Source organism: Balaenoptera physalus (genome assembly GCF_965194825.1).
Source record: "Balaenoptera physalus genome assembly, chromosome: 3".
Taxonomy (NCBI): domain Eukaryota; kingdom Metazoa; phylum Chordata; class Mammalia; order Artiodactyla; family Balaenopteridae; genus Balaenoptera; species Balaenoptera physalus.
The window spans coordinates 156,176,131-156,706,388 of NC_138890.1; the positions used below are offsets into that span (position 1 = coordinate 156,176,131).

General features: G+C 34.1%; 2 long non-coding RNA genes and 2 pseudogenes across 4 annotated transcripts; 3 read left to right on the forward strand and 1 right to left on the reverse strand.

Annotated features, from left to right (window-relative positions):
- Window positions 1-87,418: 87,418 nt before the first annotated feature.
- On the forward strand, window positions 87,419-118,433 carry LOC309656907. The gene is made up of 2 exons (XR_014261601.1): window positions 87,419-112,263; window positions 112,582-118,433. It is a non-coding gene; the product is annotated as an uncharacterized lncRNA (long non-coding RNA).
- A 25,473-nt stretch (window positions 118,434-143,906) lies between these two features.
- On the forward strand, window positions 143,907-178,773 carry LOC309656861 (GTP-binding nuclear protein Ran pseudogene; annotated as a pseudogene). The gene has a single exon. The product of its transcript is annotated as a GTP-binding nuclear protein Ran pseudogene (transcript).
- Window positions 178,774-212,904: 34,131 nt separating this feature from the next.
- On the reverse strand, window positions 212,905-464,721 carry LOC309656910. The gene is made up of 2 exons (XR_014261604.1): window positions 443,137-464,721; window positions 212,905-213,206 (listed from the first exon to the last, which is right to left on the reverse strand). It is a non-coding gene; the product is annotated as an uncharacterized lncRNA (long non-coding RNA).
- LOC309657018 (protein lin-28 homolog A pseudogene) lies at window positions 307,310-353,803 on the forward strand (annotated as a pseudogene). Its single transcript has 2 exons — window positions 307,310-307,429; window positions 341,012-353,803. The product of its transcript is annotated as a protein lin-28 homolog A pseudogene (transcript).
- Window positions 464,722-530,258: the final 65,537 nt, after the last annotated feature.

The following is a 530,258-nucleotide window of genomic DNA, read 5'->3' on the forward strand; positions in this document are numbered from 1 at the left end:
AGAAATTAGAAAAAATTGCAGCATAACTTGTGTTAATGTTCACATTCTTTCAATAAAGATACCACATCTTGACAGTATTTACGATTAGCATCACGACCTAAGAATGGCATCATGGAATCATTGTAATTCTTAATGACTAACCTGGATTTAGCACTGATCAAAATATTTGAAAGGGGATAAAGTAGTAAATAATCAACTATGCATTCCTCAAACCTTTTGTGGTAATAATAATTCTCTACAATTCAACCCAGTATGCGATGCTATGGCTCACTGTCTTTGTAGGATGTGGGCAGTTTAAGGAGCTTCTAACTAGCCTTTTCTAGTTATGACTCCTGTCTGTAATATTGCCCCAAATATTAGTGCAACAATATGGGAACTCTGCCATACACTAAGTATGTCTATTCTGACTACATCTTCTGGGATAGGGGAAAAAACTATGAGATATATCTGTAGTTGTATTGGCCCCACTGTTAGAAGGACTTGGGTTAATACTTAATCTACAACTACTCTGACTGGTGGACAACTATGACATGTTAAGTCTCTGAAGATCAACAAAAACTGAGAGCAATTATATCGTATCTTCTATTTATATCTGAGAATGGTATTAGCAAATGGCTGAAAATCTCTCTGGTGAAGGCTTCATAAAATAGTCTCAGGATTTATAGGTGACCCCAATGGTGAGTTCTTCCTCAAAGGCACCCTGCCTCCTCCACATTGGAAGAAACCTAAGTGTAGTTTCTAAAAGTTTGGGTGCAGTATTAGTCTTCTTAGCCTGCCATAACAAATTACCGCAAACTGGATGACATAAAAAAACAGAAATTTCTCTCTTACACTTTTGGAGGCTAGAAGTCCAAATTCAAGATAGCAACAGAGTTAGTTCCTTCTTGATGCTCTGCAGGAGAATCTATCCCATGCCTGTGCCCTATCTTCTCATGGTTGCTGGCAATCCTTGACGTTCCTTGACTTAGAGCTGCATCACTCCAATCTTTACCTCAGTCACCATGTGGCCTTTATTTCCTATGTCTCTTCTGTGTCTCTGTGTGTCTCCAAATCTGTTTTTCCTTATAAGGACAACAGTCATTGGATTTAGAGCCCACACTAATATAATATGAGTTCATCTTAACGTAAAGATATTTCCAAATAAAATCACATTCACAACTGCCAGGCATTAGGATTGCAATATCTTTATAGGGATACAAGTCAACCTACAACCGGTATATAGGTACTACAAGAGATCATATCGTAACTCTGAACTTAGTACAGCAGAATGACAAATGTGGAGTGGATCAAGAAGGGCAAATGAAACATATTGAGTACATATGCCAATGAAATAGAAATATCAAGGAGAGTTTCTGAGAACAAAACCCTGAGCATCGAAAAATGGTCTGGTCAAGGAAATTAATTCACTGCCAAATCAACTCATACTTGCAATCTTTTTGCATTATGATATGGTGTATGCTTTGAGCTAAAATCTGCTATGTAAATATTGAACCTGTAATTTTCCAAATTGGAATTTTTATAGTAATATCCTAATTTTTTTGCTGTAACATTGCATAGCAGGTATTTTGATGTAATGGTATAATTTGCACTTTATCCATAGGTTACTGAAATTAACCAAGGCAAATGGACAAACTCTGAAAGTTTGGACTTGAACCAGAATACCAAATCTTAGTAAAGCTCCGGGTTGTTATTTTTTCAGGAAGTCAATGATATTATTTGATATTTATTTGTCAGTGTGTCAGTAGTCCTTATAGCCGCAGTCATTGCTTACGAATGACATCTTTCTGATTGGTCAGGACCCATGCCCTACTAGTTACTAAAATTTTTGACTGGGTATATGTGATCGTGGTAGTTTCCTTTTCAAATTACATATCTGGGAAAATGGTGGATGTGTATGTTAGCTAGCATCGTGATAAACTATAGAAAAAAACGAATAGTTGTGTATTGATAATTTCCTTCTGTTATCAGTAAAATCATATGAGAGAAGAGCTGAAAGTAGAGCTAGTCCATCCATAAACAGAGACATCATATCCACCCACTGGATTCACTCAACTTTGTAAAGCAGAATAAGCAAATCGTTTTTGTCCCTGAAATTTAAATAGCTGTAAGACTTTGTCCTTTTGTTGTAAATCTGCTTTCAGATATGGGAATGAATATGTTTCTTTCCATCCAAACCATGTTTTATTCTCAGATGGTGTGATAGATGAAATAAGAGTAGCTCCCAGCTGACAACCAGCAAGGAATCTAGAATCTTAGTCCTACTACCTGTAGGGACTAGATTCCTCTAACAACCTCAATGAGCTTAGAAGCAGATTTATCCCTAGGTCTCTGGGTAAGAGCCCAACAAGCCAACACCTTGATTTCTACTCTGTGAAACTTGAGATAGAGCATTTAGCTAAGATAACCTGTACTTCTGACCTACAGAACTGTGAGGTAATAAATGTGTATTGTTTTAAGCCACTGATTTTGTGGTGATTTGTTACAACAGAGATAGAAAACTAATACAGATGACTAGGTAGCTATTGTTATATGAGGTGAAGAGGGCAAAATGAGGGAGGCACGAGAAACCAGCCAGAAAAAGACCAGAAATTGAAACTGAAACACTATATCTATAATGATCTTTTTCAAGACAGCCTAACCAGACCTGTCTAGAAGTTCTAACCAAGGAACTTAACCAAGTTCTAGGGCACAGGTTTGATAATTACACTAGATAGTGATTGGTGTTTTCTCCATTCTGCACCCCAATCCTGTCTCTAAATATGAGTTTGATACTAGTCATCTTGTTTCCATTCCAGTATGCATATTGGACATTGGGCATTGTGGCAAGATTACATAAATTTTTCAAAAAGTGAATATAGTTTATTTTGTTTTAAAGTAATTTTCATTTTAAATATGCAATATTCCTATGTACATTAAGTTTAAAATTAATTCCTTTATAAAACATCAATTAAGCATCTACTGTATTTCAAGAATTTTGTTAGGGAAGAGAGATATTCAGGTTAATATGACTTGCTACACCAAGGAACATACAGTTTAGTATAATAGTAGACCTTCTAGATATTTTATGCCTAAGATGAGTTCAGACTCTCTCATCAATAGAATAATGGCAACTTACATAGGAGAAAGTATGGTACAGAGATAAGAAAGAGCATGGTCATACAACCTGGTTTTAAATGGTGATTCTGAACTAGTTAGATGTACAATCCTAAGTTATTTCATTTCTCTGTTCCTCAGTTTCTCATCCTTAAAATGGAAATACAGGATCTTTGGATTGAGTAATGAAAGTATTATCTATAACAAAGGTAAAGAGCTTAGCAAACTGTTGGTTGCATAATGATGAGTTCATAAAGAATATTATTATCAGAATTACTTAGAAGTAGTAATAATAGATATTTTGTTCTTTTAGATTGGGGATCACTTGGCCATGGGAAACTACATTCAGACCTTTGGATCATATTGCAGATTACCCAGATGTGCTGGATTTGATAGGAATTAATTAATTGAAAGGACTTTTCTGCTGTCTACTTTGGAGTATGGTAGCAGGAGTACTGTACATGTGAAAATACAAGTTAGACACATACTTAGATAGGAAGATAGGTAGCACCATCTTGATTGAGTTCATTTTTATTGGAGACAGCAGATAAAAGACTTCACCTGTTATACATGGAGCATTAACCAGCCATTGTACTGCCTTGCTAGACTTTAATATTAGAGAAAAACAAAGCTTTAACTGTTTAAAGCATTGTAATTCTAGGAAGCCCATCAATCTCAGCTAAAATGTAATAGATGAGTTATTTAGGGATTTTGTCAAATTGTCTATATTAGAACCCCTTGTGTGAAACAAGGCCAAGTAAAAAGATAAGTAGAACAGGAAACTTGTGTTTTATTTTAAGATCTTCAGTAAAAAGTTGATGCTTAAAATTTTGAATATATGCTATGCTTAATTAGGTTTTAATATTCAAAATCTAGTTTTAATATTCAAAAATAAAAATAAAAAACAGGGTATAAAAAAAAGAAGCAGGGATAGTTAGGATTCAACGCATGACAGAGATCACTGAAACCTGAACAGCAGAAGTGGAAGGACGATTACACTAGTTAACCAGAAGCATTCTTTCCTTCAGTTTAATAAATAAGACATGTTATTTAGATGCTGAACAATCAACAAAAGGCCCTTAATGGGCAATTTTATATTTTGGCTAACTGAGCGCCAGGAATTCCTTCCTACTCGGGACAACACCCCTATTATGCACTTATTGCTATAAAGCAGGCCCCACCCCTCTGTGTGGAAAACTATGGGGGGAAGCATACATTTCCTTTACTTTTCTTCCTAACAACTATGATGTGGTAGGACCAGTTTTAGCTTTCAGGTCTGTTTCTTTGAGCTTTGAAAGAATGATGCAAGGAAGATGCTATGCTAGGTAGAGGAGGTGTGGGTCTAGAGACAATGAAACAAGTAGTGTCTTTTTCCTCAGACTGACCATGTATCAGGATCATGACTGTGTTGGTGGCTGCATTCTTCTATTCCATTCTCTGAAATTCCTGTGTCTTTCCATTGCATACACTTTCTGCCTAATTTAGTCAGAGATAGCTTCTGGTTTTGTATCATAAACGCTACTTGGTACTCTACCTCTCTAATTAAATTTTACCACTCCTTTCTTCTTCCATATCTTTCAGCATCACGGCCCTATTTCCTGATTCTTGAATATGACACACTTCTTTTAGCCAGAGACCTGGGAAATGCTTCTGTTCTGCCTGAGTATATCTTCCCACAGAGCACTGCATAATTGCTTCTCAAAGAAGCAATTTAGGTCTCTTCTCAAAGAAAGAACTTCCTGGCCAGTTGTTCGCATTACTTAGAGTAATGTGAAAATTAAATGAAATTTAATTTTAATTTAATTTAATTACTTAGGGTAAATGAAAATTATTTTATTATATATTTATGTAAGTGTTCATATTTGCAATTATTATTATTTTTTTAAAGTTTTTGCTTATCCTTCCCAGTAAAATATAAACTCTCTGAAAGCTTGGACCTAGCATGGCTTGATCATGGCTCTGTCTCACAAATAAACGAGAGTAACTCCTAATGTAGTGATTTTTACATGAAAAAAAAAATCAAAGAAATAAGTAAAGTTGTTGGATAAAAAGTTATACCAAAAGGATTTGTATAATTGCTGAAGATGAATAGCATATTTAACTCTGGGTTTTCTACATATTTGCTTTTATTTTAACATTGATTTCTTTTGTTATACACTTTCTCTTTTTTGCCATATTTATGTGATAGTTGTTTGTCATTTTATACCCTGACTTAATGGATAGTTTGTTTCTATATAGATTTGTTTGAGACAGTATTGGAAGAGTTACTGGGATGAGAATGGACTACATCAAGAGAGCCTGAGAGTGGTAGCCAGGGGTGAGTTGGATCAATCAGTCCAAAAATAAAGTTATAGTAAAAACCCCAAACCATGAATCTATTCTGAGAGGAGGTGAAAACATTAGAATGCCCTAAGCTTGGAAAGAAAAGTTTATTAAAGCTTGAATGGAAGCTATCAGTGGGAAATTGTGTTCCTCTCTAACATTCTGTTAGATTGTTTGTTCCCATGTCCCTAAGCTATACTTGACTACTTGTGGTCAACCAGGGGAGGTGTTGAGCAATTTGTCAGGGCAGTGCTACCCCCAACTTCAGGTGCCATTCCTTCAATCCAAACTATTACTATTTTGGACATGGTGCCCAATGTCAGTTCAGAAAGTTTACCTGGAAAGATCATATGTGAGTCAGAAAAGTACATCTGGGAATCAATTTCAAGGACATTCTATACAGTAGACTGAAAAGTCACATGTTATTTTATTTCGCATCCTAAATTGTGTTTAACCACTATGACAAAAATATTACATGAGGTTTTTCAACAAAAATAAATGAGAACATGAAAATAAAATTCATAAGCCCTTCAAAATATCAAAATTATGCCCTCTTGAAATTTAAAGTTCAAAAATATTAAAATACAAATATATTAAAAGTTGAAATCTTTTTGCATTTTCACTATTAAAAGTTCAATATGTAAAATCCTAAATCTGAAATAAAGCACAAATAACAAACATCAAAATGACATTCCACAGGCAGGGAAATGATCTTGAGTTTGTGGGCAAAAATAGATCACAAGGCTGCCCTTCCACAGTTCTTTCCTTAGTCTTGAATACAGGATGGAATACAGAATAGTAGATCAGTGCTGCCCTTTTTAAACCGGGCATACATGATTTAAGACTGGAAACTCTTCATATTTTATAATACATGGGAATTCAGTGGTCTTACAGTTTAAAAGCATCAAATGCTGTTTTGCCAAACTATGCATGCTTGAAAGTCCAATAAAGATTGTGTTTCCCCTTGCCTCTGAACCTGCTACTCCTGCAGTCTGTGGCCCTGAGACTTCCTGCAGCCCCTGCTACCTTCTCTCTGATGTTTGCCTCAACTTGGAATGCTCATGCAGACCTCTATGGCTATGAATTCTCAGGTTTTACACTGTTCTTCTGGCATCTCCCTACCCTAAGCTGCCTCTATAGGAACCACTACTTGCCTGGAGGTCTCACTATATGTTTGGTTTTACGAAGCACCCAATAAAAAAGTTTCCTTTTCCTCACTAGGGTTCTGAATGAATTGAGGAATAAAATAAGAGAGTGTCTGTTGATGAACTAAAATCACTATTATCAATGCTAAGGATAAGTTGTGATTTTTTGCCCAGAATTAAGAAGACTACCCTTGCATACTTCAGTCCAGCACGGAGCTGATGCAGGTAGACATCCCTCCCCTAGAGCCTGAAGCAATTAAGGCCTAAGAAGACCAAAGTTTAGACAGAGTTAACGTGCAGGGTGACTCAATACCAAATTTTCAAATCATTTGTGACTTCTTCTCCCCTTGTGTGTACAGAATAAGGGAGCAGAGAGGACCTGGAGTGTGCCTGGGGGAGCAGTTTTGGCAGGAAACTGGGAAATGGGGAAAATATTTTTCTTTCTAAGAACATATGCTGTTCTACTTAAGCGTTAACTGTTCAAGGAACAATCTCTATTATGACCAGGTAGCTTTGCTACAAGCTCCAAATCACAATATATGATAAGATTTTTAAAAATCTAAAGTGGCGTTCAGCTGGCGTTAAATGAAAAATTATATAGAGACATATACATATATGATTTATTGATCACACTGACTATAGCTATGACAGGTGTTTCAATAAGCATACATAAATCTTAAAAACTGGTAGATATGTAAAATAGAAATAATCGTGTTGAGTAGTACAGCATATACTTAAAAGTTAATATATATGTGTGTATATATACATATATATATGTACATACAAAACCGAAAAAGTCACGTGACTCGCTTAATTGTGATATTCACTTTATTGCGGTGGTCTGGCACCCTACCTTCAATATCTCCGAGGTATTCCCATATACATGGGCATACAATATTGCAGTGTGTACCCAGGACTAAGATACATCTTTATTGTTTTTCTCTCCTTCTTATGACATATTCCATACACCTTAAAAAGGAGTTTCACACACACACAAAAAAGCCCTTATCTTAATTTGAACAATATCTGATCATTTCTAATTTGCAATGTTCTACTTCTTTGTTCTTAATTACGAGGTTAAATTCATAAGCCTATAATAGCTTACATGCATCAGTGGAAATCTCTGGTCAATATGAATAGAGATATTAAAGTATCTCTATCTTAAAATTAATATGTAAATTTAAGTGGATATTCCTTTTTTGATACTTCTTCAGCTTTTCCACTTTTAATTTAAAAACATCTAAATATGTATATCATTCAAGCAGCAGCAGTTCCATTTTAAATTTTACTTCCTCTATTCACCAATTGTTAGATATTTTTCTTACTGTTGACAATAAATATCTATCATTTAAAATATAATTTAAGTTTAAAATTGTCATTTACCACAACATATATGTATATACATATACATATATGTAGCAAAAATTGCATGAAAAACCTCTTATTCATATTGTATTTCATATAAGGTGCAGCAAAAATGCAAGCTTTAATTTCTAGAAAAAAAAATTAAAATCTTGAGTTGGTGTTTGTGACCAAACACAGTATTATTACTATTTAAGAACAAAAACTGTCATATGCCTTACATAAAAGGAATTTTCAAATTAGGGCAAATTTTATTTCCTTGTTTTAAAAGAATTTCTTCATTTTTCCTGATGCTAAATTATTTTATTTTATAAATAGCTAGAAATGTAGGGTTAAAAACAAAGTAAGAAATAAAATAGCATATGATTCTAATTCTCAATAGGTATGCCTCAATAAAACTGGAAGTTATTTATAGACAACAAATAAATAACTGTAAAACAAACTCTATTGAAATTATTTAAATAGAAATCATAAAATTCTGCACTGAGAGATGTAAAAGTGATAGCAAAGTTAAGGTGAAAAATAAATAAGCAAAAAATGGATTTAGCTATTATCATGAATATAATTTGTAACAGTCTGACAAGTGCAATCCTGATAAATGTATAGAGAAGGATTGAAAATATTAGCCATAGATTTCTCTACAGCAATTGCAGTAGTGCATACATATGTTTTTTGTTTGTTTAGATATCTTAATTTAAGAAGACAGGCATGTTTCTATGAATTTAAAAGCTAATCTTTTACAAATGCACTGACAGTTCAAGTTAATTTATAATATTTTTTTAAAAAGATTATGTTATCACAGTGATATATAAGCTACAAAATAAGTTCCCTGAAACTGACTCTGTACTGAGGGAATGATAAAGCTGATTTAAGTTTTCAGTTTCTACTTTTAAGAGAATGTGTTTTCCGAGGAAATATATATGTGTGTGTATATATATATATATATATATATATATATATATATATATATATACACACACATATGTATATATACATACATATATACATATACATATATATATAACCTTCAGTCTCTCATTTTCTCTCTGAGCCTCATCTTCCTCATTTGTCAAAAAAGGATAATGGTCTGATTAATATATTTTAAAGTAATAATTGCCAAATTATTCCAAAAGCAAAACCAATAATTGTGGCTTGAATAAACAAAACAAAACAAACAATAAACAAGAAAAAAACTACTCTGAATATAGTAATAATTTTCACCTACAGATTGTAAACTGTTTACACTTTATTCAATGTTTTAGCTCCAGGGTCTACTTAAAGTCTCCCTCGTATAAAGTCAGACATACCTTTTCAATGATGTAGCAGTGTTTAAGGAATGAAAGAACACAGGGTCAAGGGAAGTGAGGCAAGCCACACATATGCTACTTAAAATTCTGAAAAGAGCAGAAATCTCTCAAGGGGAAAATGATCAAAGAGCTGGTCATAAGAGCACTTGGCTTTTGAGAGAAACTGCAGAGTGCATGATTCTGGAGAAGATTTGAGTAAGTATTTTTCTTGTTAAGAATAGCAAGTCCTGATAGGCAGCATTTGAATGGTGGGGTTCCATTCTTCAGTTACCCAAAAGCAACTAAAGCAGAACAATGAGGAAATGTTTGTTTTCCGTGAACAAATCACTTCATATTCATATTTTCTTTCACACTCAGAAAATTTAGTCCATTGTACTTTTGGTCAGTTGTACTGCATATACTATCAAGTTGTAAAAAATTAATAATAATAAATAGAAACCTCAATTAAATACAATTGGGAAACCAGAAAGGAGAGCTCTCATGCCCTGTCTCAACAGAGTCCAATGAGAAGAAGAAAGACTCCTCTTCTTTCCTGACAAAGAAACACTCAACCCATGAAAAGCCATGGACTCTCTGTTTACTATAGTCCTCCCAAATCTCTTTTCCTCTCTGTATAAAAGGGTTTTCCTTCCCTTAATCTCTTTTCCTCTCTGTATAAAAGGGTTTTCCTTCCCTTAACCTGGGGACTTGCACCTAGCTTACCATGGTTGCAGACCCTGAATTGCAGTTCTCTGCTGATCCTGAATAAGCCCATCTTTGCTTTAGAAATATCTGGCTGCCTATTTATTTCAGCTCAACAAAGCCTTAGATTGCATGTCAATTATAGAGCCGTGCATTATTTTGGTAGAGTTAGTTACAAAGAAAAGATTAGTGTAACAAATGTATTTTGTTTGACCAAGTTGTTGTTTATTTTAATTATTTTAAGATTATCATAAGACTCAATATAGGTAAACATGTTTTCTTTTTTTATTATAAAATATTTCAAATATACAGGAAATAAAAACATTAAAATTACTTTTAAAACTCCATTTCCCTACAACACAACCACTGCTGAAAGAATATGAGGGAAGAATACCAGAATGGAAATATTTAGTCAAGGAAAGCCTAAAATCTACTATAAATTCTGCCCAAATCTCCAATTGACTCCCAGATGTATTTTAAGAGGGCAGATTTAAACTAAAATAATTTAATTCATACTTCAATACCATACACTGCAAGGGAAACAATTTAATTTCAGAAATGTTAACTATTTATACAAAATTATTATTCCTTGGAAAAACACAGAATATTGAGTGCCTACAATAAATCACTCACAACATGTTTGATATAATAAAAATTACTAAACATAAAAAGAAAGGAAAACACAACCCATTGTCAAGAGAAAATACAATCAAGTAGATCTAGACTTAAGAATCGGTGGAAAGGATATTAAAATTATCATTATGAATATGGTCATTAAAGTAAATTATGCTGGTAACAAATAAATACACAGGAAATATTTGCAGAAAACTATAATTATAAAATAACCAAACTGGAAAAAATAATATCTGAAATTGAAAAAGAAATACAGTTTAAACTTAAGTACAGAATGGAAGTTAAAGAAAAGCTAGTTAACTATAGATAAGCCAAGAGAAATTATCCATTTGAAGAAGTGAGTTAAAAAAAAAAAAGATTGTGAAAAACAGAGTTGAATAGGAAATATCAGATGGTACAAAATGTTTGAAATTAAAGTTGCAGAAGGAAAGGAAAAAAATAAAGAAATAATGCTTGATATTTTCCTCAATTTGGTAAAACTCAAATTTATGTGTTTATAAAGCTCAGAGAGCCCTGAATAAACACACACACCGTTGTCATAGTCAAAATTGCTTAAGAGTTATAAAGATAAAACCTTGAAAGTATATGGAAGGAGGAATACATTGCATAAAGAATGAGAACAATTTAAAAAACACTGACTTCTCATCAGAAATGATGAACTCGGACTTCCTGGTGGTACAGTGGTTAAGAATCCTCTTGCCAATGCACCGACACGGGTTCAACCTCTGGTCTGGGAAGATCCCAGATGCTGCGGAGCAAGCCCGTGCACCACAACTACTGAGCCCATGAGCCACAACTACTGAAGCCTGCACGTTCTAGGGCCCGTGTGCCACAACTACTGAGCACATGTGCTTCAACTACTGAAGCCCGTGTGTTCTAGGGCCCGCGTGCTGCAACTACTGAGCCCACGTGCTTCAACTACTGAAGCCCATGTGCCTAGAGCCTGTGCTCCACAACAAGAGAAGACACTGCAGTGAGAAGCCCGTGTACCTCAATGAAGAGTAGCCCCCACTCACAGCAACGAAAACCCAACACAGCAAAAAAAAAAAAAACAAAAACAGAAATGATGAACTCTAGATTACAGTATATTAAAGTGCTAAAGAAGGGTTAAATATCAATGATGAGTTCTGTATTAGTGACGATATCCTTCATGAATAAAAGATAACATTTTCATAAAATTTTTAACTTACAGTTGTTTAAAAAATACAATGACATAGGGAGTTTATACACATGTATACATGAGCAAAATGGATATAAGGTGATAAATGTACATTTTGTGTGAAATATTACAACATCGACTTCAATAAAACTGTAAAGAAGTAAAAACATACTTTTTAATGCCTGAAGTTACCATTTAGCTTTATATGGTTGTAACTTTTAGCACTAATATTAAGATTACTTTGGAATTAAAAAGTAAATTAATAGAACGGATCAGAGAAGAGAAATATAAAACAAATATTACAACTGTATACCTAAACCCAACCATATCAATGGTTATTTTTATGTTAATTGACAAAAATTGTAAGTACAAGTTAAAGATTCTTAGATTGGATAAAATAATAAGATTAAACTATTATGCAGTCTACAAACAACTATGTTTACATATAAAGACACAGATAGTTTGACGGTGAATGGATGGAAAAAAGATAAGTAATGCAAACTGTAAACCTAAGAAGGAGAGAGTAGGTATATTACTATAAATGAGACTGGAAAAGTGTGTTACCATAGATATAAAAAATAAAAATGACATAATGAGAAAGAATCAATACATCAGGAAGAAATAATAAGAATTAATGTGTGTATACCTAAAAACAGAGCATGAAAAAGAAGCAAATACTAAAAGAATTAAATGGAGAAATAGGCAGTTCCATAACAATAGTTGAGGATTTAACACACCACTAATAGCAATTGATGGAACAGTTGGAACTGAAGAAAAAAATCAATGAACACAGAGATCTGAACAACACTAATCATGATCCTGAACTAACAAAAAACTGCAGACTACAAGTTCTATTATCAACTACCTACCTACCTATCTACCTACCTACCTACCTACTATCTATCTATTTATTTACTGGCTGGCTACATATCTGTTACAATACATACATCTGGTAAGAGTAGGCATCATGAATTGTTTTAGATTTATGGCTAAATGAACAAGTTTACAAATTCATTGGAATAAAATTATTCATAGAATTATCTTCTATAAACAACTTTGTCTGTTGTCATGTTCTGCTTAAATTTTTCATATCATTACTTGTGTGTTTTACTTTGTGTCCATTAACATTATCATAAATTACTTTGTTTCATTATTCTTTTACATAAGCTACTTTTGATTTTTACTTTGTGCTATTTCTTTGTCTTTTCATGCCTTTTTACTACTGTTATTCATTGTACATTAACCTTATAATTTATCTGCCATCATTTCTAATATAAGTATTTAAAAATATTAATTTTCTTCTGCAAAAATTATATCCCAACATTTTAATACCTAGTGTGCTAACATTGTTTAAAAACAACTGTATTCAAGACGATATTGTGAATTTAACCACATTTTTAGTTAGAAGGCTTTTAAAATTTCTCATATTTCCTCTTTTATTATATATTTATAATTATTTATTAATAGTTTGTGTCTTGAACTTGTATGAATGGAACTGACTTTTTAAAAAGTTTGTTTGTGACCTAATACATGGAAAAACTTTAAATTCTTCCATGTTGTAGGAAATAATAAAGTAAGATTCCAGAAATCTTTGCCCCAGTTTCCCCAAAGCTAACATATTGCAAAACTATAATACAAAATCAAAATTACCTATAAAAAGTCAAACCTTTAGAAAAATAATGTTTAATAAAAGAGACTACTTACAATACCTTTGAAATATCAAAATAGAGGAGACCTTCAAGATGGCAGAGGAGTAAGATGTGGAGATCACCTTCCTCCCCACAACTACATCAAAAATACATCTACATGTGGAACAGCTCCTACAGAACACCTACTGATTGCTGGCAGAAGACCTCAGACTTCCCAAAAGGCAAGAAACACCCCACGTACCTGGTTAGGGCAAAAGAAAAAAGAAAAAACAGAGACAAAAGAATAGGGATGGGACCTGCCCCTCTGGGAGGGAGCTGTGAAGGAGGAAAAGTTTCCACACGCTAGGAAGCCCCTTCACTGGTGGAGACAGGGGGTAGTGGGGGGGAAGCATTGGAGCCTCGGAGGAAAGTGCAGCAACAGGGGTGCAGAGGGCAAAGCGGAGAGATTCCCGCACAGAGGATCGGTGCCGACCAGCACTCACCAGCCTGAGAAGCTTGTCTGCTCACCCGCAAGGGCGGGTGGGGGCTGGGAGCTGAGGCTCCGGCTTCGGAGGTCATATCCCAGGGAGAGGACTGGGGTTGGCTGCTTGAACACAGCCTGAAGGGGACTATTGCTCCACAGCTAGCCTGGAGGGAGTCCAGGAAAATGTATGGAACTGCCTAAGAGGTGAGAGACCATTGTTTTGGGGTGCGCGAGGAGAGGGGATTCAGAGCACCACCTAAACCAGCTTCAGAGGCAGGCGCGAGCCGCGGCTATCAGCGTGGACAACAGAGACGGTCATGAGAAGCTAAGGCTGCTGCTGCAGCCACCAAGAAGCCTGTGTGCAAAGCACAGGTCACTATCCACACCTCCCCTCCTGGGAGCCTGTGCAGCCTGCCACTGCCAGGGTCACGTGATCCAGGGACAACTTCCCCAGGAGAGCACATGGTGTGCCTCAGGCTGGTGCAACATCACGCTGGCCTCCACCACTGCAGGCTCGCCCCTCATTTCTTACCCCTCCCTCCCCTGGCCTGAGTGAGCCAGAGCCCCAGAATACAGATGCCAGGGCCAAATCCAAAGCTGAATCCCAGGAGCTGTGCAAATAGAGAAAGGGAAATCTCTCCCAGGAGCCTCAGGAGCAGCGAATTAAATCTACACAATCAACTTGATGTGCCCTGCATCTCTGGAATAGCTGAATAGACAACGAATCATCCCAAAATTGAGGCGGTGGACTTTTGGAGCATCTGTAGACTTGGGGTTTGCTTTCTGCATCTAATTTGTTTTCTGCTTTTATGTTTATCTTAGTTTAGTATTTAGAGTTTATTATCATTGGTAGATTTGTTTACTGATTTGGTTGCTCTCTTCCTTTTTTTTAATATATATATATATTTTTGTTTGTTTATTTTTCCTTTTTCTCTTTGTGTGTGTATGTGTATGCTTCTTTGTGTGATTTTGTCTGTATAGCTTTGCTTTTACCATTTGTCCTATGGTTCTGTCTGTTCCTTTTTATGTTGTTGTTGTTTTTCTTTAGTATAGTTTTTAGCACTTGTTGTCATTGGTGGATTTGTGTTTTTTGTTTGGTTGTGCTCTTCTTTTTTCTTTACTTTTTAATTTTTTTGTTTTTAATAATTAAAAAAATTTTTTTATTTTAATAACTTAGTTTATTTTTTTCTTTCTTTCTTTCTTTCTTTTTTTCTCCCTTTTCTTCTGAGCCGTGTGGCTGGCAGGGTCTTGGTGACCCGGCCGGTTGTCAGGCCTGTGCCTCAGAGGTAAGAGAGCTGAGTTCAGGACATTGGTCCACCAGAGACCTCCTGGTCCCATGTAATATCAAAAGGCAAAAGCTCTCCCAGAGATCTCCATCTCAACGCTAAGACCAAGCTCCACTCAATGACCAGCAAGCTACAGTGCTGGACACCCCATGCAAAACAACTAGCAAGACAGGAACACAACCCCACCCATTAACAGAGAGGCTGCCTAAAATCATAATAAGGTCACAGACAGCCCAAAACACACCACCGGATGCAGTCCTACCCACCAGAAAGACAAGATCCAGCCTCATCCAGCAGAAGACAGGCACCAGTCCCCTCCACCAGGAAGCCTGCACGACCCACTGAACCAACTTTAGCCCCTGGGGGCAGACACCAGAAACAACGTGAACTACAAACCTGCAGCCTGTGAAAAGGTGACTCCAAACACAGTAAGTTAAGCAAAATGAGAAGACAGAGATATACACAGAAGATGAAGGAACAAGGTAAAAACCCAACACACCAAACAAATGAAGAGGAAATAAGCAGTCTACCTGAAAAAGAATTCAGAATAATGATAGTAAAGATGATCCAAAATTTTGGAAATAGAATGGATAAAATACAAGAAACGTTTAACAAGAACCTAGAACTAAAAAGCAAAGAAACAATGATGAACAACACAATAAATGAAATTAAAAATTCTCTAGAAGGAATCAATAGCAGAATAACTGAGGCAGAAGAACGGATAAGAGACCTGGAAGATAAAATACTGGAAATAACTAGCACAGAGCAGAATAAAGAAAAAAGAATGAAAAGAATTGACGACAGTCTCAGAGACCTCTGGGACAACATTAAACGAATGAACATTTGAATTATAGGGGTCCCAGAAGAAGAAGAGAAAAAGAAAGGGACTGAGAAAATATTTGGAAAGATTATAGTTGAAAACTTCCCTAACATGGGAAAGGAAATAGTCAATCAAGTCCAGGAAGCGCAGAGAGTCCGATACAGGATAAATCCAAGGAGAAACATGCCAAGATGCATATTAATCAAACTATCCAAAAATTAAATACAAAGAAAAAATATTAAAAGCAGCAAGGGAAAAGCAACAAATAACATACAAGGGAATGTCCATAAGGTTAACAGCTGATATTTCAGCAGAAACTCTGCAAGCCAGAAGGGAGTGGCAGGACATATTTAAAGTGATGAAAGGGAAAAAACTACAAGCAAGATTACTCTACCCAGCAAGGATCTCATTTGGATTTGACAGAGAAATTAAAACATTTACAGACAAGCAAAAGCTAAGAGAATTCAGCACCACCAAACCAGTTTTACAACAAATACTAAAGGAACTTCTCTAGGCAGAAAACACATGAAAGGATGCTCAACATCACTAATTATTAGAAAAATGCAAATCAAAACTACAGTGAGGTATCACCTCACACCCATCAGAATGGCTACCATCAAAAAATCTACTGACAGTAATGCTGGAGAGGGTGTGGAGAAAAGGGAACTCTCTTGCACTGTTGGTGGGAATGTAAATGGATACAGTCACTATGGAGAACAGTATGGAGGTTCCTTAAAAAACTAAAATTAAGACTACCATGTGACCCAGCAATCCCACTACTGGGCATATACCCTGAGAAAGCCATAATTCAAGAAGAGTCATGTACCACAATGTTCATTGCAGCACTATTTACAATAGCCCAGACATGGAAGCAACCTAAGTGTCCATTGACAGATGAATGGATAAAGAAGATGTGGCACATACATACAATGGAATATTACTCAGCCATAAAAGGAAACGAAATTGAGTTATTTGTAGTGAGGTGGATGGACCTAGAGTCTGTCATACAGAGTGAAGTAAGACAGAAAGAGAAAAACAAATACCATATGCTAACACATATATATGGAATCTAAAAAAAAAAAAAAAAGGTTGTGAATAACCTAGGGGCAGGACAGGAATAAAGATGCAGATGTAGAGAATGGACTTGAGGACACGGGGAGTGGGAAGGTTAAGCTGGGATGAAGTGAGAGAGTGGCATGGACATATATACACTACCAAATTAAAATAGATAGCTAGTGGGAAGCAGTGACATAGCACAGGAAGATAAGCTCGGTGCTTTGTGACCACCTAGAGGGGTGGGATTGGGAGGGTGGGAGGGAGACGCAAGAGGGAGGAGATATAGGGATATATGTATATGTATAGCTGATTCACTTTGTTATAAAACAGAAACTAACACACCATTGTAAAGCAATTATACTCCAATAAAGATGTTAAAAAAATAATATAATAAAACTAAATAAAGGATGCGCAACACTTTCTGAGAGAAAACAATAAAGCATTATTAAAATAAGTTGAAGAGAATCTACATAAATAGGTATGTATATTGGAAGACATTATTTTAAAGATTTCAATCCTTTACAAAGTGATCACTGGAGAACTTTTGAAAAGTAAACGTTAATAATATGATTAGTATGTAGAAATTCAACTTGAGAATTAAAATATCTATATCAAATTAAAGATTGAATCAAGTCAAAATGATTTACCCTTAGTAAAGGTTGGGATGGTGAGAGTTTTGGCATTGCTATTTTAGTTGATTAGCATGATGTTATTTCTGAGTGTTTGTGTCCCCCCCAGATTAATATGTTAAAATCCTAATGCCCTAGATGATATTACTAGGTGGAACCTTTGGGAGGTTTTTAAACCTTGAAGGCAAATGCTGAGACAACACGTCGACAGAGAGAGTTCTGAGAGACCAGATGTGTAAATGAGGTGTTCATGCATTTTCCAGTTCAGCTGTTAACAAAAGACAACTAAGGGATTGTCATGGGCCGATGCCACATGGAGCAGAAGAACCACTCAGCCAACCATCTCCTGAATTCTTGACCCGCACTAATTCCATCCATTCCATGAATGGAGTTAGTGCCTTATAAAAGAGGTACCAGAGAGATCCCTAGTCCATTCCACCATGTAAAGATACAAAGAGAAGCCTGCAGCCCAGAAGAGAGTCCTTATCCTACCATGCTGGCACCCTGATCTCAGACTACTGGCCTCCAGAACATGAGCAATAAACTTCTGCTATTTATAAGCTCCTCAGTCTGTGGTATTTTGTGATTGCAGCTTGAATGTACTAAGACATATGGTATATAAACCAGGAAATTCACAAGCATTAATTTCCTCTCCAAACATTAGCATTAAAAATGAATATTTTCAATGCTCTTCTTCATCTACCTTATAGATCTGCATAATTGATCCCATTCCTTTAAGCTGATGTGGCTAACTGTTAATGCTGGCAGTCTTTTCTTTCTAAATGTGGATACATTGAAATGCACAACTTTGTTTTGTGATTTTTTTTTTTAAACCATTTTATTGAAGTAGGATTGACATTCAAAAAGCTGTACACTCTAATGTATGTCACTTGATGAATGTGGAGATAAGTTTGTATCCATAAAATCGTCACCACAATCTACTCCATAAACAAATCCATCACCTCCAAATGTTTGCTCCTAACTTCTTTACTTATTATTATGATTATCATTTTTATTATTATTTGTTCTAAGAACAATCAACATAAAGTCTACCCTCTTAGCAAATTTTTTAGTATCCAGTACAGTACTGTTAACTGCAGGCACTATGGTGTATAGTAGATCTCTAGGACTTACTCATCTTGTATAACTGAAACTTTGTACATTTTTACTAATACCTCCCCTTTTCTCCCTGCCCCCAAGCTCTGGCAATCACCATTCTACTGTCTGTTTCTATGAGTTTGACTATTTTATATTCCTCATGTAAGTGATATAATGTAGAATTTGTCTTTCATATCTGACATTTCACTTAGCACAATGTCCTCTAGTTTTATCCATATTGTTGCAAATGGCGGGATTTCCTTCTTTTTTAAAGCTGAATAATATTCCATTGTATGTATGTACCACATTTTCTTTAACCATTCATCCCTCAGTGGAAATTTAGGTTAATTCCATGGCTATTGTGAATAGTACTGCAATGTTTTCTGATTTTCTCTATGTGCATTTTATTTCACAATGAAAAATTTATAATACTCTGTCAAATGCCATCCTTGTAAAAGAGACTTTTAGTAAAGTTCTTAATCTCAGATTCATACTTCTTGAGGTAACTTTTTAAAAGAATGTCATGATTTGAATAGTACTTGCAAATATAAGTAAATTATTCTATTACCTATTCTACAGGGTATTATTGAAGAAATCACTTATATATTAGAAGACTGCTTATTACATAATAGTGGTAACTATTAGTTATTATTTATATATTAGATAATACAATTTTTCATATTATAAAATTACACTAAATTTAACATATACTGAAGAACATGCTTATAAAATAAATATTCACTTTTTTTAAACTTCATTGCTAAGATTTATTAACTCTGTTCAGCCTGGACAGTCATTCAGCTCAAACTTTAAAAACTCACAAAATATCTAGTAGCAGTCTGTTTTTTTATTTTTTTAATTATAGTTGATCCACATTATTGTGTTAGTTTCAGGTGTACAGCAGAGTAATTCAGTTATACATGTACGCATATACATGTATATTCTTTTTTAGATTCTTTTCCATTACAGGTTATTACAGGATAGTGAATATAGTTCCCTGTGCTATACAGCAAATCCTTCTTGTTTATCTATTTTATACATAGTAGTGTGTATCTGTTAAACCCATACTCCTAATTCATCCTTCTCCTCCCTTCCCCTTTGGTAACCAAAGTTAGTTTGTTTTCTATGTCTGTGAGTCTGTTTCTGTTTTGTAATAAGTTCATTTGTATTATTTTTTAGATTCCATATATAAGTGATATCATATAATATTTGTCTTTGTCTGACTTACTTCATTTAGTATGATAACCCCTAGATATATGTACATACCACATCTTTTTCCCTTCATCTGTTGATGGACATTTAGGTTGCTTCCATGTCTTGGTTATTGTAAATAGTGCTGCAATGAACATTGGAGTCCATGTATGTTTTCAAATTACAGTTTTCGTCGTTTCCAGATATATGCCCAGGAGTGGGATTGCTGGATCATGTGGTAACTTTATTTTTAGCTTTTTAAGGGAACTCCATACTGTTTCCAACTGGCTGCACCAACTTACATTTCCACCAGCAGTGTAGGAGGGTTCCGTTTTGCTCTTTTATTTATTATTTACCATGTCACTCATACAACATATCACTATTTTTCTGAATTTCTGAAAACCATATACTTTTTAAATTTAAAATATAATGTTAAACATGTTGCATTTTATTCCAAAGCTATTTTATGAACCCAAATCTAGAAATTTATTTGGATTTTGATTTACAACGTTGGTGAATTGTTTTTGGAATTACTTCAAGATTGCTTCAAGAGTAGTTTAATTTTGAGTTTCATTGAGAGAAGGTTCTGAACTTAAAATATACATGGGAATGTATCACAGAGTAAAAATTCTGTGACTGTGAAAATTTCTTCCACTCTAATGCTTGATTATTATATACAGTTTAAGAGATTTTTATTCTTTCAATTTTTACTATACCATCCTCATAAGAAAAAAATATTGATATTTCTAGTGTGATAATAAATGAGAGCTGGGTAGTTGTTAGATTTATTTTAAGGTACATAAGAAGGCTTAATATTACAGAAAATTTAGAACAACTCAACCAAAAAAAATGACATGGATTTTTACATAGAATTTTATTTCAATAAAAATTTCTCTATTGCTTTCTATTTTTAAAAAGCAAATAATTTCCCTGTGAGGAAAATAACTTCAAAATATACAATCAAATAATTTGTGGCCAATAACTATAAATACCCATGTGCTTTCCACTTTTATGTGTGCAAGTTTTATTTTTATTTTTTAAACATATCCAAATTTTACAAGTTTAAGTAGCTAGACATTTCCTAATTTTTATATATTATTTCAAGAAACATGTATCAAAGAATGATGGTTCATTCTGGTTGACAGTTTGACCACTATCAAATACGATGCCTTTAAAAATTCATGGTATAAGAAATAATTAAATTACCTCAGCTGCTGTGTGTGTGTGTGTGTGTGTGTGTGTGAGTGTGTGTGTGCTTTTGCTCTATCAGGTATAAAATCTTATTCTCTTCTGAGTTCAGTGTAACTTAATGTTTCCTCTTTGAATGAGTCTCTTGACTATAATTTATATAGCTTCTTACCAATGACAGGCATTAAGCTTACCTCCTAAGGTGGAAGAGTGCATGGGAATTGTGATAGATTGGCAAAGCCCTAGATTTATCTACTTTATTCACAAAACCAGAGAACCATGCCTAATAACCATAAGGTATTCTCTTTTATTTCTTCAAACATGGATACCAAGATTACAGCTGATGGTTCTAAAATGGTATGGTACAGCAACAAATTCTCTTTGATATGTGTCTTCTAGAAATTCAATATCTATGATTTTAATATTCTAGGAAGAATTTAGACTTTTCAAGCATCTAAGAGTTAAATTAAGGTGAGATACTACTTTTTTCAACTTATAAAAAGGAATATATAAACTTAAAAGTTTCAACTGATAGCAGGGATTTGATTGTAAAGACAGGAGAGACAATGTCAAATTTTCTCAAAGAGTTAGCAGCTCTATTTTTTGTCACATATTCATCATAAAAGGATTTGGGAAATCTACCCCATTATCTTTTATTTTATTTAACTTCTGATGTATTACTAAGTCTGGAGGCTCAGAGTTTAGGAAGTATATATATTTTACCACAGATTTAGGAACTGGCAGGAAAGTTATAAAATCTAATCCAAATGCTCTTTTGAAATAATGTTTCTTGAAAATAATTAGGGAAAATAACCTTCATAAATGAGTGATAATGAAACATTTTAAATAATATTTGCTTTCTTTGAAAAAAATTTTTTCATTATTTTAATAAGAGAAATTCTTTTTAAGGGGCAGCACATTCATGAGAAAAGTAAGAAAGAAATAAACTGAGTAATTTTATCAGGTCTATTTTCTGTGAGAAGATTAATATATGTAGCTTTTTGTTGAAGAAACTCAATTGCCTAAAGATTTATGAGACACAGAGCAATATAAGAGGGTCTCTAAAGACCCACAAATAATAATACATATATAAATCTAGATTCTGACATCAGTGTATGTTTCAAAAATTTTTTCAAGTAAAAAGTTAGAAAATTTAATAACACTAACTCTATCTTTAAACATTTTGAAATCCACAATAAGACTTTATTCTTATGGATTATTTTATCACAATAATATGAAAATAAATCTGGACAGTATTCACTGTGGGAAATATATAAAACATTTTAAAATCTCATTTCTATCTTTCTCATAAATCTCCCTTTAAATCACTGCAATGACTATTCTGAATTCATTTGTTTTAAAAAGGAAGTTCAAAAGGTTTTAATTTTTAGTAAACCAGTCATTTCTTTGAAGATCTCAAGTGCAACTAATGAGTTTAATGACCTTCCTGAGCAATCTAAATGATAAAAACGTTATCGAACACTTGGGTCAAATGAACATTCTACCTCTTTGTTTAAATGCTCAGAGATTGGTGACAATATTTTGCAATAAAATATTGTTTAGGGTATCCTTATTTTGTATTTCCATAAAATTGTACATTAATTGCAGATGTCAGCTATTACAAAACTTCAAAACTCAGCTTTGAAAAAGTAATAAATAGGATAATACAACTGTTTCTACATCTAGTTTATTCTTCCTGCTAACAACTGTGTACCTTTCCACTGCTCCTGCTGCTAATATATCAATAACAGTTACAATAGTAGTTCAACCATGTCTAGCTTCCCGTGTCACTTAGAATGTGAAGAAATATTTTCACAGAATTCCATTTGGTATGCACAACGTGTATGTCAAAAGGTTGTAAGTTTCAATTCTTTTTAATGTGTAAGAAACAAAGTGAAAAATTTTATGACATTCTCAACATTATTCATTTAACAAATTGTTTAGGTGGAACTTCCACTTAGAACTTCGTACATCAAACGTAGTTCCTGTGCCTGTTACAACAAAGTACTTTCCTAGAGCTCCAGGAATTAAATCATTGTTTTCACTCATGGAAGAAAGTAGCATACTGGAAATGTGACCAGCTCTATAGAGTAAAAGTATGACAGGCTGCTTGTTTCCACTGTCAGAGACTATCTCCATTTTTCTCATCTGTCATGGTGTTCAATAAGAGATGAGATCAAAGTCACTTATGAAGTGCAGACACTGAACATTTTAGAGGTACATGAGGTCAATGAAAGCATTTAGAACATGTCATTAATTTAATACTATACCACTATGTTACCAAAGTAATAGTTAATGCATTTTGAATCATCATATAAAAGCTCCCTATCATATCTGATGGAGCCTATTTAGACATTTTATTTTAATGTCTGAATATGTAGCTCCCTTTATATTATATTGCCCCATTTTTTAGGTAATATTAAAATAACTTGAAAAGCAGTGACGTGAAATCATTTTATCTTTTTGGAGAAGAAATTAATGGTTCCTAGGATATAAAAAAACCCTCTTCATTGTGGCATATAAACCTCAAAAAACAAATAATCAGAGTCTATAAGTATTTATGACTCATCCAAGGAGAAAGATAGAAAATACCTTACCAGATTCATTAACTTTTCAGGTCACTACATACAATTCAGAAAATTGCTGCCACGGTGTGCTAAATCAGTCATGTAGAGTGATACAAAATGTTAGAGATCAAACCATTTAAAAATTTTTCTGTCAATTTTCATTTCAGTGTTTATCTCATGGTAGAAAACATCTGTTCCCTAATATGCTAATATAGTATTTGTGTGCTTTATTCTTATTTAAATTCAAATATTTCATTGATTATAAATGCATATACTTCCATACTAAACTTATCTGAAATGGAAATGTTTTGCAATCAATAAGAATGCATTATGTCATAGCTTCATATTCAGCTTTTTCTCTTTCTTAGTGGTACATGAAATAATGTTATATCTAACAGATTAGTATATATAAGATGTAATGATATGTATAAGATATAATTCTGTGCATTAGGAACTAACATAGTGTTGTAGGTCAATTATACTTCAAAAACAAACACACAAACAAAGACACAAATAAGCTCATAGAAAAAGAGATCAGATTTGTGGTTACCAGAAGTGGGGGTTGGATAGAGGGGAAATTGGATGAAAGTGGTCAAAAGGTACAAATTTCCAGTTATAAGTTAAATAAGTACTAGGGATATAATATACAATAATATGATTAATATAATTAACATTCCCGTATATTATATACGAAAGTTTTTAAGAGAGTAGATCCTAAGAGTTTTCATCAGAAGGAAAAATTTTTCTTGTTTTGTGTTTATATGAGGTGGTATTTGTTCAGTAAACTTATTGTGGTAATCATTTCATGAGGTATGTAAGTCAAATCATTATGTTATACACTTTAAACTTATACAGTGCTGTAGGTCAATTATGTCTCAATAAACTGGAAGAAAAAAGATATGATGCTTTAAAATATATATATATATATAAGGCATGTGCTTGGAAAACAAATAACCTCCATATAAATGCTGCTTTTAGGAAATACTGGTCTAGTGAAGGATGTTGGCAAGCTAGAAAACAAATGTGCTTTGATATCTAAGCCTGTAGAACAAAGCAATAGAAGAGTTTTAGAGGGTAGGAGTTTGTGGGGTCTAGTAATATGTAAACACATACAGAGAAACACTGCATATTTATTAACTCTTAAAAACTCCAAGTATATACCAGATATTATCCCATTAATTTAAAAAGTAATTATATGAAGTTATTTAATCGTATATATATGTATAACATTAATAATATAATTATTTAATGAAGATCCTCTTGATGAGACAAATACATTCATTTTTTGGAGATTTTGAAGTGATTTAAATCCTGGCACACAATATTTTGATACACTTGAACTCTACCTAAGATTCTGGCGGGCACTCGTTTAGTCTCTTTATGAGCTATTTATAATATTCAACAATCTGTCCCCCATTTTTGTGCCATTGCCACATAGATTTATTTATTGAATTATTAAAGCACACTTGAAGTTATGTTAGTACAATAACTCCTTTGTTATTAATTTTTATCATAATTAGTTGCTTTTTACTATCTTTAAATTTACATTTATCAATCTTGCTGCACTTTTAAATTGCATGAATAGAGTTTCAAAAACCCTAACCTTCAAGCTATACACAAACTATTGCATCATACCATTTTAAGTCTGACTCAGTACTGATGTCTTTAAATTTCTTGATCGGGTAAACAAGGTTGAGATTCCCTGCATTAATCCATCTTTGGCATGCTTTATATTCAATATGTTCTTGCTTAAACTAAACTCATTTCTTTACCATTTTGTTTTATTTTCATTGTTTGAAAGATATAGGATACTTGAACATGAATAAAAATTGTGAAGATTCTAATTTAACATGAGCAAAAATATTAAATATTAGAATTTAATAAAATATTTTGTCCATCATATTTTTACTGTTCTGTAGAATAATAGTTATAAAAAGCCAAAATGGACAGATATACTGCAGTCTCAATCATGTTCTCTCCATATAATTGAAATAGCAATCATCTCCAAATTGCCAAATTCAATAGACCAGTGCTTGGAAAGTTTTTCTGGAAGGACCAGATATAAAATATATTAAGTTCATGTGCCATATAGTTTCTGCCACATCTATTCAACTGTGCTGTTGTATTTCAAAATCAGCCACAGACCATACAGAAATGAATAGATGTGTATGTGTTCCAATAAAATTTTATTTACAAAAACAGATGTCAGTCCCATGGACCATAGTTTGCCTACCTCTGAAAAAGACAATTATCACTTATTTTATTTAGATCTGAAGTGAGCCTCTTGCAGGCAGCAAATATACTGGTCTTGTTTTTGTATCCATTCAATCAGTCTGTGTCTTTTGGTTGGAGCATTTACTTCATTCACATTAAAGGTAATTATCCATATGTATGTTCTTATTCCATTTTGTTAATTGTTTTGGATTTGTTTTTGTAGGTCTTTTTTCACTCTTTCTTCTTTTGTTCTTTTCTCTCGTGATTTGATGACTATCTTTAGTGTTACGTTTGGATTCCATTTTCTTTTTTGTGTGTATATCTATTATAGATTTTTGTTTTGTGGTTACCATGAGGTTTTTGCATAGGAATCTGTATTTATACATGCTTGTTTTAAGTTGCTGATATATTAATTTCAAATGCATTTTAGATACTCTGCATTTGTCCTCTCCTTCCCTCACAATTACTGTTTTTGATATTATATTTTACATCTAATTGTTTTGTGTATCTCTTAACTGCTTATTGTGGATACAAATGATTTTACTACTTTTGTCTTTAACCTCCCTACAAGCTTTGTGTGTGAATGACTTCCTACTTTTATTGTATGTTTGCCTTTATCAGTGAACTTTTCCATTTTGTAATTTTCTTATTTCTAGTTGTGGCCTTTTCTTTTCTGCCTAGAGAAGAAAGGTGTTCTGCAACTTTTTATCTCTATGTGAATGGAAAAGTGTTATACCTTTAGAGGTCACAGCCTTGAGAATAGGCTATCTTGTATATTTCGGGCTATGAACAACAATCTTTTACAAAAGGAGCAGAGCCAGCATGACTAAGCACAAGCAACAGAGCACAAAAGAGCTAAAGGAATAGATTCAATGTGGAGTCAAGTTTGTTTTTTTTATTACACCAACACCACTATATGGTAGACTCCTTGAGAAATCATTTCTTCATAAGGATACTACTGAGGAAAATTGGTTGGCTTTGAGGGTTCTAAGAATTACAACTTAAAGATAGTGGTAACTAACTCTAGTAATACAGGTAATATAACAGATGGGAACAAATTTGGAAAATCATGAAACTACAAAGGGAAAAACAAATAATAATTTTACTAAAGTTAAATGACCTAAAAGGAAGTAGTGTGTTGAGTTAATTTATATAGAACTTTGGCTATAAATAAAGTGATCCAGTCTTAAGTCAATAGTTACTGACCTATTTTAATATTTCAGGCAGAGAAGCCACTTAAACACAGCAGTATTTTAGTTTAAGGAATCTAGTTTCTTTGGGTAAGATTTATTCAGATATGAAAGTTTGTAAATAAGAAGGCTCTTTGGAAGAGACTCATTATTAAATTTCAGACCATAAAAACAAGGACTTATAATAGGAGTGGAGGTTGGGCTGGAAATGAATAAAAATAAATATGCTACATATTAAAGAAAAAGAACCCTTTCTTAACTTTAATATTCATTATGAATTCAGAATTTTAAAGACGATAGGATAGAATGCAAGAAAGGAAAAATTAGGGAAAAAGGGAACTTTCAACAGAGAAAAAAACTTATTAAAGTCTTAAAGGATTCTGTGTCCAATAATAGATTATGGTTCTCATACTTCTAATGTACTCTACCATCTTTTGAACCTAATAATGCTAAAACTCAGCAATATCTATGTAGAATTAGCTGATATCCTTACATTTTCTTTCATCCCCATAAAATATAATCTGATGTATAATAATTAGTGGAACAATCTGTAATCCTATTTGATTATAGTTTATAAGTTTTGTAAGGTAAACCCAACCTCATGTATCACCTCATCAATATGCATTTTATAAAATGAACACACACTCTTCGTTGATGGTATTGTGCTTATATTATTGTTATTGCCAAGAATGTTCTCCTACACTTCATCTGAAAAAACTTCTACTGATCTTTATAGGTCCAATTCAAATATTGCTTCTTCTTTGAAGGCATCTCTGCTATTCATTTTTCTTTTTGTCACTAGTAAATTATTTATTTTATTTTACTTTTTTAACGTCTTTATTGGAGTATAATTGCATTACAATGTTGTGTTAGTTTATGCTGTATAACAAAGTGAATCAGCTATATGTATACATATATCCCCATATCCCCTCTCTCTTGCATCTCCCTCCTACACTCCCTATCCCACTCCCCTAGGTGGTCACAAAGCACCGAGCTGATCTCCCTGTGTGATGCAACTGCTGCCCACTAGCTATGTATATTACATTTGGTAGTGTATATATGCCCATGCAACTCTCTCAGTTCGTCCCAGCTTACACTGCCCCCTCCTCAAATCCTCAAGTCCATTATCTACGTCTGCATCTTTATTCCTGTCCTGCCCTTACGTTTATCAAAACAATTTTTTTATATTTCATATATATGTGTTAGCATGTGGTATTTGTTTTTCTCTTTCTGACTTACTTCACTCTGTATGACAGACTCTAGGTCCATCCGTCTCACTACAAATAACTCAATTTCGTTTCCTTTTATGGCTGAGTAATATTACATTGTATATATGTGCCACATCTTTTTATCCAATCATGTGTCAATGGACACTTAGGTAGCTTCCATGTCCTGGCTATCGTAAATAGTGCTACAGTGAACATTGTGGTACATGACTCTTTTTGAATTATGGTTTTCTCAGGGTATATGTGCAATAGGGGGATTGCTGGGTCATATGGTAGTTCTACTTTTAGTTTTTCAAGGAACCTCCATACTGTTCTCCATAGTGACTGTATCAATTTACATTCCCACCAACAGTGCAAGAGGGTTCCCTTTTCTCCACACCCTCTCCAGCATTTATTGTTTGTAGATTTTTTGGTGATAGCCATTCTTACCGGTGTGAGGTGATACCTCATTATAGTTTAGATTTGCATTTCTCTAATGATTAGTGATGTTGAGCATCCTTTCATGTGTTTGTTGGCAATTTGTATGTCTTCTTTGGAGAAGTGTCTATTTAAATCTTCTGGCCATTTTTGGGTTGGGTTGCTTTTTTTTTTTGAATATTGAGCTGCATGAGCTGCTTGTATATTTTGGAGATTAATCGTTTGTCATTTACTTCATTTGCAGATATTTTCTCCCATTCTGAGGCTTGTCTTTTTGACTTGTTTATGGTTTCCTTTGCTGTGCAAAACCTTTTAAGTTTCATTCGGTCCCATTTGTTTATTTTTCTTTTTCTTTCCAATTCTCTAGGACGTGGGTCATAAAGGATCTTGCTGTGATTTATGTCAAAGAGTGTTCTTCCTATGTTTTTCTCTAAGAGTTTTATAGTGTCTGGCCTTACATTTAGGTCTTTAATCCATTTTGAGTTTACTTTTGTGTATGGTGTTAGGGAGTGTTCTAATTTCATTCTTTTCCATGTAGCTGTCCAGTTTTCCCACCACCACTTACTGAAGAGACTGTCTTTTCTCCATTGTATATTCTTGCCTTCTTTATCAAAAATAAGGTGACCATATGTGCATGGGTTTATCTCTGGGTTTCTGGCCTGTTCCATTGACCAATATTTCTGTTTTTGTGCCAACACCATACTGTCTTGATTACTGTAGCTTGTAGTATAGTTTGAAGTCAGGGAGCCTGATTCCTCCAGCTCCGTTTTTCTTTCTCAAGATTGCTTTGGTTACTTGGGGTCTTTTGTGTTTCCATACAAATTGTGAAATTTTTTGTTCTAGTGCTGTGAAAAATACCATTGGTACTTTCATAGGGATTGCATTGAATCTGTAGATTGCTTTGGATAGTATAGTCATTTTCACAATGTTGATTCTTCCAATCCAAGAACATGGTATATCTCTCCATCCGTTTGTATCATCTTTAATTTCTTTCATCAGTGTCTTATAGTTTTCTGCATATAGGTCTTTTATCTCCTTAGGTAGGTTTATTCCTAGGTATTTTATTCTTTTTGTTATAATTGTAAATGGGAGTGGTTCCTTAATTTCTCTTTCATATTTTTCATCATTAGTGAATAGGAATGCAAGAGATTTCTGTGCATTAATTTTGTATCTTGCTACTTTACCCAATTCATTGGTTAGCTCAAGTAGTTTTCTGGTAGCATCTTTAGGATTCTCTATGTATAGTATCATGTCATCTGCAAACCATGACAGCTTTCCTTCTTCTTTTCTGATTTGGATTCCTTTTATTTCTTTTTCTTCTCTGATTGCTGGGGCTAAAACTTCCAAAACTATGTTGAATAATAGTGGGGAGAGTGGACAATCTTGTCTTGTTCCTGCTCTTAGAGGAAATGATTTCAGTTTTTCACCATTAAGAATGATGTTGGCTGTGGGTTTGTCATATATTGCCTTTATTATGTTGAGGTAAGTTCCCTCTGTGCCTTCTTTCTGGCGAGTTTTTATCATAAATGGGTGTTGAAATTTTTCGAAAGCTTTTTCTGCATCTATTGAGATTATCATACTGTTTTTATCCTTCAGTTTGTTAATATGGTGTATCACATTGATTGTTTTGCATATACTGAAGAATCTTTGCATTCCTGGATAAACCCCACTTGATCATGTTGTATGATCCTTTTCACGTGCTGTTGAATTCTGTTTGCTAGAGTTTTGATGAGAATTTTTGCATTTATATTCATCAGTGATATTGGTCTGTAGTTCTCTTTTTTGTGACATCTTTGTCTGGTTTTGGTATCAGGGTGATGGTGGCCTTCTGGAATGAGTTTGGGAGTGTTCCTCCTTCTACTACATTTTGGAAGAGTTTGAGAAGGATATGTGTTAGCTCTTCTCTAAATGTTTGTTAGAATTCATCTGTGAAGCCATCTGGTCCTAGGCTTTTGTTTGTTGGAAGAATTTTAATCACAGTTTCAATTTAATTGCTTGTGATTATTCTGTTTATTTTTTCTATTTCTTCCTGATTCAATCTTGGCAGGTTTGTGCTTTTCTAAGGATTTGTCCATTTCTTCCAGGTTGTCCATTTTATTAGCATATAGTTGCTTATAGTAATCCCTCATGATTCTTTGTATTTCTGCAATGTCAGTTGTTACTTCTCCTGTTTCATTTCTAATTCTGTTGATTTGCGTCTTCTCCCTTTTTTTCCTGATGATTCTATCTAGTGTTTTATCAATTTTGTTTATCTTCTTAAAGAACCAGCTTTTAGTTTTATGGATCATTGCTATCATTTCCCTCATTTCTTTTTCATTTATTTCTGATCTGATCGTTATGATTTCTTTCCTTCTACTAACTTTGGGGTTTTCTTGTTCTTCTTTCTCTAATTGCTTTAGGTGTAAGGTTAGGTTGTTTATTTGACATGTTTCTTGTTTCTTGAGGTAGGATTGTATTGCTCTAAACTTCCCTCTTAGCACTGCTTTTGCTGCATCCCATAGGTTTTGGGTCATAATGTTTTCATTGTCATTTCTTTCTAGGTATTTTTAAATTTCCTCTTTGTTTTCTTCAATGATCTTTTGGTAATTTACTACTGTATTGTTTAGCCTCCATGTGTTTGTATTTTTTACAGATTTTTTCCTGTAATTGTTATGTAGTCTCATAGCAATGTGGTTGGAAAAGAAGCTTGATACGATTTCAGTTTTCTTAAATTTACCAAGGCTTGATTTGTGACCAGAGATATGATCTATCCTGGGGAATGTTCCATGAGCACTTGAGAAGAAAGTGTATTCTGTTGTTTTTGGATGGAATGTCCTAAAAATGTCAATTAAGTCTGTCATGTTTATCGTGTCATTTAAATCTTGTGTTTCCTTAAGTATTTTCTTTTTGGATGATCTGTCCATTGGTGAAAGTGGGGTGTTAAAGTCCCCTACTATTATTGTGTTACTGCCGAGATTTCCCCTTTAATGGCTGTTGCATTTGCCTTATGTATTGAGGTCCTCCTATGTTGGGTGCATAAATATTTACAATTGTTATATCTTCTTTTGGATTGATCCCTTTATCATTATGTAGTATCCTTTGTCTCTTGTAATAGTCTTCATTTTAAAGTCTATTTTGTGTGATATGAGGTTTGCTGCTCCATGTTTCTTTTGATTTCCATTTGCATGGAATATCTTTTTCCATCTGCTCACTTGCAGTCTGTATGTGTCCCTAGGTCTGAAGTGGGTCTCTTGTAGACAGCACATATACCGGTCTTGTTTTTGTATCCATTCAGCCAGTCTATGTCTTTTGGTGGGAGTATTTAATCCATTTACATTTAAGGTAATTATCAATATGTATGTTCCTATTACCATTTTCTTAATTGTTTTGGATTTGTTATTGTAGGTCTTTTCCTTCTCTTGTGTTTCTTGCCTAGAGAAGTTCCTTTAGCATTTGTTGTAAAACTGGATTGGTGGTGCTGAATTCTCTTAGCTTTTGCTTGTCTGTAAATGTTTTAATTTCTCTGTCAAATCCGAATGAGATCCTTGCTGGGTAGAGTAATCTTGCTTGTAGTTTTTTCCCTTTCATCACTTTAAATATGTCCTGCCACTCCCTTCTGGCTTGCAGAGTTTCTGCTGAAATATCAGCTGTTAACCTTATGGACATTCCCTTGTATGTTATTTGTTGCTTTTCCCTTGCTGCTTTTAATATTTTTTCTTTGTATTTAATTTTTGGATAGTTTGGTTAATATGCATCTTGGCATGTTTCTCCTTGGATTTATCCTGTATCGGACTCTCTGCGCTTCCTGGACTTGATTGACTATTTCCTTTCCCATGTTAGGGAAGTTTTCAACTATAATCTTTCCAAATATTTTCTCAGTCCCTTTCTTTTTCTCTTCTTCTTCTGGGACCCCTATAATTCAAATGTTCATTCGTTTAATGTTGTCCCAGAGGTCTCTGAGACTGTCGTCAATTCTTTTCATTCTTTTTTCTTTATTCTGCTCTGTGCTAGTTATTTCCAGTATTTTATCTTCCAGGTCTCTTATCCGTTCTTCTGCCTCAGTTATTCTGCTATTGATTCCTTCTAGAGAATTTTTAATTTCATTTATTGTGTTGTTCATCATTGTTTCTTTGCTCTTTAGTTCTTCTAGGTCCAACAAGGACCTAAATGTTTCTTTTATTTCTTCCATTCTATTTCCAGGATTTTGCGTATCTTTACTATTATTACTCTGAAATCTTTTTCAGATAAAAAAGTTTCCTGTAACTTTCCTGTTTCCTGTCCATTTGTTTGGTCTGGTGAGTTTTCACCTTGCTCCTTCATCTGCTGCATATTTCTCTGTCTTCCCATTCTCCATAACTTACTGTCTTTGGGGTCTTCTTTTTGCAGCCTGCATGTTTGTATTTCCCGTTGTTTTTGGTGTGTGCTCCCAGCGGCTAAGGTTGGTTAAGTGCGTTGTGTAGGCTTCCTGGTGGTAGGGACTCCTGCCTGTGTTCTTGTGTGTGGGGCTGGATCTTGTCTTTCTGGTGGGCAGGTCTGTGTCTAGTGGTGTGTTTTGGGGTGTCTGTGAAGTTAGTATGATTTTAGTCAGCCTCTGTGCTCTGGGTGGGATTGTGTTCCTGTCTTGCTAGTTGTTTGGCGTGGGCCATCCAGCACTGGAGCTTGCTGTCTGTTTGGTTGAGCTGGGTCTTATCATTGAGATGGAGATCTCTGGAAGAGCTCTAGCTGATTGATATTACATGGGGCCGGGAGGTCTCTGGTGGTCCAATGTCCTGAACTCGGCTCTCCCACATCAGACACTCAGGCCTGACGCCAGGCCAGAGCACCAAGACCCTGTCACTCACACGGCTCAGAAGAAAAGGGAGAAAAAAAAAAAGAAAGAAAGAAAGAAAGAAAAGAAAAAATATATATATAGAATAAATAAATAAGATAAAATAATTAAAATTAAATTTTTTAAAATAAATTATTGAAATAAAAAAAAGTAATTAAAAAAAGAACAGAGAGCAACCAAACCAATAAACAAATGCACCAATGATAACAAGTGCTAAAAACTATACTAAGAGATACATAAAAATCAGAAACAGTTCAGTCACAGACAGCAAACCCCAAGTCTACATTTGGTCCCAAAGTCCAGTGCCTCAATTTTGGGTTGGTTTGTTGTCCCTTCAGGTATTCCACAGATGCAGTTTACCTCAAATTGACTGTGGGGATTTAATCTGCTGCTCCTGATTCTGTGCTGGGAAATTTCACTTTCTCTTCTTTGTTCGCACAGCTCCTGGAGTTCAGCTTTGATTTTGGCCCTACCTCTGCCCTCAGGCTTCTGTTCCCACCCAGATAGGATGGGGTTAAACCAGCAGCTGAGTAGGGGTCACTGGCTCACTCTTGCTGGGGGTAGGGAGGGGTACGGTAGTTATAATTGGAATGTGAGGCAAGCCTGGGGTGGCTGGCAGCAGAGGCCGGCATGACGTTGCAACAGCCTGATGCATGCTGTGTGTTCTCGTGAGGAAGTTGTCCCTGCATCATGGAACCTTGGCAGTGGCGGACTGCACAGGCTTCTGGGGCGAGGGGGGGGGTGCATGTGATAATGACCTGTGCTTGCACATAGGATTTTTGGTGGCTTCAGCAGCAGCGTTAGCATTTCATGCCCGTCTCTGGTGTCCAAGCTGATATCCACGGCTTGCTCCTGTCTCTGGAGCTCATTTCGGTGGTGCTCTGCCTTCTGTGGGCAGACAGGGAAGGAATCCCCTCTCCTCGCACACCCCAAAACAATGGTCTCTTGCCTCTTAGGCAGGTGCAGAGTGTTTCCCGGACTCCCTCCAGGCTACCTGTGGTGTACTAGCCCCCTCAGGCTGTGTTCATGCAGCCAACCCCAGTCTTCTCCCTGGGATCTGACCTCTGAAGCCCAAGCCTCAGCTCCCAGCCCCCACCTGCCCCTGGGGATGAGCAGACAAGCCCAGCAGACCCAGGCTGGTGAGTGCTGGTAGCACCGATCCTCTGTGTGGGAATCTCTCCACTTTGCCCTCTGCACCCCTGGTTCTGTGCTCTCCTCCATGGTTCCAAAGCTTTCCCCCCACCACCCCCCATCTCCACCAGTGAAGCGGCTTCCCAGTGTATGGAAAATTTTCCTCCTTCACAGCTCCTTCCCAGAGGGGCAGGTCCCATCCCTATTCTTTTGTCTCTTTTTTCTTTTGCCCTACCCAGGTACGTGGGGAGTTTTTTGCCTTTTGGGAAGTCTGAGGTCTTCTGCCAGCGTTCAGTAGGTGTTCTGTAGGAGTTGTTCCACATGTAGATGTATTTTTGGTGTATTTGTGAGGAAGAAGGTGATTTCCACATCTTACTCCTCTGCCATCTTGAAGGTCCCCCTCATCCCTGCTATTCTTTCACTCAGTTCTCTTGACATAGCTCTATTATATTGCATACTGTGTTACAGAATAGATCGATTCTACAAATGAAAATTGATTCTATATTTAATCTCCTTCAAAGCAGGAAGTTGGTTTTCTTCATTTACAGGTTCTACCTCACAGTGTTATTGTGAGAATTAGGTATAAAACATCCAGAAAAGTACATAAACCAGTATTGGACAGATTCTGTTGTTGTAATAAACAACCTGCATATCTCAGCAGCCACATGTTTATTGTGAGTTAGCAAGGGCAGTCTGCTTCAACTTTTTGTCACTGATGGATACTCCCTCTTGACATATGCTTTCAATATTGCAGAGGCAAGGAAAACCACAGTCTAGCTCTTGAAACTTATGCTGGTAAGTGAGGAAAGCCACTTCTGATGACATTAATATCCAGCAGTTTATGAGCTAGGTTTGATTGTGGAGGTTACATATTGAGATTTCGTATTATTTATTTTTTATGTTGTCAGTATCCATAACTAAGTGTTAAAGTGCACTGTACAGAGTTTGGATAGCGAATTTTGGAGGAAACATTAAATAAATAAAAGAGTCACAAGATAAAATGAAGCTTTGAGTAAAGTACATAGATTATCATTTTATCTTGTGACTATTCTCAATTGATCTGTCTCTTTACATAAGGGTAAACCATGTGCAGCTACTCTGTGCATTTTCTAAAATGTGCTTCTCTGTAGTGCAAAATGAATGCATTTATCTTTATTTTATAATGGATTTAAAACTAAATAGCAGCTTATGTTACAAGTGAGTTAACATAAGTAGTATATTTTGGTTCATGAGTGAGTTCATGAATATTGGTAATAACATAGTAATTACTTTGATAATTCCAAGTAAAGAATCTAGCACTATATTCTGGTGGAGAAAATGGTCTACTTGTAAAATATGCAAATAGCTGAAGTTTATTGATAATATATGCCCAATGAGTTGCAAAACTTGAAAAATATATTTTCTATGGTACTTTCATTATAGGCACAGTACTAAAACAAATTTAGGAGTAATTCCTAAAATTGACATCAGTTATTAACATCTGAATGACTGAGGTAACAGTGACAGCACATGACTTGGCAGATCATAAGGAGTGGGATGAGCGAAAATTTTAGTTAAAATATGTACATTTTAATGAGAACTATGAGTGTAGCAGTATTTTATATTCAAGCTTAATATTGGGTTTTAATTAAAACTGGGCTTTAATTGTACAGAACATCATATGGTATTCCTTGTAAGTAAATAAAATAACAAACCAGTAGGGAAATATGCAATAGTTTTTATATAAGCAATCCTTGGAACATTACATTTGGAGGACACCTAACCCTAGTTACTTCATTCCTCTGAAGTAGCTATATGCTATTAGTACACTAACATTCAGTGGACTTTTGAGGGAATAGGCTTTCAAATATTATACACACTTATCTGAAATGTTGTTCAGATTCAAGCATCATGAAAATGTTTTTTAAATATCAGATATGGAATCCTGCAGTATATGGCTTCTCAACTCCAGTCTCTAGATTTCAGCTCTCTTGATTTTGACATTTAAATAACTTTATCTCAGCAGCCAATTCTATAGCTATACTTTTTTCATCAATGTTTAATTCTCTTAATTTTTACAAATGACTTAGTAAATAGGAAATATAGTAAACAGGAAAATAGGAAAAATATGAAAAGTATTGAATTACTCAGGGTTCTCCAAAGAAACACTATATATATATATATATATATATATATATATATATATACTCACAATAGGGAGGCTGGCAAATTCCAAGATCTGCAGTCAGCAAGCTGAAGATCCAGGAGAGCTGATGGTATAACTTCCAGTCAAAGGTCAGCAAGCTTGAAACCCAGGCAAAACCAGTGTTTCAGTTGGAATTCAAAGGCAGGAAAAAACCAGTTTCAGATAAAAGCAGTCAGACAGGAGTTCCCTCTTACTTGCAAAAGGATCAGCCTTCTTGTTTTGATCAGGCCTGCAGCTGATGAATGAGTCCCATCCACCTTAGGTAGGGAGGGTAACCTGCTTTACTCAGTCTGATTCAAATGCTAATCTCATCTAAAACACCCTCACAGACACATTCAGAATAATGTGTCACCAAATACCTGAGCATTCTGTGGCCCTGTCAAATTGACAAATAACATTAACCATCACAGTTACACATAATAAATTTAAAATATGCATATTAGAATATATGTGTGTTTGACTTTTGATTACAGAATAATAAATAAAACTTTTAAAATATGAAAACCACAAAAAAGAAGAAAGAACAAATTGCATATAAATCAACTGAGATATAGAATATAAGTAAAAGATTCAGACTGTGGCTAACTTAAGTGAACAAAAGAATTTCTTGAAAGAATATTTGGATTTAGTGGGAATTTAAAGCATAATTGAGCAAGCAGTCCTAATGAAAGGTCAGGGACTAGGGTGAGTTCAGTGTATGCACCAAGAAGCAGCAGGTTACAGATGTATCTTCTGGTCTATACTCTGTTGTGACCATGCTATAGGGAAGAATAGACCCCCCACTCAAAATTTGTTTCAGATATCAAGACAGATGACACTACACACAAACCAAGAAGGTATGAAAAGTTTTATTACTCACATATTGAGGCTCCTGATAAGGGCAGATCTAAGCTGGTCTTAAAATAGCTTACGAGTGCAAGGATGGGAGACTGGTTTGAGGTTTCTATAGTGTTTAGTGGGTAATGCTGTGCTAAGGATTCCTATGCTATGGAAGGGGCATGTGTGGTTTGAAACTACCACTTGTGTCAAAGCAAGGAGCATCCAGGTTTTATTATCAGGTTGCCCAGATGTGAGACAAAGGGGAAGTGGGAGAGATGAGGCTTAAAAACTGTCAGCAAACATCAAAAACAGGGTTTGACTCATTATACACTGTGTCTGATCAAATTGTATATGCCACGATGTTCTCCAAAGAGGTTAAGTTTACTGGGATTGTCACTGATACGTTTTCAAGGCTATACTAGCTAGCACCCAGAGGATATGATCTGTACTCATTGATTCATTTAACAAATATTTGGGTGACTACCACATGTAAGACGATGTTCTAGTCTAGGCACTTCAAGTCACTGAACCAGATCCAGAGTCCTAATGAATGAAAGGGAACTCCAAGGAGGTTGGTGGCTGACAGCATTTGCAAAGCACTAGAGCCCCTGTTCTGACTCCTTACAAGGGTACCCTTCTTTTGTAAGCATTGGTCTCTTAATGTGTCCTGTGATTTTTTTCTGCTTATAAATCCTTTTATTATGGTTAACTCAGTGTTGGTAAATTTTAGTTCTGTCAGAGATTGCTGACAACATTGAAAACAAAACAGAAATTCAGAGAATGTTATTTCATGGTAGACATGGTAAATATAGCTATAAATCTTATCAAAACTAGAATCTAATAATTAAAGAAAAGTTAATCTGATAGTGAAACTTTTTATTTTTTTCCATAGTACTATTTTATTTATGAGCTTGAACTAATTGGTATTGCTACATAGAGCTCAATATTTAAAGACATTCAGTGTATTTTTTTCTATCCTTTTGCTAGGCAAGGTATATCATCTTCATAAGCCTTTTTTCTATATAAGCTTTATGAAATAGACATTTCTTTTACCATGTTACTCTTTTGTGTGTGTGTGTATGTGTGTGTGCCTGTCACAACTGCTTCCAAATTAACCAACCATGCTATGACTTAATATAATATGTTTCGGATATGACCCAGTAAATGAAAACAACAAAAACTCAGAATTAAAAGACAAAGGTATGACTATGACTCTGACTTACTAGTTGTTTTTACTGAGATAAATCAGTTAATAAAACAAAACTAGAAGGTAAGATCTCTTTTGCATGACACCGCTTTCCTTTCTTAGAGGCTACTGTCTTCATGTATAGAGTGAGGGATTTAGCTTAGCAGACATTTAAGACAGCAGCCAGATGTATACCTTAAAATTCTATAAACCTCTGACAACACGTTGGAGGGATCTAAGATTTATTTAAGATAAGAAATCATTGATTTCTCCTTTTTCATTTGTTTTTTGTTACTTGGAACAGGAAATTACTAACCAGCATTAGAATTTAGAAGTAATATATAACACAAATTTGTATAATAATTTATTGTTCTTGGATGAACACTATTGGTTTAAAATTTATTGGATTTTTCAGTTGTATTTAGGAACTGAAATATTGGGTAGCTCTCAGTATTAACAGAAATAATCTTCTATAGTAAAATATGCTTTAAAGATTAAGCTATACAGTACCTCAGCATATTTTCATAACAGAAATATACTTAATTCTCAGTCCTTGATAGTGCAAAAAAATTATGCCATTTTTATAAACTATATTAGTTTTCATTTGTAAAATGTAAAGAGTCTATTGAAATTATAATCCAGTAAATGTAACTTCTTTTTTTTAATCAATGGCTTATCGCTTGTCAATGAATTATTGTCATCACTGAATATTACATTAAAGTTTTTGATTATTAAATTATAAGTATGCCATATTATTATGTATATCCATTTTATCAGGGCTAATCCTACAATTTCGCATACATTTCTGAAGGAATATGGCCTTAGTAAGTAAATTTATGTTAAATATGTATCATGACATTGAAATGAACCTAAGTAACACTCATGTTGGGATGGGAATCCCATTTTAGCCACTCACTTATGTAGAAACACAAGGAAATTATAATACAGGAAATGTATATATCCTGGAATCTTAAAAACATCAAAATTAAGACAGTATCATAAAAAACACATGTTTATTAAAATAACTTAGTGTATTTCTTCTAAAAGTACATTAAAAGGTTTCCAATTCATAAATAATCATAGGAAATATTTTTGAAATTTTCTTCTTCTCAATGTTTTTAAACCTTCCGGTCCCTTTGACCATAAATCTCAATTCCTCCTCACATACAAAATCACTATAAATTTTGTTTCTCTCCCCCTTCTCATATGGCTTATCTTTATGTTTCATAAATAAAACTGAGATTTTTCCAGGGCAATCTGTTTATTTCATTGCAGAAGACCCACTCGGATAAGTAATTTTGGGTTTGGGAACATGTGGGACAGAAAAAACATTTTTGAGAATATCATTTTTTTTTCTAACAAATAGAAGAAACAAAGGGACAGTGTATAATAAAACATTTTTTATTGGGTCTCCTTAGACACTCACACATACATGTAGATGGTTGTAGTTTTTAATATAATATTATTGATTATGGTACCAGATATAACCCAGTTTAAATAATATGAGTGTCTATGGAGAGATATGATTAAGTTACTAATCAAAACATGAATTTTCATGACCTATTAAAATATGTCCATTATATAAAAATAATTTATTAAAAAATAATTTATTAAAAATAAGTGCAGACCCATTCGAGGAAAAATAAAACTAATTAGCTATCTACCTTTCTATATATGACTTGCATATATTTATAAGAGAGATTGTACCAAGTTTTTACAAGTTTAGAAATTGAGCTTATATAGTTTTTAATGTCCCACTTACTGCAATTGAATGTATTACTTTTACATTTAAATTTAAATATTTGGCAAAGAGAAAAGCATGGAAACAATTTATTAGATGAGTATGTGTGTTGGAAAGAAAAAGAATTATGAGAATAGACAGAGTTCTGTATTGATCCCCTGGCCCAACCCAGAGGACTAGACTTTGGGATAAATTGGTGGACCTGTCTCCCCAGTATTAGGAAACAAGAACAACAGCTCAGGTCCAGGTAATCTATTATAACCCAAACTTGAGGAGAAAGTCATTCTTCACCTATTTGCAAGGTGTAGAACATGAGGATTTCAGCAATGCCTTGATATTTTATAAAATCTCAATAACAGCAAGCCTGGAAATTTTGAAGTTAGTACTCTAAACTGTCCTCAGAATAATCAATGTTGGCAATTGTGCAAGTGATTCAAGTTGTTTGAGAGAGGCAGAAAACTAACATGGAGGATGTCACAAAATAGCAAAAAAGACTTCATTAAGAGCAGACATGGGACCTTCTAAGGATACACCAAACAATTGTGTGTGTGTGTGTGTGTGTGTGTGTGTGTTGGTGTGTTTCAGTGGAAATGAAGATTTTGCAATACAAAGTGAGGACAAGTGTCAGTGAAATTAAGAACTATGAACTTAATACAAACTAATTTTAAGTGTTCAGCTAGTGGGCCTATGGAAACCTTGTTCACCAACATAAAATTAATCTGATTGGCTTTGTACTTGAAAAATAAGTGTTGCTTTTATTAAAAAATTATCATGTCCATTAGAAAAAACGAATGAAGCGATTTAAAATCATTACAAAATTTTGTCTGCAAATTTCAGAAAATTCAATTTTGAAATATAGGAAATATCAGTGGAAAAGCCCATAGTTGACAGAAATTTTTATTAGGATCAACCTTGTTAAATTTTATTTGACATTGAGTCTCTACTATTTGCCTTGCACTGTTAGGTGCTCAGAATCTAGTGGAACGCCAGACAGGATAGATTGTTCTGCAAGTTGGGAAATGAGGCCCTTGGCTGAGACTCTAATGGCAGAACTAGTCTAGTGTAAAAAATCAGGAAAGACTACCTACAGGACTGAATATAATAAAAATTTAAATAAAATGTTATAATATTAAATATGTATATATGTATTTAAACATACATAATATGTACTATATATTATCAGTTGTAATTTCATCAGGCATCTCTTCTAGCTGCTGGGGAAAAAAACATATGAAAAGTTGTCCTGAGTGTAAAGTTCTTATAGAGGGAAAAAAATAAAAAGAATACACAGACACCATGCACAGGGTTAAGTGATATGAAAAAAAGTTATTCTTTTAATGAGCAACATATGTAAAATTAAAGAAGCAATGTGAAACATAAGAAAGTACCCACTATTTGTGGTCAGATAAATTTCAGATAAAATGTTATGCATTTTATTTATTTCCTTTGTGAATTTAGAGCAAATTACCACGTTGAAATTGTTTTTTGTTGTTGTTGTTTAAAATAAAATATTATCTATTTAGCTTATTTGATTTAACAATTAGATATTATTTTAAGGAAAATTCAAATTACCTAATAATTGCTTAATGTATGTCAGCAACTATTATTATTTTATCACTTTTAAGAATCAAATAATTTCCCAATGCAACCTTAATCCAAGATTGGTATAATTACTTCCTGTGCCTAACCATAAAAAAAAAAGAGATAGTTGCAGACACATTATCACTTTATTCCATTGTATTTCCTCATATTTTTAATAAAACTGTAAGACATATTATTTCATAGTTCTATTATTTAAGTACCTATTACCTATTTGATTCATAAATATGCATTTACACTACAGGGTGTAACCACTTAAGTCATTCTGGTCTTCATGGTGCATATGTCTTAAGAAGTTACCAAAAATATATAAGGCCATTTGAACATCCCAGGTGAAATCATGCATAGTTCGTGATATGTCATTAAACATTACCAAAGTGCTATAAAGGTATAGGATGCCAAATGAATTTAAATTATATTCTTGATTTTATATAGAACACAATAAATTGACAGGATAAAGATTTTAAATAGATTCATCAAGTCAGTAGTATTCATACATCACAAAATTTTTTTTATGAACTGAATTAAGAGATGTCTCTTAAACTTAAACTAGTAAATTATACTGAATTTGTTTTTGTGTGTGAAAACATGGTCAAAATCCTTAACTAATAACTACCAGGAAACTTTTAAAATGTTATTTGCTTTCAAAAGCACATGTGTAAATAGATCATTCCCTTTCAAGGCCTGAATGCTACATTTACAGTTGTCTATTGCTGCTTCAGAAACTGTTTTATTATAACTTAGTGGCTTTAAACAGATATTTTACTCATAGTTTTGTGGGCCATCATTTCCACTCAGCCAGGCATCTTATCTCTTGTACATGTTGTCAACAGGACAGTGCTACTGGGGCTCAAGGATTTACTTTCAAGTTTACTAATCTATGTGGCTGGTAACTGTATGCTGGATTGACCATCCCAGTAGGCCTAGGGCAAGGTTCCTCTAAATGTAGATGTGTGCTCACAACATGGTAGCTGGGTTCTAAGAGAGAACTGAGTCTGCCAGCTAGCAGAGAGTAACTTTTGTCATACTCTATTACTCAAAACTGTCCTAGGCCTGTCTTAAATTCAAGGGGAAGTGACATGCTCTCACCTCTAGAGGAAGAGTGTCAAAATATGACTGCCTATTTGTAATCCTCCACCAGTACTAAATACTCTTTATATGAAAGTCTATGGTGATTTGCAGGTTTTTGAAATAAATGTGCTTGAAAACTACAGATTCTAAAAATAAAGTAGTTAGAGGAAAAGTGGAATAGATTTATTTTACTGACAATAGAATGATATACTAAACTTGAGTCTGAGTTGTAATAAATGTTAGAATTAAAATACTCAAGATATTTATCTATCTTATTAATGTGACATTTCTGTGTGTTTTGAGATTCAAGCTCAGGAATAATTACCCCCAGATACACAGTATTGGAATTCCTTTGAGAGGTCTAGACTTTGCCTCAGATAATAACATTACAGATAGTAGTAATATTGTAAGTCAGAATATAGGCAGAGGATATGTCTAAGTTTGGATTCCTCCAAAAGTAAAACTTGAGACAAAGATATGTGGGAAATTTGTTTGTTTGGAAGGTGAAATAAATAATATTTTGAGAGTAGGAATAGAGAGAGAAGAGACAGAAAAATAATGGTTAATAAAGGTGTTGTTATGAATACAGCTACCATTGTGTGTGACTGAAGTTTAAACTTGTTGAGAATATGCTGGAAGTTACTTTAGAATGTCCATCTCAGAGTTACTCCCTGCCTCAAGGTATTTATACAACTACTATCATCAGTCATTGGTTGAAGGCTGCTCCCTGGGGAAAGTATTTTCCTGGCACTTCCAGTCTAACTTTGGTTGGCAAAGTAGGCTACTGAAACCAGAGCAACTTCAGCCGAAGAGGCCAGATGTTTGCGGTCATAAATTAGTACAGCATGCACTGAAGTACTACAAATGAGGAAATAAAATTGGGGGATTGTCAGCATCTGCTATAAAGAAATGTACAAAGAGAGAAAGGTGTACTTATGTTGAAAAGATACATCATTCATGATGGCGGAATAGGAGGACATAGAATTCGTTGTTCCTCACAAGTACGTGAAGAATACATCTACAAATGGAACAGTTCTCTCAGAGCACCTGCTGGACATTAGCGGAAGACTTCAGACTCCTAAAAGCACAAGAAAAATCCCCTCACAACCAGGTAGGGTGAAAGAAAGAAAAAAAGAGGAGGAATCAAAAAAGGGACCAGCAGCCCTGGCGGGAAGCTGAAAGTGAGGGGAGGTCCTTGCACTCAGAAAAACTCCCTCTTGGTGAGGAAATCAGCTGGGATAGGAAGAGACCTTCGGGGGATCAAAGGAGAACACAGCAGATCAAAGGAGAATGCAGGGGATGGCCTGTGGAAGGCAGGAAAAAAGTAAGAACTGCTTGCATGGTCTGCACCACAGCTCTGAACATCTCAGCCTGAGTTGTGAGTCTCCTGTTGTGGAAGGGGTCTTGGTGCTGGAAAGTGGGGTTTGGAACATGGACCCAGGGAGGGGACAGCTCTTGGCTGTGAAAAGACAGCCCAAAGGGACAGGAGTAAGGAGCTCCACAAGTGGGAAAGTTTACAGAAAAAGCCTAGGATACCATAGAAGCAAGCTGTCATTGTTGATGGCACACAAGGGGCAAGGCCACCAATACAACCCTTTTTCCCACTTGCCAGCTTCTTTGGCCTTCACAGTCACTGGGAGGGACTCCCAGTAGAGAGAGTGTGCCCCAGACTGTAGCAACTGCCTGTCAGTCCCCGCCGCTGCAGGCTATTCACCACACCCCAGTTGTGGCTGCCACACCCTTCCCTGGCCTGAGGGAATAAGTGTGCCTCAATCAGCCACTGCTTTTGCTCCCTCTTACCTGGGCCAGAAGCAGACACCTGAGGGCAGTGCACACGCAGAGGTGGGGCCAAAACCAAAGCTGAGCCCCAGCGGCAGTGAGACTAAGGAAGAGGAATGGAAATCTTTCCTGCAGCTGCACAAGCCATGGATTACATCTCCATGATTGGCTTGGTAAATCTTGCATCTGTGGAATACCTGAATAGATGAGTGTTCCTACAACTGTTACTGGTGTAGCCTTAGCAGTAGTGGACTTTGGGGGCAAGTACATACAGGAGTTGGGCCAAGTCAGACTCTTAGCTGGCCCCAAAGTGCCCACAGCAGGTTCAGAGAGCTACCTCGAGGTATTGGAGGGCCTCCTGGGGAGGCAGGATTGGCTGTGGCTCACTTTGGGAACAAGGACACTGACAGAGTAGGACCCAGGAAAATATTCTTATTACTATTATTCTTTTTATGTTTGTTTTGTTTTGTTCAGCGGATAGTGTTGTCATTTTTATTATTTTTTATTTTTATTTTTGTTTTTAATATATATTTTTTTATTTTTTTATTTTTTTTATATATATATATTTTTTATATATTTCTATTTTGACTTTACATTTTCTTGTCTGGTTTTTTTTCTTTTTTTTCTTTGTATTTTATTTTATTATTTTTTTCTTTTTTTGATTGTTTCTATGTGTTTATTTCATGCTTTCTTTGCTTTTTTTTTGCTTTCTGTTTTTGTTTTATTTCTCATTTTTTGCTTTTGTTAGTTTAGTCCTTATTGATTGTTCTCATTTTTTAATTCTTTTCTTTGTCCGCTCTCTTTTTTTTTTTCTTTTTTTCCTCTTTTTTGTCTGTCTGCTTGTTTGTTTCTGTTAGTTTGGTTTTGTTGCTATCATTTGTCTTGGATTCGGTGGATCTGTTTTCTTCTTTTTGTGCGTGCATATGTTGTTTTGTTGTTGTTGCTGTTTGTTAATGTTTTTGCTATTTGTCTTGGGTTTTGTTTGTCTCTTTGTTTTCTTTTCCTTTTCTTTTTCTTTTCTTTCTTTTTTCTCTGGCCACACAGTGCAGCTTGCGGGCTCTTGGTTCCCCTGCCAGAGGTCAGGCCTGGGCCTCCAGGGTGGGAGCATTGAGTCCAGGATGCTGGACCACCAGAGAATTCCTGGGCCCAGGGAATATTAATCAGCATATGCTCTCCCGGTGGTATCCATCTCGACACCAAGAGGAGGCTCCACCAACCTCCCTTCAAGCTCCAGTGCTGGACACTTCATGCCAAACAACCAGGAAGACAGGAACACAGCCCCACCATCAGCAGACAAGTTGCTAAAGTCATACTAAGCTCACAGACACCCCAAAGCACACCACCTGATGCAACACTGCCCATAAGAGGGAAAAGACTCAGCTCCACCCACCAGAGCACAGGCAACAGTCCCTCCCACCAGGAAGCCTACACAAGCCCCTGGACCAACCTCATCCACCAGGCTTCTGTTCCTCATACAACAGAATCAAGAGGACCTACAACCTTGCAGCCGGTGGAAAGAAAACCACAAACATACTAAGTTAGACAAAATGAGACAACAGAGAAATATGTTGCAGATGAAGGAGCAAGGTAAAAACCCTCAGAACCAAAATAAATGAAGAGGAAATAGGCAATCTACCCGAAAAATAATTCAGAGTATTGATAGTAAAGATGACCCAAGATTTCAGAAATAGAATGCAGGCACAGATCAAGAAGATACAAGAAATGTTTAACAAGGACGTAGAAGAACTAAAGAACAAACAATCAGTGATGAAAAACACAATAACTAAAATGAAAAGTACACTAGAAGGAATCAATAGCAAAATAACTGAGGTGGAAGAATGGATAAGTGAGCTGGAAGATACAATGGTGGAAATAAGTGCCATGGAGCAGAATAAAGAAAAAAGAATGAAAAGAAATGAAGAGAGTCTCAGAGACTTCTGGGACAACATTAAATGCCCCAACATGTGAATTACAGGGGTCAGAGAAGAAGAAGAGAAAGGGAAAGGGCCTGAGAAAATATTTGAAGAGATTGTAGTTGAAAACTTCCCTAACATGGGAAAGGAAATAATCAAATCCAGTTAGCACAGAGAGTCCCATAGAGGATAAACCCAAGGAGAAACATGCTGAGACACATATTAATCAAACTAACAAAAATTAAATACAAAGAAAAGCAGCAAATAACATGCAAGGGAATCCGTATACGGTTATCAGCTGATTTATCAGCGGACACTCTGCAGGCCAGAAGCGAGTGGCAGGACATATTTAAAGTGATGAAAGGGAAAAACCTACAACCAAAATTATTCTACCCAGCAAGGATCTCATTCATTTTCGACAGAGAAATCAAAAGCTTTACAAACAAACAAAAGCTGAGTGAATTCAGCACCACCAAGCCAGCTTTACAACAAATGCTAAAAGAACTTCTGTAGGCGGGAAACACAAGAGAAGAAAAAGACCTACAAAACCATATGCAAAACAATTAATAAAATAGTAATATAGAAACATACATATTGATAATTACCTTAAATGTAAATGGATTAAATACTCTAAACAAAAGAAACAAACTGGCTGAGTGGATACAAAACAAGACCAGTATATATGCTGTCTACAAGAGAGTCACTTCAGACCTGGGGACACATACACACTGAAAGTGAGGGGATGGAAAAAGATATTCCATGCAAATGGAAATCAGAAGAAAGCTGGAGTAGCAATACTCACATCAGACAAAATAGACTGTTAATAAAGTCTATTACAAGAGACAAGGAAGGACACTACATAATGATCAAGGGATCAACCCAAGAAGAAGGTAGAACAATTGTAAATATTTATGCATCCAACATAGGAGCACCTCAACACATAAGGCAAATGCTAACAACCATAAAAGGGAAACTCGACAATAATGCAGTAATAGTGGGGGACTTTAACACCCCACTTACACCAGTGGATAGATCATCCAGACAGAAAATTAGTAAGTAAACAGAAGCTTTAAAAGACACATTAGATGAGATAGACTTAATTGATATTTATAGGACATTCCATCCAAAAGTAGCAGAATACACGTTCTTCTCAAGTGCACACAGAACCTTCTCCAGGATAGATCACCTCCTGGGTCACAAATGAAGCCTCAGTAAATTTATGAAAATTGTAATTGTATTAAGCATCTTCTCTGACCACAATGCTTTGAGGTTAGAAATCAATTACAGGAAAAAAAACCATAAAAAACAAAAACACATGGAGGCTAAACAATATGCTACTAAATAACCAAGAGATCACTGAAGAAACCAATGAGGAAATCAGCAAATACCTGGGAACAAATGACAACAAAAACACAATGACCCAAAACCTATGGGATGCAGCAAAAGCAGTTCTAAGAGGGAAGTTTATAGCAATACAATCCTACCTCACGAAACAAGAAAAAAGTCAAATAAACAACCTAACCTTACACCTAAAGCAGCTAGAGAAGAAAAAAGAAGAAGAAGAACAACAAAAATGTTAATAGAGGAAAGAAATCATAAGGTCAAAGAAGAAATAAATGAAATAGAAATAAAGAAAACAATAGCAAAGATCAATAAAACTGAAAGCTGGTTCTTTGAGAAGATAAACAAAATTGATAAACTTTTAGCCAGACTCATTAAGAGAAAAGGGCAGAGGATTCAAATGAATAAAATTAGAAGTGAAAAAGAACTTACAATGGACACCACAGAAATACAAAGTATCATAAAAGACTACTATAAGCACTATATGCTAATAAAATTGGCAGCCTGGAAGAAATGGACAAATTCTTAGCAAAGTACAACCTTCCAAGACTGAACCAGGAAAAAATAGAAAACATGAACAGACCAATCACAAGCACTGAAATTGAAACTGTGGTTTAAAAACTCCCAAAAAACAAAAGTCCAGGACCAGATGGATTCACAGGTGAATTCTACCAAATATTTAAAGAAGAGCTAACACCTATCCTTCTCAAAATCTTCCAAAAAATTGCAGAGGAAGGAAAGCATCCAAACTCATTCTACGAGGCCACCATCACCCTGATACCAAAACCAGACAAAGATACTACAAAAAAAAAGAAAATTACAGACCAATATTGCTGATGAACATAGATGCAAAAATCCTCAACAAAATACTAGCAAACAGAATCCAACAGCACATTAAAAGGATCATACACCATGATCATGGGGGATTTATCCCAGGGATGCAAGGATTCTTCAATATATGCAATTCAATCAATGTGATACACCATATTAACAAATTGAAGAATAAAAACCATATGATCCTCTCAATAGATACAGAAAAAGCTTTTGACAAAATTCAACACCCATTTATGATAAAAACTCTCCAGAAAGTGGGCATAGAGGGAACCTACCTCAACATAATAAAGCCCATGTATGACAAGCCAACAGAAAACATTATTCTCAATGGTGAAAAACTGAAAGCATTTCCTCTAAGATCAGGAACAAGACAAGGGTATCCCCTCTCACCACTATTATTAAACATAGTTTGGAACTCCTAGCCACAGCAGTCAGAGAAGAAAAAGAAATAAAAGGAATCCAAATTGGAAGAGAAGCAAAAATGTCACTGCTTGCAGATGACATGAATTTATACCTAGAAAATCCTAAAGATGCCACCAGAAAACTACTAGAGCTCATCAATGAATTTGGTAAAATTGCAGGATACAAAATTAATAGAGAGAAATCTCTTGCATTCCTATACACTAACAACGAAAGATCAGAAAGGGAAATCAAGGAAGCAATCCCATTTACCATTACATCAAAAAGAGTGAAATACCTAGGAATAAGCCTACGTAAGGAGGCAAAAGACCTGTATGCAGAAAACTATAAGATAGTGATGAAGGAAATCAAGGATGACACAAACAGATGGGGAGATATACCATGTTCTTGGATTAGAAGAAGCAACATTGTGACAATGACTCTACTACCCAAAGCAATCTACAGATTCAATGCAATCCCTATAAAATTGCCCTAGGCATTTTTCACAGAACTAGATCAAAAAATTTTAGAATTTGTATGGAAACACAAAAGACCCCAAATAGCCAAAGCAATCTTGAGAAAGAAAAATGGAGCCAGAAAAATCAGGCTCCCTGACTTCAGACTATACTACAAAGCTATAGTAATCAAGATGGTATGGTACTGACACAAAAACAGAAATATAAATCAATGGACTGGGATAGAAAACCCAGTAGTAATCCCACACATCTATGGTCACCTAATCTATGACAAAGCAGGCAAGAATATACAGTGGAGAAAAGACAGCCTCTTCAATACGTGGTGCTGGGAAAACTGCACAGCTACATGTAAAAGAATGAAATTAGAACACTCCCTAACACCATACACAAAAATAAACTCAAAATGGGTTAAAGACCTAAATGTAAGGCCAGACACTATAAAACTATTAGAGGAAAACATAGGCAGAACACTCCTTGACATAAATTGCAGCAAGATCTTATTTGACCCACCTCCCAGAATAATGAAAGTAAAAACAAAATAAACAATTGGGACCTAATTAAACTTAAAAGCTTTTGCACAGCAAAGGAAACCATAAACAAGATGAAAAGACAACCCTTGGAATGGGGGAAAATATTTCCAAACAAAGCAACTGACAAAGGATTAATCTCCAAAATATGAAAACAGCTCATGGAGCTCAATATCAAAAAAAACAAACAACCCAATCAAAAAATGGGTGGAAGACCTACATTGACATTTCTCCAAAGAAGACATATAGATGGCCAAGAGGCATATGAAAAGATGCTCAACATCACTAATTATTAGAGAAATGCAAATCAAAACTGCAATGAGGTATCACCTCACACCAGTCAGAGTGGCCATCATTAAAAAGTCTACAAATAATAAATGCTGGAGAGGGCGTGGAGAAAAGGGAACCCTCCTACACTGTTGGTGGGAATGTAATTGATACAGCCACTATGGAGAACAGTATGGAGGTTCCTTAAAAAACTAAAACTAGAACTACCATATGACCCAGCAATCCCACTACTGGGCATATACCCAGAGAAAAACATAATTCAAAAAGACACATGCACTCCAATGTTCATTGCAGCACTATTTATAATAGCCAGGACATGGAAGGAACCTAAATGTCCGTCAACAGAGGAATGGGTAAAGAAGATGTGGTACATATATACAGTGGAATTTTACTCAGCCATAAAAAGGAACAAAATTGGGTCATTTGTAGAGATGTGGATGGACCTAGAGACTGTCATACAGAGTGAAGTAAGTCAGAAAGACAAAAACAAATATAGTATATTAACACATATATGTGGAATCTAGAAAAATGGTATAGATGATCTTATTTGCAAAGCAGAAATAGAAACACAGATGTAGAGATCAAACATATGGTTACCAAGGGGGAAAGGGGGTGTGGAATGAATTGGGAGATTGGGATTGACATATATACACTATTGACACTACGTGTAAAATAGATAACAATGAGAACCTACTGTATAGCACAGGGAACTCAACTCAATGCTCTTTGGTGACCTAAATGAAAAGGAAATCCAAAAAGAGGGGGATATATGTCTATGTATGTATAGCTGCTTCATTTTGCTATACAGTAGAAGCTAACACAACACTGTGTTAGTAACACAATACTCCAATAAAAATTAATTTAAAAAAAGATACATCATTAACTTAGAAGTATTTTATGCTATAGATATATACAACTGTGAGAATAAAGAATTAATGTGTTTAAGTTTATTATATAATAGATGAGAAATATTAAATATCCACATATTTTAAGCAAACAATATCTTTAGTACTAGACATATACTTATAACTTAACTTACATCTTATGATAAAGTTTCTGCATTTTGTATGTTTTGGATAGACAAAAAATTGAAAATAATTAAAAATTTTACTAAAATGTGCAGTGATTTTCAAGATACTTAAAAGACATTTTGTCAAAATATATTAATGGTAAAAAATAAAAGCTACTTGATCAACAACTTGGGTATATTTAATATAATTAGCTAGCATGTTGAATACACATATATAATAAAATGTGTATAATAATGAAATATTTAATTTCATTTCCTGGTGCATTACTAATAATGATGGAACATTTTATGGGTTCACATCACACTACATTTATATTATTTGGATTTGCCTTCAGAGTTTTCAACCCAAAACACAGAAGATTTTACATTCAGTTTGAAGTATATTTATTATTTTACTATCCTACTTGGTTTTAAATTCATTTGAAATAAATATATAGATCAGCATGCTGTTCCAAATCATTTTAAAAAATAATATTTATGTTTGATCTGATATTGGTTGATTTAACCAATTTATTGTAAAGGTTAGAATAAAAGTACCAAAAGTTTTATGGAAACTCTCATTTAATTCTTTCAGATTTTCCCATTGTTAACTAAAAGGGTATTGTTGCATGAAGTCCTTTCAGCCTTCATTAAAATTCTGTAGAAGCATTCCGTATTAGGACTAAAATCAGTAGTCGTGTTTTGTATACTTCATAATCATTGCACTGGGTTTATTTTTCAATATCCCTAGGGTGTTCAGCTTTTGAAAACTCACTTGCAGTTGAGATGATTCTTTTCTAAAATATTTCTTTATTCCCAATAGCACAACATAATAGGTACTATTTCTACTTTTACGATGCATCAACTAATTTGCAGTCACAGCAGATCTTAAGTTTTCCTCATTCAAAATGTCTTAAACTGCCAGGCCTTATATTCATTTAATTAATGTTTGCTGAGTGAATTAATTTCATGTATTTTTTTGCTAACTCCTCTCTTAGTAAGAAGGTCTCTGTACCAAAGCATCAAGTTATGATCTTGGTGTTTTTTGTTTGTTTGTTTGTTGACATCTAATGATAGGTCAGGGGAAACTATTTCTGAAGATATCTTGTTAACCTTTTAAAGTCTAATATATGTGATGCAACTGTTTCTGTGCCAAACTAATTGTTTTACTAAGACATTAAATTTAAAATACCAGGAAGGGTTATTCTGAAATCAATATACTTAAATCATCAATTTTCAACTTTGTAGGAAATGTAAAGTTTGTAATGAGTTTGAGATAAGAACATTTGAGTTTGCAATCTGGATTTCTCATTTAAATATGAAATTGGGCAATTTATTTAAAATAATTGTTCCTCAGTTTCCTAATAAATTAACCTGTTATAATAAACACACGTGTGTGTATATATGTTTATAATCAGTCACACTAAAGGATATGGGTATTAACCTAGGAGGCATATCACTTCAGCAGTTAGCAAAAATGAGTAGTTAATTCAGAATCATGATAAGTGGAAAATCATACATTTAGACATAGGATATAATAGTCTGATTTAAATCAACAACAGATCTAAAGGTATCCTTGCTGCTTGGATCTAAAAACAGACATAGCAAAGATGAAGTTAAATCTGACCTCAAATGAGTCCATGTTGCTATGCTCTCAAAGGATGCATGTAGAGATTAAATATAAATATCATCTCTTTCTTATTCCATTTATTTGGTACCTCTGCTGTATTGCTTCAGATGTTTTTAAGAGTGATCAGTAACTATTTTATTTTTTATAACCATTTTTTATGGAAGTATAATTAACTTACAATGTTGCGTTAGTTTCAAGTGTACAGTAAAGCTATTCAGGGGTGTGTGTGTGTGTGTGCGTGCGTGTATTCTTTTTCAGATTCTTTTCCATTATAGTTTATTACAAAATATTGAATATAGTTCCTTGTGCTATACAGTAGGTCCTCATTGTTTATCTATTTTATATATATTAGTGTGTATATGTTAATCCCAAACTCCTAATTTATCTCTCCCCTCACTCCCTGCTTTGATAACCATAAGTTTGTTTTCTATGTCTGAGAGTCTATTTCTGTTTTGTAAATAAGTTCATTTGCAATTTTTTTAAGATCGCACATATAAGTGATATCATATGATATTTGTCTTTCTCTGTCTGACTCCACTTAGTATGATAATCTCTAGGTCCCTCCATGTTGCTGTGGCATTATTTAATTCTTTTTATGGTTGAGTATTATGTCTTTGTGTGTGTGTATATACATATATATATATGTGTGTGTATATATATATATACATACATACCACATCTTCTTTACCAATTCATCTTTTGATGGACATTTAGGTTGCTTACATGTCTTGGCTATTGTAAATAGTGCTGCTATGACCATTGGGGCTCATGTATCTTTTCAAATTAAAATTTTCTCTGGATATATGCCCAGGAATGGGATTGCAGGATCATATGATAACTCAATTTTTCTAGTTTTGTAAGAAACCTCTATACTGTTCTTCATAGGGGCTGCACCAATTTACATTCCACCAACAGTATTGGAGGCTCCCTTTTTCTCCACACCCTCTCCAGCATTTATTATTTGTAGACTTTTTAATGATGGCCATTCTAATTGGTGTGAGAGATACCTCATTATAGTTTTGATTTGCATTTCTCTAATAATTAACGATATTGAGCATTTTTTCATGTACTTTTTGGCCATTTGTATGTCTTCTTTGGAGAAATGTCTATTTAGATCTTCTGCCCATTTTCTGATTGGGGTTTTTGTTGTTTTTTTTTTTTACATTAAGCTGTATGAGCCATTTGTATTGATATATTTTGGAAATTAATCCCTTGTCAGTAGCATCGTTTGCAAATATTTTCCCCCAGTCTGTGTCTTTTTGTTTTGTTGATGGTTCACTTTGCTATGCAAAAGTTTTTAAGTTTAATTAGGTTCCATTTGTTTATTTTCATTTTTATTTCCATTACTGTGGGAGAGGGATCCAAAAACATATTGCTGTGATTTATGTCAAAAGAGTGTTCTGCCTATGTTTCCTCTACGAGTTTTGTACTATCCAGTCTTACATTTAGGTCTTTGATTAATTTTGAGTTTAATTTTGTATATGGTGTTGGAAAATGTTCTAATTTTATCGTTTTACGTGTAACTCTCCACTTTTCCCAGCACCATTTATTGAAGAGACTGTCTTTTCTCCACTGTGTATACTTTGTCGTAGAGTAATTGACCATAAGTGCATGAGTTTATTGCTGGGCTTTCTATTGTATTCCATTGATCTATATGTCTGTTTTTGTGCCAGTACCATACTTTTTTTAATGACTGTAGCTTTGTAGTATGGTCTGAAGACAGGGAGCATGATTCCTCCAGCTCCATTCTTCTTTCTCAAGATTGTTTTGGCTATTTGGGATCTTTTGTGTTTCCATGCAAAAAAAAAAAAAAAAAATTCTTCTAGTTCTGTTCACTATTGTTCTAATTCACTAACAATGAGTTACCTGAAAAATAAATTAATAAAACAATCCCATTAAAAATAGATAGCATTAAAAGAAAGAGAAAAAGAAAACAGGTATAAATTTAATCAATAAGGTGAAAAATCTGTATATTGAAAACTATAAGTACTAATGAAGAAATTGAAGAAGATACAAATAAATGGAATGATACTCTGTGTTCATGGACTGGGAGAGTGACTATTGTTATAATGTCCATGCTACCCAAAGTTATCTACAGACTAAATGAAATCCCTATCAAAATCCCAATGGCATTTTTCACAGAAATATAAAAAGCAATGCTAAATTCATATGGAACCACAGGAGACCCTGAAGAGCCAAAGCAATCTTGAGAAAGAATAATATTATAGGTATCACACTTCCTGATTTCAAACTGTATTACCTAGGTGTAGTAGTCAACCAGCATGGTACTAGCATTAAAACAGTCACATAGACTGATGGGACACAGTAAAGAGCCCAGAAATGAACCCATGCATGTATGGTCAACTAATCCTTGACAAGGCACCAAAAATACACAATGGGGAAAGGATAGTCTCTTCAGTAAATGGTGTTAGTAAAATTGGATAGCCAAAAACAAAAGAATGAAATTGGATCCTTATTTTACACCAAGCACAAAATGGATTAAAAACTTAAATGTGAGACCTGAAACCATAAAATTTCTAGGAAAAAAACCTAAGGGACAAACTCCTTGTCGTTGGTTTTGGCAATGATTTTTTGATAAAACATCAAAAGCATAGGTAACAAAAGCAAAAATAAAAAGTAAAAATGTAGGACTATATCAAATTTAAAAGTTTTTACACAGCAAAGGAAATAATCAACAGAGAGAAAAGGCAACCTACAGAATGGGTGAAAATATTTGCAGATCATCTATCTGATAAAAGGTTAATATCCAAAATACATAAAGGACGACTCCAACTCAAGAGCAAAAAAACAAATACTACAGATAAAAAATGGTTAAAATTTTGAGTAGACATTTCTCCAAAGAAGACATACAGTGGCCTACAAGATATGAAAATGTGCTCAACATCACTAATCATCAGAACAATGCAAGTCAAAACCACAATGAGACATTACTTTATACCTGTTAGGATGGCTGCTATCAAAAAGACAAGAGATAACAAGTGTTGATAAGGGTGTGGAGAAAAGAGAATCCTTGTAGATTTTTGATGAGAATGTATCAATAAATTGGGTCTGCTACCATGGAAAAAAGTATGGAGGTTATTTATGTAAAATAGGGGAAATATATATAATCAGGCACTGATTTCATAAACAGTGAAACCTCTTAATAATATCATAAACTCATCAAAAGCAATATGTTTTAAAGTATTTAATGCCATATATTACATGAAGATTAGATTATAAAGAAGCCAGAAATTATCTTATTAGAAGGTATAAAAATTATAAAGCAAGATATTGCAGCTTGTTTATTTTCAGGTGATTTTAATTTATTCTTTTTGCTTATCTATATATTCAACAATAAATATTGATTTTTTAATAAACAAAGATGATTATTCATTTTTAAGCAATGATTTTTGATCACTTCAAAATTATCAATATCAAAATAACTAAAATATTACATGGTATTTAACATTCCAAAAAATTTTTTAAATCCTTTTAGCATTTGCCATGGTAGAATTTCTTCCCTCCCAAATTCTTATGTTGAAGCCCTAATCCCCAGTGCAATGTTATTTGGAAATGGGGTGTTCAGAAAGTAGTTAAGCTTAGGTGGGATTGTAAGGGTAGGAACACCATGATGGAAATAATGTCCTTATAAGTGGTGGAAGAGACCACAGCTCACTCCATCATGTAAGGACACAGAAGACAGCCACGTGCCTATAATCCAGAAAGAGGCCTCTCACCAGGAACCAAATTTGCCTGCACCTTGAACTTGGACTTCCCAGCCTCAAAAATTGAGAAATAAGTGTTTGTTGTTTAAACTACCTAGTCGATGATTTTTTGCTACAGCATCCCTAACTGACTAAGACAGATTTCATTTGGAAATTGATAATACTTCTTTGAAAGTAAAAATACGCTTAGAAACGGTCCTTATGCCAACAATGCCCTTTCAAATGTTCTGCAAGGTTTTTCTTTTTTTCTTTTTGTAGAACTGATTTTCAGAGCGTTCAAGTTATAGGACACACTCTCTTTCCTTTACCAAGAAAGAAATCAATACTGATGGAGTACATAGGCCAGAATGGATTGGAGTAATTTTCCTGTATGAATTTAGATCCTGAAAAGACATTATATAAAATAACTGATGCAAAAGACTGTAAAACCATTCACAACCTTCACCTGTTCTAATACCTAGAGCAGTTATTTTGCAAAATTATTCTGAGGTATGGGTTCCTTCCTATATATGAAAAAAAAAAAAAACACATTATACTTCTTTTGAATGTAAACCTAGTTGAGTAAAAATAAATGTGCATAGAAATATGGATATCCTTTTTTGTTCGGGGTGAGTAAGTAGCAATATATTTTAATGATGCCTAAGCAAGATAAGGTCATTTGAAGGCTGTGATTTTATGACAATTATTTGTCTATGAAAGTGTACTAGATTAAAGATAAATGCACTATATAAATGGCTCTTGAAAAAGCTAATGGTACATTGTGTCTTCTGCAATCATTCATATGATATTCAAATAACTTAATACAAAATGGCTTAAATTGTCTTTTTGAAAATATTATAGTTATTCATAAAGTTCTCTAGACTCCTTTCTGACACCTGCTCAAGGCATGTTGGAATTAGGTTAGGGAATACAGTTGGACACTTTTGTATTTGAAATGTGTCATAAGAAAATTCTATAGAGACTTTGAGAATAATTTAGGACATCAAAAAGCTACATAAAATCTATTAAAATAAATTCTATATTTAAAAATAAAACTGAAATTCACACTCTTTATTTCATTATCTAATAGAATAGATCCGTCTTTTTATCTATTATGGGAGACATAAAATAACCATTTGCTTTGTAATGTGAAAAAAACAAACTGATACTATGTATAGTTAATAAGATTCCCTACTAGGAAAATTCAGGAGAATCAAATAAAAATATATACATACACACACACACACATATATGTGTGTATATATATAATATATATATATATATATATATATATATATATATATATATATGGCATTTAAAGCAAAGGAGTTCATTCAAGTAGACAGAGAGTCAATTAAAAAGTATGCCTTTCCTACATATATCCTAGAGATCACCAATTTAAAAATATAATATGGCAAAACATTCACATTAATAAAAACAACTACATTAAAACTATCAAGTACTTTAAAATAATGCCATAAGAATGTCCAAGACATTAAGCTGCATACACCAAAATGTGAAAAAACATATGAGAAAATTTGAGTGTGAGAGAGCTTATGTCTCTTGGTTCAGAAGACAATATTGTATAAATATCAATACTCAACCTTTATCTTTAAATTCAATGTAGCCTAATGAAAATAGCAACAAGATTATTCGGAGAATTTGGCAAGCCCATTTTAAAATTCTTATGAAAAAGTAAATGTGCAAAAGAATAACCCACACAAAATTTGTTAATGGATTTTATTCTTCTCCTTAAGAAGAAAGAATGGATCTTTTAATTTATGGTACAAAATATGTATTTCATCATCCTGTGCATGAATCATTTATTTGGAAAGAGTAATGTCTGGGAAAATATTAAAAGTATTCTGATTATTGTTCACACTATTTTATATTTTTATTAACTATGCATTATACATAAATGATACTGAAAGTGGTAATAAATTATATAAATATATATAAAATATGTAATTATTGTGTATATAACTGATTGCATAAGACACATTAAGTATACATTAAGCCTATATATACACATAGAGAACATATACATGCATACACACACACATATATATAATTATATTTTGGACATACTTGTTAAAATAAAATATTTACATGAAAATTAAGCTTACGTGTATGTCTGAACCTAAATATATTGATATGATATTCAATATATCAGCCTTCATATTTTAAAAAGTGTTGAATTGTACTTTCATTTTATTTACTTGAAATTGGCTTCAGAACACTTTATGTTGAATCTCACAAATATACAAATACTTTGTAGATTTTATTTCATACAATTTAAACTAATATTCACTTATGAACATGGCCTCTATATTTTAATTGTCTAGCTTATAAAATATGGTGTCAATCTAGATTCTTTAACAACCTAATAGAAGCTGATTTATGTTTTGTTTCTAAATATCTTGTGGAAAGTTATTAATAGGAATGAGACTTTTTGTTTCTTATGTAAAGTCTTAATTCTTGACTTTATTTCCATCCATTTAAATTCTCAACATAAGCCAAATTACCTTGAAATACTTGTGGATCTCAAATGTCCTTTCAAGATCAGAGAACAGCAGTCTTTCTCCTTTTAAGTATAAAAATAGATTAATAGATTAGCACCTATTTTACAGAGTAATCACCCGTATAATGTTAATGTTACTATTCCTAGTGAATATGAACTAGAAATTAGTATTGAACAAATTCTACAAAGAGTTAAAAGAAAGCCACAAGGTGATTCCACCATGAGGTCCTGTCTCTGGCTCCTAATCACCTCTTTCATTTGGGGGTATCTCACTATTGACTACTGCCACTATCAAGTTGTTTTGGATACACTCAGAGTTTTAATACTGTGTAAAAAAAAAGCTACCAACTACTCTGCAGAAAGAGGCACAAAGTTATAATGTTAAACGTGTGATAATACACCAGGGGAATACTTGACCTCAAAACTTTTTGACTTTCAATAAAGAAAGTTTTGAAAGGAAGTAGCAGAGCCTAGCACAGTCCATTATGAATAGAACGTTTATGTCTAATAAATAGTATCATTTAAATCAAAGTAAGCCAAACTTCAGGAAAAAGTTAACATGGTAATAAAATTTATTTTCTGATCAATTGTTATAACTTTCAATTGTTAATTGTCCTTAAACTACCTTTCCTTTCCTAAGAATTATGTAATATCCAATTAACTCACGAAATGGGCTTCTTTTCTGGGCTCCTTTGAAATCAGTAAAATTAAGCAGTTAGACCGGGTGTTCTTTACTGCTACCTAGTTATTATGTAAAATAGAGGATACCTAATTAAATTTGAAATTCAGATAAACAGTAAATAATTTCTTAGTATAATTTTTAGTAAAAATAAAAGTATGTCACTGGTATTATAACCAACCACCAATATTTGGAATATATTTATACTAAAAAAAAAAAATCTCTTGTTTATCAGAAATTTAAATTTAATTGGATGTTCTCTCTTTATTTTCTAAATCTGGCCACCCTACTACTACTGCAGCTACTACTTCTACTACTACTACTGGCTAACATTTATTGCTGGCTTAACATGTGTCATATACTGTTATATGCATTGTCTCATGACCCTCACAGAAATCACACAAGGTGGATGCTATTATTATGCCTATTTTACCAAAAAGAAAACTAAAGCAAAGAGAGGTTAAATAACTTGATAAAGGCCACACATCAAGTGGTGTGGCTGGTTTCAAAACCATTCATTTTAAATTCAGAGTCCACATTATTATAATCTAAGGTTTATGTTTTATAAGACTTTTTTCTACCTCATTTAAAGTATAGAATTCCATACCATATAAGATGCTTCATTCGAATGTGATTAAATTCAGTATTATGAGATATATTCTGTGGGCCAAAGGATTTAAGCTGGCTGCCAATATGGAGAAGAGAATTTGATAGTGGAATGAAAGAGGATTCAGTTGCCTGGGTGATTTATAGCACAAAAAGAGAATTTTCTCATTTCTATCAAGAGAGGAAAGTCTGTTTTTCAAAACATTTGATCACATAGTTTTTCTTGACTTGTGCAAATTTCTAACTCACAAGACAAGTGTATATCACCACAGTTAAAACAGTCTTTGCAAACAGGAGCATTGCCTGTTTATTTCAAGGTAGGAAAGTACTAGTATGACACACATTTCAAAATAATTTTGTTGTATATTTATACTGTAATTTGTCTGATTTTCCAATCTCTTCCAATTGTGGAACGTGATGATATTAATCTGCAAGATAAACCCTACTGTGTGTCTGAACCAGTTCTGATGAATGTGAGCTCTAAATCCGGTTGCCTTTACCAGAAATCACTATAGGTAGAGTGATACATTGGCTCAAACCATAACTCTAAGTAGGTAATTAATGTAAACATGTTGAATGAAAGGGCATACATATAAAAGTATATAAAGTTCTCTTGAATATTTTATGGAACATTATTTGGGTGCCACATAATGCTACCACCAGAGTTCCTTATTCTGACTTCATTTTGTTTTCTGGCTCCTTTTCTCCTACCTGAATTTACTGTAGTGACAGCTGTTCCTTGTTCATCTTGTTTTGGCTTCTGCATCTGGATTCACTCCTGGTACGTGGTCACACATCCCTGGTTGTCAAGAGGGTTAATTCCTGCTTTCTGGCATAAGCCCTTGCATTCATCCAGATCCTCCAATAGGTTCCCAGTAGTGTTTCCTTCTCCATCCTTTCAAATCAGCTTACATCTACTCAAACAACCTACTCCAGTCAATTACCCAGTTATATCCATGGAATATACCCCTGGTTGGCCCCATGGATTATAGCATATGCAAATCCTCTTCTAGTCAAAATCCATATTTAAAGTTCTGCTTTCACACCAGGACTGGATCTTTGTCTGTGTGGCTGAGACCTTAATATTCTCTCTAGTTTCTGGTAGGTCTGTGGAAGATTGTTAATATAGAACAATGCCTCAGATCAACAGAGTGGAACATCTGAACTATTTCTACCATTCCCAATGCAAGGATTGAAATTACTTATATATATATACATTGACACAAATCAATTCTGTAATACCTTTGTACTTTGGACATTTGACCCCTGCCTCTCTCTCTCTTAACTATCCCTCATCCCCACGTACCTTAAAAGAAGACTGCAGTTAGATCATTCCACCTTTAGCAAAAATTGATCTCCCAGCTAATCTATTTTTTGTTGCATTTAAGCTTTAAATCACTTTATGAGAGTTTTCCTTCAGCGACACTTCCATTTTACGTTTTTTCTTTATATCTCCTTAATTTGTTTTATCCTTTTGAATTTTTGTATATTTTTTAAGCTCTGGGGAAAATATTTAAATTCATTAAAAACAAACATTTTAGTCAAATGTACTTGTTTATGTATTTTTTTTTATCTCTAATCATAATGAAACCATTGTTCTTAAGTAATATGACATATTTTCTCATTTCCAGTTTCTTTTTTTTGGGGGGGGCAGGGAGTTAATTTTTTTGTTGCTTTTTGCATTTTGCTTTTAACTTCACTGGTGATGTCTGTACTAGATTTAGAACAATTTGACAACTTTGCTTCCTCAGTTGCTCTCTTGTTGTATCGACTTCAATATAGCCCATCATTTTGACCAACTTATTTATTAATTGTCTGTGTTTATATTGACAGTTGCCATTTTAGGCCTTGATTGTTTTAAACTGTTTCCATTTTCACCCAAATAAACATATTTTTACCACCTCCAATCAAGCACATTGACAGGTTTATCATATAAAATCCCCAGAAAGAGCCATCTTCTAAAATATTGAGAATGACCTCTTCTTTGTATGGAGGTCCTGAATCACATAAACCAGATATTGCTGAAATCTGAGTGATATGTAATTTCATTCTACTCCCTTTGCTGTGAAGTATAGAACCACTGGTGTCATGAAATCGAAGAAGGATAAAAATGAAGGTCTTTACTGATAGAAGCATGTGCAGTTTATATTAGATTAAGAGAGATGGAAACAGATCTGTAGCTTTTGAAGTACGTGAAAAACTACAGTAGCACCAAAGATACTGGCAGGTCAGGGGTGTAAATGGAAATAACTACTTTAGGGACAGACTGCTCAAGATCCATATTGAGAACCTACGTGTCGCATATTTCCAGAAAATCAATTTATTTTCAGTAACTTGGGAGTGCTATGCTTTATGAAATATAGGTATAGTTCAACTGTCAGCACAAAGCAGGACTTCAAATGGAGTTCACCCCTGTTGTTTTGCTCCTTTAGGAGAAAAACACACCAAAGATTTTACTTTGCTATGCACTTTTCAGTTTTCAACCTAAATTCATCCCACAAGATGTCTTAGTAGATGTGTTCATTGCTTACAAATTAAAATAATTTGAACCTATGCATGAACTTGTTCATATGATAGCTATGAGTCATAAGTGAACTTGTCAAGCTGAATAAAATATTTAGACAAACTATGATAAAAATAATTTTTTACTTGTCACTGACTAATAAGTTGAAGTAAGACTCTGCCTACTGAACACACCTACCTGCAGATACCTTTGGGTTGTAGTAAATAAAGAGTAAGTTCCTACTTATATATTAATATCCCCTCAAAATAAATTATAGTCAATGTACAGATATTCTGAAATATCTCCTTCAGTACTTTATAGTGCATAGTGGTAATGGGAAACATTTGCCAAGCCCTATTAGTTGTCATTCTGAAAAAAAAATCCAGTTCCCAGAATTATATATAGTATTTATCTTATTAATGGTTAAACAAAAAGTATGTTATTAAATCAATCTACTATTTACTACGTAATCACTTTTCTGTTTGGGAAAATATTTCTTAAAATACCTTGAATATATATAGAATGTAACTTATCATGTCTATTTCAAGTAGAATCTCTTTCTATTAATAATAGAACCAGGATTTATATTTCACCTACTGGCATCTGAAGTGTTTTCTTCCTCTCTTCCAATAACACTAATCAAAAAAATATTTTATTGACATCTCGAGATCTGATAGTTTTGGTTTTCTTCCAGGGCCAAGACATGACATTTATTTAGCTAAACTTTTGAATCTCTGAGGAAATGAAAATATGAGTTAGTATATAGGAATGGTGCTGTAGAAGTACACGAGCCTTCTGTGGCTCAGAGTTCAAATTTTACTGATGTACTTTTTTTGTATATCTGTTCTGCCACAGGAATTCTGTTTTTCTGTAATAAATAAAAAGCAAGTATTACCTGGAGGTGGAGTTAGGGATTATCTTTGCAGAGTTAGTAAACACCTATAGTCATGTATTCAAAAGCCTTTAACCTTGTCTTAAACCTGATTTTGGCCAGAAATTCAGCATTGTGTTTCATATCTACAATTTCCATAAAATGTAAATGCTTCTGTTTAGGCCTTATTCTGAATATAGAACTTGACAATTTAATAGAGAAAAAAGAGAAAGTGAGAGGGCATTGGTATCCTGAGGTTTGATGAAGAGAAGGGAGAGCAACAAAACCGAAAAACAAAACTTTGAGTAGAAGAGACAAATTTTGAAAGGATCATGCTTTCTGTCAGGCTTTACCAATGGTTGTCTGGGAAGTTGTTTAGCGAGTATTTAATCCAGCATTGAGTATAGGACCTAAGTGTGAATTACACATGTTTAGAGGCCATATTAAAAAATATATATGAATACAATGAGCATATAATTTTTTAAAAGACAGAAAACTTAGCAAACCTTAAATATCTTTCTTTGCTGGCACCAATATCTAAAGAGTAATTTCAAAGTCAGCTGATGAAGGGCACATGTTGTAGTGGCTGATACTTCTTTCCCTAGCATCCTAGCGATGGTATAGGAAGTTCTTCTTAGAGTGCCTGGTAGACAGCAACACCTCAATTCATTTTAGCTATGTATAATGTGAGCATTAATAATACAAAATGAGAGAGCCATTTTATTATTTGGGAAATTACATCCTGTTTTCTGAAAATATGCTATTTATAAGTGTAAGAGTTGTCTCAATCTCAATAGTAGAGTGGATTTCCTAAAACATGACACTTGAGTCAAAGAGGAGATGTGCCAACAGCAATGGACAATGTTATTGATATGTCATGTATTGCCATATATTTTCTTTGTTCATCTTATAGGTGAAAGAATAATATTTTAGTATGTTTCATTTTACATTTTTTGACCATTAGTGAATTACATTGTATTTTAATATACTTTTGACCCTCTGTATGTCCTTTTCTATAAATTGACTATTGAATATAGCTAAGGAGATACTCTATAGCCCAGATATCATCTTTAGTAGCCACCTGCAGAACCCCCATTGCCAATAATGGACCACAGTTGGTGGAAGAACTAATACTCTAGTTGATGAAGAAGAGCAGATCATTGATTAAAGGAAATGGCTTGTTGGGGGATAAGATCAGATATTATAGGTGGAAACTTCTGATCAAGAATATCTGTGGTAGGATAACCAGAAACTGTGTTCTTCACATATTTTGGATAATATTGCTTGTTTTGGCTTATATAATATTTGAGTGGCATCCCTGCTACCTGTAAGCCAAATGCCCTGCCAATCATGCTTATTCTGAAAATAAGAGCATTGTTAATATTTTATACAACTTTTTTTATTGAGGTATAATTTACACCTACTGAAATGCACAGATTTAAGAGAATATTTCCATCATCCCCAAAAGATCTTTTATGCCCTCTTCTCTTCAATTTCTACTCCCAGAGGAAACCACTCCATTCTATCATCATGGATTTTGCCCATTTTAAAATTTCATATACATTAAATATATAACTATTATAATAATATATTTATATCTATATTCTTTCACCCAAGATAATGTTTTTGAATGTGTCAGTAGTTTAGTTTTATAATTATTCTATTGAATAAATATTCAACAACTTATTTTTTCCAATTGATGGATCCTTGGGATATTACAGATTTTATTAACATTAATAAAGCTGATAGAAACATTCTTGTACAAGTTTCTAGACTTTTCCTTTCTATTGGTACACACACATATCTATATCTATATCTATATTTATATCTATATCTATCTATGCCAGTACCACACTGCCTAACTTTGGGTCTTTTAGGTACTTTGTATTTTCATATACATTTTAGAAGCAGCTTGGCAATGCATATAAAATGATTTTTTAAAAATTCTGGGGTATTGTTGGCAGATGCTTTGACTGTAGAACTGAATCAATCTCAAGAATATTGATATCTTTAAAAACTGAGGTTTTCTGTCTGTGTTTTAGGTATTCTTTAATTTCCTTCAGTAATATTTTTTAGATTTTATAGAGTAGAATGTATTATTTCTAAATACTTGAGAGGGAAAAGTTTCGTTGGACTTAAAATCTACTACTAATAATCACAAAGATATTCAACGTTTTATTTATCAATAAAAGAATACGAAGAACTTTTAGTTTATGGAAGTAGTTTTAAATTCCATGTACTTTTGAATAATTGAAAAACAAATAAAACCATTTAATTACTAATTTTGTGAAAATTTTTTTTACCAATGTTGGCAATATAGAATTTGAAATTATCATTACAACATCTTGGTGATGAAATTGATGTAGCTGTTATGAATTATTCATCAGAAGTAATTAAAACTTGAATTGGGAAAAAGGTAAATAAAATTGCTCATTTGTAAAACAAAAGTATTCTTAGTTCAAAGATGGGCAAAAGATTTTATTATTTTATTTTAATTTTAATTTTTTAAAACACTTTGGCAGTTTTTTTATTTTTTATTTATTTCTTTTTAAAAAAATTTTATTTATTTATTTATTTATTTTTGGCTGTGTTGGGTCTTCGTTTCTGTGCAAGGGCTTTCTCTAGTTGCGGCAAGCAGGGGCCACTCTTCATCGCGGTGCGCGGGCCTCTCACTATCCTGGCCTCTCTTGTTGGGATCACAGGCTCCAGACGCGCAGGCTCAGTAGTTGTGGCTCACGGGCTTTGTTGCTCCGCGGCATGTGGGATCTTCCCAGACCAGGGCTCGAACCCGTGTCCCCTACATTGGCAGGCAGATTCTCAACCACTGCGCCACCAGCAAAGCCCCAAAAGATTTTCGATTAGGTATTCTCACTACCATGATATCTAAAAAAGTGAGGGAAAAAGATTTAATATATGCAGAAAGATTTTTTCTTTTTTACTAAAAAGAATAAAAAAAAGGAACAATATAAGTTTATATTTTCAAAAAATGGCGAAGAGTGGCCAAGGAAGGAAACATGAACATTTTGCACAGCATGGCTGCTAATTTTTCTCCCATTCTCCATAAGCCACGTTGTTGACTTGGCAAAATACTAAGAATTTTTTGATAATGCTGAGTTTAGAACAAAGGTAAATGTATGGATACTCTTTATTGCCCCTCCTCTATATGAAGAGTAGAGGAAATAACTGTTGCAGATAAACAGTGTAAAGAGAGAATGAAAATGATCACTGCTGACTCTCTTGCATGACAAATTTTCAGGCATCTACAATACATTCCTGAAACCTTGACACCATTCCTGCAATGGCGATGGGTAGCATTTCTCACAGTCATGTCTAATAACTTTACATGATATTTAACAAAATCAAGCAGGTAAGTATTGTTATTGTAATTCAGACTAAACAAAAAATTAGTTAATTCTCCCTCCCACCCCATTTCCGCATATTTTAACTTAGAGGGAATCTATACAGTGTCACCCAAGCAAGTAAGATCATCAAGAAAATGTCACTAAAGCTGTATCAGATGAAATAGGACATGTGGACAAAGTGTCCTACATTAACGTGAAGTAAAATGAAAGGAAATGGCCTGATAATCAATCTGAAATTTAAAAAGTAAAATGAACACAACATGCAAATGTTGTCGAAGAGACCACTCTGGGACAGACTGAAATGTCCTATAAATGTTTCATGTATGAGAACAACTGAAGTAGATCATGGGTTCAAGTTTTATAAAGAAAACTTTAATAATGGGATGCCATAATAATAAAATTAGCTAAAACCAGATATTCAAAAGACAAGGCGTGGAAGTGAATACCCAAACAGTGCTTTTAGGCCTTAATAAATATATTAAAAATAGCAACAAATAGACAACTGAAACTTGACTTATAAGGAAAACTTGAGAAAACTGCAGTGAATTTAGAAGGAAAAAAAAAGGGATTAAAGAAATAAGAGAGGAAATAATAGCCATGGTGGATAGAAAAATAATAACTTAAGTCTTTGAAGCAGAAAATCTAAAAATTACATCCAAAAAATCCAAAAGAGACAGAATTTGAAGATAATAAAAAATAATTCTGAAATTGAAGATCTGAAACTATATATCAAGAAGGGTCATCATATTTCATTAAAAAGTTGAAACAAGTTTATTGATGCTCAAATATAAGCTGATTCAGATATTGAATTCAGAGTCAAGTAAATAATTCTTGATTTCCTAGGTGTATCAGTTAAGAATGCAAATAATAGATAATTTGATAACTACTGGCTTAAATAAACACTTATTATAAACATTTGTTTATGATAAATGCAACCTTTTAGGAAAGGCATCAGAGTCACATACAGCCTTCTTCTTCCTTCCTGTCCTGGCATGTGGCTCTCATCTCACGGATGTAAGGTATATACCACCAATGTAGATGATACATTTTATTTTCAGGCATGAAGGGTAGGGTAGGAAGAATTAAGGGTAAATAGGGAAGAAAACAAACTCTTTGTTTCCTATCAAGGCTTTGTCTTTGTTTCAAGGAGGGACAGTAGTGGTTTTGTAATGTATTACCTTAGTAAACTGTAACCCTAATTTTATTTTGCTACGTTTCCAATTTAGGATTAGCTACAAGAAAAATCTGCGTGAGATTTAGGAAGGCAAAAATGAGGCAGTAGCTATCACACTCAAAGGTCATCATTAGAGGAAATGAGGGAGAAACACACTGGTAAGGTGGATTTCTGTTTGTCCATACATTTTCTCCTTCAACATATTTCAATTTCCATCACTTCTGATTAATTGCATCCTTACAGATCAATTGTAACCCCCAAGGCTACCACCAGGAACTTTGTTTTAAATTTACAGACCACCAAACTTCCAGAGGCATCAACATCAGACCCCTGCCATACCATTAAAACAGCAGGATGTGCCCAGCTTTCTGCAAGCTTCAATTTGTTTCCCTTCACTGGAGCCGCTTACGGACATTTTTCTGATTATTTTTGAACATTTAATTCTCTAGTTTTTCCCACAGTGTGTATGATCTAGTTTCTAGGGAAAAATTCCTTGTTGCTTAATACTCATAATCTGTTTCCCTGATTGAGATCTAACAAATATAGAGGCAGTGCATTGGCAGAACTACCTCATTTTCAAAAATTCAAATTATTTAAACTAAAAAAGAAAAGCAGTTCACTCATTCCTCCCAACCCCTTACCTCTTGTCTCTGGCAACTGACAGTCTATTCTCTGTATGTATCTGTAAGCTTGAGCTTGTTTGTTTTTGTTGTTTTTAAGGGGTTTTTGTTTGTTTGTTTGTTTAGATTCCACATATAAGAGGGATTGTATGATATTTGTCTTTGTCTGACTTACTTCACTTAGCATAATGCCTTGGAATTCCACCCATGTTGTCGCAAATGGCAAGATTTCATTCTTTGTTATGGCTGAAAAATATTCATATATATATACACATTGCAATTTCTTTATACCTTCATCCACTGATGGACACTTAAGTTGTTTCCATATGTTGGCAACTGTAAACAATACTGCAATGAACATTGGAGGGCATATATCTTTTTGAGTTCTGGTTTTCATTTATTTTGGGATAAATATTGAGAAGTAAAATTGCTGAAACATATGGTAGTTCTACTTTAAATTTTTTGAGGGACCTCCATAATGTTTTCCATAGTAGCTACACCAATTTGCATTCTCACCAGCAGTGAACAAAGGGGTCCCTTTGCTCCACATCCTTGCCAAGGCTTATTATTTCTTGTCTTTTTGACAATAACCATTCTAACACATGTGAGGTGATATCTCATCATGGTTTTGATATGCATTTCCTTGATTATTAATTATGTTGAGCATTTTCATGTACCTGTTGGACATTTGTATGTCTTCTTTGGAAAAAAAATGTCTATTCAGATCTTCTGCCCATTTTTAATTGATTTATTTGCTATTAAGATATGTGAGTTCTTTTTATATTTTGGGTATTATCATCTTATCAGATATATGATTTGCAAATGTCTTCTCCCATTCAGTAGATTGCCTTTTCATTTCATTGATTTTTTCCTTTGCTATGGAGAAGTATTTTAGTTTGATGCAGTCCCACTTGTTTATATTTGCTTTTGTTGGTTAGAATCGTGCCATATGAATACTACTAAGTATAAGGGAGTAAGCAATGTGAGTAGTTTTAGCCGGGCATATTGCTACCTCTAACATAATTAGACTAATTTTATTAGGGAAAAACCAGGACTGCCCATTGGGTTAGCAAATGAAAGCATGTATATAACACTTTATCTCTTTGGCTAACTAACATATATTCACACAGTCCTCTTAACAGAGAGGCACTTAGACACTCACCAAGGGAGAAACTCCAAATCATATTAAGTGACTGCTTTGAGCTTGTGAACCAAATTCTTTAGACTATGCTTCTCAATTTCCATTGATCCTGATGTTGTTCCTCATGACCTTACAAATAAAATCATTAAAAATATGTTGCCTGCTTCCAACAAACTGGCATACAGTAAAGGAGAAAGAATTAATAACTGTGATGATAAAGAGAGATAAAGTTAAAAACTAATAGAGAATATGAAACCAACAGCAATCACTGGTCCATGACATGTATCAAATTCTTCTGGTTAGGAATTAGGAAAAATACATACTCCTGTTAGTGGAGGATATTACTTGGTTAGTCAGTCATACTACCACTAATTCATTTCTTTAGGAGAATCTCCATGGTCCATTTTATTTCAAAATTTCATGGATCTACCTCTGGGAAAATCATGCATAGTCATTACACACATTGTAAATCAACCTCAAGGAGATTGCCCTTTCCTGGGACAGTACAGCGTTTGTGCTCGAGTATTGATGACCCATACTCTTTCCCTCTTATTGTTCAGCCATCCATATCATGTGATTTTTGTCTTCTTGGTTGTAAGATGTTTGCCCCATATCCAGTGATTAGAACTAAATTTCAAGTAGGAAAAGGTAAAAGGCTAAAGAGTCGAGGGAGGCATATCTTTCTAAGTTTTACCTTTTCATTTATGAAGAGTTGTGTTACACAAAGACTGTCATCACAACTGTGTTGGTTAGAATTCTGTCCCATGGTGAACATTGTCCACATGGAAATGTAGACAGCTGAATATTTGGTGAATATTTGTAGCTGGGCACATTGCTCTCCTAAACGAAAACGGGACCATATTAATAAGAAGAGGAACGTGATTGATATCAGACACACATCTACCAGAGTCAGCTATTCTTGCCAAAATATTGAATGGAGCACATGCCCGAACCAGTTCTTTCAGCCTGGGGCGGGGTGGGGGGGCGAAGGGAGGGGACTAAAGTAAATTTTAAAAGCATACCCCCATTAACCAGAATCCACAATGACAATTGGTATCTGATAATGTGTTGCACTCATGGTGATAAATCCAGATATATACCATCCAGTGGAGCCAAAAGCAAGCTGCTTAAGGCTAAGGAGGGAGCAGAGTTGTCCTGACCAGAAGAGAATTCAAATTTATAGTGTTCATGAATATAGGTCCTGAATTTGGCAATTTTTTTGGACAAGATCCCTACACTGAACCATAAAGAGAGGAACTGGTGAAAAACATACATTGCATTCTAGCAGTTTGTAAGTTGACCACAAAACTACTTCCTAGAAAAATATGCAGAGGAAAAGATGCAATCATGGACAATAAGGATTCATACAGAATTAGGAGATTTCAAAAAAAAGTCCACCATAAAATTTAAACAGGCAAGGAAGATTTTATTCAAGATAATCACAATAAGGAAGAGGCCAGAACTCAGTCTGATCTCTGGAAAGGTTTTTTTTTTTTTTTTTTTTTTTTTTTTACCCTGTATTGTATTTTATTTTTTTTTATTTTATTTATTTATTTTTTTTATAGTGAGATTTTTTACTTCCAGGCAGTTTTGTAGCATGCTGTGTCTTTTCAAATTCAGCATCAATCTTACAGTGAGTGTTTTATCTGCTACTTATTTAGATATTTTAAATCTGCTATCATTCTTCTGTATCTTCTGTTTTGTTTTTTTTTCAAACACACACACACACTGTATTTTATTTTTACAAGAGATAAATAGACTGACACCAAGCATTGTACATGGATGACCACAACAAAAGCAACAATGATTGCAATTACCAAACATGAAACACACTCACACTGTCATCATATTGACATTCAGTCCGGTAATCCTCCACTGTAACAGCTCCTTTACTTTGCAGTGAAAATTGATTTGTATATTCTTTGCCTCTGAGTCCTTGTGGGATTTTTTTTTTTTTTTAATTCAAACAGAAAGTCACAAAAATTATACTCATCCTCATCAGTTCACTCAGTCCCATGTAATTAATTTTTTTTATCTTGATCTTTTGTTAGCACTTTTATGAGTTCATCAGTTTTTCATTAGAGTTCTGAAAATGCTTATTCATTCATTTCAGCAGTACAGTCAGTTACCAGAAACCTGTACTTGTCAGAGTCTTTTCCATGAATTTCCTGAAGATGAAACCCTTTTATAGGAACATATTTACAAAAGCATCAGAGTACACCCAGAACTGTCTGTAATTGACAAAAGACTTAAAAATGACCACAGTTAAAGATTTGATGAAAGTTCATAATAATGCAGTTGACAAGAAAATTAGTTATTTCTGAGATATACATTTTAAAGTAATAACTAGGATTATGACTTATAACATTATACCAGAATATATAAGATTTTTCGAAATTTCATGTAATGTCTGAAACATTTATATTAACATATTTCCATACAAATAACCCAATGAAAGTTTAGTATTAGTTGTTTTGTTTGTTTCGTTTTTTATACTGCAGGTTCTTATTAGTCATCAATTTTTTTTTTTTAAATTTTATTTATTTATTTATTTATGGCTGTGTTGGGTCTTCGTTTCTGTGTGAGGGCTTTCTCTAGTTGTGGCAAGCGGGGGCCACTCTTCATCGCGGTGCGCGGGTCTCTCACTATCGCGGCCTCTCTTGCTGCGGAGCACAGGCTCCAGACGCGCAGGCTCAGTAATTGTGGCTCACGGGCCTGGTTGCTCCGTGGCATGTGGGATCTTCCCAGACCAGGGCTCGAACCCGTGTCCCCTGCATTAGCAGGCAGATTCTCAACCACTGCGCCACCAGGGAAGCCCTAGTCATCAATTTTATACACATCAGTGTATACATGTCAATCCCAATCGCCCAATTCAGCACACCACCATCCCCACCCCTCTGTGGTTTTCCCCCCTTGGTGTCCATACGTTTGTTCTCTACATCTGTGTCTTAGCTTCTGCCCTGCATACCGGTTCATCTGTACTGGTTTTCTAGGTTCCACATACATGCGTTAATATACGATATTTGTTTTTCTCTTTCTGACTTACTTCACTCTGTATGACAGTCTCTGGATCCATCCACGTCTCAACAAATGACTCAATTTCGTTCCTTTTTATGGCTGAGTAATATTCCATTGTATATATGTACCACAACTTCTTTATCCATTCGTCTGTTGATGGGCATTTAGGTTGCTTCCATGACCTGGCTATTGTAAATAGTGCTGCAATGAACATTCGGGTGCATGTGTCTTTTTGAATTATGGTTTTCTCTGGGTATACGCCCAGTAGTGGGATTGCTGGGTCATATGGTAATTCTATTTTTAGTTTTTTAAGGAACCTCCATATTGTTCTCCATAGTGGCTGTATCAATTTACATTCCCACCAACAGTGCAAGAGGGTTCCCTTTTCTCCACACCCTCTCCAGCATTTGTTGTTTGTAGATTTTCTGATGATGCCCATTCTAACAGGAGTGAGGTGATACCTCATTGTAGTTTTGATTTGCATTTGTCTAATAATTAGTGATGTTGAGCAGCTTTTCATGTGCTTCGTGGCCGTCTGTATGTCTTCTTTGGAGAAATGTCTATTTAGGTCTTCTGGCCATTTTTTGATTGGGGTGTTTGTTTCTTTAATATTGAGCTGAATGAGCTGTTTATATATTTTGGAAATTAATCCTTTGTCCGTTGATTCGTTTGCAAATATTTTCTCCCATTCTGAGGGTTGTCTTTTCGTCTTGTTTATGGTTTCCTTTGCTGTGCAAAAGATTTGAAGTTTCATTAGTCCCATTTGTTTATTTTTGTTTTTATTTCCATTACTCTAGGAGGTGGATCAAAAAAGATCTTGCTGTGATTTATGTCAAAGAGTGTTCTTCCTATGTTTTCCTCTAAGAGTTTTATAGTGTCCAGTCTTACATTTAGGTCTCTAATCCATTTTGAGTTTATTTTTGTGTATGGTGTTAGGGAGTATTCTAATTTCATTCTTTTACATGTAGCTATCCATTCTTTTACATGTTACAGCACCACTTATTGAAGAGACTGTCTTTTCTCCATTGTATATCTTTGTCTCCTTTGTCATAGATTAGTTGACCATAGGTGCGTGGGTTAATCTCTGGGCTTTCTATCTTGTTCCATTGATCTATGTTTCTGTTTTTGTGCCAGTACCATATCGTCTTGATTACTGTAGCTTTGTAGTATAGTCTGAAGTCAGGGAGTCTGATTCCTCCAGCTCCGTTTTTTTCCCTTAAGACTGCTTTGGCTATTTGGGGTCTTTTGTGTCTCCATACAAATTTTAAGATGATTTGTTCTAGCTCTGTAAAAAATGCCAGTGGTAATTTGATAGGGATTGCATTGAATCTGTAGATTGCTTTGGGTAGTATAGTCATTTTCACAATGTTGATTCTTCCAATCCAAGAACATGGTATATCTCTCCATCTGTTGGTATCATCTTTAATTTCTTTCATCAGTGTCTTATAGTTTTCTGCATACAGGTCTTTTGTCTCCCTAGGTAGGTTTATTCCTAGGTATTTTATTCTTTTTGTTGCAATGGTAAATGGGAGTGTTTCCATAATTTCTCTTTCAGATTTTTCATCATTAGTGTATAGGAATGCAAGAGATTTCTGTGCATTAATTTTGTATCCTGCAACTTTACCATATTTATTAATTAGCTCTAGCAGTTTTCTGGTGGCAGTTTTAGGATTCTCTATGTATAGTATCATGTCATCTGCAAACAGTGACAGTTTTACTTCTTCTTTTCCAATTTGTATTCCTTTTATTTCTTTTTCTTCTCTGATTGCCGTGGCTAGGACTTCCAGAACTATGTTGAATAATAGTGGTGAGAGTGGACATCCTTGTCTCGTTCCTAATCTTAGAGGAAATGCTTTCAGTTTTTCACCGTTGAGAATGATGTTTGCTGTGGGTTTGTCATATATGGCCTTTATTATGTTGAGGTAGGTTCCCTCTATGCCCACTTTCTGGAGAGTTTTTATCATAAATGGTGTTGAATTTTGTCAAAAGCTTTTTCTGCATCTATTCAGATGATCATATGGTTTTTATTCTTCAATTTGTTAATATGGTGTATCACATTGTTTGATTTGTGTATATTGAAGAGTCCTTGCATCCCTGGGATAAATCCCACTTGATCGTGGTGTATGATCCTTTTAATGTGTTGTTGGATTCTGTTTGCTAGTGTTTTGTTGAGGATTTTTGCATCTATATTCATGAGTGATATTGGTCTGTAATTTTCTTTTTTCGTTGTGTCTTTGTGTGGTTTTGGTATCAGGGTGATGGTGGCCTCATAGAGTGAGTTTGGGAGTGTTCCTTCCTCTGCAATTTTTTGGAAGAGTTTGAGAAGGATAGGTGTTAGCTCTTCTCTAAATGTTTGATAGAATTCACCTGTGAAGCCATCTGGTCCTGGACTTATGTTTGTTGGAAGATTTTGGTTTTTTTTTTGTTATGCAAGGAGTATCTTTAATGCTTTTAAGATTTTTTTTTTGGAAGATTTTTAATCACAGTTTCAATTTCATTACTTGTGATTGGTCTGTTCATATTTTCTGTTTCTTCCTGGTTCAGTCTTGGAATGTTATAACTTTCTAAGAATTTGTCCATTTCTTCCAGGTTGTCCATTTTATTGGCATAAAGTTGCTTGTAGTAGTCTCTTCGGATGTTTTGTATTTCTGCAGTGTCTGTTGTAACTTCTCCTTTTTCATTTCTGATTTTATTGATTTGAGTCCTCTCCCTCTTTTTCTTGATGAGTCTGGCTAATGGCTTATCAATTTTGTTTATCTTCTCAACCAGCTTTTAGTTTTATTGATCTTTGCTATTGTTTTCTTTGTTTCTATTTTATTTATTTTTGCTCTGATCTTTATGATTTCTTTCCTTCTGCTAACTTTGGGTTTTGTTTTTTCTTCTTTCTCTAGTTCCTTTAGGTGTAAGGTTAGATTGTTTACTTGAGATGTTTCTTGTTTCTCTAGGTAGGCTTGTATAGCTATAAACTTCCTTCTTAGAACTGCTTTTGCTGCATCGCATAGGTTTTGGGTCATCGTGTTTTCATTGTCATTTGTCTCTAGGTATTTTTTGATTTCCTCTTTGATTTCTTCAGTGATCTCTTGGTTATTTAGTAACGTATTGTTTAGCCTTCATGTGTTTGTGATTTTTACGTTTTTTTCCCTGTAATTCGTTTCTAATCTCATTGTGTTGTGGTCAGAAAAGATTCTTGATATGATTTCAATTTTCTTAAATTTCCTGAGGCTTGATTTGTGACCCAAGATGTGATCTATCCTGGAGAATGTTCCGTGCGCACTTGAGAAGAACGTGTAATCTGCTGTTTTTGGATGGAATGTCCTATAAATATCAATTAAATCTATCTGGTCTATTGTGTCATTTAAAGCTTCTGTTTCCTTATTTATTTTCATTTTGGATGATCTGTCCATTGGTGTAAGTGAGGTGTTAAAGTCCCCCACTATTATTGTGTTACTGTCAATTTCCTCTTTTATAGCTGTTAGCAGTTGCCTTATGTACTGAGGTGCTCCTATATTGGGTGCATATATATTTATAATTGTTATATCTTCTTCTTGGATTGATCCCTTGATCATTATGTAGTATCCTTCCTTGTCTCTTGTAACATTCTTTATTTTAAAGTCTATTTTATCTGATATGAGTATTGCTACTCCAGCTTTCTTTTGATTTCCATTTGCATGGAATATCTTTTTCCATCCCCTCACTTTCAGTCTGTATGTGTCCCTAGGTCTAAAGTGGGTCTCTTGTAGACAGCATATATATGGGTCTTGTTTTTGTATCCATTCAGGAAGCCTGTGTCTTTTGGCTGGAGCATTTAATCCATTCACGTTTAAGGTAATTATCGATATGTATGTTCCTATGACCATTTTCTTAATCGTTTTGGGTTTGTTTTTGTAGGTCCCTTTCTTCTCTTGTGTTTCCCACTTAGAGAAATTCCTTCAGCATTTGTTGTAGAGCTGGTTTGGTGGTGCTGAATTCTCTTAGCTTTTGCTTATCTGTAAAGCTTTTGATTTCTCCATCGAATCTAAATGAGATCCTTGCTGGGTAGAGTAATCTTGGTTGTAGGTTCTTCCCTTTCATCACTTTAACTATATCATGCCACTCCCTTCTGGCTTGTAGAGTTTCTGCTGAGAAATCAGCTGTTAACCTTATGGGAGTTCCCTTGTATGTTATTTGTCGTTTCTCCCTTGCTGCCCTCAATAATTTTTCTTTGTCTTTAATTTTTGCCACTTTGATTACTATGTGTCTCGGCATGCTTCTCCTTGGGTTTATCCTGTGTGGGACTCTCTGTGCTTCCTGGACTTGGGTGGCTATTTCCTTTCCCATGTTAGGGAAGTTTTTGACTATAATCTCTTCAAATATTTTCTCTGGTCCTTTCTCTCTCTCTTCTCCTTCTGGGACCCCTATAATGCGAATGTTGTTGCATTTAATGTTGTCCCAGAGGTCTCTTAGGCTGTCTTCATTTCTTTTCATTCTTTTTTCTTTAGTCTGTTCCGCAGCAGTGAATTCCACCATTCTGTCTTCCAGGTCACTTATCCGTTCTTCTGCCTCAGTTATTATACTATTGATTCCTTCTAGTGTAGTTTTCGTTTCAGTTATTGTATTGGTCATCTCTTTCTGTTTGTTCTTTAATTCTTCTAGGTGTTTGTTAATCATTTCTTGCCGCTTCTCAATCTTTGCCTCCATTCTTATTCCGAGGTCCTGGATCATCTTCACTATCATTATTCTGATTTCTTTTTCTGGAAGGTTACCTATCTCCACTTCATTTAGTTGTTTTTCTGGGGTTTTTTCTTTTTCCTTCATCTGGTATATAGCCCTCTGCCTTTTCATCTTGGCTCTCTTCCTGTAAATGTGTTTTTTGTTCCACAGGCTGCAGGATTGTAGTTTTTCTTGCTTCTGCTGTCTGCCCTCTGGTGGTTGAGGCTATCTAAGAGGCTTGATGGGATGCTCTGGAGGTGGTCAGAGCTCCGTAAAACTTTAATCCACTTGACTGTTGATGGGTGGGGCTGGGTTCCCTCCCTGTTGGTTGTTTTGCCTGAGGCAACCCAACACTGGAGCCTACCCGGGCTCTTTGGTGGGGCTAATGGCAGACTCTGGGAGGGCTCACACCAAGGAGTACTTCCCAGAACCTCCACTGCCAGTGTCCTTGTCCCCACGGTGAAACAGAGCCAGCCCCCGCCTCTGCAGGAGACCCCCCAACACCAGCAGGTATGTCTGGTTCAATCTCCCCCAGGGTCACTGCTCCTTCCCCTGGGTCCTGATGTGCACACTGTTTTGTGTGTGCCCTTCAAGAGTGGGGTCTCTGTTTCCCCCAGTCCTGTCGAAGTCCTGCAATCAATTCCCACTAGGCTTCAAAGTCTGATTCTCTATGAATTCCTCCTCCTGTTGCCGGACCCCCAGGTTGGGAAGCCTAATGTGGGGCTCAGAACCTTCACTCCAGTGGGTGGACTTCTGTGGTATAAGTGCTCTCCAGTCTATGAGTCACCCACCCAGCAGTTATGGGATTTGATTTTACTCTGCACCCCTCCTACCGTCTCACTGTGGCTTCTCCTCTGTCCTTGGACATGGGGTATCCTCCTTGGTGAAGTCCAGTGTCTTCCTGTCGATGATTGTCCAGCAGCCAGTTTTGATTCTGGTGCTCTCGCAAGAGGGAGTGAGAGCACATCCTTCTACTCCGCCATCTTGGTTAATCTCCTTCTTGTCTGTGGAAAGGTTTTAAGAGCTGAGGTGGGAGGATCGTAGTCCACCTGCGTTTGCTAATTGACCTATTCAAAGAAAAAGTAACCTTTCTGGTATCTTCATGACAGGAGGTAATTTTACAACTTGAAGCAAGGTGCAGCACTGAAGGCTCCTATCCTCCTATAGATCCTGGGAGATAGAGGCACTAACTTTCTTGATGATTGCATTTCAAAGAATGGTTCCCAGGTCCTTGAGAAAACAAACCTGGGTTGTGAAACCAGCTACAGTTTTTTGTTTTTTGTTTTTTTTCTTTATTTTATTTTATTTTTTATTGAATGGAAGATTCTTTAAATTCTATAGTGCTTTACAGTTTTCAAAATTTTCACACACATGATTTTATATAATCCCATAATAACCTTTTTTCCCCTTACTCCTATATTGCTCCTCCCTCTTCCCTCTCCCCACTTGAAACAGGTTTTGAAAAAATATTTATATCTCAGAGGGGCAAAGAAAGAATTTACAATTATAAATTTTCTAAAGTAAATGCTCTTAAGAAAAGGGAGATAAGGAACCTAGAGTCAGGAGGAAGCCTGTCTAAAATTTAGTCTAGCAGAGGGGAACATGAAGACCATTTTAATCAGAGGTACACAGAAAGCAGAGCACCATTACAAGCACTAAATGGACTCCAGAAATAGAAGAATTCATATTCAAGCAACTGGAGAACTCTATAGAGCAATTAGAAAAGAATTGAAAATAAGCACATTTGAAATGCACATGGAAATTTGGGAGAGGAAACTATGAATGGGACAAATAACACAGGTATAAATGAAGAAAAATAACAGACATACTGAAAATGAAAACATACCTACCACTCCATAGTCAAAAGATTAGATTGGGCATTACTGAGAAAAACAGTTTAAATCAAAAGATAGCTCTAAGGAAATACCCCAGAATTTCATAGAGATTAATAAAGAGATGCAATATGTGGAAAAAATACTTCAGAAACATTGGTAATTAATAATAAAGTGCCAGCTTATAGGAAACAGCAGTAGATAAAGGTGAGAAGACTTTTGAGAAAAAAATTTGCAGTTATCATCCAAAAAAGAGGAAAGAAATGAATCTATAGATTGAAAACCCCATTGATGAAACATGCATCAGGAAAAAAAACACACCCAAAGATGCTGCACACAGCAAAATACCATACCTAAAGAAAATCTTCTTAAGCTTTTACAGGAAAGCTAAATAACCTGCAATGAGATGACAGTTACAATTAGATCAGTAGCATTCTCTTGTAGAAGCAATACACAGCAGAGAACAATGAAATAAGACAATCTAAGTATAAGAGAAAGATTCAGCTAAAATAGCATTTAATAATCTGGCATATGCTTAGCATTGCTTTTACAAACTCTATTATCTATTTGTTTTTTCCAACTTTATTGACATGTAATTGACACATAACATTGTGTAAGTTTTAAAGTGTTTGGCATGATGGCTTGATACATTTATGTATCACAAAACCATTGCCACAGTAAGCTTAGATAACACTTCCATCACTTTACATAATTACCATTTTGTGGTTATATGTGGAAAAGACATTTAAATTCTACTCTATTTATGACTTTAAATTATACAATAAAATATTGTTAACTATAGTCATTATGCTGTACATTAGAGCCCCAGAATGTATTTATCTTATAACTGGAAGTTTGTACCCTCTGACCAATATCTTTCCCATTTTCCCCACCCACCCCCAACCCCTGGAAGCCACCTTTGTACTCTCTGTATAATTCAGCTTTTTTAGATTCTCCATATAAGTGAGATCATACACTACTTGTCTTTCTGTATCTGACTTATTTCACTTAGCATAAGTGCCCTCAAGGTCTGTGTTGCTTCAAAGGCAAGGTTTCCTTCTTTCTCACGGATGAATAGTATTCCATTGTATATATACCACTCTTTCTTTATCCATTCACCTGTAGATGGACACTAAGTTTGTTTCCATTTCTTGGCTATTGTAAACAATCCTGCAATGAACATGGTAGTGAAAATACCTCTTTGAAATCCTAATTTACATTTCTTTCTGATATATACCCAGAAGTGGGATTGCTGGATCATAAGGTAGTTCTACTTTTAATTTTTTGGAGAGCTTCTGTAATATTTTCTATAATGACTGTACCAATTTCCATTCCCATCAATAATGTACCAGGGTTCCCTTTCCTCCACACCCTCATCAATACTCATTATCTCTTGTCTTTTGGGTAATGGCCATCCTAACGGTATTAGGTGATGCTTCATTGTAGTTTTCACTCACAATTCCTGATGATTAGTGATGTCAAACACCTTTTAGTATACCTGCTGGCCATTTGTATGTCTTTTTTGAGAAATGTCTATTCAAGTTCTTTGCCCATTTATTAATGATTTTTTTTTTTTTGCTGTGCAGAAGCTTTTTAGTTTGATGTAGTCCCATTTGTTTATTTTTGCTTTTGTTGCCTGTGCTTTGATGTCATATCAAAAAAATCATTGCCAAACTGATGTCAAGGAGGTTATATCCAATGTTTTCTTCTAAGAGTCTTACATTTAAGTCTTAAATCCATTTTGAGTTAATTTTTTTGTAGGTGTAAGATAAGGGTCCATTTTCATCTTTTTGCATATGGATATTCAATTTTTCCAGCATCATTTGTTGAAGAGACTTTACTTTCCCATTGCATAATCTTGGCATCATTGTCAAAGATTATTTGACCATACATGCATAGGCTCATTTCTGGGCTCTCTGTTTTGTTCCATTGGTCTATGTATCTGTATTAATGCCAGTACCATGCTGTTTTGACTACTTTGTAACATAGCTTTGTAATGTAGTTTGAAATCAGGAAGTGTGATGACTCCAGTATTGTTCTTCTTTCTCAAAATTGCTTTATCTATTAGATGTCATTTTTTATTTTATACAAATTTTAGAATAATTTCTTCTATTTCTGTGAAAAACGCTGTTGGAATTTTGATAGAGATTGCATTGAATCTATAGATGGCATTTAATGATCCTCTTCTTCCAGGGACATTGGGAAGTCCATCCCTTAACTCCAAGTGATGGGTATTGAATCACCTAAGGCAATAGTATCAAAACCACCCTCCCTTTTTCAAGTGGTTGTAGTATTAGCAAGATATAACGTATTCTGGGACACATGTCATAAAGAGAGGCTTTCTGTGGATATTCAAGAAATATGTTATTAATATAGTCTCAATTCCTGTTTCAGTTCTGGGTGTTATTGTGTACGAACATGATCCTTGAAGCTGATACAGTTGTTTTTTTATAGAGAATGAAGGCACAATACTAAACTCAGCTTCATGGAACTGTGGGTGGCATGGCTGAAAGAAGGAACAATACTAGGTTCTTGTTGATATCACTGACTTACTGAATTAAGCAGTCCTGGAAGTGCATTTTTCATGTGCTTCTTATAATTCGAGATAATAAATGTTCTAGATGTTAAAGCCCTCTCCAGTGGGTTTTCTGTTATATACTACCTAAAGAGCCCAGGTAATACAAAGGCGTGGAATCAGAATTTAAGTTCTCATAGATCACACCCCAGGAAGATTACTAAAGTTCTGACTTCAATAAGAAAAAAGATGAAAAAGAAGAGTGGAAGCATTTATCAAAGGCAACCTAAAGCACATGAAATAAAAATATCTGTAATAATGCACACATCATGACAACATAACTATTTGGGCGACTGGATTTGAGTAATTTTAAATTTTGGTCTCTGACAATCCTTTGTTTTCATTTTATTGAATAAATATATGGCATTTTAAAAGATCAAGACCTCATAATTTTTAGAAAGTAATAGAAAGCATCAATTGACTTATTGTTAAGCTGCACTATAAAAATGTTGGGAAATATGTTAAATTATAATGGCAACTTGTAGGTGGTATACATTCCTGCATATATCTTGACCTCAATATTTACCCAGCCCCAAATCACGTTTTGATCAGTCTTATACTTTGATAACTTTTTAAAAACTTGTCTGCCTTTTCCAAACCTTTCATTATGTTGCTATTTCATGATTTTTATTTTTTTAAATGAGGAAACATTCACAGACTGCAAACATTTATTCAGCAAAATTATCCCAGCATCCCTCAATAACATTTTGAAAACAACCCTGTATTTTTCAAAATATGCTTGTAATAGGTGCTGCCAATACTCCCTTAAAAGTAATAGTTTTCTTCCCAATTTTATCATTGTTTCTTTGGTAGCCTTCTGTTTAGTTACATTTTTAAACATATCTTTCAAAATGCCATTCCTAACAAGCTTATATAAATTTAGCTTGTATTTAATTAACCTTTCTTCAGTAAGAATTTTTATTTAAAATTCTTTGTTTCTGTATGTTCTGCATTCTCTTCATATGAAATGGAAAAGCTTTCTAGAATTTTTTTTTTTTTGAATATAGAGAGATGAATTTTAGCCGTGTAGAAGTTGAAAATTTGGATGATGTCAGTTGTAGTCAAGGTCACACCAAAAATATATTTTAATACAGGAGCTGGGCCTCCCTGGTGAGAACTACACAAGTTTTATATAGAAAAGAAGGATATAAGAACAACTCTTCTCTGGGCCCATCACCAATTTAAAACAACATGTCCCTGTCCATAGCTGAGCCCACATAGACTATGCAAATGCAGACAGGGGGATAAGACACCATAATCAGATACAGTAGGTGGAAACAAATACGCTTGAAAAGTGTGAATTTATTTAAAACAACAGACAGCTCAAGAAGTTACACTTTTTAGAAAAGCACATATTTTAAAAAACTACTTTGAGACAAACGAATTACCATATGCTGTGAGGTTTGAATTCATCCTAAAATGAAAATGTGTTAAAAACTGTCAATTACTTTTTTTTTTCTTTACTGGTGATGCTTTTGAGCATTTCCTTTTGGATTCTATCAATTAAGTGTTGGCTTTTTTTGTGAACTAGAATAACTTACAGTAGTCAAATAACATAGGCAGTATGGGATAGAGAAATTAAACATCACACACAAATATACACACACACACAATGTTCTAGGTTCTAGTTCTGACAATTAATGCTTTTAAAAACACAACCCATATTAATTTATTTTTAGTAAGGCTGTAATATGAGATGATGTCTTAGATTCTCCTTGCTGCTGTAACAAATTACCATACACTTAATAGCTTAAAACAACACAAATTAATTGTCTGCAGGTCAGAAGTCCAAATGGATCTTGCTGGGCTAAAATCAAGCTGTCAGGAGGGCTGTGTTTAATCTGGATGCCCACAGGGAAAATTTCTTTCTCTTGCCTTTTCCAGAGATTGTTGCCTCCCTGGCTTGTGACTCTGAACTCTGCTTTCCTCTTAAAATCATCACACCTCTTCTTGACTCTGATCCTCTTACAGTGACCCTTGTAATTAGACTGGGTCTTCCCAGACAAGTCAGAATAATCTCCTCATCTCATGGTTTTTAATTAAAGCATATCTGCAATGTCTCTTCTGCTATGTAAGGTAACGTTTTCACAGGTTCTAGTGATAACAACCTGGGCATTATTCTGTCTACCACAGATAATGTTTGTGACACAACATCAAATGCTCAGAGTACCCTCCTTTTCAATCCTAGAATATCTTCTTTTCTCAGCTAAAATATTTCATCATTTCATGAATTCTAGACTTCACATTTATAGAAAAACATACAAAATTATTCAAATACTTTTTACAAAAATTATGATGTTGCAGCTAAGTAAATAAAATACATTTGAGAATGTTTGGAAATTTTGAGGCTGTACACAGAATTTACACATTAAAAGAAAGAGTTCTATAGAAAGTCTGTGAGAGCCTTAAAACTATTGCTAATGAAATAAACTCTTCCTTTGCTTTAAAAAGTTATTTACTTAGGAAAGAGTTAGAGAATAATAATGGTGAGAAATTCAGTTTTTCATACACACACATATTGATTTTATGTTTTATTTTTGTCTTTATGGAAATGTATGTTCTTCATATAAAACTTTAAAATTATAGGGAAAATTGCAACATCCACCTAAAGACAGTCACTCATAGTATTGCTTCTGAATTCTTTCATGTCCATGTAGCTTCGTGTTCCTTTTACATGCATTTTTTTCATTAACATTAGTCCAATCATAGTTTATATATTTAATTTTTACCCTGATTTTTTTGACACATTTTTATAGGGAATACTTATAATATTATGCACTTAAAAGTTAGTTAAATCGTGTTTAATTATCTTGCATTTATTAATCATTTAGATTGTTTTTATTTTGATTAATATATATGTAATGAACATAATAATGCACTTTTTGTCATAAGAACAGTTTTATGAATGTAGAATTTTAAAGCATTTCTAAAAGCTGCTTTTCTACCAGAGGTAATTAAATTTTACTTATAGAGGAACATAAGCCTGTATTTTAATCCACCTGAACATATTACAGATAAATTTCAGAGAATTAAATAACGTAAGAAAAGCCATGTTAATAAAGCTGTTAACATTATATAAAGGCATATGTTTTAGATATTTTTACAATCTGATTTTGTTTCTAAAATATGTCAAATGTATTTGAAATTTTGATCAAATATCAAAAGAAATATGAAGCACATAAGATATATCCAAAAAGAAAATAGAAATTAAATTTAGTGATGTCTTTTTTTAAAAATATTGAGCAATAAGGCTTATTAATTTGGTAACATACTCTAAATTAGTATTTTTTGATTAAAATAAGAAATTTAAAAAACATTTCTCATTATTCTATTGGTACCTTTTTGTCTCTGCTATATATTTAAATGAGTAATAGAGTATCAGATAAATGTTAATTACTCATATTTCACAGATTATTGTCCTGAAACACCCTTAAAAATATAAGTATTATGAAAAGGAGAATGAGAAATAGCAAGACATATTGTCATTGGGGGGAAAAACACTTAAAGGAAAACTCTTTGTTGTTTTAAGGAAAAGCCATCAATATTTGATTTCCAAGCAAGAATAATTTCTATTGTGGGAAAAAAAGGAAGGTATTTTATTTAACCACAGTTTTATTAATAAGCCAGACTTTACATAACTCTGTTCTACCATTTACTAGAATAAAGGTCTGATATGCTCTTTAAGTCCAAACCATAATTTCACTCAACAACACAATGAACATGGAAAGCAGTAAGGGGAACAAAACCGTGCAGGAACGACATTTCAGCCTTTACACATTATTAATACTGACATCAATACCAAGATTTTTACTCTCAGACAAGGACGGGCATATTGAGTTATAGAGCATGTGGCAAAAGCTAGATTTTAGCGTGTCATTTATTTGAATGTCTCTAGATTTCTGGCATATGTTTAATTAATGATACCCTTTTAAAAAATAACTTATTAAATTTAATTTTGGATTGATAGTTCCTGCTGAAAGGCTTACATAAAGATAGCACAGAAGTAAAGACACACACACACACAAATCACCAAAGCATTAGCATGAGCACTGTCACTCATACCAGGAAGTATCACATCAAAATAAAGATAAGGTGCAAAACTCACGTGGTTCTCTTAGAAACACAGCTGCCCATCCAGAGAACCATCCATAAACTTATAGTGATTCAACATGATCCTTCTTCAAAAACCAGATTTATTTGAATCAGGATTGGAAGCTTTCCTGGAAGACAGTTTAAAAGGTTGCCTAGACAAATTGCTATAAAAGAAATAGGATTACATGGAGTCTCTTGGATATTTAAATTGAAAATAAAAATTAGAGACCTCTATCAATATTACGAACATCTTAATATTTCCCATCTCACCATGAAAGTCCTTCTTTTCTGTGTCCTAGTTGTACAAATTTTACTGGCCTCATTTATACAGATAAATGGTAGAATACCCATGACAGCATAAATTATAAAGATATGCTTAATGAATAAGTCAGAAGCTGGTTGTTGAAAAGATGAATACTTTACTTGTCTCAAAGTCTCATGTACCAACTGCCTAACCCAGTGAATATCGATGAATTACCTGGCTCATACTACCGATGTGATAGTTGTTTAAATAAACTAGACCTTATGCTTGCCTCTATATAAAACTGACTAAATCTAATAAACCAAAAGTAATTAAAAAAAAAAAAAAAAAAAGAAAAGATGAATACTTTATACAAAACTTTAGTCAATCATTGGAAAAAAGATTGAAGTTGTGAATAAGAAAACATTAGAAAAAAATAAAGTCTTTTTAAACAACCTAATATATCATGAAACATTAGACAGGTCCTCATCAATATCAGCATTGAATCAAAGGTCATAGCGATTGAAATTAATAACAGGAGTATAAAATGGACAGATAAGCAACAAGGTACATAGACTATATTCCCTTTTTATTACAGAATAATTTTAGGGTGCAAAAACCAGTGTTGCTGTATCCTAAAGATCTGTTGAGAAGTTATGGATAATGTTTTCATTCACAAGTATTATTTTTTACTCACCCTGTCCATCAGAATACGTATATTTTGGAACATGGTGATCATTACATTAAAATACTTAATTTTGTACAGTACTTTAAATTATGTTAATAAAGCTGCCTGGATTTCTTAAAGTTGTAATTATATTTTTTCTCAGAATGCTGGATACTTGATAACATTTCTGAACTTCTCCTTAGTAAAAATGTTTGCATGACAGTAAGAAAGACCAACTGGCCTTATGCATATTGAAAACCTGAGTTTTTATATTTTTTCCACAGTGTGATAGATAAATGCCCTGAAATTGAGTATCCTATGTGCTGCTAGATTTGATGTTGCTCGCTAGGTACTCAAAGGGCAGAGCAATTTTTTTTTTTTTTTTACACTTTTTTTTTTTTTAAACATCTTTATTGAAGTATAATTGCCTTACAATGGTGTGTTAGCTTCTGCTTTATAACAAAGTGAATCAGTTATACATATACAATATGTTCCCATATCTCTTCCCTCTTGCATCTCCCTCCCTCCCACCCTCCCCATCCCACCCCTCTAGGTGGTCACAAAGCACCGAGCTGATCTCCCTGTGCTATGCGGCTGCTTCCCACTAGCTATCTATTTTACATTTGGTAGTGTATATATGTCCATGACACTCTCTCACCCTGTCACATCTCACCCCACCCCCTCCCCATATCCTCAAGTCCATTCTCTAGTAGGTCTGTGTCTTTATTCCCGTCTTGCCACTAGGTTCTTCATGGCCTTTTTTTTTTTTTTTCCTTAGATTCCGTATATATGTGTTAGCATACGGTATTTGTCTTTCTCTTTCTGACTTACTTCACTCTGTACGACAGACTCTAGGTCCATCCACCTCACTACAAATAATTCAATTTCGTTTCTTTTTATGGCTGAGTAATATTCCATTGTATATATGTGCCACATCTTCTTTATCCATTCATCTGTCGATGGACATTTAGATTGCTTCCATGTCCTGGCTATTGTAAATAGAGCTGCAATGAACATTTTGGTACATGACTCTTTTTGACCTATGGTTTTCTCAGGGTATATGCCCAGTAGTGGGATTGCTGGGTCGTATGGTAGTTCTATTTGTAGTTTTTTAAGGAACCTCCATACTGTTCTCCATAGTGGCTGTATCAATTTACATTCCCACCAACAGTGCAAGAGTGTTCCCTTTCCTCCACACCCTCTCCAGCATTTATTGTTTCTAGATTTTTTGATGATGGCCATTCTGACCAGTGTGAGATGATATCTCATTGTAGTTTTGATTTGCATTTCTCTAATGATTAATGATGTTGAGCATTCTTTCATGTGTCTGTTGGCAATCTGTATATCTTCTTTGGAGAAATGTCTATTTAGGTCTTCGGGCAGAGCAATTTGATGTACATTTATCTAAAAAATAATATAAAATGATTTAATGACTATACTGTGTATATTCTTGTAATTTTATGCATGATTCTTTAATTAAAAGCAGCTGTGTAGAACAGACAATACTGAAAAGCATGGATAGGCCAATATGATAAAATATGGGTCATCAATTAAGTTATATTTATAACTGACTTGATTGAATCATTAAATAAATTAAATGTTAATTTTGAAGAAAATACCATTAGCCACAAATTTAAAAGATGGCACATAATTTTTCAATTCAGGAGAAGTATAATGAGCTAATTTCTAAGCTCGATCTAAGTATATAATTTGGGCATTTGGGGATGCATAATAAAGATTTCAAGTGATCTGAACGATGCAGAGTAGATTAGTGTTATAGTAAAAACATACCACAAATCATAGCAATTAAAGCCACCCTGAGAGGTTCTCTTGTGTGTTCCCTTAATCCAGTTCAAGTCCTAAAACTCGATTATTATAGAAAAATTCATTATATTTTGACCTCCAGAGAAAGGAGTTTCACAAAATATAGTTCTTATGAGTACACCTTTACATTCGTGGAACTCACTCCTGTCACTTGCATTTGAGCGTTTTTAACATCTAGCTCTATGATGCAGTTATACATGCTATGAAAATCTTTGTTTCACATTTCCCATGGGTATATTCTTAAAAGTTAGATGTAAATGGATTACATAGAACCTCCACTCTGATATTGTTGTATCAGTGAAATATAATAGAAAATGTGTTATCTAAAATCTTATACCTTAAGCCAGCTCTTGCCTAGATTTCTCTAAGATGTTGGAGAGGATGCTGCTGGTTGACAAGTCAATAACCATTGCAGTTCATCCTTATTAACAAGAAGATAATATAAATTGGTGAAATTTACATGCAAGCAAACAGGGAATAATTTGTAATTGTTCCAAGCCAATTATGACATTTTTATTCCTTTGTGCCAATGACTGGTCTAGCTATGAATTTTTTTTTTTTTTCTCTTACTCCCTTCCTGTCTAATCTAGGAGGCTCTCTAGCCAGGATATAAACCCTGGATCTACGATAACTATCTCAGAATTGTAGAGTGAAAGCCTTAGAAATAAGGTTAATTTCCCAAGGGTAGCAAAGAAGGGGAGAAAAAGGCCTGAATCCAAGAACAGCAACCACAGACCCTTTGACTACTGACTACTTATTAGGGAATAACAAAATCCAAAACTCTTGACTGTTCTTTAAGCATACAGTAAATATTCTTAGCGTTTAAGCTAATCTTATTCACATTTTCTGTTATTGCAGCCAAAAATATTCCTTTCTCATACAACTTTTGTTTATTTGCCTTCATCTTTCGTTTCTCTTGTAACACAATGAGCTTAATTTTGAGTTGCATAAACCTAAAAAAGGATGACCTTGTTTTTACTTTCCTCAGTCATTCTTAATTAATGTACATGTTTTATGAAAAGTAGAAGATAGTGACTTAGAAAGAAAATAAAATAGTACTCATGTTAATATTTTATGTTAATATCTTTCATCAAATTTCCTAATATACACATACACACATAAATGACAGAAATAAGTGTATTTCAGTGGTGACTATATGTCTATGTATGACTACATGCATACAACTATATATATATATAGTTGTATGCTAAGATGTAGTTTTGTTACTAATTTTTAAAATAATTTTATTTTTTAGAGCAGTTTTAGGTTCACAGCAAATAGAGCACAAGGTACAAGATTTCCCATATAATCGCTGCCCTCACACATGCATAGCCCCCTCAAATAACGACATCCCATACCACAGTGGTAAATTTATTACAATTGATGGGCATATATTGATGATTATACTACATGATTGTCACTCATACACTGACTCATTCTAATGTACAATCTATGGGTTTTGAAAAATGTATAATGAGGTGTATACGTCATTATAGTATCAATCAGACTAGTTTGCCCTAAACATATGTACAAAAATGTTCATACCAAAATAAAGATGAAATACAACTAGTACACTCATTTATACAGCTGGTAACATGAATATAGCTCATATACATAGTGCAAACCTATTAAGGTGGTTTTTTAAAAGTTATTTCCATAAAATGTATTTTATAGCTTTATTGATGTAAAATTGATATACAAAAATGCACATATTTAATGTATACAATTTGATAAGTTTCGATATATGCATGCACCCATGATAATAAACATAACTACACATCCAAAAATTTCCTTTTGAACTTGTAATATGTTATATTAAAATTGTTGAAAAAATTTTAACCAGAATAAGACATATGTTTGGTTGTTTTAAATTTCTGGTATCATAGTATATTTCTATTTTTAGTACTTTATTTTCAGCTCTGAATAATTTTCAAAAAAATATTGATTTTTGTCTGAATAAGCAATTACTGAAAATTGATTCTTCAACTAATAGGAAATTTTCACAAGATTATACCTTATTACAAGCTGGCAACATTTTTCTTAAAGTCTCTATTTTTTAATCAAAATCAAAGAAAAATAAATATTTATTCATGATGTATTTACTTTATTTCAAATCAAATTGCAATATAACTATTCCAACGAAGCCAGCATTCTTATATTTGATTAAAAAATGAAATTATCTAAAATAATCCATGTCATGACAATAATTATCCAAGTTATAAAAATTAAGTAACAACTATAAATGGTAACAATAGCAACTAAGTGTAGTCATGGATACCGTTGTGTCCAGCAAATCTAAGGAAAAAAGAAAAAGATATTTTCTATTTCCCCATGTCAGTCACATATCATCTAGGAAAGGACTCTGGTTCGGTTCATGCTCCATGCTCACTTCAGAACAATTTTTGTGGTCAGAAGAAGTACAGTGGTCAGGTCTGAGTCCTGGGGTTTTGTGAGGCCAAGAAGACAGTATTTTTACTGGCTGGAGAAAATTTCTCAAAAACGGATTGGTGAGTTTGGGCTGCTGATCACACAAAAAAATAGATGCACACTGAATGTGCATCTAGGGTAAAGAGGTTCTTAAAATATTATTATTTATATTCTGCTTCATATTATTATTTCCCAGAAAATATCCTTAATGTTCTGAATGCCTTTAAGTGAGATTTTAATATAACTAAGCAACATTAAAAAGCTAAAATCAATAGATGAACAGTGACAGTAATCATCCAAAATAACATTGAAAGAATATATTTCTAGCAGTTGTATATTCTTGTAAATTGTTCTAAGCCACAATTTCTTCTCTGCCTATTTTTATATGTGCACGCCATTTTGCTGTAAGAAACCAGAATACTTAAAAAAAAGACTTTATTTCATTTTTGTATTATGACAAAAATCCAAGAAAGCTCACACATTGCCCTCTCATGAAATTTGCTTCTCAGACAATATTTTAAGATTTGCACCTTTTTTTTTTTTTTCACATGCTTACAGCAATCATTTAGTTTGAATATCTGTATCGAATAACAGGAGATACTATAAAGCAGATTGTATTTTTTCACACTTTTGGCTACATATATGTATGAATATCTTACTTCTTCCTAAAATAAATCCAATCCTTTGCCAGTATAGTTAAAATTCTGTAGTGTATTACTGCTTTATGGAAATGAAGTTCATTTCAAGATTAACTGCTGCATTTAAAACACTCAAAAAAGTCATGAAAAATTTAATGCAGCCTTAAATTTTGAACATATTTTTATAAATGTACATGGTTAAGAGCACATTTCACTTAAAAGCTTACAACACATCTCTCGTTATTTTAAAGACATCAGAATGTACTTAGATTAGTGTGTTTTATTGTTTTAAACATAAACCTATTAAATTAGGGAGGATAAGCTAACTTAGTTCATTTGCTGTTTTAAAGGTCTTCTAAAAGTTACCACTATCACTAATTATTGTTGAAGCACCGTTATAAACCTCCCTGCCACCTCTTATATGTCTCCCTTAGGGAGACACTGTAAGAAATGATCCATAAAAGCAGATTTAAAAGTGGTCTCAACAATAGTGTATAAACCACTATAGTAATATTTGCACAGTAAAGGCATTGAAATAAACCAGATGGTCTCTTTCCCATCTTGAAGGTTAAATTGAGTGCATATTTACTTTCTCTTTAATTATAAACTTTATTGTTCAGGGCAACTTTCAAACAAAAGACATTGTGCATAATTCAAATATAATTTTTCAGGTCAATGCATAAATTGAAAAAACATAGCATAGTATTTAGGTAACTAATATGGCTAGGCATTGCATCTTTCTCAAAGTTATAGCTCATTTTTTAATTTAGTTGATACGGAAGTTGTGTATACCTTCCTTCCTTAGCTATATTGAGAGCTCCTTTTGCACAGAGAATCTTTTTATCATTTGCTTCTGAGCATTACATAACCTCTTGGAGCCTCATTTGTAAAACACATAGGAGTATACTTAAAACACAGTGTTTCCTTGAGAATCAAATACGGTGATACCCATTAACCAAGCATAGTAGATCATACCAACTTTTAAAAGTAGGTTAATTAAAAGTAGGAAATTTAAAACTGAACATATCAACCCACAAATTAGACTTTAATTATCAGCACTCCTTACTTACCCTTGACTAAAGAATAAAGGATTTGTTAGCTATTGAATGCCAAATATTGGAAGTCTTTATTAAGCCTAATAGTGTTCTATAGTGTACTTCTTTTATCAATATCAATATGATAAATGAAATAACTGATAATTATTAATCCATCCCATGATGTATCCACAATGTAATGTGTCTGTTTTCTTGATTTTATAGATCAGGAAGCAGGTATTGAGAAGGCTTATAATTTGCCTCAAATCACTAATCCTTCTACCCTCTATCATATTTAAAGGATAATGTCAATTATTAGATATCAAAACATTTTAATAAATGTTAAACAAATTTGACAATACAATTAGACAATATATATGTAAGATGTCTGAAACAGTGCAGGAAGCAAAAAAGGCAACCCAGTCCGTTTACAGAAGGTGACACTTAAGTTCACTCCCATCTGTAATGTTTAAGGTTCCTGTAGGGGTAGAAGTCATACTGGAAAAGGGGGAACTGCTGGGAAAAAGGATAAACTTTGTGAATCCTACTCAAAGCCTTGCTCTAGAAATTATGACAGGTGTGCTTGTGTGTGTGTGTATCTTGGGGATGAGGTGTATTCTCATGCACTATGTTTATTAAAAGGAATCCCAACTCAACTAGTCAAGGCTGTTTGTATTAAAACTCTTTCAATTAATTATCTTTTCCCCTAATGAGGTTAAGATGGTGGAAATCAAGAGAATGCTAGGTGAGGCCTCTGTTCAACAGAAATTAAAACTAAAAAAAACCCAAAAATCAGTGAGTGAAAAAGTGGTTAATTTATGTAAAGCAGGATATTTAGGAGGCTTTTCAGAGATATATGTACTGTCTATACTGTTGAGGTTGTTCCAAAGGTTGCCTATAGACTCATAGTCAGGAGAAGTCTCTGCAGCCTGCTAACATTGTCATCAAGGAAAATTGTTTTGATTCTATTCCATTTCAATTAAAAAGTATTTTAACCCAATCTTCTGGTTTCATGCTTATTTCTGAGAACTAAAATTTTAAAGCCAGTAGCAATTATATTTTCTGTTTGTTATGTAAAGGAAAAATGGGTCCCAGAAAAGCTTGACTAGGATCAGTTGGAAAATCTTCCAACTTCATGGATTTAGAACCTTAGCACTTACTGCCCAGGATACAATATCTGAGATAGGCCCCCACTTTCTCATATGTGATTTTAAAATCTATCCCCAAGTATCAATTCTAATAGACAACACATTCAGTTATTTAATGTTGATAGTTATCCATGCTGTATCTTTTAATACATTTGGCAGACTCTTTCACAAAAAATTTACAATATAAATATGGTTTTAGGTGATGCACCTATCTCAGTGTCAAAAATGTCTTATCTGTTCCGTAAAGTTCAGGAAGAAATGCACATACGGTTGTTGACTTTGGAGTCAGGTAAGTCTGAATGAAGTTCTAAAATCTGTAATTAACTCTGGGTAAGTTCTTCACCATTTCTTAGCCTCAGTTGCATTGTTGTAAATACCATATTGTGGACTTAATTTAGGGAGCTATTTGTATTTCCTCTGACCAGATTACACCAATATGTATTTAGTTTTGGTTACCATAATTTTTTCTAAGGCTAGAAGGTATGTACAAAGGATAGTGAGAATGGAGGGGAATCTAGAGGTTTTGCCACATAATAGAGAATTGAAGTGCTTAGGACAAAGAAGAAATGTAGTGGTTTATGATGAATGGGTTCAAACAGTGGAAGCATTTTCTAGTATTTTCTGTAAAAAAAATCAAGTGGAGTTTTATTATGATGTAATGAAAAAGATAAAATTGACTTCTCTATGTAATTTATTAGACAATAAAATCTAATATTAAACTATTTAATACAACTTGAATTTAATAAAACAACTTAATAAAACTCCTATGCAGAAACGGTATTATAGCCACCACTTGTTGAAAAAAAAGATGAGTGATTGAGACTTCCCACATGATGAGACAGAAAAATGTGTCACTTTAAATAGAAAGCTTGTAAACTCAGAGGAAAAGATTTTCAACTTTCAATTTTATAACTCTAAGGTGCTTTAAAAAATGCTACAAGAACTACTTGTTTTCCAGAGCAAATTTCCAACCCTTGAAGTTTAAAGCAGGCTATTCTAGGAATAAACACATGCCAATCATGAAAAAATATGAGACAAGTATTAATATTCATAACTCTAAATATGAAGATATAAAAAGATCAATATAAATATTTTCAGATGAAAAATGGGCATTGTTGTTATGGTCTAAATAAGATGATTGTTCAATGCAGGCTATTAATTAAGTAAATTAAATCCCATGAACTTTATTTTTAAAACTAAACTAAAAAAAACACAAAAACAAAGAAATAGAAAATTATTCAAAGAAGAGTGTTATGGCCTGAACTGTGGCCTCCTTTTGTTGAAGCTCTAACTCCCAATGTCCTTTTTTTTTTGGAAATATGGTCTTTAGGAGGTAATTAAGAGTATATGAACTCATAAAGCTGGGGCCCTAATCTGACAGGACTGTGGACTTACAAGAATAGGGAGAGAGAGACACAGTGAGAAGGCGGCCATGTGCAAGCCTCACCAAAACCAAATCCTGCTATGAGAATCAACTGTTGTTTAAGCCACCCAGTCTATGGTCTTTTGATATGGCAGCCCAAGCAGACTAATACAAAGAGCAAAGTGAATTCAATTCAGCAAATATTTATAAACTTATTGCATGCAAGACATTCTGTGAAGTACTAAGACACTTGACACATTATTTTTCATTGAATAAGTAAAAACATACAATTGTACCTTATCTTACCAAAGAAAACATCAGTCAAAAAGAATAGAAACCTATATAAACATATATGTATACAAGCCACAAAACATACATAAATATGCAAATGTGTGTGTGTTTGTGTAGAAAGAGAGAGAGAAAAAGAGAGCAAGAGACTGGGACTGGTGGGGCAGAAGTGAAAACACATTTTTAGAGAATTAGATTATTATCCTATTAGTAGCTTTGGATAGCAATAACACATTCATGTTTTAGTAAACAATAAATTAAGAAAGTTTAGCTAGTTCTCCTAATTTTTATAATGATGCCTCATAAAATTCAAGCCTTTTAAAACTGGAGTCCATGTGCAAAATATCACTGTTCTTTGGCAAGAAAGCATTGAAAGTCCTAAGTGTGCTGTAAATAGGAATGAACTCCCAAATCATATTGAAATGAAACACTGCTATAGTGAAGACACTTTGTCTCAAACAGAATCACAGCAAGTTTCTTTTGTTCCACTTAAACCAACTGCCTAAGTTCGAAAATATAGGCTCTTCCTTCTTAACCAGAAAGACAACAGAGGATTGAGGCAATTTCCTGGGTGATTATCACAATTCAATGCCTCACTTTTCTACAGAGCTCTCTGTCAATTATTCTTATTTAATGGAAGTAGAAATTTTGGAAATGAATATATTTGAGTGACAGTAATTTTTCTAAAAATGCTGAAGAAAAGCGAACCTTAAAGAAAAAAAAGCATATCAACTTCATGAGACCAGAACAGAGCTATTGCCTTTTCTGAGGTAATAGCAATGCAGTCATTCAAACAGGGCTGTAGCTCCAAAATAATTTTATCCTCCAAATTGCTGATCACTACATTCATTCTATAATGATACTTAGAGATAAGTATGTTATATGAGAATTTATGCAAGGTAAGATGTTTATTTGTACACATATTTGTTTTTTCAGTAAATTTATAAAATATGTTCACATGATAGATCATGATGATACATTGATGGAAAGACAGAAGTGTCACTCTCTTTGATTACAGAAGTGAGGGAAAAACAATAATCAAACTATATATATGTGTGCGTGTTAAATACAATCATAAAATGATAAATGATAAACGGCATTATAAACTGATAATGCTATGATAAATCTTATCATAAATAGGTATGAAAAATGATATTGTAAAAATCACGTGAAATGATATGGAAGAAAATGAATAGGGAAACTTATCTAAAGATGTGATTTTCAAGGTAAAATCTGAATGAAAAATGGGGCCAACTGTGTGAAAATATGGAGAAATATTCCAGAAATCACAGCAGAAAAACAAAATCATAAGGCACAGAAGAGTTGGAGGGGGATTGATAAACTTCTTCTGTGGATAGCCAGTTAGTAAGCAGTTTAGGCTTTGAGGGTCATGTATGATCTTTGTCACATATTATCCTGTTTTCATTTAAAACCCTTTTCAAATCTACAAACCATTCTCAACTCATGGACTGTATTAAAACAGCCCACAGGTTAGATTTAGCCCACAGGTTATGGTTTGCCAACCCCTGAATTAGAAGAAGAAATAGTAGACAAATAAGGATGGGGTTTAGTTGGTTAAATAGCAGAGCCAAGATTCAAGACAGTCTGATTCAAAAGTGTGCTCTCAATCATTATCCTACCCTACTTTACAACAGTAAGTATAGTTACAATTCATATAAATAGCAGAAAGATATAAATTTTAAATCATTCCTTAAAAAACCCTGAGAAGGTTTCTCTGGGTAGATGATAGCTATACAGAAAGTTAGAAGGTGATGCCCTGTTGTTTTAATCTCTTCTGTTTTAATCTATTTTGGTCTTAAACAAAAGACATCTGTCTTTTTCTTCTGGTTAAGTCAGTGAAATGCATGTATATCAAATACTTTTTCTATGTCCAGCACTTTGCTAGGCTCCATGACACAATGATAGCAGTAAAGTTGAAGGCACAGTTTAATGTTCCTGAGTGAGGCATTATGGACTGGGTGAAAGAGAAGACCTTTTGAAGTCAGATTGTAATAAATTGAATTTCACACTGGCAATTTCTTTAGTTGTGTGACTTCAAGCTTATAATTACCTTATATCTCTGGACCTGATTTGCTTTTTCTATATAAGAAGTTTAAATAAAAAAGTAATTCACAAGTTCCAAGTTTAAAAAAATAGCAATTATGAAACAGCAATCATAGTCTCTTGTGTATACTTCCCTCCTTCTCTCTTTCTGATTTTGAAAAAAAAATCAATTTTCTTCAGCTGTAAAAGTCAATAATATATACGTATAATAAATTTACTAAAGTACGTATATTTTGGACTTTAATGTTTAGGTATAGAAATATAACTAAGGACAAATTAAAAGTAAGCAAAGTAGAGAAATACCCATGATTCAGGAGGAGGAATGAAAGAATAAAATGCTCCAACAGAAGAATACTGTCCCCAAAATGTGAACAGATACATTATAAAATGAGGGGGGAAAAACCAAAGAACCCAGAGGAGAAAACATGAGCATTAAACTTAAGCTAAAGTTCCCCCAGGCTGGACACCTTGACTGTTTTTCCAAAAAATAGCACCCCTGAGTCTTCTATGGCTTAATATTATTGGGGAAAGGGGGAAAAAAAAAGTAAATGTATGAATTAGTTTTCTATAGCCACCATAAAAAATTACCACAAAATCAGTGGCTTAAAACAGTACCCATTTGTGACCTCACAGTTTTCATAGGTCATAAGTCTAGGCACGCAACGGCTTAGGTGGTTTCTCAGCTCTTGTGTCTCACAAGACCAAAATAAAAGTGTTGGCAGGGCCACTTTTCTTAGAGTGGGCTCTGGGGAATATTCTGCTTCCAAGCTCATTTAAGTTGTTGGTAGAATGCAATTCCATTCATTTGTAGGACTGGGGCTCCCATTTCCTTGCTGATTGTCACCTGGAGACCATCCTTACCTCCCAGAGGACTCTATCAGGACCTTGCATGTGGGCCCCTCCATCTCAGAGCCAATGACCATACCTCCAGGCCTTCTCGTTTTGCAGCCTCTCTTCTGCTTCCTCTTGGTACTGCATCTCCTAGGCTGTCTGTTCTGCCTATTTTTTCTATTTGTAAAGATTCAAGGGATTACACTGGATCCCCTGGGACAATCCAGAATAATGTCCCCATTCTAAGGTTCCTAATTTTAATCACATCTGGAAAGTCACTTTTTAAGGCTGCATATTCACAGGTTCTGGGGATTAGGGCATGGGAAATTTTGGGAAAGCCATTATTCCGATACCACTATATATGTATATGTATATGTATATGTATGTGTATGTGTATGTGTATATGAATGTGTATACACATATACATATTTGTGTGCATTACATACATGTATATAAAACTCCAGATAGATGGATAAATGTAGATAGAGATAGAGATAGTTTGAATGGTTTTAAATAGGTTTGGATGTAGAATTGGTGGCAATTTTTAGAAAAGTACATAATATTCTCAGTTGACTTTAGTTATTCCATGCATTAAAATTCAGATTGTTGAAGAGTAAAAGAAAATAATTGAAGAGGCAAATTTCCATATGGTTTGTAACCAGACATGAAAGTAGCAAGTATTCCTTCCACGAGTTACTGATCACATTAATTACACTTCAAGTACTCAGTAGTTCAGAAATGGGCAGAAGACCTAAATAGACATTTCTCCAAAGAAGATATACATATTGCCAACAAACACATGAAAGGATGCTCGACATCACTAATCATTAGAGAAATGCAAATCAAAACTACATGAGGTATCACGTCACACTGGTCAGAATGGCCATTATCAAAAAGTCTACAAATAATAAATACTGGAGAGGGTGTGGAGAAAAGGGAACCCTCTTGCACTATTGGTGGGAATATAAATTGATACAGCCACTATGGAGAACAGTATGGAGGTTCCCTAAAAAACTAAAAATAGAACTACCATATGACCCAGCAATCCCACTACTGGGCATACACCCTGAGAAAACCATAATTCAAAAAGAGTCATGTACCACAATGTTCATTGCAGCTCTATTTACAATAGCCAGGACATGAAAGCAACCTAAGTGTCCATCGACAGAGGAATGGATAAAGAAAATGTGGCACATATATACAGTGGTATATTACTCAGCCATAAAAAGAAAGGAAATTGAGTTATTTGTAGTGAGGTGGATGGACCTAGAGTCTGTCATACAGAGTGAAATAAGTCAGAAAGATAAAAACAAACACCGTATGCTAACACATATATATGGCATCTAAAAAAAAAAAAAAAGTTTCTGAAGAACCTAGGGGCAGGACAAGAATAAAGACACAGACATAGAGAATGGACTTTAGGACACGGGGAAGGGGAAGGGTAAGCTGAGACAAAGTGAGAGAGTAGCATGGACATATATACACTACCAAATGTAAAACAGATAGCTAGTGGGAAACAGCCGCATAGCACAGGGAGATCAGCTCGGTGCTTTGTGTCCACTTAGAGGGGTGGGATAGGGAGGGTGGGAGGGAGATGCAGGAGAGAGGAGATATGGGGATGTATGTATATGTATAGCTGATTCACTTTGTTATACAGCAGAAACTAACACACCATTGTAAAGTAATTATACTCCAATAAAGATGTTAAAACAAAATGAAAGAGAAACAATTATCGAAAGCTATCAACATGAACTTCAGAGATTAGGCTGTATAAACTTTACCTCAAAACTGAAATTTGTATGGTATTTTAATTAATTTTAACTGAAGTGATAATCAGGGAGGGCAGATTGTGGGTATTGTGTAATAGGGTGGCACAGTGGAATATACGTCTGAATATAGGATTTATAAGTGCACTATTCTTAAAATACTTTTTATTCCAAAGTCCTGCCTAAACATGTTTATAGGAAACCTATATAGAGGTGTTATAGTGGAAATAGCTTGCTGCCTCCGTAAGTATGGTTACTAATGAGTGTGCTTCTCACATTTGGTGGTTTCAATTAGATACTACTGTCAGAACCATCTCTGTTGATATGACTTTCATGATAAGATGCATGTTCACTAAAAGACTGACACGTAAACCAAACTGATAGTATATAGGTCTACAGAAGGTGAAATTAATATCTCACTTTTTGATATTAGTATCTGTGTTTTCAATCCAGGACTGCCTTAACTGATATCAGCATATACTAGAAACACAAATAATGAAAATCCCTTCAACCTAATAAAGTCTCCTTCTCTATTAAAACATATGCATATCCTTTCTTTCAGGGACAGAAATTTATAAACAGTCCAATTATTTTTCTGACTTTCCTACTCTCCATGAAGGGAGTTAAGTACCTCCTTTTAGAGTTTTTCTTCAAAACTTACTATAAATGTAATTTATTAGCTTAAAAAATCACACACGATAAAACCACGCCTTCCAGTGACTATAGATATTCATGGACAAAAGCATGTCTAGAGCTAATATTAACTCATTTGAATTTGAATGATCTTTTAAATGACTAATAGGAAAGAGACTAATGAGTTTTTACCTGGAGAAAGTAATTTGTAGTTTGGAATTAGATATTTCAATGAAGAAGAGCTTGGGTAGGGGAGGTAAGGAACACAAATAGAGGCCATGTTGCTTATTATTGTGTTTCACTTTCTTTGTCTCTTCTCCTTTCTTCCAGCTCTTCTGCTGCTTCTGACACTTAATGACAAGGGCACAATTCTTTGGAAACTGTACTGAGGAAGAAAATTAGTAGACATGGTATTTGATTTTCTTTCTTTTTAAATTATAGATTTGAAGGAGAAAGGCAGAGACACATATTAATGAAATCGTCCCTTTACAAAATTGTGTCAATATCAATGATTGCACTCATGTATACATAATCCAATTTAAACTTTTCATGCAAACAATAATAGATATTTCAGTGTATTGAGATTTCATTATGCTCAGATTTTCAATGATGAGTTGTGTTCAAAAACTCATTTTGGCTTGAAAAATTCACTTACATTTGAAATATAGATATAATACCTATGATATACAGATTTGTTCTCTATGTAAATATAGGAAAAGCTGGAAGAAAATAGTCCTACCAAAAAGATAATGTATCAAATAAACTATAACAATTGAGAAAATTTACACCAGAAGTAGAGAAACAGAATGAAAATATTTAACTTGACTAGCAAAATATATAGTTATAAGGAGTTATTAAATTGGATTTTTTTGTATATATATATGTATGTGTGTGTGCGTGTGTGTTCATTTGTCTGGAGTAATATAGGACTTGGTCCTTGAAGATGATGATCTTCCTATTTACCATGCCTTTATAAGACAGTGATTGTTGTACTTGAATATTTACAGTTGAACCAGGCATATGAGTATCCAAAAATGCCCACAGAATCAACTAAATCTCAAACATATTTTTCCCTACCCCATATGTAGCAGCAGCTCTACCAACAATATGGTACTATTTTGCCTACACAAGTTACTCAAAGTGGCCAAGAAGTGGCCATAGTTTAAAGAGTAGTGAGGTTCCTCCTGTGTGTCCAATCTAGGAACCAAGATCCCCAGTCCTGCAAAGCCTAAATTTGCAGAAAGAGGAAGCACATATTCACCAAGTGGACAGCTGATAGTAATTGTGAATAGAGTCACTCCTGTTTCCACTCCTTGCTTTCTGTACCTTGGTAGTTTACCTTTTCAGGATATGGCCCTTCTACTGCTCAATCAGGCTGCAGCTTCTGGATGGTGAACTATGTAACAGATCCTATAGTCATTCTCCCACTTCTGCATATAGTTTGCTTTAAAGAAGATTCCTTGTCCTGAGAAAATAACATGAGGGATTCAGTGTTAGTGGATCAATATTATTTGAGCCCTCAGAGATAGGCTGAAAGGTTGCATGAAAGGCAGACCCATATCCAGAAAATGTATCACTCCATATCAGGATAAAACATTGCCTTCTATGAAAATGGAATGGTTGCAGTATAAACAACTTGCCACTAAGTGCATAGTTGGTTTCTTCCTTGGGACTACAGTGGGAGCTTACTGTCTCTGCTGCAGGCAGGTCTAAGATTTCATTGCAGTACATGTTAGATCAGCTGTGTTGAGTGAAAAACTCATGCTCTTGGGCTCTTGCCTTACTCTCATTTCTGCCACAACAGCAAAAGTATTTGAGTCTTTAAGGACAGGGGTTGACTGACAGCTACTGGCTAAATTGTCCTCTCCATTTGTTCATTAGTGTGTTTCCTGCAGTGGAAGTCCACTGTGGGAATTAACATGTAATATCTTCACCATTTGTGCCCATTCCCATAAGTCCATCCACATTTCTCTACCAGATAACTCCTTGTGCTAGATCTTCTTATTCCTCAGGTCCCTTAAAAAATAAGCTAAGCCATTCATTACTGTTGATGAGTCCAGGTATTTCATTAACCCAAGAACATTTCTTTCTCCACACAAATTAAATAACTAGTACATTGCTTGAAAGTCTGACTCTTGGGAGGATTTACCTTTATCCGTGTCTTTTAGCATTATCACTCTGAATGAAGGCATAGTGCACCCGACAGTCATTTCAACTCAAACCAACATACATGGTGACACATCTGTAACCCAAGCTCCATTTTTCCCCTCTTTCACCAGCTTTCATATAGAATACCTCAATACTGCAATTTGTGTGAGGTGAGGGAATGGCAGAAGTGTAGAAGAGGTGGGTAAAGTGGAGTTCCGGATCATGTGTTCATGCAGCTAGCTTGTGCTCTCTACTACTTCTCAGACCCAGTCATAGATATATCACTTTTAACTTAGGTTGGATGGCTGCTGGTCTCAACTAACTTTATGATCATTGGTCAAAACTATCTAACTTATGGGGGAAGTTCAGGATTCACATTCACTTTGTGTCTCATGATCAATTACTCTAGTTCTACCAAGAACTAGTATTATGCCAGGAAGTATATTTTCAAATGGACTGTAACTTTCAACTACACATGGCATGGTAAGTATCCATCCCTATGACGATAAATTACTTTATCTTCCACCCCCGGACACCTCTACTATCTGGGTGGTCTACTGAATCATATGACCCAATCCAGCAAGACTGCTTGTCTCGCACACTGTACTCATTTCAGGATTCATTATTGTTCTAGCACCAATTAAGAACCAGGAGCCTCCCTCCTTACTCAGTAAATGGGTTACAGCTGTATCCCCACCACCCCTTGGAGAAAATGCTACTTCTAAAATGTGAAGAGGTCTACCAAGGGTTGTTTTTTCTTAGTGGTAGAGTAGGAGAGTTACAAATACTTGTCCTTTTCTTTGGAGAAGATGTCCTGGCCTGTCCCAAACCCCTGCATACCTAAAATCTTCATCAAAGTAACAATTTCTTTACAATTTTTATGTTTATGTCTCAGTAAGGAATCCAGAATGCTTGCTGCTTATTGGTAGCCAGATACAATTTAATCAATATCACAAATATAATGAATCAGTATGACATCTCCAAATGTTTTTTTAGACTATATAGCATCAGAGTGTAGAATTAAAGATATCTTTGACAGGACTATGAATGTATACTGATAGTCATATCATGTGAATTAAAACTGCATATCTTCTTCAGTGGTGGGCATTGAGAGAAATAAAACACATTTGCCAGACCAATATCTATATAACCCTTACCAAGGCTGTACTACTCTATACTAAAAGTACCACAATTAGTAAAAGTGCTAAAATTGTGACTCAAACTTAGTTACATTTTTGCTAGTCTATTATCATCTGTCATGATTTACCTAGTTTTTCCAAAGGTTTTATGTTGGAATAAAATATGGGAATAATGGAGAATATCATCTCTATATTACTGAAGTTTTTGAGAGAGGCAGTAATCTGGCCTACTGTTTTTGATTGACTATCTTGACTGGGCATGATAGGAAGTTTTCAAGATTTCCATTTTTTGTTTATTTGCTTGTTTGTTTGTTTTTTACTAGAATAATTCTTATTCTATAGGTCAAAGATCCCACTTCTAAATATGTTAAATTGAATTGTATATTTGGGAATGGGGAAGTGATCACCAGTTTGGGCAATAAAATCAATGAATTTACTATAAAATTGAACCGGTCGGTGCTCAATTTTTACGTCTAATCACTATATACTATTCTACTTTAACCAACACTTTTGGCCCTTGAGTATCAATGTTAACATGGACCCTGAATCTAATACTTCTGGAAATATGGGTTATTTCCCTTTCACTGGGACATGGTTACTTATGTAAATGACTATAGATCCCTTTGGGGAAGAGCAGAATAACTACCACTGAGTCCACATACTACATGGTTGCATAGCCCTTCTTCATGAGGACCATCCCTTGCTTCAGTCAAAGGGTGCTGAGTCTGCATACTAGTTCAGTTCTTGAAACCAATGGGTGAATCATAGCTTTCCATTGGATTGATTGCCTTTAGCCTTCTGCTCGTACATTGTAGATATCTTTTATTTATATATGTTAAGCAATTCCTTTGTTGGCTGTCCATCTATTTTGTCTCTTGGAAGTCTATTTTCTATTAGCCACTTCCATAAGTACCTGAGGAGAAGGTCACTCTTTGACAACCTTTTTAACACACTGTTGATTATGGTTATTACACCAACCTTATAACTGATGGTTAAGTGCTGCCATTGGCCACTGATATTTCAGCTTCCCATCATCCCTTTTGCTATTGAGGATTCCAGTTCGACAACATCTTTATTTTCTGTAAGCCCTTGTCTATAGAGATCAGCCATTACTAATCTTCTCAATGTTATTAGTTTCCCTGCTGCATTATTTGAGACTTCTGCATAGTCTTCAAGCAAGGGAAGAAGGGGCATTCTCACTTAACAAGAAAGAATGGGCTACTCCTGCAGATACACAGGTTTCAGGGGATGCTGGGTCTTCATTCCTCTCAGTCATCTGCCTTGACATGCCCCAAAGTCTGCTTCTTCTCTGACAGGGCCCAGACTTTGGCACAGTAGAATTGCAAACCTGATAATTTAACCTTTACTGATGATCTCCTACTCAAAATTAGGTCCGAAGTCTAGTGCTCAGCATGAATAACCCTCTGACACAGTAGATGAAGATTTTTGTTGAATAGGAAGTGTTCTAGATACTATATTTTTCTTTGCATACATGATGGATTCCGTTGAGCCTAACAGTTTTTCCTTCCAAAATACTCTTGGTCCTCAGCAACAGTCACTTGATTCTAGAGTTCTAATAGCAACTATTCTCCATCTATCTCAACTCCAGCAATATTGTATGAGTCAGTGCATTCCTTTCTATGTCTATCTTATCTTAACTCGATATTGGTGCAAATCCTAACTTTTGTACAGCTACAGCATGCCATAGAATATCAATAGTTAACTTACTTTAGTGAAGGTGTCTTCAGTTCCATTTTGTTCTTTAGCTGATGAATGAGCTAAATCCATTAACCTATCTTTAGAATTTCCTTCCTAATGTCAAATTTGACTTATATTTTATACTCATTTCTCAGAACTAAATGATCAGCTAATCCTGACAACTTTATCTTCAAAATATATCCAAAATCTGCCTTAGGTAATCTTTCCTAGAAACAGAACCTGTGATTAAAAAATCTGGTGTACATGATTTTTTGAGGGAGTGCTCTTCTGTAGAAACCTATAAGAAGCTGAGGTAAGCAGAATAAGAAAGTGGAAAGAGCCAAGCTATGATTGGATGCCAGGTAAATCTAGACTTGGCTTGATCCATCAGGGAACCTGAATTGCAAATTGTGCTACGGAATTCTGGTGTCTTGAGACAAAAAATCCAGGCTTTTGTACCCATGTATCTGTTGGCCTATGACTGACTCTAAGAGTTGTGCCAGGTATCTTATTAGATGGCTTTTGTCAGCCAAGTACATTCTCTGTATAAGCTTATAAATTTAAGCTAGCATCTTCAGCCTGCAAATAGTTACACTTGTATGCAAAGGGAATGTGAATAGTACAATATGAATGTCTACTACAGTCATCAGAATGAAGCAAGCCGATAGGTATGTAGCCTATACAATATTTCACTAAACTGTCTGCATTTCCTTTTTTAATTCTTTTATGGGACCTTAATACACCTCTTAACTGTTTTACACTTTTCTTAAAGATGCAACTTTTTTTTACCACATCTCCCTCACTTTCCTTGCCTTTTCTATTTTTTTTTTTTCCCTCTCCCCTGCTTTCCTCTCAATAATATAAAATGACAGAGTCAGAGCCCTGGGGAAGCCTACAAGCAAGATTTATACATTTCTTGTACTTTAGGCATGAAACAATAGCTGTCTTTGGACTCAGACAAAAGTGATTGCATTACAGCTAGTACTTGTGACATCCTCTAGCTTTCCACCCAGTTTCTTTGCCCTTTTCTGTGGTTCTATAACATTAAATATCATATATATCCTAAAAATTCCCCACTTTATGATCCTACTTCACATTGTTCTTGTAATTCCTGGTTCTTGTATTTAACTCCTTCCTGGATGAAAACCTATACTTGGACATGAAAAGAAATTTCAAAACTTACTTTTCACCTCTCTTCCCCACACACTTAGTACTCATATTCTATTTCCTATGTCAATAAACTTCAATACCCTCTCTCCATGTTCTCAGGTCAAGAACCTTGATGTCATCTTGACCTTCTTTTTCTGCCGTATCCCAATAGCCAATAAATTAACAAATATTGTTGGTTCTACTTTCAAACAATATCCAGAATCAGAATATTTCTCCTTACTTCCACAGACATTCACGTCATGATCATCCATCTTCATAATCTCTTAACCTATCCTCCTGCTTCCATACACATCTCCCTCCCCCTTTTCTATTCTGGGCACAGCAGACAGAGTGATTTTTTAATATTGTCACTATTGTGAGTTATATTGTGTCACTCCTTCTCACTAGCCCATAATGACTTCCTTTCTCCTTAAGAATGTAACAAAAGCCCATTTTAGTTGACAGGTTTCTGTGGTAGAAATTCAATGTGATTAACAGAAAAGAAAACTAGCTTCATGATTTCTCTGCCACTTACAATCCATTTCTGCAGGGCGTAAGTTTTCTCATCTCAAAATATGGAACACGTAATAGTCTTATAAAGCAACCAGATGGTATTTAAAAAACATGTGACCCAAGTTCAACATTTAAATCACCTTTTTTAAAATACTACCAGTAATTTAAAAGTTACATTGAGACCTTCAAAACAATTTTTATAGAAAAGGTAACAATAAAAACAACAAAATAATTTGGTTTTTTTATCATATATTTTGCCTATTAGCTTGATTCACTTTATCAAACTGAAGTCACTATTTGACCACTGCTATGGATTTTCAAGTTTACACCACATAAATACCTTCTCACACAAATACCATATAATTAATAGCCTGTAACTCTTCTCTCCCAGAATTTATTATTTATTATTAATAATTAACTAGTTTTGCAGTTTCAAAATATTTCCAAAGAAACTGAATCTTAGAAAATTGCTCAAAAGCAAAGTTCATAGTTAATATAAGTTGAAATATTAATTTAGAAATTTTGTCTGAATCTGGAGCATTCAACCTTAATTACAATGTTATGCTTCATTTCGGGAATTAACATTGTGTTGATGACGATTAACTTGTTGCTATTTCTTTTATTTCATGCAGGAAGATCACCAGCATTTGACAGAATTTTTCCCATCTTTGACTGGATATTTACTAAATTGGCATGCTTAGAGAAAACTAGCAATTCCTGATGGAGGTGACAAATTCTTCTGAAGGGAACTTCTGGATCCCACTCTAGTAAGTGTTTCCAGCTGCAAGTAATATTAAACTCAAGTTCAATTTTTATTTAAATATATATATTGAATTAAAATATTCAATTAAAATATGCAATCTAAGAAATAGCAACATGCTCAAAGGTAAGGCAGGAGCCAAGCATTATGCATCCTGAGGTCAGAGGCAATTTCTTTTTTATTATCCCTGCTAGTAACTCTGCCCAGCCTTCTTCTTCTTTTTTTTTTTTTTTTTTTTGGCTATTTAAATCGTCCTCATTTTATTTATTTATTTATTTATTTATTTATTTATTTATTTATTTATTTATTTTTAACATCTTTATTGGAGTTGCCCAGCCTTCTTTTGAATTTTCATTTTGTCTTCATAGTAACATCCCTCATAGTCACAAAAAATATATTAGCAGTGTGTCAGCAATCTGAAGTCACACACTTTATCCTTTCCATCAGTGAGAGATTGGGGAAATCACTTCCCTATTAAGGGAATGAAGTATTTTCTTTCAGTTTGAACAGACCAGTAGTACCTGGATCAATAGTAGTCATCAAGAGAATGCTACATGAGACTTGAAGTGTGCATTCCTGAAACAAGTATTTGGAGGGGGTGAATGGATGGAGGTAGATGTTATTCATTCTTTCACCTATGTAAAATGAATTTATTTAGAGCTTACTGCAAGGTAAGGAATGTTGTACATGCTACCTATACAGCAGTGATCCAACTTAACAAAATCCATGCCTTCAAAGAGCTTATATTTTAATAAAAGAGGCAGACAAATATAAAATGCATATTTAATATATGATAGGGAATGTGAAATTTATTTTTATGTGATATGTACAATACACCATGCACTATGTTTCAAGCCCATGTAGAAGAGTAAAACAGGGTAAGGTGTGCAAGAGGTGACTTTTGAACATAGGTCTGAATTAATTATTTTTTTACACTAATGACAATGCACCTTAATTCATACAGAAATATTGCATCAAAATATTTTTTTTAAATTGGAACAGGAGAAATGCAAATTGTGGAAAAGAGTGTCTTGCTAGATATTAGTGCCTATTTTACAGTTATGAAACATAAGTAACTGCAACCTTGGCTCAGCATTAAATAAATAAGAGCAGTGAGAGATAATACAGAAATTCATTCATATAATAAAAAATTCCATTTTGGTAGTATAGGTGAGTAAGAGGAGAGATGGTTCAGTGAATAGTGCTTGGGGAATTACTTTCTATGAAAAAATAGAGAAATTTCACATTCATATACTATTCAATTAATTTTATATATATTTCAATTTCATATTCATATAATATTTCATGTTATAAATAAATATAAATTTTCTTTTGATTAAATATTTAAATGCAAAAACTGTTATTTTAATTTTATTCCTTTTAAAATTTATTTTTATTTTATTTTATTTTTTAATTGAGGTAGAATTGACATGCAACATTATATTATTTACAGGTGTACGACATAATGATTCAATATTTGTGTATATTGCAAATTGATCACATTAAATTTAGTTAACATTTGTCAACATTTTTTAAATTTGGAAAAAATAATATATTCAAATTTCCTGTTTTATTTTTGGATCATGATGATTTGTTAAAAACAATATGGTTTTCTAAAATTGATTTTATTACTGGTGGACTTTCATTAACTTGGAGAAAATTGACTTTTACTATGCATGTCTACAGTTATTCAAATATGTATGCCATTTATAAAATATTTTTGCAGGTGCTTGAAATAGAATGTTATATTTTTTTCTGTAAAGGATTTATGCTTTCTATTCGATTTACTTTCCAATATATCTTTATCTGTCGTTTGAATGCTATCTCATTTTCTATTGTATTTTTAGTTGGCTTTTGCTGTTATTGGGAGAAAATACTGAATTTATTTGTTAGATTGTATATAACTATATCTATCTACCTATGACTTATTATAATACTCTACATTTTTTCCCAATCTTTTACTCCATGCCTTTGTTTTGTTTTTTTTTTACAATAGTTAAGATAATGACTAAAGTGACTAAAGTTCCCCTCAGGTTGACTAAACTTTAGATAAGTTTCTTCTTGACTATACTTTCCTGACCTCACTTTTCTTAGAGCCTTAGAAAATCTGCAAACTTTTTCTCTGTCCCTTAGAGAAGTAAATATTTTTAAAATCCTCTTGACAATTTTATAGCTCAGGAAGGTCTTTCTCAAGGATCTGAGAACTATCCTTTTGCAGTGCAATCAACAAAGATAGAATTTCTATCTCCCAATCTCTATGAGCCTAAGATCAGCAAATACAGATGGCTTAATCACCTTGAGCAACCCCCACCCTTCCAACCCAATGTGTCCTCTAGTACTTTTTTATTAGCTTACCCCAGCATTCAATAATTTTTGTCATGGTCTTGAGTGAGATTTTCCTTGCCTGTTTAACTCTGCTCAAGGTAGATTTTCTTTGGCAATATGCAGTATTAAATGGAGCAAAAGTGCTTATATTAATGGGGAAAATTTCTAGGAGGAGGGGATTGTCTGTTTTTAAATTTTGGTTAAACTCACTTATAGAAAACATTTGTGGTATATTTGTTTTTATGATACGCGTAAGTGGGAAGTTTTGATTATCATTTTTATTTTATTAATGGATGTTCTTCAATTAATATTCAAACTGCAACTGATTACTTGGACATCTAGGCAAACATTGTGTGAACACCTTGATTAGAATGGATAGTAGAAAGTGGACAATAAATGATTTTTGTACATAAATATTAAGGTTTCTGAATGCATATCTAGGAACCCTATAGTTGTATTATTTTGTTATAAAATTTAGATATTAAAGTGTTCAATATTATACAGAAGAGGAACATGTGAAACAATATTTTCATTAATGTACAATATTTTTGTAACTTCATTACCTTGAATAATCCTGTAAGTTTGATTGAAAAATATAATATTAATAGGAAATCATGTAAGAAGTGATCTTGTTCAAGACGTTTATTCTTGCATTGCTCAGACTATTTTTGTGGCTTCTGGAATATATATTCAACAAATTTTTGAAAGTTTTAGAGTATGACTTATCTGATTGATCCTAAATGAAAATATATAAGTTTGAAATAGAGTTGAAAAAACAGCCTTGTGAAAGTTTGTGTTGGATATTTCTTTCTTTTTTTTTTTTTTTTTTTTAATATTTTATTTATTTATTTATGGCTGTGTTGGCTCTTCGTTTCTGTGCGAGGGCTTTCTCCAGTTGCGGCAAGTGGGGGCCACTCTTCATCGCGGTGCGCGGGCGTCTCACTATCGCGGCCTCTCTTGTTGCGGAGCACAGGCTCCAGACGCGCAGGCTCAGCAATTGTGGCTCACGGGCCCAGTGGCTCCGCGGCATGTGGGATCCTCCCAGACCAGGGTGCGAACCCGTGTCCTCTGCATTGGCAGGCAGATTCTCAACCACTGCGCCACCAGGGAAGCCCTGGATATTTCTTTCTTTACTGATCTTCCTGACAGTACTGATTACAGTAAAAGTGTAGATTTTACTATGAAATTCATTTGAGTTTATATGAAAAAGAATAGGTGTGAGTGTGTTAACAGACAAAAACCCTTTATGATACAAAAGTTCTGCCTCATAACATGCCAAATTCAAAGAGGGAGATCTTTGATGTGAGCAATTACAGATTTATTTATGAACTTACTATAAAATATATTCCTTCAATTCTCTTTCAAAAGTCTGATCTGGGGGTGGATTTCAGTGGGGGGCAGTCAAGAGACTCATGTCTCTTCCAGTGGTACATTAAATATTCTATTTGTGGTCTGAGAATAGCCTATACTAGAGAAGAAAGAAGAAAAAAAAAAGCATTTTTAGTTTCTCCATTATCCTGTTCAGCTCACTACTAAAGGAAATTGTATATCACCAAGAAGTATGAAAAGAAGTATTCATTTAAAGTGAGTAAATACTATTATCTGTGTCTGGATAGGTGCCCTAATACAAAACAATTGATGTAGTAACTTATACAGCTCTTATAATGTCTCATGCATGGTTTATATATACTGTTCTTTCAACATCACTATACCATTAGTACCATTATTTCCCTAATTAACAGATTAATAAACAAAGATGTACACACCTTGTCTTTTGTTTATGTGATATGTAGATGACACACTTCTGGAAATCATTCAAAAATTAACATTGCATTCTGCACATGATTCAGTAATTCCAAATTCTTACACCTGGAGTAAAAACACAGTACTTATCAAATGTCTACTGTGAATCTGGTTTATGTAATATATTAGAAAAACTGAGGTAATACTATTTACTTTCAAGGAATTTAAATTAATGAGTATATTTTTAGGAGAAAAAAATTATATAAATCATTATTTAAAAGACATTTACTGTAGAAAGAGATTGAGGCATCCCCAGAAGTCTTTAGTGAAATGATCCACAGATTGGAAATATTTTAAACTCATTGCTGCAGATCTCCTTGTTCTTCATGCTCATTATCACCTAAAAGAAATAAACAGACAGATGTCAGAGAAGAAAACAGAAAACTGCAAGTTCTTCATTGTATTCTCTCATGGGGAAATTCTTTTAGTCAATCACACAACAGGAGAACATGAAATGCATTGTAGGTGATTTTTTTGTCTGTCTTTCATGCTCACTTTATCTGTGTTTGAGATTTGGGGATTTTTGGAAAGCCAGTCATATATTTCAGAGAAATAAATATAAATTGAGTGACATGTGAGTTGAGAGAAGTGGTAGTTGTTAAGGGACTTAATGTGTGTGGCAGATGTCTCAGGGCATCATATGAGTCTGAATTTGATTCCATGAAATCTACAAGAACTGATATGATTTCAAATATAACATGAACCAGTTCTAGAAATTATTTTCAAAAACAGTTAAACTTTGTGAATTACTTACAAATGGAATAATCTAAAGAAACTGAAAACTACTCTGCAGTAATGAGTAAATGCATGTGATTGGACATTAATATTTGATCAAGTACCTGAAAGAAAATATTTTCTATTAAACCTCAAAAAGTACTAGCTCTGCCCTTTGGAGATATAAACGTTCCATATATATATATGCCTGAACTTACAGTCTTCTGTCTCAGTTGAATTAAAAGAAAAAAAAAGAAAAGCCAAAGAAAGAAAAAGAAACAACTGGAAATGACTTTCTCTGATGTTTCTCATTCTGACTTAAAGTCTCCACAGTTGCATTACTTCAACTTTACTCTGCTTTCTGGTTGTTTTTATTTATCTTTTAGAAACTTATTAAAGCATAATTTTCTGTATTAGTTTCTAACACTAAATAGGACTCACCATTCAATGCTATCATTTTTTTCTTCACTCCATTCCTAAACAAACAGAAGAGTGATTTATAAGTACTGAATATGTGAAATAAAAAATGAATGAATGGATATGTAAATAAAAAGAAAATCATTAGAAAGTTCAATATAAGCATTGCAATCTAAATTAAATCACTCTAGGACTAACATTAAAAAATGTGCATGTTAATTAAGACAAAATTTTAAAGTATAGATGAGTGGAAATTAACATATTAAGATGAAAGTAAAGGACATGTCCACCATGCAGTTTTAATAATTCAGTAATCAAAGAAGTACTTTATTATTACTTTCACACTTGGTGTATTAAACAAGAATTACAGAAAGTTGATATGTAACCATGTGCAGAAAGCTGCTGTCTTCCTGATTACATTTTATCTCCAAATGCTTGTCATTATCATTTTATTTTCTGAAGCTAACCGAAATAATATATTTAATATTTTTTACATTTATACAATACAACTTGAAGAATACTTTTTTAGTACCTATATTTCAGGTTTTAAATTTTTTCATTGTTTAATTTTTAAGATTATTTCTGTCCAGTAAGAAAATGCCAAATTTCATTGTAAGTTCCTGATTCAAGATCAACTTCCTTCTTGAACACGAGAGCAAGTGTGAGAAGAAGAGGGCAGAGTAGACGGACCTCACTTCACCTCCTCTCATGAAAACAGCAAAATCACAGGTACTGCTGAACAACCATCAACAAGAAGACTGGAATCTAGCAAAAAGATATTCTACTTCCAAAGACAAAGAAGCCACAACGAGACAGTAGGAGGGGCTCATTTGCGATACAATCAAATCCCGTACCCACGGGGTGTGTGACCCACAAACTGGAAGATAATTATATTGCAGAAGTTCTTCCACAGGAGTGAAAGCTCCAAGCCCCACATCAGGCCCCCCAGTCTGTGGGTCTGGTATCAGGATGAGGAGCCCCCAGAGCATTTGGCTTTGAAAGCCAGTGGGCTTGATCATAGGAACTCCACAGGACTGGGGGAAACAGAAACTCCACTCTTGGAGGGTGCACACAATGTCCTGTGTGCACTGGGATGCAGGGAAAAAGCAGTGACTTCATAGGAACCTGTGCCAGACCTACTTTCTGGTCTTGAAGGGTCTCCTGTGGAGGCAGGGGGTGGCTGTGGCTCACTGAAGAGACAAGGACACTGGTGGTAGAGGTACTGGGGAGTACTTAGTGGAGTGAGCTGTCCTGGAGGCTGCCATTTTGACACTAAGACCTGCCCCATCCAACAGCCTGTAGGCTCCAGTGCTGGGATGCTTGAGGTCAAACCAACAGGGCAGGAACACAGCCCGACCCAAGAGCAGACAGGCTGCTTAAAGTCTTCCTGAGCCCACAGCTGCCTGTAAACACATGCCTTGACACGGTCCTGCCCATCAGAGGGACAAGACCCAGTTCCACCCACCAGTGAGCAGGCACCAGTCCCTGACACCAGGAAGCCTGAATGAGCCTCTTAGACAAGCCTCATCCACCAGGGGACAGAAATCAGAAGTGAGAGGTACTACAATTCTGCAGCCTGCAGGACTGCAAACACAGAAAGGTAGACAAAGTTATACAGCAGAGGAATATGTTCCAGATGAAAGAAAATGAAAAAACACCAGAAGAACAGCTAAGTGAAGTGGAGGTAGGCAATCGATCTGAAAAATAATTCAAAGTAATGATAGTAAAGATATCCAAGATCTCAGAAAAATAATGGAGGCACAGACCAAGAAGGTACAAGAAATGTTTAACAAAGAACTAGAAGATATAAAGAACAAACAAACAGAGTTGAACAATACAATAACTGAAATGAAAAACACACTAGAAGGAATCAATAGAATAACAAATAAGGCAGAAGAATGGATAAGTGAGCTGGAAAGAATGGTGGAAATCACTGCCACAGAACAGAATAAAGAAAAAAGAATGAAAAGAAATGAGGATAATTTAGGAGACCTTGGGGACAACACTAAATGCACCAACATTTGCACTATAGGGGCCCCAGAAGGAAAAAGAGAGAGAGGAAGGGCCTGAGACATTTGAGGAGATAATAGTGGAAAACTTCCCTAACATGGAAAAGGAAAGAGCCACCCAAGTCCAGGAAGCTCAGAGAGTACCAGACAGGATAACTCCAAGGAGGAGCACACTGAGACACTATTAATCAAACTGACAAAAATTAAAGACAAAGAGAAAATATTAAAATCAACAAGGGAAAAGCAACAAATAGCATACAAGGAAATCCTCATAAGATTATCAGCTGATTTTTCAGCAGAAACTCTGCAGTCCAGAAAGGATTGACATGACATATTTAAAGTGATGAAAGGGAAAAACCTACAACCAAGAATACTCTACCCAGTAAGGCTCTCATCAGATTCAAAGGAAAAATCAAAAGCTTTACAGACAAGCAAAAGCAAAAATAATTCAGCACCACAAAACCAACTTTACAACTAATGCTAAAGGAACTTCTCTAGGTGGAAAAGAAAAACCCGCAACTAGAAATAAGAAAATTTTGAATGGGAAAGCTCACTGGTAAAGGCAAAAATACAGTAAAGGTAGGAAATCAACCACACACAAATATGATATCAAAACCAGCAATCATGAGAAGAGGAGAATACAAATGCAGGATATTGCAAATGCATTTGAAATTGAGAGACCAACAACTTAAAACAATCTTGTATACATATAGACTGCTATAGCAAACCTCACAGTAACTGTGAACCAAAAATCTACAATAAATACACACATAAAAAAGAAAAAGCAATCCAAACACAACGCTAATGATAGTCATCAAATCACAAGATAAGAGAACAAAAAAGGGAAGAAAAAAGACATACAAAAGCAAATCCAAAGCAATTAACAAAATGGCAATAAGAATATACATATCAGTAATTACCCTAAATGTAAATGGGTTAACTGCTCCAACCAAAAAACATAGACTGGCTGAATGGATACAAAAACAAGACCCATATATATGCTGTCAACAACAGACCGACTTCAGATCTAGGAACACTTAACAGACTGAAAGTGAAGGGATGGAAAAAGATATTCCATGCAAATGGAGATCAAAAGAAAAGCTGAAGTAGCAGCACTCAAAATAGACTTTAAAATAAAGACTGTTATAAGAGACAAAGAAGGACACTTCATAATGATCAAGGGATCAATCCAAGAAGAAGATATAACAATTGCAAATATATATGCACCCAACACAGGAGCACTTCAGTATGTAAGACAAATGCTAACAGCCATAAAAGTAGACATCAACAGTATCACATCAACAATAACATGTTATTGGGGGACTTTAACACCCCACTTACATCAATGGACAGATCATCCAGGCAGAAAATCAATAAACACAGCTCTTAAATGACACATTATACCAGATGGACTTAATTGATATTTATAGAGCATTCCATCTGAAATCAGAAGAATACACATTCTTTTCAAGTGCACATGGAACATTCTCCAGGATAGATTACATGCTGGGCCATAAAGCAAGCCTCAATAAATTTAGAAAGTTGAAATCATAAAGCATCTTTTCTGACCACAAACCTATAAGATTAGAAATCAGCTACAAGAAAAAAAAAACTATAAAAAACAGAAACACATGGAGGCTAAATAATACTAAACACCCAATGCATCACTGAAGAAATCAGAGAGGAAATAAAATATACCTAGAGATAAAACAAAAATATGTCCCAAAACCTATGTTATGCAGCAGAAGCAGTTCTAAGAGGGAAGTTTATAGCAATATAATCTTACCTCAAGAAACAAGAAAAACCCCTAACACCTAAAGCAACTAAAGAAAGAACAAACAATACCCAAAATTAACAGAAGGAAAGAAATCATAAAAGATCAGAACAGAAAGAAATAAATGAAATAGAGACAAAGAAAACAATAGAAAAGATCAATGAAACTAAAAGCTGGTTATTCAAAAAGATAAACAAAACCAGACTCATCAAAAAAAAAAAAAAATGGGGAGAGGGCTCAAATCAAAATTAGAAATGAAAAAGGAGAAGTTACAATGGACACCACAGAAATACAAAGGATCATAACAGACTAATACAAGCAGCTATATGCCAATAAAATGGACAACCTAGAAGGAATAGACAAATTCTTAGAAAGGTGCAATCTCCCAAAATTGAACCAGGAAGATATAGAAGATATGAACAGACCAATCACAAGCACTGAAATTGAAACTGTGATTTTAAAACTCCCAACAAAGACCAGGACCAAATGGCTTCACAGGTGAATTCTATCAAACATTTAGAGAAGAGTTAACACCTATCCTTCTGAAACTCTTCAAAAAAAAATTGAATAGCAAGGAACACTCCCAAACTCATTCTACGAGGCCACCATCACCCTGATACCAAAACTAGACAAAGATATAACAACAACAACAAAAAAAGAAAGTTAAAGGCCAATATCACTCATGAGCATAGATGCAAAAATCCTCAACAAAATACTAGCAAACTGAACCCAACAACACATTAAAAGCATCATACACCATGATCAGGTGGGATCTATCCCAGGGATACACAGTTTCTTCAATATACTCAAATCAATCAAAGTGATATACACCAGATTAACAAACTGAAGAATAAAAACCATATGATCATCTCAATAGATGCAGAAAAAGCTTTTGACAAAATTCAACACCCATTTAGGAAAAAATCTCTCCAGAAAGTGAGCATAGAGGGAACCTACCTCAATATAATAAAGGCCATTTATGAAAAACCCACAGCTAACGTCATACTCCATGGGGAAAAGCTGAAAGCATTTCCTCTAAGATCAGGAAAGAGACAAGGATATCCACTCTTGCCACTTTTATTCAACATAGTTTTGGAAGTCCTAGCTACAGCAATCAGAGAAGAAAAAGAAATAAAAGAAATGCAAATTGGAAAAGAAGAAGTAAAACTGACACTGCAAATGACATGGTACTATAAATAGAAAATCCTAAAGATGCTACCAGAAAACTACCAGAGCTCATTAATGAATTTGGTTAAGTTGCAGGATACAAAATTAATACACAGAAATCTCTTGCATTCCTATGCACTAACAATGAAAAATCTGAAAGAGAAATTAAGGAAACAATCCCATTTACCATTACAACAAAAAGAATAAAATACATAAGAATAAACTTACCTAAGTAGGCAGAAGACCTGTACTCCAAAAACTATAAGAAGCTGATGAAAGAAATTGAAGATGACACAAGCAGATGTAAAGATATATCATGTTCTTGGATCATGAGAATCAATATTGTCAAAATGACTATACTACCCAAGGCAATCTATAGATTCAATGCAATCCCTATCAAATTACCAATGGCATTTTTTGCAGATCTAGAACAGAAAATCTTAAAATTGTATGGAAACACAAAAGACCCTGAATAGCCAAAGCAATCTTGAGAAAGAAAAACGGAGCTGGAGGAATCAGGCTCTGTGACTTCAGAGTAGACTATAAAGCTACAGTCATCAAAACAGTATGGTACTGGCATAAAGACTGACTTATAGATCAATGGAACAGGATAGAAATCCCAGAAATAAACCCAGGTACCTATGGTCAATTAATCTACAACAAAGGAGGCAAGAATATACAATGGAGGAAAACCAGTCTCTTCAATAAGTGGTGCTGGGAAAACTGGACAGCCACATGTAAAAAAATGAATTAGAACATTCTTTAACACCACACACAAAAATAAGCTCAAAATGGATTAAAGAGCTAAATGGAAGACCAGATACTATAAAACTCTTAGAGGAAAACATGGGCAGAACACTCTGACATAAATTGCAGCAATATCTTTTTGGATCTACTTCCTAGAGTAATGGAAATAAAAACAAAAATAAACAAAGAAGACCTAATTAAACTTTTACACATCAAAGGAAACCATAGAAAAAACGAAAAGACAACCCACAGAATGGGAGAAAATATTTGCAAACCACGCAACTGACAAGGGATTAATCTCCAAAATATAAAAACAGATCATGCAACTCAATATAAAAAATGAAAAATAAGGAAAAAAAACAATCAAAAATGAGCAGATCTAAATAGACATTTCTCCAAAGAAGACATACAGATGACCAAAAAGCACATGAAAAGATGCTCAACCTTGCTAATTATTAGAGAAATGCAAATCAAAACTACAATGAGGTATCACCTCACACCAGTCAGGATGGCCAACATCAAAAGGTCTACAAACAATAAATGCTGGAGAGGTGTGGAGCAAAGGGAACCCTCCTATTCTGCTAGTGGGCATGTAAATTGGTACAGCCACTACTGAGAGCAGTACAGAGGTTCCTTACAAAAATAAAAATTGAGTTACCATGTGATCCTGCAATCCCACTCCTGGGCATATATCTGAAGAAAACCATACTTTGAAAAGATACATGCACCCCAATGTTCACTACAGCACTATTTACAATAGCCAAGTCATGGAAGCAACCTAATTGTCCATCAATAGATGAATGGATAAGAAGATATGGTGCATATAGACAAAGAAATATTACTCAGCCATTAAAAAAGAATGAAATAATGCCATTTGCAGCAACATGGATGGACCTAGAGATTATCATACTAAGTGAAGTAAGACAGAAAAAGACAAATATTCTATGTTACCACATATGTGGAATCAAAAAAATGATACAAGTGAACTTATTTACAAAACAGAAACAGACTCACAGACTTCAAAAACAAACTTATGGTTACCAAAGGGGAAAGGTGAGGGGGAGAGATAAATTAGGAGGTTTAGATTAACATATACACCCTACTATATAGAAAATAGATAACTGATAAAGACCTACTTGTATAGCACAGGGATCTCTAATCAATACTCTGTAATAACCTATATAGGAAAAGAGTCTGAAATAGAAGAGACATATGTATATGTATAACTAAATCACTTTGCCATACACCTGAAACTAACACAACATTGTAAGTCAAGTATGCTCTAATATAAAATGTTAAAAAAGTTTTTTAAATTAAAAAAAAACAAACATGAGAGCATGACAACCCTGAAGTCTCCCATGGCATGGCTAGCTAAGTTTGAATGTCTCAATTTGATTGTTTTCTGGTTTTCCCTCTTGCTTTATTACTTCATTTGTGTTCCTCCCAATTTTGTGTATTTTCCTTTATGGTAAGAAATAGCTTTCATTCCAAAAGATTCTAGTGACTACCTCTTCTGGTGGAGCTTCCAAAAAAGCCTTTAGTATTCCCTACTGTTTCAGAGAAAATATTAAATCATTTGGCAGGTATTTTAAGCCTTGTTACCTTGTAGGCAGTAAATACTTGATTGTTTTGCTACTTCAAACAGTGCAGACCTCTGACAAGAATAAAAGGAGGCAGATAAAAAGAGAGTACACTAAAAAAAGAAAGCACAAAAAATAGGATGGAGGGAATGATTGTAGTAAAAAATAAAAATAGATTATGAAATTCTTGAAATAAAAGAGGTGTGATAAACAGAATTTTAATAAGACAAATTTAAAAGCTAGCCATTCCTTATACTTTGAGAAAGGGAAAAAGTAAAATCTTTCTTTTGGAACCTTCCAAACGTACACCTTTACTAACAAATTGAATTTTATCACCATAACTAGTGAGACACATTTTGACATTTAGGGATATATGAGAATTCAGAGAATTATTTAACTTTTAGTTAACCTGAATACCTTAATTCACCTAGTGAATAAAAAAGTAAAATTAAAGTTTTGTATTTTAATATAACATCGATAACATGTCTGTTTTAATACTATTTAATGTATTATTTAATAGGAGTTATCTATTTATACCATAGGTATAACAAATCATTCTACTAAGAATTTTTTTTTAGTATATTCAATCCTCTTATCAGGTACTTGGGACTCTTATTACCATCTCTTTGTCTCAATGAGGTTCAGTAATTTGTACAATTTAACATAATTGGAAAGTGACAAAACTGATTTGGAGACAGTTCTACTTATCAAAAATCCTATGTTTCTCTTTTGCTTTAATTCACTGATTCTGCTAGGTGAGGAATTTTGTTTATGTACACTGTATGTTTCCTAGCAATTTAAAAATATGTTTATATTTTATTGTATTACTCGTGGAACCTGGGTCAGTACCTTTAAATCAGATCCATAGTAATACTCCTCTTTGGTTGTGTTGAACCCATCTTTCTGTTTATATGTCCATTGTTTTTCTTTATTGGATAAGGTATATCTTGAAACCAATTTTTTGCCTTTTTTTAGTTGAAGTATAGTTACTGTACAATATTATGTAAGTTGCATGTGTACAACATAGTGATTCACAATTTTTAAAGGTTATACGCATTTCATAGTTATTATAAAATGTTGACTATATTACCTGTATTGTACAATACATCCTTGTAGCTTATGTCTTTTATACATAATAATTTGTACCTCTTCATCCCCCACCCATATCTTCCTCTCCCTCTTCCCTCTCCCCACTGGTAACCAGTAGTTTGTTCCCTATATCTGTGAGTCTGTTCCTGTTTGGTTATATACATTTATACATATATAAGTGATAACATACACAACTTGTCTTTCTTTGTCTGACTTATTTCACTGAGCATAATACCCTCCAGGTCCATCCATGCTGTTGCAAATGGTAAGATTTCATTCTTTTTTATGGCTCAGTAATATTACATTGTATATATAAATATCACATATTCTTTATCCATTCATCTGTTGATGGACACTTAGGTTGCTTCCATATCTTGGCTACAGTAAATAATGCTGCTATGAACATTGGGAGGCAATCTTTTCAAATTAGTGTTTTTGTTTTCTTCAGATGTATACCTATGAGGGGATTTGCTGGATCATATGGTAGTTTTATGTTTAGTTTTTTGAGGAAACTCCATACTGTTTTCCATAGTGGCTGCACCAATTTACATTCCCATCAACAGTGTGCAAGGGTTCCCTTTTCTCTACATATTCGCCAATATTTGTTATTTGTAGACATTTTAATGATAGCTATTCTGCCAAGTGTGTGGTATCTCATTGTGGTTTTAATTTGCATTTTTCTGATGATTAAAAATGTTGAGCATATTTTCATGTACCTTTTAGCCATCTGTATATCTTCTTTGGAAAAATGTCTATTCAGGTCTTCTGCCCATTTTTTAATCGTATTGTTTGTTTTCTGTTGTTGAGTTGTATGAGCTGTTTATATATTTTGTATATTAACCCCTTACAGGTCAAATGGGTCATATCATTTGCAAATATTTTCTCCCATTCAGTAGGTTGTCTTTTCATTTTGTTTATGGTTTCTTTTGCTGTGCAAAAGCTTTTAAGTTTAATTAGGTCCCATTTGTTTGGTTTTGCAAGAATTTTAATAATTAATGATTTAATCATATTAAACAATTCAGAAGGAAAACAAAATATAAATGTCCTCTGATATTGTTTCTGATTTCATTAGTAACTCCACATTGTTAGATAGATGATGGTATCATGAGGGGAAAAAACATGTTCTTAATATATTATATATTATCTATTTATAATGAAATTTTGTTAAATTATTTTAATTAACAAACAATGAAAATAGCATACCCTAGTGGTTAAAAACAAAGACTCAGGATAGGTTCTTTTACTTTTGACTTTACCTCTATGAGAATTGTTAAATTAGATATTTGTATCTTAGAGTCTCAGATTCCTTACTAGAAAATTACTTTTTCAGAGAAAATATCATATTGCTGATTAGCTGTTAAATGTTATATGAAGTGTAATATCAGAAATGTCCAAAGATTGACATATGACATGGGAGAATGATAGAACTACAAACACATCTATTTTTTTCTTTGGACAGTCATGCATTCCTAAATACTGGCTTGAAGATAGGAATCATTTACATTTCTAAAGCTATTTTCCCACTGTTAAAAATCAATTGGAAGAATAACATTTCCAACCAGGGTGAGAGAAATCTGTAATTCATAACTATAATATTCTAGAGGAGAAGGAAACCTGAAATTATTTCTTTTACATGACTGTGAAGGATGTGATATGATGGAAGAAATTTTTTTTGTGAAAATATTATTTATCAATATAATCTTATTTACTTTATAAGTTCTATAAATTCATCTCTAGGTTGTCTATCTGAAGAACAAATTTATAGAGCACACCTAACAAAAAACAAAAGTAAATAAAACCCTAATCATCTATTGTAAATTATGAAAAGGCCAGTAGGAATTTGCAGGCTCAAAGCCAGCATGGTACAGAATCTTAATGGAGTTAACAGGAGCTCAACAGATTTAGATCTTCAAAGGCCACTTGATTAAAAGCTGACAGAAGGAAATTCAAAGAGTTTACCTTTTTCAAAAATGTAATTTTCTATTTTCTATTAAAACATTATTTTTATGTGAACTGTATATTTTGATAGACAGTAGCTACTTTTTTGATGGGAGAAAATTCATTTTAAAATAACTAAAATAAAGTATCTGTTTAGTACTTATATACTTAAACTAAATAGTTGCCTTAGGAATCATCAAATATAAATCCTTGTGTTTTTTCATGTCACTCTCCTAACTGATGTGAAAAATTGCAAAATTCCATTACTCCTAAAAGTAGTAATATAACTATCATGTATTTCTTACACCTTTCATATAGTTAACATATATATATACATATATATATGTGTATATATATATATATATATATATATATATATATATTTTATTTCCCTAAGTACATTGTGAAATTTCCAAGAACACAAAAACTACTTCATATGTTTTAATCCATGACAGACTTCCTCATCAACTTCATTGTTAGGGATGGACAGGTTTTACTGGGTAGAAGTGGACCCCAAAATCTCAGTGCTAACCAGTATAAAGGTTGATTTATCAGAGTATGGTAACTCAGGGCTCTGAACTTCTTATATTTTTTTATAACATCATCTTCATCATGTGCCTTTACAATTCCTTGACAAGGAGAGAGTCATATAGAGGTGTGTGCACAGAATACATTAAAAGTCAGGCATGGCAGTGTCTTACATCAGTTCTGCCCACATTCCATTGGCCCAAGTCCAATCATAGAGCCCTAACCTAAAGAGCAAGGGACAAAAAAAAACCCCAAAGTATCAAATATTCATAGATTTACATGATGAAAATATATTTCTCTCTCATATCACAGTAGATTGCATGTGGAGCAGGAAAGCTTCTTCTCCAAGCAGTGATTCAGGGACATTGCCGTCTTCCATTCTGTGGCTTAGGCCATGAACATCATCAGAGTTCTTTACTTTTTACATATTGATGGGGAAGAAGAACAAAATTATGCACAAATAAGTTTTATGGGCCAGGCTGGACTAGTTGCAGTCACTTCTGCTCTCAATTCACTGGCTGGAAGAGGTTCACTTGAACTGATGTAAATGTACATGAGATGGGGAATATATTTGGACTCTGTATCTATGAACAAACCTGGATAGTGATGAGTACTGGCAGTTGTTGTCACACCCTTTTTTAGGAAGGAAATCAAGGAAGAGAGAGCTTAACTAACAACTTATTCAAGATCACACAGCTAGAAAATGACAGAAAGAGAAGTTTAATCCATGAAATTTATCCCCATCATCTGTGCTCCTACCCACTATACTATTTTTCAAGCGTGCAATTTAACGCAAATGTTCGGTGCATATTTCTTAAACAAATGACTGCAGAATAGAAAAAATTTACCCAAAATCATCTGTTCTATACCTTTATTAAATGATTGAATGTGGAACAGATAGTTTTACCCAGATATTTGACATAAAACCCTTTGTTTTTTGTTGCCATTTGCTGGCATTTTAATATCACTAGTAAGGCATTGCCCCGGCACACTGCAATACTTTATTACTTGGAAAACATTTTGTAGATATTCAATTTTATATCAATAGGGTTCCCCCATCCCCCCTTCTTATAATTAGCTGTTCAGCCTTGTATCTGTGGATTAAGTTTCCTTATCTTTACCTTCTTGTATTCCAGCAGATAACCTTCAGAATACAGACAGACAATTTTAGAGTTAACACTCACTTCTCTAATCAATTGAGGCAGTCCTCACAGAGGACAGAATCACAGAAAATGCTTAAATGATTACTAAGAAAAAAAGAAGGTGGTGGATTATTGAACACTTCTACATTAATTGTAGAGAAAGCCAATCTAGGAATGGGTTCGTCCAGTGGAAAAAATCTAAACTGAAGAAAGGGAGACTAACTTGCACATGGGATTGGAAATAATTTTTAAAACATCTTATTTCCCTGCCTTAACTGCATGGAAATTGCTATACTGTTAATGGTCTGTGAATCTTTAATCACAGATAAATGTTAGTATCTGTCCTCAGGGCAAAATGCAAACACATTACACCACAAGAGAAGCAAAGAAATGAATTTATGCTTTAATGAGCTGTGCAGTCTTATTATTCACCTAATATAATATGACACTTTGACTTTGTTCTGGAAACAAACTGGGAATATGAGGTCCAATTTGTATTCGGGGAGATTGTTTACTATGAAAATTTATCCAATGATTAGTTATTTTTTTCTTTTTTATCTGAAGACTTCCTTTTATTGTTTTTCCTTTATATTTTTAATTAGTTTAAAGTAATTATTTAAAAATTCTCTCTAATCTGGAGGGAAATAATTCATGGAAAAATCTCATATTAGGTTTCTCATTTCACTGTGACACTGTGTGTTTTGTTATCTATATATGAACAAGCAAAATCGGACTTAACAGTTGCCCCCAAATGCTAATGACCCATCCATCTAATGAAGTACTTTTCATTATGTAGCATCACCAAATTTAATTGAGCATTTAATTCAAAGTTTGTCACTCTGCTGGTTGCCTGGTGATTTATATGCAATCCTCAAACCAAAGCTAGAAGGTAGTGTCAGTTTAAATGAGTGATCAAAACTCAAACCTTTTAAAATAAGAAATCAAACATGTCTAGTAGATAAGTTAATGTAATTGTTATTGCTGTTGCTTATGTTCCAAGTGTGCTGCATGTGGGAGAAGACGGAAATGACAAATGCAATAAACTTTTGGCTTACCAAATGAAATTTACAAACATTTATAGCCATCATAATATGGAAAAGTAGATATTATTTAAAGGCCCGCAAATATTAAACAGCTAATCAAAATTTTATTTCTATTAGAAGGTAAAACTTATATGCCAAAGTTATACCAACAGTTGTATAATACAGATGATTATTTGCTTTTTTCAACTGCAAGGAAAAGAGAACATTTTTTATCTTTCTGAAACTTATTTGAAAACTGTCAAGGGGACTTGCAGCTTCAAATATAAGTAAAGCAATGGGATTTTTGTAGTTAGCACTGAGAAAGAGAAATCAGTTCTGAGAAAATAAAAATTAACACTACCTATAAAAGTGAATAGGATAAAAAAGATTTGAGGCATTACATGTTTTGTATATTGTGTAGGTGTTATAATTCCAGTTTAAAACTGAGGAGAATGAAACTCAATGAGTGTAAGTAACTACTCATTCAAAATGTATTTATTGAGTTCTAGTCTGTGCTAGAGAATGCGATGAAGTGAGAATCATAGCAGTGATAAAGCTGACCCATTCTAACCTCATGAAGCAAGATAAAATAAACAATCCCCAAAACGTCTCCTAACTTTAAATTGTTTTAAGTTCAAGAAATAGAAGTAGAAGATGCTATGAGAAATAGTTTCTAAGAGTTTGAATTTGTGTAGGTGCCAAGGAAAACATCTATGAAGAATTGCAATTTAAGAGGTCACTTAAAATATGTATATTTATTTAATTACATATGTACATGTAAATATGAGAAAGAAAGAGAAAAGACAAAGAGAAGGGACGAGAGAAAGAGAAAGGCAGAGAAAGAAGGAGACAGAGAAAGAGAGAGTTTATGATGATACTACTTCTCCATCTGTTTCTGATCCAGTGAAAATTGGGCAGCATGGCCTATTGAGAATAAGAGCACAATTCATACTTTACTGCTGTTGAAGGCAGAATGGAGAAAATGGCTTGGACCAGGAAAATACACTCATTGTCTCTTCATCCTAGAATTAACTTGATTTAAGTACCTAGTAGAAGTTGAGGAAAATGATTCATAGGGAAAAATTTCACAGTATATTAGTGAAAGCACCGTATCAACATTCATGCATATGATGAGTGAATTCATCTATAAACTATATTTTACTTTTGGAATGTATGGAAAGGGATCTTAAAAACTAACATAATCATAAATATTCTTCATTTTGTACCTACTCTACTTTATGAATTAGTATTTTCATTCTACTTCAACCATCCACATTCACTGTTTCTACTTTATAATCATCCCAAGCTAAAATCTCTATTCTAGCGACTCCTCTTTTCCTTACACTGTTCAAAAAGCAGGTACTTTCCCTTCCCTTATCTGAATGTTCACCCCTGGCTGGAAAAAAATGACCATTTTAATTTCTTATACCCATCACCTTTCCTTTTTCTCTAGTTTTTCACTCATAAATTTGATAAATTCTTGTCACTATCATTAACTCCAGCATACATATTTAGGGGCATGATTATCAGTGTTATTAACCTCATCACATATACTTAACAAAACACTAATTCTTTCCCTCAAACTTACATGAAATTTGCATGCTCATTATGCTCATTTATGCATCTAATCTGGCTATAAAACATGTATATCAACAGCCTAAAAATTTTCTTGGAGCAATGTAGCTTCTCATGGCAAGTGAATAGATAAATTTATCTCAGTTTAAACTCATAATTTCATTGATTTATAGAAGAAGTAAACATTATAAATCACACAATATATGCTAATCAGGCTTAGAAAAAGACATGATATAAAAATGTTAGTTATAAAAGAGGCCAAGGAATTTTGTGATCATCAGACTTTAACATGTACAAGTAAAGTTGGGCATATAGGAATATTTGTAGCCTTAAAAACATATTTTTTTAACTTATTCTATGCTCTATATACATATTTTATTCATATTAAGCTTATTTTGCATTTTCTCTCCTCTTTTAAAAATAATTGAAAATCACTCAGTTATTCATTCATCCAACAAATATTTATTAAACAATTACTTGTTTCAAGTGCTCTTCAATGTGTTGTGGAAAACAATGAAACAAAACAGACAAAAACTTACATTCTAATAGAAAGATATATATAAATAAAAGGTAAGATATATTGAATGTTAGTGACAAAAGATGAGAAAATTAAGCCGTAAGAGTATATGGTTGTGGCAGGTGGTATTTTTTAATTATAGCTACAACTATATCACTCATCTGACATGCTGTTTTACAATGTGATGTTATACCACCTTGCCTTCAAAAGATGGTGTCTAGGCCACATTCTCATGAATCTTCGTGAATCTGAGACTACTTTAAACAAAATAATACATTAGAAATGAGATTATGTGGTTTTGCAGTCAGAGCCACAATAAGGATTTCACTTTGTCCATCAGGACACTAGCTTTTTGAGTTCTGTGCCTCCTTATAAGAAGTCTGATTATCCTGCTATCCCTATTCTCAGAGCAAGTCCAGAGCATGTGGGGAAATGACCTGCAGGTCCTCTGACTGAAAATCCCATCTGAGGTCCCAACTGAAAGGAGAGTGTGTGTTTAAAGACACTTGCAGATGATTTCATTCCACAACCTTCAAGCTGTGGATAAACCAATCTACTCTTGCCCTGTCGAGATTCCCGACCCACAGAATATGTGAGCATAACAAGTGGTGGTTTTCAGACAAAGATGTCACAAAGAAAGAAAACTATGGGCCAATATCACTGATGAACATAGATGCAAAAATCCTGAACAAAACACCATCAAACAGAATCCAACAGCACATTAAAAAGATCATAGGGGCTTCCCTGGTGGCGCAGTGGTTGAGAGTCTGCCTGCCAATGCAGGGGACACGAGTTCGAGCCCTGGTCTGGGAGGATCCCACATGCCGTGGAGCAACTGGGCCCGTGAGCCACAACTGCTGAGCCTGAGCGTCTGGAGCCTCTGCTCCGCAACAGGAGAGGCCACGATAGTGAGAGGCCCGCGCACCGCGATGAGGAGTGGCCCCCGGTCGCCGCAACTGGAGAGGGCCCTCATGCAGAAACGAAGACCCAACACAGCCAAAAATAAACATAATAAATAAATAATAAATAAAAATTAAAAAAAAAAAAAAGGATCATACACTATGATCAAGTGGGGTTTATCCAAGGGATGCAAGGGTTCTTCAATATATGCAAATCAAGCAATGTGATAAACCATATTAACAAATTAAAGGAGAAAAATCATATGGTCATCTCAATAGATGCAGAAAAAGCTTTTGACAAAATTCAACACCCATTTATGATAAAAACCCTCCAGAAAGTAGGCACAGAAGGAACTTACCTCAACATAATAAAGGCCATATATGACAAACCCACAGCCAACATCGTTCTCAATGGTAAAAAACTGAAACCATTTCCTCTAAGATCAGGAACAAGACAAGATTGTCCACTCTCACCACTGTTATTCAAAATAGGTTTGGAAGTTTTATCCACAGCAATTAGAGACGAAAAAGAAATAAAAGGAATCCAAATCAGAAAAGAAGAAGTAAAACTGTCACTGTTTGCAGATGACATGATACTATACATAGAGAATCCTAAAGACTTTACCAGAAAACTACTAGACCTAATCAATGAATTTGGTAAAGTAGCAGGATACAAAATTAATGCACAGAAATCTCTTGCATTCCTACACACTAATGATGAAAAATCTGAAAAATAAATTAAGGAAACACTCCCATTTACCATTACAACAAAAGGAACAAAATACCTAGGAATAAACCTACCTAAGGAGACAAAAGACCTGTGTGCAGAAAGCTATAAGACACTGATGAAAGAAATTAAAGATGATACAAACAGGTGGAGAGATATACCATGTTCTTGGATTGGAAGAATCAAAATTGTGCAAATGACTATACTACCCAAAGCAATCCACAGATTCAGTGAAATCCCTATGAAACTACCAATGGCATTTTCCACAGAACTAAAACAAAAAATTTCACAATTTGTATGGAAACACAAAAGACCCTGAATAGCCAAAGCAATCTTGAGAAAGAAAAACGGAGCTGGAGGAATCAAGCTCCTGGACTTCAGACTATACTACAAAGCTACAGTAATCAAGACAGCATGGTACTGGCACAAAAACAGAAATATAGGTCAATGGAACAGGATAGAAATCCCAGAGATAAACCCACGCACATATCGTCACCTTATTTTTGATAAAAGAGGCAAGAATATACAATGGAGAAAAGACAGTCTCTTCAATAAGTGGTGCTGGGAAAACTGGACAGCTACATATAAAAGAATGAAATTAGAGCACTCCCTAACACCATACACAAAAATAAACTCAAAATGGATTAAAGACCTACATGTAAGGCCAGACACTATAAAACTCTTAGAGGAAAACATAGGCAGAACACTCTATGACATAAATCACAGCAAGATCCTTTTTGACCCACCTCCTAGAGAAATGGAAATAAAAACAAAAATAAACAAATAGGACCTAATGAAACTTAAAAGCTTTTGCACAGCAAAGGAAACCATATACAAGATGAAAAGACAACCCCAGAATGGGAGAAAATATTTTCAAATAAAGCAACTGACAAAGGATTAATCTCCAAAATTTACAAGTAGCTCATGCAGCTCAATATCAAAAAAACAAACAACGCAATCCAAAAATGGGCAGAAGACCTAAATAGACATTTCTCCAAAGAAGATATACATATTGCCAACAAACACATGAAAGGATGCTGAACAACACTAATCATTAGAGAAATACGAATCAAAACTACAATGAGGTATCACCTCACACCAGTCAGAACGTCCATCATCAAAATATCTACAAACAATAAATGTTGGAGAGGGTGTGGAGAAAAGGGAACCCTCTTGCACTGTTGGTGGGAATGTAAATTGATACAGCCACTATGGAGAACAGTATGGAGGTTCCTTAAAAAACTAAAAATAGAACTACCATATGACTCAGCAATCCCACCACTGGGCATATATCCAGAGAAAACCATAATTCAAAAAGAGTCACGTACCACAATGTTCATTGCAGCACTATTTACAATAGCCAGGACATGGAAGCAACCTAAGTGTCCATCGACAGATGAATGGATAAAGAAGATGTGGCACATATATACAATGGAATATTACTCAGCCATAAAAAGAAATGAAACTGAGTTATTTGTAGTGAGGTGGATGGACCTCGAGTCTGTCATACAGAGTGAAGTAAGCAGAAAGAGAAAAACAAATACCGTATGCTAACACATATCTATGGAATCTAAAAAGAAAAAAAAAAGGAAAAATGGTTCTGAAGAACCTAGTGGCAGGACAGGAATAAAGACACAGATGAAGAGAATGGACTTGATGACACGGGGCGGGGGAAGTGTAAGCTGGGATGAAGTGAGAGAGTAGCACTGACATATATACACTACCAAATGTAAAATAGCTAGTGGGAAGCAGCCGCATATCACAGGGAGATCAGCTCGGTGCTTTGTAACCACCTAGAGGGGTGGGATAAGGAGGTTGGGAGCGAGATGTAAGAGGGAGGAGATGTGGAGATATATGTATATGTATAGCTGATTCACTTTGTTATAAAGCAGAAATTAACACACCATTGTAAAGTAATTATACTCCAATAAAGTTGTTAAAAAAAAAAAGTGGTGGTTTTATGCCATTTTTTTTTTTTTGCAATTGTGTGTTGCAATAACTATAAAATGGGGTCTTACAGTTTAGACAGTATGACCAGAGAAAAATAGCATTTATGTTGTTTTTACTTAGATGAAAACTTAGATAACCAAGTGGAGTTATCAGTAAAGGAGAGGGGACATAAGACTGATGTTTGGATGAAGGTCCAGGGCCAAGAGAAACCTTCAGTGGCCCTCCTTTGGGAAATATTGCATAGAAGTTCAGTGTTCTAAAAGTTCTCTAACTTTCCTTAGTACCATTACATAAGTTCAAAATAAAATGTTTTCTAGCTTCCAGAGTCTTTTTCAATTATATCCATGGAATACTGGGTTAGATATTTTAAAATTGTTAGTACATGTTTTGCACATATTTATAATGTGCATGATTTTTAACTATATTTTTTTCTTATTTTAGTTTCAATGTAAATTATTAGAGCTGACTACTTCAGGTTCTCCTCATTTACTTAAAACTCTTTGCCTGTCTCTTCTATTTGTTGAGCAAATAAATAAGCAGATATATTTACCTAAACTATCAGGTTTGATTTCCTGAATTTGCTTGATTCTAAGATGTATGATAAAAATGCATAATTAATTTACATAAAAGCACATGCTTTAAAATTATATTTACATATTAGTTCCAAGAATAACCCTGAATTCATAAAAGATAAAATATTGAAAAATGCTCGAGGACACCAATAATTTATAATAGTACAATGTTTGGTTTGTCTTTTTATATGTAAATTTTAGAAGCGTTCTTTTAAAAAATGTACCTTAAAATCATTCAGGTAAAAGCAATTTTTCCATATGAACAACAACAAAGAGATAATTAGGAAATGGTCATTTACCTTGTGAGACTTTATGATTTATATTATTCTAACCTATATCAATATAGTACTCTACATCTTTAAATAAAATGAGTATTAGTGTTAATGAATAGAGAAAAAAGAGTGAAATTATTTATTTTAATCTCCTCACCTGCACTTTCCATGTTCTCTGGGTTATAGTAATCCATGCTTAATATTTATCTTGAGCTTTTAAAATTTTTCTTTATTTTTATTTTTTATTGAGGTATAATTGACATGCAACATTATATTATATAACATGTTAGTTTCAGGTATACAACGTAATGATTCAATTTCATGAGATATTTTTGATGTCTGTCATAGTATAACTTGGAAGGACCTCTTCTATACATTAGCATAATTGTATATATTAGAATTTTCTATTTAGGACAAAACATTATCATCTAAAGGAAGAAAAAATTAAGGTGAATTTTTAATAATATTTACTATAAATTTCTTTTCCACAATATGGAAAACTTATGCATTATTTGAATTCCATTTCATAAAATGCTCTGTAAAATAATTGGCCTACATCATTTAATTATCATTGTGTAAAAAGAAATCCAGCGTCCTGTAGCTTAAAATCAACTACTATTTATTATAAGTTGAATTTCCCATGGCTTGCATGGCTTGGCTAATCTAGTTTGGGCCCAGTTTATGTTGAGTTTGCTCAGGTATCAGTGGTTGGCTGGATCTGAAATTTGGTCAGGGCTCTATTCTCAGCTGGGCTTTCCTGGGACATCTCAGCTGATACTTCTCTGCTTTAGTTGTCATTTATCCCCTTTTAAGGACCATCAGACTTATCACGTTGACATCAGAAGCTCAAGAGCTAGTGAGTCTCATCTTGCAAATGCTTTTCAAGACACTGCTGATATCAGGTCATATTGACCTAAGCAAGTCACAAACTAAGCCCAGGCACAGAGAATTAAACTTACCCACAGTGGGAAAGCATTGAGAACTTACACAGAAAAATGCACAGATAGAAGTGGTGAGGAAATTGGGCCGTTAATGAAATCTAAGCACAGTCTGTAAACAGTGTCAAATTAGTCTTACAAGTTCTTTTTGTCCTTTCTCATCTCCATCTGCTTTTGATTTTCAATCTCATATGTATACTTTTTCTTTCTATACATATTACCAAAAATATATTTAATTATTCAAGTATAAATGATTCACAAAAATTCACATTATATTTCCCACAGAATTAATTCCATTTTAATAGTTAAAAGTGTTTATATAAATGTATGAAAGTGAATGTTCAGAAATCAGCTAATGAGTTATGAAGGGTTTGGGAATTACTATAGTCTTATTAGCCATTCTTGATTCCCCTTTGTTGTAAACAAATTATTATTTGTAAACAGCCATGAATAATATCTTGAAGTCAAGTTTTTTTGGTCCTATTTATTAAGCAAATAATGATGAAAATAATAGACATTATTTTAATTGTTATAACTGTTTTTGTAACAGTGACAAAATGTAAACAAAACATAAATATTTTGATACTATATACCTTTTAATAATTTATAAGTCAAAGGAAACATATTAGTTAAAAAAAGTTAATCTAGAAATTTATCTATGTGGCACAACAAATTGAATCATAAACAAATCTCTAAGACTGCCCATCTTTGATATAATATACTGCATATCAAGTGACTAAAAATTTGAATAATTATTACTCTCTAATTAGCATAATATTATTAATATATCTAGATGTCAGATTTACAGGGTTGAATAATGTATTTTTCCATTTTTAGTGGATTATATATCATTTTTATAAAGTTTTTTTCCCAACAAAAACAAAATATGATAGATTTATGCTACTTCATACTATTTACTAGATGTCTCTGAGGCATAGTTTAGAGATGCACTGTGTGCAATAGATGTATAAATGATTTGTTTACATTACTCTATATAAATTATTTGTTTGCTTAATGTCTTGGAAATGATTTGATGTATTATAGTTGCTGATCCTGTTCTCATTGGAGTAGTACAATAAACAAGATCTGTGTCTAATTTGGTCTTCTTTTAGCTTATCTGAACCAAATAAAGGTGTTTTTATCTCCATTATATTTTATATTAATGACACTTTTATCAATTTCATATTAATGTATCACATTTATGTTTCCATTTCCCCTTATTAAATATTATTTCAAAAATTATGAAATATTTCAAACAAGAAAAAGTAGAGCATAATATAAAATATATCTATGCATACTCTACCAAAACGTAATATAAGTTAATAGCATTTTGCCACATTTGCATCTGACATATTATTTGAAAAATATAAAGCATTAGAAATGATATGATGCTTTCTTTGACCTCTCAATCATCCTTCATTGAGGCAATATCCTGATCTCAATGCTTGTACCATGGATTAATATTATATCTTTACTACATATTAATATAATTATGTACAATATATAATATTTTGCTGCTTTAATATACAAGTATAAAATCATCTATACATGTCATTTTTGTAACTTATTGGTTTTACTCATAATTTTGTGTTCCAGGTTAACCTATGTTTATAAATTTTTTAAAAGTTCATTTTATGAATAACCCATTTATTTCTTTTCCCAGTTCACATGAGCCATAATATTTTTTACAGGACATATCTAGAATGAATTTGTTGAGTCTTATGACTTGAGATTATTCATATTTAACAGCTGTACTAGTTACCAATCACTGCGTTAAACATTTCTCCAAAACATGGCTACTTAAAGGAATAAACATTTATTTTTTTTCACAGTTTCTGTGGGTGAGGAATCCAGGCATGCCTCAGCTGCCTTAGATATCGCACAAAGCCATAGTCCTCTCAAGGTACAACTGAGGGTGGATTTGCTTTCACACGCACCCATGTAGTTGTTGGCAGGATCCAATACATCACATGTTGAACTAAGAGCCCAGATTCCTCACTGGCTATTGATGGAAATCCAGCCTCAATCCTCTCCACAGATCATTTCACAATAAGTCAGCTGACTTCATCAAACAGAGCAAGGGAGAGATCCTAACCTCTGTAATCTAATCTCAGAAGTGACATCCTGTCAGCTTTTGCCACAGTCCACATGTTAGAAGCAAGCGACTAAGTCAGCACATACTCAGGTAAAAGAGATTACACAACGGAAAGAATACCAAGGGTTGAGCTCATTGGTAACTATTTCAGAAGCTACTTACCGCATGGGCTATTAGCAAAGTACTTTCAAAGTGATTGATCCAAATTTTTTTAAATTATATTATTATTATTTAAATTATATGCTGAGATATAATCAACATATAACATTCTGTAAGTTTAGGTGTGCAACATGTTGATTTGATACATTTATATATTTCAATTACCAACACAACATAAGCTAACACTTCTTTCATGACACATAATTATCATTTATTTTTTGCAGTGGGAATGATTAAGGTCTAGTCTCTCACATTTGAAGATTATAATATAGTATTCTCAACTATAATCACTATGCTCTGCATTAGATATCTGCAACTTATTTATATATTAATTACAAGTTTGTACCCTTATACATTTTTCCAACTCCCAGCTCCTGGTAACCACCATTCTATTCTCTGTTTTTATAGGTTCAGGTTTTTTAGATTCCACTTAAAAATGACATCATACAGTATTTGTCTTCCTCTGTCTGACTTATCTTATTTAATGCCCTCAATGTCTATCCATGCTGTAGCAAATGGCACTATTTCCCTCTTTCTCATGTCTCTCTCTCTCTCTCCCCTCCCACCCTCCCTCCCTCTCTCTCTCTCTCTCTCTCTCTAGATAGATAGATAGATCATATCTTCATTATCCATTCATCCATTGACGGACACTTAGGATGCGCCCATACCTCGATTATTGTGAAAAATACTGCAGTGAACATGGGAGTGTAGATATCTCTTATAGATCCTGATTTTATTTCATCAGATATAGAACCAGAAGTGGGATTGCTGGATCCTATAGTAGTTCTATTTTTCATTTTTTTGAGTAACTTTTCACACTTTTTTATAATGGCGGAACCAATTTATATTCCCACCAACGGTGCACAAGCATTCCGTTTTCTCCACATCCTTGCCAACACTTCTTATTTATTCTTTCTTTGATGATAACCATTCTAACAGGTGTGAATGATATCTCATTGTAGTTTTAATTTGAATTTCCCTGATAATTAGTAATATTAAGCATCTTTTCCTGTACCTGTTGATCATTTGGATGTTTTCTTTGGAAAAATGTCTATTCAATTCCTCTGTCCATTTTTTAATCAGATTTTTTTTCTTTTTTCTTGCTATTTAGTTGTATGAGTTCTATTTATTGTATCAATTCCTTATCCAATAAATAGTTTGCAAATATTTTCTCCCATTCTATTGGTGACCTTTTCATTTTGATGTGCAGAGGCTTTGTCTTTTGCTGTGCAGAGGCTTTTTAAGTTTGATATAGTCTATCTTATTTACTTTTGCTTCTATTGTTTGTGCTTTTGGTGTTATATTCAAAAAAATTATTGCCCAGATCAAAGTCAAGGAGCTTCTTCTCTATGTTTTTTTAGGAGTATAGTACCAGGTCTGTCTTATGTTTAACTCTCTCATCCATGTTGAGTTAATTTTTGTGAGTGGTGTAAGATAGGGGTCAAATATTATTATTATTATTATTATTATTATTATTATTATTATTATTATTATTATTATTATTATTATTTGCATCTGATTATCCAGGCTTCATCACATGATTTGTTAAAGAATCTATCTTTTACCCATTGAGTAAATTGGCTCTCATCAAACATTAGTTGATTATATATGCAGCAGTTTATTTCTGGACTCTAAATTTTGTTCCACTGATCTGTATTATTGCTATTATGTCAATACCATACTATTTTGATTACTATAGGTTTACAATATGGTTTGAAACCAGGATGTGTTATGTCTCCTGTTTTGTTCTTTTTTCTAATGATTGCTTTGTCTATTCAGGGTCTTTTGTAGTTCTATACATATTTTAGAATTTATTTCGATTTCCATGAAGAATTCCTTTGGAATTTTGAAAGGGATTGCATTGAATCTATAGGTGACCTTTATTAGCATGGATATTTTAACAATACTAATTCTGGTCCACAGAGATATCTTTCCATTTGTTTCAATCTACTTCAGTTTCTTTCATCAGAATCTTGTAGTTTTCATTGTACAGATCTTTCACATCCTTGGATAAATTTATCTCTAAGTATTTTATTGTTTTTGATGCTATCATGAATGGATAGTTTTCTTCATTTCTTTTTCAGATGTTTTGTTGTTATTGTGTAGAAATGCAACTGTATATTGACTTTTTTCCCTGCATCTTTACTGAATTCATTGATTAGTTTCAACATTTTTTGGTTCAGTCTTTAGAACTTCCTATATGTAAGATCTTTTTTTTTTATTTCTGAGATATACAATTTAAAGTAATAACTAGAATTATGACATAATATTATACCAGAACATATAAGATTTTTAGAAATTTCATGTAATGTCTGAAACATTTATATTAACATATTTCCATACAAATAACCGAATGAAAGTTTAGTATTAGTTGTTTTGTTTGTTTGTTTGTTTTATACTGCAGGTTCTTATTAGTCATCAATTTTATACACATCAATGTATACATTTCAATCCCAATCGCCCAATTCAGCACACCACCATCCCCACCCCACCGCAGTTTTCCCCCCTTGGTGTCCATATGTCTGTTCTCTACATCTGTGTCTCAACTTTTGCCCTGCAAACCGGCTCATCTGTACCATTTTTCTAGGTTCTACATACATGCGTTAATATACGTATTTGTTTTTCTCTTTCTGACTTACTTCACTCTGTATGACAGTCTCTAGATCCATCCACGTCTCAGCAAATGACTCAATTTCGTTCCTTTTTATGGCTGAGTAATATTCCATTGTATATATGTACCACAACTTCTTTATCCATTCATCTGTCGATGGGCATTTAGGTTGCTTCCATGACCTGGCTATTGTAAATAGTGCTGCAATGAACATTGGGGTGCATGTGTCTTTTTGAATTATGGTTTTCTCTGGGTATACGCCCAGTAGTGGGATTGCTGGATCATATGGTAAATCTATTTTTAGTTTTTTAAGGAACCTCCATACTGTTCTCCATAGTGGCTGTATCAATTTACATTCCCACCAACAGTGCAAGAGGGTTCCCTTTTCTCCACACCCTCTCCAGCATTTGTTGTTTGTAGATTTTCTGATGATGCCCATTCTAACTGGTGTGAGGTGATACCTCATTGTAGTTTTGATTTGCATTTCTCTAATAATTAGTGATGTTGAGCATCTTTTCATGTGCTTCTTGGCCATCTAATGTCTTCTTTGGAGAAATGTCTATTTAGGTCTTCTGCCCATTTTTGGATTGGGTGGTTTGTTTCTTTAATATTGAGCTGAATGAGCTGTCTATATATTTTGGAGATTGATCCTTTGTCTGTTAATTCATTTACGAATATTTTCTCCCATTCTGAGGGTTGTCTTTTCGTCTTGTTTATGGTTTCCTTTGCTGTGCAAAAGCTTTGAAGTTTCATTAGGTCCCATTTGTTTATTTTTGTTTTTATTTCCATTACTCTAGGAGGTGGATCAAAAAAGATCTTGCTGTGATTGATGTCAAAGAGCATTCTTCCTATGTTTTCCTCTAAGAGTTTTGTAGTGTCCGGTCTTACATTTAGGTCTCGAATCCATTCTGAGTTTTGGCTTTTGAGCTTTGGCTCATTTTGAGTTTTGAGCTTTGGCTATTCGGGGTCTTTTGTGTCTCCATACAAACTTTAAGATGATTTGTTCTAGTTCCATAAAAAATGCCATTGGTAATTTGATAGGGATTGCATTGAATCTGTAGATTGCTTTGGGTAGTATAGTCATTTTCACAATGTTGATTCTTCCAATCCAAGAACATGGTATATCTCTCCATCTGTTGGTATCATCTTTAATTTCTTTCATCAGTGTCTTATAGTTTTCTGCATACAGGTCTTTTGTCTCCCTAGTAGGTAGGTTTATTCCTAGATATTTTATTCTTTTTGTTGCAATGGTAAATGGGAGTGTTTCCATAATTTCTCTTTCAGGTTTTTCATCATTAGTGTATAGGAATGCAAGAGATTTCTGTGCATTAATTTTGTATCCTGCAACTTTACCAAATTCATTGATTAGCTCTAGTAGTTTTCTGGTGACATTTTTAGGATTCTCTATGTATAGTATCATGTCATCTGCAAACAGTGACAGTTTTACTTCTTCTTTTCCAATTTGTATTCCTTTTATTTCTTTTTCTTCTCTGATTGCCGTGGCTAGGACTTCCAGAACTATGTTGAATAATAGTGGTGAGAGTGGACATCCTTGTCTCGTTCCTGATCTTAGAGGAAATGCTACCAGTTTTTCACCATTGAAAATGATGTTTGCTGTGGGTTTGTCATATATGGCCTTTATTATGTTGAGGTAAGTTCCCTCTATGCCCACTTTCTGGAGAGTTTTTATCATAAATGGGTGTTGAATTTTGTCAAAAGCTCTTTCTGCATCTATTGATTTGATCATATGGTTTTTATTCTTCAATTTGTTAATATGGTGTATCACATTGATTGATTTGCATATATTGAAGAATCCTTGCATCCCTGGGATAAATCCCACTTGATCGTGGTGTATGATCCTTTTAATGTGTTGTTGGATTCTGTTTGCCAGTATTTTGTTGAGGATTTTTGCATCTATATTCATCAGTGATATTGGTCTGTAATTTTCTTTTTTTGTAGTGTCTTTGTCTGGTTTTGGTATCAGGGTGATGGTGGCCTCATAGAATGAGTTTGGGAGTGTTCCTTCCTCTGCAATTTTTTGGAAGAGTTTGGGAAGGATGGGTGTTAGCTCTTCTCTAAATGTTTGATAGAATTCACCTGTGAAGCCATCTGGTCCTGGACTTTTGTTTGTTTGAAGATTTTTAATCACAGTTTCAATTTCATTACTTGTGATTGGTCTGTTCATATTTTCTGTTTCTTCCTGGTTCAGTCTTCGAAGGTTATACCTTTCTAAGAATTTGTCCATTTCTTCCAGGTTGTCCATTTTATTGGCATAGAGTTGCTTGTAGTAGTCTCTTCGGATGTTTTGTATTTCTGCGGTGTCTGTTGTAACTTCTCCTTTTTCATTTCTAATTTTATTGATTTGAGTCCTCTCCCTCTTTTTCTTGATGAGTCTGGCTAATGACTTACCAATTTTGTTTTTCTTCTCAAAGAACCAACTTTTAGTTTTATTGATCTTTGCTATTATTTTCTTTGTTTCTATTTCATTTATTTCTGCTCTGATCGTTATGATTTCTTTCCTTCTACTAACTTTGGGTTTTGTTTGTTCTTCTTTCTCTAGTTCCTTTAGGTGTAAGGTTAGATCATTTACTTGAGATTTTTCTTGTTTCTATAAGATCTTATCATCAGTGAATAACAACAATTTTACTTCTTCTTTCTTCAGTTTGGATACCTTTTATTTCTTTTCCTTGCCTAATTGCTCTAGTTAGGACTTCCATTACTATGAATGAGTGGTGAGACTAGACACCCTTGTCTTCTTCCTGATCTTAGAGGAAAAGCTTTCAGTCTTTCATTGTAGGATATGATGACAGTTGTGGGTTTGTTGCACAGGGCCTTTATTATGTTGAAGTTTGTTCCTTATATACCAAATTTGTTGAGGATTTTTATCATGAGAAAATGTTCTATTGTGTCAAATGCCTTTTCTGCATCTATTGAGAAGATCATATGATTGTTTTCTTTCATTCTGTTAATACAGTATGTTACATTTATTGCTTTGTGTATATTGAACCAAGTTTTCATCCCAGGAATAAGTCTCACTTGGTCATGGTATATGATCCTTTTAATGTACTGATGAATTAGGTTTACTAATATTTTGTTGAGAATTTTTGCATCTATATTCATCAGGGATATGATAGGCTATGAAACAAATCTTATCAAATGCAGGAAAATTGAAATAATACCAAGTATCAGTTCCAGCCACAATAGTAAGAAACTAAAAATCAGCAAGAGGAAAGCTTGAAAATTTTAAATCATGTTTAAACTAAACAACATACTCCTGATAAACATATGGGTCAAAGAAGAAATCTTAAAAGAAATAAAAAATACCTCAAAACAAGTGAAAATGGAAATACAGCATACCCAAACCTATGGGATGCTGCAAAAGCAGTTCTGAGAGGGAAGTTTGTAGTGATAAATCCATTTATTAAGAAATTAGAAAAGTGTCAAATAAACAAGATAACTTTATACCTCCTCAAGGAACTAGAAAAAGAAGAACAAACTAAGCCCAAAGGTGGGTAAAAGAAGGAAATAACAAAGATCAGAGCAGAAATAAGTGAAATTGGGACCAAAAAAAATCACTGAAACTAAGAGCTGGTTTCTTGTAAAGATAAAACTGGCAAAACTTTAAGTAGAATAACTAAGAAAAAAAAAAAAAGAAAACTGTAATAAATAAAATGAGAAATGAAAGAGAAAACATTACAACTGATAGTACAGAAATACATAGGATCGTAAGCGACTACTGTGAACAATTCTACACCAAAAAAATTTGGAAAAGTTAGAAGGAATAGATGAATTTTTAGAAATATACAATCACCCAAGACTGAATCAGGAAGCGACAGAAAATCTGAACAGACCAATAACAAATAAGGAGATTGAATCACTAATCAAAAACTTCCCAACACAGAAGAGCCCAGGATCAAACATTTAAAGAAGAATTAATGCCAGTCCGTCTCAAGCTGTTCCAAAAAATTAACAAGGAGGAAATACATCCAAACACATTTTATGAGGCCAGCATTATCTCAACATCAAAGCCAGATAAGGACACTACTGGAAAAGAAAACTGTAGACCAATATATGTGATTGCTCCATATTTTAACCTCATTAATACCATATTAAAAAATCACCTTTCTTCCATTTCTTGTCAACTCAGCATAGATAGATTTATAATTTTTAATGAATTATTAAGTATATAAATGTTTATTTTACATATGTTGATTATCAGTGTAATTTATTATTTTATATATTTATTCACGTTTTTCAATCCCTTTTTCTGTGGCTTGTCAGTTTTACTTTTTAGAACTTGGTATATTTGTATTTTTTATCTGCTCAGTTTTTCTATATTATCTGAATACTAATGATGTTTTTTGTTTTTTTTTAAACTTTTATCAAGATTTAATTGATAGCTAAAGAAATGCGCCTATTTAATATGTACAATTTAATGAGTTTGCACGTTTGCAAACACCCATGATGCCATACCACAATCAAGTTAATAAACATACTAATCACCTCCAAAAGTTTTCTTGCGTCCTTTTTTTTCTTTTTCTGTTTAGTAGGAATACTTAACATAAGGTCTGCCCTCTTAACAACTACTGAAGTACACAATGCTATATTGTTAACTAGAGACATTATGTTATACAGCAAACACATAGAATTTATTCATCTACCATAACTGAAGCTATATATCCATTGAATAACAACTCCTCATTTCCCTTACCACCCAAGCCCTTGTTACCACTACTGTATTTTATCCTTTTATGAGTTTGACTAGCAAGTGGAATCATGCAGTATTTGTCCTTCTATGATAATATCTCATTGTGGTTTTGATTTGAATTTCCTTGATGATTAGTGATGTTGAACATCTTTTTATATTTTCATATACCTGTTGCCCATTTGCATGTCTCTGGAGAAATGTCTCTTCCAAAGTCCTTTGCTCAATTGTTTGTTATGTTATAGTAAAGTTAATTAAGCTTGAAATAAAAATGCAGATTTACTAGGCTATGTTAAAACATTTCTTAGGTTCAAATTTAAAATTTACTGTCTAAACTAATACATTTGTTGGATTAAAATGCATATCGTTTCCTGATTGATGTCTTTAAGACTAAACATATTTTGTTTGGTGAATGTACTAAATAATAAAATCAATTTTCTCAATGAATGTCTGAAAAAAACATACAAAGCTAAGAATTAATATTTAAATAAAGCATTCATCTACCACCCCCCACAGTTAGTTATTTATAGAGCAAAAGCTGTTTAATCTTCAATTTGCAAATAAGATATTCATTTTAAAAAGAATGCATATCCCTTTTAAGTAAATTGCTCTTTAAAAAAAAAAATCATCTAGGCTCACTCTAACATGGTGCAATTAACACTTCCTGTCCTGAATCTCAATCACTTGCTAACACTATTTGCAATCTCTGGATCAGTACTTCCTGAGCCAGTTGTTTTGCCTCTGTGTACATGCTCACAGTGTAATACCATTAATAACATTCTGATCACTTTCACTTCTTTCCATCTCAAACATGCTGGAATTCATAGTATGAACATATTCTATGCTATTTTACATGGGAATCAGAGAGTAAAATACATCCATCCAAGAAATCAGTAGAAATCTTCTATAATTGTAACTGTCACACTTTAAAGCTGCACAAATTTATTTCAGGATGGAAAAACACTAAGTACACTTTGTATGACAAATATCAGGAATTTTGAAGAGGAGAAGGCATTAAATATTATAGGCATTTTAACAAATAAAATGTATTTGATTATTCTCTTTAAAAAAGCCAACAATTTATAAAGGATAACTGAAAACTTTATTGTAAAATATTTCATTTACTTTTTAAATTGTGAATATTTCATATATCAAATGTTAAACATAAAACTTAAATATTTTTTCTTTTAAAATATTCATAGAAATAATATCTGCTCTTAGTATATCTATCAGTATAGTTCCTAATCCCAAATTCAGTTAAGTATACCACCATAAGGAATCTACCTATGTGTCTATCCATGTGTATCTATCCTTAATCTATATATCTGTATGACTTAGACATTTTGAAGTGATACAATTATTAAATACCAATATTCAAATAAAAGCAATTTTATAATGCGAATGTGTTTTTTCCTTAAAAAACTAAAAATAGACCTACCATATGACCCAGCAATCCCACTACTGGGCGTACACCCTGAGAAAACCATAATTCAAAAAGAGTCATATACCACAATGTTCATTGCAGCTCTATTTACAATAGCCAGGACATGGAAGCAACCTAAGTGTCGATCGACAAATGAATGGATAAAGAAGATGTGGCACATATATACAATGGAATATTCCTCAGCCATAAAAAGAAACGAAATTGAATTATTTGTAGTGAGGTGGATGGACCTAGAGTCTGTCGTACAGGGTGAAGTAAGTCAGAAAGAGAAAGACAAATACCGTATGCTAACATATATATGAAATCTAAAAAAAAATAAAAAGGTTCTGAAGAACCTACGGGCAGGACAGGAATAAAGACGCATATGTAGAGAATGGACTTGAGGACACGGGGAGTTGGAAGGGTAAGCTGGGATGAAGTGAGAGAGTGGCATGGACATATATACACTACCAAATGTAAAATAGGTAGCTAGTGGGAAGCATCCACATAGCACAGGGAGATCAGCTCGGTGGTTTGTGACCACCTTAAGGGGTGGGATAGGGAGGGTGGGAGGGAGATGCAAGAGAGAGGGGATATGGGGATATATGTATACCTATAGCTGATTCACTTTGTTATACAGCAGAAACTAACACACCATTGTAAAGCAATTATACTCCAATAAAGATGTTAAAAAAAAAATAATAAATAAATAAATAAATAATATGGGTTAAAGAAAAAGATTAAAAAATGTGTTCTGTCGTTTCAGACTGAACAATAACTATTCTTGCCGTGCCCATTCTTTTTAATATAATAATAATAAATAGTGTAAAGCATAAAGATACCTATTAGGCATCACATGCTTATAATGTGTATGAACTATTTCCAAAAAGCCTTTAAGAATGTTCATGTTGTTAAAATTGTCCTCATTTTGTAGATGAAATAACATTTGGTGATATCATGTATGCCTTGGTCCTATTTCGATTTATTATAAACTAGATCAGGACTGATTTGGACCGTAACAAATAGTGATTGTTTCGGACAGTAATAAATAGTGATTGAGATATTATCAATATCTCTGTATCAATGGTCCTATAGAATACAGTATACCTAGAGTATTACAGACAGATAAGATTACTTAATTGTATCCATTTATTTTAAATTTTTATTTGAATGGTTTTTCTGTATTAGAGGAAATTGAACAATAAAAAATGCATCCTTGTCATTAATCTATAATTTGCAAGAAGGGTTTGGACACTTCATAAGTACAGTGCCATTCAAAGAGAATTATATTTGAGAAATTAAATTCAAAGTTTAACAAAGATTGGTATCTGCCACCATTACAGGGTTAAATATTTTTTCTTTGCAAAAAAAGAACTCCTTGGAATCCTTCACTCGATTTAAATTATTTAATCAAATAAGACAATGTACAGTGTTAGTCAAATGGGAAAATTCTAGGAAGATTTTCCCAGTGAGGATGTACCCATGGTCATATTGATAGAGTTAATGAGATTTGGATACTTGGGTATAAAAACCTCTTATTAAGGGGGAAAAATGTGTTACACCTCTGAAGGATTTTGGTATACATTTGACAAAACCAGTGGCTATAATAGATAAAAAGCCTAATTCTCCATTTTATATTATTGTTTATTCTGAGTAGTTTGTAGTTTGTAAAATATGAGCACATGCGTATGTGCATGCACGCGCACATGTGCATGCACGTGCGCTCGCACCACACACACACACACACACACACACCCCTACCCAGGGAACACTTTCATATTTAGAGTGATATTACTGAGATCCAATTTGTAATAACAAGCATTATGTAACTCACGTAGAAAATTAAGTAAATTACTCAAGGTCATAGATATCTAGGTTTAGAACCTAGGTTTCTTTTCTTTGTTTACATACTATTTGTTGTTTGTGTTAGATAAATGCTGTTTACTTGGAGTTCACATTTTCGTTTAGATATTTTTCTCCTTTTTGGATATTAAAATATTCACTACATTCAAATATATAAAATTAATATAACAATGAAAATATAACCTGACAAATAAACATTTGTCTGCTTTTAATGTATGATACCAGTGCCTGCCTATGACTGAAAAGATGAAATAATGTAACATATAGCCACAGATATGAAAGGTAATAAAATCATGTAAAATAATATGATGTGCAACTTTGGACAAATGCATTTTAAAAACTAAGCAAATGGAGCCCTCAGTCAGACGGGTGCAAAGACGCTTCTGGAAGTAGCATCGCCATGGCTGCCCAAGTAGAACCCCAAGTTCAGTTCAAACTTGTATTGGTTGGTGATGGTGGTACTGGTAAAACTACATTTGTGAAACGTCGTCTGACTGGTGAATTTTAGAAGTATGTAGCTACCTTGGGTGTTGAGGTCCATCCCCTTGTGTTGCATACCAACAGATGACCTATTAAGTTCAATGTATGGGATACGGCTGGTCGGGAAATTTGGTGGATTGAGAGATGGCTATTATATCCAAGCTCAGTGTGCCATTATAGTGTTTGATGTAACATTGAGAGTTACTTACAAGAACGTGCCTAACTGGCATAGAGACCTGGCATAGAGATCACATCCCCATCGTGTTGTGTGGCAACAAAGTGGATATTAAGGACACAAAGGTTAAGGCAAAGTCAAGTGTCTTCCACCAAAAGAAGAATCTTCAGTACTATGACATTTCTGCCAAAAGTAACTATAACTTTGAAAAGCTTCCTCTGGCTTGCTAGAAAACTGATTGGAGACCCTAACTTGGAGTTTGTCGCCATGCCTGCTTTTGCCCCGCCAGAGGTGGTCATGGACCCAGCGTTGGCAGCACAGTACAAGCACGATCTAGAGGTTGCTCAGACAACTGCCCTCCCGGATGAGGATGATGACCTGTGAGAAAGTGAAGCTGGAGCCCAGCGTCAGAGTCTAGTTTTATAGGCAACTGTCCTGTGATGTCAGTGGTACAGCGTGTTTGCCTCTTTATTATATAGCTAAGCAGAACATGTGCTTAATCTTTGGGATGCTGAAGGAGATGAATGGGCTTCGGAGTGAATGTGGCAGTTAAAAAAAAAAAAATCTTCATTTTTTTGGACCTGCATATTTAGGTATTTTGGAACACAGTTATTTCCTCCTTGAGTTTCAAATATAAGACTGCTACAGTCACATCACAATATTCAGTGGTGGAATCTTGTTTGTTACTGTCATTCCCATTTCTTTCCATTTAGAATCAGAATAAAGTTGTATTTCAAATATCTAAAAAAAAAAAAACTAAGCAAATGGATGTTTTTATAGTGAAGCATAAATTAACAAAATTGACAAGGAACAGTTTCTATTTTATTTAAAATGTTCCATAACATAGAAAATATAAAAAATCTTATCCAGTCATCTTACCAGGTTACCATAACAGCACAAAGAACATTACAGATAAATTTTATTTTGAAGAAATGACAAAATATAAATAAAATATTAGAAAATCAAGCCATTCAGTAGTACTTAAAATGAATCAGGACAAACAGGGTTTATTCCACGAAAGTAGGGTAATCTATCATTAGAAAAATCTATCAGCATTATTTATTATTTTTTCTGTGTCTTAGAGAAATTTTGACTTGTTCAATAAAAAATTGGAGAGTTATAAAAGTAAGTGAGATATAATCCCAGTTTAGGTTAAAAGTGAAAGATCTAAATATGCATTGATATAGAAAAAATTAACTAGGTTTTATTTATAAAAGATTAAAGCATTTGGAAATGTAAGTGAAAATCAGAAGTATCAATGTAAACTCAGGACCAAAAAGAAGAAAATGTTACATGTGTTGTCAAAATGTGAAGGATGGAAGTTTTATATCTGGCCTCTCAAACTATTTTCTATGAGTTCCCAGATTTTTTAAAATTTAAATATGATCTCACAGATTTTTATCTCCAACATTATTTCTAAATTAAAAAAAATTACAAACTATTTCAGAGCAGCTGCTTCCATGCTATTGCAAGAACTTTCCTTCTGCGATAACAACTTTCCATTAACCATTTTTATTCCTACATCATTAATAATGAGGGGAGAGTTATGAGTGTAAGTTAAAAAACGGCTGTGTGGATTCATGTCTGATTTACTGAAGGGAGAGAGCCAAAATAGTGGCTAATTGTAACCCTCAACAAAAAGTAGTAAGCTTGGTTATTTCGTAGGCAAGAGTCCCTTCATCTCTATTTTTGGAAACTTGAAAATGGGTCTCTGCCCTGAGTTTACTCTGGAGAGCTATAATCCCACCACTAAAAAGTCCTAGGCTCAAGGTAGGTTTTACTTGCCACAATGCTTAGAGCGTCACTTCCCTCTGCATTGATTCTGTGCCTCCCACAAGCCAAAGTTTCATCCCTATTATTTTTGTGCAATTTTAATATCCCCCAAGGCAACTTCCAGAAAACCTGTGCTGTTTGCCTGATCTGCCCCAGTAATTTACCAAGATGCCAATTACTGTTTTTGTTAGTACTCTGTTTACGTAGCTTCATATGTTTTAGCCAGTGCCATTTTCTCCATAAGCCCTGTTAGTGGTGATTTTACAGAATGCAAGATCTTTCAGGAACGTGTGCATTATATTCAAACAGATATGCCTGCACTGAAGATAGTGCCAGAACACTTTGTTCCAGAAAGCAAAAATGCTTTCAAAAATAGAAGTATCTAAATGTTAAAGGAGTTAATGTTAATAGGAAGCCTGTTGACTAGGCAGTGGTAATGAACAGCAAGATAGAATAAAAATTCAAATTATTGGTTTTATATATTATTATTATATAATAATAACCATTATTGGTTTACATATATATCTGATTATTCCATAATATTAAGCATTTGTCTGTATAAAAACTGTGGTTTACTAATTTTTTCCCACTGAAAAATAGAGAAGGGTAAATAAAGGGAACTGTGAATAAGCCAAGCTATTCTGGTAAAAGTAGGACATACACTAGAAACAGAAAGACTTATCAGCTCCAGTTTTTACAGAGTGGTCAGGTAGAAAGCATTCCCCAAATCTGATGAAGGATAGTAGCTTGATCTACTGCTTAGAGAAAACCAGACTGCATACCCAATCTCTGAATTCCTAGGATATATAAACTCTGGACCACCCTGTAAAATATAGTATGTGATGCCACTTGATGTTTCTAAATATTTAAGGAACATGGGCGATAAAGAAAATTAAACTTGGTAGACATGGTTACACACAGAAAAAGCTTCAAGTTACAAGGAAATGCACAAGTTTAGAGGGTTATGTGACTTAGAAAATTAATATGATGTTTAAAAGTGGCCTAGAACAATGTTTAAATAAAGATTATTGAGACACCTTAGAAGGTACAATCAGGCCTCATAGTTGAATTAGAAGTCAATTGTTGACAAACCACAACCCATAACCTAGGCAAAGATAGTATGCTATTTTATTTCTAGTTCTGAGATTATGATTCTATCCTTGAAAAGTACGGGAAAAAGTATAAAGGAAATGAGAAAATGAATAAATTACATAATGCAATTCCTTTAAATAGTATAGGAGAAGAAATAAACTTTTAGAGTTATTTAATGATTTCTGTATTGGTATAGTATTTGAAGCACTTAGAAGTAGTCAACAAAATGATTTGTTGAAATAGTAAAATTAGTATAAGGAAATGTGAAATTACTTTTCAAGATAACTATTATTATAACAGTAAAAAAAGATATATCGTGTGTGTTTTTTAAGATCTTTAGAATAAATGTAATTACAATTAATAAGTTAAACGCTAAACAAACTAAAAACATTAGTAACTATCTTTCTGCAACAAAATCCTCTTGGATAGGAAAATCGTTTAATAGTACTTACACAATTTTCAGTTGCATTTATCTGTTTGTATTACTGCTTTTTCTTTCTTCCTAGTGTTACCTTTTTCCTGTTTACTATTGGGTATTTCTGACCTACAGTAGACACGTCGATATATATTTTTCAAGTAAAAGAAAGAAAGGAATTAAAGGAGAGGAACCAAGGAATTATTGAACTTTATCCCATACTTTCTTAGCATTGGATAAAATGTCCATAGACTTAAATTAAAAAAAAAAAAAACTCAGTAAAACAAATTGAAAAATAGACAAAGATATTGATGAGCCAGAATTTAAAATGTAGGGGTAGATATATGCATGTATGGGCATATGATTCATGAGGAGTTTGCCATTTCAAGTAATTAAACAGCCTTGAAATAGTTGTTTATCCATATTGAAAGATGAAGCTTGGTCCTGACCTCAAACCACCATAAATGTGTTTCAAATGGATTAAGAAGCTGCAATTGAAAAATGAAAAAAAAACCTTCAAAAATACAATTGAGCATATGGAAGAGTATATTTACAGTGGCTTGTTTTTACCACTAATTTTTAATCAATGAAAAGATCCAGATGTGAAGACAAAAACTGACAGATTTTACTATATGGATTTGTTTGTGTATGTCTGTTTATATTTGAAGACACCATAGAGGATGTACAAATATAAGATTGAGAGAAAATATCCCTTATAATAAGAGATTTCTGTTCCTAAATAGAGTTTCTACAAACTAATAAAAAAGTATGAGAATAGGGTATAGACAAATAATGACAAGATAAAGACAGATGACCAGAAATATTGTTTATGTCACTAACAAACATATTAAAATTAATATATTGTTATAATTTTTATGTATCAGTTTACAAAAGGTAAATTATTAAGAACATTTAGTAATAAATCAGAGTGTAAAGAAAACATTATTCTCATGTACTGCAAGTAGATGTAAAAATTCATAGTCTTTTTAGAAAATTTACTTCTATTTATAAAAATTAAACATACATTACTGTTCTTCCTGAGTACCACTAAACAGAGTGACTTATACCATAGGCCAGATTTAAACCTAGTTGTGAATTTAATAACAAAGATATTTTGGAATAGAAGTTAATTTTTTCCCTCATACTGAATCTGATGATGATCTTTACGACTCTTAAAATTCACCAAGTACTATGTAGTTTCACAGACTCATGTCTTTATCTTTGAGAAGAAAAGCTAAGATTTTGAAAAATATAATTATGCTAATACACATTTGAAGCAAGGATGAACAAGCAATAACTGATGAAAAAGTATAAAATACTATATATTTTTTATTCAGAAAGAAAAATAAGTGCAATTTAGTGACCCACTGGCTTGGAAAGGCTGAGTTATTAGTGATGCAAAGGATTAGAAGCAAACTAAGTGCTTAGGCAACAGATTTAGAAACATTCAAGGAGGCAGTGGAACTAAAATCCCATGAATAAAGAAACCATAAAACAAACAACAAATACTGCTTTTAGAGAAATGATAGGCTCTTACTTGGTGTCAATAGTGCTATGCAAATTGTAAGCTAGCAGTAAATTTTCTTGATTAATTCAAATAGCAGAATAAAGCATGCCCTCTAATGGAGGAATAAAGCCCTCAGTGCTCAAGCATAAAGCACTCAGGGGCAAAGTGTTTTTCACTGGACAGGCTCACCCCAGAGTATGAGATGGAAATGATATCCATGCCAAATGAAAAGAAAAATCCTGTTTCAGAGTTAATGATCTTTCAACCTATGCACATTTGAGTCTCTCCTGAATTGCTAATTTTTTGTGCTGGATCATTAGATAGTGCTTATATCAGTTCCCTTGACAATTTATTTCTACTATTTTTCTAATTTCATCAGAGGTCCTAAGACAACTCTAGCTGAAATTCTGATTGACCAAACTCTTCCTCTACTGAATCATATATAGCAAATAGTCTGATCCCTTTTTCATTATTTATTTAGATGTTTTTATTGGGCATGTGTTTCAGGGTAGTCTATTCTTTCACATTAATTAAAAGCTGAAAGTAAATGGATGGCCTGCTACTCCTACTATCTGTGTGAGAATGGCTATGAAAAACGTGAGGCTTATATTTTAGCACAGAGAGAAGTAAAAGCAACAGTATTCTTAAAAGCCATACTTAGAGTTGTTTTCTTTTTTTCTATGAATGTACAGGTAACTCATTTCAACTTAATTAGTTAAAACAAAGACAACTTGTTGCTACCGTGACTATCTCTTTATAAGCATGAATTGTATCTCAAAAATAAATCATATACCAAGCTCAATGATAAAACCATAATTGAGACAGAAAACAAGTTTTCAAATTTATTTTATAAATATCTCAAAATCAGAGCCCTTCTGCATCCCAAATAGTAACTCATGAGCTTAAATGTACAGAAACACACAAAAAACTTCAGACATAGGAACACAGAGTTTAAACCTTATATGTTTTAACATGTGCATTTTAAAGAAAAAATTTTAGGAAGATTTCATTGTAGTTCACATTATATCATGTGCTTTCATCTCTTATGTTCATCATCTACCAACTTCTTGATCTTCACCCATTTATTATGATTAATAGGCAAAACATTTTATGGTCATCTATATTTTATTGGAGATAAACTGTTAATCATCCATTCTATAAAAGTTTAGTAAACAGTTACTGTATGCAAGTCTTTATGGTAGGCATCAAAATTATTAAACATGTAGAGAACAGACACAAATGCAGAAAACTTGCATTATTATTTCCTTTGAACTTTGTGCCATTTTTATAACTAAAAGTCTTTCTATGTGCTATATGGATAGAGATTCCAGGAAGATGATGGATGTGAGAGGGAAGAGGGCTTGGCAGATATTCAACTAAGTCAGTATTTTCAGAGAGAAAGGTATGGGTAAAAACGCCTTGATTGTAAGTGCTGACTGGTTCAGAGTCATATAAAGATCAAGAACTAGCACATTTAGAAATGTGGCATAAGCCAGAGTTTAGTATGATTCCTGTCCCTTGATGGCTTGTAAATTCAAAAAGATCATTCTGGCTGAATAGATTACAGTCGAGTGGTAGCAACAGCCTGAGGAATCTGGCCAAACAACACTGAACATAAGCTACAGAGTGCTTTTGGCATTTGTTATTATTTAGCCAATATTGTCATTATAGGGGAAATTTATAGGAAGCATTGATAGAATCTAGGCAACATGTCCCTGAGGTAGCAATAACGTGGTTTTGGGGTACAGAAGGCTAAATGTGAATTCTTTCAAGAGGAAAACAGTCCAGAGTAACGTGATAGATGCAAGTGGTTTCTTGGGTAACAGGATAAAATAGGATCTGTAAAATATGCCCAAAACAAGTTAGGTTGCTTGAATTCATTCTGTGATTTACAAACTACTGCTTTTGCTAAATTTCAAAACTCTTGAGTCAGAAAAGGGCAATGGTATTTAATTTATATGCCACATATGCTAATATTTTAGAATGTCATGTTTTGTAATTTCATACAGTCTTCCTGCTTTACAAAATCTTAAACAATATACTGCTTACTGCTTCCCTTCTGTAACTCCTAATCAAGTTAATTTCATTAGCCCAATTTATTATCTTCAAAATGAATGTAGCACTTTTAGATCCACAATTACTCTAAAGGGGATCTGAATCCTGTTACCCCTTTTTTTTTTCATTTCTTCTCTTGCTCTAGGACAGAAGGAACTTAAAAATCTGATCTTATTGACTCACAACTCAGTTTACTTGAAAGGATACAATCCTTAATACAGCTACTAGGATTTGAAAGAAAAGAAATAAGTAACACCACTTCTCTATTCAAGTGCTGAAACAATTGAGAAATAAGACAAAAAGTAAGTGGAATGGAGGATTAAATAAGGCCTTGAATCCTGATGAAGCTCACATTGAGGGAAGTGGCATACATAATTTTATTGATTCTAAGACCCACATCATTTCACATTTTACCTTATCCAAAATTGATGTACATGCGTATACATTGTTGTTTTACAATTACTGTAGCTAGTTGACATTTACTGTATATTTGTTAGCTTATGCTTATTTTTTTCTTCCAAATTCATTTATTAGATTTAGTCATTCATGAAGACCTAGGGGGAAATAAGTGAAGAACAGAAAAAGAAGCTACTTATGTACTTATCCCCACAATACTCGCCTTCATTCTCTGTATGTGCTGTCTTTCATTCAGTAACTAAAATGCATGATGCATTCCATACATTATTAGAGTAACTGTCAATCATTCAACAACACACTCTGACATTGGCTTTGTCCCAAACACTCCACACTTGACATTATCAATTTTGGCTAAAGACAATGACTTCTGTGACACATTATTTAATTGATGCTCTTTAGTCAGCTTGTTAACATTTCAGGTTCCATTGGAACTACTGACCGTTTGCTTCTTCTCGAAATAGTCTCTGATTTAAATTTGGGTGGCAAAGAACTTAACAGAGTTTTCTAATCCCAGCTATGATGGAGTAATTTTGTTAGACCAAAAGTCCTACCCAGAACATATAGGAAAGCCAAATAAAATAAGAAGGAGGAGAAGGAGAAGAAGAAAAGGAAGGGGAAGTTTACTGAATAATAAGTCTATTGGAAAGCTGCTGTGGCAATCAAGATTTGATGAAACAAGATCCTAGATAGAAAGAAACCAAAGAAGAATGAGCCAATATTCACTTGCTCCAGTTTTCTTCTTAGGGGTTAACTATTCTTTATATGGAGGGAGAATTTGAAAATCTGGGCAGCAATGCCCAGAGGCAGAGAAGTTGGAAGGGATTTCATCAATCTTCACTGGGATGGGAAGACACAGTTTTAGTATTTGGGGCCACTAAGGTAACCAGAATATGATGAGGTCAACATCCCAGAGTAAAGAGAGGTACAGAGATATGAGCAGGATAGGCCTATGTATGAAAAATAATAAATGCTTTCAATGATGCTTTTATCATCAAGAGTAAGTTAACCGTATAATCTGATAGGCAACAAGATTAAAAGAAGATTACATCATACTGACTAGAGGGAGTGTAATAATCTTTGTATGATTGTCTGGATTCTCTGGTACAATCATAATTATATAAGAATAACAGATATTAATATTGCTTTTATAATTTGCTTTCTTCTCCTTGGCAACTAATTAACTCAAATTTTTATTCCCTTAGCACTGTGAAAATGTCAAAAACCCCAGTCTTCCTTTCAGATTCTTTTGTCTCTACTTTTAACATCTTGCCCTTGAGGGATTTGCAAAATTATTTTTATAAGGGCAAGAGACTGACCTTGGAAAAATGCAGTAGAAATTAAATATAAATTATTTTATTATTTTATGAAGTTTATTGTACTTATATCAAAATCTATTGTTCCATAGCTAAAGGATTCTGTTCTGCCATTATTTGTTGAGTTCATCTTTAAAGGCCTTGTACAAGATATTTCTGGATATAAAGTATGTTAGACATTATTCCTATCATAGAACAACTAGACAAGTAAACAGGTATATTTATTACTAGCTTGAAAATTTAAATACTGCAAGAAAGATCCTAAATAATTTTGTGAGTTCAGAGGAAGAAGTGCTTTCCATTTGTTGGTGAAAGTGATGATGGTGGTGGGACTAATAATATGATTTTTTCATCTGAAAAGGTCAAATTACAGAGGATTTTATTTGTTTTATTTGCTGGAGACTGAAATGAATTTTTCCATTTGGAAAAAAAAGGTAATAACAAGTATTTTAGGCTGCAAGGAAAGAAATGAGAATGGATCAAATAGTGTGGAAGCATAATGTGCAGGAAATCAACACATGATACATTTGGCCTTAGTATACGGATCAAGGCAAAAAAAAAAAAAAAAAAAAACAGGTTGTGTCAGGTCTTTGGTGACCTTGATGGTCTGGTTAAAGTTGTGGAAAATTTGCTGAGTTGTGAGTTGTTAAAATGTGTCTTTAACTTCACTGTGCCTTTGAATATTTTTTTTTTTAGGAAAATTTTGATAGCGCTTTCTTGAGGAAAGATTTAAGAAAGAAAAATCTGCTCTGTTAATATTGGTACTGAGATAAGAAAATCCACCCCCCCCAAAGCATTTGCATTGGGGATAGAAAGGAAAAATATAATAAAAGGCATATTATAGAGTCAGCATTGCTTAGAAACTGATTGATTGGAACAAAATGAGATATGCAATGATAACTTGAATACTTAGAGCCTAGATGACTTGAAGAATTATTAAACCATTAAAGGCAATAAGGAATACACGATTAGGGAAGATTTGGAATTAAATAACAAATTCAGTCTGGCTCATGCAGAATATGACTATAGCTCCTAAAATGCAAAACACATGAATAGCACATTATACTTGCTGCTTGTGAACAAAGAGAAGGTAGGCACTGAGTGATGACTGAGTGTGGTGTTACTGAGAATATACAATTTAATATTGCTGAGGGGGGAGTTCCCAATACCATATTGCAGTAGATATTAAAAAAAAAAAGGTTGCCAAAAGTCCCGCCCACTCCTGTATGCATATATTTTGCAATGTGAGCTTGTCCCTACTTTCTTCAGAAGATGGACTCTTTCTCTCTACCCCTCAGATTCAGAATTCGACACGTGATTTGCATAGGCCAATAGACCATTAGCAGATATAATAAAACTGGAGACTTGAAACCAGGTTTTGCAGTATGACTTGCCATCTCTGTCTGCTTGAATTCCTGAGCCACCACATGAATAATCCAGGAACTTCATTTCAAGCACCACATGGAGAATTAGACCCAGTCATTCCCTGGTATTCCCTCTGAGGCCCCATACACATCAGTGAGACCATGCTATGTTGTCAGCTTGTAAGCAGCTGGCCCAGAGAAGATCTGCTCAGAGAACCATAAGCATTGTGAGAAATAATAAACATTGCTGTTTTAAACAAATATGGTTTGAGGTAACTTTTTTTTTTTCTCCCTCAACAAAACCTAAAATATGTGTCACTGATTTTGATACCGGGCATCAAGTGGAAACTATTAGTCAAGAAATCTATTAAAAAAAGACTAGAAAAATGGCAAAGAAAATGTTAGCCAAAACTGAAAAAGTAGTGAGGAAATAGATAAAAAAGGCTGAAAAAAAGGACACATTTAAGTTATAATAAAATATATGGCAAAAATATTGCTTACAATATCATAGAAGATAAAATATGTACCTAGAAACCTTTCATGTTAAAAGTGTTACTTGAGGGGCTTCCCTGGTGGCCCAGTGGTTGAGAATCTGCCTGCTAATGCAGGGGACACGGGTTCAAGCCCTGGTCTGGGAAGATCCCACATGCCGCGGAGCAACTAGGCCTGTGAGCCACAATTACTGAGCCTGCGCATCTGGAGCCTGTGCTCCGCAACAAGAGAGGCCGCGATAGTGAGAGGCCCACGTACCGTGATGAAGAATGGCCCCCGCTTGCCGCAATTAGAGAAAACCCTCGCACAGAAACGAAGACCCAACACAGCTATAAATAAATAAATAAATAAATAAAATTAAAAATAAAAAAAAGAAAAGAAAAGAAAATTAAAGAAAAAAAAAAAGTGTTACTTGACTTTTCCAGTATAGGTATGATAAGTTACTGCATGAGAGTATTGAGCTAAGGAAAGAATTGTTCAGTTTGAAAGCAGAATTTAAATGAATTATATATGGCTCAGGATTTGCCATATATATATATTTTTTTAATAGATCTTTATTGGAGTATAATTGCTTCACAATACTGTGTTAGTTTCTGTTGTACAACAAAGTGAATCAGCCATATGCATACATATATCCCCATATCCCCTCTCTCTTGTGCCTCCCTCCCACCCTCCCTATCCCACGTCTCTAGGTCATTGCAAAGCACCGAACTGATCTCCCTGTGCTATGCTGCTGCTTCCCACTAGCTATTTTACATTCAGTAATGTATATATGTTGATGCTACTCTCACTTCACTCCATCTTCCCCCTCCCACCTCGTGTCCTCAAGTCCATTCTCTATGTCTACGTCTTTATTCCTGCCCTGCCACTAGGTTCATCAGTACCATTTTTTTTTTTTTTAGATTCCATATATATGCGTTAGCCTACGGTATTTGTTTTTCTCTTTCTGACTTACTTCACTCTGTATGACAGACTCTTATGTCCATCCACCTCACTACAAATAACTAAATTTCATTTCTTTCTATGGCTGAGTAATATTCCATTGTATATAGGTGCTACACCTTCTTTATCCATTCATCTGTTAACATTTAGGTTGCTTCCATGTCCTGGCTATTGTAAATAGTGTTGCAATGAAAATTGTGGTACATGCCTCTTTTTGAATTATGGTTTTCTCAAGGTATATCCCCAGTAGTGGGATTGCTGGGTCATATGGTAGTTCTATTTTTAGTTTTTTAGGGAACCTCCATACTGTTCTCCACAGTGGTTGTATCAATTTGCGTTCCCACCAACAGTGCCAGAGAGTTCCTTTTTCACCACTCCCTTTCCAGCATTTATTGTTTCTAGATTTTTTGATCTAGAAAAAAAATACCTCATTGTAGTTTTGATTTGCATTTCTCTAATAATTAGTGATGTTGAGCATCTTTTCACGTGCCTCTTGGCCATCTGTATGTCTTCTTTGGTGAAATGTCTATTTAGGTGAAATGTCTATTTAGGTCTTCTGCCCATTTTTTAATTGAATTGTTTGTTTTTTTGATATTGAGCTCCATGAACTGTTTGTATGTTTTGGAGATTAATGCTTTGTCCGTTGTTTCATTTCCAAATATTTTCTCCCATTCTGAGGGTTGTTTTTTCGTCTTGTTTATGGTTTCCTTTGCTGTGCAGAAGCTTTGAAGTGTAATTAGGTCCCATTTGTTTATTTTTGTTTTTTATTTCCATTACTCTAGGAGGTGGGTCAAAAAAGATCTTGCTGTGGTATGTGAAAGAGTGTTTTTCCTATGTTTTCCTCTAAGAGTTTTATAGTGTCTGTTCTTACATTTAGGTCTTTAATCCATTTGGAGTTTATTTTTGTGTATGGTGTAATAAAAGGAATACAAACTGGAAAAGAAGAAGTAAAACTGTCACTGTTTGCAGATGACATGATACTATACATAGAAAATCCTAAAGATGCCACTAGAACTAATCAATGAGTTTGGTAAAGTTGCAGGATACAAAATTAATGTACAGAAATCTCTGGCATTCCTATACACTAACAACGAACAATCAGAAAGAAAAATTAAGGAAACAATCCCTTTTACCATTGCAACAAAAAGAATAAAATACCTAGGAATAAACCTACCTAAGGAGACAAAAGACCTGTATGCAGAAAACTATAAGACACTGATGAAAGAAATCAAAGATGACATAAACAGATGGAGAAATATACCATGTTCTTGGATTGGAAGAATCAATATTGTGAAAATGACTATACTACCCAAAGCAATCTACAGATTCAATACAATCCCTATCAAACTACCAATGGCATTCTTCACAGAATTAGAACAAAAAAATTTTCAATTTGTATGGAAACACAAAAGACCCCAAATAGCCAAAGCAATCTTGAGAAAGAAAAACAGAGCTGGAGGAATCAGGCTCCCTGACTTCAAACTATACTATAAAGCTACAGTAATCAAGACAGTATGGTACTGACACAAAAACAGAAATATAGATCAATGGTACAGGATAGAAAGCCCAGAGATAAACCCACGCACATATGGTCACCTAATTTACGACAAAGGAGGCAAAAACATACAATGGAAAAAAGACAGTATCTTCAATAAGTGGTTCTGGAAAACTGGACGGCTATATGTAAAAGAATGAAATTATATGTTTGTTTTTATCTTTAGACTCTCTAGTAAGCAAAGTTTTCAAAGGAAAAAATGTAGCTCATTAAACAACTAATGATGAATGTAACACACTTTGTTGAGGCCTCTGAAAGATTTAAGATGTGCAGAGCAGACAAGCTTAGCTAGACCAAAAAGCTTTTAAGAAACCTAAAGGGATTGGTCTGTAGTTATTCAGCCATATGGTTCAAGTCAGAGAGAACTCAATTTCATAAAAATGTGTGGATGTGTCTTTTGAAACAGGAGTGGACCCAAATACTATTCATAGAAAACACTAAATCTTTAAGAGAGTTGTATTGATGCATATAACAAACTTGGATTAAATGGTATTGAGATTATTTAAATTGCAAAATGGGATCTGGGCCACAGATTTCTATAAAAAGGGAGTTGGATTAAGTGTTATCCAACTTCAGTCATTGACTATTCTTATAAAAAGGGAATGTCATCTGAGAGGGCAGAGTCAAAGTTTCATCTGAGAGTAAAGCCAAAAACCAAAGAGAACAATAAACTAGGAAACAAATCCCAGAAAAGAGAACACATGCTCAGCTGTATTTCATAAATGCTTCTTGTACTTCCTTATCCTGGTCAAAAGTATCTATTGCAATTATCTATAGCCTGTCTCAATTTTGCATGCTGGGTGTTTGGGAAATGAATGATTTTTTTTTTTTTTTAATTCACTGTGTTGGATCAAGAGGTAATACACTTTAGAACTTGCACTCAGTTGGGCTTCATCTGTACCTGGACCTAATGCAGTTCACAAGATTATGAACTTTGAACCTGATGCCTCAATTGAAAGATAATTCAGAGGTTCCTGGAATGCAACTGAACGTGTTTTCTATGGGGAAATGACTCAGATTAGGTTCCTGGGAAACATGCTCTGAGAAGAAAATTGCCTGAATGAAGTTTATTGATAAAAGTTCTCAGAGACAAATCTTTGAGTGAATGATTGAAGCAGGTTTGGGCAGAGGAAGAATCTGAAATTTAATGAAGTCACAGCAAAACCTTAACTAATATTATTGAGAACACTGGAACAGAGATGAATCTTCAAGTTGAAGGCAGGGAGGCCAAGTCTTTACACACAGCATCAATAGGTAATTGAATGCAGCTTTCACAAGAGGAGAGAAGATATATTAAAGGAGGCAACTCCCTTAGTATGACAATTCCTGGGAAGGGGTTAACTTTTGAGTTTTATGCAGAATACTCTCTTATAGCTAGGGAAAAGATTCCTTTTGTCATTAGGGAGGATTTAAGGGACAGATGACATCATCCTCTAGAGTGAAGAATGTGACTAATTTGTGACCAGAAGGCACATGTCTGTAAATTGCAAAAAAAAAAATACCCCAAAGTTTTCCTATGTCTGTATGCACATCCACTTTAAATGTGCTTTTATCATTCACCTATCTACAGTAAGGGTCTATCTCTGACTTAAATCCGAAGTTGACCACGTTGCTTCTGTTGGTCAACAGTATGCTTAGCACACAGCAAAAAATGAGAATAAGAGACCACTTGGAGAGAGAACATGAAGGACCACATGGAAAGAGAGGTATAACCATCCCAGTCATTCCACTCATCTCAGCTAAGGCCAAAGACATGCAATGCCACTGTCTTAGACAATCAGCTCTCACTAAGCTGGCCCAGACCAGAACTGCCTGACCAATCACAATTCTTAAGAAATAATAAATCATTGTTGCATTAACTCACTAAATTTTGGAAGAGTTTGCTATGCATCTAATTAACACACAGCTTTCAACTATGCTTTTGCAATTATTTCCTTTACTTCCTAGATTAGATATTAATATCTTTTTTCTATGGTGCAGGTTTATAGAATATCTATAGGATAGATTGATCACAGATCAAAAGTGGCTAATAAGAACCATTATAGGTGCAGTTAATTCATAGTTTGGAAGAAAATACAAAAGATATAGTCATAACTTAGGTGGAAAATTAAAATGACTTGTTGGTAGCACAATCCATATTTGAAAACTATCTGTAATTGATTTGAAAGTAATTGCCCCTGTTATTCTATTTGTCCAAGAAATATAAATGGAATCCATGTCATCTTTTAAATGTATACTTACCTCCTACTAATACCTTCCTCACAGGGAAAATAGGACCCTCAATATTAGTATGTTTACAAATAATAATCATTTGTCAAATGGACCGTATAGAACTGTTTAGTCAATGCATGCATTATGAGAAAATTACAGCAGGGCAAAGCAACAGCATACCTCTGTTTTCCTTTCTTCTCCATATTTAATATTTTAAAATACATTATTGATGTATATTTTCTTATATGTTCAGAAAAGTACATATCTTCATAGTGGTAAACAGTTTAAAGAATATTTAGATGTATGGATATGCTAAAATTAGATTTTCATTTTTTATTTAATGTCAACATGATTGTCACATCCAAATCTGAAATCATGCTACCTTAAGTCATATATTAAAAAAAACCCAGGTCTTTATATTCATAACTTGGGCTCTTTCCTCACACATCAGACACACACATGTAATATTCTTCACTGATTAACATATATATTTTGTCTTGAAATTAGATAATCTTTTACCAGAAACATCATCCTCTATTGCATAGTTGTTATGAAAACCAAATATAGTGTACCATAATATTTGGGGTAAATCAGCAGTTTTTCTCATTAAGATATTTTCAGAATCAACTGAGGCCATAATAGTAATTTTAATTCTTTACTGAAATAGACATCAATTTGTTCAAATTTTTTAAATGACAGATTCCTTTTTCTATATATCATGCAAAGCAAAGGGAAATTTAGTTTAGAAGTTACCTTAATATTATCTGTCCTTGAAACAGGGATGTCAAAAATAGCCTCAGTTTTTCTCTTCATGTGGGGTCTCATCTTTTCCATAAGTCTAGCTCCTGTATTATCTTCAGGGACAAATTTATTTCAAAGAATATCATAAATAGAACATCATTTTTACTCCATATTTAATTGTGTAGGGTGCATACACATTTTGTCTTTGTATTAATCACTCATTGAACAATATTTTAATGAAATAATTATAGTATATATAGAAGCACATCCAATTAAACTATAAAATATATCATCACTACATTTTAAATTCCTGGTATACATATTAAGGACCAGATGTAATGATTAGTAATTTATAATTATAGTTTATCAACCAGAGTAATTCTTAGCTAAGAAATCACCCACCAAAAAATGACGTGGAGAATGCATTATCCTTGATATATATTAAAATTTAAAGGTAAACTTTAATAAACCATGTACGTTGTCCTGCAAAAAGGAATATCTTAAATTTTTAAATATTCAAAAAGTAATATATTTTTATAGTTTTATGATATATATATAAAACCTATATTTTTAAAATGGAAACTAATTTTCTAAAACTGGGAAGTCTATATCCCTGATTGCTTTCCTTGTTTGAAATCTGCTGTCTGAAATTAATGTAAATACTTGTGCTTTCTTATGATTAGTGTTAGCATGGTACACTTCCCTCCATTCATTTACTATTAATCTTTATGTATATTCGTATTTAAAGTGGATTTCTAGTAGATGAAGTAGAGTTGGGCTTGTGTTTTGATACACTCTGAAAATCTCTGATTTTTAATTGGTACATTTAGACCATTGGCGTTCAAAGTGATTATTGATACAGCTGAATTAATATCTATTATATCCATTACTGTTGTTCTTTTGTGCCCTTATCCCTGTTTTTGTCTTCCACTTTTTTTCTGCAATTCGTAGTTTTAATTAGCATTTTATATGACTCCATTTTCTTTCCTTAGCATATAGGTTATACTTCTCTTTTTTACTTTTATTAGCGATTGCCCTAGATATATATATGTATATATATCCATGTATAGCAAGTCCACTTTCAAAAAGCACTATACCATTTCCATTTCATGGGAAAAGTACCTTAGAATAGCAAAACAATACTAATTCCTCCCTCCCATCCTTTTGTCATTCATTTCATTTGTATACAATCACACCTCTCTCAGATAGATAGATATACATAAAATATACATAATGTATACATGATATAAATATATATATATACACATAAGCATACATAAATGAGTACATTGTATATTATAAATTTTAACAAATTGTTATCTGTTAGCTCAATTAAGATTAACAACAATCAAGGTTTTTATTTTGCCTTCACTTATTCCTTCCTTTGATGCCCTTTTTTACCTTATGCAGATTTGAGTTTCTGACCTATATTATTTTTGTTCTCTCCAAATAACTTAACACTTTATACAACATTTTATGTAGGTCTACTACCAACAAAATCCCTCAATTTTTGTTTGAGAAAGTCTTTATTTCTCTTACACTTTTGAAGGATAATTTCAAGTATACAGAATTCTAAGTTGGTGCTTATTTTTCCTCTCAACACCTTAAATACTTCATCCACTCTCTTTTTGCTCACATGATTTCTGAGTAGAAGTTAGATGCAATTCTTATCTTTGTTCCTCTATAGGTAAGGTGTTTTTCTTTTTTTCCTCTGGTTCTTTTCAGAATTTTATGCTATGGTGTACTTATTTTGGTATTTATACTGCTTGGTTGTCTGAGCTTCCTGAATCCATTGTTTGGTGTCTAACATTAATTTGGGGAACTTCTCAGTCATCATTGTTTCAAATATTTCTTCAATTCCTTTATCTTTTTTCCTTCTGTTATTCCTATTACATGTATGTTATACCTTTTGTAGTTGTCCCACTCTCCTTGGATACCCTGTATTCAAAGACTTGGGTAGTCTTTGTTCTCTTTGATTTTCAGTTTTACAGGATTCTCTTGATAAGCTCTCTGAGAACTAAAATATTGCCTGCCATATCAGTAAGCAAAGGATGTTGCAGCCATCAAGCCATTACATTATAGTCACCACGATGGTGAGCCCTGAGGGGACTCAGGATGGAGACAACAGGACTGCCCACTGCCAGGCCCATCTAGCAGTCAGCCTCTGCAGCCACTGCCTTCCCCCCCGCCACCACCATGGTGCACACTGAGGAAACTCAGGATGACAAAACAAACACAGGATACCAGCCCTGGATAGCTGAGATGCATATCAAAGGAACAATTTCAGTGATCTAGACTCTTGTATCTTCCCATGCACAGAAGAGCACTAAATTCCTTAACTTGAGATAGCTGGTTTTCTCTTATTAACAGTAATCTTTTGATGTTCTGACTAACTGGTCTTTTGTTGCAAAAACTCCTATATATCCTGGCTCCCCCCCTTACCTCTTTGGAACAGTTTTCTCAGTGTTATCTGAGATGCTGTATCTTGGGCTTGAAGTCCTCAGAAAGTCTGCCAAATAAAACATAACTCTCAAATTATAGGTTGTGCATTTTTTTCAGTCAACATCTCTCACTCAGAGATTTTTTTCCTCAGCAATGGCCAGTCTACTAATAAGCTCATCAAGTCATTCTTCATTTCTGTTATGGTGTTTTGTTTTTCGCATCTGTCTTACATGTTATTTACTTTATCCATTAGAGCTGTTAACATATTAATCATAATTGTTTTAAATTCCTAGTCTGATAATTCCAACATCCCTGCCATGTCTGGTTCTGATATGTTCTCTCTCTCTCTTTAAATTGTGGGGTTTTTGCCTTTTGGTTTGCCTTATAAAATTGTTTCTTGATAAAGAGACATGAGTAAGGAACTGCAATAAATAGGCCTTTAGTAATATGGTGGTTTCTTGTTGGGGGAGAGAAGGCATTAAATAGTCCTGTGGTTACTTCTCAGTCTTCTAATGAGCCTATGCCTTTGAACTTCACAAGAGATCCTCAGTTTTGCCCCCCCAACCCGCCTTTAGGTGGGACAGGATGGCTGTAGTGTATGAGTATTTCCCTTCCCCATTTCCCCCAGGTCAGTTAGGCTTTGATAATATTCCAGCAGGTTAGGCTCTGGTTAAATACCTTAGTCTGAGGTCAGGCCTTTTTAAAATGAACAAAGTGATCTGAGTATTTCAAAATGGTATTTTTCCCCCTCCCCCTACTGGGAGCATGAAGTGATTTTTCTCAAATATTTACTCTAGAAATTTGGTTGGCCTTTTGGAAATAAATCTCACATTATTATCATGGCCCCCTGTATGACTGGATTCGTCTGGTTAAACTCCAAATTGTCAACACTGAGCCTCCAGCAATTTATCAATTGCATTTGAGGTTTTCCTCTCCAGGCACTGCTTCCTGAGGCAGCTTCTGCTTGTGAGTCTCTGCTCTAGTAAGTCGTAACTCCCTGTATTTAATCCTGTCTGTCTCACCAATCTTAGAGGCAGTTTTGGCCCTGTGTCCTCCTCTTTCTTAAGGATCTGTAGACAAAGAATGTTGCCCGCCATTTCAGCAAACAATAAATGTTGACTCCATCAAGCCATCAGCCACTGCAGCTACCCCAAAGTAGTGCCCTGAGGGGAATTCAGGACTGGAGAAAAATAGAATACTGGCCCTAGATAGTTAAGGTGCATATCAAAGGAATAATTTCAATGAGCCCAGACTCTTGCATCTTCCTGTACATAGAAAACCACCAAAATCATTAACTTGAGATGTCTGATTTTTGTGGTTACCAGTAATTTTTGATGTTTCACTATATATATATATATATATATCTATCTTTTTTTTTTTTTTAAACTCCTATATATCCTGACTCCTCCCTTACCGCTTTGGAGCTGTTCCTTGGAGCTATCTGAGAGGCTGCTTCCCAGACTAATAGCCCTCAGTAAGTTCCCCGAATAAAACATAACTCTCAACTTTTAGATTGTGCATTTTTTTTCAGTCAACAATTTCAAGAAGTGTTGTTGATTTTTCAGTTTCTTCGGCTTTTTATGTTGTTCAGATGACGTGTCAATATTCAAACTCCTTACATGCAGAAATGGAAACTGGAAGTCATTTGTTTGTTTTTTAAATGTCTTGAGCTACATATTGCAAATTAGGAGAAGAAGTGTTGGTCATTATAATGATTACATTTATTCTAAACAAGTTGGGAAAGGCAACACAAAATATCTTGAAAATTACTATCATCTAGAGAACACTGTGGCTTTAAAGTGTATGCTTTATTAATGCACAGTAACTTTTAATTTGGGTATTTTTCCAAGGTACTAGTGCCCTGGAAAACAAGGCACTAGTGCCTTGGAGAAAATTTGAGCCATCGAGGTGCCCTGTATATGTCTTTGTGAATGTACCTCTGAAGTGTAGCCTTTGTTTCTTCCCTTATAAAATGTGCAGTGGAGTATTTTCAAGGAAGCAAGGCAAAGTATCTTGTGCAGTAAAGGAAAGTCCCTTACTCTGGGATAATTAATTTGACCAATGCCGTTCAAGAAAAGCTTTGATGTTTAAAAAACGTTTTATTCATTAGTGTTGGTCTACATATATTTATTTGCTTAAAATAGTCAAAGATAAGGCTAAATGATTGAATTTCCAATGTTTTCGTAAGTAGATTTGATACATTTCCTAACCAAGTATGTTTTAATCCCTCATTTGATATTTATTCAACTTATTAATATCTTTTTAAAGTAACACTAGGAAGGGTTTCACTTAAATTATCTTAAGTAAGAATTTATTATGTTGACTATATTTTCCATAGTTACGCTCATTTCTCAATTCTACATATATTGTGAGTAAATACAGTAAAATTATCCAAATATGTTGTTGTCTTTGACTTTTCAACCTCAAGTCATATGTAAGTCCATGTTTTCTGTCACAAAAATCTTACTTGATGACGTATCTCTTTAAATTTTTTTTAAAGTATAATGAATGGACATGATAAAACATGTTTGCTAATTGTGAAGCCAGAAGCACAAACAAAAACATATAAATTATTATACTTTTCTATTTATATTCATTGCATATCAATTAAGACACAAAGAGTGTGGAGAAATAGTCAAATTTTTCTGTCACATTTTAACTAAGAATGAAGACGTGTCGGCAGTTTTTCAAAATAACTGTGAAGGTACAATTGTCTCCATCTCTATCTATCTCTATCTAATTATCTATCTGTTTATCTATCAAATTTTGAAGTGGCAATTATTCCCAGCATATATTAATATCTAATTCCTTAACAGTTGTCAAGCCCCACATTAAATATCACTTCCAAATACTGGGTTTGCCCCCACTCTCCTCCCACCAACACACTAATAGCAACCATGATCTCTTTTTTTCTCATGTATCATAATGGCAATGATTTGTGTGATTATATTTTCACTACATCTCTCAGGCTGATTCAAATATAAGCCATCTAAGGACGGAAAACTTTTATATTCTTCTTTGGTTCATTGTCAATCTGGTTGGTATCATAGGGTCAGTAATTGATTAAAAAAATACTGAGCAAATTAATTTCCTATCAAGTATCTGTGACAATCCCCATAGTAAAATGGTGTTATTCAAATTCAAATCCATCTTACTCAGAGTCAGTGTGGATATTTAGTTTAACTGTGCTCGATTTTCATTCCCATTCAATCATAAATCAAATGACAATTTTAAAACATTTCCCTCTGCTTTAAGAAGCTTACTATACACAATGTTTTATTACCTTAGCAAAATATGTCAATGCAATACATAGGCTGAAACAAAAATAATTAAAGTTTACGGATTGTATTTCATGTTATACTAGATCATGGGTAATTATAATTTTATATAAAATTATTATAAAACAAATAAAAATTATAAAGAATATAGAAAGTGAAGTAAAAATATATAAACCCTTCAAAATCATCCTTCATAATCTCACAACACAAGGAAGAACCACTGCTAATATTTTAGCTTTTTATTCCAGGAACACTTTTTCTCTTGTGAAACTATGTAGTAATCGATGTGGATGTGGACACAGTTTATGTTACTAGAGATTTTTCCATAGGTGAGATATATGTATACATTTGCATACATAACATGTGTACATATGTATATAGTTCCATGCACATAATCATGTGTGTATAATGTACATAATACATATGCTATAAGTTGGTATATGCATTATAACTTGGTATCATGATTACAGCTTTTTTCTTTAAAATCACTTTGCTAATAGTTTCCCTTATAATTAATTTTAAAATAATTTTTAATAGTTACACATTACCTTCTTCTTCTTACTCATCTCAGACTATCTCAATCCATGTAAAATCTTTGTATAGCATCTATTCTTCTTTCATAAAGAGGAATTGCCATGATGAATGGGTATTCTCTCAATGTGATAGTGAAACAATGATTAACTGAAATGAGTTATTTCTACCACAATTTTCTTGAAAATTTCTATATCATTTCCAGTATGAACAGCTCTTAAGTCTATTTCCAGTTCCCTAAATCTAAATGCTGTTCTTGTTTTGGGCCCAGAAATATATGTTACCAACTGTGTAAAATCTATAAACATCTTCCTTTCTTTTTATTTTCTGTATGTTGCATCCTCCATCAGCATGCAAAGATAAACAATGGTAGAGGCAAAATAAAGGTAGAGAGTATTCTCTCTAGTTCTCAAGGCAGTGCCAGCATCACCTTCACCCAAGTATACGGTTGGTTGCCAATGCCAGTTTGTATGCTATTATATAGTTTGTTTTATTATTGTTTATTTTTATTCCTTGTGGCAAACAGTGTGTGGAAGAAAACAATTCTCTTCAAACCTTTTTTTGGATGGGTAGTTTTGCATTTTGATTCCTTAAAATATTTTTGTATATTGATTTGAATATTAGGCACTACTTTATACACTGGACTGCATCAATAAATAGAGAAAGAGCTTACTCTATTATTGAAGGAGGAAAACAATAATCACATATATAAAAAACAATTTCAGTGTGCACAAACACTATGAATAAATGTGGAAGAGGCTCTTGTCATAGAAAATTATGAAAGAGGCTGATTTAGTAGAGTGGTCAAAGTAATCTCATTTGAACTGAGACTTCAATGATAAGAAAGTAGTCACATGACATTCTGGAGGATGCGTATTCTATACACTGTGGGGGGGAAAGGACATGTAATGATGCATGTTTTTTTTTTTTTTTTTTTAACACTGGAGACTAGTTAGCAGGGGAAGAGAATCCAAGAAATGGTCAGAGGTGAAGGCAGGTAGGTCACTGTAGGTCATGTAAAGAGGTTTGGATTTTACACAAGACATAAAATGGGGCTATTGTAAGTTTTAGGAAGGACTGTGACATGAACTCACATATATTTAAAATTTTTTAAATAATATAATATATATTATTTTAAAATTTTTATGGATATTATGTGGAGAATGAGTCATATGGTGGCCAAGTGTCTAGTACAGGGATAAGTTAGGAAATTTTTGCAGTAATTTGAACATCTGATGATGTATATTTAAAACACCAACTTACAGTATAGCAAAAACATTGAAAAATATTCAAATTCTTTGCAACATCAATTTTACTTTTTATAAATATATGCTAAATAAATAATTATGGTTCTGCTATGAGGAGTTTTAGATAATATTCTTATAGTGATATTTAAAATAATAAGTTGCTTAACAAATTAAATATCCAAAATAGACATTCATGTATCTTGCCATATGATCTAATGTTTTTCCTCACTAGAACTATGCTTTAAAATTATATATCATGACATAATATGTTGTTTATGATACATCACTAAAAAACAGATTAAAAAACCTGTATACTTCTATTTGAGTATGATTATATTTGCCACCTCTGCTCGTATTTATTTTCTTTCCACTAAATCTTCCTTAAATGACAAAGAAGGAATAAACTAGATATTATCTAAAGAGGTAAGAAGAATTAGTGAGTTTTATTTCCAGTAGTAAAATGACATAAATAACTGAACAAATTTGCACTACTAAGGCATGGGTGGGTAAGCTGGTACTTGCCTAAACATATATCAAGACTTGTTAATAAGTTACCATTATTAGGCAGACAGTATTGGAAGAGGAATAATAGGCAACTAGAAATTGCCCTCATATATAAGAAAATATAAATTATGCAACTAATACTTCAACTGAATAAAAAGTCAGTAATTCTGTGACAGTTGAATATCCAGGTAGAAAAAATATAGGTTCCTTGTTCACATTATACACAATAAAACCTTACAGTTTTTTTCTTACAAAATATAAGAAAACATATTGTAATATGTTGAAAAAATATTTTAAAATAGCTTTAATTAGGAAGGGTTTCTTAAAACACAAAAAGTGCAAACCACAAGGAAAACAATCAAATTTTTGAACAAATTAATATTAAATGTTTGAATAGTAAAGTGCACCATGAACAGAGTAAAATTAGAAGTCATAGACAGAGAGATACAACTAATAAATTATTCAGAATGTATTAAAAAGAAATACAGTCATTCAAGATGAGAGATACAACTAATAAATTATTCAGAATGTATTAAAAAGAAATACAGTCATTCAAGACCAAAAAATAAATAAATAAATAAAAGCAAATGATCCTACTGAAATCTGAGCAAATTTGGGCAAAATCTATGATCAGATATTTCATGGAAGAGACACACCTGGACAATGCTCTGATGCACAATTGTTAAGAACATTTCAATAAATCGATGTGAGATGTCATTTTAAATTGTGATTATTGAAGCAATGGAAACTTTCATGCACTGTTGATGGTGGTGAAACTTATAAATTTAAGATGTCATTCAAAAATAGAGTGAACATATTCCACCCTATCCTAAGCAACATAGCAGGGAACAAGGATTTCCAAAAATCTATCCCAAATCATCACAGCATGAATACTAGAATCTGTGCAAGAGTCACATTCAAATACATTAAAATAAAAATTCCAGCAGGGCTTTTAATGAAGCTTGAAAGACTGGATTTAAATTTTATAAGAACAAGAATCATATTATAGCCAAGATACTCATGAAGAAGTAGAATGTGTTGAAGGACATGCCCCACCAGATATTATAAGTTATTAAGTTGTATTTTACTAAATAAAATATATAATATACATATATATACATATTCACACACACACACACATACACCAGGGGATGTATGCAATATTAGTATGTCAATAACAGCAGTATTGTTAATAAAAAAAGGTCGAGTAGGAAGGAAATATTCAACAATTACATACTAACTTAATAGATAAATATATTGTGGTCTATTCATACAATGAAAAATTATGGAATTGGGAAAATAGACAAATTAAAGGAATAGAGATTCAAGCATCAATGTGGATGGATCGCAAATACAATTTAATACAAATAAGACAAATTACAATTATAAGAAATTGGAAAACAGAGAAAACATCAATCCATTATTTGTAAAGTCATGGTTAATTAAATTATTTTTAAATATAGAAATATGAAATTCATAGTAATTATTTATGTAATACAAATATTTAGCAACTAAGAAAATAGTAGAATCTTAACACTAGATAGGAACTTCAGGAACATTTACCCAATTGTTTTATATTTCCATAAGAAATGTATGATAATTACAGGAATGTCCCACTCACACATAAACACAGTTAACTAGCTTCAAATTGTAAGCTTAATTTTGGCTCAAGTATAGTAAAAAATAATTGTGTGATCTATGAAGGGGTGCATGAACTTCGGTCATGTTAGCATTATCATATTTTAGTAGTGAGAAAGAGGCTGAATATTTTGTTTTACTTTCAAATAACAAATTAAAGAATAGATCATATAGTCTACTTTTATTCATATATCTCAACTATGAACACGACACTTTAAAACATTTTGAAGATATTTGAATATAATAATTAGATAAATACCAAGTAGAATAATTTTGATTATTTAAATTCTGTATTTTTAAAGACTAAATCTTCCTATAGTTCTCAACTTATCTTAAATGATTGTAAAGATTATGATTCTATTTTGGTTACTTTCAGTAGCTCTTAATCTTTAATAATGATGCAAAAAGTATATGCACACATACACATACACACACAATCTTTTTTTATTAACTTAAAATATACCCATTTTTTAGTCCCTTTGTGCTGCATTTAATTATTTGTATGACACTTTTTTTATTAACTTAATTTTATCTTTTTTTATTAACTTAAAATATACCCATTTTTTAGTCCCTTTGTGCTGCATTCAATTATTTGTGTAACACCTTTTGCTATTAAAATTTATCTAAATGCATTTTCTGTAGTTATTAAAATATTCTACTCTTTTAAATTATCTATCCTTGCATTGCACTCTAACATCATAATTCATTTAACACCAGTCTATTTCTTGTCTCCTTGCTTCAGTATTGACTCTTTTATGGCTTTGTATCCATAATAATAATACAACACACAGAGAAACAAATAATAATTCATTTTGAGAACATCTATTCAGAAAATTGTTACATCTTTGAACTCCAAAACAAAATCATATATTTGATTTAATAATACATAAGCTGTGCTGAGATAGTTAACATTTATTCCATGAGGTGTTTTTCATTTTTATTCATTCTTTGCAAGGAAAAAAAAAAAAAACCTTTTCAATCACATTTCAAACAAAACACTTCTGTAACCATTACACTGAAGATTATAAAAGAGGAATATGTTACTTCTCAACAAACAACTCCATCATTAGAGAAACAGAGATGTATGCTGAAAACATCTCTTTAAAACTTTTCTTAGATTATTGTTTAATTTTTATAGACTTGAATGCCAAATACATGGTGTTTCCTAATCCATCTCACTATTATCTGAACAATTTTTATTTTTTGCGTAATCTATAAGTCCTATAAGGGAAACAGAGTGCAAATACTAGGTAGGAGATAGAAATGAAGTAAGAAGTTGGCAGCCTTCAGATTCAGTAGTCATTATTGAATGTCTGTGTCCATATTATCGAAGCAATTTGTAACTGATAGACATAGTTGTTTCCACAGTGGTGAGAGGAAAATACTCAGGAAGGATAGGATGCAATGTAGTTACCAGAAACTCTTACGTGACATTTTGCCATTAGAATGTCATAGCAATTAGAAAAATGAGGACATTAATGAGGTGTATCCCGAGTTTATAATCTAGCCAAAGCTTTCTTTTTCCAACCCTGCAATCCATATTCAATTTGAACCTTGGAAGGACCTCTTATAGTTAAGTAATGGAGAAAACTATATCAGGTCTCTTATATATATTAGGATCCTGTGAACACAGTAGGTTATACAGAACAAAATGTAAAAGTTAAGAATTAAAGTTTTGAAGTAATTCTGCCCACCTGGATAGTGCCATTAAGTGGAAATTATTCCAGATCCACTTGATAAAAATAAATAAAATCTTGTATAATTATTGATTAAAGATATTTCAATGCCATCATAATAGGATTGAAACAGTCAGGGAACTATCAGGGATGGACAAGTTATAAGCATCAGTGATCTGGAATATCACTTCAGTATCCTTTAAAGCAGGAGTCCCCAACCCCCAGGCCACGGACTTGTACAGGTCCGCGGCCTTTTAGGAACTGGGCCGCACAGCAGCAGGTGAGTGGCGGGCAAGCCAGCGAAGCTTCATCTGCCGCTCCCCATCGCTCCCCATCGCTCGCATTACCGCCTGAGCCATACTCCCTGACCCTGCCCCAGTCTGTCGAAAAATTTTCTTCCACGAAACCGATCCCTGCTGCCAAAATGTTGGGGACCGCTGCTTTGAAGTCTACTGGAAACGGTTACATAGAACAACAGTTCTAATGGTAGTCTTGGATTAAAAGAAGGTTTCCATAAAATGACCATGTATCAAGGACTGGACAGGATTTTACAATTGCCTGAACTGGGGTACATAGAATGTAATGTGTTTTAAGAGAGTAGTAGATAATATAGATAGTAAGATAGCATTTCCAATACATAATTGAACTAAAAACCTAGTTATTGAATATCCTTTGTAGAGGATAAGAAATGAAAAAGGAGAATCTCCATTTAAAACATTACAAAAACTTTAATTTTTTGAGATGGATACAATATAATTTATGTTTCTTAAAAACAGTATAGGAATTCTTTCAGCACAACATTTAAATCAGTTCAAGTACATAGACTCCTTTGTCAGACTAATGTTAAGATATCTATCTTACCAAATTTTATTCTAAAACTGAGAACTCAATATGCAGGTAGTGGGTGTCTGTGGAACCAGCTATGAGAAAGTGTGCAAAACAGAGGAAAGAAAACAATGTTGACATAGATAATACATAAATAGTCTCCTAATTGAAATATGAGAATGATTTTTTTGTATTAAACATTACATGAAGTGTTTATTGCAAAGCATTGAACAAATAAGAAACTGTTGAATATACAGTATTTTTGCATCATCAATGAGATTATCTATAAATGAAGACATTGTAGACTTCAAAGAAGAGAAGGAAAATGTAAAGAAGTTTCTGAGTCAGAAGTCACATATAATTATTGCACAGTGGCATGATGCCAAAGCATATTAATTATTCATTGGATGCTTAGCTCCTGGAGGCCCATGGATATGGCTTGTCACTATTTAAACCCCAAATGCTCTTTATGATGCCCAACAGATAATAAACACCATCCAACACACCGACCGATTCACTAATTCAAAGTTAATGTGTGCAAAGTAATTGTACATTACCATTTTCTAAAGCAATGTGAGAAATAAATTTTATTTAGTAATTTTAACAGTTTAACAGTTAAAATTACAGTTTACTAAATAAATTTTATTTAGTAGTTTTAACAGGTCAGTAACAACATTATTTGAAATCATTGTTAGGAAACATACTTTAAGATTTTGTTAGGGCCAGGCCATTTTTGGTTTCAGGAAACAGTTGAAAATTTTTAGAAGGACTAGACTTTTAGTGATTTCAACACTGTCAAAAATATTCCTCTCCAGCTGTAGAATGGCCTCACAAATTTTTTCACACTTTTTTTTTTCTTAAAAACAAATAAATTGCCTCCTGAAAACATTGTCTCACTTCTCATCTTATTCAAATTGGATCCCAATTCAATTCAGCCTTTTGAGGCTGGAAGAGAATAGTTACTGTTTGATGGTAAGCTCATTAACTTTATTCTCACTCCCCTTAAATGAGATAATATCCTAAATAATTATATTTTGCTTTTTCTCAGTAATGTAAAGTAGTATGCTGAATGAATCATCTGTAATGTGAGAATTCAAACTTGGATTGCTCCCACTTCCTTTGCTTTCTTGCTTTATTGGGAGATTTAGGTGTGTATACAAATGGAAATGTGTTGGATGCCTATACATCAAAAAATTTTTAATTGCCTGCTGTGAGCTAGTTGTAAACTCTCCCAAGCTCCCTATTTATTTATTTATTGTTTTGCATAAGAAGGTTCATGTAACTCTTGTCAAGTTCAGTTAACCTTTTTAAACTTTCATCTGTACTTCAATTATTACAACTATTACTGATATTTTTATTATATTATTTTTATTCTCAGTGGTTTTCTGGTGACATAAATAATCAAACAACTACACATTACATGTCTTTTAGCATGCTTTAGATAAATCTTAAATTTCTTCTACATTATACTCACACTTCTCCATGTCCTGCATAGAAACTGTAGCAAATCTGCCAGTGGAAGTGAGAGCTAAAAGACACCAATGACATTGATGGAAATACATATTTCTGAGTTTCAGTAAAGTGAAGGATGTCTCGATAAAAATATTTTCAGCTATCCCTGTATTAAAATCTACCAGTCAATCAATCAGAGGATGACACTGTGTCACAGAAATGCAGTCCGGGAAACTGTGATATATAACCTTATATCTATTTTGAACATGCATCTTTTTAAATGTCAATTTCTTTACCATTATGTCTTAGAAAAGCACATAGAAAAACAAATGAAAAAGAAATGTGGCTTATTTTTGAAAAACAAAGAAAAAATAAGTGTTAAAGTGATGATTAATAGCTTCAAACCATAAATAACATATTTAATAGCTCTTATTGAAATAATATATTTCATTTAGCAAGATTTTAACCCATAATAACAGTTAAAAATCTTATATGTTTTGGTATAATGTTATAAGTCATAATTCTAGTTATTACTTTAAAATGTATATCTCAGAAATAACTAAATTTCCTTGTCAATTGCAATATTATGAACTTTCATCAAATCTTTAACCATGGTCATTTTCAAGTCTTTTGTCATTTACTTACAGTTCTGGGTGTACTCTGATGCTTTTGCAAATATGTTCCTATAAAAGGGTTTCACCTTCAAGGAATTCATGGAAAAGACTCTGACAAGTACAGGTTTCTGGTAACTGACTGTACTGCTGAACTGAATGAATAAGCATTTTCAGAACTCTAATGAAAAACTGATGAACTCATAAAAGTGCTAACAAGAGATCAAGATGAAAAAAAAAATTAATTACATGGGACTGAGTGAACTGATGAGGATGAGTATAATTTTTGTGACTTTCTGTTTGAATTAAAAAAAAAAATCCCACAAGGACTCGGGCAAAGAATATACAAATCAATTTTCACTGAAAAGGAAAGGAGCTGTTACAGTGGAGGATTACAGGACTGAACGTCAATATTATGACATAGTATGAGTATGTTTCATGTTTGGTAATTGCAATCATTGTTGCTTTTGTTGTGGTCATCCATTTACAATGCTTGGTGTCAGTCTATTTATCTCTTGTAAAAATAAAATACAGTGTGTGTGTGTGAAAAAAAAAACCAAAAAACAATTAAGTGGTTTAAAGTGCAGATTTTGACTCTTTAGTGCAAAATTTTGACTCTTAGGAAACACTGAGATAATTCAATATATTAAAAAACAAACACTCCTCTTTCTATATATATGTATGCATATGCATATATATATATATACATACCTATAACATTACATCCATGCATTCAAAGATATAGTATGTATATTTTCATATGTTTATGTTCATAGGTATTAATTTTTATAATGATAAATTCAAACCTATTAAGTCAGAAGGTGACTGATATTTGATGTATCTCTTTAAAAATCATCATTAAAGTAGCATGAGATATCCATGAATAAAATTAGGCTGATATTTGAAGGCTGTTATTTGAAGTATTTTCTTATATTATATGATAGTATATCAGATATTTATGAATAAGAGTAAATCCAATAACAATCTATGCACAAACCTGATGTACACCTAATGGAACGTCACAGAACTATTTATGTTATGATGGTGTAACTCATTGTATCATTTCTTGGAACTAACATAATTTCCCAGAACTTGACAGATATCAATACTACTGTCCTGTAACTTTTCAGATTAAAGATGTATCAGATGTCTGTCTCATAACGTAATGAAAGAAGCAAAAAAAAAAACCTCAACATGCTTGTAATTATAACTGTGGTATCATATACACATTTTTTTTAATAGTTTACACTGTTACAATTTTAATAGTTTAAAAAATGGCCTACATCAGCAGTAACATAGTTGACTTATGGTGTAATCTACAATGATAAGTAAAATGTATTCATTTTTCCAGATAAAGTTATCCAACAGTTGGTGTACCATTTGTAGATTAGGCCCCTAAATAGTCATGACGACAGTGGACTGAGAATAGGGTCTCCTTTCACCAAGATTAGAGATCCGCTTTTTTAATGTGTTCCTTGTGAAGCTTCAGCAAGCATAATCAGTCTCTTCACTGAGTTATATCTAAATGAAGTGTGAACATAAAGATTAAGGAATTCATAGAATTAATGAATTAATGAAAAATATATGTGATCTAGTTTATAACTTAGCACAACATTTTTTTTTCTTTCTTTACATCCTCTCATTTCTACATAACAAAATTATACTGACCAAAAGCACATAAAACTGCCTTTCTCTCCTACCTAGCCCACTCTCTCCCTTCCAACCTGCCTGTGAAGTAGACCTATGCAGTTTCTCTCCCTAAGCAATTTCCCCTTTGGGGGCTCTTTATATTCTGTGATGTGATAACACAATTGTCTAGTAGATGCTCTGTTAATGGCTACTCTTTTGTAGAACTAGGCAAAAGTGAGAAGGCAAAGAAACTTTATTAGAATTTGGGGAAGAAAAGCTAGGACTACTTATATACCAATTTTGAGTCTACTCCTATTTATATGAATAACATAAAACAACATATATGAATAACATTAAATAAATAATGGTATATTTTTAAATGAACAATGAAGGAAGACTCCATGGTAATAAACGAAATGCTTATTTTTGGTAATAAACTTCAAACTCCAAATTTATTTGGTAGTTTTCATACGACTAACTATAAGCTCAAAAATAAACAAGTAAATAAATAAATAAGACAGTAAGTCTAGAGAATTCATAAAAGCAATCTTTTTCTGTGTTTGTTTTCTATTACAGTTAAGTTTCTCTATTTAAATTTCTAGCTCCAAATTCTTCCCTCTTTTCAGACGTTTTTATTTTCAATTGGCTCTTCAGCACAATTTAAAAAACAAGTTGACTTATCACTGTAAAATAATCATTACCTATATTCTGATAACCCTCAAATTTGTATTTCAATCCAGATGCCTTTTTTGAGTACAAGACCCAACCAAGTAATTTCTTCACATTCCTTCTTCAGAGGCACCCAGAACTTCAAAATGCCTAAAACTTAATTCATTCATTATACCTCCAATCCTAGTATAAAATTTGTACATCTCAATCTCAGTGTTGGCAGCACTATTCATCAAGTTGCCCAAATCAGAAAACCAGCCTACTTCTCTTTCAGCATCAGATCAAGCACAGTATCTCATTACACTATGACTTAAGTATCTCTTGATTTTTTTTTCACTCTTCCCAACTTTTAAACCCATTACTTTGTTCTAAGCCATTGTGAACTTTTGGCTGGAAAGATATTTTAAACCCCATTTATGGTCATGTCACTATCGCACTTAGTCATTTAATTATTTCCCATTTTTCTTAGCATTTTTGCATCTATAATCTTCAATACAGCATAAAAGACCCTCTCAGATATCATTTTCTTTTTTTTTTAATGGTTTTATTAAAAATTGTGCCAAGTGATGGAGTCAGATATCCTCTTCTTTGTATTCATCTGTATATTGTGCCTCATTTCCTCATTCTCTATGTTATAGCTATATTATATTTCATTTAGTTACTCAGAGATGCTATGATCTATCCCACCTCAGGACCATTTTTCTTCTCTTCATCACCCCAGAAAATATAATATATGCTGAAGATTTTCCCTTTCTTACATGGACTAGACTTTTCTCTTGCTCAGTTTAAACCTTTCTTGGACTTTTATTTTCAATGATCTTTTCTACAACTTGTGAATCTTCTTACCATGTCAGGCTTTTCCTCATATATAGAGTGATAAGATGTAAAAACCTGGTTTTAACTTAGAAAGAAAGGAAAGAAAAAGGCCTTTCAGACTGCTTTGGAGTTTGCCTTAGGCCTTTCCCAAGAATGAGTAAGAATGTTGTGTAGCCAGCATGGTTCGCCAGGGGACTCATTATTTTTAGTACAGTGATTCAAAATAATTCAGAGCAATTTTAACATGGTGCATACTTTTAGCATCCATCCCTTGGAAACCTCCAGAAAAAGGAGTAGCATATTGAAGTCAGCTAATACTGTCTTCTCGCCATTTCTTTCTCTTTCCGTCTTTCCGTACATTCCCATTCACAGCATCCTTTGTGCAATATTACTTTTAAAAGACTTACTTCTTAGTAGGTTAGGTAATTATGGTTTAAGGTCCTTTTGATTTGTGTGACTCTAGTGGTTACTCTCACTTCAATTTCCTATGTACAATGGTTTTTCATTTTTTTTTTTTACTTTTTCAAATCATTCTGTTACATATGCTGAGATTTATTTTTTCTTGTCTTCTCAAACTTTTATTTATCAGTTCAGTGTTCGGCTTACCTCCTTCAGCTTAAAAATCTCAGTTCCATTCTTTGAAAGGAAAAATAAAGGGGAATACTAGAAAATGGAAATTTAAAAATAAATGTGATTTTGGCAACTATGTAAATATTATAACTAAAATGACATTTAAGATTACGAATACTTCTCAGAACTTGGTGATTTTCTCAGAGACACTTATGTCTACATTTCAAGCCCACTGACGTCAGACTGTGATACTTTGATGTTTTACTAGACCGTTGACCTCCCTATAAAGATCCTAAAAAGTATGCAAATGAGCAACTCTCCAGGTCTTAGTACTTGGTTCTTGGGGAGGAGTGGGAATCCAGGATGAAGATGGGACTGGAGATGGGTAATGTGAAAACCAGCAGAGAAATTAAAAATATCATTTATTAGGAAACTGAAGATTAAGTAACATTCTAAAACGTCATTTATAGATAATAATCAAAAAAAGATAAAAGCATGTTGATATTAAACATTGAGGTGATCAGAAAGCTCCTGAGTCTTACTGAGTTTTGACCTTTCCAACATGAATGCCAGCCTCTGCTAGAGCATAATACATGTGTTACATGTAGAAGACCAGACACAAAGCCAACATTAGGTGTCAAAATTTAATTACTCAAATTTCTCCTAATATTAATTTTTACCTCTATCTAGCACTCCCCATCGTGCTGGGTTAGCTTATATGTTTGCATAAGATAAGAACTTGTCCAAATCACTCTCCTTCAGAATACAGTATAACTTAACTGAAGGAAATGAAAATCCATCATTAAGTATCACATAGACATTATTTCATATTTCTCACAGTATTATAAAAGCAAATATGAACTACACTTCTGCTATGATTATTTAATCCCTCTACCAATATAGTGATTCTCTTAGTTGCTATATCCATTGCTTTGCAAACGATGAATGGATTACTTAATGTATAAATTTTCCTAATATGTCAATTTTCCAAATTAGGTACAAATATTAACAAATTGGGTACAAATATTGAGGGCATAACGTTTTATTCACTTTATGAATATTATATCTATAACTCAACATAATGACTTTTAAAAACATAAATGAGTTTAATTTAATAAATTATTTCTAAACCCAGTGAAAGAAAAAATGTCTACCAAATAGAGAAATGTAAAATTATATAAAGTATTTTTCAAGAAATCTCATATTTTTATTCATTGCTATAAGTATAAAATTATTTTCAATATAATTAATCTCTATTTTAAAAAATTCAACCTGCTAGCATAGCTTGCATTCATGTGTAAGCAAGGTTAAATTTAGCAGCAATTCCAGTTAATCACAAGTAATTATATTGTGCATCTGCACCCATACTTGTAAACTTCTAAAATGACATGTTCAAAATCTTCTTTCTTGTTATTGAAAGAAAATATATTTGAAATTGTATTTTCAGATTGTTTTAAAGAGTTTGTAATAGAAAAGTCTTTTTGTTCACAAATGATTACAAGATAATTTTTTGAAACATATTCTGGACTTACTCCACTTTTCTAACTTCTTAAAGATTTCATATGTTTGATCTTTACTCTCATGATATTTATCTGTGCCTCCTCTTTGGCTTGTCACAGATTCTTTTTTGCAATCTGTATCTGTATCACCAAGCAAGAATTTATTGATCACTTTTTTATATACAACCTAATACTTACTTTTCTATGGAGTATGAAATGTCAAAGGGAATATGACTTCTCCACTTCTTTCTGGAAGCAAACAAATGAATCTTAGCATGTTAATTGATAACACTTTCCACATCTTTTTCTCTTAAGTGACCCACAAAGTTAGCAGCTTTCCATTCCCACTGTAACAGTCCATCTCAGCAGTGGCACTGTTGCTGTGGGTGCTGTCCTGTGCACTGTAGTACCTTTAGCAGGATTCCTGGCCTCTGTTCAACAGATGCCAAGAGCACACTTTCTTCTGCACAGTTGTGACAACACAAAATATCTCCCAGCTTTGCCAAATGTCCTTTGAGAAGAAAAATCAACCCCATTTGAGAACCACTCTTCTGTAACATATCCTGTCCAATGTCCAAAATCCTCTTAATTCACTAAGCTCCTAGCTATTTCTAGTGAGCCACACACTTTTTCCCATGGTAAGTTGCATGCTTACCGTGAGTAAGTTAGTTTTGTTCCCAAACCTGTTCAAGTCAGTGCTGTTTCCAATTGTATGATTTAGTTAAATAATAAGTTAACATCTAAAATTATTAAGAAAAAGAGTTTCTACTAAGAAAATTGAGTTCTTTGGAACTAATAAAAGTAAGTCAACATAATTACTGTCAAAATAGTATTAGACAGATATAAGATGTGATTGATGGAAAGAGTTATGAAACTCTTGAAGGATTACGAGGCCAAATTATTTTTTAAATGTATCAAAATTTTCTCCCCACTTTGAAAAAATGAAACTGGTTGCTAAAAAGTCATCTGACTGTACAATAGACCTCCACTGAGTATGGGCCCCAATGCTCAAAATAAAGTCTGGCCAACATTAAGAGAATGGAATATTTGTGTACATTTATAAAAGAAATTAAATGTACATCTTTTTATTAGGAATTATACACTTAAACCAACTTTTAATTTTAACCATCTAACTATTCTTCTTTTTTAAAAAAACATTTAAACAGAATGTTTTATTGACTTTAGGTCAGCTGGGACTAACTATACTTCTTGATAAAAACTATAATTCAAAGAAAATTCTGGAGATAGCTCAACTGAAAAAAGAATAAAATGAAATGGGTGAATGAGAGAGGAGAATTACATTTTATTGGGAAATTTAAGAAATGACCAGGACCTTTAAGTATTTACTCTCCAGAGGAGGCAAAGCCATAGTTTTGTTTTGTTTTTTCCTTTTGTACCTTCTTCCAAATTTAATCTATCTTTGAAAATCTAAATTATAGTGCATATGAAATATCTACCTCTCTGCCTTCATCACTCCATTCCATGCATATGTATCCCTATGGAACATTATAATATAGCTACATGCATAAGTATACAAGCTTTCTCAATATCACTTTTTCTCCTTTTTCATATATCAGTGTATGTTGTAGTATATTTCTTTGTGTGTATGCATATTAGTTTGTAATTTATATTATAAAGTACATTGTGTATATATTTATGTTGTATTACACATATTATAAAAAGGAACAGAATTTATATATTTCCTTACTATATATATTAGCAATTATAATATTATATATTACTTATACATCATTATAAATGTATGCTATACAGTATACTAATTATATATGATATATAAATAATTAATAATTATTATATTATATATTATGTGGATGTTATATATGTAACTTCCTTTCTCCTATTGAGAAATTTCTAAAATTACAATGCTTACCTTTTCAAATAATGCTGAAGTGTTTATCTTTGTGCATAGGTAGATTACTTCTGTCAGAGAGATTCCTAGAACTGGAATTATCACAAGAGTTTTTAGGCTGCCTGTCTGACTCTTTATAGCCCCAATCTCGTCAAATCCATTATCTTTCTTCTCCTTGAATGCTTGGCTTCCAGCTAGAATATAACATAGGGGTAGAAATACAGTACTTGCCCAGGAAGTGAGGGGGCCATGAAATAGAAAAACAGCATTAGGGGAGCCTCCATACTCTCCTGTTCCTCTTTTTTTGTCAATCTGTCACTCTCCACTTTAAAAAGTGACAGAACATACAGATATTAAAAACATGCCCTCCTCCCCAAGCAAGTCTGGTCTGTCATCTGCAAAGGTCACATTCAATTCCTGTCTGCATGTTCAATTCCCTCTGAGGTCTTGTATTTCACCAATCTGACAAACAAATTAAAAGCCACACTCAGATTAAACAGTTCCCAGTGCTGCAATCCCACTCAGTGGCCTTACTATCTGGGAAGCACATTGCCTTTGACTGATGCCTTGGACCACTTCCAGGAATCTTTTGATGTTTCTGCCTCCAGGGAACAACCACCACTTGTAATGAAGCAGCCTTGCTTCACCCTGCCCTGCTCATGTGCGCCTTTTAATTAGCTGAGGGTCACACATGCTGTTAGATAACACAGTGCATTTCTCACATTATGAGATGTAAAATCCCTAATTGTCAAATAAGGGAACTAATGATCTTTGAACTAAACAGGCTGGCATTTTTGTTTTGAGCATGATATACCAGTAACCATCAGGGTTATTTTAAAGCCTTCATCTGTCTTCTCAGCAGCTTCAATTTAACAATATTAATGCTATGTGGTTCTTATTTTAGTTTCATTCTTATCAAACCAAGAGCAAATGTTAATTCCTTTTCTGGCCTTTGTGCTTTGGCAAGTGAACACACTGGATATTAAACGAATAAAAATGACTAATCATTGCCTTTCTTTATATATTTAGAGAGTTACCATGAGAACAAATATTATAACCTTTCATTTCTTTTCTTTTAATAGAACCACTAATAACACTAAGTAAAATGAAAGAATACGGTAATGCAGTGTTTTTTCTTCATGCTAATTATGTTGCCAGCCTTTATCTGAGTATATAATTGGTTCTAGCATCAACCTATATTGTAGTGTGTAAGTGTCCTTTGTTGGAGTTTTGTTTATGGTGTCCCTGAAAAGGACACAGCTTTGGTAACTGGATTCATTAGTCAAACAACTTAATATAAAAATTTAGCAGTGGAGAATTCCTCGGCCATGGGTAGCTACTAAAGAGCAAGTAATAATGAGTCAAAAGTTAAGGGTTGGGAGGAAGGCCTAGAATGCTAAAGAAATTTAGAGGTAGTAACCTCTTATTTTTAAACTGATGAACTAGTCCAGTAATTTGCAAATTTGAGAACACTTGTTACCGATAACACATCTATGTACCTAACTTTGTGAAAAATTTCAACAAGCATCCAGTGTGGTTAGTTTTGGTGATTAATTTCTTGACAAAATATTAATCAGTTGATTTAAGAAAGATTGGAAAATATTATTCAAGCCAAATTTGAAGATTATAACCCGGGAAGAGCATCTCAGAAAGCTCTGAGAACTGTTCCACACATTAGAAGTCAATACACAGTTTATATAAGTTTTTTGAGACAGAGGGCTGTACATTAAATAATGTATTATTGACAATTTACATAATCCAGATTTAAGTGCCATTGTTGTGGGTCACGTGACCCTTTACAAGCTCAAGAAGGAATGTTATCTTTTAAGGAGTTGTCTTGTCAGTGCTGGGAGAATGTTGCTGTTTATGATTGAACAGGTATTCCTGCTGATGGGAGAGGTTTGGTTGATGTACAATGCAGATGCGCAATGCACAGTGGGAGGAGAGGGGTGGCCAAAGGGCAGAGAAAAATTTCTATGTTTAAATTTTTCTTGTCTTGCCATAAATATGAATTTTATTTCACAACTGGTACCCCAAACACAACTATAGATATTATAATTTCTTAGTAGTATTTCAACCAACATTGTCGTCTCTATGATTACAACAGAATGTGTGGGTGTGGGTGTGTGTGTGTGTGTGTGTGTAATTACAAAAGTGAAAAATGATAGCAGGTGTAATTCTCTTAGATAATGACCAAGATGGCCTTACAGTTTCCCTCAGCTTGACTAAACTTTGGACAGGCTTCATCTTATTCTATGTCCCTACCCTCCCTTTCCTGAGAGCATTAACTTTAGAAAACTTGTCTGTGTATATTCTTTATTTTTTTAAACATCTTTATTGAAGTATAATTGCTTTACAATGGTGTGTTAGTTTCTGCTCTATAACAAAGTGAATCAGTTATACATATACATATGTTCCCATATCTCTTTCCTCTTGCGTCTCCCTCCCTCCCACCCTCCCTATCCCACCCCTCTAGGTGGTCACAAAGCACCGAACTGATCTCCCTGTGCTATGCGGCTGCTTCCCACTAGCTATCTATTTTACATTTGGTAGTGTATATATGTCCATGACACTCTCTCACCCTGTCACATCTCACCCCTCCCCCTCCCCATATCCTCAAGTCCATTCTCTAGTAGGTCTGTGTCTTTATTCCCATCTTGCCACTAGGTTCTTCATGACCTTTTTTTTTTTCCCTTAGATTCCATATATATGTGTTAGCATACTGTATTTGTTTTTCTCTTTCTGACTTACTTCACTCTGTATGACAGACTCTAACTCCATCCACCTCATTACAAATACCTCCATTTCATTTCTTTTTATGACCTAAGTAGACATTTCTCCAAAGAAGATATACAGATTGCCAACAGACACATGAAAGAATGCTCAACATCATTAATCATTAGAGAAATGCAAATCAAAACTACAATGAGGTATCATCTCACACCGGTCAGAATGGCCATCATCAAAAAATCTAGAAACAATAAATGCTGGAGAGGCTGTGGAGAAAAGGGAACCCTCTTGCACTGTTGGTGGGAATGTAAATTGATACAGCCACTATGGAGAACAGTATGGAGGTTCCTTAAAAAACTAAAAATAGAACTACCATACGACCCAGCAATCCCGCTACTGGGCATATACCCTGAGAAAACCATAATTCAAAAAGAGTCATGTACCAAAATGTTCATTGCAGCTCTATTTACAATAGCCAGGACATGGAAGCAACCTAAGTGTCCATCATCGGATGAATGGATAAAGAAGATGTGGCACATATATACAATGGAATACTACTCAGCCATAAAAAGAAATGTGTATATTCTTTCTTTTAAGATGTAAATCTCCTGCAACCCAGAAATGTCTTTCTACTGTACCTGGGAGCCATCCCTCTGAAATGCAATCAACAAGAAAGATAATGCCTCCTTCTCCCGGTCCCTAGAGAGGGTAGGATCCTAACTTTGATAAGCTACAATTTACAAACAGGATGACCTAATCACACTCACCATGCCCCAACCAAGTCCTCCAGTACTTTTCCATTAGCTCACAAATGTTTAAAACAAATGTTGACCCCTATTGGAATAGTCTCGATAAAGTTTTCTTTGCTGTTTTTAACAAACGGCTAGTGCAATTTTTATTTACATTAAGTACCAGGTTCTGACTCTGGGTTTGTGGATCCCCATATCATAATTAAGGACCTAATCCTTAATTACTGTTTTTAACAATGAGTGCCTCTTATATTTGATGATTAATTTAAAAACATGTAAGGTCTTCTATTGAGCAGGACCTAAAAATCGAAATCCATAGTCCTGCTTACCAGGAGGAATATTTCTGCTGTGTTAGGTGTCATTCAGTCATGAGAAAGGTGACTCTAATCAGTTCATTCCCTTTTGGAAATTAGAATAAGCATATTCTAGATTAGATTGTCTTTATAGTTTCCTTTTACTTTAAGACATTTTAAATATAAATTATAAAATAGACTACGTATAGAATCTGATCTCAGAGTTTCATTATTAGTTACTTTTCTATAAGCCCAATACAGTTGAAAATATACACAGTATATTTATGAGAGTTCTAGAAGATGGATATTATTATTTAACACATTCAATCAATTCATCTTTAATTAATAAATTCAAATTTATTTTAAATAAGTATATTCAAATTTTTATATATTATTCACAGTGTAAGTGGCCAGAAATAATAAATACTGTATTTTCTTTATGTCTCTCAAATATGACTCCAAAGATTCTGAAAAAATTCTAAAACACACGTTTAAGTATTGCTCCATCCACATGAATGTGTGAGGTTAAAATTCAATAAGGTCTAATGACAACAATTATGATTAAATAATTCTGTGTATAATACGATAAGTAAGACTTCTTTCAATAAGCATTGCATAGCCTGGCTACCTAGTATCTTGTCTTATTAGAGTCACTGAAGAACATTTCATGGAGGGCACATTTTATGCTCTGAAACTAATAACAAAAGATAAGGAGATGCACAGAAGTAATCTAAGATCATTTGTTTAAAAAAAAATCCCTTTTTAAATAATTTAATCAATTATAAATTACTCAATATTTAAACATGTGTAATATATTCTAATAAATAGTTCTACTGGAAAAGAGGGCTTAGGACTACTAAATTGTGAATTAAATAATTAATATTGTTACTCATTCCCAGGTGTCTCTTCTTAGAAGGGAAAGAGGAATGGCAGAAACATCATAAACATGCTGGAATGCTCCCATCCCACCTCCACTGGAAATTTTGTCTTTGTTCATAGTTTAGTTCAGAAGCAGACCTTGAGGTATGGATCTGCATGAAATTCAATTATTTTGCTGGTGAAGGAAACCTGACCCTAGGAGTAGGGAAAAGAGACATCAAGAGAATGTAGTTTATAAAGGTTATGTTCTGTTGTCACAACTACAATTTTGTGTGACTTTATTTTTTTTAACATCTTTATTGGAGTATAATTGCTTTACAATGGTGTGTTAGTTTCTGCTTTATAACAAAGTGAATCAGGTATACATATACATATATCCCCATATCTCTCCCTCTTGCATCTCCCTCCCTCCCACCCTCCCTATCCCACCCCTCTAGGTGGTCACAAAGCACCAAGCTGATCTCCCTATGCTATGCAGCTGCTTCGCACTAGCTATCGCTTTTACATTTGGTAGTGTATATATGTCCATGCCACTCTCTCACTTTGTCCCAGTTTACCCTTCCCCCTCCCCGTGTCCTCAAGTCCATTATCTAGTAGGTCTGCGTCTTTATTCTGTGTGACTTTATCTTAATCTGATGGGGAAACTCGGAGAGCCACAGTAGAATATACTACTCAGTGAGTGATTCCCTGAGGAGTGAGGGAGCTGGGGTATTCATAAGCCAACTCCCACCTATAATTGATTGGGTACTGCTGGGTGAAGGGTGTTGTAAAATTACCTTCCTGGTGAACAACTGGCAAGAGAAACTCCCAGGCAAAGAATGGAAGCTGGGTTCGTCACAACATTGCTTCCTGCTCAAGCCAGAAATGGCCAAAAACTTCTTCCCAGCAGTACCATTCCTGCAGCTACTATTAGTAAATTGGACTTTAAGTTCTTAACTTTAAATAGGTACATTGATTCAGCTTCCTAGATTTCAAAGAATTTTCACTGGAGCACTCTAGAAAAAGTTAAATTAGTAATCTGAAAAAAAAATTCTTGCACTGCTCACACTATTTTAATATTATTTTAATATTACATTAAAATAAAATACATTATTTTATTTATAAAATAAAATACATTATTTTAATATTACATATACTGCTGATAACTCCATACATTTCAACAATAATTTTTTTTTCAATCTTGGGAACTCCTTTTTAAAATGTAAGTATTTTAAATATTTATTCTATTTTAGCACAAAGTATTCTGTCTGAATTTTGTGCCTTTTTATTTCTTTTGCATCAGTGTTTGATTACTTTGAAGTATATGTGATCTGGGAGCTTAAATAATGACTCTCTCTTCTATCTACCTATCATTTATAATTATATTAAAAGAAGCTCATCCAAGATGAAAAATTTGGAGAAAATTATAAAATAATGAATTAGAGAAGCCAAGGAAGGAAAGATTTTTAAGAAGTGAAAAATCAGCACTGTCAAATGGCATAAAAAGGTCATGTAAGGTGAAGACTTAAGTGTCTGTTGTATTTAAAAGCCCCCCAGAGTCTCTAAGGCAAGGTTCTCTTGTTCTCTTTTTAAGACATAGCTCTCCAAGGATCTGGTGTCCTATTCCTGAACTCCAGTACAGTGGTTATAATAATGTTATCTCTTAGCAGATCTCTCCCTTGCATAAACTCAGCCATGAAGTTATTCAATAGATACTTGTTGAAGACCTACAATATTTCCTACACTGATTATTTGTTGAGTAACAAAATCAAAGATAACTGATTTCCCACTCTCTAAAAGGTTACATGCTAATTAGAGAAAGAAAAATTAATCAATCAAATTAAGAGCACATACAATTGTATACTTAAACACTGTGAGGAGTGTTATGAAAAAAAATTAAAGTTTGTTATAATAAATATAACAAAATCAATATACCATTCAAAAGTTGTTCAGGGCAGGCCTTTCAGTTAAAGTAGCTTTTAACTTGAGAGATGAAGAATGAATAAGCATCGGGGGAGAAGAGGAGGGAAATACCAAGCAAAATAACATCAAAATAAAGATGGACAATAGGCAACTTGTGAAACTATATTTATATATCACATTCCCTTTGACCTTGAAAATCTAGTTCTAGGGATCTAGCAATAACAATTAAGTATATGAGTAAAGGTTCTGCTATAAGACAAGGCTATAATATGCTATTTATTATGGTTTATAAATAGAAGAATATAGTGTAAACATCTAATATTAGAGAATAACTCAAGTAAGTTGGCTGGGATTCATATGAATAAAAATTTCAGGAACTAAAATTTATGTTGCAGACATATATCTATTACATATGATATGTTCATGTAGTAATTTCATGTTTTAAAGATTTTAAAAATATATAGAATTTGGCTTTTTGATTGTATATACACTCATATTCCTCATTTTAGACAACATCAACATGTCTTGACATAGACGTAGTCATAGATGAAAATATACTACAAATAAATACCAAGCCACATCTGGTTGGTGGACATGTATAATTTATAGCTTTCTATTTTGGCTTGGTTGAATTTTCTACTTATTTTATAGTAATCATCTGGACGATTGTTACCAATAAAATAAATTGAGGCCATATATTAAATAAGTTACCATATTTATGGAATATTTTTGAATGACAAATTCAAATATGTACAATTTTTTCCCTTATATTTCCCTTTAAAGAACTGTTAAGAGTTCAATCTGGACTGGTTTATTCTTATAGTAACTTATTAGTGGTTACTTTTCCACTACTTTGTCAGTTTCATTTAGCTTTTTAGTTACTGTCTACTATGTAAATACATAGCTTTCTTAATAAAGAAATAGGGAAACATGTTTGTGATATGAGAATGTAAGTCAAAAGATTAAGGGGTATTTTCTATGCTGTTTAGACAAACATTTGTGACATTGTTAAATAAGCCAGGCAGTAATTAAAATCAAAGATGATAAATGAACATTAAATTGGGCTTAGTTATTTAGTTATATAGAAAGTTGAACTAACATAATGAGACAAACCAGACAAACTTTTTTCTGGATAAATTTGCAAAGAAACAAACAAAAATATGTACAATAAGCTCAAAAAGAAAAGAGTTAAAAAATCCTAAGAGTTCAAGATGAACATCCTTCTCATTCTCAGTGTCTTCCCCACTCCAATTCAACTAACAAATTTCCTTTAGATTAATTTTTATGAATTACCCTTTTTATCACTTAACTCCTCTGCTCAAAGTCATTCAGTCACTTTCTATTACCAATAGGCTGAAATTCAACTACATATTCCAGAATTTATGATGCTTAATCATCTGACTGCAACCTATGTTTCTAATTTTAATCATCAATACCAATCAACTAGTCAGAAATTGTTATAACATGTGTCATTAAACCACCATCCCTACTCCTACTGCTAAATCTCTCTGAACCTCACACTTTAAGAATAAGGTTGATCTGGATTTCCAACTTCAAAAACTTTGAACTTGACCATAGTCTTGGTGGAAAGAGTTTTTAAAGCCATTAAATATTTGAAAGCTTTTATATGTGGTATATTTCCCTTTTTTTTTCTCCCACGGCCCTATGTAAGACTTGCCTTAAGGCAAGCAGGTTTCTTTGCCCAAATATCTACACTCAGGACAGGCCTTGTGTCTACACTGGTTGTACCTGAATCATGGAAATAAATATTTATGCACCCTTTGTATTTCAAATACATTTTCTGGTCAGGTTGCAGAGGTGACATAGTCAGGTGGGTGAAATGAGAGAACGTGACTCTTACGGGTTTCTTTGTCTTTGGCTATGATTCAGCATTACTTTACCTAAAGTGTCTCCTCCAAATTGGATCAAACTTCTACACCAGCATTTTAAAATTACTTCTTAGCTAGTGATAAATATTCTGTGGGGGTGAAAGCTTTCTTGTTTCATTTCATCTGTGTATAATACCTCAAAAACTCTATACAGAGTAACAGTAGGTAAAGGGCTCCTCATATTATACTATGGATACTGGGCTTTAATCACTTCACACCAAGGCACATTACTGGAAGCATCTAATTTTTTCTCTACCTAACCATTTATTTTCCAATGTCCAGAGTATATGAATATTCATCTGTAGCTCTAGATTAACACACTGTTATCAAGAGAAACTTAAAAACAAAATACTACAATGATGGGAACATATTTGATTTGAATGAGATATCTCCAATTATGACATCATATAATTTTCTTGGATTTCCAATTCTCCACATATTCTTGCTTACTTATTGATAATTATACTTTCAATGTTTCCTTTCATGAGTTACAAGTGTATCAAATCAATAAATAATTTATATAATAACATATTTTCAGTTTATGTTCTATTTTAATAGTTTGAATAAAAACAGAACAGGGTCTTCTTTACTAATCATTAAGCTGAGACATTTTTCTCCCTCTGATCTATGTTACAGCTTTAGAAAAAGGCATGTTATGACATATGTGTATATAAGCAAATCAGTCTTCCCTTCAGCATTCATCTAAAAGTCAGAGATGGATTTTTACAAAAGGGATAACCCTGAAATGTGCAATGAGGGTATATTAAATATGGTTTTCAATGGTATATTATGCATTTATAGCAGTTTTAGCATTCCAACATGTGTACAGTTATCCATGGTATCATGAATTAATTCATCCATTCAGAACATATATTGAGCATGTAGGCCTATGTTCTTTTCATCTCTCCCCTGATTAGCACTTCCCAGATATGTGAAAGCCTAACTTCACAATATCAAAAATTATTTTTGCTCTTTTTCCTTTATTTGGATATTTAACCTGCCTTGTATAACTGTGTTGCTGAATCACAGTTCATAAGTATCATCAATAATTTTCACTATCAAAATCATATTTTTCTATCTTAATTTTTTTTAAGAAGAGGGCATCATTCAGCACAAATTATCGTCAAAGAAAATGGAAAGCAGTGCTGGCAGTATCAGATAAGAAGTAGGCTCTGTATTGGTGAGTAAAGATCAGGATGGAGACTCCTCAGGAATAATCAGGTTCCTGGTTGACAAGGACCCAGCCTGAAAGCTATCCGGGCAGACAAGTGGGCTGGAGAAGTGGCATATTGCAGGGAGGAAAGGCCAAGTGTTCCTAATGCTGAAATTCTGTGAAACTGTACTTACCCTCCAGCTACCTCAGTTCTTAGTCAATTAATGGCAGAATGTGTTTCTGAACTCCAGTGGCCAACTGTCGTCCTCCAGGCTGAACCCTTTTGCTTCAAGTAAGTTATGGCAGCCTAGAAATTGCTAAATGTTTATCATAGACAGTTAAATGGGACTATGGTACATACGCTCATTACAAAGGGGGAACTCACAGGGGAGTAGAGGTCAAATGTGAAAACCTCTTGTAGCAGATGGAACTTGGGAGATACACACAGTCACTGAAAAACTTTTTTAAAAAATGAAAAGAAGAAATATTAAGTAACCTTGAAGTATGCATAACATATTTTAAACTGTTACATAACTACATATAAGAAGGGCTGAAATTCAGAATTTTCAACCTCCAGCACAACATGGTCACTAATAAATGAGGATAGACATTCAGCATGGTGCTGAAATATGGGCCAGGAAGACCTTTCTGTACCCAGGATTAACAATCTGATTGCTGAACTGTGGGGTGGTACAGAGGATACTAGCAGAGAACCCAAGACCCTTAGTGTAATGTTGGCACAGTCAGAATGTGTGGGTTTGGGAACCGGAGGCACTACCTATTTATCAAAAGGGTGAACGTATTTCAATATTTTAAAAACCAATATGGATGTAGTCTTGCTTGCTGGCTGAATATCAGCAATGCATAAAGGATTTTTTTTTCTTAAATAATGTGTCATAGTGTTCCATGAAGATCTAAAATTGAATCTTAGCTGACTGAATGTTTGGTTACCTCTTGCTGTCAGGGGCATTTTGGATTCCTAGAAAAGTGTTATTTTAGAATATCATTAAATATATTCAGGAAGTGGCTTCTCTGCTGAATGATGCAGCAGGAGCAAAGAGGCTACAAACTCCAGGGCAAAAACACAAAGCCCCAAGCAGCAAGGTATCACATTTTTCTCTGCTCCATGACTTTTTCCCCCCACTGCACATTCTGCTTAGATTTACTTTGACCAATGGTTTTAAAATAGAATGTATAAAACATTGGTTCCATAAGTGGTAATTCTGATGTCCTGTTCACCATTTTATAGGTAATATTAAATAACAAAGGTAAATTATTTTTGTCCATAGAGACAAATTCCACTAGTATTCATAACTGTTTTGTTAGGAGGTCAAATATTTCATATACCTCTGCTTTGCCTGGTTAGTTCTGTTTCCATAGCATAGTTAGTCCTATTTAAGTTAAATTGTTCTTAACTTTGTTTAAAACATACATTCAATAGATTTTTATCACATGCTGCCAAAACTATGCACCTATTTGTAATTTATCTGTTGAATAGATAGGAAAAACTATTCCATTTAGTTTATAACATACATGTATAGTCTATTTTATTTTAAAGGAATAAACAGTCACATCAAATTGAGGCATATGAGCATATGTCTCCATTACTGATTTTAGTACTTTTCTAGATATGAGAAGATGCAAGAAATCGGGCTCATAAATCTCCTCCTTAAAATATCTAATTATTTGAGGTTCTGTTCTGTCAGTTTTCCCCAGAGCACAGAGTGCGAGAGTGCGTCCTTCCTGATCTCCACCCTGAACTCTTCAGAGTGTTGAAGGTCGTTGAAGGTCAGTGACTGCAATGGCTAGTGACCTAATCCTTGTAGAGGTAGATGGCAAGTGACAATTTTACTTAGCATGTATGTGTGCACAAATATATGTATGTGTGTAAGTACACAAACATTTACACATACACATTATAGTGGCCTCATTTTTTTACATAATTTTGTATCCACACTATTACAATTTACAAATAATCAATATTTTATCAATTACATAGCATTTACACAATTATATATAAACTATTCATAGGTAATCTACTGGTCAGACAGTTGGATTTTTCAAATATTTTGTAGCTGGAATGAATTTGTTTATACAGTTTTCCTTCTGCTACCTCATGATATATTATTAGACATAGAATTACTGGGTTTATGGACATTTTTGTAAAGTGTTGTAAATCCTGACAAAATAATTCAAGTTTATTTTAGAAACAAAAGTCCAGTGTAAATATACTCAGACTGCAGATGTTCACTGTGAAGAGTTAAAAAGTGGATTCAAAGGAGTCATTCAGACAAGGGGAAATTTTGTATCCTCTTAATTTTACATCACCATTAGCCTCCCCGATTTAACCACAATTAACCCTTAGAGTATAAAAGTGTCTTTCTATCATTCCTTTTAAAAACTCTCTCCCTCTTTACTTAAGTAGATATGTAGGTAGATGATAGATAGATAGATCGATCTTAAATATATTATTTTGGAACTAGTGTTTGTCATTTAATACATTAACAACAATGTTGACATATATTTCCAAATGGTTTCCAACAGTGATGTACTCTCTTTTGTTTCTACCAACCAACATGTTAGACTGAGCAGATATGTGCATCTTATCAAATGAAAATACAAAATTGCTGCATCATGTTTGAAACCTTCTCAAGAGAAATAAACTGAAAAATCACACGACATAAATGAAAGAATGTCTTAAATCCAGAGTAGTTATCTAGCAAGGTGAGGCATTTCAGGAAGAGATATATACCTTTAAAATTAAGGATATTATTTTAATGTTATGTCACAAATGGTGATGAGGTATTGGGTGTGTGAGGCAGTGACAGGCATCTGATTCCTGTATATATAATATATATAAGATCCTGGAAGGACAGTCTCAATAAAAGGTATGTTCAAGTTAATAAAACATCCCATCTGTCCTGGCCTGAGTTTTGTCCCCCAAAATGTATATGTTAAAAGCCTAACCCCTAGTTCCTCAGAATGTGACCATATTTAGAGATAGAGTCTTTAAAATAGTAACTGAGTTAAAATGAGGTCAGTAGGGTGGGCCCTAATCCAGTATGATAGTTGTCCTTCGAAGAAGAGGAAATTTGGACACAAATAAAGAGAGAATATCATGTGAACATGAAGTGGTCATCTACAAGTCAAGGAGACAGGCCTCAGAATAAACCACCCCTGAGAGTACCTTAACATCTGACCTCTAGCCTCCAGAACTGTGAGAAAATAAATTTCTGTTGTTTAAAACACCCAATCTGTTGTACTTTGTTATGGCAGCCCTAGCAAACTGATATACTGTCTGTGGTGAGACTTTGCTTTGGTGAGGGGATTCTCCTATCAGGAAAGAAAACCCCAATCCATATGCCACAAGAGTATAAAGTTCAAAGGCCGTTTTCATAAGTAGAAGATGAGAATCCAGGTTAAAAGTTTACAGCCGGAGGAAACTGGGGATCTTGGTAGCACACAGGGAATTAATACTTTTCTTGTAGAAATTTTTCTATAATATAGAAACAGAAAAATAATTTCTTGCTTAAGATATAGTTATGAACAAAAATTACAGTGATCAAGGATTACTGAACTCTTTAAAGGTTTTCCAAAAACAAATATATGGAGGGATCATAGCCCCCCCAAGAATGTAAAAAATAGAGAAATATCAAGAGATGATAAAAAGTATATTTTATATAATAAAAGAAGAAAGAAGAATCATGAACAATGAAAGAAAAATGTTGAGCAAGAAATACATATTTTGGGGAAGAAGTAGGACATATAATATCAGTAGAATAAAATGTTTATTGAAATTTGAACCTTGTCAACTTTTGGCTTCTTACTCATTTAAATGGTGAATAGCATTTTTGATTTTAATATAGTCACATGTGTCAATCTTTCCCTTTATGATAGTATTTTCTTCATCTGATTTAAGTAACCAATTCTTACTCCAAAGTTATGCAGATATTCTCCTGTGTTATCTTCTAGAAATGTTTTTGTTTTACCTTTTATACCTGGATTTAATTTTTGTTTGTGGGGTGATATAAGCATCAAGTTTCACTTTTTTTTTTCCTTACAGAATCCAAAAGATTCAGCACTATTTATTGAAAATTCAGCTCTTTTTCACAGTTCTTTGTCATAAATCAAATGACCATGTATATGGATGTCTGTTTCTGGACTTCTGTTGTGTGCTGTCAAAATCATAGAGTAGAGAAGGTATTTACAGCACAGATAGGCCATAAGTGTCTCATCAAGGAGGTATAAAGAATACCTATAAATTAATTAGAAAAGGCAGAAAACTTAACAGAGAAAAGGTTTAGACAGACACTTCAAAAAGAAGAATGTACAATTTGCTAGGTAATATATGAAAAGTTTCTCCATTACTTTAGTCACCAGGGGAATATAAATTAAAACCTCAATGAGATGATAATACCATAAATAAAGCAGAAATACTAAAATTGAAAATAGACTGCCAATCTGAAACATTGGCAAGAAAGTGAAGAAATAAGAATCCTCATAGCTTGCTGGGGTAGTTGTAAAACTGGTATAAATTATTTGGTAATACATTAAGATTTATCTTCGAAATTTGAAGATACGCATACATATTGCAGCAAAAGACATTTGAAAGACATGAACATCCAAAAACTGAATATAATCTATCAACAATAGAATGGATACAGGAATAATGAAATATTTTAAAAATACAATACTATCAGCAAAGTAAATTTTAAAAAATAAATATATGCTGCAACAACATGATGTCTTACTATGTGTTCAAATCTCACTATATAAATATCAAAAATAGGCAATAAATGATCATAAAAAATGTTGGGAAAGAGGCAGGGGTATTTGGGAGGCACACTAAGGCTATTTCTGGGTTACTTCTAATATTGCATTTTTCTGCTTTTAGCCTGGGTGGTGCTTGCATGGTCATATACTCCCATGGTTTTGAGGTATACATATAACCTATGTATTTTCCTGTAATGTATGTTTATAATTCAATCAAATAGTTTATTAAAAGTCAACAGATGTGAGAAATTTTAGGTAAAGAACCATAGTGACTATAGTTTATGAATTCATTCAGGATCAAATCAATAAGAAAAAAGAAAATTTCTAAAAATTGAAAGGAAATCAAAACAAATAAATCTAACTATACATCAAGTTGTTTACTTAGTCACACTAGAGAAGGAATTATTTCCAGTGTCTTCAGAACACTGTATTCCTACATTTTATTCTTAGCTGAATATATTTATAATCAAATAAAACTTCAAATAAATCCTAAAATTTATTCTGCTTTCTTATTGTTCAAAACAATACTGTCATTATTACTTTGAAACTGTATATATGAAAATTTGTGTATAGATAAATAAAACAAATAAGTAGTTATGCTTACTTACTAGGTTTTCAGTACAAGAGAACAAAGAAATTAAAGTTTAAAATCAAGGAAATTTTGTAAACATCCTATAGTACTAAATATAAGTTTGAAATATCAATATAAATCCATGAATTTTTAAAAATACATCTGTCCTATATCAGTACACTAAAACGACACTATTGATCCATGAGCTAAACAGCCCTGATGGCCAAGACTTAAGTTAAATATGGGCCCAACAGTAAGAGCTCCCATATACCAAGGCAGGTCTAACTACTCTGTCTATGAATGTTCTACCTGTCAGAACAGAGATCAATGTTGATCTGTGGATATTGCACGCACTATTGCTCAAAGAGACCAACAGGCCACTTGGTGACAAATTAAGCATCATCCTTGGGGGTTGCTACTCTATTTTGCTCTTAAGAAAAGCTGCACACCTTTAACCATCTTCACAAATCTTTGTTGGTTAAGTGCTTTATCTTTCCTTTTGACCTTGTCAGTCATAACAGTAATTGCAACCTCCTGGCAGTTAAGTGCTGAATTCTGACCTGTTACTTTTGAGCCCTATCATCCAACTCTGCAGCTGCCTCTTCTATGTCAGCCCTGTTCTGCAGAGTACTGTTGATGCCCCTCTTACCTCATATTCTTGGTGAATGGTTCTTCTGGGCTCTCTCATGGAATATAAATCTCTGATGGGTATCCTGACCTTATATAATATATCCATTCCAGTATGCCCACTTCTCTTAACCTCCTTCTTCTATACCATCTCCTAGGGCAATGCAAACATTCCCGCCGCCCCCACTTTAGTGCTCACTATTTAACTTTCCCAGGTTTCTAAGGGCCTCCTCAGTAGCAATTTTTTTCTAATACTTTGAGGTCTCTCCTAAGATAATAACTATGTCCTGGGAAAGAGTCCCCAATTCAATAAGTAGTTGCTTGCTTACTCTTACATTTTGGCCTCCTTGATCAAGAACCCTAGGAGTAAATCCTAGGAATACCCCCCTGGCTCCAGTCCAAACATGATGACTATTTCTTGCAACTCTTTTGGTTTATGGTCTCTTTCCTATGTTAGGTTCAGTGCGTTCCAAGGCAGGATTTCCTGGGATTTATTGCTATCATTATTCTGGCAATCAGAAAAGGATATAGGGGTAGCTCCTGAGGAGAAAACCTCTTGCCTTGTGGAGCAGCACCTTCTCTTCTTCTGCAGCAACTTCCAGCAGAACACAGTGCTAGCTCTTACTAGGAAGGGTAGGCAACCTCTGGAAGTCCAGAAAATCAACATATACAGGTCTATCCATACACATGCCCCTGCCCCATAGTTCAGGATCTGGATTTTTCCCATAACAGATCTGCAAGCGCTGAGCATCTAAATGTCTGAGGAGATCTCCAATTTTAATAAATAGGTCTACAGCGTGCTGCTCAACTTCAGTCTGTTTTTCCACTTTTCTAGAGATAAGCTCCTTTTTAAAGACCTTCTGGCCTCTTAGCTATTAACTTCTTGCCCTTAGTCTCTTAATATTGCTCTGTTGACACCAATACAACCTAGCAGTAACCAACTAGTTCTCTTTTCTTTATAGGCACTGTCCTCCCATCTGCTCTCTGCCCCCCATATTTTTGAATGCCTGAATCATCACATCTGCTGCAGCATTCCCCACCGCTGGAAATTTTCCAAGGTAGCAGCCAACAAAATATTTAGCAGTTGAGTCACTATCTTGTATTAGGGCACTCAGCACCTTACCTAACAATTGTACCTCAACTCTGATGCATGGTTTAGAGCCAGTCCCAGATTCCCCATCTTACCACCTGTATTCTTGGAACACTTCTGGTACCACTTGTTTTAGTCTTGATGCTCTCTGAAGCAGACACCTAGACTGAATAAGCCATGCATGTGATTTATTAAGGTCAATGCCTAACAAGGAAAAGGGAAAGGAACAAGGAAAGGCTGAGAGAGCTACTAGTCTATGATGCTGATCTGACCCCAGATAAAGGCAAGAGAGAAGGAAGAAAGTTTGAGTGGAAGTCTCTTAGAAGGCAAATCAGGTCTAAGAGTGTTCAGCAAGTCCATTCCTGAGCCAATATCACTCCTCAGTTGAGTCCTATGTCTCTCAAGAACAGGGCTAACTTAATATTCCTGCCATGAGGAGTCATGGGCTGAAATCTGTGGGAAGTGTGGCCTCCGTGTGAACAGTGATGAATTACAGAGTGTAACAGCTGGAGCCATCAGTCAACCATACTCTCTGCAGACAGAGATTGAGAGGCATTTTTTCATGGCTGCCACATGTATAAATAAATATATCTGGGTCTAGATACCAACTGTAGCTTTGAAGAATTCAGAATATTTAAATTTAGTTATCAGACATTGAGCAGTTTTGGTGTATTATGCACTACAATGCTTACAAAGATAAATACAATGTTTACCTATGAAAATCAGTAAATTTATGTATTCACTGTGTTTAAGGATGTTTAATGATGCATTACAGGTATGTTTAGGGTATAAAGTAGTAAAGAATTGATTTTTTAGGCACGGGGACAATTAGGAATCTACTACAATAACCCATGTGAGAGGAAGAAAATAGATGTCAGAGCTGAGTTTTGAAAAAGGTTATAAAAGTAACGGTGTGGAAACAAGTGACTAAGTTGATGTAGGAGAAATAAGAATGAGAAGTGTCTAGGATGAGTCCCAGTTTTTGGCTTCTTTGACATATGATGATGAAGATGACACTCCTTCTGATGAAGACTACTGAGCAAGGAAAGGAACTCTGTTGCTACTGCTAGTGAGTACAATATGGGATATAACAACTTCTTGATATTTCTGAGCCACTGATGTTGGATCCATTTTATTAGACTTCAGAAAAGAATACTTTGGGATGAGGATGCAGAGTTTGTGATTAAGTTGTCATATAGAATGAGAGGACCAAAACATCAGTGAAGACCCAGTGAGAATAGCTTTTCAAACGCCAAGGTAGAGGCAACAATAAGAAAAAGAAAGTTCATAATAGAAATATTAGTGAGAAATGAATAAAGCGGAATAATCTAATGAGCCCAATGTGTCCATAATTAGGAACTTATTGAGGAATTCTTCCAAGACACAGTGAGTGAAGTGGTGAAGATAAAATCCTGACCAAAATATATTATGAAGCAAACGGGAGCAAAAAAAAAAAAATTCCCTCCAAATTGCCCCTGGTTGTTAGTTGGAAGCCTAGCCCTATGACTGTAGAAAGCCTCAAATATACAGCACAAAATCAAATTCTATCAGCTGTATTGTTTCCAGTTATTACAGAGGTATTCAACTGGTATTTGAATAAACCCAAAGGCAACTACATTCACTCCATTATTTGAAAACCCATGTCTGTCGAAATTCAAAATTATCACGGAAATCCACCTTTATATATGACATAGAGGTATAGGATCATGTTTTTCCCTTCTCCAACACTTTCCATCTGCCTGTCTTGTACATGAACCTCTTCCCCATGTCAATTAAACCTTTGTCCCAGGGCACAAAATCTCATTTGAAGACAAATTCATGACTACATTATAATTATTATAGGTATCCAAAGGATTCATCACCTGGAAAACGGGGATGAAATCCAAACAAAACTCTTCTAAGGGTGGTCAACAAGCTTCAAACTTCCTTTACTTCTGCATTTGGTGTGTGACTACTGCTATAATTCTTCCTATTTTAATACAAATCTTACTGTTTCTTGAACTATCTGGACTGTATACAATTTACTGTATACATCTGTTTCTTCTTACCCAAATAGAGAGGTATATACCTCCATATTTTATAGAGAGACATATGCATATAGATCCATATGCCCAAGTCATTTAAAAAATAAACACTAATTTAAAAATTAACATTTGCACATTGTATTTTTTACAAAGTTTTACAAAACCACCTTAAAAGAATGTTCTATCATTTCACATTTACATTATCTTATACAAAACAATATTTCCAAATATAATTACTATTTCTTTTTAAATATTGTCCTTTATCATTTAAAATTTACAACAAAGGACTGGTAAACTAGAAGCCAACCAAATCTTGAGTATAAGAGATACATAACGTAAACTGATTTATATTTAATATTTATGACAAATAATTTGGATAATATAGTAGTATGCTTCACAAATATTTTGGGTACACTTAGTGTTCACTTTTCCTTTTTTTATCTGCATAAACTCCACACTTACTAACTCATTTTAGTTGACGCTGTGTGTGTATGTGTGTGTGTGTGTGTGTGTATGTGTTTACCTAGAAGAAAGCAATACTTATCATCAAGATAATATTTTCCAAAGGAAAATAAAAAAGCAGATATGTATATTCAATCATATTTCCCATTCAAAATTATTTTAAAAAGAGATTGTTACATATACGTAGAAAACATGTTAAATCTAAAATTTTAAATGTAAATCTTATTATGACTGGTATTGTAGCCAGTCATTCAAAATGAATAGTTAATTCATTGTAATTCATCATAAGGAAATGTAGGCATTTCCTAAGAAAAGACTTATTGTTATGTTTTCTTACTTAAGTTACTTAATTTTACTCTCCATATTTTACTCGTGACATTTATTCAATTATATTTATTCAGTGTACTTTAAAGTACTTCACAGTTTTTATGGAAGTTGAAAGACTTCAACAACAACAACAAAGGAAAGAAGGAAACCAATTAATAAAGCCCTAATAACATTTGTTACATACTTATACTAATTTAGAATTAAGTGGCATTTTTCATGAAAGACTTAAATATTTTAAGTATTTCCTCAGTTTTAACAAATTCGACATGTAATTTTATTTTACTTCTTTTATTTATTTATTCCATTAAAAACAGGTATTTATTTTGAAAGGTGCTAGTAGAATGCTGTTATTTTTTAAGGGGGAAAAATAGACTAATGCGCCTCAGGTTCCACATTAACAAAATTTACTGCGTAAAAAACACACCTGAGTAAAAATCAATATGTCAGAAGTGTGTCCTTAAACTTTTATGCAAGCAGGGGACTGGTTTCAGTTTACCGTCCTAACATGGTATCTAAAGAACAAAAGTTTTCTTTTACAAGTACAGAAATATATTATTTTTCTGACCTTGTTTACTGTGTCACTTAGCTCCAGAAGTTATAAATCTAATAGTTTATCTATTTTCTTAACTGAATTGTAATCATGGAAAATATTCAATTTAACATAGTGTGAAATCATTACTTATGATAAGTAAGCTATTATTCCAACGCTCACTGTGAGAAGCAAGCAGATCTGTAAGCATGCTTACTTTACATATTTATTTAAGTAATTTAACAATTTACTTGTCTCAGAAAATAACCTTTCACAAAATTCATTTTTGATATATTTGTCCTCTGCTCTATTAATCGACATATGTCTGAGCATGGAAGGTTGTATAACAAACGGTGGCTTGTCACATGGTATGACATATGTGTGGATGTAGGCTATATAACTTACACACTAATAAACTTTCCATTGACATTAACAGATTAGCTCCCTGTTTATAGAGTGACTGTGAAATATTTTCATGTCCTGTGAAGGACAGAAAACAGGCATAAGGAAATGTGGGCACCGACCCACAAAATGTTCATTAAGTAAGGTTAGTCACCTACAGCTAGGAATGATCTTAAAAGCCAGTCATTATAATTTTCTGAAATACTCATTCAGTGTGATACTTTTATCTTCCAACCAACCAAATAAACTCCTTTGTCAAATATATCAATACAATAAGACTTTATATATGTATAAGTGTGTATATATATATATATATATATATATATATATGCTTTTGTTTTGTTTTTAAAAAATTGGTTTTTATTTATTCGTTGGTTAAAACAAAAAAAAGGCACCTGTGGAGAAGAATTTTTTTTGGGGGGGGCACCACATTTTATCACTTAAAAGTCATTATGTTTTTCTGTCTAAAAATGGAAACATCAATTCATTTTGGAGAAGTATCCCTTTGCCCTAGAAATAACTATGTGAATACCCCCTGTTGCAAGGCAAGAATGTTCTCCCATTTTCATGAGGAACTGTATATCAGGCCATTCTGATGACACAGTGTAAACTCTGTTTAAGTGTATGTTGTCATGGTGCCCCTCACCAAAGAACTTGGCTATTTTAGGACAGTAGTAGTGCAAATTTGCCTACAAGGTCAAGGGTTTCTCAATTCTGTCTCTTGGTAATTAAACTTTATTGAAAAAGAAACCCTTTGGATGAATTAGGTTACCCTGACCAAGATGATTTAAAGGAAAGGGCAAGTGCAGTCCCTGAGAAATAATTCACCATAGAAGTGAGACTGAATTGGGTTCTCTGGGCAACTTGCCATGGTTAGCTGGACACTGAAGAGTGATTATTTGGTCACAGAATGGCCTGGCATAACTCACAGAGTTGTTGACCACATGCTGGGAGAATAAAACAAGTCTCTGTGGTATGTGCACCCTTCTGTGAATTGGAAGTATTGATAAGGTTGGGGACCAAGCACTTTTTGATATGAGACAGCCTTCACCATGTGTGACTTGGGAAAGAGTGACCTCCTTTATGTTTGAGAGCCACAATGGCTTGAGTAAATGAGCAGATGATTATACTATGTCTCAAGGCCCACAAGCCAGAGGTTGATGAGAACAAGTTTCAGCAGTAGTGGTTAATGGAGGCATTTCTTCAAAATGTCTCGTACCAGAGGCACACTCCAGGCTGCTGCTTTGAAAAAGTCAGTGAACTGGTCTTGAAGGCTGCAGTAATCATCAAGCAGGTCAAAAAGATTATAAAGAGTTGTTTATGATATGAGGAGCCTATCTCATTTTCTATTTCCTGCATACAACTGTGAACCTGTGTAAGAGTTTTTAAAGATGATTAAGAGAATTTTAGGAAAAGACTGGATTTCCAAATAAGCAATACAGTCTCAGTATTAAAAAAAAAAAAAAGGTAGAATTACTTTTTAGTCCAAATTTGTGAGACCAAAATCATAAACAATTTATTCCAAATATATTGAGCATATAGTCTGTGGCAGACAATGCAACAGATATTAGATTAGATACAGAAATATCAAGAAATTTCTTATTTGTAGGGAGAAAGAGGTGAAAAAGATTAGAAGTAACTATTAGTTTATGTGAATTTACTTTTCAGTCTTTCAATAGCATTTGCTTTTCAAGAACTATTATTAACATATCCAATCTGGTGTTCCAAATAAAGTAGACAACAACATTTAATTATTTCCACCGTAGGTTGCCACTGTAACACAATTACTTTTAGAAGGAATTTAACAATGCATATCTAATGTCACAAAAGTAATTGTGGAATCAGAATCTAGGGATTACTCCCAAGGTAATAAGTATATGGACAAATAATTTATATCTTTTTCAAAGAGAATAATTTGAAATATAAATATCTAATAAAATTTACTGGATAAATTTTTGGCAAACACTAAATAGATATTAGGTAAACACTAAAATTTATTTTATATGGGAATATTTGATTATATATTAAAATTATTAAAAACATACCATTAAATAAAGATGATACTATCACATTAAAAAAATCCACACACACATAAGAGTGATCATAGGAGTAGTGATATTTATCTCCTTTCTTTTGATCATTTGTTTATTTAAATATTTATGTAAGTAAAACCTTAACTGTGCTTTAAATACATTTTTACCATCTGTCAAAGATGAAATAGTCAAAAGGAATGGCAAAGCTTAGGTAATGGGTCTTATCAATTCTATCGTCTTCACTAGAAACATCTCATGTCCTGAACTTGTTGGCCCTGAAGTCAGAAGGAGTCTATTCAGGTGTACTTGAAAGACAAGGCATAATTTTCACTGAAAAGGAGACACAAGAATTTTACAGTAGACGTCTAAAGTCATAACACTCAAGCAAAACACAGGTAGTCTATATAGTCATCAAAGTAGTTACATTTTAAGAATTCTTATCACTCAAGTAATATTATACAGTTATTATGCAGATAACCCTAAACTTAATTTAGTAGACCTTAAAATATAAAAGTCTTAAAAACAAAACATATGTTAAACTTAAATAATTTAAAGTATTTAAATTAATTAAATATTGAAAATAATTTACTCAAATCTAAAGTTAAGTATAAATAAAAATAATCAAATTTAACAACAAAAGACATAAACTCTAAATATATTAAAAGTTATGCAAACTGAAAAAAATATAACCCTCAGGGCAATATCAAACAGAACACATATAAAACCCCAGAGTAGAGGAATATGCTAATACTGAAGACATTAATTCTGTGAGTTATAAAATAAAAGACAAATATACTTTATAATATAAAAATAAAGTTTTTATATGGAAAAAAGTACAATAACTAGTGATTAGATAAAGTGCAGTTGAGGAAATAAAAGAGAAATAAAGAGTACTATATGGAAAATTCCTACAAACTTAACTTAAAAATATGCAAGTAAGAACAAAAAGAGAAGGATACAAACTGTTGAATTCTCAAGCATATCAAAATTCCGGAAACCATAATGGCAAAATTCGTTAGAAATCACAGAGAGAGAAGCAAAGAAAAAATGAAATATCAAACAACATGCAGACTGATTTGAGCAGTACAGCATTCAGTGAATAACAGTCTTTTGTGTTACTGGTAGAAATATGAATTGCTGCAACCATTTTGGGAAAAAAGATAGTCTAGAGATCCTATCAAAAATAAATAAATAAAGCATAGCTCATGCCCAAAAAGTACTCCAGGGACTTTCTCCTATAGAAATGAAAGAACCAAAATATAAAACTTTATATAAAAGGTTGTTTGCTTCATTGATATCTGAAGTGGCCAAACTCACCCCTGAAACACACAGTGCCAAACCTAAAAACAAAGACGGTAGACGGGTAAAGGAACTGAAAATCAATCTAACATCTTATCATGGACATTATACAGCATTAAAATTAAGTAATTTAAAAAATCATGAGATACTTTTGATTGAGAAAAACAAAATATAGATGAATTTATAAAACAATCACACTTTAACATACACACACAGACTGCACTAACATACATTTTATGTGAACTTGAGTTTCATGCAGTTGCAAAGAGGGGAAATGAGAGATATATCAGTGAGAATAGCCTATTAATATTTTCCCAAAAAAAAAAAAACCTTTTCCTAATGGTAGAAATTATCTATCTGCATAGTCCAATATAGTTGCTACTAGGTACATGCAATTTTTCAGGCACTTGAAATGTGGCTAGTGCACCTGAAGCACTAATTTTTAATGTAATTTTAATTAAATTTTAAATGGTCACGTGGTAATTCCTAGATTACGTTATAGGAAAAAAAATAAAACCACGATAGTTTCAAATAACAACATGTCTTTCTCACTTATAGTACTTGTCTATTTTAAGTTCTTGTCTTTCTTAGACAAGTAAACCTCTGTTCCATATGTTTCTCACTCAAATATGCAAGCCAAAGGGGCATCCCTTATCTGGGTCAAGGTACTTTACGGGAAGGAAACAGCAGCATGTTATATTTTGAACTGTCTGTTAAAACTTTACCAAATTGTGACACATGTTATTTGCTCGCATATTCCATTTACCAAAGCAAGAGGAGAGAGAAGACCCTTATTGCCATGTGCCTAGAGCTGGGCTTGTCAACCTCACACTACTGACATTTGCTCCACATAATTCTTTTGCAAGGGATGTTCTCCACATTTTAGAATATTTAGCAGCATCTCTGTTCTCTACCTGCTAGATCCCCATACCAACCCCTCGATCTTGAAAATCAAAAATGTCTGCAGACTTTTTCAAATAATCCCTGGTAAAAAATGTTGCTCCTGGTTGAGAATAATTGGCCTAGAAATATTTGGTGAAAATACAAATAGATACCATAGAGGGGGATAAAGATGGCAATAAAATAATAAAATATATAACCCCATTGTATGTATATGTGATATAAATATGTACAAAGTTATTTATTTTAATATAAGTTAGATCTATAGCTAATGATCTCTGAGCATATCCGTGATATTGTTATATGTAAACAGAGAAAGAAAAAGAAAAATCTCACTTCAAAAACCAATGATAGTTAATAAATTATAATCCACATTAAATGCATATCTGTTTTTGTAAAGAAAGATCCTGAAACAAGAGAAATATGAAAGAAAGGTGCTAAACAAATAGGAAAACCTTGGACTTTACCAATACCTGTAGAATAAAATAACCTTATGGGAAATAAGAGATAAGCTCTTGAAACTACCTAAGATAGAACTGAGTTCCCACATAAAACAGGAATCATTGAAGAACATAGACATTAAAAATATAAGACAGAAAATAAGTACATGTAATGATTAATTTTATGTGTCAGCTTGACTGGATCATGGATTGCCCAGATGTTAAACATTATTTCTGGGTGTGTCTATGAGGGTGTTCCTGGAAGATGTTAACATTAGAATTGGTGGCATGAGAAAGTTAAATCCACAGCTATATCTTATTATTAACGTATAAAAAGACAATAATGTGTATCACTGTTTGAGATGTAATTAAAATTTCATTCAGAGTTAAATTCATGCTCCAACTATTTCTGTATAAATGGATAAAATAATTTAAAACAATAATAAATGAATGATATTAATAACTATAGATGAATCACTCAACAGAAACTAAGAAATATAGGAAAACAACAAATATAGTAAAACAAATAAAATATATATTTTGTTTTTATAGTAAATATAGTGATAATTGAAAGTTTACTTTTGACAAAATAACAAATATAAGCATGAGAATAAACTCAGGATGTACAACAGTAAGAAGATATAAAAAGGAAAGAAAAAAATTAGAGGATGTTCTGTACAAATCTAACTAATTAATTTGAAGTTAATTTTAATTTGAAATTATAAGAATATGTGTAATTATCTATATTTATTTACATACTAAATATTAATATAGCATATTAATAATATAATATATGTTTTGAATTAAAATATATGTATTTAATATATATAATCCCAATGAATTTATAAAAATAATTTAATAGGAAATAGTTAAAAGTGACAAAGTGAGTATTTAACAGATAATTTGTTTCAAACCTTAATTTTTAAGTTTTCTATTCTACTTGAGTATTAATTTGGTATTATCTCATTATCTCCCTTTTAGTTCTATATAATGTGAATTCTCTTGTTCAGGTCAATTCATCTCTCTCAAACATGCATCTGCTTTGTGGCCCCTAGTTCTTATCTTGGGCCATGAGCCCCAGGTTGCCTCCAGTTCCTATGATATTCTAATAGCAATCGACACACTTAGCATCTAGATCTTTGTTTCTATTATCACTCACCAATAAAAGTAAAAGTGCTCCTTGCAGAAACAGCTGGTTCTAGGGCTGGGGCAGGAAATATACAAGATGACCCTGAAGCATCCTGCAGTACCATAAAGTAAGAAAGTCCTCAAGAGCAAAGAAACAATTAACACACCCACAATGTTGGGAGATATGTTGGAGGGACAATGAGAGTCAACTGAAAGAGCTTCCAATGGCCAAAACTAGAACAACTTAAGCAATGAAATAAATACGGGAACATTGGTTAATAACCCAAAGTATATATTTTCAAATGTACAAATTTGCACTCACATAAAAATTAGTGAATAAATTAATTTATTAAAGAGAGAGAATAGATAAATCTTCCATGTGGAATAATTCCAAATAATTTATGCAGATACTCTGCCCTTAAGGAGGGGGAGCATAGCTCCTCACTCCTTAGCTGTGGGCTGCACACAATGACTTGCTTCCAAAGAATACGGTATAGAAAGAGTAACTTTACGCTGGAGAAACTTGACAACACCTCAACCAGGTGAATAAGGTCAACGTCAACAGTGAAAAATCATGTTGATAGTATGTAACTTTAATGTGATATAATGACAATGACACTTTACCTCTGTGAACCTCCCCAAAATGAATAACACCAGTATAATCATGATCACAATACCAGACCAATCTCAGCTGAGGGACACTCTGCAAAATACCTGACCAGTATGTTTCAAAACTGTGAAAGTCAACAAAAACAAGAAAAATCTGAGAAATTGTCACAGAGCAGAGGAGTCTAAGGAGGCATGACAGTTAAATGTAATGTCATTACCTTGAATGGAATCCTGGAACAGAAAAAAGACATTAGGTTAAAAAGTAAGGAAACCTGAATAAAATGTGGTGGTTAGTCAATAATAATAATGTATCAACATATTTCTCTTAATTGCAACAAATGTACTCTACTGTGTAAGATGTTAATAATAGGGGAATTACATGATGTGTAGGGTATATTGGAACACTCTGTATTCTCTTTACAATTTTTCTGTAAATTTAAAACATTTCTGAAAAATCAAGTTTATTTAAAAATTATTATTAAGGACTATCTCAGAACATCATTTTAAAACTATTTGGTCACTAGCCCCTATGAGTGAAGTGATTAAAATTTGAATATATATAGATTTTATTAGGAAAAATGCACCAAACATTGTCATTTAATTTTTTTTTTAAGATTTTATTGATTGATTGATTGACTGCTCTGTTGGGTCTTCGTTTCTGTGCGAGGGCTTTCTCTAGTTGCGTCAAGCGGGGGCCACTCTTCATCGCGGTGCGCGGGCCTCTCACTATCGTGGCCTCTCTTGTTGCGGAGCACAGGCTCCAGACGCGCAGGCTCAGTAGTTGTGGCTCACGGGCCTAGTTGCTCTGCGGCATGTGGGATCTTCCCAGACCAGGGCTTGAACCCGTGTCCCCTGCATTGGTAGGCAGATTCTCAACCACTGCGCCACCAGGGAAGCCCTGTCATTTAATTTTTGTTTAAAATTAATTTAAAAATTATCTCTAAGGAAACTAATGCATTTGTGCAATTAACAAATAGTTCGGGCTTGCTCACTTCTGTAAGTATGTGTATAGCTTAAAAGAACAATTAAATCATAACACTCTGATTCTAATGAAATAGTGTTATGGAATTTGTACCTGAACACTACAACACTACATATATACATATAAGTGATAATACATTACACATAATTTACATATTGTAGGAAGACGAGATATATGAACTTTGACACATATTGTAGCTACTATTCTTGTATTAAATTCATTTATTTAACCTGATTCCCTAAGGACAAAGTTATCTCTCCAGTTGTCTTCTGACAGATTCCCATTTAGTGTTCTAGGTGTTTGTTCTTTAAGTGTTGGCTGAAATGGATCAGTAGAACAATAAATGGATTTGTATCACTTTTAGCGTTTTAATAGATGAATAAATGAAATTCAGTGTGATTAATTTTCATAGACAATACTATTAGAATCTGTGTAGTCTCCTCTTTGGGAACAGATATAATGTTTGGGGACCTATTTTTGCCTATTGAAACCAACATGAATTGCTTATTACTTTTAACTCACTGATTAAACATAAGCAGAATGAGGATAATTCAGATCATTCTTTTAATCAACCATCTCTAATACAGATTATAATGTTTATAGTAAAAGTATCACTATCTTAAAAATGAACCCATTAGTAACAGTATAAAGATATTTTCAGCTCATAAAGTCATTATTTTTATCTTTGGAACAATTAGTAATTTGTTTAATGTGCTAAAGTGCTTCTTCACTATCCATCATGAAATAACAATGTCTTTTGTGGTGGACATCCAAAACATTAAACCTTGCATAGAATATTAATGTTTAAAGAGATTAGAATATAATTATTGATTTGTATAAAAATAAAATCACTACTGCGCTATTTCATATAATTTCATGACAGTGAATATCAAGAAACTATATTCAGTTTTCTTATTGCTTCTCCTTCGCTTCTCATTTTAATAGCAAATTTTTATCCAAGACTTTACTATATATATTTTGGAGTCTTAAAACTTTTTTGGTCCATTAGAAAACTCTTCTAACTGGCTCAGAAGGAACGTCACCCCAAGTTCTTGAAACTGCTGCATCCTGCTAACTGTAGTTTGGATTGTGCTGGGGTGATGATATGTAAATGATGCGTTGTTTCAAAGTGCTGCAGAGCATTTTAGACAAAAGTTGAAGGTTAAATATGAGATTGAACTGAATAATCTCAGTTGAGACTGAAATGCTGACAATAGCAACACAGAACTGTCCTTGGGTTGACGTTGGAAACCTAGGCAGCCTGCAAGCCTATAACGATCTAAGATGAGTTAGCAGTTAAAGAGATAAAAATGTGCTAGCAATTTGATAATGAGCTCTTCAGCAAAATCATGAGGAAGAGTAGATCTCAGAAAGGAATCCTGAGATATATAATATCTTTTCATGTGTGTTAAATTACGTGGATAGTTCCTAAATTTCTCTATAGACTAGGTGATGAAAGTTTTGCTAGATGGAAGGATAATTGTGCAGGTATTAGTATATATGTTGTTTTGTGGGGTATCTCTCTGTGTGTTCTGTTATTATATAATGAACTCAGATATATAACTTCTTAGATAATAAGGAAAATCTTCTAAAGAGTTGGTAAATAACTACAATAAAATAATATGTAAACTGTATATTGTAACAAGTAAAAAATACCAAAAAAGAATAATCATAGTAGAAATTCAAAAACTAGGTATCAAATGATGAACAGTTTGCACTACTGGTCATCAAGTTACTTACATATATTTGCATGTGGGAGGTAGGCAAACTGACAGTTACAACATAGATTGGTATGTACTAATCAATCTTAGGATGTCATAGGCCAACTGTATGCAGGTAACTCAAATGTAGGAATGAGTTTAGAAACAGAAACCCTTCCCAGATTACTGGTTTTTTCATCTTGGATCAGGGAACTTTGAGGGAGGCACAATATAATGTTTCACAAATTATTTCCTACCTAGCATGTGAGACATGTTTCAGAACCCCTTGAAACAGAGGGAGTGTTACATAAATGAAAAAAGATACTTTATTGTAATTTGTCTGTTCATGGTGAATCCCTACCACAACCTATATATGCCTGCAGCAGTATTTTCTAGAGAAGAAGAAATATGCAATATCAGTTGAGAAAATCAACTGTTGTAAGAGCAGAACTGGTTAAAAAGAAAACAAAACAGAAGATATGAAAGAGTGTAAGATCTTTGGGCCCATGGGGAAACGAATGGAAACAGAAGGAAGACTGGATTCCCTGTAACAACAGTGGGATTATGCTCAGAGGGGAAAACTGTGATTGAATTATTGGCATTTCCCAATGGAGTTATGATTTAAGAAAAAAATTGATTCTTTGTACGCATAGCTAGGTGCATGGATAGGCTTCCTATCTCTCACCACATTTCTTTCCAAACACTAGAGTTACTTTAACATTAATTCCCTCTTTCTTGAACATAGCTATGTTTTTTACTGACTGTTGGCAGTTCACATGATTCAAGTTAAATGTGTGGATATTCAGTGCCTTCTTTTGGGCTTTTACTCTCTGTGTTCCTATCATATTGAAATTCCCCTTTAATTGGAGCATGACAAGTCTAGGTCTTGTTTTCCAGGGCATTGCTCCTACTCCCTATCAATCAGTCTTTATTTCAGACCTTTCCTCTGGACCATTTATGACCATATATGCTGCTCCAGTCTCCCTTATATCTCACATCCTATACCGCCTGTGTTACTAAGACTTGTTATGTTTATGTCCCCCAGAACACATCTATGATCATTACATTCCCCTGTATACACACACACACACACACACACACAAATAGGTATAATATCCTTACACTATATAAAATGAATGTGAATAGTATGTTAATCCCAAATGTTAATTAATTTAACCTTAGCTGGTTTCTAGACAGTATTTTAATTTTGTTTATTTGTAAAATTAATTTACTCTTTAGTTTTCTGAAATTGAAAGTTTTCTTAGAGCATGGTAAGAGAAACTAACATTGTTGATATAATCTTTTTCACAAAATTGTTAACTATTTAGCATTTTTATCAGTAACTAGTAGATAATAATGAAAAATTGGACAAACTTCTCCTGACAGCAGCTTTCAAACTTCTTTCCCTCAGATGTAACACATTAATATGTAGTAATATACTTATAAAAATAAATTATTTTTAAAAACTACCTTAAGTTGAAAAAGAGATAACTGTGTGTCAAAATGGAAATATATAGTCTTTAGCATTTTACATATTAAAACAATACAGTTTAAATTTCCAATCAAGAGGGTTGTTTCGAGAATTTATGAAAATGAAGACTTGTGTCCAGACTTTACTAGAGACTTGATATTGAATGTTTGAATGATGAACCTTTCCTACCTAAAATAAACATATAATCTAGTTGAGAAATAAGAGAGGCACAAAAGTGATCTGCATTGTACCACATAACGTGATATTCTGTTAGCGGCACTAAATGCTGTATCAGTTTAAAAGCAAGGTGTGAGACTACTTCAAAGCTATGAAATGTAAAACTTGCGATTTAGTTGAAATGGGAGGTAATATATTGATAGGAAGAAAAAACATGAGATGGGCATGGGCCACCTCATGTTTTTATTCTCTCATGAGGAGAGAATAAAAAAATCAAAATGTAGAGATTAGAAAGTAGAAGCATATTTGGGAATGGTTTTCATGTCCATACATACATGAAAGGTTTAGGAATTTAGGAGGAAGGGTAGTTTTGATTTCAGATAGTGGGAGGAAGTGTCAACTTTTTATCCATTTGCAAGGCATGAAAAATAAATCTTGTATAATTATAGAGATGAATACATAATATGATCAGAGATACTCTTTTTGAAAATATAATGACCACTGTTCACAAACTGACTGATCCCAGAGGTGGAGCACATAATGAAAATTACAATAATGCAGGGAAGAGGAAATCACTGTAAGAAATAGCATTAGGAAAAGCAGATTGTGTGGAGATTTGACCAAAGATAATTCAAAGTAGATTATCTTTCCCCTACTTAATTTAAACTATTAAGTGAAGCAATTATACAAATTTTAACACACATAAAAGTACATGTTCTGGCATCACTTTTGTATATAGACTGCTTTCTAGTCAATAGTAAATTATGCAGTTTGTTTAAAAAAAAGTCATTGCATTTTCTAATTTGGTTGGGAAAAAAAGGACATTGTTGCTATATTGTGGTATATCTGATGTTAAGAAGATATATTTTGAGCAAGAGAATAGCAGCCCCTGACACAGGAGCTCTTCTGAACTCTAACATCTAGGACTCAGTATTGCAGAAAGCCAGCCTGGCATTCATGGCCTCATGTGGCGTTCTCAAAAATAATCTCACAGGACAGCAACATCAGACAAGATCACTCTGGGATCATGATGAAGGGAGATGGAAAACAAGACTGCATCATAATCTTGACTAAATACAGAAAAACACAAGTCAATGCTGAAAACCTCAAAAGCATCAAACATTCCCCTCTCCCCATGAAAGTGAGTGATTGCTCCTCCTTTACCAACTCCAGTTTTAGCTTATCTTTATATCATAATGTTATATTCTTAGAAATCTTATAAATTTTTCTTTGTGGACTTAAACATAAACTTGTTGTGTCTCAATGTGGAGTGAGGGAAAGTTGAGGTCATATGTTATACTCTTATATGTGTCTTTGGGATAAAATTTAAGGAGAGAGCCTCTGATTTCATGATCTGGCCTCAACCACCATGTATCCCCAAACTCAGGTATTCCCAGATTCTTAGTGAAACTCTAAATACCTCAGCCATAAAAATTATACCTAAGGAAGAAGTTTGGTCAAACAATGATAGAAATAGGTGAGTAGGAAGGATGATAGGAGAAAAACAAGAAACCTGAAGATTTCACAGGACAGAGGCTGCACAGCCCATCTGTTTTTTGTTTTTTTTTTTTAAAGATTTATTGATTGATTGATTGCTATGTTGGTCTTCGTTTCTGTGCGAGGACTTTCTCTAGTTGCGGCAAGCGGGGGCCACTCTTCATCGCGGTGCGCGGGCCTCTCACTGTCACGGCCTCTCTTGTTGCGGAGCACAGGCTCCAGACGCGCAGGCTCAGTAGTTGTGGCTCATGGGTCTAGTTGCTCCGCGGCATGTGGGATCTTCCCAGACCAGGGTGCGAACCCGTGTCCCCTGCATTGGCAGGCAGATTCTCAACCACTGCGCCACCAGGGAAGCCCACCCATCTGTTCTTATTACTATCGGTGTCTCATCTTGGCTGTTCTCAAGCAGTGTCCTGATGTTATGCCTTAGCTTTCTCATGGCTTCTTCTTCTTTTCTTTTCTTTTTTTTTTTAACCTCGAGAGAGTGATCTTCTAGCATCAAAGTGGGTGAAACAAATGAACATAGCCATTAAACTATCCTTTAGTCCATTTCCTGTCTGTGACCACAGCAGTCAGTCATTCTTTGTGATCATTTCCTCCACACAAGGACTCAACCACTTCTGTTTCTTCAAATCTCTCTCATGTTTTTCCTATTAGTACTCAGCAAAGGCCTCCATTAGGGCATCTAGGGTAGGTGACAGAAGCCAACTGATGATGCCTTCTTTTCTGGGATGGTCAACGTGTCCAAATTGAGATTTTGAATAAATACTTATTGACCCTTTAGTCTCTCTGTTTCTGGATTTTTGTTTTTTCTTGGTACAGATTTGGAAAATCTCAGAAACTTCAGGAAGATTGATATTTATTGATTGCCAAGTCTTTAAAAGCTTGGTGCATATGCCCTATTTTTCTTTTTTATAACGTTGAAAGAAGATATATAGATTTCTTTAGCTCCAGTTGGGAAGACAACAGAGCATAATCTGGACATTCCATGACAAATTCTCCCCAGTTATTTACAGTAACTTTGTAACTTGGTTACTTCTTATACTCTTTCATTAATCTCCTACCCATTCAGAAAGCTCCAATTTCTTTTTGGTTTGATTATGTTATTCAACCCTTTAGAGTAAACACATATTCACATACTCTCAATCTTTCTCCAACACATGCAGATGTATATACATTACCACTCAAGCAAAAGTAAAGGGAATCTCTCAGTAGTCTTCTCAATACTAGAAATGAGTATTAAAGTAAATATATATAGCATAAATTAATATATATAATTATGTATGATATATAATAATTGCAAAAAAATGTAAAACCATACCATGATTAAATTTAGTCACATTTTACGTGTTATCCCTATAAGTAAAGTAAATTGGTTTTACTTTTGAATCAGTTACACACAGTACAAGCAACTTAATTTTTTCTAATATTAACATGCTGGATGTCAACAACATAATTTGTGTTTTACTATTTTAAGGCTACATACTTTTGATTAGTCGAAGGTGATTTATAAAACAAAATATGTTATTTACCTCTTGAACACATAGTTACAGGAACATGACTCATTTCTAATTTCAAATTCTCTATTATTCTTCCATTGCCAGTGGATTCCTATTTGTTTCTTAGCAGTGTGAGGTGTTAACTTTAATTTAAAAATTGGTATTGGGGCCTAGTTATTAATTTTTTTTCTTACAACATCAAAAGCCTCTGAAAACTTCCATAAACAATCAATCAACTTTAAAATATGAATCGAAAATATCAGTATTTGATGTTCATGAAGTATAATGAATGGCAATAGGTTGGAAAGATTCAGAAAAACACACAAAGTCACTTTAATATTTTAATACATCTCTCTTCTAAATATAATTCTGTCACATACTTTTTACACCTATATAAACAGCTTAATAAGTTATTTTAAGAAATAGGAATGAAATTAAAGGAAATAACACCTTAAATTTTTATTAATTAGCAAAAGCAAAATAAACAAAAATAAGAGTAATGAACTCTTATACAAGTGCACCATTTTCTACAACAAAAATAACACTTTCAAGAAAGTAAGTCATTGTAAGAATATAAATAATGTACTTTGTTTAAACAGCTCTATAGTTTACCTGGATCAGACTTATTGCATATATTTCATAACAGTTTAAAAATTTCTCCAGATTTAAATGTTAAGTCCCCAAATTTATAACATTATATGTCACATTTCATTCCAGAAGAGAAAATGACCTGGTCTCAGGGATAGTTGCTTACAGCTTGGATATTGTGTAAACTTTTATATGAAGTATTAATACAATTTCTTTCATTCAGACAATTAAAACAATTTTCTTGGAATACAGTAGGGTACAAAATGCATAGGAATCTTATAGTTAAATGGGATCAAATCAGACAGCAAAGATTTCCCAGACCATAAAATCTATGAAGACAGAAAGCAAGTGATTTAACTTTCAAGATGTTAATTTACAGATCTAACCATTTATGTTTGACATTAAAACAAGTTTTGAATAAGTACTGTTACAGCACTTTTTCTAGGGACAGTCTTATACTGGTTGGCTTATTCTGTCAGTTATTATATACTCATTATTAGATCATGTAATTAATGGGAGTCTACTCAGCTTTGTTTCATTTCATTAATTGTAAGGGAATATTTATCAAAAGTCTTAAATCAAGGCTTAAAAGCCTGAAAGATATGAAAACAATTGAGTCACAATCATTTTGCCTCTATAAGGATTACCAAAAGAGACATTTTCTGTTTGATCTGTTTAGAATTATTTTGTTGAAAAAATAATTATGTAAGTTCCAGATAAAGAGACATTTTACTCTTCAAATTGCAAGAGCAATAATAGATAGCAATATTCTAAATTATTCTTCTATACATATTTCACACTTGGCAATCCTATTCCCATTAAATTAACCAATCACCTTCCTGGGGTGAGAATTTCATGCTTCAAATATGGGTTGATTAAAGATTAGTATTCCTGGGAGTTGGTCACCTGCTTCATCATTAGAGTTCAAGGGCTGTGGCTGCTCAGATGAATGAACACTGCAGAAAATTCTGAATATTTTAAATGCATGGTTTGTTTCCCTGCTTTCTGTGTGTCTGAAATTGCTCAGTATGCTTACATAATTTTTTTTTCTTTGTGCCATACTCATATACTATTACTGAGTACACTTAGAAAAAATATAAAATCAAAAGTATTTTAACTGAATTTTAATTTAAAATTAGACCTTGAGTAGAGGCTTATTTTACTTTTATTTTCACAAGTAAATATATTGTTGAAAATGTGCTTACTAGTTAGATAATGAAAATGTAGCACTCATATAACAGGAAATTATTTTTCTGGAAATTAACTTGAGAAGTCATCTACTTCCCCTCTTTCCCATTAACAATAAATACTCAAATCATCTCAGAAATCCATATTTTAAAACTTTCAGGAAATGAAATACCATCTATAATTTTTTTAACTATTGCAGTCCTTCATATAATTACCTTAAATTTTTAAGAAATAAAGATTAAAATATTTTAAAACACAGATTTGTCAGGAGCTGTATTAATATTTGTTTCTCAACATCCAAATATCCATATTGGACTAAAAGTGTCTAAATAGCAGATGGAAGTTCTGGTATCTGCCTTCCCAACTTCTTGCTAAGAAGATAATTTGGGAAGCCAAATTAACTCTTAAGCCACCAGAGTACCGTTTGGCACACTTCTAAAAGTCTATAGACCCTGAGGTGTGATAATAAATCACTTATTTCCCGGCAAGGCTGTGCATATTTGTCTGCCTGCCTAAGTAACTAGGTAACCTACAGTGAAGAACTTTTCTGTAAAACTGCTCCATTTTTCTAATTATTTTAAAGTAGTAGTTGTTCTATAATTACATAGTAGTCATTTAAAACTCAGTAAAACTAAAGAAAACATCAAGTAGTAAATTCTGAGATAGAATTAGAATGCCTGTGATGAATCCCCATGGTGGTAAAAGTTAAGCAGATAATCTGCAGGAGTGAAAGCACATTTTGAAGATTCTGTTCAAATAGTTGATGTAAAAAAGATGTCAAGAATAGATTTTTGATATGCTGTAAAAGCCTGAAAGTTATTTACTCTAAATTATATTTTTATTATTAGTTCTGTCTTAGTAATTTGGAAATAAAAAATAATCTCCAAAACCCAGATAAACTTTAAATTAGCTTCTAAAATATAAATTATGCAGTTGGATCATGAAATGATTGGCATTATAGGCAAAATTCATTTCAAAAAGCAAAATATAGCATATGAAATCATACTCTTTCATTGTATGTGTTATTTCCTATGCTTATGGGGGATGAAGGGCATAACTGTTCTACATATAAAAGTAGGTTTCAGCTTATTTTGAGTGTGCATGTATATGACAAAGATGAAAAAAAAAAGTGAAACTATACCTCTCCCTCACCCCAATCTTCCAGCTCCCCAAATCTTCAGGAAAATATGTCATGTTTGTGTTTTAGCTTTGTGTTATGAATTGAATTGTGTCTCCCCAAAAAGATACATTGAATTCCTAACTCAGAATATGATCTTTGAAAATAGTGTCTTCACAGAGGTAATCAAGTTAAAATGAGGTCATTAGGGTGGGCCCTAACCAATAAGACTGGCATTTTAAAAAGGCGGAATTTGGACACAGAGACAGGCATGCAAAGAGGGAAGGCAGTATGAAGCCACACAGAAAGGAGATGGCCCTGTGACTAGAGCAATGTGTCCACTAGTCAGGGAACCCAAGGATTGCCAGCAAACACCAGAAGCTAAGAGAAACAAGGACGGATTCTCCCCTAGAGACATCAGAGAGAACATGGCCCTACTGACACCTTGATTTTGGGCTGCTAGCTTCCAGAACTCTGAGATAATAAATTTGTTAGTTTAAGCCACCCAGTTTTTGTTGCTTTGTTATGACAGCCATAGGGAACTAACTTTGTATAACCTGGGGATCACACCCTAGATCACTGGGATAAACATAGTTCAGTCTGAGAAATATTCACTTAAATGGATTAGCCAGGGACAGTATATAAAAGAAGGATATGGTGAACAGAAGAAAGAGGAGAAAAAGAGGAAACAGTTACTGTAGCAGCAAAAGGTTTCACAAAAGAAAACCTGCAGAACACAAACTTCAGTATTAAAAGGAATATAATCCAATGAAATAGCCTAAAAAATAGTGTACACAAATGTGGGAGATAGATTGTACTGTATTAAAAGAAAGCAGGGAAGTGGAAATGCAAATAGTGAGCTATAGAAATAACAAAAAATGAGGAACTACACAATGGTGATTCCCCTGGTTTTCTTTGTCTCCTACCAAAGTAAAGGAAAATAGTCAAAATCACCACAAAAGACTCTTGAGTAGACATTTTAGAGAAGGCAAATCTCCATGGTAAAACAAACTTGAAATGTATTCAGTTGGTAGAAATAGTAAAAGAAAAATAGCAAAATGCATTTTAATCTTTGGAGGTTTAAAAAATTCAATTTCTTGAATTTCTAGAGAGGTTATAATACCTGTACATGGTTCAAGGTCCTGAAAATATAAAATACTTTGCATTAAAAAAAAAAAAAAAAAAGAAATAACAAAAAAGAAAAGATAGGGATGGATGGAAGACTTGGACTTCTCAATTTTGTGATCTCTGTTTACCGTCAGGAGGAGCTTTGTAGCTGACTTGTGTAATGGAACCATGTTACATTGACTTCAGAATGGAAACAGAGATAAGGAAATAAATACTTGAGGGGTTGTCATTTCTTTTTCTTTTTAACAAATTTGTTATTCATTCATCTGTGGTTCTAAGACATACACTCATACATTTCTTGAATCCTCTCTTGGTTATTTTGCTTTAATTTTGAAATGAATATGTTTAATTACATGTATATGATTTTATTGATATGTTCAAAAAATTTTTTTTACTTTTTCAAGATATTTAATATATTTCAGACATTAATCATTATTTTCAAAATGGTATTTACTTCCAAATTTCTGACTGAACTTTAGATGCTACAATATTACTATATAACTTGAAATTTTAAGTGTTTCCAACAATAGATAAGTTGAAAATGTCAGCATCCAAGCAGGAAACAGATGACATATTCAAAAAGGGGGTCACTGAAGACAGTTTAGTGAAAGCATTCTGTACAAGATATGAGAAGGTTAAGAAAGCATAGGATTAGGACTAATAAGAACAAAGGAAGTAGTGAAGGAAATCCTTATCACCCTTAGGCCTGAAATGCAGAAGTAAAATGAAGTTGTCCACAACCTATTAGAGCTGATGGTTAGTAGAGGGCTAAAACAGCCACTGTAGCATTAGATACAGGGAGTAGCCACTGTCAAGTGGTGGCCCAGTAGAAGAGGAATCAGGGTACCGCATTCTCTGATTTCTCTTCTCCTGTCTCCCATTAGCTGAGCATAATTAAATCCAGAGGTCAAGGTAGCTCAGTAGCACGGAGGTCAGCCTTCTGGATGTCAATGTCAAGGAGGGTTGATTAAGATGATGAAAACAGAGAATAAATAAACAAGTATAGATATATATTATATAAGGTATTTTTTCAGTAAAAGTAAATGTGGTGCTAGCTTTGTGAATTACTCAGAATAAAAGGTATAGTAAAACTATTTGATTATTTATTAGGTAAATAAAATATCATTTGAAAGGGGCAGGTGAAAAAAAGTAAAATATAACACTAATTCTTAGAGTATACTTTGAATTTATCAATAGAAGTAAAAATAATATTAAAACCTAACCTAATTTTGCATAAGGAAAAATTCTAATAGACACTTACTAAACTTTAATTGGAAGTTAATTGCATTACTTATATTAATATTGTTTACATTTATACTGCTATTAATTAATTATCAATTATAAATTTATTTAGAGTAAATGTGCTAAGAAATTTGAGTCCCTAGACAGCACTTTTAGTTTCCCTTCCGTCTAATTTATGGAAATGTATACTAAATACAAAACAGAATTAATAATTTCAAAGAAAATATCCTTAAAATAATTCAACTCAACTCAGTAGATTTTTATTTAAAATGGAAAGTTGTTACACAATATTTAAATTATGGCTAACATAGAAAAACAAAACATCTTCTTAAAAGTTTGATTGCCCAAGCTATTTTTAATTAAAAGTTAAATAAGAATAGTTTAAATTTCTCACACTTCAAATTTAGGAAAAATACCTAAAAATAATTATACCTCAGCATGAAATATGTTATCCCTTTGAAAATGTACTAATTCAGTCTTCAAAAAATATTTATGCATAGTCTTACTCATGATATATTTCATGATTATAATGATTCTTAATAATATATAGCTTATATCTATTTAACATCTATTAAATATAAACATTCATTGTTTTTATTGAACCTCTAAAGTTGCTGCTGCTTTTTTAGTAATCTTCCCCCATTCACAAGAATCCCCTATTCTTCTCACAAGTGGAGAGTGGAAGCATTAAGGGTCCAGAGAACAGTTTTAAATGTCAAGTCATACTTTTTTTGTTCCATCTGTCTCTATTTATGAATAATTCCTTCCTTATTTTCATTTGAAATATTTAAACTGCAATGCCTATATTACATTACAGAGAAAGAGATCCCTTTGTGATGCTTAACATGCCTCTGTATGTTATTGGGGATGTATTGTTGAACTTCAGTGTATAAAGCTCAATTAGCAGCATTCATACATAGTGTGAGAAGGACCCCCTCATACATATCATTTCATTTTGATTAATTTTTTCTTAACATATTCATAGAGGCACAATCTCATTGACTTGGGTCTAGTATCAGTAAAGTAATACCAGATGATTAAAATTCAGTGCATCAAAGTTATCAAGCCATCATTCATCCATATGTTTATCTTTCAACAGAAATTTGCTGGTGTTAAGAAAATGATTGCATTTATATGTAAGCTGTTTTTCACTGAGCCAGCTATTCAAGAACAGGTTTTTATTAAAGGAAAGAATTAGACCTGTGAGATAGGTATTTATAATTTAAGAATAGTAGAACTTAAGGATAGAACCTGAGAGGAAAGGGGCTCTCCATGGACAGAGGAGGGAGGACAAGAAGAGGAGAAACATTTTTCACATTTCAGTTTTGTTTGTTTTCAACCTGTAAAATGCCATTAACAATAATATTGGTAAAATTATGTGACACAGTACATGTAAAAGTTTTATAACAATGCTTACATTTTTCTTGCTGTTGTTTTGCTATTACAGAACTTCCTAGTAGAAAACAGAAATTTTCCATGACATAACTTTTCTTCAGGTGAAGAAATATCATAAAATGTCTTCCAAATTAGTATCTATAATTTAATTTTTTCATTTAAGTAAAAAGTGTTATTTTGAAATGTAAAAACAGATTACTTCTGTTTTGAAACCATATTATTTGTAATACAAACTAAACATAAGTGAAGAATCCTGGGACAAAGATCCAGACAGAGAGAACCCCAGAAAACAAGATCAACCTATTAGGAGCATTTCTTTCCAAATTCAAAAGCAGTGACTAAGACACTGAGGAGTAAACCGATATTTTGGGAGATCATCAGGGCAAAATTACAAATCAAGTTCCACCAAAGATGAAGTGTCCTGCTGACTCCCCAACTTTCAGTTCTAACTCTGAAATGCTACACTACAGGCTACACTATAAACTTGAAATAGAGCATCCCTTCCCAAATTCTTATCCTTTAAGAGAATAGAATTCCTGACTTTGGTCTGGGATAAGTCAATGACTGTTACATTTCTGGAAATAAGGACACCTTTTATACTCTTAACCATTATTGAAGGCTCCAAAGAATTTTGTTTACATGACTTATATTTATCATACTAGAAATTACAACATAATTTTAAAATATAGTTATTTATTTGTATATAACAAAACCTAAAACATGTTGACATAAATAAAAGACTTGATGAAAAAAGTATTTTCAAAAAACATAAATGTGAGGCATTGCTTTATTTAATATTTGTGGAAATACCTTTAGTCTAGTGTAATAGAAGACCGGTAGACTATAATATTTGCTTCTGCATTTGATCTGTTGTGGCATAACATGTCACGTAACTTGAGGAAAATGTCACTGTGCACTCATGAGAGAATAAGTGTAAAAAAGTTAAGTAGCATCTTAGCATTATTGTGAAAAATCATTCTGGCACAGTGAACCTCCTGACAGTTATCCAGATCCCCACGGGTTGCCAAACCATGTTTTAAGAACCCTGCTCTAACTTAACTGCCTGACAGTAGGAAACATAGTTATTCTCAAGAGCAGTGTTTCTCACTTTTTTTTTCTTCATTACCATCCTGCTAAAGAACATTTTTTGGTATATTTTTGCTAGTCACACTCCCTTCATGAAATAATTAACTAAGGAAAAAGATTCTGTTGGATAGGGTTGAACTTTCAAATGCCACAAATCATTGTAACATCTAAGGAAATTTTTCACACCTCAAGAGGTGGTATTGCCCAACTTAGACTGTATACTCTAGAGAAAGCCACTGTCATTCAGAGTCTCATAATATGTCTTCATTTTATTTAACTTACAAAATATGATTGGAATATAGATGATGGTGATTGTGATAGATGATTGAGAGGTAGATAGATAGATAGATAGATAGATAGATAGATAACAGGCAAAATAGATATAGACACACAGTAGGCCCAGTTAATTATATAATTAGACTTTATAAGATATGATTTTAAAAGTATAGAGATTATTTTTTTCAATAATAAAAGACAATATTGTAGATTTTCATAGACAGATAAAAGCTATAAAATTAAATAAAAATGATGTCCATGTCTAGGTCTGATTAAAGCAACAGTTGTGCTGAAAACAACCACAAAGTCAGATTAAAAAATAGGAGGATAGTTTTTCAATTTTAATTTTTTTAATTTCAATTTTAAAAAAATTAACAGGTTTATTGCATAATATTTAAAAATGCATAAAATTAATGGTACAATTTGATAAGTTTGGAAATATGCATACCCACCATGATACCATCAGCACAGTCAAGGCAATAAACATATTCATCACCTCCAGTTAAGAATTACTGCTTTAAACATGGATGGACCTAGAGATTATCATACTAAGTGAAGTAAGTCAGACAGAGGAAGACAAATATTATATGGTATCACTTATATGTGAAATCTAAAAAATATGATAAAATGAACATTTTACAAAATATAAACAAACTCACAGACATAGAAAAACAACTTATGTTTACCAAAAGGTAAAGGTGGGGGAGGAGAGATAAATTAGAAATTTGGGAATAACATATACACACTACTGTATATAAAATAGCTAAACAACAAGGACCTACTGTGTAGCACAGGGAACTATATTCAATATTTTGTAATGACCTATATGGAAAAAGAATATGAAAAAGAATATATATAATTACATAATATGAATCACTTTGCTGTACACTTGAAACTAATACAACATTGTAGAGCAATTTCAATAAAAAACAAATTTAAAAAATAAATAAAAATTAAAAAAATTATACTGAAATTAGCAATACATTTCTCCTTAACAAAATAGAGAGCAGAAGACAGGGTACCAACAAGGACTCAGAGGCAAAGAATATACAAATCAATTTTCACTGCAAAGGAAAGGAGCTGTTACAGTGGAGGATTACTGGACTGAATGTCAATATTATGACATAGTATGAGTGTGTTTCATGTTTAGTAATTGCAATCATTCTTGCTTTTGTTGTAGTCATCCATGTACAATGCTTGGTGTCAGTCTATTTATCTCTTGTAAAAATAAAATACAGTGTGTGTGTGTGAAAAAAAAAAAAAAAAAGTTTTACCACCTAATTTTGCCAACAACAGAGAGGTAGTGTTGCTTTCTTTTCTTTTAATGGTTATGTATGGAACTCATGGTATGCTTTTCTATCTACAATTTGTTTTTTGCAGTTTTTTAAATATATGAGATTCATCCATTTAAAAAAAAAAAAAAAAAAAAAAGACAGGGTAGAAGTCCTTCAATGTGCTGAAAGAATAATAATTGTTAATCTTCAGTGCAATACTCAGCTAAATCACTATTCAAAAATAAAGACAAATTAAATGTAAAAAAAAAAAAAAAAAAAAGCTTAATGCTATTCCCAACCTCCTTACTCAGGGTCTTTCCCCTCTTTTCCTCCTTCTTTTGGTTGTTAAGTTATCACTAAGATACATAAGGCCATCCAACTTTAACAGTCTCACTATTTCTTCTATATCAATCTGTTATCTATACTTGCTCTGCAGCTGTCATTTTATGACTTTTTTTTTTAAACATCTTTATCGAAGTATAATTGCTTTACAATGGTGTGTTAGTTTCTGCTTTATAACAAAGTGAATCAGTTATACATATACATATGTTCCCATATCTCTTCCCTCTTGCATCTCCCTCCCTCCCACCCTCCCTATCCCACCCCTCTAGGTGGTCACAAAGCACCGAACTGATCTCCCTGTGCTATGCGACTGCTTCCCACTAGCTATCTGTTTTACATTTGGTAGTGTATATATGTCCATGACACTCTCTCACCCTGTCACATCTCACCCCTCCCCCTCCCCATATCCTCAAGTCCATTCTCTAGTAGGTCTGTGTCTTTATTCCAGTCTTGCCACTAGGTTCTTCATGACCATTTTTTTTTTTTCCCTTAGATTCCATATATATGTATACTGTATTTGTTTTTCTCTTTCTGACTTACTTCACTCTGTATGACAGACTCTAACTCCATCCACCTCATTACAAATACCTCCATTTCATTTCTTTTTATGACCTAAATAGACATTTCTCCAAAGAAGATATACAGATTACCAACAGACACATGAAAGAATGCTCAACATCATTAATCATTAGAGAAATGCAAATCAAAACTACAATGAGGTATCATCTCACACCGGTCAGAATGGCCATCATCAGAAAATCTAGAAACAATAAATGCTGGAGAGGCTGTGGAGAAAAGGGAACCCTCTTGCACTGTTGGTGGGAATGTAAATTGATACAGCCACTATGGAGAACAGTATGGAGGTTCCTTAAAAAACTAAAAATAGAACTACCATACGACCCAGCAATCCCGCTACTGGGCATATACCCTGAGAAAACCATAATTCAAAAAGAGTCATGTACCAAAATGTTCATTGCAGCTCTATTTACAATAGCCAGGACATGGAAGCAACCTAAGTGTCCATCATCGGATGAATGGATAAAGAAGATGTGGCACATATATACAATGGAATATTACTCTGCCATAAAAAGAAATGAAATGGAGGTATTTGTAATGAGGTGGATGGAGTTAGAGTCTGTCATACAGAGTGAAGTAAGTCAGAAAGAGAAAAACAAATACAGTATGCTAACACATATATATGGAATCTAAGGAAAAAAAAAAAAAAAAGGTCATGAAGAACCTAGTGGCAAGACGGGAATAAAGATACAGACCTACTAGAGAATGGACTTGAGGATATGACTTCTTTTAATTGAACTCTTGTGATGAACTTAGACACTCTTTGTTCCTGGGACATATTTTTATTTGCTTACTTAGAAATAAAAGGTAAATATGATTCTTTTCTTTCCTGAACCAATATTAATCTTGTTTTGGTACACAATTGATATGTGAATGATTATGGATAGAGCCACATGTTCAAAATAATTCTTGCTATTTTTTGATGATACCAATTAATTTCTCTCAAAATCCAGTATTATTGATGCTAATTTTTTTCTTTTCTTCTTTTCAATTTTTTTATTGAAGCATAATTGATTTACAATGTTTCAGGTGTACAGCAAAGTGATTCAGTTTTATATACACATATATATACATATACACATATATATTCGTTTTCAGATTCTTTTCCATTATAGGCTATTACAAGATGTTGAATATAGTTCCCTGTGGTTATTGATGCTCATTTTTATTCAAGTCTAATATCCTTTCATTGTGGATATCATATTTATGTCACCAACTGACACTCAATGCTTTTTAGGATTTTTTAAAAAAATCTTTGATGATCTGAAATGTAACAGCAATGTATCTGGGTGGTTTGTTTCATTCCTATTCCTAAGCATTATTGACTTACACTATAACACTATATTTTTGCTTTCTAGGTCTTAGCATATTTATAATCTTGTATTGGTCTCTGTATTTTATTTTTTGGGATGTTTGGTATGTCTGCATCTTTATATTCTCTAGTCAGTGTATTACCTCCAAATTTCCTTTCAATCTTTCTGTACCTTGTCTTTAAATTTTTAAAAATTGGAAGTTGGGATTGACATATACACTACTATATAGAAAATAATCAAGAAGGACCTACTGTATAGCACAGGGAACTCTACTCAATACTTTATAATAACCTATATGGGAAAAGAATCTGAAAAAGAATAGATATATGTATATGTATAACTGAATCACTTTGCTCTACACCTGAAATTAACACAACATTGTAAATCAACTATGCTCCAATAAAAAATAAAAATTAAAAAATAATTAAATAGCATCTAATTTTTATTTTACAATATATTTTATTAACTATCCTAGTGTGTACTACGAAAAATACTATAAATAAATGAACAAATAGAAAGATATAACATGTTTCTAGATGGGAAGTCTCAACATCATAAATATATTAATTTTCTCTAAGTTAATTTATGTGCTTCAATTCCAGTAAATATCATCAGTTTAATTTTTCAAACTAGAGAAGTTTATTATAAAATTTAGAATAAATTTTCAGAAGAGTAGTCAAGATACCCAGAATAGAATGTGAGTGAGCCACTCCTACCAAGCTTTTAAACTTATCATAAAATCTATATACTTAGAGCAGTTTAGTATCGACAAGAAAATTGACAGACATACCAATGAAATAAGATAGAAAAACTAGGATTTATACAAAGTATATTTGTAAATCATTATACAGTAATGAGACATCTCAAAACTGAAAAAAAGAGGACATAACAAAATCATTGATGTTGGGACAGCTACATCGTTTGAGGGGGAAAAAAAGAAAGCTAGATCAATTTTTCACCTCTATATCAGCATATATAATAAGTATATCAGATATATAAGTGTAAAAAAATAAATACATACAATTACTAGAGAAAAATAGTGAATTGTGAGTGAATTTTTAACATATGAGTAGGAGAGTTTAATAAATATTCAAAATTCAGTAACACTAATGAAAAAGGTTTATAAATTTGATTATATAAAACATTGCATAACAAAACACCATAAGAAAACAAGACAAATGAAAAACTGCAAAACAAAATCGCAACTTATTTAAAAGAAAATGATTTCTAAATTTCTAAAGGGCTTTGAAAATTGATTTTAAAAATGGCTCGGAGGACAGAAGCAAATACTATGAATATTAAATACCAAAAAAAAAAAAAATACGAATGCAGTTGCTCTTATATATGTGACAAGAATCTCTGCCTCACTAACAATAAGAAAAAAAACAAAAACAAAAATAATTGAAATACTATTCATTATCTCTCATATTGATAAAAATCTAAAAGTTGGATTATATGTTCACTTGGCAAGTTGTAGATCACAGAGACTTTATTATTCTTTGTGAGAATTCAAAATGGTATCACTGTTTGGGGGGAATTTGGCAGTATTTTCCAAAATTGCACTTTCATTTACCCTCTGAACCAGAAATTCTATTTCTAGGGATCTATTCAAAGATAAAGTTGCAAGCAATGTGAAATGGCTTATGGACAAGGTCATGCATTTTAGCATTATTTGAAATAGTTAAAAGACCAGAAATAACTTAAATGCTGTTTAGGTTAACTGGTTGGAAAAATTAAATTGCTTAGGAAACTGGCCACATAAACTGTGAAAAATCACCCAGAGAATGCTATGCCACTGGAAAGTAGAATGAAGAACTCTATAATTTGCTAAGCAGTTATCTCCAAAGAACGTTGTTAAATGAAAAATACAATGTGTATATAACTATATATAGTGTGCTATATTTTTGAGTATCAAAGAGGAAAAATACAGAAATATATGAATATGTGTTAACATTTTAAAAGTAAACAGTGGCAAGATATATGAAATCTCAATAAAAACAATTACTTCTAGGAACAAGGAGAAAACAAATAGTAGGAAGGAAAGATCAATAATATTCTCTTAAAATACTATTTCCTTTAGTATGATTTCATATCTTTGTGTGTGTGTATGTCTGTGTGTGTGTTTGTTAATATCATTAGGAACCAAGATTATCTGCATTAGTTAAAATATACACATATAAAATATATAGAAGTTAAATAATAGTCTTGAAATGTTAATTTCTTTTGGAAGTGTGTATTTAAGTGCATGCTTTTTTTCCTCTAATTTTAAGAAATGTTAAAAATTATTTCCTAGCTTTGTTCATTGAAAAGCCCTAGAAATAAGGAATAACCCAGTAAAATAATCACTGCTGTTTTCCAGATAATTGTCCATAAGTACCATTTCTTATTGAAGTGATCCAGAGTTCCTTGGAGGGATTGCTGATGTAGCTTCATGCCTTGTGATATCTTTTCATGCTTGGAAGCAAAGGATTATCAACAAATATGAGGGTTTTGTCATAAGACATATGAGCCTATATAAAGCAAGTCTCAGTTGACAAAGATGGAACAATTTGACCATAGGGAAGAAAAGTAACTATAGCGAATTTAATAAACTTAAATATATAATTATTCATGAGTTCATAATAACACTTCAAAAAAATATTACCTTTGGGAGTTTGTTAGAGTGCCAACTCATTATTTTGAAAATTGAGAAAGAATCAAGCATTTGCCTGTCTTTGCTCTGTTTCAGGGTATCAAAATAGTTGATGAGGAGTATTTTTACAGAGAAATCACGAATAAGAAATGCAAAAGGAATGCCAGAATTAGAAAGTTAACATATTTTAACCCTAATGAATTAATAAATCCAGGCAACATTCATCAATGGCTGTCTTAACCATTCATTGAAAGGTTGGCACAGTGACACTACATGAAACCACTAATCAATCAGTATCGTTAGAGGAGGGATAAATAAAAAGTTTGTGCCTCTTGATATGCTGCAATATAACACAAAATCACCTATAAGTTCTCTTATTAAAATGATAAAAACAAAAGCAAATAATTGGATCTAATCAAGTCTCCACAAAACTATCAGTTAACAGAAATATGGCTGACTGAGAAAATGCTAAATTACATGATATAAAAAGAAAATTCCAGATTGTGGAAAAGCACTTGTATTTACAGATATATTCATTTCTTTAACAAATAAATGGAATGGGAAAAAAAGGAAATGGGAAGAGAAATAGGGAACTGTTGTAAATTAATGAGATCAAAGAGATATTAACCAAATATAACGTGTTCTTTTCTAGAACTCTGTTTTGAACAAACAACGGTCATACATTTTAAGGAAGAGTTGATTTGGTGTAATATAAAAAGAGTGTTTCTCTGGGATGACAACTTTCACTCTTAAAACACTAGCTCCTTCCAAAAAGTTTGCTAAATTTCTTTTGCAGGTGTTTCTCTGGTTTTATCCTAAGTGTAAGTTTAATTTTGGCTATTATTTAAATCGATCACCTTGATTTCCAGCCTTCCTTCTCTCCATATTCTCCATAGTGGTTGAAATTTAAGAATTTTGCTGTGAAATAGAACTCTAAAAACTCTGTGAACTTCTCTTATATGTGATATCCTGCAGTGGTTTACTCATCAATTTGACTCAATTTTCTCAGAAATTTGTGAACATCTTTGTTCCACTGATGTCTCCTATTTCTGTCAGAGATATTAGAAACATAATTCTTTAGAAGCTTTTAAAATCTATAACATCAACTGCAAGAGAAATGACACTAAAAAGTTGTGTTTTATCCACCATGTTTAAACCAAAGTCTAATTCAGTAATATTTCCATTCTAGTATCACATTTATTAAGCCTAACCACAAGTGTATATATAAATTGTTTATCCATCCACCATACAAATGTACTTTTGTTTCAATTTTGCCTTTTCAGTTTTTCATTTTCAATTTATTTTCTAAAAAGCAATAACAAAATATCTTCTTTCAATAATAGTTGTTGCAGAATTTTCAAAGATGACTGCCATCAATGTCTTTCTTCTCTCTTTTTTTGTTTCTTTCTTCTCTTATATGCACGCCCTTCCTTACACCAAGAAACATTTACTTTCTCCATTCTGAAAATCAGCTGCATGTAAGAAATCTAACTACCCTCGCTATGAGCTAGGCCACTCAAGCCACCACGTGGTAAAGTCAGTCTCTGAAATAGAGAGAGAAAGGAGGGAAAGGAAGGGAAGGAGAGAGGAGGGGAGGGGGGAGGAGAGAAAGAAAGAGAAGAGGAGAAAGGAGAGACAAGTGAAGAGAAGAGGGACCTGACTAACCCCCAGCTGTTTCTGCCATTCCCTCTGAGGCATCAGACATGTGAGTGGAGAAGTTATCTTGGATACTCCAACCTTAGCTGTTACCATGAGGAACAGAAACACACCCCATTTGTGCCCAGCAAAGATTGCACGATCTGAGAAATAATAACATTTTATTTGTATTTTAGAATGCTTTGTTACATAACAAGAGATAACTGAAAAATAAGATTTTTTTAAAATTGCTATTACTACTAATTCCAGAATAATATTGAAAAATAGGGATGCCAGTAATTTTGTCTGTCTTATTTCTTAAATAAATTGAAATGCTACTGGTATTTGGCCATTAAGTACCATTCTGACTTTGGTATTAAATTATATAATTTAAAATATTTATTCCACAAATATATAATGAAAGCTTGCTATGTGTCAGGTACTCTTCTATGCTTAGAAAATATTTAAGTATACAACGCAGATATTTTAGTTTACATTCCTCAAAAGCAAAAACCTAAGACAGGATTTGGATGCAGATAGTTTGCTTTGAAAATACTCCCAAGAAACAAGAGTAATGGGGAAGTGAGAGTGAAATAAGTAAGGAAGAAAAACAGATAAAAGGTGTGTTATCAAGGTCACTGGGAATGGGAACATGATTCTGCCAGGAATCCAAAGTCAGAGGCTAGGCGTTTACCCACCATCTTCCATCTTCCACTGTCTGTGGACTGCCTCTGGGGGCATTAACTTTACTATATTTATGAACCATGTTATCATGAAGGTATTCCCAGCTCTGGGAAAGACCCTGAGGACAAAAAAGCAAGAAAACTTTTGTTTTGATCTCCAAGTGATAAACATGAGTTTGAGCTCCCCAATAAATGTCTACCACGACCATTATGGCTGAAATTACAAGTGAACCAATGGGCTGTGATCTTGAATAACAAGAGTATGTAAGCTCTCATTCTTTAACTGTACTCTTGAACACATGAAATTCCACTCTTTTACTGATTTTTTAAAATGGTGACTGGCTCTAAGCTCTGAAAATACTAAAATGTTAGAGAATAAACCACAATATCTGCTGACATAACTAGCCCTGAGACAGACATTGATATCTGCTCATCTCCTTTCCACCGTGTTTCCTATTCTTCCATATACTTGGCCAGCACAACAGTTGTCCTAGATTTTCTGTCTGGTGAAATAAACCAGGCATGGTTGCCATGTTCTTGTCAGTTGTTGATGCTATAATTGCTCATTTGATTTTAGTATCAGAAACACATCAGTTAATCCCCTAAATTCTAGACATACTGACCTGCTTTGATTGTACAGAATCATCCTTAGAGAAAACTGATCATCTTAGCTCTTCATCGTAGTGAATATCAATTTTCTCTTCCAGTATAGAAATTCCTTCTTTTGATTCAAGTCCATTGGCATAAGAAACCTAAAGCTAAGATTGGCCATTCTTACTCTCACCGCTGGGTTTCTCAAACTGTAATCACTATCCATTGTTTAGGATATATATTGTATCATAGAGACTGGCACCCCAACACTGCAGGGTGCCTTCCCTGAGTTGGCATCTTATCTGAACATTTCTTTAATAGACCATTCCATCATCCTATTAGGCCAGCTTCTTCTGAGAAATGATATATGGTTGGAACAGAGGCTACCACATTATATGCTCATTGTCACACATCTTCTACCCTAAAATTCAGTGCTTGGCTTTAAGTGATGTTATGTGAGATGTTATATGTAGATAAACTAGGCTTTCAGTAAGCCTTCAGATCATAGGGTTAGCAAAGAGAATGTGAGTAAAGAAACATAAACACGTTTCTGGAATGAGTCAGTTTCAGTAAAGATGAATCTGCCCCTTCCAGGTTTAAAATCATCTAATAATTGAGTTGGCTCTAAATGGTTGGTTGCTCTCATACAAGGAATGGAAAAAATATCAAAGCCTTAGTTCCAATCTCTACTGCTGGCACATTGGGCATTTAGCATCAGTTGTGGATAGATCGGTCCTGAGAGAGGAAAACCATGCTATGACTCACATATATAGCCCCATCTCTGCCATAGTGGTGTCCTGTGAGCCCATTGCATAAACACTGAAGTGGCTAAAGGCAGAGGCTGACTGATAAATTAGCTGGACAAATTAGCTGTTTTACTAGTGGTGGAACCTTCCTGATGACCAATATTATGCTTCATCTCAGACAAGCATTAAAGTAAAAGAAAACCAAAACCACGCACAATGTATTTATACACTCCTAGGTCTATCCACATGTCCCTTCTTCAAATATTTGATTTTTAAACTTACTCCTTTCAGGCCTCTGTGCATTCACTCTTATGATTCAGTCCAGCCAATTCATCCATACTGGGGAGTTTAAACATATTGTTTTCCCAAGAAATGTCTCCCTCAATACAAATGGGCAGCCACGTGTGATGCTCATAGCTCATCTCACTGGGAGGATTTCCCTTTCACCAAAATCCATTGAGACCAACTCTCTTTATGGTTGTGTGTGCCAGCAGTCCATTTAGCACAGTCCACAAATGTGCTCAAATGATTATCTGGCGCTAACATATTCAATCAACCCATCCATCAACAAGTATGAAACTTTTCTTCATCTATCAGTTGATCATAAGGAACCGTCCATGGAATCATGGGCATAAACAGAACAGGAGATGCTAAGGCAACAGGGGTAGATGACATAAGGGCCTGGACCACTTACACCCTCTGGATGTGCTTTGGCCCGATTTCAAATGTATTATTTTCATTATGGGCTAGATTACTGCTGGGTGCATGGTGGAAGCTCTTGTCATCTAATCTCTTGATATTCCAAGATCCAGTCATTACTAGGGTCTGAATCAACATTTCAAACAAGTAATTTTCCATTGCAGAAGGCATGGCTTTGACTCAGAGTCTTGATGTTTTGTGTTACAACTCTCCAACTGGGAGTTCCATAGAGGTACCTTCTAGTACCATAATATATCCTGAGAATCAGAACATCAAACACTGTAGCCTGTATCTGCTGCAAAGTCCTCTTTTTCCATGGGACCCACTTAAGATATCAGCCTTCTAAGTCACCTAATGTAAGAGTCTGAGCAACATTCCCAGAAGCTATAAATGATGCCTACATTAGCCAAAGTTGTTGACAAAATTCTGTACCTCTTTCTTAGTGGTACCTTAGAATGTGTAAGGTACATAGAATGTCCTTTATTTTAGAAGGGATGCCTTCTAAAGTTCAGCACATCACAGATCTTTGAACCCTGCAGTTTCCCTCTCACACACGTTAGGCTTGTAGTTTGCTAAGGCAGCCAGGTTACTTGCCACTTTCTATTCATCAGATTCAATTAGCACAATGCTATCAATTTAGTGGACCATCATGATATTTTTCAGAAAGTAAAATAATCAAGGTCCCTGTGGACTGTGCTCTATTTGGAAGAAGGAGAATTTACCTAAAATTGTTATATGAGAGAAAATGTGTGTTTTGTCCTTCCACATAAATGTAAACTTTTTAATCTTATATATTGATAGAGGTTGAAAAGAACATATTCTCCAGACTATAGCCACAAAGTATCAAAATCAATCTGTTTCAATAAAGATCCCACACCCAGCATAACAGCAGTAAATAAGACTATCCCTTGGTTAAGCTTACAGTAGTCCACTGTCATTTACCATGGATCTATCTGTGTTTTGGCAGGGACCTTATAGGTAAAATGAACAAGGAAATGAAGGGGACCACCACCCTGTATTCATTAATTGTTTGAGAATGGTGCTAACCTCTACAATTTAACCCTGGGATTAATTATTATGATTTTTTTGTCTTGGCTAAAAAAGGAGACAGCTTCAGGGCTTTATATTTGGCAACAATTACTGCACAAGTCAGGAAACCAATGTGCAGGCTCTTCCAGCTATTAAGTACATTCATCCCAACTATGCACTCAGGGTCTGGAGAGATAACTATGGACTGGAATCCAATTACAATTAAGAGCCATTAAGTACCTGTTCTTCATAAACTCTTAATCTAACTGTGGAGGAAATCTGGATATGCTTGTATCAATATAATGTCAAACGTCAAATCCAACATCCCTCAAAATTTCTTGATAGTCTTCTTTCAGCAGAGTAAAGTCACTATGGTAAATGGCCACAGGTTCCTTTGGTAAAGATTTGTTTAATATTTATTATTTGAATTGTAGTATCATTGTAGAGTCCTTTCTCAATGTTAGCTAGCCTCCACTTCAACAGTTGGGCTCTGGTTCAGAAAATGAGCTCAGACTGGGAAAGTGTGTGAGAAATTGTGTTTTTTCACTATTACAGTTAATGTTAGTCTCCTGTTTGCCACTTATGATTTCATCCAGTTGTGCATCCAGAAACACCATTGTTGACTATCCATCTCTTTCACCCCTAGGAAAATCAATCTATTATATATTAAAGCCAGTCCTTATAGAAAAAGTATTCTGCTTTTTACTCTGGCCTTTCTGCTTGTACAGTTACTACGTACATCTACTCTACCTCTGATGACTAAATATAAACACCGGGACTGAGCTATTCAAGAATCTTACAGTGTCTGGGGAGGTGGCAGGGTGGTGGTGGTGGTGGTGGGATGAATTGGGAGATAGGGATTGACATATATACACTAATATGTATAAAATAGATAACTAATAAGAAACTGCTGTATTAAAAATAAAATTCAAAAGAAAAAGAATCCTATAGTCCCATTATCCTTTGTCATACTAGTTTTATGGCAGTACTTCCTACCATCAACTCTGGTTTAATCATGATAAAAATATTGAACCATTGAGTCTCCCCATCAAGAATGCATTTGTGTGGCCTTAGTGAAATAGGAACAGTGTCTTCACCTCATCTATTAAAGACCATCTCAGCAACTACATTTTAAAATCCTCTCCTGGCATTCTTGCCTGAGTTTTTAAGTCCAAAGTCACAGGAAAGTGACTACCTATATCATACCAATCACTTCTGTTAAAAAAAACTATTTAGTCCCACACACATTTCCTGAATTCCTACCAATATGGCTTGGCTGAGACTTAGAACTTTTCATGAAATAACCTGACTCTAGTTATTGGCTTGGAAGCATTTAGAGAAATATGGGCAGGAATCGAAGAGGATTAGTATCATTTGGAGAATCATCTGCCTCAAGTGAATCTTTCTAATGTCCCCAGGCAATGCGAGACTCTTGCTGTCTTCTAAGGAGGGTTTTGTTTTTGTTGACCTGGAGATTTTGCAGAGCCTGAAGATTAGAGGTTTATAAGTGATACTTCCAAACATCCCCATTCCATGTATAAGGGTGTCACACATTCCTAAGAGGCAGCTTGTTTTACTGTAGGAATCATGTTGAGGCTTGGCTTACATTTTCTTTTGCAACTCTGCTAGCTTTAACATTAAATTGCATGCCTGATTTTAATAATCTGCATTCCGATTTTAAGAGATGAGAGACTTTGTAAACGCTGTCATGAAAGCATCCTGGATTTCACCACATTTGAGTTAATAGTTGGATAACTTAAATCTGAAATTTGCTTTCTTCAAGACCTTTAAAGCAGTTGACAAAAGTCAGCCAACAATATTTGTATTTACTCTTACTCTAATACTGTTAGATTGTTAGAGGTTCTAGACAACTCAAATCTTCTTCTTCCACCTATGCTTCATTCTAATAGAGTAAAAGTTAAAGGCTTAGTAATTTCACCATCCCATTTAACAATCATGGGAACCTACTGTCATGTGGCCAACAAGAGACCCACTTCCAGAATGCATCATGGTCATTCCTTTCCTAACACCACTCTGATATCAATTTTCTTAGTTTGGGTTCTCTGAAAGTAAAATATGAGGCAAAGTCTTGGGTGCAGATCCAAGTCCTGCATCATTTACTTGTTTGAATTTGGGAAGTTATCTCAGATCGATGTGAGGAAATAATAGGGAGTGAGAAATGGCACAATGAAAAGCTATACGAGTATGATGTTGACATTGCAGCTTTGGAAAGGGTAGTTCAGTTTTTTTGTGGAGCAACTTGAAAGCATAAAGAATGCTTCTGAGAATTGCTCATCTTAAGGACAAGGGGCTGGAACTTTATCCAGTGGCTGCCATCCTCCATTGGTTGAATATTGCCCTGGAAATACTAACTTTCCTGAACTTCCAAGGTATGCTTCCATGTTGGTGGAGCATGCTGTCCAGACTTTGGAGAAGACCACAAAATTAAAAAAAAAAACAAAAAAAAAAGCAAGGGATTGGTGTTGAGAGGTAGAGGTGGGACAGTATCAAAATGACTATGAGCTCATAGGGCATTGCCTAGCATAACTGTAGCTGATACCAGAGGCATTCCTAATGAGGTGATACATGCACTAAATAAAGGTGTACCTTTCTCAGGCAGTTGCAGTCTAGGAAGCAATTAATTATCCATCTATCTCTCACTTACCAAAATTGGTAATTATTTTTTGAAATTCTTTGTTCCATTTTTGAATTTTATAAAAATACTTTTTCACACATATTTGTGTAAATAATAAGATAATTATATACATTTCACCTTTAAACTAATACTATGGTACAGTAAATCACCACAGTTTCTAATAACAAAATACATTTACCTACTCAGAATTAAGAAGCTTGACTGTCATGTGCTATTTGTGAGTCAATAATAGTTTCATCTTGGAAATATTTTGGAAATCATCTTGGAAATGACTTCATTAATATTACTTTGTGAGATTTATCAGAACTTTCTTGGCCTTTGCTACTTTAATAAAAATTTATACCATCATCTCTGGCTTTGGAAAAAATATTACAAAAATTTCTCATTTTGGGTGGGCAGTAGGTGGTAAAAGCGAATATGAAATTCTCCAGCATGTTTTCCCATGTCTTCCATCAATTTACATAGCTTTCTAATTGCCTTTCAGTATATTTTGATACTCTATATTTTTCTTTCACATTGTGAAAAATATTGAAAATAATTTGTAAATAACTCATTTATTTCATTTTCCTAGGTCTCTGTGATTTTCCTTTGTTTCTTTTTCTAATTAACTATTATGAGTTTTCATTTCATTTTATTTTTTATTAACTAGATTTTTGGTTGGGGAAGGAGAAATTTAGTTTTTCAGATGATCAGTTTTTTTGTTTATTTAACAATTCTATTTTTTTCATTAGTTTCTAATTTTATTTTATTTATCCATACAGCCTTTTAAAATGTAATTTTCAATATTTTTAATTATTTAGTAAACAATTCTATGCATGTACTTTCATTTTTATCTGTTTATAAATTTAATTTCTTGTAGCTATGATTTTTTTTCCTGGATACAAATTTTGCCTTATTATGTGGATATGAATCTAATTATTTTCAATAGTTAATTTTTTTAAATAGAAAATTTTAGCCTTTAGTTCTTCTTTAGTAAAAAAAATTAAAATTATTTATTTATGTGTTTGATGGAGGCAGTTTTTTAAAGTATCAAAATAGTTAATACCTTTCTTTGTTTCTTCTTAATTTGGAGGTTTATTCTATTGATATTTTGTTTAGGGACTAATTGTGCTATTTCTAACATTGGTGTACTTTATTGATAATTTATTCAATTTAATATGTGTACTTTTTTGGTAAATATTTAATGTATGGATTATAATGGCTAATTTCATGAAGTTGATTCGGAAATATAATGATCACATCAATATTTGCAATTATACAGGTGAACATTTGTATAAACTTCTTTTTGTGTACTTTGTCGTAAACTGAGAGAAGTGAGTTCTTTTTTCTGTGTGTTTGTTTTCCTTTTGTTGTGTCTGCTTTTCCCACTGTGTGTGTTATAAAGGTGTCTATCCTGCATTATTTGGTGGCAATAAACCATAACTGTTACATCTTAACTTTTATCAGGTCTTTCTCTATTACAGACTGATACTTTCTAAGTTATTAAATGTGTTTTGACATCAATTCCACTTTGATTTTTTTTTCCTTTAAGGCAATTCTTTGCCTTCTATTGATTTAATTTTATTGATCTTTGTTCATCCTCCCCAGTTAAAACTTTCTAGGATATAATTTAGATACACAAGACTTCATGTTTATAAAACAGCATCAGGAGTTCTTTCCTCATAGACATATTTATCCCATTACATGCTATTGTGGATACCAGAATATGTTGAGTATTTCTGTATTTTGATGTGGTTTTTTCTCATTTTAATTCTTTCTGCTGTTGTATTTTTTAATTACAGTATATATATTTTTTCCTGTTGTTTTGGAAAACAAAGTGTCTACTGCTCTTATTGTTGGTAACATAAATTTAAGTAATACATTTTACCATCTACTTTATTTTAGAAATAGGAACTAAAATATTGCCCATTATCAACTCATCTTAAGAATGATAATAACAGTTTATTTAAATTTTCTCCTGATGATACCTAAATAATTTTTATTATCATCATCCTCTGGGTTTTGGCTCTAATTCTTTCAGTCAGACTGTCAATAAATTATATAATTTTCATGAAATATATAATATTATGTTCATTTATTTTGTTTGATTTTTTTTATTCATTCTGTTGAATATCTTAGTCCTTTAGTAAGCAGCACTTACAAAACAACTCTATTGCTCAGTCTTTTCTAGATACTCATATCTAGATTAGCTGAATTTTAGAATTAGTAGAGTTCTAGTTTGTAAGCATATATATTCCTTGTTTTATTTCAAGGATTAATATAAACTCTATCCCCTCAGTCTTTGAAGGTTTGGTACTATACACATGGCACTTTATACATGTAAATAAAATTGTATTGCTGCAAATTTTTTAGCTTATTCTCTTTTATCCTCAGAAAATTTTATGCACAGTGTTCAAATTTCATTTTGTAAGAAATTATGCTCTGAACATTTCTGAAGCCAGCCTGTTTTCTCTGTTCCCTTAGCTTCAGCACTCCAACTTTTCCCCTCCAAACCCCAAACACTTAAACCCTCTCCTTCTCTCTCTCTCTCCGTCTCTCTGTCTTTACTTCTACCTCTACCTCAATCATCTCTGTCTCTATCTCTTTTCTCCTGTAAGTTCAAACGTTGTTTTTCTTTAAGTTACAACAATAAAACCATGATTGACATGTATCCTTTCTAGGTGACCTCTTATTAATGTTCTAATTGTTCTGTCAAGGCAGAAAAGTTTTTTTTTGTAATATTTTAAATATATAATATATTTTAAATATATTAATTATTCTTTAGTGTACTTTGTCTTTTGTGTAATAACAAAATAACAGCATATGGCTGGCACTTTCTACTTCCATTTGGAAATATTTATTACATAGAACATTCCCCTTGGCTTTAGATTAATCTCTTGAATCAGAATATTTCATTGAGTTGACTTAGTTTAGCTTTGGGAGAATATTAGCCTTAGCTAATGATGCGGAAGTGGAACAAAATTTGAATTTGGAGTTCTTGCAACTATGACATTGGCATGTGTTATCTGTAGTGAAATATTGGGCTTTTCTGAGACCCTTTTTTGTTGTTGTTGTTTTTTAACATCTTTATTGGAGTATAATTGCTTTACAAATTGCTTTACAATAGTGTGTTAGTTTCTGCTTTATAACAAAGTGAATCAGTTATACATATACATATGTCCCCATACCTCTTCCCTCTTGCATCTCCCTCCCTCCCACCCTCCCTATCCGACCCCTCTAGGTGGTCACAAAGCACCGAGCTGATCTCCCTGTGCTATGCGGCTGCTTCCCACTAGCTATCTATTTTATGCTTGGTAGTGTATATATGTCCATACCACTCTCTCACTTTGTCCCAGCATACCCTTCCCCCTCCCCATATCCTCAAGTCCATTCTCTAGTAGGTCTGCATCTTTATTCCCGTCTTGCGCCTAGGTTCTTCATGACCTTTTTTTTTTTTTTTTAGATTCCATATATATGTGTTAGCATATGGTATTTGTTTTCTCTTTCTGATTTACTTCACTCTGTATGACAGTCTCTAGGTCCATCCACCTCACTACAAATAACTCAGGTTCGTTCCTTTTTATGGCTGAGTAATATTCCATTGTATGTGTGCCACATCTTCTTTATCCATTGATCTGTTGATAGACACTTCAGTTGCTTCCATGTCCTGGCTATTGTAAATAGAGCTGCAATGAACATTGTGGTACATGACTCTTTTTGAATTATGGTTTTCTCAGGGTATATTCCCAGTAGTGGGATTGCTGGGTCGTATGGTGGTTCTATTTTTAGTTTTTTAAGAAACGTCCATACTGTTCTCTGTAGTGGCTGTATCAATTTACATTCCCACCAACAGTGCAAGAGGGTTCCCTTTTCTCCATACCCTCTCCAGCATTTATTGTTTGTAGATTTTTTGATGATGGCCATTCTGCCTGGTGTGAGAGGGTATCTCATTGTAGTTTTTATTTGCATTTCTCTAATGATTAATGATGTTAATGAAGCATTCTTTCACGTGTCTGTTGGCAATCTGTATACCTTCTTTGGAGAAATGTCTATCTAGGTCTTCTGCCCATTTTTGGATTGGGTTGTTTGTTTTTTTAATATTCAGCTGCACGAGCTGCTTGTAAATTTTGGAGATTAATCCTTTGTCAGTTGCTTCATTTGCAAATATTTTCTCCCATTCTGAGGGTTGTCTTTTCATCTTGTTTATGGTTTCCTTTGCTTTGCAAAAGCTTTTAAGTTTCATTAGGTCCCATTTGTTTACTTTTGTTTTTATTTCCATTTCTCTAGGAGGTGGGTCAAAAAGGATCTTGCTGTGATTTATGTCATAAAGTGTTCTGCCTATGTTTTCCTCTAAGAGTTTGATGGTGTCTGGCCTTACATTTAGGTCTTTAATCCATTTTGAGTTTATTTTTCTGTATGATGTTAGGGAGTGTTCTAATTTCATTCTTTTACATGTAGCTGTCCAGTTTTCCCAGCACCACTTATTGAAGAGGCTGTCTTTTCTCCACTGTGTATGCTTGCCTCCTTTATCAAAGATAAGGTGACCATATGTGCGTGGGTTTATCTCTGGGATTTCTATCCTGTTCCATTGATCTATATTTCTGTTTTTGTGCCAGTACCATACTGTCTTGATTACTGTAGCTTGGTAGTATAGTCTGAAGTCCAGGAGCCTGATTCCTCCAGTTCCTTTTTGCTTTCTCAAGATTGCTTTGGCTATTCGAGGTTTTTTGTGTTTCCATACAAATTGTGAAATTTTTTGTTCTAGTTCTGTGAAAAATGTCAGTTGTAGTTTGATAGACATTGCATTGAGTCTGTAGATTGCTTTGGGTAGTAGAGTCATTTTCACAATGTTGATTCTTCCAATCCAAGAACATGTTATATCTCTCCATCAATTTGTATCACCTTTAATTTCTTTCATCAGTGTCTTATATTTTTCTGCATACAGGTCTTTTGTCTCCTTAGGTAGGTTTATTCCTAGATATTTTATTCTTTTTGTTGCAATGGTAAATGGGAGTGTTTTCTTAATTTCACTTTCAGATTTTTCATCACTAGTGTATAGGAATGCAAGAGATTTCTGTGAATTAATTTTTTATCCTGCTACTTTACCAAATTCATTGATTAGCTTCAGTAGTTTTCTCGTAGCATCTTTAGGATTCTCTATGTAAAGTACCATGTCATCTGCAAACAGTGACAGCTTTACTTCTTCTTTTCCAATTTTGATTCCTTTTATTTCTTTTTCTTCTCTGATTGCTGTGGCTAAAAATTCCAAAACTATGTTGAATAATAGTGGTGAGAGTGGGCAATCTTGTCTTGTTCCTTATCTTAGTGGAAATGGTTTCCATTTTTCATCATTGAGGATGATGTTGGCTGTGGGTTTGTCATATATGGCCTTTATTATGTTGAGGACAGTTCCCTCTATGCCTACTTTCTGGAGTGTTTTTATCATAAATGGGTGTTGAATTTTGTCGAAAGCTTTGTCTGCATCTATTGAGATGATCATATGGTTTTCCTCCTTCAATTTGTTAATATGGTATATCACGTTGACTGATTTGCATATATTGAAGAAGCCCTGCATTCCTGGGATAAACCCCAGTTGATCACATTGTATGATCCTTTTAATGTGGTGTTGGATTCTGTTTGCTAGCATTTTGTTGAGGTATTTTGCATCTATGTTCATCAGTGATATTGGCCTATAGATTTCTTTCTTTCTGACATCTTTGTCTGGTTTTGGTATCAGAGTGATGGTGGCCTCGTAGAATGAGTTTGGGAGTGTTCCTCCCTCTGCTATGTTTTGGAAGAGTTTGAGAAGGATAGGTGTTAGCTCTTCTCTAAATGTTTGATAGAATTTGCCTGTGAAGGCATCTGGTCCTGGGCTTTTGTTTGTTGGAAGATTTTTAATCGCAGTTTCAATTTCACTGCTTGCAATTGGTCTGTTCATATTTTCTATTTCTTCCTGGTTCAGTCTTGGAAGGTTGTGCATTTCTAAGAATTTGTCCATTTCTTCCAGGTTGTCCATTTTCTTGGCATATAGTTGCTTGTAGTAATCTCTCATCGTCCTTTGTATTTCTGCAGTGTCAGTTGTTACTTCTCGTTTTTCATTTCTAATTCTATTGCTTTGAGTCTTCTCCCTTTTTTTCTTGTTAAGTCTGGCTAATGGTTTATCAATTTTGTTTATCTTCTCAAAGAACCAGCTTTTAGTTTTATTGATCTTTGCTATCATTTCCTTCATTTCTTTTTCATTGATTTCTGATCTAATCTTTATGATTTCTTTCGTTCTTCTAAGTTCGGGGTATTTTTGTTCTTCTTTCTCTAATTGCTTTAGATGTAAGGTTAAGTTGTTTCTTTGAGATATTTCTTGTTTCTTAAGGTAAGATTGTATTGCTATAAACTTCCCTCTTAGAACTGCTTTTGCTGCATCCTATAGGTTTTGGGTCATCGTGTATTCATTGTCATTTGTTTCTAGGTATTTTTTGATTTCCTCTTTGATTTCTTCAGTGATCTCTTGGTTATTAAGTAGTGTGTTGTTTAGCCTCCATGTGTTTGTATTCCTTACAGATTTTTTCCTGTAATTGATATCTAGTCTCATAGCTTTGTGGTCAGAAAAGATACTTGATACGATTACAATTTTCTTAAATTTACCAAGGGTTGATTTGTGACCCAAGGTATGATCTATCCTGGAGAATGTTCCATGAGCACCTGAGAAGAATGTGTGTTCTGTTGTTTTTGGATGGAATGTCCTATAAATATCAATTAAGTCCATCTTGTTTAATGTATCATTTAAAGCTTGTGTTTCCTTATTTATTTTCATGTTGGATGATCTGGCCATTGGTGAAAGTGGGGTGTTAGAATTCCCCTACTATGATTGTGTTACTGTCGATTTCCCCTTTTATGGCTGTTAGTATTTGCCTTATGTATTGAGGTGCTCCTATGTTGGGCGCATAAACATTTACAATTGTTATATCTTCTTCTTGGATTGATCCCTTGATCATTATGTAGTGTCCTTCTTTGTCTCTTGTAATAGTCTTTGTTTTAAAGTCTATTTTGTCTGATATGAGAATTGCTACTCCAGCTTTCTTTTGATTTCCATTTGCATGGAATATCTTTTTCCATCCCCTCACTTTCAGTCGGTATGTGTCCCTAGGTCTGAGGTGGGTCTCTTGTAGACAGCATATATACGGATCTTGTTTTTGTATCCATTCAGCCAATCTATATCTTTTGGTTGGATCATTTAATCCATTTACATTTAAGGTAATTATCAATATGTATGTTCCTATTACCATTTTCTTAATTGTTTTGGGTTTATTATTGTAGGTCTTATTCTTCTCTTGTGTTTCCTGCCTAGAGAAGTTCCTTCAGCATTTGTTGTAAAGCTGGTTTGGTGGTACTGAATTCTTTTAGCTTTTGCTTGTCTGTAAAGCTTTTAATTTCTCTGTCGAAACTGAATGAGATCCTTGCTGGGTAGAGTAATCTTGGTTGTAGGTTTTTCTCCTTCATCACTTTAAATATGTCCTGCCACTCCCTTCTGGCTTGCAGAGTTTCTGCTGAAAGATCAGCTGTTAACCTTATGGGGATTCCCTTGTGTTATTTGTTGTTTTTCCCTTGCTGCTTTTAATATTTGTTCTTTGTATTTAATTTTTGATAGTTTGATTAATATGTGTCTTGGTGTGTTTCTCCTTGGATTTATCCTGTATGGGACTCTCTGTGCTTCCAGGACTTGATTAACTATTTCCATTCCCACATTAGGGAAGTTTTCAACTATAATCTCTTCAAATAGTTTCTCAGTCCCTTTCTTTTTCTCTTCTTCTTCTGGGACCCCTATAATTCGAATGTTGGTGCATTTAATGTTGTCCCAGAGGTCTCTGAGACTGTTCTCAATTCTTTTCATTCTTGTTTCTTTGTTCTGCTCTGCAGTATGTATTTCCTCTATTTTATCTTCCAGGTCACTTATCCGTTCTTCTGCCTCAGTTATTCTGCTATTGATCCCTTGTAGAGAATTTTTAATTTCATTTATTGTGTTTTTCATCACTGTTTGTTTGCTCTTTAGTTCTTCTAGGTCCTTGTTAAATGTTTCTTGTATTTTCTCCATTCTATTTCCAAGATTTTGGATCTTTACTATCATTACTGTGAATTCTTTTCAGGTAGACTGCCTATTTCCTCTTCATTTGTTAGGTCTGGTGGGTTTTTGCCTTGCTTCTTCATCTGCTGTGTGTTTCTCTGTCTTCTCATTTTTCTTAACTTACTGTGTTTGGGGTCTCCTTTTCGCAGGCTGCAGGTTCGTAGTTCCCGTTGTTTTTGGTATCTGTCCCCAGTGGCTGAGGTTGGTTCAGTGGGTTGTGTAAGCTTCCTGGTGGAGGGGACTAGTGCCTGTGTTCTGGTGGAAGAAGCTGGATCTTGTCTTTCTGGTGGGCAGGTTCACATCTGGTGGTGTGTTTTGGGGTGTCTGTGGCCTTATGATGATTTTAGACTGCCTCTGTGCTAATGGATGGTGTTGTGTTCCTGTCTTGCTAGTTGTTTGGCATAGGGTGTCCAGCACTGTAGCTTGCTGGTCGTTGAGTGGAGCTGGGTCTTGGCATTGAGATGGAGATCTCTGGGAGATTTTCATCATTTGATATTATGTGGAGCTGGGAGGTCTCTTGTGGACCAGTGTCCTGAACTTGGCTCTCCCACCTCAGTGGCACAGCCCTGTCGCCTGGCTGGAGCACCAAGAGCCTCTCCTCCACACAGAAAAAAAGGGAAAAATATATATATATCATTGCTCCCTAAGTCCACCTCCTCCATTTGGGATGATTTGTTGTCTATTCAGGTACTCCAAAGATGCAGGGTACATCAAGTTGAATGTGGAGATTTAATCCACTGCTCCTGAGGCTGTTGTGCGAGATTTTCCTTTCTCTTCTTTTTTCGCACAGCTGCCGGGGTTCAGCTTTGGATTTGGACCCGCTTCTGCATGTATGTCGCCTGAGGGCCTCTGTTCTTCTCTCAGACTGGACGGGGTTAAGGAAACAGCTGATTCGGGGGCTCTGGCTCACTCAGGCCGGGGGGAGGGAGGGGTACAGAGTCTGGGGTGAGCCTGCGGTGCAGAGGCCGGCGTGACGTTGCAGCAGCCTGAGGCGCGCCATGCGTTCTCCCAGGTAAGTTGTCCCTGGTTCATGGGACACTCACGGTGGCGGGCTGCACAGGCTCCCGGGAGGGGAGGTGTGGGTAGTGACCTGTGCTCGCACACAGGCTTCTTGGTGGCCGCAGCAGCAGCCTTAGCGTCTCATGCCTGTCTCTGGGGTCCACGCTGATAGCTGCAGCTCGCTTCTGTCTCTGGAGCTCCTTTAAGCGGCACTCTGAATCCCCTCTCCTCACGCACCAGGAAACAAAGAGGCAAGAAAAAGTCTCTTGCCTCTTCGGCAGCTCCAGACTTTCCCGGACTCCCTCCCGGCTAGCCGTGGCGCACTAGCCCCCTTCAGGCTGTGTTCACGCTGCCAACCCCAGTCCTCTCCCTGGGATCCGACCTCCGAAGCCCGAGCCTCAGCTCCCAGCCCCTGCCCGCCCCGGCGGGTGAGCAGACAAGCCTCTCGGGCTGGTGAGTGCTGCTTGGCACCGATCCTCTGTGCGGGAATCTCTCCACTTTGCCCTCTGCACCCCTGTGGCTGCACTCTCCTCCGTGGCCCCGAAGCTCCCCCCTCCACCACCCGCAGTCTCTGCCCACGAAGGGGCTTCCTAGTGTGTGGAAACCTTTCCTCCGTCACAGCTCCCTCCCACTGGTGCAGGTCCCATCCCTATTCTTTTGTCTCTGTTTTTTCTTTTTTCTTTTGCCCTACCCAGGTACGTGGGGGAGTTTCTTGCCTTTTGGGAGGTCTGAGGTCTTCTGCCAGCGTTCAGTGGGTGTTCTAACTATAGGAGCAGTCCCACATGTAGATGTATTTCTGATGTATTTGTGGGGAGGAAGGTGATCTCTTACTCTTCCGCCATCTTGAAGCTCCTCTCTCTGAGACCCTTTTGAGCATTTTCTTTCTGAGTCACAGGCATCTACATCTGTTATTTTTCTTGTTTTCCCTTTTCCTTCTGGGAAAATAATGCTAATGTAGATAATACATTGTAGAAAATTATTCTCCTGACAGTCTCTTAATTTCTTCTCAGAGAGAAAAAGAAAATGCAATTTTTTAGTGCTTTTTTCAGCTTCTGGTGGACAGCTATTTATTAATCATACAGTAAAACTAAATTGTTTCTATTCTCCTAAAGGGAATATCAGCAAGGTTTTTTCTTTTCTTTCATTATTGTTGTTTTATTTATTGTTATTATTGTTATCCAATCACCTTTTTGAGGTGTTATCCTTAAGAAAGATAATATTCTAATATTGAGGTGTTATCCAACAACCTCAAGCAGATCCCTATGATAATAAAAAAGTCATTTGTCCAGGCTGGATTTGACTTTTTAATTTAATTATTTGAATTCATTTGACTTTTTGTATACTTACTTGTTTTTTAAAAATTTTCCTAATTTTATGATGCCACCTTGATTATAATATGTTAGTCTTCTCCTTATATTTTATATTATCATTTCATCTCTATATACTGCCTCATGTATGAATATACTATATATTTTTTAAATCTGGCTTTATTGGGACATAATTGACATATCACATTATGTAAGCTTAAGTTGTGCTTGTTGATTTACATATTGCAAAATGATTACCACCATAACATTAGCTAATACCGACTTCCTGATATCATAAATTTTAGTATCTTAACCATTTTTTAAGTGTACAGTTCAGTAGTGTTAAGTACATTCACATTGTTGGCAACCAATTTCCAGAACTTTTTTCACCTATCAAAACTGAAGCTCTATACCCTTTAAACAACAATCCCGCTTCTCCCTCTCCTCACAGCCTTGGCAACCACCATTCTACCATCTGTCTTATAATTAATTTTTAAACTATCTCTTATTGCTGAACATTTTGAAGACTTGACACTGTATAATTTTACTCCCCGCTAAAAAGAAAAAAGAAAAAGGAGTACAGTAAGATAAGATTTTATCTGGTGTTTTCATTACTGTGTCTCTCATGCTAGAAACATATGTCTCAATATGTAATTTTGGAATGAATGGCTCGTTCCAAAAATGAAGCTCCTTCCAATTTTTATGTTTGATGATGAAAAATAATAAAATCTTTGAAGACCATTCAACTGAAGAATTCTCAAAAGCTATTGGGCTATGATTCTATTAAGTACATATACTTCCAAAAATAAATTATGAAATGTGTGACATTCATTTAGAAACATGAAAATGGAAAAGCTTATTCAATAATGAGCTACTGTATTTTATACTTATGTAACATAAAATACATCATATCTAAGAACATATATGTTCAACCAAATTTTATTTTATTTTATTGTCTAATTTACAAATGACCTCTTTCATTTCAGTAGTCATTTTTAATATCTGGGGGGAATTTTGAAATTTTGTCATTTGAAACTAATGATGTTTTATGAAAAGTGAGGAAAAAAATACAGAACATTAAGAATGCTTATTGCTCAGTAGTATTAAAGTCAACTCTAGTTGTAATTAAAATTTCATATAGTTTTGTTTTAATCACATATTAAATGCTAATCTTCTCATATATTGTAGTTTGCTGAAAATTTTTATACTCATCATTTGGGAATCTTATAAAAACTGTTATAATAAAATTGAAAATATTCTGTTCACAATTGGGAATGAGTAGTAGATGGATAAATTGGCATTGAGACAGAGATGAGAATAAAGAGAAGTTGCTGTCCTAGAAGAATTGTCCTGGATTGATGTCTCCCACATGGTTGCATGTAATAAGATTTTCTCCTAAAAATACTCTTTTGGTACTAATTTCTTAAATCTCATTTGTACAAATGGATGAACATAGAATGAGAAGAAATGACAGCTATTCTTATAATCAGTTGGGAAAAGAACACAGATTGAACCTAATTCTCTAACAATTTCTAATGGCAATTATATTTTCCTTAAAAGGTGTTTAACTATATCAGTTTATTTTGATTAGAGAAAGCAAGGGGAAGGGAGGCTAAATGACAAGCAGTATAGAATTTTGCAGTTCTCAGTCTTGTTCATGTGTTAGAATCATCTGTGTGTGTGTGTCTGTGTGTTTCCTCTCTCTGTTTTAAAAAAAATAAAAGAAGAGTAAAATGATTTAGGGCCCAAGAATAATTTTATCATTTTTATAAATAGTCATTTTTTTCTTAATCTGTACAAATAAACTTAGAAGCTCATGTGCACAACACACACAAAGGAGTTTGGGTATTTTTCTCTAAAGAGTAAGTTGATCCTATTAGGAAAATGAGATTTTCCTTTTCATGCAGGTAGTTTCTTAGTTGATATTTTAACTCAATCAATTGTAATTAAATTGAGACTAATTAAAATGGGAAATCAAAAACAAATGAACGGACAAGGTGAATCATTCCCTTAAGACTAAGAAGAAATTTAAAATTAAAAGTAATTTTCTCAGGCGAAGAGAAAATTATCGTCATTATAAGTCAATTACCTCAGGCATTCTGAAGTAGTTTTATTGTAAGAAATAATGAACATGAGGCCTCACATTGTTAAGATTACAAAGGAAAATAGTTGGCCAAGAAATTAATTTTAACTTTTTTGTTCCTATGACTATCACACATATTTATTAAACAATAATCTAAATGTAGAGATGTTCCTAAGGTATCAGAAAGTGCAACAGAAGCAGGGTTGGTATAATATCCTTGCAATTGTAAACCATAATTTTAGTTTATTGGTTTTATATGTGTCTAAATTAGTCATTTTAAGTAAATATGAAACATATTTGCTTTGTTTTACACTGTCCTCAAAATTAAATATGTAGGTTCCTGATTTTTGTTTCTCTAACATGTTAAAAAAATAGCATACAATTTCATAAATGAAAAAACATTATTAGAGGGAGCCATAAAAATTTGCTATTTCTGTAAGTTAAAATTGGTCAAATATTGAAAATTTTATTTAATTTAACTTATACCATAAAATCAAATTTGTCTAATTTGTCCATAAGGATAATAGGGCCTAGAGAGGATTTTAATTTGTCTGGCATTGACAGTAATCGAAATAGGAGCAAAACCTTTCTGACTTTCACTACAGTGTTCTTTTGCTTATTCCACAAAATATCAAGTAAAAACATGCTTATAGGGCTTCCCTGGTGGCGCAGTGGTTGAGAATCTGCCTGCCAATGCAGAGGACACGGGTTTGAGCCCTGGTCTGGGAAGATCCCACATGCCGCAGAACAACTAGGCCCGTGAGCCACAATTACTAAGCCTGCACGTCTGGAGCCTGTGCTCCTCAACAAGAGAGGCCACGATAGTGAGAGGCCCGCGCACCGCGATGAAGAGTGGCTCCCGCTTGCCGCAACTAGAGAAAGCCCTCGCACAGAAACTAAGACCCAACACAGCCATAAATAAATAAATAAAATTAAAATAAAAATAAACATGCTTATAAAATCATATACAGGTGTGAATACCTATGATTTTGCATATAAAAAAATCCTGATAATTTCCAAAGGGCTATTCTATTTCTATACTAGAATGAATCTTTCTTGAGACTAAGGATAAAATTTCAGGTAGGGCCATCAACCCTCTGCTAGTGGAGATGATTAAAGAAAAGAAAACCTCCCAGGATTTCACATCCCTTTTCTGGATCCCACTTGTCACAGTTCTAGTCAAGGCCACCATCACATCTTTCTCCTGAGTTTAGTGCACAGCCTCCTGACTGTAGTCTGGCCTGCTCCACTCTCTCCTCTACGGGCAGCCTCAGCAATTTCAAAAACGCAAATTGGATCACTGCCCCCCTCCCCCTGCTCCTCCACTGCCTTCCTCCCCTGCCCCTGACACACACCTTTAAAGATCTTTATTGACTTCTTGTTGCCTTTAGGAATAATTTCAAATCTTTATGGCTTTTAAATCCCCATTATTGTCTAAATAAATTTACCCCCAGACTCATGATTGTCCATTACCAAATGCTTCCTGCCCCAATCCAATCCCCTCTCCTGGCCAGCGCATCACACAGAGTGTATTGGATATATCTACACTAAACTTCTTTTCAGTTTTTCAAAATGTGTACTGCTCCATCTCTCCCATTCAGCTTTCCGCGTAATTCATACCTTGTCCCTGTAACATACTTACTCGGGACTCCCTTTGATCCTTTAGAATTGCTTATTTCTACCCAGTCTTCAGCTATCTGCTAAAGTGACACTTTTTTCTCAGATACCTTATGTGACTCCCCAGCGTACTCCATGGGCTGTGCATTAGTTTTCTACTGCTACTGCAACAAATTACCACAAATTTAGAACATTAAAACAACACAAGTGTATTATCTTATAATTCTGTAGGTCAGAAGTCTGACTCAGATCTAACTAGGCTAAAAACCAAGGTGTCAACAGGGCTGAGTTCTTTCTGGGGAGGCTGTAGGGAGAATTCATTTCTTTGACTTTTTCAGCTTCAAGAGGTTGCTCTCACTCTTTGGCTCATGGCTCTGCTTCAGCATCACAGCCAGCAATGGACAGTAGAGTTTTTTCTCAGATTGTGTCACTCTGACACTGACTCATACTTCTCTCTTTTTTATAGGTAGCCGCTTGATTACATTGGGCCCAAAGAATAGTTAAGGATAATATTCCTATTTATAGGTCAGCTGATTAGCAAAATTAATTCCATCTGCAACCTCATTTCCTCCTTGCCATGTATGGTAACATATTTACAGGTTCCAAGAATTATATCATGGCAATATCTGAGGGACATTATTCTGCCTAGCACGGCTGCTAACGAGACTGCATTCTCGTGGCACTGCTTAAACCGCAGGTATCAGACTCCCCTCCCACTCTCTGTAAACAAATTTAATAAGAATCAAACAATCTTATTCATCTTTTAGTCTTTGTTCTTAGCATACAATATCTTGTATAAAGTAGGATCAAATATAATAATAAACGCAAGTTGTAAATAAAGCTGGGCCTGTTAGGAATATTCCAGAAAAACGTTAAATGCTTGGAATTGGCAGTAAGGGTTATACCAAGTTGCTTCCTAGAAAATTTAAGAATCTGGATTAAGGCTCCACTCACTTTCATTCCTGGCTCCCTCATTCTGAGCCAGGATTACTTCTTTGTTGTCACTATTTTCCTTTTTATCAAAATGTTTTATTAAAAATCACATCCCTTTCAAATATTTTCTCCTCTCCTTTGTGTCTGCACCTCTGACTTCCTTCTATACTTTATTCCCATTGCTCTCCATTTTTTTGTTCGTTTACTATTTTTAAATAATTAGTCTGGGAGCTCAGAGTGAGTCATGATAATACAAAGTACCAAGAGCAGGCAAACTGTAAAGACAGTGAAAGGGAAAGACAGTTTGTGGGCCTCTTTAGATTACTGGTCTACATTCAAATGTAGTCTACTTGTGAGTTAATTCTTTTAATTTTGTAATGGTATCTCATTTAACTATAGGATTTTAAACTAAACTTTTATTATTACCAAAGGAATTAATTTCCCAAAGGATGACTGTGAAGAATTTAGATTCATATAGTTTATCACACAATCCGAACAGAAATGTTTTGACTAATTTACCAAGCCAAGAGCAATTGCATTAACTTTTCTTACCTTATTTCTGGCACTACTTCCAGGTTATGTGGTGTATTACACCTTTCTCCAACAAATTTTGTCACACATAGTTAATTAAGCTTTAATTTCCCTGCAAAATGATATCGGTGGGGGAGACACAGTATAACATATTCTAAGATCCTCATGCCATAGGGATTTCCTTCCTTATACTAACTTACAAATAGTGTTTATTCATTTTATTTGATTTATACAAATGCTCTTGTGGCCACAAAAATGCTGAAGAAGAAATGTGGAGACTTTTTGTACCCATCATATGCACTTGCTGAGATTAACTAAATGATATTGCAAATTTTGATATATAAATCAGAGTCGTATAATTCCAATTAATTAATGATTACTTAAAATTTTAGCAATATATAAGGCACATCATTTGAAACCTCAGAGAATAGCATTTCATGATACCAAACTTGTGAAATTTTTATTTTCTGGGATTTTACCTTTTGCTTCCACAATTAACGTATCTATTTTCCTACTCAAATTATATGTAATTAATAAACTGACAAAATATAATATATATTAGGCAATTAATTTGTCCTAAGCATTTTACCTTACATATCTCTCACAACAGCTCAAAGTTAGCAGTGCATTTATTGACATTTTGAAACTAAGGAAACCAAACCTTATTGACATTACACTGTTAAAGCACATTTATTAATAAGGGGCTGACTTAGGATTTAAACCTAGAGCTATTCGATTCCATAAACCATAATTATAATCAGCACACCACAGTGGACATTTCCAGGTGTTAAGATTTCCTAGAATTGCAGCTTTTCAAATTATTCTGGGGGAAACCATGAACTGAGACCTATCATTTCATTTTAATAAAAATGCTTGGTTTTTTTTTTTTCCTGACTTACTGAGACAAAATTGACATATAACATTGTGTAAGTTTAAAGTGTACAGTGTAATGGTTTGATACACATTTATATATATAGTGAAATGTTTACCCCAGTAAGGTTAATTAATCCGTCCTTTGCCTCACATAGTAACCACTTTGTTGTTGTTATTGTTATGGTAAAAACATTAAAGCTCTACTCTCATAGCAACTTTCAAATATACATTACTGTGTTATTAATTGCAGTCATCATGCTGGACCTTAGATCCCCCAAACTTACTTATCTTATAACTGAAAGTTTACAACCTTTAACTTGGCGTTTTGAGTTTTATAACAACTCTGACATTTAAGTTTGTTAATTTTCATCAACAATATTTGAATTTCCTTAATCCCTAACAGAATATGTGTGAGTGTGTGTGTGACAGACAGAAGCAAAGACAGAGAGTGTATGTGTTTGTGTGTGTTTGTGTTTTCTTGTGCCCAACATCCATGCTCCTCTTTTGGTAAACCTACTTTCTTTGGGAAATCACCCATCTCTACTCTCATATGTGGGATCCAAGTGGAACTGAGTCTCTGTTCACTCTTGCCGCATTAGTGGGTACATGGCCCTGTCCTGATCAATCAGTTTATTTCATAACCTAACCATAGTGCTTGGTTTGGGGATGATAGGTCTCGGATGGTAGCTAATACGTGACTCATTTCCATGATATTTGATAGTATTAGAGTGAAAGTAATCTGTTTATTTCTATTGTGATTGCAAGGTATGTGGATATTTTAAGCTTGATTTGCAACACCACATGGATGGGGCCTAAGAGGGAAGTAGAAGAGGATGTTGAAACACTAAACCTTTGGCTCCAGATATCTCTGAAGATAGCTTAACCTTGTCTTGATATTTTCATGTGTCAATAATTCCCTTTCTTTGCTTAAGCCATATAATCTATTTTGTCAGGCACAGTTTTATTCTATTGCTGACATATAATCTACTCTAGCTAACTTAATCACACAGGAATTCATTACAAGTTATTGGGTTTTAGAATTTACAGAATGAAAAAGGAAAAGTCTTTGAGTCTGCCAGGCAGGAAAAGTGATTTTACTATATCACTGCCCATCCTGTAACCTCTGTGAATGTGGGGACTGTTCATTGGAAACTCCACTACAGTCTCCGCAGAAGAAACATATGCTTCTGCTACCCTACTTGTAAAGAGATGGCCTCTTCCCAGAGAAATGTTATCTCACATTGCTCAATTCTGTCTTCACATCTACATGGAGTGTCTACATGGAAGAACACATCTTGTGTGTCTCTTAGCTTTGAGAAAATATTGGAAATGTTTTCCTTTCCTTTCTTTCTGGCCTCTATGGCACAGTGAAGCACTATAGAAAATACTAGAATGGGTTCTGAATCAAGCAATATGCAGTACTGGCAAAATTAGCAACTGAAAGTATCCTGAATCCGAAAGTGAGATTTTGAATCATTCATCTCATAGTTCGACCATCATCACCTCTCCAGCTTACCTTATCAGCTCAATGTTACCCTCTGAGAATGACTGTATTTCACGTCCATTTGGTGCTGAGGATCTTAGCATTTAGGATGTTGTTACCCAATTTTCATAACCGTGAAATATTAGAGATCTAAAAGACTATTTAATAACTTGTCTGGGACACCTCAGTTCATACAAGAAAAAATCAGCTAAAATACAACCCATCACCTTGCCTTAGACCATAGATTACCAGTGACTTCAGATTGTTTAAAAGAACTCTGGGGGAAGCCATTCTAGCTATTCCTTCAATTCCTTTCTGCTGGTGTGCCAGAATAAAGGCCCCAAAACAATCCATATTATCAGAGTGCAAATTCAGACAGTCAAAGTCTGTGTGCCTTCCTCAACCCCACACAACTTCCCAGAGGAGTAAAGAGTTTTGTGTCTCTAATAAATATTATAGAAGTGTCAAAATTGCAGATTATAAATTATGGGAATTGCAAAACATGTGACCTGTTTCTATTTTTACACTAAAATTATAAAATCAAAATTTCCCATCATGATACAAAATATAAACACTCACTTGGAACAAATTGCTGGGATTTGCCACGGCTAGGGGATAATATGCTTTACCATGTAGTGCTGGTTCATGACAACCAGTGGAGGCATATTTGTCCTTCTAGCCCTTAGATAATTTTGTTCACTACTCTCCGGGCAGATTATATTTCATATCTCTGTCTATGTCAATTGCCAGTCATCCTTCCTTCAATATGTTTAAGCCATGCTAGAATTCTAAGTGTTACTCCAAATTTGTTCCTGGTTTAGGATCTTGTCCTCGATGTTCTCTGTCAGTAATGTCCTATGTCCAGGTGTTCAGTTCAACCCATGCCTGAGTTCTTGTTGTCATTGAGATCTTAACTCAAATGTCACCTTCACATCAAAACTTTCCCTAACCACCGGGTCTGACTTGAATCCCTGACTCCAAGAAATAGCTACCCAGCTTTATTTAGTTTATTTTTTTTAATAACTCTCTGAAATTATACAATTAATGTATGTTTTACTGGGGTATTGTCTGCTCCATCACTGAAACACAATCTAATTAAAAGCAGGACCTCATCTTCCTCAACCCTGTGTTAGTGCCTGAATTGCACCCACATATTAATAGAATTATGGATAAATATTTATAGAATGAGTGATAGAATGATTTTACAAACTAAAAAGTGAACTTTCAGGACAATTTTTTGAAAGGTTTGAATTCATCTACTTTGAGAAATTTTTTTTTAATCCCAAATCCTTATTTCTTTAATGTAGGTCAGAAGGACACACCTGTGAAGTAAAGCTGAAGATCAGCCTTAGATAGTCCAAAATTACTTAGGTAAATTATGAATATTAAACAACAATAGTGACTCAGGAAGGTTATGAACCTTGCAATTTTACCCCCTAATTATTATTTTCTTATTGAACAGAACTTGAAATTATGAAATTTAATTACTTAGCACTCCAAGCATCTGCCATTAGGTTGTAATTAGGAACAAGAGGTTGATTAGAGAATATACGCACTTTCAGGAGATTTTCCTGTGAGCTTATTTGCCCCCATTTATAGTACTAGAGATTAAATATAATTTGATGCAATATCTATTATCCTACTCATTACATTTCTTTCAAGAATTTATAGAGTACAGTCTAGTTTTGCCTTCATGCCATATATATCAACACAATTTTATGCTTCATAATAAAATATGATTCTCCTCCAAATAAGCATTACCTCATTAATTACATCTCTATCCTCTAACACGTTGTTATCTGTCTACAAACACAGACAGCCAGTTCAAAATAATCCATGTCCATTCTTTAAATTTTCAAAACTACTAGTTATAAATCTTAGTGCTTATTTCCTATTTTTATCATTTATTTGTTATAATTATCTTCCCATCGAGATTTACCCATCATTATTAAGTCGAGATGTGTTGACTTTTTTTTTTCCCACAATCATGGCTTTCAGGATCCTAAAGACAAGAAATATTATATGAAATATGACTTTTTGTCATTTGTATTTAAATAAAGCAATGTTAGGTACCTAATTCAGTTCTAAGAAAAGATATATATTCTATCCAAAAAAAAAAAAAGAAAGAAGAAAGAAAAAGATTCTCTTGTCTTTTCAAGAAATAGAACAAAAGTTTCTGAAAAACCTTAGCAGGTTTAGATTGATAAGTAAGTGTAGAAGAGATTGTCATGTAAGAGTTCATTACAGTGTTGTTGTTGTTTTTTTTTTTTTTGATTCCATATATATATGTTAGCATATATATGGAATCCAAAAAAAGAAAAATGGTTCTGAAGAACCTAGGGGCAGGTCAGGAATAAAGACGCAGTGGTGGAGAATGGACTTGAGGACACAGGGAGGAGGAAGACTAAGCTGGGACGAAGTGAGAAAGTGGCATGGACTTATATACACTACCAAATGTAAAACAGATAGCTAGTGGGAAGCAGCTGCGTAGCACAGGGAGATCAGCTCGGTGCTTTGTGACCACCTAGAGGGGTGGGATAGGGAGAGTGGGAGGGAGGGAGATGCAAGAGGGAAGAGATATGGGGATATATGTATATGTATAGCTGATTCACTTTGTTATACAGCAGAAACTAACACACCATTGTAAAGCAATGATACTCCAATAAAGGTGCTAAAAAAAAAAAGAGAAAGATTTCATTACAGTGTAATTATTTACATAGTAGTCTCATAAAGAGTAAATAGAAAAACATTTTCTGCAGCCTGACTTATTTATGTAGTCCAATAATTCCATTAAAATATATATATATTATTTTATATACAAAACTTATAGAAACCATCAAATGATTTTTAATGACTGAGGTAATATTATTCAGTAGACATTTTAAGTGATATAAAATTAATATACTCCATTTTTTATTAAAAAGGAATAGTAAATAAATTAAAGTTTAGTGAAACAAAATGTTTAACAAACTGGATGTTTCATGCTAGTGAATAGGCTCTACTACTAAAAATAATAAATATAATAAATTAGACATATACATTTATGTAGACATTTTCAATTTTAATGTCATTGATTTTATATGAGTTGTGCATTATATAAAATTTATTTAATATCTTTTGTTTTATTCATCATAGACTGGATAGCATGTAACTAGCACACACAGTGTCTTATTAAAAACATAAGGAAACAATGGGTGAGATATTATGCAACAACATCAGAATATTGATTATCTCATGGGAGTCTTGACTGTTTAATCCATTAAGAAAATCAAGATAAAATTATTGGATAACTCCATTGCTCCCCATTGCTCGCATTACTGCCTGAACCCCCTGCCCCGTCCATGGAAAAATTATCTTCCATGAAACTGTTCCCTGGTGCCAGAAAGGTTGGGGACCGCTATTGTAAAACACACCAATGCATGGGTTCCATCCTTAGTGTTCCAGTTTTATTGGTATAGGGTAAGACCTAACTATCTGTATTTTTGTCTAAGGACGACTGTAACACGGAATTTTAATTTAGAAACTGTTATAGAGTGAATTATGTCCACCTTCCCAAATTCATAAGTTGAAGTCCTAAGTCACCAATGTGACTGTATTTGGAGATAGGACCTTTTATGTAAGTAAAGTTATATAAGGTCATAAAGGTGGAACCCTAAAACAGTAAGACTGGTGTCCTTATTAGAAGAGGAGGAGACATCAGAAATCTCTTTTTCTCTGTGTGCTTGCACATAGAAAAACACAGTGAGAATGTAGCCATCTGCAAACTAAGGAGAGAGAACTCAACATAAACTAGCCCTGCCAGCAGCTTGATCTTGGACTTCCAGCCTCCAGAATTGTCAGAAAATAAATTTCTGTTTTAAAGGCATTCAGTTTGTGGTATTTTGTTATAACATCCCAAACTGACTAATATAGAAATTTTTCTATAGCAAAGAAAATAGTATGTATAAAACTTCAAATCTGAGAAGAAACACAGAATTTTGAAAAAAATAAATTTAGTATGGATACCAGAGTCCAAGGTTTCATTTAGGAGACTGGCACCAGGATAGAGATGGTGGTGACCAGGCCTTGCTTCTAGCAATGGGACTGTAAAAAACTGTTGAAGGACTAATGATTAGATGTTTGTGTGTCTCTAAGTGCTTCATACAGTACCTTATGCTCATTGAAATAGGCATCAAGTGTTCCACTTTTTAAAAAATTTTCACAATTCCTATCAAAATATTTTGCAGTATAGGTATTCAATATATATTTGGGCATTTATTGAAGTTGGTGAAATTAAATAGTAAATATATATCTTACAGAACTTATCCTAGTTAAGTAATCTAGAAATTTCTCTGCTTTTATGGCAGTGTTATAGAGGAACACAAAAAGAAGATATATGACTTTGTTAATATATTGATAGCATTAAATAATTAGATTAAAAATCAGTTTTAAAAAGCCTTGTCTGGAATCAACCAGGAATGTATTAACACCTTGAATAATCAACAAAACGTTTATCATTGTCAACACATAATGGATTTTTTAAAATTGATGTATGTTGAAATGATAATAAGTAGGAACTATTCAATACTGAATGGAAAATTGACCATGTAAAACATATAAATATAATATTTTTCTTTTACATTACTGAAATAAAAAGTTTAAGTACCTGTGTTTATACTAAAATTTAGTGTTGCCCTGTTCCCTTAACCCTGGCAATCTTTACACCAGAAAAACCACGTAGAAGTATAGCTAGAAAATAAACTGCATTATGTATCTGGAAGAAAACAACATCATCTCTGTTACTGATGTGTAGACAGTAGTCACCTTCATGTGAGAAGAAATTAAGATCTATTAATAACTTTCCTCAAAAATACAAGAATGAACTTTCAGTCCCAGATTTCTTATTCCAATCCTTGTGTGATCTTTCAAGGGTCAATTAGCCTTTTGTGATGTGCCTTTTTTTTTTTCAGTTGTGAAATGTGAAAAAATATATTCATACCTCAGAATTACTATAAGGATGAAATGAAATAATTTGCATAAAATATTGCACTGTAATGTAATATTTCAAATAACTCCTTACACACACACACATAAACACAGGTGCTTTTGTAAGCCAAACTAATATAAAAGAGGAAAATAATAACATTGCAATCTGAGTGATAGAAAAATCATGAGAATACTCAATGTTAAATTTGGTGGTAGATTAGAATCTGAGCAGAGTGATTTTCAGTTCATCTTTTCCTTAGAATTTAGAATTTAACATTTTATTTCTTCACCACAGTGAGAAGAAATGAGAAAATGAAATCTCAAGGGAAACTCCTCTTTGATTCTCTGCTTTACATCTTTTCTCTGTGTTTGGGATCTATATTGCTTATTCTTCCTTTGATCTCTGCCTGAAAAGGCCACTGACAACAGACATACACTTTGGTATGAAAAGTCCTAGGTGGACATACATGAGAGGAAAGCTTAAAAGTGAGTGTAATAAGGATGTTTTAGGTATAATACAAGTATGATAAATTCAATTAGTATATTTTTTAAATAACTGTGCAAATATTAATAATGAATCTACTTACATATCCATCCTTTCTCTCTCATTGTACATTAGTATTATAGTAGTTTCATTATTATACAAAAATGTTACCTAAATATTAGAGGCAAAATGTAAATATAGAAAAGACCTAATAAAGAATACTAGAAATACCAATATTAAAAAAAGAGCCTTCAAATATATGATAGAAAAAATAAAGAATTCATTTAAAATGGGTCAAAATTATAGAGATGAACTGCATAGAAAATGGTGAAAATATCCAATTGATATATGAAAAGAGTATTTATTAAATTACTAGTCAGGGAAAAGCTTATCAAAAAAGATAGTGAAAATTATTGTCAATGCACAGATTGTAAAATTAAACAATGTAATTATATCCAGTGCCTATTAAAGTAGGGTATATGGGAACTCTAATACATTATTAACAGGAAGAGTAAATTGCTGAAGTCTTTTAGAATATCTGACAGTATAAAACTTTTTTTAAAAATTCAATGTGTTTATTATATGTTCAGGTAATATCACTTTTGGGAAATTATTCTGCAGAAATAAAGTCAACTATATATAGTTTTCATTTCTTTAGAATAAACACACAAACACACACCACATTTGGTATTGATAAAAGAAAAACTAGAATTCTTGTATTTAGGAACATTACTGAAACTTCTCATATAACCATATAATGGATTAATATCAGTAAAATATGAATTAAATATAAAGTTTTTAAAAAAATTACCACATACCTCCTCTTTTCAGACACTGTTTTAGGCCTTGATGATACAACAATGTTTAAAACAGTTGAACTGAAAGACTGTACAATTGCTAGTTAATATGAAAACATGATATTGGAAAGACATACACACAAAGAGCTCACACCCACTCCTAAGCTCTTCTTCAATGACATCCACAAGGTGCTTATGAGAAATATTGGAGAGCAGGTTGAGACACTGGAGAAATCTCCTTCCATAGTGTAGCTGCTACTGCAGTAAAAGAATAAACACTCACGCAGATGACTTTTCTCCAAGTAGCAGACTTTTCTCTTAAACTGGCAGAACAAGGGCAGCAAATTTGTTACACCAAAGTAGCAGGAAAAAACTAATAAAGCTGAAGAAAGGGAAAAGAAAAAAGTCCTTTACCCTTGGGGAGGGGAAAGAAATCATCTTTGGCAAGGTCATCAGAGGACTCAGTGTGGGGGAAGTGATAGAATCCCTGAGAAAACCCCACATCAGTGAATCACTGACATAAGACCTGCCTGAGACTGAAACTGGAACAGGACACCAAAGAAACCTCCCCTGCTATCTCTCCCATGCCCAGACCAGGTTAGCCAGCACCAGTTAACAAACAACAGCACTCTACAGGGGAGAGAAGAACAAGTAGAGACACAAACACATAGCAAAGACTTAAAACTGAGGATAGAGTACAAACATGAAAAAGAGCCTCTGGCAAACCAAATCTCACGTTAAGCACATTGTGACACTAGAGTAATTTGAAAGCAATGATATGCAAGGAAGGCAATGACAATATCCAAAACCAGTTCCACTTCAGACTAGTAAAATAACGAAAATTAATATCTTAGAGCCCTTAGCAGAACAACATGCATGAACACATGAGGAATTTCAACAGAGAGACAGAAGAGAGAAATGGAAATGTGAAGTGTAAAAATCATAAAAGAAGTGAAGAATGCCTTCAAAAAGCTAATCAGTAGACTTAACACAGCTGAGGAAAGAATCAGCGAACATGAACTTAAATTGGTAGAAATTACCCAAACTAAAGCACAAAGAAGAATGGAGTGTGAAAAAAAAAACCAAACCAAACAACAACAACAAAAGAAAACAAACAGGACAGAGCACCCAAGAGCTAGCAGACAATATCAAATGGCCTAACGTATATGCAATTGGAATCCCAGAAGATGAAGAGAGATACAAAAGGGCAAAAAATAATATTTGAAAATTTAATGAATAAACATCTTCCAAAATAATGAAAGGCATCAAACCACAGATCCAAGAAGTTCAGAGAACATTAAGAAAATTAAATGTCAAAAAAAAGTAAAGACATTTTATATTATAGTAGGGAAAATTATAGAGAAGAGAAAAACAGAACAGAAAATTATAGGTAGAGAAAAATCAAGAAACAGGACATAGAGAACAAATGAAATATTGATAAATAGAAAATTTAAAAGATAATAGATTTTTATCAGATCACAATAATTATATCAAAAGTAACTTATCTAAAAATACCAAATTATTTAGACACATTATACCAAAATTGTGAAAACCAAAGACAAGAGGAAAGTTTGAAGGATGCAAGAGAACATGTCACATAAAGAACAATGGTAAGAAAATAGGCAGATTTCTCATCAGAAACTACACAGATTTGAAGATAATAAATTGATAGCTTCAAAGAGTTAAAAGGATAAAAACAAAACATAATTAATATATGTCAACCTGGAATCCCACACCAGCAAAACTATTTTTCAAAATTGAAGGATATAAAAAATTATTCAGAAAAATAAGCTCTCTCTCACACACACAGAGAAGAAAATATTATGATAACTGAACTGTAGGAAACGTTGAGGGAACTTCTTCAGATAGAAGAAATATGATAGACAAAACCTTGGGTTGGTTGATATAATGAAATAAAGCTCTTTGTTAGAAGTTAAGATTAAAATAAATTTGAAATATTTTCTTTTATTTTTGTTTCAATTATATTAAAACATATTTGAGAAGCAAAAGTATAGCAATGTATTATTGGTTTAGAACATGCCTATAAATGAAACACATGGCAACAATAGCACAAAAGATAGAAATAAATATTTTGGGATACACAGTTATAAAGTTCCTACACTATAAATGAAACAGTACAGAGTTATTTGAAGATAGACTGTGATTAATTAAATATAAATATATATTGAAAGCCCTAGAGCAAGCACTAAGAAAATTACAAAAAGAGATTTAAATTATAAGCCAATAGTAGAGAGAAAATGAAAACATAAAATGCTTAATTACTCAGAAAAAAAGGTAGAGAAAAACAGAGAAACAGGACACAAAAAAACGAATGGAAGAAATAGAAAATTAACAAAAGAATAGATTTTAATCAAATCACAATCTTCACATCAAAAGTAACCTTGCTAAAAATACCAAATAAAGGACAGAGATTTTCAGATTAAAGGAAACAAGTCCAATTATACGTTATCTACAATATCAGCATTTTAAATATAAAAGTATACAGAGGTTAAAAATATATATCATGCAAGTACAAATCCAAAGAAAACTAGAGTGGCTATGTTCATATCAGATAAGCAGACACCAGATCAAGAAATATTGCCAGAGATAAACAGGTATCACATAAGACAAATGAGTCAATTAAAAAAAAAATTAATACATATAAAATTATTCATCTAAACATGTCTTTAAAAATATACATATGAATCAACAAAAAGTACATATAATATTAATACATTTGAAGTGTGTGGGTAGGGGAGTATTAGATGTATCCCAAATACTCTATTTTGAATATAGAGAATTAAATAATCCATTGGCATTGTGAATACACCAATTAAGAAAGTGGAATTAAATGTTTTTGAGAAGCTTAAGATATGATTTATACACAAACAACAAAGTACATAGTGTTGAAAATTAGAGAGGACACAATACAACCACATGTTGTTACATAGGAATACATAAAGGTATACAGATGGATGCTATGGATTTAGATATGGACATGATGAGGATATATTTGGAAGAATGTTAACCTTCAGTATGTATATTTAGTGTATGATTATGTTTATTTATTTATATATATATATTTCAATAAGATGTAACACAAAAAGCAAAAAATAAAGCAAGATGATGGTTTTATGAATGTATATGGTTATATAGAATTTTGATTTCCAAATAATTCTAAAAAGAAACTCTAATTTAAAACATTGACATATTTGGTAGCAAAATTAAAATGTTATTATAACAAGATAGTACAACAATTTTTAATCATATTATATATATATGTCTAATACAAACATGACAAATATTAATATAATTACAGATGGTTTTCAAATAAAAAATATATGTATGTTATATACATATATAAATAAATGAAACAGATGAAGATGGAGCCATATATAACAGTCAAAATACTTTCACATAAAAATTTTTAAAAAGCAATTACTTCCATGAGTAATTTTATAGATGCTCTAAGTGTAAAAAAACATTTTTTTTTTAATGATTATCTACATGTGGTGGGATTAAGGTGCTTTGTTCTTAATTTTTTCTATAGAATTTTTTACTAATGGGTATTCATTTTCTTTCTTTCTTTCTTTCTTTCTTTCTTTCTTTCTTTCTTTCTTTCTTTCTTTCTTTCTTTCTTTCTCTCTTTCTTTCTTTTTTCTCCCTCTCTCTTTCTTTCTCTCTTTCTCTTTTTTCCTGTGGTATAATAAGAAATATATTTGGTCTTTGTCCCCAGTTTCTGGTACAGAGCTTCCAAAACCCTTGGAATTTCCTGAGTGATGGGTATATCTTTTGTTATTCATAAGGAAGCTTTTTTGTTTACACTTGATTTTAAGCTAATGAAGTGACTTAGAGGGGACCTCTGGATTGCCTTAAGATGGGGCTGGTCATCAGAAAACCTGTGTGATTACAGGGTTGAAACCTTCAGCCCTACCCACTGACCTCTGGGAAGGAGAAAGTGGTGGGGCTGGAGATTAAACTCTATAAAAACTCTTGAACAATGAGACTTGATGTGCTGCCATTTTGGTGAACATGTGGAGGTACTGGGAAAGTGGTATCCCTGGAGAGGACATGGGAGTTTTGTGCCCCTTCCCTCATACCTTGCCCTATTCATCTCTTCCATCTGGCTGTTCCAGAGTTGTATTCTTTTATAATAAATTGATAATGTAAGTAAACATTACCCTGAGTTCTATGAGACATTCTAACAAATTATTGAATCTGAGCAGCGAGAAGTTGTAACTTTAATTTATAGCCAGTTGGTCAGAGGTTCAAGTGAAAACCTGTCCTTACATTTGGTGACTGGGTGAGGGAAATCTTGTTGGACTGAGTCCTTAACCTGTGGGTCTAATGCTATCTCCAGGTAGATAGTGTCAATTTTGAGTTAAATTTGTAAGAGACCCAGTTGATGTCCACTGAGAACTGGAAAATTGCTTGCTGTGGAAAATCCACACATTGGAATATAGAAGTATTCTGAGAGTAGAGAAAGAAACAAAGTGTTTTTTTTTTTCCCTTTTACACTACTCCATGAGTATTTGTGGAGATGCTTAACAATTACTATCCCATTGTTAATTTTGACAACAGAAATGTCAGAAATTATTATTATCTTTGTGTGGTGAGATTAAGGTAATTTGTTCTTAATTTTTCCTTTTAGTATTTTTTAATTAATGATTATTCATTTTCTCTTTCTTTCAACTGGAACTATAAAAATAGAATATATATGGAATAATAGAGTATTCAGAAGGACGGTTCACTATTTATTATTAAGTGTATTACATTTACTTGGATATAAGCAGGCGCCTGGTGAGTGAAATAGTAATCAACTTATCATTATGTCTTAATATTTTGTCTGTTTTTTATTACGCCAGAGGAATACACACACAAAAAAAGGCATCTCAAAAATGTTAGTGGCTATGAGGTGTAGGATATACTAACATTTTTTCTATGTGAAATGTAGAGTTCACATAAATAACAAATACCCAGTAGAAGACATTTCATCAGATCTTTAATGAAGAATGACAGAGTAATTTACCAGTATGTATTGCTATCTAATCCTACAGAACTGGGAGCTGAATTCCTAGCAATTTTGTTGTTGTTGCTTTTGTTGTTGTTTTTTCTATTACTGAAGTAATCTGCAGGCTCAAAGCATGAGTACTCTGGGTCAAGTAAAATGATTGGGTGTAGGTGTTAAGTAAATCATAGGGCACTGCAAGAAACAAAATCAACTCTGAACCAGCTCTTATTGCCTGCTTATTTGGTTATCCCAATGTCCTGGAATATGGGATTGTTTTTGACAATTGTCAATCTCCTTGCCTACTCTGTTTTTTCCCTCCTAAGACACAAATTTACAGGGAGCTGCCTTAGCATAGGTATCAGCAAGTGAATGAAAGATTTTCCCATACTGCACTGTTGGGACTTTATTAATACTGTATGCATATTTCTTCCATCTGAACATATTACAAGAGAAAAATAGACAATACATGGTGTATTAGTGTCATGTAATCATCAGAGAAAAATCCTGAAAAAGCAGAAAGCCTTGTAAATGATGCTAGAAGTTTGCATAAACATTACTAGCTTCTACAGGAATCTACCACATACCCTCTGAACAAAGAGCCTGGGACTATGGAGTACATTTTTAAATTAATTTCTCTACTAAATGCAGAAAAGATGAGCCAGAACGGGACAAATTAGACAGTAGTCTGACTTTGTGAGGCATGTACTGCCTAGTCATATTTTAGTGGGAAGAAAAGGCACTAGCAAGTGGGCGTGTTAAATAAAGTAAGAAACAAGGCGTGCTTGTTCTTCTGCTTCTGCTCTGCTCTGTTCATGCCTCAGTAAAACTCCACAGAGTTAATGTTAGGCTTTTTCCAATAAGAATAGAAAATGTTTCTTCCATGCAGAGGATGGTGAGAGGGACTGAAAATTTTCCCTATAATAATCTTCAGACTGAAAAGAGAAAGCTCAATTGGAAATGTTATTCTTTTCATCAGAAACCTATGAGGAAAAGAAATGTAGCATTCTGCTTGATAATTATATAATTTTCTGCTTTAAGAGTCTGGGTGTTAAGAGTACTTAATTTGAATAGACTGTGGCTCAGAGAGGTTAGGGAGGATTGGGATAAGCTGACCCTGCTGGTAGTGCAGTTGGTGTCTAAAGTCTTTCTTTCAGTTGACTGGCTTGGAGACTTAGAGAAATAGATAACTTATGACATATGAGTTTGCTTTCACAAAGTGCTAAGAATATATTTTCAGTGGCGCATACTAGGAGCTATGAAGTTGGCAGTTATTCAGTGAAAATAGTTTCTTGTCTGTGTCCAGATTCTTACGGGAAACTAGTGGTTACAGTGCTGCCAGATTGTGGGAAGCCCTGTATTAGGGATCATCAAAACAGCTAAATATCCAAATATATCACCCTAAAAAAACATCAGACTATATGTTCACAAAAATTATATTTATAAACCAAGCTTCCTTATCTAATATTCAGGTTTGGGGCACAGTTTCTTTCCTGGAGCTAAGTTTTGCACTGTATCCTAGATATATGATCTAACACATGAGCAGTCAGATTGCATCTAAGTAATCATGCACTGCCTACAGCATGCTTACCAGTTCAAGTTCTAGGACAAGACAGAAAACAGTAGGTAGATCTCAACCACAAGCCCTACTATTTAGCCTAGAAAAATTCCTCTTTGGTTCTGGTTAGACGGCTGAAGAGGGCAAAAGAGATCATGGTCCCCCTTAGCCTAACTAAAATCAATCCTACTGTCACCCAAAAAAAGTTTTGGTACAAAAGCGTTAATAATTGATTTTAAGTACTCATGCACAGATACTTCCTAAAGGCCTCTGTGCCTGGGAAATGGCCTGTAGCTTTTCAAAGTGTTATGGATGCTCATGTCCTTCAAGTCAGGGATATTATGCACTGTTCAATAGTTTTGACGTCACTGTGCTAAGCCATATTCTCAGTTTTTGTTTATTTTTTCTGTTTGTTTTAATTGTGTTCTCTGCCTCAGGAGGCTGAGCTCTGTGGAATGATCACATGGCCTCCCTTAATGAATAGTTTTGTTTGAGTTTGACCAACATGATACTCAGGAGATTGGAGGACAGGGAAGGAGTTAGATCCAGGTACTGACTTACTCTCTTTTCCATGCCTCTTTGCAACCATGGCTGTACGCCGCATTGACTACTGCTTTCTCTACTGGACCCTCCTGGTTTACCAATGAGTCTTTGCAGAGCAAGAATATCTAAAAAAGAGAAAATTGTTAATATATTACTTCAACTGCTTATCTTTAGTTTTACATGATCCAATAAATTAAAGAGCTGAGGGGCGCTGCATCATTGCATCATTAATTAAAATAGCATGTATATGAATGGACTCAAGTAGCCCTCAAAACCACAAGTTATTTGCAGGCAAGCATTGCTGAAATTCCCATAGTACTTACTTCTGATTCATCAATGCATTTTTTTTTTCAAAAAATACCTAAGGTCTCCTGAGGAATTCCATGAGTTTAGTTAATGAATATTGAAAATGTGGGTCTCAATTATAGATGATAGAAGCAGAAGTGGATTTTCACTGGTTTACAGCCAAAGTGACTCAGGAGGTCATTCTGTGCTCTGGTTATCCACTATGGTGTAACAACTCCAAAACAATAATTATTTTATTACATATCATGATTTTATAGGTCAGGAATTTGAGAAGGGCTAAGCTGGGTGAATCATCTATTCTATATGGTGCCAATGAAGGTCATTTGATAGTACTCATCTGGTGGATTGTCTGGTCTGGAATATTTAAGATGGCTTCACTCGCATACATGCCAGTTGACTTGGCATGTATAAAAGGAAGGATACACTCAGCTGAGGTTGTCAGCTGGAGGGTTTAATCATGACCTTTGCAGCGTAGTGGCTGAAGAAAATTGGACTTTTAATATGGTGGCTTAGGGCTTCAAGAGTGAGTATTCTCAGTGAGTGAAACAGAAGTTAGTTGGCCTTGTAGAATATATCCTCATAAGTCACACAGTGTTACTTTTGCTGTATTCCACTAGACAAATCATTCACAAGCCTGCCCAGGTTCAAAGAAAGGGGGCATAGACCTCCAAATCTTATTGGGAGGAGTGTCAAAGCATCTGCAAACATGTTTTAAAACCACCACACTATAAAAAGAAGTAGCGGGACTTCCCTGGTGGCGCAGTGGTTAAGAATCCGCCTGCCAATGCAGGGGACACAGGTTCGATCCCTGGTCCAGGAAGATACCACATGCTGCGGAGCAACTAAGCCCATGCGCCACAACTACTGAAGCCCGCGCGCCTAGAGCCCATGCTGCGCAGCAAGAGAAGCCACTACAATGAGAATCCCGCACACTGCAGTGAAAAGTAGCCCCCACTCGCTGCAACTAGAGAAAGCCCACACGCAGCAACAAAGACCCAACACAGCCTATATATATATATATATATATATATATATAAATTTATAAAAAAAAGAAGTGGCGGCAGGAAGTCTACCCTTTTGGCAGAAGTTTGAACAGTACATCTGGTTTTACACGTTGCTTTGAAAGAAAGATGTTATCAACACATAGTGGCTATTTGGTTTAATGGAAGAACATGAGGAAATTATTGACAAGGAAATGTGGTGGAGAATTACAAAATTATGGGAATGGACCTTTTGGAATCAGCACAGGGTGTAAAGATATTTTCATTTCATGTAAGTCTACGTAAAGAGTTTACAAAGCTCTTAAAAATAAGTGGACAAGATAACCTGTCCTGTACATGTCAGATAGTTGTTTTCCTAGATACTCCAGTGCTTGCTCAATGAAGTCATGTATAAAGTGTCCATGGTGGTACAGATGGATGATATAAATAGGTGCAATAATATGGCTTTTGTTGCCCCAAGTCTTATCTGGCTATAGCATATCTACTGATTGCCCAAACAATGTGAAATCCAGCAAGATACCATCAACAAAGCCCAGATGGATTCCTGTTGCCAAGACTAATTACATTATACTCCTTCTACCATGAAGGAGGTGGCACTTTTTATTCATTGAAATAGACAGACATCCAGGTACTTTCTTTGTTCAAAGTGCTTGTATAAGCACCATTTCTTACCTAATAACTTCAATCAGCATCATGATATCTTTCACAACACCTTTTTCCAACTTGGTGACAACTGTCATTGTTAGAAAAGTAGGGCAGTGGGATTATGCCCATGGATCTTGATATATTTTCCATGACTCCAAAGTGTCCAGATTAATAGAAATGTGGACTGTCTTACTAAGGACTCAGCTCCAATGTCAGCTGAGAGGAAAGCAGCCTCTCTCTAGGAGAGAATGTCCTGATATAAGACATACACCATGTGCAATTCCACAAGATATGGGCTTCGGTTTAAGCCAGTGGATATCTCTCCAAGAGCCAAGATATGTGGGCCAAGAACCTATGGTGACAGGGTGAGTGTGGCCTTCCTCACCATTAAACCTAATAACTTATTGGAAGAATATTTTTCTTCACATCTCTGTGATTTTGGTGGTTCTAATGCCCAAGGGGTAAATAATGTTACCAGGGAACAGTCATGATTATAATATATTGAAAATTGAGGCAGCTCCATTTAGGTTACATATGCCTCTAAACCAAAAGACAGAGAATGAGATTGTTGTACTCTCTAAGGTCACTGATTGTGACTTCTGCAGATCGAGTGGGAGGGTATGGATTGGGGTTGCAGGTTTATATTAGAAGCAATCAGTGTTATGTTTAGATTCCAAGAGATTCACTGGGATGCCTATCCATAGTATTTTGTCCAATAGCACTGCTCAATGGAACACAATGACAGTTCAATAAAAATAGATTCTTCAAGGATTCAAAAAAAAAAAAAAAATTAGTCCACTTAGATGAAGGATTCAGTCCAGTCAACTGCTGAGTTTAAGTAAAGGGAATATGGGATTAATGATATAAGAAGGTAGTTTTTACTTTTGACATAATCTTCCAGACCCACTACAAAAGTGGGATCAAGCTGTTTTATTTTATTTTATTTTTTTAGTCCATCTCTCCCATATATTTTGCTACCTTATGTGAACAACTACAATGGCACATAATGATTTAAATTTCAGGTGAATGGTGGTGAATTTAACATAACCTAAAGATGGGATTTTGTGGGTCTCCTATGTTCGGGACACAATGTAGATCACCTTGAAAAAGGAAACAAGAGAGTAATGAGGGAGAAAAGGGGTTGACTATGCTGAATATATTTAACTTGCTTCCACAGGTCTAAATTCCACTATGTGTATCCTAGTTTCTGCTTCTTGAAGCAGGTATATTCAAACTACCAGTGTCAACTGTCTTCTTGACAAAAACACTCAACAAACCAGGATGGAAGGGACCTTCCTCATCTTATAAAAGATATCTAGAGAATACCCACAGAAAATATCATACTTAATGGTGAAAGACTGAATTTCCTCTTAAAATTAGGAACAAGACAAGGATTCCTCTCTCAACACTTCTATTTAACATTTTACTAGAGGTTACAACCAGGGCAACTAGCAAGAATAAATAAAGGCATCCAGTCTTAAAAGAAGGAAGCAACATTCTCTCTATTTGTAAATGACATAATCTTGCATACAGGAAATCCTAAGAAATACTGTTAAAAAATATTAGAACTACTGATAAGCAAGTTTCACAAGATTATAGGATATGACAGCAATATATAAAAATCAGTTGTATGTCCAGACACTAATAAAGAATATTCCAAAAACATGAAATTAACAAAACAATTCCTTTACAACTGTGTGGAAAGAATAGAATACTTAGAAATATATTTAATTATAAGAAATGCAAAACGTGTACTTTGAAAGCTCCAAAGCATTGTTAAAAAAATTAGAGAAGATCCAGATAAATGAAAAGACTTCCCATATTTATGAGTAAGAAAACTTAATATAGGACGTCAACACTTCTCATAATGTCTACAGACTCAACACAATCCCAATAAAAGTGCCAGCTAACTCTTTTGCAACAACTGGCTAAATTGATCTTAAAATTCATGTAGAAATGCAAGGAACCAAGAATGCTAAGACAATTTTGAAAATAAAGAGCAAAGTTGGAGGACTCTCACTTCCTGATTTCAAAACCAACTTTAAATCTACAATAAAAAAGCTAGTACATTGCTAGCATAAATATAAATGTATAGTTCAATGGAACAAAATTGAGAGTCCAGAAATAAACCCTTATATTTATGGTCAATTTATTTCTGACAAGGGTACCAAAACAATTCAATGGTGAAAAAAATAATCTTTCCAAAAAATGGTTCTGGGGCACTGTAAATCCACATGCAAAAGAATGAATTTGGACTCCTATCTCACACCATGCACAAAAGTTAACTCAAAATAAATCACAGACCTAAATGTAAGAGAGAAAACTATATAACTCTTGGAAGAAAATGTAGAAGTACATTTTCATTACTTTGGGTTAAATAAAAACTTCATAGATATGACACCAAAAGCACTACCAACTAAAGAAGAAAAATGGATAAATTGGACTTCATAACAATTAAAAATATTTATGTTTCAGTGAACAAACAAAAAATGAGAGATAATTCATAATATACAAGAAAATATTTTCAAATCATATATCTAATAAGAATCTTTATTATATAATAAAGAACATTTATAGGTAAACAATAAAAAGCCAAATAACTCAATTTTAAAATAAGGCAAAGGATTTCAATTGGTATTTCTTCAAAGAAGATATACAAGTGACCAATAAGACATGAAAAAATTCTCAATATATTTAGTAATCAGGGAAATGCAAATCAAAACCATGATACCAACTAGGTGTCACCCACTGGAATGATTAAAATGTTAAAAGACAGGGCTTCCCTGGTGGCGCAGTGGTTGAGAATCTGCCTGCCAATGCAGGGGACATGGGTTCGAGCCCTGGTCCGGGAAGATCCCACATGCCGTGGAGCAACTAGGCCCGTGAGCCACAACTACTGAGCCTGCGCGTCTGGAGCCTGTGCTCCACAACAAGAGAGGCTGCGATAGTGAGAGGCCCATGCACCGCGATGAAGAGTGGCCCCTGCTCGCCACAACTAGAGAAAGCCCTCGCACAGAAACGAAGACCCAACACAGCCCAAAATAAATTAATTAATTAATTTTTAAAAAATGTTAAAAGACAGGCAATAACAAGTGGTGGTGAGGATGTAGAAACTTTGAACCCACGTTCACTGCTGAATTGTAAAATTATGCAGCCAATTTGGAAAACAGTTCAGGACTACCTCAAAATGGTAATGATAGAATTACCATATTTCTCAGTAATTCTACTCCTAAGTATACACCCAAGAGAAGTGAAAATACATGTCCATACAAAAATAAACATTTATAGCAGCATTATTTGTAATAGCTGAAAAGTGGAAACAACCCAAATGTCCACCTCTGATAAATGGAAAAATAAAATGTATTGCATTGGCCAAAAAGTTTGTTCAGTTAGTGAGTCCATTGTTCAATACAATTCTTGATGAAAATGAAAAATATGGCTTTTATTGTTACTTAAAACCAAACAAACTTTTTGGCCAACCCAATAGTGTATCCATACGATGGTGTATTATTCAGCAATAAAAATGAATGAAGTATTGATACATCTACTGTGTGGTTGTACTTTGAAAGCATTACGCTAAGTGAAAGAATCCAGTCACAAAAAATCTAATTTTGTGATCCATTTACAAGAAATGTCCAGATTAGGCAATTCTATAAAGATGGAAATTACGTCAATTTTAGCCTAGGGCTGGTGATAGGAGGGAGGGTAGGAAATGACTGCTAATGGGTACAGGGTTTGTTTTGGGGGTAATGAAAATGTTCTAAAATTATATTGTGGTGATTTTTGCACGACCATTGACCTGTACACTTTAAATGGGTGAATTGTTTGGTATTTTAATTATATCTCAGTATTGTTCTTTTTTAAAAAATAAACCTGCCTATCAGTTATATTTGCTTAGGTCTTAAGGACATCTCACAATGAACTTGTGAAGTTCCCCTTACACCTACTAGTAGTGGTACCATAATATCCCCCCAAAATGACCACATACTAATCCTTGGAACCTGTGAATAGGTTACCTTATATGGAAAAAGGGACTTTGCGGATGTGCTCTAGGCAGAGCACAGAGGATATTTATGTGGGGGAGGAACTATTTTGTATGATACTATAATGATGTGTATATATCGTTATACATTTGTCCAAACCCATGGAATTGCACAACACTGAGAGTAAACCTAAAGTAAACTATAGATTTGGGGCCATGTGGAGTATCAATGAATGTTCCTCAGTTGTAACAAATGTACCATTCTGGTGGGCTATGTTAATAAGGGGGGAGGATACGGATGTGTAGGCACAGTGGGTATGTGGGAAATCTCTGCACCTTCCTCTCAAGTTTTCTGTGACTCTACAACTTCTCTAAAAAAAAAAAAGTATCTATTAAATCATTAAAAACAAACCAATCCAAACAAACAAACAAACAAAATAAGCAGTGGGTCAGATCTGGCGTGCAGGCTATCATTTGGTTACTCTTGGCTTAAACTAAAATACCCTACCATCTGTTCACCTCAGAATTGCAGAGTTTTACTTATAAAATATAAATCTGATAATGTTCCTTCCTTGCCTGGAAAACATCAGTGAGTTTTCATATCCACTACAGTTGAAAAGACACAGCCTCTTCTACTTCTACTATATCTCCAACCCACTGTAATTTCATCCCAGTTCCTAGTTATGTTAAACCCAAACTTGTTTCTTTCAGTTGTTTCTTTCTCAGGGAATATTTCCAGCCATCTTCTACCTTATGCATACTTTCCTCATATTGGAATCTCTTATTTAAGTCATATTTATTAGTTAAAATATCACTGTATTAGAGAAGTTATCCCTATACAATTAAATCCAAATGTGTTCTTTCTAGATATTCTTTCTCAGATAACTGTTTCTTAATAGCATGAAATATCACCATTTGTTTCCCTCCCCCCTATTTTTCTCTATTGTAAGATAAAGTGCAAGAGGGAAGGGATCATGACTACCTTTACTCCCTTCTGCAGCTCTACTGTTAAATACATGCTCCATAAACATTTGTTGAATGCATAAGTGAATGAATGAGTTTCACAGTTAAAAGATGACAAACTGAGTGTCATAATATGCTAAGGACTGACAGTTAGATGAAAGGATTATCTCCCAAACTCCCAAACAAACATATCTGAGTTACAGGAAAACTCTCAGATGTATCATCAGTCCAGAAAATATTTGCTCTACCTCCATCATATAATATGAATTGTTTTAGTTTTCTAAGAAGGATAATACTGGAGTAAACTTTGAAGCATTGCCATGGTACATGATTTTAAGCATTTATTTGTTCTGTTTTGTTTTTGTTTTTGGTTGGTTGTTTTTTCTCTTTATTTCTTGTGTAATTTAGGATCAGAAAAAGCCTTTTTTGTGCAGGATGTCAAAGCATAAGCATGATGAGGAGGAATCTGTGCTAGAGAAAAGGTGGTGGAGATGACAGATTGATACACAGAGGGAATTGAACAAATAAAGTTGAAAAAAAACCCCCAGATTTCTCAGTGCCAGAGAATGGTTTACAATATGGAATGGAAATAAAAAAGTATGAATACTAATATTGGATTGAAATTGACATATTGATAATGAAATCATGGTTTTCAATATATAGAAATAAATATATATGTAAAAACACCTATGTATGTATATATAGAGATATTTATAAATGTAAATTTTATACATATTATATATGTCTACTATATAGACATAAATGCATACATGCATATATATGTGTAATATATATAGAGAGAGAGACTGAGAGAAAGAGACAGAAACAGAAACAGAGACAGAGAATGAGTGCCTGAGAGAATGACACTCTAATGGCAACAGCACACTCAGCGCCCAGATCTTGGTTCTCAATAACCATTGTCCATTGAAAAGGAACAAGGCTCCTTGGAGATATCGCTGATTCCAGGGCAGGAGCAAGAAAATTATAAGATGATTCTGAAACATGTCATGCCAAAAAGCAGGAAAATGCTTGAAAGGTCAAATTGTTGACAGTTTGAGCATTGAAATAATTAATGGCCTAAGTAGATTATAACCTATAGAATAAAATAGAAAAAATAGGAGTTCATACTGATATAAATAAATAAATGTATACATTGAAAGATTAATTAGATATGAGATATATCATAGTTTCAAAGCACATCCCCCAAAAATACTTAAGAAAAATTGGTAACGAGTATCTTTTCAGTAGAGTAGCCTGACTGAACCCATCTTAATCAAGTAAGTGATCAATGTGAATATTATCAGAATAAATCAAAAGCATGCATCCCCTGAGAGCATGCTATGAGAGCATAGCAACTTTGTAATATTTCCACCAAAGACACAAACTTTGAATCTAACCATGAGAAGACAAAAGCAAATTAAGGGATATTCCACAAAGTAACTGATTTGTAGTTATCAGAGTTTCAAGATCATGTAAGTAAAAGCAAAAGGGAGAGACTGTTCAACACTGAAAGAACATAAAGAGACATATCAACTTCATTTAGAACTGGATCATTTTGCTAAAAAGGACTATATCAGGACAAGTGATGAAACTTAAATAGGGCCCAAGTATTAGGTAGTAGTAATGTATCAGTGTTAATTTTCTGATATAGGTGCTTGTATTGTGGTTATATAGGATAATATCCTTGTTTGTAGAAAATATAAACTAAAGTGTTTTGGGTGATGGGTCCTCATGTTGGCAACCTACTCTTAAGTGTCTCAGGGGAAAATGGTCTTTGTACTGTGCTTATCTTTTCCCTAAGTTAATAATTGTTTCAAATTTAAATAAGATTTAAAATATTTTAAAAAGCCAAAAGATAACAAAAAATGATTAATTAATTTGATAAAAATTCTATGGTATGATTTCTTTACATTGGCTTCATTTCAAAGTGATTTCTGAAGGTCATTCAGAATAGAATGACCTTCACCTGTGAGGAGACAAAATGGTGGAGTTTCCCTCAGATGTTTGACACAGAGGAGTTGCGAATTGGGATGAGGGAATTTCTACTAATCTATAAAGAAGGACAAATGCCAGAGTTTGTTTTTTCCATCAAGAAACATAGAATCTGGAGAAGCAAGAAGAACTACAATCCTGCAGCCTGTGGAACAAAAACCACATTCACAGAAAGATAGACAAGATGAAAAGGCAAAGCGCTATATACCAGATGAAGGAACAAGATAAAACTCCAGAAAAACAATTAAATGAAGTGGAGATTGGCAACCTTCCAGAAAAAGAATTCAGAATAATGATAGTGAAGATGATCCAGGACCTCAGAATATGAATGGAGGCAAAGATCGAGAAGATGCAAGAAATGTTTAACAAAGACCTAGAAGAATTAAACAACAAACAAACAGAGATGAACAACACAATAACTGAAATGAAAACTACACTAGAAGGAATCAATAGCAGAATAACTGAGACAGAAGAACGGATAAGTGACCTGGAAGACAGAATGGTGGAATTCACTGCTGTGGAACAGACTAAAGAGAAAAGAATGAAAAGAAATGAAGACAGCCTAAGAGACCTCTGGGACAACATTAAATGCAACAACACTCGCATTATAGGGGTCCCAGAAGGAGAAGAGAGAGAGAAAGGACCAGAGAAAATATTTGAAGAGATTATAATTGAAAACTTCCCTAACATGGGAAAGGAAATAGCCACCCAAGTCCAGGAAGCGCAGCAAGTCCCATAGAGGATAAACCCAAGGAGAAACACGCCAAGACACATAGTAATCAAATTGGCAAAAATTAAAGAAAAATTATTGAAAGCAGCAAGGGAAAAACGACAAATAACATACAAGGGAACTCCCATAAGGTTAACAGCTGATTTCTCAGCAGAAACTCTACAAGCCAGAAGGGAGTGGCATGATATACTTAAAGTGATGAAAGGGAAGAACCTACAACCAAGATTACTCTACCCGGCAAAGATCTCATTCAGATTCGATGGATAAATCAAAAGCTTTACAGACAAGCAAAAGCTAAGAGAATTCAGCACCACCAAACCAGCTCTACAACTAATGCTAAAGGAATTTCTCTAAGTGGGAAACACAAGAGAAGAAAGGGACCTACAAAAACAAACCCAAAACAATTAAGAAAATGGTCATAGGAACATACATATGTATTTTATCTGATATGAGTATTGCTACTCCAGCTTTCTTTTGATTTCCATTTGCATGGAATATCTTTTTCCATCCCCTCACTTTCAGTCGTATGTGTCCCTAGGTCTGAAGTGGGTCTCTTGTAGACAGCATATATATGGGTCTTGTTTTTGTATCCACTCAGTGAGCCTGTGCCTTTTGGTTGGGGCATTTAATCCATTCACGTTTAAGGTCAACCTGGAAGAAATGGACAAATTCTTAGAAAGGTATAACCTTCCAAGACTGAACCAGGAAGAAATAGAAGATATGAACAGACCAATTACAAGTAATGAAACTGAAACTGATTAAAAATCTTCCAACAAACAGAAGTCCAGGACCAGATGGCTTCACAGGTGAATTCTATCAAACATTTAGAGAAGAGCTAACACCCATCCTTCTCAAACTCTTCCAAAAAATTGCAGAGGAGGGGCCACTCCCAAACTCATTCTATGAGGCTACCATCACCCTGATACCGAAACCAGACAAAGATACTACAAAAAAAGAAAATTACAGAGCAATATCACTGAGGAATATACATGCAAAAATCCTCAACAAAATACTAGCAAACAGAATCCAACAACACATTAAAAGGGTCATACACCATGATCAAGTGGGATTTTTCCCAGGGATGCAAGGATTCTTCAATATATGCAAATCAATCAATGTGATACACCATATTAACAAATTGAAGAATAAAAACCATATGATCATCTCAATAGATGCAGAAAAAGCTTTTGACAAAATTCAACACCCATTTATGATAAAAACTCTCCAGAAAGTGGTCATAGAGGGAACCTACCTGAACATAATAACGGCGATATATGACAAACCCACAGCAAACATCATTCTCAATGGTGAAAAACTGAAAGCATTTTCTCTAAGATTAGGAACAAGACAAGGATGTCCACTCTCACTGCTATTATTCAACATAGTTTTGGAAGTCCTAGCTTCAGCAATCAGAGAAGAAAAAGAAATAAAAGGAATACAAATTGGAAAAGAAGAAGTAAAACTCTCACTGTTTGCAGATGATATGATACTATACATAGAGAATCCTAAAGATGCCACCAGAAAACTACTAGAGCTAATCAATAAATTTGGTAAAGTTGCAGGATACAAAATTAATGCACAGAAATCTTGCATTCCTATACACTAATGATGAAAAATCTGAAAGAGAAACTAAGGAAACACTCCCATTTACCATTGCAATGAAATGAATAAAATACTTAGGAATAAACCTACCTAGGGAGACAAAAGACCTGTATGCAGAAAACTATAAGACACTGATGAAAGAAATTAAAGATGATACCAACAGATGGAGAGATATACTATGTTCTTGGATTGGAAGAATCAATATTGTGAAAATGACTATACTACACAAAGCAATCTACAGATTCAATGCAATCCCTATCAAATTACCACTGGCATTTTTTACAGAACTAGAACAAAAAATCTTAAAATTTGTATGGAGACACAAAAGACCCCGAATAGCCAAAGCAGTCTTGAGGGAAAAAAACGGAGCTGGAGGAATCAGACTCCCTGACTTCAGACTATACTACAAAGCTACAGTAATTAAGACAATATGGTACTGGCACAAAAACAGAAACATAGATCAATGGAACAATATAGAAAGCCCAGAGGTAAACCCACGCACCTATGGTCAACTAATCTTTGAGAAAGGAGGCAAGGATATACAATGGAGAAAAGACAGCCTCTTCAATAAGTGGTGCTGGGAAACCTGGGCAGCTACATGTAAAAGAATGAAATTGGAACACTCCCTAACACCATACACAAAAATAAACTCAGAATGGTTTAAAGACCTAAATGTAAGACCAGACACTATAAAACTCTTAGAGGAAAACATAGGCAGAACACTCTTTGAAATAAATCACAGCAAGATCTTTTTTGATCCACCTCCTAGAGTAGTGGAAATAAAAACAAAAATAAACAAATGGGACCTAATGAAACTTCAAAGCTTTTGCACAGCAAAGGAAACCATAAACAAGACAAAAAGACAACCCTCAGAATGGAAGAAAATATTTGCAAACGAATCAACAGACAAAGGATTAATCTCCAAAATATACAAGCAGCTTATGCAGCTCAATATTAAAAAAACAAACAACCCAATCAAAAAATGGGCAGGAGACCTAGATAGGCATTTCTCCAAAGAAGACATACGGATTGCCAAGGAACACATGAAAAGCTGCTCAACATCACTAATTATTAGAGAAATGCCAATCAAAACTACAATGAGGTATCCCCTCACACCAGTTAGAATGGGCTTCGTCAGAAAATCTACAAACAACAAATGCTGGAGAGGGTGTGGAGAAAAGGGAACCCTCTTGCACTGTTGGTGGGAATATAAACTGATATAGCCACTATGGAGAACAGTATGGAGGTTCCCAAAAAACTAAAAATAGAATTACCATATGACCCAGCAATCCCACTACTGGGCATATACCCAGAGAAAACCACAATTCAAAAAGACACATGCACCCCAATGTTCATTGCAGCACTCTTTACAGTAGCCAGGTCATGGAAGCAACCTAAATGCCCATCGACAGACAAATAGATAAAGAAGATGTGGTACATATATACAATGGAATATTACTCAGCCATAAAAAGGAACGAAATTGAGTCATTTGTTGAGACGTAGATGGATCTAGAGACTGTCATACAGAGCGAAGTAAGTCAGAAAGAGAAAAACAAACATTGTATATTAACACATTTATGCGGAGCCTAGAAAAATGGTACAGATGAACCGGTTTGCAGGGCAGAAATTGAGACACAGATGTAGAGAACAAACATATGGACACCAAGGGGGAAAATCTGTGTGTGTGGGGGGGGAGGGTGTGATGAATTGGGCAGTTGGGACGACATGTATACACTGATGTGTATAAAATTGATGACTTATAAGAACCTGCTGTATAAAAAAAAATATATGATCAAATGTATTCTATTGGAAAGAAGCAAAAATAGACCATATTTACTGTCTAAATTATATAATAATTTAATGCTATTTAGCATCTATTGCAGATTAAAAAATAAAAAAAATAAACATAGAATCTGGTTTCACCATCCTATACTTTCTACTACCTATAATTTCTCAAATCTTTCCATATTCTCTGTGATTATTTTATGCACATCTGAAATCACAAAACTGGTATAATTAATTTATACACAGTGTAATTTTAAAGGAATGTTCTGTGTGCTTGAAACCTTTAAAAAGTGACCTTTAAAAAAGAAACCTTTAAATGCAAGTTTATATTGCTACTGAAAGATGGTCTATAAATTAAAGCTATTATAATTAAGATTAAGTTCTTATATTCATATTTTCATATATCAGTGTGAATAATAGTACTTAACACTTTGACATCTGATTTTATTATTTTCTTGTTCAATATGTAATGATTTCAGTGTATTTGAAGGCAATTTTATTATTTTTGAAGAGCAATTTTTTTCACTTGAAAATGGAAGTGAAGTGAAAAATATGATCCAATGTGAAGAAATTTGCCTAACATTTTGTGATTAAAGCAAGCATTTATTCCTTTATACTATATGTTCTTATAATTTTGTCATAAAAATCATTTAAAACCTAAATATAAGGCAAAACCAGTGATTAATACCTTTTACTGTATTTAAACTTGTATTTTAAAAATCTTTCCGAAAAAGAATAGGGAGCAGGAAAATAGAGCAAAATTGAATAACTGGGTATGCAGCGTATAAATGTAACTGGAGTAGGAAAAAACAGTTGTCAATTTTGTGTATGAAAAAGCTTTGGGTTTCAGCCCCCTCTTCCTACCCCCACTATCAGCATGGCTTACTTGGACATGGATGACCACAATCTTAGCTAAGCCTTTCGACATTCTAATTTGGGGCATATGTTGCATAAGAGATATGATGCCCTCTCTATATCGCCACACGTATACTTGCCAATATAATCATTGCTGAAGTTATTTATGGAGGTTCCCAAAAAAGTCAGACTTCTAGGAGAATTGAGTTAAAGCTATTAGTGTAGTGGTTCTCAACACTCACTGTGCCTCTAAATTACAGGGCAATGTTTTTATAATAACAATGTTTGGGGTCCACTTGTATAGATTCAGTTTTATGTGGTCCAAGATAGGACCTGAGCATTAGAATTTTTTTTGTTAAAGAAGCCTCCAGATAATGCTTAAGTTGACAGGCTTGGCCAACAGTGATCTAGAAAAAGCAGCAATCTTTCATTAAAGGCCTTCAGAGAAAGATGAAGGTCAGTGTTTTTTAGATCATCTTATAGAAATTTGGTTTCAACAGTAGGACTTGGAACATTATATTAGGTGGAAGATCAGGAAAGGAAGAAGCAAGTAAACCCTACACCAATTCAATCAAAGCAGCTATATTTAATTGTGTGCTTTTTTCTTCCTTGAAAATAATTCTCCTATTAAATATATTTTTTAAACACTAATTTAATTCTATCCCAAGAGAGTCCCAGAGATGTGAAATATCTTGCCAAGATCACACAGATAATTTAAAGTACTCAGAACAGGTTCTGCTGGGAGTTAGTCATGCAGTTATTTTTTTATACTTTTATTTTTTCCTCTCAAGTAAGTTAATTATAATGATGTTGACTGTTGCTGATTTTTAAAAACTAAGTTTTAATAAAATCAAAAATAAATATTTGAGGAACAGTTGTTTTAGGATTCTGTAAAAACCAAAGAACAGGTATCTCTTGCTTTTTGAAAATTCTCTTTATACCACGTCACTTTTATGAAAGACCTAAATTACTACCTGTTTTTGCTAACCAAAAGAAATCCGAAGAGGATTTTCGATTTTATGAAAAAAGAAAAAAAAGTGTTCAACGTTTGTTTTTCAGTGGGCCTCTGTAAGAGGCAGTGTGCACCCTGAGGGAGAATGGCATCGCAAAGCTCCTTCCCCAGGAGCTACACTTAGCATCTCACATCAAGCCACCATAGCTTTGAACTCTGTCTGTGATCATGCGTGCTTTATCTCAATTTATTTTGTATATCCATTAGTAAGATGTGTCCTAACGTAACTGCTTCTTCGCTGTAGCCCATTTTGGCTAAAGAAAGGTTTCATAGGACTGCTGTACTTTCAGACAGTGGGGGGAACCCTGTATTTGAAAAATGCAGCTTGCAAGTCAAATGTTATTAATTAAATATAAACTCCACCTAGTGTCAACTTGCTGAAACTGCCGTCATATGATACATTGATTTTACAAAGACTGAAATCACATGCAGTTATCTTTAAAATTGTTTAGTTAGACCTTGTCAAAGATATAGATGAAATCACAAAAGTTAGATGCTTTATTTCTCCAATCACATAGGTATGCAGAGCTAGAGCCACACACAGATATGTAAAAACTATATTTATACTTGCTAATGGAAAAACAGTATGCTCCATATTATTAATCTCAGAACCTCCATGAATCATCAACCCACAAAATAATTTACTGTAACATAGGCACTAAGTTTATCTGTAGGTAGCCTGTTCAAAAAACTGAGTTATTGGGAAAGAGAGATTCATCCAACTTTTCGCTATATAATGCACTGAATTTTTAAACTTAGTATTCTCAGGGCCATACTCCATATGTTGATTTTTAAATACAAAAATAATAATTATTCAAATATGATTAGTGACTCTGTATGAGTCATTTAAATTTATGTATTAAAAGTAATATATTTGAGATATCATTGTAAAAAAGCAATAAGCATATGTAAACACAAAGTGTTACATATATGTGGGTGGTATAGATTGAGAAAATCATGACCTAAAACCTTTCTCCTGTAGTGAGTTATTTGAGGCTTGGCAGCCATGGGAGATAAAACACTGCTGTATTTGAAGACTGGAAACTTTCCACCTATGCAAAGTTTGAATTTGAAATAGAGCAAAGAATTCTAGTTAATAATACAGATTTTGCAGCCAGATATCTAGATGTACATCCTGGATCAGCAACTTCCTCATTAAGCTACTTAAATACTCTGTCTTATTTCATAGTCTTTAATTATGTTTTAATCTTTAAATCAAGCACAATAATATCTAACTAAGAGACTGGGGAGGATTAAATGACTTACTATGTATAAAGGGATGCAAAACAGTGTCTGGAAAATAGCAGTTTCTTGATATTTTATTAATTTAGTTTTTATTGAAGTAAAACACATAAAAAGTATAAAAGACATTAGGTGTAGAATTCAGTAAATAATAAGAGTATTAACATTTAACCATCACCCAGGTCAAGAAATAGATCAATGCCAACAACACTGAAGACTCCCTTTTCTCCCTCCCATTATCTACCTTGTCCTCCCATCCCCAAAGAAACTGTCATCTGACTTCTAATACTGTAGATGTTTTGCCTGTTCTTTTTTAATATACATGTGAAAATATTCAGTATGCATTCCATAGCATCTGATTTCTTTGCCTTAATGTATTTTTGAGAACCATCTGTTTCTATACAACTTACTTTCCCATTTTTACTTTTGTATGGTATTTCTTTATATGAATATAACACATTAACTGTGTAAAACTACAGGTGAAATATACTGTTTTACTGTCTTAATGATGTTTGTTCATGAGCAGAATAAATTAATTTTATGTAATATTATTTACCATCATTTTCTTTATAGTTGCTGCCTTTTTGTCTCACTTAAGTCATATTTCCCTAAGTCAGGATTATGAAATTATTTCCCTGAATTATTTTCTTGAAGCTTTTTGTTTACTTTCACATTCACATCTACAATTCACTTAAAAATAATTTTATTTGTTAGGCAGGAGCTAATTTTTATGTATTTCTTTATAGATATATAAATATCCACTTGACAGAACATCATTCTTTGAAAAGATTGTCTTTTCCATACTGTTCTACAATGCCACATGTGGTATAAACAAAATGTTCATACATGCATCAATCTATTTCTGGACTTTTATCTCTATTGCATAGGTGGGTCTATTTGTCTCTTCTTGCACCAATACCTCATAATCTTATTTGCTGTAATTTTATAGGATATCTTGCAATTTGGTAAAGGAAGTCCTCTGACTTTGTTGGACTTCTATATTGTCTTGGATGATCATATTCTTTTACATTGCCCTGCATATTGTGAAATCACCAAGTCCATTTCTGGAAAAACAAAAGCTTCTGGGATTTATTTGGGATTTTTAAAATTTCTAGACTAATCTGGGTAACATTCTTATCATTATAATACTGAGTTCTGATTCATATACTTTGTAAACCTTTAATATTTTATTTCTTTTTAATATCTCATAACATTTCAAAATGTTCTCTGTAAAGATCCTGCACATCTTCTGTTGGATTGTTTCCATGTCTTTCTTCAAGTTTTATTAAGAAATAATTGACACACTTTACTGTGTAAGTTTAAGGTATACAGCAAAATGGTTTGATTTGCATATATTGTGAATTGATTACCACATTAGGTTCAGCTAACATCCATCTTCTCATACAAATACAATAAAAAAAAAGAAGAAAAGGAAAAAATTTTCTTCTTGTGATAGAGCTCTTAGGATTTACTCTCTTAATTTTCCTACATATCTTATAGCAGTATTAGCTATAGTCATCAAGCTATATATTACATTCCTAGTACTTACTTATAAGTGGAGACTGTACCTTTTGACTATCTTTCTCCAATTCCCCCTCCCTTCACCTTCTGCCTCTGGTAACCACAAGTCTGACCTCTTTTTCTATGAGTTTTTTTTTTTTTAATTCTACATATAAGTGAGCTCATACCATATTTGCCTTTCTCTATCTAACATATTTTACTTAACATGATGCCTTCAAGTTGTCCCCCATTTTTATGGCTGAATAATATCCCAGTGTGTGTGTGTGTGTGTGTGTATACAACTTCTTTATCCATTCATCTATTGATGGACACTCAGACTCAGGTTGTTTTCAAATCTTGGACATTGTAAGTATTGCTGATATGAACATGGGGTTACAGATATCTTTTCGAATCAGTGTTTGCTTCCTTTGGATATATTCCCAGAAGTGGAATTGTTGGATCATACTGTAGTTCTATTTTTAATTTTTTGAGGATACTCCATATGTTTTACATAGTGGCTGTACAAATTCACAATCCCTCCAACAGTCCACGAGGGATCCCTTTTCTCCTCATCCATGCCAGCATTTATTTATTTGATGATGGTCATTCTAATGGGTTTGAGGTAGCATCTCCTTGTGGTTTTAATTTGCATTTCCCTAATGACTAGTGATTTTGAGCATCTTTCCATGAACCTATTGACCTTTTATATGTCTTCTTTAGAGAAATGTCTATTCAGATTCTTAGCCCATTTTTTAATTGAGTCATTTGGGGTTTGGGGGTGGGGGTTGTTTGTATGTTTACTATTGAATTGCATGAATTCTTTATATATTTTGGATATTAACCCCTTATCAGATATATGGTTTGCAAATATTTTCCCCATTTTATAGGGTGTCTCTCTTCCCTTTGTTGATGGTTTCTTTTGCTGTACAAAAGCTTTTTAGTTTGATGTAGTCCTGCTTGTTTACTTTTTATTTTGTTGCTTGTGCTTTAGGTGTAATATCCAAAAAATCATTATGAAGACCCATGGCAAGGAGCCTATTCCTATGTTTTCTTCTAGGAGTTTCACAGTTTGAAGTCTTACACTTAAGTCTTTGATCTATTTTGAGTTAATTTTTGTGAGTGGTGTAAGAAATGGGTCCAGTTTCTTTATATTACGTGTGAATATCCAATTATCACTGCACCATTTATTAAACAGACCGTCTTTTCTCTAGTGAGTATTCTTGGCTCCCTTGACAAATATTAGTTGACTGTTTATGCTTGTTTACTTCTGGGCTGTCAGTTCTGTTCCATTGGTGTATTTGTCTGTTTTTATGCCAGTGCCATACTGTTTTGATTATTGTAGCTTTATAATATAGCTTGAAATCAGGAATTGTGATGCCCCATGCTTTGTTCTTCTTTCTCAGGATTTCTTTGGCTATTCGGTGGTCTTTGGTAGTTCCATGTAAACTTTAGAAGTGTTTCTTCTATTTCTGTAAAAAAAAATGCCATTGGAATCTTGATAGGGACTGCATTAAATCTATAGATGGCTTTTGACAGTATTGACATTTTAACAATATTAATTCTTCCTATCCATGAATACAACATAACTTTACCTTTATTTGTATCTCCTTTGATTTCTTTTCTCAATGTTTTGTAGTTTTTAAAGTGATCTTTCACCTCCTTAGTTAAATTTATTCCTAAGTATTTTTCACACTACTGTAAATGGGATCAATTTCTTTATTTCTTTTTCAGGAAATCCATTGTTAGTGTATGAAAAGACTGATTTTTATATGTTAGTGTTGAATCTTTACTAAATTTGTTTATTAGATCTAACAGTTCTTTGGTTGAATATTTAGGATTTTCTATATATAAAATCATGTCATCTGCAAATAGAGAAAATTTTACTTCTCCCTTTCCAATTCTGATCCTTTTAATTTCTTTTTCTTGACTGGTTGCTCTAGCTAGGACTTCCAGTACTATGTTGAATAGGAGTAGTGAGAGTGGACACTCTTGTCTTGTTCCTGATCTTAGAGTAAAAGCTTGCAATTTTTCACCATTTAGTATGATATTAGCTGTGAACTTGCCATATGTAGCCTATTACATTAAGATATACTTCTTCAATGGCTAATTTGCTAAGAATTTTTAAAATCTATGAATGTTGAATTTTGTCAAATGTTTTTTCTGCATCTGTTGAGATGATCATGTGATTTTTTTTTTTATTTTAGTAATGTGATGTACCAATTTATTGATTTGTGTATTTTAAACCATCTTTGCATCCCAGGAATAAATCTCACTTGATTGTGGTGAATGAGCCTTTCAATGTTCTGCTGAATTTTGTTTGCTAGTATTTTATTGAGAATCTTTGCATCTATATTCATCTGGGATATTGGCCTATAGTTTTTTTTCTAGTAGTGTCCTTTTCTGGTTTTGGTGTCAGGATAATGCTGGCCTCATAAAATTAATTTGGAATTGTTCCTTTCTATTCAATTTTTTGGAAGAGTTTGAAAAGGATTGGTGTTAATTTTTGAAATGTTTGGTAGAATTCAGCAGTGAAGTCATCTAGTCTTGAACTTTTCTTTGTTGGGAGATTTTTGATTACTGATTCAATCTCCTTAGTAGCAATTAGTCTATTTAGATTTTTTATTTCTTCTGGATTCAGTCATGGTATGTTGAATGTTTCTGGGAATTTTTTCATTTCTTCTAGGATGCTCACTTTGTTGACATACAGTTGTACATAGTAGCCTCTTAATATTCCTTGAATTTCAGTGGTATCCATTGTAATGTTTCCTTTTTCATTTATAATTTTGTTGGTTTGGGTTCTTTCTCTTTTTTCCTTGGTTGATATAAATAAAGTTTGTCAATTTTGTTTATCTTTTCAAAGAACCAATTCTTAGTTTGGCTAGTGTTTTCTATTATTTTTATGTTCTCTATTTTATTTATTTCTGCTCTGATTTTTTTTTCTTCTACTAACTTCGGGCTTTGTTTATCTGGGATCTTTCTTGCTTCTTAATATAGATGTTTATTGCTATGAACTTCCCTCTTAGAACTGCTTTTGCTATATTCTGTAAGTTCTGATATGTTTTATTTCCATTTTCATTTGTCTCAAAAAACTTTTTAATTTACCCTTTAGTATCTTCTTTGATCCATTGTTGTTCACTAGAATGTTGTTTAATTTCTATGTGTTCATGAATTTTTCAGTTTTCCTTTTGTTGTTGATTTCTAGTTTCATGTCATTGTCGGCAGAGAAGATAGTTGGGATAATTTCAGTCTTCTTGAGTTGGCTAGGTTTGTGGCCTAACATATGGTCTATACTAGAATATGCTCTATGTGTGTTCTGCTGTTATTGGATAGAATATTCTGTATTGTCTGTTAGGCTACTGTACATAGGGCTATTGAATGGCCTACACAGTTTCCTGAGTTCTCTAGCTAGGTCCCCTGTTCAGACAGGCTTAAGGCTACCCAGAAATGAGTGGAGCTACAAATGAGTGCAGCAGAAGCAGCTCCAAAGCCATTAAAGCTCTTTGTCGTCTTAACTCAAGATGACCCACTCCCCAAGTTCTCTGGCTGAATAAGCCACTGGCTTGGCTTTGCAAACTATCAGCTCTGCCTGCCTTTCCACTTGAGTGCCACTGGGCCACACATTTACCAGGAGTTGTCACCAGTTCTTCTGGTCAGATAGGGCCAGAAGACACTTTTCACAGTGAGTGGAGCTGTGTCTCAGCTCCTAGTGGAGCTATGTCTCAGCTCCCTTGCCTAGGCAGGAGGGTGAAGGTCCATTCCATGTTAATATCAATTTCCCAAAAAAGTCTTTCTAGTTGGGAGAGGCCCAGAGCTATCCTTAGCTTTGGCTATGAATTAATCCCCTTGCCTGGGCATAGCACAGGAATACTCCAGTCCTGGTACTGAATTTGCTCCAGGGATGATCAACTCTGCCTGCCCTTCTCATGGCTTGAGCACCATTGGGCTGCACAGCTTCCAGGAGTAGTCACCAGCCCCCCTAGTCAGATGGGGCGGGAAGACACTCTCTACAGTGGGTGTGGCTGTGACTCAGCTTCTTGCCTGAGTATAGACATCCCAGGCTCTAGGGCCAGCAAAACTCCTTGTTTGAAGATGTGAACAGGCAGATCTGCATCCTGTCAAGTTCCCTGGTCAAAGTGTGCCCCTGACTTGGTTCTGCAGATGAGCAAAGCCACTGGTTGGGATTACTTACTACTTGGGCACTGCAGGTATGAACTTTGTCTACCAAGATCTGTGTGCTGGTTGTTGCAAGCCCCTCCCCCCTTTCTCCATCATAGTCAGATTCCCAGTAATTGCAACCCACAGGTTCCTCTGCAATCTTCGTGGTATGAGACCAGAGCAGGGGCTCCTACAAAGCAACTCCAATGCCAGGAAGTGTTGGTTGTTCCTCCTGGGTTCTCTTCCCACTGGAGGTACTGGAGGCTCAGGAGAGGTCGTGCCATGTGATGCTGCTGCACTGGCTTCAGGGAGGGACAATGTGGTCAGTGTGTAGTCACTTCACTTATCCTTCCAGTGCAATCTGTCTTGATCTCTGTAGGGAAGGGGTGGTGCTCCATCCTCACCCCTGTGTTCTAGGATTCTCTCAGTGGTGTCTTGTTTTTGAACAATTGTTAGTTGTTCTTCTGAGGGAGAATGAAGTCAGGCACAACCTATTTCATCATTTTGGTGATGTCACTCCCCCCAATATTATTGACGATAAATAGTGTTATTTTTGATAGTTTTATTTTCTAATATTTTGTTTCCACTATATGGAAAAACAATGCTGATTTTTGCATATTGACTTGGAATTCAGGGACTTTATTGAAATCATGTATTTACTGTTGATTTTTATAATTTAATTGTAGATTATTTTGATTCTATGGTCACAATTTTTGAAAATAATGATACTTCTAGGTGGTTATATGTCTTTGTCAATCCTTTGATTTCTTTTTTTTTTTTCTTATTGCAAAGACTAAGACCGTGTGTACAGTGTTTAATGCTGATAAAATTTGTAGATTGTTGAACCCTTATTTGTGCCTGATCTTAAAGGAAAATTTTCAAACTGCTGATAAAATTATATAATATAGGTCAGTAACTGATACCTTATTACCAGATTAAAAAATACTTCTTTGGGTCTGAATATCCTAAGATTTTTTCTGAAACACAAATAGATGTTAAAAATTATCAATTTTATATGCATATATTGATATAATAACATTTATTTTTAATAATATTAATAGGGTGAATACATTGTTTCTTTGTGGTAAGTGCAACTTGTATTCTGAGATTAAAGTAGAATTGGCCATGACTTAGTCACCATTCTGTGTATCATCTGATTAGGTTTGATAATGTTTTCTCAGGGATATTTCATCTATTTATCTTTAAGAGTTAAAATGCCCTTCACAGGTTGTTGAATCAAGCTTACATTGGCCTTATAAAATGAGATTAATAATATGATTCAGCTAAAAATATTTTCTATTTACATTTGAGTACTTTCATCTATGGTTTATCTGGTAGTGCTTTGTTTAATTTCAAACATTTGTAGATTTATTCTTAGTTAACTTTTTGCTATTTATTTCTAGCTTAGTTCCACTATGTATAGAGATCATAGCTGTATGTTTTAAAACATTTATAATTAGATAATATCTACTATATGGCTGAAGAAAAGTCAGTTAGAGTAACTATTCTGAGTACATTTGTGTACTTTTTAGTTGTGGAGTGCATTATTCAATATATGTCAATCTAGGTTGTTTGAATCATCCATCTTTTTATAATTTGTTAACATACTTGCTTTGTGAGTTTTTGAGAGAGGCATGGTAAAAAATCTAACTTTTTTATATGCTTGAATGTTTATCTTTTAGTTATTTCAAACATATATATAAATATTTATTATATATATACATTAGGGCCATGAACATGCAAAGCTAACTCTTGTATTTCCTATTGGAATAAACTTTTGATCATTAAGACACAATCCATTTTTTCCTCTAGTTAAATTTCTCCTTAACATCTTCTTGAGCAGGTATTTCAAGAGTTAAACCATCTTTGATTAATGTCCATGAGCTGTATGTCTCCATTCTATTCATTTCTCATTTTTCTTATCTTTTAGTAAAGTTGGTTTCTTATAAATTACATATGGTTGGGTCATGTTTTATATTCCCTCAGGAAAGCTTTGTCAATTTGATTGGAGAATTTATTTCATTGAATAGGACATAATGACTTATGTATCTGAGTAATACTATCTTTTATTTGCCCCACTTGTACCATATTTCTTTTTAATCTTATTTCTTTTGGATTTTTAAAAATTGCATTTTAGTTCTATATGGTTTTGTAGTTATACATTCTTTTACTTTTCTTAATGAGGTTAATTATAGATTATAACATGCATCTATGAGTTTTTTAACTTCCTGAAAAATTGAAAGATATTAGAACATTTTAACTGTTTTCCATTCCCTCATTGAATATGCTATTATTGTTTTCTGTTACACCTATCTATATATATGCATATGTTTATATGTGTATGTATCTGTGTCTATTTGTGTAATGTTATGTAAGTATAATTAAACTCCATAAATTTGTTTTGACAGTAGTATTCATTTAGAAGTGCCACATCTTATAGTTTATATTCCTCTTTATTCCTTCCTATGTCTCAAAATTTCAATGTTAAATTATTTTTCTTCTGCCTAAAAGTCAACCTTTAAAAATAGTAGTATGACACTAAAGATGACAAGTGTTCTTTTTTTGTCTATTTCTTTATTTAAAAAAATATTTTTAGTATCTTTATTGGAGTATAATTGCTTTACAATGTTGTGTTAGTTTCTGCTGTATAACAGAGTGAATCAGCTATATGTATGCATACATCACCATATCCCCTTCCTCTTACATCTTCCTCCCACCCTCCCTAACCCACCCCTCTAGGTGGTCACAAAACACCAAGCTGATCTCCCTGTGCTATGAAGCTGCTTCACACTAGCTATATATTTTACATTTGGTAGCATATATATGTCAACACTACTCTCTCACTTCATCCCAGCTTATCCTTCCCCCTCCCCATGTCCTCAAAACCATTCTCTATGTCTGCATCTTTATTCCTGTCCTTCCCCTATGTTCTTCAGAACTTTTTTTTTTTAGATTCCATATATATGTTTTAGCATACAGTATTTATTTTTCTCTTTCTAACTTATTTCACTCTGTATGACAGAATCTAGGTGCTTCCACCTCACTACAAATAACTCAATTTCGTTTCCTTTTATGGCTGAGTAATATTCCATTGTATATATGTACCATACCTTCTTTATCCATTCATGTGTTGATGGACACTTAGGTTGCTTCCATGTCCTGGCTGTTGTAAGTAGTGCTGCAATGAATACTGTGGTACATACCTGTTTTTGATTTATGGTTTTCTCAGGGTATATGACCAGTAGAGGGATTGCTGGGTCATATGATAGTTCTATTTTTAGTTTTTTAAGGAACCTCCATGCTATTCTCCATAGTGGCTGTATCAATTTACATTCCCACCAACAGTGCAAGAGGGTTCCCTTTTCTCCATACCCTCTCCAGCATTTATTGTTTGTAGATTTCTTGATGATGGCCATTCTGACTGGTGTGAGGTGATACCTCATTGTGGTTTTGATTTGCATTTCTCTAATGATTAGTGTTGTTCAGCAACCTTTCATGTGTTTGCTGGCAATCTGTATATCTTCTCTGGAGAAATGTCTATTTAGATCCTTTGCCCATTTTTAGATTGGGTTGTTTGTTTTTTTGATATTGAGCTGCATGAGCTGCTTGTATATTTTGGAGATTAATCCTTAGTCAGCTGCTTCGTTTGCAAATACTTTCTCCCATTCTGAGGGTTGTATTTTCGTCTTGTTTATGTTTTCCTTTGCTGTGCAAAAGCTTTGAAGTTTCATTAGGTCCCATTTGTTTATTTTTGTTTTTATTTCCATTTCTCTAGGAGGTGGGTCAAAAAGTATCTTGCTGTGATTTATGTCATTTATGTCATAGAGTGTTCTGCCTATGTTTTCCTCTAAGAGTTTTATAGTGTCTGGCTTTACATGTAGGTCTTTAATCCATTTTGAGTTTATTTTTGTGTATGCTGTTCGGAAGTGTTCTAATTTCATTCTTTAACATTTAGCTGTCCATTTTTCCCAGCACCACTTATTGAAGAGGCTGTCGTTTCTCCATTGTATATTCTTGCCTCCTTTATCAAAGGTAAGGTGACCACATGTGCGTGTGTTTATCTCTGGGCTTTCTATCCTGTTACATTAATTTCTATTTCTACTTTTGTGCCACTACCATACTGCCTTGATCACTGTAGCTTTGTAGTATACTCTGAAGTCAGGGAGCCTGATTCCTCCAGCTCTGTTTTTCTTTGCTTTGGCTATTCAGGGACTTTTGTGTTTCCATACACAAAAGTTGCTTTGGCTATTCAGGGCTATTCAAGGACTTTTGTGTTTCCATACAAATTGTGAAATTTTTTGTTCTAGTTCTGTGAAAAATGCCAGTGGTAATTTGATAGGGATTGCATTGAATCTGTAGATTGCTTTGGGTAGTATAGTCATTTTCACAATGTTGATTCTTCTAATCCAAGAACATGGTATATCTCTCCATCTGTTTGTGTCATCTTTAATTTCTTTCATCAGTGTCATAGTTTTCTGCATACAGGTCTTTTGTCTCCTTAGGTAGGTTTATTCTGACGTATTTATTCTTTTTTTTTCAGTGGTAAATGGGAGTGTTTCCTTAATTTCTCTTTCAGATTTCTCATCGTTAAGGTACAGGAGTGCAATAGACTTCTGTACATTAATTTCGTATCCTGCTACTTTACCAAATTCATTGATTAGCTCTAGTAGTTTTCTGGTAGCATCTTTAGGATTCTCTATGTATAGTATCCTGTCATCTGCAAACAGTGACAGTTTCACTTCTTTTTTTCTGATTTGGATTCCTATTATTTCTTTTTGTACTCTGATTGCTGGGGCTAAAACTTCCAAAACTATGTTGAATAACAGTGGTGAGAGTGGGCATCCTTGTCTTGTTCCTGATATTAGTGGAAATTGTTTGTTTGTCACCATTGAGAATGATGTTGGCTGTGAGTTTGTCATATATGGCCTTTATTATGCTGAGGTAAGTTCCCTGTATGCCTGTTTCTGGAGGGTTTTTATCATAAATGGGTGATGAATTTTCTTGAAAGCTTTTTCTGCATCTATTGAGATTATCATATGCTTTTCATCCTTCGATTTGTTAATATGGTGTATCACATTGATTGATTTGCATGTACTTTCCTTGCATGAACAATCCTTGCATTCCTGGAATAAATCTCACTTGATCATGGTGTATGATCCTTTTAATGTGCTGTTGGATTCTGTTTGCTAGTATTTTGTTGAGGATTTTTGCATCTACGTTCATCAGTGATATTGGCCTGTAGTTTTCTTTCCTTGACATTGTTGTCTGGTTTTGGTATCAGGGTGATGGTGGCCTCGTAGAATGAGTTTGGGAGTGTTCCTCCGTCTGAAATATTTTAGGAAGAGTTTGAGAAGGACAGGTGTTAGCTCTTCTCTAAATGTTTAATAGAATTTACCTGTGAAGCTATCTGGTCCTGGGCTTTTGTTTGTTGGAAGATTTTTAATCACAGTTTCAATTTCAGTCCTTGTGAATTGTCTGTTCATATTTTCTATTTCTTCCTGGATCAGTCTTGAAAGGTTGTGCTTTTCTAAGTATTTGTCCATTTCTTCAAGGTTGTCCATTTTTTTGGCATATAGTTGCTTGTAGTAATTTCCAATGATCCTTTGTATTTCTGCAGTGTCAGTTGTTACCTCTTTTTCATTTCTAATTCTGTTGATTTGAGTCTTCTCCCTTTTTTTCTTGATGATTCTGGCTAACGGTTTATCATTTTTGTTTATCTTCTCAAAGAACCAGCTTTTAGTTTTACTGATACTTGCTATTGTTTCCTTCATTTCTTTTTCATTTATTTCTGATCTGATCTTTATGATTTCTTTCCTTCTGCTAACTTTGGGGTTTTTTTGTTCTTCTTTCTCTAATTGCTTTAGGTGTAAGATTAGCTTGTTTATTTGAGATATTTCTTGTTTCTTGAGGTAGTTATTGCTATAAACTTCCCCTTAGAACTGCTTTTGCTGCATCCCAAAGGTTTTGGGTCATCATGTTTTCATTGTCATTTGTTTCTAGGTATTTTTTTATTTCATATTTGATTTCTTCAGTGATCTCTTGGTTATTTAATAGCATATTGTTTACCTTCCATGTGTTTGTATTTTTTACAGTTTTTTTCCTGTAATTAATTTCTAGTCTCGTAGTGTTGTGGTTGGAAAAGATACTTGTTATGATTTCAATTTTCATAGATTTCCTGAAGGTTGATGTGTGACCCAAGATATGATCTATCCTGGAGAATGTTCCATGAGCACTTGAGAAGAAAGTGTATTCTGTTGTTTTTGGATGGAATGTCCTATAAATATCAGTTAAGTCTATCTGTTCTAATGTGTCTTTTAAAGCTTGTGTTTCCTTAATTATTTTCATTTTGGATGATCTATCCATTGGTGAAAGTAGGGTGTTAAGTCCCCTACTATGATTGTGTTACTGTCAATTTCCCCATTTATGGTTGTTAGTATTTGCCTTATATATTGAGGTTCTCCAATATTGGGTGCATAAATATTTACAATTGTTATACCTTCTTCCTGGATTGATCCCTTGATCATTATGTAGTGTCCTTCTTTGTCTTCTGTAATAGTCTTTATTTTAAGGTCTATTTTTTCTGATATGAGAATTGCTACTCCAGCTCTCTTTTGACTTTCATTTACATGGAATATCTTTTTCCACCCCCTCACTTTCAGTCTGTATGTGTCCCTAGGTCTGAAGTGGGTCTCTTGTAGACAGCATATATATGGGTCTTGTTTTTGTATCCATTCAGCCAGTCTATGTCTTTTGGTTGGAGATTTTAATCCATTTATATTTAAGGTAATTATAGATATGTATGTTCCTATTGCCATTTTCTTATTTGTTTTTGGTTTGTTTTTGTAGGTCTTTTCCTTCTCTTGTGTTTCCTGCCTAGAGAATTTACTTTAGCGTTTGTTGTAAAGTTGGTTTGGTGGTGCTGAATTCTCTTAGCTTTTGGTTGTCTGTAAAAGTTTTAATTTCTCCATTGAAAATGAATGAGATCCTGGCTGGGTAGAGTAATCTTGGTTGTAGGTTTTTCCCTTTCATCACTTTACATATGTCCTGCCACTCCCTTCTGGCTTGCAGAGTTTCTGCTGACAGATCAGCTGTTAACCTTATGGGGATTCCCTTGTATGTTATTTGTTGCTTTTCTCTTGATGCTTATAATACTTATTCTTTGTATTTAATTTTAATAGTTTGTGTCTTGGCATGTTTCTCCTTGGATTTATCCTGTATGTGACTCTCTGAGCTTCCTGGACTTGACTGACTCTTTCCTTACCCTTGTTAGGGAAATTTTCAACTATAATCTCTTCAAACATTTTCTCAGACCCTTTCTTTTTCTCTTCTTCTTCTGGGACCCCTATAATTCGAATGTTGGTGTGTTTAATGTTGTCCCAGAGGTCTCTGAGACTGTCCTCAATTCTTTTCATTCTTTTTTCTTTATTCTGCTCTGTGGTAGTTATTTCCACTATTTTATCTTCCAGGTCACTTATCAGTTCTTCTGCCTCAGTTATTCTGCTGTTGCTTCCTTCTAGAGAATTTTTAATTTCATTTATTTTGTTGTTCATCATTGTTTATTTGCTCTTTAGTTCTTCTAGTCCTTGTTAAATGTTTCTTGTATTTTCTCCATTCTATTTCCAAGATTTTGGATCATCTTTACTATCTTTATTGTGAATTCTTTTTCAAGTAGATTGCCTATTTCCTCTTCATTTGTTTGGTCTTGTGGGGTTTTACCTTGCTCCTTCATCTGCTGCATATTTCTCTGTCTTCTCATTTTGTTTAACTTACTGTGTTTGGGGTCTCCTTTTCACAGGCTGCAAGTTCGCAGTTCCCGTTGTTTTTGGCATTTGTACCCAGTGGGTGATGTTGGTTTAGTGGCTTGTGTGGGCTTCCTGGTAGAGAGGACTGGTGCCTGTGTTCTGGTGGGTGTGGCTGGATCTTGTCTTTCTGGTGGGGAGGGCCATGTCCGGTGGTGTGTTTTGGGGTGTCTGTGAAGTTAGTATGTTTTTAGGCAGCCTCTCTGCTAATGGGTGGTGTTGTGTTCCTGTCTTACTAGTTGTTTGGCATGGAGCATCCAGCAGTGGAGCTTGCTGGCTGTTGGGTAGACCTAGGTCTTAGTGTTGAGGTGAGGATCTCTGGGCAAGCTCTCACTGATTGATATTACGTGGGGCCAGGAAGTCTCTGGTGGTGGTCCAATATCCTGAACTTGGCTCTCCCACCTCAGAGGCTTAGGGCTAACACCAGGCCAGAGCACCAAGACCCTGTCAGCCACACAGCTCAGGGTGGTGAAATAAAAGATTCATTTTTTTAAAATTTAATGCTATGTGAGTCTGGAATTTTGGAGAAGTTTGTGTTGAAATATGTTTTCTTTGTTTGGGAGGATGAAATTATATGGTTATATACAGTTTTCAATTTATGTGATTCATTCATAAGTCAAATTAATAATTTTTAAAACAAAAGCAAAATCAATCCTGCATTATTATTCACTATTTGACATTTTAAAGATAAAAAGTTTCATTTATGAAAGAGTTTTGCAAACTTTTATGAAAGTTGGAATGATTGGGCATTTGAAACCAAGAATATTTAAGAATTAAATTAAAATAAGCCCAAGAGAATGCCATCAACAGTCAAATATTATTACAATTGTTGTAAATGTCATACAGGTCTGCTATTAATTTTACTGGTATTCTTTATGTAGCATCTGAAAAAGTAATTTTTCTGTAAAATTTTACTCAAAATGTTCATTTATTAGTCATTTATATTTAAAGATCTTTTTAAAAACCTATTCATAGGTATAAACTTTTATATTTTTTATTTTAAAGTTTATTAGTGTAGAGAAACTCTTTTTACATTAAATAAACTTGAAGCTAAAAATATATTTCTACATTTAAATATGGCATTTTACACTTCATTTTTAAAGTAATCATATAAAAGTCCTGAAAAAACACTTATTCTAATTTTAGAAGGTATACACCTACATATATTCCTGAACATTCTTTTAATGATAAAATTTTGATTGTCATAGGAAAGTCCAAGCATAGTTTAATAGTCTATAGAAGTTATCAGATGTGTAAGTACATGTTATCAAGTAATATTTGATATGTAGGATACAAATAAATGTTGCTGGAAACTTTTTCAATCTGATTTTTAAAAAATCTTATTTTAGTCTAACCAGTACAACAGTGACATTTCACTTTACACTTTTCCCCTTAATACAAGGTATGTCTTGCCTTCTCTGTTTATAATATTTATAAATATTTTCTTTCTAGCACTATTTTAGAAAATAAATTTAACTGCAGGCTTGGTAATACATTATTTATTAATACTTTTTTCTTTTAGAATAATTTTAGGTTCACAGCAAAATTTTAGGGACGGTAGAGAGATTTCCCACATACCCCCTAACCCAACACATGCATACTCTTCCCCATTATCAGCATCACTCATCAGAGTGGTAGATATGTTACAATTGGTAAAGCTACATTGATACATCATAATCTCGCAAAATCATAGTCAAGTACTGGACATAGTCAAGTACTAGAGTGAGCCCTAAGGGCTCACTCTAGTTGCTGTACAATTCTTTGGGTTTGGACAAACATATAAGACATAGAGCCATCATTATGGTATCACACAGAGTATTTTCACTGCCCTAAAAACCCTATGTGCTTTGCCTATTCATCCCTCCCTCTACCCAGTCCCTAGCAACCACTGATCTTTTTTACCTTCTCCATAGTTTTGCCTTTTCCAGAATGTCATATTGTTGTAATCATGCAATATGTAGCTTTTCAGACTGGCTTCCTACACTTATGAATATTATGTTTATTATATGATATTATAATATATAATAGTATATATTATGTAATATATAATCATATTATGATAATTATGTTGTATATACAATCTTATATATCAGTAATATACATAGGCATAAGTAATATGCATTTAAGATTCTTCCTGTCTTTTTATGGTTTGATAGCTCACTTTTTAGCATTGAATAATATTCTATTGTCTGAGTGTACCACTGTTTTTTTATCCGTTCATCTACTGAAGGACATCTTGATTGCATTCAAGTTATTTGGCAATTATGAATAAAGTTGGGTTAAACATCCTTGTGTAGGTGTCTGTGTGAAAATACATTTTCAACTCTTTGGGTAAATACCAACGAGTACAATTGCTGGATCATATGGTAAGAGTATGTTTGTTTTGTAAGAATCTAGCACACTGTCTTCCAAAATGGCTGTATTATTTTGCATTTCCACCAGCAATGAATGAGAGTTCCTGTTGCTCCACATCTTCACCATCATTTGGTGTTGTCAGTGTTCTAGATTTTGGCCAATCTAATAGGTGTGTAATGATATCTCATTGCTGTTTTAATTTTCATTTTTCTTGATGACATATGATGTGGAGCATATTTGCTTATGCTTATTTTCAGTGAGGTGTCTGTTAAAGTCTTTGACTCATTTTTGGTCCTATGGTTTATTTTCTTATTATTGAGTTTTAAGAGTTCTTTGTATATTCTAGATAACAGTTCTTTACCAGATGTATCTTTTGCAAATATTGTCTTCCAGTCTGTAGCTAGTCTCTCATTCTCTTGACATTGTCTTTTGCAGAGTAGAAGTTTTTAATTTAGTGGAATCCAGCTTATCAATTATTTCTTTTATGGATTATTCCCTTTGGTGTTGTATCTAAAATGTCATTATGAAATCCAAGGTCATCTAGGCTTTCTTCTTTGTTACCTTCTCCAGCTTTTATAGTTTTGCCATTACAGGGAGGTCTGTGATCATTTTGAGTTAATTTTTGTGAAGGGCACTAATATAAATTGTATTGTGTTTTCAATTTTAGATTCCACTTGTTTATTGATTCTTTTTAGGAAAGCAATGAACTTTGTATCCTACAAACTTGCTACACTTGCCTACTTCCAGGAGAAGTTTTTGTCTATTTTCTCAGATTTTTCTACATAGACAAGCATGTCAGTGATTTGTTCAGTGGAGTGAGTGATTCAGTGATATCTGATGAAATCTCACAGCTGTACCTTTCTCTAGAAAATGTACTAACTCTTACTAATTTGCAACTACATAAAGGGGAGCTGTTTTGTCCAAAAGATTATGCTGATGTGTGTGTGTGTGTGTGTGTGTGTGTGTGTGTGTGTGTGTGTGTGTCTTACCAAGGCATGCAGAGTACTTGCCTCTTCCTCTGATCAGGTTTAATTAATATTATATCATAAATATAGAGGATCAATGTGATGTTCTGCAGAATACCTAAGTGTTGTAAGTATGGTGTAAGATAAACCATAAATATACTAAGGGGCCTACCACAGATGTGATATTTTGGGAGTTTTAGTATTTTTGTGACATGCTGGGATATCCCTTGTAAAGTTAAAGACAAGATAGAACAATCAGTACTTCCTACCACTTTAAAAGAAACACAACACATGGTAGACTTCCTTGAGGTTTGCAGGCAGTATATTTAATGCTTGGAAGAAAACTCTGAAACTAAGATCTGTTTATCAGGTTACATGAAGGGTTGCTTATTTTGAATATGTTTCTGAGCATGAAAGGTCTCTGCTGCAAGTCGACACTACAGTACAAGCAGCCTTGCCGCTCAGGCCATGTGAATAAACTGATACCAAGGTATGAGAGGTATATGTGGTAAGAAGTGAGGCTGGTGAAATCAATGACAAGGCCTAATAAGAGATTCACACACTGATCCTTAGAGTCCTGGCACAAGGACCTGCTGTCTCCAGAAGATAATTATGCACCATTTGAAAAGTACCTCCTTGCAAGAAACTTTACATCAATATACCAAGCAGTCAGGATTGACCACTAAGTTTAAGTTCAGGTGAGCCCAGAAGGCTATAGACTAGAAGTGGTCAATCTAGAACTGGGTTCAAGGGGTCCAGAGGGCACATGTAAACTGCACAAAAGATGATCAAACTCCCATGTTATTTTCCACTATTGTACTGATAATTTTTTGTCAAATGACATCTGTGACCTTATTGGGATTTCCTATACCTAGCTGATGGAGAATGGAAAAGCCCAAGGTTAATGCAAGGATAAATTAGCTTAGTATGGGTGTGCATGTCATGGTCTGCTTATGTTCTATAGTCCTAAGCAAGCTTGGCCCTGAAAGACAGTGGTGAAGGGTGTATTCTCAGTAGGCAGAGTTTGGGCAGTGTTACTGATCATCCACTTTGTATAGAAAGAGAATTGTCCTGAGGAAAGTATATACAAGAGGCATGTGGATGGACCTATAAGACACAAAATATACTGTATGAATATTTGCATCAAGAGTCAATGTCCTTCAGAGAGCATCAACTGCAGAAAAGGCATTAAACCACCACGTGCACAAGACACCTTATTAAATTAAGTGTCATTAAATGTCAGCCAGTCTTCATCACTGGGCATCCCAGTGCTTGTGCCATAGATTATGAATGGAACAGCCATGGTAGTATAGATGGAGGTCCAGCAGCTCGCGATCTTAAACCAGTGTGATGTCGTTCTTGCTGGTGCTGAGTATCTGACCTGTCAGTACCAGAGAACAATGCTGAGTCCACAGTACAGCACAATCCCTCAAGTAGGAGGACCAGTAATTTGGTGGCAATTTGGTTACAATGAACTCCTTAGAATCTGGAAAGGGCAATGACTTATCCTGAATTGTCACTCATTCTAGAAATAGTTTTGCTTTCCATTTGTGCTGTGGCTCAGCCAGCTCCACTACTTAAATACATACTAATGTGGGTTCTCCTATAACATATCCTCAAACTAAGGATTCTTAACAGCAAAAGTACTGCAGCAGCGTGCACATGACCATGCATCAGCCACAAACTTCACTGTCCTGAAGCTGTTTGTCTGATTAAGCAGGTTCACAGCCTCTTGAAGAAACAGGTGAAATGCCAACTTGAAGATGAGTCTCTGAAAGGATGAGATGCTGTCATTCAGAGTGTGGAATAATCATTAAAGCTATGGCTGTGATACAGTGCATTGTTTCCAATAGATGGAGTACATGGGTCTGGAAATGAAAGAATGGAAGTAGCAGTGGTTCCACTCGCCAGCATTCCAGTGACTAATTTGTGCTTCCTGTCTCCTCTAGACCCTTTGAGTGTAGAGTAGGTCACTTCCACAAGGAAATACACTAAGATTTTCACTAGACTTAAAGCTATAACTGCTGCCTGGTATCTTTGGGCTCTTTATAGCAGTTGATCGACTGGTTCAGAAGGAAGCTACTATACTACCAAAGGTAATTAACTGCGACCATCATGAGGGTTGCTGTTCCATAACAAGGGCAGGGCAAAAGGTACACGGCAGTCAGGAGATCCTGTGGGTATTTCTTGGTACTTCTGTGCTTAACTTTAATTGTAAATGGGTCAGTAAATAGACACACCTGATAAATACACAGTAACCAAGGCTCAGAATCCTTAGGGATCAGAATTTCCACCATGCAACCACAAAGACCAGTAGAAGTACTAGTTAAATGTAAGAGGGGTCTTGATTGGGTAGCAGAAAAACTAGATGATACGTATCAATTACAGCCTTAGACCAACTGCAGCAGCATGTGCTGCAGTTCATTGCAATAACTTTTCTATTGTAAAACTTCTCTTAAGTTGTGGCCAACCTTTGGCCTGGATGAAACGAACTAAACGTGAGAGGGAAGCAGATTTGAGCAGTACAATGCGTTGACCATGGTGGAGACTAATGATGTCGCATTTAGATCCCTTTTATTAGGACAGTGTATCCTAGCTGCCTTAAGGGTTGTCTCTTACTGGTTCATAGCTTCCTCCCTTTCAAAGGTTTACTGTTGTCCAAATAAAATAGGTTATGCTCGCTGCAGGGGGCAACCTACAGTCAATGATTGGCTGACAAGGATGCTTAACGCCTTCCTCTTGCCTCAAGCTGAGGCCTATTTGTTGGACTCTTCATGCTCTGGGACATCTCATGAAATCAGACTGAAGCTACTCCCCTGCTATGATCTCATCCAACTTTTACCCTATTCTGCTTATTTCACTCACTTTCTCCTGAAATGAAGAGAGAATTCCTTCAAAAAACCATGTGCAACTAAAACCCTGTATCAGCCTCTGTTTCCAGGAAAGCGAAATTAAGACACTTTGTGACCATGAGAGTTTAAATTAAAAGTACGAATTTTCAGCTTTCTCAGTTGTAATCTATTAAAGGTACAGTTGACCCTTGAACAATGTGGGGGTTAAGGGTCCTAACCCCGGCAAAGTTGAAAGTCCGGGTATAACTTTACAGTAGGCCCTCTGTATCTGTGGTTTGGCATCTGCAGGTTCAACCAGCCCTGGGTCATGTAGTACTGTAGTACATATATATTGAAAAAAATCCACATATAAGTGACTCCATGCAGCTGTTCAAGGGTCAACTGTATATGTTCCTGCCATCGCTCTGTAGGTAGAGGTTTCTACAAAATCAGCCACTCTATAATTCCTAATACCCTGCCTTCGGTCAGCTGAGTAGTTGAATGTTGCAATAATGGTGTCTTCTATATGTTATTGTATCACACGGTACAATTTTCAAATGCTGAGAAGAGAGATAATTTGCTTGGCTCTGATATGGAATATATATTCTGGCCTTTTCCTAACTGTATCTTGTACCACTGGTTCAGGCATTTATAGAATAGGATTCTTGTACACCTGATCTCATGTCACTTCTGTAGACTACAGTCCAGGCTCCCAGGACTTTGGACTTCTTACCACAAAACTGAGCTGATGTCTAGGCCTGGCATTGGCTTTGTCCCAAAATGTGTTGCCCTGAGGGCAGACCATGGTACTGGTGAGTTAATCCCTAGGCCTGAGAGAAAGTTATGCAGCTGCTCCTTCAGAAAGTGCTAAAATGTGAGGTGCGGATGTACACAAAGGCAAGTGCAAAGCCCCTTGTCATATATGGTACAGACCCAGAGGCACTGAGGCTCAGGGTGCTGGCTCTCCTCATATCATCATGTTCCAGGACAGAATTCTTAAAAGTGAGGATTGGAAACTCACACCTGACCTTTCAGTGACTGTAAAGATATGTTTTCAAGGTAGAAGAATTGAACATTATTTATTAATGGCTTTAGCTTGTTTAGATATTTTAATTATTTAATCAAATACATATATATATATGGATCTTATACTCTTGCAAATGTTAGGTTGAACTTAGTATTGCAATCATTAGTTTAGACCATAATTTCTATATTTGAACCCAGGTAACATATTTGTATAATGAACATTACAATATGTTCAAGCATTCCACATGCACAACTTTTTCCCTTTGTTCATCTTCTTCATCTACACATTTTTTGTACTTACATGCCTGAATTGTGAAATGCACATTAACTCATCTTTTTTACAAATACATTTCATTTTATTCAATACTATCCCCACTACTAACCTCATTATGTCTATTTGTATTATTTCTCTGTTCTTGACATAGTTTGTAACACCTCTCTATTTTGTATCATATGAGAACCTTATTAATATTCCATTTACTTGCTCTTCTAAAATTCTTAATTAAAATGCTAAACAGTATATTAAATCAGATGGAGGCAAAGAATGACCTCTGTGACAGACCATAAGACAACTTCCTCAATGTAATATTGCTATTTATCATGTTTCTTGATATATTACTTCAGATAATTTTCTGTGACTGTGAAATCAATTTAATATTTTCTTAAAATACAGTTTTGCTTTAAAACTTTACTTATGGATCTCAAGGTCATCATTATAACCTGTAAGAAATAGACTTCTTCCATTTTATAAAAATCATTAAATAAATGTTGTATGATGAATACTTGTCTTAATCAGGATTCAATTTAAGAAGTGTTTTGTTTTTCAAAACACTATCATGAGCCATAATTAATGTAGAAAACATAGACTTTTGGTTTAGTATATTTAAAAAATGGGATTGTTGTAGGAAAATATGAATACCTTGTAGGAATTTGTTCAATACATGTCTATAATGTTCATTCTTTCTTTCCTTCTAAGCTCACTGTATTAGGGCACTGAGGTTTTTACTTAACAACCAGAGACTTACTTAACATTTTAAAAAATGGCTGAATAAAACTCACTCACTAACTCAGAAGAAACTTGGAAGACTATGACACTCATTCAATGTAATGTGGAAATCATCATTTCAAAACAGTGGAAAATTTTGAACTGTTTCATGTGTTCATATAAGAATTTACTTGAACCACTCACTCCACTGAGCAAAACGTACGTTGAAGGCATATTGTCCTCCTTATTTAAAAAACATCTCAACTAAGTATTCTGTTTTTCTAACACCACAAGAGGAGTGGTTAGGGATGCCACATTTTCTGGTTGTTAGTTTTTCTTTAAATATAATTTGGGGTCATAGGGTACCTAACAACCATTTTTTTTTACACATTCCAGTGTATATTACTACTTTAATATCCCTAAAATATATCAGTTAAACATCCTAACATGTACGAAATACATTTAAAGGGACAGGGATGAGAATAAAAATGTTAAAAGGCACCCCATAATAATCAACATCTTGAAACATTTACTTAAAATTATTTAATTAAACATTTGCAAAGTATAATCATGTAATTTAAATGAATGCAATTAAAGCAAGTTTTAAGTAAACCATAAAACCTATAAAATTTGAATAATTATAAAACATAGAACACGTATTTCGGAGATTATTGGAGATTATGAATAATTGAAGATTATGAATACACATCTTTTCAAAAGCTTATGCCTAGTATTATGGAACGCCATTACCATTCCCCATTTAAACCTATGATACGTGAAGCTTTTAAAAGTGAATAATGGACACAATAATGAATAATACAGGACAATGTTCCTGCCCTCATAGGCCAAAATGGGCAAAATTTTACAAACTAATGAATATTATGAGAATTCCTGAGAGTGAAAGTATTGGAAATATAAGCAGTATAATTGGAGATGATGTGATTGAGGGACTGAGAGAGTTTATTTATTTAAGAGGATTAGGAAAACAGATACTTCATCATGATTTTCACCAAACTTCTAGAATTTAATGAGTTGTATGTGTATATCTTACAATGAATGAATCCACTAGCTTATGAGGAACTTCAAATTGGGCCCCCAGAACAGAGGAAGAGCCTCCAGAACTCTACGGTGATTTATGCTGAAATATTTCAGCACTTGGCAGAGAACAGAACTAATTTGAGTTATTTTAGTAATTTAAGTTGTGAAAGCTTATTTTACACAATGAAAAGTAGGTAGTATGATAATGACTATGATGATAATTAAGTCTACGTTGAAGTATAGGTTAAGATACTGTCTTCTCTGTGTCTATCATTATATGCAAGGTAATACTGTATACATATTTATAACATTTCCTTCTCTGTGTTTAACTATTATAAACAAATAACTTTTTCAATTTCATCTTAACTCTATTGAATGTCTTCATTCAGTGAATAGTATATATAAAAATATGTGTGAAAATAAATAAATTGAAAATAGTTGTCATAGTAAAAACAAGCAGAAATGCAATAACAATATAAGATATAGTATAAAAGTATCCCTCAGCATCCTCTCTTTGTTTTTGATGTATCTATCTTTCGTCACAAAAATAAGAAATTATGTAATAATGATTTGCAATTTTGTATATCAAAAGTGGAGCCTTAAAAAAAGGTAGGTATCTACATTTCAAACTTATTGGGTCCAAAATATATTGTCAACCCCATTAAATTCCTTAAATCAGGTGCCTAATTAAAGTTACAGACATTCTGTCCAGGGCTTCAGAGTTTGCCAGTTATTCTTCCAAATAGATGAGCCAGTTGTTGAATTATAGATTTGTGCTGTGGAAAATTATTATATTAGTTGTAGTCATATATTCATTGACTTTATGTCTAAATGGAAAAACTGAAGGCTATTATACATATTAAAGTAGAGTAGAAGAAACTATAGAACTTGACCATTCTCTTTTAAAACCAATATTTACTTCATCTTTTTATTGTGTGACTATAGCACCCATAGACTGTATCTGGCATCTAAATGTCAATTTAACCTTCAGGCTTTGCAAATTTCATCCACATTAAACTATATCTCATAAGTGCAGAATGTCACAGAATCTAAATGTATGCTCTAGATCTTTACTTATAATCACTCTGCTGTTAGAAAAAAAAAGTTAATATTACAGTGTTTATATTCTGGACACCTAGGGCATAAATAAATTTTATTTCTTAGATGAGTCACTTAAGAAACGAACTTGTTCAGGAAATACTGGTTTCAAGTCTATGAAAAAGGAAAAAAAAATGTTTGGAAGGGAATCAGGGTATGGAAAGATCAAAATGAAAGTTCACACTAAATGATGCATCTTTTCATTCAAGTAAATGTCAGCTATCAGTTTCAGAGCACTGTCCTTATTTTTAAGAATAAAGCCACGAATACAGTGGAGAATATGATGAAAATAAAGATCATAAAACTTTGGGAATTAATAAAATTCTTCATTGCAGAAAAGAGGGTGATTTCTTTTAGCACACAGGACATAGGGGTCATTTTCAGAGGCTGTCTTTGGAAATGTAGCCTTTTAAGTGGCATTTCATTCTGTAATATTAAAAAGCAATTTTTATAGGCCAGTTTTTCTTTCATCTGAAGTCAAGTGGAATGTAGAAATATTTCTACAAAATATTTAGAGAAGAAATATTCTTTTACCTCTTTACCTTTGGGATAGCCACCCAAAGAGTTTTTTTGATCTAAAACCTAGGAGCAATTTGATGGTCCCTAATCAGAGAAGTACAGCTGAAACAACTGAACAATAAAAAAGGTTATTAAGCTACACTTTACTCCCAAATGATATGGCAGGTTTCCTGCAGGTAATCCGTGTTATAAACCATCAGTGTCAGATAGTAAGTTGTACGGGCACTGGGTGTGTAGAAATCTTGCCTGACGTGTTTGGATTTTATTTCTGATGCTTCCAGAAATTATATTTTACATTATTTGCAATCCTCATGGAACCATTGATGTTTTAGATAATTTTGATCTCATAAAAATGTTTTGTAATTCGTTTGGTTCGTTTTAATTATTGGATAATTTTTTTTTTTTTACTTTATTATTTTAATCAAATTAATGGCAAAACAAAGCAAACTTGAAGACTGAAATGCACTTCATAATCAAGGGTTATCAAAGAAAACACATAAGCTTTATATAAGAAAAATTCCCAGAGTAATTACTTTTATTAGAACACATTTGCTTTTGGAGTAAACACAGTTTAAAAATGTAAAAATAACATTACATTATGTTTCAAGTTAATTTAACATAAAATTTAATATAATTTTAAAAGAGGATGGACTAGTTTATAATTATTACATTTTAGCAACATGATCTTACTTGGACCCAAATGTACACAACAATTCCTGATTAATGCTATCAATTTAGGATATTGATGGATGTTCGTATTAATATCCCAACTCCAAATGGTTTGAACAGTAAGACATTCATTAGTCTACTTCAAAATCTGAAGGTATGACTATTTAAAGGTAGGTTAATTCAGAGACATAAAAAAAGACATCCATCCACTACACAGGATTTTTTCATCCTCTACTCTGCCTTCCTCAGCATTTTGACTTTTGTGTGAAGGTAGAAATTTTCCCCAGAGATCCCCCTGCAGATTCCACCTTGTGTCCTTTGGCCAGAATGGCATTATTATATGTCCATTCTTAAATGAACTACTAGCACCCAGAAAGGAATGACCATGATTATTTTTACCTAATGAAAATTAATCACTACCCTTGGGGAGGATGGGGGGAAAGGGTGTGGACAAAGGGAGGGGGCCTCCATAGAAGAAAGGAAACAAGTACTAAGTGATAACAAAGTGTATTTTTCACACCAACGATACTGGGAACAGTTGGTTTATTAGAAGAAACTTTGTGAATCAATAAACTGATTTGACCCCTCCTGCAAACCCAAGGGAAGGAAGAGAGAGAGAATTATTCAAAATGAGGAGATTACATGTATTTTCTCCAGAAAAGATAGCCTAGCATTGATTTTTAAAAGCTAGTTGGTCCCAGAAAGTAGGGCAGGATTTGAAGATATTTTTAATAATATTCTGTCTGTCATGAATTTGAAAAAAACAGTACTAAAATATATTTGAGTGATATGAGCAGTGCTGACATGCCTCCTACTTTTTACTTTAAATCATGACTATCTCTTTTAACCTTTGATTTTAAGCCTTTAAGAGACACATTTTATATTTACGTGGCATATTCAATTTAGGGATCAAGAAGCAGTCCATAAATTGATTTACTAACTATAGACCATGTTCTGCACTTAATTATTCGCCATTATATTCCTCTTTGGAGTCTTAGGACAAAAAAATGTAGTTTCTCCCAACACTGAAATAAATTCAGTCATGTCTGCTGGGCTATTTGGAAGCTATTCAATCGTATAAATTAACACTCAGTAACAGCTTAGAATTGCTCGCAAACATTTTAACTATAGAAACACATAAAAAGTCTCCTGCTGATATCTAACTAGGGAGAAGTAAGAGAGAAGAGGAAAGGAGAAGACAGGAGGGGAAGAGAAGTGAGGGGAGGAAAGGGAAAGGGAGGGCAAGAGAAGAAAAAAAATCAAGAAGTGTCTTAAGAAAAGTGAATAAGAAGTATTTTAATCTATTTTTAAAAGTTCAATGCACTTAAATCAACTGCTTTACTTAGAAAAAAATCAAGTATGCCACTTTTCTTGTGAATTAAGCTAATTACAGAGCCCCAAAATGTATTTAAAAGGAGCTGTCAATTTTTGGATTAGAAACACATAATGTTCATTATTATAATACTACATTCCTCATCTTTATTCAAGTAATTTCCTGTACTTTTTTATGTGAGCAATAAATTCTAATACAATGGAGTCTCTGAGATTAAAATAAGATCCTATAGTGTTTGAGTCAATCAGAAACAAAATCAAATATTACCTCAGATTTAACACAGTTTTGATTTTAAGAGGCAGTGAAAGACTCAGTTCTCAGCAGGCAGAACTTAGTTTGAATGTACTGCTTGTTCTGCTAAAAAAAAATTTTATTGTTGATGTTGTTTAACAAATCTAAATTTCATTCATTTAGCTGAAGAATAACAATAGTAAAGCATATCTTTGCTAAATCATCTAGGTGTACATATATATGTATTGTACATGAGAGCATGTGAGACTGAATATGTGTGTGTTTCTTGTACAGAGGTTTATATAGATACAAATAAAAATTAAAATTTAATTCAAAATATGTTATTTTAAAACTGAAATCAGTGTGATTTATATTCATCAGTACCTTGATATTTCAGTCTATTTTCAGTAGTACCTAATAATTTTATAAAGCCTTTTACAGAATATGAAAAATGAATTCAAAATTTATTTTAAGCTTAACTAATATTATCTGAAATTTGCTATATATATATACCCAAAAAACCCAAAAAACAAAAAACTAGTACTCAAGAAGAACAAACTGGAAACAAGCAGTTTAAAATGATAACCTATTTTACATAGTTCCAGTTTGCATGGAAAAAAAAATTAATTATTTTTAACTTTAGTTTCTAACATGGTTAAGATACATTTAGGAAAATTTAAGAAGATAGACGTATAGTGAATTAATATTCATTTACATTCAATTATAGTATAAATTTGAAAATAACAAAATCAAAACCATGCTAGTATGTTGGCCATATGTGTGAGAATTTGTAAGTAATATTTCTGGATTTAGATAGCGGTAGAATTCATTAAATACTAAATATAAATACCTGCGTTTGAAAAGTTTTTTTTTTTTTAAATATTAGTTAAAATCTAGAGAACTTGCTTCATAATCATTGTAATTTATCCAGGCAACATGTACAAACAATATGGGCATACATTCTTTATTGATGATTTTAAATAACTCGAAATTCAGATAATTTAAGTGGAAAACAGCCATTGACTCAACATTCTTTTATTAAAATGGTGGACATGATGACCAACCCCTGAACTGTCAGCTTCTTGTTGCCTGGTTGTTGCACTACTATATGCAAAGGCCCGCCTCTGAATTCCATGTGTAGGTATCTGGTTTAAGCTTATTATTTATAAGTTTGGTAAACATATGCGTAAACTCTGAATTTATTTTTATACTATAGGCCAATTTGAAGCGTCCGAGTCCTATAAGTGTGGTTCTCATGTTAAGGCGTATAGGTCAAAAATCCAACACTGTCCTAGAATATTTATGAAGAATATGGTGAGGTACTCATTATAATTTCAGAAGCCCAAAATAATTCCTAGTTTTATCTGTAACTTTTTTTCCCCCTGAACTAGTATGGACCTCACAGAAATAAACTTGAATAGCCTAGGTAAGGGATAGGGAGCACTGATACTGATATTTTCCCTTGGGAGATCTTTCTGAGTTCTGTATGTCTTAAACCTAAACAGGACCTTCCTTTACTAGGATTGTGGAACAGCCTGTATATGCTATTTGTTGTTCTACTTTTTCTCCCGCCTTCCCTCCTTCCCTATCCCCCCTTCCCCTTTGTCTCATGTATTCATGCAACACACATTACTTGTTTAACATGAATATGTGGCTAAAAGTTGGTAGATTCATCAAGACTACCATGATAGTACCATAAAGGATAATAACTGTTTGGCCAGTTATAGAAATCTATTTTCCAAATGTCACATTGTTCATAGACAGTCATGGGTTTGTTTGACAATCACTGCATGCTTAATGTGATATTTTATTGGCTTCTATGGACTCTCATATAATTTAGTTAGAACGAACGACAATTCTTAATCACCCCCACTAAATCAATTCTGAATGCTGATCGATTCTGTAACACAGTATTTTTTTGAAAAGACAGCTCTTTATTCACACTGATAATTCCAATTTTTCTTATATCTTATGGCCTTCATTTTATGCTAAAGAGAGGACATCCTGAAACTTCCTAAAGTAATTCTAAACTTGTTCAAGTGAATATTTTTTGATCTCTAAAATCCAAAATTCAAAATTTGGACCACATATAATAATTTGTGTATATTAATAAGCCCATGTACCTGAATAATACAATCTGAAACTTTGAATTAAAATCTTGTTTACCAGTAGAGAGGCAAATTCTAGCCTCATTTAGCCATTGGTTTACTAGACATATGACTCCAAATCTTAAAACCAGAGAAAGCTGAGAAAACTGTATTGGCCTAGTGCCACATTTCAATGACTGAGTAATAAACTCACTTTGTTTACACTGATATGATGCACTTGAAAAACATGAACACATTTCATATAATCAATAAGTATACCATATGTTTTAGTGAAATGTATCAATAGTTGTCCTGAGATTCAGTTATTCATTCATACAATAGATACATAATCAATGCCACATTTGTCAGATATTGTGATACAACAGTGAGATACATAGTAATTATTACAGTATTTATTTGCTGATTTTACAGAGTGAGATGACATCTTGACCAGCTTCACAAAAATAGCATGTACCCAGAAGTGGAACACAGATTTTTTTCCCATCATAACCAGCAGGATACTTATGTTCCATTTCAGAAACACTATGTCTTTAATGAAGATTGAGGAAACATCACTATCATATCAGCACATTTCTAAATGCCCACAACGTAAATATGGAAATACCTTATTGTCTCTGTAATATAACCCTTTTTCAAATGCCTACAGTATTATTATCACGCTTATAGGAAACTGTAATCATATGTTGCTTTTCACTGTAACTATTCTCTCATAGGTATATGTTTTATTTCACCAAAACTACAGGTTATAATACTGATAAAATAATGTGTTGATACAAAGTTAGAATTGAGAACTATTCTCTCAAAGACTCTGGTGGGCATTGATTTTTTTAAAAAAGAAATAATAATAAATCAAGAGGGCAGGAAGAAACTTTTAGAGATGATAGATACGTTTACGGTATAGATTGTGGTAATGGTTTTATGGATATATACTTATCTCCAAACTCATCAAGCTGTGTAAACATTAAAAATGTACAACTTTTCATAATTAATCATATCTCAATAAAGTGGTTAAAAAAATTGTATTTATTCTGTTTATCACTTATGGGCCTTTCTTCCATCTCTTGCATAGTTGAGAGATTAACAGTACCCAAAGAACTTAACAAAACTAATTTAGGAATAAGTAAAGTGCTACAGAACAATTATAAAAAAACTGAAGAACTACTTAGGAAGATTTCCACAAAGAAAAAAACCAGGACAAGGTGAATATCTTCCCAGATTTCATCTTAAGGAAAAATGATGCCCATTTTATATCATCTTATCTTTCACATAAATCATCCTTTTAAAAGACGTTATCATTGTTACCTGAAAAGAATAGTACAATGAAAAGAAATTATATAGAACCATCTAACTTATGAAGATGAATTCAAAAGCATTAACCAGAATTTTGGCAAAGCAAATCTAGCATTAATATAATTTATGAAGTAATAACCTCCATGGTACTAGTGATTTCCTAATTCTCATGGTGAACTCAGAGAAGTTATTGTATTATTTCCTTCATAACCTATATTAATGATACATACATTATTTTATGTTTCAAATTTATATTTGAAAAGTTAATAGAGAAAAGATTTGAACATCTTGCTATGAGTAGCTGTCATTTATAGTGCTTGATATGTACCCATTTTTTAGTAAAATAACGTTCAAAAAGATGATCCAAGAGATCAGTGTGTCTTCTAAACTATTAGACAATCTAAAAATCTTATATGATATCATCAAATCAAAACATAAAAAAAAATTCAAATAACAGCCATAAACAACAACAACAAAGTGAAGAAAATACAGCAAATATGTTTTATCAAGGGCAATCATACCTGCTTTAGAGAGCTATTTTTCACGCACAAAAAATTAATAAAACAAATACCTAATACACTTATGTATTCATTAAAACTCAAGTTCCAAAATCACTTATTCCTAGTGGCTGGAGGTAATTGGATTCTATTTCTTTTAAATATTAAGTGTAAACAGTGCTTACCAAGAATTTAGGTATATACAAGAATTTTGGAGAACTTTAATATCCACTAGTTCACTAGGGTCACTGTTTAGACATGAATAACTGAAAGACCCACCCAGCAATGACTCATTATATGAAAAAAGCCCAAACAAAGCACAAGCTTGGTTCAAGGAAGGGTGTCAAAGGGGCAGGTGTCAAATGAATGATTCTAAGATGCTCAGTACCTGGTATTCAGATTGTCTTTTCCCTTAGTCCACAGTCATTATCAGACCTATGCCTGTGTCTCTTGCTGGTAGAAAGATCTACGATAAAAAGTGAACAAAAGGTAAATTTAGCTTTTTGAATAAAATATTTTGGGGGCAGTGCAATCAAAGATAAAAAAAAATCTGTATTATCAGCCAAAGCTGCAGCAGTGTCTGAAAACTGGATCCTCTACAATGAGCTGGAATTTTGGAGGGAATATAGAGGAATGGTGCCATTCTATAGCAAACATGACTTACACACACTATTGCACTGAGAGCAGCAATGGGTAGTGTGATGAGTCTGAAAAGGAGCAATATATTGAAGGTCAAACCATACCCAAATGGTGATTGATCTTTCTTCAAACTTGATACCTTGTTTGTGGCTCTAATAGCTACTCAGTGTTTGGTAAAAGCTAACTATTTCTACATTCAAAATAATCTAAATGCATAATATTTTTATATACATATTATTATACTATAGGTATATTTTAGCCATCTATAATGGAAACTACAAGAAAATTACTTTTGACTTTACATTTTTACCTTTATTCTTTTTTTAAAAAAACAGGCTATGCCAGTCAAATGTCAAATAAAAGTGATCTTAAAGTAATTTTGTAGTTTATGAATTTTAGAGTAAATATGTATGTGAGGTATAACTGAATAGTACTTTCACAAATTATATCATTTTCAAGAGCATTTCAGGTATGTATGTGTTTACTCTTATAGCTTCATTTTATAATTATTCTATATTCATTATGAATCATTTAGTAATGATATAACAGCTTTTTGACCAAGACGTTATATATATAATTAATAGAGATATGAAAAAATGTCTCTGCATGCTTGGATTATGTCATTTTTATTGTTGTTTTAATCTTTTATGTATAAAATTCTCTCAGTTAATATTCCTTTAAATTAGAGTTTTGAAAGTTTTTTCATCTCAGAACCTTTTTATATTCTTAAAGAGAAAAAAATAATCCCAAAGATGTGATTTTTAATGTGAGATATATATATATATATATGATTTGTATTATATTAATCAATAAACGTGAGAAACTTTTTAAATTTATGATTTAAAAACTGATCTATGAATCAGTTTTAGAATACCAAAAATAAACCCATTACATACTAATGAAACTGCACTCCTTCTCGTGTGGGACTCAAACCCAGCCAAAACTCAGATTGTGACTCGGACCCACAGGCTGGAATTTAACCCACCCGCACCTCAGATTGGGACTTGAACCCATGATCCCTGACTAGAAGGGGACTTGAACCCACTGTCTTTTGATTAAAACCGCTCACCTCATGTCAGGATTTACTGAAGCTCAGGTTCTTTTGTCTGGTTACCGAAAGAACTCAGTGAGAGGGAAAGCAGCAGGCAAAGGGTGAGTTTATTAGCATAGGATGCTTGTGAGAGATACAAGCGGGCTGGCAAGGGAGCGCAGCAGCCTGGAGAACAAAGAGGGCTACATTTTTATAATCAAAGAAAAAGCGGGGAGGGGAGAAGACCACCTTCTTCCTCATTCTTGGGCAGACGTCAAGGCTTACATCATTAGTCTCTCCTTTGGCCCTATATGGTTTAGTGGGGACTGTCATGGTGCTATTTAAATCATACGTATATTAGCAAAAGGGTGGTAATGTATACCAAAATATTGTAATTTATCTCAGATTTTGGTATAATGTCCCCTTTCACCTAGTTTCTTTCTCCTTTCACCTGTATTTTTATCTTGTCTACATCAGAAGTGCTACTTTTCCAGGACTAATAACTCTTTGAATTCATGTAACAAGATTCAGACCCCATATGTATTGTCTTGTGTTTTAATTATCAGGACTTGTGACTTGAGTGTATATGGAGCTTGGATGCACCTGGTCTTCTTCAAGGTAGTGTAGATTGTTGTTACATTACTAGATTCTTTTCTCGAGTGGTCATTAGCTTACAACAGTCTCCCAAACTCCCTTAAAATTCCTTTCTGTCCTTAATCCTCTAGTGGGATTTCTAAACTGACTATTTAATTTATCCTACTCTATCCCTATCACTAACACAATCAACACATTAAAAAAATGATGTTCTCTAAAACAACAATAAATTACTCAGAGAAATGATATTGTTTTATGTTTTTGCACCTATCTTTAAAGTCTACTTTAATAGAAGATAACTTGACTCCTATATCTGTTTCTGCATTCAATTTGTTACAAAATGTTTTTGTCAAAGGATATAAAGGAAATCCAAAAAAGGATGAAATCCAGGAGAGGTTTAGCAGTTAATTAGCTTCTGAGATCATTGTGGATATTCATCCTGATCCAAGCTAAAACTGTATAAGTGAAATATGAAATCATACCAATGAACTTGTCATACTCTACTGAAATCAATGTCTATGTTGCACTGTAAATGGACCTATTACACAAGTATAATTTTGTCCTTTGTTACTTTGGAAAATATTGCTTCAATAGTTATACAGATCTTCTGAAAGTTGATATCACATTTATTAATATTACCATTTATTTCATGGAAAATTCTTTCAGTGTTGAGGAGCCATCAGTTGACAATTTCTAAAATTCTAATTTTTGCCCCAGAGCATTCATTTTGCTAATAGCAATGATCAGAAAAAGTTGTTTTCCTTAAAGTGAGTGGCTCACTTTGCCTTCTCTGTAAAGTGTTTGCAAAACACCCAGGTCTGAATTACCATGATTTCTTTACAAGATTTTTTTTCAGTAAAAATGGTTTCCCTTGGGGGAAAAAAGTATTTAGTTTAGCTCACAACTCAAATAATCACACATGGAGTTTTTGCTGGAGACAAGAAGCAGATGCCCTTAAAGAGGACTTTCAGAGTTTCTTTGGTGGGGATAATGGCGGACTCCAGGAGAGATCACACCAAGGATTACTTCCCAGACTTCTGCTGCCAGTGTCCTTGTGCCTGCAGTGAGCCACAGCCCCTCCTTCCCTCTGCAGGAGACCCTCCGACACTAGCACCCATGTGGTTGACAGGGTCTTGGTGCTCCAGCCGGGGGTCAAGCCTCAGCCTCTTAGATGGGAGAGCTGAATTCAGGACATTGGCCCACCAGAGACCTCCCAGCCCCATGTAACATCAAATGGTGAAAGCTCTCCTAGATATCTCCATCTCACTGCTAGGATCCAGCTCCACTCAAAGACTAGCAAGCTACAACTAGCAAGAGAGGAACACACCCCACACATTAGCAGAGAGGCTGCCTAGAAGCATAATAAGTTCACAGACACTACAAAACACACCACCAGACACAGTCCTGCCCACCAGAAAGACAAGATCCAGCCTCATCCACAAGAACAAAGACACCAGTCCCCTCCAACAGGAAGCCTACACAAGCCACTGAACCAACCTTACCCACTGGGGGCAGACACCAAAAACAACAGGAAATACAAACCTGCAGCCTGAGAAAAGGAGATGCAAAATGCAGTAAGTTAAGCAAAATTAGAAGACAAAGAAATACACAGCAGATGAAGGAGCAAGTGAAAATCCACCAGACCAAACAAATGAAGAGGAACTAGGCAGTCTACCTAAAAAAGAATTCACAGTAATGATAGTAAAGATGATCCAAAATCTTGGAAATAGAATGGAGAAAATACAAGAAACGTTTAACAAGGACCTAGAAGAACTAAAGAGCAAACAAAAAATGATGAACAACACAATAAGTGAAATTAAAAATTCGCTAGAAGGAATCAATAGCAGAATAACTGAGGCAGAAGAACAAATAAGTGACCTGGAAGATAAAATAGTGGAAATAACTACCCCAGAGCAGAATAAAGAAAAAAGAATGAAAAGAATTGAGGACACTCTCAGAGTCCTCTGGGACATTAAACGCACCAACATTCGAATTATAGGGATCCAGAAGAAGAAGAGAAAAAGAAAGGGTCTGAGAAAATATTTGAAGAGATTATAGTTGAAAACTTCCCTAATATGGGAAAGGAAATAGTCAATCAAGTCCAGGAAGGGCAAAGAGTCCCATACAGGATAAATCCAAGGAGAAACATGCCAAGACACATATTAATCAAACTATCAAAAATTAAATACAAAGAAAAAATATTAAAAGCAGCAAGGGAAAAGCAGCAAATAACCTACAAGGGAATCCCCATAAGGTTAAGAGCTGATCTTTCAGCAGAGATTCTGCAAACCAGAAGGGTGTGGCAGGACATATTTAAAGTGATGAAAGGGAAAAAACTACAACAAAGATTACTCTACCTAGCAAGGATCTCATTCAGATTCGACAAAGAAATAAAAACCTTAACAAACAAGCAAAAGTTAAGAGAATTCAGTACCACAAAACCAGCTTTACAACAAATGCTAAAGGAACTTCTCTAGGCAAGAAGCACAAAAGAAGGAAAAGACCTACAAAAACAAGCCAAAAACAATTAAGAAAATGGTAATAAGAATATACATATCTATAATTACCTTAAATGTAAATGGATTAAATGCTCCAACCAAAAGACATAGACTGGCTGAATGGATACAAAAACAAGACCTGTATATGTGCTGTCTACAAGAGACCCACCTCAGACCTAGGGACACATACAGACTGATAGAAAAGGATATTCCATGGAAATAGAAATCAAAGAAAGCTGGAGTAGCAATTCTCATGTCACACAAAATAGACTTTAAAATAAAGACTATCACAAGAGACAAAGAAGGACACTAGATAATGATCAAGGGATCAATCCAAGAAGAAGATATATCAATTGTAAATATTTATGCACCCAACATAGGAGCACCTCAATACATAAGGCAAATGCTAACAGCCATAAAATGGGAAATCGACAGTAACACAATCATAGTAGGGGACTTTAACACCCCACTTTCACCAATGAACAGAACATCCAAAATGAAAATAATTAAGGAAACACAAGCTTTAAATGACACATTAAACATGGTGGACTTAATTGATATTTATAGGACATTCCATCCAAAAACAACAGAATGCACTTTCTTCTCAAGTGCTCATGGAACATTCTCCAGGATAGATCATATCTTGGGTCACAAATCAAACCTTGGGAAATTTAAGAAAATTGAAATCATATCATGTATCTTTTACAACTACAATGCTATGAGACTAGGTATCAAGTACAGGAAAATATCTGTAAAAAATACAAACACATGGGGGCTAAACAATATGCTACTAAATAACCAAGAGGTCACTGAAGAAATCAAAGAGGAAATAAAAAAATACCTAGAAACAAATGACAATGAAAACACAATGGCCCAAAACCTGTAGGATGCAGCAAAATCAGTTCTAAGAGGGAAGTTTATAGCAATACAATCCTACCTCAAGAAACAAGAAAAATCTCAAATAAACATTCTAACCTTAAACCTAAAGCAATTAGAGAAAGAAGAACAAAAAAACCCCAAAGTTAGCAGAAGGAAAGAAATCATAAAGATCAGATCAGAAATAAACGAAAAAGAAATGAAGGAAACGATAGCAAAGATCAATAAAACTAAAAGCTGGTTTTTGAGAAGATAAACAAAATGGATAAACCATTAGCCAGATTCATCAAGAAAAAAAGGGAGAAGACTCAAATAAATGGAATTTAAAATGAAAAAGGAGAAGTAAAGAGTGACACTGCAGAAATACAAAGGATCATGAGAGATTACTACAAGCAACTATATGCCAATAAAATGGAAAACCTGAAAGAAATGGTCAAATTCTTAGAAAAGCACAACCTTCCAAGACTGAACCAGGAAGAAATAGAAACTAAAAAGAGACCAATTACAAGCACTGAAACAGAAACTGTGATTAAAAATCTTCCTTGTGGGCTTCCCTGGTGGCGCAGTGGTTGAGAATCTGCCTGCCGATGCAGGGGACACGGGTTCGAGCCCTGGTCTGGGAAGATCCCACATGCCGCGGAGCAACTGGGCCCGTGAGCCACAATTACTGAGCCTGCACGTCTGGAGCCTGTGCTCCGCAACAAGAGAGGCCGCGATAGTGAGAGGCCTGCGCACCGCGATGAAGAGTGGTCCCCACTTGCCGCAACTAGAGAAGGCCCTCGCACAGAAACAAAGACCCAACACAGCCATAAATAAATAATAATGAATAAAAAAAAAAAAAAATCTTCCTTGTTGTTTGTTGCAAAATCCCAGGACCGGAAGTCTTCAGAGGCGAATACGATTAAATATTTAGAGAAGAGCTAACACCTATCCTTCTCAAACTCTTCCAAAATATGGCAGAGGGAGGAACACTTCCAAACTCATTCTACAAGGCCAACATCAGTCTGATACCAAAACCAGACAAAGACGTCAAAAAACAAGAAAACTACAGGCCAATATCACTGATGAACATAGATGCAAAAATCCTCAACAAAATACTAGCAAACAGAATCCAACAGCACTTTAAAGGGATCATACACCATGATCAAGTGGGCTTTATCCCAGGAATGCAAGGATTTTTCAATATATGCAAATCACTCAATGTGATACTCCATATTAACATACTGAAGGATAAAAACCATATGGTCATCTCAATAGATGCAGAAAAAGCTTTTGACAAAATTCAACACCCACTTATGATAAAAACCGTCCAGAAAGTAAGCATGCAGGGAACTTACCTCAACATAATAAAGGCCATATATGACAAATCCACAGCCAGCATTGTTCTCAATGGTGAAGAGGTGAAACAATTTCCACTAAGATCCGGAACAAGACAAACTTGCCCACTCCCACCACTATTATTCAAAATAGTTTTGGAAGTTTTAGCCACGGCAATCAGAGAAGAAAAAGAAATAAAAGGAATCCAAATCAGAAAAAGAAGTAAAACTGTCACTGTTTGCAGATGACTTGATACTATATATAGAGAATCCTAAAGATGCTACCAGAAAACTACTAGGACTAATCAATGAATTTGGTAAAGTAGCAGGATACAAAATTAATGCACAGAAATCTCTTGCATTCCTATACACTAATGATGAAAAATCTGAAGGAGAAATTAAGGAAACACTCCCATTTACCACTGCAACAAAAAGAATAAAATACCTAGGAATAAACCTACCTAAGGAGACAAAAGACCTGTATGCAGAAAACTATAAGACACTGATGAAAGAAATTAAAGATGATACCAACAGATGGAGATATACCATGTTCTTGGATTGGAAGAATCAACATTGTGAAAATGACTCTACTACCCAAAACAATCTACAGATTCAATGCAATCTCTATCAAACTACGAATGGCATTTTTCACAGAACTCGAACAAAAAATTTCACAATTTGTATGGAAACACAAAAGACCCTGACTAGCCAAAGCAATCTTAAGAAAGAAAAACAGAGCTGGAGGAATCAGGCTCCCTGACTTTAGACTATACTACAAAGCTACAGTAATCAAGACAGCATGGTACTGGCACAAAAACTGAAATATAGATCAATGGAACAGGTTAGAAAGCCCAAAGATAAACCCATGCACATATGATCACTTATCTTTGATAAAGGAGGCAAGAACATACAATGGAAAAAAGACAGCCTCTTCAATAAGTGGTGCTTGGAAAACTGGACAGCTACATGTAAAAGAATGAAATTAGAACACTCCCTAGCACCATACACAAAAATGAAATCAAAATGGATTAAAGACCCATATGTAAGGCCAGACACTATCAAACTCTTAGAGGAAAACATAGGCAGAACACTCTATGACATAAATCACAGCAAGATCCTTTTTGACCCACCTCCTAGAGAAATGGAAATAAAAACAAAAATAAACAAATGGGACCTAATGAAACTCAAAAGCTTTTGCACAGCAAAGGGATCCATAAACAAGACAAAAAGACAACCCTCAGAATGGGAGAAAATATTTACAAATGAATCAACAGACAAAGGATTAATCTCCAAAATATACAAGCAGCTCATGCAGCTCTATATCAAAAAAACAAACAACCCAATCCAAAAATGGACAGAAGGCCTAAACAGACATTTCTCCAAAGAAGTTTTGCAGATTGCCAACAAACACATGAAAGGATGTTCAACATCACTAATCATTAGAGAAATGTAAATCAAACCTACAATGAGGTATCACCACACACCAGTCAGGATGGCCATCATCAAAAAATCTACAAACATTAAATGCTGGAGAGGGTGTGGAGAAAAGGGAACCCTCTTGCACTGTTGGTGGGAATGTAAATTGATACAGCCACTATGGAGAACAGTATGGACTTTCCTTAAAAAACTAAAAATAGAACTACCATATGACCCAGCAATCCCACTACTGGGCATATACCCTGAGAAAACCATAATTCGAAAACAGTCATGTACCACACTGTTCATTGCAGCTCTATTTACGATAGCCAGGGCGTGGAATCAACCTAAGTGTCCATTGACAGATGAATGGATAAAGAAGATGTGACACATATACACAATGGAATATTACTTAGCCATAAAAAGAAATGAAATTGAGTTATTTGTAGTGATGTGAATGGACCTAGAGACCGTCATGCAGAGTGAAATAAGTCAGAAAGAGAAAAACAAACACTGTATGCTAACATGTATATATGGAATCTCAAAAAAAAAAAAAAAAGTTCTGAAGAACCTAGGAGCAGGGTAGGAATAAAGACGCAGACGTAGAGAATGGACTTGAGGACACGGGGAGGGGGAAGTGTAAGCTGGGACGAACTGAGAGAGTGACATGGACATATATACACTACCAAATGTAAAATAGATAGCTACTGGGAAGCAGCTGCATAGCACAGGGAGATCAGCTCCGTGCTTTTTGTCCACCTACAGGGGTGGGGTAGGATTGTGGGAGGGAGACGCAAGATGGAGGAGATATGGGGATATATGTATACATATAGCTGACTCACTTTGTTATACAGCAGAAACTAACACACCATTGTAAAGCAATTATACTCCAATAAAGACGTTAAACAAAAAAGAGTACTTTCATTCATTGTAGCATTATTCATGATAGACAACAAGCCAAATGTTCATCAACAGACAAATGGATAAAGAAAATGTGGTATGCACATACAATAGAATATCATTCTGCCTTAAAAACGAAAAAAAAAAAAATCCTGGCTCTACCTGTAAAGCATTATGCTAAATGAATTAAGTCAGTCAGAGAAGGACAAATACTGCATTATTCCACTTACATGAGTTATCTAAAATAGTCAAACTTGTAGGAGCAGAAAATAAATGATGGTTGCCAAGGCATGGGGAAGGGAAAATAAGAATTATTGTCCAGGGGGTATAAAGTTACAGTTATACAAGATGGATAAGTTCTAGACATCTGGGGTACAGCATAGTGCATGCAATTAACAAATGGTGGAGTAGCTTGATCAAACACTTAAAAATTTGTTAAGAGGGTAGATTTCATATTACGTATTCTTAACATACACACAGAACATGAGGAAACTTTTGGAGGTGATGTGCATGTTTATTTCCTTAATCTTTGTGATACACACATACACGGTGTATGAATGTAATCAAATTGATCAAATTGTAGACATTAAATTTGTGCTGTTTTTTGTACATCATTTATACCTCAATATAGCTATATTAGAAAGCAATTTGGAAAGATGTGTACTCAGGGTCAAGATATAAGTTAAAAATTGTAAGATGCTTCAGGGACATTTTCATGTATCTTTTGTAAAGGTATAATAATATTTGACTTTTAAAGCACAAATCATGTCTATGTTTAATAGCGAGGACTCTGATTTTATCTTTCTTCAGCAACTTTATACATAGATGCTACAAATGTGAGTTGAGAAACCAAGTCGTCTAATCTCCCTTTCTAAGCCAAACATCTATTCTTAACTGCAAGAAAATATATTCTAACTAAAATTCTAAAAAATAAGCTTCAGATACCTAAAAGTTCCCTCAATTTTTAAAAAAATATTGCAAAGCAAGAAAACTATGTATTGTTTGTGTTTCTGCATAAATGCAGAAAAATTGGGGGTTTCCAAATAATGATGAATTATTGGAAAATAATATTACAGAGATCATGCTAGTTATAATTGCACATAGCTAGTAAGAGTATGGTATGAACTCTGAAAATATATATATATATATATTTCTACCTACGTATCATCTATCTATGCATTGTCTATTTCAGAATATTCTAGGAAACATAAGAATATACTGTATACAATTCCATTCACATCCATTAGTCATGAGAGCAATTACCCCATCAAAGTCATGTAGCATTTATATAGCTCCACTCTACAATTATGAGAGAATATTGATGAAAACAAAAAATAATGTTTTAGTGTTATTTTAGAAATACATTTGACCTCAGGTGTCTCTGAAAGAATTCTGCATCAGAATTGTGAACCACTAATTTATGGAAAGGTTTCCATTCCCAGAACATTTATATTTATTTTAATTTCTAGGAAATGGTTCACTTTGCCAGCTTCCTTTTCCCTTCTATGATATGTATATGTGTGAAGTGAATATAAGTAAACAAAAAGATAAACATGTTGAACTCTTTCATACCAAGGAAGTCTGCAAGCATAACATATTTTCTAACTCAGGTACAAAATCACCGAGACTTTGGTTTTATATTTTTACTGATAATAAAATTACACTTTGAATATTTCAAGTATGATTATTTTCTTCTAAGTTTTCATTTCACTTTTCAAATTACTTTAAGTATTTATTGTTTCTTTTCTGAAATTAGAGTGTAAATTGTATGTTCCATTCATTGTAGAAAAATTGAAAAAGTGTAAAGAATATTAAAATTATCTGAAGACTTGGTATACTCAAAGAATCACACTGTTTTATGAATACCCTTACCATTACAATAGTATTATATTATTTATAGAACATACAAGAATAACCTCCATTTTAAAGTACTGTTATATTCTAGGGGTGTGTGTGTGTAGCTTTGTGTGTGTATGAATGTCTGAGTATGTGGATATTCTCTTACATTTGTATTCAACAAAATGCTCTACAACTAGGTTTTCTATTATTTTCATTGATCTAATAGGTTTATTTTTTGTTCTAGTACACCATTGCTTTACCTTTTGTAAAGAAATAATGTATTTAAACATAAGATAGTAAAACTAGCCTGCCTTTTTTCAAATATGTTTGACATCTACTATTTCTTTTGTATTTGTATTGAAATTTTGGAGTAACTTTATGTAATTGAAAAACAGGCTTATGGTGATAGAGTATATTTAAATAGAAATCTTATTCAGAATCATTTATAGTATTGATTTAGACAAGTATTCAATCATATTGTGTATTATATTTTGATCAGTATTGAATATTTATAATAGAATTAACTTCTAGGAAACTTTTAGGAAATAACGTGTCATTTGGGTTATTTGGTGAAATGGAATATTCATTCTATTTTAGTTTCTATCTTGTTCTAAACACATATAATTTCTATCCTATTATCATTGATATATATGAGAGTTACTGACTTCTATCATTTTATGTTGTAGCAGAGTAGTGTGTCCAACTCTTATTGTATATGTTCTAATGATATGTTAGCTTCCTGTAATCTTTCCAAGTAGAAAGTCATATCCTCTGTTAATTAGAGCAACTAGCCAAAATCTATCAATCTTTTCCATTGTTCTTCCTCTTCTTGCAGGACATCATTAAATAACTGTGGTGGGCATTCCCTTCTTATTTTCAATTTTTCAGTAAACTGCTGCTAGTGATTTACCATTAAGTATGTTACTGCTTAATAGGTTGATTTAATCATCATGTTCAAGATTCTCTTTTATCTCAAATTATGGTATTTTCTTTTCTAAAATAACCCATTCCTTTATGTTTGAATATCTTTTCAGAAGTTCCCTGGTGATATGTATCATACAATTAATTTTCAGATAAAGTGAGATTAGCCATAGTGTTGTATTTCCCAAAGGACAGCATGTGAAGCCTGAACTTGACTTAGATTTAACTTCTAGTATTACAGTGGGATCCTTTATTAAACTATAATTGTTGGGCAGGTTTAGATGCAGCCAATTAAGTTTGTACCTTTTAGCATTGTCCAGACATGCACTATTAAGATACTACTAAAATCACTATACTACTGCTTCATTTTCTAATTCTCAGAGTTGATAAAATACATGAGAAAATGTAATCCTTTGATACCCTGCTCCTAGGAATCTTCCTCTTTGTGCTGCTACCTCTTAATTTAATTAATATTTCTATAAATCTCACCATCCCCTACCTCTGCTTTGCATTCTTTTCCTTGGAAATTTCCATTTCTGAATAGGTTAATTTAAAATGATTTCAGTCACTATTCATTGTTTACTATTATTCAATAACTTTCAGGGAAGAAATAGCATCTGAGTGACTGAAAATCAACTTACGTTGCAAAAAGATGGCCACTTAAATTTTTGGTTAGTATAATTTTATTCCTTTTGGTTAGAAGACTGAATGGTGAGGTGTAAATCATGACTCTTTCCCTTGTTTCAGTTAAATTCAATGTGTTCAAAATTGCGTGCCATGAAATAAAATATGGATAGTTTAATGTTTTCCTCTAGTCATCTCTATAGTAGATTGTTTACAAAAATGACTTTAATTATCCTGCTCTCTGTAATCATGTCCTCGCAAATTGATTTTGCAATGCTTTTCATCGAGAAAAGGAGTCTCCTCCACTCTTTGAATCTAAGTTGACCTTATGATTTACTTTAGTTAGTATATTACAAAGTTTCAGGTTTCTAGTTCTAAGCCGTAGCCTTCAATATCTGAGTGCTTCAAGCCTCCCTTTTGGGTCTCTTCCACTACTATGGAACAAATGCTGGAGGAGAGCTCAGTTTTCCAGACATCCATTCTAGATCAGCAGTCAACAGAGCTGCCTACAGGTAGCCACAGGCACATGAGGGATCAGAGCTGAAACCAGAAAAACCTACTCAATCTATCATTGTAATAATGAGTCTGACTCTGTTTGATATTTGGCTGCTGACAACTTTTGGGCCTTACCTCTTCCTCTTTCCCTTCTGTCTCAAATCTCAGAAAGCTGATAAGAATATCTGTGTACTCCCTCTTGTGGTGCTCACAGAATTTAAAACCGTATAAGCCCTTTGCTGCACACAAGAGCCACACCCTGGTGCCACTCCCTAACCACTATGAAAACCCAAGCCAGTCTCCTATCCATGCACTCTCCAGGCATTTTTAGGCCAGCTTGGAAACCTGGCCTAAAATATCTCATTATATAAAATATCTCATTATATAAGTAATAAACTTTTGTATGTCCTCTTTTTCTGTGTGTGCGATCATCTGTCTTGACATTTGGGGGTGGGAAGAGCTGGCATATCCTGTTTCTGGAGAATGCCTAAAACAGCCATAGACTTACGAGTCATATAATTAGTATTGTTTTAAGCCATTGAAGTTTACAGGTATCATTATGATTTATATTTAAAAAAGATTATATTTAGAAGCATATAGGATATTTTTGTTTTTATTTTCAGAGTTGTGGTATATTTCTGTACATGAGCATGGATTATCTTTAAGAGTGTCTTATAAGCATTTTAAAATAACAATGAGGGACACTTCATGAATGGCCATCAACCCAATGTCACTTTTAGTGAGAAATCTAAAATGAAAAACTAAGGAGCTCTATTATTTATCTCTTGTTACAATAGTTATTTATTACTTCACAGTTTTCTATGGATCAGAAGTCAGGCATTGGTTTATCTGGGTCTTTTGCTTAGGACCTCACAAGACTTCAATAAACATGTAGGATAGGGCTGAAGTCTCATTTGAATTTTGACTAGGGATGGATCCACTTTCAAACTCACTCAAATTTTTAGCAGAATTCAGTTCTTTGCATCTTTAGAATTGAGGACTCAATCATCTTTCTGTCTGTCAGGCAATGACTTCCCTCAGTGACTAGAGGCCTCTCACAGTTACTTGCCAAGAGGGTTTCCAAAAACGGCTGCTTGCTTGTTCAAACTCAGCAAGGAAGAGAGAGAGAAACTCCATCAAGATGGGTTCTCCAATTTTATGAAATGCAATTATTTAGTAGCAAAAACATAATCATATATATCCTGACATGATTCTCATTTTCTGTTGATTAGAAGCAAGTCACATGTTCTACCGACATTCGAAAGAGATCACATAAAGGCATGAATATCAGAAAATAGAGATCATGAGGGTCATCCTGAGAGTCTGGTTGCAAAAGGACAAATTTTCTGCAAATCCATTTGTTCACTTAAGCTAATATATTATTTCTAGCACAAAGGGAATTATTGAAACTTGATTAGATAATAGTTTTTTCAAATTATGTAATGGCTAGAATTATTTATTTTATTTTTTGTTTGTTTGTTTGATTATAGTACCATGGAAACTTCGATTACAATTAAAGTTTTGGTTAATGCTTACCTGGTTTCAGTTTCAGCTTTGAAACGTGACCTCTTTTAACCATAAAAAATTATTTACTAATTCTAAATGTCTGTTTCTTTGGCTGATGCCTGCTTCATAGCATACCATGAAGCTATCTTAGCTTTATTTTCAAAACAAAACAAATTTGCAAAAAATGTTTATTACTATTTTTACATTACTCTTTTGGCATTTAACTTTGTTTTGGCCTTCATATTATGAAGTCATATATGAAAGTGAATTTGGGGGCAGCAATTGTTAGGAATAGTGACACTGGAAACATACCTAGAAACATGCAGATAAGATCATGGCCTGTGCTTTGTTTTATATATATATATATATATATATCAATAACCAATGTTAATGTGATACTGAATAAGTAAGCTTTATAATACAGTATACAAATTTATTAATAGATAATACAATAAAATGATATTTAGGAAATCCAAATTTTTACATTTGTACTAGTTCTAAGTGAAATAACTAATTAGGCTTTTTTCTTGTTCCTTTGAAGAAAATACCTTTAACCTAAACTCATTTGGTAAATAAAAATATCTGGTCTGAAGACCTGTAATTAATATTATATAATTTGTGTGTATTAAAGATCCAGTTTTTATTTATTACTCTTGATACAAGCTGTTTCTAAGTTTATTTAATGTGTTTATGCTTTCTTATGACTTTTAATTTGAATAAAATAGAACCATATGTTTTATTTTTACACTACTTTATGTAACTAATAATGTACTGGAAAATGTGCCTCTAATATATTAAATCAATATTTAGAGTGATTCAAATTAGATGACTGAAACATTTAACTATAATATTGAAAAATACAGTACATAGAATTTCTAAGTATTGTGAAAAGTTTGATAATTTTATGGTGAAAAGGAGAAATAAAGTCAGTCAGATATTAAGAAATAATAAGACAAAATTAGAAAGTTTTCTAAGACTAAAGAAAATAAAACATTATGACTGGAGTAAAGGCATTTTCAGGAAATAACTGAAGGGAATATAAACATAAATTACAGAACTAGAACTAGATACTTGAGATGGAGAAATGTGAAAAATAAAAAATCTATTTGTTTTGAATTTGATAAGCACCACTTACCACACCTTCCTCTTCTTACCGTTTATGCTATATGATGGTTAATTTTATGCACCAGCTTGACTAAGCTATAGCACCCAGTGATTTAATTAAACACTAAGTGTTGCTGTGAAGGCATTTTGCAGATGGGATTAACATCTACATCTACAAGTGACTTTAAGCAAAGTAGATTACCTTTGATAATGTGAGTGAGCCTCACCCAACCATATGAAAGCCTTAAGAGCAAAAACTGAGTTTTCCAGAAGAAATTCTTACTCATGACTACAATGTCAGCTCCTGCCAAGTTTCCAGCCTGCCAAGCTACCTAATTTTAGACTCAGGACTCCAACATCAATCCCTGCCTGAGTTTTGAGATTGCTGGCCTGATTTATGAATTTTGTACTTACCAGCCCTAACAATCACATGAGCCAATCCTTAAAACAGAAAAAAAACTCCTAATACATACACATATAAATACATATATGTGTATATATGTGTGCATAGATCTAGACATAGATCGACAGATATAGATATAGATATAGATACATATATAGATATATCATATTGGTTCTCTGGAGCACCCTGCTTAATACTGGCATCAATTCTAAACCAACTACTCATTTTTTCCAAATAAACTCCAAACCTTTTTTATCTCCACTGACTTTTATTTTTTATTACTACTTCTTGTTTGAGGTTCCACTCCATCTTTATAATTATTTATTTTCACTTTGCTCATATGGATTGCCACCCCACTGTAATTTGATGCTTTTTAGGAAACCTAGATTTCATAGCCCCACCTTTGGGCTAGAATCCATGGGAGAATCCTAAAGTCAAAACTTCCCAACTCTCTGATCATTCCTCAAATCAGAATATTCTAGTACTGCCCCCAAGCCAGTTTCTTTTGATCTACCCCCTATTTATTTGATATCACCCTATACGCATCCTTCATAACATTTCCCAGAATTTGTAATTGTGAGTAATTGTATATTTTTAAAGTTTAATATTTGACTCCACTAACCAGGCAATAATATCCATGAGCTAAAGATTCTTTTTTTTGTGACTGTGTGCCCTGTTCCTGTAGGGTTTGGACATTAAGTTGATGAAAATATTTTTACTGAAAGAGCAACAAGAATGTGTTTCATTGATAGAGAAATGTTGTGATTTTTCCTTTCCCCTTCAGTAGAATCTTCCTTGATTAAAAACACTGCTGTACTGAAATGTTACATTTCCTGGGTGTTTGAAAAGAAGTAAGAAAGGGCAAATGTATTTAAAAAAAAAAAAAGTGGTTTTGTTTTGCTTGCCTTAGCCGTCTCAGCAGTAGGTGTAGTTTGTTTGCATGATCCTTAATTAACATGACACCAGCTCTTGGGAGAAGGTCTTCCCCACACCAAAGAGCAGCATAGCTCAAAAATATCAGCAAGGGAAACAGGAGGTGTTTACCCAATGTTAGTTAGTGGTATGCATATGTGACTGCAACTCCATTGGGCTCTCTGAGGCTGGTTGGATCTTGGTCAGCATCCTACCTTTGTCTCTAATGTTCATTCCTTATCACCATGTGAAACCCTATTGCTTGCAGCTCCTTGGCCCAAACTAATGTCTGATTCATGTCTTTCTCTTCACAACTCCCAGTCCACAAATTCATCATCTTATCTCCAATGGGGCTGAAGGATTAGCTGATGACATTATTTTCTTTCAGAAAGAATATGTGTCATTTTTTTAATCACATGACATTTTATTTTTGATTTTCAAGAGTCTATTTTTCAATACTCAAGTTACTCATATTTAAAGCTTTCACTTCTGCGTTCTCAGTAAGTCAACCATAATACACCTAGAGGTAACGTGGGTAGAACGGCATTTATGTGAATGTTCAAAAAGAGTAACATAAACATGAACATTTCAGGATACAGTCCTGTTACAAATGGATGAATGAATACATGATTGGATGGGTGGGTGGATGACTGAGAAGATCATAATGAAACACAAGTGTCACACAAACACAGCATATGTTCCAAATACAATTTGATACTGAATAATCAATAGGCAATGTGGAAATCAAAGTTTGTTTTTCTTATGTTAATAGTATTAAAATATTTTGACTCTCTGATGGATATTTGTTGAGAGTTTTGGGGAAATCATGTTTTTCATCCATTTCCCTACTGTTCTGCAATTTATTCAGATTTTGAAGTTTATCCATCTATTTCTGTTTACACTCCAAGAAAGATATTTCACTTGATTAAATAACTTGCTCAATGTTTTACAAAAAATGAGACAAATTTGGTCTGGGAGCACAGGGCCTTGACTCTGTTCTTCTTTTCTTTCCTTTGTTCCAGGCTGTCACATTTATATATTTCTGAAGTAAAATTAAGTAATCAGAAATAGTGGAAACTGTCAATACTTTGGTTTTGAATCAAAGGCATAAATAGAGATATGGTCTGACACAATTTAAAATGTTTTATGGTTTTATTTTTTGATTCATTTCATAATATCTTCCCTAATGATATTTTGAATAGACTAAAATTTATCAAAATAATTATATTCCTAACCTATTTTACTGGATTATGTGACTAAACACATTTGCGATACCTTTATTTATTACAGTTGCAATTAAACTGCTTTCATTTATGAATGCATCAAAGTATACTTTCTTTAGTTATAAAGTACATAATTTCACAATTTACTATAACCATTTGATATTTTTATAACAGAATTGATGAGTAATGAAACACTTTAATAATTATAGAATTTACAATGGTTAAACTGCACAATATACTTGCTACTATTTTGAAAAGACATAGGAATAATTTGCATAATTTACACTCATATGATTCACTTCTAAGTGTAATGTGATGCACAGTACTAAGCTGATTAATCTTTCCTTGGTTTACTATCCAGAATGTGGTCAGAGTTTTAGTGAATTAATTTGACCACCATTATGTGTAATGGGCTGAAGTTACATTAATCTACTAAGTGATATACCCATCAAAGCTTATGAAGAACTAATTCATCTGAATAGGAACTAACAATATTGATTATATTTTCAACACAAGGGAAGAACACTATGCATGGTTTTGTAACTTAAAATTAAACTTTAGTCTGTGTAAAAAGATACATATTTATTTTTTCAAAACACCAGTTAATTTTTCATAGGGTGATGGTAGTTGAAGAAATGTGGTGGGTAGCATTTGTTAGAGGGAGTACATAATTATATTAACCCAAGTGTAACAAATGTCTAAAATGTACTATTATTAATTTTAATGCATAATAAAATATAAATTACAACTCCATGAAGAGAATTAAAACTGAAGATTATAAAAGATCATTACAGATTCAATTTGGTAACTCTTTCAGATTCATTAATAATCCTCCAAGTGAGAAATCATCAGCACTGGGAATGTACCCTTAGCCAGAAAAATCAGTTAAATTTTCTACCTTAGTTCCTAACTTTCTTTAATGTAAGTACATACAAACACACACACGTACACATCCTATGCACATACACACCATACACACACAAACACCCCATATAATTTACTTAACATAAATAATGTTTTAAAAGAATATATAAATTAAATATAAAATTATTTCTGATACTCTAACTAGAATCAGTATGCATTTTTTAATTCAATGGTTATTTAAATAATTTTTAGAACTTTTAAATCTATGACATGTGTTATGGACTGAATGTTGTATCTCCTCAAAAATTTTCTGTTGAAATTCTAATCTCTAATGTGATGATGTTAGGAGGTGGAGCCTTTGGGAAATGATTGTCTTGAGGGTAGAATCCTCATGAATGGGATTAATGAATTTATGTCCTTTCTGCCATATGAGGACACAGCAAGAAAACAGTTGTCTACGAACCAGGAAGGGGGCCCTCACCAGACATCAAGTCAGCAGGTGCCTTATTCTTGCCCTTCTCAACCTCCAGAACTATATGAAATAAATGTTCTTCAAGTCACACAGTCTATGGCAGTTTATTATAGAAACCTGAATGGACTAAAATAGCATATATTTGAAAAATATGATCAGTGAGAAATGTATGGTTTAAGTTTGAATGAGTTTGATTATTATGAAAAGATATTTGTTATAATGCCACTTGAATGCAGAGTATACAGATTTGATACAATTGTTTAGAGTCAAATATTAAGGCATCAAACATTGAGGCATGTCCCTCAATTTATGCCAAAACAAATTCAGTTTTAAAACACTAATATTGAAATAATTTGAAGACATATTAAAACATAAAATCCAAGGAAAGAATGAAGCTTGACAGGTTTACTGCAGAGAAATTGAAAGATTCTATGTCACAAAGACCATGAATAAAGCTAAAAGCAAATAATAAAATCAGGAAGATACTTGATTGTTTATATTTTTGCATAATCTTTATTAAATTATAAAAAAGTAAATATGAATTTGGAATTGAATAACAGTCTCCATACACTTCAAATATGATAATTTGCCAGCTTCCTCTTACTTTCCCACCAAGAAAATCCACTTTCAGGGCCTGAGATATATTTTTCTGCCTCCTTCTCTCTCTTTTTCTCTCTCCTTCACTCTTCACAGACATATATATATATATTTTTTACAAATATATAATTATATGTATAAAGTATTACCCTTCCAACTTGTTTCTTTGTGCCACTGGGAAAAAATATCTTAGACATTTATTTGTGTCCACAGATATGGATAAAAACTGCTATTTATGGCTGCATAATTCTCCATATATCCTAACATATGTGGAACAAATTATTATGTATGGCTGTATAGTCATCTGTTCACTGTAATTTAGTCAAATTTTGCCCTGTTGATGGACATCCACATTTTTTCTAGGTTGAATGTAATTTTATGACTTCTGAGTTCTGTGAGGCCCATCATAGACTTGTCCGGTTTCCTGAAAGGAGAGCTCCTTTTGTAAAGGGTCTGTGGCTCATTTGCATACTGAAGCTTTGGCCCAGGGTTCTGTGACACTGTTGGCTTTGTCCTGCTTCTGCCACATCTCTGCCTCAGATCCCCAGACCATGCGACAGCTCTGCCTCCCGAAGCAGAGTTATCTTCCTCAACTTCAGCCCATCATTCCCTAATTCATTTCTTGTTTTTGTGCTACACAACTTCTGCGACTTTTGCTATGCTCTTTGTATTGTAGAATACGTGTATTGTGCTGACCATTAATGTGCTCTACTTTCCCTGACTCTTTGAAATTCTGATCCCTCATTACCAGTAAAATAAACTACAGTAAGGACTGAACCCAAAGACTGCAGGATTATTTTTTCCATCATGAAACTGTCTACTACCATCACCAACCCCCACTGCTGTATGCATAAAAAGACAGAGTTATGCGATGCACACACACAAGACCTACATGCACAGAATATCTGTAACAAGCTAAGGAGAAATGATCTAGTAGGAATGGGGCAGAGGGAGGATAGGAAACCTATAATAAAGCTATATATGCAGAAGTACACTGTAGTAACTCAGAATATATAGTACAAAGTAATTAGCAAGCAGCAACGTTCTCCAAAGATACTTTATTCACAGATTTGAAAGACTGGAAAAATGAATCAATTGTCGATATCGGAAGTAATTACATGAGTGGGCCCTCCCACGTCTATTGTGCTGGGGAAGATGTAGCAGCCTCTTCTCCGAGCCACCCCTTTGCCTCCCAACTTCTCTGGGGCCCTCGGCCGCCCGACCAGGGGCCCCAGGGCCGCGGGCTCAGCCGAAGACCACGGGCTCTGTGTCAAACCAGCAGTTTGCGGGTTGGCGGCGCCGGAGGAGCCGCAACTGCCGCACGGCGCCCGCGCCTCTAAGTGGCTCACTGTGCGCATGGGGTTCGGCTTCCCGTCCGTGACCTCCCGTGCTGGGGTCGCGCTCAACACCCCGCCCCCCGCCCCCGCCCCCGGCCCGTGGATGTGTTTGTGCACCAGAGTAAGCTGCACACGGAGGGCTTCCGGAGCCTAAAGGAGGGTGAGGCCGTGGAGTTCACCTTTAAGAGGTCTGGCAAGGGCCTGGAATCTCTCCGAATCACCGGCCCTGGTGGGGTGTTCCGTATTGGGAGCGAGAGGCGGCCCAAAGGGAAGAGCATACAGAAAAGCAGATCACAGGGAGACAGGTGCTACAACTGTGGAGGTCTAGACCATCATGCCAAGGGATGCAGACAGCCACCCCATCCCAGGAAGTGCCACTTCTGCTAGAGCATCAACCATTTGGTGGCCTCGTGGCCACTGAAGGTCCAGCAGGCTCCCAGCTCACAGGGAAAGCCAGCCTACTTTCGGGAGGAGGAAGAAGAGATCCATAGCCCTGCCATGCTCCCAGAGGCACAGAGTTGAGCCACAGTGGATGGGGGCTATCCTTTTGTGATCAGGAAGTTTTGAGGAGCAGGCATCAATCGGCAGAGTAGAGACATGGGGACAGCGTGGGTAGGGGACAGCTGGCACTGTCATATATCTCAGGCCGGGGTCCACAACATCCCCCACTTCCCTCCTGGTGGGGAGAGGGGTGAGGCAAAGGAACTCCAGTCATGCTCTATCCAAATGCACATGAGGGCTCTGGGGGGGTAACCCTACCTACATGCTTTATCTGAGTCTCCACCCGCAGAATCTTCAGCTTTTGAAAGTGGCCTAGATAGAGAAGTTGTTTTACTCTTAAAGAAGGATTTGGAAGAATATTTCCCAGCCAGAGTGAAAAGATTAAGCATGAGACCAGATTGATGGGCCCAACCCACAAGCCATTACGTTCTGTGGGAGGGAATATCTCAGGCGTAAGGCAGGGTTTTCCACATCTTGTCTCCTCATAACCCCCTCTTGGGATAAAGTGCTGAGAACTGTCCCAAGTAGTGGGTTGTAATGATAGGCAAAAGGGGTGGTTATGGGAACAACTGTAGACCTGCTGCGTCTAAGCTCATTCCCACCCCATTCTGGGCCAATACAATTTTATTTATTTGCTCCCTTGGATGACTGTACCTTGGGTCCCACTTTCTCCAGGATGCCAACTGCACTAGCTGTGTGCGAATGACGTATCTTGTGCACTTTAACTTTTTTTCTGTAATATAAGTGTTCTGGCTTTGTATTTTTGTGTATTTTAATCTAAGGCCCTCATTCCTGCACTGTGTTCTCAGGTACGTGAGCAATCTCAGGGATAAGTCGGCAGCAGCTCCGGGTCTGCACAGCGGGAATACTTTCTGTTGCTCTATCACCAGAGAGAACAACTATTTGGAGCGTATAGCCTATTGAACTACCTCATTTTTGCCAGTTAGAGCTGGCTTTTCTGCCACAGTGTTCTCTTGAAACCCCACCATCTTCAATGTTTCATGGGAGACTAGATTCTAACTGGGTTGCCCCATGACTTGGTCTCCTTCTACTGAAAGATTGGAAATTGGTCTAATCAGGAAAAGGTGGTGCAGAGAGGTTAGGAGAGGCTGGGCCAGGTAAAAGGTGCAGAGAGGGGCAGCCTAGATTAGGCAAAGGTCATCTGTACATGTGATAAAGGATTCCTTTTCCAGACCTCTAATCCCAGGGCACAGGACTTGCTTTACATACCAGATGCATCCTTCACTGGATTGGGCTAGGCCTACCATGCACAACAGGGTGTATGTGTGTGTTTTTGTAAAAAATGTGACATGGTAAGGATAGGTTTTAAGAACGATGCCTCTGTACCCATCTTGAGCTGCCCAGGGATGGATATATGAAGCAAGGACAAGATCCTTAACTTTTAACAATTCTGGGCTTTTCCTCCTTGACTTGCAGAGAGGCCATCAGCCATGGCTTCTTTGTGGTTCCCAGAGCCAGTGTCCTGCCCTGCTGCAGCAGTGATTAGTGTCACGGATTAGCTAAAGGAGAAAAGGGGGTTTCGTTTACATGCTGTGAGCTCACTGCAAACCTACCTCAATGTGTTGTAACGGGGCAAATGCAATAGAACACATTGGGTGATGTGTGTCTGATCCTGGGTTCTTGTCTCCCCCAGTTGCTGCCCCCCTCTAGTTATTGTATTTGTCTGGGCTTTGTAGGACTTAACAAGTAGCCGATTTGGTGATTGCTAGGTGGCTTAGTTTGTGTAAATATAATGTGTTGGTCTTCTCCATGTTCTTTTGGGGTTTTATTGTTTACAAACTTCTTTTTATATTGAGAAAAATAGCCAAAGTATCTTTGACTAAAGGTTCTGTACCAGGCAGAAAGATCTGAAACATAAGCTTGGGGGCCCCTCACCTTGAAGTGAGGGGTCTTAAACCACACTTTTGTGTTTCCCTTCCCCGATTTCCTATTTCAAACAAGATCTTATGTCCTAAAAACTAGATTCCTACCCCTTTGTCTTTCCCCCTTCACGCTCCCCCAAAATAGTCCATACACCTGTATTTAATTTGTGGGGTGTCTGTGATTAAATGATTTGTGCAAAAATCCTGAAGAAGCTAAGAACTCTCCATCCCTTGTTCCCAGTCTCCTGAGTCATGACCATTCCTTGATGTGATTCATGCCAAACAGACTGCTGCCTTTGGATGAATTAAAACCTAGTTTAATCTCTAATCCTAGGTTGGAAAGAAGCAATGAGGGGGCCTTCCATGTAGAAAGTGGGGTTGAGAGACCACAGAAGGAAAGATGAATGTATATCCAAGTCACTCAGGAACTTTTATGAAGGTGCAAGAAACGTCAAAGTGGCCATGAGATTGTTTAATAGGAGACGGATGAATGTAACTCCATGTTTACTGCTAGAAACCAAAGCTTTCTGTGAAATCTTGAATTTACGTGGAGGAAGGGAGAGTAGAAAAACATGCACCTGTCTGCTCTTTCCCTCATCGCTTCCCTTCATTCCTTAACTGCAGGTGAATGAGCCTCTTTGGGCTTTGGCAACCCCATCTAGGCAGTGTTTATTTGACGGTTAATTTTGCTGTGCCAGGTACTTCCTTTCCCATTTACTATCATTTTATAACACACACGCTCACCCTTTTCCCTTCTCCTTCTTTTCCTTGGGAAAATACAATGAATAAAGACTTACTGGTACTGAAAAAAAAAAGAAGCAATTACATGACATTATATGAATATGCAAGTCACCAGAGGAATGATGTTTATCATGGCTTGATTGATGTAAAGTTATAGAATAAAAACCATTTTATTCTTTTTACTCTCAGGTGAAAAGCTTAGCTTACCTTCAAAGCTTAAAGGGCATAAATCTTTTGATATGATTGGAAACAAAAGCACTAATGAAAATATTAGCTCCTTTACTATTTGTAGCTGTTATAGCAACATTACCTGTTCAGTTCTCACTACTACTTCTCCTCAGATACTTTGCATATATCTCAGAAGCAACCAAGATGAGGAAAGAAAGTAAGGAATTTTAATAAAAGCTATACTTCTAAGTTCCTAGGAATAAACTTTTAATTTTAGTTCTTCTAAAGAAATTTCTACTTTTTTGCAAAGATTCATATATGCTACAGTGAATCTATCCTAAAGTAGAGACTACATAGAGTATTTGACTACCACAGATACAGCTGAAGATAACTAGAAAAAGGTAGTATTTTTTTTCTGCCTACTTTCTTACCAATTCTCTTACTATTAAACATCATCACAGCTTTTCTTAATCATGTCTCCCAAGAAACTATTAAACAAACACAAGAGCTCACTCTTATTTCACCTGTCTTGATTCTTGATTGCAAGGTAGTTTCCCAAATGAATGCCTGAGTACTGAGGGCCCAGTGTGTGTCACCAGCCTCACTGAATGAATTTAAGAGAGAATCCAAAGGAAGAAATGCCAGGAAAAGCTCTAGCTGCTCTACTGGACAAGCAGAGGCTCCCTGAGGTTTTCAGTTTCCCATGCAGAACTCAGCTGCCTGCAGATCACTGTAGGGAGGAAACCCATGAGAGACCATTGCCTGATCAGTTCAAGGATTTGAAGACTATCAGGTAACGCAGCCTAATGAAAAGAAAAAATGCACAGGGAAAGCAAAAAAAAAAAAAAAAAAAAAAAAGTTTATTTGAAAGTCAATACAGAGAATTCTGTACCAATTGCTGAAGAAAGAAGGAAGCATGTGTCTCTAAAGGATACAGTGGCATGGCTGCAATGGTCTGTACAGGTTATTAGATAAACAAATGTTTGTGTGAAACAGGGCAGAATGAGTGCCAGCTTGCAACTTAAAGTATCAGAAATGGCATCACCTGTAACAACTGCATTGGAAAGGAGTGCATAAATAAGAAAATGTAATTCTATAGGCACTTAAAATTGTCTGAACACATTATACATTTAATTTTACTTTTCTCTAAGAGAGCAAAAATACCACAACTCAATTCAGATATTCCAGGTTATGTTCAGAATTATGAAAGAGAATTGAATGCGCAGAGATCATCTTCAAAGTCAGTCAACAGAGGACCACGTTCACCAGAAGTTTATACACTGGCCTGAGCACACAGCCAGTAAACTCCATAATCTTTGTAAACTCCAACACTAATTAAAATTTTACATACATTAAATCAGCTAATCATACAAAAGACCTTTTACTTTTACTATAACTATTTTGAGATGAGATAACAGAAGCCCAAAGAATGCAACACCAGTGGTTGCACGGTAAGAATTAGAGGTGAAATTCAAACTCAAGTTTCAGAGTGTATACCCTTCACCATGACACAGTGCCATTGCCTTGAACGCTGAATGGCAATATAAGACAGGATAAGTAGAAAATAGTTGCAAGCATCCCTCTCCCATACACATTTTCATGATTCTTGAGAATGTAAATATGCAATCACATTTTAATAGCATTATTTTAGCATTTTAATGTGTGTTTGTAAAACATTTACAAATAAATGTAAATTGTACTTATTTCCATAATTCAGGGGTAAATGCATTAATTTCCAATCTGTTATATTTTTTTCAGACTTTTCTCTCACCATTCCTTCTTCTCTGTGAGTTAGAAAAATCATTTTATTACTTCAGAAAAATAATGATCAGAAGTGGCCCTTTTGTTATATGAATTCAAAGCAAATATATATTCATTGTTTCAGAGTAGGAATAGAAGTCATGTTTAACCTGAATATAGCTATTAGTATTATGGTTTGGTAGTATTAATATTTGTCAGATTCTATTCTAAAACTGAGAATGACATTTTATTTTTATTTCAAAAATTCTGTTTTGTTGGGTGGGTGTTAAGAGACCAAAAAAAAAGGAGACAAATGTTTAGATAGAATATAAATCTCTACAGCTTTGTGCTAAATACTTTTTCTTGTTTACTAGAAAATGAAGTTTTTCTTTTCTTTTTTTTTAAGGGTTTGGTTTTTTTTTTAGTTTTTTTGTTTGTTTGTTTTTTTTTGTTTTTTTAGTATTCTTGTTGGTTGGTTGACACTACAGGAAAAGATTGAAAAGGAAAAGCAGAAAAGTTTTTTATGAATTTGGTAAGCAATGAAAATGAACAATGTTGCTTAGAAACCTAAGTGACAATTTGTGGCAGGAAGCTGTGGAAAGATCCAGTTTACCAGCTCTACATGCAATCCAGCACCATTTTCTCACCTTGGAGAGTTCGGATGCAGCATCCTTGTCATAGAACTGGGATTTCACAAGGGACACCATTAGCACTGGCTTCTCAGAGGGTCCTTCTGTCAGTCTCTGAGGCGTAGTCATCAGCTATGGAAGGAGTTGGAGAAAATTATTGTGGCAGAAACCACGGAGTTACTGCAGTGGACAAGCTGTACGGCAAGCTCATGTGGGCCTTCTCAAATGGGCAGCCAAAACAGGGAGGAAGGCTCCTCAAGGGTGGAGATTCAGGCACCAGAAAGCACACCCTTGGGGATACAAGTCCTCTTTTTTGAACATTAAGTGTGACTCATTTTGTAGTCGTAGACCTGTGATGCCAGGGTGTGTGCATTGTGTGTATATGTGTGTGTGACTGTGTAACATTTTTTTTAAAAATCACATTTTTCTGTAGTATACTGTTTCATTACCTGCTTCTTTTTTCCTTAGAAGTATAATGTGAACATTTTCCCCAAACATTAACACTTTGAAAATTAAAATGCAAAAAATAAGTTGATTCTTCCCTTCTCCCTCCATCTAAAGTTCCATTACCATTTTCTTCCATTTCAAAAGGACGTTGGATGGAAATTTCAGTTTCCCCTTCTTATAAGATGTACGGTACTAACATGTATATTTTGAAATTCACTGATCTTTTCTAAAATAGCAGGCAATTACCTCCCTGCCTCTTCTCAGGGCATGTCTCTCCTATCTGTGGAAAGGGCAAGATAAGTGTCAGCTCATAGCAACTTAATATTACAACCTGGTAATTTTTTTTCCACTTAAAAGAGATTAATTTATTGAATTGTTTCTTAAAATGTAATTGCATACATGGATGTTCCAGGGAATAGTAGAAGTCATAGCTTAAAGTTAGTGTGTTTCCTTGAGTCATCCATTGTAATTTTGGTTGGTAATAAGAAGGTAGAGAAAAGAAACAGGTATTTACAAATTTTCTGAGCCGTGTCTATGTTTTTTGCTCACTTGGTGTTCTTGAATATTTTTAATCTGAATTCTAGGAGGGGATGCCAGAAAGGCTGTGGTGGAAACACATAGGCTGACTCACATCATATTGGGGGGTGGGAGGATGGATGAGGCTAGGAGCTAGCCAGAGAAGTAGTTCAATAAGTGACCCTAAAGTTCCTTGAACTTGTATAGTAATTGTGGTTTATGGTCTGTTTTATCTTCTTTTGAGCCTTCAATCAATTTTCTTTAAAAATTAAATCTTATCCTTTACTGGTCTGTGGAGTAATAAGAGAAAAGATGAGTTCTACACTTAGGATGTATTAATAAGAGAAATTAAGAAAGAAAATGCCTAAGATATATTACTTAAAATTTTTTTTAGATATTCCCTTTTTAGTAGATCATCCCCCCAATTTTTATTTATGTCAGCTTGTTATTTTAAATGACTCACTCTCATTTGTTAGCAAACAATAAATGCAACCACAATTTTTTAAAAAATAATTTTAAAGAATAAAGTTATTTATGTAATATGGACTTGGCAATATTAAGAAATACACTACATAATAGTCACTTCTCAAATGTAGGAAATAATGAACTAAGAATAATTTGGGTACTATCCAATAAACTAAAATTTTAAAGATATATTTTTTTCAATGCAAGTGTTTGGAAATTTACAGAGCTGGAACTTTTTCAATTACCGATAGGCACAGCACATCAATGCAAGTTGCAGTTAGGCAATCCTCTGCATTTTAGAAAAGGTCAAGCTGTGCAAAGGAAATGAGTGCAGTTCATATGCGTGAGAACTTAGAAAGTACAAGCTGTGACAATGAATTCCAAATCTTAACTAATTACTGGTGGTTTCTCCAAATAAAATGATACTGAATGTTCAAGCATGCTTAAGGGGAGACTTTCTACCTTAGCTGGAGTTTTAAAGAAAATGATGTTATTTTTTTAAGAAGTAATTTATAGTTTGTAATATCTCTTTTTTAATAATCATGCCTTATGATTCTAATATACTGTGAGACAAATAGGTCATTATTCCTATTTGACTGAAGAGAAAAACAAAACTCAAAGAGAACTGGCAACTTGTCAAGGTCACACAGGTTGTAAGTGACATAATACATGAAAACTTGTCCTCTGTTTCTTGGAAATATTTTCAAAACATGATCTGTTTTAAAATCAGCATGGAATTTTGTTGGGGTCTCATCAACACATTCATGTAAATTCTTATACATAGTTTCACAAATTCAGATAAGCTACAGAATGCTTCAGAATTATATTTAGATTGTTGCTTTACAGGGTTAATGTTTTTAAAATATCAAGTCAGTATTAAACCAGTATATTCTTATTTTCAGTAATTCCTAATCATCCTAAAACTCTTTTATCAGAATTCATGTGTAATTGACTCAGAGCCATAGAATTTTTTAAAAAACATGCAGACAACCATTTTCACTAGTTAGAAGGATAACAGAGCTTGGTGTCCATCCCAAACGAACCCCTTCGGGTAGAGAAAAGGGAACATAATAGAAAAATCTCTAGGAAAAAAGAGATAGAGAGAGAACAAAGAAAAATAAGTTTGACTCCTCTCACTTATTTAGAATGGAAAGCAAAGAATAAGGAGCGTGCAGAGTTAATTTCAGAGTCATCACCTCCACTACCACCTTCAACTCTCAGAGTCAATATCCAGATGATTATGGAGAATTACCTGAAAGAAGTTGTACAAGCATGACCTAGAAACTTAGAATTTCCCCACCAGGGACCTAAAGAGAATTAAGCCTTAATGTCTTAAGGTGTTCATTATGTATAATGAAAACATCCTATGCATCTAGTATATGGTACTAGTACCATCCATGGGACACCTGAGGGACAGTCACTCAAACAATGTCCACTGTTCTGTGGTTCAGATGGGGGAGGTTAGTGTCACAAGGCTTGCCATCAGACTGAGAGCCTTGTGTCAGAGAAGGAATATGCTTATTTGGATGATAAAATGCTGTTTTTGTCTCAGAGTCCACTCTGGGTGACCAGAGTTCCAAGGCTGTGATAAAGAGACATAGGGTGGTTGTTACAAGCTCTGGACATTAAATGCCTAAGGTCTGAAAGAGAAGCCTGCAAAACTTAGAGCACTTAAAGACTGATGGCAGTGCAGGACAGGTGTTCAGTGACAGAATATGACAGAACTTGACAGCGTTTCCCTGGTGACTTTGTGGGACAAGCCAGCGTACCAGCAGATTCAATGAGGACATACGGCAGTGTGCAGATGTAGGTGGCATGGACACCTCAACCAGGAGATAGTGTGGGTTTTGAGCAACAAAATTTCATTATTGTTGTTTCTCTCTGTTTGTTGTTGTTGCAGCTGCTGCTGCTGTTGCCATTCTTCAGTTAGAGTGAAATCTGTCCTAAAATCAAAACTAGTTATAAACAGACATGGAAGCTCAAGTTTGCATAGAGGTTCAGTTCTCTCTCTGTAAAGGATATAAGTCATTCCATCATTATCAAGAGACTGTTCATCTTCTGGTTGAATACTGGAATCTCTTAATCCTAAATACATATTTTGCACTTTAATCATTTAAACCTTTTATTTATTCTCCTTTGTACTTTCCCAAATGATCCTGATTTATCCCAAGTTGCAGGAACTATAACCAAGTAGAGATATTTAGTATAACGACAAAAATTACTGACTAAAATTCTGATACCCTAATCTTGCCTATACAAATTGTTTCTACATTATTAGTATATATCGTCCATAATTTTTGTATTAAAGTTAACAACATAGTTAATGTTGATAACTCATATTTAGTACCTTGCTTCTAGACACTATTTGCCAGATTTTTGCTTGTTTTTCTTCTTCATTGCATCTTTTTCCGTTAATTTTAATTTAATAAATGCTGAGTATGTCAGGAAACTATCAAATTCATTTTGAATTTAAATGCTCTTCCATGAATGACAGGAATGTCTTCCATTCTGCGGTTATTTAAGTACTCAGAAGAATGCTTTCTACTGTAAACTTATGACAATTTTAAGTACTAAGTCAATGATGGTTTTCTATGGATGTCATCTGATGTATTTTTCTGAATATTTTACTCCAATAAAGAGCTATCTTTTACCCCTCATTATTTAATGGTTACAGTGCTTCTTAGATATCTGCTGTGCTTATCATAAATTATATAAGATAAAATAAAAATTCTGTAATTGTAATGTTTGGCTGATTCATAACATAATATTTTAATAATAGCTCAGTGATATCCACTTCTATCTATGTGCATTACAGAACAATACTAATGATTAACTTTTATTTCAAATCAACATCAAAGCATCTAAAGAAAAAAAAGAGACCAGGAAATGTTGTTACTGGAACATCAACGTCACACTTGTACCACATTAGCCAGTTCTGAAAGCTCTATGACATAGGCAAAGGTTACAGACTGATAGATAATATTTATGGAACAATATTTTCTCAGACTAGATTTTTCTGCTGCTTATCTCTAATGGTTTTTATCTGTGAGTGCTGCTCAGACCACAGGACAATGATCTACAAGTGGCTCCTTGGTGATGTCAGAGGAAAAGGTGATAATTTAACTTTGCACATGTATATCTCACATAATTGGAATAAAATTTTATTGATTCTCTTGGACATTTTATAACGTTCTTCAAAATACACCTTGAAAGTATGTGCATTTCCTAAAGGAACAACATTGGCCAATTGATCTCAGTCAACCTTGAATAAACAAAGTGTAAACTGTCACGTCATTTCTCCATTATCCTTAAATTTATTTATTTATTTATTTATGGCTGTGTTGGGTCTTCCTTTCTGTGCTAGGGCTTTCTCTAGTTGTGACAAGCGGGGGCCACTCTTCATTGCGGTGCGCAGGCCTCTCACTATCGCGGCCTCTCTTGTTGCGGAGCACAGGCTCCAGACGCGCAGGCTCAGTAATTGTGGCTCACGGGCCCAGTTGCTCCGCGGCATGTGGGATCTTCCCAGACCAGGGCTCAAACCCATGTCCCCTGCATTGGCAGGCAGATTCTCAACCACTGCACCACCAGGGAAGCCCTCTCCATTATCTTTAATTTTTAATTTTTATTACAATATGCTCTATTATGGTATGTTTTTTTTATATATTAAATCTATAGATTTTTCAGTGCTATTACTGCCTCGTGGTTTGTCTTCTATTCATAGAAACTCGATAAGTTATTAATAAATGTTCATTTAAATTTAATATTTTGATTAAAATGGTAATATTAATATTGCCCTCAGAATGCCATAAATATAAATTATGAAAAGATCTTAAGTTGGGAATGGATAATGTGAATATTTACAAATAATTGTGTAAGTGCAAATTCTTTGTAAAACAAGCAAAAGCAGAAAATGATCACCTCAAAATTACAATTTATTTTTCCTCTGATGTATTTATTCTAGTCACCATGACCCTATATGTTGTAAAATATTGTCAAAAATCATCAAAATCATCAGGAATCCATCAAAGTTCCAAAGTAATTTTCAAAGTACAGTGCAGTGACTTCTTTTTTGATATATAAAAAAAACTTTTTTGGCAGTAAGAAACAAACTTTCTTTTTAATAAGAATAAAGAATTAAAAATTAAATGAGATCGGACCTTCAAGAAGGCGGAGGATTAAGACATGGAGATCACCTTCCTCCCCATAAATACATCAAAAATACATCTACATGTGGAACAACTCCTACAGAACACCTGCTGAACGCTGGCAGAAGACCTCAGACTTCCCAAAATGTAAGAAAATCCGCACATACCTGGGTAGGGAAAAAGAAAAAAGGAAAAACAGAGATAAAAGAATAAGGAGTGGGCCTGCACCTCTGGGACGAAGCTGTGAAGAGGAAAAGTTTCCACACCCTAGGGAGTTCCTTTACTGACGGAGACGCGGTGTGGGAGGGGGTGAAGCTTCGGAGCCACAAAAGAAAGCACAGCAACAGGGGTGCAGAGGACAAAGCGGAAAGATTCCCTCGCAGAGGATGGATGCTGACCAGCACTCACCAGCCTGAGAGGCTTGTCTACTCACCCGCCGGGGCGGGTGAGGGCTGGGAGGTGAGGCTAAGGCTTCGGAGGTCAGACCCCAGGGAGAGGATTGGGGTTGGCTGCATGAACACAGCCTGAAGGGGGCTAATGTGCCATAGCTAGCCAGGATAAAGTCTGGGAAAAAGTCTGGACCTGCCAGAGAGGCAAGAGACCTTTGTTTTGGGGTGCTCAAGGAGAGGGGATTCCTTCCCAGTGTGCCCACAGCAGGCAGAGCACCACCTAAGCGAGTTCCAGAGATGGGCATGAGCCGCGGCTATCAGCTCAGACCCCACAGACGGACATGAACCACTACCATTGCTGCCACTGCCACCAAGAATCCTATGTGCAAGCACAGGTCACTATCCACACCCACCCCGGGAACCTGTGCAGCCCACCACTGCCAGGGTCCCATGATCCAGGGACAAGTTCCCCAGGAGAACACATGGCATGCTTCAGGCTGTTGCAATGTCACGCCAGCCTCTGCCCCTGCAGGCTCACCTCGAATTCCAATTACTATAACCATACCCCTCCCTCACCCTGGCCTGAGAGCAAGAGAGCCCTAATCAGCTGCTGTTTTAACCCCCTCCTGTCAGGGTGGGGAACAGACTCCTGAAGGTGACCTACACACAGAAGCGGGGCCAAAACCAAAGCTGAACCCCAGGAGCTGTGTGAAAAAAGAAGAGAAAGGAAAATTTCTCCGTGCAGCCTCAGGAGCAGCAGATTAAATCCCTATAATCAACTTGTTAAACCCTGCATCTGAAGAATACCTGAACAGACAATGAATGTTCCCAAAATTGAGGTGGTGGACTTTGGGAGCAACTGAAGACTTGGGGTTTGCCTTCTGTGTCTAATCTGATTCTGGTTTTATGTTTATCTTAGTTTAGTATTTAGTGCTTATTATCATTGATGAATTTGTTTATTGGTTTTGTTGCTTGCTTCCTCATATATATATATATATATATATATATATATATATATATATATATATATATATATATATATTTTCCCCCTTTTCTATTTTTGGAGTGTGTATCTGTATGCTTCTTTGTGAGATTTTGTCTGTATAGGTTTGCTTTTAACATTTGTCCTAGGGATCTCTCTGTTCATTTTATTGTTTGTTTTTGTTTTTGTTTTTCTCTCTTCCTTTTCTTCTGGGCCATGTGGCTGGCAGGGTCTTTGTGCTGCAGCCATGTGTCGGGCCTGAGACTTCAAGGTGGGAGGGCTGAGTCCAGGACACTGGACCACAAGAAATCTCCTGGCCCCATGTAATATCAATCAGTGAGAGCTCTCCCAGAGATCTTCATCTCAAACCTAAGATCCAGCTCCACCCAATGACCAGCAAACTCCAGTACTGGATGCCCCATGCCAAACAACTAACAAGCCAGGAACACAACCCCACCCATTAGCAGAGAGGCTGCCTAAAGTCATACTGAGTTCACAGACCCTCCAAACACAGCACCAGATGCGGCTCTGCCCACCAAAAGGACAAGATACACTCCCACCGACCAGAACAAAGGCACTATCCTCTCCACCAGGAACCCTACACAAGCCACTGAACCAACCTCACCCACTGGGGAGATACACCAAAAATAACTGGAACTACAAATCTGCAGCCTGCAAAAGGAGAATCCAAACACAGAAAGATAAACAAAATGAGAAGAAAGAGAAATATTCAGCAGATGAAGGAGCAAGGTAAAAACCCACGAGACCAAACAAATGAAGAGGAAATAGGTAGTCTACCTGAAAAAGAATTCAGAGTAATGATAGTAAAGATGATCCAAAATCTAGGAAATATGATGGAGAAAATATTAGAAATGTTTAACAAGGGTCTAGAAGAAATAAAGAGCAAAGAAACAATGATGAACAACACCATAAATGAAATTAAAAATACTCTGGAAGGAATCAATAGCAGAATAACTGAAGCAGAAGAACGGATAAGTGACCTGGAAGATAAAATAGTGGAAATAACTGCCTCAGAGCACAATAAAGATAAAAGAATGAAAAGAACTGAGGACAGTCTCAGAGACCTCTGGGACAACATTAACTGCATCAACATTCGAATTATAGGGGTCCCAGAAGAAGGAGAAAAAAGAAAGGGTCTGAGAAACTATTTGAAGAGATTATAGTTGAAAACTTCCCTAACATGGGAAAGGAAATAGTCTATCAAGTCCAGGAAGCACAGAGAGTCCCATTCAGGATAAATCCAAGGAGAAATATGCCAAGACACATATTAATCAAACTATCAAAAATTAAATTCAAAGAAAAAATAGTAAAAGCAGCAAGGGAAAAGCAACAAATGACATACAAGGGAAGCACCATAAGGTTAACAGCTGATCTTTCAGCAGAAACTCTGCAAGCCAGAAGGGAGTGACAGGGCATATTTAAAATGATGAAAGGGAAAAACCTACAACCAAGATTACTCTACCCAGCAAGGATCTCATTCAAATTAGATGGAGAAATGAAAACCTTTATAGACAAGGAAAAGTTCAGAGAATTCAGCACCACCAAACCAGCTTTACAACAAATGCTAAAGGAACTTCTCTAGACAGGAAACACAAGAGAAGGAAAAGACCTACAAAAACAAACCCAAAACAATTAAGAAGATGGTAATGGAACATACATATCGATAATTACCTTCAATGTAACTGGATTAAATGTGCCAACCAAAAGACACAGACTGGCTGAATGGATACAAAATCAAGACCCGTATATATGCTGTCTCCGAGAGACCCACTTCACACCTAGGAACACATACACACTGAAAGTGATGGTATGGAAAAAGATATTCCATGTAAATGTAAATCAAAAGAGAGCTGGAGCAGCAATTCTTATATCAGACAAAATAGACTTTAAAATAAAGACTATTACAATAGACAAAGAAGGACACTACAAAATGATCATGGGATCAATCCAAGAAGAAGATATAACAGTTGCAAATATTTATGCAACCAACATAGGAGCACCTCAATACACAAGGCAAATGCTAACAGCCATAAGAGGGGAAATCGACAGTAACACAATAATAGTTGGGGACTTTAACACCCCACTTTCACCAAGGGACAGATCATCTAAAATGAAAGTAATTAAGGAAACACAAGCTTTGAAAGACATGCTCGACCAGCTAGACTTAATAGATATTTATAGGACATTCCATTCAAAAACAACAGAATACACTTTCTTCTTAAGTGCTCATGGAACATTCTCCAAGATAGATCATATCTTGGGGCACAAATCAAGCCTTGGGAAATTTAAGAAAATTGAAATTGTATCAAGTATCTTTTCTGACAACAATGCTATGAGACTAGATATCAAGCACAGGAAAAGAACTGTAAAAAATACAAACACATGATGCTAAACAATACACTACTAAATAACCAAGAGATCACTGAAAAAGTCAAAGGAGAAATCAAAAAATACCTAGAAACAAATGACAATGAAAAGATGATGGCCCAAAACCTATGGGATGCAGCAAAAGCAGTTCTAAGAGAGAAGTTTATAGCAATACAATCCTACCTCAAGAAACAAGAAATATCTCAAATAAACAACCTAACCTTGCACCTAAAGCAATTAGAGAAAGAAGAACAGCAACAAAAAAACCCCAGAGTTAGCAGAAGGAAAGAAATCATAAAGATCATATCAGAAATAAATGAAAAAGAAATGAAGGAAACAATAGCAAAGATCAATAAAACTAAAATCTGGGTTTTGAGAAGATAAAGTTGATAAACCATTAGCCAGATTCATCAAGAAAAAATAGGGGGAAGATTCAAATCAACAGAATTAGAAATGAAAAAGGAGAACAACAGACACTGCAGAAATACAAAGGATCATGAGAGATTATTACAAGCAACTATATGCCAATAAAATGGACAACCTGGAAGAAGTGGACAAATTCTGAGAAAAGCACAACCTTCTGAGACTGAAACAGGAAGAAACAGAAAATATAAACAGACCAATCACAAGCACTGAAATGGAAACTCTGATTATAAATCTTCCAACAAACAAAAGCCCAGGACCAGCTGACTTCACAGGCTAATTCTATCAAACATTTAGAGAAGAGCTAACACCTATCCTTCTCAAAGTCCTCCAAAATACAGCAGAGGGAGGAACACTCCCAAACTCATTCTACGAGGCCACCATCACCCTGATACCAAAACCAGACAAAGATGTCACAAAAAAAGAAAACTACAGGCTAATATCACTGATGAACATAGATGCAAAAATCCTGAACAAAATACTAGCAAACAGAATCCAACAGCACATTAAAAGCATCATACACAGTGATCAAGTGGGGTTTATCCCAGGAATGCAAGGATTCTTCCGTATATGCAAATCAATCAATGTGATACACCATATTAGCAAACTGAAGGATAAAAATCATATTATAATCTCAATAGATACAGAAAAAGCTTTTGACAAAATTCAACACCCATTTATGATACAAACTCTCCAGAAAGTGGGCATAGAGGGAATCTACCTCAACACAATAAAGGCCATATATGACAAACCCACAGCCACCATTGTTCTCAATGGTGAAAAACTGAAGCCATTTCCTCTAAGATCAGGAACAAGACAAGGTTGCCCACTCTCATCGCTATTATTCAACATAGTTTTGGTAGTTTTAGCCACAGCAATCAGAGAAGAAATAGAAATAAAAGGAATCCAAATCAGAAAAGAAGAAGTAAAGCTGTCACTGTTTGCAGATGACATGATATTATACATAGAGAATCCTAAAGGTGCTACCAGAAAACTACTAGGACTAATTAATGAATTTGGTAAAGTAGCAGGATACAAAATTAATGCACAGAAATCTCTTGCATTCCTATACACTAATGATGAAATATCTGAAAAAGAAATTCAGGAAACAATCCCATTTAACATTGACACAAAAAGAATAAAATACCTAGGAATAAACTTTCCTAAGGAGACAAAAGACCTGTATGGAGAAATCTGTAAGACACTGGAGAAAGAAATTAAAGATGATACCAACAGATGGAGAGATATACCATGTTCTTGGATTGGAAGAATCAACATTGTGAAAATGACTATACTACCCAAAACAATCTACAGATTCAATGCAATCTCTGTCAAACTACCAATGGCATTTTTCACAGAACTCAAACAAAAAATTTCACAATTTGTATGGAAACACAAAAAACCCCGAATAGCCAAAGCAATCTTGAGAAAGAAAAATGGAGCTGGAGTAATAAGGCTCCCTGACTTCAGACTATACTACCAAGCTACAGTAATCAAGACAGTATGGTACTGGCACAAAAACAGAAATATAGATCAGTGGAACAGGATAGAAACTCAGAGATAGAGCCACGCACATATGGTCACCTTATCTTTGACAAAGTAGGGAAGAATTTACAATGGAGAAAAGACAGCCTCTTCAGTAAGTGGTGCTGGGAAAACTGGACAGCTACATGTAAAAGAATGAAATTAGAACACTTCCTAACACCATACACAAAAATAAACTCAAAATGGATTAAAAACCTAAATGTAAGGCCAGACACTATAAAACTCTTAGAGGAAAACATAGGCAGAACACTATGACGTAAATCACAGCAAGATCCTTTTTGACCCAGCTCCTAGAGAAATGGAAATAAAAACAAAAATAAACAAATGGGACCTAATGAAACTTAAAAGCGTTTGCACAGCATAAACAAGGTGAAAAGACAACCCTCAGAATGGGAGAAAATATTTGCAAATGAAGCGACTGATAAAGGATTAATCTCCAAAGTATACAAGCAGCCCATGCAGCTAAATATCAAAAAAACAAACAACCCAATCCAAAAATGGGCAGAAGACCTAAACAGACATTTCTCCAAAGAAGATATACAGATTGCCAACAAACACATGAAAGGATGCTCAACAACTCTAATCATTAGAGAAATGCAAATCAAAACCACAGTGTGTTATCACTTCACACATGTCAGAATGGCCATCATCAAAAATCTACAAACAATAAATGCTGGAGAGGGTGTGGAGAAAAGGGAACCCTCTTTCACTGTTGGTGGGGGTGTAAATTTGATACAGCCACTATGGAGAACAGTATGGAGGTTCCTTAAAAAACTAAAAATAGAACCACCATATGACCCAGCAATCCCACTACTGGGCATATACCCTGCAAAAACCATAATTCAAAAAGTCATGTACCAAAATATTCATTGCAGCACTGTTTACAATAGCCAGGACATGGAAGCAACCTAGGTGTGCATTTACAGATGAATGGATAAAGAAGCTGTGGCACATGTATACATTGGAATATTACTCGGCCATAAAAGGAAATGAAATTGTGTTATTTGTAATGAGGTGGATATACCTAGAGACTGTCCTACAGAGTGAAGTAATTCAGAAAGAGAAAAATACCATATGCTAACACATATATATGTAATCTAAAAAAAAGAAAAAAGGTTCTGATGAACCTCGGGGCAGGACAGAAATAAAGATGCAGACATAGAGAGTGGCTTGAGGACACGGGGAGGGGGAAGAGTAAGCTGGGATGAAGTGAATGGGGATATATTTATATATATAGCTGATTCACTTTGTTATATAGCAGAAACTAACACAACATTGTAAAGCAATCATACTCCCATAAAGATGTTAAAAAAAAATTAAATGCATTTTTCAAACCTGCATTTTTTTAATGTCACAAGCTTGTACAATCATTTGTCAAGGTAATGACAAATACATTCAAAAGAGCGAGAGAGAGAGAAGTGATCATAACTAGTTTTTGACAAAATTTAACTTTACAAATGACAGTGTTGGACACCCCATAATATTAATAACATAAACTATGCAAAGGCAAATTATTTTATATGTACATAGTGACCAGTGTTCTAATTTACAGGTAGTTGAAACTGATTTTCAGAGTCTGAATCAGTACTGTGAGACTATTAATATACAGTAATGCTTGAGGAACAAACGCTGGAGGAAAAATGAGTGCTTTTCACTGAAATTTCATTTGAGCATTCAAGTTCTGCTTCTGATAATGGTGGAGTAGTTTGATCAAACACACTCTTGGGGATCTCTCACACACACACACACACACACACACACACACAGAACACACACTAAAATGTAGTTTAAAGATACTTAAAATCCTAGAGAGTGACATAATTCAGGAGAAATCTGGAAAGTGAATGGGGTAGAACATTAAAAAAAAAAAATAAAGAAAACTGCCATTGGTGATTATGTTGGTCTGCAATTTATTACCTGAGGGCATTTTCACTCCTCATGGTATAGGAATACTGGAACTCCATTAGAAGAAATGGTGATACTGTTTTAAAGGGCCAAAAGAGAGACTGTAAGACTACAGAGGCACCTATATAGTGGGAGGAAATTCTGGAAAGTAGAGTCTTGGTATAAACTCTGTTCAAAACACTGACTTATCCCCCAAGTTCCCATGGATGTGGTAAATATCAAGAATAATTGTTTTAATTTTTGCTGCTGTAAGAGTACCATGGATTGGATGGCTTAAAACAGAATTATATTTCTTACAGTTCTGGAGGCTGGAATTTAAAGTTCATGGTGCCAGCATGGTTGGGTTTTTGATGAAAGCCCAGTTCCTGGTTTGCAGACAGCCATCCTCACATGGTGGAAGTGGTGAGAGATCTCCGTGGTCTGCTTTATAAAAGCATTAATGCCATTCATGAGGACTCCATGCTCATAACCTAATCGTCTCCCAAAGGCCCCACCTTCTAACACCATCACATTGGAAGGTAAGATTTCAACCCAAATTTGGGGCAAGACACATTCAGTTCATAACAGTAATGATGGAAGATAATGGGTGGAAGGCAGAAAGAACAGAGTAAGTATTTTAACTACTGCCAACTGCAAGGGAAATAGACCAGAAAAGTCAACCATCTGATACAAAAAAAATGAACACTTTCCTGGGAAAAATAAAATAATCCAGAATATCTACAACATATCAATATTTTCCGGTATATAATCAAACTTTGTAACCTGTGCAGGAAAAGATAAATGTAACCTATAACCAATAAAAAAAGACAATAGAAATAGATTATGAGATATATAGATATGAAATTTTTAGATGATAACTAGATTATGAGATTTTTAGCCGTTATCTTTGAATATCTTTTCTACCCTTCTCAGTCCTCATCTTCTGATATTGCTATTGTGTATATATTGGTGCACTAAAGAGTATCCCTCATTTCTCTTTTTTCTCTCTATTATTCAGATTGCATTATCGCTTTTGTTCTATCTTCAAGTTTGCTGACTCTTTCTTTCATCAGTTCAAGTTTACCGTTGAGCCCCTCTAGTGAATTTTGTATTTCAGTTATTGTACTTTTCAACTGCAAAATTACAATTTATTTTTATTTCTTTATTGTTATTTTATATTTAATGAGACTTTATCATCATACTTCCCTTTACTTCTTTAAACGTTGCTTTCTTTTGTTCTTTGAACATATTTATAATAACTGCTTTGTAGTTTTATCTCCTAATTCAGCTTTAGCTCTTCAGCTTGCGTCTTTCAGAACAGAAATTTTGCTCTCCTAGAGGATTGGGGCAATAGTGATAGGAGGATGATTATGCTAAGTCTGCCCCATCTGGGGTAGACCCTTTGTCCTTGGTGGAGGTAGAAAATCCAGACCTCTCAGCTGCTGTTGCCTGAAATAGTACCTCTGCAACACAGAGCTAGGAAGATGAGAATTACTGCCAGCTTACCCTTCCTGAGGAGAAACAGTGACATTAGACATTAGACGGGGGGCTGAAGACAGAGGAAGCCCTGTATTCTTGCATGAATATTTCAGGGGTAAGGCTTCAATCAGATTGAACTGGGACAGGGTGGGAAGGGAGTGGGCCATGGCTCAAATGCCACAGACTTCTACTGTTTTTACTGAGATTTAATATTTCTTGAAAAAATGTTTCCTCATTATATCTGTATGTCCTCAGGACACCATTCCAGAATTCATCTCAGCATAAGCATATGAAATGTAATATTACTTCATTAAATTGATATTATTAATACCATGTTCATGATTCCAGGCTTTTTGCTCAAGAGGCATATCTCAAGGATATGCTCACTATTATGATAAACTTAACCTACTTCTTCTGCAATAATATTCAGAATATGTAATTTTAAGGATAATAAAGTCACAATTTTTAAAATTATAAAATTGTGATTTTATGGCTCAATCAACATAAATTTGACTCTTTTCAAATATTTGATTATTTTTCTTCTTATTGGGAAAAGAATGAGGTTATTAAGTATTAAAAGAAAAAGGAACAAAGGGAGTAAGAAAAGGTAAGTAAATTGGGTTAATTTTCCCCTTGACTAATTAATATTAAAAATTCCAAAATCTGAAAATTTAAATCATACCTAATGGGTATATCTACTCTAAATAGGCACCTTTATTAGTTAATGTGATATAATAATACATATATAACAAATGTAAATACATAATAAATATAATAATAGAAATATCAGTGTTTCTCTTTGCTTACAATCTAGCAATCTATGTTTCATTTTAATGAATTGTTTTTTAGGGTTATTTGCTCCTATCTATTAGAGTTGACTTCAACTCTTTAAAGTTTCCACTTTTATATTGGTCTACCTTATCAGATGATTGTCACTGTTACTGTGGATTTTGAAGTTATAACTTAACTAACTGTGGTAGATAGGAATGGCATATGGTGTCTCTGGCAAGCTCCAATATGAGAGACATTATACAGATCCCTAGGGTTCTGGAACAAGATCATCTACAGCATATAACATTTGCCCATTCAAAAAGGAATGTCTGAGGGAATTCCCTGGCAGTCCAGTGGTTAGGACTTGGTGCTTTCTCTGCCAAGGGGCTGGCTTCAATCCCTGGTCAGGGAACTAAGATCCCACAAGCCGCGCACGCGGAGTGGACAAACAAACAAGCAGAAAGAAACAAAAAGGAATGTCTGATAGGCTACTGATCCTAATCTTGTTTATATCAAGAAATTATGTGACCAGCAGTCATCTACCATAGGCTGGACAGACCAACAGGGCATCGATTTGGGTGAACACAACTACAATCATGTGTACATTTAGGAACAGCCTCAGTCAAGTGTGGAAAGCACACATACACACACACACACACATACACACACAGTCTACAATTTACTATGAGGGAGGATGAACTCCAAGTAACTATGGATGGTGTTATGGGTTGAATTGTGTCCAGTAAATATTCATATGTTGAAGTCTTAACTCCTAGTACTTCAGAATGTGACCTTTTTGGAAATCGATTTGTTGTGTATGTTATTAGTCAAGATGAAATCATACTGGAGTGGGATGGGCCCCTAATCCAATATGACTGCTGCCCTTATAAAAAGGGGGAAATTTGTACATAGATATGCACATAGGGAAAATGTCATGAGAACTAGGAGTTGAAAAATACCTCAGATTCCTTTGCTGTGAGACGACAATTTTAAGGGGTGTTCTCTATAGTCTCTGAAATGAACCACTGTGGGATTTAGTGCCAGGTTCTTATACCTTATAGCTATAACCAATTTATTAACACATGCTTTATTGACTTCCTTCCCTTCCTTTTCACACTTTGTCACACCATCACCATGTTACAGTTGGGCAAGGAAGCATCATGAAGCACTCTAGCAAATCCCCTAAGTTTGACACATATTCCTTTCTATCCTTTTGATATTTCTTGGGTTCCTTCACTAAATAAAATACTTGTAATCAAATTCTTGTATCAGGATCTGCCTTGAGGGACTCAGAGTAAACATAAGGTGGCAGAAAGCTTAGCTGGAAAATGGAATTATGGCCATGATCACAATACCATTCTTTTTGTTTTGTGAGATCAGCAGAGATATGAGGTCATGGCTTTTCTAGAAGTATCTTTCTGGACAGCTACAGCATGTAGCTCAATTGTCACTAAAATGCACTCAGCTCTTTTTGGAGAAACAACCAGAACCAGGGGACAGTCCTCCTAACTATTGGAATGCATATAGAAAGCAGTGCTTTGATGTCTATTTTCATCAACAAATTTACAAAAATAAAAAATTTGATAGTATCTAGTACTGGAAAATGGGTAAAAACACCCTCATAAACTTCTAGAAAGAGAATAAGTTGTTGCATCATTTTAGCAAAGCATTTTGGTGGGTGGTTGGGAACCCGACCAGAATCCCTCAGTCCATAGCTCTTATACTGGCCATCCACCCTTCTGGAAATTTTGTATACCCATCATTTTGTTGTTGTTGCAACTCTACTTCCATGCTCCTCTGCTCTTTTGGAAGCCTGAAAATGAATTTTCCAATAGTTTTTCCCAATGGAAGGCACTGGCTTTGGGAAATGGGAGAAAAAAAGAACTCATGTGCCCCTGTCCTTTGGATTCTGGATGCGCCTCCAACAATATTAGGGCCAAGTGCAATTCCTGCTCAGGCTATGTGTTTCCAGCACTGACAAGCAGAGGGTGGCTGTCACCCTTGAAGCACAGAGCTCTTGGGTCCTGCAGCAGTCTTGGTAGCAAAACTTTATCAAGGGCTCTGGTTTTGGTGGAAGCAACATCAGTGAGTGCCTTTACGTTTCCCTACTATGATAGCATAATACATAATGTGGGCCCCTGGATTTTTGGAAGGCTATGAGAGTGTAGTAGGGATATTCTAAGGCAGCTAAGACAGCTGCAGGATCTCTTACAATTTCAGAGGCAGAGGAATTATGTGATAAGGGCAACATATTTTTGCTCTTTCAGCCTAGAGGTAGTAGGTGTTACTGAAATTATTAATCTCAGAATAATCTCAGCTTTTGCATTTTGCTCTCTCAGTTCTTATGATACACTTGTAATCAATTCTCTGTTTCAAATACTCCCATTTGAAATACATAGAGTGGTTCTGTTTTCTAGAACCAAATTTAACTGCTAGACTTCTCATCCCTGTTTCTACTTCATCCTTCTTCCATGAGTTGGCCCACTTTCTATTCTGCTTTCTCTTCTATTTCTTATCTTCTAAATGTTTGCTTTCCTCGGGGATCAACTACTGGCTTCCTTCTCTGTGCTATATATGTACACCCTGGGTGTACTAAATACTGACTACTCCCTTGTATCTTTATCTCATGTGAAATCTCACTGTGAGGTCAAGACTGTCAGTTGAAAGTCTCCTCTTGGCATTACAAATATAAATATTCAAATTGATCTTATCTTCACAGTGTGCTGTCAGTATGTTTATTGTGCCATTTCAGTCCATTCCACAACTATCCAGTTTTTTAAGTTATATACTGGATTTCTTTCTTTGTAATTCCCTCTTTCTTAGTCTTTCAAACCAATCTTTCACCTAGTTCCATTGCTACTGGTTTCTGAGTATCTTTTGAAATCCTTCCCTGATGCTCTGTTATTTCATTCTTGATTTGTAACAACATATCTCAGAATTCACTGTTTAACCCCTCTAATCACCTTCAGCTTTTCTACCATCGTGATTTTATAAATGAGAAATTTAAGTGCATACCTCTCTTTGTTAAAAGTTCTATTGGGTTGCCAAAGTCCTCGGGAAAAACTCAAAGCTTTTTAGTGAGACAGGAAAGACAATCAGGGACACAGTGTGTGTTTACCTTGTTTGGCTTCATTACTAGCCACTGCCTCCTTTGCACTTTTGAGTACAGTTTCATTGAATCATTTGGATTTCTGTTAATGTGCTATGAACTCTCTCTACCTCGGTACCCATTTATTTCTTTTTATCTTCTGTCTGGAATGTCTTTCTCCACTTCATTTCCCTGGCTAACTCAGTCATCCCAGATCAGCTCAGGCATCCAAGTGTGTAGGATGACATTCCTATGAGAACTATGCATTGCTTCTATGTGTACAATAACTCTTGATGCATATTTCTCACAGTCCTTGTTTTTCTACATTTTACTCACTGGCTTACTGACCTATCATTTGTAAGTTCATGGGGGATTGCACAGTTCCCACCTCAACATGGACTCTCAGAGACATTCAATAAAACTCTCTTTCCTGGTGCTATTTTCTCTACTTCTATCAAATAGCTACACCTTATCTTTTAAATTATTGTTATTTTTATCTTGATTATTAGTTTTCCCTTTTAATAAATATGTTATGTTTCAGAGTGATATATGTCCTTTCAAATCAGGGTTGATAAGATTTTTGTGTGTCTACCTATCACTGTGTACTGAGTAATAAGTTTCTTAGTAAACATTTTAACACTTATTCTGGGAATATTTTCTGGGAAAATATTCATAACATTTTATCTTAGGAGTTCAGAAAGAAAAAACTTATGTTTTTTTAATCTTATAGTCTAGACTTAGGTACATAATTAATTCATGTGAAAATAATAATAAGATAATTGATAGCAAATTTCTGAGTTAATGATAATAAGTTCATGAGGAACACAGAAAGGAATCCTTGTATAGTCAGTCCATCAGAGCCAAGTTCAAATCCTGTTATTTGCTAGACATCAGACCTAGGAGACATTACATAACCTCTTCCAATCTTAGTTTCCTCATCTGTAAATTAGGTATAATTATTATGACCTCCTCAAGGATTTGATGAAGATAAGATACTGCACATAAATAAGATACTGCACATAAACCATTCAGCCCATTTTGACACATAATAAGCATTCAGTAAAAATTAAGTGTTATTCTTACAGAAGTTGGGACTTGTGGTGGACTTTAAAAATGTGGGTATGAATTATTATTGGTTAGATGTAGGGAAGAGAGAGGGAACTTCAAGGAAGTGTTACCAAACAAAGTTGCTGTGTCCAGTGAGACCAAATAAACTATAACGTTGAAGTTTGGAGCAGAGAAAGTTTATCAAAGGGCCAAGCAAAGAGAACGGGTGGCTCATGCTCAAAAACCCCAAACTCCCTGATGGTTTTGAGGGGAAAGTTTTTATAGGCAAAATTTGGGGGGAGGGCTGCAGGGTGTGTGACCTTCTGATTGGTTGGTGGTGAGGTAACAGGGCAGTGCTCCAGTAATGTTGTGCTCAGCCTGAAGTTGCCATCTTCCACCTGGGTGGGGGCCTTGGTTCTTCAGAAGAGCTCAAAGATATTGTTACATATATTTCTTGAGGAGGAACCAGGACCCTGCCCCAAGGCTGAACTATTTTTTCTTGACTGCTCCTCCCTTGTTTCTGTGTTCCCTCCCTTCCCTGATTAACAACTGTTTGAATCTGTCCTTTGGAACTCAGGGCAGGTCAAGGAGGCTGAATGAAGCCTATTTCCTACAATCAAGAAATAGGGGACACGGAAAGGATTTGTGTCCAGGAACCCCACAGTGTCCCGCTCAGTTTCAGAAGGAAATTGGCTTATGCAAATAAAAGCACTCAAGGACTATTGCAAACCAATGAGACAGTAATTCCAGTCGAATGTATAACTAGAGAGGAGAGGGAAACAAATTTGGAGAAGTGAAGTATCCCTGATTTGGATATACAAGAGAGCATTGCCAGAATACTTAAATTTCATAAAATTGGTAATTAGTAGCCAATGTAGTTTTTTGAGTAGGGAAATAAAATCATGAGGTTTAAGAAGGGTTATGCTGGACTTATAAGGAAATTTGTATATCCCTTGGTGTAAAAAAAAAAAAAAAGAAATAATGTAAGACTTGAATAATTGGTGCAGACTGCTTCTTTAAGCAAGCAGCCACACCATTTGCCCTGAATCTCGGGTCCCTTAATTCTGGGTTGTGACTTTGTGCTAAAGGGCAGACGGGTAAGTTTCCTCCTTAACTGTGAAATTCTTCACTTTTATTGTTTCTCACTTGCACTTAAAACCCTGTAAATGTTGTATTATTACACTATTATGTAACACAATAGCTGTTATCTCTCACTTTTCTATGCTGATCTATGCAAGGCACCTTCTGTCAAATAAGTCAAGACCTCTTGCCAGATGAGAGTGATTCATCAAAACTGCTGAGCTTTTTCAGAATCATCCTCACAATGTATTACTAAAGACCATTAGCAGCCTTTAATTTTTCAGGTTTGGTGCAGCATAACAACTTTATGTTTCACTGTTCCTCTTTGTAAAGAAATCAATGGTTTTAAAACTAAACTACTCATGACAAACATGTTAGATTCATTAGCATCTGCCCTGGTTGTCTGCATGGAGGTTATATTGCAAACCTGATTTGCATTTTTATCTGCAAGGAGCAAAAGGTTTGAATTGTCTAAATGTTTACTTAATTATTGCTCCCATTCTCTTCCACAGCCATTCACCTCAAGCCCTCCACAAGCAGAAAGCAAGGCTAATTAGTAGCTAACTGATATTTTTTCAATAGTGCAATAGAATCTCTTTCAATACAAAGAAAGTCATTTCATTATACACTGCAGAGAACACTTAGTCATAATAGCAAATATGGGAGTATTTGTTAGGTTTTCAAAATGTTGTATTTTGAATAAGAAGCACCTGGTTGTCTCTGCTAGGTTTTTACTTCTTAAATAGGAAGAGCTTATAACTACTGATTTATTTTTCACACTTTTACCAGGAGATTATTGTACAATCATTGTAGATTCAAAATGAATATGAGTTCTCTCAAGAAACCCAGGGTCTATGAGAGAAACATACTCAGAAAAAATAATTTAAGTATATGGGATGATAGATTTGTACAGAGTATCATGGAATCACAGAAAAGGGCTGACTAATTCAGTCTAAACAGGTTAAGGATAGTTTTCTGGAGGCGATGACACATGAGCCAACGAGAGTGCAGCAAATTAGCCATCAGCTTGAAGGGAGGATGGAGCACAAGGCATTCCACACAGAGAAGTAATCCCTAGCAAAAATGACACTGTGAGAAACATATTCCAAAGTTTTATTGCTGAATATAATTTATATTCATGAAATGTATTCAAATCTCATAGTGATTTTTCAATATACCTTTAGTAAAAGGTATATGGAGGGACTTCCCTGGTGGTCCAGTGGTTAAGACTCCATGCTTCTACTGCACGGGGCACGGGTTTAGGTTTGATCCCTGGTCAGGAAACGAAGATTTCGCATGCCACGTGGTGTGGCCAAAAAAAAAGAAAAAAAGAAATATATATATATATAAATATAAAATATGCATACATATATACCATGTATATTGAAAAATAAATTTTTCTAACTTCATATAAAAGACGCATGTGTTGAGTAATATTAAAAAGAACATATTTTTCCTTTTAACAAACATAGTATATGAACTTTATTCTGTTGTGAATAATTTTCTGTGCTCCCTGAAGGTCAAATGACATCTAACTCACTCACGTGTCCTGCCTGTTCATGGACGCAGGGGACTGACAAAACTGAGTAAACAGTGAAAAACTGCACTGATTCTTCAGATGGTGATATTGGAGAGTAGAGGCAAACAAACTTGGAGATTTACTGGCATTATAGATCTTGACAGAGAGGAAAAATGATCAGAAATTATTATATTTGAGATATTTGACAATTGACAGCTGAAGTAGTTTGTTGAGGTGCATATTTATCCCATTGAAACTTAATGGTTTTTCTCTTCAGTGATATACCACTTGTTTTCTAATCTTTTGAATAGTAAATAAAAACATAACTAAAACTTAAAAATTCCTTGAAAGGCCCTAAGAAATATTGGAACTTACCAGTCAAAGATCATCAAGAACACTTCCAAATTCACGGCTAGGCCTATATGGATTTTGGTAGCAAAAGAATATGAGAACCTGGGCTGTCTTGGTAAGGGGAAGTTACTAGGGGCTTTTTATAGGAATTGGGATTGAGCTGGATGATTCTAAGTGAGGGTTAAGGAAACCAAAGATACTCCTGACAGGAAGCAGGGATAATTAGGTTATTGGGTAGCTTGTTAGATTTTATCTAGAATACAAGAGGAAGCTTGGCTAGTGCTGTCAGTTTAAAAAGAAACAGAAAATGAAGACTGCATAGCCTTTTTTTGAATTTTTAGTGTCTAAATATCAGTCTTATTTCAGAAATTGTCACAAAGTGGTTACAGAAAGACCTTGTTTCATCTTTTAGTATATTCTATGAGTGTTGTTTGTAATGGCCTAGCTGCCTGCTGCTGGTGGTCAAGGCTGGGTTGGCTCATATTTTATTCTATACATAATAAAATGCCTAATTCTATACATTTTCAGAATTGTGCTGACGAGAAGTTGGACTAGAATAAGTACCTCATGTGTTTGTGACTGCAGGATGTATTGTTTAATCATGTTCTGTGACAATGCCTACACAGTAGCATTTAAGTCTCTGGACAGAATGTATTGGCCAATTGCAATACAAGTAATTTCCAACTGCAAAGTAATTATGAGTCCTAATAATAAACCCTGAAAGCAGAGACATAGATTAACAAACACGGACCAGGAAAGCATATCTCAAAGAACAGCCAGGCCTGTTCTAGGGAGTAAAGTGGTCATTTTCATTAGGCTATTCATTTATTGTTCTATCTGATCATAGTGTTTTGTTTATAGGTATAACAGGAAGTGTTTGCTATAGTACAAGTTCCTCTTGACTAGCCAAGGGAAAATCAAGGCCCAAGTGATTGTCTAAGGCAACACAGGCTCTTGGATATAAACTACTTGCTTGAGACTCCAGAGCAGACTTGTGGTCATTTATGATTAAAACAGGTCAGAAACAGAATTCAGAACTCTTTTTTAGTTGCATTATTCCACAACTGGATTCAGCTCATACAGCGTACATAAGGAGGGAGTAGATTATGATTCCTCCAGAGAGCTCACTTAAATAGCACACTTGCCTTATTTTGGAGTTCTCTGGGTATCCTTACTCCTATAGATTGAGTATGACATGAACAATGGATATTTTGAGTAAAAGCAAAGCTATGCAAAGTTCTTTAATGATAGTCCCAGTGAAATTTGTATCCTTGACACTGGAAAGGTAAGTTGACATTCCCTAGGTGAGAAACAAAATTAAGCTTTTTTTTTTTTTAACTATTGTAAAACAGTAGCTCTTTGGTTAAGGAAAAACCTCAGTCCACCCTGAAAATAAGCTAACAAAGACCAGATCATATTTATAGTCCATTCCTAAGGGCAAATGGTTTGGTTAACAGTGTTTTTTGGAATGGTCATCGGCTAGGACATTCTGGGATTTTAAACTGGTGTTTTGATTGACAATCAGCTTTAATTATGGCTACCTATGTAGCAACAAGTCATCTAAAACACATTTTAATTGGTTTGTCACATTTTCATGGGAGATCGTATAAAGGTTAGGAAGCCTCTTTCATCAAAACATTTAAAATGATCCAAAATGGTGGAAGCCCACCCTAAAAGCATACCTACCATCTATATAAATATTTGTGTTTTTATCTTTTGTTAGCGAGAAAGCTTGCATAAGGATGAGCAATTTAGTCATTTGAGTTGATTTAACTTCTGAGAGATGTTTGTACTTTAATGATGAATTTATGTCTACGATACTGTAGTGAGCTTTATACCTGTTTGGTATGAATCATTGACACACAACATTAAATCAGGGTTATTCAAAGGAGTTTTTATAAGGTATACACTAGGCATGAATATTTCCCTAATGGAGTCAGTGGGTTCAGGGTGTTACAGTGATGGATAGTGATATGAGACGAAAGTGACAATGAAGGCATTAGCAAATCTCCAAAGACTTTAATTTATCCTGTGAAGTGTATTGTGGATGTCAGTGATTGACAAGGGTATTACTCAATTATTTTGTTTATTTAAAAATGGATTTGCTGGCAGTTATTATATCAGTCCATGCATAAACATTTAGTATGCTTCTTTTAACCTGAAAAGTATGCAGTCATTAAAACATACTCATATTAGTATGTTTTAATTATACATAATTAACCTAGAATGACTTCACTTCTCTTTTAGCATATTCATTTTATATCCTAGATTTCGTAAACAAAGAAGCTCTCACAGTAGATGAGAAGTAACATCTAAAGGGTGTCAAACAAACCAAACTATCCTCATTATATTTTTAAGGTGAAGAAGAAAATCTTTGCTTTACCTGTGGCCATAAAATCTTAACAGTTTTATTTATCCTAACATCTAAACAGTTTTATTAATCTGAATTTCAAGCCTGAATCTGGAAAAGGCAAAATAAAAGAGAATTTTCAGAAAGGATAAGATATGAACAGAAATAATAAATATTTATATGTAAGAAATAGTTACAGGCAATATTTTAACCTTAGAAATAAACATCAATGATTACTAGAAACCTTTAATATTTCTTTTCCAATAATTAGAGACTTAGAAAAAAAAGACATAATTAAATTATGGCCAAAAGTCACAAAGAAAGCAAAATTATGATTCCATCATTTTATGAACTATTGCCTTTTATTATATTTGTTTTTTTAATCCAGTTTAAGGTATCTTCACATATATCTTATACATATGAATATAAACAATATGTTGTATTTGGTGTATAAATTATTGTCATGTAGATAATGCAATATAAAATACTGTAATGTAAACTATTATAAGTATGCAAATAGATAACTTTACAGATCATAGCTTAGCTTTAAAATAAAGCTACTGTTATCAGCATATTAAATAAAACAATATAAATATATGATATTAAATATGACATCTTAATGAACTACAAAATTCTCTTGAAAACTGTATAAACTATACTTGTCATTATGAACATATTTTTATATTTTTTTAATGATTGTACCCCATACTGCCTCTATCATCTACATTAATTAACACCTTTAAAGAAAGTATCCAAAATTGATTTCCTCCAGACACAGAGAAAACAAGAAGACAGAAAACTAAGAACGATCTAGTTGTTTTTCTCTAAGAACACTTGTCATATAACTTTTTACAAACTCCAAGATGGCAAAGCAAATACATATAAAACACCATCCAAAGGACTTAGCACATTCTCTTAATTTTTAGCTATTCTATAATTCTATAAATATTAGACTGAGTAATGAAAACTACACCTAGTGACCAATGTCACTAGAATTTGTCCAAGTAGATTAAAGATTGAAGAAAACTGAGTGATTTTAAGTGATTTGAAAGAAGAATAAAAGGAAAAAAGTGTGGAAGAGCAAACAATGAAAAGAAAGCCTTGCAGCTCTTGTCGCAGCAATGATGAGTCCAAGAAAGGAGATGTGCTAGATATTTAGGTGAGAAGTCACCATATAATTAATGTAAAACACACACCTTTAAATTTGGTCTTTGCTATATGTTTTAAGTCTAGAAATTGCATTTTTTAAAGTTTTTAATTTATTATTAATTAATTAATTAATTTATTTTGGCTGCATTGGGTTTTTGTTGCTACATGCAGGCTTTCTCTGTTTGCAGCAAGCGGGGGCTATTTTTCATTGTCATGCATGGGCTTCTCTTGCGGAGCACAGGCTCTAGGCATGTGGGCTTCAGGAGTTGCAGCACACGGGCTCAGTGGTTGCGGCACACGGGCCCTAGAGTGCACGGGCTTCAGTAGTTGTGGCACGTGGGCTTAGTAGTTGTGGCTCGTGGGCTCTAGAGCACAGGCTCAGTAGTTGTGGTGCACGGGCTCTGCGTCATGTGGGATCTTCCCAGACCAGGGATTGAACCCGTGCCCCTGCATTGGCAGGCTGATTCTTAACCACTGTGACACCAGGGAAGTCCCTAGAAATTGCATTTTATACCTTTGTTGAAAGAAAAAAAATTACCTAATATCTGGGGGGGAAAAAGCTGAATTTATTGCTTGCTGATTAAGAAGGAGCTCTATTATATGGTGCTACATTGCTAACAAATCAACCTGCTGGTAAGGTTTGGAATGGCATGGAATCACGGATTGGTGCTCTTTCAGAAGTAGATGCATTTAGAGATGTTGAGCTTTAGCTAAAGAAGAATGTTTACTGGAGTTTGGATATTGCTGATTGGCTTTCAGATGCATCATTACTAGAGTGAGGCTATGGCTTACTGGATCAAGTCCTGAAGGACAGGGATATCTCTATTTCACTGGCTTTCAGAATCTGGTTACTAATGAAGGTTGATTTGATTTATAGATGATATCGACTGAATTGTGTCTGACCCCTCCTCTAGCAAATTCATATGTTGAAGCCTTAATTCTCAAAGTGATTGTATTTGGAGATAGGGCCTTTAAGGAGGTAATTAAGGTTAAATGATATCATGAAGATTGGGACCTAATCCAATGAGAACATTGTCCTTATAAGAAGAGAAAGAGATGTGTGTGGGTGTGTGCACGCACAAAGAAAAGGCAATGTGAGGATGCACTGGGAAGGTGGTCATCTGCAAGTCAATGAGAGAGGTCTCACCATAAACTAACCCTGCTGGTGTCTTGATCTTGGATTTTCAGCCTGCAGAGCAGTGAGAAAATTTATTTCTATTATTTAAGCCACCCAGTCTGTAGTATTATTCAGTTATAGCAGCTGTAGCTGACTAACATAACCAGGTAGGGCTTTAAACTTGTTTTTATGGTTATTAATTACTATGTGCAAATAATACTCAGCATTTTCTAAAAGAATAGGATTGAAACTGAGCAGGTCACTGTGGGGCCTTCCCAGGGACAGACCCCCTTTTTCCCTACCTCTTCTTTGTATAAAAGCTTTAGCCTCCTAGGCCTTCCGTGAGTTCCAAAGGGCAAATTTAATCAGAGAAGTGAGAAAATACAGAAACAAAGGAATACAGTCAAGCAAGACAAAATAATAATTGTTTAGACATAAAACAAAGTCAAGGACCTTTAGTTCCTCCTTAAGGTCTATAGATAATATCCTAAGCCATATCCTTGAGTTGTTTTGCAGATATAAAACCCTCACCAGGTAGAAGAAGTTAACCACATGCTGACTACCAGCACATAGACCCTGGACTAGTTGGAACCAGAAGGCTGATGACTGAGATTCTGGGAACATCACCCTGTTACCTCACCATCAACCAACCAGAGAACTGTGTATGAGCTGATCACACACCCTGTGATGCTCTCCCTTACACAGTCTTTAAAAACCCTTCCCTGAAAGACATGAGGGAGTTAGGTCTTTTGAGCATGAGCTGCTCATTCTCCTTGCTTGGCCCCATGTTGGGTGTCTTGCAGTAAATGCTGTACTTTCCTTCACCATAACTCAGTGTCAGTAGATTGGCTTTACTTTGAAGGTGAGAAGAGCCAAGTTTGGTTTAGCAACAGTATTTTTTTTTTTTCCTTCTCAGTCATTCCTGTAGGAAAGGTCATCATCAGTTGTCCAGATTTTCAACTGTGTGTTGATTCTTCATGAAGACTAGATTGTGGAGGTCCTATATGTATTTTGAAGGTTGATCAATATTATTTCATTTTGTTTTAATTTTTGAATCATTTGTTGAATTCTCTGCTGCCTAGAGACATTTAAAATTCTGGACAACAGATATGGGAGACAAATAAAAATAAGGGAAAGCATTCTAGGAAGGGACAGAATACACTCTGCAGCCATGACCTACTATTGTCCAGACCTGACCAAGAAAACAACTTTTAATGATTCTAAATCTACCTTAGATAGGCAAGCTACCTTTCTTTTAGATTGTAATGTCATTGTGAAACATGTTGTTAGCAGCAATGTATCCTCCCTCTTGGTAAGCCAAAAACAAAACAAAACAAAACCCCCAAGCTTTTTTAATATTCTGCAGCTAATTGCCTAAAATTTAAATCAGTTTGTGGTACACTAAAGGCATTTGATATAAGAATTCAAAAGTAAACTAATATTGAGAAAAGTCATAATCAAAAGGATAAAGAAAAAAAGCATGCAAAGGAGAGTGAGAAAATCAGTGGTCCCAGGTTTCTAGAATTTCCTTATAATGTCCTTGGGCAGATGCAGTTTACTTTATGCAGTGGGCTACTTGTTTTGAAGAACTTATGTCTGCCTTCAGCTTCTCACATTAAACAAGAAGTGACAAGACTATATCATTCAAAATCACACAAGCTTAAAAAAGATTAATATAAAACTAATATAAAACAAAAATGTCAGTTTTGTGATTTGAAATGACTTATGCATCTCAAATGCTGAATTTTGCCAGTCATTGTTTCAAAGCACTGTGTATGTCAGGAGATTAAACTATAAATTAGGTTATTAGCCAGTAGGCCTAGAATGAGATCTTTCAAGGGATTTTTTTTGCCATGAAAATATCGAAGGGGAATAAATAATACTATTCTACATTAACCATATTTTCTCTAGACAGACAAATTTTTTCTCAAAAACAGAACAGTGTGTAGTGCTAAAACCATACTCATAAATTCTAAAATATTGACCCTTTTCTTTTTTTTTTAGGCTCAATGAACTCTACATGTCTTCTGTTAGGAAATAAAGTGATGCTTCTATTTATATTATGATAAATTATAGATTAAGTTAAAAATTAAATAATAAATTATCAAGCACCCATCATGTGATAAAAGCTGAAGTTGAAGGACATAATTTCTGCTTCAATTAGTTTGTAGGCAAGTGGGAAATATGATATTTCATCTGCCATATAGAAATAGGAAAGAAGCAAAATGAGGAACATTTCATTAAGCTGGAGGTAGTCTTTAGTCCCCAATTTTAGGGCCTGTCAAGTTACTAAAAACATCTACTCATTTATTTATTTTGAATTCATTTGATTGCCTATGATATCCCACAGATTCCTAGTATAATTTCTGAAATCTAAGCTAAAGCATATTGATTTACAAGATAGAAATGTCTCATCAAAACACCAGAAACACTATGTTAAGCAGCAAGGTATAAGTATGAAAAATAAGTTTTGCTTCTGACTTCATGATATATCTGACAGCATGGATCAGTCAACTAAAGATGAATCAAAATTAAAAATTCCTTAGCATGATTTTTCTGCAAATAAAAAAATGGAGAAATAATAAATAATAATTTTGAAAGATATAAAGACAATGATGAATACAAATGAATAAATGCATGAAAAAATTTGGGTGACTTGAAAATTTAAGAAATGCACGTTGAATTATGAACACCATTTAAAATTAGATATTAAGAATAATTTTGCCAGTTCTGGCTATCATTATTTCTTCCTTTTGATCTGTGCTGCACCTTCCTTATTGTTCTTTGTGTCCACTAATGCTAACCCGTATGGTCTATATTAAAGTGTACCTTTGCCCTTTGTCTTCTAGGTATTTGGCCAGCTCATGGCATTGCTAGAGTTTTCAAGAAAGAGAAGATAGTGATGTTTAGGTTATTTATTTCCTCCAGCTCTCTTCACGCAGACCTAGATTTTCATTTGGTCATTTTAGATTCATAGTTTAACCAGCTGTCAGATAGGTGGGCCCTCTATTGGCTAGGGTAAATTACCAGGCACATTGGGGTGCTGCCATACAAGCAGAACAATGATGAGTATGTTCAGAACCCAGGGAACTGACTGGAATGTCTTTTATGACTCTTGTCAAATTTGGGTCAATGGTATACTGCAATAATCCAATAAGTACTAGAGACATGATTACCAAGAACTCAGGTTCCATAAAAGTGAAGTTTCACCTAGGTAAGCAAAGAATCCCATCAGTCAAGCTGCCAGCCCAATGTATAGGAAGCATTACTTAGGTTTTAGGAACAGCTACAGAAGCAAGGAGTGAAGCAGCAATGTTGTATTTGCTTATTCTTCCTTTGTTATACACTATCTTGTGTGAAGAACATTAGCAAGTCACCTCTTAGGCTGCATATATAACTATGATCGAATTGTCACCAACTCTTGACAATAGAGAGGCTGAAGAGATTTGTGTGCCTTTCTAAAAGGCACACAAAGAACAAAAATATACACCGAGGGGGCAAACTGGGTACACTGTGCCCACTCTGTCTGTTTTCTCCTCAAAGCCATGCTCTGACCTTGTTTTCTGTGCCCTAGGGGACTGGGCTATGTGGACAAAATCAAAATTCGCTATTTCTGCTTTCTGGCTTCCTGGCAGGCAGTGGCTCAGCACAGTCTAATCTGTCTCAGATTGAGGTAATTCCTCCCTCACTTTACCTTTCAGGCCTAAGGTGGTAGTGGAGCCCATTTATTACCTCTCCCAGTATTCTACCCCTTGTAGTTTCCTTACACATGGTCCACACCCTTACAAATAGTCTTTTCAATTCACTCTCAGCAAATTATGAGAATATAAGCTTTCCATTTCTTTCCTACTCTGTTTGATAGCTACCCAATATTTTCAAGAGTCCTGAGTTGGTAATATTAGAAGTATTGTTTTAGCTATAAATTACCACAAAGTTTTCAGAAGGCAGTTTGATCATATGTACTAAAACTCTTGAAAAGATTATTAGTTAAGGTAGGCTAAACTGTGGTATAAATGGTACTTCAAATTTAGCAGCTTAAAGAATAAGAAGTTTGCTTATCAAGTAACAGTCCTGAGCAAGTGTGCAGGCTAGCCGGACACTTTTCTGCCACATAGACATTAAGAAGCTAAGGCCATAGTAGATGTTATATTCAACAAATGTTTCCAAGGTCACCTTTGTTGTCACCATGCTAGTCAATACTGAGTCACCACGCTGTACACCTGAAACTAATACAATAGTTTAAACTACCTATACTTCAATTTAAAAAAAAAGAAAAAAATGCAAAAACACATGGAAGATCATGCCAGGAGATTTTATTAGGAAGATCTGGAAGTGATGTCCATTGATTCAGCTAACCTTTGACTGGAGAAAAATTAACCACATAGCCATCCCTAGTTGTAAAGGACAATGGGAAAAATAATTTAGTTTTGTCCACAATAAATGGGAGAACATATATCGGTTGACAGAAAGCAGTGTTCTCCAATTCAAGAAAGTTTCTGAAAAAAAAATTTTGTCACATAAATACACATGTCCAGGTTATATATCATATTGTAATTTTTATTATAGGAAATTGGAGGCAAAATAGTGGCTCTAATATCAATGATTAGTTAATTGATTATAGCTCTTGCATTCATGAATTATTATAAAGTCATTTGGAATTACAATTTAGAATATTTAAAAATATGGCTTGCTGCTATATATTTATGTATTATTCTAATTTTAAAATATTCAGTATGTATATTTTTTAAAGGTGGCAAAGAAGTAGGAAATATATGACCTGTGGTGATCTCTATGTGTGGGTTTTTGTATTTCTTTAAATGCTTTTGTATTTCTAAATGGTTCTATAATGATTATGTGTAATATTTATAATCAAGAAGTGCAAAATTATTTATAATAGTTATATAAGCATGTCATTTGAACTACTTTAAATACAAATAGGTAGCAAATTATTTTTACAATGAAAAAATATATTTTCCACATTCTACTTGTGGAAAAAGGAAACAGATTTTTCTCCCACATGTGAGAAAAAAATCACCTTGGGAAAGAGACAAAACATGCGACACTTTAGTGCAAACCGAGACTTTTTCAGAATCATGTCAGGTTCTGAAAACAGAAGTTTATAATGGAAACTGTTTAGTAACATTAATCACAGCATTTGGTACAGTCTTGCCCACAATGTCTAAACATTTATTTAAAGCTCTTGTTAGGGGTACAAAAGTACCTACATATAGAGTGTTTATTGAATTTGTATTAAAATATGAAAATATTTTGGGTTTTTTAATGTCCAATTATTAAGGAATTTTAATGGTATTGATATGTCAATAGTTATATTAAAACTAGATCTCAAATAAAACATATTCAACTTGATAAAAATATGAAGGAATCTTAAAAGTTGTGAAAATTCAATTTCCATCTTTTCTTTTTTTTTTTTTTTTTAATGTGGCCTACATCCCTTTAGACTCATACTAGAACTTCGTAAATAGCCAATGTAAGTGATTTTGGTTTCTCTTCAATTTTGAGAAATATTCAAGTTCAAAATCAGAAGAACTAATTACATGTGTATGTCTATGTATATGTTTGTATAGGTATATACTTGTATATATATATATGCATATGTTAACATATATTACACATGGGTATGAAAAGTAGTGAGGTCTGTCGCTAGTAACTGAACTTGTCAAACCCCTCTGATTGCCAGAGTGGTGATATTGCCTGATATATTAAGCATAACGTTATTTCTTTCTCAGTTAGCTACTGCCACATGGCTCTATCACTCTAGAATACCTCATCATAAATGATATTAGGAAACTCATTTAAATAACGTTATCTCCCAAATTCCTCTTCAGCATTAAGACGAGAGGCTATATAACACTTTTTTCCCCATAAGTACATTACTATGTATCACAAGTATATAAGGATTTTTCTATAATACTTTTTTCATATCTAACAGTTTAAAAATAACCCATTCATTGGATTATTATTGAGAGATTGGGCTTGACATATATACACTACCACGTGTAAAACAGATAGCTAGTGGAAGCCTGCTGTATAGCGCAGGGAGCTCAGCTCAGTGCTCGGCGATGACCTAGATGGGTGGGATGTGCGGGAGCATGGGAGGGGGGTCCAAGAGGGAGGAGATATGGGGATATATGTATACATATAGCTGATTCACTTTGTTGTACAGCAGAAGCTAACACAGCATTGTAAAGCAACTATACCCCAATAAAATATAAAATAAAATAAAATAAAATAAAAATAAAAATAATCCATTCATACTATGTAATAACAGTCCATATTCATTTTCCCCAGAGTATCAAAGATATATGTGTGCAATTTTTTTGTTGCTCTTTGAATCAAGATCTAAATATGGTCCATTTTATAATTTATTACAGCATCTTCCTCAGTTTATCTTTTCATGCCAATTATTTATTTACTCATTATTTAACTATGGTCACTTGTACTTAGAATTTCCCACTTTCTAGATTTAGATTATTTCATCCTCATTGTGTCATTTAACATATTCTTCTATTTCCTAGATTTTCTGGTAATGGGAAGTTTTAGATTTTGAGACGATAAATTCTGGCGAGGTCATTTTGAGTTATTCAGACAAGGCAAGAATGGGGTATTGCATTCATTACCTTACAGGAGTTGGAAACGTTGAATATTCTTTGAAAATTTTCAAATGCAATATGGATTGGTGGGAAGAGACACTAAACATATTTATTTTTGATTTTTTTAACCAAGGATGCAGTACTTGACTGCACAGAGCACAAGTAAATGAATATAAATGAGTGTGGCTTTCCTTGTCCTCCTCTTTCTCTCTGGGGACACTCTACATGCAGATTATGTCTTGTTGGAATTGAAAACACAGCCACATTATTGTCTTTCAATAATCTTTTTGTATTCCAAGTTGTAGCATCTTCCTAAAAGATTACTAAGCTCTGCACTTCTCTTAAAATAAGTACTTATAAATATTGTTGTTCTCTGGTAACTAAAGCAACACAGCCTCAGCTAGGCTATGTCCTCACAGCAGGGGCAACAGGATCTCTTCCCAGGTGGCCCTAAATAATGTCTCCCTTTCCAGGTTCCCAGATAGCCCATTTCTACACAGATGTTTTTCAGAGGCATGGAGAAAGTGATAATATTTGGCAAGTCCAGACTGAATGTAGCTGCACATGTTTTTAATTTAAGCCTGTTGTATAGTATTTTAAAGAACTAAATGAGACTATGATGGATTAGCAATTCATTTACATAATACATTAAGATGATTTTTTTTTTCTGATTGATAGGGACAGCAGATCAAGTCAACCTTGTACCTGAAGAATAAAATGCCAAGATAATAGGCCTGACAGAAATGAATCAGTGATTTTAGCTTTGCATACAATACTGTTTAGAACCTCTGTTTCCTGTCTGTACAAACACATTCATTAGGTGACAATTGAACATTCTATTAATCTCACTAAAACTTTTGATTGAAACTTGATTTTCATTAAACTCTGATAATAGTTTCATGAATAAAATGTGATAGCTATTAATATTTTAGTATATGGCTTAAATCCAAATATAAAAAAGACTAGTCACCAAATATTCAATACATGTTGCATGGAGTCATAGAGATGCCAATTGCACATAAGATTCTTGTTGAATTAGATGACTTTTATGCATTTTTCTGGTTTCACATATTCGCCCTTCATGAAAATCGTATGTATACTGGCCTCCCCTCAGAACTATCTGAGATGCTGTCTCCTGGGATATAGTCCTCATTTGGCCCCAAATAAACTTAACTCACAACTCTCACATAGTGCAGTTCTTTTCAGTTGACAATCACATATTTATTGATGATTTGGCCTATCAATTTAATTATATATATTTGGTTGGGGAAGATAAGGATGATTTTTTTTTAAAAGTAACTTGGATGTGAATGACTGTATCATTATTTGGTAAGATTGAAAGGGGATATATTCCTCTATTTTCACCTTGTAAAGAATAACTGTTTATACATCTGGTCAGTTTGTTTCTTGAGCCTATTTAGCATCTTTGTCTCCATTTCCTCATTTGGCTATAAAAGCAATTCTGTATTTTTTGAGAAAATATCCCAGCCCCATTCTCACTGTAATTGGATGGTGTTGACCTCCCTAATTTCCCCCAAATTTAGGAGTGAATATGTTACCCCAGCCTGGTCCATTAGAGTGCCAAAACTCTGTGAAAAATGATTGGAAAAAGAAAGACATGGCAAAAACAAATCCTGTTTCGTTTCCTTCTTTCCTGGCATACAGGAAAACATATTTTCTAGCCTCCCCTTCATTCAGGGGGGTCCATGTGATTGAATTCTTGGCAAGCCAGTTCAGAGTGCTTTCCCTATTTTTCCTCTCTCGTCCCCTGCTGTGGAAACATTTAAGGCATGATTTAAAGATGGCAAGACTACAAGATGAGAGAGAGCCCCTTGACCTGCATCAGTCATGGCTTGAGCAACAAATAGCACTTTCTTGTGTTAAACTACCGTAAATAGCTGTGTATTTATGACTACAGCAAGCCTTACCTAGTCTGACCAGCAGAGATGGGTATGCAACCCTAGGTCAATAAGACAGTCTAGAATTGTTGTTAAAGCTATTGTAAATATAACCATCTGTTTCTACTGATTTGCCAGAATAGTAGAATGTAAGCTTAGTCCTGCTGGAGGTCAACTTCTATGGTGGGAAGAGCCAGCTGATTTTATTTGACCTTCTGAATATTCATCTGTAGCCATATTGGAACATTTCAGTTACTTAAGCAATAAATTCCTTTTTTTTTTTTTTCTTAAGCCAATATGTTTTGTGTCATTTGCATTTTGAAGAGCTAAGATTGATAATAGCCACAGAATTTTCAATGTTTTCTACAAACTTGCTATACCCATATTTTGACCTTTGAACACAGACCCCCATTTGATTGATTTACTCTGTGAATACAGAAATGATAATGAATAGTAGGGCTTCTTTTTTAAATCTCACCAGAGAGTATGATTCTGATCCTGAAATAATTTTGTGTTTTGCTTCTTGGTGCAGCTTACTTGAAATTAACCTCTGGATAGCTTCTGTTCATCATCATATTTTGTGTTAAAATGTACAAACACACACATTTACACTTATATTATCACTTTTAAAAGTATGATTTAGAAACAGTAGTTAAATCCTGATGCCCTAGACAATCATAATACCCATGGCTTGTGTTGAGCACATCTTTGTTTTTTGAAGCATATTTTTAACTATGAAAATATCGTAATCCCATCACATACATGCTGAGCTCTAGAAAATCTCTGCTGTTTAAAAATCAATTTTACAAACTTAATTTTTCTTGTTTTCCCAATTTTATTAGGCTAAATCTTATAAGCTCCAGGTTAAAATTAAACTACAAAACTTCCTGAATCTTATTCTTATTGATTTTTGCAGACACAGCTTTAAAAATGGCTGTTATAAAAACACTACAGGAGAATTTTGTCCTGTATATGGAAACTCTAAGAGATAATTTATATTTAGGATTATCTATGTGAATGTGAATCATAGATGTCTTATTTTAATTTAGTGGGCTGTATTTAAGACTTAATTTTTTGTGTGTTAAATCACAAATCAGTTGGTCCCAATATTATGGCATATTTCCTCTATTATTTTTATTATGGGTCCCCAACATTGGTTTACATACTGAGATGTAAAATACTATTCTACAGAATATTAAAATATGAAATAAAAATAATATTCTCTAGAGAAGCACATAATTTATTTTAAGGAGAACATTAAAAAATATAGGCTGATTTTCTGCAACTATAATCTTATTATTGACTAAGAGTTTTAGCTTTGTTTTTTGAATCATGAGTTTTCCAGACCTCTCATAACAATGTTTCTATATTCATTCATTTATTGATTGATTTAATAATTATATACAGCTACTGGATTTACTGTAAACTATTGATCTCACTCATAAAAGGTTGACTGCAGACTGAACTCAACACTTCTGGAATATTTCACTAATGTATGTTAAGAGGAGGATTGTTACATTTCATCCTCATGTCTGAATAGTATCAGTTAAATAAGTGTAATTAGCTATTTCAGGAAGCAGAGTCACAAAACAAATGAACTAAAATTTATGGGCTAACCTAAACTGAAAATGTTGTCTATATTAATTTTAGAAACAATTTGCAGTCTAAATAAAATACAAGACTTTTCTACCACATGAGTAGCCAGAGCATGATTTAAAGTGCCCAAGGGTCTTGAATAATACAGGGGAGATGTTTTGTGATCAAGAAGGCCTAATGTTTCCCTCAGTTTGACTAAATTTTAGACTGGCTTCTTCCTGACTTCAGACCCTGACCTCTGTTTTCTTAGAGGATTTACTCTAGAAAACTTTAAAACTCTTTCTCTGCCCCTTTGAGATGTAAATCTGCTAAAAAGTCTTTTACAACCCAAGAATGTCTTTCTAAAGAACCTGGGAGCCATCCTTTTGAAATGTAAACATCAAGGAAAATAACACCTTTATGTCTGTCTTTGTAAGAAAGTAGAAGACTAACTGTGATGGGCACCAATTAGCAAACACAAATGGCCTTAATCAAAGAGAAGAAACTCAGGAATAACTGAATGGACCTGAGATATCCCATAGATCAATCTTGCCCCTAAAGCCCTCTGGTACTTTTCTACTAGCTTACCCCAGCGCTGAAAAACCCTCCACTCTTCAGAGTTAAGTTCAGAGTGAATTCTATCCCCTCTCCCCTATTGCAATAGCCTTGATTAAAGTCTTCGTTGACGATTTAACTTTGTTCAGGCAGTTTTTGCTTTGACAGTGGGTTTCAACATTTAAAACTTAATTTAGAGAAATAGGAAGAATGTAACTAATTATGCTCCAGGCATGGTAGACTTGTTTGTCCAGGTTACACATGACAGTTATCTGTGTACTAATGGATCTTAACCATTGGACAAGTGTTTTGCCGAAAGCCTGCTTTCGGTTTCAAGTTTCGTTGGATTCGCTGTCGAAATAACCACTCGTCTCACACAACTGAACAGATTTAATTAATTTCTAAATATAAGATTATTTATCTTAATTTCAATATACAGTCATTGGAAGGGGATGAATAAAAGTATTAGAGAGACATACAGAGTACACATCACCAGACTGGGCCAACACCTTCATCCAGATTCAAACAGCAGCTGGGATGTCCTGAGTAACAGCAATCTGGAGTCCCAGTTGGGAAGGGTCCTAGGCGGTGCATCCATCCCACGGGTGAGACTTCCAATTGTAGTTCTGGGGGCTCCCGTTTATAACCCCAGGCCGAAAACTGGTATCATCAGTTTGCCCGCAAAAATGCAGCTCTGGTTCAATTGTAAAAATGCTGTTGATTTCACCATGTGAGTCACAAGATTTTCCAGACCCTGGGGAACGGCCAGGTCCCCAGAGCTCAAGAAATTCCAAGACCCACTCCCTTTCTTATCGTAAACACCACTTGACTTGTTAATAACAATTGTTAGTAGGTGTGCAAGCAAGCATGCAGTCCAGGAGGTTCACAAGTCGGTCAGAGGCCTACTTCTGCCTCTGAAGCCTGAACAAGACTACTTTACTAGTTTTCTGAGCAACAGGTTTTTAGGCAGGAGTGATCTAGTTTTCTGCTGTATCTTTCATGACTAGGAGAGTATTCAGCAAATAACAGGCAGTCACTGCCTGTGTTTTGAGTGAGGTGAATATGATCATGGATATATAGCCCTCTCCAAGCCACCAAACTAGTTATCCTATGAAAATAAAATTGGATAAAATTAAAGTATTTTAAAATGAGAAGAGTCAGAAGTAATACATTCTAGAGGAAAGTGCACAAGTTTTAGTAAGTTGGATGTTAGCTTATGTACAACTGCAACCATTTATCAGTTACGTGACCGCAGGCAAAATTTTTATCCTCTTCTACTACAGTATGTTTATGTGTAAATTAGGGAAACAATAGCAACAATGTTATCAAATTCTAAAAGAGAGCTCTCAATATTTAGTAGTTTTTGATAACATTATAAAATAATTGTTATTATATATAGTTTATTATTCTCAATTTATTACTCTAAAACAATCATTCTAAACAACATTATACTGATTTATATTGGAGTAATATACAATTATTTTGGAAAAATACTGAATAGAGATATTAAGAGTTATAATTATTTGAGCATTATCCTGTTTCTAATCCTGTCAGGTCTTTGTTTATATTGTTATTGTAAAAATGACATATTTTCCCCTTACCAATGTAAATTTCTATTCATACTTCAGAATTATCTCAAGGATTATATTGACTATTATATTTTTACTAAGCCTGTAATTAGGATCAATCACTCTCTCTGTTCTTTTGGTATCTTTTCTATACTTGTTAGATGAAACACATTTCATTGCACTATACTTGTCTATCTTTGATTAAACTGAAACCTTCTTGATGTAGGAAATGTTCAAAAGACTCTTTGACTGTTGTTTCTTGAAGGCCTATCATCTGTGTCTGGCACATAATACATACTCAATATTCAGTTGTTGATTGGCTGGCTAGCTAGCTGGCTGAGGCCATTTTTCTCAAGGTGAATAAAACATGAGGAATTAAGAGAAAATCTTAAAAAGGAAAGCAAAATTATTTTTACCTCCCTCCAAAAATAGCAATATTGCCAAAGATTAATGAGTTCAAATAATGGATTTTGTTTGACTTGAGGCCACAAGAATACACCATAAACATTTTATTGTTGTCACTGAAACTTTATGTATTGCCAATTAAGTTGAGAGATGCAAAGGAGAGAATACACACACACACACAACACACTCTCACTTGTGCCGTTGTTTGACAAAATAAATTCTTCAAATATTGTAAAATTGTAAATGTGTCAGGGATATTGTAAAGACTTCTATTTGTTTGGTTCCACAAATTATAGTTTACAAAGACCAAATGCTTCACGGTTTTGAACAGACACCAAAATGAATAGCTTTTTAAAATGCTAGTATTTATTGTGTTACTTCTGTGAGCCAGGCACTGACTACATATTTTCCATTCCATTTAATCTACACATTAATCCAGTATAATAATTACTACTGGGTTTCTGTATGTCTTGGAAAGAAACTTACGATTAGAAAATAACTCTGCATAAAGTCCCTCAACTTATACGAGGTGAAATCCAAACTTGGATATAGGGATCTATGAACCCAAAGCTTATGTGTTTATATTAGTAGTTGCATACAACTATCCTAATGGTACAGAAAAACCTGCATAGACTCTTTAAACCTTTGCAATTTATAATAGAGGACCTCAATAAAAGGCTGAATACATTTGCATTGTGTAATAACCTTGGCTTTAGCAGAGTTTAGGAAGGGAATGGATGTACCTGAAGTATAAGTATTATGCTAAAAGATTATTCTGATGTAAGAATACGTCTTAAGTATTCTTTGCCCCAGAGGAGGCTAAACCTAGGAATAATTCAGATTGGAGGAGAGTAGTAATTTTTCTAAAAGAATAAAAAGCAATCATCATCTTGTACCCAAGGCCTTTGGAGGTATCATGTTTACACCGATAACAAATCTTTTGAGCAAACCTTTTCATTTTACAGCTAATAGAGAATTTCATGTGAACTCATTACTTTATAAAGAAAAAGTGAATGAGAGAAAAAGAAGAGAGACTAAGGATACAAATAATGGGCAACCAAGTTAATGATGAAACTTCATTTTCTTTAAGACTCTAAAGAATCAGAAGCATAGAAATACTAATCACACCTTCTTAGTTAGAACAAATTAATTACTAAAAATGATGAAAACAGTTTGCAATAGCTTCATTTTCCCTAAAATTACGTATTAGTTTCTGTATGCATTTCTAGCTAGAATACAATTTCTGTTTATTAACATTTGTTTCCAAGTGCTATATATCATCCATAATTCTGGGTTATTAAATTCCTGAAGCATGCAATACAGCAAACTTAATAGATTTTACACAAATTGTTATATAACAAAATAAGAGCAGATTGTACTCATTGCATCAGAATCTTTCCATAACAATTTCATATTTTTGTTAAAATTAAACAAAACACAAAGGTACTTCTGTGGCTTTTAACTTATTATTCATTACCTCTAACCATTTTTTAGCCATTGCCCTAACCCTTTGTCCCACATTATGATACAATTTCTGTCTTAACATCCTTTTGATACTAAGTAAGTTACTATCTTTGACTTGTTACTAGGACCTTTGGGACAATTTGTGCATACCAACATTTTGATTGTAAAATAATCTACAGATATAGAAAAAGCAAAATTCAGCTTAGAATATAGTTCAACAATTAAAGTACAAAAAATATCAAAGTGTTAAGCTGCTAGTGTTATATTTAGGTTTATTAATACAAAAAATAGGCATATAAACACATGCACACAAATGTATATATTTATAACCCATGTCTTTTCAGTTACGTTTTCTTTATATATTCAAGAAATACAATATAAAGACAATTGTCTTAAGAACAATTATGTGTAGACAATAAATTTGAATGCAGTACACATTTTCTTTCATTCTATGATTTTATAAATTTATATATACTATCAGAACATTTGATTTCATAATTACACTGAACTTTTTATAAAATGGCTTTTAGATGAGTAATAGTGCAAATAAGTAACGATTTGGTAGGAAACTCACTAGTATGTTCATTTAAATCTAGAAAATTATGTAAGGCAAATTTTTATTTTGGGCATGGGGAAAGAAATCAGACATAAGTTGTGATAGTTTAAGTCTGAGGAAGGTCACTTTGACAGTTCACTGGCGTCCTAAAATGAAACCTATAAAAAGGCAAGGGAAAATGCATATGTCAAGCATAACATACACAGTAATTCTGCTCTTTGTATAATGAAGAGTTTAATTTGAAATGTAACAGAGCAAAACAAAGACAGAAGCACATGTATCTTTATAGAACACAAAAGAACTAAAGAGTTCTACTCCTATTTTATTTCTCAGTGGAAAGATATAAAGGTTCTTCCATTGTGGCTGTATTATGAGATATATTTCAGCACAAAATTTTGAAAACCTAACATGACTTTGGGAACTGAAAAATGAACAAGCAAACAAAAAGGTGTCATGAGTTAATGGGTGAAATAAACAGGTCACAGTGTTTTATAAACCATGTTGAAAAAATAATTTCTCTTGGATTGTTAATAAAATTGGCATTTTCACAATACAATAAAACAATAAAGTATACACAAAATATTTAAAATTACCTTACCACTTGCAAATTAGGTCAACTTCCAAATACCTATTTGCTCAAATTGAAAAGTATTTAGTTTCTAGAGAGTATTTGGAAAAATAATATAAAAATCTGTGGGTTATGGTTAAACTCTTCTCACAGAAATATATCATAATTTTACATTATTTTTGTTAGTTAAGAATAATTAAAAATAAATGGACAGAGTATGGTCATTTGGCCATTTATGAGTTTACTATTCAGAATTAAAAGATTTTGTCAATACTAATAACGATTTCTCAGGAGAAAGTTAAAGATACTTTTAAAAATAGTGCTCAAAATTATAAATTAACAACAAATAAACAAGGGTTATAGAGTTTAAAAGAATCTAGAGTATACACCAATATTGTATTTCAATAAATGGAGATTAATGAATAATTTTTAAATTGTAAAATAAGTGGAAGAAAAATCAGATTTCCTCAATTTATGTAGTCATATAGCATTATTTTATTTGAAATGTTAGATTTTCCTATAAACTTAAAAATTTTGCTTTAAAGTTTACATGGAAAATGAAATGCATAAAATAGAGCTGTCATAAAATATATAAAAGTATTGTAAAACTTCATTGATTCAGTAATTGTGATGCTGGCCTAGAAACAGATATGCATATCAATGAAAAGAAGACAAGTTATTAATTAAAGAAGAACTTTGTTAGGTAAAACTGGCATTTCAAATAAGAGGGACAAAATGTGGATTATTCAGTGAATGGCATGATTTACAATTGCTAATAATACAATTGCTATTTCCGATCTGTCAACTTTCCTTTGAAATTGTGATATGCCCCAGTTCTGAATACCTAGAATCTTTTCGGTTATTTTGGAAATTTCTTTTCTAGAAGTCTTTCTAGGCATGTAACAGTAAAAATACAGTTTTAATTACAGTGTATTTCTTTTGATTATTCTAAGCCTTTTGCCCAATTTGAATGTTGTAATATACTTTTGAATATTAACAGCTTCTATTGTCTCTTTAAATATTTCATATTAAATATTTCTTTACTTTTAGTTTTATGTTTAAGTATTAGAATATGTTAAATAGCTGTATTATGTATATACACATCTCTACTTTGTATAAAGTATCTTTCATGATCTTGACTTTCTCCCCTCAGAATTTTAAAGACACTTTTTAAAAAATTATTAGGAATATAAACAATCCCCTAAAAGAAGGAGAAAGCCATGGACTTAGAAATATAGAACATACTAATTGTTTAAAATTTCAAATGTAAGGTCTACAAAAAATAGATGCTATCTTAAGTCCCCACTGCTTTTTAAAACATAGTACATAAGTACGGAGATGCACACATCAAGCTTAAAAACCATGCTTAAAACTTTAGTAACATAGCAGTCAACCCTAGACCATTATGAAAATAAAACAGAAGTTCTCTGAAACGTGAGTCCTGAGATCTTTTAAACACATTGGTCCAGCTGCATCAGGGAACCATCTGGCAGGGCTCAGCATGTAAGAAAATATGGATCAGAAGCCCTGCTATTAGAAGTACTGTGCAGATACTTTGGAAAAGGTTAAGTCAAGAGCAAGTAATTGACTTTGGAGAGGTAAAATTATAAGTAATGTTATTGTTTTCTATATTAAAAACTAGTACACAATATATATGATGCATTTGGGGGATTAAATAAACAAAAATTTTGTGCTCATCAAAATTAACCTCAATCCATTCTTCATAACATACACAAACATTTACACAAAATGAATCTTAGACTTAAATATAAAACAAAATTATAAAACTTCTATAATGAAATGCATCAGAATATATTCGGAACCTTGACTAAGGCAAAAACTTCTTAGAAGACCAAAGAATGATGTATAAAAAACAAATTGATAGATCAGTTTCTGTAAAAATTAATAGCTACTAGCTACTGATACTCAAAGATTAAGAAGATGAGAAGATGTTACAGACTGAGAGAAAATAGTCGATAAATGAATATCTGAAATATATGAAAAAATTTCAAATTTCAATAATAAGAAAGCAAAACAAGCCAATTTAAAAAAGAGGTCAAAATATTTGAACTATTTAACAACAAAGTAGAATTACAGAGAGAAAATAAGTACTTTAAATATGTTCATCATTATTAGGCATAAGGGAAATACCAATTAATACAAAAATGAAACACTACTACATACCACAAAGGACAAATAAAATTGACACAAGCGAACAAACAAGAAACAAACAAAACTGACCATACTCATATTTGATGAAGATGGGAGAGCAACTGGAAATCCCATACATTGCTGGAAGGACTGTAAAATTATATAACCACTCAGGAAGATAGGCTAGCAGTTTCTTATAAACTTAAACATACACTAACAATATGAACTACAGATCCCTCTCAGGTATTTATTCAAGAGAAATAAAAACTTATGTTTGTACCCAACTTTTATGCAAATATTTCTCATAGCTTTATTCATAACCACTAAAAAGTATAAACAACCCAAATGTCCCTCAACCAGGAAATGGACAAACTCTATTCATCCATAAAATGAAAGTAATAAAAAGGAATGAATTACAGATACATGCAATAAGAATGACTCTCAAATGCATTATGCTAAAAGAAGGTAGGCAAACTCAAATGGTTAAGGAAATGTTCTCCATAAAATATTAGCAAGTCACATCCAGCAATGTTTAAAAGTAATTATATTGTATGACTAACTGGGATTTATTCCACATATGCAAAGATGGTTCCTCATTTGAAGATCAGTCAATGTAATACACCACATCAATAGGTTAAAGATGAAAATCATATGATCATATCATTGAATCCAGAAAAAGCATTTTAAAAATCAACACTCACTCATGATCAATACTCTTAGCAAACTTGGAATAGAGGGAATCTTTCTCAATTTGATAAAGAACACCTACAAAATATCTATAACTAACATCATGCTTAACACTGAATGACTGTATGCTTTCCCTGTAGTTCGGGGACAATGTAGTACTGGAAATTGCACCCACTGTAATGAGTGGAAAAAAAAAGAAATAAAAGTCATACAGATTGAAAGGAAGAAATAAAATTCTCCCTGTTTGACAATAGCATGATTGTCTGTATTAAAAAAAAAAAAAAACTCTTAGAATTGATAAGTGAGTTCAGCAAGGTTGCAAGTATAAGGCCAATACACAAAAAAGTCACATTTGTATGTAATAATAATAAGCATGTGGAAACCAAAATTTAGAAGTTAATATCTTTTACCATTGCTCCAAAAAATGAAATACTTAGGTATACATGTAACAAAAGATGTACAAAATCTGTATGCTGAAAATGACAAATTACTTGCCCAAATTAGTCAATGAGGCCTTAAATAAATGGAGGATTGGAAGGTTTAACATAAAAAAGGTATCAATGTTTAATGAAATCCACATCAAAATCCAAGTAAAGTTTCTTTCTTCTAGATATAGACAAGGTTATTCTAAACTTTATGGAAATTCATAGACCTTAGAATATCTATAACAGAACTGAAAAGTAAGAAGAAAGTGGGATAGATTACTTACCTGATAGTAAGGCCAACTACATAGCTACAATAATTAAGAGAGTATGGTATTGGCAAAGGGATAGATACATAGATCAATAGAACAAAATTGAGAACCCAGAAATAGATCCACACAAATAAATATGCCCAACTGTGTTTTGACAAAGGTATAAAGACAATTCAATTGAGGAAGATAGCCTTTTCAACAAATCATGCTTGAGCAATTGGGCATCCCTGGAAAACAAAACAAAACAAAACAAAGCAAACAAATAAACAGAACCTAAACCTATGACCTAAATCTCACCCACTTTATATAAGAACTAAACCAAAGTGCATAATGGACTCAAATGCTGAATTATAAAACTTCTAAAAAAAAAAAATAAAGAGAAATATTTAGGATCTAGGGCTAAATTAATAGTTGTTAGATTTGATATCAAAAGTACAACTGAAAAGAGAAAAAACATAAATTGGACCTCACCAAAGTTAAGAATGGTTGCTATGCTGAAAGTTAAAAGAATGGACAGAGAAGCTACAGATCTGGGAGAAAATATTTGTAAACAGCATATCTGACAAAGGAGTTGTATCTAGAATAAAGAACTCTTAAAACTCAATAGTAAAAGAATAACAATGCGGTGGAAGAAGGGCAAAATATATGCATAGATATTTCAATGAAAAGGATATACAGATGGAAAATAAACATATGAAAAGATCACATCATTAACCATAAAGGAAATGTAAATTAAAACCACAATGAGATATTATTACACTACTACTAGAATGACTAAAATTTAAAAAAAAAAAGAAAGAAATATGAAAACACCAAATTCTGGGAAGGATGCAGAAAGAAAAAGACTCCACGCTCCCAATGGAGAGGGCGTGGGTTCGATCCCTGGTCGGGGAACTAAGATTCCACACGTTGCATGGTGTGGCCTAAAAAAATTAAAAATAAAAATTAAAAAAAAAAAGGAAAGTAAGTAAACCGAAAGCTAGAAGAAGGAAGACTAGAGATAAACCAAATAGGCAATAGATAAACAATAGAGAGAATCAATAAAACAAAAGTTGATTTTGTAAAAAGATTAATAAAATTGAAAAACTTTAGCCAAAATGACCGTGAGAAAAAGAGAAAGATTTAAATTACTAAAGTAAGAAATGAAAGTGGGGACAATACTGCAAACCTTACAGAAACAAAAACAATTAAAAGAGAACTGTGAACAATTGCATATTAACAAATTAGACAGACTAGATGAAATGAACAAATTCCTAAAAACACATAAACCACCAAAACTAAGTCAAAAATATAAAAAATAATAGCACACATACAATGAGTGAAGAGATTGAATCAATAATCAAGCACCTCCCAGCAAAGAAATGCCCTGGACCAGATGGCTTCCCTGGTGAATTCTACCCAATATTTGAAGAATTAACAACCATCTTTATCAAATTAACAACTATCTTATCATCTTTATCAAACAACCATCAACCAAATTCTTCTGAAAAAGTAGAAGAGGAGGAAACATATCCTAGCTTATAACATGAGGCCAACATCACCCTAACTTGATAACAAAACCAGACAAATAATTCGCAAGTAAAGAAAACAGACAAATATTCCATGTGAATATAGATGCAAAAACTTTCAACAAATTATGCATCCAGCAACATATTAAAAAGATTATACATCATGAATATTTAACATTTGTCCTTAAGAAATTCTTTCAAAAACTAGAAGAGTTTTCATAAGAAAAAATAATTAAGGTTAGTATCTCTTAAGAAGATAGATGTAAAATGTCATCAATAAAATATCGGCAAAACAAATCCAGTGGTACATTAGAAGATTTATACACTATGACTGTGGAATTGATCTCAGGAATGCAAAGTTGACTCAACATAAAATTATCATTCGTAACATACCATATTAATAGAACAAAGGATATTATCATCTTAACAGACACACAAAAAAAGCATTTGACAAAATTCAATGTCTTTTCTTGATGAAACATTAAAAATATTAGGAATAGACGAGATTTTCTTCAAACATGAAAAAAAATACAGAAAACTCACTGCTCACAAAATATTGAATCATGAAAGACTGAATGCTTTCCCACTAATGTCTGAACAAGACAAATATGTTCACTCTCATCACTTCTATACTGCAGGTGATATAGAGGGCAATTAGGCAAGAAAATGAAATAAAATGCATCCAGATTAGAAAGAGAAAGAAACTATCTCTATTTGCACACAACATGATATCATGTGTAAAAAATCCTAAGGAATCCAAAATACCTATTAGAGCCAATAAACAACTTCTACAAGTTTGCAGGATACAATATCAATATACAAAAATCAATTGCATTTCTACCCGCTAGGAATAAATATCCAAATATGATAATAGGAGATCAATTCTACTTACGGTAGCATAACAAAGAAAAAATACTTGGGAGTAAGTTTAACAAAAGAATTGCAAGACTTGTACACTGAAAATTACAGAACATTACTTAAAGACATTAAAGATGACCTAAATAAATGGAAAGGCATCTCAAGTTCTTGAATAAATAATCTCCACAAATGATCTACAGATTCAATGCAATCACCATCAAAATCCCAGCTGGCTTTTGTGCAGAATTTATAGGCTGATCCTAAAATTAAAATACAAATTCAAGTAAACCATAGTAATCACAACAGTCATGATAATTACAGAGTAGAAAAATTCACTCTTTCCAATTACAAAAGTTTCTATGAAGCTAACATAGATGTCCCACCTGAGTTTCCAGCTTTCTGTCTTACCCTATAAATTTCAGACTCATGGCTGTTACTTCAACTCTCACCTGGGTTTCCAGTTGGCTGGCCTGCCCTGTAGATTTCAGACTTGCCAGACTCTACAATTGTGTGAGCAGAAAGGACACTGGGCAGGATTTCTATGTTACAGTCTTGAAGCAGAATTCATTCTTCTCAGGAAAACCTCAGTTTCTGCTCCTAAGGCCTTCAAGTGATTGAATGAGGCCTCCCACGTTATCAAAGGCAATTTCCTTTGCTTAAAATCTACTTATTGTAGATATTAATCACGAAATTCCCTCACAGCAATATCTAAACTATCATTTGACCAAAATGACCACTGTAGCTTGGCCAACTTTACACATAAAATTAACCATCACATCATCTTACATATGTGTTCACCAAATTGAAACATACATGGAAAAAACATTTAAAGATCACTGTGTTTTTCCATTAATACAAACTGAATTATTTTTTCTCTCTTCACCTTTGACTACTTTACAATGTCCAAATGTGAGTTGCTTGCTCCAGTGTTTACAAGATGAATAGATGATGTAATTCAGGAAGAAGGAAAGATTAAGAAAGGTATTAACATTTTGTCAAGTGTAATTACTTCCATTTTAAAGGAGTTGGTAAAAAACAGTGTTCTTTGTAATAAAGGAACAGAGATTAGTGGAAGATAAGACTAGAAAAGTTCATATTGCTAAAATAGGAAAAGAAAATTGATGATAAAAAAATACACTTACATTAACCCTAAGAAATAATTAAAAGGAATATTTGGAGTCATAACAAAAATAATGTTAATTATAATAAAAACTACTTTCTACAGTTAAAATTGTTTATATATTTTTATATACCTTTAAACAATGATTAACTCTTGTTTTTTGTCTCTAAAGTTCTATATATAAAGCTGCCCTTCATATAAATAATCTAAAACCATTATTTCTATTAAATATATTGACTTCATATTTTCTCATTTGTATGCAAATATTATATTTATTTTTACTTTCTGAGAAATAATAGTTTTAATTGGTTAATTATGCCTCTAAGGAAGAAAAATCTTAGGGCTGAAATGGGGCAATAATTTAAAGCTAAAATACAATTATAAATTCCAACAAACGGTGTTTAAACATTACATTAATGTGTTTGCCTGCAAGGCCTTTTATTAATACCTAAGGAGGCCAAGAAAAAAATCTCATGTGATTTAATTATGAGTCGCTTTTCCACTGTTAACATGTGGCTATTCTTACATATGAGATCAATAATGCTAGATATTCAGTCCACATTCTGTGACTTAAATTGAACAAAAACAAGAAACAAGTAATTTGATTTTTAAAAAGCAGGCTAATATATACTCAGTGTCAATGAATGTCAATTCATTTAACTGGATTAGTTGAGTAAGTTTGTGATTACACACCCTAAACTACTTTTGCTATTCAAATACTCAGGGCAGTCATTGTGATACTTTAAATATGGGGGAGTAGAGAGCTGACCTAGAAACAAAGGTAGCAGTGAATTTTTATGGGTAGTCCTGATGTACCAGGTTGATAAGAGAGATCTTAAATTTTCTATTCTTAAGTACTTTTCCATGACTTAATGTATACAAGCTTGATTGGTTTGGAAACTCCCAGCAATATTTATAGTAAAATGGAATTATTATTTCAGTTACCATTTTTACAAATACTGTATAACTAGTAGAAGCAGGTTAAGATACAAGAAGAAACTTGGCAATAAGTTGGGCGAAGGTGAGCAAGTCACTTATATCCTCTAGCTTCAGTGTCCAGAGTGATTAAAGAAACTATTAAGTTTGATTAGCAATTCCTAAAATGTGATTCCACTAAGGTATTCAAGATGACTAAATAGCACATGAAGTTTACAAATTGTTACATCTGCTTTTAAAAGTGAATTAGAAAATTGAAACTATTTTCTAACATTTCAACTACAGCTACTGAACGTAGTCGATGAATAAAAAGTATTTTATTCCTGAAATGGAATGCTCAATACTGCTTTTCATATGTAGATGTTTCATCATAGACATAAAAAGAAAAATTAGCTTTAATTAACTCTCAGTATAAAAATCAATGACCGTAACTGAAAAAAATATTGGTTCAACTTGCCAAGGAATTTTCTCAGTAGTGACCTTATGTTTCAAATATTTCTTCAGGAATATCACTTTGTGGTATACTAAACTGAATATTACTCTTCATTGTCAAGGGAAAGAGAAAATGATTTTGTTAAATAGGCATGTACATCAGTGACTAAAAAGATATATAGGTGAATCTATATAAAAGCATACAGAGAAATAACAATACACTAGAACTTTTACAGCGATTTAAACAATCATGCTCTCTATAATACAAAAATAAGGCAAAATATATGCTTACAAAGTCAAGCCTTTAGAAGATATATAATATGCAGGGCACGTTTGACAATATTTTATAGGAGGCACTATCAAATAGGAAATTATTTAATTTAATACTCATTCCTAAATTTCACTGAATCTAAAATTCCTTTTTTTCCCTCTTCAATGCAAGTGCAAGTCAAAGGACATTTATTTCAAGCATTCCCTGTGAATAAATACACATAACCTATTCTCAGGTATCAAACACTATTTTGCTTGGAAATTTCCTTGTACTACAGGTGTCAGCAAACTTTTCCTGTAAAGAGTTTAGGTTTTGTGGGCCACTTGGTCTATGTAGCAACTCCTCAATTCTGTCTTGTAGTATGAAAGCAGCCATAAACCTTTCATAAAGAATGAGTGCAGCTCTTTTCCAATAAAGCTTTATTTACAACAACAAGTTACGGGCCAGATTTGGACTTTTGGATGGATTTGGCCCACAGGTTGTAGCTTGCTGATCCATTTTAATTCAGTAGGGCATGCAATATTGAAAAGTATTTCTGTGGATACTGTGTTAGCTATTTCCTACACAAAATCAACTCTTAAGTCAATTAAGTATCAATATATTATTTTCCTAATTTTATGAAACCCCTCTGTAATTGTATCCGTACTGATCTCTATAAAATGCAACACATTTTATTCTAATTGTTTAAGTTTGATGAAAAAAATTAGAATATTTTTGAACTTTTAGAAGTTTCATTTGGTTATTTAAACCTGAAATGAGAATAAGGCAACCAACAAACCATGTGAATGCAGATAATAAGGTCTAACACTAGTTATAGACCACTCGGTGGCATTTAAATTATTAGAACATAGGTTTATTATCTTCAAGTGTAAAAGTGGTACTTCAGAAATTGTCTCTTTTGTATTGGGAACTTGGTTTTGAAAAAGGTGAGCTGTAACCAACGTTGAGCTTAATTATCACCTTTCCGTATGGAGAATTACATGAGAATCTATATTAGCACATTTTTCTCCTAATTATGCATTTCCTTACTGAAAAATATCACAATATGAGAAATTCTCAAATCTAAATCTCTTAGACTTTTTTTTAACACCTTAAGAAATATGAATCAATGTATCCTACCTGCAAGCAGAAAAAAAAAAAAAATTGGTTAGCTACATAATTGATCTGATCACTGGTTAAAAGAGTGAAAAATCACACAACAGTAAAAAGTGTTTCACATAAATGATTTGGGAGAATAAAGGCTAAAGAGATTTCAACCTGCTAGAGCAAGAAATGCATCGCAGAAATAAGGACATGTTCTAGAGACATTATGTAAAAGGTAAGGCTCGCTATATTTCTAAAACAGTTTGCTTTTGAACATCACTTTAAAATATTGAGTGAAGTCAGAAAGAGAAAAACAAATATCGCATACTAACGCATATGTGTGGAATCTGAAAAACTGGTATAGATGATCTTATTTACCAAACAGAAATAGGGACACAGACGTAGAGAACAAGGTGGAAGGGGGAATAGGATGAATTGGGATATTGGGATTGACATATATACACTATTGATACTATGTATAAAATAGATAAGTAATGAGAACCTACTGTATAGCACAGGGAACCCTACTCAATGCACTGTGGTGACCTAAATAGGAAGGAAATCCAAAAAAGAGGGGATATATGTATACACATAGCTGATTCACCTTGCTGTACAGTAGAAACTAAACATTGTAAAGTGAGTATCTCCAATAAATAAATAAATAAATAAAACAGTAAAACTGATTAAAAATATATATATAACACAGTATGTAAGAGTGACATGGGGTTCTTCTTTGACCTGTATTTTACATACATGTCTTCATTACCTATAGAAAGACAAATACAAATAAATTGTCCTTAAAGAGCTGAGTTTGTAACTGTTAGTAAGAAATGGTGAGCTCTGCACGTAAATCTATTTAAGTGAAGTTGATGTAATATGGAAACATGAACTGAACTAAAGGTGTAGAGGGACTTATAGCCTGTCTTGGTGGGCATAAAAAGGCTCAAAATGCAACACAGAGTTCAGATTATATTTACTTTCCAAATATGTACACTGCTAGGGATACAAAGGTGAGTATGCCATGGACCGTCCCCTGAAAGAATTCAGTAAGGTAAATTAATCGTCACAATCATAATATTATAAAAGAGAGCAGGATGGATGGGCCAAAAAGAAAGATTTTGTTATATGGATAGAGAAAAGATGAATTATGTCTGTACTCTGGGTACTCACACAATAAATACTTTTTGAACTGGGTTGAGATTGGAGTCCATTATGCAGTGACATCTAGAGTGCATCATTATGTTATGTGCAGCAGTCTTATATAATGAAAAAAAAAAAAAAAAAAAAAACCAGAGAAGAACCTGTAAGCTAGAATAAAGAAATATTCTACAATCGAAGAAAGGGGCAAAACAAAACAGTGACTATTTTTGAAGATAGTCTCATTATTTTGTAGAATATTCCTTAGCTTGGTTTTACCTCATGTTTCTTCATCCTTCGATTCTGGTAATCCATTTTTGGCTGGAATTTCACAGAACTGCTGCTGTGTCCTTCTCAGTGCAATACATTAAAGGACATTTGACATCTCATTATTGCTGATGTTAACATTTTTCTCTTGGATAAGGTAGTGTCTCTTAAGGCTTTCCATTATAAATTTGCTGTTTTACTCTTTTTCACCAATAAGTACCTGCAGGAAATAAATTGGGACTTTGTAAAAACCTTATTTTTCATCATATTTTTGATGGTTAGTTTTTGCATCCATTGATGATTTTTGTCAGAAGAATCTTTTGTAACTACTGTAGTTGCCAAACTGTGATGTTTTATATCCAGCACTACTTTCCAGCATACTTAGTTTGGAATTATACTATAAGAAAAAGCTTTCCTTTCTATGACTATTTATTTATTTATATCAGTATGGACTCCTAGATTCTTATTTTATTTATGGGTTATAATTTGTTACTGTCATTATTTGTGTGATGCTCAAATAGTCCCCAGTTTGGCTAATGTGAGTACTTCAGGTTGACTCCCATTTTCATTTCGCATATCTTTACCGTTCTTTGACCACTTCCTTACTGGCTGGTACTCTTAGAAAATGTCAAGACTATGAAATACAAAGACAGACTGAAGGGCCATTCCAGATCAAATTAAAAATTAATGATGAATGAATGCAGCCTATGTTCATGGATTGAATCCATGGATGGAATTTTCTTTTGCTACCAAAGAAATTCATAAACAATTGATAACATTTGAATGGCTGGGCAAGAAATAATCACATTGTATTGATATGAATTTCCTGGTTTTTACAATTACACTGTACTTAGGTAAGATAATATTATTGCTTTTACAGTATACTTATTGAAACAATTAGAAATAAGGGGGAATTATACCTGCAACGTACTCTCAAATATTTCAAGATCCCAGAAAGAGACACATAGAGAGAAAATGTTAAGAAGCAAATGTGGGACACAGTTAACATTTAGTGATTCTGTGTGAAGGGTACATGGAGATACTTTGTACTAATATGCAAGTTTTATTTGGGTGAAATTAAGTAAAAATAAAACACTAAAAAAAAAAAGTACAAATACAAGTTCGGAGATATGGGCTGTAGGCCAAGCCCTTATGTGCACAAGTACATATATAGCCATATGCATATATGTTCACTAAGAACAAAAACTTACACTACTTGAAGACTGAATGGTCTTATGCTAGATTATGATTTTGTGGACCTCACCCTTAGGCACAAGAAATATGTTATTTAATGTTTGTTTGAATGATTGATTGATCTATTAGTTTTTATTTATCCCAGACTTTGGAAGGAAATAAAATAATGTCTCAACTGTATTCCTGTTCAGAAAAAAAAAGAACTGTCTGGATGGTGAAAAAAATATAATGTTTAGCCAAGAGCTATCATAGATAAATTAACAGCTCTCAAACCCAAATTCTGTATAATACATTAAGAAGTAATATATAAAAAGTACTTTTGTATAAAGATTAGAGGGAGTGGTACAGATCCTATTATAATAATGAGAAAATTATTCAATAAATTAAAGTAATATGAGCATGAATATTAAGTAAATAAAAGAGCAGTTTGAATTAAAATAGGATACATTTACTTTACTTTTAATTTTAAATGCTTGAACACAATTATATTCCTAACTTTGTTTTCTGAAACTTAATTATATCTTAAAAGAGTTATTTTTCCTAGACAAAATTTTTCATCTGTGATATTTACTAATGACTTTTAACACAGATATTTGGCCAAAAATATAGATTGCTTGGCAACTATCCCATTTTATGGTAACTATCAAAAATGACATTGTCTGACATTTAAAATTATTTCACCTTATTAAAAGTAAGGCAAGGCCATTTAATTTAGTTGAAAGCCATGAATGGAAACAGATATACAGGGTGGATCCAACTTAATTTCAGCCATAAAACCAGAGTTAAATTAGAGGCCAACTGTTAGATTCCAAGGTCACTAAGAAAGATACTTAAATTTGAACCTGTTTATACATTTTATATTTTATTCTAAAGAGATCATAATCTTAGATACAAAAATTCCTTGCCCATGGTTAGTATTCAGGAAGTTTGCAAATCATATGAATTCAAAAGTAAAATAGTTTTGTGTATATGTGATTTATACATTTAATTTCACCTGTGGGTAGAATATCTATAGCTTTTATTAGATTCTCAAATGAGGCTATGGTGAAGATGTGTATTATATGGTCAATTCATATTTTTATCACAATGGATTCCTCAGAGCACTCTCTGAAGTGTATCATTTTAAAGCAGACTGCATAGTTCTGTAAGAGTAAAGTAATTGAGATCTCTTTCTTTATCAGATTTAATAATCAGCAAAGCATGTATACAACCATCAGACAGCATAAAGTTTAAGATGCACCAAGTATAAAAGCCTCTAAATTTTACAATTTGAAAATGATGTTTCAAGGTCAATAAAATTAAAATAAATTTGACCTTCTTTTTAACTATACCAGGGTTCCTGTAGTACATAAAAAAATAATTTGAATGCCATATATAAAATTGCCCTGAAACATATCTCTGGTAACATAGTGTTAGGCACCTCAGTGAAGTGGAATAAGCCCTGCACTGTAGGTATGAGCCCTGCGATAAACATTGAAAAAGATTTTATTGGTTCTGAAGAACCTAGGGGCAGGACAGGAATAAAGATGCAGAGGTAGAGAATGGACTTGAGGACACAGGGAGGGGGAAGGGTAAGCTGGGAAGAAGTGAGAGAGTGGCATGGACATATATACACTACCAAATGTAAAATAGATAGCTAGTGGGAAGCAGCCGCATAGCACAGGGAGATCAGCTCGGTGCTTTTTGACCACCTAGAGGGGTGGGATAGGGAGGGTGGGAGGGAGACACAAGAGGGAGGAGATATGGGGATATATGTATATGTATAGCTGATTCACTTTGTTATACAGCAGAAACTAACACACCATTGTAAAGCAATTATATTCCAATAAAGATGTTAAAAAAAAAAATGAAAACATCGAATAAAAAAAAAAGATTTTATGTTATAAATGGGACAAAAACCATGACTCTTTTGAATCACATAAATCAAATAAATGGTGCAATGGCAACCAGAAAAGGAAATGAAAACTTGAGCTTCAGCATAAGCAGGAGACCTCCCCCACCGTTACATATGAGGAAGAGCTACAGAATTCAGTTGATGCCCAATAAGGTCTTGGAAAGATGCCTAAAGAGCATTATTTCAAGAACAATTCTCAGACTAAGCCTGAAGAGAATAATTCTTCAAAATAAGTGGCACACACTAAGAGAGACAATAAACAAACGACCTTCTTTAAGACAAGAACAATGACTTGTAGGGGCTGGTGGTGACAGTTTCCATGAACTCCTTTTTGATACAACACAGAAGAGTTAGGGATAGTGCAGGTGAATGTGGAAATACACAAATTCTTGCAAGTCTGTTATTTAGGGAATCTCTAATTGGGAACATATTTGCAGTTGGCAAACCATCTTAGCTTAGAGAAAGTAAAGAGCTAAAATAAATCATTTGAACACGTGAAATTTTCTGCCTTGAATAACACCTCCACACATCCACACATATTTCCTGCAAACAGCTGGTTAGAAAAGAACTCATAGCATTAAACAATGTTTTATAGTTAAAAAGTAACTTGCACAAGATATTAAAAAAAAAACTATAAGAACGTAAGAAGAAAGAAATAGAAACCATAAATGGAATATAAAAATACTTGCCCCCCCAAAATGTTCCCAAAAGCTTAAATGAGATATACAAAAGCTAAGGAAGACCTATCAAAGCATCTGAAGTTGAGGTTATAGGTTAGAAGAACTCGAGAGAAATTAAAAAAGAAAATTAAATTATCACATTCTAAACAATTAAAAAGGAAAATAGTGCCAAAAATATTAAGGACATAGACTACTGGCTTGAGAAAACTAGGACAAAAAAGTGAAAATGAACAGAGTTTAAAAAATTATTATAAAGAGAATTATATAGGTACATCACTGTATATAGATAGATGATAGAAAGATGGATACAACTCTAGTATATTCATAATGTGTGCACGTAAGGGGGCAAAATGAACAACTTGAACGGGGGAAGACATTTATTGATATAATTCCAGTAGAAAATCCACAACTAAAAGAAATTTGAATCACAAAGAGAAAAGACATTATCTCCCAGGATAAATTGCCAAAAGGTGAGGGTTTGGCACACTCTGAATTATGCCATATAAATAGCAAATGGACTTTATCTATTAATACTTTTATTTCTTCTTCTGTGAACTCCCTATGTATGTTGTTTACTACTTTTCTGTTCAGGTTTGGTACAGTTCTGGTTATTAACTTGTAGGAGCTACTCATATGACAGGTAAATTAACTCTTAGGCATGATATATAAGGGTCTCTTGAAGTATGGTGATGGATCCCACAAAGGTACTTTTGTCCATGAATGGATACCAAATTGTTGTCGCTGAGGAGAGATGTGATGAGGGATGCCTTATTCAGCCACGTTGCTGATGTCTTTGGAATGATGTTTCATCCATTTACATTAAAAGTAATTATTGATAGGTAAGGACTTTCTATTCCTATTTTATGCATTGTTTTCTGTCTGTTTTGTGGTTCTCTTTTTATTCTCTCTTCTTCTCTTGCTATCTTTCTTTGTGGTTTTACAATATTTTGTTGTGGTATACTTTGATTCTTTTCTCTTTGTATATTAGTATCTATGATAGGGTTTTTTTTTAATAAATTATTTTATTTTTGGCTGTGTTGGGTCTTCGCTGCTGCACGTGGGCTTTCTCTAGTTGCGGCGAGCGGGGCTACTCTTCGTTGTGGTGCACAAGGTTCTCATTGCAGTGGCTTTTCTCGTTGTGGAGCACAGGCTCTAGGCGCGTGGGCTTCAGTAGTTGTGGCTCGTGGGCTCTAGAGCACAGGCTCAGTAGTTGTGGCGCATGGGCCTAGTTGCTCTGCAGCACGTGGGATCCTCCCAGACCAGGGCTCGAACCCGTGTCCCCTGCATTGGCAGGCAGATTCTTAACCACTGTGCCACCAGGGAAGCCCTCTATAATAGGTTTTATCTTTATGGTTACCAAGAGGCTTGCATTGAACCTCTTAAGAGTTGTAACAGTCTATCTTAAGCTGATGACAACTCTACACTTTTATTTGTCCCCCAAACATACTTTTGTCAGAGTTTACTTTTTATATTGTTTATCCATTAACACATTTTCGTGGTTGTAATTATTCTTAGTACTTTGTCATTTAACTTTTATATTAGAGTTAAAAGTAATTTATGTGCCACCTATACAGTATTATATCATTCCATATTTGTCTATATGTTTACCTGTACCAGTGAGATTTTGGGGGTAGACTATTAACACAGCCTCTCTAAATTTGGAATATGGAAGTAGGCACACAAGAGTAGATATGAACACAATTCATGACATAAATATCATAGGCAACTGGTGTTGGCTACCTTAATTACATGCATTAGATATTCTTAAAAACTCCTGAGGCTTAATAGGAAAAACAGAAAACAAAACAAACAAGCAAAAAAACATTTTCATATGTGTAGAGGATTTTCTGTGCTTCTAAATTCCATTGATTTGCTATCTTTACCAACTATCAAAATTCCTACAATTCTTTGTTATACTAAAAAATGTAGTGTAATTGACAGGAAAAAAAATACATTCCCTTTTGGTTTTCTATAAAAATTTGGTTATTCTGAAGATGCTCTGCGTTCAAGATCTGAATTTCTCCCCTAATACCACCAATCACACACTACCCTTGAAGCCAAGCATACCACATCAACATATGAAAGTTAAAATCCTTCAGAGCTTGTATAAAGACCTAAATCTTCTCTTGCTACATGCTGTTGTTAGCTTGTTCAGACACACTGAATCACATCTCTAAGCACTACATTTATCTGTAGAAAGATAACTACCAGATTCATGTGTTCAGCCCAAACATTTTTTTCCACTGACAATGCTTATAGACAGCAGCCTATTTGACATCTTCAATATGGATAGATGTCATAGACTTCTGAAGACTAAAATTTCTAATATTGGCCCATTTTCCTAATCCTACTCATCTTTAACTATCAGACTTTTTCTGATAGTGAAAGTTTATTGGTCTTTCCCCATTTCAGTAAATACTATTATACATTAATTCACTCATTCAATAAATATTTATTGGTTTATTGCTAGATTTTGAGAATAGAATGGTAAGTGAAAGTAAGTTGCTCTTAATTTCATGAATATTAGTCAAGAAGGAAATACAAATAACAAATAGTAGCACTTATTGAAGTTTCAATATTCATTGAGATGAGGTTCTTAATAAAATACCTCTGTAAGAATGTACTGGTGAGAACAAAAGAAACCAAACTAGAGGCTCAGAGGAACTCATGTTTAGTATAAGAAGCATTAGAAGAAACCCTAAAGGATGAATTGAAAATCTAGGCTAAGAAGGTTTAATGAACAAGGATGGTGAGTAGCAGCAGCAATTCAAGCAGAAGGGCAAGAATTGCAGAGAACTATTGATGGAAGACTCATTATGTATATATAGAGAGAGAATATTTTTTAGTCAACAATTTAACAGAATAATGTGATAGTCATTGAAATGGTGATAAAACTGTAGATTGAACATAGAGGGATGGTCATATCTCTCCTAGATATATTATATTGAATACATCTTTGAAATGGTAAAATGGAGATTTTGGATAAGTAGTTACCATTATATATCTAGTGCTTGTAGATGAAAATCAGATTTGAATTAGAATTTCAGAATCCATTAATGTTTAGAAAATAATTGAAGAAATTGCTCAGCTAGTTGCACATGCTGGAATACTGAGCAATGACTTTTATTCACTCTACTCATTAATCACACCATATCCATTTCATTCTCTTAATATGACTTGTTTTTACCTTCTAAATATTATAGATAGATATAGATAAATAGATAATGTGTATGTATGTATGTCTATAACATATGTTTATCATCTATTTATCATCTTCATTGTCTTCATACACACTGCCATCACCAAATCACAGTGGCACTCTGTTTTTTTGAAGTTTGTATGGCAACAACAATTCTGGTTGAATAGTGAACAACCTGTGCAACTATGTATACACACTCTGAAAAGTCTAACCACAGTCATCATTATATCAGGATTATGTCAATAATCTAACTATTGATCTCCCACATCTCTTTCTTGCCTCCTTTAAATCTAGTAGCAGCTAGAGCTACTTCACGATACCATGTCCTAATTTTATTATCTGCTCAAAATATTTCAATGTCTTCTCCTTTCAAAAGTATTATTTTAGAAATTTTGTTTCTTACCTACATTCAAAGGCCAAATGTGAGCTTCTACTTTTGCTTAACTGAGTATCAAGTAGTTTTGAAGAGAATGTAGGAGCCTGCTGAGAAGTCAGACAACTTTAGAATACGGATTTACAAATATTTCTCATTTCATTATTTGTCATTTTGACACTTTATGATAATTTTTGTACTACACATATTTTAAACATTTTAACATAGTCAAATGTTTTATCTTTACGGCTTCTTGGTTTTCATTCTAGCATAGAATGGTTTTCTACACCTGCAATTTATACAAGCAAAGTCTATTTACTTTTAATATTGAGATAATTATCCTAATTTAAGATTTTCAATAAAACTTGAACTTATTCATGGTAAATCATGTCTGATGTCAATTTTTTCCTCCTAGAATCTTCTAATATCACCAAACCATTTATTAAATAACCCCATCCATTTACCACTGAGTTTAAATGCTACCTTTATTAAATATTGAGTTCCTATATATTCTTGGATATACTTTTGTTCTCTCTATTATTTTCCATTAATTTACTTGTTTATTCTAAGATCAAAGCTATTTTTTCTAAATATGGTAACGTTATTGTAAGCTTTACTATCTCATAGGGAAAATCTTCTACCACTATATTTTTCTATCAAATAGACCTTATAATTTTATCACAAATGTTCTTCAATAAATATTTAAAAAATGCTTTTCCAAGTAAAATTATAAAACAAAATTAGTAACAAAACTCAATACATTGGAATTCTAAATGAAATTGCATTACAATTACATAGTAATTTAGAATTACTGTGGACACTTAGTTTCTCCATTTATTCAGTATGTTCTTTAAACAAAATAATTTGCTTTACTCATTAAAATATTGTATATTAATTTAAAATTAATTTTATTTGTTGTCAGTTATTGCCCTCATTATAAATGAAATTTCTCTCCATTTATATTAGTAATGTTTAAATTATCATACAGGATATATATGTATATATCCAGAAACTTTAATAAATCATAGTATTATATAGTTATAATACATGTATAGAGACAAGTGCATATGCACACACATATATTATTTTAGCCTCTTTTAAGTTTCAAGTATACAATAGCATCTTCAATTGACAATTCTGTCTCTATTTTTCCAACATTTATACTGCTTATTGAAATTTTTTTCCGCATTTTATCAGCTTTCTGTCACCATAACAGTTAAATTGTGATGTAGCTGGCAATAGCCAAATGACTTGGTTTATTTGTTTTTTGCAGCATTTTTCTCTTTGTTTTGGCTTTCTGAAATTAGGTGGGAACTTTCTCTCCTATCTAATTAACCCAACTACCATTATTAGGAGGCTGGCTTGGCAGTTAACCCACGTGACCATCTTTTCCAGCGGCAGGCTGGGTTTTTGTTTTTGTTTTTACCATGTCAAATAGCTGCCACTTAGGCACTGTTAAACCCCAGTAGTCAAACTCTTCTAAAAGTGCATCATTATCCACCTTCACCTTCAGTCTGTTACTCTGAAATTCAGGATGTCCTTGTTAGTTTCAAGTTCCAGTTGCCTCTGGGAAATTAGAGCGAAAGTATCTATGCTGGAGAAGGGAACTGTCCCATTGAGGAGCTCTATTAAATGACAAAATGATTTAATGCTCCGTGCTTTCATCTGGCTTTGCAGTTTCTGCACTCTATCTAATGAGCACAGGTCCCACATTCAGACTCTGCTATGGCAATACCATTTCACTTAGCTTCTACTCAGCTGAAGTGAAGGTTATAGGTGAGTATGAACAAGGTGCTTAGATCACTGGTGATCTTCTCAGAGTCATTCAGTTTGCCCACTCCATAAACACTTGATATATTTCTTTTAGTCTTCATGTTCTATCAGTTCCAGAGATGACAGATAGAACCTCATTTTGGGTTCCATATTATATGAAGAATGCTTACAAATCTAAGGAAAAGACTGACAATGCAATATAAGTTGTGTAAAAGATGTGAACAGGGACTTCATAAAAGAGAATATCCAAAAGGCCAATAATCATATAAAATCACTCATCATGGAAATGCAAATTATATCCACAAAAAGATATCATACACATCTATCAAATGCCTCAGAATAAAAAAGAGTGACAAGGATTTTCAAAGATGTAGAACGCATTTGCTCATACACTGCAGGCAGGAGTGAAACTACTTTCAAGGACTGTTTGGCAGTATCTCCTAAAATGAAATATGTACTTGCTCTACACTTCAGCAGTCCTACTTCTTTGCATGTACATAAGAGAAATGAGTGCCTATATCTTCCAAATGACAGTTATGACTACACTCATGTATGCCCTGAATATGTTCATAGCAGTTTCATTCACATAGCCACAAATTGAAAACTATCAAGTGCTCAACAACAGTAGAATGAACAGATAAAATGTGCTATATTCATGCCCTGTTTTACTATCCTATAATAAAAAAAATAAACTGCAACAACATGGGTACATTTCAAAGACAGTATGCTGAATGAAGGAAGTTAGTTGCAAAAGAGAACATACTTTATTATCCATTTTTATGACAATAAAACAAAAACACAAACAAGCAAACTACCCTGAGGTGATAGCAGTGAGAATACTGGGTACCTCCAAGGGTTTCATCTCAGAAGAATTATAACCTGTCATGGGCATGAAAACAAACTTATGGTTACCAAAGGGGAAAGGGAGGTGGGAAGGGATAAACTAGGAGTATGGGATTAATAGATACACACTACTATATATAAAATAGATAAGCAACAAGGACTTACCGTATAACACAAGGAACAATATTCAGTATCTTGTAATGGAAAATCATCTAAAAAAAAAAAAAAAATATATATATATATATGTACATATACATAAAAAACTGAATCACTTTGTGGTACACCTATAAATTACAATTTACAATATTGTAAATCAACTACAGTTCAAATAAAAAGAAAAACTGTCATGGGTGCCATAAATGTTTTAAATCTTGATCTGGGCAGTGATTACATGATATTTATATGCAAAAAATAATTGAACAGTGCAGTAAAATCAACACACTATTTACTCTGTGTAAATTGAGATACTGGAGGTATCTCAATTAAAGAAAATTAAATGTGTGTGCTATGAACAATTCAAATAATGGTTGAGGAGCATAGCTCCTGGTCAGAACCTATTTGTGATCTTTCAGGCATAATCATAGGCAATTACAAAGGCTTTACCTGGAGGGCCTCACAAGGGATAGCTGTCTCCCACCCCCACCCCAGACTTGGTGCACAGCCAATGCACTGCAGTCTCACAGGGAGATACAGTCAAAGTGCTCCTTGGAATGGAGAGGGGCTCAAATTAGAGATCCAACAAAGAGGCTTTAACAAAGCCAGGGAGGCAATTTCCTGGCTACTGCTTACTGTTCTGCAGTGACGGGACCAAAATTCATCAAAGATCCCACACACAGAATTATACTCTGTGACTTTATTGGCTCTAAGCAGGTCACTGATGCCAAAGGACAGCCTGCAGTGAGCTACTGAGACATGTTTTTAAAGAAAAAATTGTGAAGTCCTTCAGGATCATTTTGCCCAACCATCTACAGACCTAGAAACTTGACCAATTCATCTCCAGGATGAAGGAAATAATCTTGTTAGATTTAGTAAGAGAGAATAGCACTCTGTGGGATGTGTCACTAGAGACCTTGACAATGGCCAGGGTGCCCTGACTTTGGCTAAGGAGGAGAAGGTAGAGGAGGTGGATGAGAGGGCACAAAGCAGAGAGGGTCTGTGGATTTACAATTTCATTTCTCATCAATTTGTTCATGTAAACCAGGTTTTCATATGCCCTTATTTGCATTTATTTGAGTGGATTCAATAGCCTGTGAAGAGAATGATACCCTGGTTTCACTCTCATTTCATGTTATTGTGAAGAATGAACAGTGGACATTGACATTCTAACACTATGGCTGTGATGCTGCTATTCCAGCTTACGCTTCTTCCTATTGTCCCCCTTCCATGGGATTTGCTCCATGTAGTTTTCATAGAACAAATAGTTACAGAATAAGTGTATAACCACGAAGAAAATAAAAGGTTTAAAAGTACAAAATGCTTTAATTGTGCTTGTAGGTGAAATCCTCCAGTGACTTTTGTTTTCACAATTCCATTGTCTTTCTGCCTCTTTTCCCTGGGCTTACTTAGTACTCCTGGGTCTTACTGGTTAGCTGGTCACTATTTTAAATACCTAGGGCTAGAAAAAGTCAATTTTTAGACATTATCCTGAACAAATCAATGGAAAGACCAGGAAGAACATTATCAACTTTGATGTAATAATCTAAAAGTTAAGTTTAATGTCTCAGGCCCATTTAGGAGAGAATATTACATTCATCAAGGTATTTATGTACATAGTTTCTATCCTTATGTTTTCAGAGGCATTGGCTCACACAGGCATTAGTTCCGTACAGCATTGTTGACACTTAAGTACTTAAGTTAAATTATCCAATTTTTAACTACATGTTTCCATAGGGGAAGCAATATTCAGTTTGCCCTGTGTTCATGTCTTTTATTTAATCACAGCTGACATTGTAAACTTTATTATTCATATATGAATCTGGGACTTATGTTCTCCAGATTTGGACATATGTTATTCACCAGGATGGATTTGAATTTTATTCACTCTTTTCAGTTACTAACTTTTAAAATCATAGCATTATTACCATATAATTAGTATAGAAATAATAAGTACACATAGTTTTTGTTTAATGTCAAAACTATTGAAAAAACTTGTAATATTAGTAAGTACAGAAAAGGTAATGAAAATCATACAACATATCATTTTCAATTACATGCATAATGATTTTTAGATGGAAATCTTTCCACATAGTTCCCCGAACATGATAAGCAAATAAACATGTTATTTTATACAATAAAAATTTTACTTGAACTACCAGAAAAAAATGACATAGAGGTGAACATGAAAAGATACTAAATTTAAGGAATTATATTATTTTACCCCAAATATATTATTTCCTTAAAGATTTTTAAGATTAAACAAGGATATTATGAAAGCCACTAACAGGTTGGACATACTGTTATTTTGTGACTACATGTATTCTTAAACTATTTTTATTGAGTCTTTGCTATAAAGGAGGAAGTCATTAGCACTCTCATTTTCTCCTACATTCTAATATTTGATATATAGACTACTACTTTAATCTGCTAAAGTTTATTACTTTACAATTTATTCCTTAACTATTAAACCCTACATTTTAAAATATTTGTTCTATATTTGAATGTATCTGCTTTTGTGATCATGATTTTCCTATTTTGGAGAGTATTTATTATGATTAACTTTCTTAACTGGATACAGTTAATCATCAATAATATTTGTTCAAGAAATTGGAGTTTTGTAGTCCACAATTGATTTGAAAATAACTGTATCTTTTGGCTCATATTCTTTCCTTTAAACTTTGTAATCTTGGCATTGATGTTACTGTTAAAAAGTCTGATGCTAGTATGAAACACCCACCCTTATAAGCGACTTGCCGCCTTCTGCCCTGTAGTCTGAAGTATTCTTTCCATATCCTTGAAGATCTATTTAACTAAAAGTCACCGCGACGTTATCTAGAAACCAAAGTGCTCTATATACCAAAGTAGCCTTTTTGGTTTTTTGCGGGGGAGAAATTTTGGTTTATTATTGTGATAAATAATCTTTTTATTTTTAGTTTTTGAGATTTATTTTTCAAGAAAGTGAATCATCCTTATTTTGAATGTCTTTCTGTCTCACTGCTTTTTTTTTTTTTCCACTTGTGATCCTCCCCAATTATCTTAAGCCTTTTCTCTATGTCAGTAATTCTCTTTCTCCTTTATCCCTTGGTACTACCAATTTATTTATGAGTTCATTTCTGATGTTTTACTCTTCAATAATTTTTCCTTAAATTTTCTAATTCTCTTTTTTTTTTAAATTTGGGCTCTGATTTTATTGAATTAGCATGCCTAGTAAATTTCTTTATTCCTTAAAGTACTCGGACAGACTTCCTTCTGTGTCTTGGGTTAAGCTTACTACTAAACCTGGGTTCTTCATCTCCTTCTTACTATGCCTCCTTTTTGTTGTTATTTGGTTTTCATTTTGGTTTTCCCTTCCAAAGTGTATTTCCTCAATTTCTGTACCTTTTTCATCTTTCTCATATTCTGGCCTCTTGGGGACTTTCCAATTCATTTTTAGGCTGTTAAAGATTGCTTTACCTCTTTCCTACCACAGTGAAAACCATTTTGTGTCTCCAGATAAGATACAGTCTTTTCTGCCCATTATTTGTATGTAGTCTAAGAGAAGTTAGAGCTCACTGAGGCAGCGCTCAGTGTTTGAGAAGATTTTCTGCTTTTACTTCTCCGGTTTGCTTCATTCCCTCCGTGTATTCTGACAGTGTAACCCAATCCGAAGTGGACGTGCTTAGAGGCATAAGGTACATTACAAAGTCAGTGTGTATGACAGGAAAATTTACTTGTGTCAGAGTGAGTCGCCTTGCTTTCCAATTCCTGTTTTCATTCCTTTCTCCACAGCCATTATTTTCACTACTGTTCACCCTAACTTCACTTGACTCCCTAGTATAGGAGGAAAATGCAATATCTGATGACCTCTCTCCAGTTTCAGGGACATCAATAAGAATTTTATGGATATTGAGACTCAAAAGTATGCTTTTTGAGTGGTGGGCCACTTTTAGAAGCCTCACTATACTGTGTACACAGTTCTCATTAATCCATGTATATGTATATTTCAAGGATTATGGCATGCTCTTCCCCTTTTCTTCTTTAGTTGCTACTAGTGTGTGTCTATCTGGATTTTTATTATATTTTCTATTTTTTTCCTCTTCTTTTTAAGGTATGGGGAAGAGGAGGACGTTATGACTTCTATTATTTGACACAAAAGTCCAATTCTTATTTTTAAAATATATGTAATTCTTCAAAATCATAGCATATTATTTATTTTTTTATATTTGAAGGAGACAATTTTTTAGTTTAATAGAAATTTCCTTGATATTAATGTACTATTACAAGCCTTCTCTAAAATTTAAATTTTAATTTCTTAAGAACTTAAATAGATTTATAGCATACCTGCAGGTTTAATGCATTTAAATTTTTTCTGGTCATGTAATGCAGTCAGGCTATTAAAAAAATTCACTTTTAATACATAGTCTAATCTATGTATAGTCTAGTCTAATCTTCATGTACCAAAAACTATAAATTAAAATTTTCATAGAGCAACACTTTAATGCCATCCAAATTCAAGAAATAAAAACAATAAAAAATGCTATAGCTTACCTGACTAATTTTTTTAAGCAAAATGCATTAAAACTTACTTGTGTTCATTAAAATAATCCTAGACTTAAAAATGTAAGGTTTCAGTAACATTCTAGTAAATGAGGTCAAATAATTGATTACTAACTATTTACTCTTAGAGAATCTCACAAAGCATATTATGGCTTTTAACCCAACAGGAATTTAATATACCTTTAGCCCCATAGACTACTATAATTCATATAATAGTCAACCAAGGATTACGTACTTTAAAACTTCACTAATATTAATTTTAAAAAGGACTCAACATACTTGCTGCAGTGTCTGAAATACAAACTATAATTTAAGTAACGCAACATCATTATTTTCATGTATGTGCAATAATTAGGGCTGGACATAAAATATATTAGTGACAGTGTATAGATTATAAAGGGATTTTTAAGCTAAAAATAAGACAATTAGTAATAATAATAATGGAAATCCTATTTAAACTGAGAACCAGCAGGTCCATGCAGTACATAGATTTTAGCTGATATATATCTTGTGGAGTTTCCTCAGATGAGGTAATTCTATTCAGCCTCCAATATCCAATCAAGTTTTATTTTATAAGAAGTCCTTTGTCCTACCTTTCCAATAGTAAGGCAGTCTTACTTTTTTAAATCAAGATGGCCAGGGTTTTCCTCAAATGGATTAAAGCCTCTCTTTTTTTATTAATCATAATTCATTTCTGAAACATTCTTTTCTGTAACTGAGATATTAATGTCCCAGATAATGTAGCAAAATGTATCTTTATCTGTTTATATTTTTAAATCATTAATTTTCCCAAATTAATTTACTTTAAGTACCTAAGAGGTATTTGGGGTAGAAGTTTGTGTTTTCTGAAACACAAGGATACACACACACACACACACACATATGTATATAATATATTAGGCAAATGCAAGTGAAAACTTTACTAAAATTAGTATTAAGATTAAAGTATAGATGATTTTCTATTTCCAAATATGACTGTTTTTTGAATGTTTATTAAATGTATATAGTATGCTATTAACAATGAAGAAAAAGAGAGGAAGTGTTAAATAAAAATAGCAAAAATTGATAACCACAGGATTATATTAAAACTACTCAAAATAGATTTTGGTAAAAATGTTTACACATGAGGAAGTGGAAAGAAATACTGAATTTGAATAACAGGAGATCAATGCAAATATTTAATTATATTATGCTTTCAGTTTGCCATACAGTTTATTTTTTCTTTATGTTTATATATATATATATTTTTTTTTAATTAATTTTATTTATTTATGGCTGTGTTGGGTCTTCGTTTCTGTGCAAGGGCTTTCTCTATTTGCAGCAAGTGGGGGCCACTCTTCATCACGGCCTCTCTTGTTGCGGAGCAAAGGCTCAGCAAGTGTGGCTCACGGGCCTAGTCGCTCCGCGGCATGTGGCATCTTCCCAGACCAGGGCTCGAACCCGTGTCCCCTGCATTGGCAGGCAGATTCTCAACCAATGTGGCACCAGGGAAGCCCCTATGTTTATATTTTTTATTATGAGTTATTTAACAGGCTAGTATCACAGAGTTGCAATATGGAAAATCCCCCCTGTGGAAAATATGTAGTGCTTGCTGTACAATTTAAGTATATAATTTATTTTTACACAAATGGGATTGGGATTCTCTAATCTCCTGTAATATTGATTTAGAGAACTCATAAGTTTCAACTGTCATATAACAGAACAAGTAACTAGGTTTGAGATTTTTCTTCTCCCTTATTTTGTATTCCCTACTACCCTCTGTCTCTCTTTGCCCTTTATACTCTTTATCTGTAAGAAATTAGTTTAATAATTTATTTTATGATTCTAATTTTATAAGATTTCAGCTTTTACAAATTGCCTTTCAAATATGGCAGACATTTTTCTTTAGTTTGAAGGCAGTCCTTAACCAAACAGGAATTAGAAATATTAACTCTTACCAAAGCAAGGATACCAAATATATTCAGTTTCAGTTTCTTTCTAGGTGATATCAGGAGACAGAGGAAACTTCTGGAGGCTTCAGAGGCAAAGCATCAAAAGTTCTAAACAGCAGAATGTAAACCCCCCACAGAACTTACTATTTCCCATCCCCCACCAAACTCACCATATAACCCTGGGCCTTTCTCTGCATCAAAGAACTATTCCAATGTTTGAAGAAAGTGGAAAAAAGTGAAAAGTTCTGTCTGGTCCCATTAATGTCATTGTTTCCTTCATGACACTCAAAAACATAACTAACTTTATCCTTTTGCTTGTTCAGTTACTGCTGGTTTGTCTCTAACAGATTTCTTCTTGATTTCACATATTTTGAGCGCGAGATTCTAATTGTTTCCCAAAACTTCTTTGACATCTGTTATGCTAATGTATGCATCCTTTGCAACATACTGAAGTATGAAGATTTTAGTATCTTTTCATATAGAAGATGGAAGAGATTTCTGATATAATTAAAATATCTAACTGCTCTAAACATTTTAAAGTAGAAAAAAGGATTTTAAGGTAAATCTATTTTATCCAATTTCTTATCAGGTTCTAATTTGTTAACATGTTTCTCTATTGACCTTTAGATAACAACAAGGATATACTCAGCAGAATTGTTGGTTTCAGAGTAAACATGATTGGCTCTTACATACCTTTTGGATGTCTCAAAAGGAATGAGTGAAACACATAAAGCATGCTATGATATCAAAGAACTCAGTGAAAGATCCTCTATCTTTCAAAAGCTAAGTGAAACCTATATAGCCAGATAATTTCATAGAACAAAGTGAAGGGTAGGTTGAATGCCCCATGCTCAAGTTACGGCAACTAATTTTGTTTTACATTAAGTTAACTTACTAACATTACCTTTCATTTTGGTTTTTAAAGCTGTTTTATACTGCCAAATATTTTACGAGTCCAAGGCGGTAGAAATATGTTAACCAGCATAAATAAAATATATAGTCATATGAATTGGGATGTAGCACCTAGACAAACTCATATATAAAGAACCACAAAGTGCCAACTTGAATTTTGAAATAAATATAAAGTGCTTCAGATTCTGTAACTTAACCACACAGTATGCAATTGTCAGATGAACTGTATTCTTCTTTCATGAAGTGAATATTCAGTTCTTCTCAGTCTACCCCCTTTGCTCCTCCCGTGCTGGTTGTGGGGGTAACCATGACTTGCTTTTCAGTTCTAACTTAGTCTTTTTCCTGTTAAAAGCAAAGAGAGAAAGGAAAGTAGAGAGAAAAACAAAGCAAAACACAAAAGCACTCAGCTTCCCTTACACATGTAAGTTGAATGGTCTGTTGAGTTACTATAAGCTCTAGAACATTTTACCCACTTCCTATTCACAGATCCTCTTGGGAGTCTCACAGACATCTCCCGTTCATCAGGACAAAAACTCGTGATACCCACTCTTCCTCCTTACCCCTTTTCTCATCTCCAATTTGCCCCCATCTTCCAATTATACTACTATCCTGATTAAAAGAAGAAATTTCACAATCAGCATGTCTACCTTTAGCTCACCCTAACATGAGATCCAAATGTAAGCTTTGCCAATTTTGCCAATTTTGCTTTTGAAATATACTTCCAATCTCTTCCTTTACTCCACCTCCACTGCTTTGGACCTCATCCAGGCCTTGCTTGTCTGCTTTCTGGAATCCTACAGCAGCCTCCCCTATCAACCTCAGGCTCTGCAGTCAAGAGGCCTTGCTGAACTTCAATTCTACATCTGTGGGATGAGGATATGAGTATTATGGGGAGAGTAGGAAAGTAAACAGCCAATTCATAAATAGTTCAGCTTTCTTGGACCAAGAGGCAAAAACAAGGATATTACAAAGTTGCTTGGACAAGGAGAGGACACTTGTGCCCACATGCCCTGCAGGCCTAGAGGGGGTAGTCCAGGCCGGGGTACATCCTGTGCCCAGTTGCCCTCACCTGGAGACATGCTGAGGTGTTAGAACCACAGATCCAAGGGCTGGGTGCAGGAGATCTCATAGTCCTTCTCACTCTTTCCCAGTGACACACACATCTGGCCACCTCTCAGAGACCTGGCCTTCCCCACTTGGGAGCTGGCCCAAGGCAAAGTTAGTGGCTGGCTCCAAGACTGAGGTTCCACTACTTCACGTGCACGGCAGTTGCTAACAGCACATCCCCAAGAGGCAGGTAGTAATCAGATCAAGAAGAAATGAGTGGAGGGTAACACCCAGCTAGGTCTCCATGGCTCCCTGTGCCATCTCCAGGGAGCTGTACCTGGGGCTTTACAAACATAGATGGAGGGCAGAATTTGACCACTGGGCTATTTGCAGACTTCTGAGACAGCACATGTAACAGATTTAGGATGGTATCTGACACATAGTAAGAGTAAGCTCTCAAGAAACATTAACTGTTACTGTTATTAATGGTAATAATACCACTCACAGGTTTACCATTGTACATGGAATAATAGCTAATTGCTTAACGTGACCTACAAGGATATTGGTGATTTGGTTTTCATTCAGTCCCCTCACTACACATTCTGCCACTCCTCCTTGCCCACTACATGTAATAATATAATGACATTACAACCAGACCAGTTCCCACATCTGCCTTTCCTTCCCACTGGGTAAGGATAACCTTCAATGTCAAATCAGGGAAATTTTCTCCCTGTCCCTATCAAAAATAGGTTCTACCTGTTATTTATCCTAGCACTTTGTTTCCTTCCTGGTTTTCAAAACAACTACAATTACTTTATACAAATATTTTTCTCTTTGCTTGCTTGTCTCTTCTACTGGATTTTAAGTTCCATGAGTACTGTATAGGAATCATACATGTTTTATTCATTTTTATTTTCCAAAAATCTATAACAATGATCCACATTGAGTGGTGATAAGTAAATATTTCTGGATTGTAAATAAAGCAGAAAATAAGTGAATCATATTTGCCTATTTGAAGTGCGTTCCTTACCTTTTTATTTACACTGAAAAAAGTTTTATCTTTTCCCCACAGTCAAATTGATATTCCATTATTTGCTAAATAGTGTTTAAAGACTAAATAAGCATTTTCTTTAAATTCTTATGAGTGAACTCATAACTGGGAAGTAATTATCATAAGATCTTTTTCTTTCCCCATGGTTCCAAAATAATGCATCATTTGTAAAAGACATTATTACATTTTCAGTGCTTAAAATACAATGGTAGTTCCTTTAATATCAGAAAGAACTTTGTGCACAAAGAGGGGCATACAGAACTATTTTAATTAAAAAAAAAACAATTTATTGCTCTTTATAACATTATATAATTATTTTAAACATTATTCATCAGGCTTCTAATTATTAACAGATGATTTATACAATCAATAAAGCAAAACTCAACAGTATAATATGATTTTTTCACTAAATACTTAAACATTGATTAACGATGTATTCAATTTATTTTTCCAAACATCAAAATAAATTTAAAAATCTAATAAGTCAGATTACATCGAATACTTTAGATATTATAAACTCAGATGAAAACCTTTGATTTACTACAGCGATTATAAAACAAATTATCACACTTTTATAAAAACTGAGTTTCAAAATTTTGCTACATTGAATCTAAATTAGGATTTTTAATTTCCTGTTTTCCTTGCCCTGGGTTCACACCACAGAATTTTTGTAATTTATTCTGATATTCTTTCAAAAGTTTCCTCTGTTTATGATAATCTATGTGGTGCAAATAGAGAAAACAAATCCATATCAGACTGGAGAAATCTGCAAGACCTGTGTGGGTGACATTTTTTTTTAAATTGAAGTATAGTTGATTTACAGTATTATGTTAGTTTCAGGTATACAGCATAGTGATTCAATATTTTTGCAGATTATATTCCATTATAGGTTATTATAATTGGCATAATTCCCTGTACTATGCATTATATCCTTGTTGCTTACCTATTTTGCATATGGTAAAATGTCCCTCCCCTGTTCCCTCTCTCCTTTGATAACCACAAGTTTGTTTTCTGTATCTAAGTTGGTTTCTATTTTGCATATGCATTCATTTGTATTATTTTTTAGATTTCACATATAAGTGATATCATATAGTATTTGTCTTTGTCCAACTTATTTCATTAAGCATAATATTCTCTAGGTCCATCCACATTACTGCAAATGGAAGTATTTCATTCTTTTTTATGGCTGAGTAATATTTCATTGTGTGTGTGTGTGTGCGTGCATGTGCACACGTGTGTGTGTGTGTGTGTATACCACATCTTCTTAATCCAATCATCTGTTGGGCACTCGGGTTGCTTCCATGTCTTGACAATTGTAGATAGTGCTCCTATGAACATTGGGGTGCATGTATCTTTTTGAGTTAATGTTTTCATTTTTTCCTTATATATACTCAGGAATAGAATTGCTGGATCATATGGTAGTCATATTTTTAGTTTTTTAAGGAACCTCCAAACTTTTTCATTGTGGCAGTACCAAACTTACATTCCCACCAACAGTGTAGGAGGGTTCCCTTTTCTTCATACCCTCTCCAACATTTATCTGTAGACCTTTTGATGACAGCCATTCATTGATTACTGAACTGAACCTAGCACCTAGTTGTGTAGTCCAGGGAAATCCAAATCTTAGCCAGTGATCATTCATCTGTGCCATCTTTTTTATTTTAATAGTTAATTTTCTCTTACTATGATATAGAGCTTTAATACCTTCTCTTTCTTAGTGTTTTAATCTAGTTAAATCATACTGGTTTTCTCAGGAATGATGTTATTTCTATTTTTTTTTTTTTTTACTTTATATGGTCAGCATTATTTAAGAAAGTATCCTGGGATTATTATGTAATGACTTGGAACATTGATGTAATTAAAAACCCATAATAAATCTTATTAGCATCTCATAATTAAGTAGCATCACCTAGACTTTTTATCTACCAGGAGATAAAAGATTGAGTGTGCTCATTTAGCTGTTGGGAATATATGTATAATTTATTATCTTAAAACATACCATTGGGCACTCTAGGTATAGATAAAATATGTTGAGAATTAAAATAACTTTTTTCATCTTGTCCTTCCTCCCATAAAACTTAGCCATAATAGTTTATACACTAATGATGATCTAAACAAAATTTAACTTTTTTTAATTTGGCTCTTTTAGTACTTACCTCCCCATATCTAAATAGCATACTATATTGCTTCTTCTTGATTTTTTTTGAAAGGTACTTAACACTTTACTATGGTTAAGTATTATAAATGCCAATTACACCCCAGCCATGTAGCATACTATAAGTATTTTTAATTTCTGAAAAAAATTATTTTTGAGTTAATAATTGCTTCACTTATTTGCTTGCTTGGGTTCTATGTGCTCATTGTTATTCCAATTCCAAACTTCATCAGTTGTAACTGAACTTCTCGTATGAGGAAACATGTCAAACAATCCGTAAACTTCCTCCTATGTAAAGTGATTTGAACAATGTCTGAAATACAATAAAAATAAAGCATATTTTCTATAATGGAATATTTTCATCCACTAAAATGTAATAAAGTATTAATATATGCTATGGATAAACTCTGAAGACACTATTCCAGGTGAAAGAAGCCAGAAATAAAAGCCATTTGTTATATGATTTCATTTATATGAAACAGTCAGAAGAGGTAAATCCATAGAAGCAGAGTAGAATAGTAGTTTCCATGGGTTGGGAAGGGTGGGAAGAATGGGGAGTGACTCCTGTTGGGTACAAAATTTCTTTGTGCAGTGATTAGAAAAAAAAAAAAAAGTTCTACAGTTAATTGTAGTGATGGTTGTGAACTTTGTACATATACTAAGAACCACTGAATTTTGCTCTCTAAAAAGATAAATTGTGGGATATTAATTATATCTCAGCTAAAAAAGAAGAAGAAGAAGAAGAAGGAAAAGTCACCATGAACTCCTGGGAAAGGCTAACGTCAGAGGGAAACATAGCAAAGGAGGCAACTGGCATTCTTCCACCTAAAGCCAAAAAAACATTCCAGGAGATGCTTATGGCTTTTTAACAGATAATCAAGTTTTATTTTGGGAAAGACAACATAAAAAAAGATATCTGAATTCTCAATGCTTTTCTGCTGTTTCACTTCTACAGTCAGCACTGACTGCCTATTATGGGTCTGACATTGTTTTGTACTCTGAGAGTTCCAGTAGGGAATTCAATTTCATCTTCAATGAGTTTAAGCCTAATTGCTTGTATTTTTTTTTTTTTTTTTCTTTACAAGTAGTCAGTAAGTCTATCTAGAGACTTCTGGTCATAGAGAAGTCCATTTCATTGTCTTATGAGGCAGCAGGTTAACAGTTTTAGAAGCTCTACTAAGAATCATTTTTGTATATTGCATTAACATTAGCTTTCTTCTCCTAACCGCAAGCCCCAGATCTCTCTGTGAACACATATGTTGATTCCTCTCATACAAAAAAAAAAAAAATCTGAAGACACTTTAAATTTACTTGCCATGATCATGTAAATTATATTTAAACATTCCAAATTCTTCTCATTCATATGGTTGGTTTGCTCTGTAAGCACTTTGAAATAAATCAGACAATTAATCACACCACATTGCACTATTGAGCTGACCAGCATAAAATGAGATAAATCTCCTTGTGTACATTATCACAAAATTAGGGGAAAAAAGCTCACCCTTATTTTAGGGAGAGAGAGAGGGAGAGAGAGAGAGAGAGAGGGAAAGAGGGAAACATCAAGCCATGAAGTAAGAAAATCAAAAACTATTTCTAAAATTTCTCATAGTAACTCCTCCATCAATTATAAGACAACATTATCTCAGACACCACAAAGAAAATTTTATGCCAGTGAAATTATAACATATATCCATTTTAGATATGTTAAAATGTTACAAAAATGTGCAAATAAGAGTTGATAAAATGAGGTAACTTTCATTTTTTAAATGTAATAAACATCAGCATTTTCATCTTTTTCTTTTTGAGGTACTTGCTTGACTGGTGTGCTGAATCTATTTTCTGAATAATCTTATACTGTCATTGAAATGGAAGAAATATTCACTGAGTACACAGTAGGAAAAGGAGGAAATGATTACTTCCGACTGAGGTAGGCAAGTAGGTCAAAAAAAAAGTTTTAAAAGTAGGAAATATTTAACTTGAAAGATAGTAATAGAAAGCCTTTCCAAGGCTGAGGGAACTTGAGCAAAGTCAGGGAGATATGAACAGACTGATGCACTCAGAAGAACATAGATCATTTAGTATTCCTGCAGCATAAACTCAAAGTGGAATAGTGAGAAAAAAAAAAAAAAAAGATTTTCTAATAATAGATTGAATAGTGAGCTCTCCAAACAAATGACAGGGAAGACAAAGCTTGAGGGTTCAGTAATCTTATAGTATTTATCTCAAAAAGGCTAAGAGTGAAAAAGAAAGCATCTAATAAATACCATTTTTATTTGTATTACTCTTAAACATGTGTGGGTAATATTATAAAAATTTATTTTCCCAGTAAATAGCCAGAATAAATTTCTTTTTTGGATTAACAGTTATGGCAAACACTAATGACTAACCAATTAAAAATAATCTTAGAGTCTCAACTGAAGTAGCTTTCTGCTCTTTGCTTCTGTAGGGAGTCTAATTCATACAAATGTCCCCATTAGTGTGGAAAATTTATAATAAATTAATAATTACAGTAGGAAAGTTCCAGTATATACATAGAAGGTACAAAATTTGAAGATTACTGTCAGTACACCACTTTATTGATAGGATATTATGTTTTCTTTGTGTTGCTGGTCAAAAAAGTTTTTTCTAAATATATTTAACACAATTGAGAATTTTATAATTATAGCTCAATAATAAAGTAGCTCTCTAAACACAAGAAAAAATTGGTTTAGATTCAAGAATCCACACTACTGATGCTATATTCTAAAGATGTGACATAGTATAGATAAATACTATAAGTGAAAGGGAAAAAATAAAGAAGTAAACCAGAGTCTTAGCATGAAGCAGTTAAGTAATTGTGGCATCTTGAGCAAATTGTGACACCTAGAGATAATTGAGACACAGTCTACCAGTCACCTTCCCTCCAAGACACTGGAAATTCAATGAGGTAATTAGAGGAGAAGGTTATAAAGTTAACTTTTTACAGAAGTTTGGATAGTATTGAGGAAATACCAAAGGAATAATTCCATACTCCGGAATTAATAACAAGAAAAAACCATTCACTTTCCTAATCCTGAAGGATCACGGAAAGGTATCAGTTGTCCAAATCTGCAGAGGATGGGGACCAGCCCAACACAGCCAACAGATAGCATCGTGCCTTTAAGGAATCCAGCAAAATAAATATCCAAAGTTCACACTCCTCCAGCACTCAGATCTCTTGCCAATGACTTTCTTCTGGGTGTACACAACCAAATGGTGAGGTCTAGAGAAGTCAGTGAGGTAGTTTGTATATATCAGCTTCCTAAAGCACATGGCAGTGTATGGAAGGTTATAGAATGTCTTTAGATAGGCAAACCAAAGATTTTCAGGTGAGAGAACACCTTTCTCCCATCCTCCCATGAGCATCTGCTCCTGTCTTTTACCCAGGTGAAAAACTTGCATCCTCAACACTGGTAGCTTGTTACTTCCTTCTCACCAAGTCCAAAGAGCATAATGCCTAAAGTGTAATACAAAGGACCAGAAAAATGGTTGGAAGGATAGCAAGACAATTTAAGGAAATCCAAAACCAATTATGACAAGGAACAAGATAGTTGTCTTAGCTCTAGGCAAATCAGTGAAGGTAGAGGTAAGACAAACACCATTTTATTATATTGTGTGGAGACAGATACAGGGATTTCCATTTGGTTCGATGTAGAAGACACTGTAGAGGTTCTGCCAGTTATTAAATATGTCTATTCCCACTGTACTTTCTGGAAATGAAACAATAACCGTGGAATGAATCTGTGGCCCCATTCAACCCACTGAAAGAATCAAACCAAGACTCCTTCAGTCATCACAACCTCCATCTATGCAGACCTGGTAAAATGCAAAAGTCCAGATATTAGTGTCAATTCAGAAGCAGTACCATAAACTCCCAAAATGTTTGGATACTTTTAATTTTTTTTCTTTTCTTGAGTATCTGTTATCCTGTTAAATGTCTGAAATTTCTGTGAAAATTTTGGGGGATGATTCGTGTTAGATCCATGTGTCATTTTGTTGACACCTTCTTCAAAACACCCAGATTTCTCTCTCAATTGAGGACAAGTGAGTCTAGGAACTGGCATAGGTTTGGCACCTGAGTTAGTTTTCTGTCCTGTAGCCATAGAATTTTTCTGTTAAATATGTCATGCAACCCCTTAGTAAGTTGTCAGTCTGTATTATCCCTAGGGACCCTATGTTTTGTTAACCATCACTATAGATCTCTGCACATAAAAACAATTTTATTATTACTATTGTCTTGAGATTTATTGAGATATTTGCATCCACCTTGTCTCTGAAGGTCAAGCACCACTAACTGCCTCTAGCACTCTTGGATCCCAGTATTTCCATTGGGACTTAGGGAACCTAAGCCTACCTACAGCATCCTTTGTCACAGTCTTTAAGCAAACAGGTGATGGCCACACATAGGCTTTTAAAAATGACGATACCCTTCTTACCAAGGCCTTTCTTAACACCTAATAAAGAAGTAATCTTTAGACTCTTGGAGAGCTCATGTTTAAAGACTGTCTGATCATGTTACTTCTAATATTTCAACATTAATATTACTTCTAATAATTAATAATAAGTAAGTAATATTACTTCTAATATTACAATCCATATGAAACTTCTGACTCCTTTCTATACATATACCCAAGAAACTTCTGATATTTCAAGCACATTGTTAATTGCTACAGCTCCCTGCTTTGTATAGACTTCAATGAGTCAAAGTAGCTGCTAACTATTAACATGCTTCTCAGGCGCTGGGTCCAAGCATATATCCTAAGTTTCAAGGAAGGACACCTAGTAAATAGATTGGGTAGCATCTGTCTTTTTTAAAATTTCATCTTCCTTTGTCTAACATTCCCATACATGGTTGCCAGATTCATGTCAATTAAAGCTGGTAAAATTCTGTAACTTTTCTGTGTATAGCCTATCTCCTTCTGGAGTCAACTTCGTTCTCATTTGGTGTACTGGAACAACTCCTATGGCACTGAAAGTAATGAAGGGCATTTAGCACGACTTCTGCAGGGTAAACATTCCGAAGTCCATATAAGGAAAATCTTTCACGAAGGTTCCCTCAGAAAGAGTTAGAAGTTTTGCCTCCACTAGCAAGGGAAATCTAGAAGTATGTGGGGAAGAAAGAGTCTAAATTTGTCAGTTGTGTCTGTATCTTCCTAATTTTCCCTATCCCACATCTGAGAGACCTGTTCCTTTCCCATCAGTGCTCTTATTTGAGTATTTTACTGGCACTTCAATTCTGCAATTCTTACAGCAGGTTCTTGTTGTTGGTCCTCAGCCATATTTCTTCAGCTTCATCTCTGTAGCTGAAGAAGATAAGGAACTCCTTAAATTTGTCGCTGAGAATTTCTAATCTTCCATTTGTTATCTGAGTCAGACATTCACAGCCTTTATTTTGTGCTTTTACTTGAATATACTTTCTAGCGCTCTTAGGAGTTGCCAAGTAAAATAAAAATCTTTATTCTTATTATTGTCAGCAAAAAGATGAAATTTCAAAGACACTTTATCTCCCAAGCTTAGTCTTTAATCGTGTTTCTTCCCATGCTAGTACCTGTAACATTTTGAGAATCTCAATGCCACTACTTCCCACAACTTACCAGTGTCCAATTTCTCCTGGAAACCATTTTCAATATGTGTGCAATTCAATCTTGGAATCCTATTTCTAAGGTTTCCTGGAGCCATTTTATGTACCAATTACTATTTCAGTTAAGGCTCACCAGGAAAAAGATCGCACATTAAACTTGGTGCTTTGTGGAACGTTTAATAAAGCAAATCTTTTTACAAAAATGTGTGCATGGTTTAGGAAATAAAAATAAGGGGTGGAGGGGACTAACACAGAAACTTTGAGCCTATGATAAGTTCAGACATTTTTAATAACTGGTTTTCCAGAAAAACAAAAAAAAACCCCAAACACCCTAATTTGTAGGTATGCTATTTCCATCATGTAAATACTCTCACCATGGCTCATTTTAAGCTGTCAATATGACCTCAGTGAAGACAGAATGGAAAGTGATGCCCACAATTGGATCTCTTGAGCTGGTAAGAGCCATCTCCAGCTCTGGCACACCCACACCACTGCCTGAGGCTGGTAACAGCAGGAGGGCATTACCACCATTAGGCCAGCAAAGACAAAGGGTGTTAGAAGTTATTCCAAATCAGAGATGGAGGTTGCATGGCAAAGGATGTCTGGCATGATTGTTGCAATCTAGTCATTGAATCCTGCAGAAAGGAGTGCCTGTAGGAATAAGTAACCTGATAATTCCTCCTTCAACCTGTTACTCTCTGATCAATGTCACACATTGACTGAACCTAACTGTAAACCCTAGGTCAAGGTAGCCCAAGATGCAGTGTATAGGGGCCACTCTCCCAGGCACAGCATGTAGAAAAAATGGAGAGTCAATATGGTGGGTCAAACAGGAGATATCCAGTACTTAACGTATTTTTGGTTTTTTTTGTCTTACCTACTTCAGAGTTGATTGTGGGTACCAAATATATCTTTTCTACAGTTTTTTAAAATGTATTATTCAATACAGTTATCTAAACTACAGTTGGCTGAAATAATAACTCACTGTATTTTTTATTACCCAAAACAAGTAGAAGTGTTATCCAGTTATGACTGAAATTTCAGACACTTACCTGGTACGGGATTCCAAATGCTTGTGAACATATAAGAAATTTTTTTAAAAATTGAAAAAATAATACAAAAATATGATTGTCCATAAGAATTTCACAACACATGTGTTTGATGATACTGTTCTCCATATTGTTGGCTTTTCATTGTCACAGAAATAAAGGCAAACTTACTTTATGTAAGTCTCTGAACTAGATCTGCACATTCCTATACATGACCCATATTTTCCAGTCAAAAAAATATAATTAAATCTCAAATCATGTAAATATCTCTATTTTTTTCTCCAGTTTTTCCCATTGGTCTTTTTCTCATCTATCTAGACCCAGCTCAAGTCCAAACTGCTCCATGAATTTTTTTCTTTTTTTTTCTAGTTTTATTAAGGTATAATTCACAAAATTGTAGGATATTTGAAGTGTACATGATAATTTGATATATATGTATTGTGAAAAGATTATCCCCATTGAGTTAACTGAGTTAATTAACACATTCATCTCACATATTTAACTCTTTTCTTTTCATGGTAGGAACATTTAAGGTCTACTCTCTTAGCAAATTTCACTTATAAAATACAGTTTCATCAACTATAATTACCATGTTATGTATTAGACCTTATTCATTTTATAACTGGAAGTTTGTACCCTCTACCAGCCTCTTCCTATTTCCCCCACTACTTAGTCCCTCGCAACAACCACTTTTCTACTCTGTTTCTATGACAATGAAGTGATCTTTTTTAAGATTCCCCATACAAATAATACCATGAAATATTTATCTTTCTCTATCTGGTTTATTTCACTTAGCAAATCCCCCTCCAGTTTTACCCATGTTGTTGCAAAAGACAGGATTCCCTTCTTTTTTAAGGCTATATAATATTCCAATATATAATATGTATATATCACATTTTCTTTATCTGTTCATCCATCAACAGACACTTAGATTATTTTCATACCTTGGCTGTTGTGAATAATGCTGTAATGGACATGAGAGTATAGATATTTCTTTGAGATAATGATTTTCCTCTTTTGAATATATTCCCAGAAGTGGGATTTCTTGAAGAACCTCCATACTGTTTTCCACAGTTTACATTTCCACTAACAGTGTACAAGAATTCCCTTTCCTCCACATCCTAGAGAGCAATTTGTTATCTCTTGTCTTTTTTGTAATAGAAATTCTGACAGATATAAGGTGATATACCATTGTGGTTTTGATTTGCATTTCCCTGATGATTAGTGATATTGGGTACCTTTTCATATATCTGTTGGCCATTTGTATGTCTTTGGGAAAATGTCTGTTCAGATCCACTGTGCATTTTTTAATTGGGTTATTCGGGTTTTTAATGCAACAAAATTAGTTGTAAAATGCCTCAGAAGTAAATACAAAAAATTAGAATCTCAAATGACATATTAGTTATCAAACTGTTGGGCCTCCACTTTTTGACATAAGAAGATGCATCCCAGACCATTATAAAATATGTGTTCAATCATACCTCAAGAATCTTTATCCCATAAATCCCAATTACATGTTCAAATATGGTGACAATGACAGATGATGCAGTGATATTTATTAATATTCTCTTTTGCTTTACCTGATAATCTCTAGGCTTTCATATAAAAATTTCATCCTTAGGAAGTAGCAGTGGTAGCTTAGCCTCTTTTTATCTACCTAATTTCTGGTCATTCTATAATGTTCAGTAATGGCTTCACATATAATTTGCAGTGGTCCATTTTTCTTTGCGAACCCCATCAACATGTGTGAATTCTTATTGGTATGGATGTTCCTTCCCTAAGGAATATGATGCCCTCTGACGACTTGGTTTATTCATCTATTATGATCCTTTCACACACTTCTGCTCTCTAGTCCCACAGTCTTGTCCTCACAAATTGCTTTGTACCCCAAACCATAAACTTAGTCTTGCTTTTCTCTCATAACAATTTCCTGCCTTTTTAGATTTCTTATTCAATTACTCTTGACACAATATTATAAGCCTCATATCATTTTGACACTTTTAACTTATCCCTTCTTCTACTTCCAACATTATTTTTATCTATAAACAGCTTAGATTTCAGATATCTTTATCTAAAACATACTTTGTCTATATGATAAACTATTTTGACTATTTTATTTTCATTGGTCTTAAAAGCAGGTGAAAAAATTGAAACCTACAGAAACATGTCTTCCTACTTGAAGTCTATAACTGAGCTACAGATCACTGAAGAAAAAAATCAAGCCACCAACAGTTCTAATTCAAAATAAACTCATGATCACCAAATCATTCTATCAAACCACCTGACTCAACTATAGGAAGTGCATCTCATTTATACACATATATTTGAGGCAGCATTGTGTCCTCATATAATAGGGGCTCCTTAATCTCTTAGTTGAAGTCAATATCCCCTTTATCCTATTCAGCCAGGAGTTTATTTATGAAAAACTAATTTTGGCTAGAGATATCCCAAACAAAAGAATGAAAGTTTGGAGCTGAGTGAAGGAAGACAATGTTATTCTTGTGGGCAATCTTCTTAGCATACTTTGGTACTTTTTACCATCACCTGCCATGGATTGTGGACATTCTCTGTCCAGCCTTCTTCTCTCAGAAAGAGTTTAGTTTTCTTATTTTGAGTTAATAATATGCATAGCATACAAAGTCACTTTTTTTCTTCTGTTTTATTTATCCAATTTATTAACTAATTGCTCAACTAACTATGCAGTCACTAATCATGTGTTAAACAATAAAATTGAAATCAATAAATACATCTGTGAATAAGACACATTTTCCTCCTTTGAGAAACTTCCACTTTTTGTTGCATCTGTTAATTTCCACACACCTGTGACTATGAAACTTAATCTTCAACTGGGTGATTATGGAAAGAACTTGGACCTTCGTCTCAAGTGCCTTTGTTACATCCCCAGCAACTTCCTCAGCTTCGGTTCTTGTCCAGCACGGCAGTTGATGCAGATGAACTGCAGGAATTCAGAGGAAGCATTTGAGACAACTGGCTACTTTAGGATCTTGGAAGGAGGCAGGTAACACATTTTTATTCCTCCATAATGTAGAGTCAGAATGATCAGCAGTGGAAGAAACTGATACCAGAAGAAGTGTTATAAATACCCAACATGAAAATCAGCAGTTGCTTGCTGGCACAAGTTCTTGGAAGGCATTATCTGCATTATCCTACCAATTAAAGAGTCTTTCAGGGAGTTTCCCTAATTAAAAAATATATAGAAACCAGACTTTACCTGACACTTCTGATTGTAACCCATCTCCACAGGCTTCATTTTAATTCCTCCACTTTCTGGATTTATAACTCTTTTCTTCACATTGGAAAACCTGGTTCCCATTAATCACAGTATATTTACTTATTTACTCAGTCCTAGGAGTTAGAGATGAGAGGTTGATAAATAGATGGATAATCTTCATAAATCTATCTAACTAGTAATTTGGGTATGACATACTCTGACAAAATAAAACTGCAAACTGGAATATAATATTTAGTTATGGTTATTTTTATCTTTAGTCTTAGGGTATATATTCAAAATTAATTTATGGTAAAAAATTACTGAGTTTTTTTCTTCCCCCTTCAGTGTGTGTATGTTGTTCATCTGAAGTACAGTTAGGTTTATTTTTTGTTTATTTAGTTGTTTATATTCTATTTCATTTAAAAAATTTTTTCTCCAATATTTATTATTTGCTTAACTTATTTTGTATATGAAACATTAACAACTTTCTAAAACTCAAAATTATGCAAAAGGTTCTAATCAGAGAAGTCTTATTTCCATATCATTTCTTTATCATTCCCATGATACATTCCCATGTAAAATTCCCATTCCCGTTCCTCATTTTTAATCCCTCCCCATGACTTCAGAGAAATTTTTCTCATTCATTTTCCCAACTGTATACTATTCCAATGTATGTGTTGACCATAATTTTTTCAACTATTTTTCCTTATTGTTGAGGAGGAAGAAATTTTCCTCTACTCTTCTAGGTTATTCTGGCTGGACTAGGACTTAAGTTGACATGAGACAGATTAACAGGAGAAAATCAAATTTTAATAAATAGGTATACATGGGAGAGACCCAGAAAAACTGAGTAACTCACCAAAATGGCTGAAGCCCTCACCTTATATACCATCTTTAGCTAAAGACAGAAGAGGATGTTGGGGGTAGTCGTTTGGGACTTCAGAGGGGAAGAAGGCAATTCACATGGAGATGGAAAAGCAAATGTTTGGTAAACAAAAGCTTGCCCATGCAGAGACAATGGAACACAGATAGGAATTTTAACAAATGGACTTTGCTAAGTTCCTTCTTGTCTACCCACCTAATTCATCCTATTATCTATGGTGAAAGCTCCCTTTCTGGAAGAGGTCCTCTATCTACGTTATTTAGACAGTTAAGGAGGAGGTAAAAAGAAAGACTTCTTGAGTCTTTTGGGCCTTGATTGTTTTCAGCTTGAAATAATACATAAGTCAAAGAGACATTTTGGGGTGACAAGTTTTACTCCTCTACATTATCTGTGCATGTAGATAATTTTCAATATTTTGCAATTAGAGGTAATTTTTATGGGAAAAATGTGAATACATGTTTTCATAGTATTGGACATGAATTGTCGGGGTAAATATCTAGAAGTGGATTTGCTGGGTCAAAGGTAAATGCACATATAACTTTAGTATACATTGGCAGTGCATTCCCCGAAAGGGTTTTACAATCTGAGTTTCACCAGCCAGTTATTAGAGTGCCTGTTTCTCCACAGGCTTGCCAAAAATATATTGTGTGCTCTTTAAAGGTAAACACTCTTACAGATGATAGGTAAGAAATGGTATCTCTGTGTAGTTTTACTTTACATTTCTCTAATTAAGTGTAAGGTTGAACACCTTGCCATCCTTTTGTATATTTCAGTATATTTATATCTGTTCTTTTTTTTTCCCATTTTTCTAATAGGTTTTATTTTTTTCCCTTTTTCTTAGCTTCGATGTTTTTCTTTCTTTTCGAAAAATTTTTTATTTTATATTGGAGTGTAGTTGATTTACAATGCTGCTCCTTTGCCCTCAGATTTTAACAGTTCTTTATAGACCATAGTTATTATACATTTATATGTGATATCATTTGCAAGTACCCTTTCCCATTTTTTTTTTTGTCAGTTGATTTTGTTTGTAGTGGGCTTTTGTTTGTTTGTTTGTTTGATTTTTACCAGAGCATTCTGATTTAGATGACATCAGAATACCGAAATGAAGGTTTATTATAGTTACCTAAAATTAGAACCAATAACTTTACACTAATTTTACTAAAGGTTATTTCATAAGAATATACTACCAAGAGCTTCAAGAATACGTGAGATTTTATTTAAGATTCACTCTTTCACTTATTTAAAAATGTTTGTTGAGTGCCTACTATGAAACAAGCAATATGTAAAGGGTTAACCATATAGTAATAAACTATTTGTCAAATTTAAGTTAAATAGAACAGCAGACAAAACAAACATAAAAAATACAGAATCATTAAAATAAGTACCATGAAGGAAATGAACATATTCTGAGATAATAATACAGAAATCTAAACTTGACTAATCAAAATTTATGAAGACTTATCTGAAGAAATTAATTTAAGCCTTGGCCAGAGGGATAAGTAGGAAGCAACCAAGTGAGTGATGAAAAAGGAATATTCTATTGTGAGTAATATATATGGATGAAAGTTTGTTAGCAGGAAGGCAAGACAATTGTAAAGGTTAGAAGATGGTATTAGGGTTATTTCACAGTGAAAAAGAGGCTAAAGCAATTAAATATTCTTTCAGAAGAATAGATTACCTAGGGTTTCACAGACCATGGTAATTTTTTGGAATTTTTCTAAGGAAAATGGGAAACCACTGAAGGGTATAAAGCTCTGAAGTGACATAACTTATTATTTTTATTTTTTATTTTGTAAACATGAAGATGGTAACTGTGGATATGGGAAGAGTGGAAATATTTGAAATAGGTTTTGGAGTTATAAATTCACAGGACATGATGGTAGATTGGTATTGGAAATAGCACCAATGAGTAACATGACAGATCTCTGCCATAAACAATGGGTACATGGAAGTATCCCTTGCTGATTTGGACAACACTTGAGAAGAACATCTAGATTTCAGTTAAACATTTAAATTTTGACATGGATAATGTATAATGTAGTAATACCAGCAGGCCGATGGACAGATGACTCTAAAGATGAGAAGATCTGAGCTAGAGATTTAAAAACTTAATCATTGACAAATAAATTGTATGCCAGTCCATTGAAAAGGACAGAGAGCAGAATAAATTGAAGATTTAGGGTTGGCAGAGAGGAAGAACCAGAAAGACACATGGAAGAAGAAAATATTAAAGGTGTTCTTGGTATTTGCAGAGAGTGATTAACATGGAAGACTGTATAAACTAAGGTGGAAAAGCAGGGGATTAAAGATAGGAAGTGACTAATACAGAGAAAAGAGAGGGAATGCTGTTGGATTTTGATGAGTTGAAGAACTGTTTCAACAGTAATGCTTGAGTAAGTGAACTATATGTTGAGCTTTTAGGTTGAGTTTGGGATGTTTGAAGTAGTAATTTTAAAGATGGTACAATTTCTGGATTGCATCAGTAATGGTTTAAACTAAACTAAGGAAAATGTCATTGTAATGAAGAAAAATAGAATCAAAGCCTAGATGTTGGACATGTCGGATGTGGAAGCCACTTTGAAAGATAACAAGTATTGGGCCAAAAGGAGAACTGAAATCCATGTTCTGAAAATGTCAATAGGTTAGGGAGTGTGACCAGGATGGGGATAGTTGAGTATGACAGTGTGGAAGAAGAAGAGGATGTATAATTACCTAAAAGAGTCATTGTGGAGCAACAAAGATATCAACCGACAGTCTCAAATATAAAGATTTCCAGGGAATTAAAAAACCTCCAACTGAAGAAGGGTTGAGAAATCAGAAAGGGGTATTTTGAACATAAGGGAGTTTGCAGACTCTTGATTTTCTTTATTCTTATTGCTTAAAAGTCAATACCAAATTCTCTAAAGTAATGTGTAATTTGTTTTAGCAAAGTAGGGTGAGATGTATTCTCTGGTTCCAGTGATTATTTCAGCTAACTGAATATTTTTTGAACTAGTCCTGAAACCAGTGGACCATAATAAAATTGTTCAGAGAGGAATGAGATCTAAGCAATAAAAAAGGAATGATACAGTGCAATGAGAGCAGACTCAGATGAGCTACAAACAGAGAGACAGAGACAGAGAGATTTGAGAAATGAGAGAACATTCTCCAAATCAATATTTTTTGGTTTTCATTGTTCTTTATGATAAAATTCTTAATATAGCAACTTTGAATTAATCATATTTTTAATTTTATAAATAAGCCATAAAGAAATGACAATTATTTATTTTATAAATAAGCCAGAAAGAGATAAGTACTGTTAAAAGATAATCAGAGGCATATTAAAATTTTCAGAGTTTATTTGAGCAAAAATTAATTGTAATGGTACAGGGCCAAACCGAAAGTTGTTAAAAGTGCTCCACTAATAGAAACTCAGGGAGAGACTTTTATAGAGAAAAGCCTGGAGCAAACCAAGGAAATTATTGACTGGCTACAGCTTAAAGCCTAGTTGACTGTGGTTGGTTGTTTGTTCTTTGGTTTCAATTTTGTAACCTTAAGGCATTTGCAGACATATTTTGGTTTGCTTATGTAGGCTATCATGGAATTAGAGTCACCTCGGTCTAAAGGTCTTCTTGTTTAATTAATTTAACAGTGTGAAAATAAAAGTCATAAAGAGGGAAATAATGAAAAAAATCAGTGAATTCCATGGTATCAACTTTAAGGTATTTGTATATGTAATTGGGAGAACTTCTATCAAAGTGAATAGGTAACATCAAATTTTGGTCTTCTGATATAATAAAAAATATAGTTGGTCTTTATCCCTGGTTTCTACCACAGAGCTCCTGAAAACCTTGGAGTTTCCTAACTCATAAGAGGATCTTTCTTTTTTATAACAAGCCACTTTCCATCACACCTGAGTTAATGCCACTAAGGTGACTCAGGGGCTCTAGACAGCTTCAGGATGGGACTAGTCTCCAGAAAGACCAAATGATTAGAGGGCAGGAACTTTCAGTCCCACCCATGATCTCCAGGGAAGAGAGGAGAGCTGGAGTTTGAGCTCTGTGAAAACTCTTGAACAATAAGAATGGGAGAGCTTCTGAGTTGGTAAACACAGTGATGTGCTGGCAGGAAGAGGGCGGGGAAGGAAGCTCAGGTGCCATCCACCCCCACCCCACACCTTGCCCTACGTGTCTCTTCCATTTGGCTTATCCTGAGTTGTATCCTTTCAAGTAAAGGTAAGTAAGGTGTTTTCCTGGGTTCTGTGAGCCCTTCTAGAGAAATATCAAAGCTAAGGGAAAGAGGTCATGGCAATCCCTGAATTTGTAGTCAGCTGGCGAGCAGTGCGGGCCGCCTGAGCACGCGTTTGCAGCTGACATGTGAAGCGTGGGGCCATCTTGTAGACCTGAGCCCCTAAGCCTGTGGACTCTCACTTTGGATAGTTAGTGTGAGAATTGAATTGAATTGTTAGGATTTGGGAATCTGACAGGTCATATATTCACTGGGAGTACAACAAACAGACTCAGTAACTCAAGGACTGTAAAAAAACAGTTGGTATTGTAACACTAATTATCATGAAAATTAGAAATGCAAAAAAGGATTTGTTTTGTCACATGAATAGACATAAATGGAAAAAATATTTAACCTCCAGAGAGCATTGTAAAATGTCTCTAAGTTTCTAAAACTGAAACCATGATTAAAAAATAAATGTGTCCAAAAATGAGTCCAAAAAGCTTTGAAATCCTTTTCCAACACTCCAGAAGCTATTTTGTTGTAAGGCAAATGCATCTTGAATCACAGCCAAGTCCTGTTATGCCAAAGGACCTTGTTGTAAATCTTATAAGGCTGCCCGGATACGAGGACCCTGAGGACATAGTTATAGCAAGATGAGAGTATATCTTCTTACATGCCGGTCCAGGAGGCAAATGTTAATGTTCGGAAACTGCAAAAAATTCTGCAAAATGGCAAACCTTTATTTGGAATGTGTCAACATTATCTTGATGGCTTTGGGGTGGGGTACTCTGGAAGAAATCAGTGAATAAAGAAGACTTGGTAGGAAAAACATAGTGGGAAATGAAGATAAATGGCTAGGGTAGGTGTTTACTGATGTTTAACTTACCTTGAATTTAAGATGTAGTGAATTACTTTGCAGGGAGACTGGCTGTTTATTTGTGGTTTATCTATAGATATTATTTGTTTCATATTTCTTATATGTTATTACATGTAAAGATACTGAGGTTAAATAACAGGTATAAAAGTGGGACTCAGCTTTCAAACTTCAGTCTGGTTCTCCTTCTATTATGCTATTTTAAATTATCTGTTGCACTTTCTAAACCAGCTTCAAATGTGATTCATAGATGTGATAATGAAACTATCCCCTCCCCCGGCAATCAATCAGGCTGATCCCAATGTCAGTCTTCTCATGGAAAATGTCACACAGGCATTTTAAACAGGTTTGGAAATGATAGTAATTCCAAAGAGTGTTCAGACCCATAAATTAATGTGAAGATATATTCTACCACAGACCTTGAAGTGCTAATGTGGTGATAGGTTCATAAGAAAAGACATTGGTGTCAGAATTGATATAGCGTAAGAGAAGCAAAACTTAAGGCAGAATGGAAATCTGAAAAAATTGTCAATCATTAGGTTACTTTTTATTTGGGTTTATCAATGCCCTGCTCTCTGTTAGCAGATACCTATGAGATTTTTAAAAGAAGAAACTGCAGCCAAATAGTCCATTTATATCTCCTAACAAAGCAGTCATCCATTTCTTTGTCTATTTTCTTTTCCTGAGAAAATAGATTAGATGGTTTGGAAGTAAATATGCATGTCTCCTTTTCTTCTTTCCTTTGAGCCAAAAGTCTAGAGAAAACCAGGGTCTTATTTCCTAGCATCTATTTTTCTAGCTTTAAGTGAAAGTATATAAATTATATCTCAATAAAGTTGTTTGGAAAAAAAAGTCTGTATACCAGGATTGGTCGTAACCTTTAACATCCAAAAGGTTTTGGCAAAAGAAACCAAAAACACCAGGGTCTCGAGCTGTCCCATCATTGGTAGTTTATGATTCACTGACTTTTCCTACAAAACATGAATACTGTGATCCTATAACCAGTGCTCACAAATTGGTATGGAAGTGTCAAAAGAAACAAAGAGATGTCCTCTCTCACCTCAAGTTCCTCACCACATCTCAATCATGGGCTACTTCTGTTTCCAGCCCTTCTTTTCATTTCTCTGTGTGTGTGTGTGTGTGTGTGTGTGTGTGTGTGTGTTTGTTTAACACTTTGCAAAACTGCTCTCTAGGAGATTATGATAAGGTAATATAACAAAGGTCCTATACTTCATATGTTTACAAATCACAATAGTGACAGCCTTTATAACTAAATTGGTTAACTTTGGAGAATTTCACTTGGAGATACAGCAGAGCACTTTGGTTTAGAGCTTAGGTTCCAGAGACCAACTGCTGTCATTTAAACCCTGGCTGACAATGACTAGCTTTGTGTCCTTAGACAAATTACTTAAAGTCCCTGAATCAAGTTTCCTATCTGTAAAACTGGTGCAAATACTATCTATCCATAGGTCTGTTTTGAGAATAAAATAAAACAGCACAAGTCCTTTATGGAGGTGCCCAATGTGTCTTAACTATTGTTATGAACCCAATTATCAGCTTTGTATTTGTTAATTTGTGTATAGGTTATGTAGGCAAATGCTGCAATAATTTATATTGTAATGGGAATTTTGGTTTTTTCTCACAAATCTGTGTACCAAGTTATCCTTTAGAATGTTATTTTAACTAAAAGAGTTTGTGGCAAAATAGCATATCATTTGGTAATCCGTGTGAAAAGAAATGCTTATCTATGGTAAAATATAGCTTAAGAGACTCTTCTTAATTTTGTAGCCTTTCTCACAAAGTTATACATATACAGAGTGACCATTTCTTGATTCCTGTCAAGAGCCATGTCTGATGTCTGGAACAGCATGCTTCATTTAGATTTATCCTAAACTTCACAACAAACTAGAAAGTCAGAAATGATTATTCCACTTTACATATGAGGACACAGAGTCTCAGAAATGTTAATGGACTTTCCAAAGGCAACATAATTAATTATTGTCCAGCTTAGAATTTGAACCAGGGTTCTGATTCCAAAGTCAGTCCTTTCTTCAGCTGTTAAAAGTTTCACAGAGAAATATTTTTAAGTTTCTAAATATATTTATTTGACTGAAAATGTATGGAAAGAAGGAATAAAGGCTTGAACTCTTTAAAAGTTTAGATGGCATCATTTTCCAGGTGAAAGAAATGACAGCAGCCTTAGGCAGGTATGCTTCTAGCACCTGTCTCTCCTTAAAAAGCAATGTAATCCAACTTGAGAGGAGAGGGCAGGAAAGATAAGACGAAGAGTCTTAGGAACTGACAACTGAAGAGATAACTTGGTCTGAAGAGTCTGTGAAAATCTGAAGAATATACAGATATACTGAGTGGTAAAAATATGTAAAGTGGGTGTGGGAAGAAGTTTGCAATAACAAGCAATTAGAGGTAATTTCAAACACAAGACAAAGCCAGAAGCACTGGAAATGACTTAGGCTATGTGTAGAAAAGAGAAGGAAAATGATCTATAGTTCAAAGAGGATTTAATAACAGTGTACATTATAAATATGGTGGACAATTTGCAGTTGGAACTTTTACATAACTTGCTAAGTGAGGTATGTACAAGAGAAAATAACTATCTATGATCTCCTATATAGACATTTGTGTTGTATTACATAAACATAAAGAATCAATCAATTAAGCAGTGATTTGCAATTAGGTGTGCATCAGAATCACATGGAGAATTTATTAAAACAGATGCTTGGGCCTCATCCCCAGGTTTTTCGGATTTGTTACGTTTTGGGGGATAGGGCCCGAGAATTAGTACTTTAAACGGGTCTCCAAGCGCTGCTGATACTGCTGGTCTCAGGAGGACGCTTCAAGAACCTCTGAAGTAAGTTTTGTTACTTTGTAAATTTACTTTTAAAAATCTATGATTTGTCTAAGCTCTAAGCCATCATTATCACAGAATCAGTTTTAGAAGTTAGACCCACTTGCTGAGAAATACAGGAGATTCTTAGATATAAACTAAAAGTCTTTGACCTTTGGTTATGGAATATGTAGGTTCTATGTATCCACATTGTAATTGAGAACCTCATAACTATCTTGTCAAGCATTCAAGTTCATATCATCAAGATGAACTTAATGCACACCCATTTTCTTTTATAAGTGTGTTCTAGGAAATTGGAACATATTTTTTGAGATAAGTTAAAGAAAAGAATTCTCATATGTAGTCTTTTATATGTTTTTCTTTTAGCTATACTCATAGTAGGGAGCACTCACAATACATAAATACTCACACACTTACGTGTGCATACGTTTAGTGTGAGTGCACACGTGATTTCACATCACATAGTACCATGGAATGTTCTTGCCTCGTTGAGTTGGCCATGGAGTCCTAAGGATGAATTTATGCATTGCACAACTGAAAGTGTGAGTAGAAATAGGACTCATGCCTAAGTCTTTTCTTTTGATGCAATAAACTGTTAAGTAGAAAATGCCATTTAGATTTTGAAAAAAGAATTTAAAAAGCTATATATGAACCTCATCATTAATCATAATGTGGAGTTTGCAGGTTTTGTTTTTATTTTCTGTAAAGAACAGAGAAGAAAATTATTGCCTGACTCAAATATAAATATTTTGAATGGTGGTATAGCTGTTTTATTTTTTCCCCCTTTTGATGGAAAATGTATTCAGTTGTAGAAAGTATAATCAAAAATGAAGGATTTACCATTAATCTATTGCAGAAACATACTGTTTTAGTCACTGAATTATTTCAAAATGAGAGATGCTGGTCTTTGAGGAAATAAAGAATAGACTTCTGTATACCTAGAAAAGTAACAACAACAAAAATTTCACTAGCTCCAATCATTTTTTTCTCTTTAATAATTTATTGATGTGTACTTCAGAAATAATTTATGGAAGGACTCATTATTGCAAATGAGATTTAAAAATACTCAAATTCAAAATTTGTTAAATGTTTAATTTGTTTAAAAATTTATTGAAGTATTTTAAAGCTGTATTTTAAATATGTTTTTGAGCCAAACAACATTAAACGGTCCCTCTAAGTACAATGTGGTATGGTATTGACTAGTCTAGGAGACAGGAGTCCTGTACTGTGTCCAAAGTCTGAATCACTTAGACTTTGTAAATCACATTTCTATTTATTTGATCATTTTGTCATATTTTAATTAAAGTTCTGTAAGCATTAAACTTTTTAATAGTACTTGCAGAGCTGATGAAAAACATACCAATTATGCAATTATCAATTTATTATTATTATTTAGGAGTACATTAATTGCATATCTGCCTAAACTAGGAAGTGACCTTGCTTTGTGACTATTCATATGTTTTGTCTGGTAGGTATTTTCATAATCTTATGAGATTTCCTTGTGTGAAATGTTCTATTAGTCCAAATGATCAACTTTATGCACATTATTTATATATTCTGGGCCAATAGACCCTATAGATTAAATGAATTTCATCATATCATGCACATTAAATAAGATGAATTGTGATATAAAAATATAAATTATATCAAATAAATATAAACACTAAAATTAAATGTTCTGGAAAAAAAATAATAACCAAATCTTTGTGACTAGGTTAGAAAAGATTTCTTAGGACAGAAGTAGCAAAACCATTAAAAATATTAATAATTCAACTTCATCAAAATTAAAATTTTCTGCTTTTCAAAATAAATCATTATTATAAGGTAAAGGCAACCCATAGCCTGGGAGAAAGTATTTACAGTACATGTATCTGAAAAAAAAAGAGACTAGTACTTATTTTTCTGTAATATACATAATGTACAATTACAAATGAATAGTAAATAACAAACATCCCTAATAAAATAAAATCAAAGAGTTTTGAACACACACTTCCAAAAAGAAAACATACAAACATTCATTCAATAACCCCAAAAAATATATTCAACATCCTTAGCCATAAGGAAAGTGCAAATTAAAACCACGGTTAGTGCAACTAAAGACATACTCAAAGGGCTTCAATTAAAACATGGTATTATCAAGTTTTGACATGAAGGAGGACAAACGAACTCTTGTTTATGCTGCTGGTGGGATCGCAACTGCTTTTGTGGTGGGCATAAAAACTTTGGCAAACAGTTTGCAGTTTTTGGTTAAGTTAAATACACACTTCCTCTATGACTCAGCAATTCCACTCATAGGTATTTACCCAGGAGAAATAAAAACAATGCCACACAAAGACTTGTAAACAAATGTACATAGCAAAGTTTATTCTTAATAGACAAAAATGAAAACAAACTATATGTCCATCAAGAGGTGAATGGATAAATGAGGTGTGATATATTCATTAAATAATATATTATTCAGTGATAGAAAGGAACACACTACAAATAAACCTAGCAACCGGAGTAAAACTTAACATTATGTTGAGGGAAAGAAGTGATATAAAAAGACTAAATATAATTCAATGGTATTAAATTCTAAAAAGATAAAAACTAAATAAAAAATATGGAAAGCAGATAAGTGTAAGTGATGTTGACTGCAGTGAGGCACAGCAATTTTTATGAAGTTGTAAATGTTTTATTTCTTGATTATAATAGTAGTTACACAGATACATCATTTTTGAAACTCACTGAACTCTGCAATAAATGCAGGTATCTTTTTTTACTTAAAAAATTTTTTTAAAAGCAATATAATTTATCACATGTACAGAATAACAGAAAAAACAACAACATATGACCATCTCAGTAGATTTAAAAAATAATTAGATAAAATTCACCATCCATTCATAATAAAAATTGAAAGGAATCTAGAAATATAAGGAAATTTCCTCAGACTGGTAATGAGCATCCACAAATAACCAAACAAGTAAACAACAAAAGACCTACATCTAGTCTGCAGGTAGAAAAAAGACTTTTGCAGTCTTGTGTGCTGTCAATTAATATGTGCACCATTTGCAAAGAAGCAACATAAGGGGCTTCCTGGTGGCTCAGTGGTTAAGAACCTGCCTGCCAATGCAGGGAACACGGGTTCAAGCCCTGGTCCAGGAAGATCCCACATGTCATGGAGCAACTAAGCCCGTGCGCCACAACTACTGAGCCTGTGCTCTAGAGCCAACGAGCCACAACTACTGAAGCCCGCGCTCCTAGAGCCCGTGCTCCGCAACAAGAGAAGCCACCGCAATGAGAAACCCATGCACCGCAACGAGGAGTAGCCCCCGCTCCCCGCAACTAGAGAAAGCCCGCGCGCAGCAATGAAGACCCAAGGCAGCCAAAAATAAATTAATTAATTAAAAAAAAAAGAAGCAACATAAGGATATGCTTTACTAAAAATAACAGAACAAACAAAACAGTAAGTATGAACATGTAATCCAGGAAACAGGTGACTATAAACATAAATAGCAAGCACCAGAATTCTGAGAATTTCTAGGACTATTATGTAGAAGTGGTAAGCAGAAATCACCAGGAGAAAAGATTCAACAGAACCTTCAACAAACTGGAATCAAAATAGTTTTCATAGTGATTATGTAGAGTGTGGGAAGCAATTAGTAATAAATGCATAGAAAAATAAGCAAACCGGAAGTGACAATTGTTAATTGGAATAAAATCAGGCTTATACTAGAAAAATTCACCAGTGGACAACATTAATAACAACATAAATATGTAGAGTTGGAATAATGACTGTTATCAAAAATGTGTGCTGTGCCCATAATATGAGCAAGTGGGAAGTAAAATTGGGGCTAGGGATATAAGAATGCTAAATACCCTTAATAAAAAGAAAAAAATAGGATAGCTAAATGTGACTAATAATAAATTGTATAATTGTAATATTTAGAAACACACAAAGAAAAATCAGAAGAAACACAAACTTAAATCAGAATAATGCCCTTGGAAGTATTACTGGCAGTTTGAAAAGACTGACACAGAGACTTCCATTTTTTGATTGGAATTCTTAGAGAATAGTCCATCTTTCAATTCACTAAAATAAAAATAAAATTGTAAAGACAGTAATTATGGAGAAAACTGACTAGAATTTTAGAAAAGTGTACTTGAATTCATATCACAAAAATTTAAGTCCAGAAAGATAAATAAGCTAAAAGCAAAGAAAAAAAATTTTATTATGTATAATATATAGTATATATTATATTATATACCATAACATACTACTTATTAATGTAAAATATATATTACAGTTTATTAAATACATAATACACATGTATAAGGGGGAGAAAAATATGCCACTCCAAAATATGCTGCTTGGGCATATTATTGGATTAAAATTACTTAAGTGCCAGTGCAAGAAGGACACTCTTACCCTACTTTGCCCCCTCTTGAAAGGGGGAAATAAATCTTCCATGTGGAGGTATTCTCACTCAACCAGGAGGATAGGAGACATTCTTATCACCAGAGATAGAGAATTCAAGGCCAAGAAGGCTGTATAAACAAAGTTTGTTACTTCATTAATTTGGTACTCCAAGCGCAAACCCCTTTATTTTGTCAAATCTTCACAAATTATTGTTTCTTTGTCTAAAAGACATAAAAATTGCCTGCTTTGGTCACTTTTTCAAGTCTCATGTCTTTGGGACTTGCATATGTATGAAATTAAATTTGTATTCTTTCCTGTTAATCTGTCTTATGTCAATTTACTTATTAAACCAGCCAAAAAATGCTGAGAGGAAGAAGTGAAAAGTTTTTCTCTCCTATACATACATACCACAAAGTTTGGCATTGAAAAGACTTTTTGAACACGTCATGTCATGAAGTGGAGAAACCCTATAAGAGGCAAGAAACTGGACCCCAACAGGGGATAACAAACTTACAAACAAGGAGAGAACTGACCAAGAAGTGGATTTAGTCCTTCTCAACAACATGAAGTTGTTCTCGCAGCTTTCCATTGCTTAGAATTGACTTCAGATGAGAGGGCCCCCAGAAAAAATCAAGAGAAAATATCAAATACAAATGTGACTGATTGAATGAAAAACTGTAATTGAGAAAGAGTCAGTATCTAGATTAAATAGTTTGATATTTGGACGATTGGCTTGTCTTGGAAATTTTAACCAATAAAAAATTATAACAAATATAATAAAATTTTAAATGTTTACATTTATGACTATAAAAAAAGACACAGCAGCTATGGAACCATACCAGAAAAAAAAGAAACATTTTTTTCCTCTATTTATTTAGTTATTTGGCCAACTTTTTGGTATCCATTTTTTTTCTTTCATAATTTTCTCCTAGATAGCACACTTGCACATAATAAACATTATCATTTTATTTTCTTTCATTTCCTTTTCATGGCTGATTGCATAGACTACAACTTCTGTTCTATGCTTGAATAATAGCAATGTAGAGGACATGTATGTATCTATTTGTTCAACCTTAATTACATGGTCTTGATAGCTGTTAAGATAACTGTCATCTACTTATATTGGCCAATATTTGGCATTTAACCCTTCATATGAATTACATGTTTCATGAGAAATCTTATTGTGATTTTTTTTCTCTAAATTGCATGATAAATTTCCCTTTTTGTATGTAGTACTTAGTTTTTTGGTTTTTTTCCCCCCAGGAACATTATAATATATAGTACTACAATGAAAGGGATTTTTTCTTTTCTACTAAACTTTCTGAGTATTACTGGTGTCACTTTACTTTCAATTTGTTTAAAAATTTTAAAATATTTGTGTAACACATATATAGTATTATGTAATATAATAAATTCCCCCAAGTTTTCATTTTACGGTTGATTCCTTTGTCTTTAAGCTTGAAAATGTTTCCCCAACCAGAGATTTGAAAGGAGAAAGAGAAGAAGGAGGACGATGATGAACATGACAAGAGGAGGTGCAAAACGAAGAAAAGATACAACAAAAAGAAATGATCCAAAAGAAACTTGGCCTCCTACTTGGCTATGCCTCTATTACATGTGGAGTGGTGACACCTGTGTGCTATACTGTTAGCAGCCCCTGCTAGATGCCTTACAAATCAGTAGTCAATTGGATCAATGTCCTTTATAGCAGTCTCCTGCACCAGGCTTACAGACACACTTTCCAATGTTCTATGCAAGGACATATGACAAAAACTTGCAATGTATAAATGGGGTAAAAATTGCTTTCTTAATATAAGCACCGTTTTTGCTCCTTATTGTTCACACTTTCTTCCTGCTTAGGATGCAAACCTGGTGGCTGGAGCTCAGGCAACCTGAGCACTAGGAAGCTGAGAGGAAAACCAAGAAAACTGCAGAAATCTCAGTTCTGACCCTCATGAGCCATTGAAATTATTTTAGTCTCCTAATTGTTTAAAGAAAAATAAGTCCATAATTCTTTAAGCCAATGATGAACAAGTGTTTTGTTTCTCACAGCTGAATGCAATCACCAACTTCTGCAGCCCTCCATGAAGTTTCAACCTGCCTGCTGGAAAAGCATTACTAGTGCAATGATTCTCCCAGTCAGGGAGTAAACAGTCCAGGTGCCAAGAACAATTTACTTATCCTGTGATGTGCTGTCTCCCACCGATGTTTGGAAATTTGGTCATTACCATCTTTCCATGGATAACCCTAGGGCATTATGTGAAAAATTACTCCCGTAATATGTCCCTTCAGTTCCATCCACTCCAGGATGCTGCTATGCTGTTAACATGGTTAACTCCAAAATAAGGCACGTACTTTAAACATCAAGAAATTTGAAAGGAATGCTTTGTAATATGAGGATTACATAGCCTGAGGTGTCAATGTATACCACTATTGTAGAAAATCAAACATGCAGTTGTCGTATTAGAGTCTGTGGCTCTGGAAAGAATTAATCTTTGAAGTTCCTGATTTGGAGGCTTATGGGCAAGACATTCTTAAATGATCTAGGACAAGGGTTAGGAAACTTCAGCCTACAGTCCAAATCTAGTCCTACAACTGTTTTTGCAAATAAAGTTTTATTGAAAGACAGTCACACTAATTTGTTTACATATTGTCTGTGGCTGCATTTGTACCAAAATGACAGACTTAAGTAGTGGCAACAGAGACCATGTGGTCCATAAAGCTGAAAGTATTTACGATCTCCCCTTTACAGAAAAATGCTACCAAATTTTAGCTTTTATTTTGCTTTTATAATGGAAGTATTGTAAAACAACACATACAAAATGAGAAAAATACAGCTGAAACTACATCAAAGATTATTTAAATTGGGTAAGGCAGTTAAGTATTTGAGAAGCTTTTGGCTAGACCTAAACAATAAAAAGTAAAACATAGTCTTAAATTTTAAAAACTCATCTTCAAAATAATTTAATATATTCAATAGAAGAAGGTTAAATAAACTATGTAGATACCTTTAAGATGGGTTTACTCATATATATATATTTCTTATTGGTTCTGATATATATATATACCTATATATGTATATATTTATATACACACACACAAATTATCATAATGATAGATAAGGCAGTATTCCATTTCATATATACACCACATCTTCTTTAGCCATTTTTCTGTTGATGGACATTTAGGTTGCTTCCATGTCTTGACTATTGTAAATAGTGCTGCTATCAACATAGGGGTACATGTATCTTTTCAAATTAGAGTTTTCATCTTTTCTGGATATATGCCCAGGAGTGGGATTGCTGGATCATTTTGTAACTATTTTTAGTTTTTTAAGGAAACTCCATACTGTTTTTCATAGTGTTCCACCAATTTACATTTACATTTTCACCAACAGTGTAGGAGAGTTCTCTTTTCTCTACACCCTTCCAGCATTTACTATTGTAGACTTTTTGATGATGGCCATTCTGACTGGTGTAAGGTGATACCTCATTATAGTTTTGATTTGCATTTCTCCAATAATTAGCGATGTTGATCATCTTTTCATGTGCCTGCTGACCATCTGTATGTCTTCTTTGGAGAAATGTCTATTTAGGTCTTCTGCCCATTTTATGATTGGGTTGTTTGCTTTTTTGATATTGAGCTATATGAGGTGTTTGTATATTTTGGAATTAAGCCCTTGTCAGTCACATCATTTGCAAATATTTTCTCCCAGTCCATGGATTGTCTTTTCATTTTGCTGATGGTTTCCTTTGCTGTGCAAAAATTTTTAAGTTTAATTAGGTCCCATTTGTTTATTTTTGCTTTTCTTTCGTTGCTTGGGAGACTGATCTAAGAAAAGATTGTTACGATTTATGTCCAAGAATGTTTTGCCTATGTTCTCTCCTAGGGGTTTTATGGGGTCATGTCTTATATTTAGGCCTTTAAACCATTTTAAGTTTATTTTTGTATATGGTGTGTGGGAGGATTCTAATTTTATTGATTTACATGCCCCTGTCCAGCTTTCCCAGCACCACTTGCTGATGAGACTGTCTTTTCTCTATTGTGTATTCTGCCTCCTTTGTTGAAGATTAATTGACTGTAGGTGTGTGGGTTTATTCTGGGGCTCTCTATTCTTTTCCATTGATCCGTATGTCTGATTTTGTGCCAATGCCATGCTGTTTGGATTACTGTAGTTTTGTAGTATTGTCTGAAGTCTGGGAGGGTTATGTCTCGAACTTTGTTCTTTTCCCTAACGATTGCTTTGGCAATTCTGGGTCTTTTGTGGTTCCATACACATTTTAAGATGATTTGTTCTAGTTCTGTGAAAAATGTCATGGGTAATTTGATAGGGTTCACATTAAATCTGTAGATTGCTTTGAGTACTGTGGCCATTTTAACAATATTAATTCTTCTAATGCAAGAGCATGGGATATCTTTCCATTTCCTTGAATCATCTTTGATTTCCTTTATCAGTGTTTTATAGTTCTCAGTGTATAAGTCTTTCACCTCTTTGGTCAGCTTTATTCCTAGGTTGTTTTTTTTTTTTAATTATATTTTAAATGGGATTTTTTTTTTTTTACATTTTCTTTCTGATATTTTATTGTCAGTGTAAAGAAATGCAACAGATTTCTGTATATTAATATTGTATCCTGCTACTTTGCTGAATTTGTTTATCAGTGCTAGTAGTTTTTGTGTGGAGTCTTCAGGGTTTTCTATATAGAGTATCATGTCGACTGCATATGATGACAATTTTACCTCTTCCCTTCCAATTTGGATACATTTTATTTCTTTTTCTTGTCTCATTACTATGGCTAGGACTTCCAATACTGTGTTGAATAGAAGTGGTGAGAGTAAGCATCCTTGTCTTGTTCCAGAATTTAGCAGGAAGGCTTTCAGCTTTTCACAGTTGAGTATTATGTTGGCTGTGGTTTTGTCATAAATGGCTTTTATTATGTTGAACTATGTTTCCTCTATACCCACTTTGGTGAGAGTTTTTATCCTGAATGGATGTTGAATTTTATCAGTTTTTTTTTGCATCTATTGAGATGATCATGTGGTTTTTGCCGTTTCTTCTGTTAATGTGGTATATCACATTGATTCATTTGCATATATTGAACCATCCTTGCAACCCTGGAATGAATCCAACCTGATCATGGTGTATGACCCTTTTTATATATTGTTGGATTCGGTTTGCAAAAAATTTATTGAGGTTTTTTGCATCTATATTCATCAAAGATATTGGTCTGTAATTTTCTTTTTTTGTACTGTCTCTGTCTGGTCGTATTCTCAGGGTGATGATGGCTTCATAGAATGACTTTGGGAGTGTTCCTTCTTCAATCTTTTGGAAGAGTTTGAGAAGGTTAGGTATAAGTTCTTCTTTGTATGTTTGGTAGAATTCCCCAGTAAATCCATCTGGTCCTGGACTTTTGTTGCAGGTTATTCCCTTTCAGGAATTTGAATATATTTTGCCACTCCCTTCAGGCCTGAAAAGCTTCTGTACAGAAATCAGCTCATAGCCATATAGGGGTTCCCTTGTAACTGCTGCCTTCAGATTCTTCTCTTTTAACTTTTGCCATTTTAATTATGATATGTCTTGGTGTGGGTTTGTTTGGGTTCATCTTATTTGGTACCTTCTGTGCTTCCTGTACCTGGATATGTTTCTTTCTTTAGGTTAGGGAAGTTTTCAGCCATAATTTCTTAAATACATTTTTGATCCCCTTTTGTCTTTCTTCTTCTTCTGGAACCCCTAATATGTATAGATTGACATACTTAATATTATCCCATAGACCTCATATGTTGCTTTCAAATTTTTTCATTTATCTTTCTGTCTGCTGTTCTGATTGGTTGATTTTCATGATTCTGTCTTTTAGATCACTTATTCATAATGCATTATTTAGTCTGCTATTCATTACTTTTAGCTCAGATTTTATCTCAGCAATTGAGTTGTCTAATTTTGATTGGTTTCTCTTTATAGTTTCTAGTTCCTTGGTACAGTGATCTACATTTCTATTGATAATCTTTAACTCCTCTAGCATTTTTATTACCTCCTTTTTAAACTGGAGGTCTAGTAGACTGGAGAGGTCTGTTCCATTGTTTGCTCTTTTAGGGGATTTCTCTCTCTCTCTTTTTTTTTTTTTTTTTTTAAATTTGGGAGTAGTTCCTTTGCTTTTTCATTTTACTTAAATTTCTCTGCCTCTATGAATTTAAGAGAAACAGTTATCTCCTGTGGTCTTAAAGGGGTATTTTTATGTGAGAATGTCCCTGTGTAGACTCTGTGAGTCCATATTTTTGGTGCCAGGGCTGTTTTTGGTGTGGATTCCTACCACGTCTTCCCTCAGAGTTGCTGGCCATTATCCCCGTGATATTGGGTGTGATTGGTGTTGTGGTGACCAGCACCTGCAGTGGAGGTTGGGCAGGGCCTCCTCTTTGATCTGTGGCTACCATAGACCTGTTGGGTGCAGGGTCTGCTCCCCAGCTGTTGGAGTAGAACCCCTGAGGATCAGGTTCTAGGAGGTTCTGTTGCCCTTAAGTGTGTGCTCTGTCCACAAGGAAGTGAGCACTGAAGCAAATGAGGCCCATGTAGTCACATTGAACCTATGCACCACTCTTGCAGGCATCCTCAGTTCTGCCCAGAAGCAGCCTAAGGTCGCATCCCTTTCTCCATTGTGTTGGTCCCAGACCTAGTGCTAGGCTGGTGCTGGGGGCTGGGGTGTTGTGGCTGCATGACTCAAGGGGCTTGTGCTGCCAGCTAGAACTTGGGCTGCCTCTATGATAGGACTCTCCCAGGGCCTGTCCGCCCCAGATCCAACTTCAATCTGTGGTGTGAGGTAGGCGGGACTGGAGCACTCCTGCCGGGAAAGGGACTGCTTCTTACTCCTCCTCAGGGACTATCCACTGGGAACCATGATTCTGTGACACTGGTCACCACTCATGGTGCCCACCAACAAAGTCTCCTGCTGCTGGACCTGCTCCTGGATGATTTGCCCCCGCTATGGGAGCACTGTTAATGTGCTCTGATATCAGCCCCACCCCTGCTGTGTGGGCCCTCACAAAGCCCACACCACCAGAGTCATGCCCCACAGTGAGCATGCACGATGACAGTGGGGCTCTTATGCTGAATCTGCTCCCTGCCTTGCATGCACTGATAATGGGGCTTCTAAGGCAGACCTGTGGCCCTCTCTGTGCACACTAACAGTGGAGGCCCAGACCACGCCCCAGACCCTCTGGGCTGTCTCTGTGCCACTGGACCAAGTCCTCTACCAGGGTCTGTCCTCTGAAGCCTGAGTTCCAGCACCTAGCTGCTGAACATGCTAGAAGCCCCACCCAGCATGTGTTTCAGTCTGGGAAGTGCAGTGACATGGCAGCAGTCAGTGCCAGTCTCTCTCTGCCCTGGTTGCTAGCAAGCCAGCATGTGCACACTCCTGGTGAGTAGAGACCAGGCCCTCCTAGCTCTCTTTCTGTCCTGATGGACCTCCCAGCCAGCAAAGGGGGTTCCCAGGGCAAGGGAACCTTTCCTCTTTCACAGCTCTGTCCTAGGGTCACCACTCCCGTCCCAATTCCTTTTTTGTCTTTTTCATCCTACCCAGTTACATGAGGATCTTTCTTGCAGCTTTGATTATATGAGATCTTCTGCCAGTTTTCAGTTAGTTTTCTGTGAGAATTGTTCCACATGTAGTTGTATTTTTGATGTGTTTGTGGGGGAAGGTGAGCTCTGTGTCCTTCTACTCTGCCATCTTGATCTCCCTTGACAAGAGTCTTTGAATTGGTTTGCTCCTGGTTCAAAACAGCATGAAATAACAGAACAGAGTGGAGGGAGCATTTTTGCTTTTCAGGGCCCTGATAATGCTGCTTTTAAGCCTTTTCAATAAAGCAGAGTTATAAAAATAATTAAGAACAAATAGAAACCATGTGGAAAGTTGTTATAAAATGAAAAGAGAAACAGCAAATAAACCAAGACTGTTGAGTAAAAGAGAATAATGGAAATTTAAAGTTCCCTAGTTTGCAGTCAAACTACAAACAATCCCAGTTAGTTTTGTTCTTGCTGGTTAAACCAAGTAGGAGTGTGTTCACACCAAACAAATGAATAACCTAATAATAGATTTTGGCATTTAAAGGGCAATGACATCAAGTTTGTGGAGCGCACAAATTTGGACAATCAAACTTCCCCTGGAGTCCAGAGTCCTTGGCTATCTCAACAGCAGGGGAACTGAAGCCGTGGCTAATCTGTACAATGAATAATCTGCCTCTAAGTTTTTACGTTTTCTCTATCCTCAGACATAGAGAACATCTTGGACAATTCAATTTTTATATCTTATCACCAGAGTAAGTTTTTTTCTTTTTCTTTTTGAAATATAGAAAGTTATAGCAGTTAAATCTTTCTCATAGGGATTGACAATTGAAATTGTATTGAGCTCTTCTTCAGGAATCATTGCCAAACCAAAAAGCAATATCTATAATGTTTTTCTGGATTTATCATTTGAACTTTGTAATTAACTATATCCAGTTAGCATATAAATCAAAGAAAACAACTCTACTCAGGGACTCTCCTTTGAGAGGAAAACTACTTCCTCCATGGGTTAGGGTCATTAAGAATGTAATGGCCTCTTAAGCTGGAAATCTAGAGAGGTGAATCAAAATGTCCTAATGTACTGGTTAATGAGGCCTTTGTATTACCAATTACAAGCAAAGCCCATCACATTAAAATGAATAGTCTTGGTTTCAATGCTAGTATGGATATAACCGTCCCTTCATAGCTGCATATATAGCACCATATTCTTTATAAAAACCAGTATTTTGTAAACTAAATAAATGAGTGATAAATCAATGGCTTCAAGATAACATATAACTATCATTGGATATGATAAATCTTATATTCTGTAATTTGTATTATACATCATATTTTCACATATGGCATAGTTAGAAAATTTTAGTTAAAATTTAATATTACCTCCCAGAAATGCATAACCCTGGTCTAATCACCAGAAAAACAGACAAATCTCAATTGAGGGGCATTCTACAAAATGTCTGACCAACCCTCCCCAAAACTGTGTCAAAAGTCATCAAAAGGAAAGTAGGAGAAAATGTCACCATCCAGAGGAGCTTAAAAAAACATGACATTTAAATGTAATGTAGTGTCCTCCATGATATCCTGCCACAGGAAAAACAAAACAAAACAAATCATTATGGGGAAACAAAGAAAGCCAAATAAACTCTGATGTTAAGGGTAATGTACCAGTGTTGATTCTTTCATCGTGACAAATATACCACAGTTAACATACCAAATATACCAATATAATGTAAGATGTTAATAATAGGAGAACATGAGCAAGGGGTGTATGGAAACTCTTGTCTTGAAACATTTCTGTAAATCTAAAACTAAAATAAAGGTGTTATTCTAAAATAAAGGTGTTATTAAAAATGAATTTTAATCTTGAAGCTCATGGCTGAAATACAAATTTTTCCCAAATCACTAAAAAGTATAAAATGTGTAATAAAATGAATGACTTTTAACGAAATAATTTAGAATTAATTCCTTCTTGATCTTAAGCTATACTATAATAAGCACAGCACAAATTCACTAAATCAGCCAGCACTAATTTGGGATTTATATTTATTAAGCAGTAAAATGTTATATATATATATATATATATATATATATATGGATTTTTACTGACAAAGCAAAACATCAATTTAGAAAGCTCTAAATCTTAAGCAAAATAATATATAAAAGTGAATTTAAAAAAATTAATGACAATAATCACTTCTGTGCATGAACATTCAATCTGTGTTGTAGTAAATAACAGTTATGTAGACTCTGACAGAAAGTCAGATTAAGTAAATAATTGAGTTCTTTCTTCAAGAAAAATGGTTATGTTATTTTAAGTATGTACAGTAGCTTAAACTAATCTAACAAGTTGGTTCATAAATTGATTCCTCAAAGAGGCTCTTAAGATTGACACTTTAATGAAAAGAGAACAACAAATTTGTAATCCGCAAATCAATTACTCATATGTTACCAGTTTCTCTGCGATATTTAAGGTACTTCATTTGTAAAGAATACTTTTGTCTATATAATCTATCATTTTATGGCAAGATGAACTAGTTAACAAATTTTAAGTCAAGGTAATAAAATAATCTAATTCTCTTAGATTTTAAACAATGATCATTTTTAATATTGCCTTAGAACATAAATGTCTTTATATTTTCTATAGAAATAATAGCACTTTGTGTATCTTAATATTTTCTACATTAATTATAGCACTTGATGGGATGACCAGAAATAAGATTATGTTAAAAGCATGAAACTAGTGTTAATAAGTCAGAAGCAAAAATACTTAAAGAATATTAATTTATTTTTCTCATCTTAGCATGTCCCCCCCCATCATATGCACAGTCAGCACTTCTTACGTCAAGTAGATTTGCTTTGCTTCCACATAATTTGAAAGCATGTTAGATGAGTGTGTGAGTGAATAATTTAAACTTGAAATGACTCTAAAAACTCCCAAAATATATTACTAATGGCTGAACAGGATTAATCTAATACTCTTATAATACTTTACACTTAAAAACTTAATAACCTCATAAGTAGTCATGACAAAAATGACGAGAGAGAGACCACATATTTTAGCAATGGCAGATGTTTTCTCTACAGAGAATGTGGTATCAATGAGCAGTTTGGGTTATTAGATAGAATATAAGAACATTTTAAAATAAAATATTGCTTGTGTGTTAGTAATGTCATTTATATTAATGTTTTTACATTATTATCAAATATGTCCCTAAAAATACAATATGCCAGGAAGACCCTCAAGTGCAAAATCCCATAGAGTCAAGCACTACATTATAATTACAACAGTGCCTGACTTTCCTGACACAGAGCATGAGGGGAAAGCAATAAAAGTTTATTTAATTCATAAACATTAAAATTGTTTGTAATGAATTATTTGAACTTTGTTGGGTTTTCCCCTACTATATTGGTTATATATTGCTGTGTAACAAATTAACAAATTACCTCACAATTTAGTAGCTTGAAATAACAAACATTTCTTATCTCATACATTTTCTGAGAGTCAGGGACTAGAGTGGCTTAGCTGTGTGATCTGGCTCAGGATCTCTCCCAAGGATGAAGTTAAGCTGCTGATGGAGCTATGCTCATCTCAAGGTTCACAATAGCTGGAGAATTCACTTCTAAGCTCACTCACTTGACTGTTGGCAGGAGGCTTTCATTCCTTGCCATGCTGGTCTCTCCATCAGGCTGTTCCCAATCAGGTTTCCCCAGAGTGACTAATCCAAGTGAAAGAGGGAGCAGGTGAGCAAGAAAGAGCCCAAGATGGAATCCAGTCTTTTATAACCTAATCTCAAAAGTGGCAGATCATCATTTTCTCCCATATTCTATTGGTCACACAGACCAACCCTGGTACAAATTGGGAGAAAACTACAAGGTTATAAATACCAGGAGGTGAATATCAGTAGAGGTCATCCTGAAGGATGGATACTGCAGCAACTCATTCTCCTTAAAGTATGAACAGTCCTTTTGGAATGTGTACAGTCACCACCCATATATTGCTGAGAGCTCTTCTAACCTCAGGATATAAAAAGATAGGCAACACCCACTAAAACCACTACATTATTCCAGAACTTGATAGTAAGACAACACCAAGACACTAACAATTATTTCTCCTATCCACATTCTAAAGTCATTGATAGTCCATTTTATCTATTCAATGAAATTTTATGTAAAATATCCTCCATTTAAAGGTAGCCTAGTAGTACATATGAGGTAAACAGAGACATAGGGTAAACATTTTTAGATTAACTGTTTGGTTTTGTTGTTATTGTTGTTCCATTACACTAGACAAGGCAAAGGTTTTTGAATTACATGTGTAATTGAATGGGTCTTGTTTCTTGATATTGTCAGCTATATAATTATTTTACTGTTGAAATACATACCATTTAATTATTTTTTTTACAACATAATAGTAATTCAGTAGAAGAATCACACTGCTTTGGGCAGAAAAAGATATGCTTGTTTTAAATATAATTTTTTACAAACACTGTTCTAAACAGTGATTGAAAGCAGTAAATTCTGAACTTAAATTTCCCGTAACCAATGTAATTCTGATCTACTCTTCAAAGCATTATTCTAAAGTATCCTACATGGTGTAATCTTTATGAGTTGATAAGGTCAATTCTGAAGCAAACCAAAATAAATAAATCTCAAAGATTTGTGTCATTACAACAGCAATTTTTGAATGAAAGAAAGACAATAACCTTTTCCATTCTAATGTTTCTAAAATCTGTGTTTTCCTATATTGCTGTGTTGCACTGGTGCACTGACTATCACTATGGGGAATTTAAAAAAATAGTTATGAGCTGTTTCGAGAATTCAGTAACTTGGCAACTTACAGTTCATGACTGTTAGAGCCAGATTAATTATTTTGGAAATCATTTCGGATATCATTTTATAATACCAGTGAGAGTGAAAGTGGCAAATTATTTAGCTTTATATTGTGTTAATTCCATAATTAAGTAATTGGACTTGGAACAGTTTACTACTTCCGCTTTAACATTTCACTATATAACTATAGTACTCACTAAAAACACTGTCTTCTACAATACAGAGCCAATTATGATATGCATTTTTGTAAGTAAAAAAATGTTTTACTAATGGAACATTTATGTGGATCAGACATTTTTATGCAGTGGCAATTAGAAGAAAAGGAATCAGGTTACTGGTGACAAATGTTCTTAATTAGAGTTGAATATGTCCAGATTAGTCACATTTTGTGTTCTTTCCTTAGAGAAACTTAGATTACTTTTAAAATTCATTTAAATATTTTAAGATTCTAGCTAAGAAATGTTATTAGTATGTGGTACTATATTATGATGATATGGTTTTATTACTAACACAGCAAATTAAAGCACCGAACTTATTCATTTGGTGGGCAGATTTATCTATTTATCAACAAAGTTTTTACCAGCATAAAGAATTATAAAACATTATGAATTCTCATTTGCATTTTTAATTTAGAACATCCCTTGGCTTAGATTACTTACACAACAAATATAACACTAAAGGTTTCAAAAATAATATAGAACAGAGTAATCTTTTTCTTATTGAATTAATATTTGGCTTAATCCACACAAGTCAAAATCCTATGTTAATAGAAGAATATTTCAGGTTTACAGATATGTATATTGTAGCTAAATTTTTGATTACCAAAATAATTCATAATTGAGTTTTCAGTAGGATTTTTTGGCACTTGAGAAATAATTTATTAGAGCTATTAAAGTAGTTTAAGAAAGAAAGAGAAATAAAGAAAGAGAGAGCAAATATAGAGAGAGAGAGAAAGAAAGGGAGGGAGATCTATCTATGTATCTATCTATCTATGTATCTATCTATTGAGAGAGAAACATTTTATACCTATGGCCATGACCAAATTATTCTTATTAGACTTTTCTTTTCTCTAAAATCTACTAAAACAGAGGACAAATTAGTAGGAACTGAAAAAGAAAGTTTAAAAATTAGCGACTTAAATCTTCATCTTTAGAGGATAAGACAATACATGGAAATTAAACCCAAGATAATTAGAAGTAAATATAAATAGCTAGCTATAAAATTAAAATAAATAAAATGAACAAAGAAAAGTTTTATTATTTAAAAAGTTTAATAAAACTGATAATCCCCTGGCAAATCTGGTCTCTATAAAAGGGATGAGAATATAAATTTCCAATATTTAGAATGAAAGAGAAGATATCCTAGGTGCTAGAGTCATTACAAAGATAAAAAGGGAATGTTACAATAAACTTTATGGAACAAATTTGACATCAGGGGACATTTTTTAAAGACATAACCTAGTAATATTGAAGTAAGGGAAATGGAAAACTGAAGACCCCTATGTCTATTAATTATTAAATTTGTAATGACAATACTTCTCAGAACTTCAGCCCCAGCTGGGTTCACTGGTGAATTTTATCATATGTTTAAGGAATAATTAATACCAATCTCATATAAACTTTTCCAGAAAATACAAGAGAGTAGAATATCCTCAATGTTTTTTATGAGGTCATCATAGCTCTAGTACCTAAACCTCAGAGTGATATTTAGAGGAAAAGTCTGGGGCAGGGGCAGTGATCAGACGTAAATAAACCTTATAAAAATAGACAGAAAAATCCTTAACCAAATATTAGCCAATCAAACACAGCAATATATCAAATTGATAATATATCATGACCAGCTGCATTCTAGCCAACAAATGCAAAGCCAGTTAACTTTGAAAATAATCATGTAATGAATACCCACATTAACAAAATTTCACATTACAACAGAACAAGCATTTGACAAAAATTGATAACATTCTTGATAAAAATGCTGAACAAACTAGGAAAAATACCTTAATTTTGAAAAGATTGTCTACATCAGGGGTCCCCAACCCTGGGTCCATGCACCAGTACTGGTCTATGGCCTGTTAGAAACCAGGCCGCACAGCAGGAGGTGAGCGGCAGGGGGTGAGCGAGCGAAGCTTCACCTGCCACTCCCCATCGCTCGCATTATCACCTGAACCGTCCCCTGCCACAACCCTGTCCTTGGAAAAATTGTCTTCCATGAGATAGGTCCCTGGTGCCAAAAAGGTTGGGGACCACTGACTACGTGAAACTTACTAACATTATACGTATGGGTCAAATATTGAACTTTTTAGTCCTATGGTAAGAAACAAGGCAAGGAATAGCCACTATAATTGGTTCTATACAGTAGAATACTAAAGGTCCTAGACATTTCCATAAGGCAAAAAGAAGAAATCAGTCAGAACAGTTAGAAAGATGTATAACTCCCTTTTGACACATGACATGATTATTTACAAAGAAATTTCTATGGAATCTGCAAACACCACTAGAATCAATAGTGAGTTTAGCAAGGTTGCAGGATATGAGGTCAATATATAAAAAAAAATTACATTTTAGATACTAGAAGCAAAACTTAGAAATTATTTCCAGAATAGAAGGTACTTTAAAAATAAATTAAAAATAGCATCCAAAAATATAAAATGTTTAATAATATGTTAAGCAAAGGACATGCAAAAACTTTCCCAGGACACTTTATTAAGAGGAAGTATTTAGGAAGACCTAAATAAATGGAGAGATAGAATAGGCAAATGAAATGGAAAATTCAATATTGTTTACATGTCAGTTCTCAACAAATTGATCTATAGGTTTAATGCAGTCACAGTAGAAACCCCAAATTCTTTTTTTATATAAATGGACAAGTTGATTATAATATATATGAAAAATTATATATTTTTATATAATAATTTTTTTGAATAGCTAATCAATCTTGAAATGATGAATAAACTTGATTCTTAGAATTACTGTGAAGCTACAATAACCACTAGAGTGTGGTATCTGTGTTAGGAAAATCACATAGATCAATGAAATAAAAAACAAAACCCAGAGATAATCCTACATTTATTTTCAACAAAGATGCCAAGGCAGTTCAGTTGGTGTTTGAATGCTAAAGAAAATAAATAAATCTCAAATCCTACTATATGTCAGACTCTAAAATTAAAGATGGATCATATGCTAAAACCCAAACACTGGAACTACGAAAGTTCTAGAAGAATATATCAAAGAATATCTTCATGGTAAGGATTTTTAATGAGAATACCTAAATCATTAAATATAAAGAAAATTTGCTAAATTGACTTCATTAATATTAAAACATCTTATTATCAGAAGACACCATTAATAAAATGAAGTACCAGCCATGAAGTCAAGAAAATACTCATAGCATATATATCTGAGCAAGAACTATTACATAAGATTTATAATGAACTCTCAGAAATCAATAATTAAAAGTCAAGTATTGATCCCAAATAGGCCAAAAAAATGGACACTTCACAAAAGAAAATGAAAGGATGATCAATAAGAAAATTATAAGATATGCAACATCATTAATCATGAAGAAAGTGCAAACACAGTGAGATATCACCACACACTAAGATGCTAAATAAGGTAAAAGATACTGGCAAGATAAGTTGGAAATGCTGGAAAACGACTGAAACTTCCCATTTTTCTCATAAGAGTATAATATGGCTGGAACACTGTGGATTAATCTGGCAGTATTTTTTAAAAAATAAAGTTAAGATAAACCTATTCTATGATCTAGTATTCCCATCCCTAAGTATATAACCCCAAATAAAAAACAAATCCAGAACTACTACTACAGAATGTTGCAGATGTTCCTATAGCCAAAAATGGGAAACAAACCAAATACCCAGCAAAAGGAAAATGGAGAAAGAAATTATACTAGGTGGAAACACCAGAAACATAATCTGGGATTGCAGTTTTATTCAAAATAGACAAAACTATGAAATAAGCCAAATGTCTACTAATAGTTTATTACCTAAATAAATTATGATTTGAATATGCAATGGAATTCTATCTAGCAATAAAATAGAATGCATTTTGGTGCATACAATTACATTAAGTGAGAACAAACACAAAAGAGCATATACTATATGATTGCATTCCTTTGAGATGAAGAAGAGATAAAATTATACCATGGTGTTAAAAAAACAAAAACAAAAACTCAGGCCCCAGATTGCTTGTGATGATGGGAATTGACTGGAAATGCATGTAAGGGAAATATCTGGGTCGATGGAAATCTAAATCTTAATTGGGTTTTGATTACATTTATCTGAACTCATTGAATTATACACTTAACATATGTGCACTTTAATGTATGCAAATTTTTAACTAAAATAGAAGATTCATGAAGTTATTTGTTTCCATTTAAAAAATACTAGAAAAGGAAATTAGTAACTACATTTTTGTCAGGATTATATTACTTTAACATTAAATAAAAGTCAATTTAAATGGAATATTATGTATTGCATATATTTCCATGTTCAAAATTTTATAACTCAAAGACCTCTGTTAAAATTCGTAAAAATTTAAATGAAGACATTTTTTAAAAACTAGTCTTTTAAAATTTAATACTTTAAGTGTAAAGGATACATTCACAGATAATCTCAGTGGATTTTACATTGTAAATATATAGAATTCAATTTATGTTTTGACTACCAAAAATTTCAAGAAGTTGAACATCCTTTGATTCTATTTTGCTTTTTAAAAATAACCAGTTTCAGCTATTTTTTTAAATAACCTGCTTGACAACACATTTTTTAACAAAGGAAGATTGACAGATGAAGCACTTAAAAAGGACAAAAATGTAAAGATGATTTTAGGACTTCATTTATGCTGTAAATCTAATTTCCTTGGATCTATTAAATTGACCACTTTGTATTAGAAACCAGAGTTTGGAAGTGGCCTCTGCAAACTTGAATAACTTGACAAATTAAATATAATACGGTAACCAAATTTTAAAATATATATCTATTTTGTTTTTAAATACTGCTATTGCTGTGTCTCAGAAATTTTGAAATGTTGTGTTTCAATGCCATTTGCCTTTAGTGTTTATTAATTTTCCTAATGAATTTTTTTTTTTTTTTTTTTTTGGCTGTGATGGGTCTTCATTGCTGCGCTTCAGCTTTCTCTAGTTGCAACGAGCTGAGGCTACTCTTCGTTGCGGTGTGTGGGCTTCTCATTGTGTTGGCTTCTCTTGCTGCGGAGCACGGGCAGCGTGTGGGCTCAGTAGTTGTGGTGCAAGGGCTTAGTTGCTCCATGGCATGTGGGATCTTCCTGGACCAGGGATTGAACCCATGTCCCCTGCATTGGCAGGAGGATTCTTAACCACTGTGCCACCAGGGAAGTCCTCCTAATGAATTTTTAACTCAATTCTTATTTAAAATATGTGGGCTTTTTACAGTCATATTCATTTTTATATCTTCTTTTGATTTTTAATGATTTATTATGTTACCAGAATATAATCAGAATGGTACTACTTCATTAGAACTTATTTAATCCTGATTTATGATCTTTTTCACATACAATTTTTCAAAACATCATATTAGGTCTCAAAAATTATTTTCTTCTCTGTAAAATTCTTCCTTGTAAAATTCAAACTCAATCACTCATTCATTAAAAACCATAAGTTTTATTGGAACTTTAGAGAGAGATGTAGTAAAATTCCATTTATCCTTTTACCTATTATTCCTTGTTCTGTGGGTTACTTGATTCTATCAGTTGTTTCTTTATAAATTTTTGAATTTGTATTGTTCTTTTGGTACATATTTTATTATCTGTGCATTTTAATTTCTTTTAAGCATTTGTATTAAAACTCTGTGGCTTATATAGTTTTTTACCTTAAATTTTGTTTAACAGAAAATATACTACCATTGGGATTCTTTTGTTACACAGTTGTCTTTTGTAATTATTCTTCCTTCTAATTTCAACATTTCTATGTCATAGTTTTCAGTTATGTTTCTTGTATACAACATATTACTTAATATTAAAATCCAATCTGAGAATCTGTCCTTATTAGTGAATTTAACTCATTTACGTTTACTCTAGTTACTGTTATATTGGGACTTATTTCTCCCAAATAAGTTATTCAGTCCTTTATACTCTTTTTTCTTTCTTCTCTCTTTGCCTTCAATGGAAAAGATCAAAGATTTTTTTCTGCTTGTTTCAAATTATATATGTGTGTATTAATATAAAATCCATTGAGATTATCTGATTATCCACTGAGATAAATAAATTTTCTCCTGGTTAATTCTCCACAGTACTTGTTTATGCTATAATATTCTACGAACCATCTTGCAAAATAATTAGGTGTTATCAGTGGTTTTAATATTTTTATTGTAAACTTAAGTCACTGAGTATTTACATATTAATCTTCATATTATCCCATAATTTGCCTAATATTCTGGCATAGATTTCATACAAAATTGATTTTAAATAAAATTTTGTTACATGTAAATGCATTTAGATTTACTCCTTAGATATATAAGCAACTTTAAAATATAACTTTTTAGAATCAAATGTTAATAGGAAGAAATCACATTATATATTACCAGAGAGTGTTATCCTATATTGATGAAATAAATGGCTAATTCTGCAGTAGTTAAGGATTTAAAACTTTTTTTCATCTGGAAATAGTTGCCCAAACTGTTGTGATATGGTAGGTGGGTACAGAATTCGTAGATGTAAAATTACAAACAGCAACGTTTTCTTTACTTTCTTTTTGAAAATGTGCAAATAGAACTCTTCAGTTTTAGTTAAGTGAGAAGTAAGGCATCTACCACAACTTTCATGTGTTATTTTCTCAGAAACCGCATACCATTCATCCACATATTCACTATTCTGATACAAAAAATGTCCTGTCTTGTTTTCTTTTTACATTTGCTTTGTAGAGATGAGCAAAATGTTAACTGTATCTGCTACTCTGCTTATTCACAGCTGAATTTTAAAATTTATAAAATTCTTTTTCTCAATTGTTGATTCATGTTAATTTATTGTTTCTCTTTTGGTTTTGTTTTTCAGTAGTATAGTGAAAATGTTGCTTATACATTTTTGTTACATTCAAATTATATCTCTATCATTATGAATAGATAAGGACAAAAGCATACAAATTTAGAGTTAAATTTGTCATTAATAGTGCTTTTAAATGAAGAAAAATTAAGTGATACAATTATTTTATTATGTGTTTTAATTCCTACTCACAAGTCCTAGAAGTGAATTAATTTTGGCATCAGAAATAATGTCAACCTCCTTATAAATTTGAGAACTGTTCCAAAGTGGTTGGTCACTACCTAAATTCAAATTTACACTTCTTATATTCTTGTTCCTTATTTCTTTATTTTTTGTTTTCATTGAAGGGATGCAAAGCACGAAATTATTTTGAGATTGAATTTACTTATTTTTTTCTAATCTTAATCCTATAGAATCAATATTTTCTTTGCAGCCTTGAGTGCTCTGGCAATTTTTTGCTTATGTACATTTTTTTCATGCTTTGGATCAGGATAATGTAGACTGACCCATATAATTTTTTAAAGCATCTATATATGTGTGTGTGTATATACACACACAAATATATATTTGTTTATTTTTACAGAGAATTGGTGGTGGTTAATTTTTTTCTGTGATGTACATTATATAAGTTACAGGTGTACAACATAGTGATTCACAATTTTTAAAAGTTATACTCTACTTATAGTTACTATAAAATATTGGCTATATTCTCTGTGCTGTACAATATATCCTTGTAGCTTATTTTTATACATAATAGTTTGTACCTCTTAATCCCATACCTCTCTATTGCCCCTCCCCTCTTCCCTATATTCTGCCTAAAGAGTTCATTAACATTGACTAGTTTACATTTATTCAATAGTTTTAATTTGTTTATTCATTTGGCCCTAAAGCAGTTTGTTTTCTTACTCATTTGTTTAATTCTCTACACATTTATTTCTTCATTGTGCTTCTTCATTCATTCCTCACTGGCCTTTCCTTGATTTAGCAACTCACAACATTCATAAAAAAAGCATAGTTGTCCACAGAACATCTAATGTTGGAGAGATTTGCTGACATATTATAGTCTTTCCAATTATACTTTCTTCACTGGTTGTCCTCAAGTATCCTATTTATCTTTGTAAGTACTTTTCTTAACTTTACAGAGCTTTTCATCAGGAACCCATTTTTAGGCTTTATTAAAATCAGGCATGTACAATACTTCCCATTTTCAGATTGTGTAGTAATAATTATTTTCTCTTTTATTGCTTATACCATTTAACAAAACTGAGAAAGGGAAATAGCTTTGTTTAATATCTCATTGCAAATAAGCTTTAGTACTTTAGTTTAAAAATATCTATCTTAGGTTAAGTATTTCTTTAATGAGTTAAAATTTTAAAATATCATGTATATATTCTCTACCTTCGTTGCTTTCTTCCTCCCTCCTGTGATTATTTCTATAAGGATGGAAGTAACATTTATGTTACATGTTAGAGCAGGCTGATGCTTGTTAGGATTACCAGAGGGGTTTGATAAAGAATACTTTCTTCCCTTTTGAGTATAGAGAACAAAGGAGTCGCAAATTAAGTGCACAATTTCATGTTAATAACTAGTAATTGCTGAGTTGGTTTTCAAGAATTCTATAATTGGGCAAGTTCACTTCGTAACACACACCTTCAGAATTGAACACCCTTATGCACACGGTGAAAACTTTTGGTGAAAGAGCAATGGGAAAATGCTTTCACTGAAATCAAAATCATCTTGAATGCTTTCTCCCCATAACAAAAGGAATGGGGAAGTGACATGTATATATGCTTGGGTGTACTCGGATATGTCAATCATAAGTCACTCCACTTCCCTATGTTAGGGGTAAATAAATTGTCTGTGAGAGGACAAGCATGTGTTTAGAAAACATTCCTCCTTATGGAAACCAGTAGTGGAGAAAAGGTGTTCCTCAATTATTGTTCCCCAACTTTCCATTCTTTTAAACCACTGAGCTTCAGAAGTAAGCCTATGGTTGAATAGACACGTGGTTAACCTGCTTAAGGGTAGAGCTGGCTAGTAGGAGGGCCGACCTGGATCAATATTTATGAGAACATTTCTGCTACACTTCTGTGCACCTTCCTGGGACAATGTGAGACAGCCTGGATATTTGCCCGTAAAAGTTTCTGAAATAGAAGAACAGTATAGTGACCATATATACTCCAAAGCCACTGTCTAAAAGGCTGAAAATTTACTTGCTGTTCCACTTCTCTTCCCAAATTATGTCCAGCTACATTTTCCGTGAAAGCTCAACAAAGATTCTGCAATAATGGAAATATTATGGTGGTCTAAAAACCAGATGGATAACGGTAATCAAGTGATTAAAAAAAACTCCAGTAAATAGATATACTTCATTTGAATGTATAAGCCCTAATATCACATGCTATGGTGAAATTAAATTTTAAATGTTAAATCCTCTTTCAAGTTAAATCAGAAAACAAAGGAAGAAAGTACAAAATCAGTTTCTCTTGCATCTATGGGTTACCATTCCAAAGAAATGGAAACCCACAATCTATCTTCCCCATCTTTGCTCCATCTCAGGTCTTGGAGTCCTCAGTGTACATGTAGAATTTGGCCTTTTCAGTATCCTTACACCAGGCTAACTCTCACAGATATATGAGTATTTCCTTAAGGGCCTCAGAAAGTGTTTAATTTCCATGTCAGTCTCTGATGTACTTCACTTTCAAAGTATCCAAGCAATTAGTAGGTCATACAAAAGCATTACTACCCTGGCCTTATATTTTCCACATCTAGCAAGCCACAGAGTACACAGTACCTAATCCAATTATCACAGATACAATTATGTTGCCAGGAGCTAGCACTTAATATTGCCTAAGGCTTTAGAATAAAATCACCTGAACATGAGGGGATGAGAAAAGAATAAGAAAATCATGAGAAAAGAATAAGAAAATTTGGTTTCTGGTTCACCAAATCAGATAGTGGATACACACTGTCCTGAATCCACCTTCTGTGGATTTTAAATTCAGCTGGGAGAAATTCCTAGCGCAAATGCAATATTCATACCTACCTCTGGGGATATTTCCACCTATGCTTGATCCTATAATTCTCATTTCCCTTTGAGCCCTATTTCTAACATGACAGTACTAGATTAACAGTACTAAATTCTATGAAGTGACATAGCATTACTCCTATTTTTTGACCAGTCTATTTAGTCCTGTGTGGCAGAGGATTTCCTTAGGACTAAGAAACCTGCCTTAAGGAAAGGTTTCTCTGTCATTTGTCCTCAAGCATTCAAGATCAACTTCAGACCATGCACCGAGAGATGGCACTTCATGGTAGGCAGAAGCAAGCCTAAAACTCAAGTTAGTGCCCTCATTTTCCTACATGGAGGTTCCTTGAATAGAGGACACAACCCATAGCTGGTGATCTCAAACTTTTTAGCTAGCCTAGCGCTGATAGTTTACATCTGAAGCCTCAACAGGACACATGATCACATCAGAACTTAGCTGTCTTGCAATTGGAAAGCAGTTAACATTGTTCAGCCCCCAGACCCACTCCCAACGCACAAAAAGCCCTCTGCCCTTTAGAATCCAGTGTCGGCCTCTCCCATACATGCTTGAAAGAAGTCCTTTCTTGCTCAGCTCCAGGAACCCATATTCTGAGGCTGACCACACCTACTAAAAAACTCTCCAGACTCATGACTTTGCTTGCCCATGTCTGCTATGTACCAGAAATGGGTAAAGCCAGCAATATGGACCTTGGGATCAAATTTCTGCCTCAAATTAGCCTGGCAACTACAGTCTCAGTGGCCTACTATCCTCTGTTGAGGTCACATATTTCTTGTGACTCTACTCATGTGCTCCATTGTGGTTCTTGCTGAAGTGCAGGCTGCAGATGTTTCAGCTGCACTGAAGTGCAGGCTGCACAGATGTTTCAGTGTCTAACCTACAGAAAGAACCCTTTGTCTTTAGACTGAGTCTCCACCTGCCATAGTTTTTCTTTAAAGTCAGAATTGCTTGTGGCTGGCTTAAAGTTTCATGCACAGTCCACGGACTCTGAAAGCTAAACCAGAATTCATCAAATGGTACACTTAAATAAGTAAATTTTGTATGTAAATATAACCTTAATTTAAAAAAATGATGTAGCAAAACAGACAAGAAACCATCCATAGAGACAGAAAAAATCAGTAGTTTCCAGGGACTGGAGACAGGGGAAGGACTGACTAAAAAGGGACCTGAAGGAGCTACTTAGGGTGATGGAAATGCTATACATCTTGACTACAGTGGCATCTACAAGATTGTATTTGCATTTTAAAGAATTCATAGAACTCTAAATGTAAAAAAATTGACATTTACTGCACTTAAGTTATACAGCAATAAACCCAATTCTTTTTAAGCCTTGGAGTTGGTAGATCTTCATAATTATTCAGTTTTTTTTTAAACTATATCAGGCTCAGTAGGTGTCTTTATTCCTATTCACTGTGAGACTTCCTGTCCATTGGCTGTGCCTTTCAGCATCCCAGTGCTCTACCCTATGAACTGCTCTCACCGTACATGTGTCTGGAAGTTGTACCCTGCTTGTAGGAATGTGATGAGTCACCTCTAAATCAGTTGTCTCAAACACGAAATCAAGCATTCAGTATCTACCTCTCCCAGCACAGTGTTTCTGGTCTAGAGAAGCATAGCTGGTAGGAGTCTCAACTCAAGTGCTTCTTAAAAATTCATACAGCTTTTTTAAAAATTAATTAATTAATTTTATTTTTGGCTGTGTTGGGTCTTCATTGCTGTGCGCGGGCTGTCTCTAGTTGTGTAGAGCGGGGGCTACTCTTCATTGTGGTGCGTGAACTTCTTATTGCAGTGGCTTCTTTTGTTGCTGAGCACAGGCTCAAGGCGCACGGGCTTTAGTAGTTGTAGCACGTGGGCTTTAGTAGTTGTGGTACCTGGGCTTTAGTAGTTGTGGCACGGGCTCAGTAGTTGTGGCTCGCGGGCTCTAGAGCGCAGACTCAGTAGTTGTGGCACACAGGCTTAGTTGCTCCGCGGCATGTGGGATCTTCCTGGACCAGGGCTTGAACCTGTGTCCCTGCATTAGCAGGTGGATTCTTAACCACTGCACCACCAGGGAAGTCCCATTCATACAGCTTTTCCTTTGCTTATCTACCTATGTCACTTCACACAATTTATACTTCTGTACATTTTATTCATGCAGTTTTTTCCTTGTACCTGAATACTCTATCAGTTAAGGTTCAATCAGTGAAGTACAACTACTAGGAGATAGACACACACATATTTGGATTGGTTACTGAACTTGACCTTCAAAAACATAGGAGCTATTTAAGCAGGTTAAGCAGTCTCTTTCAGGCTGTTTGTTGTCTTTGCCTCTGAGGCTATACCATGAAATTACCTAGATGGTCTTAAAGTTCCCCGTAGATTGACTTACCATTAGCTAATTTCTTCCAGACTCTAGGCCCCTGACCTCTCTTTACTTTCTTTCCTTTTTTCTTCCTTTTTTTCTTTCTTTTCTTTTCTTTTTTTCTCTTTCCTTCCTTCCTTCTTTCCTTTTTCCTTTCCTTTTTTTAATAACATTTACTTTAGAAAATTTGTAATCCTGAATTCTTTATCTGTCCTTTGACATATACATCTTCTTAAAACCTTTTTAAACATGAAAACATTTTAAAAACCTTGCCAGATTTATAACCCAGTAATCTCTTTCTCAAGCGTCTGGGGACCATGCCTTTGAAGTGTAATAGTCAGGGAAAATAAGGCCTTATTTCCTAGTTTCTGAGGAATGATAGGCCCTGGCTTCAGCCAGCCACCTTGTTCCAAGTTATAAAACTAACTCCTGTCATGAAGATAGGAGAAAGTTTACTTTTCCACTGGGTAAAGCCAATTAGCAAACACAGATGGCCTACCATCATCTCCTCTCCCCAGCTATTGCCTTGAATAAAGTTTTACTTGCCTGTTAATTTTGTTCAGTATAATTCTTGCCTTGACAAAGTCCACAGGACAGGCTGTCAGGAGAGGAAGATGGGTGTAAAGTGGGGGACAGCAAGATGAAGCTGGACGCCGCAAACATGAGCTTGAACCTCACAAAGATAGACTCTTGCCTCTACCTTGGTGATGTGGGTGTCTCCTGGAAACAGGATCCTTTATCTTGAAGTGAAAAATCCACTCCCGGCTGAGAGGTGGAGAAGCTGAAGGGAGATTTAAGGGAAGTTGGAGAAGTTGCAGGACAGCTGGTATATCACATCAGTCACATGAGTGAGCACATCAGCAACAACTCATGTTAGCTACAAAAAAGCTGCTGCTTCACTTCCACCCTCCAAATCTCACTTAAGAAACTCTATCGTGGTCTTGGCTAATCTGAAACATGCAGGGGAGGGAATTCTGGGAAATATAGATTCCCAGTTGACACATTGCAAAACTACCACATTCTCTCTTTTGCTCTCTATCAGGAATAAAAATAGTCACCATGCAAGACTCTTTCTTAATGTAACACCCTCTAAGATACCTGTCCGTCTCTGGTCCCTCTTTTTCATTATTTTACAAGATCACTTACTAGAATAGAATTGATTATTCTCTTCTTGTCCTCCTTTAATACTTTTTTCATATATTTAACTGATTGTTTATCAAAATACATTAAAGGTAATTTTATATGCAAATCTCTATGTATAGGAAATCTGTCTACTGAAGGCATAAAATTGTGCTTAGAAGTGTGGAGAAACTTAGCCAAACTTTTTGAATAATGTTCATGGGAAAATATAAATATATAAATGAATTAACAGCAAAATTATTACTAATCATTCCTTTAACTTATTTCTACTTAGACCATTCTTTAATAATTGTCTCATATTTTCTTTTTAGAGCAGGAATTCTTCAAACCCACAACTGACATGCTCCCTGTATTCTCTGTCAGTGTACCTCCTGCCTCCTACAGGTCTGCATAATATCAATTATAAATTTTTAACCTGTATTTCTTTTTTCTACATCAACTCCCCACTCTGAACTTTTTTTAAAGTTCCTTTCATCTTAAAAGAAAATGAAATCTTCAGCATCACCCTCTGGCCAGTAATTATTTTGTTTCTCTCCTTAATTTTACCACAACATTTGTTGCAAATGTGGATAATAAAGTTTTTCACACCTTTCCCTGTGATTTTTCACTTCAGGTACAATTAGGCTTTCCTCAACCATTTGACTGTAGTGACTCTAATTATTTTTTCTCACTTTTAGAAATATTTTGCATATAAGCAAAAGGAAACCTGGTTAAGGGTAACAAAAACAAATATAGTTTATTTTTACCACGAAATGTGTAGTCCATAGGTGGTCAGGGCAGCCCCCCAAAGGCATCAAGGAGAGCCAGGGTCCTTCTACACTGATGCACCTCCATCTTTAAGGTGTTTTGTCCTCAAATTTGAAGTATGCTGGTGCACCATCAAAATGCTCTTTACCTTTAGGAAATGTGAGACACACCAAGAGTCAAAAGAAACTACAGCCCAGTCTATCTAAATAACTTTCCTGAAAGTTTAATTCTGTCACTTCTTTTCTTCTTATATATGCTTTCACAATGTAATGTTAGGTGACTGCCCTCTTGTTGGATTGTTTCTTTTATAATCTTACTATTCAGAAGCCATCTTTAAAACAACAAATTTTATTTTCACTGAACTTCTATTTTCTTTTATATGAATAACAATACATAATTTTCTTAGACCTAACATTTGACTAAGATATTTTTCATCCATTTACTCTCAACTATTACTTTATTTGAGTTTTTTTTATAAGCAATATATAGTTGGATTTGTAAAATTAAAATGGATATTCCAGTGTCTTTAATGAATTCATTTTATCCATTTAATTTATTTTGATTACCTATGTAATTGTACTGCAAATAAAATTCTTGTATTTAATTTTACTTTACTTCTTATTTTCTATGCCTGCTTTCTATTGGATTGATATATTTGGTTTGCTACTTTGAAATTGAAAGGTATTAAGTTGCAGTAACTATTTTTAATTTTAAATTAATTAAATTACATTTAAAAATCTAAGATTAATCTGTATATCTAGTTTTCTCCTGAATCAGTTAAGAATGGTTAACTGGAAAACTCATTATTTCATTATTATTTGTTATAATTCTGACTGTGCTTCTTGTATTTATACTCAATAGTTCATTAAAAGGAAGACATTCTTTCCTACATTTTATGCTCGCCATTATTTTTTCCACATATACTTTTCTTCTGTATTCACTTCTCTCTTAGCTGAAATACATGTTTGACTCATTATTTCAGAGAGGGTATATGGGTCATAAATTCTCTTATCATTTGAGTATCCTGAAACATGTTTTTTTCATGATTTTCTCTTGATAGCTTGGTTGACTTCTGAGATTTCAGGCAAATAATTTTTCACCTCCATGAAGATATTATTCCATAACCTATTGACATTATATGTCTATGACGATATCTCTGCTGTCATTATACTATTCATACATTTTTAAATTGTCTATCATGTAACTGGCAGATCTTAAGATTTCTTACATCTCTGATATCCTGTAGTTTGACTTTAAATTTTTTAAGGGTGCAGTGTGGTGAGGTGGCACTGTCAACCTAGCCAAGCTGAAACTACGTTTGCCAGAGCATACTTCCCTGTTTTGTGCTAGGTTGGGATTAGTTGCAAGATACATTTCAGTGCAATTTGAAAGGCAGTAAAGAGACAGCCATTTTTGTTGTGTGAAAGTCAGGGTAGGGGACCAAGTCCTGTGCAGTTGTGGATCTGGCAGTTCACCTTACCGGCTTGGGCAGTACCCAGGCCCTCAGGGCTCTGCCTTCTATAGGGTCTCTCTGTTGGCTTGGGTCAAATGCATATGAATGTGCAGTTCCATGGAAAAGGATGCTAGGTTGCCCTGCATGTCACCCAAATAATTATGGTTGGAGGTGGTATAAGTCAGATATGGAGTCCAGTTTAACCTCACAGGTTATAGTTTATCTTTTTTTTCTTGCTCTTTCACAATTTAGGTCCAGATCCTTTTCTTGACCCTTGCCCTGTGTGGCCCATAGCATTAAACCCATAGATAAAAGCAGAGATGGCACAGATTTCTTAACCAGCTCCCACAAGATGTACATTCTAGCACCTATAATAAATCTCTTAATCTATATCACTAACCATAGTTCTCCTTGTTTGAATGAACCATGATAGAATTCTTATTTCTAATTTATTCATTCATTCATCTATTCATGCTACTTGGCACTTGATGTCCTTTTCAATTGTGATGTGTCGAGTGTTCAGTTTTGGAATATTTTTCAGCCATTATTTTATAAAATATTGTTTCTCAAATATTCATCTATTTATAGATTCTTCTCAAAGTTCTGTGGTGTAAACTCGCCATTTTTTTCCTCCATGCCTGTTAATAGTTTTTCATATTTTTTTCTATTGCTTTGGACAGCATTATGATATAATTTCTTTAAAAAATCATCTTTCAATAAGTTATCTCTCTACTATTCTCAAGTTAGATTTTATCCCATATATTGAGTTTATTTTTCTCTACCCTTATTTATTATTTCAGATTACTTAATTGGGTTCCTCTTTTCTTTCTATTTAAAATAAATCTGTTCTCATCTCATTTCTTCTTTTTGGTTCATAATCCTTTATTTTTTCAATATTTACAGTTTATCTTTTATGAGTTTGAAGATTTCCAACAGACTTATTTGAAAATCATTTAAATTGCTATATATTTTTTTCATTTCATTAATAATTAATCTTTTATTTTGTCAGTGCTCCCTTTTAGCATGCATTGTTTTGAATTGTGTTGAAAAGTTTTTCATTCTCTTTCACCTTTACTGGAAGTTTAATTTCTTTATATTTTTTTCTCTGTCTTTATATTCAGTCTGACTGTCCAGTGGTTTCTTCTATCCAGAATTACCAAGTCAGAAGATAGTCTTATACTGGTGGGGCTGTCTTCTTATCCCCCAAAATTGTCAAGATATTTCATAGTTAATCCTTAGACACTGAATAAGATGGCAGCTTGGCCCAGTTCTTTGCAATGAATTGCTATTTCCTCTCCTCTACCTAGTTACGAACCTTTATCAAATCCATAGTGTAGGCAATAGTCAGAGGATATTTCTTGAGCTGCATTCTATGATCTGGGCTGCATTATGCTATTCCTTGATTTCAAACCATGAGCCTGGTTGCAGTCTATTGACTCACATACAGTAGTCTATTAGCCAGCAGGAGCTAAATATTTGACTGCCTTTGTGTAGACAGCCTTTCTTAACCTTATGTTTTGTTATCGTTCCATAGATATATTGGACTTTAGAGAATTCTATTTAAATCCTCTGTTAATATTTCATTTATTGTATGTGCATTTTTGGTTCAGAGTTGAAGGAAGTTAAATCATGAAGGTACAATGCCATCATGACTTGGTTAAAAGCCCCACATATACTATCTACCAGAGTTGGAAAACTTTTCTGTAAAAGGCCAGATATTAATTAGTTTAGGCTTTGCAGGTCACATAGAACCTCTGTCATATATTCTTTTTCCATAAAAAAGTTTTAAAATGTAAAAAACATTCTTACCTTACAGATGTATTATAGAATATATACAAGGTAAGAAGATAATTTTATGCTATCACATGCATAAATTTAGGCTGTTAGGAGTGACATGGTGTGCTGACACACTAAACAAGTATATATAGTATAAATTTTAACTAGAAAGACCAGAGTTACATTATGCTTAATCCTAGTTTTCCTCACTGATATACCTTCATTTACTTTTTTGCTTAATAATAATTTTTACATAAGTCAATAATTTTATTTTTTTTCAGGAAATATTAGAGAAAATTAGGAATCAGCCAAAGTAATGGGCAACCCTTAGTGTATATAGAGATATGAGAGTTGAGTAAGGCAACTATTATAAATCAAATAAATGACCAAGGATTGAGCAAATTCATGCTGAAAAGAAGCGAGTTTGAAGGGAATCTTCTAAAAATGGTAAGTATTCATCAGTTATGTCAAAGTATTTCTAAAAGAAAAGGAGCTTTGGTTAGGGTCTCTGCAAGAGTAAGAAAACTTAGTATAAGTATTTAAGATTAAGAATTCTTTTCTGTTTCTCTCAAGAAGTAGCAGCAAAATCAACATCATCAGCAACTCTCTGAGTAGAAAAGTATTGCTGGCAAAAGACATTGAGCGATATGATATGTAATTTGCAAAATACAAAGACACAGATAAAAGCCTGCTTTTGCTGACTTGTTATGTTATCTCTCAGAGTGTGCAATTTTCAAGAGACTGGAATGGGGAGGTGACAGGAATTTATTTTAGTCAAAATATTGAACTTCCATTAAAGCAAAAAAAAAAAAAAATTTAATTTTTGCAATGAACATATGTTCTGTACCTCCTGGAGAATTGTTAAATAAGAAGTTAAGAAACTCTATTAGAAAAGTTGGAAAATATTATAAACACTTAATTTATAAAAGTAGACACATGTTCTATAAACATTAAAAATATTTAGCTGTATCATTTTTAATTTTTAAATTTTCAAATATGTCATAAATTTTCATTAAATTTACAATAATTATCAGTAAACACTAATTATTAAAATTGACTATAGCCAGTGAGCTGAACACTTTGAAAGCTTTTGTCAGAAGTTTAAATCAATGCATCTTTTCCAGAGAGAAATTTTGGAAAATGCATCAAGAATCTTTAAAAAATATAATTCTATGTCTAGGAATCTGTTATTCGGATGTAATCAGCAAATACATTTTGTATTTGCCTAATACAAAATGTAGGCAATAATTTGAATAAAAAATAGCCATTACAAAGTTACATATAATAGCCAACAGTAAATAAAAGCAAATAAAATCTCACTAATCTAAATGTTTTAATAATCCTATATGTTAAACAAACCTTACCTTGCAGAAGTAAAATGTTTAGTCATCTTTTGAAGCTATAAGAGTAGTTATCTCCACTACATGCATATTTCACTTGTGATCTGGCATCTGAAGAAATATCTTTGGGTAGCGAAAGTTATGGGTTGTGTCAGTGTTTGTCTATAAAATATTGTTTTTAGATGTGTGTCACAAAACTTTATAGAATTGGTTTTTCGAATGAACTGTTGTATTTAACTCCTTTCTTTTATATTAGTTAATGCATGCTACTGAAATTTAGCTATATAGAGAGATATATTTATTTAAAAATGAAAAATAGAAGTATCGTGCAAATTATAACCCCAAAATACAGTTTAGAAAACACAGATAATTTATTTTAATAATACTTTACTTCCAAATCTGCCCTTATGATGTGTCTATTTAGCATTTTTATTAATAGTGATTTTTAAAAATTATGTAAAGAAGGTATATTTTACTGGCCAGGATTATTTCCTTTACAATAATTTGTGGTTCCCATTTTTTATTTCACAAATACATTTTCAGCATGTGTAGGTATTCATGCTATTGCATGCGTTAAAAAATAATTAAGTTCTAGATAATAGTCTTAACGCTTCACACAGCTTTGGATAGATGACTATAATGAATATCCTTAAATATAGATTTCTTTTTAACTTAGGACATTATAAATGCTACTTTGACCTCTTGCTATTTATAGAACATTTATTGTAGTCTACTTTGTGAACACATACAAATGAAATAAAGCATTATTCATTCTTGATGAGGATATAATAAAAAGTGGACAGAAAACAACTGTAAATAGATATATACTTGTGTAGCAAACTAACATTAAATAAGTGACAGATGGTGGACAGTTCATAAAAGATTAGTAAGGAGATAAATTATTGGTTTATTCAAATATTCTTTCTCTCATGTATGCACTCAGTAATATTGTTTTACTCATTATATTCAAGGAACATTTGAAGATAGAAAAGTAGAGGTGGCAGATTTTTCTCCTAAAAATGTAAGGTCTAATAAGGAAAATAAAGCTGGTAAACATAAAAGTGTAATGATTTTCAAAAGGCAAATTATATATGTATTAGATCTGGAAATATAGTTTAATAAAAATTGAGATGCAAGATAATTTGTTGTTTGTGTGTATGTGATCGAGGTAGGCTGGTTGGAGAAGTTGCCATTTGAATTGGTTCTTGAATGACATACAGAATTTAAGCTTATAAGATTAAGATAAAGAACATTTCAGATAATAGTGTAAATGTTTTTGTAGGACAGAAAAAACTGCAATATGAATAGAAAATGCTTGAAGAATAGTATGTAAGAGAACTGGTGTGTGATCATAAAGGGCAAAGAATGCAAGGCTGAATTGAATGAATTTATTCACCAGGCAGTAGAAAACCAAGAAGGTTACAGTGCAAAGAAATGCCAGTGTCAATGCTGAGCACTAGGGCTCTGAATCTGCCAAACAAACTTGAGTTTGGCAACCAGTTACAAATCCATTCATAGTTAAGAAAAACAAATAAAAACATAATGAGAACTTCCTTTTCTACCTATGCAGGCTATAGAAGATATAAGAGGTTGTTGCTCTAATTCTAATCACCAATACAAATGCAATGAGGTGGAAAATAATATGTTTTTCACATGTCAAAGAACTGAAAATGCAAAGAAACATAAATAAATTAAATTCTAGCAAGTGACAAACTCTTCATAAGAGAGAGGAGACCACAGAGAGAGTAAGAAGATTCTTTCTTGGTAGAGCTACAGGAGGAGGAGGACTCTACCATATCTGGTAGTACAGAGAAACTAGTCATGCCTGCCATAAAATGTAATGGTGCCATGTGATGTGACTGTATAAAGACTGATGGAGTAGATTAAATTTCTGAGAGGCCACAGCAACAGAGTGAATGTCCCCTTATCCACCTACTCTTTCCTCTGGTCCTTCATTGAGAACATGGATAGTAGGCCAAAACTCGGGGCACATCAGGAGACTTGAGAAACCTCTATCTGGGGCAGTTTGGGTTTTCAGCTACAAAAGTCCCTGAGCAAAATGGAGAGCTGAGCATTCCAGACATTTAGTTTGCTTAGGCTGGAAGGAGATAGGGCAAGGAAGCATAAAGAAATTCCTCTGAGGAATTCTGGGTACTCACAGAGTGATGAAGCACCCTGCAAAATAAACTAGGGTCAGGTTTATAGGGTGTAGAGACATTTCTTGAGGCTCAGAAAGCTGGTGACTGGACTATAAAAGTGAACTCCCCATGTCCCTAAGATTTATCAGCGTCTGGGAACGGGAAGGTCACAGTATCACGCAGTGTTACACGTTCTTAGTATAAACGAATAACTTGGATCTTCCATCTCCTCTTTAGTCACTTTCTTCTTTTTTACTTCCCTTTCCTTCTGAAAAATTCAGTTCTTAAGCCTCTACATAGGATTAAGTCAGGTGTAGAGAAAGGCCACAGCAGCCTGGAGCTAGGTGTTTGAGGCCCAAGGTTGATTAGAAGAATGCCCACAGGTAAGCAAGCACCTGGAATAGGATCTAGAAGTTTAAACAGAATTAGGGAGGCAGCTCAGTGAGGTGAATCAGGAACTGATTTAAGAGAGGGAGACACCAGTGTAGGAATCTGTAAGATAGTTTGGAAAGAGGAGCCCAGTTGCCCAATCCAGGCCAAGACTATATGTTACATAGGCCCTGAGTATAAAACTTAAGAGGGTCAAATAGCTTTTTCCTTAAGGCAATGTATACCCTTTTCTAACATGCTTGTTTCACTGATGTAAGAATTATTAGCAATTGCATAGATATCATCATGCCTAGCCAACAAACATCTAGAGGAATGCATTGTCTGTCACTACTTGTGCCCATGATACTGATTTGTATTCCATCCAAGAAAGAGGTGGTGTCAGTAATAACTTCTGCCGGAGTTAGTGACAAGTGTCTTATAATCTATCCTTGGATACACTTCTCTTATTATTTGTATAAATAATGAGTCAATAATTCCTCCAAGTTTTGTACCTGAATAATCAAGAGTGGACTCATTTTGGAGCTATCTTGTGAGTCAGAATTTCCAGTATAGGTGATTTATAAAATTTGTGTCTCTGTACACAGAAGGGTCTCAAAATACTATTCCTAAAGTGTATTAGGTGTTATGCTGAGGCAAACAAGACTATGCAGCCTGACTGCAAAGGAAGTAGTATCTGGCAGGGGCACATGGGAATCCAGGGAAAAGGAGTTAAGACACAAGGTTTGATCCAGGACTTTAGATTAGCAGGGTTACATATTTGGATCTTGAATAGTTTCTTCCAGATAGAAGGTAATTTATCCATCATCCTATGAAAGTTGTTGAATTAAAGTTTAGAATTACTTGGATTCTGATCAATAGATTGTAATGATTTGTTCTTTTTTCTGGAAGAGGGAGATACTAGAGATGTCAAGGGATAATTTGTTTGAGATCATTTGTCCATGGAGGTGCAAGTGGGACCACCGTTGGCTGTAGTTTCCTATAGTCTTGTTTGATAGGACTGGAAGTGCAGAGGTTTTTGTCATGGAGATATAACTATGGATAGCATATAAAGCAGTGAGTAAGATGAAGACGGTGACTACTCTTTGGGAAGTCTAACGATGCTACTAGAAGGGGCATTTTCTGACCTAATTATTAAAGAGGGAAGAAAGGAGGAAAAGGGTGTTAGGAGTGGACAAATATCAAGGGCTATAGAAAATATAGAGAAGAGTGATCATAAGAAAGCAGATGAAAAACAAAAACAGGAATTAGATAGAATTTTTGGTCTTGTGTCTTTGATAGAGTCTGTCTACTATCCAAGGTCAACAGCTTGTTCCAAGTCTTGGGTCAGTTATCTACTTCTAAAGATTGGCTGTTTTTAGAGGATCCCTGAGAATCTTCTGTTTGAGGTCACCTATTAGATTGGCCTTTCTATTGCATGGAATTCTGAATTGCTTCATTAATTGTGAAATATGAACCCAAGGATTGGCTCCTTGGAAATTCATTGCTCTATCTGTTAACGGTACCTGATAAAGTACCTTCTAATGAGGTTCCATCAGAGTTTCTTGGATGTTTCTTCAAATAGATAAAATCTCCTCTTTGAAGATCATGATGAAGTACTTAAGAGTATGTGGGAAGGCAACCTGTTGGTGATATAACTGGGAATAGTATATAAGTCACTTGCAATTTTTTGCCATGTCTGCATTCAGCAGGGCAGAGTCTAGTATTGGAAGTGAAATCCCTAAACACATGGGTCTTCCAGTTATTAATTCATTGGAGGATATATGATGTGTCCCTGAGAGAGTGAACTGGGCCATGTTTGGGATCCCATATGAGAGAGTAAGCCATGTTTGGGCTCCCAGGAAATTCTTACTAAGGACTTAGTCATTTCATAAAGAAGTGCCCCAATCTCAGAAAAATTTGATACCCATTGTCTGAAATACTCAGTTAAACTTAGAAATCCTGTCAACTGTCATTTTGTGAGGGGTATCTAATAAGTTTGGATAGTATTTAAATTAACAGGAAAGATTAGTCTTCTTTCTTTAGATAGATAATTTCCTAAATAATAAACTGTTCCAGCAAAATTGTGATTTATGTAACTTTCTTCCAAGACTCAGGGCAAGTAAATGAATTTTCATTTTTCAGGTCGCTTTGTTTCTAAATAAAGTAGGAGATTTTATGTGTATATGTGTATATATATATATATATATATATATATATATATATATATATATATATATATATATATATATACATACATATATATATATGTATGTATATATGTATGTGTATATATGTAAAATCAGAGCTCAATCAAAAAGATAATTTAAATCTTTTAAATCTTTATTGAGGATCTTGGAAAAATAAGAGAGGGCTTCAATGAACCCCTGGAAGCATGACTGTTCAGGTATATTTCTATCCTCCCCAGGTGAAGGCAAAACATGTTGACTGTCCTAATTTGAGTCACATTGACGAAAGGTCAAAGATCCAGTATAGTGAATCCCCAGGAAGAGTTGATGACAGGATGGATTTGGGTTAGGTTCTACTGGGACATTAGGGATAACAATTTTGTTGATGACTCAGAGGTCTTGAACAAATTTATCTATATCTTTGTCCATTTGATTTCTTTACTGGTAGGATGGGAGAGGTTATATGGGTCTGTGCAGAGTGTTAGAAAGTCTTTAGATATAAACCCTCCAACTCTAGGTTTGAGTTCTTCTTTTGATTCTGGCTTTAAGGGATATTGGGAAATTTTGTGTAATGGTTTGGTAGAATAAGTCTGAACATTAAAATGTTCTGCTCCAATTATTTTTCTTAAGTCAATGGGATTTTTAACCCATAGAATGTCGGGTATGGTATTAAATCTTTATCTGGAGTTTGCATCAAATATAATGGAGAAGGCTAAGGTATACATCAGAGCATACACAACTTAATCATGTTTAGAGGTGTCCTTTGGAATTTTGAAAAAAATTTCCCCTAATATGCATTTAACACTGCAACTCCATTTACAAAGTCTTTCCTCATTAAGTTTGCAGGGGTGGAATAACAGAACAGGAGGACTTTTTTTTTTTTTTTCAGTTAATGGCCAAGATTTACAGTTAAGGTCTTGGAGATAGATAAAAATCTGTGGGTTATTTGAAATACCTACTGCCTGTATGGTATGTGTACTCTTAGGAAGAAGTTGATTAAAGTTGATTAACGTAGAAAGAGTAGTGTTCATATCCTCTAGGAATTAATGGGATTGACTTTCTATATTTAGTTAATTCACCTTGAGTGTTCAAGGATAAAGTTTGATATTGGTTGCTTTTTCCTTCTTTGGAGAACTTTCATTGATCCGAATTAATGGCTTTTCCTGTGTCTTGATTTTCCTTTTGTAAAATGGGACTAAGTTTTTTTACAGTGTCCCGTATAGTTTCTACAAGTACCATTGCCAACATGTGGATAGGAAGTGGGCCACCTGAATGTTTGATCTTCAGAGTCATAGTTTACTTTGGGTTTGGGTTGTGTCTTTTTTTTTTTTTTCCTAAAGACCTTTCAAAATGTTCTGCCAGGTGTTGTATTTCAGGATTTCAGGTAATGAGGCTATTTCCTTTTCTAACTTGTGTTTTCAATTTTTGCTCTGAAGGCCTTCAGGGATTAGATGAGAATGACGGGAGCAAATCAAAAAGGCACAGAAGCTAATGTAAAGGTATTCCCACTGTCAGCCAAATCTGGGAGAAAATGGGCAGCAAAATAACGAATAATAGTTACCAATTATAATCTGTTGATAAATGGGAATCCATGAGCCCACACTAATATAAATAAATTAATGAATAAAGTGATATTTGATATTTACATAGTATAGAAACCTAACACCTCCCTAATCACGTAGTCAAAGTGCCCATCACCAAATATGGGTCATATTTGATGTGCCACCTGATAGAACACAAAGAAAACACACCATCACCACTTCTGCTGTATTTAATCATAAGAACATCAGAAAAATCCAAATTGAAGGACATTCTGTGAAATATTTGGCCATTAACCCTTGAAAATGTCAAGGTCCTGAAAGTCAAAGAAAGATTGAGGAATTATTTCAGATAGAGAATAAAACAAACAAACAATAAAATGCAACACAGTATTCTGAACTGGATCTGTTTCTGTAATCACAATTAGCAAAAAATGAATATATTCTGAAGATTAGATGGTAGAGATGTATTAATATTAATTTACTGATTTTGATGTCTGTATTGTGGTTCTATAGGAGAATATCTTTGTTACGAAAACTCCACACTCAAGTATTGGGTGGTAATAGGGCATCATGTGGATAATTTATTCTCTAATAGTTCAGGAAAGAAGTTCTTTATACTATTGTTAAATATTCCTGTATGTTTGAGCATGCTGCAAAATTAAAATAAAATGAAATTATAATCATGAGAAATGAGATAAAGGGAAATTGAGGGGTATATTACAAAGCAATGGCCTCTCCACTTCACAAACATTGTTGTCTTGAAGGACATTCCAACCAAATAAAATGCATGTTCCTGAATGGAAAAAAATAGGGTGTTATAAAAGACAGTACTTTAAAATGAGCATGATTTTAATCTGGATAGTTTTAAACAATGTTAAATTTCCTGAATTTGATCATTGTTCTGCAGTTATGTATCAGAATGTCCTTATTATTAAGAAAAGCATGCACAAGAATTCAAGAAAACAGTGCCTGATCTCTGCAAATTACTTGCTAAATTTTTCAGAAACAAATAATAAAGTAAATGTGCAAAGTATAGGTGAAATATAGGAAAAATATGTGAACTTAGGTAAAAGAATTATAAAAGCTATTTGAAATATTTTTGCAAATTTTATGAAGGTCTGATGTTCTTCAAATTAAAAATATAATTAAAAATAATAAGTCTCTAGAAAATAGAAATGAAATGCAATTTCCTACTCATAACAGCAATCTAAGAACAAATTTAACAATAATTTTCAGGGCCCATATGAAGATAGCTAAAAAGATTTTACTAGGAGAGATAATAGTCTAAAAAAATTAGAGAAAGTATTAAACCACAATAGTAATCACAAACAAATATGAAAATAAAAATGAGATTGGCTTTTTGTCCACCAATTTGGAAATTAAATCACAAAGTAATATTTACAATTAATGTAAGTGTATGGAGCAATGGACTCTCTTACACTACTTAAGGGATTTTATGAATTGATTTAACCATTCATTTGAGTAATTCTGTAATAAGATTAAATGCATAATTTAAAAATCCTTCAGGTTTTTCAAAACTTTTGAAGTGGTGTGAAGTCACTCACCTGTTTTGTGGTCAATCTAGTCCCTCATTTTTCCCTGACTTCACTCAGGGAGGTTGAACCAAAGAGAAACATTGATGGGAGATTGCAGGCAGACCAAGAGAGTAGCAAGTGTATCTGGCTGAAAATATCTGTGGCTTCAGATCACCATTGTGTTGGTCAGGTGGTGATTCTAACTGGTACCCAGCAGCCAGCCTCAGTTCTTGGGTGGCAGCTGCACTATCTCTTCTTTTATCCTTTAAACTCAGGTGGGTAGCAGCTTCAAGATGTTGCTAATTTCTGAGTTGCTTCACTGTTCAATTTGTCTTTTTTTTTTAATACATCTTTATTAGAGTATAATTGCTTCACAATGCTGTGTTAATTTCTGTTGTACAACAAAGTGAATCAGCCATATGCATACATATGTCCGCATTTCCCCTGCCTCTTGAGCCTCCCTCCCTCCCACCCTCCCTATCCCACCCCTCTAGGTCATCGCAAAGCACCGAGTTGATCTCCCTCCATTTGTCTTTCAAATAGATTATTGAAAGTAGATTTGTAATAGAAACACTTGGCATGAATTTTGTTTTACTGATGGGAGCTTGATTGATATAGCATGAATTCTACCTGTAGGACCGCATCCTAGAGACAAAATACACAAAACATCTGGCTTCAAGATTGCTCATCACAGCCCTTTGAAACAGCAAAACATAGGAAGCATTTAAATATCCACAAGTAGTTGACTAGTTAAATATAATGTTTATTCATATTAGGCAATACAGTGTAGCTACCAAAAATTCTGTTTTAAAGTTCTTACGTTTTGGAAAGTTGTTCTGTTCATGAAGTTTGGTGAAAAAAAAATTATCCAAATTTTATAATAGCCTTAAATTAGCAAGTAGAATTTCTATCATTGATTTTTCTAATTTCTGGATTACAGGTTATCATGAATTAATTTTTTGTATTTCTCATTTTTTTCAAAAAACATATTTAATTCTATGTTATTAAACAATATTAGTTAAAGGAAAAACTTCAAGGTAATGCTATTGAGAGCATGCAAGAAATTTTTTTCTACTTCCTCTGCAAATGGCTATCTTTGCATCCTCTTAAGGAGCTGGATAATATTCATTAAGGTGGAGTCACATTGAAGATATGTCAGCATCGAATATGTTGTCTTTCATTCCTCTTACAAGAAATTGACTACGGTCTATCTTTATTATTCATGAATTTGTATTTACAAATTTGCCTACTCACCAAAATATATTTGGAACCCCCAAATCAGTAATCATGGTTCTTTCTCCATCATTTGAGAACATGCACAATATCAGTGAAAAATTTGAGTCCCTGTTGAAGTTGAACAAAATGAGCCTCTGCCTTCTTTTGTTAGCTCTCATAGTAAATAAGGGTCCTTTTCATGGTCTATTTTGAGCGACATTTACATTTTTTTCATCTTTGTACTTTTTTTAGGTGATTTCGTTGTATAAAATGTCCCCCCAAGCATAGAGCTGGTGTGCTAACTAGTGTTCTAAAGCTCGAAAATGCTGTGATGTTCCTTACAAAGAAAATTCATGTGTTAAATAAGATTTGGTCAGCCCTGAGTTAAAGTGCTGTTGGCTGTGAGTTCAGTGTTAATGAGTCAGCAATATATGGCTGACCCTTGACCAAAGCAGAGGCTAGAAACACCCACCCTCAGTGCAGTAAAAAACCCACATATAACTTTTAGTTGACCCTCCAAATCCATGGTTCTGTATCCAAGGACTCAACCAACCATAGATCATATAGGATTTACAATAGTAAATAGCAGTATTTACAGTAGTAGTATTTACTATTTCAAAAGCCAGTTACTGTAGTGTTTACTATTGAAAAAAAAACTGTGCATATAAATGGACCCACACAGTTCAAATCCATGTTGTTCAAGTGTCAACTGTGTATTTAAAAAGTTGTCTTTGAACAGAAGCACACATGAAATAAGGTTATGTTTGACTGGTTGATGAAACTATTGTGACCAGATGCTCACAGGAACCAAGCTTGTATTTCCCCTAGGAGCAATGGTTCAGTATTTGCCAATTCAGTGTTTGTGGGTAATCTATAGAACTTAACTGCTACAAATAACAATTGACTGTTTTAGCTAGTTTTCTAAATAGTTTCTACGTAATCTCTAAATAGTTTTATAGGTTACCCAAAACTCTTTTAGTGAAATGTCAGTTTTTTACAACAGTTTCTGAAACATATTCCTCGGAGCCCTAATGTTTTATGGTGGTCCCTCAGTAGGCACCTTCCTGTGGAACAAGGGAGGGAGATCATAGCAGTGCAGTCTCTGTATCTTCTACCCCATTTTTCAGGGCTTCATCTCTTATACATGTTGAGGTTCATTCAGGATTTTATTTGTACAATTTCTGCTGATAAAATAGAAAAGGAAAAAAAAAAATGGGTCTAAAGGCATTTTACAGTCAATCATGATGGCATTAATAATGTTGATACTCAAGTTATTAATATTGTTATTTTTAAAACATAGAGAACTCAAAAATGGAAGAGTGTTTAGGTATAACAATAAAATTCTAGATGTTAATTATAACTATATATTAGAAAAGGCAAGCCTTTCACTGCATTGAATTTTTAAAGTAAAATGACTAATTTCTTCAGAATTAACATATATTAATTCAATATTTTAAGAATATAATTAGATCTTGTGCAAGAACACTGGCAGAGGTAATGAAGAGAAAAGTAATTATAATGATTTTTATCCAGAAAGGAGGTACCTGGCAACTGTTGGCCTAGAGAGGGGTGATCAAGACAAAGAGAAGTAAAGGTCACTCAGAGATGGCCTTAAGCCAGAACAATTGATGTGGGGCTTGGGAGGGGAACATGTGGAGTGAAGAGGACAGAGTTGGCATTAAGAGGCATGGATAAAAGAGAAGAAACATAGCTGATCTGGGAGGGAAGGTTTTTTTCTTTTTAAAATATGTACAATTAGTTGTTCAAATGCAAAAATTCACAGGGATGTTCAGAAGGCAACTGGAAACAGAGTAACTGGAGGTAGAGAGGGAAAGCAATGGTGAACCTATTTTTGGAGATTTCCACAGTTAGAGATACTCATAATTTATGTTGAGCAGGGTCAGTTGAGTTTTATAATTGGGATAAAAATTATTTAACAGAATTGGTTTTATTCTGAAAATGTAAAGGAAGTGTGACTGATGATTAAATGTCCACAAAGGTAGCCTGTCTTATTTGAACTCCCCCTTGAGTGACAAAAAGAAATGATAAAGTCTCAGTGAGAGGTCTCATATGCCTGATTCCTGCTGACTCTACTAAATGTTGTGCAGGGTAAACACATATCACAAATTCTTTCCTTTCAGTAAAAAAAAAATTCTGATGATACGCTAAATAAAAGACAAATACCGGGAAAACCTTAATAATAAGTCAAAATTTTATTTCAAAATAAATCTCTATAGGGATTTGTTTGTTCTGTCTCTCTCTTTGTCTCTCTTTCTCTTATTGCTATAATTAGCAAACTAATACCTAAGCAAAATGTATAGCAAAATCATTACTTTTATTAAACTTTGGCATCTCTATATATATCAGGTTAAATTCTAGTTGCAAGGCAATAGAAATAAATGATGTAGACTCTGACCTCAAAACTCTATGTCTAGTGGGAAGGCAGACAATGAACCAAGTATTACAGTGCAGTGTCAAACACTATGAGAAGTTTTTCTTAGGGTGTGTATCAGAAGGGGATGGCTCATCTAACTGTCAAACATGAGAGATTTGGGGGTAGTGAACAATTAATACCACAAATATGAAAACCATTTTTAATTATTTGGAAATTAATTAAACTTTACACACATGGTTATTGTGTGCCCTAGAACCCATAAATTTAAAATTTTATGTATACATACATAAAATTGTGTATATTATGTGTACATTATGGAATTTTTACATGCAAATTTTTATGTTATATATGTATACACAGAAACACACACACACATGCACCACACTCTCATGATTTAGTCAAAGCTTTGATCTGCAGATCACGTCGGCATGAAGAATTCGAGTTACTTGACCAATGTGTCATAGCTGTTGCAAGTTACCACTGAGATATCTTTCTCCAATGGCAGTAATCTTTCTCCAGGGGAAAGCTGCCTGATCAGGCACATAATTCCCTGACTCCTAAAGAAAAAGACTAGGAAGCACTGAGATGGAGGATACAATAGCTGGATTAGACTAAATAGTGGGGTTGAGGAAGATCCACAAGGTACAGCTATTGAGTTAAATGTAATATCAAGAATGAGAACGTGTTGGAAAGGATTTAAATTCTAATTATTGGTCACATTCTTTATCTCAGATTAAATTCTGTAAAGAGCTGCCCAGCATTCTGCTAATTCTTCCTGACAAAGCGAGGCCTGGACTCCAAACCATTATTCTAGTTATTCAGGGCTCTATAAAGCAGCCATGTGAGAATTGCCACAAATAAATGCTCCTGGAATTCCTGTGATAAAGAGGGAGTTATTCTGCTGAGCTGATGATGACTTTATAGAGGAGCAGGTTTGAATTAGAATGTATAAACTGATAGATGCCTAAAAGCAGGTTTAAGGAGAAAAACACAAGGTGACTTGGGTCTGATATTTCAAATTAAAATACCCTACTTTCTTATGTTTGACTCCAATTTCCAAATTATTATTTTCAGCTTTAGCAGTCACATAAATAAGATAAAGAAACACTAGGAAGTGAAGGTTTGCCAATCTTTCGCCCTAAAATATCATCTTTGAGAAACTGCTTTCGAGAGACTTTGGCATTTCAAGTTTAGGTCTTATTTGGCAGTACCGCTCTCTTCTTTACATTGTTCCAGGAAAGTGTGGAGTTTAAGGAAATGAAATTTTTATACCCTTTTTATCCCCTTGCCTACTGATGCACTGATATCTTGGCACTCCCAGTAAAATCACAGAGCTTTTCTGCAGTACATTTTATTTTTAGAAAACTCCAGTAGCTTTATCTGCTTCTGTCATCTTTCACACAGGTGACAGACAGACACACACACACACACACACACACACGAAGAAAGTAGAGAAAATACCTCTTTTTTGGTTGTACTTTTAAGGAGTTACAGAGTTTTCTTTCTTATACTAGGTAAAATGAGGCTCAAAATCCTTTCCAGAGTTCCAGTAAGGCACATACTCTGACAAATAAGCTTCATCACTGGTGGATTTAGAATGTATCATTGCAACTTTGCTATTTTATTTAAATAACAATCCCTCAAAGGAATTTACTAGTAATAAAAATAATTAATACTTATATAACTTCAGCTCTCAAGACCTTATTCAATTATTTTTTAATTTCATACTGCCTCTTATTGATACAATTTTATGAATGTAGTGAAGGAATATCTATGAACTGTGTGTGAGATTTAAGCCCACTCACTTTAATTCCAAACTATTTTATTACCTTTCCCCCCAAAAAACAACATGTCATTAGAACAAAGATGCTCTTAACAAAACTTGACACTGGTTCAAAATTATACTTCAAAGCACCCTCCGATTTCCCCAAAGACAGGAAATTGGAAAGGAATGAGAGGGAAGATTTAGCAGTTCAATAAGTGGGAGTGGGAACCTCTTTCCCACAGTTTCCAAAATAACAAGGACTCTGATTTCAGACACATAGAAAGTGCTCTAATGCAATTTGTTAGATCAATAAAAAATGAATTAATAAATGTTATGCACAAAGAGAATTTAAAAAGAACAAGGCTCAACCTGATCAAAACTGCGGGCTCATACCTTTGAACAATAATCTCTGAGTACTGAGGCAACTCTTTCTTTAATGAAGCGCTTGTCAGTCTCTGTCCAATAAATACCTTCTAAGTACAGCAAGCCGATGCCTGGCACAAACTGTAGTACTATTTATCAATTATTTATATATTTTCATTTTTTTGAAAACTCCTAAATCAGCAAACAAATAAACCACAGGAGTTCCTGTAGCTTTCATGGAGTTCCCATCAGCCTTTAAATTTTAAGCAGAATTCCTCCTATGAGACCAGGCAAACCTCAACTATGAAATGCATTTTATCCAATGTACATTTAAATATTACATTGAGGCTTAGGAGAGTCTCTTGACAGATAAGATCAAAGTATCAAATGAAGCAAGCATGCTGTATTTAACACCACTTAAAAAATAATATACCTTGAAAGCGATTTTATTTTTTATGACTTGGGCCCATGAAACTTGGCCACAGAAAGTAGCAAGATACGGGCATTTCTTTGTGTTGATTATAAGGTTTTATTATCACTAAAGAGACATTTTGTGTGAAATGTTTCTCAGAGTACAGCTAATACAAGGATGACCCAACACAAAGCATTATGTTTCAGACAGGATACTTTGTTGAAAGAGGAATTTGATTTTAGATAATTAAGTATAAAATAATTTAAAAGAATATTGGGGAGTTCAAAATATCTTTGGAATGACTGCCAGAAAATGTTTAAGTGTAAATGTTCAGAAACAATGTCGAGAACCACAGGCAGATCTGCTTGAAGAAATCACCACCACAACCAGGACCGCCACAGGTCCGCGGGGTGTACTGCTACCAGGATTTTAACTTGATTTGCAATCTGTGATGCTGTCAGCATTCACACCACTGCTGCTTCTTCAGGAACCTCATGATGCAACCAATGAATTCTTCATGATCCACAAGCTTCTACAGTTACCTTTGTTGACGAAGTTGATTAACATGGAGGTGCCTTCCCCAAGAAGCTCAAGTTTGAACTAAATCTTTACCTGAGTAAATCTGATTGGTTAAACCTAAATCATGTGCCTGTGACCAGCATGCAAAGGAAGCAGTAGAAGAACATTTTGGGGGTCTCCTTTGAGGGGAAAGTGCTCGTATGCTTGCATAATTCCCAAACATGATAAGATGTTCCAAATTTATTGAAAAAATAGAAACTGTAATGGAAATCTGGCACATTTGCCAAAACCAATTAGTTTTAAGATTTTATTACAATCATAATACAGAGAACTTTCATGTGTCAAGTCAATACAGTCATCCATAATAACTAATCAGTATTATTACTACCACCACTGCTAACTTGCATTTATAGAATCATTTGCAATTAATATAACATTAGTTAACTTCACATTTTATTTTCCCAATAACCTTGGGAAATAGAACATGGAACCAAGGCTAGAGCTCAGATCTCATTTTCTGTAGCACAACAGTTCTCAAGAGTTGGACCAAGTACACTTGGCGTGTCCAAGATGCTTTCAGGAGATCTTTGAGGTAAAACTATTTCCACAATGATACTACACTGGTATTTGCTTTATTTACTGTTCTGATATTTTGTTTCATAGTGCAGAAGCAATAGTGGGTAAAACTGCTAGTGCCTTCATACCAACCAAGTAGTGAAGACCAAATTGTACTACCAGTCTTATTCACCTCCACACAATCAGAGGGAGAAAAGAATTGTTATTGTTGAAGCAGCAAAAAAATGATTAATTTTATTAAACAGTGGCCTTTGAAAGTTATGTTATTTAGGTTAGTATATATTGTGTTAATGTTGCTTTTTAAAAATGAATCGATCAATATTTTTAAATCTCTGTGTTAATTTCTCATGCACTAAATATTAAGCTATAAACCATAATACAAAATTCTTTGTGGTCCTCGACAAATTTTAAGAGTACAGAGGTGTCCTGAAACAAAAAAAATGCGAGAACGTCTCTCCTAGCCTTTCATTAAGGGTTCTAATTCCTGTAATTTATGCACTTTTTTATAAAAAGTAATTATAACAAAAATCTTCAGCATGTTTTTAAAAAACTTGAAGTCAGATTCTCGTCTCTGTCATCGTCGTCAAATGCAATGCCTAATATTTACGGTGCCGTCAAATAGGCACAACACAGGATAGCTGTTGAATACATGTCAAAAAGTAAAATTGATGAGACTTAAAATGGGGACGAGGGTAAGTTTAATAAAATAGTGCATTATTTTATTAATATTTTATATGTATTTAAATTATAGTGGTAGTGATTATAATTTGAAAAAAAATCCAAAGAGGAAAATAACAAAAGCAAAAAGCAGTTATTTAAATAAAACAGTGCAGTGCCTTTTCCCTCACATGTCAGCCATTACTGAAGCTTTTATTCTCCAGTTGCGTCTTTAGCTGTATGCCATGGAAATGTATTTCTTATTTACTTCACTAGTGTACTTTTATAATGAAACAACAACCCACAAATTGTAAATTCCTTGTTAGTATGAAACCATCTGGTGTCAAATTCTCTACACCAGGGTGGGATTTGAAACAGACATGCTCCCCACAACTTGTTCAGCGTTAATCACCAGTGAAACCTGATGACAATAATCTTCTGTTTTTAGAAATGCAGCTATTGTTTTAGACAGTTCTTTTTTTCTTTTTTTCTTTTTTTTTTTTTGGTACAATGTTTGTTTCACTTGAACCTATATTGGAATTTTATTAAGTTGCTTGTGTCAGGGGCAATGATAACATCCATTTCAGAAGCTTTGCAAGGTATAGTACAGGCGATGCTTCATATTTATCTATAGGCACATGCAGCATAATCTTATTCCCAGCATAATGTTTTAGAGTACTTTTTACATTTACAAAATATCTAAAATTTATTAACTTACATGCTTTTAGTGTGACTAAAAGTAAAATGTTAGGAAGCATGAAAATAACAAAAATTTAATTTTGATTATGTAATTATGCATATAAGAGGTCATCTGAATCTTGGTCAACCTTTTAGATACATCATAAAAAAGACATGTGACATTTGTGTCATTTCATTGTCCGTCACATTTTATTTTCCCGCCTAAATTTTTGTTCACCGTGGTTATCATGTTGACCCAGTTACATATTCCTTAATGATTTCTGAATATCCATTGGTCCAGATATTTTCACCTTTCCCTACAGAACTGGTGAGAGGTTCGGATAATTTGGGAAGTCACGACTGTCAGTACAGAAGGAATTGCTTTTTCTATTATAGGCACAATTTGACAAGCTTGCTTGAATTTCTGGAAAAGATGGTGGTTTTAAAAATCATTCTTAAAAATCCCCTTACCTGCAACTCACTTCAAAAGAGAAGCAAAAAGAAGGAAATATTATTTACAAGGAAACTCAGAAATTTATTATATTATAAACATTAAACAGCATCTGCTATTTGCAATGTAATATAAGAAAAATGAAATAAAAAGGATTTCAGATCAACCCATAATTTTTCTATAACAAATGAAAGTGCAAAGTCTTAGGATGTGGCCCAGAATTCGAAGCACACTACATCCGTCTATCTTGTGGCTTGGTGGAGTATGGGTTAGAAGCAGGGCCAAGCTGCAGAGAGTGCAGGCAGGATACTCTACTGTTATCAGCAGTAGGGAACAAGCCATAATAAACACCATCCTGTCAAAATGGACATGAAAAACATGGCTCATATCTCGCTTCCTAACTTGGAGGAATGAGGCCTGGAGATGAGCTATCTTTGCAGCTGTGTAACAAATCTTATGGAAGAGAAGAGCAGGTGCTGGAACACAGCTCCAAATGTTTATAACAATTTCACTGCATGGATGTGTCTCTTCTTCCAAGATAAGCCACCTATTACCTATTTATGACAGTCCCAAGAAGAGCCCTATGAAATATATGTCATCTGATCCTATCGAGCTAGATGTCCCCTCTCCCCTGAAATCATCTGCATGGAGTTTAGCCTTGCCATTTTCTTCTTTTCCCAACAAGTGTGAATATCAAATTTCTTACCCCCAAACCTCCTGGAGAATGTAGTGGAGGACAGAGCAGGAGATGGAAATGGCATATGTCTGGAATGCCTACACGATAATGCTTTCTTTTTTTAGTTCTCTTTGTGTTTGAGCAGAAGTACTGCATCTGCTCTTCATTTGGAAGTTTTACCAGGTGTATTAGCTTTCTGTAGCTGCTGTAAAAAATTGCCACACACTTATTGGCTTCTAACGGCACAAATTTATTATCTTACACTTCTCTAAGGCACAAGTCAGTCGCAGGTCTTAGTGGGGTCAAAAAAAGGTGTCGGCATGATTGCATTCCTTTCTGAGGGCTCTAGGGGAGAATCAGGTTTCTTGCCTTTTCTAGCTTCTGTAAGTCACTTGTATTCCTTGACTCATAGCCCTTTTCCTCCACCTTCACAGCCAGCAATATTGCGTCTCTGATTACTTTTCCATAGTCAGATCTCCTCTGTCTATCACTAGGAAAGTCCCAGGTGATTAGACTAGGCCCACCCAGCTAATCCAAGATGATCTCAAAGATCCTAACAATCAAATCTGCAAAGTCCTTTAGCCATGTAATGTAGTATTCACAGGTTCTGGGGATCAGAACTTGGACATCTTGGGGAGCTATTATTCTACTCACCATACCAGAGGAATATTCTCTTGTTTTTGCCTCTGAAAACAAACTTCATTTTACTTTATTTCCACAAAATACCTCTGTATTTTCAGATTTACTTATAAATCTTTCTGCTTAGCCTGCCTTGGCAAATGCTTGTTCTTCCTAGTCACATGATGGCTGATCCATCTTTAACTTCAGGTAGAAAGAAGGGAGGGGTAAAGGGGTTAGAGATAAAGGTACATGCCAATACCCAAAGGTATCTCCCTCCCTTTTAAGACTATCATGGGAACTATCCTTAGCAAAATTAGCAAAATTAAACAGTAAAATTGTGATTGATTGATTTTAAATATCTCCTTTTATAGTTCAGTCTAGCTCTCAAATTTATTTTCCTTCATAAGTGGTAATGCAAATGGCTATGAAACTTAAGAAAATTAAGTTTGATATGTACATTTTTAATTTGCTCGACTGTGATGATTCAATGGTTTACAAAGTCTGTATATTAAAGACTACATTTCACAGACACTCCTGTACCAAAGATGTGAATCTCCTAAATATCTACTGACAAACTCAGATAAAATGTGACCTCCTCAGAGGTTTCCTTTCTGAAACTCCACTAGCTTCTCAATCTCTATTTTATTACTCTTCCGAGGATGCTTCTCTATCAAAAATTATAGTTTGCTTATTTAATCATTGCCTTTCCCATCCATGGTCCAAAATTTATTCCAGTTACATGTAAAAACAGCAACCCCTTTATACTCCATATTTGTGATGATTGTTCATTTCCTTTCTTTGGAAATAAAAATAAAAAATTAACTGATAAAAGATCTTAAATTTTTAAACAGGAAAATTTCATTTTATTGTAAAAATTTGCTAGGATAACATGATTTCCAATTTCTTAAAATAGCTTTCTTTTTAAAAATGTTTGTTTGCTCTTTACATTAATACCATATAATGAAGAGATGTCTGACTACTAAAACTACTTCAAATAAAAAAGTGATTGATGTATGATTGGATCTCCATGTTCAATCATTTCTAAAACAGATACTGTAATGTCATAAAAGGGCAAGTCATAATGTTATAAAAGGAAATAATTCCCCTACTTTGAAGCATATGTCTAGTTAGAGAAAATACAGAAATCTTCTCTTCTATTTAACATTGTGGGTTTACATTATATTTTACCTATGATAGGGAGAAAGAAATCTTATCACTGAAACAAAAGGATAACATTTTCATAATGCCTATAAGTTGTGTGATATTTTATTGAAAATGGAATAATGAGTAATTAACTAGAAATGACTGCTATTTAGCTTCCTCATTGTCTTGAAATTGATTCCACATTGTTTTTTGCTGGTTTCTAAGGAACAAAAATAGGGCTTAGAACTCTGTTGATGTTCACATCATCTGTAAACTGCAGTCTGTAGGAGAGCATAAAGGTAATAACTTCTGACTAAGGACACAGACCTTGTGAGAAAATAAATTCCATTAAAAAGGTGCTAATGAAGGTTAGGTCATATTCAGAGTGCTGTCACAATTGGACAGAGTGTGCCTTGGGCTTAAGGGAACTACAGTACGCAAATTTCATAAAATTTATGAATTGCATAAAATTTACATATTCTAGAATACAGTGTTCCAGGGTGTTCATTTTCTTTTCACTCTAATTTCCTCTCTTCCCCCAATTCTAAAACATTCCAAGTACTGAATACAGTATATAAAATATCAGCCCTGAGACCACACACAATATGTATGAGAATTATCAAAAATCGCCCATATAAATACAGAGAAAAATAAATGCAATTCCACTCAGAATAGTTTTGATAAAAGATTAGGCCCAGAAAGAACGGCGTCTCTTCAAAGATAAGTAAACTGAAGAGAACACACAGCCAAAAAAATGAATCTTACATAATTCTTTTTCAAGTGCAGAAAAAAATGGGAAAAGGGAAATGTCAGACACTATAGAGATGAATAACATGTGTTGGATATATTGCAACAGAAATAAAATGAAATTGCAGGCTAAAACGACTCATCCTCTCAGGAATTCTCAAAAAAAGTACCACTCTTTCAAACAAGGAGTGATAAAGTAATATAATGCAATGAAAAGAGAATTTATGAAAGGAATTAAGATGGGAATGCTATTTCACAATTTGTGAACATGATCAGGAACAGTAAAGACCAGAATTGAACCACCAAAACAGATCACATCGAGAACCTGTCTGAGAAATATCTTTCAAAGATTTGAGAAAAAAACACAAATTAATTAAAGTCATAAAAACAAAATTATAATTAAGGAGCATAACCAATGGAAAACATAGAGATTGTTGGTGTTCCTGACCAAGAGAAATAACAACAAAAACAGCAAATCAAAATTTTAAGGAAACTTTTCTAATTTGAGTGAAACCATGAGTATTAAACTTCTTCTGAGAAAAGCAAAAAGCAAAGAGAAAAAAGGGTAGATAGATGATAGAGAGAGAAATAAATAGGTAGATAGATATAGTTAGATAAACAGTAGATAGTTAGATAGATGATAGATAGATAGATAGACAGATAGATAGAAAAATAAACTTGGTAAAGTTACCAAACTTAAACTTTAGAAAGAATCTTTAAAAATTCAGAGATCATTTCAGAAGAACCTGGTCACCTGTAAAGCAAAACATAAAATCATGCCTTTCTTCAGCCTTCTAATGGAGGTATTAAATGCAGAACTCAAAGGAGCAGAGCCTTCAGATTTCTGAGGAAGGAAAGATTGAGATTAATTAATTATATATTAAGGCAAGTCGTGCCTTTGTGACTGAAGAAAACAGGCATAAAAATTTAGGAATATCTTTGATTCCTAAAAAGTCAATTGGGAAAGTTAAGCCAGTCAATAAGTAGGTATATATCTCAATAATGAAAACATAAAGCGGTGAAACAACTTAGAGAAGTCAATGAATTTAGAAATAAAATCAATTTCAAATAATCTACAATTTTATGGTTTCACAACACAATAATTTTTAATAAAAAATTAATTAACATTTTTGGACTGAAAATAAAGCCCAAGACTATGACCCCCCCCCCCAAAAAAAGAATGATTTTGGATGAGTTGGAGAAGAAAGAATATGAAATATGTGTTCCTATTTCACTTAAGAATGCCAATTATTAATGTTTATTTCTGGACATGGAAAGTTAAAAAACAATTATAACTTATTTATATATGTCAGTTCTCTTAATAGAAAACTGACTTTATAACTCTTAAGTTATAAAAGGTGAAAGTAAGATTTAGTAACATGGGAAATACATAGAAAATATTCAGAGACATGAAACATAAAAAAATGTCAAATGAACACATTTGTATAGGATAAACATCTCTTAAGAGGAAAAAGACTCACTTTAGGAGACCAAAAATAAGTTTGACTACACATCCCACATCAAAAACTAAAGGACTCTATAAAGTTAAAATTAAGAAAAACATCAACAGATTTAGGCAAATAAAAACCTTAAAAATCTGGCATTACAATACTTATTTCAGATAAATTTCAATTAAAAGTATATGTGAGATTTCTTTAAAGTGATTTCAGGAGCAAACTACAGTGAAGCTGTGAGTATTGGTGGAACAATACATAGATATATAGATGTATGTAAAAATGTTTGAAACTCACAGAGTTACTGATAGGAATATAATATGATGTTAAACATACATAAACTAACTCTGTCCTTTAAATATCAAAGTGATTCATAATAACAGGTATACAGAAATCTGAAAAAATGTAATCATTGTAATTTCTGTGAGTGTATTAACTTTATTTACCCTACAAATATAAAATACATCTTCTTCTTTCTTGCTATGGGATATTTTCATAACTCTCCCCCATTAATTTCTGCTCATAATTCTATAAATATCATTATTAAGATCTTTGTCTTCTTATCTTTAGAATTTTAAAGTTTTATTATTTAAATTTTACTATATTTTTTTCTGTGAATTCCATTTTCTCTTACTTCATAATTTGTATAGTTACACTCAGGAAATGTAGGTTCCAGAGCTGACAGCCTTGGAGAAGGCTGAGTCCACAATTATAAAAAATGCCTAAAGATTTTCTTCCTCATCTGTTCCAACAGTACCTCTCCAATTATAATAGTACCCAACTGATGTGCCTTCACTTCTAAATTATTATGTTACCTTGTACATAGTGGTATTAAAAAAACATTTGTTGAATGAATTAACAAACCAATATGTGTGTGGGTGTGCACGTGTGTGTCTTCCTGTCAAACACCATGTATTTTCCTTATGAAGATTTGTTTTCTAAGTGGCATAGTCTCCAGATTTATAACTACAGAATGAGGTGGTGGAGAGAAAGGCCTGGGATCCGTGTGCTCAATTGCTGGAGGCCATGCTAGCTGTGTAGTTATTTCATTTGAGTCATCCTCTTCTAGGCACTACCTGGGGTTTATTGAGGAACAACTTAGTTTTGAAACATCTAGCAGACGTTCATGGGAGGAGGCAGATTACAGACTGTTTACTCAGGCTTCCAGCAACAATTGTCAAGCAGCCATCCTCTAATATGCTCATTTCTGTTTTGGTGTGCATCCTTTGTCTGCAGGACTGCAAATATTTCCTGGTGGGTTCTCCTCTGTTTCTTTGCATGTCTATGAAGAAAAAGGGGGCACTGGCTAGAGTTATGAATAAGTCTAATATTTTGAAAAGATGTGATATGACTACTGAAAGGTTGGGCTGATCTGAAAGGATTCTTATCAAGACCCACTCAAAATTATTGAACATAAAACAGAAACTTGTATAGTCATTTTAAACTTCAACCATGAGTCTCACTCCTCTCCAAGAGGACTTTGTCACAACGTTGCTTCAGTTTAGCTTATCTGACTCCCTGGCTTTCAAATGACCCACGCATGACAGGGGAAAAGTAACTGAGAAGTTCAGAGTATCTATGGCTCACATCATCTTTGTGCTATTTCCTGGGGTTCTTCCCCAATTAAATTACTGTTTGCTTATTTGGAGTCATCAGTTGAATAAGTCACTTTCTCCACTTGGAAGACCCTAATACAAACTAGTTAATTGTACAGTGACCAATTGCACAGGACATCCACACTGACAAAGTGGTAGTTTTTATAACCTTGGTTCTCAAATTTCTCCTCTTCATGTACCAAAGATGCTTATCACAGCCCACAAGAGCACTCTAAATCTGCTAGTTCACACAAATCTGCAGTTCCTGGGTAGCTAATTTGGTCTAGAAAGAGTGAAGCTTGAACTATCTCCAAAATCTAACTATGATACTTGGTTCTGGGTGAGATCTAACTGCCCATTATTGATTAGACTTATCAAATGACAATGAGAGCTTAAACTAAGAAGCCTTGTTGCAACTAATTTTCATAACTTATTCAGCAACTTCACTGTTCATCAGAATTGCTCAGCTTTCTCTCATGGAATATGTATGGAAGAGATCAAAAAGTTAAACATCTTAATGAGATATATGTTCTTTTAGTACAGGGGTCGGCAAACTTTTTTTGTAAAGGGTCAGATAGTCAATATTTTAGACCTTGTGGGCCTTACCGTCTCTTGGGCGAGGGCTCAAAGTGTGCTGGAGTTCAAAAACAGCTAGAAACAATATGTGAATGGTTGGAAATGGCTGTGTTCCAATACAGTTTTAACTGTGGACGTTAAACTTTGAATTTCAAATAGTTTTCATGTATTACAAAATATTCTTTTTCTGAATTTTTTTTCAACCATTTGACAGTGTAAATTGCCATACAAAAATGGGCAGACGGTGAGATTTGGCCAACAGGGTATAGTTTTCTGACCTTTGCTATAGTATATAAACTTCAAGATATATTTTAGAAAATACTCATAGTCAAAAGTTCAATCTTTTTTTCTCCTCTGCCCATAAGCAAAAAGCACTGATGGAATAAGTGGAAACTGGCCACTCTGCTCTGTCAACCCCAGGCTAAAAATCCATGAAGCTCCTTGGCTCACACTTTAAAAATCTGTTCCAGTTCTAATTCAGGTCCCTGACAACTTGGATGTGATTTTCCTTCGTTCTTTATCCCTCCTGTCAAGGCAATGGCTCTCTGCATGCTTTCTTAGCCACAGTTGGAGAATCTGCTAGTGTTCACTTATTCCATATTCCATAGAGGGGATAATTAACTAAGACTCAGAATAGCAAGCAAGTTTGACAGTGCCCTTCTTGGAACCAATGAGGAATGGGAGGTCTGCTTTTATTTAAGCCAGATATAAACGAGAAATGTACATGATCTTAAATATATACATATTTTTAAACTAATATGTGCACCAAGTTTAAAAAGTAAAAAGATCCTAATAAGATGTAAGTGAACTATCCACCTACACTGAAGTCCTGATTATTATATTATTTTGTATTATATTATTATTTTATTTTTTTATCTGGTATTTACTTCCACTTTTTAATGGTAATGCTTGCCTTGCTATTTTATTTAACATCGCTGGGCATAATCTCTTGACTTGCTATTATGGTTTAATCAGCTCAAATACAACACTGTCCCCTGCTTCTGCCTAATATACTGCAGTTTTTGGCTAAATTGATATTTAACATTTATAATATTATGACCAAATAGATATCATTTACTTGGAGTCAAGTGATTCACTATATTTACATTTACATTTGCTCAGTTCTATAATTTCATTTTTCTAGAATCAATTACCTCCCATTTATATGTTCATTTCTCTATGTACCTATTGCTAATTCTTCACACTGTCCAAGAGTTTCAAATAGCCTCTCAATACAGTGCTCTAAACTAAAAACCCTCCCCATACTCTGTTCACTACATGCATGTTTTTCCCCCTCCTTGTGAGCCTTTTGTTTTCTTGCTCAAATCTGGGCCAACTATGCATGCAAGGATGCTCCAGTTCCCTTGAATCTCATTCTGATGAATCTCCTTACCATTTTCCTTTGTCAAATGCTTTGTTTTCAGAATCTGAAATTTTCCTTTTCCAAGGTTTAAGTACTGATTTTTGTAGGTTTCACCATCCTAAAAAAGAGGTCAGAGGAGTGAAATTTTTGGCGACTTGCTTATCTAAAAATTTCTTTATTCCATGCTCAAAGTTGATGAACTATTTAAGTATATAACGCACGATTGAAATTAATTGTCCCTCAAAATTTTGAGACATTTTTTCCATTTTCTTTTAGCTTTCAATGTTGCTGTTAGGATTCTTATGTTCAAAAATTTTTGTGATCACCCCTCCTGCGTTTTTTTCTCACTATTAAAGCTTTCTCCCTCTTTCTCTCTCTCTCTCTTTCTCTCTCCCTCCCTCCCACTTTTAATTTAACAGTTATATGCCATACTGAGGACTTTTTGCATCCATTATGCTGAGCACTTATGCATATAGAAATTTATGCAAATTTATGCTGGGGTAACTGTTACATTATTTCTGTGATATCTTTTTTTTAGTTTTTCTTTATGGAATTTCTATAAGGTGCATGTTTTAATTCCTATATTGATTCTCAATTTTCTTATATTTTCTCTCCTGCTATTCTCTTTTTTGCTTGTCTTTTACTTGCAAGGGAACTTCATTATCTTTATCCTTCTACTTTCCTACCTTATACTGAAGTTTTGATTTTTTAAATTTATCTTACTTTTAATTCCTAAGAGCTCCTTTAATTTTCTGATTTTTCCTCTTTATAGCATCTTAGATTTGATTCTCTTTTCAGACTATTACTTTTAAAATAAATTCCCATCTCTTTTTTGCACTTTACCTATTTCATCTGAGTTCCTTTGTTTCTGTTCATTTTATTTGTAGTCTTATGGTGGCTTCTGTTCTCAGAAGTCTAGTGATCCTGGGAATCTCATACACATTCAGCCACGAAACAAGACAAAGCTGATAGAAATGTCTACTTAATTAGAGAAAAATCTTTAAATGGAAGTTTCTTTCTTAAAAAGTTCTTATAACTGAAAGCTGGTAGTGCTGAATGTTAGAATATGGAAGAAATGAGAAAATTTTAGTTAAATGTGAAATCTTAGAGCCTGGGTAATAGAGTATATTATTACTATAATTATACCTACTTGCTTGTTACTATGTATAAAATGGGTATTTTAGATTTTATTTACAGGGACCATTTTTTCTTCACCTCATCCTTGGTTTAATTGCCTCAGATCCCACATATACCTGTAATTGTACTATTTTTTGAACACTGTAAAGATGAAAAGTGATGGATTTTTATATCTGCGTTAGTAATGTTTTACTTTCAAAAGCTACCTTGAAGTTGAGTTGATCTCCAATAATTTGAAAGAACATTTTATTACTATGTATTGGTAATGTCTGTTTTTATAAATATACACCAGTTTTATATTCTTGCTTTTTAAGCAAATGTGACAATTACTTATGTACTTTTGACTTTAATACAACTGTTAGGCAAATAAACAAAGAATAATAATATATAAAGTTTACTATGTTTATGGCAAACTTTTGGGATCCTTGTAGGAATACGTTTAATTTCACTTGATCCAAGGGTCATGTGCTATTTTTATTGTTACCTGCATTTTACAGATAGGGAATCTGAAAAAAAAGAGAAAAGTAATATGCCCAAACTCTATAGAAGGTAAGTAGCAGAACTGGGGTTTGAACTTGAGCTATTGGGATGACCACATTCTTCACCACTTAGGTCTACTGGACCTTGAAGAAAAAATAACAGCCACAGACTCTTTTGGTTTATATGGAAGGGTAAAATATCATAAATAAAAATTTGAATTTATATGTAGATTGATGTTCCATATATTGCCATTTAAATGACAATTAATACACATAGAGTACTCTATGATTTAAACATTTCCCATTTATTCCTAAAAACAACACATCCTTCAATTTGCCTGGAAGATGCTTGCAGACCATGATATCCTGAAATCAATTTTTATAGGAAAATACAAATGTCTTAGTGAACTTTTAGGTTTACTCTAAGTAAGTGCAAGTTTATAGACATATGACAGTAAAGACAGCTTTCTTTATTAATCAAATTTCTCTTTTCATCCAGAACTGAAGAATGGACGTGTCCTAGGTACCACAAGAGGGAGGCAAGAGAAATCTCCACCACAAGAAACTGAGGTATGTGCTGAGGTGCCTTCCAGAAAATATAAGTTGGGTCTTTTCTGCACACAGTCCATGGCAGGGGTATATTAAAGTACTGTGGTCCTGGAGTGGGTATCTTGGGGTTCCAAAGGCAGTACAAAACTAGAACCATGGGTATGATCTGCATCATGGTAATCAACAGCACATTTTACCTGTAGATGTCAGAATCCCTCTTACCATTGGCTTCACTCCTTCAGAAAGGGACCAAGATGACCTTTGAGGAAGGTAAGATTTTAAAATTTTATTTAAAGTGAAAAAAAATCCAGAATAAAAAATAGAATGAAAAGAAAATAATAACCAAGATCATCGATTTTCTGAAGGATGAAGATCAGCAGGAAAAGTTTTTGGTATTGAGGCCTGGCCAGTGTGGCTGAGCAGATGGCTTTGTACACATTGCTGGTGTCCCATCCGAGGAAAATCTGGTCCAGAAATGCAAATAAACCCTCCTTCCTCGCTTCTTAGCTGATGAAATGAAAGTGTTTATTGTTCAAAAATAATCTACTATGAACTTAATGAGTATATCTGCTGACAGAAAAAAGATTAGAAGAGTAGAGCAGGTGGACATTAACATTTCTAATTTTAAAATCATCTTAGTTAGTCATACTTTATTGCAACCATGTTAACCTAAATTTTGCATTTACTTTCTGAAGATAATTCATTTCATGCATGATTTCTTGGGGCATATCCGTTTTCATGGAATTTCTCAGAATAGTCACAATATAGAACAATATTCCTAGTACACAGTAATATAATGGGCTTTTATAAATGTACAGTAAAATAATAAAACGTATTTTATTATATCATCACTGGGAATGCCACCTTAATCTCAAACTCTAAGGCCCATTCACCTTACTCCCAGAAATTCATGCTCTATTATTTTTCTAGGTTGATATGGAATATTGAGTTACAATTCCTTCCTCTGTTTATCTGAGCTCTGTGCTGACTTTTGTTCCTTGTAGATTTATTCCTAGCTATAGTTGCTCGTATAAGTTACTTAACCTGTGTGAACTTCATGTATACCTAGGTGGCCAGAAAAACGAACAAGCAATAAGACAAAACAAACAAGCAAAATACCCTCTTATGTCCAGAACAATTGAAGAGAAACACTTCTGTGGCAGAGAAAAGAAGCTACCTACCAAAATCTTTTCTCCTATCCATAATATAGAGTCGTAGCTTAAAACTGAGTACTTAGGCAAGAACTATATTTTCCAGTTCCCTTGCAGTTATGGGTGATTATATTATTAGTCCCTCCCGGTAGACAGTGAATGGAACTGACATATGTTACTTCTAAACCAAGGCTTTTAAGAAACCAATATGTCTCTTCCATGCTGTCTTTTTCTCAATTCAATGACTGAATCTATTGCAAATGATATCCTATGGGATAGTTGAGCTGTGAGACAGAAGGAACTAGGATTCTTGCAAAACCACATAGAAGAGAATGGTCCCATCAGTCTAACCAATCACCAAGAATTGTTTTATGAGAAAGAAATATTTTTATTTTATTCTTTTGAGTCATTGCGTTTGGATTTACCACTGCATTCTTGCCTATCTTCACTTATAAATCCTCTCTCTGTTACTAATTACAAAGCCTCGTTAAGTTTTCCAAAGAGCTTAAAGTCTACACAACTATCCAGGGGCTTTTGTAACTTGACCTACTTTCCAGGTGAGCAGACACACTTTGCAGGTATTTGAATGTGGCTCTTGGGTTGGGAGATGGAAGGGCAGGGATTCTTATAACTATTGGCACACACTGGAAATCTTTTTATGGAATGATAAATGTGATATTAATAATGCACATAGATGTACAGTGATTTTACCACTTCTTCAGGTAGCAATATATTCCCTTGAATTTAACGAATATTATTTGCTGTGCCCATGAACATTTATTGACAGGTTTGATGAGGCCGCATATCCTGTTTTCCTTTTTCAGACAGCAAAAGCTGTTTCATGGAACAAGTGTTTTAGATGAAAATGAATAGGTAGGAAATAAAACTATAATGTAAATCTAGGCCCATAGTTGGATAGTTGACAGCTGCATGTCTGGGGAGAAAATAGTCAATATGTTCTGTGATGATAGATTGAAATGAGATTAAAATACAGCTGGATTTCATCTGATACTTCTCAATAGGACGCATTTCTCTCAGACTTAAAAGAAGTATCTGGATGAGTTTGAAGCATTAGACTATTCATTAATCATAAATTTTATTGCTTTTCTTTGAATACAAATATTGATAATTTTTATGTATCTAAGCTGGCATTTCAGAAATAAGAAATACATTGCTAAATACTGTTTGTAACAGGTTCAAACTTGCTTGTGTGATTACTCCTCTGAGGTCCAACCAAAACAGTGTGCTTAATTCATATTTCTTACAAGATTAAAAAAGATATGACCATACTCCAGTGAGTTCATAAACTGTGATTTTGAAAAACATTGCAGCCACTTAGAGTTTCTTTTAGATATGTCATAGTTATGTTCAGATATGTGCTTAATCAGTATGCTTCAAATATTATCCAAAAGAAATAAGACTTCATATATGTAACATGAACCATCCTTTCATTAACATTAAATACATTTAGTTTATTAAATAAAAGATATACCCAAATATTTTCCTTTGTTTTATGTTTTTCATGCAGACTTCTATGTTTATTTTGTTCTATTTTATTGTGCATAATATTATAGATCCTGTTAGTTAGAATACAGACATGAATTACATGAGGGAAAGACATTCTCAATTACCTGAAAACACAAGAAACTCATGCTGTCAGCCTGCAAAAGTTGTGAAAGCTAACAACAAAGATTATGTTGATATTCATTGCTCTAAGGACAAAGACTGAAATTTAGCCTGGCCCACAAACCCTAGATCATCTGTTCTTCATCTGCCTCACAAGTCTCATTTAGCATTATGCTCTCACCTCATGCTCTATGCTCCAGCTATTCTGACCTCTTTTCAGTTCCATCTTGAACATTCCAGGCTATTTAGCTTGCCTGAAATTTTCTTCCCCTGCTCATCCACTGCATTCAATCCTTATCTAGTTGAATCTTACTTTCTGTCAGATCTTAGTTCAATAGTCACTTCCTCAGGAAAGCCTACACTAGCCTCCATACTTAGGTGATTTTCACCTAATGTATACTTTATCAGCATGCCCCTCTCCTTCATATCTTTTACCCTATTCAAATTTTTTTTGTTTGTGTGACACACTGTTGAATGTTATTCTTTCTTGCTAAGCGGCAAGGCTATGCCATTTTTGGTCACCTTTATATTTTCATCACTTAAAAAACCTGTTGCTCATAGCTAGAGCTGAATAAATATCAGTTAAGTGGATGAATGAATAAAGGAGTAAAGTAGGTTTTATTTGTACCAGGATCAGTGTCTAACAAAAAGATTATTGGACATGAGTTGAGCTATTACAATTTCTGTTTATGTCTTTAAAAATGTTTTAAGGTATTATAAAGTAAAAATCTATTTTCAATTAGGCTTTGAGAAAAAAAAGAAAAAGATGCTTCCTTTCCAAACTCTGATGAATTTCAATGAGAAACTTGGTAGTAAGAAAAATGCAAACTGTGAGCCTAATATTTAGAAAGATAGAGTTTCAGCATTCCTTACACATTCTTAGTTTAAAAGTATGCTCCCATGGTACCAACCCTCTTGCAGACAAACAAAAAAGAAAATACACAAAAAAGAAAGAGAAGGAGAAGGAGGAGGAGGAGGAAGAAGAAGTTGTTTTTGATGGGGAGTCAACATTTGGATGAAGGAATGACATATTGAAGAAGGGAATGAACCTGGATGAGCTATTTATATATTTGTTCTTTAAGACTAGGAGGCAAATCAAACTCTTATAGAAAAACTGCAGTATTTCTTCCTTATAAAAAACAGAGAATAGAATTTGGGGCACCCAAATAATAAAACCATGCTTTAAAGTGATGAAGGATCCTAAGAAAGGACAGAACAAGAGGGGAGAAGTGATAAATTATGTGTATAATGTATACTCAAATTGCTACCTGACCCATTAACCACATGTACAGACCATACTCTAAGGGACACAACAAAGGCTAAAATCACTGTACTGAATTCTGAGCCTATGTCCAAGAGATAAAGATTGCAATTTAAGTAAATCAAGTTAATTGTCTGCTAAAACAAACCAACACACACAAATAATCATACTGTTTGGAGGAATGTAACAGAATCCAGAGGCTCCAAACATAACCTTCAAAATGTGCAAGATACATCTTAAAATTATTAAACATATGGAGAAGAAGGAAATTTTGACTGGATTTCAAGAGGAAAGACAATATACAGAGACTAACCACAGGCACTAGAATTAGCAGATAAGAATTTTAAAGCAGTTATCGTAACTATGATTATTGATGAAAAGGAAAATATATTCATAATGAGTGAAAATGTAAAAAATTCCAGCAGAAAAAAAATGAACCATGATAAAAATACAAATGGAAATTTCAGAGCCAGAAGATTAAATATCTGAAGTAAACTTTTCACTGATTGGATGTAGTAGACACCCTCTAAAGATCTTCATGTACCAATCTCCAGGAACTATGAATATGGTATTTTACATGGCTAAAGGAAGCTTGCAAATGTGATTAAGAGAACAGACCTTGAAATGGAGAGGTTCTCGTGGATTATTTGATTGTCTCATTGTAATCGCAAGGATATTTAAGTGGAAAAGGAAAGGAGAAGAGAAAATCAGAGAGGAGGACATCACTATAGGATGCCAGGGAGGTACAATGACTCCACTCACTTTTGCTGGCTTTGAAGATTGAGGAAGGTGATCATAAGCCAAAAAATGGAAGTGGCCTCTAGAAACTAGAAGAGGAAAGGAAACAGATGATCCCTTAGAGGATCCAGGAACGAATACAACCCCGAAGACACCCTGAATTTAGTTCATTGGCTTTAGTCCAATGAGACCTCTGTTACACTTTTTAAACTACATATAGTAAGATAACTTTTGTGCCTCTTTAACCAATACTTGTGTGTTAATCTGCTGCAGAAGCATGTGTGGAGAAAAGGGAACTCTTGTGCACTGTTGGTAGAAATATAAATTAGTTTAGCAACTGTGGAAAGCAGTATGGAGGTTCCTCAAAATTAAAAAGAGAACTGCCTTATGATCCAGCAATCCCACTTCTGAGTGTATATCTACAGGAAATGAAAACAAGATACCGAAAATATTATCTGCACTCCATGTTTAATGCAGCATTATTCATTCACAATAGCCAAAATGTGGAAACAGCTTCAGTGTCCATCAGCAGATGAATGGGTAAAGAAGATGTAGTATACATAAAATGTGATATTATTGAGCCATGAGAAAGAAGGAAATCTTGCTATTTACAACAACATTGATAGACCTTGAGGGCATTATGCTAAGTAAGGTAAATTAGACAGAGAAAGACAAATAAGTATGACATCATATAAATGTGGAATCTGAAAAGGCTAAACTTGTTAGAACAGAGAGTAGAATGGTGGTTATCAGGGGCTAGAGGGTGGGGAAATTGAAGAGATGTGGTTTAAGGATACAAACTTGCAACTAGTAGGTAAATAAGTCCTGGAGATCTAATGCACAGCATAGTGATTACAGTCAACACTACTGTATTGGAAACTTCAAATTTGCTAAGAGACTAGGTCTTAATTGTTTTCACCACAAAGAAGAAGTGATAATTATGTGACATGACAGAGGTGCTAACTAAGGCAATGGTGGTAATCATATTGCAATATACAAATGTATCAAATCAACAAGTTGTACATCTTAAACTTACACAATGTTATATGCCAATTAAAGCTTAATTTAAAAAAATAATAAATAAATAAAGACTGAAGACACCAAAATTGGTGAGGATGTGCAGCAACCAGAATTCTCAAACGTTGCGGATGAGAGTGTAAAAGGATATAAACAAAAGTTCTGAGTTACTGATAAAAATAAGCATATTCCTCTCATTTGATCCACCAGTTATAATTTTATAATTCTAGCTATTTACAGAAGAGAAATGCATATATATATCCACAAAGTGACTTTTTTAAAAAAATGATACCAACTTTATTTATAATATCCCTAAAGTGAAATCATCTCAGATGATCATACATTTATTTTTTATTCCTTAGGCTTTGCAGATTCCTTAGTAAACTTGATATTGATCAGAATTCATTATATTTGTTTAATGTTTCATCCAAAATAATTCTGATTAAAAAGTATAAGTTCAGTAGTTCTCAAAAAATATTTTTCTCCTTAGAATTATGATTTAAGGAACCCTGCTTAATGGCAGTTTATATGTAATGATACAGAGAGGTGAGAGATGATAGACAGAAAAGAAGGAAAAAGGAAGGAAGGAAGAGAGGGAGGAAGGAAGGAAGGAAGGAAGAGAGGGAGGAAGGAAGGAAGGAAGAAAGGAAGGAAAAAGGAAGGAAAGAGGAAGGATGGTTGGAAGGGAAAGTGAGGAAGATTGATCTTGTTTTGGCAGACTGAAATGCAATGTGGTACAGAAACATTGGAAAGGTTGGAAATCCTTTCACAATTGTGTCTGAAGTTTCTGAACCCTTAAATATACATATTGAGTTTCTTATGAAAATTGGATTAATTTTAGGGTACAAAGGTACCAGATTAATAGTGAATAACTTTATGATCATCAGAGTGAGAGGATATTTTACTTATTTCTAACACACACACACACACACACGCACACAGACACACAGACATTTAAAAAGTGTTTCAGGATATCCAGTAGTAAAGATAAAAGTAATTATCAAATATGAGAACTCTACATAGACAACAACAATAACCAAAAAAAAAAAACAAAACTGCTTCTATAGGTTGATGGTTATTTGTACCATGAACCAAATGTGATTAGTCTAATTCCACACATGTGTGATACAAAAGAAAAGAGAAGCCAAAAAAAAAAAAGAATGTAATTAAATAGGTTTGATAAAGATAAACTTTTAAGTATAATCACATAAATAAAAAATATAAATATGTATATTAAATTTAATTACTCACTATAGGATGTTATGTTCTATGAACATAATTACTGAGTTCAGCAATTTGGACCATGGTAAAAGGCATATGGTCTATCTTTGCATAGCAGATCTATTTAATTCTTGATCCTAGATAAAATACATTAAGAAATAGTCAGAGGTCTTCCAAATGGAGAAATTCCAAAATTATAACTTACTTAAGCTCTTTAGAATATTTCTATGTTTAATCCTTGTTGATTTTAATAGGAAAATCTCTTCATAATTCTCATCTTTGTGCTTTTCTCATAAACCTACAAAGATTCAAATGAATTATAAATCCATCTCGAATACTAAGGAACAGATTTCTGTTATTTATGCTAGGTTACTTAATACCTCTTCTACTAAATATCAGTGAAAAATCCAACTTGTTTTTTCATTTTCTTTTAAAGAAACATGATAAAAATGGTTATCTATGCTAGATTTACACAATCATCTGAAACTTTGAATGTTTCAAGCATTCTCCCTATGTAAAAATAAAGCATATTCTCATAAATATTTACTAAACAGCTACCTTGTCCCAGACACAGTTCTAGATATTGTGAATACAATGTTAACAATAAAGATAATATCCTTATTTTATGGGGCTTTTATTTTGGTTGGGACGCTAAATATAGTCTAATAGCCACCCCCCCACACACACACACAAAATATTTGTGATTGTAGCGAGTGTGAGGAAGAAAGTAAAACGGCCTGGTGTGATACATAGTGACTTGGAAGTACTACTTTAGATTTAGTGTTCAGAATATAACTATCTGAAATATTGACATTCTTACTGAGAACAACCATGTGAATATCCAGGAGAGTGCATTTTAGGCAGATTGAAGTGTGAAGGCTCTAAAGTATGCATGAACTTGGCATACTTTTAGAACTGCCTGAAAGCCAGCATGGTGGAAAGTGATGAAGGAAATAGTGGGGTATGATAACGTTGGAGGGATAGGCAAGTTCATGGAGAGACTAAAAAGCCATGGCAAAGAATTTGTATTTTTTCATAAGTAGAAACCACTGACAAATGCTATGTATTTTCTACATATTATTGTTTTATACTACACATATTAACATGTAGACAAACATGGAAGTTGGGAGTATAAATAGCAGTTAGTGATATTCATTGTAATGTAGGCAAGAAACAATAATATCTTGGAAAAGTATTTTAACAAAGAAGAAAGAGAGAAGTAAATGGGTTTTGGTTTCATTTTTTAAAATAAAATAAAAGATTAAGTTTGGGCCCTGCTAATATACTTTATCAATATCCAAGTTGAGCTATCAAAAAGGCAGTCATATATGTATATGAGCCTGAAACTCTAAGGAGATACAAAATTAACTCTAGGAGAGCTAGACGAAAACAATGGAAATGTGGGTTAGAATTGTATTATGGCAGCCCAAAACAAAACAAAAACAAAAAACACCCAAAATTAATTCATATATGAGCTTTATAAGTAGGAATATTAACACTGAGAAAAAGCTATGACAATCCTATTCTAGTCTTCATTTATCAGACAGGGCAAAGTATCGTATTTATTTTTGATCACTACCTTTTAAAAATGATCAATGCAGTGAAGAGTTAAAAATTATTTAAATGAAAACCCTGGAAGAAACTGAGCATACTTAGCTTAAATAAATAGTATCACAGTGGTCACAATATTTGCTTTTTAATATTTTACTTTGCCTTGAGTAAAATTTGAGGGTATATTTATGAGTACATATTAAATACAATACTGCACTACTAGGAATATTGATCTAAATAATTACATTAATCTAAAGTATGTGAATCTCTATCTCTTGCACTATTGATTTATCAACCTAGTCCTCCTAACCATGATTTATTGTCACTGATACTATTTTAAAGACTGTTAAAGAATTTGCCATCCACCTCAAAAATTGGTACATCCTATATATAGGTTTATCAAACTGTTTATCATTCAAACTGGAACTGATTTGAGTATAAAGGAGGCTTTATTAACATTTAAGATGGAAAGACAGTCATAGTACAAAACTGTCCTGGGCAGATCAGGATGCATGGTTAACCTGCTTGTAAATGATAAACCAACACCATCCTCACATCGCTTTCTTAATCCCCGTAATTATTTAATCCTCTTCACCTCCAACCCTCTTTGCCACCCATATGTATGGCCATCACTTTGATAATATTATGCCTCTTATCTAATCCACTCTAGCTGTTTTAAACTGTAACAACCCAGATCTGAATGCAATCCCTTAGTCTTTCTGTTTTTGATTCCAATACCGGAGATAGTTGTTAAGCTTTACCTTGACTTTAGCAGCTCCCCCCTTAGTATAGACCTAGTATTTGTTCTCCTGAACCATTTCTATTCTTCTGCTGCACTTGCTCAATAAAGCCCCAACTCAACATCATTCCAGGGATGTAGACGTCCACACTTTGCTGAGTGATCATCGTGTAACTGTACAGGACTGATACCTTTAACACTCGTAATGTTTTAGTCTTTCTCTCCATGCTAAGCAGCGATTCTTTGACATGCTCAGTTACCCTTCCCTTTCATTTCTCTTCTCACAACCCCTGTAAAACCACCATTAATTAATAACATTGGGTTAAGCTGGAGTGGATTTTTTCCAAGTACTGACTTTGAATCTATGAAAATATCTTTATTTCATTTTACTCCTGAAAGAAAACAATTTTTCTTCCTGTTTGAGGGTAACTTCTTTACTTGAGCTCTTGTTTTATGTTTTTTGGGTTTTTTTCAAATAGTATTCTGAAGCATGGCTTCATCAGTTATCATCTTTATATCTGAAGCTTGTTTCCCTCACTCTGTAATTATGATCACGTCTCACTTTTTTTAAATAAAAGGAAAATAAATATCTTACTCAGATTCCCACATATTGCTTCTTTTCCAGGCATGCTTTTTCTAATCATAATGTATTTTTATTTCTTCACCTCCCATTTCTTTCACAGTCTACTACTATCTAACATCTGCCTCAGCGAAATCAAGGAAAGTCCAGGCTAGGTTCCCAAATTGTATATTGCTTACTTCATTCAACATATAGTTGATGAACAACTAATATGTGCCAGGCACTGTTGAATTGCTCAGATTAAATCAGTGGTGAGAAGAGTAAAGGAAACATGGCAGTTTGTATTCTACTGGGTTAAATAGAGTAAAAAAAAAAAAACCAATGAACATACTCAATAGACACATTATGTTGTATGTGAGGAGTTGGTGAGTGATTGTGTGTGTGTGTGTGTGTGTGTGTGTGTGTGTGTGTTTAAAGAATGAAATGTGAAAAAAGAAGAAGACTATGGTAAGGGGGCTCAGGACTGACCTGGAAGGTTAATCATATTTTTCAATTGATTGGTCATAATTGACTTTATTGAGAAAGTGATACTGGATAAAAGTAAAGAAAATAGCTATATAAATAGCAAAGGGATCATGCACAATAAGTTCAAGGAACATCAAAGAGGTCAGTAAGGCTAGAGCAAGGTCGGGCATAGCAGAAGATATGTTCACAGAAGTAACGGAAAACAAGATTATGTATGACCTTGTAGGACATTGTAAGGTAAATGACCTTCATTCATTCTAAGTGAGATGGATGCTGTAATACTTTTGAGCAAAAGAATAGCATGATCTGAATTGGGTTATAGAGGTATCATCCAGGATTCTATATTGAGAATAGACTTTGGAAGGCAAGGATACATGCATGGAGGCAGATAGGAAACTATTATAATAATCCAGGGAGAAGTTGAAAGGGCTTTGACCAACATGGTAGCATACGGTGTGGTTAGAAGTACTGCTAGATGGTAGAAGTGGTCATATTCTGAATGTTTCAAGGTAGTTCCAACAAGAGTGGACATTGGATCTAAAAAAAGGGATAATCCTGGCTTTGTGGCCCAAACAACTGAATCAGATGAGTCTCAATCAGGGTTTTCAAAGGACATGAATAGCAACAGCCACTTAAGAGGGCAACAAAGCCAGCAGGAAAAAAGCATTCAAAGAGGGAATCCTGAGGAACATTTCAGCGCCTTACTGTGTGGAATGCGGTCCTCAGATAACAGCATAGGAATCACCTAAAAGCTTGTTAGAAATGCAAAATCTCAGTCCTATGTCCAACCTACTAAATCAGAATCCCCATTTTCACAAGATCCCCAGGTGATTTATATGTATGTTAATATTTGGGGAGCTTAAGTAACATGTTATATCAGAGTATAAGAGGGAAGCATAAAATTGGCAAAAGTGGAAAATTATTTTTTAAAATTTCCTAGAAAATAGTGGAAACATTTATGGGTCATAGATTATTTTTAATCTGGAGGAAAGTTATTGAAAATTTGCTGTTACTTTTTTTACAGGAAAATTGGTTCTATAGCCCTTCCATAAAGTTAAGATATCTGCTTTAATCAAAATGTCTAAGAAATTAATTTTATACCCCTGTTTTGTCCCTCCTTCAATTTCTCTGATTTGTGTAATCTAATTTCTGATTCTCTTATTCCTGACAGAAGTGTATTTAATGTAACTGCAGTCATATAATGATTTGGCCACAAATGACCAGGCACGTCAGTTAGTCCAGAATTTGTCTAGAGATATTGAAACAAAGGCCTTTGGAGTCTGCATAACAGATGCAGGGTCATGTAGCTAGTTAGAGGGAGACTCGGGCTAGAATAAAGGAACACTGAATTCTTGAAGATCATTAAGTTGTGATTTTTAAAAAGTGTTCCATAATTCAGGTTTTTCTCGGCCACATAATTTTACCACAAATGTGAATAAATTGGCAAAAATCGCCTTGTACAAAATGCTTATCAAAAGCAGCCATAAGCTCATAAAGAAAATGATTTGTGTAATATACCCATAATAAGTGGCATATGTCTAGGACAATATTGTTGAATTAAGGGGTGCTATTTTAGTGTGTTAATATTAGTTACTGTCATATACTTGGCAACAAACAAACATTAAAAACATAAAATGTAAATCTGAAAGCAATCAACCTTGAAGTAATTCTTAACGCCAAACTGCACTTCATCTAGCACATGATATTGATGATGATACTGCGAGCCTGCCACAGCCCAGACTGACAGAGGCTTCTCTCGTACTGTCCCAATTAATATTTGCAAACTTGTTTTTCACTAATCATTTAACAAATTCCAGTGGAATTTTATGCATTCTGCTCAACACACATTTCCCCAATAATTTTTAAAAAGCTATTTCTATACTATGGATCTCTCCTCCCTAGAGTTTTCCTTCATCACTCCTTCATCATCACCCGCTGAACTTTTCTTTTTCAATCTTGGAATGCTCATCTCCAGGCTATTTCTTTCTTAAATAGCTTTCTGACCTATTATCAGACTAGAACTTTTTCTTAGTCTTTCTCTCTGTTAGTCTCTGTAGAATACTTTCTTTTCCTATCTTTGTTATTCATCTTTGTCTTATCATTGCATAAGATGCCACCTTGTGTTGTGGTTATTAGATAAGTTGTTTGAATCCTAAATTGTAAAATCCTTAAGGATAGGAATGGGTCTTCTTTGAAAGTACATTAACTGTATGAATAAGAATGTCATAATAATAATAAAAACAGCTAAATATTATGGAATATTTACACTCCAAGATATCTTATTCTTTCTTCTATATACCACCTCAAAAGCACATGAAGCAGATTCTATCAGCCCAAAGTGGCTAAGTATCTTGCCCAAGCTCAATCAGCTTGTGAGTTACATTAATAGGATTCTATCCCCTGAAGCTAGAGACTGTGATTGTATTATTTTACAAAACTATTTTGACAAAGGGTCCAGAATGCTACAGATCCTTCTTTTATACTGTAACTGTTCTTTTACTCCATGTAGCATCTTTTGGAAGCAGATGCAAATTCTCTGGGGTTTCCTTTTCATACTTAAAACATGAGATTGTAATTTATATCAAACTTATAACACATCACAGCGAGGTTAATTATTAAAATAAAATAACACATCTAAAATTCATGGGCTAATGAATCCATCTACTAAATCTTAGTCTTATTTTTATTTCTAATTTCTATGTTTTCCATAGAGCATATCACATTTTTTTTCACAGAATGAAAAAAATTCAGTAAATTTTAAAAGTAATTTCCATATAATAAAATCCAAACTACCTTTATTTCACTTCCTTTTAGGAAAGATTTGTTTTAGATCTATAGATTTTGTCACAGTGTCTCCTCAACTCACGATTAACCTTCCTTGACATTACCAAACTTTATCACGTTTTATGGGTCCTAGCAGGGAGACTCCAAAGAAGCCAGGCAGCAAATTGTGCATGCTATAGGTTTTACACTTGCCACTGAGAATTGACATTTTTCATTTCCATTAATAGAAAAACAAAAAGTCCTGCATTGCTTTAAAAAAAAGAAACAAAGAATTCTTAAGACAGGTTTCTAACACTTGTAGTCTATGAAAACAGTAACAACAGAGAAGAGTGACTTTTCTCTGAGAAGTCACAAGCAATTGTGTTGTCAGTATGAGAACTAAAAGCATTTGGTTTATACATGTGGTATGACGGTCTTAATCTTTTACTTCATCAAATTCCAAGGACTGAGCAAAAGACAAAGATTGTATTTAGCTGCCAAAGAGAGTGTGAATCATTTCTCTCAAGATTTTAAATATCCTTTTTTTAGCTTGGAGGCATAAAGCAACCAACCTGAATGAAAACAGATTTAGGCTGTAACAAGAAGACAAAATTTAACCAGCATATGCTAAAGTGCCTTACTGAAACAGTACAAAAGTTTTATGTATAAATGCTACTTCAAAAAAAGAAACATGCAGCAAATTATTCAGACTGTGTTTGCTGGACCTCATTATACCTGGAAAGGTTATAAGAACTCTACTAGGATAGAGAAAATACAAAAATAATAATCTGTCATGAGGGAGGATTTTTGATACTTATTGATCAATACTTTTTAATAAAATTATCTTCCTAGATCTAATCTAAGGTTTGTATAGCCAAGTTAATTATATATTACATTACTTTATATTTTCACTGGATTGACAATCTTTTACTGAAGTAATGTATTGTGTTTAAATATTATTTAACTTAACATTTAGTAACAATAATCCTACAGTTCAATGGATCAAACTAGGAAGCCCAAAATGGACTCAAATATATAGAGAAATTTAGTTTAAAATTAAGATGACATCTCAAGTCAGTATGGAAAGAATTGATTATGCAAAGAATGCTGTAGAAACAGTTGGAGATTTCTCTATGTATCCATCTATGTATCCATCTATCTTATCAGCCATTTTGTGTATATGGATTAGTATTTTACACCTCATGAAAAAATAAATTCCAAGTGGATCCAAGTTCTAAGTATAAAAACAAATAAATAGTAAAAGTTCAATGTAAATACTAAATAAGATATTAATCTTTTTCATTAATGATTATAAACTATTTTTAGCCCTCATATAAAGTTCAGAAGTCCTAAAATTTGATAATTAGGCTATATAGTTGGACAACTAATTTATATCCAACATACCATAAGCCAAGTTAAAAGGCAAATATGTATCATACATAAGAAATAGATGTAAGTTTAAATGTATTTAAAGCTCATACAAACCAAAATAAAAGACCAGCTGCAGAAAGACAGAGGGCTTTCCTTCAGGTCTCTGGGTAAATATTTTCTTATCAAATAGGTCTTGCCTGACAACCCCACAAAAAAGAACATCCTGAAAATCTCTCTAACCAGCTTAGTCTGATTTTCACTGTATATTCTCTGCAAGTTCTAGGAGGGCCAGTACTGGGGACTCTATATTTAGCTCATTCTTATATCCTAGCCCATGAATCATTGCCTGGCTTATGGTCTTTAAATAAAAATTTTGTATGAAGAAAATGAATCCAGGATAAAATGTAAAGAGGCATAATAAATAACAGAGGGATTAGCTTGTAAAGAATGAACACACTATTTTCAGAGGTAAAGGCAAAATAATAAAGGTCTCTGTGTGTGCATGCATGTGTGTGTGTGTATGTGTGTGTAAACAGGAAATAACACAGGTTATAATCTTAGCACAAGGATTATCAAGCACTGCTGAGGGAACATTTTATATTACATAACATGAATTTGTAGAGAACTAGATGAGTTTAATTTTGTAAATTTCTACATAATTGCTCAGCTGCCTAAAATCAAGAATAGAGAAATATAATATGTGAAAATGCCTTAGCTTAGAGTTTGACAAGAAATGATTATGAGCACTGAATAAAAGAATAATTTTATGATCATAGATTACACGTATTTGAACTGGTTTACCATTGGCCCCACCATAGGCAAATGAAGCTAAAAATAGGGTGACACCATCAAGAGATAATGAGGATTTGGAAAACACACAGGGAGAATGAAGAGGAAATTTAGTCAAGTAGTGGAAAGGGAAATGTTAAAACAGATTTGAAATCTCCTTTAAGAACTTATATACTTTCTCTTTCTCTTCCAACTTCTCTGACTGGCTTCTCTTCCAACACCTTCTTATGGCATTGATATTCCCCAATGTTTCTATGCATGTAACAGTTCCCAGATGACTTCAATTTCATGTCTATCGTATATGTCCATCAAGCCCTAAACTCTAATGATTTCCAAATGTGTACGTCAATTCTATACTTTGCTTTAAAATCAAGATTTATAGACTAACTTCCATCCAAATGTAATCGGTTATGGACCAGTTACAGGAACAGAATCCATTCTAGCTATTTCAGACACAAAGGGATTGAATGCAATGGTCAGATGCTTTAAAAATTTTTGGAACAACTGGAAGTGCAAGCTCAAGGCTAGGACCCTAGAATCAACAGCAGGAATTGTTAAGTTAATGAATACACACTGTAGCTATGATCCACATACCATAATATCACCCAGACCTGCACCCCAACCTGTTGACCCAGGGAAGCTAGGGACTAGATTGCTGTAGAAAAACACAATGCCCTCACAACTGTACGCGATAGAAGGAAGAGCCAATCAAATAAACTCTTTTCTGCATTCCAAGTGTTGTATAACTACATGTAATTGGAGGAAACTAATTTGTATCAAAATGGTGGAAACAAAGGATTTTAGAAAAGCTGTTCAGCTCATGCAGCTTCTGAATAGAGGTAGATGGGTACAACGAGGTAAGCTGGAATGCTGAGTGGGAACCATTCATGATCACCCCTTGAACATATCAGCCTCATACTCCATGGTAATTCAACATCAAAATAGAAAACAGACATTTTTGCTCGTTAAACTGCTTTCTATCTCAAACCCTTCATCCTGGTTAAGAGCACTATCTAGAAATATTTATTTATTCTTCTTTCCCCCTACTTCTTATGTTTTCTTTTCTTTTTTTTTAATGTCTTTATTGGAGTATAGTTGCTTTACAATGGTGTGTTAGTTTCTGCTTTATAACAAAGTGAATCAGTTATACATATACATATATCCCCATATCTCTTCCCTCTTGTATCTCCCTCCCTCCCACCCTCCCTATCCCACACCTCTAGGTGGTCACAAAGCACAGAGCTGATCTCCCTGTGCTATGCGGTTGCTTCCCACTAGCTATCTATTTTACATTTGGTAGTGTATATATGTCCATGCCACTCTCTCACTTTGTCCCTGCTTACCGTGCCCCCTCCCTGTATCCTCAAGTCCATTCTCCAGTAGGTCTGTGTCTTTATTCCCATCTTGCCCCTAGGTTCTTCATGACCATTTTTTTTGTTTGTTTTTTAGATTCCATATATATGTGTTAGCATATGGTATTTGTTTTTCTCTTTCTGACTGACTTCACTCTGTATGACAGACTCTAGGTCCATCCACCTCACTAGAAATAACTCGATTTTGTTTCTTTTTTATGGCTGAGTAATATTCCATTGTATATATGTGCCACATCTTCTTTATCCATTCATCTGTCGATGGACACCTAGGTTGCTTCCATGTCCTGGCTATTGTAAATAGAGCTGCAATGAACATTGTGGTACATGACTCTTTTTGAATTATGGTTTTCTCAAGGTATATGCCCAGTAGTGTTTCCCCCTACTTCTAATTCCTATAGTAAATATGTTTTATTGATTCTAATATTTACATATCCTTTGAGTCTCTTTTTATGTCTATATATGACATTCCATTTACATATTTTTTACATGATTTGGGGCAGAGTTTCAGCTTTTTGTGTTTCTCATTTTGTTTATAATTGAAAGATGATATAGTATTTCTGTTAAATTGAAATGAAACAAATTCTTTTCAATTTTTTTGCATTTAGTGAATAATTTTAATGTAGATACATTTATTACATATTATTATTTTTCAGAGATTTATTTTCTCCACAAAGATTATTTTATCTTCAGGAAAAAGTACAGTTTAATAACCTTGTAATATAGATTGTGTCAATTATTGTGATTAGTGCTATAAATATTTTTAACCAGTGTTAAAGGCAAAAAATAATCTAAAATGCTAAAATTGTAAAGACTTTTAAGTAATTTTAGGTGTGGGTTGTGGATTTTTCAGTTCCAATCTTATTCCACTTCACACATTTAATTTGTGTTTTAAAAATATTTGGTGATAGGGAATTCCCTGTTGGTCAAGTAGTTATGTGCAGCCAAAAAAAAAAAAAAAATCTGGTGATAAAATCTGCATATTCCACATTGTGGTAAAATGAATAAAGTCCCCCAAAGATGCCTCATCCTAATCAGTGGAACTTGTGAATATGTGATTTTACATGGCAAAAAGGTCTTTCTAGATGTAATTAAGTTAAGGACCATGAAGTGGGGAAGTTATTCTGCATTATCTGAATGAGTCTAACATAACCAGAGGGTTCTTATAAAATGGAGGCAGTCAAGTTCAGAGATTAAAAAGAGTTGTGGTGGTAGAAGCATAGGTTGCAGTGATACACTTTGAAGATGGAGAAAGGGGCCACAAGCCAAGAAATGCAGGTGGCCTCTGGTAGCTGGAAAATGTAAGGAAAGGGATCTCCCTTGAATTTTCCAGAAGAAACAAAGCCTGGCCAACAGGGCTTTTTCTGACTTCCACAACTATAAGAGAAGAAATTTGTGTTATATTAAGCCACTAAATTTGTGGTGATTTGTTAGAACAACAATAGCAAACTAATACACATGATTACAAATTTTAGAGATTAACTTCAGTCTGGCATGCTGTATTATGATAGGTGTCTATGAGAGTAAACTTTTGACTTGGATTGGAATGTAATCTTAGATACACCAGCAAGCTTGGGAATTCAAGGAATCAAAGACGTTGTCACCTCTGCTGAGAAATTAGTAGATATGAACCAACTTCAATTTTTTCTTGAGCACAAGGTTTCATTTCCATAATGACAATATTTTACTTTTCACTTTTTAATGATGTCAGAATAGTTACTATTTTACTCTTCACATATTTAATGATGTCAGAGTATTATCCAAAACCATCAAGTCATCAGAGAAATACAAACAGTCATATCTGTTAATAACACATTTCTTCTGATAACAATCAAATTAGTTTGTAGCATGAAAAAGATGCTCAATGAAAAACATGTTTAATACATTGACATTTCAAAATATTTTCCTAGTACTTCAATAGTCTATAAAGTAGGTTATCTCAAAAAAGAAAGCCCAGTTGAGAAAAGATAGGAGTATTCTCCCAGCCACATGCTTAGTTGAATAGATGTCAAACCAGATAAATACAAAGATATAAAAATATAAATAAAATACAAAAATACAAAAATATAAATATCTATAGAGATAGAGTGGTAATACCCTGTTGGTAAGGCATTTGCAGAGAACAAAAAAAAGGATATAAATAAAATTATCTTTAAAGGGAGGTGTTCTTTCCTCTAATTTTTTTTTTTTTTCTGGAATAGTCATTGCTTGAAAATAATGAAGCTCATTTAAACTTCTCTGAATTAAGTGTCCTAAATTGAGTAGATACTACTTTTGTGATTAAAAAATAAAATCACAAAAATCAGGGGACTTCAAACATTTGTGACAGGCTAAGTAGGAAAAAAGAAAAACCACCCTAAGAGAACTGGCATGCACCTAGTAATCAATCATTACAGGTGGAATGACTTACAATCAGGACATTCTTATCTCTTGCTCTGTTCTCCAAGTGGCAAATAAAAAGCTATAAATTTTCCTTTCCACTTCTCATCACAATCTTGGTGCCTTTGTTCTGAAAACACAGGCTCCTGAGCTGTATTCCACCTGCCCCTCACCTGTGACCTTCCCACACCTACTGTGTATGTCTTCCCGTGCACTTGAGACGCTGTATGCCTGTATATCCTAGGAGCTAGCCTCGGCCTCTTGCTGTCAAGCTCTGTGCATTTCTGAGATGTGCTATTTATTCTCAGAGCTGTTGATGTTGATGACAATGTTGATAGACATGTATGGAGATTGCTTACCTAGGCACCTGTGTTCTTGACTTTGCTGACTAAACATCTCCTGTCAGTATGAATTCCATCTTAAGAAATGGATCTAGTGTGAACTCCCATCCCTCCCTTTACTTTTTGGTTTTGTTTTGTTTGAAAACTAATTTTTAAGAGCACCTTTAGGTTTCCAACAAAATTGAGAAGAAAGTACAGAGATTTCCCATATACCCCCTACCTTTATACATCTACAAACTTCCCCATTATCAACATCACTCATCAGAGTGGTACATTTGTTAAAAGTGATGCACCTGCTTGACACATCATGCTCACCCAGAGTCCATAGTTTACATTATGATGTTTCACTCATGGTGTTGTACATTCTACAAGTTTGAACAAATGTATGATGACTTATATCCATTATTATTATATAGAGCATTTACTACCCTAAAAATCCTCTGTGCTCTGCCTATTTATCTCTTCCTTCTCTCTAGCCCCAGACCCTGGCAACCACTGATCTGTTTTACTGCATCCATAGTTTTGCCTTTTCCAGAATGTCATATAGGTGGAATCATATAGTACGTAGCATTTCAGATTGGCTTCTTTCACTCAGTAGTATAAATTTAAGCTTCCTGCATGTCTTTTTATAGCTTGAAAGCTCATTTCTTTTTATTGCTGAACAAAATTCCATTGTCTAGATGTACCACAGTTTATTTATCCATTCACCTACTGAAGGACATCTTGCGTGCTTCCAAGTTTTAGCAATTATGAATAAGCTTGGTATAAATTCCCCTTTTTCCATAAGCGACAATTCTTTTACCTTTTCGGACCTGACCATTTCAATATAGATTATATATGTTTCATTGCTGTCCTCATGCCATTTAGAATTTTCTTTTAAATTCCCCAAATATTTAACAAATATTTATTGAGAATTAGTAAGAATAGTGTAGATATATTTCTTCTAAAATAAATAATTTTAAATGCATTATTGAAAGGTCATTAAAAATAGTGGGAATTCCTACTAAAGTGCTAGTAATCCCTTTGTATACTCGATGCTTTATTTATATTTTCCCAGAATTATGCGTTTTATATTTTATTTGAGTCATCAATTTCCCCATTCTAGTATGACTAGTTATTATTGTTTCATTCTAGAGTATTTTTCATTTCAGTTATTGTATTGTTCATCTCTTTGTTTGTTCTTTAGTTCTTCTAGGTCTTGGTTAAACATTTCTTGTACCTTCTCGATCTGTGCCTCCATTCTTTTCCCAAGATCTTGGATTGCCTTTATTATGATTACTCTGAATTCTTTTTCATGTAGATTGCCTATCTCCACTTCACTTAATTGTTCTTCTGGGGTTTTATCTTGTTCCTTCATCTGGGACATATTCCTCTGCCATCTCACTTTTGTCTGAATTTCGGTGATTGTGGTTTCCCTTCCGCAGGCTGCATGGCTGTAGTTCTTCTTGCTTCCGCTGTCTGCCCCCTGGTGGATGAGGCTGTCTAAGAGGCTTGTGCAGGCTTCCGGGTGGGAGGCACTGGTACCTGCCCACTGGTGGGTGGAGCTGGGTCTTGTCCCTCTAGTGGGCAGGGCCATGTCTGGGAGTGTGTTTATCAGGCAGCTGTGTGCTCAGGAAGACTTTAAGTAGCCTGTCTGCTGATGGTGGGGCTGTGTTTCCACCCTCTTGGTTGTTTGGCCTGAGGTATTCCAGCACTGGAGCCTACAGGCTGTTTGGTGGGGCCAGGTCTTGGTGAGAAAACGGCGTCTCCAAGAGGGCTTACGCCAATGAGTATTCAACAGAACTACCGCCACCATTGTCTTTGTCCCCGCAGTGAACCACCGCCACCCCCCGCCTCTGCAAGAGACCCTCCAATACTAGCAGGTAAGTCTGGCCCAGTCTCTTATGAGGTCACCGCTTTTTTCTGCGGGTCCTGGTGCACACGAGACCCTACATACATACACCCTCTAAGAGTGGAGTTTTGTTTCCCCCAGTCTTGTGGAATTCCTGCGATCAATCCCTGCTGGCCTTCAAAGCCATATTCTCTGGGGGTTCCTCCTCCCATTGCCAGACACCCCCAGGCTGGGGAGCCTGACGTGGGACTCAGAACTTTCATTCCTGTGGGAGAACTTTTGTGGTATAATTATTTTCCAGTTTATGGGCCACCTGCCCAGTGGGTATGGGATTTGATTTTATCGCGATTGTGCCCCTCCTACTGTCTCATTGTGGCTTCTTCTTTGTCTTTGGATGTAGGGTATCTTTTTTTTGGTAGGTTCTAGTGTTTTTTGTTGATGGTTGTTCAGCAGTTAGTTGTGATTTTAGTGTATCTATAAGAAGAGGTGGGCTCATGTCCTTCTACTCTGCCATCTTGTCAGGATCCTCATGACTGGTAATTAAAACTCAGTTCTAAGTGATTAGATACAGCTGAAAAAATAATTTAATTCATTCACAAATGTTAGATATTTTGTTACAATCTGTTATATCTTTGGGGTAGCTTTCCCTAAGTTAACTTTATGAAAAAAATTAGAAACCATTTTCAAACTTAAATTGTTTTAAATATAATGTTCTATACCTAGACAGTAAACTAATTCTAACATAAAAAGAATGTGTTGGGCTTTCACTGAATGTGGCTTGATAGAAGTTGAGTCCATAGTTACCAGGAAGCAGGAATTAGGGTTTGTAATGTCACCAGTATAGCAAGTATTAAATAAGACCATAAAATTGAACAAGTGATCTCATAAAATATTGAAAAGAGAAGTAACATGGTGAAGCACAAATATAATATAGTGATTATAATTATTTTGAATTAAAAATAAAAATAAAAGTGTTATTTCCTGGTAAAAGAAACCCCAGTATTTTTTAATGAACCAGTTGGTGACAATGGAACTAACTGATGCCAGTCAATACAAAGCTAATTTTCCATTTTCATGAAGAACAGATGGTATGGATGGACATGAAAACTGGTTTCATTGAGGGGAAAATGGATTAGTTTGGCAAGTTCATTTCAGAAAATATACTTCAGGAGCTAGATTTGTGTAGCCATTTTGAGAATGTTCTCCCACTGATATGGTTGATTAATGGGTAATCATGATTATGTGTTCAGTCTGTAGAAGAACGTCTAGATGCCTCCCTTTGGTAAGATCCTCTCCCTGGCCATCTGGGTTTATGAAACAAGCTTCTGAGAATTTTCATTTTATTTATTTAATGAAAGCTTAATAAACAAGGAAAAAAATCACACAATAAATTAAATTAGAGATACTTTGTATTGCTTGATGCCTGTACCATACTTCTATGAGGAATAATTACAGAAAATTAAAAGAAGAGGCCATAGTCAATGTTCTCTTGAACAAAGATTCTTTTGAGAAAAAATTAAGTATTTTTTTAAGAGTAACCAAATAAAATTTTATCTAAGAGGTTGTACTTTTGCCTTGGAAAGAAAATTATTTTATTTAATGTAGAAATGAGACTGAAGGGCCAGAAGGCTTAAGTTGAGTTTTTTTCTTTCCTTCCAGTTAAAGGTCTGATTTGAAAAAAATTAAAGGAAGTAAGGAAAATGAACAGCTTGCTATATTTAATATGCCAAATAACAGTTTTTATGAAATTGTGCCTACAACCAGAAGTTCCATGGCATAAAGTTAGCTCACTCTTTTGGCATGGCAACCTTCATTCTAATCAGAACTTTAACATGAACATGATGGGGAAAAAGAACATACCCCAGAAGAATTCTAAAATGGTATAAATGAAGACAACAAATGTGGAACCAAAAGATGATTGATAAAATTAAAGTAAAACATTCTTTAATAATTCACAAGGAAAATATTACAGGTTTTGCAACAAAATGTGTTTTTGGATGTAAATAGTGACAGATTATGAGTAATAAACAAAATTAACATGAAATTTTAGCACAGGACGTAAATATCACATGGATAATACCAAAATTGTATAGTGTGGAAATAATAACTTCACAGAGTATTAAAATAAATTTTATTCAAAGAACCATATCTAATAATAAGAAGGAAACCATATATTTGCATATACCAAAAAAGTATCCACCTATTTGGAAAAATAAATCATAAACGTAAGAATAGATATATGGATGATGGAAAGAATTTTGGGGAAAAATGAAACAAACATGGAACATTAATACTCTACTGACTAGACAATAAGTGTGGAGGGAGGTATGGCTTAGTACTTTCTTGGTTTAAATTCATATGTAAGGGAGGTCCTGAGAGAAACTGCTGTTCTGAACTAAAATCTAATGAAAAAGTAAGAAATAGTTATTGATTTAGACATACAGAAAGTCTGGGAAGAATGGGAAAATGTACTCCTGGAACTGAATTTAATAAAAGAAAGAAACATTTTACATAGTCAATATAATTATGACATTAGTAGATAGCATTTTAAAATGCAGAAATTAAATTATACCACCTTTTAATTAGAAAATAATAGATTTATTTTATAAAAAAGTTTGACACTGATATTATTAGGTTAAACTTTGTGAATTTTTACTTTTGTATGTTAAAAATAGTCAAATATCAACAATTTTAAATGGTTCAACAAAATACTCATGGTATGCAAATTAGTGAGACAAATAGATCCAAATTTGAAATGTTTCAAATATAAATAAGTACTCATAAGAGGTTTTCAAAAAAGAGTCCAACTTGGCTGTCCCTCATCTCCTGTGCTTTGTGTGATGCCTCAAGAACCAGGAACATAGCTGCTTCTATTCTGTAGGTCTCTCTTGTACTGCTTCACTGTGGGATGCATCCTGTGCTCTGAAGGGGAAAGAAGGCATGAAGGAGCACACATGCTTGTTGTAAGCTTTAGCCCAGAAGCAGCACATACCACCTCTCACATTTCATTGGAAAGAACTGGACCCTCAATGTGTGCTCAAGAAGAGTAAATATATTATTGGCAATAACTACAGTGTGCTCTGTCTCCCTCTCTCTCTTCCTTTTTTTCTCTCTCTCTTGCGCGCACACACACACACACACACACACTATGCATGGTAAAATTATTTTTGGAATGAGTATGAGAGCTCAGCTAATGGGACTCAAGAACCAGAGAGCTGGGCTCAATTTCTGACTCTTCCTACTTGTGGCAGAGACAGTAGTACTCACTTAAGCAATTTTTCTCCATTTCACAGACTTCCGGAAGTTCCAAATGATCATGTCCTGCCTTATGGTAAAACCTAGCCTACATAAACATGGCATATAGTCTTTTTCTGGTTTCCTCATCTGTAAACTATGGTAGTTTATTATTATCATTATCATCATCATCATCATCATTATCATCATCATCATCATCATCAAATCACAGGGTTGTTGTGAGGATAAAATTATTTCATGCATGTAAAGCACAAGGGGCACTGCCTGCTTTGAACTTAGTAGGCACTTAATAAATTATTAGTTGTTAACAGGGTTTTAGAAGTTAAAAAATGTTAACAGAGTATCCTTAAATCATATTTTTTATTATCATATATATGGTCATATATATCATATATGACCATATATATGGTTATTATATATGATATATATATAAAACCATGGTTATAACCAATGGTTATCACAATTTTTAAACCACTTTATTGAGGTACGATTGACAAATAAAAAGCTGCACATATGTAATGCATGCAACTTGATAAATTCAGGGATAAGTATACACCCCATATATTAGATTGATTCAAACCACTTGAAACGAATTATTAAGTATTACAGGTTATATGTCATTTTATAGCTGGGAGTCTTTCATTCAACTTTCCTCACAAAAGAATTTTAATGGCTCTAAAATGCTTTAGAAAAGGTCATAGGAAGGAAAACTTGTATAAGTTGTTATCACCCAAATAAGTATCAAATATAAATTTGATATTATATTTGATATAATAATAAATAAAATATAAAAAAGTTTTGTGTCCCACTTTAGAAAAATGATTTTCATCTTTTAAATGCAATATTGATAGTTGCTACATGTCAAGACTGTTACAGGTTATGTTAGTTTGCTTATTCACACATATTCCCAAGTTTTAGCCAAATGCACTTGGCTTGGTTTTGTATATTCAATCATTCTATGCATACTTATTGAGCATCTCATGCTTATGAGGGGCTCATAGGAGCTGTGAACACAATTAAGGAAAAAATACAATTGGCCCTATTTTAATAAAGATTATGTTCTAGTGGCTGGATATGTATTAATTGAAGACCCACCAAATAAATATAAAAGTAAAACTCAGGAAATTTCCAAAAGAAGAGGCATTTATTGAGGTAACAGTGTTTATTAGAGAAAGCTGTTTTAGTAAGGGAGGTCATAAAAACTATCTCTAAGTAAATGGTGATTGATCTGAGACCTCTAGGCATTAATTAGATTAAAAAGATAGGATAAAATGGAACAGAGTTCTGGAAACTATTTCTGGAAGAGGGAACATCTTGGGCAAATTACCTGAAGGAGTTTTCTGAGCTATAGAAAGTGAATGAAGGTCCTGTACTTGTATTACAGAAAACTGGCAATGCTATGACACGGAGTGAGATTTGGCACAATTATATCAACATTTTTCCCAATTATGGAACATTTTCTGTACATTCTGGGTTTGAAACCCAGAAGTGAAAAGCCCAATAGATGAAATTGTGGGGGCAATTTATGCAGACTAACTCTTCTAGAAGCGTTTATATATTTATTTTATTTCAACTGTAGCACCTTCATTTTTTTTTTAAATTAGTGGGTGGGTCGACCCACTGTGGCCGTCTTTGCCATCTTTTTTTTTTTTTTTTTTTAATTTTTATTCATTTATTTATTTATTTATGGCTGTGTTGGGTCTTCATTTCTGTGTGAGGGCTTTCTCTAGTTGTGGCAAGCGGGGGCCACTCTTCATCGCGGTGCGCGGGCCTCTCACTATCGCGGCCTCTCTTGTTGCGGAGCACAGGCTCCAGACACGCAGGCTCAGTAGTTGTGGCTCACGGGCCCAGCTGCTTTGCGGCATGTGGGATCTTCCCAAACCAGGTCTCGAACCCGTGTGCCCTGCATTGGCAGGCAGATTGTCAACCACGGCGCCACCAAGGAAGCCCAGCACCTTCATTTTAAATGCAGGTAACTGATAACTGATTACTTTTGAAGAATTCAGGGTACAGTCAAAACCAGCATTTCCCTCCTTAAAAGTTGCATCTCTTTTAACTGTCCCCTTTGCCCCATGGCTCTTTCAAACTGAAATGTGTTGTCTCATCTTTACATCACTGCTAAAGTCCATGAACATCTTTCTCTCGCTCTCTATTTTTTTTTAATCAAATCCCATTTACAGCTCAACACACTCCAATCTGGATTTTGGCTTCACCACTCCACTAAAATTCTTCT